The 427,122-nt window shown below is 43.0% G+C and overlaps 14 protein-coding genes and 1 long non-coding RNA gene across 20 annotated transcripts; 8 read left to right on the forward strand and 7 right to left on the reverse strand.

Moving 5' to 3' along the window:
- Positions 1 to 27,241: 27,241 nt before the first annotated feature.
- On the reverse strand, positions 27,242 to 35,387 carry LOC121561560. The gene is made up of 3 exons (XR_005999273.2): positions 34,881 to 35,387; positions 29,171 to 29,316; positions 27,242 to 27,480 (listed from the first exon to the last, which is right to left on the reverse strand). It is a non-coding gene; the product is annotated as an uncharacterized LOC121561560 (long non-coding RNA).
- Positions 35,388 to 122,870: 87,483 nt separating this feature from the next.
- On the forward strand, positions 122,871 to 156,677 carry LOC121561558 (ubiquitin-conjugating enzyme E2 E2). Its single transcript, XM_041874095.2, has 6 exons — positions 122,871 to 123,001; positions 124,944 to 125,129; positions 132,135 to 132,185; positions 154,000 to 154,132; positions 155,405 to 155,552; positions 155,928 to 156,677. Exons 2-6 carry the CDS (start codon positions 124,951 to 124,953, stop codon positions 156,023 to 156,025), a joined length of 609 nt encoding a protein of 202 aa, XP_041730029.1. The 5' UTR covers positions 122,871 to 123,001; positions 124,944 to 124,950; the 3' UTR covers positions 156,026 to 156,677.
- A 423-nt stretch (positions 156,678 to 157,100) lies between these two features.
- LOC121561559 (ubiquitin-conjugating enzyme E2 E1) lies at positions 157,101 to 163,551 on the forward strand. The gene is made up of 6 exons (XM_041874097.2): positions 157,101 to 157,188; positions 159,168 to 159,342; positions 159,622 to 159,672; positions 160,759 to 160,891; positions 162,818 to 162,965; positions 163,410 to 163,551. The coding sequence occupies exons 2-6, from the start codon at positions 159,197 to 159,199 to the stop codon at positions 163,505 to 163,507; spliced, it is 576 nt and encodes a 191-aa protein (XP_041730031.1). The 5' UTR covers positions 157,101 to 157,188; positions 159,168 to 159,196; the 3' UTR covers positions 163,508 to 163,551.
- Positions 163,552 to 167,410: 3,859 nt separating this feature from the next.
- On the forward strand, positions 167,411 to 176,735 carry LOC121561557 (nuclear receptor subfamily 1 group D member 2-like). Its single transcript, XM_045208699.1, has 8 exons — positions 167,411 to 167,974; positions 170,405 to 170,632; positions 172,386 to 172,474; positions 172,639 to 172,783; positions 172,971 to 173,650; positions 173,915 to 174,091; positions 174,373 to 174,583; positions 175,399 to 176,735. The coding sequence occupies exons 1-8, from the start codon at positions 167,956 to 167,958 to the stop codon at positions 175,593 to 175,595; spliced, it is 1,746 nt and encodes a 581-aa protein (XP_045064634.1). The 5' UTR covers positions 167,411 to 167,955; the 3' UTR covers positions 175,596 to 176,735.
- A 10,682-nt stretch (positions 176,736 to 187,417) lies between these two features.
- Positions 187,418 to 202,360, forward strand: LOC121563747 (retinoic acid receptor beta-like). Its single transcript, XM_041875470.2, has 8 exons — positions 187,418 to 187,993; positions 191,663 to 191,811; positions 196,417 to 196,558; positions 198,770 to 198,936; positions 199,418 to 199,594; positions 200,474 to 200,678; positions 200,970 to 201,128; positions 201,506 to 202,360. Exons 1-8 carry the CDS (start codon positions 187,843 to 187,845, stop codon positions 201,670 to 201,672), a joined length of 1,317 nt encoding a protein of 438 aa, XP_041731404.2. The 5' UTR covers positions 187,418 to 187,842; the 3' UTR covers positions 201,673 to 202,360.
- An 848-nt stretch (positions 202,361 to 203,208) lies between these two features.
- Positions 203,209 to 217,392, reverse strand: LOC121563746 (serine/threonine-protein kinase Nek10). Of its 2 annotated transcripts, XM_041875469.2 has the most exons (34): positions 217,278 to 217,392; positions 216,939 to 217,054; positions 216,711 to 216,771; positions 216,487 to 216,620; positions 216,305 to 216,400; positions 216,128 to 216,212; positions 215,895 to 215,936; positions 215,717 to 215,795; positions 215,371 to 215,438; positions 215,105 to 215,184; positions 214,917 to 215,003; positions 212,891 to 213,115; positions 212,390 to 212,529; positions 212,215 to 212,276; positions 211,990 to 212,067; positions 211,825 to 211,889; positions 211,637 to 211,739; positions 210,737 to 210,865; positions 210,256 to 210,393; positions 210,043 to 210,088; positions 208,235 to 208,356; positions 207,975 to 208,077; positions 207,685 to 207,760; positions 207,360 to 207,489; positions 207,193 to 207,263; positions 206,735 to 207,033; positions 206,580 to 206,645; positions 206,413 to 206,467; positions 206,232 to 206,269; positions 206,036 to 206,136; positions 205,773 to 205,883; positions 203,941 to 204,046; positions 203,701 to 203,753; positions 203,209 to 203,544 (listed from the first exon to the last, which is right to left on the reverse strand). In XM_041875469.2, the coding sequence occupies exons 2-34, from the start codon at positions 217,007 to 217,009 to the stop codon at positions 203,461 to 203,463; spliced, it is 3,204 nt and encodes a 1,067-aa protein (XP_041731403.2). In that variant the 5' UTR covers positions 217,010 to 217,054; positions 217,278 to 217,392; the 3' UTR covers positions 203,209 to 203,460. The 2 variants fall into 2 exon arrangements, with proteins under 2 accessions (XP_041731403.2, XP_041731402.2); XM_041875468.2 differs by lacking the exon at positions 217,278 to 217,392 and having other exon boundaries at positions 216,939 to 217,209.
- A 545-nt stretch (positions 217,393 to 217,937) lies between these two features.
- On the forward strand, positions 217,938 to 233,921 carry LOC121543074 (septin-7-like). 2 transcript variants are annotated; one of them, XM_045208700.1, is made up of 15 exons: positions 217,938 to 218,057; positions 219,690 to 219,691; positions 219,840 to 219,942; positions 223,662 to 223,768; positions 225,655 to 225,755; positions 225,926 to 226,060; positions 226,800 to 226,917; positions 227,183 to 227,275; positions 229,654 to 229,750; positions 229,860 to 229,911; positions 230,062 to 230,190; positions 231,388 to 231,408; positions 232,109 to 232,244; positions 232,571 to 232,713; positions 232,932 to 233,921. In XM_045208700.1, exons 1-15 carry the CDS (start codon positions 218,018 to 218,020, stop codon positions 232,969 to 232,971), a joined length of 1,317 nt encoding a protein of 438 aa, XP_045064635.1. In that variant the 5' UTR covers positions 217,938 to 218,017; the 3' UTR covers positions 232,972 to 233,921. The 2 variants fall into 2 exon arrangements, with proteins under 2 accessions (XP_045064635.1, XP_045064636.1); XM_045208701.1 differs by lacking the exon at positions 231,388 to 231,408 and having other exon boundaries at positions 217,939 to 218,057.
- On the reverse strand, positions 233,842 to 235,571 carry LOC121543075 (protachykinin-like). The gene is made up of 5 exons (XM_045208702.1): positions 235,271 to 235,571; positions 234,958 to 235,042; positions 234,828 to 234,851; positions 234,494 to 234,550; positions 233,842 to 234,400 (listed from the first exon to the last, which is right to left on the reverse strand). Exons 1-5 carry the CDS (start codon positions 235,412 to 235,414, stop codon positions 234,390 to 234,392), a joined length of 321 nt encoding a protein of 106 aa, XP_045064637.1. The 5' UTR covers positions 235,415 to 235,571; the 3' UTR covers positions 233,842 to 234,389.
- A 9,942-nt stretch (positions 235,572 to 245,513) lies between these two features.
- On the forward strand, positions 245,514 to 254,998 carry LOC121543078. The gene is made up of 12 exons (XM_045208704.1): positions 245,514 to 246,157; positions 246,259 to 246,402; positions 246,668 to 246,843; positions 247,067 to 247,227; positions 247,523 to 247,663; positions 247,797 to 247,918; positions 248,560 to 248,728; positions 251,399 to 251,544; positions 252,182 to 252,306; positions 252,509 to 252,635; positions 253,554 to 253,687; positions 254,773 to 254,998. The coding sequence occupies exons 1-12, from the start codon at positions 245,677 to 245,679 to the stop codon at positions 254,896 to 254,898; spliced, it is 2,052 nt and encodes a 683-aa protein (XP_045064639.1). The 5' UTR covers positions 245,514 to 245,676; the 3' UTR covers positions 254,899 to 254,998.
- A 93-nt stretch (positions 254,999 to 255,091) lies between these two features.
- On the reverse strand, positions 255,092 to 269,296 carry LOC121543859 (collagen alpha-1(XXVIII) chain-like). The gene is made up of 36 exons (XM_045208703.1): positions 269,163 to 269,296; positions 268,589 to 268,722; positions 265,624 to 266,186; positions 264,916 to 264,936; positions 264,765 to 264,824; positions 264,546 to 264,599; positions 264,401 to 264,445; positions 264,233 to 264,259; positions 264,097 to 264,141; positions 263,949 to 263,993; positions 262,883 to 262,936; positions 262,234 to 262,302; positions 262,076 to 262,144; positions 261,803 to 261,871; positions 261,597 to 261,665; positions 261,369 to 261,437; positions 261,173 to 261,241; positions 260,968 to 261,036; positions 260,775 to 260,846; positions 260,587 to 260,655; positions 260,426 to 260,497; positions 260,272 to 260,340; positions 260,077 to 260,145; positions 259,901 to 259,969; positions 259,729 to 259,797; positions 259,547 to 259,615; positions 259,318 to 259,386; positions 259,140 to 259,208; positions 258,883 to 258,963; positions 258,763 to 258,798; positions 258,640 to 258,676; positions 258,330 to 258,550; positions 257,487 to 257,820; positions 257,044 to 257,228; positions 256,398 to 256,671; positions 255,092 to 256,241 (listed from the first exon to the last, which is right to left on the reverse strand). Exons 2-36 carry the CDS (start codon positions 268,695 to 268,697, stop codon positions 256,069 to 256,071), a joined length of 3,543 nt encoding a protein of 1,180 aa, XP_045064638.1. The 5' UTR covers positions 268,698 to 268,722; positions 269,163 to 269,296; the 3' UTR covers positions 255,092 to 256,068.
- A 1,176-nt stretch (positions 269,297 to 270,472) lies between these two features.
- LOC121543079 (GATOR complex protein MIOS) lies at positions 270,473 to 280,007 on the forward strand. Of its 2 annotated transcripts, none has more exons than XM_045208705.1 (12): positions 270,473 to 270,584; positions 271,162 to 272,039; positions 272,208 to 272,697; positions 273,165 to 273,263; positions 273,443 to 273,697; positions 274,122 to 274,291; positions 276,181 to 276,246; positions 276,375 to 276,533; positions 276,966 to 277,118; positions 277,492 to 277,708; positions 278,320 to 278,449; positions 278,653 to 280,007. In XM_045208705.1, the coding sequence occupies exons 2-12, from the start codon at positions 271,221 to 271,223 to the stop codon at positions 278,741 to 278,743; spliced, it is 2,649 nt and encodes an 882-aa protein (XP_045064640.1). In that variant the 5' UTR covers positions 270,473 to 270,584; positions 271,162 to 271,220; the 3' UTR covers positions 278,744 to 280,007. The 2 variants fall into 2 exon arrangements, with proteins under 2 accessions (XP_045064640.1, XP_045064641.1); XM_045208706.1 differs by having other exon boundaries at positions 277,492 to 277,696.
- A 783-nt stretch (positions 280,008 to 280,790) lies between these two features.
- On the forward strand, positions 280,791 to 302,017 carry LOC121566507 (glucocorticoid-induced transcript 1 protein-like). 2 transcript variants are annotated; one of them, XM_045208419.1, is made up of 9 exons: positions 280,791 to 280,960; positions 281,080 to 281,460; positions 284,429 to 284,577; positions 288,886 to 288,978; positions 294,060 to 294,170; positions 297,989 to 298,126; positions 298,607 to 298,796; positions 299,986 to 300,106; positions 300,404 to 302,017. In XM_045208419.1, the coding sequence occupies exons 2-9, from the start codon at positions 281,130 to 281,132 to the stop codon at positions 300,819 to 300,821; spliced, it is 1,551 nt and encodes a 516-aa protein (XP_045064354.1). In that variant the 5' UTR covers positions 280,791 to 280,960; positions 281,080 to 281,129; the 3' UTR covers positions 300,822 to 302,017. The 2 variants fall into 2 exon arrangements, with proteins under 2 accessions (XP_045064354.1, XP_045064355.1); XM_045208420.1 differs by having other exon boundaries at positions 294,063 to 294,170.
- A 3,100-nt stretch (positions 302,018 to 305,117) lies between these two features.
- Positions 305,118 to 313,475, reverse strand: LOC123482143 (islet cell autoantigen 1-like). 2 transcript variants are annotated; one of them, XM_045208708.1, is made up of 15 exons: positions 313,332 to 313,475; positions 312,977 to 313,042; positions 312,423 to 312,452; positions 312,133 to 312,307; positions 311,817 to 311,889; positions 311,524 to 311,647; positions 309,750 to 309,948; positions 309,179 to 309,304; positions 308,963 to 309,061; positions 308,620 to 308,723; positions 308,470 to 308,510; positions 308,105 to 308,167; positions 307,627 to 307,905; positions 306,598 to 306,690; positions 305,118 to 306,367 (listed from the first exon to the last, which is right to left on the reverse strand). In XM_045208708.1, the coding sequence occupies exons 3-15, from the start codon at positions 312,437 to 312,439 to the stop codon at positions 306,246 to 306,248; spliced, it is 1,515 nt and encodes a 504-aa protein (XP_045064643.1). In that variant the 5' UTR covers positions 312,440 to 312,452; positions 312,977 to 313,042; positions 313,332 to 313,475; the 3' UTR covers positions 305,118 to 306,245. The 2 variants fall into 2 exon arrangements, with proteins under 2 accessions (XP_045064643.1, XP_045064642.1); XM_045208707.1 differs by having other exon boundaries at positions 312,977 to 313,075.
- Positions 313,476 to 325,878: 12,403 nt separating this feature from the next.
- On the reverse strand, positions 325,879 to 335,541 carry LOC121542399 (neurexophilin-1). The gene is made up of 2 exons (XM_041851799.2): positions 335,145 to 335,541; positions 325,879 to 327,395 (listed from the first exon to the last, which is right to left on the reverse strand). Exons 1-2 carry the CDS (start codon positions 335,220 to 335,222, stop codon positions 326,634 to 326,636), a joined length of 840 nt encoding a protein of 279 aa, XP_041707733.1. The 5' UTR covers positions 335,223 to 335,541; the 3' UTR covers positions 325,879 to 326,633.
- A 1,926-nt stretch (positions 335,542 to 337,467) lies between these two features.
- On the reverse strand, positions 337,468 to 400,411 carry LOC121560990 (thrombospondin type-1 domain-containing protein 7A-like). Its single transcript, XM_045208348.1, has 28 exons — positions 400,408 to 400,411; positions 398,823 to 399,654; positions 393,123 to 393,377; positions 392,164 to 392,345; positions 385,696 to 385,764; positions 379,298 to 379,453; positions 376,055 to 376,258; positions 372,441 to 372,635; positions 369,547 to 369,805; positions 365,502 to 365,617; positions 363,699 to 363,834; positions 362,464 to 362,567; positions 360,902 to 361,096; positions 360,261 to 360,527; positions 352,865 to 353,044; positions 351,816 to 351,954; positions 351,447 to 351,600; positions 349,827 to 349,968; positions 346,531 to 346,646; positions 345,906 to 346,023; positions 343,458 to 343,603; positions 343,122 to 343,296; positions 342,590 to 342,763; positions 341,291 to 341,386; positions 341,071 to 341,156; positions 340,516 to 340,729; positions 339,587 to 339,674; positions 337,468 to 337,889 (listed from the first exon to the last, which is right to left on the reverse strand). Exons 1-28 carry the CDS (start codon positions 400,409 to 400,411, stop codon positions 337,799 to 337,801), a joined length of 4,893 nt encoding a protein of 1,630 aa, XP_045064283.1. The 3' UTR covers positions 337,468 to 337,798.
- Positions 400,412 to 427,122: the final 26,711 nt, after the last annotated feature.

Here is a 427,122-nt window from a genome sequence, read left to right on the forward strand (position 1 = left end):
CAAAAAGTACATTTTTATTATTTATTTTTTGCTGGACACAAAAGACTGTAAATACACCAGCAAATCAGCTCCAAGTGAGTTTAATTTTGGAAATATGTTCCAAAGTATTCCCATGCATAGTAGAGAGATATATGTCATCGAATACAAAGCAAGGTTTGAAATGATTATGTTTTAGTCAAATATTATATCTGTTTGGGCTTCTTGCGGTCAAATTGTAGTCTACAAATTATTTGTAATTATGTTCTGGCCCCATGACCATCCGCTCAAGAAAAGATTGGCCTGCGGGTCAATCTAGTTGATGAGCCCTGCTTTAGAGCCTCTTCAGGTGTTAGACGTTTAATATTAGCTACAGCAGTTGTCTTCCAACTCAGACACAGACATATTGCACATTAATCTTAGTCAGTAGACAATAACATTTAATTGTTCACTCTCTCTTTGGTCATTCATTGTTCTAATCAAGTTCAATAACCACCAGCCAACAGTGCAAGCTCAATTCAAGACAAAAGTGTATAAGATCAAATTCTATAAGTTTAGGGCAGGAAGAAGGTGTAAAAGATACTTCTGTTGAAGCATTTACTTCCTTTATCATGTGTTGCTGCACCTTCTCTCTCTCTGTTTGATATTGTATGCACCTCCATCTGTCTAATGACAGCATTTAAAGAAGCAAACAAACAGCCATCTAATACAGGGAAAAGTTCCATTGTTAGAGCTGGATTAGGAGAGCTACCTGTTGTTGGCTTTCTATACTAAATACAGAAAACACTTCATACATGTTAACATTTTTATATGCATTAGATTAGTAAACTCCAATTAATTGGGATGAAACCTCCATTCACTCTCAAATGTTGACAGTAAACAGGCGGGGTAGCAATGGCTTTGAATATAACCGCGTAACAAAAAGAGGTCAGATATCTATAGACGGGTTAGCTGACAATGTCACAAAAACGATGAACGCACGTACAGTGGGGAAAAAAAGTATTTAGTCAGCCACCAATTGTGCAAGTTCTCCCACTTAAAAAGATGAGAGAGGCCTGTAATTTTCATCATAGGTACACGTCAACTATGACAGACAAATTGAGAAAATATAATCCAGAAAATCACATTGTAGGATTTTTAATGAATTTATTTGCAAATTATGGTGGAAAATAAGTATTTGGTCACAACACACACACACACAAAAGGGACTGTACCTCTCTAGACACTCAACAGATGGGAAGCAGTGGGGGGGAAAAAAAAAAAGACTCAACGTGGATAAAGCGTCCGCTAAATGACTAAAATGTAAATGTACAAACAAGCAAGATTTCTGGCTCTCACAGACCTGTAACTTATTCTTTAAGAGGCTCCTCTGTCCTCCACTCGTTACCTGTATTAATGGCACCTGTTTGAACTTGTTATCAGTATAAAAGACACCTGTCCACAACCTCAAACAGTCACACTCCAAACTCCACTATGGCCAAGACCAAAGAGCTGTCAAAGGACACCAGAAACAAAATTGTAGACCTGCACCAGGCTGGGAAGACTGAATCTGCAATAGGTATGCAGCTTGGTTTGAAGAAATCAACTGTGGGAGCAATTATTAGGAACTGGAAGACATACAAAACCACTGATAATCTCCCTCGATCTGGGGCTCCACGCAAGATCTCACCCCGTGGGGTCAAAATGATCACAAGAACGGTGAGCAAAAATCCCAGAACCACACGGGGGGACCTAGTGAATGACCTGCAGAGAGCTGGGACCAAAGTAACAAAGCCTACCATCAGTAACACACTACGCCGCCAGGGACTCAAATCCTGCAGTGCCAGATGTGTCCCCCTGCTTAAGCCAGTACATGTCCAGGCCCGTCTGAAGTTTGCTAGAGTGCATTTGGATGATCCAGAAGAGGATTGGGAGAATGTCATATGGTCAGATGAAACCAAAATAGAACCTTTTGGTAAAAACTCAACTCGTCGTGTTTGGAGGACAAAGAATGCTGAGTTGCATCCAAAGAACACCATACCTACTGTGAAGCATGGGGGTGGAAACCTCATGCTTTGGGGCTGTTTTTCTGCAAATGGACCAGGACGACTGATCCGTGTAAAGGAAAGAATGAATGGGGCCATGTATCGTGAGATTTTGAGTGAAAACCTCCTTCCATCAGCAAGGGCATTGAAGATGAAACGTGGCTGGGTCTTTCAGCATGACAATGATCCCAAACACACCGCCTGGGCAACAAAGGAGTGGCTTCGTAAGAAGCATTTCAAGGTCCTGGAGTGGCCTAGCCAGTCTCCAGATCTTAACCCCATAGAAAATCTTTGGAGGGAGTTGAAAGTCCGTGTTGCCCAGCGACAGCCCCAAAACATCACTGCTCTAGAGGAGATCTGCATGGAGGAATGGGCCAAAATACCAGCAACAGTGTGTGAAAACCTTGTGAAGACTTACAGAAAACGTTTGACCTGTGTCATTGCCAACAAAGGGTATATAACAAAGTATTGAGAAACGTTTGTTATTGACCAAATACTTATTTTCCACCATCATTTGCAAATAAATTCATAAAAAATCCTACAATGTGATTTTCTAGAAAAAAAATTCTCATTTTGTCTGTCATAGTTGATGTGTACCTATGATGAAAATTACAGGCCTCTCTCATCTTTTTAAGTGGGAGAACTTGCACAATTGGTGGCTGACTAAATACTTTTTTCCCCCACTGTAGATGGGGCAGAAGTCTTTGTGTTGTTATGATTCTGGACCGTCAGATAGCTAGCAACAATGACAAGAAGCTGCCATGTGGGGAATAGTAGGTGGATTGTTTCAGTTCGTTGCTGAACAACGCATTTGACACAATGGTGATTCAACCTGATTGAGTTTGTCTGCAAAAAAAATGTTATGGTGTCTCCACAGCGCTTGTGTAATTATTTTGATGCAGAAAAACTCTGTTGTATCACAACCATTTTACCAAATGCGTTGTAAATCAGTTGTACAACTTGAGTCTGTACAGGGCCTTAACCAGCACAGCTGCATTCCTAGCAACACATTATTCCTCCATCAGACTCTCCCATCAGCCACCCAGTGCGCCACATACTCCACAGAGAACCTCCTGCTGGGAGCCGGCTTCAATTGAGATATCTCCCCATCCACACACACATCTGTATGCTAAGTCACACGCCAATTATCAATAGTTTTCCCTATGTTATCCTCTCCGTCCGAGCGAGTGTCTCCTTTCATTCATGTGTCCTCTGTGATTCATGCTGATGTTTTGGGGAGACGTCGGGGGACCATCTCCCCTGACGACAGGGGAATAACCAGGCCGTTTAATGGATACTATCTGACAGCCGACAGCAGCCTGTCTGACGGACAGTTCAGCGTGTCGGCGGTGAGACTGGTTCACTCAGGGCAGAAGATAATGCAACAAGACAAGACAGTGATGAGACGCGGTGGCAGTGTGTGTGTGGGTGACTTTCACTTCCTAACTGTGATAAACTGGACAAACAAAACACGGAGCACTATTTTTGTTCATTTATCAACTTGATATTTTCTATATGCCCATACAAGGCCCATATATCACTGAATAAAACATGAGGTCAAATGAATCCTTTTTTTTTCAAAATAATAGTGTTTTGTGTGCTTATACATTTAGTAAGAGACTGTGACCAGCAGCTGAAATGCTGCGTAATAACACATGCTTTATGTGTCCTCGTAGTTTACTGTTTAGGATTCCACCACTGCAGTGATGTGATGACATCAGAGAGAGAGAGAATGAGAATGAGAGAGAGAGAGAGAGAGAGAGAGAATGACTGGTCAACATACTGAGCCAGCCTCCACCGTGAGGTCTGAATGTTCCATTCACGGCCGCCAGGCACGCTTACCATTAACTAAAGTGGGATGAATGACCTGTCAAAAGTAATCCTCCCTCCTATGCGTTTCCCAATTACCTCCGCTGCCTAGGCCAGTCAGTTAGTTATCATCAGCCATGCCGATATAGATTGTTGCCACACCAAAACATTTGCAAGTCAAATGCAGGGGACGCTCATAGCTTATAATGAGAAACAACAAGCTTCCCAGGTGTTAATAAAAACGCAGACCGATTCACATGAGAGGAAGTTGAGAGGGGAACAGAGGAAGCAATGAGGTCTGAGGGGTGAAGAGCAGAGAGTCTGCTGTAAACTGAGCGCACAGACTAGTGGATTTATCTACTAAAGATGCTGAAAGACTGAGAGATAGAGAAAGATAAATACATTTTCCCACACTGTCTTAGTACAACTGTTAAACTTTGAGTGCTTTTTCGTAATCACATACTGAGAGAAGTGAATATGTTTGGTGTAATATGGATTTGTTTGCAACAGGAGGAGAAAGAGGGGGAATGAGAGAGAAGAGAGAGAGATGAGAAGGAATTTCCCCATAGTGTACTTGAGTGGGTCACTGGATAGGAACATTCACAGTGACCGTGAGTAGAATGAAACTCATAGAATCTTGACTCAATTTAATTTTCTAATAGGATTATAACGCAGTTACTGCAGATCAATTTGATCTTCTTCAAACTGTTAACTTTGCTCAAAAAGCCCCAGGGAACGGTCTGTTTTCTTTCTATTGTTACACTTGTTTATCTCTCCTCCTTAGGGTTGAAGCATCCCAAATTGAAAATGATTGTGTGTTTCTTCATCATGTATAGAAGAAAATAGGTCTAGTGGATCTCAGTGGAATTTGTGTCTGTGTGTGTGTGTGTGTGTGTGTGAGTGTGTGTGTGAGTGTTTGTGTGTGTGTGTGTGTCTGACTAGCTATCATTACTATGTAAAGGGGCAGTAGCACTGTTGAGCTCTTCAATTGGGCTTCTTATACAATATGCCACACAGAAGAGTGGGGTGGGAGTTCATTATGCATATTGCTGCTGTGGATATTACTGCTTTTTAAGGGGTTTTAAGGGTTTTGGGATTCTATGAAAGGATTTAAGTTTTATGCTGTTATTCCCCTTGATACAGGCACTTACTGTCAGTAACGCTAAATAAGAGTGTTAAATTATTAAAATGTAAGTAGAGAGACAGAGGGCGAGAGAGAGAACCTGAATGGACTACTTTCCAGGAATACAGAGCAAAAACAAGGACAATTCTATCTCTCCCTCTCTATTTCTCCTCTCTCCCTTCTTTCGCCCCCTCTTTCTGCTCTCTTTCTCCATTGCACCTCTCGTTCCACTTATCTATCCTTCGGCTTTCTGTTTCTTGTCTCGGATTGTATTTTTTCCAGTATGAGTGGTACTTTAGCATTTTCCCATCGGTCTTCACCGCTGACCCCTCTCACACCATCACAATCCGTCAGGATGAAATATTGAACTAGGGTGTCTCCTCTGCTCCCCAGAGCCACCTGGCTGCCTCACACTCTCCCCGACCCGCTCAGATGAAAATGTAACACTTTAACCCCACCCTCCCATTGCCTCAGAACAAAGCATATCTGAGCTCCATCAAAATGTCCTTATCCTTAGAACTGTCACGTGATATGATATAAAAGCTCTAACACCTAAAAAAGTAGCCTTGAACATTATGAAACTATGCTTAAATAGGGTTTGAATACATTTAACAACATTTTTTCCCACAACAAATAAACGTTTACTATATTTGAACGAATCCATCTACATCAGCAATACAATGTCTTCACAGGTCTCGAGCCAAACTCACCACAATAAAAAGGTGATTTAATCTTTCACATTTACATCACAATTCATCGGTTTACCGTAGATCAAGTTTATGTGGTTCGATAGTGTTTTGCTAAATTCCTTCATAAACCCGATTTCTAATCTATCATTCTATCAAACCTCTCTGGCAACACCCCACTGGATCGAGGGGAGTTATTCTCTCATGACAGGGTTCAATGAACTCTAAGATTAAACAATTTATCTTCTCATAATATTCTGCCATGAATATCAAACAAGGCCAATATTCATGATAATGACAGTGTCAAGGCGTCAGTGTGATGCGGTAGGCAAAGTCAGGCGCAGGACACAGAGCTAATCAAAAGGCGTACTTTACTCGTAGGTAAAAGAATGAACAACAACCTCCACGCAGGGAGGGAACAAACCCGCACACTAACGACTTGAACCAAAACTTGAACAAACACGCACAACACACAGTATGAGACAGAGGGTTAAATAGGGAAGACATAACTACATGATGGGAAACAGGTGTGACCAAATTAAGACAAAACAAGTCGAACATAGATACATGGATCGGTAGCAGCTAGTACTCCGGTGACAGCGAACGCCGAAGCGGAGGGGCAGCCTCGGCTGAATCCGTGACAGTACCCCCCCCCCCTTGACGTGCGGCTCCAGCCGCGGATGAGGGCGGGTCGGATGACTCTGGTGGAAATCCCTCAACAAGGAAGCTGTAACCTATAACAAACCTCGTTCAATCTCCTCAGGACTTGAAATGGCCCAACAAACCGCCGACCCAGCTTCCGGCAGGGCAGGTGAAGGGGCAGGTTTCGGGTCGAGAGCCAGACCCGGTCCCCTTGAGGGGAACTAGGGACCCCGATCTGACACAATATCCTCAGGTACCCCTTAGTGCCGGAAGACGTGTGTAAACAGGGCCTCAGCAGTTTGTAGGGCTGTAGGGAGACCTGGCATAGGAATGAGATGGCAGGACTTAGAAAACCGATCCACAACGACCAGGACCGTGGTGTTCCCTTGTGAGGGGAGAAGGTCCGTCACAAAATCCACCGATAGGTGGGACCACGGCGTTGTGGAACGGGTAGGGGTTGTAATTTCCCTCTGGGCAGGTGTCTAGGTGCCTTACACTGGGCGCACACCGAGCAGGAGGAAACATAAACTCTCACGTCCTTGGCTAAAGTGGGCCACCAGTACTTCCCACTAAGACAGTGCACTGTCCGACCGATGCCAGGATGACCAGAGGAGGGTGACGTGTGAGCCCAATAGATCAATCGATCACGAACCTCGAGCGGCACGTACATCCGACCCTCTGGACACTGGGGGGGAGTGGGCTCGGTACGTAACGCCCGCTCGATGTCCGCGTCTACCTCCCACACTATCGGTGCCACCAGACACGACGCCGGAAGTATGGGAGTGGGCTCAATGGACCTCTCCTCTGTGTCATACAGTCGAGACAGGGCGTCTGCCTTAGCGTTCTGGGAACCTGGTCTGTAAGTGAGAGTAAACACAAAACGAGTGAAGAACATGGCCCACCTTGCCTGACGAGGGTTCAGCCTCCTCGCCGCCCGGATGCACTCCAGATTACGATGGTCAGTCAAAATGAGAAAAGGGTGTTTAGCCCCCTCAAACCAATGCCTCCACACTTTCAGAGCTTTAACCACAGCTAACAGATCCCGGTCCCCCACATCATAGTTGCGCTCCGCCGGACTGAGCTTCTTAGAAAAGAAAGCACAGGGGCGGAGTTTTGGTGGCGTACCCGAGTGCTGAGACAGTACAGCTCCAATCCCAGCCTCGGACGCGTCCACCTCAACCTGGAATGCCAAGGAAGGATCCGGATGAGCCAGCACCGGAGCCGAAGTAAACAGGTCCTTCAGATGCCCAAAAGCCCTGTCCGCCTCAGCTGACCACTGTAGACACACCGGTCCTCCCTTTAGCAAGGAGGTAATGGGAGCCGCTACCTGAACAAAGCCCCAGATAAACCTCTGGTAGTAATTGGCAAAATCCAAGAATCGCAACACCTCCTTCACCGTGGTTGAAGTCGGCCAATTATGCACGGCCGAAATGCAGTCAATCTCCATCTCCACACCTGACGTGGACAGGCGGTGTCCTAGGAAGGAGATGGATTCTTGGAAGAACAGACATTTTTCCGCCTTCACATACAGGTCATGCTCCAACAGTCGACCAAGCACCTGACGCACCAGGGACACATGCTCGGCCCGTATAGCGGAGTATATGAGAATGTCATCAATATACACCACTACACCCTGTCCATGCAGGTCCCTGAAAATCTCATCAACAAAAGATTGGAAGACTGAAGGAGCATTCATCAAACCGTATGGCATGACGAGGTACTCATAGTGCCCCGAGGTGGTACTAAATGCCGTCTTCCACTCATCTCCCTCCCGGATACGCACCAGGTTGTACGCGCTCCTGAGATCCAATTTCGTGAAGAAGCGCGCCCCGTGCAATGACTCCGTCATGCTCGCAATCAGAGGAAATGGATAGCTGTATTTTACAGTGATCTGATTTAGACCACGGTAGTCAATGCAGGGCGTAAGCCACCATCCTTCTTCTTCACAAAAAAGAAACTCGATGACACAGGGGAAGTGGACGGCCGAATGTATCCTTGTCTCAGAGATTCGGTGACATATGTTTCCATAGCCGCCGTCTCTTCCTGTGACAGAGGATACACGTGACTCCGGGGAAGCGCAGCGCCTACCTGGAAGTTTATCGCACAATCCCCCTGTCGATGGGGTGGTAATTGAGTCGCCTTCTTTTTACAGAAGGCGAGAGCCAAATCGGCATATTCAGGCGGAATGTGCATGGTGGGAACCTGGTTTGGACGTTCCACCGTAGTTGCCCCTACGGAAACACCTACACACCTCCCCAAGCACTGACTTGACCATCCCTTGAGAGCCCTCTGTTGCCATGAAATAGTGGGGTCATGAGAAGTTAACCAGGGAAGCCCCAACACCACTGGAAACGCAGGAGAATCAATCAGATATAGACTAATTATTTCCTCATGCCCCTCCTACGTCTTCATCCAGAGTGGCGCTGTGACCTCCCTAATCAGACCTGACCCTAAAGGGCGACTATCTAGGGCATGTATAGGGAAGGGCACATCAACTGGCACAATAGGAATACCTAACCTACGGGTAAACTGACGATCAATAAAGTTCCCAGCTGCGCCTGAATCTACTAGCGCCTTATGCTGGGAATGAGAAGAAAACTCGGGAAATACAACATTAATACACATATGCACAACAGGGAGCTCTGGGTGAGTTGGGTGCCTACTCACCTGAAACGGTTCACCAGTGCGCTGCCTACTGCCTCGACTCCTTGAAGGCCCTCCCCAGCACCGACCAGCAGTGTGTCCTCTGCGGCCACAGTTGGTGCAGGGGACGGTCCCTCTACCGGTCTCCCTCATAGCAGCACCCTCGAGCTCCATTGGGGTAGGGTCGGAGGTGCTGGGGGATGGAATGGACGGCCCCTGATCCGGACGTCCGCGGGTGGCCAACAGGTTATCCAGTCGGATTGACATATCCACCAGTTGGTCCAGGTTTAGGTTGGTGTCCCTGCAGGCCAATTCCCAACGAACGTCCTCCCTTAAGCTGCAACGGTAGTGGTCGATGAGGGCCCTCTCATTCCATCCTGCGCTGGCAGCCAGAGTCCGAAAGTCCAGTGCAAATTCCTGCGCGCTCCTCTTCCCCTGTCTGAGGTGGAATAGACGCTCACCCGCCGCTCTCCCCACCGGTGGATGATCGAATAAACTCTGCATAGCTTACAGTTGCGGCGTCTATTCCCCCCCACTCTGCGTTGGCCCACTCCAGCTCTTTACCGGACAGACAGGAGATGAGGGCGGACACGCTCTCGTATCCCGAGGGAGCCGGGTGGATGGTTGCCAGGTAGAGCTCTACCTGGAGCAGAAAACCCTGACACCCGGCAGCTGTACCGTCATAAGCCCTCGGGAGCGAGAGCTGAATCCCACTGGACCCAGATGGTGAAGAGATAGACATCGGTGTAGATGGTGGTGTAATTGGAGGAGGTATAGGGATACCTCCTCTCTCCCATCGCTCCATAGTATTAACTACTCGTTCCATAGCGGTGCCGAGAGCCTGGATCATGGCCGCTTGTTGTTGGACGCGTTCCTCCATCGATCCGGCTGGCATAGCTGTACCTGCTGACTCCATGTTATGGTGCGTGTTTCTGTCAAGGTGTCAGTGTAATGCGGTAGGCGAAGTCAGGCGCAGGACACAGAGCTAATCAAAAGGCGTACTTTACTCGTAGGTAAAAGAATGAACAACAACCTCCACGCAGGGAGGGAACAAACCCGCACACTAACGACAACCAAAACATGAACAAACACGCACAACACACAGTGTGAGACAGAGGGTTAAATAGGGAAGACATAACTACATGATGGGAAACAGGTGTGACCAAATTAAGACAAAACAAGTCGAACATAGATACATGGATCGGTAGCAGCTAGTACTCCGGTGATGGCGAACGCCGAAGCCTGCCCGAGCAAGGAGGAGGGGCAGCCTCGGCTGAATCCGTGACAGAGAGAAAAGCCTATATTGCTTTTGAATTCCTCTATTCCAAATCAATGCCCTAATATAGAGAAATGCATGGCTTACCTGCAAACACAGAATGTAATAATGGTAAACACTTTAATATCAATGAATTCAAGAGTTTTACACACATGCCTACAGTACACTGCTTGAAGCAAGGCCGGCCCTTGGCATACTGTAAGCGACATAGGCGGTCGCCTAGGCAAGGGTTTTCCAAACTCGGTCCTAGGGCCCCCTCTGGCTGCATGCTTTGGTTTTTGCCCTAGCACTACACAGCTAATTCAAATAATCCAAGCTTGATGACGAGCTGGTTATTTGAATCAGCTGTGTAGTACTAGGGCAAAAACCAAAATGTGCACCCAGGGGGGGCCCCAAGACCGATTTTGGGAAACCCTGGCCTAGGCCCCAAAACCAAATTTTTAACAATATTTTTTGGAACTTACTGTTGAGAGTTAGAAGAGTAGAATACACAATTTCTACATTTGGTGGTGCATCAGCAGTTTTCCTCTTCTCACTGACAGTCACTCAATTAGCCCATGTCAGCTATTTGTTTTTAGATTGGTAAGTTAGTCTACCCGCTATCTAAACTTGTAGTAATCATGGCCGAATTACCAACCGGGCACGAAGGCCCTAGGGTGTCCAGGGGCCCTGACCTCGAGGGGGCCTGTCATGCCAAATAGTGTCCCCCTGCTTGGCTCTATTTTACCTCGTAGCGGTCACAGAGGATGGAGGACGCGGGCAGTTCTATTTCCCCTCATAAGTGCTCTCTCAGACTGCGCAAAATTATTACCTCAGAATTGCTCTCCAAGGATGGTGTTTTTGACGGTGACTACCTGCTGACTACCTACTGCTTCAGAAGACCGAAAAGACTGGAGAGAGAACATTCTTTCTTTACCATATATTTGTCTTTATATAAGAAAATATTGTTAAATAGGAAGAAATCATTTAAGCTGTTATTAGATTGACGTTGCTAGCTAACGTTACTGTACTTATTTACCTCAGCCTGCCTAGTCAGCTAGCTAGCTAGACAGTTTTATTTTTCTAACGTTAGCTAGCTAGCTAACTGCTTTTGTAGCTTTCTGTTTGTATGTAGCTTGCACTTCAATGGCATCCCTCGAGGAGATTATATTTTATCTTTCCAACCAGGCGAAATATAGGAAGGCACCACTGTGGGGGCAAAGAAATTCACAATTCAGGGTAACTTTAAGCAGTTAACTTCTATTAGATAACTGGAAGGATTTAGCTATGTACAACCATTTTTCAACAACCATTTTCCATCTAGCTAGTTACATTTATGTCATTTAGCAGACACTCCTATCCAGAGCGATTTACAGTTAGTGAGTGCATACATTTTCATACTTTTTTCATACTGGCCCCCCATGGGAAACGAACCCACAACCCTGGCGTTGCAAGCGCCATGCTCTACCAACTGAGCTACACAGGGCCCTCATGGTCATCTACATGTTGCTAGCAATACATGTAATTATATGTCTGTCATATTGAGGTATCTAGCTATAAGTTAACCTTGATCAATCAAATAGATAAGTGTAAGCAATTATGGTCATTCCAACTGCTCTTACAGTGAGGGAAAAAAGTATTTGATCCCCTGCTGATTTTGTACGTTTGCCCACTAACATAGAAATGATCAGTCTATAATTTTAATGGTAGGTTTATTTGAACAGTGAGAGACAGAATAACAAAAAAATCCTGAAAAACGCATGTCAAAGATGTTATAAATTGATTTGCATTTTAATGAGGGAAATAAGTATTTGACCCCCTCTCAATCAGAAAGATTTCTGGCTCCCAGGTGTCTTTTATACAGGTAACGTGTTGAGATTAGGAGCACACTCTTAAAGGGAGTGCTCCTAATCTCAGTTTGTTACCTGTATAAAAAGACACCTGTCCACAGAAGCAATCAATCGATCAGATTCCAAACTCTCCACCATGGCCACGACCAAAGAGCTCTCCAAGGATGTCAGGGACAAGATTGTAGACCTACACAAGGATGGAATGGGCTACAAGACCATCGCCAAGCAGCTTGGTGAGAAGGTGACAACAGTTGGTGCGATTATTTCGCAAATGGAAGAAAAACAAAAGAACTGTCAATCTCCCTCGGCCTGGGGCTCCATGCAAGATCTCACCTCGTGGAGTTGCAGTGATCATGAGAACGGTGAGGAATCAGCCCAGAACTACACGGGAGGATCTTGTCAATGATCTCAAGGCAGCTGGGACCATAGTCACCAAGAAAACAATTGGTAACACACTACGCCGTGAAGGACTGAAATCCTGCAGCGCCCGCAAGGTCCCCCTGCTCAAGAAAGCACATATACAGGGCTGTCTGAAGTTTGCCAATGAACATCTGAATGATTCAGAGGAGAACTGGGTGAAAGTGTTGTGGTCAGATGAGACCAAAATCGAGCTCTTTGGCATCAACTCAACTCGCCGTGTTTGGAGGAGGAGGAATGCTGCCTATGACCCCAAGAACACCATCCCCACCGTCAAACATGGAGGTGGAAACATTATGCTTTGGGGGTGTTTTTCTGCTAAGGGGACAGGACAACTTCACCACAAAATCCCTCCTGAGATGTGTGCAAACCTGGTGGCCAACTACAAGAAACGTCTGACCTCTGTGATTGCCAAAAATTGTTTTGCCACCAAGTACTAAGTAATGTTTTGCAGAGGGGTCAAATACTTATTTCCCTCATTAAAATGCAAATCAATTCATAACATTTTTGACATGCGTTTTTCTGGATTTCTTTGTTGTTATTCTGTCTCTCACTGTTCAAATAAACCTACCATTAAAATTATAGACTGATCATGTCTTTGTCAGTGGGCAAACGTACAAAATCAGCAGGGGATCAAATACTTTTTCCCCCTCACTGTAACTAGGTGTCTTTGCGAGACAGACACAGACAGACAGAGGGGGGGGGAAGCGGAAGACAGAGAGAGAAATGCAGAGAGAGAAACGGAGAAAGACAGCATTGCAAATTTACTTAGACTTCAGTATTTCAACAACTGTTCTCTTCCAACTTGTTAGGCAATCACATGTATCTACAGGGGAAGGATGGCCAGCCACACAGGAGGGTGATTTTCATTAAGGAGGAGAAGGAGGCCGTGCTGACCAAGATGCATGCTGGCCATTTTGGAGTGAAGCGCATGATTGCCAAAATCAACCTGGCGTGGGATTGTCAAGGATGTGGACAGCTGGGCAAGTGAAATAACCTTTTGTTTATCAATCACATTCTATTATATCTGAAATTATTGTGATTTCAATGAGTGTCATATCAGAGAGCACACGTTTCAATTTGTCACTTTGTGCTTAAAAGGGGTGAAGACTGTGGCGCCGGAGTTGAAGCCCATCAAAGTTGTTTCACCATGATCGGTAAGTGTACAGTGAGGGAAAAAAGTATTTGATCCCCTGCTGATTTTGTATGTTTGCCCACTGACAAAGACATGATCAGTCTATAATTTAAATGGTAGGTTTACTTGAACAGTGAGAGACAGAATAACAACAAAAAAATCCCAAAAAATGCATGTCAAAAATGTTATAAATTGATTAGCATTTTAATAAGGGAAATAAGTATTTGACCCCTCTGCAAAACATGACTTAGTACTTGGTGGCAAAACCCTTGTTGGCAATCACAGAGGTCAGACGTTTCTTGTAGTTGGCCACCAGGTTTGCACACATCTCAGGAGGGATTTTGTTCCACTCCTCTTTGCAGATCTTCTCAAAGTCATTAAGGTTTCGAGGCTGACGTTTGGCAACTCGAACCTTCAGCTCCCTCCACATATTTTCTATTGGATTAAGGTCTGGAGACTGGCTAGGCCACTCCAGGACCTTAATGTGCTTCTTCTTGAGCCACTCCTTTGTTGCCTTGGCCGTGTGTTTTGGGTCATTGTCATGCTGGAATACCCATCCACGACCCATTTTCAATGCCCTGGCTGAGGGAAGGAGGTTCTCACCCAAGATTTGACGGTACATTGCCCCGTCCATCGTCCCTTTGATGCGGTGAAGTTGTCCTGTCCCCTTAGCAGAAAAACACCCCCAAAGCATAATGTTTCCACCTCCATGTTTGACGGTGGGGATGGTGTTCTTGGGTCATAGGCAGCATTCCTCCTCCTCCAAACACGGCGAGTTGAGTTGATGCCAAAGAGCTCGATTTTGGTCTCATCTGACCACAACACTTTCACCCAGTTCTCCTCTGAATCATTCAGATGTTCATTGGCAAACTTCAGACGGCCCTGTTTATGTGCTTTCTTGACCAGGGGGACCTTGCGGGCGCTGCAGGATTTCAGTGCTTCACGGCGTAGTGTGTTACCAATTGTTTTCTTGGTGACTATGGTCCCAGCTGCCTTGATATCATTGACAAGATCCTCCCGTGTAGTTCTGGGCTGATTCCTCACCGTTCTCATGATCATTGCAACTCCATGAGGTGAGATCTTGCATGGAGCCCCAGGCCGAGGGAGATTGACAGTTATTTTGTGTTTCTTCCTTTTGTAAATAATCGCACCAACTGTTGTCACCTTCTCACCAAGCTGCTTGGCGATGGTCTTGTAGCCCATTCCAGCCTTGTGTAGGTCTACAATCTTGTCCCTGACATCCTTGGAGAGCTCTTTGGTCTTGGCCATGGTGGAGAGTTTGGAATCTGATTGATTGATTGCTTCTGTGGACAGGTGTCTTTTATACAGGTAACAAACTGAGATTAGGAGCACTCCCTTTAAGAGTGTGGTCCTAATCTCAGCTCGTTACCTGTATAAAAGACACCTGGGAGCCAGAAATCTTTCTGATTGAGAGGGGGTCAAATACTTATTTCCCTCATTAAAATGCAAATCAATTTATAACATTTTTGACATGCGTTTTTCTGGATTTTTTGTTGTTATTCTGTCTCTCACTGTTCAAATAAACCTACCATTAAAATTATAGACAGTGGGCAAATGTACAAAATCAGCAGGGGATCAAATACTTGTTTCCCTCACTGTAACAATTAACATTTTGCTCATATAAGTTGTTTTGTAATGGTTGCTTTATTTGACCACAGCAGAGTTCAATATTATAGAGTGTGTGTGTGTGTGTATGTGTGCGTGCTTGTGTGTGTGAGTCTCCTTACAAATATGAAATTCTGCATACTGTATGACACAGATACTGTACGGGTCAGAATAAAGTAATATTCTCTCTAACACTTTAAATGTTAGGGGTGGACCTCATCAGACCCTTCACGAAATTCAGGAATGGCAGCAGCTGGTGTCTGACAGCGATCGATCACTTTACCAAGTGGGTGGAAGCAATACCCATTAAGGTCAGTAAAGGAAGAGAATGTGCTTAACTCTAAATACTTATGAAAATGTGATATTTCAGTTTTATATTTTAAATAAATTTGCAACAAATTCTCACTTTGTCATTATGGGGTATTGTGTGTAGATTGATGAGGGAAAATTTAATTTAATCAATTTTAGAATAAGGTTGTAACGTAACAAAATGTGGGAAAAGTCAAGGGGTCTGAATACTTTGTGATTGACTTAGTGTTGTTGTTTGTCTATTGCAATTTTTTTATTACGTACTTTCAGATCACTGAAAGTTCACCTGATGTGGTGGAAGTTGTCGAACCAGATTGTATTTGTGTGACAGAAATGTCAATACCATACAATATTGTCTTTCTAAGGTCCTGTGGAAAAACATTTGAAAAAATCTACATAAAGAAGACAAATGTTGCTGCTTGTAGGGAGCGTTTCAAGACTGGTAAGACCAGAGACAAATGAGCTGGGGGACTTGTTGACCGGGATCATTGATAGCCAGCCACCCCTAGAAGGTATCCCCGATGATGACCATTTGGACAGTTAAGATGTGGGACCGTTCCAATCCTCATTTGGTAGGACGCATTCATTCAACATGTGCCATCCCTGGACTGCAGGGAATATGTAATGTTGTCAGTCATCTCTTGCACTCCCATCTTGAAATGTTCTCTAATGCAGCAATGTAATCATTTTCTAGAGGCAGAGGATCACCATAGCTGGGAAGGGACTTGTCTTAACAGGATGAAGGTCAGCCGGCTACATCTGCAGCAGCCGGGAGGGAAGATTGTGTCACTAATCCGGGCCGGAGGACAAAGACACAGAGGCTGAGCATGCATGAGAAACTGCCCATGGAATTTCATAAGCGCAAACTAATGTATTTAAAAGAGCATGATCTGAAGATGCAAATCCTTCATGTTGAGTTGGTTATGGAGGAGGAGGAACGAAACATGAAGCAGCAGCAGTACCAATGTTATTCTCCACCAGTTTGGGGTCCCGACTTTTCCATTTGTGAATTAAAAACCTTTTTGTTACCAATCCATGGGTATTGTTTGCTTCAATCATGAGCTATCTTTGTTGTGAGAATTGTTGCATAGCAAAATCATCTCTGTAGTCTTGTCCATTTCTGTCATTGTCTGCCTCAACCATGGGAACATCTGGGTAATCTTCAATATGAGGATCTGGGCAGCCATGTTTGAGGTAATTGATCTGGGCAGCCATGTTTGAGGTAATTGATCTGGGCAGCCATGTTTGAGGTAATTGTGAAGCACTGCTGTTGCAATTATGACAATGCAGCATCTTCTTTGTTGAAAGCGCAATGCGTTTCTGAGACACTGGAAACCACTCTTCCATACACCAAACACGTGCTCCACTACATCTCTGGTGTGGATATGAGCGTGGTTGTATCGTTGTTGCTCAGGTCCTTTTGTGGGAAGATAGGGGATGAACAAGAAGTTGGTCTGTGCATACCCACTGTCACCAAGTATGATTCAACTCTGTTGTCCTCCTTCAAGCTGAGCATACAAAGATGATCCTTGAGTCATTAGCTGCACCTTTTAATGTGCAACAATGTTGGAGAACTGCACACACTTTGTACATTTATTGAGAACCAGTTTTTAAGATTCCTGTACTCCTCAGCATCTGCTGTAGAGGGACACTTGATGGGAATATGACATCCATCTATACAGCCAATGACTCCAGGGAAGTTCCCATAGTATGAAAAATGTATGCACTCACTAACTGTAAGTCGCTCTGGATAAGAGTGTCTGCTAAATGACTAAAATGTAAATGTAAATATTCATAGAACTATACCTTGTAGTTGGCTCGGGCAGCAGCATCAGGGAACTTGATGTAATTGTCTTTCAGTTCACATATAGCATTGCAGATTTTGTGGACTATTCTGCATTGAGTCGATTCACTTACACCACTAAAATCGGAAGGTTCCAGATGCCAAAAACCTCAAGGTGATCAGTACTTGTAGGGAAGGAGGGATGGGCCTTCCCCAAAGAGAGTAAGATGAAAGCCTTGGATCAAGCAAACAAATGTAATCTGCATGTTATCTGCACATATGGAAATGGTCACAGAAATGGATTTCATCAAAATCATTTAGTGGGTTGCTCCTGTCTATAACCACCCTTCTGTCTGGCCTTGGTGGTGCTCTTTGATCATCCTTGAAATAGTTCATGTAATCCATTTTCCTCTATTGCCAAGATCAACCTGGGGGCCAACATCCATTAATCTAAAGTTAAACCTGCCTCTGGCCAGGTTTAATTTAAGCTTTCACTTATACTGAACAAAAATATAAATGCAACATGCAACAATTTCTAAGATTTTACTGAGTTACAATTCATATAAGGAAATCAGTCAATTGAAATAAATTCATTAGGCCCTAATCTATGGATTTCACATGACTGGGAATACAGATATGCATCTGTCGGTCACAGATACCGTTTAAAAAAAAGTAGGGGAGTGGGTCAGAAAACCAGTCAATATATTCTTCCGAGGGCATTGAGGAGTACACCACATCAGTCACTGGCTTCATCAATAAGTGCATCGATGACGTCGTCCCCACAGTGACTGTACGTACATACCCCAACCAGAAGCCATGGATTACAGGCAACATCCGCACTGAGCTAAAGGGTAGAGCCTCCGCTTTCAAGGAGCGGGACTCTAACCCAGAAGCTTAAAAGAAATCCCGCTATGCCCTCAAATGAACCATCAAACAGGCAAAGCGTCAATACAGGACTAAGATCGAATCGTACTACACCGGCTCCGATGCTCGTCGGTTGTGGCAGGGCTTGCAAACTATTACAGATCTACAAAGGGAAGCACAGCTGCGAGCTGCCCAGTGACACGAGCCTACCAGACGAGCTAAATTACTTATATGCTCGATTCGAGGATAGTAACACTGAAACATGCATGAGAGCATCAGCTGTTCCGGACGACTGTGTGATCACGCTCTCCGTAGCCGATGTGAGTAAGACCTTTAAACAGGTCAATATTCACAAGGCCGCAGGGCCAGACGGATTACCAGGACGTGTACTCCGAGCATGCGCTGACCATCTGGCAAGTGTCTTCAATGACATTTTCAACTGTCTGTAATACCAACATGTTTCAAGCAGACCACCATAGTCCCTGTGCCCAAGAACACTAAGGTAACCTGCCTAAATGACTACCGACCCGTAGCACTCACGTCTGTAGCCATGAAGTGCTTTGAAAGGCTGGTCATGGCTCACATCAACACCATTATCCCAGAAACCCTTGACCAGGGGTGTCAAACTCATTTTAGCTCAGGGGCCACATGGAGGAAAATCTATTCCCAAGTGGGCCGGACCGGAAAAATCATGGTATATATAACTTAAAAACAACAACTTCAGATTGTTTTCTTTTGTTTTAATACGATCAACATACAACATAAAGCTGGAGCCTGAGGACAGTGTGTCCAAAATAGTACAAGCACAACATCACTATTAATCATAAAACACGTCAAGTTTATTTGAAAATTCTAAAGAAAAAGAACACAAACACACAATGCCTCAGTGATTAACAGAACTGTTTCACAGATCACAGAACTATATCAGGGGTCATTTCTCAGGCAGAAATGTAGATAAAAAGAATGAAATCCTGTTCCCCAAACAAGTGCAAGAACCACAGAGTCAAGAATAGGTTAAATATACAAATAAAATAAAATCAATTAAAAACAATAGCACATCAACATAAAAACATATAAACATAAAGCTGGAGCCTGAGGACAGTGTGTCCAAAAGCACAACATCACTATTAATCATAAAACACCTCAAGTTATTTGAAAGTTCTGAGGACAAAGAACACACAAACACACAATGCCTCAGTGATTCACAGAAGTATATCACAGATCACAGAACTATATCAGGGTGTCTCATGCAGCACTTTAAGTGGGGTTGCATAGTTTATTTGACTCCTGATACCTGGCATCTTTTAGCTTTCACCAGCGCATCAATATCAGGCGTCACATCCTGAGTGGCAGCCAACTTCAGGATGTGATTCAAGTGCTTGTGCGTGAGCCTTGAGCGCAGCTTTGTTTTATTTATGCTCATTACAGAGAAAACTTGCTCACAAAAATATGTGGTTCCAAACATGCACAACAGTTTTGCAGCGAGGGCTGTCAAGTTGGGGTAACCTGGCAAGAGATTCTGATTAAATGTGTCCAAGCCAGCTGCGGCAAATTTGCCCTTCAAATCCGAGTCACACTGCAAGTCTATTTCAAGTTGGATGCTGACGGGCAGATCAAAGGGATTCACGGTGAATGGCGAGCAAAAAACGTTGAAGTCTTTCTCCAGTTCACCAAAAATCTGAAAGCGTTGCTCAAACTCCCGTAACAGTCCCGTTATTTTATCTTTGAACCGCTTCATGTCTGCCACATGTTGGGTCGCGCACACATTTTTCAGACAGGGGAAGTGAGCTGCATCACCACCGGCAAGTTGCGTCTCCCACAATGACAGCTTCAACTTGAAAGAACGTATGCTGTCATAATACTGCGTGACAACTTTGTTGCGCCCTTGCAGCTGTTTGTTCAAGTTATTCAGGTGCTCTGTAACATCCACCATAAATGCAAGGTCCTGCATCCATTCTGCGGAATGGAATTCTAACACTGGTTTGCCCTTTTCTTCCATGAACTGTTCAATTTCTTCTCGTAAATCAAAGAAACGCCTCAGCACCTCGGCTTAACCATCTTACCTCAGTGTGGTATGGCAGGCCATAGATGTGGTCTTTCTCTCTGAGAAGGCTGTCAAACTGACGGTGATTCAGGCTTCTGGATCGGATGAAATTAACAGTTTGGATGACCACCTTCATGACGTTATCCATCTTTAATGACTTGCAACACAAAGCCTCCTGGTGCAAAATACAGTTAAAAGTAAAAAAATCACGTCCTCCATTTGCAGATTGCACTTTCTCTCTGAACTTTGTCACAACGCCTACTTTTTTCCCGATCATTGAGGGCGCACCATCTGTAGCCAGGCTGACAGCGCGGGACCAGTCCACTCCGACCCTGTCCAGCGCGCCGACGAGTGCGGTAAAAATATCAGCTGCTGTCGTTGTATCTGTCATCGGCACCAATTCCACGAACTCCTCGGTGACGGTCAATGTGTCATCAACTCCGCGGATGAAAATGGCCAGTTGTGCAACATCTGTAATGTCCGTGCTTTCATCAATTGCAACCGAAAACGCAATAAATGACTTTACTTTTTGCTTCAACTGGCTGTCCAAATCCACTGAAAGATCGGAAATCCTGTCTGCAACTGTGTTTCTTGTCAGGCTTTTCAGGGCACACAATCTCCGCTGCCTTCATCATGCATGTTTTTACAAATTCACCCTCACTAAATGGTTTTGAAGCCACTGCGATTTCATTAGCAATGAGGTAGCTAGCTTTCACTGCAGCGTCACTGATGTCTCGGCTGTGAGTAAACACAGACTTGACCTACTTGCTCTGCCCCGGTATAAACAGTTTGCTTGCTTAACACAATTGCTATTGTGCCATCCAGTGGATGCAATTGGAACAGCAGTTTATTTTATTGAAAAATTGCAGCGCATTTTTATATTTTACAAAATCATCTCGCGGGCCGGATTAAACCCGTTTGCGGGCCTGATCCGGCCCGCGGGCCGGACGTTTGACACCCCTGCCCTAGACCCACTCAAATTTACATATCGCCCCAACAGATCCACAGATGATGCAATCTCTATTGCACTCTACACTGCCCTTTCCCACCTGGACAAAAGGAACACCTATGTGAGAATGCTATTCATTGACTACAGCTCAGCGTTCAACACCACAGTGCCCTCAAAGCTCATCAGTAAGCTATGGACCCTGGGAATAAACACTTCCCTCTGCAACTGGATCCTGGACTTCCTAACTTCCCTCCAGGTGGTAAGGGTAGGTAACAACACATCCGCCATGCTGATCCTCAACACGGGGGCCCATCAGGGGTGTGTGCCTAGTCCCCTCCTGTAATCCCTGTTCACTCATGACTGCATGGCCAGGCACGACTCCAACACCATCATTAAGTTTGCCAATGACACAACAGTGGTAGGCCTGATCACCGACAATGGAAGTTTACATACACCTTAGCCAAATACATTTAAATATAGTCTTTCACATTTCCTGACATTTAATCCTAGTAAAAATTCCCTGTCTTAGGTCAGTTAGGATCACTTTATTTGAAGAATGTGAAATGTCAGAATAATAGTAGAGAGAATTATTTATTTCAGCTTTTATTTCTTTCATCACATTCCCAGTGGGTCAGAAGTTTACATACACTCAATTAGTATTTGGTAGCATTGCCTTTAAATTGTTTAACTTGGGTCAAATGTTTCGGGTAGCCTTCCACAAGCTTCCCACAATAAGTTGGGTGATTTTTGGCCCATTCCTCCTGACAGAGCTGGTGTAACTGAGTCAGGTTTGTAGGCCTCCTTGCTCGCAAACGCTTTTTCAGTTCTGCCCACAAATTTTCTATAGGATTGAGGTCAGGGCTTTGTGATGGCCACTCCAATACCTTGACTTTGTTGTCCTTAAGCCATTTTGCCACAACTTTGGAAGTATGCTTGGGGTCATTGTCCATTTGGAAGACCCATTTGCGATCAAGCTTTAACTTCCTGACTGATATCTTGAGATGTTGCTTCAATATATCCACATCATTTTCCTTCCTCATGATGCCATCTATTTTGTGAAGTGCACCAATCCCTCCTGCAGCAAAGCACCCCCATAGCATGATGCTGCCACCCCCATGCTTCACGGTTGGGATGGTGTTCTTCGGCTTGCAAAATCCCCCTTTTTCCTCCAAACATAACAATGGTCATTATGGCCAAACAGTTCTATATTTGTTTCGTCAGACCAGAGGACATTTCTCCAAAAACTACGATCTTTGTCCCCATGTGCAGTTGCAAACCGTAGTCTGGCTTTTTTATGGTGGTTTTGGAGCAGTGGCTTCTTCCTTGCTGAGCGGCCTTTCAGGTTATGTCGATATAGGACTCGTTTTACTGTGGATATAGATACTTTTGTACCTGTTCCCTCCAGCATCTTCACAAGATCCTTTGCTGTTGTTCTAGGATTGATTTGCACTTTTCGCACCAAAGTACGTTCATCTCTAGGAGACAGAACGCATCTCCTTCCTGAACGGTATGACGGCTGCATGGTCCCATGGTGTTTATACTTGTGTACTATTGTTTGTACAGATGAACGTGGTACCTTCAGGCGTTTGGAAATTGCTCCCAAGGATGAACCAGACTTGTAGTCTACAATTTATTTTTCTGAGGTCTTGGCTGATTTCTTTTGATTTTCCCATGATGTCAAGCAAAGAGGCACTGAGTTTGAAGGTAGGCCTTGAAATACATCCACGGGTACACCTCCTTTGACTCAAATGATGTCAATTAGCCTATCAGAAGCTTCTAAAGCCATGACATCATTTTCTGCAATTTTCCAAGCTGTTTAAAGGCACAGACAACTTAGTGTATGTAAACTTCTGACCCACTGGAATTGTGATACAGTGAACTATAAGTGAAATAATCTGTCTGTAAACAACTGTTGTAAAAGTTACTTGTGTCATGCACAAAGTAGATATCCTAACCGACTTGCCAAAACTATAGTTTGTTAACAAGAAATGTGTGGAGTGGTTGAAAAATGAGTTTTAATGACTCCAACCTAAGTGTATGTAAACTTCCGACTTCAAATGTACATATCTTCCATTTATAACACTGCACTAATCCATCAAATCTTCTCACAGTAAAGTGTAACCTGTGTGTTTGCTTGTTTACGTCTCTGTCTCCTACCCTGTTCCCTTAACTTTGCTCCTGTTCTCCAGGACCTAGGGGTTCTGCCCAACACCCAGACATGGATCCACCTGATGTGCTCCATTACCAACAACCCTCCAACTTTTCATTACATCTACAGCTGCTGTTATTGTCATGTTTTTCTTGCTTTATCATATTGGGCATATAATATGTGAGATACACAGATGAACTAAAAACACTAGCACTGCAAACACTCAGACGAAAGAGAGCAGCAGTGCCTGGACTTTGCAGTCTCCTTGTTCAAGTCCCCCTTCCGAGACTGGCTGCCTGTTGAGAACAAGTGACAGGCAGAACCTCCCATCCACACAGCACCCACCTCATCTCTATTCCACACACCAGAATTTAGTATTTCAGTCTATGATTGCCATGTGAGTGTACAAAAATAAATGAATGACACAACTGTACCAAAAAAAAAGATCAAAGTTTATATATTTAAATCTGAAATATTGCCAGGTTGGTTTTCACAGCTGTTTATCAAGGTGTTCATTGTTATAAATTGTAAGGTATCCCTTGATGGTATTTGTTAGTTCAACATTATTCATTGTTGTATCCAGGGACCTGCAATAGGTACATATATATTCAACCACAAGGATGTACTAATGAGCTATGCGAGATAGATATTTTTTTATCATAATAGAGGACTACTGAAATAATATTATTTCAGTGTAGATAAGGGACTTAAAATAAAAATATGCTAGCCAGACAAGCCAGTGTATGAATCAAACGGATTTGCATATGAATGGAGTAGAAATTAGCTGATTTTGTTATCTGTAAGGTAAGTAATTAATGTGTCAAGCAGATTACACTTTTTTTTTTTTTGCTATTTCCGAAACATGTTGAAATATTAACAAGGTACCCAAAAGTAGTTCAAAGTAATGTTTTCATCTTATTGGCTAAACAAAACAAGTTTAAACAGCGATTTTGTTGCGGAAATCAGTTTGTTTGCATAGCGGGGACGAAAAGAACGCCATTCAGGCTGTAATGATCTCCAAAATGTGACGCATTAGGTAATCACACTGTTGATATAGCAACGGACGCTAATAGTTTATCAAATCCCATTGTGATGCGGGGGGGAGGGACTTTTTGGCTGGGGACATTATTTGGCATGACAGACCCCCATTGATTTAGTTAGTCACTCTCACTCAGATATCATATTAACATGGCATAAGCCATGGCAGAATGTGTAGAATATCAGGAAATTAGCTTCAAAACTGCACAGATTTCTCTCCACCCCATGGCAAAATGTGTAGAATTGTAGGAAATTAACTGTATAACTGCAAATTCTTCTCTCCAACTCGGCATAGTCTCCCGAGTGGCGCAGTGGTCTAGAGATCCTGGTTCGAATCCAGGCTCTGTCGTAGCCGGCTGCGACCGGGAGACCCATGGGCGGCGCTCAATTGGCCCAGCGTCGTCCAGGGTAGGGGAGGGAATGGCCGGCAGGGATGTAGCTCAGTTGGTAGAGCATTGCGTTTGCAACGCCAAGGTTGTGGGTTTGATTCCCACAAGGGGCCAGTATGAAAAAGAAATACAAATAATAATGTATGCACTCACTAACTGTAAGTCGCTCTGGATAAGAGCGTCTGCTAAATGACGTAAATGCAAATGGAAAAATGAGTAGAATTGCATGAAATGTGCTATAAAATCAACAAAATCTCCGCTATGGCCCCCAAAAGGCAAGGGCCGGCCCTGGCTTGAAGTGACATGATACCTTCGCAGTGAGGTGAACTACTTTTTATATATATATATTTCATATATTTTGAAGTTTGTAATACTACTGAGCTCTAGATATTGTAGTTTGTGTACAAATCAGAGGATGTTTCAGAGTCTCAGGCGGACAACCGTGGAGGAAGACTTAAATACATATCATAAACCTTTCACAAGCACAGCGGAAGGGAAGTATAAATGCTCACAGAATCCCAGCTCGAAGTAGGGTGTGGCAAAAGACCACAAAATATCTTCTACGACGTTCAGCCCTCTAGCCGCTCTAGGCTAACAATCTAAACGATGATGTAGTCTTGAAAGTTTGTCAGTCTCGTAAATCCACTGGGTCAACCTTGTCTCTGTGCGAAAATCTTTCCTCCACTAAATCTTTCCCCGGGGTCCGTACATGGCAAGTGTGCTTTCCATTAGGGAACAATCGGTGTTGCAGGTGCAAACTGCTAGTGTGACTCCCCAGCTGTTTCTGGTTTATCAGACCTGAACCTCACGCACACATCCCCAAAATGGACAGATGCCTCTAACTGGGGTGTGAGAAAGAGCAGCTGGGTAATACAAAGAAAAACAGGTGAACATCTTAAAATGGCCAGATTAACAGTTTAAGGTTGATACATTGTCACCTTTTCATCTTGGCCCACTTTGAGAGCAACTAATAATGCAACAGAATAATGTTTCCTTCTTATGTAAATGGCTATACAAGATCTTCAACTCAAGGGTTCATTGGGTGATCCACTATAAATCAACCTGTCCATCATAGATTATGAGGCTACATACTGTAGACCCTTGAATGCATTGTAACACATACTTGTATGATTTCTTGTCAACTTTTTCACATAACATTTTACAACGTACATAATTGTCCCATCTAAATCAATTTTGTGAATATTCTACTTTGGAGAGGGCTTACTGCAAATCTTGAGACGAGAGAAAGCACTACAAAATAAGTGTATGGATATCAACAATACTTTGCCAGGCGAGCTCCTGGCACAAAGCATCCCCATAAAGAATTGACTTTAGCTCCACAGTTTATCTCTGCATTCCTACTGAGAAAGCTCTGCTGGCCGCTACCCAGGGGAGTGAAATGTTATCGTGGGAGAAACCATCAAGAGAGCGCTCGCCACATAAAGCTACTGTTAGGGGCAGAGGTTAAAAAGCACTGAGTGCTAACTGATAACCATTGCAATGACCATATAGTCTGTATTGCGCATTTACATCAGGTGGGATTTGGAAGGGCGTACCACAAGGGTGGTCCTTATCCACACTGCTTTCTCCTCTTTGGTGGTTCAGCTGCTATCCTTCTGGGAATACAATTTATAGAATCCATTAGCTGTTACGAGACTTGCGTAAATCAAATAAAAATCTGCCAATAGTCTCCGGCCCTTTGTTCTTTTTTCAAATCACGCAGTTCTCCTCCGCTATCATTTATCATCCAAAGCAAAAACAGATAAAGCCATATGCTTATACGCAAGTGCATTTGAAACCTACATTTCCATTACTGGTATTGATAGAAGAATTGACTTTTAGAGGGGGGGATTGAAATGGGTTGTGATGCTTGAGGGACTCCTGGCTGAAACCCATGTGTCATTCTCAGTCCGGGACTACAAAGCAATTTTCCAGCGTGCAGATTGGTGAGAAGGAATCAATAACTCACATTCCTGATTACTCTACAGAGGAAATAGAGTTTGTATTGTTTCTTCAAGACAAATGTAAGCCTCTGGCAAGATATATTGTATTTTCAGCGGTGAAGAAAGCCCCCTTAACTGAAAACTACTTTTCCCATTCACTCCTTTCATTACACCCCCAAACCAACACCTGCCTGTGCTGAGTGTTGAGCTCTTACTCTTTTTATTTGGTTTGTTTCTGTTCTTTCACTGTGGCCATCTCAATATCACTACTGCAGTTGTTGTCATCTAAAGTTCTACACCTATTTCACAGTTGATTTCACCTTAGCTGTGAACGGCCTTCCTGCTTTGTTGTTCCTTTGTCTACAAAAACTTTATTTCTCCTCCTGACAAATAAACCAAATGTTTTCTAGGAAATGTGAAGAGGAGCTTCTACAAACCAATTATTTCTAACATGAAATACTGCAGCACAATGGCCAGAATGTAATATGCAAAGGAAATAAGCAGGGGTGTGGGGTTGCACAGCTTTTATACAGCAAATGAGTAAATCAAACGTTTATTACGTTATATATTATAGATACACTGTCATATTACATAAGGACACATTTCTATTTTATGAGAGGTATTGCACCCCAGGAAGCAGGAATAGCAACCAAGGGGGAGTATAACAAAACATTGAGAAAATATCCCTGCTATCCCTTCTGGCTAAACATATCCTGATTATGTCAGTCACATACTGTATTACAAAACAACATTGGCTGAGAGCTGCCAGGAGACTTGGAATCTTTCTCATCAGATGCAGGTGTGGTCATGCACGTAACTCCCGGCTCTGGAAAGAAGGTGGAAAATGTATCTGCTGAATATCACACCAGAACTCTGACACTTTATTACACCGGAGTAGATTAAGGGAAAACTGTAGTCATCATCGTAGTCTATATGATTCTTTTGTATTTTGCGAATCAGAGTGCATAAATGTTTATTGTGCCCTAGAGGCGCATAAGTAAAACTGACCTCATTATATCTGATAGAACTGCAACCTTTCCAATAGCTGCTGATGGTAAGTAGCTTTAGCTAAACCTTGTATAGTACATTTAATAACACCCAATACCTCTCTATCTACACTGGAAAATAATGCATGATTACCACACAAGTTATTGATCCACTTCATCAATCATTTGATTGAATTGATCCCTTCTTTCTGATGAAGGGCATTGACGGCCGAAACGTCATGATTTTAACTCAAATTAGATCAATAAAGATAACGTTTTCAATTGTGAGTGAGAGTCACGCCTCTTCCTTCAAAACATTGAATTGATCCCACTCACAACAATGCTGTGAAACCTCTTGACACAAAACGAACCATCCACCATGGATCATTTCAAATTGACACACACAGAAAAAAGCGCTCCATCCCACATGCAAGAAACAGACATCACCACTATGTTATGTCCTTGAAACCAAACCAATACAAAGATATGCAAGTGTAAGCAGCATAACCAAACATGGAACAATAACTTGTGCATAAACAGTTTTATAGCACTGTTGATGGTGCCAACGCTAGCTTTTACAATCACCCTACATTCATTCTGCCAGTGATTAAATGTCAAGGGCTCAGAGAAAGAAGAGAGAGAGTGAGAGAGAGAGTGTGTGAGAGAGAGAGAGAGATGGAGAGAGAGAAAAAGAGAGTAAGGGAGAGGTGATTAGCCCATGTTAATCCAGTATCAGCTTTCCGTGATTTGGAGGCTTCCCAGTACATTACTCATTATATGCCGAAAGGTCTGTTAAATGCAGATTAGAGGGTGAGAAGAGGAATGGAGGCAGGACTTGAAATCCGTTCCTGATACTATCTGGCCTTCAACTGGACTATCCAAGCTTTGTGCCGTGATGATGTCCCCACTTGTCTCCTGTGTTTTCCTGCAGCTGTGCTCCATATTTCTGGTTCTGTTTCAAGCAGACTTTAAATTGAGCTATCCCCTGTAATTCAAACGCAAAAAGCTCAAGCCATAGACTTTTATCTGTCACATATTTTCCACTAGACATAATTTTGTGATGATTTTGCTCAATTCAAACCTGATGAGGCCACATATTTGGCTATAATTTCAATCTGCGTACAAAGACAACAGTACAAGAGAATACAGTCGACTTCTATAATAAGCGCACAGTGGATATATGTGAAGTCTGTTTACGTGCAACGTATTTCATGAGTCCCAATTCCAATATATTATTTTAAATTACCCTGGTTGACTGCCTGCTCTGGTTTAGTGCACACATTTATGACCATGCTAAATCATTGTTTACATCAGCAGCTGAAAGTATTAGAAATGTATGGTCAAATGTCTGAAAGAGGCTCACACTTCAAAAGACAAATCACATGCCCTCTGACATGAATCTCATCATACTAAATCTAAACCATCGCACCAACGATAACAGATACCATACTTTATGACCTTAGCCAGGCCTAACCAGGATTGTAATGCCCAATGACCTTAGCTGACCCCATCACATGACCCGGGACTTACCGTGCCGAAGCCAGGGAAGAGGCTGACTGCTGAGGCCGTATCCAGGGGAAACGGGAACTGGAACTGCTTCATGCCCAGAGACTGCTGGACAGTGGGCAGAGCAGGACGTATCAGCGTCGGCAGGAGGCCATTTTGACATGCATTACCTGTAGAGGAGAAGAAAGGGAATGGGCAATGTTAGATGGTCTGTGCTGTGGTGGTTCTCAGTTAACAGGAGCATGATATTATGAGCAAACTGTAAAATGTCTCATAGCCCAAACCACCAAAAGTCAGACTCAAATGGGATGAAATATGAGAGCACTTGTATCCCATATTGGTCTGCCTTGCAGAATTCTTTGCCAAATCCAGGTTTGTGGTTTTCCCTGACTAAGATGACCTCTCTTCTAATGAAAATAAGACCTCTAGACTGAGTCTGAAGAAGTTGTAGATAAACCGAGACAATTGAGACATAGCCTACAGAGACAAATACAATATGATGTTAATTGGATCATGGGAATGCCATGTCAGCCTTATCCAGTTGTATTTGACTCTTTAATAATCCTTCGCTTCTATCTCATAAGCACTGTTTAAAGCTGCAATCAATATATGTAACTTTTTGGGTGACCCGACCAAATTCACATAGAAATGTAAGTTATAAATCTGTCATTCTTATTGAAAGCAAGTCTAAGAAGTGGTAGATATGTTCTATGTGCGCTATTTCTATGCTTCCCGTTCTTACGTTTTGTTTTTGTGTCTTCTACTTTCGGTTTTGTACACCAGCTTCAAACAGCTGAAAATACAAAATGTTTGGTTATGGAAAATATATTTCACAGCGGTTTAGATGGTACAATGATTCTCTACACCAGGGTTCTTCAATTCCGGTCCTGGAGGGCCGAAACACTTCTGTTTTTTATTTCTACCTGGTAGTTAATTGCACTCACCTGGTGTCCCAGGTCTGAATTAGCCCCTGATTAGAAGGAGAGGATGAAAAACAGAGGTGTTTCGGCCCTCCAGGACCGGAATTGAAGAACCCTGCTCTACACTATAGTTGCTTGTTTTGTCAGATAAACTGAAACTAGGCGAACTATTCGAATTTTAGCAACCAGGAAATGGTGGAGTGATTTCTGCATAGGGCATCTTTAGGAGAGAAATGTCCTAATGCTGAAACCATCCTCTTAATTACAAATGTGAAATGAGTGCACCAGACTAGACAGATCTATAACTAAGTAGATTCAATAGCAAGGGCTGTAAAACTCCCTGGAAAAACCAAAGTAAATACTTATTGTCATGTACATAAGAGACTCCAGAGCAGGCTTTATAAGCCATGATTTACAACCAGCAGAGCCTTACTTCAACACCGGGGGATTAGAAAGCAGAGAAACGACCCCAGCTTTCCAAAACATTAGGAATTAAAGAAAGCCATTCTGTACCCATTAATTAGAACCAGGGATGACTTTTACTGACTTTTACCGCAGCACATTTAACAACATGAAGAACTCAGAGCCAGCATGACTAAAAGCGCAGATACCATATCAAAACACTGTCTTGAGACAAATAAAAACTATGTTTGCCACATTCAAGTCCCCAGGCGATAGTAAGGGTGAATAAAAAGAAACAGTTGTAAAAAAGAAAGAGGGAGAGAGGGAAAACCACAAGTCTTTTTTCCCTCCGCTCGGAGGAGCGCTGCCATCTGTTGGAAAGCAGCACATGCCGATGCTCATGTGGAGACACGTCCCAGTTCTCCTCTAACAAAGCATGTCCTTCTGCAGCCATCATCCCTGCAGGATCCTCCACTGACATGTTGCCTGACGTCACCTTGGAAACACGCTGCCGACAAGCTAGATTGCCTACCAGAAATGTAACGTGCAGTCAAAACAGCCTATTCAAACAACCAGAACTGTACTCTCCATGGCTGATGTTGAAGAGTGAGGAGTGAGCTACAGTATCCAATGGGTGGTGTTTCAAATATAAATGTGTCCATGGAAAAAAGGAGGGAATGTATCTGGTTGTGATGGAATTGTTATACCTACATGTTTGCACATACAAGAAGGCACATAGGAGTCCAGCATCTCAGCTCTATTGAATGACAAAAAGCAAACAAATCACATAGGTCAATATTTTAGCCAATCTTTTAGTCTCCCCTAACACAGTGCAGTAACTCAAAAACCAATTTCCCTATTTCAGGATGGCCTACTGAGACAAGACTCTTTAACCTCATGGGTTCATTTTCACTTCCTCCGTTCTGAAGGATAGCAAAGCAATACTGATCTCCCAACATGCCCGAACACACAAGGAGACATTCCATCTTTTAACATTGCCTCGTGTAAGGCTAGAGTTTCAACTCCCTGACCTGAACATTATATTGGCTCATGGCTCATTGTAGTATTAAGAGTGGCGCTTGTAGACTAGAGTAAGTTCTGTCTCTAGGTATGAGACCCTCCAGCTGTGTATAGGACACTCTTAGAAAAAAGGGTTCTTCAGCTGTCCCCATAGGAGAACCTTTTTTGGTTCCAGGTAGAACCCTTTTTGGTTCCAGGTAGAACCCTCTCTGAAAAGGGTCCTACATTGAACCCCAAAATGGGTTCTACCCGGAATCAAAGGGTTCTCCTATGGGGAGTGTGCATGTGTGTTTTCATGTGGTGTGTTTTGAAAGACGTGTAAAATAGATATGTGTGCTGCTCGTAAATGCATGTAAGTGTGTCCTTGTAAGTTTGTTTAATGTGTATCTGTCCACGTCTTGGGCGTCACGCGTCTTTTCATGCATGTCTGTGCCTGTGGGCGCCTTGCAGATCGCCCCATATCGCCCCTCTTAAAAATGTTTTATCTGGAACTAAAACCCTGCGGCTGTGTGTTGAGCGAGAGTAAAGATGTCTGGAGGACACAGACTACCGTGAATAATTAATCGTCTTCCTCACCCACCTCCGCCTCTCCTGGTCCTGATCCTGACTGCTCTCCGATAAGATCTGTCCAAAGGGCTGAGATTCCACACAGCCGGAAAACTGCTGTCATAGAATATAGAATCTACGAAGCAATGGTCTACTATTTCACGGAGCAAATATAAATCCAATTATTGGGAAATATGAGTTCAACTGCGTGTCAAAACCATTAATATCCTTATGATGTCTATTCAGATGCGTTTCACAGCATTGTGTTCTCAGGGGCTGTCTGATTGTATTCCATGACTCTTCCATTACACTCAGGATCAATCACTGTAATTAAGATGCAGGGGTTACAGTGCTATCACCCAATTAACAAAAACTACAAAGAATGTAGAAACATTAACATCTCTTATTAATCAATAATATTTGAAGATTGGTCAATTAGAAACAGATTTACAGCTTTCTAATTTCTCTCTAACAAAATTATGTAAATGTACCCCAAGGCTACATGTTTGTATCCATTTCAGTAAGTTCTCTGCTGCATTTATAACAGTTAGGATTTATCTCCGGGCTCTAGAATAGCCTGGCTAAAACTAGAACCCCACCCTCCCAATGTAACCCGCTCTGTTGTCATGACTTTCGCGGTGTAACCTCTAATAAACACAGCTGTCTTGGAGTTTGATCCAACAATCACTTCCCCTGTGCTCTGTAATCTGAGGTTAACCAAATAGACATTTACATGCTCTTAAACCAGATACACCAGATACTTGCTCTGGGCCTCCAACTCAACACTAATGCCTTGTATGATTACAGCTCACACTTAGACACATTACTCCTGCTGAGTTATTGCCCTTTTATTGGCCTTTTTCATTCATTTGGACTCAGTTCATGAAGGGGGTTATTTGCATAGGGGGCACAGGGGTATTGCCCCCCTTGATTTTCTGAAATTCTAAGAGATCAAATTCATATGAATTTGTAGAAGTATTATGTGACATGAGGATTTATATTATTCAAAATGTGTATTCAAAAAGTTTTAAACCAAAAACATCTTTGAGGAAAACCACAAACTTGGATTTGGCAGACACAAAACAACAAAAAGTATTTATATCACTGACACAACAGCTAATTTAGCATGGTTTATAGTGTAACATATTATGCAAACAATATTAATATCTTCATCCACAAATGCTTAAGCAATGCATGTTCTCCACAACCAAAACCTAACAACCTTCCTTCCTCCCTGTTCCTCCGTTATGCAATGACGACATTAGACATTAGCACAACAACAAAATTATTCTATTCACAATGCACTTCTCGTACATTTGACAAAAGTGACAAAATAGCATTTCACCACCCTATCGTCACTAGGGCTACCCGTCTCCAGGTGGGTCTGGAGGCTGAGCCAGAACCAGGGAGGTGACTACACAGACCAAGGACACCAGACCAGTCACGTCCCTACTACATCAACACTCCTTGCCCTTCAATGTACACAGAGCGCTAATGTCAACAGCATGCATGTCAGTACAGGATAGATTGACTGCATCAATTCTTGTTTTTGTGAGGAATATTATTGTGTAGAAAATTCCAAATGGTCTGTATAATCAACTTACATATAGCTCTGACAGACATACTTACCCCACCAGACATGCCACCAGAGGTCTCTTCACAGTCCCCAAATCCAGAATGAATTCAAGGCAACACATAGTATTATATAGAGCCATGATCACATGGAACTCCATTCCATCTCAAATTATTCAAGCAAACAAATAAAACAACACCGCACAGCACCTAGGCTTTTAGGCATATGTATATGTACTGATGTGTGTGTAACAGTCAGTAGGACCTTTTTTTGGTTCTATTGTTCTTATTTTCAATGTGTATAGTTCAGTCCTTGAGCTGTTCTTTTCTCTTGATATTCTGTATTATGTAATGTTTTATGTTTTGTGTGGACCCCAGGAAGAGTAGCTGCTGCTTCAGCAACAGCTAATGAGGATCCAAATAAAATAAAAAATACTCCTGTGGATGAACACCTGCCAGGCGACCAACAGTCACAGGTCTCTGAGAGCTTATACATCACTACACCTGACACACATCCTACATCATAACCTCTTTCCTAAAGGACGCATTAACAGTCTGCTCACAATCTCACCTGGCTCCAAAACAAAAACTCTCTGTAACACTTTACTTAAAGCCTGCAGGTATATTGCATTATAATGCAGTTATAATGCATTATAACTCTTGTCATGAGCATGATGTATAATGAACCCCTTATAATGTCAGAATCTCACTCTATTAGGTTGCAGTGTAATTTGAGATTATTTTAATCCCACAAAAAAAGACAGTGCCCTTTTACGAAGCCTTGCTGCAGAAGAATCAGTGTAATTATTCTTCTAACGTGAGAATGTAAGCCAGCGATGTGAAGAGCACTCCTGCTTTAAGTCTGCCTAAGCCCCTCATCAAACACGAATCTAATGGAAGAAGTCACATTCTTTCATTTCTCGGACTATTCTGCACAGCATATCAAGTGGCTCGCAAAGCCGACCGTGAGCTAGCTCCTTCTTTGAATTCCTTCGCTATAAACACATCGGCGAGACTCTATAAAACATGTGAGATGAAATCCAAACCTTGGACTTTCAACCCCACACATGGATCTAGTCTGGCAGGATGGATAATGTCTAGGGGGATAGACACGGGGCGTAGGGCTTATCCAACTGTGTTAAATCTAGTAAGTGTGGAACTTCACACTTTCCTTCCTTTTACGTTAATCAAACCATCCGTTCCATCTCTGAAGAGGATGTATGTACTGCTAATGCCACACATGCACACAATCACACACACACACACCAACTCACCGAAAAACATGCTGCTCTCCATGGCTCCTTAGACATGGGGGTCTGTATGTCCTCTCGGATGCCCTGCCAGCTTGTGTGTGTGTGTGTCCATGGGCAGCAGCCTGGGCATGTCTCACACACTCTTTATGTGTGTTTGTGTGAGTCTGTGCAGTGCTGGAGTCCGTCTATCTATCTGCGTGTCTGCAGCCGTTACTGTGTGCAGCCGTTACTCTCCTCTCACAGTGGTCTGTGTCCCCCTCCTTCGTCTCGCTCTCTCTCTATCTATCTCTCCATCTCTCTCTCTCTCTCTCTCTCTCTCTCTCTCGTCTTGCTGGTTCTGCTTGTCTCTCCTCCCGTCCTCCTTTACACTCTCCTCTCTACTCTACTTGAGTGCTGGCCCCTCTGCGTGCTTCTCTTCTCTCCAAGGTGTCTATCTACATTTTCCAGCTACAGCTTCTCTTCTGATCTATTCCTCTCTCTCTCTCTCTCTCTCTCTCTCTCTCTCTCTCTCTCTCTCTCTCTCTCTCTCTCTCCATGCTCTCTCTCTCTCTCTCTCTCTCTCTCTCTCTCTCTCTCTCTTCTTTGTTAAATGTGTAAAACTCTCGCCGTCTCCTCTCTCACACTTTCTATATATCTTTCCCTCTTTTTCTCTCCTTTTAATATCTTTCTTTCTTTACTTCTTTCTTTAACTACCTATCTTCCTCTGTTCTCTGTTCTCTCTTTCTCTGTCTGTTTCCTTACTCCCTTATCTCTCGTTACTCTCTTTTTCTCTGCCTCTCCATGCTCACTCTCTCTCTATCTCTCTCCATGCTCTCTCTCTATTTCTCTCTCTCTCTCTCTCTCTGTCTGTAATCTGACTCCTGAAGCTGGGCTGATATCAGTGCTGTGCTGTTGGTGTGAGATCCACTGCTCTTCTCCGTTGTTTTCTGGTGGCTCCTCATGCACAACTCAACATAACACAGAACAGAACACCACCAGGCACAAGCGACAGCCACCAGCCACACAGAGAGACAGCTGGTCGCTGTTACCCACAAATACCAACTAGGTTTTGTGATGCACAACAAGGGTTTGCCTGTATATATATATGTGTGTGTGTGTGTGTGTGTGTGTGTGTGTGTGTGTGTGTGTGTGTGTGTGTGTGTGTGTGTGTGTGTGTGTGTGTGTGTGTGTGTGTGTGCCAGCATCCACCCACTTAACCTCCACCGCCCTTGGCTCTGTTTTCACACAATCACTTTGATTGGTTCACTGTAATGCCTCTGAAGGTCAGACAGCAGCATTGACCGCTCCAAAGCCTGGCCACCGCTATCGACTACAAATGAGACAGTCCTGATCAGAGCGATGTCTGTCCACACACACCCCGAGATAGCCAGCCCAGCCTTTAGTGACATCATAACTGTCTCCTCAAGACCCAAAAAGAAATCAATGTTCTCAAGTGTTGCGATTTCTCTCCTCCTATCCCCTCAGGCTCCGCTATGGCAGCCATCTCGCATCGCACAGATGTTTTCAATTAATCCTGAAACCCATTCTGTCTCGCCCAACCCCCGAGCCCACTTCCAGTAAATACGTTTATTCCATATCTGAAACGGCAGCCTCTCCTTCTCTCCCTCCTCTCTTGGTCATTCACTCTCTCTCTCGCTCTGTCTCTCTCTCTCTCTCTTTCACTGGTGGTGGCTGTGGTGGCTGGGCGAATGTGGTTTTTAACCTTGACTCGCAAGTGTCAGTGGCGGGATGGTGCATTATTTGTCACCATGAATAGCGGTTAAAGCAGCAATGCAGCCCGGAGGAGCACCACTGCACCACATGCAAGTGCAGCCTGGGCTACTTCATTAATCTTGCTGTCACTTCCATGACGCTTTTCATTAGTTATGGGGCTATCTGATCAACAGGCAGACTCCCTGGCTTTTCAAAGCCTTTAAACTGCTATCTGGGAGAGGGAGACTGAGGAGGGGAAAGAGCCAGGAGAGAGAGACATACATGAAAAAATACTACAGTTTACTATAGAATACTACATTACTTACTATGGAATTCTATAGTAAACTGTAGTAAGTATACTGTAGAATACTATACTACACACTGTAGTATCCCTCAATCATGTGTAGTACTTACTATAGAATGTTGTAGTATACGGTAGAAAACTACAGTAAATACTACAGTATTATCCACAAAAAAACACTGAAGTAAATACTCCAGTAATGTCTGCAAAAACACTACAGTCCGCAAAAACACTACACTTTTTAACTATGGTAACTAGTAAAGTATTTAATTTGCATATACCCATTCCTCTCCCCCATATTGCAATTTGTGCCACCAATAAGTGAGAAACCTACATGCCAAGTGTACAATATTATTGTGTTCCCTACAGGTTATAGAAAAGAGCAGAAGCTCTGAACTATCCGTTCAGATCTCAGTCCTACAAACCTACAGGTTATGGAACATTTGCTGGAAAGCCTCCACTTCTATGTCAAAGATAATAAAACAAAAACACTATAGTAAATACTACAGTAATGTCCGCAAAAACACTACAGTAAATACTACTGTAAAGTACAGTCCACAAAAACACTACGGTACATATTATTATTTTTTTGGTAATTTAGCAGACACTCTTATCCAGAGTAGCTTAAGTGCCTTGCTCAAGGGCACATCGACAGATTTTTCACCTTTCGGTTAATGGCCTAAAACTCTTACCCACTAGGCTACCTCCAATCCGCAAAAACACAACATTAATTACTATAGTATATACTACAGTTTTATTTTTATACTATAGTTAACTGTAAATACTGTGAATGCTACAGTAAAGTCAGCAAAAACACTATAGTATTTATACCATATTATAAACTGGGTGGGTTGTGCCCTGAATGCTGATTGGCTGAAAGCCGTGGTATATCATACCATATACCACGGGTATGACAAAAACATACTTTTTACTGGTCTAATTACGTTGGTAACCAGTTTATAATAGTAATAAGGCATCTCGGGTGTTTGTGGTATATGGCGAATCTACCACAAGGGCTGCAAAACTCCCTGGAAAAACCAAAGGGGGGGGGGGAGGGGGGGGGTTAACAGAGTTGCATAAAGACTATGGTTTCACGGAACAGTGGCCAGTGTCACCTTCAGTACCACCATGCTTTCGATCACACACTCAGGCCCCTTTCACTGCAAAGTCAAACGCCTGGTGAACAGTGCACATAAACATTTTGACAGTGGTGAAAAAAGTTCTCAACTGTCATACTTGAGTAAAAGTAAAGATACCTTCATAGAAAATGATTCAAGTAAAAATGAAAGTCACCCAGTAAAATACTACTTGAGTAAAAGTCTACAAGTATTTTGTTTTAAATAGTTAAGTATCAAAAGCAAATGTAATCGCTAAATATACTTAAGTATGAAAAGTAAAAGTATACATTTCAATATACTGTATATATATATATTTTTTTTACAGATAGCCAGGGGAGTTATGGTACGTTACGGTAGTCCATTGCATCCGATGATGACTTCCACTTCTGAGTTAACAGTGAATTCTATGGTGACTGTAGAGTCCAATCCGAGATCCACAAACTTGATTGCAGGTGGGGCATATTTAGTCTGTGTTGGCGGGGGCACCAGCCTGTGTAGCATCACCTTGGCCAGGACCTTGCCGGCAACAGCCAGAAGGGATATCCCCTGGCTGTTGCCGCAGATGGACTTGTCACCCTTGTTCTTATAGATGTTGACAATGTTTGCATCCCGCCACTGTTGGGGGATGATCTCCCGGTCCCAAAACCTCAGTGATGTACTGGTAGAGCATTCTGGTGCAGAAGGAACCTCTTAAGTAGCTCTGCCGGGAAGCTGTCAGCGCCAGGAGTCTTGTTGTTCTTGAGGGAACGGATAGCTGATAACACCTCTTGGAAGGTTGGCAAATGGTTGAGGTCTTGAATGGGTGGACGGACAGGCAGTTCTTCCAGGATGGAGTGGTCTGTAGGAGAGTGCTGATTGAGTACTGCTTGAAAGTGGTCAGCCCACCTCATCAGGATCTGGTTTTGGTCCTTCAAGAGAGTCAGACCATCAGCTGTTTTCAGGGGGGTGATGGAGCAACTTCTAGGGCCTCCAACACTCAGACATAATTTACAAACGAAGCATTTGTGTTTAGTGAGTTCGACAGATCAGAGGCAGTAGGGATGAACAGGAATGTTCTTTTATTTTTATTTATTTTTTTCACCTTTATTTAACCAGGTAAGCCAGTTGAGAACAAGTTCTCATTTACAATTGCGACCTGGCCAAGATAAAGCAAAGCAGTGCGATTAAAAACAACAACAACACAGAGTTACATATGGAATAAACAAAAACGTACAGTAAATAACACAATAGAAAATAGAAAATCTATATACAGTGTGTGCAAATGTAGTAAGTTATGGAGGTAAGGCAATAAATAGGCCATAGTGCAAAAAAATTACAATTGAGTATTAACACTGGAGTGATAGATGTGCAGAAGATGATGTGCAAATAGAGATACTGGGGTGCAAATGAGCAAAATAAATAACAATATGGGGATGAGGTAGTTGGGTGGGCTAATTACAGATGGGCTGTGTACAGGTACAGTGATCAGTAAGCTGCTCTGACAACTGATGCTTAAAGTTAATGAGGGAGATAAGTGTCTCCAGCTTCAGAGATTTTTGTAGTTCGTTCCAGTCATTTGCAGCAGAGAACTGGAAGGAATGGCGGCCAAAGGAGGTGTTGGCTTTGGGGATGACCAGTGAGATATACCTGCTGGAGCGCATACTACGGGTGGGTGTTGCTATGGTGACCAATGAGCTAAGATAAGGCGGGGATTTGCCTAGAAGTGATTTATAGATGACCTGGAGCCAGTGGGTTTGGCGACGAATATGTAGTGAGGGCCAGCCAATGAGAGCGTACAGGTCACAATGGTGGGTAGTATATGGGGCTTTGGTGACAAAATGGATGGCACTGTGATAGACTACATCCAATTTGCTGAGTTGAGTGTTGGAAGCTATTTTGTAAATGACATCGCCGAAGGCTTTGTTGCGAAACAGGAAGCCGATTCTAGATTTAACTTTGGATTGGAGATGCTTAATGTGAGTCTGGAAGGAAAGTTTACGGTCTAACCAGACACCTAGGTATTTGTAGTTGTCCACATATTCTAAGTCAGACCCGCAGAGAGTAGTGATTCTAGTCGGGCGGGCGGGTGCAAGCAGCGTTCGATTGAAGAGCATGCATTTAGTTTTACTAGCGTTTAAGAGCAGTTGGAGGCCACAGAAGGAGTGTTGTATGGCATTGAAGCTCGTTTGGAGGTTTGTTAACACAGTGTCCAATGAAGGGCCAGATGTATACAAAATGGTGTTGTCTGCGTAGAGGTGGATCTGAGAGTCACCAGCAGCAAGAGCGACATCATTGATATACACAGAGAATAGAGTTGGCCCGAGAATTGAACCCTGTGGCACCCCCATAGAGACTGCCAGAGGTCCAGACAACAGGCCCTCCGATTTGACACATTGAACTCTATCTGAAAAGTAGTTGGTGAACCAGGCGAGGCAGTCAGTTGAGAAACCAAGGCTATTTAGTCTGCCAATAAGAATGCGATGATTGACAGAGTCAAAAGCCTTGGCCAGGTCGATGAAGACGGCTGCACAGTACTGTCTTTTATCAACTGTGGTTATTATATCGTTTAGGACCTTGAGTGTGGCTGAGGTACACCCATGACCAGCTCGGAAACCAGATTGCATAGCGGAGAAGGTACGGTGGGATTCGAAGTGGTCGGTGATCTGTTTGTTAACTTGGCCTTCAAATACTTTTGAAAGGCAGGGTATGATGGATATAGGTCTGTAACAGTTTGGATCTAGAGCAGGGGTGTCAAACGTCCGGCCCGCGGGCCGGATCAGGCCCGCAAACGGGTTTAATCCGGCCCGCGAGATGATTTTGTAAAGTATAAAAATGCGCTGCAATTTTTCAATAAAATAAACTGCTGTTCCAATTGCGTCCACTGGATGGCGCAATAGCAATTGTGTTAAGCAAGCAAACTGTTTATACCGGGGCAGAGCAAGTAGGGCAAGCACGTGCAGCCAATGAGCTACTTTGTTTTGCCCGCGATATTTATTACGGCTTCTACTTTTAACATTATGTGCTTTGGCACCCTCATTGCCCCAATATGTCTCTGATTGCAGTGTTCCAAGAAAAATGGTCATCCTCCTATTTATTCACGGAATTGAATGGGAAAGCTGTATGTTTGGTGTGTTCACAGCATGTTGCAGTGCTGAAAGAATATAACCTTTGTCGCCACTATGTGAGTCTTCATGCCGACAAATATGACAACTTTCAAGGACAGCGGAGAAGAGAGAAGGTGAATGAACTGTTGGCGGGTCTGAAGAAACAGCAGTCTGTGTTTACTCACAGCCGAGACATCAGTGACGCTGCAGTGAAATCTAGCTACCTCATTGCTAATGAAATCGCAGTGGCTTCAAAACCATTTAGTGAGGGTGAATTTGTAAAAACATGCATGATGAAGGCAGCAGAGATTGTGTGCCCTGAAAAGCGGCAGGCTTTTGCAAATATCAGCCTGACAAGAAACACAGTTGCAGACAGGATTTCCAATCATTCAGTGGATTTGGACAGCCAGTTGAAGCAAAAAGTAAAGTCATTTATTGCGTTTTCGGTTGCAATTGATGAAAGCACGGACATTACAGATGTTGCACAACTGGCCATTTTCATCCGCGGAGTTGATGACACATTGACCGTCACCGAGGAGTTCGTGGAGTTGGTGCAGATGACAGATACAACGACAGCAGCTGATATTTTTACCGCACTCATCGGCGCGCTGGACAGGGTCGGAGTGGACTGGTCCCGCGCTGTCAGCCTGGCTACAGATGGTGCGCCCTCAATGATCGGGAAAAAAGCAGGCGTTGTGACAAAGTTCAGAGAGAAAGTGCAATCTGCAAATGGAGGAAGTGATTTTTTGACTTTTCACTGTATTTTGAACCAGGAGGCTTTGTGTTGCAAGTCATTAAAGATGGATAACGTCATGAAGGTGGTCATCCAAACTATTAATTTCATCCGATCCAGAAGCCTGAATCAACGTCAGTTTGACAGCCTTCTCAGAGAGAAAGACCACATCTATGGCCTGCCATACCACACTGAGGTAAGATGGTTAAGCCGAGGTGCTGTGCTGAGGCGTTTCTTTGATTTACGAGAAGAAATTGAACAGTTCATGGAAGAAAAGGGCAAACCAGTGTTAGAATTTCATTCCGCAGAATGGATGCAGGACCTTGCATTTATGGTGGATGTTACAGAGCACCTGAATAACTTGAACAAACAGCTGCAAGGGCGCAACAAAGTTGTCACGCAGTATTATGACAGCATACGTTCTTTCAAGTTGAAGCTGTCGTTGTGGGAGACGCAACTTGCCGGTGGTGATGCAGCTCACTTCCCTGTCTGAAAAATGTGTGCGCGACCCAACATGTGGCAGACATGAAGCGGTTCAAAGATAAAATAACGGGACTGTTACGGGAGTTTGAGCAACGCTTTCAGATTTTTGGTGAACTGGAGAAAGACTTCAACGCTTTTTGCTCGCCATTCACCGTGAATCCCTCTGATCTGCCCGTCAGCATCCAACTTGAAATAATAGACTTGCAGTGTGACTCGGATTTGAAGGGCAAATTTGCCGCAGCTGGCTTGGACACATTTTATCAGAATCTCTTGCCAGGTTACCCCAACTTGACAGCCCTCGCTGCAAAACTGTTGTGCATGTTTGGAACCACATATCTTTGTGAGCAAGTTCTCTCTGTAATGAGCATAAATAAAACAAAGCTGCGCTCAAGGCTCATGCACAAGCACTTGAATCACATCCTGAAGTTGGCTGCCACTCAGGATGTGACGCCTGATATTGATGCGCTGGTGAAAGCTAAAAGATGCCAGGTATCAGGAGTCAAATAAACTATGCAACCCCACTTAAAGTGCTGCATGAGACACCCTGATATAGTTCTGTGATCTGTGATATACTTCTGTGAATCACTGAGGCATTGTGTGTTTGTGTGTTCTTTGTCCTCAGAACTTTCAAATAACTTGAGGTGTTTTATGATTAATACTGATGTTGTGCTTTTGGACACACTGTCCTCAGGCTCCAGCTTTATGTTTATATGTTTTTATGTTGATGTGCTATTGTTTTTAATTGTTTTTATTTTATTTGTATATTTAACCTATTCTTGACTCTGTGGTTATTGCACTTGTTTGGGGAACAGGATTTCATTATTTTTATCTACATTTCTGCCTGAGAAATGACACCCTGATATAGTTCTGTGATCTGTGAAACAGTTCTGTTAATCACTGAGGCATTGTGTGTTTGTGTGTTCTTTTTCTTTAGAATTTTCAAATAAACTTGACGTGTTTTATGATTAATAGTGATGCTGTGCTTGTACTATTTTGGACACATTGTCCTCAGGTTCCAGCTTTATGTTGTATGTTGATCGTATTAAAACAAAGAAAACAATCTGAAGTTGTTGTTTTAAGTTATATATACCATGATTTTTCCGGTCCGGCCCACTTGGGAATAGATTTTCCTCCATGTGGCCCCTGAGCTAAAATGAGTTTGACACCCCTGATCTAGAGTGTCACCCCCTTTGAAGAGGGGGATGACCGCGGCAGCTTTCCAATCTCTGGGGATCTCAGACGATACGAAAGAGAGGTTGAACAGGCTAGTAATAGGGGTTGCGACAATTTCGGCGGCAAATTTTAGAAATAAAGGGTCCAGATTGTCTAGCCCAGCTGATTTGTAGGGGTCCAGATTTTGCAGCTCTTTCAGGACATCAGCTATCTAAATTTGGGTGAAGGAGAAGCGGGGGGGGGGGGGCATGGGCAAGTTGCAGCGGAGGGTGCAGAGCTGGTGGCCGGGGTAGGGGTAGCCAGGTGGAAAGCATGGCCAGCCGTAGCAAAATGCTTATTGAAATTCTCGATTATCGTAGATTTATCGGTGGTGACAGTGTTTCCTAGCCTCAGTGCAGTGGGTAGCTGGGAGGAGGTGCTTTTATTCTCCATGGACTTTACAGTGTCCCAAAACTTTTTGGAGTTAGTGCTACAGGATGCACATTTCTGTTTGAAAAAGCTAGCCTTTGCTTTCCTAACTGATTGTGTATATTGGTTCCTGACTTCCCTGAAAAGTTGCATATCGCGGGGGGCTGTTCGATGCTAATGCAGTACGCCACAGGATGTTTTTGTGCTGGTCAAGGGCAGTCAAGTCTGGGGTGAACCAGGGGCTATATCTGTTCTTAGTTCTGAATTTTTTGAATGGGGCATGCTTATTTAAGATGTAGAGGAAAGCACTTTTGAAGAACATCCAGGCATCCTCTACTGACGGAATGAGGTCAATACCAGGTCAATTAGAAAGGCCTGCTCGCTGAAGTGTTTTAGGGAGCGTTTGACAGTGATGAGGGGTGGTCGTTTGACCGCGGACCCATTACGGACGCAGGCAATAAGGCAGTGATCGCTGAGATCCTGGTTGAAGACAGCGGAGGTGTATTTAGAGGGTAAATTAGTCAGGATGATATCTATGAGGGTGCCCATGTTTACGGATTTAGGGTTGTACCTGGTAGGTTCCTTGATAATTTGTGTGAGATTGAGGGCATCTAGTTTAGGTTGTAGGACGGCCGGGGTGTTAAGCATATCCCAGTTTAGGTCACCAAGCAGTACGAACTCTGAGGATAGATGGGGGGCAATCAATTCACATATGGTGTCCAGGGCACAACTGGGGGCTGAGGAGGGTCTGTAGCAAGCGGCAACAGTGAGAGACTTATTTCTGGAAAGGTGGATTTTTAGAAATCCGAAATGCTCTGGGTCGATAGCACGCTGTGCAGACTGGCCGATAATTGTCCAGGCTAGAGCTGGCTGGTAGGTAGTGCAGGCCACGGACAGTGGTGAAGACCACTAACGGTGGCTAATAGCAATAGCTAATAGCAAGTAGCTAGTTAGCTGGCTTACTGGCTAGTTTCAGCCGTGGGTTCTTGATAAAAGGTATGAAGAAATAATAGAATCCGTTCCACATTGGGTGAGGCGGATTGCAGGAAAGTATATTTAGTTAAGGATGGAAAGTGAGATAGAGAAATATTTATATATAAAAAAAAAAACAGGCTATTTACACGAGGACACAACATAATACACGACCGCACTGCTATGCCATCTTGGTTCTCTTGATAAGTGCGTGAATTGGACCCTTTTCCTGTCCTGCTACAGTATGCATTCAAAATGTAATGAGTACTTTTGGGTGTCAGGGAAAATGTATGTAGTAAAAAAGTACATTATTGTCTTTAAGAATGTAGTGAAGTAAAAGTAAAAGTTGTCAAAATATAAATAGTAAAGTAAAGTACAGATACCCCAAAAAACAACTTAAGTAGTACTTTAAAGTATTTTTACTTAAGGACTTTACACCACTGCATTTTGATAAACAAATTGAAGAACTAAATAAACCCATCAGAGAGAAATACCCTTCAGGCATCTCATTCTGGTTCTGTCCTTTATTAGGCCACCCTGTTTGGTATTCAAGCCCTAGTCTCAGCTTTAGTCAAACTCAAAAATCTCTCAGAAAAAAATATATGCAAGGCAGCGTGTGAATATTAATAGATGTTGTCTATACTGACAAACTTGGTGTAATGCAAGATTTTGTAATATACTGTTGGAACTGTGTTGTGGGTACAGAGTAGAACTGTCATGACAACCGTAGAGGAAGAAGAAACAGTACTAGGTCAAACTCTTTCTCTTTTACTTGTTTGGGATTCAGAACAAGAACATGAGTCATTTGAAGACAGAAAATATCATAACCACAGCACTGGAAACGTAACAACATTGGCCATGTTAACTTAACCACACGCTCGGTAAGTAAACGACTTATTACACTGATGATAGTTGACAGTTACAGAGGGTTAATGAAATGAAACGTTACATGCAAACGGTACCACGTCAAAAGTGAGTTGTGTGTAATCCTTCCATGTGTGAGGACGGCGATTTGGCCCGCTTCCCTCCTGCAGTGCCTTCTGGGAGTAAAACTTGAGTTCCCACCATTTACTCAGCATGTGTTTTACATCATCAGGCAATAGCGTACAGCAGGGAGGTACCATTCATACCTAGAGGGTAGAAACCTCGCAAAGTAGCATTTCTAACCACCTACAAATATGCAGAAACACCTTTTACACGACAGAGATGGTTTGGGCCCTATATGCTCCATATTTTCTATTTGAGTCTCAGCCAAGCCCAACAACAGTATGAGGCCATTTAAACAAAACTGGCGCACAACACGTTTCAACTATTATTCTAATAATGTTTTAGCAATCTGCTTCAGTTGTCAATCAATTAATTTATCATCCAGTGATTTAATCTACGTTTCTCAGCAGTGAGGAACAAAGCAACTACATCATGGTCCCATCCTATGCACCACGTGTGTGTACTATAGCTCTGTGATTTGAAGCACATCACTTTGTTAGGATACAGTACCCTGATGGACATAGTTAGATAGAGTTTGGGGAAAGTACCCTCATCCACCCACTCCACACTTTATCTCTGAACATCATAGAGCCAACAGAACACAGGCAAGACATGCTCCGGCATTCAAACCAATTCCAGATTTTGTAATGTACTTGTTCTCTCTCTCCCTACCTCCGGCCCCTCTTTCTCTCTCTATTTTCCCTTTACTCTCTCCTTTATCTGCTTTTACAGCTTGTAAGACGAGCAGTTGGAAGCAAAGGAGGAAAGTATTGATCTTCAGAGAACAGAGAATTACTGCAGTCTAACACACAAATTGGTGGCAAGAGCTAATCATGCCACTAAAAACAACATTCCCTCAGAAAAATGTTTACCACTACAAATAGATCTGATTGGTTGGAATCCAATGAAAACTTGACAAATAGAGAGAGAAATGGAAATTAATAGACAGTGGGGGTGATATTGTCAAGGGAATACACAAAGGGGAAAGGCATGATCGTGTGTGCAGAAAATAATAAGATACAGTGCATTTGGAAAGTATTCAGACCCCTTCCCTTTTTCCAAATTTTGATACGTTACAGCTTTATTCTAAAATGGATTAAATAAAAACAATTTCTCATCAATCTACACACAATACCCTATAATGACAAAGCAAAAACAGGTTTTTAGAAAGGTTTGCAAATTTATTCAAAATAAAAAACTGAAATACCTTATTTATGTAAGTATTCAGACCCTTTGCTATGAGACTCGAAATTGAGCGCAGGTGCATCCTGTTTCCATTGATCATCCTTGAGATGTTTCTACAACTTGATTGGAGTCCACCTGTGGTAAATTCTATTGATTGGACATGATTTGGAAAGGCAAACACCTATCTATATAAGGTCCCTCAGTTGACAGTGCACGTCAGAGCAAAAACCAAGCCATGAGGTCGAAGAAATTGTCCGTAGAGCTCAGAGACAGGACTGTGTTGAGGCACAGATCTGGGGAAAGGTACCAAAAAATGTCTGCAGCATTGAAGGTCCCCAAGAACACAGTGGCCTCCATCATTCTTAAATGGAAGGTTGGAACCACCAAGACTCTTCCTAAAGCTGGCCGCCCGGCCAAACTGAGCAATTGGGGGAGAAGGGCCTTGGTCAGGGAGGTGACCAAGAACCCGATGGTCACTCTGACAGAGCTCCAGAGTTCCTTTGTGGAGATAGGAGGACCTTCCAGAAGTACAAGCATCTCTGCAACACTCCATGAATCAGGCCTTTATGGTAGAGTGCCCAGACGGAAGCCACTCCTCAGTAAAAGGCACATGACAGTCGACTTGGAGTTTGCCAAAAGGCACCTAAAGGACTCTCAGACCATGAGAAACAAGATTCTCTGGTCTGATGAAACCAACATTGAACTCTTTGGCCTGAATGCCAAGCGTCATGTCTGGAGAAAACCTGGCACCATTCCTACGGTGAAGCATGGTGGAGGCAGCATCATGCTGTGGGGATATTTTTCAGCGGCAGGGACTGGGAAACTAGTCAGGATTGAGGGAAAGATGCACGGAGCAAAGTACAGAGAGATCCTTGATGAAAACCTGCTCCAGAGTGCTCAGGACCTCAGACTGGGGCGAAGGTTCACCTTCCAACAGGACAACGACCCTAAGCACACAGCCAAGACAACGCAGGAGTGGCTTCGGGACAAGTCTTTGAATGTCCTTGAGTGGCCCAGCCAGAGCCCGGACTTGAACCCGATCAAACATCTCTGGAGAGACCTGAAAATAGCTGTGCAGCGACGCTCCCCATCCAACCTGACAGAGCTTGAGAGAATCTGCAAAGAAGAATGGGAGAAACTCCCCAAATACAGGTGTGACAAGCTTGTAGCATCATACCAAAGAAGACTCGAGGCTGTAATCACTGCCAAAGGTGCTTCAACAAAGTACTGAGTAAAGGGTCTGAACACTTATGTAAATGTCATATTTTTTAAATATATTTTTTTATACATTTGCAGAAATGTCTAAAAGCCTGTATTTGCTTTGAAATTATGGGGTATTGTGTGTAGACTGATGAGGGGGGAAAAAACAATTTAATCTATTATAGAAAAAGTCTGTAACGTAACAAAACGTGGAAAAAGTCAAGGGGTCTGAATACTTTCCGAATGCACTGTATGTTCAAATGGCTGTGGCTATATCTATTATACATTCCCACCACCATGCTTGACCGTTGGTATGAAGTTCTTACTGTGGAATGCAGTGTTTGGTTTTTGCCAGGCATAATGGGACCCATTTTGTCCAAAAAGTTATACTTTTGAATCATCTGTCCATAGAACATTCTTCCAAGAGTCTTGATGATCATCCAGGTGCTTTTTGGCAAACTTAAGTCAACTTTTTGAATGACATGGGTCCCATTATGTCTGGCGAAAACCAAACACTCCATTCCACAGTAAGAACCTCATACCAGCGGTCAAGCATTGTGGTGGTAGTGTGATGGTTTGGGGATGCTTTGCTGCCTCAGGACCTGGATGACTTGCCTTAATAGAAGGAACCATGAATTCTGCTCTGTATCAGAGAATTCTAGTTTTGGAATGGCCTAGTCAAAGTCCAGACCTAATCCCAATTGTTTTGTTGTGGCAGGACTAGAAAAAAGCAGTTCATGCTTGAAAACCCACAAATGTCATTGAGTTACAGCAGTTCTGCATGCAAGAGTGGGCCAAAATTCCTCCACGGCGATGTGAGACTGATCAACAACTACAGAAAGCATTTGGTTGCAGTCATTGCTGCTAAAGGTGGAAAAAACAGTTATTGAGTGTAAGGGGGCAATTACTTTTTCACACAAGGGAATTGGGTGTTGCATAACTTTGTTCATTAAATAAATAAAAGTATCTTTTTTTTTGTTATTTGTAAACTCAGGTTCCCTTTATCTAATATTAGGTTTTGGTTGAAGATCTGATAACAGGTGGTTATTTTGGACCAAGCAGACTGACAACCGTATAAAGTGAAATAAAAACACACTTTAAAGTGGAACTGACAGCATTTTAGCAACATGAAATCTTATTAAAATCAGTGCATTCGGAAAGTATTCAGACCCCTTAACTTTTTCCACATTTTGTTACGTTATTCTAAAATGGATTCAATTGTTTTTTCCCCTCATCAATCTACACACAATACCCCATAATGACAAAGCAAAAACAGGTATTTACTGTAATATCACATTTAAATAAGTATTCAGACCCTTTACTCAAAAATATGCAAAAATAGAGAAAATCAGAAAGGGGGCAAATACTTTTTCACAGCACTGTACAACACTATACAGAGTTAAGAAGTAATTCCATGTCAGGAGAAATATGTCAAAACAATACATCTTACATATTGTTGTTCCATATTAACATGGGAATCAAACATCCAGAGGTTTGGGGATGATGTGATCTCTGAAAACAGGCGTTTCAAACAAATTTGATCTCGTCTTGGCTTCGTCTGCAAGCTCTTTCACTCCTGGACTACCAGGGGAACGTTCTTCTCCCCACTCCTCTGACATTGGACGAGAAAAAGCAACGGTTCTGAACTTTTAGCAGAGCCAAACTCGACATGAGAGGTTCCAAGCTTTAACAGCTGCTAATTGGATACTGATGTGGACTTGACATCATCTGATTCCAGCCATTTGTGAGCTCTTGTTAGAAACCCACGCAAATCTAGGGCTGAGAGAACGGCCTAAAAGCCAAAGTACATGCTGTGGAAGATGGCTTTGCTATGTAAACATCGACTTTATGAGGACCAGAAAAAGTAAACAGGGCTAAACTGGGTGGAAGTTAGTAACGTTCGAAACGTTGGGTAGAAACAGAAACCAAACAAAAAACACTGACACACATCATTACATTACTCAGGACAAGTACCGCAAACAGGAAAATTGGTTGGAAGGGTCCTGTGTGTGGTTGCCCATGATGAATTATGATTGGCTAGGGATGTAGCCAATCACCTGATCATGGTGATCAGTTGCGTACTGCTGCAATGGAGAACAGTGCCACGTCATTTGTCACACACATTGATTACAGTTTTATGGCTGCTTATAGCATAAGCTATGTCATTCTCATGACAGTGTCAAATGACACTGAAAGTCACTTAATGAAGGACATTTCAGCGAAAGTGTCTTACAAGAAAATGCTCCCTCCTTAACTGATTGGATCTCATCTCAACATCTATTTTTCTCTATTACAGCTGTCACAGCCAGACCTTAATTGCTGCTGACATGAGTGGGGAGTTTTAGCTGCTATGAATCACAGAGGTAGTGGGGTGACAGACAGACGGCGTCTTGGTGCTAAAGCCGATCTGAGCTGTGGGGGTTATCGATTGGCAGCCTCCTCAGCTCACCAAACCTACAGGACACCGGGTCAATATGGATTTGATTTGCGCCACACATAAATGAGATCTTAGCTGAAATGTACAGATGTATTCTGAGAAGGTTGCTGAGTGTGCAGGCAAGTAATTAAAGAGACATTGTGGATTTGATCAGCAGAACCTAACCAAGCCTGATTTATCTAGCTTCTCCTCCAGGGAACACTTCTTTACACTTTTCCTCCCATCAGAAACCAGAGCCAACTGTCATAGAATCAAGTCGTTGATTCCAGTTCTGCTTGCTCATGAAAAACTGTGATGTGAGTAGGACTTTGAACAATCGATCTCCATCTTGAATCCATCACTGTTAGTATTTCTCCATAACACCGCTTGGCTGAGGGAAGTACAAAACTAAAGGATTCAGTCTCTCCAGTCAAGCACGTTATCAATGACACCCAATATTGTTAGCCCAATACAACCTTTCTAGGCTGGTCCGTAAAGGTTGCTATTGTAAAATATGTGAGACAATGGTTGTTGTGCTTATTTAATCCATTTGAATCATTCCTGGATTTGAGTGCTACAAGAGGAAATTCTCCAATGTAGAAGTAATGCAACATCCCAATATTATACCATATTTGGCTAACCCAATGACATAAGTGCAACATTCAATCATGAGGTAATTTATATCCTTACAAAGGATGAGTTCTGCAGATATCTCATTATCGCTATAGTCACATCCCATAGCTGCACGGCTCATCACTAAATGTGTTATACCGTTAATATTTTATTCATAGATAGCGTGAACATACAGTAGCTATTTCAATCCAGTGTGAGTGCACATAATTTAACTCAGAATGAATTTGTTCTGACACGTCCAGGTATTGGCATGAATTTATTCATAACATTATTATACATGATACAGGCCAAACATGAACCCCACTGGAAAACAGCTATTCTTCTACCCCTCCTTATACACTCCATTGGATATTGTAGTTGTATCGTTTTCTCTGTGGGCCTCGTCCCAATCGTAAATTCAACACAATATATAACTCAATAAAATACATAACCTCGAGGTTATTAACCGTTTTCGAACCGCTATCATACAGCCCATAATGCACGGAAAGAATGTGCACCTTGTCATCGAGTGACACGTAAATCCTAATAAATGTGCCGGCCCGCCAAGGCACTGCAAGATAAATGGACGCATCCTCCATCCCCCCCCAGCCTCTGTCAAGGTTAGCGAGGAAAGATGCACTTTATTGGATATTCAAACCTATTTTCCATCGCCAACTCAATCACCAAGATATCTGTGTGGAAACATCCTGATGTGTCTTCCCTGGCAAGGTGAAGGAGGATAGCACAGGGCAGGAGAATCATGGAATCTGGGAGGGTGCGTGAACGGCGGTGAACCGGGACCGACAGTTGAGCAATGGTAGCCGACAGGGTGGGCAGCCCGGTCGCCCTTGAGCTGGCCAAACATGAGCGGTGGGCTGTTTGTTAGGCGGACACACAGATCACAATGCTGTAATTACCAGTCAGGGAGCTGAATGGAGGAGAGCCTGTAGTCGACACTGACTCGACCGTCGTTGAGTAATGCAAAGGGTTGGAAACAGTGCTGACACCTTGGCTTTGAGGATCCAAGACTGTCCAACCGTCATCAGGCAAACAAATAAATTCCACATCAGACAGAGAGCGGAGTAGGAAAAAATTAGTCTACAATGTGCCAAAAAAGAAGAAAAAAATGTAACTGCAAATATCCAAGACATGCACATCAACCACACTATAACAAATTACTCTTTGGGTCCAACCTAAAAAAAAATGTGTCAACTGTACAAGCAAATTAGTTAGGTTTTCTCAATAAATAAATAAAACTACATTTGTTGAAACCAATATGATGCAATGCCAACTGTTATATTTGATTATTAACAAACCTATATTTCAAGTTGCAACCTACTTCTTTCAACACTCAACTTACTTTTCCACTTTGATAAAACCTAATAATTAACATAAATACAAACTATTATATATACAACCCATTTTTTTATGTTGTACCAAGTAGATTTTTGCTATGCAATGTGAATATGCATGAGGTGTTGAAAGCAATTTAGAAGCTTTCATTCAATTCAAAAAATCACATTGATCTGTCAAATGTGTTATTTGATTTCAGACAAATTGAATAGAATATGTTGAATGAACCAAAGCGTAATTTTGGAGCATAGCAATCAGAAAAAGCACTTCAGATGAACAACAGTGCCATCCCACTTTGTTTTACAGTGCACCTGTACGAAGACTGTAAATCGGTATATACAGTATACTATATCCACTTTCTAGGAACTAAGTGCATCATTCAGGGTCTGACCAACTTCAGTTGAACAAAAATACAGGCCTTTCCCATCCTAAGACTAACATGGAGACTAATGTTTAAATGTCTGCACTGTTTGACTCAGCACAGTAGGGAAAGCAACCAGGGCTAACTGTATTTATAAAAAAAATGTATTTATCTATTCTATGAGACACCAGGACTGTGTCATAGTATGAAACGCTTGTGTGAACAGCAGACGGTTGCTACTTCCTACTGTCACACTAGCAGAAGACAAAGGGAGGAAGAATGGAGGGAGAAGAAAAAGAAGACAGGCAGACAGAGGAGAAAGCTAAAGGGGGAATGCGAAGAAAATGGAAATGGAAGGAGAGAGGGGAATGGAAGAGTGGAAGGCAAAGGGAGTGAGACTAACAGAGTGCTAAAGAGAGAGAGAGAGAGAGAGAGAGAGAGAGAGAGCGAGAGAGAGAGAGAGAGAGAGAGAGAGATTAACACAGTGATGAGAGAGAGGGGGAGGGTCTTTGCTGTAGATATTGAAAGCTCTCAGAACAGACCTTTCTGCTTTGATGAGATCTGCACTTAACAGCAGGCCAATGAGACATCATCTAATTTCATCCACTTCAATGTGATGAACCCATCATTTCCTTGAGCCCTTATCTAACACAGTGACATACACTATACAGTGTTGCTCAACTTCAGTATCTTCAAACATCCAACCAGCATCCAGAACTCAATATGATGTCTGTCTCCCAGTTGATTGCCTCTATGGTTCCCTCAACTTCCCTGACGACAGGAAGCAGTGCATAACAACACCATCGCTACTTCAATGTTGAATCTGTGACTTCCATCCAATGAATACGCAAACAGAAACCTGATATATACCTAAGTAATGCTTGCATATGAATCATGTAGAACCTAAAATGCATTCCACTTCTACATATGTATCGGTTGCCAAGCTCACACCACAACTAACAAATGTGAACTGACACCAGCAAATGTTGTTAATTTTTCAGCGGGTAATATGGAAAACTGCATCTGTAAGAATCAAAGTTAAAAGGTGGTTATATTTCTATTGGACAAAAGAGACTGACAACCATATAAAGTGAAATAAAACACACTTTAAAGTAGAACTGACAGCATTTTAGCAACATGAAATCTTATTAAAATATGTTCATATACAGTGCATTCGGAAAGTATTCAGACACCTTGACTTTTTCCACATTTAGTTCCGTTATAGCCTTATTCTAAAATTGATTAAATAGTTTTTTCCCCTCATCAATCTACACACAATACCCCATAATGACAAAGAAAAACTAGGTTGTAAATTTTTTTTGCAAATGTATTACAAATAAAAAACGGAAATATCACATTTACGTAAGTATTCAGACACTTTACTCAGTACTTTGTTGAAGCCACTTCGGCAGCGATTACAGCCTTGAGTCTTCTTGGGTATGACGCTACAAGCTTGGCACACCTGTATTTGGGGAGTTTCTCCCATTCTTGAGAGGATCTGCAGAGAAGAATGGGAGAATTGGAGAAACTCCCCAAATACAGGTATGCCAAGCTGCACAGCTATTTTCAGGTCTCTCCAGAGATGTTTGATCGGGTTCAAGTCTGGGCTCTGGCTGGGCCACTCAAGGACATTCAGAGACTTGTCCCAATGTCCCCTGCATTGTCTTGGCTGAGTGCTTAGGGTCGTTGTCCTGTTGGAAGGTGAACCTTCGCCCCAGTCTGCAGTCGTGAGCGCTCTTGATGAGGGAAAAAAATGATTTAATCAATTTTAGAATAAGGCTGTAATGTAACAAAATGTGGAAAAAGTAAAAGGGTCTGAATACTTTCCGAATGCACTGTACACCCCCAGGAAGAATATGACACTTTATTATTTTATTTTTTAAACATTTTCTGAAAAGTGGGCACCTACAGTTGAAGTCGGAAGTTTACATACCCCTCAGCCAAATACATTTAAACTCAGTTTTTCACAATTCCTGGCATTTAATCCTAGTAAAAATTCCCTGTCTTAGGTCAGTTAGGATCACCACTTTATTTTAAGAACGTGAAATGTCAGAATAATAGTAGAGAGAATGATTTATTTCAGCTTTTATTTATTTCATCACATTCCCAGTGGGTCAGAAGTTTACATACTCAATTAGTTTACATATTCAATTAGTATTTGGTAGCATTGCCTTTAAATTGTTTAACTTGGGTCAAACGTTTCGGGTAGCCTTCCACAAGCTTCCCACAATAAGTTGGGTGAATCTTGGCCCATTCCTCCTGACAGAACTGGTGTAACTGAGTCAGGTTTGTAGGCCTCCTTGCTCGCACATGCTTTTTCAGTTCTGCCCACACATTTTCTATAGGATTGAGGTCAGGGCTTTGTGATGGCCACTCCAATACCTTGACTTTGTTGTCCTTAAGCCATTTTGCCACAACTTTGGAAGTATGCTTGGGGTCATTGTCCATTTGGAAGACCCATTTGCGATCAAGCTTTAACTTCCTGACTGATGTCTTGAGATGTTGCTTCAATATATCCACATCATTTTCCTTCCTCATGATGCCATCTATTTTGTGAAGTGCACCAGTCCCTCCTGCAGCAAAGTACCACCACAGCATGATGCTGCCACCCCTGTGCTTCACGGTTGGGATGGTTTTCTTCGGCTTGCAAGCCCCCCTTTTTTCCTCCAAACATAACGATGGTCATTATGGCCAAACAGTTCTATTTTTGTTTCATCAGACCAGAGGACATTTCTCCAAAAAGTACGATCTTTGTCCCCATGTGCAGTTGCAAACCCTACTCTGGCTTTTTATGGCGGTTTTGGAGCAATGGCTTCTTCCTTGCTGAGCGGCCTTTCAGGTTATGTCGATATAGGACTCGTTTTACTGTGGATATAGATACTTTTGTACCTGTTTCCTCCAGCATCTTCACAAGGTCCTTTGCTGTTGTTCTGGGATTGATTTGCACTTTTCGAACCAAAGTACGTTAATCTCTAGGAGACAGAACGCGTCGCCTTCCTGAGCGGTATGATCGCTGCGTGGTCCCATGGTGTTTATACTTGCGTACTATTGTTGGTACAGATGAACGTGGTACCTTCAGGCGTTTGGAAATTGCTCCCAAGGATGAACCAGACTTGTGGAGGTCTACAACTTTTTTTTCTGAGGTCTTGGCTGATTTATTTTGATTTTCCCATGATGTCAAGCAAAGATGCACTGAGTTTGAAGGTAGGCCTTGAAATAAATCCACAGGTACACCTCCAATTGACTCAAATGATGTCAATTAGCCATGACATCATTTTCTGGAATATTCCAAGCTGTTTAAAGGCACATTAATGTATGTGAATTTCTGACCCACTGGAATGGTGATAGAGTGAATTATAAGTGAAATAATCTGTCTGTAAACAATTGTTGGAAAAATTACTTGTGTCATGCACAAATTAGATGTCCTAACCGACTTACCAAAACTATAGTTTGTTAACAAGAAATTTGTGTAGTGGTTGAAAAACGAGTTTTAATGACTCCAACCTAAGTGTATGTAAACTTCCGACTTCAACTGTAGATATGGACATTTTAACGTTTTCATACATTCTTAGAATGTTTGGGAATTACGTATACTAAGGCATTTGTGAAAATTCTATAGCAATATAGAGTGGAAAAGCGGCCGTGCATTTGGACAATTAATAGACACAGCAGTAAATAAGTCTAATAAAAACATATGTTTTGTCCAGGACCGCAGTCTACGCAGACCGGTGCACCATAGCCAATCAGAGGTACAGTAGGCCTATATGCAAACAAGCCATTTGCAACAAGGGCCTGCATTCACTTTGAACTGGACTGTGTGTTTACAGGCAGTAGCAACAGCGCGACTTTAGATAATAATAACACATTCTGCAAAAGCCACAAAATATACATTAATGGATTTCTGCAAATATGTAGCTAAATACCACGGGAGTCCTCTTACATTTGGGAAGTTTACAGTCCTATTTATCAAACGAGGGTAGGCTATCTTTCCCTATATGCACATCAACAACAACAAGATCATCAGCTAATGCTAGCCAGAGGAAGATGAGCTAAAATCTAATGAAGGAACATTAGATAAACCCTTTCAAACCTTTTCAGCTAGTTGGCTGTCAAAATTGCACTGATAAACGATGGGGAATCGCCTGCTCGTCCCAACCAAGCACCCAAGCTAACTGGCTAAAGTTGGCTAGCTTGCTAGCTAGCTACTTCCAGACACAAATGAGAGAACACCTCACTGACCATTTTACTCGCCCTAGCTGAGCTGGTTAGGCCGTTTACATGTTATATATGCTGTGTATGCTGATGACTCAACCATATACGTATCAGCAACCACAGCTAATGAAGTCACTGTAACCCTTAACAAGGAGTTGCAGTCAGTTTTGGAATGGGTGGCCAGTAATAAACTGGTCCTGAACATCTCTTAAACTAAGAGCATTGTATTTGGTACAAATCATTCCCTAAGCTCTAGACCTCAGCTGAATCTGATAATGAATGGTTTGGTTGTTGAACAAGTTGGGGAGACTAAAGTACTTGGTGTTACCTTAGATTGTAAACTGTCATGGTCAAAACATATAGATTCAATGGTTGTAAAGATTGGGAGAGGTCTTTCTGTAATAAAGAGATGTTCTTCTTTTTTTTTGACACCACACTCCACAAAGCAAGTCCTGCAGGCTCTAGTTTTGTCTTATCTTGATTATTGTCCAGCCATGTGGTCAAGTGCTGCTAAGAAATACCTAGTTAAGCTGCAGCTGGCCTAGAACAGAGCGGCATGTCTTGCTCTTCATTGTAATCAGAGGGCTAATATAAATACTATGCATGCCAGTCTCTCTTGGCTAAGAGTTGAGGAGAGACTGACTGCATCACTTCTTTTTATAAGAAACATTCATGTGTTGAAAATTCCAAATTGTTTGCATAGTCAACTTACACACAGCCCTGAAACACACACTTAACCCACCAGACATGCCACCAGGGGTCTATTCATAGTCCCAAATCCAGAACAAATTCAAGAAAGCGTACAGTATTATATAGAGCTATTATTGCATGGAACTCCCTTCATCTCATATTGCTTCCCGAGTGGCACAGTGGTCTAAGGCACTGCATCGCAGTGCTAGCTGTGCCACTAGAGATCCTGGTTCGAATCCAGGCTCTGTCGTAGCCGGCTGCAACCGGGAGACCCATGGGGCGGCGCACAATTGGCAGGGATGTAGCTCAGTTGGTAGTGTCACGGTTCAGACAGACGACAAGAGGACCACAATTGCGTCACACCAGAAAGTTTATTAAAACTTAAGGGAAAAGGGAAGTAGGGAGTGAGTGAAGGCTCCAGGGGTTATCCCGTCCAATGTGCTGGGTCTGTGCCCCCCCCCCAGTGGCAGCGATGCGTCCGATGACGCCGGTGGTTGGTGGTCCAGAAGTCCTGGGGGGGAAGGAAACACAGACACAACGGGGCGGATGAAACACGGCAGAAGTACAGTTCAAGGGAAATCCAAATACGTTGTAGCAAGGCAGAAGGCTGGTCAGAGTTACCGGGGTCGAAGAGTAGTCAGGAGTCGTAATGGCAGAAAGCAGGTCTGGTTTTCCTGGGGCAGAAGAGTATCCAAGAATCAGGCAGGTCCGGGGTCACAAAACAAGGGTGAGCCAGAAGCGCGAGCACACAGGTTCGGGTGTGAGCTTTGCAGACGATCTGACAAAGGAGAGCTGAGAGACGGGACTTTAAATACTGGGAGAGGTTAGTGGGTAATGCAGCGCAGCTGGCAGAGTAATTAGAGCCGAGCAGAGCAGGGACAGGTGGAGCTCGTTAGGCTGAGTAGAGAGAGAGAGATGAGCAGAGTGGAAGATAGTGGAAACACATTAAGGTGGTAACCCGGTGGAGTGAGAGGGCTCATGACAGAACCCCCCAAGGGACGGCCCCAGAAGTCCCAAGAGCAACACCACGCCGGGCGGGAGGAGGGGAGCCGGAGGAGGGCTAGAACTCCTCCGAACGGTCCGAGCGAACGCCCTCATCCTCGGAGGAAGCCGGAGGGCCGTGGTCGGGAGATGGGACAGGTCCCGAGACAGGATCAGGCACAGGACAGGAAGCCGAGCGGGCAGGACGGTTAGGGATCCCTCTGGGGCGGCCCCTACGGATTGCAGGTTGATCAGGATGCCGTTGGTGGAAGGCGGTGATGAGAGTCCTATCCACAATCCGACTAGCTGGCACCCAGGTCCTTTCCTCAGGTCCATAGCCCTCCCAGTCAATGAGGTACTGGAGACCCCTACCCCTCCGTCTGGACCGAAGCAGGCGGCGGGACGGTGTAAACCAGACCACCATCGACGAGCCGTGGAGGAGGAGGACAAGGCGCAGCAGGGACCAGCGGACTCTCATGAATGGGCTTAATCTTAGACACATGGAAAGTGGGGTGCACCCTCATGGAATTAGGCAGTTGGAGCCGGACAGCAGTTGGGCTAATCACTCTTATGATAGGGAATGGGCCAATGAACCGAGGTGCCAACTTCTGCGACTCCACCCTGAGTGGCAGGTTCCTTGACGACAACCACACCCTTTGACCAACATGGTAGGTGGGAGCAGGGATTCTCCGACGGTTGGCCCCGGTAGTGTAGCTGGCAACGGATCTGAGAAGTGTGGCTCGGGCCTGTGACCAGGTGCGGCGACATCGACGGGCAAACGCAAGTGCAGATGGGCAAGTAACCTCCCCTTCCTGACTGGCAAATAGAGGAGGCTGGTATCCATAAACACATTGGAAAGGGGACATACCGATGGCAGAGCAGGTCAGAGAATTGTGTGCGTACTCCACCCATGTCAATTGCTGCGACCAGGAGTGGGGGTTGCGTGAAGTCATGCATCGCAGTGCCTTCTCGAGCTCCTGATTTGCCCGCTCTGACTGCCCATTGGATTGGGGGATGGAATCCGGAAGTCAGACTGACTGTGGCTCCCAGCAGGTGACAGAACTCCTTCCAAAAAGCGGAGGAGAATTGTGGACCACGGTCAGAAACTACATCCCTTGGCAGTCCGTGGATCCGGAAGACGTGTTCCAGGACCACCTGGGCGGTCTCCTTGGCGGTTGGGAGCTTGGGGAGGGGAATGAAGTGTGCCATCTTGCTGAATCGGTCAACTATGGTGAGAATGACGGTCTTGCCCCTTGAAGGGGGCAGCCCCGTGACAAAGTCAAGGGCGATGTGAGACCAGGGACGTCTGGGCACAGGCAGGGGCTGCAGCAATCCGGCTGGGGGGCTGGCAGGACGACTTGTGTTGGTTGCAGATGGGGGCAGGCTTGGACGAATTCCCGTACATCCTTTCTCAGAGCGGGCCACCAGAACCTCTGGGCGAGCAGGTTGTAAGTGCGGGTGGAGCCAGGGTGACAAGCTAGGCGGGAGTCATGTCCCCACTGAACGACCTGGGACCTTAGGTTTTCGGGGACAAAAGGCGGTCAGCTGGGCAAGTGCTGGGACCGGGCTGGTTACGGAGAGCTTCCAGCACCTGTTCCTCAACAGCCCAGGTCAGAGCTGCTACGATGCAGGGACTTGGCAGAATCGACACAGGATCCTTGGAGGGGTTGTCATCCTTCTGGAATTGACGGGAGAGGGCGTCTGGCTTGGTGTTGCGTGATCCAGGCCGGTATGACAGAGTGAAACTAAACCTGGTGAAGAATAGGGCCCAGCGGGACTGCCTGGAGTTCAACCGTTTGGCCGTGCGGATGTACTCCAAGTTCTTATGATCGGTCCAAACGAGAAATGGAATGGTGGACCCCTCCAGCCAGTGACGCCACTCCTCCAAGGCAAGCTTCACAGCCAGCAGCTCTCGGTTCCCTATGTCGTAATTGCACTCAGAGGGGGACAACCGACGTGAGAAAAAGGCACAGGGATGGAGCTTCCTATCCTCCGCAGCCCACTGAGAAATCACAGCACCAACTCCCACATCCGAGGCGTCCACCTCCACAATGAATTGCCGGTCCACGTCAGGCATCTGGAGGATGGGAGCGGAGGTGAACCTTACCTTGAGGGTACTGAAGGCCTTGTCGGCTGCTGGGGTCCAGGTGAAGGGGTTGCTTGGTGCTGGTTAGAGCAGTGAGAGGGGCAGCAACGGTACTGTAGTTCCGGATAAACTTTCTATAGAAGTTAGCAAACCCCAGAAACTGTTGCAGCTTCTTTCTGTTCTCCGGAACTGGCCATGACGTGACTGCTGATACTTTGGCAGGATCCATTTGGATACTTCCCTCTGCCACTATGTACCCCAGGAAGGCCACTGTCTTGACGTGAAACTCACACTTCTCTGCCTTGGCGTAGAGGGAATTCTCCAGAAGACGATGAAGGACTTGCTGGACATGGCGGGTGTGTTCAGACAGGTTTCTGGAGTAGATTAAGATGTCATCCAGGTAAACGAAGACAAACTTGTTTAACATGTCCCGCAGTACATCATTCACTAGAGCCTGGAACACAGCAGGAGCATTGGTGAGGCCAAAAGGCATAACCAGATACTCGTAGTGGCCTGTTGGTGTATTGAATGCGGTCTTCCATTCATCTCCCTCCCGGATCCGCACTAGGTGGTAAGCGTTTCTGAGATCCAACTTGGTAAAAACAGTGGCTCCCTGGAGCAACTCAAAAGCAGAGGTGAGCAGAGGGAGAGGGTAACGGTTTTTCACTGTGATGTCGTTGAGTCCCCTGTAGTCGATGCAGGGGGCGAAGAGATCCGTCCCTCTTCCCCACAAAGAAGAAGCCAGCACCAGCCGGAGATGAAGATGAACGGATCAATCCTGTGGACAGAGAGTCATTGATGTAGTCCTCCATGGACCTTCTTTCAGGAGCAGACAACGAATAAAGACGGCCCCCTTGGAGGGGCTGTTCCAGGGAGGAGGTCGATGGCACAGTCGTACGGTCGGTGAGGGGGCAGAGATGTGGCTCTTGCTTTGTTAAACACTTCTCTGAGACCATGGTAGCATTCTGGGACATGGGAGAGGTCAGGGGCGGAGTTAGTAGGTACTGGCCGAGGGGGTAGTGCGGCAGCAAGCAGGCAGGTTCGGTGGCAGTCCTCTCCCCACTCCCTGATCACCCCGGTCACCCAGTCGAGCTGAGGGTTGTGCCGGCGGAGCCATGGGTAACCCAGGATGAGGGGTTGGCCTGGAGAGGGGAGCAGGTGAAACTGGATAGTTTCTTGATGGTTTCCGGACAGACCCATCAAGACCGGGGCCGTGACATGAGTGACCGATCCGAGTAAGTGTCCGTCCAGTGCCCGGGCAGGAATAGGAGGTGTCAAACGGAGGTTCTCCAGTCCCAGTTGGCGTGCCAGCTTGATGTCCATTATGTTGGCTTCGGCGCCAGAATCCACCAGAGCAGCCAGGGTGTGAGTAGAGTCAGAGAGGCGGAGGTGAACTTGCAGCAAGGGTTTGCGGTCGGAGGACTGGATGGTCATTGAGCTCAACCGGACTCCCCTATGCCCGGTGAGCTTCGGCTTTTAAAGGGCAGGTTACCACCACGATGTCCATCACCTCCACAATAGAGGCAGAGGTTTGAGGTGAAGCGGCGCTGGCGCTCTGCAGGAGTGAGAGAGGCTCGCCCAATCTCCATAGGCTCAGACTGATCAAGCTGACTTGGGTGAGTGGCAGTAGCTGACAGGAGCCCAGTCGGATCTCTCCGAATGCCGGTAGTTGGTGGACCTTGGCGCCCCCCTCTCACGACGACGGGTCTGTATCCTTCTGTCGATCCGGACAGTCAGTGCGATGGCTTCATCAAGAGTGGAAGGCAGTTCATGGGAGACCAACTCGTCCTTGATATAGTCAGCCAAGCTATGGAAGAACGCGTCCACCAACGATGGTGTGTTCCAAGAACTTCGTCTTGCCAGGGTTCGGAAGTCGATGGAATGGTCTGCGACTGTACGTCTGCCTTGTCGAATACTGAACAGTTCACGAGACGCCTCTGCGGTTGGTGAATCCAGGTCAAACACCTTCAGCATCTCCTCAGCAAACAGGTCGAAGGTTGCACATGCGGGGGTTTGACGTTCGAACTCTGCTGTTCCCCAGAGTCGAGCTCGGCCCGTCAGGTGAGTGATGGCATACCCGACCCTAGCCCCCTCCGTGGCGAAGGTCCTTGGCTGCAAGGAGAACTGAAGTCGGCAGCTAGTCAGGAATGGCCGGACCTGGGTAGAATCGCCGTTGAACCGCTCGGGGTTTCCAATCTTGGGTTCCGGGGCAGCGGCTGAAATGACCGGGGCAGGTAACTCGGAGGCAGGGCTGGTGGGCAGACTGGCTGGGGGTAAGGTTGGTGAGGAGTTGGATGATCCTGGCGAGTTGTTGTTGCTGCTGCTGGGACTGCTGCTGGTGCTGCTGGAACTGCTGATGCTGTTGGTGGCCGACCTGAAGCAGAGAGGTGATGTCGCCGCTCATGCGGCCTAGCTCTCTCTCAGTGTGTTCCAGGCGTAGCATGGCGGTGGGTTGCTCAGGTTCTTCGGTTTCCATGTCGGGGGAAGTGTGCGCTGAGTCCATGATGGTCAGATCGTACTGTCACGGTTCAGACAGACGACAAGAGGACCACAATTGCGTCACACCAGAAAGTTTATTAAAACTTAAGGGAAAAGGGAAGTAGGGAGTGAGTGAAGGCTCCAGGGGTTATCCCGTCCAATGTGCTGGGTCTGTGCCCCCCAGTGGCAGCGATGCGTCCGATGACGCCGGTGGTTGGTGGTCCAGAAGTCCTGGGGGGAAGGAAACACAGACACAACGGGCGGATGAAACACGGCAGAAGTACAGTTCAAGGGAAATCCAAATACGTTGTAGCAAGGCAGAAGGCTGGTCAGAGTTACCGGGGTCGAAGAGTAGTCAGGAGTCGTAATGGCAGAAAGCAGGTCTGGTTTTCCTGGGGCAGAAGAGTATCCAAGAATCAGGCAGGTCCGGGGTCACAAAACAAGGGTGAGCCAGAAGCGCGAGCACACAGGTTCCGGGTGTGAGCTTTGCAGACGATCTGACAAAGGAGAGCTGAGAGACGGGACTTTAAATACTGGGAGAGGTTAGTGGGTAATGCAGCGCAGCTGGCAGAGTAATTAGAGCCGAGCAGAGCAGGGACAGGTGGAGCTCGTTAGGCTGAGTAGAGAGAGAGAGATGAGCAGAGTGGAAGATAGTGGAAACACATTAAGGTGGTAACCCGGTGGAGTGAGAGGGCTCATGACAGGTAGAGCATGGCTTTAGCAACGCCAGGGTTGTGGTTTTGATTCCAACGGGGGGCCAGTATGAAATAAATATATATATATTATAAAATAATGTATGCACTCACTAACTGTAAGCCGCTCTGGATAAGAGCGTCTACTAAATGACTAAAAGGTAAATGTAATGCTCAAATGAACAGCAAATCTGGTTTCAAAAATCATATAAAGCAACATTTCACGGCACAACGCCTCTCCCATATTTAACCTAGATATTTTGAGTGTATGTATAGATATGTAGGCTATGTGTGTCGTTTTTAAATGTATGTAGTTCTGTCCTTGAGCTGTTCTTGTCTATAAATGTTCTGTATTATGTCATGTTTCATGTTCTGTGTGGACCCCAGGAAGAGTAGCTGCGGCTTTCGCAACAGCTAATGGGGATCCTAATAAAATACCAATACTATTTAGAGCGTTCGTGACTATTACTTTTTTTGCCTACGTTTACTAACACCGGTCATATTCAGCGGGTGTTGCGCGTTCGTAAATTCATTAGTTATTCTGCACTCTGGCACACTCAGACAAGAGTGCTCTGAAATTGGAGTAGATGGCTAGCCAGAGTGAATTTGCAAACACAAGAGATATGCTAACTGGATAACAATCATTCAGCATAGCTAGCTAGCAAAGCGATTCACATTTATTTGCTAGCTAACCAAATGACACATGCATCTCTACCTGTGTAGCCACCGAAAAATGATAGGAGGGGAAAATGTCAGTCACTCACCCACTCCTCCAATGACATGACATCCTCCTAGCAGCTAGCTAGCTAACGTTAGGCTCTGTATTTTTAGCTTGCTACATAAATAGATGCGCTAGCATATTAGCCACGTTATGACTGACTTGTGATCATTGCCCTTGCTAGTTTGATTGTATTGACATTCCCAGCCTTAGTTACATTCATCAATTTTTGTCCAAAATATTGAGTCATTGAAACTGAAACAGTGCATCCCAAATGGAGGCAGCAAACAATATATCCGGCCAGTTGTGATTTACAACCTGATAGCAATATTTGTTGGACTACCAAGAAATGTATTGGTGTATTATATTAATCATGCATTGAACTGCATCCATCTATTCTGCCAACAATGCCTTAGTGTACGTCATGGAATGTTGAGTCAAATATAACCTATTTTTAAAACCTCTTATAAAGTTGGTTTTATAGCATAAACTGGGAACTTGATATGCTTTACTGATATTATGATTGTCTGTTTGTTTCATATCTGCAAAGTAGTTCAAACGCATTCAGTTCCACTTTAAGATTTTAACTGATTTTGAAATGTCTTATATCTTAAAGGTCATCAGTTGAACAGTGCATTTGTTTTGGCTTCAAAGTATTTTGGTATCATGCCATTATCAGGGCCTGACTCAGTTCTGGGAAAGCAAGTGCAATACTCCACTTTCCTGATACTTGTAATATAATCTCAGAGTGGCATTGTCATTATACACAGCGGTTCACCTGCCATGCTTGTGCCATTCCTACTGCATTATACTGCCTCTGATGCTCTAATGAAATACTGGATAACACTTAAAAACTTAAAGTGGAGCTGACAGCGTTTGAATTTCTATGCAGATATGAAACAAAACAGACAACCATAATATCAGTCAAAAATATAAAATTACCAGTTTATGCTACAAAACCAACTTTATACAAGGTTTTAAAAATAGGTTATATATATTTTTTTATGCCATGACGTAGAGTAACATGCTGACTAGACCGGGCACATGTCTGCGTCTGCGTGTGCCATCGCGCGCATGTTGATTTGGTCCATCCACACCAGACGTGATCAGGACACGCTGGTTGAAATATCAAAACAAACTCTGAACCAACTATATTAATTTGGGGACAGGTCGAAACACATGAAACATTAATGGACATTTAGGTAGCTAGTTTGCTGTTGCTAGCTAATTTGTCCTGGGATATAAACATTGGGTTCTTATTTTACCTGAAATGCAAAAGGTCATTTTTTTCTGGATCTTTGTAGAATTCTGACTCATTTTGTGTTCTCTACTCCGACAATTAATCCACAGATAAAAGGGGAAACCTAGTTAGTTTCTAGTAATCTCTCCTCCTTCAGTCTTCTTCTTCTTTTGTGGACTTTATATGGCGGTTGGCAACCAACTTTAAGGTGCATTACCGCCACCAACTGGACTGGAGTGTGGACCTCAGTTCATCTTTCAATCAACCACATGGGTATATGCTCCTAAAAAACAATGAGGAGATGGGACTTGCATCGCGTCAAGCGTCCAAAAGTTATATTTTAGTACCTGCCTACACAGACGCTCATTGACGCATGCGAGCAGTTTGGATGAAATTATTGAACACATTTATTTTGCAACACTCGCGGACGCCACACGGTGTGGTCAGCATGTAAGGCATTGTTGGCAGAATAGATAGATGCAGTTCAATGCATGATTAATATAGCTAATTCACCAATACTTTTCTTGGTAGTCCAACAAATATTGCTATCAGAGGTTGTAAATCACAGCTGGGCTGGTACATTGTTTGCTGCCTCCAGCCATTCGGGATGCACTGTTACAGTTTCAATGACTCAATGTTTTGGACAAAAACGGATGACTGTAACTAAGGCTAGGAATGTCAATACAATCAAATTAGCAAGGGCAATGACCACAAGTCAGTCATAACGTGGCTAATAGGCTATCTATTTATGTAGCTATTTATTTCGCAAGCTAAAAACACGGACCCTGACGTTAACTAGCTAGCTAGCTGCTGGGAGGATGTCATGTCATTGCATGAGTGGGTGAGTGGCCCACTTTTCCCCCCATATCGTTCGTTTTTCGGTGGCTACAGCTAGAGATGCAGGTGTCATTTGGTTAGATAGCAAGACATGTGAATCACTTTCCTAGTTAGCTATGCTGAACTTGAACAACTGTTATCCACAGTTAGCAAATCTCTTAGTTGTCAATCAAATGTATTTGGCATCAATCAAATGGGAGGGCAGGTAGGCAAGTTCCCATTCAGTTGTCAAAACTTGGGTTGGGACAAGCATGTATTGGCAGGCAAGCTGCAGAGGGGCGAGCAGGCTACTATTCCCCCTCGTTTATCAGTGCAATTTTGACGGCCAACAACAAGCTAAACAATTTTGAGATAGTTTATCTACTGTTCCAACGTTAGATTTGAGCTCATCTTGCTCTGGCTAACATTAGTTGTTGATTTTGTTGTTGTTAATGTGCATAAGCAACTGAGGGAGAGAGAGCCTACCTGTTCATGGTTGTTTGATCAATAGGACTGTAAAGTTCCCAAATGTAAGAGGAATCCCGTGGTATTTACATACAGTGCTATGAAAAAGTATTTGCCCCCTTTCTAATTTTCTCTACTTTTGCATATTTGTGATACTGAATGTTATCAGATCTTCAACCAAAACCTAATATTAGATAAAGGGAACATAAGTGAACAAATAACACAACAATTACATATTTATTTGATTTATTTCATAAACAAAGTTATGCAACACCCAATTCCCCTGTGTGAAAAAGTAATTGCCCCCTTACACTCAATAACTGGTTGTGCCACCTTTAGCTGCAATGACTCCAACCAAATGCTTCCTGTAGTTGTGTCAAGGCGTGCTGAAGGTGGGTGTGGTGTAGGAATCATGCGCAGGACGCAGAGGCTCAGTCCAAAGGCTTTAGTGCAATATATATTATATATATATACAACAGAAGCACAATAAGCCCGAAGGCAAAATACACGACGCACACAGGCGACAAAACAAAAGACGCACAAACATGTGCAAACAACCCTCTCCAAAACACTGGAGGGAAAATGTAGCTCCAAACACGAAACAGAAGCGCAATCACACACAACGACAAGCACACACAACGAGAACTAAATAGGACACTAACGAGGACTAACAAGACACAGGTGTACAACATCCAGACAAAACCAAACGAACATGAAACATCGATCGGTGGCAGCTAGTACTCCGGGGACGACGACCGCCGAAGCCTGCCCGAACCAGGAGGAGGAGCAGTCTCGGCCGAAATCGTGACAGTACCCCCCCCTTGACACGCGGCTCCAGCCGTGCGCCGACCCCGGCCTCGGGGACGACCAGGAGGACGCGGAGCAGGGCGCGCGGGATGGTCCCGGTGGAACTCCGACAGGAGAGATGGGTCTAGGATGTCCCTCCGCGGCACCCAGCACCGCTCCTCCGGGCCGTACCCCTCCCACTCCACGAGATACTGGAGACCCCCCATCCGGCGTCTAGAGTCCAAGATGGACCGAACGGTGTGCGCCGGAGCCCCTCGATGTCCAGTGGGGGGCGGAGGAGTCTCCCTATCTCATTGTCCTGGAGTGGACCAGCTACCACCGGCCTGAGAAGAGACACATGGAACGAGGGGTTAATATTCTTATACTCAACAGGTAGATGTAATCTATAACACACCTCGTTCAATCTTCTCAGGACTTTAAAGGGCCCCACAAACCGCCGACCCAGCTTCCGGCAGGGCAGGCGGAGGGGTAGGTTTCTGGTAGAGAGCCAGACTCAATCTCCGGGTGCGTACACCGGCCCCTCACAGCGGTGGAGATCGGCGCTCGCCTTGTGACGAAGGACGGCCCGCTGCAGGTGGACGTGGGCAGCGTTCCACGTCTCTTCCGAGCGCCTCATCCAATCATCCACCGCAGGGGCCTCGATCTGACTCTGCTGCCAAGGTGCCAGAACCGGCTGGTAACCTAACACACATTGGAAGGGGGTTAGGTTAGTAGAGGAGTGGCGGAGAGAGTTCTGGGCCATCTCGGCCCAGGGAATGTACCGTGCCCACTCCTCCGGCCGGTCCTGGCAATACGACCTCAGAAACCTACCCACATCCTGGTTGACACGTTCTACCTGCCCGTTACTCTCCGGGTGGTACCCTGAGGTAAGGCTAACCGAGACCCCCAAACGCTCCATGAACGCTCTCCAAACACGAGAGGTAAACTGGGGACCTCGATCAGACACTATATCCTCGGGTACCCCGTAATGCCGGAAGACATACAGTGGGGCAAAAAAGTATTTAGTCAGCCACCAATTGTGCAAGTTCTCCCACTTAAAAGGATGAGAGAGGCCTGTAATTTTCATTATAGGTACATGTCAACTATGACAGACAAAATGAGGAAAAAAAATCCAGAAAATCACATTGTAGGATTTTTAATGAATTTATTTGCAAATGATGGTGGAAAATAAGTATTTGGTCAATAACAAAAGTTTCTCAATACTTTGTTATATACCCTTTGTTGGCAATGACACAGGTCAAACGTTTTCTGTAAGTCTTCACAAGGTTTTCACACACTGTTTCTGGTATTTTGGCCCATTCCTCCATGCAGATCTCCTCTAGAGCAGTGATGTTTTGAGGCTGTCGCTGGGCAACACAGACTTTCAACTCCCTCCAAAGATTTTCTATGGGGTTGAGATCTGGAGACTGGCTAGCCACTCCAGGACCTTGAAATGCTTCTTACGAAGCCACTCATCGTTGCCCGGGCGGTGTGTTTGGGATCATTGTCATGCTGAAAGACTCAGCCACATTTCATCTTCAATGCCCTTGCTGATGGAAGGAGGTTTTCACTCAAAATCTCACGATACATGGCCCCATTCATTCTTTCCTTTACACGGATCAGTCAGTCCTGGTCCCTTTGCAGAAAAAACAGCCCCAAAGCATGATGTTTCCACCCCCATGCTTCACAGTAGGTATGGTGTTCTTTGGATGCAACTCAGCATTCTTTGTCCTCCAAACATGACGAGTTGAGTTTTTACCAAAAAGTTATATTTTGGTTTCATCTGACCATATGACATTCTCCCAATCCTCTTCTGGATCATCCAAATGCACTTCAGACGGGCCTGGACATGTACTGGCTTAAGCAGGGGGACACGTCTTGCACTGCAGGATTTGAGTCCCTGGCGGCGTAGTGTGTTACTGATGGTAGGCTTTGTTACTTTGGTCCCAGCTCTCTGCAGGTCATTCACTAGGTCCCCCGTGTGGTTCTGGGATTTTTGCTCACCGTTCTTGTGATCATTTTGACCCCAAGGGGTGAGATCTTGCGTGGAGCCCCAGATCGAGGGAGATTATCAGTGGTCTTGTATGTCTTCCAATTCCTAATAATTGCTCCCACAGTTGATTTCTTCAAACCAAGCTGCTTACCTATTGCAGATTCAGTCTTCCCAGCCTGGTGCAGGTCTACAATTTTGTTTCTGGTGTCCTTTGACAGCTCTTTGGTCTTGGCCATAGTGGAGTTTGGAGTGTGACTGTTTGAGGTTGTGGACAGGTGTCTTTATACTGATAACAAGTTCAAACAGGTGCCATTAATACAGGTAACGAGTGGAGGACAGAGGAGCCTCTTAAAGAAGAAGTTACAGGTCTGTGAGAGCCAGAAATCTTGCTTGTTTGTAGGTGACCAAATACTTATTTTCCACCATAATTTGCAAATAAATTCATTAAAAATCCTACGATGTGATTTTCTGGATTTTTTTCCCTCAATTTGTCTGTCATAGTTGACGTGTACCTATGATGAAAATTACAGGCATCTCTCATCTTTTTAAGTGGGAGAACTTGCACAATTGGTGGCTGACTAAATACTTTTTTTCCCCACTGTAGGTAAATAGGGCCTCAGCGGTCTGTAGGGCAGTAGGAAGACCCGACATAGGGAGAAGACGACAGGCCTTAGAGAACCGGTCCACAACAACCAGGATGGTGGTATTCCCCTGAGAGAGGGGAAGGTCTGTCACAAAATCCACCGAGAGGTGGGACCATGGTCGTTGTGGAACGGGCAGGGGTTGTAACTTACCCCTGGGCAGATGTCGGGGCGCCTTACACTGGGCACACACCGAGCAGGAGGAGACATAAACCCTCACATCCCTAGCCAAAGTGGGCCACCAGTATTTAGTGCTAAGGCAATGCACCGTCCGGCCGATACCCGGATGTCCAGAGGAGGGTGACGTGTGAGCCCAGTAAATGAGTCGATCCCGAATCTCGCGCGGAACGTACTTCCGACCCTCAGGACACTGTGGAGGGCTGGGGTCAGTACGCAACGCTCGCTCGATTTCGGCATCGACCTCCCACACCACCGGTGCCACAAGGCAAGACTCCGGTAGTATGGGAGTGGGCTCAACGGACCTCTCCTCCGTGTCATACCGCGGGACAGCGCATCTGCCTTACCATTCTGGGACCCAGGGATGTACGTGATTTTAAATACGAACCTGGTGAGAAACATACTCCATCGAGCCTGGCGAGGGTTCAGTCTCCTCGCTGCCCGGATGTACTCCAGGTTCCGATGGTCAGTCAAAATGAGGAAAGGGTGTTGAGCCCCCTCAAGCCAATGCCTCCACACCTTAAGGGCTTGAACTACAGCTAACAGCTCCCTGTCCCCAACGTCATAGTTACGCTCCGCCGGGCTGAGCTTCTTAGAGTAAAAGGCACAGGGAGCGGAGTTTAGGTGGCGTGCCGGACCGTTGAGAGAGAACGGCCCTATACCAGCCTCAGACGCGTCTACCTCGACCTGAAAGGGTAATCGCGGGATCCGGATGCGCTAGCACCGGAGCCGACGTAAACAGGTCCTTCAGTCTCCTAAAGGCCCTGTCCGCATCGGGCTGACCACTGCAGGCACACCGGACCCCCCTTCAGAAGGGACGTGATGGGAGCTGCCACCTGTCCAAAAACCCCGGATAAACCTCCGGTAGTAATTCGCAAAGCCCAAAAACTGCTGCACCTCTTTTACAGTAGTTGGGGTTTGCCAATCTACGCACAGCGGACACACGATCCACCTCCATTCTCACCCCTGACGCGGACAACCGATAACCCAAAAAGGAGACCGACTCCTGGAAAAACAGACATTTCTCTGCCTTGACATATAGGTCGTGCTCCAACAGCCTCCCCTCAATACACGACGCACCAGGGTTATATGCTCGGCTCGGGTAGACGAGTACACCAGAATGTCATCAATGTACACGACCACCCCTTGTCCCTGCATATCCCGGAAAATGTTATCTACGAAGGATTGGAAGACTGATGGAGCATTCATCAACCCATATGGCATGACGAGATATTCGAAATGACCTGACGTGGTACTAACGCTGTCTTCCATTCGTCACCCTCCCTAATGCGCACCAAGTTATACGCGCTCCTGAGATCCAGTTTTGTGAAAAACCGCGCTCCATGCAATGACTCCGTCATGGTCGCAATCAGAGGGAGTGGATAACTGTATTTCACAGTAATCTGATTGAGACCACGGTAATCAATGCACGGGCGCAACCCTCCATCTTTCTTTTTCACAAAAAAGAAGCTAGAGGAGGCGGGAGAAGTGGAGGGCCGAATGTATCCTTGTCTCAAAGATTCGGCTATATAAGTCTCCATAGCTTTTCTCTCCTCTTGAGACAAAGGATACACATGGCTCCGTGGGGAGCGCTGCTCCTGCCTGGAGATCAATCGCACAATCCCCCTGTCTATGAGGAGGCAACTGCGTCGCCCTAGTTTTGCTAAACACGAGTGCTAAATCCCCATATTCAGGCGGAATGTGCAGTGCGGGCACTTGGTTTGGACTTTCCACCGAAGTCGCCCCCACGGAAACACCCAGACATCGCCCCTCGCACTGAGCAGACCACCCATCGAGAGCCCTCTGTTGCCACGAAATAGCAGGGTTATGGGTGCTTAACCAGGAATCCCCAGCACCACTGGGTACGCAGGAGAGTCGATCAGATACAACTGTATAGTCTCCTCATGACCCCCCTGCGCACACATCCGAAGTGGTGCTGTGATCTCCCTGATCAACCCCGACCCCAACGGGCGGCTGTCTAAGGCATGAACGGGAAAAGGTTTGTCAACAGGTAGGAGAGGGATCCCTAACTCAAAACAAAACTTACGATCAACAAAATTCCCAGCTGCGCCTGAATCTACTAGCGCCTTATGCTGGGAATGAGGTGCAACCTGTGGAAAACAAACAGGTATACAAAAGTGTGCAACAGAAAGCTCTGGGTAAGTGGGATGTCTACTCACCTGGGAGGCCCCCCCAGTGCGTGGCCTGTTGTCGTTACTCCCGGAGAACCCTCCCCAGCACCTGGCCGTAGTGTGCCCTCCACGACCGCACTTGGTGCAGGAGACAGGCCCCCTCGGGCTCTTCCTACTCCGTTCTCTAGCGCCGGCACCCCGAGCTCCATAGGGCTCGGCTCGGAGGTGCCGGAGGGCGGAATGGACGGACTCCCCTCGGGGACGTCCACAGGTGGCCAGCAGGGTGTCCAGACGGATGGACATATCGACCAACTGGTCGAAGGTAAGATGGGTATCCCTGCAGGCCAACTCACGTTGAACGTCCTCTCGTAGGCTACATCGAAAATGGTCGATGAGAGCCCGTTCATTCCACCCTGCATCCGCCGCTAGAGTCCGGTACTCTAGAGCGAACACCTGAGCGCTCCTCCTCCCCTGTCTCAAATGGACTAGACGCTCCCCCCGCCGCTTTGCCCTCAGGTGGATGGTCGAACACGGCCTTGAAGCGGCGGGAGAACTTCGGCGTAGGTGATGGTGTTGGCGTCCATCTTCCTCCACTCGGCGTTAGCCCACTCCAACGCCTTGCCCGTGAGACAGGAGATGAGGGCGGAAACACTCTCGTATCCCGAGGGCACCGGGTGTACAGTGGCCAGGTAGAGCTCCACCTGCAGGAGGAACCCCTGACACCCGGCAGCTGTTCCGTCATACGCCCTCGGGAGCGAGAGCCGAATCCCCCTGGGTTCCGAACCTGGGACTGGTGGACCGACCGATGGGATGGACAGGGTAGGTGGAGGTGTGGGTACCCTGCTGGCCTCCCATCGGTGCATGATGTTGATTACCTCCTGTAGAGCGGTCTCCAGTTGTCGGATCTGGTCCTCTTGCCCACGGAGATGCTCCTCGAGCGACACAGGCGTCACTGCCGATCCTGCTGATTCCATTATGGTGTGTGATTCTGTCAAGGCGTGCTGAAGGTGGGTGTGGTGTAGGAATCATGCGCAGGACGCAGAGGCTCAGTCCAAAGGCTTTAGTGCAATATATATTATATATATATACAACAGAAGCACAAGAAGCCCGAAGGCAAAATACACGACGCACACAGGCGACAAAACAAAAGACGCACAAACATGTGCAAACAACCCTCTCCAAAACACTGGAGGGAAAATGTAGCTCCAAACACGAAACAGAAGCGCAATCACACACAACGACAAGCACACACAACGAGAACTAAATAGGACACTAACGAGGACTAACAAGACACAGGTGTACAACATCCAGACCCATCTCATCCAAAAAGTTGACTCAAGTTTGCCAAAAAGCACCTGGATGATCATCAAGACTCTTGGAAGAACGTTCTATGGACAGATGATTCAAAAGTATAACTTTTTTGACGACATGGTTCCAGTAATGCCTGGATGTTTTGGAATGGCCTAGTCAAAATCCAGACCTTATCCCAATTGAGATGCTGTGGCAGGACTTGAAACGAGCAGTTCATGCTTGAAAACCCACACGTCACTGAGTTAAAGCAGTTCTGCATGAAAGAGTGGGCCAAAATTCCTCCACAGCGACGTGAGAGACTGATCAACAACTACAGGAAGCATTTGGTTGGAGTCATTGCAGCTAAAGGTGGCACAACCAGTTATTGAGTGTAAGGGGGCAATTACTTTTTCACACAGGGGAATTGGGTGTTGCATAACTTTGTTTATGAAATAAATGAAATAAATATGTAATTGTTGTGTTATTTGTTCACTTATGTTCCCTTTATCTAATATTAGGTTTTGGTTGAAGATCTGATAACATTCAGTATCACAAATATGCAAAAGTAGAGAAAATTAGAAAGGGGGCAAATCCTTTTTCATAGCACTGTATTTGCAGAAATCCATTCAGGTGTATTTTGTGGCTTTTGGCAAATGCTTTCTAATGATCTAAAGTTCCGCTGTTGCTACTGCCTGTAAACACACTGTCCAGTTCAAAGTGAATGATGGCAGGCCCATGTGGCAAATGGCTTATTTGCATATAGGCCTACTGTAGCTCTGATTGGCTATGGTGCACCTGTCGGTGTAGAGTCCAGTCCTGGACAAGGCTGACATGTTTTTATTAGGTTTTATTTACTGCAGTTGTCTATCAATTGTCCAAACGCACGACTGCTTTCCCAGTCTATAATGCCTTCATCTACTTCATTCCCAAACATTCTATGAAAGTATGAAAACATGAAAATGGCCATATCTAAGTGCTCGCTTCTCAGAATAAAAAAAAAGGCATCATATTCTTCCTGGGGGTGTATATGAAAAGATTTTAATAAGATTTCATGTAGCTAAAACGCTGTCAGTTCCACTTTAAAACCTGCTTATATTGCTATTACTTGTTATAAGCATGTATGAGCCTTTATAATGTCTTATTGTATGGCTTATAATATTTTATGATAACTCCCTGATCCCTTCCACAGATTTCATTTAAAGACATGCTCTGGAACTTTGGTGACTACTAAGTATTTTTTTAACATCTTGCTTTGGGCTGGATGGGTCAATGTGTATGTAGTTCATACATGCAAAATCTATGAGCAGAATTACTGTATTACCTCAATTAGCCACACAATCCCTAGTTTGAAAGTGTTTGTTTTCTGGAAGCTGTGCTACGCTGCGCTATTTTCCCTACATTTTCTCCCACGTGGGCCAGCCCCCTAGCAATTCGAGTTCTAGCCAATGAGCTGCATACCCTCACCATTTGAGCTAGCAAGATGCACACACAGCAGAGTAAGAGAGAGAACAATGACGGGGTGCACATATCTGCACATATGTGACGTAGTATGCAATTTTCAGGGGACCATTTTTGGCTCATGAGCGCTACTTTCAAGACTACTGGCTAAAAAGTATACAAAATTACCAGAGAATCTCTTTAATGTTACTAATGTTCTTTTTGGGCAAAGATGCAGCAAAGAACACAGGCAAGTAATTAACTTATCCTATAAATTCCATTGTAACTCTACATTACCTAAGCCACAAAGGATTGACTGGGGTTGAAAACCCGACCACACATCAATTTAGGATGTTTTATGTATAATCCTTTTTCGCTGGCTGGCTGATAAAACATTAAGTAGACAAGATTTAATCTATAATTAGATAATGATTTGTCCTAATATGTATGAGATTTTAAAAGTGTAGTTTGACATCATTTTGTACTTCCTAAATTAAAGGGTCTGCTTTGTGTCTGAGGAACATAGACTTTAAATAACCACTTGGCATAATATTAACTTAAGGCAACATCTGACGCTAGATAGATATTCATAACTGGTTAGTGGTTATTCATTTTACAAGCATCTGGATCGCAAAACCCCCGAAAATGAAACCTACAAAAAATCACACAAACAACAATGTGTTTTCCACAAACTTGCCTTCCCATTAATGTGCTGTTGTTTTGGTTCAGCATATTGAAGCAACTTGGCCAACTTTGGCTTTATCCAATTTTAAAGAAAGAACTGAGGGAGGAAGGAAACAACAGGCTACTTTCACTGGGCTAACGGCAACTTTGGCACTGAGTAGAAGGGCTGTATTGCCCCAGCTGAGGCGGATATTGAAAGCACAATACAATAGCAGACAGCACAATCCATTACAGGGCTTCTAGAATTTCATTTGCCTCAGATACAGTGGAGCACACAGAGATTCAATACACCATGTTCCTTCCTAGGGTTGGAAACTGTTTGGCCGGCGTTCATTAGTTCTCCACTGCAGCAGTGATGTTTTAGCACCTTAAAAGCTCTCTGTGTGCTTTCAACTTTATTCCCAATTACACCAAATTAAGACCAATGAATGTCTAATTTCAGAAGACATCTAAGGTTTATGGCTATCCTGTAACACAAGTGGTATATTTGAGTTCCAAAACCAATGTCAAGTATATTTACTCCATTAAATCAGTGTGGAAATAGTCCTGAATATCTCTCAGAAAAAGTAATTACTTTGCCCTTGTGATTGTACATTCCAGACATGTATGATTGCTGTATCATGAGTCATGACAACAGTTTATCTTTGATGACATCAGCAAGATAAGGGCACATTTTTCAAAGACCCGGTTGTCTTGTGACTGAGACCACTAACTTAATCCATCATCCAAAGTGCACTGCACTCCTGATAACAACATGCCTGCTCAGCCAGTCAGAACAAACCTATTAAAGATGTTTTGTTATCTAAAAAGCCAATTACTGTAACATAGAGTACTAGCCACCACTGTAAATCAATGGACTGGATGAAGGTATTACTTCTTAGGTACCTTAATGCAGGTTTCTCGCTCATTTCCCCTACCAGAGGGCTTTATTTTATATGGACTAACTTGAGATTCCTCAGGGACCGTTTTGTAATGCTACTCTTCTCTCTTCTCTTCCCAATGGTGTGTTTTAGAATGGGGTTGGTACTGGGGTATGTCTTCAATCACCATACTGACATCTGGGAAGATTGAAGAAGAAGATTACTTTGGTTCTTTTTGAAACCTGTAACAATAATGATATACCGTAGATTAATGTGATTTCCTCTCGAACACTTGAAACAATTTGACACCGGTTTTGTAATCCTTTGTATGGGTGATTTTTAAGCTCAGTTACTTACATGAACAGGACAGGAAGAAAAATATACTGTGTTAGCTCAGTACTTGAATCATCTTACAGTAATGTCAAAGGTATGTGCAGTAGATGATCAGGTGGAATCCTTTTAAATTGTGTTTGCGCTACAGACGGCTATATCGGTCCGCTAATACAGAACTATTAAAGGCCAAGTATACTACTTTCGTGGGAAACAACATTTCCCCTCCAAAAAATTATAGTTATTAATACAAAAAAATCATTCTGATTTTTTAGGGGTGCTGCTGCACCCTCAGCACCCCTGCTTCCCGCGACTATGCCTCCAGATACCACTCGCCAGTGAAAACAGATTAATTTAGTCTTGGTCCCTATTCTTGGTCTAAAATACACAATAAAGCCTCTCATAAAGTCGGCCTGGTGTTGGATAGAGGAAGTGTGTCAACAATCAGGACTCATACTGTGGCTGAGCTGGGAATTCTCCCAAAGCCGGAGGAGATTACATGTTCGGAATGAGAGGAAAGACGGGTGACTTTATTTCCTGTTTTTTAAACCACACTCAATTCACCAAAGCTTGCCTAAAGTGACAGTTCCGTTGACAGCGCTGGTGAAACATTGAACTGGACATTGAAAACACATCACAACAAGAGCTCTCCTACTCTGCTGTCCTTTTTTGATGACGTCATTGAAATGCTGCGATTGCGAAATAAAAAGTTGTAAAACAGTACCGTATTGGTACAGCTCGAGGGGATTGCAATTGTTTAAAATATAGTATTGGCAAGGTCCACCTGCTCCTTATTTTCTGGATACAAATGATGCCAAAACATTGTTGGAAAAAAGCCGGAAAAGGGCAAACTCAAATATATGGATGCAATCCCCATCCCCCCTTCCCCTCTCTCTCCTTCTCTCTCCGTATCCCTGGGGTTAGACTGTCTACCAGTTGAATTACAGCAGACTTGGGCCGGGGGTTATTTGTCATCCCTCATTTCTTCTTTGATCCCGCTGCAAATATCTGCTCTCCAAAGCTTCGTCCATTCAACCATTCCCATCAGCCTTTTGTAATTAAGACCAGGCTTCTTTCTGGGGATTTTCCTCTTCTTTTTTTTTTACTACCCAGCTGTCTCTGCAAGTCCCAGCATTATCTTTTTTGACCCTAGTGTGAGTGAACAAAATACACTTAATTTCAGTTCCCTCATCTGTGAAAAAAAAAAAAAACGGCCCTAGCATGTTTGTGCCAATGGGCAGTGCAGATGTTTTGTCCCTGAACGGGCCCACCTTGGGCTTCCAGTGATGTAATTTCCTATTAAAATAATAGCTCTCCATAAAGAGCAGAGGACTCTTAATAATATCTGTATCCAAAAATATGAAAGTCATTATTTGAGACTAAATCATTATTGGTGAAAAATACAGGAGGTTCTGATTTCCTTGGGGGGACGGGGAGTAAATCCCCTCTTGTGCGCAGTTCACTTATCCCTATAGGTTGTAAAGGTTTAATCATTCCAGGGGATCCAATTCAAAGAAGACTGCACATAAAGACTCATGCTGAGCCCGACTTGCCTGGGAACCTTTCCAGACAGAATTATGACTGCAGAGTACTGTACGCAGCATGTTGTTTACCATTAGTTGGCCCATGCCTCCAACCAGTCTTTTGATTTATTTAAAATATTACCCAATAAACGTGTTTTTCGACTGTACAGTATCTACATGCTGTATCTGCATTGACCCCCCGCACTAACTCTTTTGACTCATCACATACACTGCTGCTACTGTTTATTATCTATCCTGTTGCCTAGTCCCTTTACCCCTACCAATATGTACATATCTACCTCAATTACCTCATACTCCTGCACATCGACTCCATGTATATAGCCATGTTATCATTACTCATTGCGTATTTATTCCTTGTGTTATTATCTTTCTATAGTTGTTCTATTTTTCTCTCTGCATTGTTGGGAAAGGCCTGTAAGTAAGCACATCACCGTTAGTCTACACCTGTTGTTTACGAAGAATGTGACAAATAAAATGCTTTGATTTGCCCAGCTGCTGCTAAGTAATATATAGTGGTAATGAATATGTTTTATGTTGGCATAATACATGGCAGCGAGCCAGATTCCTCTCCATTATGTGTTATCTCTCTGCTGTGTCACCCTATTTCATTTCCCCCTTGCCACTGCCCTTCATTGAACAATGGGGCCTGGTGACTGAAAGGTTCCCTGTCCTTTCTGCATGGATGATGGACGCTCCCACAATTATCTACCTGGCCTCTGTCACTTGGTGTGTGAGTGCTGCAGTGAGACTGATATCTGTTGAGAGTGGGTACCTGGTTCATTAACAACTAATACAGGAAGTAGTAAAACAGAATGCACCTGTCCTTTTTGCCCTACGTTTGCCTTACATTTGAATGATGATTCATCCATTATTCAAACCTCTTAGTAACGTCTACATGGCTTTATCTGCACATTACCTGCTCCTGGCCAATTATGATCAACTATCAAGGAGCTACCCTGAAGGAGTCGATGGAGGGTGGCAGTATTCCTTGAGATTACAATCTTGCAAGAACAGATCATCTGCAGATGAGTTAGCAGAGGGGATGTGGAGGAATGCTGAGATTTGAAATGAAATGATAAGCAATTCTGAAACCAAGTCTTTTCATGTAACGAACTCTGCAGCAAACGCTAGATAATGAGACATAGAAAGACATGAGGATAACCATATAAGGTAAGGATACAGATATAGATCTTATCATACACTCAGTATATATACATCAATCAAAATAATAATAGATGTATGATTACGGAACTCATATATAAAGATATGGAAGCCTATGATCCTCAGCTCTTATCTGAGAATTATTCATAAACATTTGAAAGCATTAACAAATGAAAATGAAAGCCATTCTTCAATATGACAGACAAGAAAGGGCGTGTTTTCCGTTTTGCCCTGCTTGGAAAGAATGTTGACAAGAGAGAGCAATGCCTCTTGTCTCATAAGACAAAACATTCCAAACCTGTCAGTGTATCAGACATGCTCACATACACAAACAAATGCTTGGAGATATGCATACACACACACACACACACACACACACAGACAGACAGACAGACAAAGGCGGAGAAAGATGTACACTCTGATCCCTTTGTTTGTTTGTCTTGAAACATTTCCTCTTTCCTTTTCACACAATCCGAAACACATTTACTGGGTCATGTGTGGAGATGAGCAAATCTCATTACTCAAAATTGCTTCAAGAACATAATAAACTCTCTTTATAACCATAATAGCTTTCTTGATCTCTCTAATGCTAGTACTGTACCTATTACAGTCTATGTCAATTCTTCAAAAACAAAAACAAGGGTGGTATCAATCACCGAAAATGAGATACAGACCCTTTACAGTTGTGACATCATAACCTATAACATAACATATGGATTCTTTAAAGGAGCGGGAAAAAACTGTCTCCAACATTTCCCAGAAGCCAGAGCTGGTATCAATTAGCATATGTTGGAGAAGATAGCTCTCTTTGATAATAGCAGTGCCCAGCGAGAAAGCCACAGAAAACCTTCCCCACCACATCAGTAATCTCTGACAACCTTCTGGTCTTTATAATGCTTACATAACTCACCATCATTAGTCATGTTCCATGAGCCATGTGTTCAACTAATTGACAATAATGGCAACAATAAGGATAAAGTGCAAAAGCTGTAGAAAGTAACACACGTCCCAGATGTTTGAATTCTCTGCGTTCGTCGAACCTTTTACAAAAAACGTTATCTCCAATATTTTTGCTCGTTTTTCTTTTTGGTCACAGAAAATTATGAGCTTTAATATTTCCAGCTGATGGAATTCCTGCTCTGTGTGTGTGTGTGTGTGTGTGTGTGTGTGTGTAATGTGCCACTAACTAATCCTACTCAGCAAAGTCTCCTAACACATATCCACTCTCAGATCTATATACCCAGCAGGAATGTAAACAACAAGGAATTTATGTAGATTATTGTTGACCCCTCAAAAAAATCACCCCGGCATCCATCCATGCATATTTGGATGGTTCAAAGATTGAATCCAGTCAGCATTGTATCCGTTTTGATCACTCAGGTTTTTGACATACTACTGATCACAGATCACACGTTTGGATCAATCCTCCTACACACACTATTTTCCTTCCATGCACATTTCCTCCCATATGCAGCAGTATGCCGGATGATGGCATAAATTGCCTGATGAATGGGATGTACCTTTGACCCCGGCTGCATTTCAACTAAGTGGAGGGAAGAGAAAATAACACACGCTGCAGGCGACGACAAGCATTGAACAATTCATCACAAAATGAATCTCCTCAGAATAGGTAACGCCTCGACATCGAACTATGACCTGTCAGCCTTAAAGCCTACAGCCACATCTTTCTTTTACATATCAACGTATTTCCTGAGACGGTAAAAAGGTCCTGATTGGGTGAAATTTCAAAATCACCACTACATAGAGGTGTTTCATTACCACAGCTACAGAGGGAGAGTCAGGCTGCTTCCCAAATGGCACCATATTTCCTATTTAGTGCACTACATTTGACTAGAGCCCTATGGGCCCTGGTCAAAAGTAGGGCACTGTGTAGGGAATAGGGTGCCATTTGGGACACTACCTCAGTGAGTAACCCATATGAAATCCATATGCAGTTAGAGCTGCTTTGCCTGCCCTGAAGGGGTTAACACTAGCCAAAAGGTTGTCATGCACCAGGGCACCAAAGAGCTATGATCGAGTGTGTCACGACTGTCTGTGAGATGCGGTAAACGAAGTCAGGCGCAGGACACAGAACTATCGGAGACGTACTTTTAATACGAAAAGGATCCAAAAGGACACAGAAAATAACTCCACGCAGGGAGGAAATAACCCTCTCACAAAATAGACAACCGTGAAGGGGAAAATAATCACACACAAAGTACAGATGAGAGACAGGGGTAATTATAAGGGAAACAATTAACATAATGACGAACAGGTGTAAACAATACAGACAAAACTAAACAAACACCGATAACATCGAACGGCAGTAGCTAGTACTCCGGGGACGACCGAACGCCGAAGCCTGCCCGAGCAAGGGAGGAGGAGCAGCCTCGGCAGAATCCGTGACAGTCCCCCTTGACGCGCGGCTCAGCCGTGCGCCGACCCCGGCCTCGGGGACGGCCAGGAGGACGCGGAGCAGGGCGAGTTGGGTGACTCCGGTGGAACTTTGTCAACAGGGGGAGGGATCTAGGATGTCCCTCCTAGGGACCCAGCACCGTTCCTCCGGACCGTACCCTCCCACTCCACGAGATACTGCAGACCCCCATCCGACGCCTCGAATCCACGACGGAACGGACTGAGTACGCCGGAGCCCCTTCGATGTCTAGTGGGGCGGAGGGGCCTCTCGTACCTCATTCTCCTGGAGTGGACCAGCTACCACCGCCTGAGGAGAGACACATGGAACGAGGGGTTAATGCGATAATTAACAGGCAGCTGTAACCTATAACATACCTCGTTCAATTTCCTCAGGACTTTAAATGGCCCCACAAACCGCCGGCCCAGCTTCCGGCAGGGCAGGTGAAGGGGCAGGTTTCTGGTCGAGAGCCAGACCCGATCTCCCGGTGCATAAACCGGACCCTCACTGCGGTGGCGATCGGCGCTCGCCTTTTGCCGTCTGATGGCCCACTGCAGATGGACGTGCGCAGCGTTCCATGTCTCCTCCGAACGCCAAAACCATTCATCCACCGCAGGAGCCTCGATCTGGCTCTGATGCCAGGGTGCCAGAACCGGCTGATAGCCCAACACACACTGGAAAGGAGTGAGATTAGTGGAGGAGTGGCGGAGTGAGTTTTGGGCTATCTCTGCCCAGGGAATATACCCCGACCACTCCTCCTGCCGGTCCTGGCAGTAGGACCTCAGAAACCTACCCACATCTTGGTTTATTCTCTCCACCTGCCCATTACTCTCAGGGTGAAAACCCGAGGTAAGGCTGATCGAGACCCCCAAACGTTCCATAAACGCCCTCCACACTCTAGAGGTGAACTGGGGACCCCGATCAGACACTATATCCTCAGGCACCCCGTAGTGCCGGGAAAACGTGAGTAAACAGGGCTTCGGCCGTTTGTAGGGCTGTAGGAAGACCTGGCATAGGGATGAGACGGCAGGCCTTAGAAAACCGATCCACAACGACCAAGATCGTGGTATTCCCCTGGGAGGGGGGAAGGTCCGTGACAAAATCCACCGACAGGCGAGACCACGGCCGTTGTGGAACGGGGAGAGGTTGTAACTTCCCCCTGGGCAGGTGTCTAGGCGCCTTACACTGGGCGCACACCGAGCAGGAAGAAACGTAAACTCTCACGTCCTTAGCTAAGGTGGGCCACCAGTACTTCCCGCTAAGACAGTGCACCGTCCGACCAATACCAGGATGACCAGTCAAGGGTGACGTGTGAGTCCAATAAATCAGTCGGTCACGGACCTCGAGCGGCAAATACCTCCGTCCCTCTGGACACTCTGGGGGAGAAGGGGTCGAGTGCATGCGCCCGCTCGATTTCCGTGTCGACCTCCCACACCACCGGTGCCACGAGACAAGACTCCGGTATTATGGGAGTGGGCTCAATGGACCTCTCCTCTGTGTCATATCATCGGGTTCTGTGACCCGGGGATATACGTGATCTTAAAGACAAACCGGGCCAGAAACATGGCCCACCTAGCCTGACGAGGGTTCAGTCTCTTCGCTGCCCGGATGTACTCCAGGTTACGATGGTCAGTCAGAATGAGAAAAGGGTGGTTAGCCCCCTCAAGTCAATGCCTCCACACCTTCAGGGCCTGGACCACAGCTAGCAGCTCCCTGTCCCCCACGTCATAATTGCGCTCCGCCGGACTGAGCTTCTTAGAATAGAAAGCACAGGGGCGGAGTTTTGGAGGCGTGCCCGAGCGCTGAGACAGTATAGCACCGATCCCCGCCTTGGACGCATCCACCTCGACTTGGAACGCCAAAGAGGGATCCGGATGTGCCACCACCGGAGCTGAGGTGAACAGGTCCCTCAAATGACTAAACGCCCTGTCCGCCTCAGCCGACCACTGCAAACGCACCGGGCCCCCCTTTAGCAGGGAGGTAATGGGAGCCGCTACCTGTCCAAAACCCCGGATAAACCTACGGTAGTAATTGGCAAAACCCAAAAACCGCTGCACCTCCTTTACTGTAGTTGGAGTCTGCCAATTACGCACGGCTGAAACGCGGTCAAATCTCCATCTCCACCCCTGACGCAGACAACTGGTGTCCCAGGAAGGAGATGGACTCCTGGAAAAACAGACATTTCTCTGCCTTCACATACAGATCATACGTGTAGCTCAGCTGGTAGAGCACGGCGCTTGTAGCGCCAAGGTAGTGGGTTCGATCCCCGGGACCACCCATACACAAAAAATAAATGTATGCACGCATGACTGTAAGTCGCTTTGGATAAAAGCGTCTGCTAAATGGCATTTTATATTATTATATCAAAATGTCATCAATATACACCACTACCCCCTGTCCATGCAAATCCCGGAAAATCTCGTCTACAAATGATTGGAAGACTGAAGGAGCATTCATTAGACCGTATGGCATGACGAGGTACTCATAGTGACCCGAGGTGGTACTGAAGGCTGTTTTCCACTCATCTCCCTCCCGAATGCGCACCAGGTTGTAAGCGCTCCTGAGATCCAATTTTGTGAAGAAGCGCGCCCCGTGTAATGACTCCGTCATACTAGCAATCAGAGAGAGAGGATAGCTGTATTTAATAGTGATCTGATTGAGACCACGGTAATCAATACACGGGCGTAAACCCCCATCCTTCTTCACAAAAAATAAACTTGAGGACGCAGGAGAAGTGAAAGGCCGTATGTATCCCTGTCTCAAGGATTCGGCGACGTATGTCTCCATAGCAGCCGTCTCCTCCTGAGACAGAGGATACACATGGCTGCGAGAGCGCCGCGCCAACCTGGAGGTCTATCGCACAATCCCTGTCGATGAGGTGGTAATTGAGTCGCCTTCTTCTTACAGAAGGCGCTTGCCAAATCGGCATACTCAGGAGGAATGTGCATTGTGGGCATTTGGTTCGGACTCTCCACCGTCGTTGCCCCTACGGAAACAATCTCATTCCATCCCGAATTGGCAGCCAGAGTCCGGAAGTCCAGTGCGAATTCCTGTGCGCTCCTCCTCCCCTGTCTGAGGTGGAATAGACGCTCACCCACCGCCTTCCCCTCCGGGGGATGATCGAACACTGCCCTGAAGCGGCGGGTGAACTCTGCATAGTTCACAGTAGCGGCGTCTATCCCTGCCCACTCTGCGTTGGCCCACTCCAGTGCCTTGCCGGACAGACAGGAGATGAGGGCAGACACGCTCTCGTATCCCGAGGGTGCCGGGTGAATGGTTGCCAGGTAAAGTTCCACCTGGAGCAGGAAACCCTGACACCCGGCTCGGTGCCATCATAAGCCCTCGGGAGCGAGAGCCGAATCCCACTGGACTCCGGATGTGAGACGATAGGAGTAGCCGATGGTGGTGGTATCGTTGGAGGAGGTGTGGGCAAACCTCCTCTCTCCCATCGTCCCAAAGTGTTCATAACGTTATCCATAGCGGCACCAAGATTTTGGAGCATCGCTGCCTGTTGTAGGACGCGCTCCTCGAGTGATCCAGTCGGTGCCGTCGCTCCTGCTGACTCCATGGTAAGGTGTGTGATTCTGTCACGACGGTAAACGAAGTCAGGCGCAGGACACAGAACTCTCGGAGACTTACTTTTAATACGAAAAGGATCCAAAAGGACACAGAAAATAACTCCACGCAGGGAGGAAATAACCCGCTCACAAAATAGACAACCGTGAAGGGGAAAACAATCACACACAAAGTACAGATGAGAGACAGGGGTAATTATAAGGGAAACAATTAACATAATGACGAACAGGTGTAAACAATACAGACAAAACTAAAAAACACCGATAACATCGAACGGCAGTAGCTAGTACTCCGGGGACGACGAACGCCAAAGCCTGCCCATGCAAGGAGGAGGAGCAGCCTCGGCAGAATCCGTGACAGAGTGGGTCATGGTTTAACAGTGGAGCTGCGGGGAATTGGTCCACATAGCCTTTTGTGGAGCATTTGAAGTCAATCTGTTTGCATTTCAGAGTGCTGATTCATAAGCAGAATGTGTGTCACGAAGCAGAATGTATATGTGTAGCATTTAGGTGTGCCGGCGCTACTGAAGGTTTTCTAGGAATGGGGGTGCTTATTTGGGTATAGTCATTGTACTGTAGATCCTATTACTCTGTCATTGTCATAGAGATTGATCTGAGGATGTCATGCAGTCTCCATTACATATCATTATTTCCCTACATTTCACAGAATGAAATCAACTGTATTCAAATGAGGCTAATTAGATGTAAACAGGTTGACCTTTCACAAACATCATCTATCACAGGTCAAACATAACAAACAAAAAAATTGCGCACAGTATATCACACTGCATCCCATTGTCAAGGAGTGAATGAGCCTATGCATCTGTGTTCAAACATGGTCATCAGTGCAGACCGTGGGGACTAGTGTACTGTACTCCCTGGAGTATGTGCGGTCTGATAACCTATAGTGATTAGGAGGGATGTACTGTGATGTGTGTGATGGGAATGGCCCTGTACAGGATCTGCTGTAGCAGAATGAGGGAGGAAAGAGAATGAGGGGGGAGTGGGGGTGACGGTAACGTTCATTACACGCTCTGCTGCTCACACACGACGCCGTCTCAGACACAGAGCCATCACTCACACACACGTCCCCACAGGGGGAGCCGGGACACAGACGATCACTTCCGCACGTAGGCTACACACACACGCACTCACGTACACACACACGTCAGCACACACACAGACACACACACATATACAGACACAAACACACACGGCACACACACTAGGACCTTCAAGAGGCTCCAGTCCTCAATTTCTCTACTCCTAAGGGATACAGCAGATATATATAGCAAATAAAATGATATTTATTGCATTTCATAGCTCAATTATCTCAATGGCTAGAAGTTTGCACTGGACCTCTGAAGATTATTCAGAGTAGTTCTACATATTATAAAACACGTAGCTTTACTGTTTGGTTCTATCAAAAGTATGCCAAATTGATTACTGTAAATAGTTCATAAACATGAAACCATAAATATCTCTTACCCACTCCTAAACACTTAATGAATCCCAATTAGATTTTATCAGAATATGTCCATAAATATCGATAGCTTTAAAATAACACAATATGACCTGGTTCATAAGAACTTACAGAGACACAACGAGAAAAGCGACAGAGCACTGACCGATCGATCTATAATCCATAACCATTGCCTGAATTACACCATACCCTAAATGGCTTGGAGGTTATCACTATCACTGACCATTTCAGAACTATTGACTGGGGTGCAGTGAATTTCGTCCCCTTCCATCACTGTGTGACTCCATCCCATTACCCCAGATTCAGTTCAAGGGACTTGACAAACGAGTGTCCATGTCTCCGTGACTCTCTGAACCAATCACAGTGGCCACTCAGATGAAATCACGGGCAAATAATATTGCACCTAGACTCATCATCATTAATTACTGGCCCTCTATCAATATCTAATTATCCTAGCTGTCTCAGTGCATGATGGGAAACAGAAGATAAATCCCATGCAATAAGACTATATATCACAATCATGGAACTATAGTGGCATAACCTATAGTATGTTGGTGCTCTGTTGTTACATATGACCACTATTAATTTTCTACCTTATACAGGGGTTTATGGTGCAATTGAAGTAATTTAAGATTATTTCACCATAGTTCATCTGGTATAGCCAGTGTATAATAATCTAGTAGTCACATTGCTTAACACTAAGGCATGCTTACAGTCCAAATAGCACTCTACTGTATTAGCACTACGGCATGTGTTTGTCCACAGTTCATGCATTAACTCCGGTAGCCAGCCTCGTTCTCTGGCCTGTAGTTTGGCAGAGAGATCATCACTGCATTAATGTGTTTCCCATGAGAGGAAACAGCTGTCCTTGAGTAAGGCACTTAACCACTACAGCCTCAGTAAACACTCAGCAATGCAAAGGCTAATAAGTAAAATGGCCCTCATGGTTTGCCATAGCATAAAGGTGTAATTCAGGCAAGAAAACAATATCAGTTTTTCAATACATGTCATATAGCATACATCATTTGTTTTAGAAAGAAGATAGCTAAGAATGTGAAAAGAAGTAGGGTAGAGTTAAGAAGAACCAATATGGCGAAGTGAAGAGATAGGAGTAGTTGTATTCTAGAACAAAAACACTAGTCAGAGATAACATGCATTCTTAGGTTTTCTCTATAAATCATAGTCAAAAACATACAAGATAAAGCTATTTAGCTCCATCTTGTATATTTTTGACTATGATTTATAGAGAAAACCCAAGAATGCATGTTATCTCTGACTAGTGTTTTTGTTCTAGAATACAACTACTCATATTGACAATACATAGAGTCCTATATAGATTCCTCTGTGGTGAACGGTCATCCGAGATAAATGAGATCATATTCCAACAGGAGCCGTAATCGCCCTCCTTCACTCTGAGACATTGGCCACTGCCTTAAAAGAACATAACACCTTGGAAACGTTGAGGTCAATTATCCGCGGGAAACCCCAGCACCTCAGAGCACAGATTATTTCACAGATGACTTCTGGGAAAGATAATCAATGTTCCTAGCTGTCAACCTGAGCAATCTCGATCACAGGCTCGGAAGCTTTAAGGACCAGAATAACCTGAGCTTCAGAGACCGGCTGCACATCCCTGAAACAGTTATCATTTGATTATTTCACCTAAACCTGCCCAGTTTTATCATATCAATGAGACGGCCTCGCAGTTCATTCCCAGTATGTTAAGCAAGTATTATCCAGAGAAATGGAAATCGTCATATCTCTTACTGAGATCACACACAACACAAGGGAAAGCTCACATCTAGACATTAAAGTGAATCTAAGAAAGTGAATAGACTTGAAATCCATGTTAAATTCATACTTTGTCCCTATGGCCTAATCCCAGTCAGATAACACACAAAAAAGTATATATGTTGTGTTGTAAGCAAACAAATAAAACTGTGCACTAAGACCTTATTTCCGTTCAATGAAATCCAGATAAATTGAGGGCTGTGAAAGAAGACGATTAGCTGACCCCACAGCTGTGAACATCGGATAAACAAAATCAAGTCTCCAAGGATTTGGGGGAAACCTCGTTGGCGTGCAACAGCCTGTCTTAATTTCCTTTCAATCCTCTACATCCACACTCAACCCGTAATCAATGTCACAGAAAAGTTATTATCCAAATGACAGTGGGAGTGTAGAGACAGAGAGGTACTAGAACTATAGCCATAGGCAAGGGAAGAGAGGTTTACAGTTATTGTATTACACTTAGAAATATGAGAAATATGTGTAAAATGTGAAGCCACAGGATTCGGAAACCTAGTATGGTGGAGCTTAACCTCACCTCATGTGTTGTATAAGGCAAACTATGACAATGCTCCACTAGATACTTGGCCTTCCAAAAAACGGTTTAAAAAAAATACCTTTCTATTGACAATCCATACCGCAGTATAAAGCCAGCATCACACTGTTGTCACCTAAACCAAAATTATACTGCCTGCATATGGCTACATTGCTGAGCATTTGAGACAACTGTTAATGTTATTTATATGACAGTGTAACACCGCATATTGAAAGCTTCTTTCTTGCTGAAATATCCTTTCATGTAGACCTAAAGCTAATAAAAAGTGTAATAACACATAATGTCATATAATGTCTATATTTCATCAGGGAGTTAGCTAGCAACAAAGTCATCTCCACTCTCACATCATACCCCGCACAGCCATTACAATCCATCTAGCCTCTCCTCACTATCAGTAATGGCTTTTACTATCACAGTTCAGCCTTTTATTGCTCTTATTTATTTATTGGATAAAGAAATAAATAAAAATAAACTTAGCCTAGCTTCTAGTCTGGTAATTCATAGCACAATTTTCTTTGGCCAGTGAAGCAAACCCCTATGTAAATCTACTATTAGACATGGATGTATGGCCCAGAGCGGGTATCATAAGACTTCCATGCAAACAACCTCTGGACGCTCAACTCAACACTCAACATCCCCCGAGACAACAGCCTTCAAGGACAGAACTAGAAGACACATCAAGCCCACCGCATTAATTATTCACTGCATAAAGGCCTTGTCGGGAGCAGATAAATGTGTCTTTTAAAATTCCTCTGTTCTCTCTACTGCAATTTGGTTGGGGAAAAGAGCACTGTTGCCTGAGAGTTATCATCCAATTTATCTCCCAAATGCCTTATCTGCCTGTCCCTAAAAACAAGCGCAATCCACTAAATTGAATGTGGAAAATGCAGGGTTTGTACTGAGGGTGATCACATTAGTTTGAATAGAGTGCTTGAAAAGTGTGTGTGTGTGTGTGTGTGTGTGTGTGTGTGTGTGTGCTTGCATGTGCATGTGTGTGTGAGTGAACATCAAAGCATCTGTCACGCCCTGGCTCTGGGGACACTTGTATGTTGAGCCAGGGTGTGCATTTCATTTGTTTATTTAGTATGTGTATTTCTATGTTGGCCTGAGTGGCTCCCAATCAGAGGCAACGAGTGTCAGCTGTCGTTGGTTGTCTCTGATTGGGAGCCATATTTAAACTGTCTGTTTCCCATTTGTGTTTGTGGGATCTTGTTTCAAGTCTGTTTATGGTAGACCGTGAACTGTCACGTATCGTTTATTGTTTTGATCGTGTCTCTAATTAAAGAGTATGTTTGCCTGCAACGCTGCGCCTTGGTCCTCCTCTATGTATGACGATCGTGACAGCATCTCTTTAATAGAAAATGCTCTCATGTTGAATGCGATGTCTACACTACTTATGGTCCCCCATGGATTACAGAGCACTACAAATAAACACAGTTTACTAGAACTGACAACAATGACATTATTACAGCTAGTTAGTGATAAGCACAGTTGCGATGTCCTCTGTGACCCCCCCCATGGTTTCTTTCCCCTGGTAATCAGGAGTAGTGACAAGCCAAGCCAGCGGGCAACTCCAGGCTAAAACAAACATCTCTCTCCACCAGCTGATCCTCTCCTCCACATAATAGACTTCACTCACGTCTCTCCCACTTAATTTCACCTCCCCTCCAAAAACACAGAAGCCCCATGAGTATTTTATTTTTCTTTAAAATGTGTTGACCTTATTTAACTAGGCAAGTCAGTTAAGAGCAAATTATTATTTACAACGACGGCCTACCCCGGCCAAACACGGACGACACCCTATGGGACTCCCAATCACAGCCGGATTGTGATACTGCCTGGAATCGAACCAGGGTCTGTAGTGACAGTGCCTGAGATGCAGTGCCTTAGACCGCTGCGTCACTCGGGAGCCCCATAGACTTCTGAGTAGCATGTTCTTTATGGAGGTTGTAAATACAGCTCCACTGTATCAAGCAGGTAATACCATAACACATGCTAACAGCGATTGGCACTGGGGTGTATGAGGCTAAATCTCTTGTCAGCGACATCACTTTGTTGATTATGATTAGCATTTTGCAGCAGACATCCATTGTCAGATTATCTAGCTATTAGCCTTGAGGTAGTGCTCTGTGAATTCTTTCTCTGTCACGGTTCAGACAGACGACAAGAGGACCACAATTGCGTCACACCAGAAAGTTTATTTAAACTTAAGGGGAAAGGGATGTAGGGAGTGAGTGAAGGCTCCAGGGGTTATCCCGTCCGATGTGCTGGGTCTGTGCCTCCCCCAGTGGCAGCGATGCGTCCGATGACGCCGGTGGTTGGTGGTCCAGAAGTCCTGGGGGGAGGAAACACAGACACAGTGGGCGGAATGAAACCAGGCAGCAGTACAGTTCAAGGGAAATCCAAAATACGTAGTAGCAAGGCAGAAGGCTGGTCAGAGTTACCGGGATTGAAGAGTAGTCAGGAGTCGTAATGGCAGAAGCAGGTCTGGGTCTCCTGAGGCAGAAGAGTATCCAAAAACCAGGCAGGTCCGGGGTCACAAAACCAGGGTGAGCCAGAAGCGCGAGCAAACAGGTTCGGGTGTGAGCTTTGCAGACGATCTGACAAAGGAGAGCTGAAAGACAGGGCTATAAATACTGGGAGAGGTTAGTGGGTAATGCAGCGCAGCTGGCAGAGTAATTAGAGCCGAGCAGAGCAGGGACAGGTGGAGCTAGTTAGGCTGAGTAGAGAGAGTGGTGAGCAGAGTGGAAGAAAAATTAAGGTGGTAACCCGGTGGAGTGAGAGGCTCATGACAGAACCCCCCAAGGGACGGCCCCAGAAGTCCCAAGAGCAACACCACGCCGGGGGGAGGGGAGCCGGAGGAGGGCTAGAACTCCTCCGACCGATCCGAGTGAACGTCCTCATCCTCGGAGGAAGCCGGAGGGCCGTGGTCGGGGAGATGGGACAGGTCCCGAGACCGGATCAGGCACAGGACAGGAAGCCGAGCGGGCAGGACGGTTAGAGACCCCTCTGGGGCGGCCCCTACGGATTGCAGGTTGATCAGGATGCCGTTGGTGGAAAGCGGTGATGAGAGTCCTATCCACAATCCGACTAGCTGGCACCCAGGTCCTTTCCTCAGGTCCATAGCCCTCCCAGTCAATGAGGTACTGGAGACCCCTACCCCTCCGTCTGGACCGAAGCAGGCGGCGGACGGTGTAAACCAGACCACCATCGACGAGCCGTGGAGGAGGAGGACAAGGCGCAGCAGGGACCAGCGGACTCCTGGGCACAGGCAGGGGCTGCAGCAATCCGGCTGGGGCTGGCAGGACGACTTGTGTTGGTTGCAGATGGGGCAGGCTTGGACGAATTCCCGTACATCCTTCCTCAGAGAGGGCCACCAGAACCTCTGGGCGAGCAGGTTAGTAAGTGCGGGTGGAGCCAGGGTGACAAGCTAGGCGGGAGTCATGTCCCCACTGAACGACCTGGGACCTCAGGTCTTCGGGGACAAAAAGGCGGTCCAGCTGGGCAAGTGCTGGGACCTGGCTGGTTACGGAGAGCCTCCAGCACCTGTTCCTCAACAGCCCAGGTCAGAGCTGCAACGATGCAGGGACTTGGCAGAATCGACACAGGGTCCTTGGAGGGGGTCAGGAGCGGAGTTAGTAGGTACTGGCCGAGGGTGAGTGGCGGCAAGCAGGCAGGTTCGGTGGCAGTCCTCTCCCCACTCCCTGATCTCCCGGTCACCCAGTCGAGCTGAGGGTTGTGCCGAGGCGGAGCCATGGGTAACCCAGGATGAGGGGTTGGCCTGGAGAGGGGAGCAGGTGAAACTGGATAGTTTCTTGATGGTTTCCGGACAGACCCATCGAGACCGGGGCCGTGACATGCGTGACCGATCCGAGTAAGTGTCCGTCCAGTGCCCGGGCAGGAATAGGAGGTGTCAAACGGAGGTTCTCCAGTCCCAGTTGGCGTGCCAGCTTGATGTCCATTATGTTGGCTTCGCGCCAGAATCCACCAGAGCAGCCAGGGTGTGAGTTGAGTCAGAGAGGCGGAGGTGAACTTGCAGCAGGGGTTTGCGGTCGGAGGACTGGATGGTCATTGAACTCAACCGGACTCCCCTATGCCCGGTGAGCTTCGGCCCTTTAAAGGGCAGGTTACCACACGATGTCCGTCACCTCCACAATAGAGACAGAGGTTTGAGGTGAGCGTCGCTGGCGCTCTGCAGGAGTGAGAGAGGCTCGCCCAATCTCCATGGGCTCAGACTGATCAAGCTGACCTGGGTGAGTGGCAGTAGATGACAGGAGCCCAGTCGGATCTCTCCGAATGCCGGTAGTAGGTGGACCTTGGCGCCCCCTCTCACGGGACGGGTCTGTATCCCTCTGTCGATCCTGACAGTCAGTGCGATGGCTTCATCAAGAGTGGAAGGCAGTTCATGGGAGACCAACTCGTCCTTGATATAGTCAGCCAAACTATGGAAGAACGCGTCCACCAACGATGGTGTGTTCCAAGAACTTCGTCTAGCCAGGGTTCGGAAGTCGATGGAATGGTCTGCGACTGTCACGTCTGCCTTGTCGAATACTGAACAGTTCACGAGACGCCTCTGCGGTTGGTGAATCCAGGTCAAACACCTTCAGCATCTCCTCAGCAAACAGGTCGAAGGTTGCACATGCGGGGGTTTGACGTTCGAACTCTGCTGTTCCCCAGAGTCGGCTCGGCCCGTCAGGTGAGTGATGGCATACCCAACTCTAGCCCCTCCGTGGCGAAGGTCCTTGGCTGCAAGGAGAACTGAAGTCGGCAGCTAGTCAGGAATGGCCGGACCTGGGTTGAATCGCCGTTGAACCGCTCGGGGTTTCCAATCTTGGGTTCGAGCAGCGGCTGCAATGACGGGGCAGGTAACTCGGGGCAGGGCTGGTGGGCAGACTGGCTGGGGTCAGGTTGGTGAGGAGTTGAATGATCATGGCGAGTTGTTGTTGCTGCTGCTGGGACTGCTGCTGGTGCTGCTGGAACTGCTGATGCTGTTGGTGGCCGACCTGAAGCAGAGAGGAGATGACGCCGCTCATGCGGCCTAGCTCTCTCTCAGTGTGTTCCAGGCGTAGCATGGCGGTGGGTTGCTCAGGCTCTTCGGTTTCCATGTCGGGGGAAGTGTGCGCTGAGTCCATGATGGTCAGATCGACTGTCACGGTTCAGACAGACGACAAGAGGACCACAATTGCGTCACACCAGAAAGTTTATTTAAACTTAAGGGGAAAGGGATGTAGGGAGTGAGTGAAGGCTCCAGGGGTTATCCCGTCCGATGTGCTGGGTCTGTGCCTCCCCCAGTGGCAGCGCGATCGTCCGATGACGCGCGGTGGTTGGTGGTCCAGAAGTCCTGGGGGAGGAAACACAGACACAACGGGGCGGAATGAAACCAGGCAGCAGTACAGTTCAAGGGAAATCCAAAATACGTAGTAGCAAGGCAGAAGGCTGGTCAGAGTTACCGGGATTGAAGAGTAGTCAGGAGTCGTAATGGCAGAAGCAGGTCTGGGTCTCCTGAGGCAGAAGAGTATCCAAAAACCAGGCAGGTCCGGGGTCACAAAACCAGGGTGAGCCAGAAGCGCGAGCAAACAGGTTCCGGGTGTGAGCTTTGCAGACGATCTGACAAAGGAGAGCTGAAAGACAGGGCTATAAATACTGGGAGAGGTTAGTGGGTAATGCAGCGCAGCTGGCAGAGTAATTAGAGCCGAGCAGAGCAGGGACAGGTGGAGCTAGTTAGGCTGAGTAGAGAGAGTGGTGAGCAGAGTGGAAGAAAATTAAGGTGGTAACCCGGTGGAGTGAGAGGCTCATGACATTCTCAGACTCGTGCACTGCCATACGGAGTACTTTGAAGTCATATAAAGTGACTTTATGAGAAGTCCTCTACTTCCAAGACAGACCAATAAAATTCAGCCAAAATGAGTGATGTATATAGCCCTCTGCTTTTCCAGGACTGTGACTGGCATTTAAGTGGACTTCCTGCAAAGCTCTCTGCTATCATTTGAACAGCTGTATGTCAGTCCATTGTTTATTAAAGTGATCCAACCCACTTGGATATCTTAGAGTAAATCTCTAAGTATGGTATCTAATATAATAATATAATAATAATATGCCATTTAGCAGACGCTTTTATCCAAAGTGACTTACAGTCATGTGTGCATAATTATATATATTTTTTGTGTATGGGTGGTCCCGGGGATCGAACCCACTACCTTGGCGTTACAAGCGCCGTGCTCTACCAGCTGAGCCTTCTCTTGTACTACCCTGTCAGTCTATATGTATTGAGGTTTATACTCTTAGCGAGTTCCTGCCAAAAATGCAGGAACAATAAAACAAATCACATTTAATTTGTCACATGCTTTGTGAACAACAGGTGTGGACTAACAGTGAAATGCTTACGGGCCCTTCCCAACAATGCAGAGAGAAAGAAAATAGAGAAATCATAGAAAAGTAGAACACTAATAGATACACAATGAGTAACGATAACCTGTTGTACTAGTACCAAGTCGATGTGCAGGGGTACGAGGTAATTGAGGTAGATATGCACATATACAGTGGCTTGCGAAAGTATTCACCCCCCTTGGCATTTTTCCTATTTTGTTGCCTTACTACCTGGAATTAAAATGGATTTTTGGGGGGTTTGTATCATTTGATTTACACAACATGTCTACCACTTTGAAGAAGCAAAACATGTTTTATTGTGAAACAAACAAGAAATAAGACAAAAAAAACAGAAAACATGAGCGTGCATAACTATTCACCCACCCAAAGTCAATACTTTATAGAGCCACCTTTTGCAGCAATTACAGCTGAAAGTCTCTTGGGGTATGTCTCTATAAGCGTGAAACATCTAGCCACTGGGATGCTCCAGCTCCTTCAAGTTGGATGGGTTCCGCTGGTGTACAGCAATCTTTAAGTCATACCACAGATTCTCAATTGGATTGAGGTCTGGGCTTTGACTAGGCCATTCCAAGACATTTAAATGTTTCCCCTTAAACCACTCGAGTGTTGCTTTAGCAGTATGTTTGGGTCATTGTCCTGCTGGAAGGTGAACCTCCATCCCAGTCTCAAATCTCTGGAAGACCGAAACAGGTTTCCCTCAAGAATTTCCCTGTATTTAGCGCCATCCATCATTCCTTCAATCCTGACCAGTTTCCCAGTCCCTGCCGATGAAAAACATTGTGATGCTGTTCTCGGGGTGATGAGAGGTGTTGGGTTTGCGCCAGACATTTTCCTTGATGGCCACAAAGCTCAATTTTAGTTTCATCTGACCAGAGTACCTTCTTCCATATGTTTGGGGAGTCTCCCATATGCCTTTTGGCGAACACCAAACATGTTTGCTTATTTTTTTTTTTAAGCAATGACTTTTTTCTGGCCACCCTTCCGTAAAGCCCAGCTCTGTGGAGTGTACGGCTTAAAGTGGTCCTATGGACAGATACTCCAATCGCCGCTGTGGAGCTTTGCAGCTCCTTCAGGATTATCTTTGGTCTCTTTGTTGCCTCTCTGATTAATGCCCGCCTTGCCTGGTCCATGAGTTTTGGTGGGCGGCCTTCTCTTGGCAGGTTTGTTGTGGTGCCATATTCTTTCCATTTTTTTATAATGGATTTAATGGTGCTCCGTGGGATGTTCAAAGTTTCTGATATTTTTTTATAATAGATTATTTCACTTAAAATTCACTGTATCACAATTCCAGTGGGTCAGAAGTTCACATACAGTAAATTGACTCTACCTTTAAACAGCTTGGAAAATTCCAGAAAACGATGTCATGGCTTTAGAAGCTTCTGATAGGCTAATTGACATAATTTGTCACGTTCGTTGAATGACGGGTCAGACCAAGGCGCAGCGTGATATGCGTACACGTTTATTCAACTTAATAAACACACGACAAAACAATAAACTAAACGAAACGTGAAGTCCTAAGGTAGACACACAACAAACCTTAACCGGAACAAGATCCCACAACTAGACAGTGCCAATAGGCTGCCTAAGTATGGTCCCCAATCAGAGACAACGAGCGACAGCTGCCTCTGATTGGGAACCACACCGGCCAACATAGATCCACACATACTAGATAGACAACCTAGAATAAACACAACAAAGAATATACACACCCTGACTCAACATATAAGCGTCCCCTGAGTCAGGGCGTGACATCATTTGAGTCAATTACCTGTGGATGTATTTCAAGGCCTACCTTCAAACTCAGTGCCTCTTTGCTTGACATCATGGGAAAATCAAAAGAAATCAGCCAAGACCTCAGAAATTTTTTGGGACATCCACAAGTCCGGTTCATCCTTGGGAGCAATTTCCAAATGCCTGAAGGTACCACGTTCATCTGTACAAACAATAGTACGTAAGTATAAACACCATGGGACCAGGCAGCCGTCATACCGCTCAGGAAGGAGACGCGTTCTGTCTCCTAGAGGTGAACGTACTTTGGTGCGAAAAGTGCAAATCAATCCCAGAACAACAGCAAAGGACCTTGTGAAGATGCTGAAGGAAACAGGTACAAAAGTATCTATATCCACAGTAAAACGAGTCCTATATCGACATAACCTGAAAGGCCGCTCAGCCAGGAAGAAGCCACTGCTCCAAAACCGCCATACAAAAGCCAGACTACGGTTTGCAACTGCACATGGGGACAAAGATCATACTTTTTAGAGAAATGTCCTCTGGTCTGATGAAACAAAAATATAACTGTTTGGCCATAATGACCATCGTTATGTTTGGAGGAAAAAGGGTGATGCTTGCAAGCTGAAGAACACCATCCCAACCGTGAAGCATTGGGGTGGCAGCATCATGCTGTGGGGGTGCTTTTCTGCAGGAGGGACTGGTGCACTTCACAAAATAGATGGCATCATGAGGAAGGAAAATGATGTGGATATATTGAAGCAACATCTCAAGACATCAGTCAGGAAGTTAAAGCTTGGTCACAAATGGGTCTCCCAAATGGACAATGACCCCAAGCATACTTTCAAAGTTGTGGCAAAATGGCTTAAGGACAACAAAGAACTGAAAAAGCGTGTGCGAGCAAGGAGGCCTACAAACCTGACTCAGTTACACCAGCTCTGTCAGGAGGAATGGGCCAAAATTCACCCAACTTATTTTGGGAAGCTTGTGGAAGGCTACCCGAAATGGTTGACCCAAATTAAACAATTTAAAGGCAATGCTACCAAATACTAATTGAGTGTATGTAAACTTCTGACCCACTGGGAATGTGATGAAAGAAATAAAAGCTGAAATAAATCATTCTCTCTACTATTATTCTGACATTTCACATTCTTAAAATAAAGTAGTGATCCTAACTGACCTAAGACAGGGAATTTTTACTAGGACTAAATGTCAGGAATTGTGAAAGACTGAGTTTAAATGTATTTGGCTAAGGTGTATGTAAACTTCCGACTTCAACTGTATGCACCCACCACTTTTCCGTTATTAATTTTTTTTAATTGTTTGAAACAAGTTATTTTTTTCATTTCACTTCATCAATTTGGACTATTTGTGTATGTCCACTACATGAAATAAAAATAAAAATTAATTTAAATTACATGTTGTGATGCAACAAAATATGAAAAACGCCAAGGGGGATGAATACTTTTGCAAGGCACTGTAACTAGTAATAAAGTGACAGATAGTAAACAGTGATGAGACAAAAAGGGTCAATGCAAAAAGTGCATCTCCCAAAACACTGTCACCTAATCTGTCCCTAATTTGTTGTTTTGCTGTCATGCTACAGTACTTTCCTGCATCTAACTCTAATTAACACACTGACTCACACACACACAGCATGACGACATCCAGCAGTTAAATGTGAGATTCGTTTTTAAGTCTATATAAACTTGTAATGAAAATGTCTGGTTTGTGTATAAATAAAAGAAAACACTATGTCACAGTTTTAAACACTGAAGTGAAACGTCAGCAAAGCCATTTCCTTCTCTTAGTGGACATGTGTTAAAAAGTCTTGGGAGTGAGGTAAAAACGGTGAAAAACACTTCAGTAAATTCTGAATTGGCCCGCTCAGCAGTTCAAACCACACTGAGACATTATTGGACTGTGAAATAAATGTCCCCACTTTGAACCAAATGAAAAAAAAATCGAATCCATTCTTCACTTGAGTGCAGATCTGCTGATAGCTTACTTCTTAGAGACGGACTGCTCCTCAAGAACAAAACACCTCATACCACTGTTTAAAAGTAAGGGGACATATTGCACTGAGAATGAGTAGGTATGTGTGAAACCTTAATTTTGGCAGTGAGGGAACATGAATCAAATAAAAAATAGTTATCATAGACTGCAGTGCAGGTAAGGGAAGTCTTCTATGCTTCCTTTTACTTAACCACAAAAAGGTTAAACAAATTCAGGAGAATTTCAGGAGAGATTAAGAAAAGTTTACGATTAAATTAGAGCAAATGCATTTCTTGATACATTATCAGTGTTTTTGCTCTCTGAGGGTGTGGCATTTCAGAGTATGTTTCAGATTATGAACCAATGCCTAGCAGTATACTGGCCTATAGCCAAGTAAAACTCAACTCCACAATGTACTTCACATCAACGGAGTGTGGGCTGACTAGAGCTCCGACATTGTCCCTTTTAATTGCGGCCTATTCTGTGGTTGCTGAAATCCGTAGTTTTTTATAAAAACTTCATTTTAAGTGACGCTAGTCGCCTCTCAACTCCGTTGATGTGAAGTACATTGTGGAGTTGAGTTTCATTTGGCTAACTGGCATACCGTTATGTTACGAGCATGCTGCTGCTGTCATCTGCAGGTCACATATGGAACTGCATAACTACCGTCCTCTCCTCCCTCATGTAATGATGTTTCCAGCGAACTATCAATTATGTCCCTATAAAGCAGGGTTTCAGAAACTCAGTCCTCGGACCCCTTGGGGTGCATATTTAGGTTTTTGCCCTAGCACTACACGGGGGGGGGTTAATTCAAGGAGATTTTTTATGATTAAATAGTACGGTATATTATAAGGCACAGTATGAGGTAATATATAATAATGTTTTAATTCAAGCTTCTAGACATTTCTGGGCTACCAGTCTGCTAGACATTGCCACTGATTATAAATAAAAGATGTTGAGGGAATTATAGATGAAAAGGTATCAATTTTGAAGAGAGTTGTGCAATAACTGATGGGACTACAAAGAAAGAAGACTGCACAATCCATATCACTTCATTTGCAACACTTTAGTCACTTGAAACTTCTATGGATTCCTTGGGGCGGTTTTGCGGACACAGGTTAACTCTAATCCTAGACTAAATTGCACTTTTAAACTGGACTAACTGAAATTGCATTTCTCAGACATGGTTTAAAAAGGTCTCAGATTTGCCCTAGTCTAGATTTTAAAAGTCTAATTTCCAGAAGGACAATTATAGTTAATCTAGATCTACACTGAACAAAAATATAAAGCAACATGTAAAATGTTGGTCCCATGTTTCATGAGCTGAAATAAAATATCCCAGAAATGTTACATACACACAAAAAGCATATTTCTCTCAAATGTTGTGCACAAATTAGTTTACATCCCTTTAAGTGACCATTACTTATTTGCCAAGATAATCCATCCACCTGACAGGTGTGGCATATCAAGAAGCTGACAATAAAAGGCCACTCTAAAATGTGCAGTTTTGTCACATAAAACAATGCCACAGATGTCTGACTACAGGAATGTCCACCAGAGCTGTTGCCAGAGAATTTAATGTTAATTTCTCTGCCATAAGCCACCTCCAACGTCGTTTTAGAGAATTTGACAGTACATCCATCCGGCCTCACAACCGCAGACCACGTGTATGGCATCGTGTGGGCGAGCGGTTTGCTGATGTCAACGTTGTGAACAGAGTGCCACATGGTGGCGGTGGGGTTATGGTATGGGCAGGCATAAGCTGCAGACAACGAACACAATTGAATTTTATCGATGGCAATTTCAATGCACAGAGATACCGTGATGAGATCCTGAGGCCCATTGTTGTGCCATTCATCTGCACCTCATGTTTCAGCATGATAATGCACGGCCCCATGTCGCAAGGATCCGTACACAATTCCTGGAAGCTGAAAATGTCCCAGTTCTTCCATGGCCTGCATACTCACCAGATATGTCAGCCATTGAGCATGTTTGGGATGCTCTGGACCGACGTGTACGACAGCGTGCTCCAGTTCCCGCCAATATCCAGCAACTTCACACAGCCATTGAAGAGGAGTGGGACAACATTCCACAGGCCACATGCAACAGCCTGATCAACTCTATGCGAAGGAGATGAGTCGCGTTGCATGAGGTAAATGGTGGTCACAACAGATAAATCAAATCAAATCAAAATGTATTTGTCACATGTGCCGAATACAACAGGTAGTGAAATGCTTACTTACAAGCCCTTAACCAACAGTGCAGTTTTAAGAAAGAATACCTAAAAAAAATAAGATATAAAAGTAACAAATAATTAAAGAGCAGCAGTAAAATAACAATAGCGAGACTATATACAGGGGGTACCGGTACCGAGTCAATGTGCAGGAAAACCGGTTAGTCGACGTAATATGTACATGTACAGTTGAAGTCGGAAGTTTACATACACCTTAGCCAAATACATTTAAACTCAGTTTTTCACAATTCCTGACATTTAATCCTATTGGAAATTACCTGTCTTAGGTCAGTTAGGATCACCACTTTATTTGAAGAATGTGAAATGTCAGAATAATAGTAGAGATAATTATTTCCTTAAGCTTTTCTTCCATTCATCACATTCCCAGTGGGTCAGAAGTTTAAATACACTCAATTAGTATTTGGTAGCATTGCCTTTAAATTGTTTAATTTGGGTCAAACGTTTCAGGAAGCATTCCACAAGCTTCCTGCAATAAATTGGGTGAATTTTGGCCCATTCCTCCTGACAGAGCTGGTGTAACTGAGTCAGGTTTGCAGGCCTCCTTGCTCGCACACGCTTTTTCAGTTCTTCCCACAAATGTTCTATAGGATTGAGGTCAGGGCTTTTTGATGGCCACTCCAATACCTTGACTTTGTTGTCCTTAAGCCATTTTGCCACAACTTTGGAAGTATGCTTGGGGTCATTGTCCATTTGGAAGACCAATTTGCAACCAAGCTTTAACTTCCTGACTGATGTCTTGAGATGTTGCTTCAATCTTTCCACATAATTTTCCTTCCTCATGATGCCATCTATTTTGTGAAGTGCACCAGTCCCTCCTGCAGCAAAGCACCCCCACAGCATGATGCTGCCACCCCCGTGCTTCACGGTTGGGATGGTGTTCTTCGGCAAGCTGCCCCAGTTTTCCTCCAAACATAACAATGGTCATTATGGCCACACAGTTCTATTTTTGTTTTATCAGACCAGAGGACATTTCTCCAAAAAGTAAGATCTTTGTCCCCATGTGCAGTTGCAAACCGTAGTCTGGTTTTTTTATGGTGGTTTTGGAGCAGTGGCTTCATCCTTGCTGAGCGGCCTTTCAGGTTATGTCAATATAGGACTTGTTTTACTGTGGATATACAGTGGGGGAAAAAAGTATTTAGTCAGCCACCAATTGTGCAAGTTCTCCCACTTAAAAAGATGAGAGAGGCCTGTAATTTTCATCATAGGTACACATCAACTATGACAGACAAAATGAGAAAAATAAATCCAGAAAATCACATTGTAGGATTTTTAATGAATTTATTTGCAAATTATGGTGGAAAATAAGTATTTGGTCACCTACAAACAAGCAAGATTTCTGGCTCTCACAGACCTGTAACTTCTTCTTTAAGAGGCTCCTCTGTCCTCCACTCGTTACCTGTATTAATGGCACCTGTTTGAACTTGTTATCAGTATAAAAGACACCTGTCCACAACCTCAAACAGTCACACTCCAAACTCCACTATGGCCAAGACCAAAGAGCTGTCAAAGGACACCAGAAACAAAATTGTAGACCTGCACCAGGCTGGGAAGACTGAATCTGCAATAGGTAAGCAGCTTGATTTGAAGAAATCAACTGTGGGAGCAATTATTAGGAAATGGAAGACATACAAGACCACTGATAATCTTCCTCGATCTGGGGCTCCACGCAAGATCTCATCCCGTGGGGTCAAAATGATCACAAGAACGGTGAGCAAAAATCCCAGAACCACACGGGGGGACCTAGTGAATAACCTGCAGAGAGCTGGGACCAAAGTAACAAAGCCTACCATCAGTAACACACTACGCCGCCAGGGACTCAAATCCTGCAGTGCCAGACGTGTCCCCCTGCTTAAGCCAGTACATGTCCAGGCCCGTCTGAAGTTTGCTAGAGTGCATTTGGATGATCCAGAAGAGGATTGGGAGAATGTCATATGGTCAGATGAAACCAAAATATAACCTTTTGGTAAAAACTCAACTCGTCGTGTTTGGAGGACAAAGAATGCTGAGTTGCATCCAAAGAACACCATACCTACTGTGAAGCATGGGGGTGGAAACATCATGCTTTGGGGCTGTTTTTCTGCAAAGGGACCAGGACGACTGATCCGTGTAAAGGAAAGAATGAATGGGGCCAGGTATCGTGAGATTTTGAGTGAAAACCTCCTTCCATCAGCAAGGGCATTGAAGATGAAACGTGGCTGGGTCTTTCAGCATGACAATGATCCCAAACACACCGCCCGGGCAACGAAGGAGTGGCTTCGTAAGAAGCATTTCAAGGTCCTGGAGTGGCCTAGCCAGTCTCCAGATCTCAACCCCATAGAAAATCATTGGAGGGAGTTGAAAGTCTGTGTTGCCCAGCGACAGCCCCAAAACATCACTGCTCTAGAGGAGATCTGCATGGAGGAATGGGCCAAAATACCAGCAACAGTGTGTGAAAACCTTGTGAAGACTTACAGAAAACGTTTGACCTGTGTCATTGCCAACAAAGGGTATATAACAAAGTATTGAGAAACTTTTGTTATTGACCAAATACTTATTTTCCACCATAATTTGCAAATAAATTCATTAAAAATCCTACAATGTGATTTTCTGGATTTTTTTTTCTCATTTTGTCTGTCATAGTTGACGTGTACCTATGATGAAAATTACAGGCCTCTCATCTTTTTAAGTGGAAGAACATGCACAATTGGTGGCTGACTAAATACTTTTTTCCCCCACTGTATCTAGTATCCTTGCCATACTGAATGGATTTCCAGGACTGAAATACACTCACTGGTGATGCTGCTCTTGGTGGAGGTGGATCGCCCAGTCTTTTCTGTGCCGTGGCTACGTGGTTGCTTGGCTGTGGTAGGGCGGGCGATGTCCACCATGATTCCTACTGCCCTGCTTGGCAGTGAGGGATGAGGCGAAGAGGAGCACAGGTAGCCGCTGCTGCAACTGTCACTCAAACAGGACTCCGGGCTGGAGGCGGAGCCAGAAGAGATGTAGGCTATTACACCACCTGAGGGGAGAAGGAAAAAACCACAAGGTTAGTGGAATTAACTCAAATTTACGTCATATCAAAAACATAATATTGATGTCGTAATATTTTGTTACAACTAAGAGGAACACAAAGTTTTATTCTAAATGCAATGCAAATAGCCTGGGTAGCCATTTGATTAGATGTTCAGGAGTCTTATGGCATGGCGGTAGAAGCTGTTTAGAAGCATCTTGGACCTAGACTTGGCACTCTGGTACTGCTTGCCGTGCGGTAGCAGAAAGAACAGTCTATGACCAGGGTGGCTGGAGTCTTTGACAGTTTTTAGGGCCTTCCTCTGACACCGCCTGGTATAGAGGTCCTGGATGGCAGGAGGCTTGGCCCCAGTGATGTCCTGGGCAGTACGCACTACCAGCAGTTGCCATACCAGGCAGTGATGCAAGCAGTCAGGATGCTCTCGATGGTGCAGCTGTAGAACCTTTTGAGGACCTGAGGACCCATGCCAAATCTCTTCAGTCTCCTTAGGGGGAATAGGTTTTGTCGTGCCCTCTTCACGACTGTCTTGGTGTGCATGGACCATGTTAGTTTGTTGGTGATGAGACACCAAGGAACTTCAAGCTTTCAACCTGCTCCACTACAGCCCCGTCGATGAGAATGGGGGCGGGCTCAGTCCTCCTTTTCCTGTAGTCCACAATCATCTCCTTTGTCTTGAACACGTTGACAGAGAGGTTGTTGTCCTGTAGTTCACACGGCCAGGTCTCTGATCTCCTCCCTATAGGCTGTCTTGTCGTTGTCGGTGATCAGGCCTACCACTGTTGTGTCATCGGCAAACTTAATGATGGTGTTGGAGTCGTGCCTGGCCATGCAGTCATGAGTGAACAGGGAGTACAGGAGGGGACTAGGCACGCACCCCTGATGGGCCCCCATGTTGAAGATCAGCGTGGCGGATGTGTTGTTACCTACCCTTACCACCTGAAGGCGGCCTGTCAGGAAGGCCAGGATCCAGTTGCAGAGGGAAGTGTTTAGTCCCAGGGTCCTTAGCTTAGTGATGAGCTTTGGGGCACTATGGTGTTGAACGCTGAGCTGTAGTCAATGAATAGCATTCTCACATAGGTGTTCCTTTTATCCAGGGCAGTGTGGAGTGCAATAGAGATTGCATAATCTGTGGATCTGTTGGGGCGGTATGTAAATTGGAGTGGGTCTAGGGTTTCTGGGATAATGGTGTTGATGTGAGCCATGACCAGCCTTTCAAAGCACTTCATGGCTACAGACGTGAGTGCTACGGGTCGGTAGTCATTTAGGCAGGTTACCTTAGTGTTCTTGGGCACAGGGACTATGGTGGTCTGCTTGAAACATGTTGGTATTACAGACTCAGGTTGAAAATGTCATTGAAGACACTTGCCAGATGGTCAGCGCATGCTCGGAGTACACGTCCTGGTAATCCATCTGGCCCTGCGGCCTTGTGAATGTTGACCTGTTTAAAGGTCTTACTCACATCGGCTACGGAGAGCTTGATCACACAGTCGTCCGGAACAGCTGATGCTCTCATGCATGTTTCAGTTTTACTTGACTCGAAGCGAGCATAGAAGTAATATAGCTCGTCTGGTAGGCTCGTGTCACTGGGCAGCCTGCGGCTGTGCTTCCCTTTGTAGTCTGTAATAGTTTGCAAGCCCTGCCACATCCGACGAGCATCGGAGCCGGTGTTGTACGATTCGATCTTAGTCCTGTATTGACGCTTTGCCTGTTTGATGGTTCATTGGAGGGCATAGCAGGATTTATTTTAAGCTTCTGGGTTAGAGTCCCGCTCCTTGATAGCCGAGGCTCTACCCTTTAGCTCAGTGCGGATGTTGCCTGTAATCCATGGCTTCTGGTTTGGGTATGTACGTACAGTCACTGTGGGGACGACATCATCGATGCACTTATTGATGAAGCCAGTGACTGATGTGGTGTACTCCTCAATGCCCTCGGAAGAATACTGACTGGTTTTCTGACCCACGCCCCTACTTTTTTTTAAACGGTATCTGTGACCGACAGATGCATATCTGTATTCCCAGTCATGTGAAATCCATAGATTAGGGCCTAATGAATTTATTTCAATTGACTGATTTCCTTATATGAATTGTAACTCAGTAAAATCTTAGAAATTGTTGCATGTTGCATATATATTTTTGTTCAGTATAAGTGAAAGCTTAAATTAAACCTGGCCAGAGGCATGTTTAACTTTAGATTAATGGATGTTGGCCCCCAGGTTGATCTTGGCAATGGAGGAAAATGGATTACATGAACTATTTCAAGGATGATCAAAGAGCACCACCAAGGCCAGACAGAAGGGTGGTTATAGACAGGAGCAACCCACTAAATGATTTTGATGAAATCCATTTCTGTGACCATTTCCATATGCACAAAGAAAATGCAGCTGACATTTGTTTGCTTGTTCCAAGGCTTTCATCTGACTCTCTTCGGGGAAGGCCCATCCCTCCTTCCCTACAAGTACTGATCACCTTGAGGTTTTTGGCATCTGGAACCTTCCATTGTGAAACAGGAGATTTTTGTGATGTAATTGAATCGACTCAATGCAGAATAGTCCACAAAATCTGCAATGTGAACTGAAAGACAATTACATCAAGTTCCCTGATGCTGCTGCCCGAGCCAACTACAAGGTATAGTTCTATGAATATGGGAACTTCCCTGGAGTCATTGGCTGTATAGATGGATGTCATATTCCCATCAAGTGTCCCTCTACAGCAGATGCTGAAGAGTACAGGAATCTTAAAAACTGGTTCTCAATAAATGAACAAAGTGTGTGCAATTCTCCAACATTGTTGTACATTGAAAAGGTGCAGCTTATGACTCAAGGATCATCTTTGTATGCTCAGCTTGAAGGAGGACAACAGAGTTGAATCATACTTGGTGACAGTGGGAATGCACAGACCAACTTCTTGTTCATCCCCTATCTTCCCACAAAAGGACCTGAGCAACAACAATACAACCACGCTCATATCCACACCAGAGATGTAGTGGAGCACGTGTTTGGTGTATGGAAGAGTGGTTTCCAGTGTTTCAGAAACACATTGCGCTTTCAACAAAGAAGATGCTGCATTGTCATAATTGCAACAGCAGTGCTTCACAATTACCTCAAACATGGCTGCCCAGATCAATTACCTCAAACATGGCTGCCCAGATCAATTACCTCAAACATGGCTGCCCAGATCCTCGTATTGAAGATGACCCAGATGTTCCCATGGTTGAGGCAGACAATGACAGAAATGGACAAGACTACAGAGATGATTTTGCTATGCAACACTCCTCACAACAAAGATAGCTCATGATTGAAGCAAACAATACCCATGGATTGGTAACAAAAAGGGTTTTAATTCACAAATGGAAATGTCGGGACACCAAACTGGTGCTGAGTCGAGAATAACATTGGTACTGCTGCTGCTTCATGTTTCGTTCCTCCTCCATAGCCAACTCAACATGACGGATTTGCATCTTCAGATCATGCTCTTTTAAATACATTAGTTTGCGCTTATGAAATTCCATGGGCAGTTTCTCATGCATGCTGAGCCTCTGTGTCTTTGTCCTCCGGCCCGGATTAGTGACACAATCTTCCCTCCCGGCTGCTGCAGATGTAGCAGGCTGACCTTCATCCTGTTAAGACAAGTCCCCTCTAAGCTATGGTGATCATCTGCCTCTAGAAAATGATTACATTGCTGCATTAGAGAACATTTCAAGATGGGAGTGCAAGAGATGACTGACAACATTACATATTCCCTGCAGTCCAGGGATGGCACATGTTGAATGAATGCGTCCTACCAAATGAGGATTGGAACGGTCCCACATCTTAACTGTCCAAATGGTCATCATCGGGGATACCTTCTAGGGGTGGCTGGCTATCAATGATCCCGGTCAACAAGTCCCCCAGCTCATCTGTCTCTGGTCTTACCAGTCTTGAAACACTCCCTACAAGCAACAACATTTGTCTTCTTTGTGGTTCTCTGTAGCTCAATTGGTAGAGCATGGCGCTTGATCCCCGGGACCACCCATACATAAAAAAAATTATGCACACATGACTGTAAGTCGCTTTGGATAAAAGTGTCTGCGAAATGGCATATTTCTTTTTTTTAATCTTTTTTTTATGTAGATTTTTTCAAATGTTTTTCCACAGGACCTTAGAAAGACATTATAGAAATGATATTAGCAATTATGTATGGTATTGACATTTCTGTCACACAAATACATTTAGGCCCCACTGTGTTGTTTAACACAAAAAAATACTAACATTTCAAAGTTACTCTGATTTTAAAAAGTAAACAAAAAATAAATATAGTATCATACCTGAAGTTGTTGTAGTGTCCTTTTGTTTACTTTTTTCATTTTAGTTGAATTCATTACAAATGGTCGTCCAGGCATTCTTTATATTGTTTTCTGTTGATGAATCATGCTGTTTGTTCTCGATAATTGGGTGGTTTGACAATTCGCTTCAAGCGGGTTTTTTCAAAGTCACTGAAATTCTTTGAACGTTTTCTTTTACCTCCTTCCATTGTTTTGTTTAGGTGACTTGCTCCAATTTCATACAATGCTTATTATGTATTAGTGCCCCATCCCTGGTTTTTGAAGCGTCCTCAGGTCAGCACCAAGTGCACATTGTTAATCTAATCAAGCTTCACAAAGATTAACTGGTTAGTCCTTAATTACCATAGTCTGGGACTCCCTAGTCTAGAACTAATTAATCTGAAGTTAAGCAAAGTCTCACAAAGCCGTTTTTAAAATCTGGATTGATTTAAATAGAATTAGCCTAGTCCTGATTTAAATTAAACTCTGTCCGCGAAACCGTCCCATAGTGCACAGCGAATGCAAACAAACCATTACTCTGGAAAATAGCCTCAGAAAGAACATCATTATGCCCATAGACCAACACAAGTTGTCAACACTTTCAAAACCATTTCTAAACTGATTTTGTCATCAATGTAAACACTCTGCTGAGATGTCACAAATTGCAGGTGGTAAAGATTTTAAGAAACCACTGAAGACTGAAATTGGGCCTCCACTCTCCACTAGTACGCTCTCCAAACTCCTGCCATTTTAGAGAGCATTCTCCATTGAAAGTGTCTGATGTTGTTGTTCCAAATTAAACACATTTCCTGCTAATACTATATTCCATATTATCTTACAATAATCACTAGTGTTACACCATTTAATTGACTTACTGTTTATTAAAACATTGTAGACATTTCTGTTTCATTTTGATAGCCCTACCCCACTGGGCACAAACTGGTTGAATCAACGTTGTTTCCACGTCATTTCAACCAACAAAAATCAATGTGATGAAAAATGATTGAATTTGAAAAAGTCTTTTTTTTTTTACAAAACGTTTAACCATTGTGACATTTTTTGTTGATTTCACGTTGAATTCACGTTAGTTGACAACTCAACCAAATGTTAATCAAAACTAGACGTTGAACTGACATCATGCCCAGTGGGACGATGCCTACGATGTAGCCCACCTGTTGTTATATCGATGCATTTCATTTGCCATTTCTCCTCCTCTGAGTGGGCACAATCTTTATAATGCACATGACCATTTGCAAGACTCAGGATGTAGAAGAACATTTCATTTCCAGAAAATGTGTTTGTTTGCTGTTAAATCCTTGGAGTGTCTTGTCAAATGTTCCTAGCCTACATAGTGCCGGATTACCGAACGGGCACGCAGGTCATAATATACACAGGGCCTCCTGGAGGTAAGACAGCAAAATGGGTAAAATTGCAGGAAATTAGCTTTAAAAATTGCAGGAAATTAGCTTTAAACTATGCGGTAGTCCGGCCCTGAGCCTACCCGACAAAATTAAGGGTGCACATACCTGCGCATTCCAATAGTTGTACGTGGCCATCCAGCGAGGATGCTAATATTATGAATTAGTCTACTGTGAATTGTGAATGAAATTACGTTCCTTTTATGAATGAGTTATGATTATGATTATGTCTCCTTTAGACTATTATTATACAATGTAATTAAGGATTTTGGGACATGCCTTTTGCATTGAATACCATGTAATTCTGTTAATGTCAATTTTAACAGTGGTATGTCCCAGGGAAGGGCTAGTGGAATGTAAACGCCTGTTTGGGGTTATTTTTGGCAGATTCATCTTGGTAATTGTGGCTGACATGAGCCTGGTATAGCCCAACCTGAGTCTTATGGTATAGACAGGTTTGCCTGCTCTTGGCATTTTCTTTTCCATTATTATGTCAAATTGAGAAGTTTATAAATATCTGTTTTTAAAAAAAAAACATTTTCTCAATATTTCCAATTGCATCTATGGACCATCATTTTCAACAAATAAAAGCATATCTTCTGTACCTGATCCTGCCTGCCTCCTGCAACATTTCTGCCCTTATAGACTGCTACAAGTTCCCTATTTTATAGGCCGCTATGGGAAAACCAATACTCTGGTTTTCAAGGAATAGAGTTACTGTCCTATCGTGAGTTTGGATAACTTATTAAGTACTGATTCCATTATCAATACATACAGTAATATTTACATTCCATAGCAAATCCATAGTGATCCATGTTTTCATTTGATACCCTGTTATCATTTAAAAGATTGTGGAACAGGTGTTCTATTTAAGCATTTCTCTCTCCCTTCTTTGGAGGAAACTAGGCTGGGTCAGTGCCAATGAGAACTTGATCTCTTTGGATTCTGACCAACATACACTGCACCAATCAGATGTGATTGTATTAGTAATTTGAGTGGAGTTGTCATTCCAAAACAAAACACTGTTGATTGTGTTTGAATAGTCAGTGATTGATATGTGACCACTGCCAAGTTGTGCATTATATGCTGGCGTCTACTGATGTGGGCGTATAAAAAAATTTTTAAACCTGCGATACAGACGGCTATATTGGTCCGCTAATACAGGACTAGTAAAGGCCCAGTGCACTACTTTTGTGTGAAAACAATTATATTTTATATACAGTACCAGTCAAAAGTTTGGACACACCTACTAATTCAAGGGTTTTCCTTTATTTTTACTATTTTCTACATTGTAGAATAATAGTGAATACATCAAAACCATGAAATAACACATATGGAATCATGTAGTAACCAAAAAAGTGTTAAACAAATCAAAATATATTTGAGATTTGAGATTCTTCAAATAGCCACCCTTTGCCTTGATGACAGCTTTGCACACTCTTGGCATTCTCTCAACCAGCTTCACCTGGAATGCTTTCCAACAGTCTTGAAGGAGTTCCCACATATGCTGAGCACTTGTTGGCTGCTTTTCCTTCTCACTGCGGTCTGATTCATCCCAAACCATCTCAATTTGGTTGAGTTTGGGGGATTGTGGAGGCCAGGTCATCTGATGCAGCACTCCATCACTCTCCTTCTTGGTAAAATAGCCCTTACACCGCCTGGAGGTGTGTTGGGTCATTGTCCTGTTGAAAAACAAATTATAGTCCCACTAAGCCCAAACCAGATGGGATGGTGTATCGCTGCAGAATGCTGTGGTTGCCATGCTGGTTAAGTGTTCCTTGAATTCTAAATAAATCACAGACAGTGTCACTGCAAAGCACCCCCACACCATAACACCTCCTCCTCCATGCTTTAAGGTGGGAACTACACATGCGGAGATCATCCGTTCACCCACATCGCGTTTCACAAAGACAAAGCTGTTGGAAACAAAAATGTCAAATTTGGACTCCAGACCAAAGGACACATTTCCACCGGTCTAATGTCCACTGCTCGTGTTTCTTGGCCCAAGCAGGTCTCTTCTTATTATTGGTGTCCTTTAGTAGTGGTTTCTTTGTAGCAATTTGACCATGAAGGCCTGATTCACACAGTCCCCTCTGAACAGTTGATGTTGAGATGTGTCTGTGACTGTGACTTGAACTCTGTGAAGCATTTATTTGGGCTGCAATTTCTGAGGCTGGTAATTCTAATGAACTTATCCTATGCAGCAGAGGTAAATCTGGGTCTTCCATTCCTGTGGCGGTCCTCATAAGAGCCCGTTTCATCATTGCGCTTGATGGTTTTTGCGACTGCACTTGAAGAAACTTTCAAAGTTCTTGAAATGTTCCAGATTGACTGACCTTCATGTCTTAAAGTAATGATGGACCGTCGTTTCTCTTTGCTTATTTGAGCTGTTCTTGCCATAATATGGACTTGGTCTTTTACCAAATAGGGCTATCTTCTGTATACCCCCTACCTGTCACAACACAACTGATTGGCTCAAATGCATTAAGAAGGAAAGAAATTCCACAAATTAACTTTTAAGAAGGCACACCTGTTAATTGAAATGCATTCCAGGTGACTACCTCATGAAGCTGGTTGAGAGAATGCCAAGAGTGTGCAAAGCTGTCATCAAGGCAAAGGGTGGCTATTTTGATTTGTTTAACACTTTTTTGGTTACTACATGTTTCTATATGTGTTATTTTATAGTTTTGATGTGGTCACTATTATTCTACAATGTAGAAAATAGTAAAAAGATAAAGAAAAACCCTTGAATGAGTAGGTGTGTCCAACCTTTTGACTGGTACTGTATATAAAATATATATATTTTTTAACACAAAAGTAGTGCACTGGGCCTTTACTAGTCCTGTAAATTGTTTTAAAAAAACATTGAATGAGTAGGTGTAACCAAACTTTTGACTGGTAGTGTATACAGTGGCTTGCAAAATTATTCACCCCCCTTGGCATTTTTCCTATTTTGTTGCCTTACAACCTGGGGGGTTGTATCATTTGATTTACACAACATGCCTACCACTTTGAAGATGCAAAATAATTTTTTTGTGAATCAAACAAGAAATAAGACAAAAAAACAGAAAACTTGAGTGTGCATAACTATTCACCCACTCAAAGTCAATACTTTGTAGAGCCACCTTTTGCAGCAATTACAGCTGCAAGTCTCTTGGGGTATGTCTCTATAAGCTTGGCACATCTAGCCACTGGGATTTCTGCCCATTCTTCAAGGCAAAACTGCTCCAGCTCCTTCAAGTTGGATGGGTTCCGCTGGTGTACAGAAATCTTTAAGTCATACCACAGATTCTCAATTGGATTGAGGTCTGGGCTTTGACTAGGCCATTCCAAGACATTTAAATGTTTACCCTTAAACCACTCGAGTGTTGCTTTAGCAGTATGCTTAGGGTCATTGTCCTGCTGGAAGGTGAACCTCCGTCCCAGTCTCAAATGTCTGGAAGACTGAAACAGGTTTCCTTCAAGAATACCCCTGTATTTAGCGCCATCCATCATTCCTTCAATTCTGACCAGTTTCCCAGTGCCTGCCAATGAAAAACATCCCCACAGCATGACGATGGTGTTCTCGGGGTGATGAGAGGTGTTGGGTTTGCGCCAGACATAACATTTTCCTTGATGGCCAAAAAGCTCCATTTTTGTCTCATTTGACCAGAGTACCTTCTTCCATATGTTTGGGGAGTCTCCCACATGCCTTTTGGCGAACACCAAACGTGTTTGCTTATTGTTTTCTTAAAGCAATGTTTTTTTCTGGCCACTCTTCCGTAAAGCCAAGCTCTGTGGAGTGTACAACTTGAAGTGGTCCTATGGACAGATACTCCAATCTCTGCTGTGGAGCTTTTGCTGTGGGATGTTCAAAAAGCTCCATAAAATTTGATTTGATTTGATTTGATTTGCAGCTCCTTCAGGGTTATCTTTGTTGCCTCTCTGATTAATGCCCTCCTTGTCTGGTCTGTGAGTTTTGGTGGGCGGCCCTCTCTTGGCAGGTTTGTTGTGATGCCATATTCTCTCCATTTTTTAATAATGGATTTAATGGTGCTCCGTGGGATGTTAAAAGTTTTTGATATTTTTTTATAACCCAACCCTGATCTGTACTTCTCCACAACTTTGTACCTGACCTGTTTGGAGAGCTCCTTGGTCTTCACAGTGCCGCTTGCTTGGTGGTGCCCCTTGCTTAGTGATGTTGCAGACTTTGGACCTTTCAGAACAGGTCTATATATACTGAGATCATGTGACACTTAAATAAAGTCCACCTGTGTGCAATCTAACTAATTATGTGACTTCTGAAGGTAATTGTTTGCACCAGATCTTATTTAGGGGCTTCATAGCAAAGGGGGTGAATATATATGCACGCACAACTCTTTCGTTATTTATTTTTTTGAATTTTCTGAAACAAGTAATTTTTTTTCATTTCACTTCCCCAATTTGGACTATTTTGTGTATGTCCATTACATGAAATCCAAATAAAAATCAATTTAAATGACAGGTTGTAATGCAACAAAATATGAAAAATGCCAAGGGGGATGAATACTTTTGCAAGGCACTGTATATATATACCTTTTATTTTTTTCAGCACCCTTAGCACCCCTACTTCCCGCGGCTATGGCTCATGGGTAGGCGTCAGTAAGATCTGGGAGAGGTGAACATTAACTGGAGAGTGAGAGAGAGAGAGAGAGAGAGAGAGAGAGAGAGGCAGAGAGAGAGAGAGAGAGAGAGGCAGAGAGAGAGAGAGAGGCAGAGAGAGAGAGAGAGAGAGAGAGAGAGAGAGAGAGAGAGAGAGAGAGAGAGAGAGAGAGAGAGAGAGAGAGAGAGAGAGAGAGGGCGAGATAGGGAGGGGTTGTCCAGACTCTTGGTTTTAACACTCTTGGTTTGACCACCAGACAACAGCAAGACAAAGAGAACAGTTATGAGCTGAACATAACAGTATGCCAGCGGAAGAGAGGACAGTAGCAGGTGACCCAACTGCTGATTATTATGATTTCCCATTGTAGCCAATTCAGTTGCAGTAATTCCGTTACAAATCTTTTCATAATTCCGTTACCAATTTGATAATGGAATTACGAATTGTAATCACTTAATAATTCATAAACAAAATGTATATCAGTCAAATCACTATACATAATTGGTAGGTCTACCATTAATTGTTACTTCTGTGAACTTTCATTATCCTCCCTCCTCATGAGGGAGAGAAATTAGAAAATATCTTAAAGATATGTGGGTTTTTGGTAATGGAATTACAAGGCACAAGGCAATGTTTCTTAAACTTACAGAAGGAAAATAATGTATCCAAAACTAAATATAAGTGTTGATATTAGTTGGCAGGGGTCTTTAAGTCAACATTATTGTGTTTTGATGTATTTCTAATACCTTTTAGGACATTTATTTTGGTAGATGTTTTCTAAGACCCCTTTTCCATCTATTTATCCAGAAATCAAAGCCTTTATTATGCCTAGTTTTTAAGATGGATTTTTTTTAAAAATGTATCTATGTTTTCTTTACCCAAAAATATAGACTTAGCTTTCATTTGACACCCAATTTGATATGCTCCTATGTCCCTCCAGGACACCTACAGCACTCGATGTCACAGGAAGGCCAAAAAGATCTTCAAAGACATCAACCACCCGAGCCACGGCCTGTTCACCCCACTACCATCCAGAAAGCGAGGTCAGTACAGGTGCATCAAAGCTGGGACCGAGAGACTGAAAAACAGCTTCTATCTCAAGGCCATCAGACTGTTAAATAGCCATCACTTACTTGCCGGCTACCACCCGGTTACTCAACCCTGCACCTTAGAGGCTGCTGCCCTATATACATAGATATGGAATCACTGGGCACTTTAATAATGGAACACTAGTCACTTTAATAATGTTTACATACTGCTTTACTCATTTCATATGTATAAACTGTATTCTATTCTACTGTATTTTAATCAATGCCACTCCGACATTGCTCGTCCTTTCCATTCCATTCTTTTACTTTTAGATTTGTGTGTGTTGTTGTGAATTGTTAGATACTACTGCACTGTTAGAGCTATGAACACTGTTGGAGCGTTTCGCTACACCCACAATAACATCTGCTAAATATGTGTATGTGACCAATATTTGATTTGATTTGATTTGAACTTCACGTTGGTGCTCATGGGTCCTTTTCGATGGAAATGCCCTTATATAGATTTAGCTGCTCATTTAACATTCAATAATAATTGTGGATATCTAAAATCAAGATTATTTGACAGTTCAAAGTATGGATGCCTTGAATGATGCGCATTTTAGTTGCGCTAAACCTCAATAGGGATAAGAAATGTTATATGGCATTCTCATGGTTGGATGAATGCTTATATAATAGAAAAGCAAGCGACAATATGCATTGGGTTCAGATACACAAGTACAATTCAAAAATCTCTAACCCCTAAAAATGTTTGTTGATTTGTATTTTCTTCTGAACAGAGGTGATCATTCTTGAGAGCTGAGTGCAACAGCAACAAACTGGCAGGTGTCCAGATCCATTTTGTGGCTGAGAAGAGAATCGGTTTCACACAATTTGCCCTGAAATAGAACAAGACAACCACAAAAGAGCACTCTTGCACACTTGGATGATTTCTACACAGTCCAAGGCCTTATGTGATTATTGGAAAAGTTTAAAGTCTGTCTCGGAGAGGCTCTTCTTGGTTTCAGTGGGCTTGGTGTATGTATGTGTGCTGGGTGAAAGTTTTTTTTAAAGAAATTATTTGTGGCTCTCACAACAGGAGCAGCCAACTCTGAAATGAGAAGACTGTGATGTCTGCAGGATTACTGATCAGGTATAGGACTAAACCACCGGCTTCAGTCAATATCCTGAACAAGGATGAGAATCTATCTACACTGACTTAATCAGAATCAGGATGAGTTCAAACAGGGTTATAGTGGTTCCTGATGTGAACAAAAGTGCTGAATCTGTAAGACCCATGTTGGCATTGTAACGCTATAGGAGAATGTATCAATCTATATGTGGATAATAGTCATGTCATTCGCTTCTATAAGAGTTAAAGGAGACTCTCAAAACACTTATTTTCTGGGTCTGGGTTCCCATAATAAGATAATAAGACTACACTTCATTGCCTTTGGATGGGCAAAACAGATGCAGTTGAATAGATTTCTGGTGAAATCAATAAACATATAATCAATAAACACAACACCAGAACACCTTGGTCTCTCTACTTACAGGTCCTTTGATAATAGAAACCCATCGAAGCTCATATTGATAGTCACCCTCTGAGAGAAGAAGATGATGTGTGTTTGAGTGACCTTGGCTTGTCCCTGGCTTCCTGTCCCAGCGTTGCCCCTGTCCAATCAGTGTCTCTCCGCCTGAATTGCTGCCAGTCCCTGGGATGGAGGAGTAACAGATAGACAGATAGACAGACAGACAGCCCCCTGGCTTCCTCTCTCCTTGTCCTCACCACATCACCATGACATTAAGATGACAGAAATGTCACTGATGTCAGTGTGGCATCAGACAACAGAATAACATGGGGATATACAGGCATGAGGAGAACAGTACAGAAGACAGTGAGAAAGTGCAGGAGAGGAGAGTTGATTAGGCCCCAGTGGCAGGTGTCATAGCCCCACCTTGTGTTCAACACCAGGAAAGGATTAACACACACTGATGCTCAGGATGCTGAGCCATTTCAATGCCTTTTATGTCAGCCAAGATCTGATCACTGTGTCTGCCATTGGATAGGGCCTTCAAAAAGATTCAACATATAGATTCAACATATAAATGTTGGATAACAACTGATGTGAGCACCATCAACATAAAGTCTTTATAATACACCCATATGCATAGTGCTTAATTGAGCAGCTCTCTCAGGTCAAATCTTGGATATTTGATGACACAATACAGTGAGGGAAAAAAGTATTTGATCCCCTGCTGATTTTGTACGTTTGCCCACTGACAAAGAAATTATCAGTCTATAATTTTAATGGTAGGTTTATTTGAACAGTGAGAGACAGAATAACAACAACAAAATCCTGATAAACGCATGTCAAAAATGTTATAAATTGATTTGCATTTTAATGAGGGAAATAAGTATTTGACCCCCTCTCAATCAGAAAGATTTCTGGCTCTCAGGTGTCTTTTATACAGGTAACGAGCTGAGATTAGGAGCACACTCTTAAAGGGAGTGCTCCTAATATCAGTTTGTTACCTGTATAAAAGACACCTGTCCACAGAAGCAATCAATCAATCAGATTCCAAACTCTCCACCATGGCCAAGACCAAAGAGCTCTCCAAGGATGTCAGGGACAAGATTGTAGACCTACACAAGGCTGGAATGGGCTACAAGACCATCGCCAAGCCGCTTGGTGAGAAGGTGACAACAGTTGGTGCGATTATTCGCAAATGGAAGAAACACAAAATAACTGTCAATCTCCCTCGGCCTGGGGCTCCATGCAAGATCTCACCTCCTGGAGTTGCAATGATCATGAGAACAGTGAGGAATCAGCCCAGAACTACACGGGAGGATCTTGTCAATGATCTCAAGGCAGCTGGGACCATAGTCACCAAGAAAACAATTGGTAACACACTACGCCGTGAAGGACTGAAATCCTGCAGCGCCCGCAAGGTCCCCCTGCTCAAGAAAGCACATATACAGGCCCGTCTGAAGTTTGCCAATGAACATCTGAATGATTGAGAGGAGAACTGGGTGACAGTGTTGTGGTCAGATGAGACCAAAATCGAGCTCTTTGGCATCAACTCAACTCGCCATGTTTGGAGGAGGAGGAATGCTGCCTATGACCCCAAGAACACCATCCCCACCGTCAAACATGGAGGTGGAAACATTATGCTTTGGGGGTGTTTTTCTGCTAAGGGGACAGGACAACTTCACTGCATCAAAGGGATGATGGACAGGGCCATGTACCGTCAAATCTTGGGTGACATTAAGGTCCTGGAGTGGCCTAGCCAGTCTCCAGACCTTAATCCCATAGAAAATCTGTGGAGGGAGCTGAAGGTTCGAGTTGCCAAACGTCAGCCTCGAAACCATAATGACTTGGAGAAGATCTGCAAAGAGGAGTGGAACAAAATCCCTCCTGAGATGTGTGCAAACCTGGTGGCCAACTACAAGAAACGTCTGACCTCTGTGATTGCCAACAAGGGTTTTGCCACCAAGTACTAAGTCATGTTTTGCAGAGGGTTCAAATACGTATTTCCCTCATTAAAATGCAAATCAAATTCTAAAATTTTTGACATGCGTTTTTCTGGATTTTTGTTGTTGTTATTCTGTCTCTCACTGTTCAAATAAACCTACCATTAAAATTATAGACTGATCATGTCTTTGTCAGTGGGCAAACGTACAAAATCAGCAGGGGATCAAATACTTTTTTCCCTCACTGTACTTACTTATTCCTCATGCGTGGCTGCAGAATGCATTGAATTTGCTGTAGCTAATGCTATATTGAATATGTTGTAGCTTTAATAACTTTCTATAAAGATGTTATGTCGTTTTTATTTAATTTAGTGATTGTGTTATCAGTGGACCTATAGCCTATAACACATTACCATTCAATATCAAATATTGATACTACTTCCAAATAGACCTAGCCTACATTTGCTCAACAGCTTTAGTAGTGAAATAATATTTACACCCCATCCAATCCACTGACACATTTGCCCAGATGGACCTAATTGAACGTGTTTCTCTCAAGCAGCACAACATCTGTGTCGAATTTGGTGAATCTAATGTCACTCCACTCAACTGTTCAACGCACACAAAAACGCACCAGCCATGAACTGAAGTTCCAACCAATCTGAAGACAAGCCTAGTAGGCCCTAACAGTGAACTGCCCCAGGAGACTCAGAGCATTCAGCATTCTTTCTCCATTGGTTTTGGTGTGGAGAGGGGACCTGAGGAACATGGAGGACGAGCTTCCCGATTGTTCTGGGTTTAAACTTATACACTGCAATTTCCATCACAAAGGCCCTCAGCACAGTGCAGAGCTGACCTTGTGCCCTGTCACGGTGAGACTCAGGAAGTACTTGTGCTGCAGCCTCCTCTATTCACACGCTGGCCCATAGGTCGCTGTCAGGCCCCTCCATGGCCGAAGGCTATTGTTATGCTGATCTAATGACTGTGAAGGGTAATCCAAAAGGCCTTCATTAGAATGAGGATCAGAATTCATAAACATTCAATGAGGGAGGAACATGGAGGCATTGCATGGGAGCGCTGCAGTGAATTATTTGATTGAATAAGTTTGGTCAAATGGGGAATGAATGCACAGTCCCTCCATCAGTGTCATCATGAAGTATCTCACAGTCCATACAGGAGAAGCTCTGCCCTGCACAGCAAAAGCTCTGCCCTGTATGACAGTGTGTGTTGTTTTGGGCTATTTTTGCAAGGGAAGACTTTGCTTGAATTCAAACCTTAAACAATAAACATTTGAATAAACATGGCCTTTTACAGCATATTGGATGACTGTCATTCATATTCCATTCATCCAGCTCAATGTAACATCGATAGGTTTAGGCTACTACATGATACTCAAATTTTCCCTATACCCATCATGAGGTTGCTACAACCTAGCCTATGAATGAAAGTTTACAACCTAGGTGCACAGGTTGAGATAATTTTTTGTAATCAAGTTGAGAGACAGTGACACATTCAATAGCGCTTTGCACACTCTTGCCTCCATCTAGCTGATCTAGGATGTAATCATTAGTCCAACAGTTGCAAACGAGAGTTTCTATTGGACAAATTCAGGTATGTCCCCATTTCGTTCAGTTTGCTTCCGTTTAAGAAACGTTTTTCAACAGAATCTGCGCAATGAATACACCCCTGATCACACGCAAACACAATTCACGTACATAGCAGCCACATACAAACAGCTCGTTGTGTATCCAATTCCTTCTCGCATCTATCTACGCGCTCTCCTCCTCTCACCTTTCTCTTCGCTTGTGGACTTCAGTGCACAACACATCAGCTACTGTACAGAGTGCTGCTGAAGCTATTATAGACCTTCATTGCAAAACTGTGTTTTAATAAATGATTTGGTGACGTGAATATATTTAGTATAGTTCTATCTAAAAGGCATAATTTTTATGTTTCACTATTTATTTATTTATTTTGAAATTCACTGAGGAGGATGGTCCTCCCCTTCCTCCTCTGAGGAGCTTCCACTGATATACACATACACTATTCATCCCCATTACACTAAAGTTATGTTGCCCATGGACAGCTATGCGTGAACCAAGTCTGGGTTTCCCAAAAGCATCATAGTTTAGTTTCAATAGAATTAAGAAGCTTTTGGGAAACCCAGCCCAGTGTTATGCCATACTATGTTGAGTTTCCTGATCTACACGCGCGTTATCATAGCCTACCTTTCTCATTCGACCTGCAGTGTCCATCATTTTCAGATAGCCGACATCCAACATTGAGTAGTTTGACTAGTTCAACTCTATATTTGCTGTTTTGAATAATACAACTGCTTTGTGGTAATGTATCACATTTGTTGATGTTGGACTATTACAACTTCTCCAAAGCATACAGATTTGTTTTATCTCGGGCGAATGGGACCATCATACGTGCACGAGCTGCGCGCGCAATATGAGAGCGCGCGTGGAGGCGGTCCTGCTTCTTCAGTTTTCTGTAATCGCTTTTCGGTTGCTGCCTTCAGTTAAATAGCAAGGACACGAGTGCGAGCAGACGGCCGTGTGTGTGTGGATATACTTTTCACTTGGGATTTTAATACAAAATACAGCATCGACGGTCAGCTGCCAGGTAATATTTACGCACGCATGTTACTGTCCTTCGTATGTGTAAAGAAAGTAAGTAAATGTCCCGTGAAAGTGGCATTTTCCGATGAGGGGGATGTGTGGGACGTGCCTCCCTTTGTGCCTGAGCAGCTCAACGCTCATTGTGGACACTTGAGAAACGTTGGATTCACACATTTCCAAGCCGTTCATTTGGCCCTCGCGTCGACTGGCCTTGACGAGCCCTTGATGCCTTGTCGAAGAATTTCTCAAACGTGATGTTCTCTGCATATTTTCCCGAGTTTTAAACGCTCAGGCCTCTTGATTTAAATTCCCCATAGCAGGACATAGCACAGCGGGTGCTACTTTTTCCTGCAGTGTTAATGATGTTTGTTATGCATTTCTTTTTTGACAGCTCTATTTGTGTCGCGGGCACATGTTATTATTATTATTTTTTCAGTCGAAAGGGGGAGGCTTGCAAATTGTGTTGACCTATTGCTCAGCTGGCTCCGAAACAACGACAGAAGAAAGTGATACATTATTGTGTCCTATTTATTGAGGCCCCTAGAGTCAACACGCGCGTCGTCTTTGATAAATGTAACTTACAATTTTCAGAATTGATATCATTGCCCCAAGTTGCCATCGCACGCCTGTTTTGCAAGTCGATACATGTCTGGCGAGTGGATACACTAATAACGTTGATGTCCTTATCATAACACCCCCGGGAAAGGTAGTGGTTAAGCACTACTTTAGTTTACCGTTTGTATCTTTCACCGTTGACCTATTCCCCAGGCTTTTATTCGAAACAATATAAACTGATACGTTTGGCTTGACGTCCGTGATAGATAAAAAATTACCTCACCGCATTATTGTCATCAAAGCCTAAGGCGATATCTCAGTCATCTGATGCCCTTTGTAGAGGCACAGGCCTACTGTTCTAGTGTCTCTTTAGCCTACTAAACTTAACTCCCTGATTAGTTGAGTTTAATCGGCTAGTGTCTCTTTCGATCTATGTTCCATCAAATCGATGTGGTCAACTACTGAAAAGGTTCATGAGTGGTGATATTGATTAATTGTTTTAGATAAGACTATATTGTCAGTAGGCCTGTGACATGTTGACTCTTCAAGTCAAGACATCTTGACAGCATTGTTCTTTCATACTAGACTAAATTCCATTCCATCTCAACAAAGTCATGTTTCTAATGCATTCAAAAAATGTGTAGGTGGTTTGTTAACACAGTAATATTGAATCTTCTTGAAAGAGTTTGAGATCTTAGTAGTTTGTCAAAATATTGACAAGCCGCTCACTACCTCTTCTTTTTCAACACACAAAATAGCTTCACCACCTTGCCTTCAACACATTAACCAGCAAAGTGAAACAGACTTAAATTATTTCCCTGTTGTGAAAATAATTTCCTCCTGCTAGGACAATCAAGTATTCTGTTCTACTCAACCACACAATGGAGGCAGGTAGCCGCTGTTGTGTGGTTAGACAGAAGAGCCAGCAACTGGAGGGTTGCCATTCGTATCCGGGGTCCGGCAGGAAAAATTTGGCGGGAAGTGAGCTGGCAACCGGAGTGTTGCTGGGATCAAATCCTAGATGCCGTTGCCTGCCATTGTGCCCTTGAGCAAGGCACTTAACCCCCACAACAACAGCTCCGGTGTGGCAGCCCCCCGCACCTCTCCCCCAAAAAACCTGTATGAGTGTCTTTCAGAGGGGTTAGGTTAGAAGCGGAAGTCACATTTTGGTTGGACCCTGTGTGCAATTGACCAATACAGTGATCTTAATCTTAACCTGCAAAATGGCACAATGACTAGTAAAATGATAGACTGTGCAACCTTGGAACCCCTGCAATCCACACAAGGTACCTTTTTTGAAAAGGCCTGGGCAGGCTAACATACCACTAATTTATTTTGTATAGAAACCATAATGAAAGCTAAAGCTGTGCTGTTTGGTCTCTGTTTCCCAGGGCCAGGATGTCCAGTGAGGTGCAGAGACCGGACGATAGCCCCAGCACCAGTGGGGGGAGCTCGGATATCGAACAAAGAGAATCATCGGTACCCCCAGAACAGGAGCGGGAACAAGCACAGCCCAAAAAGAAGGAGACCAAGATCTCCAGTAAAACAGCTGCCAAACTCTCAACCAGTGCCAAGAGGTAAACCTTGAATCTGGCTCAGTTTAGTGGTATTTAAGTGGGGCAGGTTTGAGCACCTCCCTATCCTCAGGGCGGTGAGTTACACGGAGTGTACAAAACATTAGGAACACCTTCCTAATATTGAGTTGCACCCCCTTTTGCCCTCAGAACAGCCTCAATTCGGCAGGGCATGGACTGTACAAGATGTCGAAAGCATTCTACAGGGATGCTGGCCAATGTTGACTCCAGTGCTTCCCACAGTTGTCAAGTTGGCCTGATGTCCTTTGGGTGGTGGACCATTCTTGATACACCCGGGAAACTGTTGCGTGTGAAAAACCCAGCAGCGTTGCAGTTATTGATACACTCAAACTGGTGGTGCCTGGCACCTACTACCATACCCCGTTCGAAGGCACTTAAAATATCTTGTCTTGCCCATTCACCGTCTGAATGGCACACATTCTCGATTGTCTGAAGGCATAAAAATCTTTCTTTAACCTGTCTCCTCCCCTTCATCTACACTGATTTGAAGTGGATTGAACAAGTGACATCAATAATGGATCATAGCTTTCACCTGGATTTACCTGGTCAGTCGATGTCATGGAAAGTGCTTGTGTTCCTAATGTTTTGTACCCTCATTGTATATAACACTAACCGGTCCTATGGGCATCATTATTCTAAACACACTCATGCTATTAATATATCCATTAGATTTAGTCCATACAAGATGTGTAATGAAAGGTACCCTTGTTGCATCTATCGCATCATGACACTGTAATGCCCGTCATTCATCTGACAGGCAGATTACTATGATGATTATGCCCCTGTGTCTTTCCTGGCCGTGTGATGATAAGAGCTTACCAGGAAACACTAGGCCCGGCCTGGTTATCCTTGGTTATAGCATTTTCATAGAGCTTTCCTTAGCTAGGTCAGGTGGCCTGAGCCCTAACAATGATGACCATACTTTCATTCATAACACATATATGTGTGGTTAGTGTTGTGTCATGAACAGCACTCCCTCTGTCGCCCACCTAGCCTTGCCAGTGGAAACACAGATTGATAGGAGGTGATGATAGAATTATGCAACCAACCGAGCCAGGGATTGCCTGAGGCTACAGCGCTTTTTATAACTACCCCTGATATTTGGAACATCTTCCTGATGTGTAGCGCACTTATAAGACACTCCACTGTGCTCAAACCCAGGGTAAACCCAGGGTTTTAGTATTATGACCACAGTGCAGTTATGTCAGTAATGGTATAATGTGTTTCCATGCTGCTTTCCCAATGCCTGGTTCAACACAGATGGATGCGACAACATTATGACTGATGGGTTAAACTGCACTGTTGTGCATTTAGTTAATCGTCACGTCATTGTGATTTGTCATCCCTGTTATACAAAGATGTTTATATGATGTTATTAACCCTTCCCTCACAGGTGACTGCTGCGTGGTTGAATTTGAAAGAGTAATTAAAAGATGTTGACATTTGTACAGGCCTATTGTAAAAACAGACTCTGATAAATCATTTCAGATTTGAACCTTTCAGGATCTGCAATTCTTTTAAACAGAGGTTGTCTCATCATGTTTGTAATGTACCTAATGCTGCTTCATGCTTCCTCATAGAAAAGTAAGTGTAACAACACAGTATGGCACTGTGTGACACCATTAGGCTTGGGTGATATTTGGGGAGACCTCTTCTACGATATGCTACTCTAAATATTGCCATATCCGATATAATCGTGTTGCGCCATTAATGACTAAATCATTCCAGTCGGTGCAATTTTTGTGCTTATTTACCATATTATAGTCACATTGTCATTATTTAATCTTTGAGTGGCCTTTCTTTTGTTGGTTTAGTTAATTTATTTAGACTTCATTTTAAACACTGTGACGTCACGAGAGGCTACACAGCTTTCAGCGGGATTGCTCAAGTAGTGCAAGGAGACAAGGTTCAAACAAAACAAGGATTTTATTATAGGTCTTGGGAAATTAACGAAAATATAACAAAATTCTGTTCTCTTGTGGCTCTTTAAGGGTTAACAGTTCAGGGATGTCTCTTCCACATCCAAAATCATAATTCTCACTCGCTCAGATAACTTTTCCCCAGCCTTACTGTAGTCCACGTTGCAGCTAGTGGCCAACCCAGCAAAAAGTCCTTCCAAATGTCTCTCACGTATTTCCACCGGTGCATATATCCAAAGGTGAGTATTTCCCAAAGGTAAGTATCTCCAAATCCTTATATTCCTCATGGAAGTGGACGTGCAGCACTCTTGTCTTCCAGAGAGCCCAGGTTGGAGACTGTGTCTCTTCACCCCCCACACTCCCCTCAGTGTGTCTCTTCCCTTTCCAAACCTTCAGCTCATCAGCTCCTCATTTGTTTCAGCTGCGTGGGAAGATTGGCCATAGAGGGGTGGAGTTCCCGACCATACCAGCAGATGGAGCCATAGCTGTCTGGGTTTGCAGCCACCTCAGGGGGATGTAACGTCCCTCCAGGACACAGCCTCTCGTGACATCACACATCCCCCTCCTCGGGACCGACGTCCTCGTCGGGGTAAAGGCAGCGAAGAAGGCATCACGCCGGGAGAGGGCGTCCGCATTGCCGTGGTGCTTGCCAGCCTGCTCTCTCTTCAACTCCTCCACCTCTAGGACCAGGGACTCAGCCTCCTGTTGTCTCTCCTTGAGTTTCTTACTGAACGCATCAGCCTTGGTTTTAGCAGAGTTTAGCTTCTGTTGAGCAGCTTTCAGTTCCTTCTCTCTCTCTGCCTCCGCATTCTTCATCTTGTTCTCCAACACCTTGTACTTCTCCTCTGCCTTCTTCTGGACCTCCTTACTACTGCGCAGGGTCTCCTCACACTCCTCGATGGTCCTGCGCAGCCTCTCCAGCTCCTCCTGTTGCTTATGGAAGGAGCTCTGTTGGAGTTTAGCCTGGAGGATATCTAACTCTTCTGTCTTCATGTCTAACTGTTGCTTTAACAAACGATACCTCTCAGCGGTCCCCTTCAGACCAGACAGTTCTTTGTCCAGATTCTGTAGCTCCGTCTCTGTGTCGGTCTGGGTACCTGCCATCCCTATCAGAGCCCGGGCGGGAGTGAGTAATTCGGAGGATTGCACCGGAGCCTTCCCAGGATGAGTCTTGCCTCTCCGTTTCCGAGGTACTCGGGTTATCCTCTCCTGAGACTCTCTCCAGAGTGGGTAAAAGGCTGGGCAGTCTCGTCCAATTAGGACAGGGACGGGGAGGGAATCAACCACCCCCGCCGTCGTGTGTATGGTTCCCCGTGTGCTGGTCATTGTAAGTTCAGTAATGGGGTATTCTCTGGTGTCCCCATGGACACAGGAAACTGGGAGGACTTTCCCCGGGGTCAGACAAGTTGGGCCCACCAAATCCTTACGCACCAGGGTGGCCCGGCTACCAGAATCCAGTAAGGCCTCCACATCATGGTGATTCACAGTTACCGGGCAGGTGGGGGGTCGATCTGGGCCGCCATCTACGACTCCCAAGAGCGAGGCAAAACGGTGTGTGGGTGCTGAGCTGGAGGACTCCGCAGTGGGCATAGGTTCATCGGCTGGTTTCCCACACTGCCAGGAGATATGTCCCATCTCCCCACACCGGTAACACTGTCGAGTTTCCCCCTCCTGGTGTACTCTTCTTGGACCCGCCTGGTTTCTGGCTCCCCCTGGAGCCGGGATAAGTCCTGACGTGGCTGGGTTCGAGACCTTGGGGTCCTTTGGACGGGTTCTTCCCATTTGTGGTGGGGCCGCACTCCTGGGGTCTTTTTCGGGAAGCATTCAGCATCTCCGCTGTGGCCTGGTACTTTTCCACAGCTTCCACGGTCAGATCAGCCGTGGTCAAGGCCTGTTGACTGATGAACCGTTTTGCCTCATAAGGCAGGGCGCGTAGGTAACGATCCACCACAACGGCCTCCACCACCGCCGCTGCTGTATTCCTCTGCGGATCCAGCCATTTCCTTGCGATTCGGACAAGTTCATGCATCTGCGCCCGAGGAGGTTGGTCTGGTTGGAAGGTCCAGCCGTGAAAGCGCTGGGCCATACCAAACTTTGTGAGTCCATATCTGCTGAGGATCTCAGACTTCAGGGCATCATAGTCAGTAACCTGGTCAGGGCCCAGGTCCCGGACAGCATTCAGCGATTCCCCGGTTAGAAAGGGGGCTAACAGACCAACCCACTGTTGCTTGGGCCAGGCTTCCCTAGTGGCCGTGGCCTCAAATGCATGCAGGTATGCCTCAATGTCATCGGTAGCTCCCATCTTAGATATAAAGTCACTTGCCTTTATTGGGCGGGTATTTTGGACAACCCTCTGTCTCTGCAACTGCAATTCCTCTGCCTTCAGAAGGTTGGCTTTCTTTTGCTCCTCCAAGAGAGCCACGTTTGCTTGCATCTGGGCGTGCTGGCCAGCAACAAGGGCTTTCAATATGTCCTCCATTTCAGTCGGGCGGGGAGCCTACGGCCAACTTGGAAAACTGGGTGATCAAACCTTCGGTATCCTCCTCTGACATGCACTATTAACGCTTGAGCGTGCCCGTATTCTCCACCATCTGTGACGTCACGAGAGGCTACACAGCTTTCAGCGGGATTGCTCAAGTAGTGCAAGGAGACAAGGTTCAAACAAAACAAGGATTTTATTATAGGTCTTGGGAAATTAACGAAAATATAACAAAATTCTGTTCTCTTGTGGCTCTTTAAGGGTTAACAGTTCAGGGATGTCTCTTCCACATCCAAAATCATAATTCTCACTCGCTCAGATAACTTTTCCCCAGCCTTACTGTAGTCACGTTGCAGCTAGTGGCCAACCCAGCAAAAAGTCCTTCCAAATGTCTCTCACGTATTTCCACCGGTGCATATATCCAAAGGTGAGTATTTCCCAAAGGTAAGTATCTCCAAATCCTTATATTCCTCATGGAAGTGGACGTGCAGCACTCTTGTCTTCCAGAGAGCCCAGGTTGGAGACTGTGTCTCTTCACCCCCCCACACTCCCTCAGTGTGTCTCTTCCCTTTCCAAACCTTCAGCTCATCAGCTCCTCATTTGTTTCAGCTGCGTGGGAAGATTGGCCATAGAGGGGTGGAGTTCCCGACCATACCAGCAGATGGAGCCATAGCTGTCTGGGTTTGCAGCCACCTCAGGGGGATGTAACGTCCCTCCAGGACACAGCCTCTCGTGACATCACAACACATTGATACAGCCTAACTGATAAAACTGCAAAGTTTTTTAGTCTTGCACATCACAATATCGTCTTGCACATCACAATATATCGTCAATGTCAAATATCACAATATTTGATTTAATCATATACAGTGGCTTGCGAAAGTATTCACCCTCCTTGGCATTTTTCCTATTCCCATTTGATTTACACAACATGCCTACCACTTTGAAGATGCAAAATATTTTTTGTTGTGAAACGAACAAGAAATAACACCATAAAAACAGAACTTGAGCATGCATAACTATTCACCCCCCCCCAAATGTCAATACTTTGTAGAGCCACCTTTTGCAGCAATTACAGCTGCAAGTCTCTTGGGGTATGTCTCTATAAGCTTGCCACATCTAGTCACTGGAATTTTGCCCATTTTTCAAGGCAAAACTGCTCCAGTTCCTTCAAGTTGGATGGGTTCCGCTGGTTTACAGCAATCTTTAAGTCATACCACAGATTCTCAATTGGATTGAGGTCTGGGCTTTGACTATTATATTCCAAGACATTTAAACCACTTGAGTGTTGCTTTAGCAGTATGCTTAGGGTCATTGTCCTGCTGGAAGGTGAACCTCCGTCTCTGGAAGACTGAAACAGGTTTCCCTCAAGAATGTCCCTGTATTTAGCGCCATCCTTCAATTCTGACCAGTTTCCCAGTCCCTGCTGATGGAAAAACATGGTGTTCTCGGTGTGATGAGAGGTGTTGGGTTTGTGCCAGACATAGCGTTTTCCTTGATGGCCAAAAAGCTCAATTTTAGTCTCATCTGACCAGAGTACCTTCCATATGTTTGGGTAGTCTACCACATGCCTTTTGGCGAACACCAAACGTGTTTGCTTATTTTTTCTTCTTTAAGTAATGGCTTTTTTCTGGCCACTCTCCTGTAAAGCCCAGCTCTGTGGAGTGTACGGCTTAAAGTGGTCCTATGGACAGATACTCCAATCAACGCTGTGGAGCTTTGCAGCTCCTTCAGGGTTATCTTTGGTCTCTTTGTTGCCTCTCTGATTAATGCCCTCCTTGCCTGGTCTGTGAGTTTTGGTGGGCGGCCCTCTCTTGGCAGGTTTGTTGTGGTACATGATCTGTACTTCTCCACAACTTTGTCCCTGACCTGTTTGGAGAGCTCCTTGGTCTTCATGGTGCCCCTTGCTTAGTGGTGCCCCTTGCTTAGTGGTGTTGCAGACTCTGGGGCCTTTCAGAACAGGTGTGTGTGTATATATACTGAGATCATGTGACATATCATGTGACACTTAGATTGCACACAGGTGGACTTTATTCAACTAATTATGTGACTTCTGAAGGTAATTGGTTGCACCAGATCTTATTTAGGGGCTTCATAGCAAAGGAGGTGAATACATATGCAAGCACCACTTTTCCGTTATTTATTTTGTATTATTTTTTTGAATTGTTTGAAACAAGTTCTTTTTTTCATTTCCCTTCACCAATTTGGAATATTTTGTCCATTACATGAAATTCAAATAAAAATCATTTGAAATTACAGGTTGTAATGCAACAAAATAGGAAAAACGCAAAGGGGATGAATACTTTTGCAAGGCACTGTATCGGCCCAACCCTAGACATAATAGGCCTATAATGGATTGCCTTGTCATTTGTTAAATAGAGATTTTTATGATATGTTAACTGATATAACTGCAATTTTTGGTCTGGTCTACCTGTATCATCATGTTCTATGGATTTATTAACCACATGACATTTGTGCATTTCATCATCACATTGGGGTCAAATGTATTCTGGGAGCTTTTTCAGTTCCTATATGTGATAGAGATATTCATTGCCACAAAGATTAAAACAGAGTATCATTGTTTTTCAGGATTCAGAAAGAACTTGCAGAAATTACACTTGACCCACCTCCAAACTGCAGGTAAGGAAAGATTGCTCTCTACCAGCATTTATGTTTATTCACCTTGCTAATGTTATGGGCTTGGGATTTCAGGATATACTGTATTTCTGTTAGGAAGGATGGACTTCAGTCTTTCTAGTTTTACATAGGCAGTCAGGTATTAGATGTAGGCCTAGTTTTCTAACCGCATAAGAAACATACCATTTTAGATCATATGTTTTCAGTTGAAAGCCCATCTAAAAAGGAAAAAGAGTATGTGTGTTTTAAAAGTAAGTTTAGATTCTCATGTGGTTCCCCCGTTCTGCTGGGGATTTACCACAGACAGACAATGGTTATTGTGTTCTGCTGCTGCCTGTCCTTTGAGGAAGAGATATGGTGGCCAGCTAGCAAGTGGCAGACCGACCACATGTGCATCAGCCGCCAAATGACAAAAGGCATCCCTGGGGGACGTTGTGCAGAGGCCTTATTAACTTAAAGAACACAAAGTGACGTTGTCATTGATTATCCCCCTGTTTATAACAGCACAGTAATTACCTCAGGCTCAGCATTCAAAGGCAAATTACCAGAGAAAATGGATGCCAGGCAGAAGGCAAGTTTAGGCATTTATCTGCGGGAGATGGAGTGCATTAGGAGATGTTGCTGCATTTTGGCCATTTTAGATTGGTTGTGTTCATTTTATATGCACCTGTTAAAACAACTGAGAAATTGCCCTGAGTAACTCATCCAGCGATGTACAGACAGTCATGTGTGATGCTGTGCATGAACTAATCACTTTAACTGAGTTTCATGTAACACCCTTGCTGGAAGGGTGAATATATAGGTAACCTTTTCATTTTAATTCAAAATGTAGTTACTGAAGGGTAAATTAGATATTGAGTATTGGCTCTTTTTACTCAAGGACTTCAAATAATCTGTTTCAATGGACTCAGAAAAATGAGGTTGTCACATTGGAAATGATTTTGCCTGAGGCTACACAGGCAGGGTGATTAAAGGCAGCATAATTTGAAAGTAAAATAGTCACTAACAGAAATGTTCAGTCGTCAAAATAACTAGTTGCCTGGAAAACAATTAGGTGTCTTAAAGACAATCCTCTCTGTGTATTCCCCAGCTGCATATTCATGCTAATCCAATATAACAACTAGGGCCAGGATGATACCAGTATCGCAAAAACTCTTTGGTCCTTTAAAAACCTGCTTTATGTAAAATATTGTGTGCTATAAATGAATGTGTGGATGACAACATAATTATGTTTGTTTGCAACATTAGGGCTGTTTTCCTAAAGAAGTTCAACCCAATTCGTGTTTTGTTTCCTTGCCACAATACTAATGAGTATCGCGATACTGGTATCGTCCCGGCCCCAATAACAACTGAAATAATATGGCTTTTATAACACATCCCAATTAAAATGTTCTCCCACTGTTATAATGGTGTGATTTAAGGTTATAGAATATGTATAATAGACAAGTTCATTAATCCTTAAGAGTCTATTGATGCACCCGTGCGTCAATCTAAGTAACATAATACAAAAATCTGTCAGTTTAAGCTAGAGAAATGTTTTTTTGCATCTCAATCCACATCCGCCAATGTCAGTCTTCCACGTCTGCGGTAGAAGGTGGCCGAGCTACAGTGTTGTTTGTCAGACCATGAGACATCCCGAATATCGGTCTTCTAACCAAAACGTCTGTTTTGTTCTGACGGTTTTGTTCTGTCAAATTAATGGAAGTATGGAGGTAGTTTTGTACTAACAAAAATAAGGGTAGAAATATGTGTCCAAAAAAACAAAAATATTTCCTGAGCATTCTTACCTCCTAGATATAGGACAGACACTTAAACCTTATTCTGTATTATTAATTTTTGTACTGTCATTTCTATGTCCTATAGTAGTAAAGGCCAAATTCAATATTTTATCAAATACTTTTTTTAGAGATATTTTTGATACCTAAAGGAGTCCTAAAATTCTAAATCAAATAGCTAAATGATCCATGGTAAGACCATCTTAAAACAATTCCATATGTTAGCTTAATAGAACCCCCCCCACACACACACACACACACACACGTTTTTAAGTGAATGTCGATAAAGGGCAAAAAAAAGCATTTGCTTTGCATGAAAAATATGTTTGACAAAGTCAATGTCATCATTTATGCCTTACACACCGCTCACTACCGTCCATTTAGTCCCAAAGGTTATTCATATTATTTCACACTGCAAATGGTGTCACTGTCTGTTGGCCCCTTCAGGAGACAGTGTGTGTTGTGTTGAAAAGATCACCTCGCTCGGCACATTACACACACAGCCGGGGCAGCTGATTTATTTCCTCTCATCTCTCACCCCACTTTGTTCGAGCAGGGAAGAGCAGGGAAGACTCTCCCAGCCGTATCATCCTGTAATAAAACATCTCTGGAGATTCGGAGACTGGCCTGCAAATTGAATCTTGAGGTGATCGTGGAAGGTTGAAAGTAATGGTTGAGGTGTCGTTGGCTACTGTCTAATCACTTTCTAGTACTCTGCTTTATAACAATCCTAAACATCCATGATCTGACATTGTCTTTCATCAGCACTGTTAGTAAATATTTGTTAGAAATTCCATTTGTTCTAAGCGGTTTGGAGCATGTTGTTGGTGTTTCATCAGCATGTGAACACGAGGGCAGTAAGCTAATGTCATTTCCAGCTCCATTTTACTAACATTATTGTGACCGCTCTCTCACCTTGGCATTGTCACTCATCAAACGAGTGAAACCAGTTGACACCAAATAGGCTTTGGGCATTGTGATTATGCTAACTATCAGATATTTCAAGTATTGCTGTACAATGAAAAGGGTCTGGAACAGAATAGCATTTATTCTGACTGAATGTTGCCATTGACGTATAGCCTACTGTAGCGCTGGCCACGTATCTCATGAGACCAGATGCACTCTAATTTGGATGATATACACTGTCAGTCTTCAGCACAAATAGCATCTGCTGGCCTCTGAATCCAAATGATGTAATGCCCTTAAAAAAAACGTGTCACTTTCTGATGATGTCAGGGCAGCCAGGCCCAATGGGAAGTGTCCGCACTCAGCAGGATTTTTAACATGACATTGTGTGATGTTGACTGGTTGCTTGTTGCTATCCTGGTTGTCTACATGCATTCTCTGAGCCATGAGGCAAACAACCAATAATACCCACACAGATCTCCATCCCCCTTTACACGATGGGATCATCTCCACTACTGTGTCTGAGTGACTGCTGCTTATTAGTGTTGCGTTGTGGCCCTCTGGGGTTCTGTGGGAGTGACAAACTTGGAGCCATTTTTCACAGGCTTTACCAGGGGACTTAACATCTAAGAGGCCACAGCGGGGAGGGTATCAATATTAATGAGGGGGGAGGGGGATGAGCACCACAGTGGCCTCTGGGAAATATACTTGATCATTGTCATCTGCAGCTCAACTTCCAAGAATTTTGACACATATCTCCAAGATTCGTGAGGAAAAAGACTGGAACAGAAAATATATTTGAAAACTCATTTGGGTAGATTGTTGATGGCTTATGACATTTGTTCTCATGCATGCCAAGTTGTACAATCACAGAGATCATGAGTCTTCTATCGTCTAAATGTATCAACCTGTTCATGACCTTTTGATAATGGTTGTTTCCCAGTGGATCAAAATGCTGTATTTTTACAGATTAGGGTTTAATAGCAGGAAGCAGGTTACCAGGATTTCCCGCCCTAACCCACTCCCATTTCCCGGGATAAATAACTGCGAGAAACCGGTAAATTATAATAAATTATTTATAAGAACAGCATGATGTGAAATGGGACTGTTAAATTTAACGGAGTGGCTAAGGATATGGAGTTTCTGTATCCCAATTTGCCCAGGCTAAAAATACAGATATTTCTGCGCATGTGCAAGATAATTTTTTTTGCGTAGCCGAGTGCCCACTCCGCTTCCTACATAGCTGCTGTGCTGCGTGCTCCGCTCCCCCTTCTTGAGTCTGGTCACTGGTGTAGCGTACAAACTTTGTTGTACACAAAATTGTTCAAACTATTGCCTTCCATGCCTCAGTAAGTAAAATCATGATTTCATGTTATTTTTCAGGAGGGGAGTAGGCCACATGCAGCTATTTACGTGTTTTACACAAAATACATTATCGACATGTTTGTACAAACTTTGTCAGTCTAGCGAGTTAATGTTATCTACTGAGTTACATGCAGCTAGTTAGTCTCGCCATTATATCAGCATATATAATAACTATGGCACGGGGCGATGCAAAACGAACTCGCCCCATTGTCAGATTATTTTTAATGGTGCGGATACATGCTCGGTTGCCTAGAATGTTCGGCTGCCCAGAGGTGGAACGCAGCAAGACACCGACATGCAGTCTAATTAGCAATTGAATTGAATGTTATTTTTTCATCATCATTGCGAATATTGGCTAAGCTCAAATCAAATCAAATTTTATTGGTCACATGCGCCGAATACAACAGGTGCAGACAATACAGTGAAATGCTTACTTACAGCCCTTAACCAACAGTGCATTTATTTTAAACAAAAAAAGAAAGAATAAAACAACAACAAAAAAAGTGTTGAGGAAAAAAAGAGCAGAAGTAAAATAAAGTGACAGTAGGGAGGCTATATATACAGGGGGTACCGTTGCAGAGTCAATGTCGGGGGCACCGGCTAGTTGAGGTAGTTGAGGTAATATGTACATGTGGGTAGAGTTAAAGTGACTATGCATAAATACTTAACAGAGTAGCAGCAGTGTAAAAAGGATGGGGTGGGGGGGCAGTGCAAATAGTCCGGGTAGCCATGATTAGCTGTTCAGGAGTCTTATGGCTTGGGGGTAGAAGCTGTTGAGAAGTCTTTTGGACCTAGACTTGGCACTCCGGTACCGCTTGCCGTGCGGTAGCAGAGAGAACAGTCTATGACTAGGGTGGCTGGAGTCTTTGACAATTTTGAGGGCCTTCCTCTGACACCGCCTGGTATAGAGGTCCTGGATGGCAGGAAGCTTTGCCCCAGTGATGTACTGGGCCGTACGCACTACCCTCTGTAGTGCCTTGCGGTCAGAGGCCAAGCAGTTGCCATACCAGGCGGTGATGCAACCAGTCAGGATGCTCTCGATGGTGCAGCTGTAGAATTTTTTGAGGATCTGAGGACCCATGCCAAATCTTTTTAGTCTCCTGAGGGGGAATAGGCTTTGTCGTGCCCTCTTCACGACTGTCTTGGTGTGTTTGGACCATGATAGTTCGTTGGTGATGTGGACACCAAGGAACTTGAAGCTCTCAACCTGTTCCACTACAGCCCCGTCGATGAGAATGGGGGCGTGCTCAGTCCTCTTTTTTTTCCTGTAGTCCACAATCATCTCCTTTGTCTTGGTCACGTTGAGGGAGAGGTTGTTGTCCTGGCACCACACGGCCAGGACAACAACAACAGCTGCAGTGTTTTCTCTGCTAAAATGTGTAGCAGTGGGGGGAAAACGTTGCGAGGGGAGGTCCATATTATCAGGTATGCTATTAGCAAAAAGCATTATCACCATATCAAACTTTTTGTAAGTCACTCCCCCAAAATTATTTTGAGGTAGAGTGGCGTTTTACCCCAAGTTACCCTACAATTGACCTGAGTTACATTTAGCATTAATGTGTTAAAAAATCTAGTTTAAAATGGTGCAGTTCGTGCATATTTAGAAGTTGAGAAATAAAGTAGGAATGGAAAGCTGGGATCATCCTCTTTTTAACAAAGGCCATTAAAGATGCTGTTTTCCCTGCAATTGCAAGAATTGTTGTGCATTGACTGCTTGTCAGAATGCATGTTTCCCAATGGCACTCATAACTTGAATGCGCCTCGAGAGGAATATTTATCTCGCATAGAACACACAACAACAAGCTGACTAGGTAAATAGAAACCATTCTACTATGGGGTTGTCAGACTATATTTTTTAAAATTCATTACTCTTATTGTTTGCAGAGGGAAAGTAAATGTGGACTGTTCTAGCATCTTCAAAGTTCACCTCGGCAGAAATGTTTTTTCAAGTTCCATATTTTTTTGCTGTGGGTGCAGCGCCACAGCTTGATGACTGCAGTGGAAACACTGCTAAGCTGCGCAGGAGGCAGACAGGAACTACAATATGGAAGCAATTCAAGATTAGCCATCATCACACAAAACGCTGATTTTTGATTTTTTTTCCAAAGTGTAGGGACTGCTTCCTGCTTGTGCAACTGCAATATCCGTTCCGACAGACCGAGAAGGTTGTAGCCTTCATAATATGTTTTAGAATGTTTGTTCAAAACCCTGCTGGGTTTTTATTTCAACTGTTCAGAAATATGAGGTAGAGACAGGCTACATCATCATGGTTAAGAAGAGGGTGAGTAAAGAACTAAACGTGAAGGGAGGGGTAGTGTAAGCAGCAGCTACGTTAGAAAAATGAATGTTTGCGTAAAATAACACGCGCAGAACGTGATCGGGATCCTTAGCTTTAAGAAAGAGGGTTTGCCAGGGCGGGGCATGGTTGAAAACGCCGTATCTGTAGCCACGGCCTAAAAGCTCATTTATGCTTGATCTGAAAATGTGGTCGGAGGTGCCATATGGATGGTGTGACGCAATTGCCGCGCCTCCGGAGGCATGCAGAGGCCAAATTGAGCTCTGTACCGCATCGCCAGGCGCCGGCCAAATTTTCTAACATTGCAGAGGGCTCCGTATAGCTCTGCATTGACATAGTTGGTTGACGGTAGGTGGGGGCGGGAGGTCCTGTATTAATTATTCAAGCATGTCATTACAATGATGAAGATGAGGAGAACAAAATGTATTTCATTTCACTGTTGAGAGCGAGGAAGGAATGAAGAAACAATGGAGAGTGAAGGAGAAGGTAATACGCTCCTCTCACAACATTAGGGGAAATATTATGAAAGGTAGGCTAATGCGTCAGTCTACGAATTATCAGTGCTTGATTTGGGCTGGAGTTGTCCGGAGCGCCGAATTGGCGCCTCAACTTTTTTGGGGAATTGCATACCAGCCCCTCTATAAAACAAAGTAGCCTATCACTGGCCCAGATTCACACACCGAGGCAAAAAAGGTTGATCAAAGTGGAATGAAGGTGGGATCTGCATTGAATAGCAATGGGGAGTGGGCATTCATTTCGGATTCTGCTTTGTTCAAGTTTATTTGCTGCTAGTCTGTGAATCTGTGCGTGACAGTAGGCTGTTTGAGATTGCGCAGATTGAAAATGTGCCAGCCTGAATGTGCATGATGCGCTGCTCCATGTTGTTAAATGAGGGTTTGTAAGGTCAGGGAAATTAGTTTCATAATTGTTGTCTGTGTAATTCATCAAGGCACACTTTTAAATATGATCAATCACTTAGAAATCTACCTATCAACCATCATCGGAATGACCCTTCAGTGCGTGTCTGTGTGTGCTGTGTGTGTCAGTGCGAGTGGGCCGTTGCCCAAGGAGAGAGAGTTGGCGACATTTCAGCAGCAGGTATAAAATGGCAGGCAACAGACTGACTAGATAACTGCTACAAGTTCTGTTTTGAATTGGCTATCTCGCTAGTTATAACTAACTAAGCTTTAATGTCGTTGTCGCCTTTCCACTGGCACTGTGGAAGCCTAAATAAATCTGTTGAATTCCCCTCTATTAAATAAAGCTGTGAGTCCCCTCTTAAACATTAGCCATGTAATTGTGACAATGTGCATCGATCTCCCCTGAAACATGAATATTTTAGCCTAATATAAACATGTTTAGTTAGATACCTTGCTTTGAAGTAGCCTACCTTATCCATTTGATCCCTGATTCATTGAAGATAAAGACGAAGGTATTGGTTTGTAATGTTGCAATAGTGGCAACCATCCTCCAGGATAGCTACTGGGTGTGCAGGCTTTTGTTCAAGCCCTGGCCTAACCACATTGTAGCTTAAACATTTACTGCTCAACATGAACATGACTTGGGTGTTTCAGGGCTGAATCAAAAGCCTGCACACCCAGGAGCTCTCCAGATGAAAGGTTGACCACATGTTGACAACGTGACTGACAGTGCAGTTCTACTTTGTGGGGGGGTTAAGTGCCTTGATCAAGGGCACAACGGCAGGAGATGGTAGGTCTACATGGGATCAGACACCACAGCATTCCAGCCAATAATGCTTACTTTTTCATGTAGTCTATAATAATAGTCTTGGAAATTTGGTTAAAAGTCATGGAGAAGTAATGGAAAATGTGTATAAACCCTTAACAGATAATAAATAGAGGTCTCTATAGCATAATATAATTTGTGAATTTCGGTAGAAAAAGACAACTCCTGCACTTCTTTCATCCCAAGTCAAGCACTGCTAATTATACAAATTGTAAATGGACCCTATTATATTTCAAATTCGCTAGTGGTGGTGGTGGTGGTGACCAACCCTTCTCCTGAACAGAGAGCTACTGGGTCTGGGTGTGCAGGGTTTTGATTGACACATCTGATTCAACTAGGTTTTAGTGTAAACTGGGATGTCCTGATGGCCAAACATCCATGGCATTACAACATAAACACATCGCTGATCAATTTCACTATCATAATCTATGTCTGGGATGGGATTAGTTGTATTTTATTCTGGGGTTTCTGCGTGCATGTCTTGCACCAGCATTGCGTGTTCTCTCCCAGCTTCATGGTTTGAACGAGGTGTGTAATTCCAGTCCGTATAATACAGTCCACACTCAAAAAGATTACTGGAGCTTGTTTCATTTATTTACCCAATAGAGCACACTATGGGCTTTTATGTCTTTAATGTAGGGCTCATCATCTGGCTCAGGTAGCATCAGACTTGAATTTTCATGCTGATCAAAGCTCAAATCAAATCCAGACATATTTATATGCTTTAGAATGACACTTCTGGTTTTGGTGGGAAATACCGGGTTACCCGGGAGAAAAGTGATTTATTCTCAGTATGGAACATTAAGTAAAATACAGGGGAAATATTAAACGCTAGTACAGATACAGGATCTTAATTTGATCAGTCTTTTGTTGCTGAGAATTGATTTACATAAACTAACACATGGTTATATTAACGTTATTGCACTTTTCATGTAGCCTACTTTCGACCCGCGAATAGCCTTATTTTGCTGTGACAAAATAGGTCAAACTGAGATCCTACACCTGTACATGATTTCAAATGTTTCACCTCATCTGGTATTGATAATACTGAGATAGTGTAGCATCTGTTGAACTAGACATTTTCTAATTAAGTCTGTCAGTCGTTTTGCAGAGAAAGTTGAGTGGAAAATAAACAAGCTGTGAGTGACTGAAGGTAACATGCTCTGTTCCAGACCTCAGACATCATCACGTTATTTTATCCTTATTGCCCTCCACCAAGGCACTTGTTTGAAAGCGAACACAGCCTGTCTTGATTCATGCGTATCATTGGATTCTCAATGTCCTCATTTGTGCAGCACTTCTCACAAACGTATGTCCCAAATGTTATTAATGTGTTCTAGGGGAAACCAAGTGTGAATCATCACGTGGCCACTCTATGGTGAAGTCTAGCCATTACACAACTGGTTCACAGAAGCCATTTAGGTCATTGAGACTGATAGGATGGTAATCCATTACCATTTTGGCAGGGATACCATCTCAAAGCTTAATGGGTTTCTCCGATTCACAACCAATAGACCGTTCCAAGAGGAATTAGGCTCCATCTTACCATTTCAGTTATTTCTATTGTACAGACAATAATGTACAATGTGTTCATCATAATCAACTGAGATTTCTCGTGGTGACAACTTGTAAATGAAGTGTCATTGTTTAGATGAGTAATAACCTGAGAACGTATATGAATGAATGCAACGTCGGCACAGAAATGTGGCCTAGGCCTAAAAGATTTAATCAGCTGGACAAACGTTTTAATGAGGCAATACAGGATACCAATAGGGCTGTGACGGTCATGGAATTTTGGATGATGGTAATTGGCCAGCCATATATTTTTTTTGGGGGGGGGACACATTTCTCCTTTCCTCCGCTCTGGACTGCATGTGCTGTCATAGAAATAGAATGAATAGAACGGGCGTCCCTATTCAAGTCAATGATGGCATAATGGGTGTACTGGCGGCCATTGCGGGTGTACCCATAGGCGCAAAGCAGGAAGGATGTTAACCGTTTATCGGTTAGCTGCCAAAAATACATTTGACCCGTCATGCTTATTGATCTATAGGTTCATTTTCATACTTTTGTGGAATTAAATTGGCGTGTGTGTATTTTCGTTAGTCGTCATGCATTTTATTTATCATGCGCACAGCATACAAAGCCTAGTTTGAGAAGCGGAATAGCCTACCAGCCAGTCAATAACAATTCTAAATGAAATCGAGTGTTAACTTTGGTGGCCACGATTTAAAAAGGAGCCATTTTTATTTCTCAAACCTGAACACTTTACTTTAAATAATGAGGCATGTCTTACATTGCTTCAAAGTAGCCTTGCGAAAATCCATCCATAGAAACGTGGAGGCAATTATTCTATAGACTTCCTCATGCCATTAACCAGCATTTCTCTCCTGTTCTATTGGTTTTCATAACTTTCTTTCGTTGTCCAGAAGCTAAAGGCCCAATCCTAGTCATATTAGCAACCCATCATAGTAGTTGCTATGTTTTTTTGTTTGTTGGTATTTTACCCCCTTTTTCTCCCCAATTTTGTGGTATCCAATTGGTAGTTACAGTCTTGTCCCATCGCTGCAACTCCCGTACGGACACGGGAGAGGCGAAGGTCCGAAACACAACCCAACCAAGCCGCACTGCTTCTTGACACAGTGCCCGCTTAACCCGGAAGCCAGCCGCACCAATGTGTCGGAGGAAACACCGTACACCTGGCGACCGAGTCAGCGTGCACTGCGCCCGGCCTGCCACAGGAGTCGCTGGTGCGCGATGGGACAAGAACATCCCTGCCGGCCAAACCCTCCCATACCCTGGACGACGCTGGGCCAATTGTGCGCCGCCCAATGGGCCTCCCGGTCATGGCCGGCTGCGACAGAGCCTGGACTCGAACCAGGATCTCTAGTGGCACAGCTAGCACTGCAATGCAGTGCCTTAGACCTCTGCGCCACTTCGGGAGCCCCCCCCCGTCACATATGGAACTGCTCGCATTAGGTGCGCAGTTTAGAACTGTTTTCCGCAAATGTTTGTTTCTATGGGCTTATTTTGGGCCTAAGCTTGTCGCCTGCCTTCCCGCCTTGTGACGACTCCCATTGTTAGGGCTGAAACATAAACATCTCATCATTATATACAGATCTCTGAAAGTATTTTCTGTTGGTCACTTCATTTGACTGTTTGGGAAAAATGTAACTGTTTGTTGACCGGTTTAATGAGGGTCAGTTAGTCGGCAGCAAAATTGACCGAAATTTGAATCCCTACTAGCCATCAATATGTGCTGTGATTTATTGATTTAACTTAACTGAGAACCAAAAATATATTCCATTGCTTGAGCATCATATGTAAACACAATTTGAATGAACATTCTACAATACCATGGAGATTATTTCATCAAAATACCAGACAGCCATTGCGAGTGTACCCATGAGTTTACCAGTCAAATTCAAATAAAATAAAACAAAGTTGTATTTGTCACTTGCGCCGAATACAACAGGTGTAGACCTTACAGTGAACTGCTTACTTACAAGCCCTTAACCAACAGTGCAGTTTTAAGAAAAATCAGTGTTAAGTAAAAAATAGATAAGTAAAAAATAATTAAAGAGCAGCAGTAAAATAACAGTAGTGAGGCTATATACAGGGGGTACCGGTACAGAGTCAATGTGCGGGGGCACAGGTTAGTAGAGGTAATTGAGGTAATATGTACATGTGGCAACCCATCATAGTAGAGGTAAAGTGACTATGCATAGATAATAAACAAGTAGCAGTAGTGTAAAAAGAGGGGGTCGGTGGGGGGGAGACAATGCAAATAGTCCGGGTAGCCATTTGATTAGCTGTTCAGGAGTCTTATGGCTTGGGGGTAGAATCTGTTAAGAAACCTTTTGCCGTGCGGTAGCAGAGAGAACAGTCTATGACTAGGGTGGCTGGAGTCTTTGGCAATTCTTAGGGCCTTCCTCTGAAAACCGCCTGGTATAGAGGTCCTGGATGGCAGGAAGCTTGGCCCCAGTGATGTACTGGGCCGTACGCACTACCCTCTGTAGTGCCTTGCGGTCGGAGGCCGAGCAGTTGCCATACCAGGTAGTGATGCAACCAGTCAGGATGCTCTCGATGGTGCAGCTGTAGAACCTTTTGAGGATCTGAGGACCCATGCCAAATCTTTTCAGTCTCCTGAGGGGAAATAGGCTTTGTCGTGCCCTCTTCTTGGTGTGTTTGGACCATGATAGTTTGTTGGTGACGTGAACACCAAGGAACTTGAAGCTCTCAACCTGCTCCACTGCAGCCCCGTCGATGAGAATGGGGGCGTGCTCGGTCCTCCTTTTCCTGTAGTCCACAATCAACTCCTTTGTCTTGATCATATTGAGGGAGAGGTTGTTATCCTGGCACCACACGGCCAGGTCTCTGACCTCCTCCCTATAGGCTGTCTCATCGTTGTCGGTGATCAGGCCTACCACTGTTGTATCGTCAGGCAAACTTTTAATGATGGTGTTGGAGTCGTGCCTGGCCATGCAGTCATGGGTGAACAGGGAGTACAGAAGGGGACTGAGCACACACCCCTGAGGGGCCCCCATGTTGAGGATCAGCGTGGCAGTTGTGTTGTTACCTTACCACCTGGGGGTGGCCCGTCAGGAAGTCAAGGATCCAATTGCAGAGGGAGGTGTTTAGTGCCAGGGTCCTTAGCTTAGTGATGCGCTTTGAGGGCACTATGGTGTTGAACGCTGAGCTGTAGTCAATGAATAGCATTCTCACGTAGGTGTTCCTTTTGTCCAGGTGGGAAAGGGCAGTGTGGAGTGCAATAGAGATTGCATCATCTGTGGATCTGTTGGGGCGGTATGCAAATTAGAGTGGGTCTAGGGTTTCTGGGATAATGGTATTGATGTGAGCCATGACCAGCCTTTCAAAGCACTGCATGGCTACAGACGTGCATGCTACGAGTCGGTAGTCATTTAGGCAGGTTACCTTAGTGTTCTTGGGCACAGGGACTATGGTGGTCTGCTTGAAACATGTTGGTATTACAGACTCCGTCAGGGACATGTTGAAAATGTCAGTGAAGACACTTGCCAGTTGGTCAGCGCATGCTCAGTGTACACGTCCTGGTAATCCGCTTGGCCCTGCAGTCTTGTGAATGTTGACCTATTTAAAGGTCTTACTCACATTGGCTACGGTGAGCTTGATCACATAGTCATCCGGAACAGCTGATGCTCTCATGCATGCTTCAGTGTTGCTTGCCTCGAAGCGAGCATAGAAGTAATTTAGCTAGTCTGATATGCTCGTGTCACTGGGCAGCTTGCGGCTGTGCTTCCCTTCGTAGTCCGTAATAGTTTGCAAGCCCTGCCACATCCGACGAGCGTCGGAGCCGGTATAGTTCAATTCGATCTTAGTCCTGTATTGACGCTTTGCCTGTTTGATGGTTCGTCGGAGGGCATAGCGGGATTTCTTATAAGCGTCCGGGTTAGAGAAAGCGGTAGCTCTACCCTTTAGCTCAGTGCGGATGTTGCCTGTAATCCATGGCTTCTGGTTGGGGTATGTACGTACGGTCACTGTGGGGAGGACGTCGTCGGTGCACTTATTGATGAAGCCAGTGACTGATGTGGTGTACTCCTCAATGCCATCGGAAGAATCCCGAAACATATTCCAGTCTGTGCTAGCAAAACAGTGCTGTAGTTTAGCATCTGCGTCATTGACCACTTCTGTATTGAGAGAGTCACTGGTACTTCCTGCTTTTGTTTTTGCTTATAAGCAGGAATCAGGAGGATAGAATTATGGTCAGATTTGCTAAATGGAGGGCGAGGGAGAGCTTTGTACGCATCTCTGTGTGTGGACTAAAGGTGGTCTAGAGTTTTTTTCCCTCTGGTTGCACATTTAACATGCTGGTAGATATGAGGTAAAACGGATTTCAGTTTCCCTGCATTAAAGTCCCCGGCCACTAGGAGCGCTGCCTCTGGATGAGCATTTTCTTGTTTGCTTATGGCCTTATACAGCTCGTTGAGTGCGGTCTTAGTGCCAGCATCGGTTTGTGGTGGTAAATGGACAGCTACGAGAAATATAGATAACTCTCTTGGTAAATAGAGTGGTCTACAGCTTATTGCCAGCCCATTTTATTAATGTTCGAGCACAGGGCAAAAAAGTTTCATCACATCGCCTAAATTCACTATAATAGGCAAGGCCTAATATGTAGACTAGCATACAAATGGTGGATTAATGCCCCAGCCTATGAATTCACTTCTAACTTCTCTGTCTTCCCTGTTCCCTTCTTGCGCAATTCATGCATCTCCACTGGCCTCTCTTCCATCCTCTCTCTATTCCTCTTATAACTCTTGAACCAGTAGCCTAGCCCAATGCGTGTCCCAGAAGTAGCAATATATTTTGGTCACTTATACTTCACAAAAATATAAACGCAACATGTAAAGTGTTGGTTCCATGTTTCATGAGCTGAAATGAAAGATCCCAGAAATGTTTATTGCACACAAAAAATCTATTTCTCCCAAATGTTGTGCACAAATTTGTTTACTTCCCTGTTAATTAGCATTTCTCCTTTGCCAAGAAAATCCATCGACCTGACAGGTGTGGCTGATTAAACAGAATGATCATTATACAGGTGCACATTTTGCTGGGGACAATAAAAGGCCACTCTAAAATTAGCAGTTTTGTCACACAACACAATGCCACAGATGTCTCAAGTTTTGAGGGAGCATGCAATTGGCATGCTGACTGCAGGAATGTCAACCAGAGCTGTTGCCAGAGAATTGAATGTTCATTTCTCTACCATAAGTCGCCTCAATGTCATTTTAGAGAATTTGGCGTACGTCCAACTGGCCTCACAACAACCGCAGACCACGTGTAACCATGCCAGCCCAGGACCTCCACATCCAGCTTCTTTACCTGCGGGATGGTCTGAGATGAGCCACCCGGACATTTATGAAACTGTGGGTTTGCACAACCGAAGACTTTCTGCACAAACTGTCATAAACCTCATCAGGGAAGCTCATCTGTGTGTTCGTCGTCCTCACCAGAGTCTTGACCTGACTGCAGTTCGGCGTTGTAACCGACTTCAGTGGGCAAATTCTCACCTTCGATGGCCACTGGCACACTGTATAAGTGTGCTCTTCATGGATGAATCCCTGTTTCAACTGTACCGGGCAGATGGCAGACAGAATGGCGTTGAGCGGTTTGCTAATGTCAACATTGTGAACAGATTGCCCCATGGCGGCTGTGGGGTTATGGTATGGACGGGCATAAGCCAAGACAACGAACACAATTGCATTTTATCGATGGCAATTTGAATGCATAGAGATACTGTGACGAGATCCTGATGCCCATTGTCATGCCATTAATCCGCCGCCATCACCTCATGTTTCAGCATGATAATGCACGACCCCATGTCACAAGGATCTGTACACAATTCCTGGAAGCTGAAAATGTCCCAGTTCTTCCATGGCCTGAATACTCACCAGACATGTCACCCATTGAGCATGTTTGGGATGCTCTGGATCGACGTGTACGACAGTGTGTTCCAGTTACCGCCAACATCCAGCAACTTCGCACAGCCATTGAAGAGGAGTGGGACAACGTTCCAAAGGCCACAATCAACAGCCTGATCAAGTCTATGCGAAGGAGATGCGCCCCGCTGCATGTGGCAAATGGTGGTCACACTAAATACTGACTTGTTTTCTGATCCACGCCCCTACCTTTTTTAAAAAGGTATCTGTGACCAATAGATGCATATCTGTATTCCCAGTCATGTGAAATCCATAGATTAGGGCCTAATTAATTTATTTCAATTGACTGATTTCCTTGTATGAACTGTAACTCAGTAAAATCTTTGAAATTGTTGCATGTTGCGTTTTATTTTTGTTCAGCTTCTCTGATGTGATCACATTGGCTGGTAGTAAAAATGCAATAAATGGGAATCCTCTGTTCTCCCAACACCCAATGTTTATGTTTACAATGAAAAGTATTACGTCAGAATGCCCAATGTTAGAATGTTTCCAAACAAATTAATGAATTAAATTTGAACGTTTTCCTATCAGTCTAATTTGCATAAACATTGTGATTGGATAATAGCTGTGAGGGTTATCGAATCAGGATCAAATCCTCTGATCTCCCCGAGCTCATTAATGTTAATATTTGAAGATTGCCGAAAGGCCAGTCTCTTTGGCAAATGACAGGAGTGGCAAGGAGTGGAATGTAATAGCTGAATAGAGACGGCAACCAGGCTAGATATCATGTGCTTCACCAAAGAATTACACCGCACCACTCATCTCTGCCAGTAACCTTCTGGTAACGAGTCCATTTCCTCGGCCACAAGGCCATGCAACTGCCCTGGGCGCTTCAGTTTTGTGGGGGGATTATGTGTACTGAAAAAAACTCTGGTCGTGGCTGAATGGTTAAGGGTTTGGAGTGTGAGCAGCAGTGCTTTTCTGATGTAGCTACTTCAAGTATGGACTCATTTGTTTGTTGTGATATACTTCAGTTCAGGACACACCAAAACTCTGTGGGTTAAGTGTTTATTTTTTATTTGTATGAGTCATCATTTTGAGTCATTCATGTATGCGAAGCCTGTGTATTATGATAATGATATATGCTCTACATTATTTATTGAGAGTCCTGAGACAAACATTTGCAATGCATAAGAAGCTTGCTTCAGGCACCAGCAAGAGAAATGTTTACCCACCAAAGTCCCAGTTTTTCAGAAACGTCTTAGTAAATTAGAATGGAGGAATGGGAATAGAAAAGATTTGATTACCTATTGGTGACATAAAAGTATCTGAATTACCTTCCAAAGTACACATTGTCATCAATACCAAATGGAAGGTAGTTTAAATTGATTGAACCAGCATGTGAAATGGTCTGTTATGGGTAAATACTGGTATGTGGTTCACTTGGACTCGAGGAAACCGTGCACATGTTCAACCATTTCCACCATAAATGCTTGTTTCAGGATAAATCACAGGCAAATAATTAGTGTTCATAGTAGGGATGAACAATAAAAGGCTTGATTTAAAAACAAACCATGTCATTTGTGCAAATAAAGACGAAAGATCGGGGAAGGAAATGTCACCTCTGCTGCTGATCTACATGGTAATTGGTCCTTGGCGCTTTACTTTCACGGTCAGGGGAAACAAAGATTGCTTCATTAAGTTCCCCTTCTGATAACCGCCACAGCCGCCGCGCCAATGGAATGGAAGATCTTGAATGACTATGCCATTAGTAAAGAAAAGTGCCTAAGGGAAATTAACTGGAATGGTGAATAATTAAGATAATAGCTCTATTTGCACATGGCAGCGTTAAAAAGCACCAAAACAGACTGAATCACATTCAATTATGGGTTCCGTTACTCTTTTGTGTAACACCTTTTGCTGTGGCGGTCAATTTTGAGAGACCTTTTTATATAGCAACATACTGAACAGCTTGAGGTATAACAGGTTTTTGCTCAATTATTTTAAGAAACTGTAGTCCTGGAGGATAGGGCTGCTTGCACAAGCACATGTTCAATTGGTACTGCAAAATAAGGTACATTCTCTACATAAGGATTCCATAAAGTTCCCTGGCCTTGTATGTTAACAAGTCACTCCACACATGAGCATGTACCCAAATGTCTTTTAATTTGTTGATTTTAATATGGTTGTTGCTACTTTGCCTTCTGGCAACATATTTTGATAATTATTATTTTGTACGCATTAACAGTTTGTTTGACCTTGAACTGAACTACAAATGCTGGCATAGTTTCTGTCCCTGTGCTTGGTTCTGTTGGTTTTCTGCAGTCTGGCTAAAAAAAAAGATTGTGTCAACAAGCTAATAAGATGAGGGATAAATTACACTCATAACCTTTTGTGCTCCCTTGTCTCTGACTACACAGTGGATGTCAAAGGTGGAAAAGAGATAACATTTTAGACATTCTGCTGAACAGACACTCCTACACACAGTGTGCGCTTGCCAGAAAACACCCCACTAAATTCCATAAATACTGTAAGTGAACAGCATCGGCCCTCCCAGAATGGTCTGAGTTTTGAGGCTTTTTGTCTCTCTCACACACACACACACAAGCAATGCTCCCTGTAACTGAGGTCAGCAATGGTAGAACACTGTCATCGGCTTGTCTCTGTCATCATGAGTAGGATTAATGACACAGGCTGATCACCTGTCTGCATCTGTTCATCATCTCAACTGCTTCCCTAATGGCAGGGAGAATTACCAAAGCTGACGATACTATCAGAGCTGTAGATATCCCGGGGAGGCCACTGATTTGACAGAGATTACTGTATAATCACCATACCATATGATAAAGGTTATGGCATGTTTGCACAATCTCTAGATTGTCTGGAATCATGTAATATAGACCATGTTAAATGGGGCAGAGGGTGCTCTAGTCTAGAAAGGTCATTCAATATATATGGAAATTATTTCTGGTCTCAGTTACATATGGATCACAGCTTGTTACATGGATAGTTTCCAGTAACTACAACTTTTGGTGTGAACTGTAACGGTGTATGAATGGAGAAGGCCTGCAGTACACCGCCTCCATAAAAAATACATTTTCTAAGGGTTCCTTTGTGTCAGCCAGCCTAGTATATTTTATCTTGAAATGGTGTAATGAGACGTATTTCAGAATAGATTCTTTGTCCTCTGTATATGGGCATGTAAGAGCATACATGAAGTGAACATTGTTCATTATGATATGTATGTGGTTTGTCCATGTCATTGTTCAACATCATGTAGATGATCTAGTCAATGGTTTTGTGTCTGCGGTCATGTGAATGGCCATCTTCCATGAATTGAAAGTTTCCATATGTATGCCAGATTTACCATCTTATTATTCAATTTAGAATATGGCATGATCAAAGATAACAGATGAGATGCAAGATGTATCAAGTTAAAAAAGGAATCAGCCATGCTTAGCTAACTGAAGAGCATAACATGTTTTAGCTTTGCATTCAGTTTTTTTATTTGGATTCGAACAAGAGAAGCGAGTTCCACAGCGGTTTGAAAATAGTAAATCGGGCCTGAAGGGTTTTATTTGGGGATTCTGTTCGGTTGCATTCTGTTGCGGAGGAAGCACTCCAGCTGTCGGAGCCATTCCCACATGAGTGTAATCGCAGAGGATGGCTAGTGGTAGATTCTCACGGACACCCGCACACTAATGTATCCCAGATTCTTGGAACAAATGACCCAAATACTCACTGACTCAAAGAAATCTACTGACGTACTGCAGATTTATTATATCTCTCGAGTCGCACAGAGGATATTATTGCAAACCATAGCGATTTCATGTTTTAATGTCATGGGTATTGAACTAAACTAGATATGTCTGCATTAATGGATAAGAGTTTTCCCATAGTAGAGAGAGGAGAGTTCTATTACTGTTGCGAAATTGCAGTATTCAGCTATAGGCCTAGATACAGTGATATTACAGTCTGGGGCTAGATTATGCCACATGACAAAAACAGATATTTTGGTGCTTTGTCTGTCTTCTAACGCCTAGCGACTTGATGTAAGATTTTGCGCAGGCACGTCCTTTCCCTATAAATGTTAAGCATCCTATGTTGCAATCCTTTGACTAGCATTAAAATGGTTGTGCATTTTAAAGTTGTTCAGTAATGATCACTAATACCCCTAGCATGGTTTAGGGCTTGGTGAGTAGGATCTGTTATAAAACAACTCTATTCATCCCATGACCAAAGCAGGATGTAAGGGTGAGCAGTATCTCCCTTGACACCTAACCCTGGCCATTCAGGATGCTGATTCAGTAGATATCCTAAACCTAGACAGCCTCTCTCCGTCTCAGTCCGATGCTGTGGCCTCGGCCGTGCTCCCCTGCTCTCCCACTCCACTGGTCTAATGAGAGACTGTCAGTCAGGTCCTGAATGCCCAGCCAGCGCTCAGGCAGCCGGGGGGGGGGTTGCCGGGCAACCTCCAGTCGTGGCATGTACTTAGCCTTTACCCAGAGGTCCGTGTGTTGTCAGATCTACACAGAGGTGGTGTAGAGTGGATCTTCTTCCATGCTGTCTCATCTGTCTCTATCTCATCTGGACTCAAAAGTGAACGGCCTCATAGGACATGAAAGAGTCCCTGTATCTGTGCTGCTTTGAAAAGGATCACACTCATCTGGCACAGTGGGAGGTATTATTTTTAAATATTGTATCATGCTACAATGAGTTTTTCACCTTGAATCATGTTTGGTGACAACTTCTTCCCCACCCACATAAAAACAGTTCTCCCTGTGCCTGGTTGCTACTCATTTTCTCCATTAACAGTTCAGTGGTTACCTCACCCATCTAAGCAACATCACAACATTTTTTTGATTCATTACAGCTAGCTATTAATAGGCCACATCTGCCCTGTTGCAGTGCACTGACAATGAATATTGCCCAACATTTTCAGTCATTTAGCAGACGCTCTTATCCAGAGCAACTTACAGTAGTGAGTGCATACATGTTCATATTTGTTCGTACTGGTCCCCCATGGGAATCGAACCCACAACCCTGGCGTTGCAAGTGCCATGCTCTACCAACTGAGCCACACGGGACCAACATGGTTTCCAGATGCTATGCTAAAGTCATTTCTCACTCTACCAAATCATACCAGTATAAAACAGATTTCCTGTGTGCCTCGTCAAGATAAGTCCAAATTTGCATTGCTCTTATGGGCCCAAAACAGCTATTGAAAAATATTAAAGTCCCTGGGGAAGAACGGATTATAATTAACTAATTAAAGAAGGCTTCGAACAGTTGCTTTAGAAAAATAAATAGTATAAGAAGATTAGTGAAATCTGCATGTGTTGACACTACAGGAAAGAGGAAATGTCTAGTCCTTTAATTCTATTTGTGGAGACTGATCCATTCTCATGGGCATGCACTGAGCCAGACACTTGTTTGATACTCAAGTTGCGTTATTTGAGGTTATTATGTTGTGGAGAAAGCATAACTTGCTAGTCATTTCATTCTGACATGGCCATTTGGAAACGTCAGTCACAGATTATTGGGGCTTGTCAACATGAACAAAGCGAGTGGTGACTTTGATAGTTATGCATTTTCTGTGCTGCTGCAATCCTGCTCCCAATCTCTGTCCAAGTATGTGTAAGCGGTCGTCTGTGTGTGTGCTCTTGTGCGCCTGTGGGTAATGACATGAAATCTGAAGAATTGCTCATTGTCCTGGGCTTTATGATCTGGTCGTGTCCCAGACAGTCTTCAGTTGGCACTGCTCCAGCAAAAACCCTTACTACCAGTGGGGGAGGGTGGAGACTTAATATGGAAATTACATTAATTACCGGACTATCCAACAGATGTGACCCTCACCCACTCAACATAACTACTCATCAAATAAAGGACCTTCAAGATACAATTCAATGTTTGTGTATATATTGTATCAATTGACAAAGTTAAACTGTTCTCTATTTGTGAAACGAGATTCCTCAATCCAACTGACAAACTGTTTATTTCAATGGATGGATGATGACATTAGCCTTTGTGAATGTTGCACATTTGGGGGATTTAGGAATGTTTCAGATTTGCTTTGGCAGCACAACCTAGATGGCTTGAGTGATAAACATTGAACAGAACTAAACCTCAGGCTAAAAAGAGCAGACTGAGAAAAATCTCTAAACAGTGCAAATCTCCTTCATTAACTTGTCAGAAACTAGCATTTCTCTCCTCACTCACTTGGACTCAGACTTTGTCTACTTTAGGCTGTCAGTAGGCAGTTGTCAATTCCAATGCCCTGAGTTGCTAAACATATTGACATGTTTCTGTTTCAGCGCCGGCCCCAAAGGAGACAACATCTATGAGTGGAGGTCAACCATCCTGGGACCACCAGGATCTGTTTACGAGGGAGGGGTCTTTTTCCTGGACATCGCCTTCACACCCGACTACCCCTTCAAACCACCCAAGGTCAGCACCCACCACCACACTGACCACAAATGGTTTATAGCTTTATCTCCATTGTGCTGCTCTTTTCCTCTGTGGAGAACTCTTGCTTTAATGTAATTTCAACAGCTAATATGATTTTCTGGGAATATGGTGTGCTATCCAAGCCTTTACCAATTCACTGTTCATATTTTAAATTCATTCTTTATTAGCCTTTTCAGGAAGTGTACCCTGTGGAATATTTTCGGTTGTTGAGTGGATGTCATTATCAAGTGTATGAGATGTGCTTTCAGATATCTCTCTTTGTGCTTCTTAGAACCCAATTTCCCTCTCACTTGCTTTCATTTTGAGTTCTGACTGTCTCACTCTCATTGTGTCTGTTTCCCCCCCTCTTTCATTCTCTCTCTTTGTCTCTGTTTCTCTCTGAGCTGTGTAAGAACCGGCTCTGCTGTTTGACAGCAGACTCAAACAAATCCACAGGCTCAAGGTCTGCTCAGTGTAGCCAGAGGGCTCAAGTGTTTTGTCCCATTGTGATCTGTAGCCAGTCCTTCCGTCACGATAGCGCACGATACACTCCTCCATTGAAATGCTCCATTGGAGTTTTGCTGTATACTATAGACTCTTACCAGAACTTTTTTCAAGCCCCTAACTGAAACTCCAGTTTGACAAGATTGTTGGACAGATTGGAAGTATAAGATTCAGTTGTTAGGGTTAGTGGGGCAGAGAGCGCACCATTGTGGAGTTATTTATAATGTCCTGTCCTCGGTGTGTTCAGAATGCCTAGGCTCATTAGATGTTTCCTCTGCAAGGTCAGGGTCAGTCTGTCCAGATGTTGGTGATTGGAGGACTAGGTCGGTGTCAGGTGTCAGGCCTAAACAGATGTCAGTGTCACGTTCAATCAGAAACACGGTAGTAAACTTAACAGGGACGTTTGTGTGGATGTTTGTTGTACAAAGGTTTGACGTAAGCACATTTTGAAACCAAAAAGTCATTTTTACCCCTTATTTGAATCCCTGTGAAAGTATTATAGGAATGATTATTTTCCTCTCAAACTAATATGCAACGGTTATGGCGAGATTAGAGATCGGCATGAGTTGGTTTCTGGGGCTTTTCATGACAATTCTAAAGGTTTTCTGCATGTTGGTAAATGCACCATGCTGCCCCCTGTTGGCTATATCAAAGCCTAAGGAAATTAGAAGGCGTATAAAAATGTGGGTATTTTTTATGGTATTCAAAAACTCTGCAGCCGTGTTATGAGGGTTGTCACCAAATACTGTATTTCCCTGTACTCGCCAGGTAACGTTTCGGACGAGGATCTACCACTGTAACATCAACAGTCAGGGGGTGATCTGTCTGGACATCCTGAAGGACAACTGGAGCCCTGCCCTCACCATCTCCAAGGTGCTTCTGTCCATCTGCTCTCTGCTCACAGACTGTAACCCAGGTAAGAGACCTATCAATGTCCACATCATGATGATCTGCAGTGTTCTCATTTCAGTTGGTGATTCATGACTGATTAAATGACATTTGAGTTGGCACTATCTACACACAGAGATGGTGATAATGTTTCATGCTTTGATAACTGTCTGCTGCTCTGCTAGTGGAGTTCCAGTATTCCCTTCCCCTGGGACAGTAGCTCTGTTTCTGTTGAACCTGTTGATGGAATTTAAATGATCTTTTAAAAAATAAGTCCTTATTCATCTTTTAATACAATGTAATAATATGTTCTTAACTCTCTCTGGGTCCAAAAATCTTACACCTGTGAAATGCTATTCATAAATGCATGCTCAGATCTGCATCCTTTTCTTTGTCATTGCAGCGGACCCTCTTGTGGGGAGCATTGCCACACAATACCTGACCAACAGAACGGAACATGACAGAATAGCCAAGCAGTGGACGAAGAGATACGCCACATAGATCCCCTTGTCTGCCTTTCCCACTGTTACCCTCTCCCCCCCCACTGTACCTCTCTACCTCTCTCCCCAGCCTTTCAAAGCACACTCACTAAGTGCAACGGTGTACCTGTCATTCTCCCCCTAAACATTGTATCTACCTTTTCTTTGTAAAGAACTGTCCTTTGTTCCTTGTTGACTTGAAAGCTTCTTTTTTATACAAAGAGTAGATTGGGATTTTATTTTCCAATATCTGAATGTTGGAATTATTGTATTGAAAAAAGGCTATTATTCTGATAAGCATTGTCCCTCAACTATACAGTATGTATCCATGTTTTCATAGTGGCTCCAGGAACAACATGCAGATTATATACTCTTTTTACTTTACTCTAGGTTCGTGTGTGTTTTTCAATTTCCTATTCCAGTCATCAATGTTATCTGCATGGAACAGGAGGAAGATTTGCATCAAATGACATTTCATGCTCTTCTACGCTCTCTGGTTTTGTTTGTACTGTATGTATTTTTTCAAACGCTTTTGAGGCAGACCACAGAAATATAGGTCTGCTTGTGAAAGAGGCAGGACTTGTACATTTACTGGCTACTCTGGCATGGCAGGGTGGTTTGTTGTGCACTTGTATTAATGAAGCACCCAATAAAACACACTGGTTGGCTTGTGACTTGTGGTTATACTCTTCTGTTCTGTAACTGTGACCCCTCTGTGTTCTGTGACAGGGGTTAAGAAGAGGTTAATGACTGGACCTATCATCCTTCTGCCTCATGACACACACACACACACACACATTGCCACTGCCTGTGCATATAATGAACTCCAGGGAATCAGTGAAACCAGGGTAAAATAGACTACAGCAGAAGAAACTGCATCACAGGTCTAGGTTAGAGGTGAGCATGAACCATAGACCATAGAACCTCTCTCGCACCCTGACTTGGTGACACTCCAAACGTTATTTTGGCCCTCATCAGACATGTGCTTTTTTGTTCATATTTTTTTGATGTATGATATCAAAATGTCATAGTCTACTGTGACCTAATATTGAATGATCCCTGTGCACCGATTAAACTTCATTATTGTGAAGGCGCAATATGATTACACTGCACCCGCGGCACTTCCGTTCCACAGAAGGCGATACGCACGAGCTCAGGCAGTGAACTCAGGCAGACACAAAGGAGGTAATTTGCTACTTGGCTAACGTTACTTTTAATATTGAATATTTCTCATGACTTATAAAATACTTTGTAGTTCTCTGAGTGTATTCAACTTGTTTAGTATTGGAAAAGACGGCTAGTTAACGACTCAAGACACATTTGTGGTGACAGTGCCTGGCTCAGGAAATAAATCTAACGTTAGCTAGCTCAAGCTAGTAACGTTAGCTAAGCTAGCTTCACTGTATGGTGTGAGGTTGTTTGCCAAATAGCTAGCTGGCTAAGTTAAATATCTTTGAATTTTGAAAGGTTGAGGTGGGCGTCGTTAATGTTGATGTAACTACAGTATTTTGCTAACTTTCTAGCTTAACGTTGGCTAAGGTCTGGGCAGTCAAATGGTCGGCTAATATTTGGGGAGACAAAATCAGAAGGTCGGACGTTTATGACCAGCGTTAGTTAACCAAACCGGCTAGTCCAACCAGCTTGACTTGGCACAAGCAATTGCAAACGTAAACTACTGTAGGCGAACTCGCTAGCAAACTACTGTAGCCTCTTCGCTCCAGGAGACCTGTATTTTACACACAGGACAATGTGTGAGATCAGTGTCTAACGTTTCAGGTCTCCCGGAGCGAAGAGGCTGTATAGCAAATAACTCCAGACCAGAGATACTAGCTAGCAAGCTAACGTTAGTTACTGTGAAGGAGGCCCGAGAATGTTCCCATCAAATGGTGGTTGGCCACACAGACTAACTAGCTGTTGTTCACCACCATGGTTCCATTTGTTCGTTCTGGGGCGGTTTTCTGAAGGTAGCTAAATTGTCCAATATCACTCATGATCTATTACATTTGGGGAATAATGGAGGCTTGCCATATCAGAGCTGTCCAACTCTAAACTGTCCAACATTGTTTGCGCAACGATCCATAATCACAATATTATTGCCAGGGGGAGGGAGGGGGGTGGCAGCTAGCCAATTACCTATACTTCAACTGAGCACTAGCCAAGCAGCAAGCTATGTGGGACTCCCTAACCCAGTGGTTCCCAACCAGGGGTACTTGGCCTATCCACAGGGGGTACTTGAAGACTCATGAGACCATAGGCCTACTGGTAAAATGCACATGAGGGGGAAATCAGGGGTACTCTGGGCAGAGCAAAATTCGGTTGGTGGTACAGTAACCGGAAAAGGTTGGGTCCACTGTCCTAACCTAACGTAGCAGGTGTTAAAGAAAACGCCTGAGCGGAGTTCTCACATCCCGGTTTCAACTGAAAAGGAAGCTAGGTGTAATAAGCTGTATCCCTGAAAACCAGATGCATCAGGTTGTTGGCAATTCCGCTAAGCCTAGGGACTCCCTAAAAACACGCCTCCCTAAAAACACGCCACTTCGATACAGCTACGACCGGAAGTGACTTTCCCTAGCAGGTTAGGAGAGCATTTTCACTAAACCCTTTCCTAACCTTAACCTAACTCTCCTAACCTGCTACGTAAATTCAGCTAACCTGCTACAAAAAAGTCACTTCCGGTCGTAGCTGTGTCGAAGTGGCGTGTTTTTAGGTAATCTCAGCAAGCTATGTTGGGGGTAGCTATTTTTCCTAGAACGTCTAAGGTGCTCTGTCATAACTGTAACGTTACTCCCGAGTGGCGCAGTGGTCTAAGGCACTGCATCGCAGTGCTAGCTGTGCCACTAGAGATCCTGGTTCGAGTCCAGGCTCTGTCGCAGCCGGCCGCGACCGGGAGACCCATGGGCGGCGTACAATTGGTCCAGCGTCGTCCAAGGCAGGGGAGGGTTTGGCCGGCAGGGATGTGGGTTAGTTTCCCACGGGGGGCAAGTATGAAAAAAACTAAAAACATGTATGCATTCACTAATTGTAAGTCGCTCTGGATGAGAGCGTCTGCTAAATGACAAAAATGTAAAATGTTACTTCATTTTGCAAATAACTTGAAAGCAATATAATTTGTCAAAGCAACTGCTTTTTTGTTCTTCAACTGCTGCATCACAATCACATTGTAGGTTCCTGCTAATTTCTTGTCCAAACCGGTATGTCGGATGAGGATTCCCGTGTCAGCACCAGCTCGTCATCTTCTTCCTCCAATCAAAACAAACCAAAGGACACACCTTGCAAGAAACGGGAGAGCAAAGCCAGTATGAGCAAGACCTCCAAGCTGCTATCCACCAGCGCGAAGAGGTAACACCCAAACCTCATGAAATATTGGTGGTTGTCACACACAACACCCACAAAGTGACATTTAGCCAGAGGGGTGGGTTAATATCATAGATGATTGTAGCTAGCACTAGGATTTTCTCTGTACTTTATTTGTGTTTCAAACTATTCTAGCCTCACTGTATTGGACCAAAATATCTGTGCCATTTTTACTTTCGCAAGTCCATGGCTGAGAAAACAAAGATGTGTAAAGGTATGTCTGGGTAATCAATGATTGATCTGAATGCATGTTTGTTTCTGCAGGATTCAGAAAGAGCTGGCAGATATCACGCTGGACCCTCCGCCAAACTGCAGGTTGGTTTTATTTGAGCTCATCTTCTCTGTTCCAATCTGTCCCCAGTGTCTTGCATATTGCCATAGTCAATACGTACAGACGACTCTCAAAACAATAAAGGCTTGCATTACTTTCTGATGTTTCTCATGTTGTCCCATATGCTGATAAAATAAAGCTACACCCTCTATTTTGATCAAACTGTTTTTACTTGAAATGCCAGGCTGGATTAAGCACAATTTTACGTCTCCCACATTGTATTGGATCAGCCTTGTAGTCATGACTCCCTAGATAATTCCCACTACATGTTCAGCATGTACCAAGGATAAAGGCTGATTTGCTCTGAGGAAATCAATATGGGTCATGATACAGAGGCACGGCATCAGTGATTGGTTGTGAATGGAGGCTTCTTTGAAGCTTGAGAGAAAATGTACTGTTCTGTGTGGTCACCAAGTGAGTACAACCCCAAGGGATAATAGGCTCTAAACAGTTTGGCAGAACTGCTACAAACAAGTTTTTTGCAGGTGCAATACTTTAAATGGACAATCGATTCATCCATTTTGGGACTTCTGAATTAATGAAATGTACCCATTGATTCTTGAAGAATATAACTTATTCTATAACCTTATGAGCTTAGTTCAACTGTTGTACCCTATCAGAACCCAAAATATATAAGCTTGTTTCACTCCAATGTTTGTAACACTATATAGCCTCAACACATGGTTAAAACTATAATTTTGAAATCATGGATGGTCAGTCTCACCATCCATAGCTCTGTCTATGAATTTGAGTGGTTACATTTCTCTAGCCCTATCCCTCAGCTTTTTACCGAAACGAGTGGGGAGAATGCTTTGTCATTTTTTCAACTGCTGATTGACGCTTTAAGTTATCTGTCCCTTGTGGCAATGAGACGAAGTACACACACACACACAAACGACCTGAGCCATAACAATAACAAAGAACGTGGTCCGGTTTACGCCAATTAGGGAGACTGTTCTCCTTTGGTTTTCCTGGTGGGTAACGACAAAGAAGTTGGATAAAGCACTTACAGATCTGTGACCAGGCTAATAGTGTAACATAATCTGTAACTTTTTCTCATTTAATTTCAGCGCTGGCCCCAAAGGAGACAACATCTATGAGTGGAGGTCAACCATCCTGGGACCACCGGGCTCTGTTTACGAGGGAGGGGTCTTTTTCCTGGACATCGCCTTCACACCCGACTACCCCTTCAAACCACCCAAGGTACTGGGCAATCGTCAGCTTCCTGTCACTACTTACTCTACACCACAAAACAGTCATCTTGGTTTAGTCCCTCGCAATGAATGGGACAGATTTACTTAGCATTGATTTGCGTGTTATTCGGGGTATACACAGCCAAAAATGTGACCGGCGATGACGTTATATTGTTATATTGTGCCTCTGCAAAATTATTGCCACCACAGCAAAAAAAGAAAACAAAGACTCACTTTCCAGATGCTAGAGAGCTATTTACACGTGTGCCTCTGTGTGCGCGTTATGTGCATGTGCGAGTCGGGTCGTTGCCAGAGACAGCAAGGTATCCTATACAATTTGATAGATAACAACAACACTAACTAAATAGCCAATTCGGAACATAGCTTGTAGCTTGGCTAGTTAGCTCACTAGTTAGTTCGCTAGTTAACTTTTCCGTTCTAAGTTTCATTCCATGTGCTAAAAACAAATCCAAAAGCTTCATTGAAATTTGCTCGATGAATGAAATTAGATTTTATATGAACTATTTATGTCACATTTGATAATTTCAATAAAATATGGAATTTCTCTTTGTGAATGGTGAAATGAGGATGACTGAATTTCCTCCAGTTTCTAGAACACACCAGGCAGCATATCTACAGTACCAACCATCGCTGCGGTTTGATAGAATTTCCTTGTTAATATGTTGAAGTACTCTCATCAACCACCAAGTGACTCCTCCACTTGGGTGCCAGAACAGTCTATGGATGTGATTTTCTTTCACTTTTAGATATTTTCTGCTTCGTGTGTTTAAATGATTCAGTTGTTAATGCTTGAATTAAGTTTGGGACAATACCAGTATCGCAAAATTTTTTCCATGGCAAAAATTAAAACACGAAAGAAACCAAACTCTTTGGTCCTTTAAAAACCTGCTGTATCTAAAATATTGTGTGATTTATAGCTTGGAAAATAAATAAATGTGACTCTGGATGACAACATAATTATGTTTGTTTCCAACATTAGAGCAGTTTTGCTAAATAAATAAAATCTGCTTCATGTTTTGTTTCCTTTCCTTATTGCCACGATACTAACGAGTATAGTGAGACTGTTATCATTCCGGACCTACATGCATTGTCTTTTGCCCCAATAAAGGTTGATCCACTTTAATAAATAGCTATACTGAACAAAAATATAAACGCAACATGCAACAACTTCAACGATTTTACTGAGTTACAGTTCACCTAAGGTAATTAGTCAATTTAAATAAATTCATTAGGCCCTAATCTATGGATTTCACATGACTGGGCAGGGGTGGAGCCATTGGTGGGCCTGGGAGGGCAAAGTCCCACCCACTGGGGAGCCAAGACCAGCCAATCAGAATGCTTTTTTTCCCCACAAAAGGGCTTTATTATAGACAGAAATGGTTGGATGGACGTACTGCCAAATTCTCTAAAACAACGTTGGAGGCGGCTTATGGTAGAGAAATTAACATTAAATTATCTGGCAACAGCTCTGGTGGACATTCCTGCAGTCAGCATGGCAATTGCACGCTCCCTCAAAACTTGAGACATTTGTGGCATTGTGTTGTGTGACAAAACTGCACATTTTAGTGGCCTTTTATTGTCCCCAGCACAAGGTGCACCTGTGTAATGATCATGCTGTTTAATCAGCTTCTTGATATGCCACACCTGTCAGGTGGATGGATTATTTTAGCAAAGGAGAAATGCTCACTAAAATGGATGTAAACCAATTTGTGCACCACATTTGAGAGAGAAGCTTGTGCATATGGAAAATGTCTGGGATCTTTTATTTCACCTCATGAAACATGGGACCAACACTTTACATGTTGCGTTTATATTTTTGTTCAGTATAGATTTTGATCTAGAGTTTCTAGCCTTATGTTTAATATGCACGTGGCAGGTACGTTATCAGTTTTCTACTGTTTTGTTTTTCCTCAAGGTAACATTTCGGACGAGGATCTACCACTGTAACATCAACAGTCAGGGGGTGATCTGTCTGGACATCCTGAAGGACAACTGGAGCCCTGCCCTCACCATCTCCAAGGTGCTGCTGTCCATCTGCTCTCTGCTCACAGACTGTAACCCAGGTAAGAGATGCATCAAACCATGACGGGGAGCCTAACTGGCTTCCTTGTCCCCTTTTACTCGTTTCTCTTCAGATCTGCATCTGTCCCAGGCTGAAAATATTAGTATTCCTGACTCCCGAGAAGGGTCAAATTGAATCTGCAGGTAACATGGTAAATAGCAAATACCGGACCATTTCTTTTGTGTCATTTTGTCCTCAGATATGGAAGACTTTAAAAAATATATATTATGGGTAACACTTTGAAGCCCACACACAATGCCTTATAAGTGCATTTATAATTCCTTATGATACCACTGATAGTGCATTATAACACTTGCTATAAGCTGTCATAACTCATAAGTAGTTATAAAATGCATTTAATTCATCACTTGGAGCAAAGTAATTGTTTCAAGATTCACCACCCTCATCTAACTGTTATTTCCTTAATGTTGTCTTTCACTTACAGCTGATCCCCTGGTTGGAAGCATCGCCACCCAGTACACAACAAACAGAGCAGAGCATGACAGAACAGCCAAACAGTGGACGAAGCGGTACGCCACATAGGCCCATAGAGCACAGCAGTCTGTGGGGGGGGTATTTCTATTTCAGATTTTTAGTACTTTATTGTCTGGTATATTTTTTGGTTCCTGATTAAGTTATCTCTGCGTATGAAAATAAAGAAAAACAATAAAGAAAAACAATGAAATATGTAATGTCATATATTTTATTAGCGGACTCTCCGTAGGGTACTCCACTGCTTAGCCTATTGCTAATCTCCTGAAATATAGTAGGCTATCCCTAAAATAAAATGCATAAACGGTGCCATAAAAACATGGATTTCACCTTTCGCCAATTCACCTTTTTAATATGGAACTACAATACAGTTGTACCACAATAGCTACAAATCTAAGTATTTTTTTACGGTTTTGATGTCCATGTTTTACTTTTAATAGCATTTAGTTATTGCAAAATAACATTATGGTAATCTCTAACTTGAAAAGCAAATGGTATTTGGTGCTAAAGGAACAGTGCAAGCTCATATACCGTCGTGGTCAAAGGTTTTGAGAATTACACAAGTATTGGTCTTCACAAAGTTCGCTGCTTCAGTGTTATGAGATATTTTTGTCAGATGTTACTATGGTATACTGAAGTATAATTACAAGCATTCCATAAGTGTCAAAGGCTTTTATTGACAATTACATTACGTTTATGCAAAGAGTCAATATTTGCAGTGTTGACCCTTCTTTTTCAAGACCTCTGCAATCCGCCCTGGCATCCTGTCAATTAACTTCTGGGCCACATCCTGACTGATGGCAGCCCATTCTTGCATAATCAATGTTTGGAGTTTGTCAGAATTTGTGGGTTTTTGTTTTGTCCACCCGCCTCTTGAGGATCGACCACAAGTTCTCAATGGGATTAAGGTCTGGGGAGTTTCCTGGCCATGGACCCAAAATGTTGATGTTTTGTTCCCCGAGCCACTTAGTTATCACTTTTGCCTTATGGCAAGGTGCTCCATCATGCTGGAAAAGGCATTGGTTGTCACCAAACTGTTCTTGGATGGTTGGGAGAAGTTGCTCTCGGAGGATGTGTTGGTACCATTCTTTATTCATGGCTGTGTTCTTAGGCAAAATTGTAAGTGAGCCCACTCCCTTGGCTGAGAAGCAACCCCACACATGAATGGTCTCAGGATGCTTTACTGTTGGCATGACACAGGACTGATGGTAGCGCTCACCCTGTCTTCTCCGGACAAGGTGTTTTTCGGATGCCCCAAACAATCGGAAAGGGGATTCATCAGAGAAAATGACTTTACCCCAGTCCTCAGCAGTCCAATCCCTGTACCTTTTGCAAAATATCAGTCTGTCCCTGATGTTTTTCCTGGAGAGAAGTGGCTTCTTTGCTGCCCTTCTTGACACCAGGCCATCCTCCAAAAGTCTTCGCCTCACTGTGCGTGCAGATGCACTCACACCTGCCTGCTGCCATTCCTGAGCAAGCTCTGCACTGGTGGTGCCCCGAACCCACAGCTGAATCAACTTTAGGAGACGGTCCTGGCGCTTGCTGGACTTTCTTGGGCGCCCTGATGCCTTCTTCACAACAATTGAACCTCTCTCCTTGAAATTGTTGATTTAGGTGCAATCTTACTAGCAGCAATATCCTTGCCTGTGAAGCCCTTTTTGTGCAAAGCAATGATGACGGCATGTGTTTCCTTGCAGGTAACCATGGTTAACAGAGGAAGAACAATGATTTCAAGCACCACCCTCCTTTTAAAGCTTCCAGTCTGTTATTCTAACTCAATCAGCATGACAGAGTGATCTCCAGCCTTGTCCTCGTCAACACTCACCTGTGTTAACGAGAGAATCACTGACATAATGGCAGCTGGTCCTTTTGTGGCAGTGGAAATGTTTTTTGGGGATTAAGTTCACTTTCATGGCAAAGAGGGACTTTGCAATTAATTGCAATTCATCTGATCACTCTTCATGACATTCTGGAGTATATAATAATAATAATAATATGCCATTTAGCAGACGCTTTTATCCAAAGCGACTTACAGTCATGCGTGCATAAAACATTTTTTTGTGTGTATGGGTGGTCCCGGGGATCGAACCCACTACCTTGGCGTTACAAGCGCCGTGCTCTACCAGCTGAGCTACAGAGGACCAAATTGACATCATCAAAACTGAGGCAGCAGACTTTGTGAAAATTACTATTTGTGTCATTCTCAACTTTTGACCACGACTGTACATACCGAGTGTGCTTGTTTATGGTTAGATGAAGGATTAGTGATGAACTGCCTCTACTATGTACAACATGCCAATATGGCTCTGCAGCAGTCCATTAAGTGGCTGTTTTACCCTTTACCAAGAACAGCTGTTCTAAATGGACCAGAAATTATCTAAATGAAACTATGGGCCCTGAGGTTTAAACAATGAAATATATAACAGGTGTGGCAATGGCAATATCTGATTTAAGATGCATTAATATACATAAAAACAATACCTTTACCAAAATATTTACTATTTATGCAAGTCATTACAATAATAACAACAAACATATATTTCCATCTTATATGGACCCTAGCCTCATTTAAAGTCCAAGTATACTCTCACTTGTCAGTAGTATTAGCTGCATGCCTTTTAATCAAATTAACTCTTACCTGTCAAAATACATCTGGCATTTGAGGTTGACAGACTTTAACCTGCAATGTGTTACTTAACTACTAGAGCAGTAGGTCTATGATAGGCAAGATACAGGCTTTTTAATGTTGATGACATCAGTGCTCACATTTGTACACACACCGATTGTAATTTTCTAGTAGGGACACAAAGCTTTCTAGCATATTCTTTATTATTGACATAACTTTACTTGTAGAGCCCCTGTGTATTGTTATGAGTTTGTGTAGTGTTTGAGTTGTATTTAAGCGCTAATGCCCGAGAAGCCAGTGTTTGGAGGATTCGTCGAGGGCCGGCAATCCGTGCCAATATATCCTCCAAACACCGGCTTCGAGGGCATTATTACTTTTATACAACGGGTTACCAACATATTCAAATAATAATTTACATATTTTCATTAAAAACGTTATTTTGATTAATTTATTCATACTATTTCATCCTTCCACAAGATAAAGTCCCGATACAAATCTTGGGTTGCTACCCAAGCTGGCTGGTCGTTCGTTTTTATCGGTTCGGTTGCTAGAGACGCGACCCAGTCTTTCAGTCTTTTTGTTCTATATGTTCCATTGCCATACTGTCTGGCAACGTTCTTATCCATTGCTTGCTAGCTAGCCAACTAAGGCTAACTTACAGTCACGTCAAAAAGTGCAGCCAGAATAACAGCAAAGTAGCCTTATTTGCATTTGTTTAAGCTGTTTTCTAGTGACATTTATTTGGATACATCCATAACAATGAGCTAATGAGGTACGATTTCACCTGGCATAGAAGATGTGCTCACTTGTAAGGACACTGTTGTTCAAAGGAGCTAGCCAACAACACAGCTATTGAGCTAACACAATCACTTCAAACTGAAGCCGGAAAGACTGCAAACTAGCTGCACTTGGTTTCTTTTGAACTTTTTTCAATTTACATATCTTTGTATATATCCATTCAAATTATGCCAGCTGATTCATGATTTCGACTAGCTGAGAAACGCTGCCTGCCTGTCTGTCTCATCCCGACTCCCGACACGTTCATTACTATGGGACAGCTGAAAACGGAAAACGGAAAACTAGTTGTTATTGGCAGAAAGGTATGGAACTCTCTTATTTGTTTATTAAGGACTTTGTCACCAGGCAGGCCAAAACTCCATCCCACCAAAACAGGCTGGAATGTCAGATGGTCTTTTCAAACAGCTCTTACACTAAAATGCCATTATCATCATTTTCACAATTTCACAGTATTATTCCAAGCTCATAGTGTTGATATACAGTATGTGTGTGTGAAATAACAGGAAAATCAAGTTTTTGAGTGCACTGTGCCTTTAACTCTGCCTCTGGTCTGTGAAAGTGTGTCACTGGGTTAAAGTGTCTGTCAAGCGCCCAGGCAAGTGGGAGTGGCTGACAACTGGGTCACATGGTTAACACTATTGAGAACATTCAGTACAGAAGAGTCATCAAACAACGGAGTTCATCCTGCGTTTCTCATCTTGTTACACACAAAATCAATTCGGGTTGTATTAGATGCCACAGAATTGTCTCGGAACATTTTGACTGAAAGAAGAGCAGAACTTGTTTTGTTCAGGATACTGACAGTGGAGTGCAGATAATTATATTAATGCTACAAATATTTACTACAGTAATGTCATTGAGACTGAAATAAGAAAAAGTGTTGAGCTTTAGATGATCGACGCTTTGAATTTGAGTTTGTTACAGTGAACCACTGTGCTACTAACGAAAATAGCACTTTGCAATCCTTGAAGAAAACATCCAGTGCACTTTGTGAAACTGGCGAATTATTGACAAGACATTGAGTCAGCATAGGTTGCTTTCTCTAACGATTCCCGGAATCGAGGAGCCTGCAGACATGGGATCAACCAAGCCTGGTAAGACCGGTTTTATTATCCGTGCTATTACAATGTTACAATGTATCTTGTCACTGTCCAACTCTCGCTACATTGAACAGTTACTTTGTTACAAATGTGTTACTTTGTTACAAATCTAGTGTTACTGTCGCTTTCTATAAATATTGTGTCGTTCTAAGTATCTGTTCTAGAAAAAAGCTTGTGCAATCTGGCTATTATCTGTTCATATTTTATATAGTTGTGTGCTTTTTATAAATTGTATATGGAACACAATTAGAAACCTTCTAATAGATTATTTAGCTTTTCTGGTATACTTATTGTCAAGCCATGTATATGGGTAAGGAATGGCATTGTGCTACGGGGTTTTTGTTTTGACACTACGATGTTCTGCTTTGCTTCACCTCACATGGACCAAGCTGCCTAGTCATGTGCCGATCCCTCTCGACTCTCACTGCTCATTGGTCGAGAAGAGGCTGTGACGCAATCATTGCGTAATTCTGTCCCAGCTCAAGGGCTGCATGCAGGTCCACGTGAGACCACGTGACCTAGATTTTCTCTTAGACATGACAGCTCCACACGTGGGTGGGTTTTGGAAGCGAATAGTCATAGCTGGTTAGGTAATCATGGCCAGGTCTTCGAGAGCATGAACTACATTTATGGCTACATAGTAGAGCATATATGTTGATTTAGTGTCTGAGCCTCCTCTACCCAAAGCAACAGGTGTATTATTTTCCCTAGCTGAGCTTATTTAGCCCATATTCAAGCTTTTGGTTTAATAATGTCAACATTCTTATGTAATATCGTGACATAACACCAATGACTACAGGAATAACTTTGCTTTTGCCAGAAACAAAAATATGATATATTATTATGCCCTGTCAAGCAAAAGAGCAGTAACTGCTCATAAATTGAAACTTAGAAAAATGACTTCAGGGTTTTTAAATTGTCGAGCCAAATGAGTTGTAGTCAGATCATTGGAGATATTATCTGTTGTCTTTTCTCAGTTTATTTTGTATTCAGATTGACCCTGACCTCTGACATTATCTCTGTATTCATATTGACCCTGACCTCTGACATTATCTCTGTATTCATATTGACCCTGACCTCTGACATTATCTCTGTATTCATATTGACCCTGACCTCTGACATTATCTCTGTATACATATTGACCCTGACCTCTGACATTATCTCTGTATACATATTGACCCTGACCTCTGACATTATCTCTGTATTCATATTGACCCCTGACCTCTGACATTATCTCTGTATACATATTGACCCTGACCTCTGACATTATCTTTGACCCTGGACGGCAGTTACTGCCTTCTTGCTTGGTACACCCACTGGAATGACAATTTTTTAAAACACAAACTTGTGTTTATACATTTATTTGTATGTGGCTGTCAGTGTCATATAGTTTGATACTTGTTTCAACAGGCAACAATAAATAATGCCAAGGTAAACCATAGTAACTGCAGCCCAAAGCTTAGTGATTCAAGGTAAAAAGCAGTAACTGAGGTGAGCGATTGCAGTTGCTGCTTTTTTCCTTGGTTTCACTAACTTTTTCCAGCTACTGCAAACATGACGTCCCATTTGATCCGAAACAGATTTTGTCCACATGATAAAGCATGTATTTAGTGTATCAAAAATGTCAACTCATTTTTGACCTAATGTGCAATTACTGCTTTTTTGCTTTGTAGAGGGCGGTATTCATCAATTTAATATATTATAGAAGAACTGAGAAACCCAACGCCAACCTAGATGGAATAGAAATGTTAAAGCGCATACAAATGATTACAGAAACACATATGTTTTTTTTTTACACTTTAAAGTGTCATGTTTTGACGGTACACCATTAAATAATTTAGGTAAAATTGAAGATATTTGTGATTGTTATTAGGTTTCGGTGTATCATGTAACACACCTTATCACCCTGTGCCCAAAAGTCTTCAAATAAAGTCTTCAAATAAAAATAATTTTTGTTCAATAATGGTGACATGTATGACCCTGGCTGGGACTGCAGGCTTTGCTGTACTATTTAGGATAACTGTACACACCCATAGAGCCGGCTTGTAATGTAACAGTGGTGTTATTCAGTCCCCAGGCATGAGGTAGTAAAAGCAGGTCAAACACCAGGATGAATGAAGGAAGGGGGGAAACGGTCTGGCATACATATATTGGGTGTGGCAAGAGCAAACAGGCAGATGGTTTATCAGATTTTATGGTTTATATTATGTTTATATATGGTTTATTATTTACCTTTGACCTAGTTGGTCCAATTCCATCACTATTATAACCTTACTCTGACTTACAATTGGGTAAAAACTTAGAATAAAACTTTGTGTCCCTCTTAGTTGTAACAAAATATTACGACATCAATATTATGTTTTTGATATGACGTAAATTTGAGTTAATTCCACTAACCTTGTGGTTTTTTCCTTCTCCCCTCAGGTGGTGTAATAGCCTACATCTCTTCTGGCTCCGCCTCCAGCCCGGAGTCCTGTTTGAGTGACAGTTGCAGCAGCGGCTACCTGTGCTCCTCTCCGCCTCATCCCTCACTGCCAAGCAGGGCAGTAGGAATCATGGTGGACATCGCCCGCCCTACCACAGCCAAGCACCCACGTAGCCACGGCACAGAGAAGACTGGGCGATCCACCTCCACCAAGAGCAGCATCACCAGTGAGTGTATTTCAGTCCTGGAAATCCATTCAGTATGGCAAGGATACTAGATACAGTGGGGGAAAAAAGTATTTAGTCAGCCACCAATTGTGCAAGTTCTCCCACTTAAAAAGATGAGAGAGGCCTGTAATTTTCATCATAGGTACACGTCAACTATGACAGACAAAATGAGAATTTTTTTCCAGAAAATCACATTGTAGGATTTTTAATGAATTGATTTGCAAATTATGGTGGAAAATAAGTATTTGGTCAATAACAAAAGTTTCTCAATACTTTGTTATATACCCTTTGTTGGCAATGACACAGGTCAAACGTTTTCTGTAAGTCTTCACAAGGTTTTCACACACTGTTGCTGGTATTTTGGCCCATTCCTCCATGCAGATCTCCTCTAGAGCAGTGATGTTTTGGGGCAACACAGACTTTCAACTCCCTCCAAAGATTTTCTATGGGGTTGAGATCTGGCCACTCCAGGACCTTGAAATGCTTCTTACGAAGCCACTCCTTCGTTGCCCAGGCGGTGTGTTTGGGATCATTGTCATGCTGAAAGACCCAGCCACGTTTAATCTTCAATGCCCTTGCTGATGGAAGGAGGTTTTCACTCAAAATCTCACGATACATGGCCCCATTCATTCTTTCCTTTACACGGATCAGTCGTCCTGGTCCCTTTGCAGAAAAACAGCCCCAAAGCATGATGTTTCCACCCCCATGCTTCACAGTAGGTATGGTGTTTTTTGGATGCAACTCAGCATTCTTTGTCCTCCAAACACGACGAGTTGAGTTTTTACCAAAAAGTTCTATTTTGGTTTCATCTGACCATATGACATTCTCCCAATCCTCTTCTGGATCATCCAAATGCACTCTGGCAAACTTCAGACGGGCCTGGACATGTACTGGCTTAAGCAGGGGGACACGTCTTGCACTGCAGGATTTGAGTCCCTGGCGGCGTAGTGTGTTACTGATGGTAGGCTTTGTTACTTTGGTCCCAGCTCTCTGCAGGTCATTCACTAGGTCCCCCCGTGTGGTTCTGGGATTTTTTCTCACCGTTCTTGTGATCATTTTGACCCCACGGGGTGAGATCTTGCGTGGAGCCCCAGATCGAGGGAGATTATCAGAGGTCTTGTATGTCTTCCATTTCCTAATAATTGCTCCCACAGTTGATTTCTTCAAACCAAGCTGCTTACCTATTGCAGATTCAGTCTTCCCAGCCTGGTGCAGGTCTACAATTTTGTTTCTGGTGTCCTTTGACAGCTCTTTGGTCTTGGCCATAGTGGAGTTTGGAGTGTGACTGTTTGAGGTTGTGGACAGGTATCTTTTATACTGATAACAAGTTCAAACAGGTGCCATTAATACAGGTTACGAGTGGAGGACAGAGGAGCCTCTTAAAGAAGAAGTTACAGGTCTGTGAGAGCCAGAAATCTTGCTTGTTTGTAGGTGACCAAATACTTATTTTCCACCATAATTTGCAAATAAATTCTAATTTTTTCTCAATTTGTCTGTCATAGTTGATGTGTACCTATGATGAAAATTACAGGCCTCTCTCATCTTTTTAAGTGGGAGAACTTGCACAATTGGTGGCTGACTAAATACTTTTTACCCACTGTATATTCAAAATGGCAAAGGATAGGAAATGAATTGTATGAGTTGCCACACTATTCTCAAGTCTACATGAGTCATCCTCATGTACGGGTGGAATAGTACATTTGTTAGAGAGGTATGAATTAGTAGTAACATTGATGTGTGTTTTTCCTTACAGAGATCAACGGCATAGTGTTGTTGTGTAAAGTGTGCGGCGATGTAGCCTCAGGGTTCCACTATGGCGTCCACGCCTGCGAGGGCTGCAAGGTAAGACTAGTCCTGACTGCTTCTCATGGAATGCCACACTGCTAGTCCTAGGTTTCATTCATGTTATTCAATGGCTCTGTGTCATAAGTGTTTTAACAGTGCCATTAGTGTTTTAAAATGGGTAATAACCATGCATAAACAATGTTTTATGTTATTATTCTCAGGGTTTCTTCAGGAGGAGCATCCAGCATAACATCCAGTATAAGAAGTGTCTGAAGATGGAGAGCTGCACCGTCATGAGGATCAACAGGAACCGCTGTCAGCAGTGCCGCTTCAAGAAGTGTCTGGCTATGGGCATGTCTAGAGACTGTGAGTCTCCACTTTTACATGTACATAGAAAATAATAACTTAATTTTTCCCATATGGAAATACAATGGTTAATGCGGGTGAGGAGTTTCCTTTTAGAAGTTTGATGGATTGACTGACTGTAGGGATATTTGAGCCCTTATTAGTGATATATGTACTAATGTGTGTTATTTTTGATTGCCTTCTCCAGCTGTTAGGTTTGGCCGTATCCCAAAGAGGGAGAAGCAGCGCATGCTGCTGGAGATGCAGAACGCCATGAACAACATGATGAACAACAACAGCCAGCTCCACAGTATGCTCCACGGCACCCAGAGTCCACCCCGCCCCATGGAAGGGCTCCCCAATGACGGCAGCTCCTCTTCCTCTTCTTCCTCATCTATCTCGTCTTCATCAGGCTCCAACCCTTCCTCACCCCGTTCCGCTCAAGACTCCATGGAGACCAGCTCTGCCTCTTCCTGTTCGTCGGATGACGAGGTTCCTCCTTCCAGGGTGTGTCACCAGGGCACATTCACGTACCGCCGTGAGCAGCGACAGTCCATCAAAGAGGAACCGGACGAGTCGCCTTCGCCGGTCGCCAGGGAAACTGAAAAAGACAGGAGAGACAGCCGCATGGAGGAACCGCAGGAGAGCTGGAACCGCTGCAACGAAGACGCCATCGCCAGGGGTTACCAACCTAGTTGTAACAGCTATCAACACGTCACCAACGATCTCTACCGGGAAGAGAGAGTTGTTTACCAGCAGCGGCCTCCGCAACTAAACGGCGCCCCAAGCCTCCATCACAGGACCCTCAACAAAATGCACAACGCACAGAACGTCTCCAATGGTTACAGTGGACCATCATACAGCCTACAGGACCACAGGACAAACTTGGTGAGTGTCCTTTTATCATTTAACTTGCCTTTATTGAAAGATTGAGGAAATGATGAGATTGAAAGCCTTTACAAACTGTTACAGTAGAAATGCATTGTATACTGCACACCTGAAATTACACCATAACCATGCCTAAAGCACACATGGAAAATACCCAATAAGCCCTATCCTCTAAATCCCCTCCATCTTGTTTCTTCTGCATTATTGCTCCTGTATCCTGTTTTCCATTGCTGAGGCCCCTGTTCTCTACTCTTGTCACCCCAGGTCACTCCCAGTCTCTATGTGGACCCCCGCCAGCGCAGCCAGGAGATATGGGAGGAGTTCTCTCTGAGTTTCATCCCGGCTGTGCGCGAGGTGGTGGGGTTTGCCAAGAGGATCCCGGGCTTCCGAGACCTGTCCGAGTACGACCAAGTCAGCCTGCTCAAAAACGGAACGTTTGAGGTAAGAATCCCTGGACTATCTGATACCAAAAATAGATATTTCCTACCTCTGGCTGTCGTGTTCCAAATGAACATTGCACTCTCTTTAACTCTGAGTGTTGAGTTGAATATAGTACAGTCTGTAGAAATGTTATGGTAGAGTATCAGTGTATTTTAACTCAACATTGAACTCTCTCTAACCCAGTTAGGTGGGCATTATCACTGTTGCCGGGATGTTGTCCAGTGCTAGACACCATAAATCCCTGTTCTAACACACCGTCTCTCCTCCCTCTCTCTCTCCAGGTGCTTATGGTGCGCTTCTCTTCGCTGTTCGACGTGGCCGAGCGCACGGTGACCTTCCTGACGGGGAAGTGTTACAGCTTGGAGCTGCTGCGCTCGCTGCGGCCCGGGGAGCTGCTCACCTCCATGTGTGACTTCAGCGAGAAGTTGGCCGCTCTGCAGCTGGACAAGGATGAGATGAGCCTCTTCATTGCCGTCGTCCTCGTCTCCGCCGGTAAATAACACTGTCCCTGTAAACAGTGGCCTTGTAAAACACAGTGCCCTTTTAAACACGTTGTAATTGTAAACACACTGTCCTCATGTCGCTGGCTGGCTGTCCTCTGGCTGACTTGTTGGCTGGCTGGCTGTCCTCTGGCTGACTGGTTGGCTGGCTGTCCTCTGGCTGACTGGTTGGCTGGCTGTCCTCTGGCTGACTGGTTGGCTGGCTGTCCTCTGGCTGAGGCGGCGTTGGCGACTGGTGGCTGGTGTCCTCTGGCTGACTGGTTGGCTGGCTGTCCTCTGGCTGACTTGTTGGCTGGCTGGCTGTCCTCTGGCTGACTGGTTGGCTGGCTGTCCTCTGGCTGACTGGTTGGCTGGCTGTCCTCTGGCTGACTGGTTGGCTGGCTGTCCTCTGGCTGACTGGTTGGCTGGCTGTCCTCTGGCTGACTTGTTGGCTGGCTGTCCTCTGGCTGACTGGTTGGCTGGCTGTCCTCTGGCTGACTGGTTGGCTGGCTGTCCTCTGGCTGACTTGTTGGCTGGCTGGCTGTCCTCTGGCTGACTGGTTGGCTGGCTGTCCTCTGGCTGACTGGTTGGCTGGCTGTCCTCTGGCTGACTGGTTGGTTGGCTGGCTGACTGTATTATGGTTCTGCGTCTAAAATGGCACCCTATTCTCTATATAGTGCACTACTTTGGTCAAAAGTGACATTTAAAATGCAGTCCTGTACATACCATTCAGCCACTGGTGTTAACAAACACACAATACTTATGTGTACGATGAAACCCAAAGCCTTCTTTGATACTGACTGTTCTTATGCTCTGTTCTGTGATCAGATCGTTCGGGGATCCAGGACTTGAAGTCAGTGGAGGCGCTGCAGGACACGCTGATCCGAGCGCTGCGGAGTCTGATCATGAAGAACCACGCCAACGAGACTACCACCTTCACCAAGCTGCTGCTGAAGCTGCCCGAGCTGCGCTCCCTCAACAACATGCACTCTGAAGAACTGCTGGCCTTCAAAGTGCACTCATAATGGGGCTCATCTGACTCCTAAATACCCTCCTTCCACACTTTAAAACCAGGACTGACCTCCTCTGCCACTCCTATACCAGGACCTAGGGGAGACCTTGGGGACCTACTGTTTGCAGTCGACGAACTGAGTGTATTTCTCCAAAATGTAGTGAGAAGTTATTTTGGACTATGTTGAAAGGGACAAAGGTCAGAGAAGAGAAGATACTGTACTCTATTCATAGGAGATGGCTATGAACAAGTGTGTGTGTGAGAGGCTTGTAGTTTTGCCAAGTTAGAGGTACCTTTCTATTTTTAAAGAAAAAGATGAAGAAATACTATACAGGCTTTTTGAAATGAAGAAGTGCAGAACTACTTGGTTTTGTTAAAGCCGTTTAATTCAAAAGTGTATTGCTCACGAGCAGTGTGAATGTGATGATTATGCTATCTATTGGATGTTTCAAACGATGCGCAATATCAATTGGTCACTGTTTTCGACCCAATATATGTTTGATAAAAGCCCTCAAGACTCAATGTAAACATCTATCTATCAGAAAGAATGCTTGATGAATCAGATGATTGCTGCTATTGCATGGCTATCCTTAAGTGAACAACTTGATGTTGTCGTGCCCAACCCTCTGAGGAAGGAGTCATTTCTTTATTTTTGAATTGTTCAACTGCATTGTCATCTTTACTGTCCTTTGTGGACATAGGGTATTTCATTCGTCTGAATATTTTGAATATTTTATTTTTTGCAAGTCTTTGACAGCTGCTTCTACCACGCCTCCTTCTGGGGAGTTGTTGATAGGACACTTTTTCAGCAACACAACTTTGCACATTGTGTTGTGGACTGTCAACCTCCAAAACCACAGATGCCAGCACAGACCCACATCATGTGTGCATAATGTAAACATGATGATACTGAAGTGTTCCTTAACTGATTTCCCACCTTCCTCACAGTGAGGAGTCACTGGGTGGTTTTTACTTTACCTCCTGGCATTTTGGCACAGCACATGACTTTGCAACTGAAATCTTTTCCCATCTGTTGTTTTTGGGGAATGTCTATATGTGTCTCCTTTTACTGACAAGATTGCAATTTGTAAATAAATTATGTATATCTATCAGATAAATATATAAATAGTATAAATAAATACAAGTGAAGTTATTTACGGTCTTGAGGTTTTTTGTGTGCAATATGTTTGAACTCATTTGGTGATCTAATATGAGCATCCATGAGGGGTAAAGCACTAAGAACTGTAGTTTTATGGTTAGTTACATTGCGATATCATTTATAGGGGTACCGTTATTGTATAGTGATTTTCCATATTACAAACCAGGTCCAATTAATTGGCTTAAAGCACAGGTGACAAACTCATTCCAAGGAGGACCGAGTGTCTGCGGGTTTTCGCTCCTCCCTTGCACTTGATTGATGAATTAAGGTCACTAATTAGTAAGGAACTCCACACATCTGTTTGTCTAGGGCTTAATTGAAAGGAAGAACCAAAAACCTACAGTTTCGAATGAGTTTGACCCCCCTTGCTTAAAGTCACCACCCAACTCTGTAACCACATGGACCTGAAATGCAGTGACTAAGTTCCTCCACAAGGGTATGCTGTCCATACATTTTTATGTCGTACAACTATTTCCATGTTGAAAACTGATATCAATACGTTTATTTTTGTAATACAATGTCCGATAACATCAGCAGAGGAGCTGCACAGTGACCGACAGAAGTGGAGTCTTTGTAACGGATGCGTGAGTGTAAGGTAAGTACAAAGTACACTTATTTCAATAAAATTCTGACTTATGAATAAGTTATAGCTTGCATTTTAATGGACTTTGCATACAAATGCCCTGAAGAAGCAATAATGAGCATTAATTATATTTTTATAGTTTTTTGGACAGTGATAGTCAGCTCTCTCGTAGCCGGCCGCGACCGGGAGACCCATGGGGCGGCGCACAATTGGCCCAGCGTCCTCCAGGGTAGGGGAGGGAATGGCCGGCAGGGATGTAGCTCAGTTGGTAGAGGATGGCGTTTGCAACGCCAGGGTTGTGGGTTCGTTTCCCACGGGGGGCCAGTATGAAAAATAAAAATAATGTATGCACTCACTAACTGTAAGTCGCTCTGGATAAGAGCGTCTGCTAAATTACTAAAAATTTAAAAAATTAGACAGGAAGGGCTGAGATGGGATTCATACTGACGTCGCCAGGGGTATATGTGGTTCTGAGTCTGGAGGGCTGACCACTACGTCAGACTCCGGCACAATGGGCATCAAGTCTGTCCTAGAATAACACATTTCATTTCAGTGTGCTCAGAGAATTATGTTTTACACATAGTATCAACCGGGATTGTGCCCCACACTGTTTTTAGATTAAAGGTTTGAATAAATATTTCCTTACCAAATTCTAGAGAGCTATTGGTTGACTTTTGTTTTTCATTTGTATAGTGTCCTGAATGGTTGTCCAGCACCAGCTAGCTAGATCATGGACATACAGGCTTTCCTAGAGTTTCCCCTCACCACTGTTGAATTAAAAGGATACTTAGATTTTTAAAAAATACCAGCATTAGCATTATTGGGCTAAAACAATGTATCTTATAACCTCAAAGTATCTTGAAACATTGTAGTTGATGTTTGTGTATGGTGGGTCACATCCTACAGGCCTTAGTTTTATCACACCTGGACTACTGTCCAGTTATATGGTCAAGTGTCACAAAGAAGAAGATAGGCAAATTACAGTTGGCCCAGAACAGAGCAGCACGGCTGGTCCTTAGATATACACAGAGGGCTAAATATCAATTACATGCATGTCAATCTCTCCTGGCTCAAAGTAGAGGGGAGATTGACTGCATCAATACTTGTCTTTGTGAGCGGTATTGACATGTTGAAAGCATCTGTTCAAACAGCTAACACACAGCTCAGACACCCATACATACCCCACAAGACATGCCACCAAGGGTCTCTTCACAGTCCCTAAGTCTAGAACAGACTCTGGGAAAATAACAGTACTACATAGAGCCATGACTACATGGAACTCTCTTCCACATCAAGTAACTCAAGCGAACAGTAAAATCAGACACGCATTCTATTGTGGTATTATGGATTTCATATTGTAAATGTGTAATAATAGAGTAATAATGTCTTGTATTATGTATTGTTTTATTTATGGTTGTTGTTGTGTTTTGTTGTGATGTAACTGTTTTAATCCTGTTTCGACCCCAGGAAGAGTAGCTGCTGCCATGGAGGCAGCTAATGGAGATCCTACTAAATACTAAATGAACATAGTTCTTTATAGAACCTTTCAAAAAAAGGTTATACATAGCAAAAAAAAGGGATCTGCTATGGTTACAAGCCAAATAACCCTTATTTGGCATTACATAGAATGCTCGCTTTCGAATAACTCTTCTAAGAACGCTTTTCCATAATGCACCCCACCGATCCTCATTCCTCACCTCACCTGACCTCACCTCACCGGTACCCAAACCAAAAACAGATTTAATTTGTCGCTCAGTTATGTATTAAGCCATGTCATCATGGAATGCTCTGCCACCATAGGTTACTGCAAAAAGCAATACATACAACAACAACACTTCTCTTCTTTTTAAAGATCTAATTTAACTCTATTGTATATAAGAATATAAATATGTATATATGAATAGTGTGTAAATAGTATTTTTGTTTTCTCTTGGTGTCTTAAAAAAAGTAATATATTAGGTTGTTCTTGTCTATAACAGTTCTGTTCTTTTTCATGTATTTGTACATTTTATGTGGACCCCAGGAAGAGTAGCTACTGCATGTCCTAATAAACTAAACTAAACCTCGTCCCCAGGCTAATTGCTAGAGCTGGCTGGTGAACGAGACTACCCCTGACCTGATGTGACCTGCAATAACCTAATCTCACCTTCTACACACTAAAAACAAATGGTTCTATATAGTGCCAAATAAGGCTTATTTGGCTTGTAACCACAGCGGAACCCTTTTTGGTGCTATATGGAACCTTTTTTTGAAGTTTCTATAAAGTACCATGCTCATCGGTTTTTTATTCTGGTTTAATAGCCATATTATATTGTTAAAATTCTGTAGGTTTTAATATTGTGTTAATTAACAAGTTGAATCAGGTGTGCTAGCTCTGGAATGGCTGGGGGTCCCTGGGGAAAGAATTGAGAACTATTGACTTAGTCAACCGTTCTCAATTGACACAAGGCCATTCGTGAGTCTTTCACAAGACATCCTCACTGGACATAGTCATAAATAACATGTACTAGCATAAAACAACAGATTAGATCAACTGGAATGACACTCACTCATGGTTGCACAAAAAGAGCTGTGAACAAACCACGCCCCAAAATATTTGAATGAGCCGCCGCTCCTACATTTTAATTATCGCTAAAAGAGGAAAAGCAAAGAACCATTGAAGGGCTCAAAGGGTTATTTGGATCAGTATGGTTCCACATAGAACCATCACCCTTCCCAAAGAACCCTAGAAGAACCCTAATTTTTTGGTGTGTACCTGTTTGATTATGCCCAGGTATGTGTTTGCAACACATGAGGTTGGTGCCACCTTAATTGTGGACTTGCCCATGACCTGGGCCTAACCACAGAGCTACTGCAGAGAGAAGTATATTGGCCTGGCCACCGTAGACAACATGGAGGATATGACTACACTGAATAACATTACGGCTGATTATACTGACATGGTCTGGATAGGACTGTATGATAACTGGATATGGTCATTGGCTAATAGCACTGGTGAGAAAGATACAGGGTTTCAAAACTGGTGGACCGGTCAACCGAATAATAAGCATAGCGATCAGCACTGTGTAACGATAGAGGGGAAAATGGGGATAGAACAGACTGGAATGATGTGCCCTAACACATCCTTAGACCACTGCGCCTGAGTGGCGCAGTGGTCTAAGGCACTGCATCGCAGTGCTAACTGTGCCACTAGAGATCCTGGTTCGAATCCAGGCTCTGTCGTAGCCGGCTGCGACTGGGAGACTCATGGGCGGCGCTTTATTGGCCTAGCGTTGTCCAGGGTAGGGGAGGGAATGGCCGGCAGGGATGTAGCTCAGTTGATAGAGCATGGCGTTTGCAACGCCAGGGTTGTGGGTTCGTTTCCCACGGGGGACCAGTTTGAAAAAAAAAAAAGACTAAAAAAAAAAAAAGACTAAAAATATATATATGTATTCACTAACTGTAAGTCGCTCTGGATAAGAGCGTCTGCTAAATGACTAAAATGTAAATGTAAAAAATGTAGTGATTGGAAATCCTTTGTCTGCTATGATGGTAAGAGCCATACACAAACTGTTCCGTCAATTCAACAGCAACTGCGGAATGGTTTCCACTATGGAAATTATACAATGTAGTGGGACGAGATGGGATTGTGGTTGGGATTGAATGTCCTATTGTGTCATTTAAGGAATTTCATTTTATTGTTTGTTTTACAGTAAGAGTATAATGTTTATCTCATTGTATGCATAAAATAAGTAAAATGTGTGCAGAGGTTTGGTAACTAAATCGAAATATTAAATTGATGTGTGCAGTGGTTTCTCAAGTGTAATCTGCAAATTGTTGTTAACCTTTGTTTTGTTGGAAATAATACTTTGTGTAAGTAATTATGTAGTTTGTACATCTGCTTTGAAGATACTCAGTGTTTTTAGTAATTTAGTATATTTTTTAAAATGTTTTTGGTTCATTACAACATTGGACAATGATAACATAGTTTAGTAATTTTCAATGAAACAATTGTGTCAGACACACTTTGTAAACATCCTTTGAATACTCTGCTCTGTGTCGCATGACCCATGGTATAATCCATGCAACTCATCTATCTACTGGTGTAGGATCTTCATTTGATCAGGCTTTTTCTTTCCTGCACCACAGGAAATGCAGATGGGCTTCATGATTTACATAAATTAACTGACAACCATTCATAACACACGGTTATATTAACAGTATTGCACTTTTCAGGTAGCTAATAGCCTAACCACCCATCAACCAACATTATGGACTAAACGTTGAAATCCTGTTGCTGCAGGATTATTTTGCAGTGGCAATACTGGTCAAATTTAGATCCTACATCTGAATGAATTTGACTGTGTCTTTTACAAATATGGGTCAAGTGCAGATGAATGTCTTTATTCCACAAAGATTAGGGTTACAACATGGTCCCAAAACAGAGACAGCATGGGTGTCCTCAATCCCCATTGGCAACGGATGCCCCATTTTGAATAACCATGGCAACCATACATCAATCAAGAAGATGGTTTTTCTTTGTTTGCTTCTTAATAGGCCTGACACTATCCCTTTAGAAAATCAAACACCCCTTTAAAAATAGTTTGATTGAACATAGGCAGCTTTAAAGCCACTTTGTCCCTCTCATCCTGTTGCTGCTTGTGTAACAGCCCGTATAAAAGATATATAACTCCAATAAATAACTCTTTAAAGATGTGATGAGCTGAGTGAGGGCTAACAACAGGCTGTAAACAGCTAAAAATCAAAGATAACATTAAAGAAAATGTTGCCTTTACTCATAGTACCGCTTTTCCAATTCTTGCCTTTTTAAGGGTGAGAAGAAGAGTATCTGTCATTCCTTCCAGAACTAAACTATAAGGATATTCCCCAGGGTTTGGAATGGGATGGGTGTAATGTAGTTTGATGTTGAACAGCAATAACATGCCAATATTTAGTCAATTATACTAGTTCATTGATGTAGTTTATGTGGGTAATGAGTTTGTGTAATTGGAACAGATTTATTGGATTATGTGTGAAGAGAAAGAGGACTGTCATATGTCATATACAGGACCATATTTATTCAACAATAATAATGTATTCATCACAAATAAATGTACTGTGGTATCGATGTTTCACTGTGATCTGAGTAGCACTGGGGGAGGGTGCATTGTGACAATCTAACTATGGTGTTAAGGTATGGAAAGCTGCTTCCCATATTAGGGCATCCTTATCTAATCAGTGCATATTTGCTAGTAATCTGCACTACTGCACTCCTTTGAGATGACATTTCACAGCTATTTCACATGCGTGGGAAGAGAGTGCTTATCTTGGTAGAAAGTAATGCTATTATTTTTTTATGCTCACCCATTGGTAGATATCAACATGCCACAGAAACATATGGCATCATATAAAGTGATGAATTGATGAACAGACAGGCAGACAGACCAACAGACAGACATGCAGACCAACAGACAATGGTGGAAAAAGTACCCAATTGTCATACTTGAGTAAAAGTAAAGATACCTTAATACAAAGTTACTCAAGTAAAAGTGAAAGTCACCCAGTAAAGTACTACTTGAGTAAAAGTCTAAAAGTATTTGGTTTTAAATATACTTAAGTAGCAAAAGTAAATGTAATTGCTAAAATATACTTAAGTATTGAAAGTAAAAGTAAAAGTATAAATCATTTAAAATTCCCTATCTTCAGCAAACCAGACTGCACCATTTTCTTGTTTTTATTTATTTACGGATAGCCAGGGGCACACTCCAACACTCAGACATAATTTACAAACGAAGCATTTGTGTTAAGTGAGTCTGCCAGATCAGAGGCAGTAGGGATGGCCAGGGATGTTCTCTTGATAAGTGCATGAATTTGACAATTTTCCTATCCTGCTAGCCATTCAAAATGTAACAAGTACTTTTGGTATCAAGGAAAATAAATGGAGTAAAAAGTACATTATTTTCTTTAAGAATGTAGTGAAGTAAAAGTTGTCAAAAATATAAATAGTCAAGTAAAGTACAGATGCCCCAAAAAACTACTTAAGTAGTACTTTAAAGTATTTTTACTGAAGTACTTTACACCACTGCCAACAGACAGCAGGTCATGTACCATGTCCGTGGTGCGGTGGCGCTGAAACATTTTTCCAGAGAGAGAGAGCGTGAACGGGGATGTATGATGGAAATTGACAGATTGAAAGCGAGGGAGTACATACCAGCAGCATACCACCCTGCATCCCACTGCTGGTCTCTGAAGCTAAGCAGGGTCGGTCCTGAGTCGATCCCTGGATGGGAGACCAGACGCTGCTGGAAGTGGTGTTGGAGGTCCAGTAGGGGGCACTCTTCCTTCTGGTCTAAGGAGATAATAATAATAGATTTATTGTCACATACAATGCCACAGGGCAGTGAAGGGGACATTGCCCTGCAGAGGGTGCCGTCTTTCGGATGGGACGTTAAAACGGGTGTCCTGACTCTCTGTTGTCACTAAAGATCCCATGGGACTTATTGTAAGAGTAGGGGTGTTAACCCCGGTGTGCTGGCAAAATTCCCAATCTGGTCCTCATACCAACATCGCCACCTAACCATCCCCAGCTTGCAATTGGCTCATTCATCCCCTCTCCTCCCCCTGTAACTCTTCCCCAGGTTGTTGCTGTAAAATATAATATGTTCTCAGTCAATTTACCTGGTAAAATAAGGGGAAACTTGAAACTTTGAGAGAGAGAGAAAGGGAGATACTGTAAAGGGAGAGGGAGTGAGGCTGCCTGGGCTGGGTGGTGGGGGGGCAGCAGGCTGCAGGAATGCTCTGCATGCCTGTCCTCTGAATGACCCCTCCTCCCTGGAGTGTGGGAGATACTGGGTAATTAGCCTCCTTTAACATTGGAGCTATGGTCCCGTGAATGAGGTTAGCAGTGGCATTGAGGGAAACTATTAAGTGTATTTACCGTGTAAAAAACTCAAATTCTAAAATGTTATTCTCTCAGTCAAACCACCCCCATCCGGTTTATGTACATTCCCAGTTGATATTTTTGAGTTAATCCCCCACTCCTCCTATTTCTTTTGGTTTGTTTCCAGTTGATGTACCTGCAGTTGGTGCTGTTATGTTGAAATTGAGCAGATTTCTCTCCCCCCCCATCTTGATGGCCTAGTTTTACTCTCCTGCACTAGATTTAATTATGGTGCTCTCTCTCAGTGAATTTGTCTTCCTTATGTCAGGAAATAGAAATGGAAGAACACATGGATTAAGAAAAACGGAAGCTAAAGAGTATGGATTTTCCAGAGACATTGTAGTTTAGATCCCAAAATGCCAATACTGTGACATCCTCCTTATTTGTTTTATTTATTTATAGACTCTCTTCATTTTATTGAATTCCGAGTGTCCCTTTAAAAGTGACAGTTAAAGTGGCTTTTTCTGACAGTTACAGGTTCTGAATTTGCCTTAGCCACCTCTTTGCTTACAAACCACACATTCTCAGGGAAAATATATTCTTAAAAACAACTACGTAAATCGGCTTTAAAGCCACACTGTGAGCTGCATAATAATATAATGGGATTGCCAAATGTGTGCAGTCTTTTTGGTTAGGAAAGGCAGTTGTACTACTCTCATTAAAGTATTTAACCTATCATATCTGTTCTTTAAAATCAAGGGGTATAATTCTTCAGTTTAAATTAATGTACAGTGGGGAAAAAAAGTATTTAGTCAGCCACCAATTGTGCAAGTTCTCCCACTTAAAAAGATGAGAGAGGCCTGTAATTTTCATCATAGGTACACGTCAACTATGACAGACAAAATGAGAAAAAATAATCCAGAAAATCACATTGTAGGATTTTTAATGAATTTATTGGCAAATGATGGTGGAAAATAAGTATTTGGTCAATAACAAAAGTTTCTCAATACTTTGTTATATACCCTTTGTTGGCAATGACACAGGTCAAACGTTTTCTGTAAGTCTTCACAAGGTTTTCACACACTGTTTCTGGTATTTTGGCCCATTCCTCCATGCAGATCTCCTCTAGAGCAGTGATGTTTTGAGGCTGTCGCTGGGCAACACGGACTTTCAACTCCCTCCAAAGATTTTCTATGGGGTTGAGATCTGGAGACTGGCTAGGCCACTCCAGGACCTTGAAATGCTTCTTACGAAGCCACTCCTTCGTTGCCCGGGCGGTGTGTTTGGGATCATTGTCATGCTGAAAGACTCAGCCACGTTTCATCTTCAATGCCCTTGCTGATGGAAGGAGGTTTTCACTCAAAATCTCACGATACATGGCCCCATTCATTCTTTCCTTTACACAGATCAGTCGTCCTGGTCCCTTTGCAGAAAAACAGCCCCAAAGCATGATGTTTCCACCCCCATGCTTCACAGTAGGTATGGTGTTCTTTGGATGCAACTCAGCATTCTTTGTCCTCCAAACATGACGAGTTGAGTTTTTACCAAAAAGTTATATTTTGGTTTCATCTGACCATATGACATTCTCCCAATCCTCTTCTGGATCATCCAAATGCACTTCAGACAGGCCTGGACATGTACTGGCTTAAGCAGGGGGACACGTCTGGCACTGCAGGATTTGAGTCCCTGGCGGCGTAGTGTGTTACTGATGGTAGGCTTTGTTACTTTGGTCCCAGCTCTCTGCAGGTCATTCACTAGGTCCCCCCGTGTGGTTCTGGGATTTTTGCTCACCATTCTTGTGATCATTTTGACCCCACGGGGTGAGATTTTGCGTGGAGCCCCAGATCGAGGGAGATTATCAGTGGTCTTGTATGTCTTCCATTTCCTAATAATTGCTCCCACAGTTGATTTCTTCAAACCAACCTGCTTACCTATTGCAGATTCAGTCTTCCCAGCCTGGTGCAGGTCTACAATTTTGTTTCTGGTGTCCTTTGACAGCTCTTTGGTCTTGGCCATAGTGGAGTTTGGAGTGTGACTGTTTGAGGTTGTGGACAGGTGTCTTTTATACTGATAACAAGTTCAAACAGGTGCCATTAATACAGGTAACGAGTGGAGGACAGAGGAGCCTCTTAAAGAAGAAGTTACAGGTCTGTGAGAGCCAGAAATCTTGCTTGTTTGTAGGTGACCAAATACTTATTTTCCACCATAATTTGCAAATAAATTCATTAAAAATCCTACGATGTGATTTTCTGGAAATTTTTTCCTCAATTTGTCTGTCATAGTTGACGTGTACCTATGATGAAAATTACAGGCATCTCTCATCTTTTTAAGTGGGAGAACTTGCACAATTGGTGGCTGACTAAATACTTTTTTCCCCCACTGTATATCTTACAGACTGCGGCTTTAAGGTTCCTTATCGGGGACGTCCTTGTTATTTAAGGTTTTACTTAAAGCAAAGGAATTTGACATATTTCAAATTAGAATCTATGTCCACATACCTCTTCTGACCTCTCCTTTCTATTTCATTCCATCTCTATCTTTAGCGCGAAGCTCAATCATTTTCTTATCATCTATTTTCTGCTGATGGGAGAGCTTAGAGCATAGCCTTCGTTATAACACTGTTCAATACTTGAACTGCTTATCTATCTTACCCACCCAAGATTTTCACTTACAGAAACATTTAGGTCCATTTTTAGGTATAGAGTACACAATTGGCCTTATGTGGAAAAAAAAGAGTAGGGCCGATGTCATTAATATTAGACCTACTTTCCAGATATGAAACACAGCCTAACTTCCACTTATTCACAGGGTGAGATTTAGATGATTGCACGTGGTTGCTAGATAGCCTACATTTTGAATTAGGGGAATCATGCAATGAAAGTATCTATTTTATTCCATTCTGTTCTGTTCTATTTCATTATATTCTATCGTATCAGACTTCCCAAAGACATGTCATTTCTATAGTCAGTAAAAAGTGTGAAATCAATGAAGAATGAAATCAGAATCCTACAACCTGCTCGCACACTGTATTTCTACTACCATTTGACCTAACATTCTACCCAACATTCTAACTAAGTGTGCACCAAATATTGACGTTCATCACGTCTGGTGAGGGAATCCTGGTACTTAGACAGTGTTTGGGTCATTTGAAGGTTAGCAGCCGCCGAAAAAGTTCAGGGAAAGTTCACCCGCATATATTAGGTAATTCAATCGGTCCCTGTGACATAACTAGTATGAAGTGGTTGTGTTGAGACAGCATAACCCATTCGTCAATAAATGGGAGCTAATAACTCCAACACAAACTTTGTTATGTAAAATAGCCAACAATTCTGTTTTATATCGGATTTTCACAAGGACTGACTATTTTGCTGTGCTCCCTGCGCGCGATGGACCCAATGATTTTTTGATGAATGCGTCGATGGAAATCGTTTCTCGGATATTTTAGCATGGACTCAAATTAATAAAATATAATTTTGGTCAATTACAAACTTTTAACAAAAATGTCCATCATACCCTTGACTGACTGGGGGGAAATAATCCTACTTGGGCGTGCGAATTAAGGACAGTTGCGTTCCATTTGTTCCATTTTTACATTTATTTAGATCCTGGCGCATCTTGATAAGGAAGGACTCGGCCTTACACTAATGGTATAGAAAACCATGTTTGACTGTATGGATTTTCTCGCAGTCTGTCCAGGAGAAATGCTGGATTTCTATACGGCAAGTCCTTGTATGCTCCAGGAACCATCTCTAACTGCATGCTTCACTGGACTAACAGAAACCGATTGGCAAATTCATCGGATCGCGCAATGTAGGTGAAGCTTTATTTTTATTTGGTCTATTTGAGGATTTAAGTAATTTTCCCTCAGTTGCCCACTGTTTTACTCTACATTAAATCTAAATATTTGTTGTGATCATGTTACATGAGGAAAGACTGAACGTGGGACTTGACTTGATTCACCCAGTTGTATCTTCTCCTCACACCTTTGATGCAATATTTATAATATAGCCTATTCCTGTGTCAGTTGTTCGTACATTGTAGCCTAAACTGTTCCCTGTGCAGTCCTGTATCATTGCATATTTAATCCAAAGACAATGTAAACATATTTATTTAGGTCATGTTGTATGTAGGCTACCATATTTTTTTCAAGATGTAGTTCGATGGCATTTTTCATGTATCTTTCTGAATATGTAATTGGTGGTATATCTAGTTCAAATGAACTAAAATTTGAATATTATTTCAGATATAGGGCCTACATCAAATTAAATATAGAAGCCTGCACAGTAAAATCAAACTTAAACAAAAAATAACTCACAACAGCATTTATGTAGGCCTACACGTTCAAGTTTATGTTAAAGGTGCAATCTGCAATATTTACTGCTTTAAGGTCATTTCAATTAATGATACCCATTGAATCTTGAAGAATAACTTATAAATGCCTAATGCGTTTAGTACAAGTGTATTACACCACTATAAGCCAAAATATAAGGTTGCTTTTTGATTTTACTCCAAAAGCAACCTTTACTGTTTGTAAATAATGCCTTTGTAAACAATGTATAGCTTCAAAATATGTTTCAAACTATAATGTTGATATAATTGTCAGTCCTTGCATCTATAGCTTCATTGATAATTGGAGAGTGGTTACATTTCTCAAGCCCCATCCCTCAGCTTTATAGCAAACCAAGTGACAGGGCTGCCATTTGGCTGAAAAAGGATTGACTGATTGTGCCTTTATAGCATGGGAATAGGGTCAATATTGTTGTTATTTTACTTGTGCACATTGTTTGCTTTGTTGCAACTGATGATTGCATTAATTTAGTATTGGTAAGCCTACCTTCTAGTTTATGGAATGAATTCACCGTTGTGCAATCAATCAGTATACTTACTTGTTATCCTAATCAATAATACATGGATTATTACTGTGAACCCATTGATAATGAATTGGCCATACAATCTGCACTCTTATTTGATTTGTCACACCTTTTTTTTCTCCATACTGGCCCCCTGTGGGAATCGAACCCACAACCCTGGCATTGCAAATGCCATGCTCTACCAACTGAGCTCATCCCTGCCGGCCATTCCCTCCCCTACCTGGACGACACTGGGCCAATTGTGCGCCGCCCCATGGGTCTCCCGGTCGCGGCCGGCTACGACAGGGCCTGGATTCGAACCAGGATCTCTAGTGTCACAGCCTTAGACCACTGCACCACTCGGGAGACTACTACTACACTCACTGTCCCTCTTCAACTAGTTGTTGACATTTACAGATCAGATTAGGAAGTCAAATTCTATTCTGATACCTTTGGTTTCCTCTATCAGCTGATAGATCTAGCTGTCTCTTTGGAGGTTTTTATTTAGCCGAACACCAGGGCTTCACGGGACATTATGTTCCTTATATTTTCTGCGATATCAAAGCCAAAGCCTATTACAAAATTAGACCTTCTCTGGCAGCGCTCAGTTTGGAGATGGAGGAGCATCTCAACTGAAGCCAGTGCTCAGGACGGTCACTGGGTTTCACCGAGGGTTCACTGGACGGTCACCAACAAGAGGTCAGACGAGACCCAGACTGCTTGGCTTGTCTCCCCCACAGCAAAGTAGTTGTTGGGAACTCTGCAAGCAAAGCCTAATAATATATTTACCTCATTCATCACTTAGGCTATTTTATGAGCACATTAATGTTGTATGCGCCAGCGATGACATCCAAATAACTATAATTGCTGTTCCTGTTTATAAGTGTAATATTAAGAGTGTTTGGATCTCACTGAGCAATTGGCCTCATGGTGAGTAGCCTATTCACAACCACAGAAATTCCCTCACTACAGATTGTCTGTCACGGTCGTCTATGTCGTCCAAGTATGACCAAGGCGCAACGTGTCCAAGAAACATGACTTTATTAGCAAAGTAACCAAAATCCAAAACAAAAGACGACTCAATGAAGTCCACGGTACACAGACCGAAAACGGAACAAAAACCCACAAAACCAAGGAGAAACCACACAGTATAAATATGGCTCCCAATCAGAGATAACGAGCCGACAGCTGACACTCGTTACCTCCGATTGGGAGTCATATGACTAATCAAGCACAATCACCAAACATAGAAATCAACAACCTAGACACCCCAACATAGAAATACACCCAAACAAATGAAAATGAACAACCCTGGCTCAAATATCAAAGTCCATGGAGCCAGAGTGTCACATTGTCTTTACTTTCAGCATCTAGCCCCAAAAGTCCCCCAAAAGACCTCAGTGAGAGTGTGATAGCATTGTGATAGTGTGCAGAGGAAGTTACTTTTCTTTGACATAGTGTAAGCAGATCGTGGCAAAACATTACTCTTTACCAGTTTCTCTCCTAAATGTGGGTGAGCAGCTCCCTCCCCCTCCAAACCACTTAGGCTAGCATAAGATTCCACTGCTTCATCAGTCAGTTGATCTTCTGGCATGCTCCGCCATTGTTTTGCAGTGGAGAGAATACTTGCTAATGGGTGTGTTCTGTTGTTTGACCCAGAAGGGGTAGGTTCAATTGGAGGCCATGGGTTCAAGGGGATGGATATAAGGAATTTTTTATTTTTTTATTTTTATAGTTATCTGTCACTGGCCCTATGTGCTTTAATGGTGGAGGTGATAAGAAGCCAGCATGGATGCTTGTCCTGTCGCAGTGGGGGCTCTCTATAAAACTGAAGCGATGTCTTAAGAGTGTCTGTTGGCGTCTTTTTTTTTATCCCACAAAGTATGGCATTGGAATAGTATGACTCTATCTTGCCTCTTCTTCACCCTTGCACTCTCTGGGAAAAGGACGACTTAGAAATCTTAAAAGAAAATGTATAAAAATAGTTTTACCTGAGCATTATCTCAGTCAGATATGCCTATCAACACAAGGCCTCAACATGTCCCCGGGAACACAAGTGGACTTGGCACTGTGGGCTGATATGACCTGTGTTTTCAAGTCATCTACAGTACATCTGTGAATCCTTTTCCATATTAAAAAAACAGATTGAATACTATGTTGCGTAGTCACTTTGTAGAATGTTTACTGACCATAAAAATAACTGTTGGTCTTCGAATAAAAGAGGAGGCCCAAGGACATATTGCAATTTGTTTGATATTTCAACCGTTTTTCGGGATCAAATACTGTTTTACTTCAACACATTACTGTTTGAAGAACATTAAGCTACATACATTCGATGTATGACTGCATTTTCAGCAGCTGCATTGGAGTTTTCTCCCTCTCCCAGCATTGTCCTAAAATCACTTTCTCCTCCTCGTCTTCATAGTAGAGATTTTTGTGAATTAAAGTGACAGAAAAATGATGAAAACCCAGTCACATCTTATGATAGAAAGACGATAAGGAAAGGAAGCCATTTCAGAGTGTATGCAGTGGCAGCCCTCATCTCACTCCCAACACTCAGTGCCTGTCTTTCTTACCAGAGCCTCATCATCCCTCTCTCCGTCCCTCTCTCCCTCCTGTGTGTCAGCAGCTGTGGAAACCCAGAGCTCCAGCTCAGAGGACCTGTTCGCCAGTCCTCTCTCACCTCCGCCCCCTCCTCGCACCTACAAACCCTGCTTTGTGTGCCAAGACAAGTCCTCAGGCTACCACTATGGCGTCAGTGCTTGTGAGGGCTGTAAGGTAAGGGACCAGACTGATCATGTACATATCGCAAAACCCATCTGACTGCTCAAACAATGAATAATTCCACTTGTATTTCTTCAACGGTTTTAACGTATTCAGCATTTCTACTTTGGAGTTCAATCCAAGATCTAATTTACCTATGATATGGAAATGTAAAGCAAGAAACTGCAACAAGCATCACACACACACACACACACACATAATTCCCACTATTCTCTGGGGTTCTCAAATGTCCCCCATCTACCACCCTTTAATGGTCCATGGCAGTGAGCTATAGTGAGTAGGTGTTAACAGAATTGTTAATGAAAGCAACGCCGATTGGCCCTCCGCTGTAGCTGAATGCTCGGGCAACTAAGGCTCCACAAAGAGAAGGTAAATCATTGATGGGCAGCACAGCAAACAAGACCAAGAGCGTAGAGGAGACCATGACTACAGATTACATTTGTCACGATCGTCTAAAGGAGCGGACCAATGCGCAGCGTTGCGAGTGAACATGATGACTTTTATTAAATACAGCAACCACGAAAACAACAAATGACGATACGTGAAGTCCTCTGTGACACCGACAGAACATAGAACACTGGAACAATACCTTAACTTGGAACAATAACCCACAAAACAAAGGTGAAAACTGACAGTTTAAATATGGCTCCCAATCAGAGATAACGAGCCGACAGCTGACACTCGTTACCTCCGATTGGGAGTCATTGACTACAACATACAACCACCTAGAAAAACAACCCACAGACCTGCAAACATAGAAATACACCCGACAGAACTACCAACATAGAAAAAACACCCAAATCCCCAACAAAACAACATACACTCTAGCTCACATACAAAAGTCCTAGAGCCAGAGTGTCACAGTACTCCCCCTAAAGGTGCGAACTCCGGGCGCACCAACATCAGGACTAGGGGAGGGTCTGGGTGGGCGTCTGTCCACGGTGGCGGCTCTGGCCCCGGTCGTGATCCCCACCCCACCACAGTCACAACCTGCTTCGGTAGCCTCCTCCCAATGACCACCCTCCAACTAACCCCACCTGGACTAAGGGGGCAACACCGGACTAAGGGGCAGCATCGGCCTAAGGGGCAGCACCGGGATAAGGGGGCAGCACCGGTATAAGGGGCAGCACCGGGAACAAGGGGCAGCACCGGAACAAGGGGCAGCACCGGACTGAGGGGGCAGCACCGGACTACGGGGCAGTACCGACTAAGGGGCAGCACCGGGCTAAGGGGCAGCACCGGACTAAGGGGCAGCACCGGACTACGGGGCAGTACCGGACTAAGGGGCAGTACCGGACTAAGGGGCAGTACCAGGCTAAGGGACAGCACCAGGATAAGGGACAGCACCAGGATAAGGAGCAACACCGAGCTAAGGGGCAGCACCTGACTAAATGGCGGATCCTGGCTGGCTGGCTCTGGCGGATCCTGGCTGGCTGGCGGCTCCTGGCTGGACGGCTCTGGCGGATCCCGGCTGGACGGCTCTGGCGGATCCTGGCTGGACGGCTCATGGCTGGCTGACGGATCTGGCTGCTCATGGCTGACTGACGGATCTGGCTGCTCATGGCTGGCTGACGGATCTGGCTGCTCATGGCTGGCTGACGGATCTGGCTGCTCATGGCTGGCTGACGGATCTGGCTGCTCATGGCTGGCTGACGGATCTGGCTGCTCATGGCTGGCTGACGGATCTGGCTGCTCATGGCTGGCTGACGGATCTGGCTGCTCATGGCTGGCTGACGGATCTGGCTGCTCATGGCCGACTGACGGATCTGGCTGATCCTGTCTGGCGGAAGGCTCTGGCTGATCCTGTCTGGCAGAAGGCTCTGGCTGATCCTGTCTGGCAGAAGGCTCTGGCTGATCCTGTCTGGCAGAAGGCTCTGGCTGATCCTGTCTGGCGGAAGGCTCTGGCTGATCCTGTCTGACGGAAGGCTCTAGCGGCTCCCGGTCTGGCGGACGGCTCTGATGGCTCATGGCAGACGGGCGGCTTTGCAGGCTTAGGGCAGACGGGCAGTTCAGGCCCCGTTGGGCAGATGGCAGACTCTGGCCGTCTGAGGCGCATCGTAGGCCTGGTGCATGGTGCCGGAACAGGAGGTACCGGGCTGAGGACACGCATCTCAGGGCTAGTGCGGGGAGAAGCAACAGGGCATGCTGGACCCTGGGGACGCACCGTAGGCCTGATGCGTGGTGCCGGAACTGGAGGTACCGGGCTGAGGACACGCATCTCGGGGCTAGTGCGGGGAAGCAGCAACAGGGCATGCTTGGCCCTGGGGACGCACCGTAGGCCTGATGCGTGGTGCCGGAACTGGAGGTACCGGGCTGAGGACACGCATCTCAGGGCTAGTGCGGGAAGCAGCAACAGGGCATGCTTGGCCCTGGGGACGCACCGTATCCCTGGTGCGTGGAGTAGGAACAGGCCGGGCTGGGCTGGCGGGCGCACCGTATCCCTGGTGCGTGGAGTAGGAACAGGCCGGGCTGAGCTGGCGACGCGCACCGCATACTTGGTGCGTATGGCAGGAACAGGCCGAACCGGGCTGGCGACGCGCACCTTACACTTAGTGCGAGGGACCGGAACAGGCCGTACCGTACGGGGAACACACACTACTGGCTGCACCTCGGGACTAGGAACGGGCCGGACCAAACTGGTTACACACCCCAGTACCTCACGCCGTGCCTCAACACCTTCCTTCCCTGCTTTACCCAGTAGCCCCCCTTGACCTGGTAGCCCACTGAATCCGTCCCTTCTCTGCCTCCGTCAGCCCCCTTAACCTGGCAGCCCTCTGACTCTGCCTTGTGGCAGCCTCCTGCTGCTCCGTCGCCCAAGCCATGTGCCCCCCCCAAAAAATTTCTTGGGGTTGCCTCTCGTCCTTCCGACGTTGGCTCTGCCGACGCCGTTGCTCCTCTCTCCGTCGCCTCTCCTCTGTTTCGCTCCATGGACGGCGATCCATGCCGTCCAGGATTTCTTCCCACGTCCAGGACCCTTTACCGTCCAACAGTTCCTCCCATGTCCAGACCCTTTGCTCCTGGACGCGCTGCTTGGTCCTTTTTTGGTGGGTTATTCTGTCACGATCGTCTAAAGGAGCGGACCAATGCGCAGCGTTGCGAGTGAACATGATGACTTTTATTAAATACAGCAACCACGAAAACAACAAATGACGATACGTGAAGTCCTCTGTGACACCGACAGAACATAGAACACTGGAACAATACCTTAACTTGGAACAATAACCCACAAAACAAAGGTGAAAACTGACAGTTTAAATATGGCTCCCAATCAGAGATAACGAGCCGACAGCTGACACTCGTTACCTCCGATTGGGAGTCATTGACTACAACATACAACCACCTAGAAAAACAACCCACAGACCTGCAAACATAGAAATACACCCGACAGAACTACCAACATAGAAAAACACCCAAATCCCCAACAAAACAACATACACTCTAGCTCACATACAAAAGTCCTAGAGCCAGAGTGTCACAACATTCTCTCCTCCTCATCTTTTAGAACAAGATGAAAGGTAATGATCCTAATTATAGATTAAGTGTGAGATCACATCTGTGTTAGAGATGAGAAGTGGCATTAGTTACAGAGTTGGCTCTGTGACTGTTTAATGCAGGAAGTGAGCATGGAGCTTATCTCTCTTATCACCTTCACAAGCCTGCCCTGGAGGGGGACCTCATATAAGGAGCTGCATGAAAGAGATTTGTCAATTGTTCGTTTTCTCAATGCGTCGAAAGTGGAAATGGAAAACAGTAAAAATTGCATTCTTTAGAAATATCAGTTGGTGTCTGTTGATACATGTATTGATCTGACCTGGCATATCTATTTAGATGTTCAAATTAAAAAATATTTTCACTCTAGAAGGAAGGTAGCTTGTAGATTTTTTGATTTTTTTAAAACTCCTGTAGCCCAGAAGTAACCCAACTTACAGTACAACTATGTAACGTTACCCAACCTACAGTGTTTAACCCTAAATAGTAGATTCAAGGCCACTAGGGACTGTTTGGCTGCCGTGTTTACCCAGAGCAAACACTAGTATCACTAAAGGGCCTGAATCTTGGCCCTGATAAACAGCTGTGTCGGGATCAGACAGCATCAGTCAATACTATTGACAGACTATGGACAGGACACAGCTTCAGACACAACACGTGTGATGTTACCCTGCTACACCCTATACTATTGACGTGTTTCACAACATGATTCTGGTTGCATTCGGTCTGTTGTTTTTTCTTTCTATAATTTCATTGTGATTTTGTGATAACAGTAATTCATTATAAATGAAGTAATTAAAAGTAGTTTTTTTTCTTTGCATATGGAAAACACATGTTGATGTTAAAGGGATACTTCGGGATGTTGACAATGAGGCCCTTTATCTACTTCCCAAGAGTCAGATGAAATCGTGGGTACCATTTTTATGCCAAAATTCCGAAGTATCCGTTTAATATCATAATTTAAGAAGGATATATGTATTCAGATGGTGATGTAATAACTACGCCACCTCCAAAGTCATTAGAGCTCCTTTCAGATATCTATAGAATGTTAACTTCTGGTTGCTTCTCTATTGAAAACATATTATTATCCTTTCCATTGGTGCCTTCCAGGGTTTCTTCCGTAGAAGTGTCCAGAAGAACATGGTTTACACGTGCCACCGGGACAAGAACTGCATCATCAATAAGATCACCAGGAACCGCTGTCAGTGCTGCCGGCTACAGAGGTGCTTCGCCGCGGGCATGTCCAAGGAGTGTAAGTGTCAATAATATTTCAGAATGTCTCCATTCAACCACTGAAGAGCAACATTTCTAAACATCGCCCAACTCCTCTGTAATACACCCCAAAACGGCAAAACACTGCTATGCAACATTCCCAAACTGTCTCATAAAACTCTTACTCAAAATACTCAGTGCCTTCAGAAAGTATTCACAGCCCTTGAGTTTTATGAGACACATTTTGGTGTGTTACAAATTGGGATTAAAATGGATTGTGACAATATGTAACTTTTTGGGCGACCTGACCAAATTCACATAGAAATGTGTGTTATAGACCTATCATTCTACTTGAAAGCAAGCCTAAGAAGCGGTAGATCTGTTCTATGTGTGCTCTTTCTATGCTTCCCGTTCATACGTTTTGTTTGTGCGTCTTTTACTTTCGGTTTTGTACACCAGCTTCAAACAGCTGAACCAAACATATATTTTTGATGATGGAAAATATATTTCACATCGGTTTAGATGGTACAATGATTCTCTACACTTGCTGATTTTGTCACATAAACTGAAATTAGGCGAACTATTAGAGTTTTAGCAACCAGGAAATGGGGGAGCGATTTCTGCATTGTGCAACTTAATTGTCATTTTTTGTCAACGATCTACACAAAATACTGTGAAATGTCAAAGTGGAAGAAATGTTTTACTTTTTTTTACTTAATAGAAAATAAAACGCTCATATATTTTGATTAGATAAGTATTCAACACCCTGAGTCAATACATGTTAGAATCACCTTAGTTTTTCTGGGTCATTTGACTTAAATCGGCTTGAAAATCTATGGCAAGGCTTGAAAATGTCTGTCTAGCAATGATCAACATCCAACTTGACAGAGCTTGAAGTATTGTACAATCCAGGTTTGCAAAGCTCTTAGAGGCTGTTTTGGAATATTTTTTATTCGGTACAGGCTTCCTTCTTTTCACTCTGTCATTTAGGTTAGTATTTTGGAGTAACTACAATGTTGTTGATCCATCCTCAGTTTTCTCCTTTCAGAGCCATTTAACTCTGTAACTAGTTTAAAATCCCCATTAGCCTCATGGTGAAATCCCTGAGCGGTTTCCTTCATCTCCGTCAAGGACGCCTGTATCTTTGCAGGGACTGGGTGTATTGATACACCATCCAAAGTGTAATGAATAACTTCACCATGCTCACGGGGATATTCAATCTCTGCTTTTTATTTTTACCCATCTACCAATAGGTGCTCTTCTTTGCAAGGCATTGGAAAACCTCCCTGGTCTTTGTCGTTGAATATGTGCTTGAAATTCACTGCTCTACTAAGGGACCTTACAGATAATTGTATGTGTTGGGTAAAGAGATGGGGTAGTCATTCAAAAATCATGTTAAACACCATTATTGCACACAGAGTTAGTTTTAACTCAACAAAATGTGGAAAAGTCAAAGGGTGTGAATACTTTCTGGAGGCACTGTACCTAAAAACCTGTCTGATGATGTCAATGCTTCTGCTGTCCGAACGTTTTCCAAGAAAACTAATTCCACCTCTGCTGTCCAACACATGAAAGCACTTCAAACACCATTGCCCAGAAGGCCACTGACCCAGATACAATCTCTGTTGTGGGTAGGGGGATGGTGTCATGGTGATGGATGCCTACCAATGTCATTCATCCCTTCTACCCAGCATGTCAGCATTACATAAATCCATCAGCACATGTATCAGCCTTGTGGCCTTGTGGCTGGTATGTAACGGCTACTACTACTACTACCATTGTCACTGATTGGTGTGTAATGCAGTGTTTACACAATGATTACAGGAAGTAGGGCAGACTAGATTAGACTATCCATTGACTGCACAGATCAGTCTGATGCATGAGACCAGTTGCATAAGATGGATCTCTCCCTGAGATCTGGCTCAGTAGAATGAGTGGCCCGTTGAAAACCAATGGTTGAAGTACGTTAACATGATTTATAGATCAGTTGGAAGGTAACATGATTATTTTTACATTACTTACACACTCATTGGTAAATGTGCATGGCTTGTTTAGAAAAATATGGTAATTTAACAGACTCTTTACTGTTAACACCTACTATATATTCTGCAGGTGCCCACAAGGGAAATCACACTAGAAGTATTGTGTTACAAGCACCATGATCTAACCAACTTAGCTATTGCAACCAATTCAATTTTTTTCTTTTTTTTTCTTGAGTTAGCTCTGTTCATATTTCATCCTCTCTTCCCAGCTGTCAGGAATGACAGGAGCAAGAGGAAGGAGAAGAAGGAGACTCCCAAGATGACCATCATCGAGACATATGAGCTGACAGCAGAACTGGGCTGTGTAGTGGAGAACATCTGTAGGGCTCATAGAGAGACCTTCCCTTCCCTCTGCCAGCTGGGCAAATACACTACAGTGAGTAACAACCACTGCCATGTTAGCACCATAGATATGTATTACATGTATCATGGATAGTGTTCCATTTAATTATGTGGGTAGCCCTGTCTCTGTTAAGGCTCAGAAACACTATCCCTGTACCATAATCCATTAATCTAAATGGATCATACTGGTTGTATTGTTGAGATAATACTCAAAACGAATTGCTCTCTCTCTCTCTCTCTCTCGCGTGCGGCCTCTCTTTCTCTCTCTCTCTCTATTTCTCTTTTCCTTTCTTTCTTTTCTCTCTCTTCGTCCCCTCCCCATCCCTCTCTCTCTCCCTCTCTCTGCCCCCCTTCTCTCTGCCCCCCTTCTCTCTCTCTTTCTCTCTTTCTCTCTCTCTCTCTCTTTCTCTCTCTCTCTCTCTCTCTCTCTCTTTCTCTTTCTCTCTCTCTCTCTCTCTCTCTCTCTCTCTCTCTCTCGATCCCCCCCCTCTCTCTCTCTGTCCATCTCTCTGTAGAACTCAAGCTCAGACACTAGGATCCAGTTGGACCTGGGGCTGTGGGATAAGTTCAGTGAGCTGGCCACCAAATGTATCATCAAGGTTGTGGAGTTTGCCAAACGGGTGCCTGGCTTCACCGGCCTGACCATAACTGACCAGATCACCCTCCTCAAAGCAGCCTGTCTGGACATTCTGGTGAGCTGTGTGTGTGTGTGTACTGTACGTTTGTGTGTGTATACTGTATGCGTGAGGGGATGTGTGTGTGTGTGTGTGTGTGTGTGTGTATACGTCCACATCATCATCTCCAAAGCACATCTCGCACCTCATCAACTGGCCCGTGTGGAGTTAGAAGGGTTCACTCACAGTGTGCTGTTTGATGCAGACACTATGGATCTGCCGTTACATTGTCTCAGCATACGTTTGTGCTGAAGACAGACACGGTGGTGATGGGTTCAGACAGAGTGTTACTGCTGAAGTTATGTTTTATTCTCTTTTATCTCCCCAACTCTTCTGGTTTTCATTGTCAACTCTGTCCTTCTCCAGCACCATCAAAGGTTGGTGGATTCTCACTAGCTGCACAATGGTGATTCACTCACGGCTCTATTTTCTCTATGGGAGCTCCTTAATCTGAAATCAAAGTGCTATCATGTTTATTTTCCATTACTGAGGTAGTTTCTAATGAGGTGTGTAGGGACAATTACTGTGCAAAATTTATGGTGATTTATGTTGTTTGTGAAACTTGACTCAGTGCCTTGTTGTGATGTAGCATTATTTATGCTCTGACGGGTTTTTAAAAGAGTTTTGGAAGTTCTCGCTCTTGATCTGTCTATCTCTTTCTCTATCTCTCTCTCTCCCTCTATCTCTTTTTTCTTATGCAGACTCTTTCATTTAGGTTTATGTTTTACCTCTATACTTCTCTCTCTCTCTTTCTCTCTCTCTTTCTCTCTCGTTTTCTCTTTGCCTGAACTGTCTTTCATGTCTTTTAATTTCCATCCCCCTCTTCTTGAACCTGCATCTCTCCATTGCCTTTTTCTATACTGAGCCATCCCTTATGTCCCCTCTGTCTCCCTGTAGATTCTGCGGATCTGTACGAGGTACACACCTGACCAGGACACTATGACCTTCTCAGACGGGCTGACCCTGACCCGTACACAGATCCACAACGCTGGCTTTGGCCCGCTCACAGACCAGGTGTTCACCTTCGCCGGCCAGCTGCTGCCCTTGGAGATGGATGACACAGAAAGCGGCCTCCTCAGCGCCATCTGCTTGGTGTCTGGAGGTACTGCAACTAGCCATAGCTTCAGTACAGGCAGAATGTTTTATATGGAACGTGAACTATCTTTTTTTTGTTTTATGAATGGATGTACTTGTTGTACATTTATTTACAAATATTTACTCCAATAAATTAACCTCATTGTTGTTTTTGTGTGTAGAAGTTTCCGTGGGTGTAGTTAAATAATACATATAGCCCATGTAGAGGAGTCACACAAACAAAATAGATATATGAGCTGTATTAGCTGTAGATTAATGATGTGTAGGTCTCACACTGACAATGTCTCTCCTGTGTCAGATCGGCAGGATCTGGAGGAGCCGTCTAAGGTGGAGGTCCTGCAGGAGCCCTTACTGGAGGCCTTGAAGATCTACTCCCGTAAACGCCGGCCCAGCATGCCCCTCATGTTCCCTAAGGTCCTCATGAAGATCACCGACCTGCGCAGCATCAGCGCCAAAGGTTAGAGGTCAACTCCCTATCGGCCATGACACTTACTTTGACCTTAACTATAAACCTCCAAACAACAGGCTTCATGGCTTGGCTTCATGACCGTTATAACCAGGTGTTATGGCATATTGTGTTTTTACAACAACAGTGCACATCCAACCACATCCAAGGATGTAGTGTAAAGAGAAAAGTAGAAAATCGGGTGGCCTGTGGATGTCGGTGTGGGCAGCATGTCTAGTCAGTGTAAGAACCCTTTAAGACATGCTGGGTGGAGGTGGGTTAAATAGGATAAAATAAAGAAAATCTGCCTCTGATTAGAGTGATATAGTTAAGAGACACTTCTACTACTCTAGAAAGTCTAATTGACATTTTCTCTTCTAATTCCACAGGAGCTGAGCGTGTGGTGACGTTGAAGATGGAGATCCCAGGTTCCATGCCTCCTCTGATCCAGGAGATGCTGGAGGAGATGGAGAACCTGGAGAAGCAGAAGCAGTCTGAGGAGGAGCAGAGAGCAGACAAGAACATCACGCCCACACACACCATGTCTGCACAGTAAATAGACACTTGCCTGTTTGCCTGAAAACCTTACAAGAAAAATATACCTCCAATGGGATGTCCCGGAAAGGAAATTATGAGGATGGTCAAATGTGAACAATACCAGTGAACAGTGTATTCAGGGTTGAATATGTAAAGGGAATTGTAAATAGAATCATGTTACAGTACTTAGTTACTCATAACTGGATGTGATTGGAGATATAACAGGACTAGCCTGTGTGTTGGACAGTATCATAAGGTGCTCAGAAGGTGCATTGCAGTACTAGAGAGTAGCTTAACGTATTAATCTCACACAGAGCCTTTCTATATGGATGGGAGTGGAGATTCATGTGAATTATGAATAGACATTCCATTGTGGTGCAACACAGGGGCAAAGCATGACAATGTGCATTATATGTATTCAGTTTAACTCTCGAAAAGGATGCATTTCTCAGAGGTCATTACTGGGTGTGTGTAGGTCACAAATGTATGAGATTTTAAAACAGCAGAACTGGGCTGTTTCCATTATTTCAAGTCTTGCATGATTGGCTTTGTTATAAGTAAGTGCCATTACTCTCATCATGTCAACATATATTCTACATACCATTGTATGGCTATGTTTCTCTCTATGATGAATGTCATGGTGCATATTTGTGATATTGATTATGATCATATTTCAGATAGTTATTGGTCTATTAAAGTCTTGAAACTATTAATACCCTGGGTGTGTCTGACTCATAAAAAGAAAAATCTTTACACGATCCAGTGCTCCATACAAAGGTTGATACTGCCCCCTGTGGTCTTTGTAGAGAATTACACTCATTGCCTCGGTGGAAAAACTACCTTATAAACAAACACTCATGATATGAAAGAGTCAAGAGTTGCTCAATAATCTAAAGCCAAACATAAAAACAGGATTCTCCACAAAAATAGATTTATTTCCCATGTAATGGAAATGCATGCAAGAGTTACTATTACTTAACACACAGACCTGAGTATACCAATTCCTTTCTGTTGAAAGTTAAACATAGGTAGAAAGTGCATCACGCTTCACCTGAGATTTCCTCAAAGCATAGCTGTTTAGAAACAAATTAAAATGTACAATTCATAACATTTAACAGAATATAATCTGGAAGTAGACAATTTAGTTATGCAAAGTCCTCAACAACAAAAAATGAATTGTATAGAGACATTAGAAACATGCCTTCTGATGTGCAATTCTGCCATACAATACTAGAGAGATAAGGCAGCAAAATCCTTATCCTGAGTCTACTTCCAGTTAAAGAAAGTGTAACCTGAGAGAGATCACAACAGAATCACACAAACCTCACACAAGCACACAACAGCATCCCACTGAGAAAGACCCTACAAACTGTATAGATTTGTACATGATCCATGTATGAGTACATTAGCTCAGTGCAAGCTCAAAGTGGAAAAACTCCCAAGTAACCATACAGCAAAAATTTCATAGGCCATAAATAGGCCCCTCCCCCTCCCTCGCTCTGCCCCCTTCTCTCTGCCCCCCCCCCCTTCTCTCTCTCTCTCTCTCTCCCCCCTATTCTCTATTACTCTCCTCTCCTTGATAGAGAAGTATGACTGCTTACTTTGACCCGAAATCAGTACTCTGACCTTAATTGTCTCTGTTTCAGCCTGTAGTGAAACACCTCCCCTTTATGCAGACTGTGTATCATTGATCTACTTCTTTGTCAAGGTTATCAGCCTCGCAAAGAAATGTAATGCTATCCCATTTCCACAACGTGACTGGAAAATACCAGCACACTAATAAAGATATGATTTATAAGGATGGAGGTCACTTGTTTGCCCCTGTTGCACCCTGGTCATTCCTCATTGCATTGTAGTATCCATTCTCCTCCAGAACCTCCTCTATAATGGCCTGAAATGAAATATCTTATAGCATTCATATTTCTTAACCAGTTTCTCCATTTTAGCCAGGCATAGACATCCACAAATATGTCAACTACAACAGGCTATCTTACTGTATGCATCTGCCTTTTATTTCTATACATTAAAAAATATCCAAGCTACTAACCTGCATCTGCTCATAGTTGATTCCCTCCTTGAGATTCCCATTTTCCATATCCCCTGTAGCACAAAGTTGCACTTGTTAGCAGAGCAATTTTAGGCATCTAAACACCTAGGCAGAGTTCTAGCGACCCCCATGGGAGACAATGTGAGAACACAGCACTTATCATGTAGCTGTGCCTCTTGGCTCAGTATTCTGTTAGATTGCTATGTTAACCAGTATGCACTAGCACTGAGGTTAGTTTACCTTGCTTGGCAGCACCTAGATGGTCTCCTCCAAAAGACTGGACCAGAGACCACCATTCTGAGTTGGCAGAGCCTGACTCCATTAGCTCTGGAGACCCCTGGAGCAGCTAGAAACAAAATGGAGATCAACACATACTGATTTAACCCATTAAATCAAATCAAATTTTATTTGCCACATGCGCTGAATACAACAGTTGTAGACCTTACAGTGAAATGCTTACTTACAAGCCCTTAACCAACAGTGCAGTTTTAAGAAAAAAAGTGTTAAGTAAAAAATATATTTAAAAAAGGTAATTGAGGTAATATGTACATGTGGGTTGAGTTAAAGTGACTAGCAGTAGCGTAAAGGAGGGGGTGGGGGGGTACAATGCAAATAGTCCGGGTAGCCATGATTAGCTGTTCAGGAGTCTTATGGCTTGTGGGTAGAAGCTGTTAAGAAGCCTTTTGGACCTAAACTTGGCGCTCCAGTGCCACTTGCGGTGCGGTAGCAGAGAGAACAGTCTATGACTATGGTGGCTGGAGTCTTTGACAATTTTTAGGACCTTCCTTTGACACCGCCTGGTATAGAGGTCCTGGATGGCAGGAAGCTTGGCCCCAGTGATGTACTGGGCCATACGCACTACCCTCTGTAGTGCCTTGTGGTCGGAGGCCGAGCAGTTGCCATACCAGGCGGTGATGCAACCAGTCAGGATGCTCTCGATGGTGCAGCTGTAGAACCTTTTGAGGATCTGAGGACCCATGCTAAATCTTTTCAGTCTCCTGAGGGGGAATAGGCTTTGTCGTGCCCTCTTCACGACTGTCTTGGTGTGTTTGGACCATGATAGTTTGTTGGTGATGTGGACACCAAGGAACTTGAAGCTCTCAACCTGTTCCACTACAGCCCCGTCGATGAGAATGGGGGCGTGCTCAGTCCTCTTTTTTTTTCCTGTAGTCCACAATCATCTCCTTTGTCTTGATCACGTTGAGGGAGAGGTTGTTATCCTGGCACCACACGGCCAGGTCTCTGACCTCCTCCCTATAGGCTGTCTCACTGTTGTTGGTGATCAGGCCTACCACTGTTGTGTCGTCGGCAAACTTAATGATGCTGTTGGAGTCGTGCCTGGCCATGCAGTCATGGGTGAACAGGGAGTACAGGTGGGGACTGAGCACGCACCCCTGAGGGGCCCCTGTGATCGTATACAGATGTGTTGTTACCTACCCTTACCACCTGGGGGTAGCCCGTCAGGAAGTCCAGGATCCAGTTGCAGAGGGAGGTGTTTAGTCCCAGGGTCCTTAGCTTAGTGATGAGCTTTGAGGGCACTATGGTGTTGAACGCTGAGCTGTAGTAAATGAATAGTATTCTCACGTAGGTGTTCCTCTTGTCCAGGTGGGAAAGGGCAGTGTGGAGTGCAATAGAGATTGCATCATCTGTGGATCTGTTGGAGCGGTATGCAAATTGGAGTGGGTCTAGGGTTTCTGGGTAATGGTGTTGATGTGAGCCATGACCAGCCTTTCAAAGCACTTCATGGCTACAGACGTGAGTGCTACGGGTCGGTAGTCATTTAGGCAGGTTATCTTATTGTTCTTGGGCACAGGGACTATGATGGTCAGCTTGAAACATGTTGGTATTACAGACTCAGTCAGGGAAATGTTGAAAATGTCAGTGAAGACACTTGCCAGTTGGTCAGCGCATGCTCGGAGTACACGTCCTGGTAATCCGTCTGTCTCTGCAGCCATTAGATGAACTAGACTGGTATATAGGCTTTCAATGCCACGCTAACTACCGCAGTGCAACTCCATAGTTGAGACAGACTGCACTAACATTGTTGTAAGTTCCTGGTGTCTGGTGCTTACCTTGTTAAGCTCCACCTTGAGATTGTAGGGACTGCTTCCATAGTGGAACAGGGATTTTTTGAATCTCTCAATCACCCGCCGTTTGACACTGTGCTGAAGAGCTGGGGGAAGCTGAACATAAAATGGTTAAAAACAGTACAATTTAAAATATAATGGCTAAAATGTCTAGCCATACTGTATACACCAACCAATTGGTACATAGTTCTCATTATTATTACCTGAACTCTTAATCAAATGAAAATCTAAAGTACATAGAGACTTACCTGAGTGATGTAAATGATCTTATGCAGTTGTACCAGGAGTCTTTGGACAGGGTCATCAATCTGCCGAACCTTCCTCTGAGATACACAGATTCCTGCTGACGCTATGAAACCCACATGTTTATCAGTTGAGTTGAACCCACTTAACCAAAGAGTTGAAGGAGGAAAGAAGAACATCCTTCAAAATGGCCCAATTTACCTGGTCGAGGATTTGGCTTCGGAACAGCAAACTCACCACTGAGGAAACCAAGATGATTATTTTATCACCTGACTGACAAACTGTTGTCATCACACAAACAGTACCTCTTCAGATGAAATTATGATATGGGTAATATTCAACAGCATATAATATATCAGAGTATGATCGTATACAGACTCACCCAGCTAAGTTTTGTTCATCTGCCACAGAGGCACCGACGCTGCGCTTTATCAGCCCTTTAAACAATTACAAATATAAATTGATTCCAATCCAAACATTACACTTGGAAATACTCCTAGTAGTTGAAAGATCTAAATTCAAGTGAGCATTTTGAATTCAAGTACTCACCAGCGTCTTTATACCCCGAGGCAGTGGAGATGTTGGTATGAGAGGGATCTAGATCTGAGCCATTATCTATAGAAACACATAGATCATAATCAACATGGTAGCAAATGTTTTATGAGAAACATGAATTATGGCCATATAATCCAGGGAAGATTTACCTTGGCTGTGCATTTGTTTGCTTTGGTTTGAGCTGTGGCCTAAAGAGAAGTATGGTACCATGGACTCATCAGTCCTACTAGTGGTTTTCTCCTGGTCTTTAGTTGAGTGGCAGCAGCTGACCTTGCCCCGATGGCTCTCCAGGAAGTACTTCTGTGCTCGCTTTCTGTCTCGCGCCGCCCTCCTCTCCAAAGCATTCTGGGAGGTGTACAAGCTGTCCATGAACCTCATCATGATGTCAGAGATCTTGGAGCTGACTTCCACGATGTCTGGACGCAAGTCTGCATCAGTTGTCAGGCACCTGAGGGGTATTATGGGAGTTATTTAGGTAATAATCAGATAATGTAGCATCTTATCAAGCACTGTCCATCATTGATTTGTGTGATGCAATGGGAGCCCTTTGCTATCCACATCAAAGATCTTTAAGTGAAAAATAAATGAATTCACTTGATCATCTTACCATTTAATCATGTCTGTGACTCTCTCTGAGAAAAGGCCTTCCTCCACTGGTTCATAGACTGCCTCCACAATCTACCAACACAAACCACAGTTTAACAATAATAGCCTTAGATACACAGAGAACCTATGTGAGTAGTGTGTGTGTGTATGTGTATTTGTTTGTGTTACCTTGGTGGCGAGGGAGAGCATGTTGCTGCTGTAGAATGGAGGCCTCAGTGTGGCCATCTGGTAGAGGATACATCCTATAGCCCAGACATCAGCCTTCTCCCCATACGGCTCACTCTTCACTATCTCTGGACTACACAAATACACACACACACACACACAGACACAAAAAAAGGGGCAGTTTTAGAGATCATTCAAATGATATTGGAGTGTCAGTAATGAAGCTTGCTAAAGGAAGTCGTACCTTAGAGATAACCTACTTCATCATCAGAACAGATCTCCCTGAAATCTCCCCTGATTATGAGTAACTATTATACACAGAACTCACCAGGAGTACAGTATGGTCCCAACCACTGATGTTAGCTTGCTGTTCTCCTGTTTCTGTTTAGCCAGCCCAAAGTCAGCTGAAATAGATTCAGGTCACATGTTACCAAAGACAAATGTTTTATCGACACATATACCTTCAGGCAAAAGGGCATGATGTAAGTAAAATGAATGATAAGTGGTTTGCTGAAGAATTTGACTTATTCACATTTACAGTACCTGCGCTTCTAGTTTTAGTAGGAGATGACATGAGAGAGAAATAGAGCATGAAAGGGACAACTGTGATTGACTGACTGATAGAGACTTTGTCCATCTTTCCCAGCATGACGTTATTAGGAGTGAGGTCTCGGTGGACGATCCTCTTCTCCTTGTGCAGGTACCTTAAAGCCAGACATATCTGAGGAATTTCATCGGGAGAAAGAAAACAAGGATATGCACTCTTTAGTAAACAACATCATAGCATTGATTCACTCATTCATAGTAATTATCCAAGAGAGAATTCACAGTCACAGTAGGTTTCTTGTCAGTGCAATGCAATGGAGGCCGATACTTACCTGGATGAATATGTTCCAAAGTCGCTCCTCTGTGAATTGCTGCTCCTTCTCTTTCAGAGAGTTGAAATGGTCCCAGAGGGGAACTCCTTCTATCAACTCCATGACAATATACAGCCTGTCACCTAAAACAGTGTTCATAGCCATTTATAAAGCTGATACAGTGGGGAAAAAAAGTATTTAGTCAGCCACCAATTGTGCAAGTTCTCCCACTTAAAAAGATGAGAGAGGCCTGTAATTTTCATCATAGGTACACGTCAACTATGACAGACAAAATCAGAAAAAAAAATCCAGAAAATCACATTGTAGGATTTTTAATGAATTTATTTGCAAATTATGGTGGAAAATAAGTTTTTGGTCAATAACAAAAGTTTCTCAATACTTTGTTATATACCCTTTGTTGGCAATGACACAGGTCAAACGTTTTCTGTAAGTCTTCACAAGGTTTTCACATACTGTTGCTGGTATTTTGGCCCATTCCTCCATGCAGATCTCCTCTAGAGCAGTGATGTTTTGGGGCTGTCGCTGGGCAACACGGACTTTCAACTCCCTCCAAAGATTTTCTATGGGGTTGAGATCTGGAGACTGGCTAGGCCACTCCAGGACCTTGAAATGCTTCTTACGAAGCCACTCCTTCGTTGCCCGGGCGGTGTGTTTGGGATCATTGTCATGCTGAAAGACCCAGCCACGTTTCATCTTCAATGCCCTTGCTGATGGAAGGAGGTTTTCACTCAAAATCTCACGATACATGGCCCCATTCATTCTTTCCTTTACACGGATCAGTCGTCCTGGTCCCTTTGCAGAAAAACAGCCCCAAAGCATGATGTTTCCACCCCCATGCTTCACAGTAGGTATGGTGTTCTTTGGATGCAACTCAGCATTCTTTGTCCTCCAAACACGACGAGTTGAGTTTACCAAAAAGTTATATTTTGGTTTCATCTGACCATATGACATTCTCCCAATCCTCTTCTGGATCATCCAAATGCACTCTAGCAATCTTCAGACGGGCCTGGACATGTACTGGCTTAAGCAGGGGGACACGTCTGGCGCTGCAGGATTTGAGTCCCTGGCGGCGTAGTGTGTTACTGATGGTAGGCTTTGTTACTTTGGTCCCAGCTCTCTGCAGGTCATTCACTAGGTCCCCCCGTGTGGTTCTGGGATTTTTGCTCACCGTTTTTGTGATCATTTTGACCCCACGGGGTGAGATCTTGCGTGGAGCCCCAGATCGAGGGAGATTATCAGTGGTCTTGTATGTCTTCCATTTCCTAATAATTGCTCCCACAGTTGATTTCTTCAAACCAAGCTGCTTACCTATTGCAGATTCAGTCTTCCCAGCCTGGTGCAGGTCTACAATTTTGTTTCTGGTGTCCTTTGACAGCTCTTTGGTCTTGGCCATAGTGGAGTTTGGAGTGTGACTGTTTGAGGTTGTGGACAGGTGTCTTTTATACTGATAACAAGTTCAAACAGGTGCCATTAATACAGGTAACGAGTGGAGGACAGAGGAGCCTCTTAAAGAAGAAGTTACAGGTCTGTGAGAGCCAGAAATCTTGCTTGTTTGTAGGTGACCAAATACTTATTTTCCACCATAATTTGCAAATAAATTCATTAAAAATCCTACAATGTGATTTTCTGGAGAAAAAAAATCTCAATTTGTCTGTCATAGTTGACGTGTACCTATGATGAAAATTACAGGCCTGTCTCATCTTTTTAAGTGGGAGAACTTGCACAATTGGTGGTTGACTAAATACTTTTTTCCCCCACTGTATCTTAATAATGTTAACTCAAAATAGTGGTGTGTGTCTGATACTTACCTTCCAAGAATGTCTTGTAATATTTCACAACATTTGGATGGGTCATCTTCAGGGAACAGAGAAAAAAGCATGAGTGCTCATCATTCAAAATTAAGTACTGACTGGTGTGTTGTAGGTAATACTGTATATAACCACATGGTAGAATACCAACAAACAAAAGCTACGTGTGAGACATGAGCTACTGTATCTGGCCAATAGTAAACCAATGCTAACCTGTTCCTTAATGATGGTGAGCTCAGACACTATCTTCTCCACATTGCTGTCTCTGGACTTCTTATCTTTGCCAAAGGCAGGGTTGTGGAGATTCACTTCCTTCAGAGCCAGAAGGTTCTGACCACTCTGTTTCCTCACCTCTCAGCACAACCCCACACAACAACCAAAACCAAACAGGCAGAAAATATACCATAAAGAATGTTCATGTGTGGAATGATATTAGTGCCTAAATACATTTCAGATTCAATTTCTTTTGGCACTAAAATCACTCCATAGTCATGCCAAATTGTACAAATTCAAACTCAAGCATGTAGAGGTAGCTAAATTCTAGTGATTGCAATTCATGATTATGAGTCATTGAAATCAAAGCACAATCAGACATGCCACATAAATCACAACCACATTGTAATGGTTGTCATGTGTCCACTCTTACAGGCACGTTAAGGTTGGCACTGATGAACGGCTCAGTGGGAGGCTCTACCTTGAACACACTGCCGAAGGCCCCAGTGCCTAGATGGTCCAGTATGGAGTAGCCATTGATCACTCTCAGAGGAGGGCAGTTCTGGTCGACAGCCTCAATGCTCTCCCTCAGGCTGTCCAATTCCTCCTGCTAAAGGCAAGCCAATACACGCCAGTAAACAATCCTCACTGAGTTGAGTAGGGTAGTAATGACCGCAGAGCATAGGTAATGAAAATGGTAATTTAATCATTATTATGATTATATGGGGCTTTACTTTACAATCTAAATGTATTTAACAGATAAGAGGAGACAGGTGAGGGCCCTTGAATGTACAGATAACTGCCAAAATAAAGGAAACACTTGAGTAAATGAGGGATACAAAGTATATTGAAAACAGGTGCTTCCACACAGTTGTCGTTCCTGAGTTAATTAAGCAATTAACATCCCATCATATTTAAGGTCATGCATAAAAATGTTGGGCAGGCCATTATTTTGGCCATTATTTTGGCTACCATGGGTATGCCACCATAAGATGACAATGCCCCCATCCACAGGGTACGAGTGGTCACTGAATGGTTTGATGAGCATGAAAACGATGTACACCATATTCCATGGCCGTCTCAGTCACCAGATCTCAACCCAATTGAACCCTTCTGGGAGATTCTGGAGTGGCGCCTGAGACAGTGTTTTCCACCACCATCAACAAAACACCAAATTATATAATTTCTTGTGGAAGAATGATGTTGCATCCCTCCAATAGAGTTCCAGACACTTGTAGAATCTATGTCAAGATGCATTGAAGCTGTTTTGGCTCGTAGTGGCCCAACACCCTATTAAGACACTTTATGTTGGCGTTTCCTTTATTTTGGCAGTTACCTGTATGTTACAGTATAGTCGTTTTTACAGTATATTAGTTCTCACAGTGTAGAGAGAAACTTTTGCTTGAAGTGCTTCATAGACAGTGATGTCTCTCACATAATGTCCAACATCAATGAACAGCTCAAATAAATCTGTAGGAAAGAGCCTGAAACAGAAAATCACTTTCACACATTTTCTGAAAGGAAAGAATATGTACATTGACTTTAAGAAACAATGTCTTACGTCATCACCTTTTAAACAAATGTCGGTTACGTTCCATGCTGAAGAGGAAACGTAGGGTCCGAAATGCATAGCACTGTCAACATCAACAATAACATAATTACTATCATTGTAGTGTAAGGACAGACATGACATGATAATTGTAATTACACCATTATGTAATGCATGTGTAATACCTGTAGGGATATTGCTTTTGGTCCGTTGCGAGAGCTTTGTGGCAGAATCAATTTCGCTATTACATAGACTCCATTCTCCTGACGTAGCAAAGAGAACGTATTTCAAAATGTCCTTTCCACTAACACAATTCTGAATCAATATCATAGTCCTATATATTGTCCAGTTCATTGACCATTCTAATGGCAGCCAACACTCTGTTTCTGTTTGTGGGTAGGTGCCCTTACCTGAACCACCTGATATGCAGTGGTGTCATCCAAAACAAGCTCAGTCAGAGCTGCACAGCATGCTGCAATAGACAAGTCAGGAAAAGATCGACATTTACACAAGATCATGTTGGACATAGATCAATCTATATGATCTATAGCCAAAATATCCAACATATCCAGTGTGTGTTCCTACCTGACTGTAGAGACATGGTGTCGTCCACATCCTCCTGTGGACTGAGCTCCTCACTGATGCGCTGTCTCTGGATGTGTCCCACTGCATTGGCGCTGTAGAGGGCCTCGATAGAGGAGCGGTCCGAAATATACGCCTGCTCACTGGAACAGACAACATACATTACATTACGGAACCCTACTGATCTGGGTTGCATACCGCTTTCTCATAATCTGAATTTTGTCATGGTCATAATATGCACTAACCAATGCTTCAACCACTGTCTTTGACCCACTAATATCTTGAGTAACTCTTGATTAATCTATGCTCTAAAGTTTACGATACTATATTAGCCTAACCAGAGGTTGCATACCCTTCTCTCATAATCATAATTTACTCAAGGTCATATAATATGCACTAACCTCACCCAATATACTGCATTTGACCCAGTGAACTCCTGAATAGTCTATGCTCTCCATTAACTTTTATGATACCTCTTTAGTATATCCAGAGGTAGCCTCTCACCTGTTGAGGATGCGGAGCACCTGTTGCACACCTCCCCAGGTGCGTATCTCAGCACTGGTGTCTGGCTCCTCACACAGCTGGACCAGGACCCACACTATGCTCCACAGCAGCTTCAGGTGCTCCCCGTGCAGCAGGCTGAGCAGCACCGGCAGGCCCTCGCACTCCCTCAACTGCTCCCGCACCTGCCGCACCGGGGAAAGCAGCCGCAGCAACTCTGCACTCATCCTGAAAGGAATTCAAAGAAAAATGGATATGCAAAACATATATCAAAGCAAGACATTGGAAGGTACAGTGAGGGAAAAAAGTATTTGATCCCCTGCTGATTTTGTACGTTTGCCCACTGACAAAGAAATGATCAGTCTATAACTTTAATGGTAGGTTTATTTGAACAGTGAGAGACAGAATAACAACAAAAAAATCCAGAAAAACGCATGTCAAAAATGTTATAAATTGATTTGCATTTTAATGAGGGAAATAATTATTTGACCCCCTCTCAATCAGAAAGATTTCTGGCTCCCAGGTGTCTTTTATACAGGTAACGAGCTGAGATTAGGAGCACACTCTTAAAGGGAGTGCTCCTAATCTCAGCTTGTTACCTGTATAAAAGACACCTGTCCACAGAAGCAATCAATCAATCAGATTCCAAACTCTCCACCATGGCCAAGACCAAAGAGCTCTCCAAGGATGTCAGGGACAAGTATGTAGACCTACACAAGGCTGGAATGGGCAACAAGACCATCGCCAAGCAGCTTGGTGAGAAGGTGACAACAGTTGGTGCAATTATTCGCAAATGGAAGAAACACAAAATAACTGTCAATCTCCCTCGGCCTGGGGCTCCATGCAAGATCTCACCTCCTGGAGTTGCAATGATCATGAGAACGGTGAGGAATCAGCCCAGAACTACACGGGAGGATCTTGTTAATAATGATCTCAAGGCAGCTGGGACCATAGTCACCAAGAAAACAATTGGTAACACACTACGCCGTGAAGGACTGAAATCCTGCAGCGCCCGCAAGGTCCCCCTGGTCAAGAAAGCACATATACAGGCCTGTCTGAAGTTTGCCAATGAACATCTGAATGACTCAGAAGAGAACTGGGTGAAAGTGTTGTGGTCAGATGAGACCAAAATCGAGCTCTTTGGCATCAACTCAACTCGCCGTGTTTGGAGGAGGAGGAATGCTGCCTATGAACCCAAGAACACCATCCCCACCGTCAAACATGGAGGTGGAAACATTATGCTTTGGGGGTGTTTTTCTGCTAAGGGGACAGGACAACTTCACTGCATCAAAGGGACGATGGACGGCGCCATGTACCGTCAAATCTTGGGCGAGATCCTCCTTCCCTCAGCCAGGGCATTGAAAATGGGTCGTGGATGGGTATTCCAGCATGACAATGACCCAAAACACACGGCCAAGGCAACAAAGGAGTGGCTCAAGAAGAAGCACATTAAGGTCCTGGAGTGGCCTAGCCAGTCTCCAGACCTTAATCCCATAGAAAATCTGTGGAGGGAGCTGAAGGTTTGAGTTGCCAAACGTCAGCCTCGAAACCTTTATGACTTGGAGAAGATCTGCAAAGAGGAGTGGGACAAAATCCCTCCTGAGATGTGTGCAAACCTGGTGGCCAACTACAAGAAACGTCTGACCTCTGTGATTGCCAACAAGGGTTTTGCCACCAAGTACTAAGTCATGTTTTGCAGAGGGGTCAAATACTTATTTCCCTCATTAAAATGCAAATCAATTTATAAAATTTTTAACATGCGTCTTTCTGGATTTTTTTGTTGTTATTCTGTCTCTCACTGTTCAAATAAACCTACCATTAAAATTATAGACTGATCATGTCTTTGTCAGTGGGCAAACGTACAAAATCAGCAGGGGATCAAATACTTTTTCCCTCACTGTACATGTGATTGCTACTGATATAGTCATGCTGTTGATTTGGTGTAAGGCGAACTGTTTATTTTTAGGCAACTTTGTTGTGTAAAGATTAACGCAAAGAGTGTGACTGATTAGGAAGTTAGGTACTGTACCTTTTGGACAGTAAGTCATACTCTTGTAGTATAACAAGAAGGTTCTCCATGATTGCCAACTCTCCTATCTTCTCCTTGCATTCTGAACTAGGGGATAGATCAAGTGATGTATTTAAGTGTTAGCTACAGTCTATACTTTTACTAAAAGTATGCATGATGTCCCAAGGTCCCTCTATAAGAGCAGTTACCTCTCAGCCAATGAGGTGAGTGCTAGGAGGGCACCTAGTAACACACTGCTGTCACGCGTTGATAGGAGCTTTACCAGGGTCTGAGCATGAAATCTTATATCATTATATGCTCATTAGTTACTACTTTCCCAGACAGAAAAACTAAAACCCATCCACAAGTAATAAGGATCAGACATTGCACTAATAGTCAGTTAGGAGCACAGTTCTTAATTTAACACAATCCTACAGTATTTGTATGAGGCAGTGCAATTTGTGCAATTGTTTACCTTATGAGCTCCACTCTCAATAACCCACTGCCTTTGGTCCTCCACTGCAGACAGTTTCTGAAACATATCTATTCAGGAATGAAGAGACAAGGAATGATAAGGAAGGACATTGAGGGAAATACAGGCTACTTTTGGGGGGGACGATGGACGGCGCCATGTACCGTCAAATCTTGGGTGAGATCCTCCTTCCCTCAGCCAGGGCATTGAAAATGGGTCGTGGATGGGTATTCCAGCATGACAATGACCCAAAACACACGGCCAAGGCAACAAAGGAGTGGCTCAAGAAGAAGCACATTAAGGTCCTGGAGTGGCCTAGCCAGTCTTTGGGGGGGATTTGATAACTCACATGTCATAGTGACCAACTTCTCTATGGCAAATGTCTGCTCTCCACACTCCAGATAACTGCTGCACACCAACTCCATGTACTGAAGAGGAAGGGGAAGGGATAGAAAGCAACAGCGATAAAAAGCAACACAGGACTGTCAGACTAGAAGGTTTTTAAAATAGATTTAAAGTACATTTACCCTTGCGAGAAGATCAACACCTTGGAGTTGATGAAAAACTCTCTGAAAAGAGAGGGTATGAAGATAATTAAAAAGATACCTGAATTCAGAGTGTTGAATTGTCCTACTTGCTTGTCAGGTTTTTGTCAACAAGTCATAAGAGAAAGGCAGCACAAGTCACATCTATTTTACAAGGAGCCATGCTGATGCATCATATGGTGTTGAAGGAAGAAAAGGCCCACCATTAGTTTTACCTGATAAAGTGGTTCTCTTATAAGCAATCGTAAACAGATGAGCACTCTAAGGACAGACTCAGGTGGTGCATGGTTGACCCAGTCACTACAAAGGAAGTACACACATAACTGAGCAACTTTCAAGACCTTTGTCAACAACATCAGCTGCACAAAAATTGTTGAAACCATATGGACTACCTGCACAGTCTGTTCTTGACCAAAGAGGTAAGGATCTCCAAAAATAGCTTATGTTGAGGATGACTGCTGAAACAATGTTGATTTCTGTATGTTGCACTGTTAGAAAGGAAGATGTGTAAGAAAAGTTAATTATGTGATCAATCATATTTAAGGAATCCAAAATGCATTATTTAGGGGTATACCTGAATTTCTCCAGCTCAGGATCTTCAGAGGTTATGTGAATCTGATTATTTTTGCTGGCATTATTTAGCTGGAGAGTGGTCTGGGATCTTCCTCCACTGTTGCGGACCTTACATGACTGACTCAATGCTGCCACCTGGAATGTCAGGCAGACAAACCTGATCACATCATACTGTACAACACAAAATAGAGGGTTTGACATTCATATGAATTGACATTTCCTTACCTGGTGTCTGTGAGCATTAGTTGCAAGCAGGGACAGAAGTTTCCTGAGATCATGTGATTCCCTGAAAATGTTACACTTAGGTCAATCCTTTTATTCCAGTCAAAACAGGATATCAGTTGTGTGCTAATATTTTAGTTCAAAATGTCCCCAAAAAGTAGGCCTATTTTGACATTATGCATGTGCAGTATCTGAATTGACTGAAACTGAAATTACTTCAATACAACTTACTTGTTCTCTGGTCCCTTTGACTTCTGGAGTAGTTTGTCTGCTCTTATCAACTTTTTAACTGGGTTGGGCATTATACAAACTCCCCTCTGTTTCCATAGGTAATACCTGACGTTCAACTTCCGACAATTGACACAATATAACAATGTATTCAATATCATGGCATTTGGTACATTGTAACTGCTCTCAATATACAAATAAACATAGTCTGTTTTAGAAACATTAGACTAGCGGTAACAATGAACAACAACAAATGCGACATAGTTCAGGCATAATGCAGCCATCCACTACAAGGGAACTCAAAACAAAGGAGAAACATTTGACCAATGAGCAGTCTCTTACCCTCCTTCACCATGGCAAATATGTAGGATACACCTGTTATTTTATTATTATTTTTCAAGCTTGTTTTCTCCTTGAAGGTGGCAGTTTATTCATGGCCATATCATGGGAAAGTATGTGCCCGAATTGGAAAAGGTCATACTGAAATTGATGATAGTTTTAACCAATAGGAGGAAACAACATTATTATGTGGTAGTTTCTATGGATACAACTGACGCCTTTTCACATTCTGTCAACAGATAATTTTGTCTTTGGAATGTAGTTATTTGTTGTTCCCCTATTATTATAGCTCAGTAGTTCCAGTTTCACCAAGTGCATAAATAAACACATTAATACTAAATAACTGTAATTAACAAGTAGGTGTATAGCTCTTATTTTGATTAGTATTTATTTTTCATAAACTGCTAACCTGTGTGCATCTATCTATATGCAAAAGAAACTTCAGATTTTGGAAAGTTAGGTAGATGCAGAGTTTCTGTCAGGTATCTGTTGATGGAAAATAAATAAGATGAAAACAGAGATTCTCTAAGTTTTTAGCGAAATGTAATATTGTTGTCGCGATAGCATGTGGATAACTCAGGCAATGCACAAACTACCGCGAGATATTTGGTCCTTCATTTTTGCTATTCATAATCTCAGTACGCATTGTATCTGTCGTACTCGTCGTCGTTCAGGTGTGACATTACGTCGGCCATAGTACGTAGGTATGCGCTAGTGGTAAGAAGGGGAATGTCGGGTTGTGGATGATCGGTTTCTGTGCGGTAGCGAACGACAACATTATGGGTGAGCCTACTTACTGTATCAAACATTTCCGAAAACTGCTTTGGAGATGACATTTATAACTTGTTGTATCAGAGTTGCTATTTTAAAGTAATGGTTGTTCGTGACTTTCTAGTTGTCTGAGTAACCAACGCCCAGTCGTCCCCCAACCAGTTGTTGGATGAGATGCTAGCCTAGCTAGCAGGTTAGCATTAGCTAAGGCATTTCCTGTGTGGTTATTTTGTCCCTCATCACGAATTACTTGACCCAATTTTACCTACCTAGTGGTTCATTCCAAAAGCTAATGTTTTATTTTATGTATCTGGTGTTTGTTAAGTAAACTCCATCGAGGTAACACTAACTAGCTTTTTTAGTGTGGCGATAACGTCATCTTTACCGCCTAACGTTAGCCAGCTGGCTTGCTAGCCTACGATTCAGAAAATGCTAACGCCAAGTCCTTAGCCTTAAATTAAATGATTGTCCCAGTAGTCACCAAGCAAGCCATTGTTTCTTGTTAATGGTTAACTAGCAAAACAATGTCAAGCAATTTATTTTCTTCCAGCTATTTCATACATTTGATTACCAATGAGTGCTACACTGAAAAATAGATTGAAGCGTGTGTGTGTGTGTGTGAGAGAGAGAGTGACCATATAGTGTAGAGGGAAACCGCAAAACAGAGTATGTTCTGATAATCTCAAGGGAAGGGGACAGATGAGGATAAACACTCGCTCAAGCCAACACAGTTAGATTCTCAGACCTCGGATAGATCTAAGGACAAGTCAAGGGTGAAGATGGGTATCCTTGGGTGTCTGCCTTTTCAAATTGGTTTGGGGGTAGGACCAAGTGAAAGTGAGCCAGGTTTTTATTAAAGAAGCCCTATTAAATTGCGATGAAGATACTCTCATGACTGCATGAGAAAAATGTGTACACCTCTCACCACTTCCTTCAGTTGACCCGCTAACTGAAACGGAAATACACTTGCAGAATCATGAAGAAGGATTTGAACTAACTGTAAGTCGCTCTGGATAAGAGCGTCTGCTAAATGACTAAAATGTAAAATGTGAATCAGTTGCCAATTTTTTTTGCTTTGTAACAGTGTATGCAGTGGAGGCTGGTAGGAGGAGCTATAGGAGGACGGGCTCAATGGTATCAAACAAATGGAAACCAAGTTGGACTCAGTTCCTTTTATTCCATTCCAGCCATTACAATGAGCCTGTCCTCCTATAGCTCCTCCCACCAGCCTCCACTGGTGTACAGGTAGTGATCTCACTCATACCAACGTATACGCAACGTTTCTTACATGGAGATAAAGAAGACATACCATTTTAAACGATAATTTCGCACAGACATAGGCTTTCAATTGAAAACATTTGAACAACAGTCCAAGGCTAGGGGCATCAACAGAGATTGTACTCCTTTTATAGCCCAGGGCGAAGCCAATAACATTGTATCATACTATCCAACTCTGTGATGTTATGCTTGCTAGCCTAAACACACATTATTTATCTGCAGGCTTTACAGTTTGTGAAATTGATTATGAAAACAGAATGCTTTGTTAGGATGATTACTGATATTGATTGTTGTTGTCGCCTGTGTTCTCTCCTCTGGCTCTTCCCTCACTTTGGACCACATCGCATTATTATTTCCATAACACAGCTGTAAGTATGGATGGATTGGTCAGTTAGGCCAATGTTTATTTGCCTGCTTATCAGAATGACTTTCCCCTAATTTTGAAGTAACCTAGGCCTGTTACATAACATTGCAAAAGCTGTGGTGATGATGTTGTGCTCGTATGTTACTTTCCAGCAACAAAAGAATCTGGAGGGATATGTGGGCTTTGCTAGCCTTCCCAACCAAGTGTACAGAAAGTCTGTGAAGAGAGGCTTTGAATTCACCCTGATGGTTGTGGGTAAGAAAATGCTTTTCATATATTGAGGTCATGGTTCAACAGAGTCATGTTTTCAGTCATTTCAGTATACACAATACAGTTGACCAGTTAAAGCTGTAAATGGTAAGTTAGATTTGGAGACAGGAATATATGTGTGTGACCACAGTTGTGTACAAGCAAAGTGCGTGTGTGTGTGTCCTGTGATTTTTAACCTCCTCGAGTCAGGAGAGGGAAGATAACCTCTCTCGTTTACTTTTTTTTCCACATCCTGCTTATTAAAATAGCATTATTTTGATTGGATTTATTCAAAACTGTGCAGTATTATAAAAAATACAAGAGTGCTGTTGAAGTACTTGGATGTGGTTGTTGAACTCGGCAAGGACCTTCATTTGCTAATCAGTCACTGTTTGGAGGGAAAATGTTTCTTTGGGTCAAACCATTTCCTGTGGTCGGCATAGCAGAATTGGTCCCTCACTGTTCGTATCGCATTTCATCTGAACCACAGCCTCTTTCTGAGCCAGTCATGGGTTTATCATTGATCAATTTAAGAAGTTAGAATGAGGAGTGTAGCCTATCTAAACATGTCTGCCTTGCCAGGCACTCGCATGCAACAGGGTTCCTCTTAAACAAGTCATGATTTACCCTGCTGTATAAAATGTCCTTTAAAGGCAGTGTGTTGGATGGTGCCCAAGTTGGCTGTTGGGGCCCAAAAATGCCTTGAATAATTTGCCAGCCTGATTGCTGCAATAATAATAATAACATGATTTTAAAGTCCTATTTCTGGGAATGCAAACGCATCACAAACGATGCATACTGTGCATATGTGAAGTAGGCTAGTTTATATCAATACACCAGTGTTTTCCATATAACAGGACAGGTTGGCGTGCTGCGCTCAGCGAGGCATAGTGTGCTGTGTCAGTCACTGCTGATAACGCTAGCCCTTTCTCACACTACACCACCAGTGACCTAAACCAGCAGGGACATGTGGGCTCAAAGCTCCGCCTTCTGCTGAGGCAATGTGTATGTAACAGTGTACGAGAGTGATATTGCTGAATTAGCAAACAGTCAAACTATCAACCATTTTTTTTTTTTGCTGTGGATTTTGTATACATTAATGTACATTTTAAAACAACATCTACAGCAAAAAAGAAAATGGTTGATAGTTTTACTGTTTACTAAATCAGCAATATCACTCTCGTACACTGTTACATACACACTGCCTCAGCAGTAGGCGGAGCTAGCTCCTCTACTCAGTCCTGAGGAGCAGTGCCTGGCAGTGTGACTGGCACAGCAGTGACTGGCACAGCACACTATGCCTCGCTGAGCGCAGCACGCCAACCTGTCCCATTACCTGGAAAACACTGGTGTATTGATAGAAACTAGCCATCTATATTCATAGGAGAATGAAGATGGGCATTGAAATGCACATTGTCAAATGCAGTCACTCAACACAGAAACGGTAGCTCTCAACTCCCAATACTGTAGCCTGTAAATGGCAGCTCGTTGACGATCGAGCCGTAGCCCCCAGCCAGTGAGGTCGGTGCCAGTGGTCATTTCCACTGCCCTAATGATTCCATTCACCAGGAGCATGGAGACCAGGAACACAATGGTTAGCCATACTGGAGAAACGGGACCACACAGCCAACATAAGAGGCATTCTCTAGCCATGTTCAGACTAGGAGCTGTTGTCCTATCCCTTTACACAATCATTCAGATGGATGGTCGTCTTGGACAAATGTCAATGGCCCTCAATCAAAGACATGACCTTTTGATGGGATTTATTGGCTGGTCTTTATTAGATGCTTCTACAGTACTATTGTATGCCTCTAAAGTTGCATGACTGGCTATCACACAGTGGGATGTACCTGCTTTCAACATGTATTGTTAGCTATTTATAATGTCAGTGTTCCCCTATATCTTTAAATGTTGTGTTCTTGCTGATATAGCTACATTGTATACTGTGCACACTAGGCCTATACAGTGGGGGAAAAAAGTATTTAGTCAGCCACCAATTGTGCAAGTTCTCCCACTTAAAAAGATGAGAGAGGCCTGTCATTTTCATCATAGGTACACGTCAACTATGACAGACAAATTGAGATTTTTTTTCTCCAGAAAATCACATTGTAGGATTTTTAATGAATTTATTTGCAAATTATGGTGGAAAATAAGTATTTGGTCACCTACAAACAAGCAAGATTTCTGGCTCTCACAGACCTGTAACTTATTCTTTAAGAGGCTCCTCTGTCCTCCACTCGTTACCTGTATTAATGGCACCTGTTTGAACTTGTTATCAGTATAAAAGACACCTGTCCACAACCTCAAACAGTCACACTTCAAACTCCACTTTGGCCAAGACCAAAGAGCTGTCAAAGGACACCAGAAACAAAATTGTAGACCTGCACCAGGCTGGGAAGACTGAATCTGCAATAGGTAAGCAGCTTGGTTTGAAGAAATCAACTGTGGGAGCAATTATTAGGAAATGGAAGACATACAAGACCACTGATAATCTCCCTCGATCTGGGGCTCCACGCAAGATCTCACCCCGTGGGGTCAAAATGATCACAAGAACGGTGAGCAAAAATCCCAGAACCACACGGGGGGACCTAGTGAATGACCTGCAGAGAGCTGGGACCAAAGTAACAAAGCCTACCATCAGTAACACACTACGCCGCCAGGGACTCAAATCCTGCAGTGCCAGACGTGTCCCCCTGCTTAAGCCAGTACATGTCCAGGCCCGTCTGAAGTTTGCTAGAGTGCATTTGGATGATCCAGAAGAGGATTGGGAGAATGTCATATGGTCAGATGAAACCAAAATAGAACTTTTTGGTAAAAACTCAACTCGTCGTGTTTGGAGGACCAAGAATGCTGAGTTGCATCCAAAGAACACCATACCTACTGTGAAGCATTGGGGTGGAAACATCATGCTTTGGGGCTGTTTTTCTGCAAAGGGACCAGGACGACTGATCCGTGTAAAGGAAAGAATGAATGGGGCCATGTATCGTGAGATTTTGAGTGAAAACCTCCTTCCATCAGCAAGGGCATTGAAGATGAAACGTGGCTGGGTCTTTCAGCATGACAATGATCCCAAACACACCGCCGGGCAACGAAGGAGTGGCTTCGTAAGAAGCATTTCAAGGTCCTGGAGTGGCCTAGCCAGTCTCCAGATCTCAACCCCATAGAAAATCTTTGGAGGGAGTTGAAAGTCTGTGTTGCCCAGCGACAGCCCCAAAACATCACTGCTCTAGAGGAGATCTGCATGGAGGAATGGGCCAAAATACCAGCAACAGTGTGTGAAAACCTTGTGAAGACTTACAGAAAACGTTTGACCCGTGTCATTGCCAACAAAGGGTATATAACAAAGTATTGAGAAACTTTTGTTATTGACCAAATACTTATTTTCCAACATAATTTGCAAATAAAATCATTAAAAATCCTACAATGTGATTTTCTGGATTAGTTTTTCTCATTTTGTCTGTCATAGTTGACACACGTGTACCTATGATGAAAATTACAGGCCTCTCTCATCTTTTTAAGTGGGAGAACTTGCACAATTGGTGGCTGACTAAATACTTTTTTCCCCCACTGTATGTTGATTGAATTGCATTGATTCACTCATTTCAAATGACACTGATGGACAATGACCCTAATGTAGCAACACTGCCATTAGGCTATATGATCCATGATAAAAAAAATAAAAAATAGATTCAGTTTTATTGCAACAGTTTTTTTCTTTCTTCTAGGTGAATCAGGATTGGGCAAGTCTACGTTGATCAACTCTCTGTTCCTAACAGACTTGTACTCTTCAGAATACCCTGGGCCGTCACACAGAGTCAAAAAGACTGTACAGGTAGTTTAAAACACTTCTGCATAACAGTCCTGTATTCTCTTGTTGAATATCCTTCTTCCACTGATGACCATGTTAGTTTGCCTCAGTGTTGATACCTTGGCATTTGAAACACATTCTGCGATATAGAGCAGACTAAAGTATTCATACCCCTTGACCTATTCCACATTTTGTGTTACAGCCTGAATTCAAAATGGATGAAATAGATTTTTTTGTTTGTATTATCTTTTACCAGATCTAATGTGTTATATTCTCCTACATTAATTTCACATTTCCCCAAACTTCAAAGTGTTTCCTTTCAAATGGTATCAAGAATATGCATATTCTTGCTTCAGGTCCTGAGCTACAGGCAGTTAGATTTGGGTATGCCATTTAGGCGAAAATTGAAAAAAATAGTCCGATCCTTAAGCTGTTAAGTCAAAACTGTAACTCGGCCACTCAGGAATATTCACTGTCTTCTTGGTAAGCAACTCCAGTGTAGAGTTGGCCTTGTGTTTTTAGGTTATTGTCCTGCTGAAAGGTGAATTAATCGCTGTGTCTGGTGAAAAGCAGACTGAACCAGGTTTCCCTCTAGGATTTTGCCTGTGCTTAGCTCTATTCCGTTTCTTTTTTATCCTGAAAAACTCCCCAGTCCTTAACAACTACAAGCATAGCCATAACATGATGCAACCACCACTATGCTTAAAAATATGGAGAGTGGTACTAAGTAATGTGTTGTATTGGATTTGCCCCAAACATAACACTTTGTATTCAAGACAAAAAGTTAATTGCTTTACCACATTTTTTGCAGTATTACGTTAGTGCCTTGTTGCAAACAGGATGCATGTTTTTGAATATTTTTATTCTGTACAGGCTTCCTTCTTCTCACTCTGTCATTTAGGTTAGTATTGTGGAGTAACTACAATGTTGTTGATCCATCCTCAGTTTTCTCCTATCACAGCCATTTAAATGCTGTAACTGTTTTAAAGTCACCTTTCCGGCAACTGAGTTAGGAAGGACGCCTGTATCTTTTTAGTGACTGGGTGTGATGAAACACCATCCAAAGAGCAATTAATAACTTCACCATGCTCAAAGGGCTATTCAATGACTGCTTTTTTTTTTTACCCATCTACGAATAGGTGCCCTTTGCAAGGCATTGGAAAACCTCTTTGTGGTTGAATCGGTGTTTGAAATTCACTGCACGACTTGAGACGTTTCAGCTTTTCATTTATTTAATGAATTTGTAAAAAGTTTGAACAACATTGTTCCACTATGACATTATGGGGTATTGTGTGTAGGCTTCTGACAAAAATGTAATTCATTTAAAATTCAGGCTGTAACACAACAACATTTGGATAATGGCAAGGGGTGTGAATACTTTCTGAAGGCACTGTATGTCATTTAGTCCAGAAACTTGCTCTACGCGGTCTCCAAAACACAACGTTATCTCGACACAGATGCTCATCTGTTTTTCTGGTTCCTCTGCATAGTTAGGTAATAGTACAGTGTTGGGGTGCATGTTGATACATGCAGCTAGAATGAGAGTCACCCACTGGCCTCAATGTGTGATACACACATTTAGACTAGTAATTGGGGACAAGTTGTCTTCCTGAGAAGTTGTTTTGGTACTCTTCTTTCCCTTCATTGGGATTGGCAGTATGCTAATTCCTTCTGTGTTGTTGCAAACACTCTTGTGGAGACCGGTGTTTGCTCAACGCAGTGGGGCCTGCGTTGTTGTCCAAAAGTTAAACAACCAGAAATGTAGTGAGTGCTTAATATTCTTATGACAATTCTTAGGAAAGTTGTATTGTTCACTGTCTATCTCACTGTCATACACCAAATATGAACAGTAACAGTATGCATTTAGACAAGACAACTATTGAATGCTAATACAATTCTCTATTTCCCAGGTGGAGCAATCCAAAGTGTTAGTAAAGGAAGGTGGTGTCCAGCTCCTGCTCACTATAGTCGACACCCCAGGATTCGGCGACGCTGTGGACAACAGCAACTGGTACGCAAAGCTTGACAACTTCTCCATTTTGGCTCCAATAAATGCATTGATCTTGACCCATTTGACAGCCATTTTGGCTCATAGCTTGCAAACAGGTTTCCACGAAGTAGCATCCATTCTGGCTCAATGTGTGTGGGTTTGTTTCCTCCCTGGGGCTGTGTTCCGTGCAGCTGGCAGCCGGTCATCGACCACATAGACAGCAAGTTTGAGGATTACCTCAACTGTGAGTCGCGGGTGAACAGACGACTGATGCCCGACAGCAGAGTGCAGTGCTGCCTCTACTTCATCACCCCCTCGGGACACGGGTGAGTCTGGGAGGGGGGAGAAAGAGAGGTTGGACAGTGTGAATGAAGGTGGAGGGCTTCTTATGATTTAATAAGATTTCACAAGTGTAAAGTAGAATACTCCATATTAGAAATTTCAATCATTTTTGGCTACTGCCTCTAATAGCCTTTCTCTCTTTAGGGTTGTTTTGCAATATACATACATAGTTGTGTTTCATATGACTGATAGTGCTAAAGGACATTGGCTCTCTGTCAGAGAAGGCTGTGTGTATCGTGGCTGTGGGGTAAGGAGGGTGTGTGCGTGCGTTCACTGTTCATACTCTGTTCTATGAGACATTGTGTCCATACAATCCCCCAGTCAGTGTTGAGACAGGCTCTTAGGATGAGAAGCTTATGCTGGCCTCACACACACTGACCCCTCACACACACTCTCCTCACAGCACCAGCTGATATAGCTCACTCACGCTCGAGTGCCTTGCACAGTGACACTGCTAACGAGAAACAGCTGGGGAAAGTGTTCTGGACACACAGACCATACTGTTATTTGTGTTGTCATCGTTGATAAATTACTTGTTTGTTTACACTACTGGAGCTCCATTGCAAAAATGTTTTATTAGTTAATAGAATTAAGGAAAGAAATGTGGGCTTCGTGGTTTGCTATTCAAATACTGGACCTGTCAGGAATCTGTCCAAAAGTACCCCTAACCCACCATTTATGGTATTAATAATAACATGATTATTTTGTCATGTCTCCATCCAGACTGAAGCCTCTGGATATTGAGTTTATGAAACGGTTGCATGAGAAGGTGAACGTCATCCCACTGATTGCAAAAGCAGACACTCTCACCCCAGAGGAGTGCCAACAGTTCAAGAAGCAGGTCAGTGGGCTCTGTCTGGGGGCTGGGCATCAAGATTTACGCAGACAAAGAATTGAGTGTTGCAGATAGAAATGCACAGTTTGGCCAGAATGGTGTTTCCCTATTCCACATACTGCTCTGACGATGCCCTCGAAGTTTCCCCAGGGTAGTACATTGATACAGTCTGAATGGAGTTGATACCACATGATAAAGAACTGTCCCACATGTCTTGGATTGTCATTGGGGTCCTTCTTAATAAAACATACTGAACCTTCCCTCTCCTCAGATCATGCGGGAAATCCTGGAGCACAAAATCAAGATCTACGAGTTCCCAGAGACGGATGATGAGGAAGAGAACAAACTAGTGAAGAAGATCAAGGTATGAAACAAATGTACCGCATGTAGTTGTAAGCACCATCCATGCACCAACGAACTTAGTCATTTAAACTGTTTGGCACCAGTCCCGCCTGAATTTTTGCTAAATCAACAATTCCCGCTTATTATGCGAGGGCGTGCAAATGACCAATAACTGTACTATTACCCAATAAAACAGTAAAATCATTGCAATATTACCGCATAGAACTCTCCAGTCACCGCACACACAAAAAGAGTGCTGGACATTTTAACCAATCACACACTTTTACTGCATAAAATGGTTCAATCAAGCAAGATGTCAACAAACATTTTCCCTTGTCAGGACTTTTTTATTACAAATTGGACAAAATCATCGCAAATTGCCATGCAAAATGTCTGAATTGCTGCAGCAAAGTATTTTGGCCCACCACTAGCCGATCACAAAATCCTGGAGGGGCTGTTACATACATACATACATACATACAGTTGAAGTCTGAAGTTTACATACACTTAGGTTGGAGTCATTAAAACTCGTTTTCCAACCACTCCACAAATTTCTTGTTAACAAGCTATAGGTTTGGCAAGTCGGTTAGGATGAACCAAGTTGTGCATGACACAAGTAATTTTTCCAACAATTGTTTACAGACAGATTATTTCACTTATAATTCACTGTATCACAATTCCAGTGGTTCAGAAGTTAACATACACTAAGTTGACTGTGCCTTTAAACAGCTTGGAAAATTCCAGAAAATTATATCATGGCTTTAGAAGCTTCTGATAGGCTAATTGACATCATTTGAGTCAATTGGAGGTGTACCTGTGGATGTATTTCAAGGCCTACCTTCAAACTCAGTGCCTCTTTGCTTGACATCATGGGAAAATCAAAAGAAATCAGCCAAGAAAAGAAATAAATAAATTGTAGACCTCCACAAGTCTGGTTCATCCTTGGGAGCAATTTCCAAACTCCTGAAGGTACCACGTTCATCTGTACAAACAATAGTACGCAAGTATAAACACCATGGGACCACGCAGCCGTCATACTGCTCATGCGTTCTGTCTCCTAGAGATGAACATACTTTGATGTGAAAAGTGCAAATCAATCCCAGAACAACAGCAAAGGACCTTGTGAAGATGCTGGAGGAAACCAGTACAGAAGTATCTATATCCACAGTAAAACGAGTCCTATATCGACATAACCTGAAAGGCCGCTCAGCAATGAAGAAGCCATTGCTCCAAAACCACCATAAAAAAGCCAGACTACGGTTTGCAACTGCACATGGGGACAAAGATTGTACTTTTTGGAGAAATGTCCTCTGGTCTAATGAAACAAAAATAGAACTGTTTGGCCATAATGACCATCGTTATGTTTGGAGGAAAAAGGGGGTCGCTTGCATGCCGAAGAACACCATCCCAATCGTGAAGCACGGGGCAGGCAGCATCATGCTGTGGGGGTGCTTTGCTGCAGGAGGGACTGGTGGACTTCACAAAATAGATGGCATCATGAGGAAGGAAAATTATGTGGATATATTGAAGCAACATCTCAAGACATCAGTCAGGAAGTTAAAGCTTGGTTGCAAATGGGTCTTCCAAATGGACAATGACCCCAAGCATACTTCCAAAGTTGTGGCAAAATGGCTTAAGGACAACAAAGTCAAGGTATTGGAGTGGCCATCACAAAGTCCTGACCTCAATCCTATAGAAAATGTGTGGGCAGAACAGAAAAGGCGTGTGCGAGCAAGGAGGCCTACAAACCTGACTCAGTTACACAAGCTCTGTCAGGAGGAATGGGCCAAAATTCACCCAACTTATTGTGGGAAGCTTGTGGAAGGCTACCCGAAACATTTGACCCAAGTTAAACAATTTAAAGGCAATGCTACCAAATACTAGTAGAAAGAGGAGGAAGGGAAGCGCTACTAAGGTACACAATAGTAAATGTTGGTAGACAGAAGGTGCTCTTTGGTCAAAGGGGTGAATTGGTCATCAAAAAGAAAGGAGGACCAAGGCACTCTTCATATAATTAATTAAAATGCCTTTATTAGTATGGCATGTTCAATAGAAACAAGATTATTATTTTTTTTTATCCGACGCGTTTCGGCTAAATGTCCTTCGTCAGCTACCAAATACTAATTGAGTGTATGTACACTTCTGACCCAATGGGAATGCGATGAAATAAATAAAAGCTTAAATAAATCATTCTCTCTACTATTATTCTGACATTTCACATTCTTAAAATAAAGTGGTGAATCCTAACTGACCTAAGACAGGGAATTTTTACTAGGATTAAATGTCAGGAATTGTGAAAAACTGAGTTTAAATGTATTTGGCTAAGGTGTATGTACACTTCTGACTTCAACTGTACATACACACATTCTCTCACACATCATTGTGTTATTTTGCTTGCAGGACCGTCTTCCCCTGGCCGTGGTGGGCAGTAACACCATCATCGAGGTGAATGGGAAAAGGACCAGAGGACGACAGTACCCCTGGGGAGTGGCAGAAGGTACCAGGCATGATGGGAGATGTAGTTTGATCAGGGAAAAGGAAAATCTATAGAAAGAGGCTCCTTTAGGAGAGGGGTTTAAATATGTATTGATTTTCTTTCCTTGCAGTTGAGAACGGAGACCACTGTGATTTCACCATCCTACGAGACATGCTCATCAGGTACAGACCTTAAAACATGAAGTTACAAACATTTATAGAAAATGGGGAAATGACAATGCATTTTTTGTAGCATTGTCAACCACATTGACCTTAGCCTCAACTTTAAAGGTTTCTAAGACTTGTTTTGTCTGTCTTTCTGTGTGCGTACAGAACCCACATGCAGGACCTGAAGGATGTGACCAATAACGTCCACTATGAAAACTATCGCAGCAGGAAGCTGGCGGCCGTCACCTACAACGGACAGGACAACAACAGGGTCAAGGGTCAACAGTCGACCAAGTGAGTCCAACAGCTACCAATGGTTCTCTATTTAACAAGGCATAGCCTAACTCTTTTTGTCAATGATCAAAGGCATATTTTACCTGACAGATAATCTACTGGACATCTGAGACTTTTGAAATGTTTTATCATATTGATGTGATTTTTAGGCTGTATAAATGGATGTTATTGTCGTAGTGGTGTCTCTCGAGTGGCGCAGTGGTCTAAGGCACTGCATCGCAGTGCTAGCTGTGCCACTAGAGATCCTGGTTCGAATCCAGGCTCTGTCGTAGCCGGCCGCGACCGGGAGACCCATGGGGCGGCGCACAATTGGCCCAGCGTCGTCCAGGGTAAGGGAGGGAATGGCCGGCAGGGATGTAGCTTAGTTGGTAGAGCATGGCATTTGCAACGCCAGGGTTGTGGGTTCGATTCCAGTATGAAAAAAATTAAATAAAAATAAACATGTATGCACTCACTAACTGTAAGTCGCTCTGGATAAGAGCGTCTGCTAAATGACTAAAATGTAAATGTAAAATGTAGTGTTCTTGGAGGTATTTTTGTCCAATATAGGTCCATCATTCCAAATGCAGGTATTACAGCTTAAAGGGATACTTCGGGATTTTGGCAATGAGGCCCTTTCCCTACTTCTCCAGAGTCCGATGAACTCGTGGATACCATTTTTATGTCTCTGTGTGGAGTTTGAATTAAGTTGCTAACTAGCGCTAGCGCAATTGCTAACTAGTTTCGCGAGCCAATGCTATCTCGAACTTCCTTCATACTGGACACAGATATACAAATGGTATCCACAAGTTCATCTGACCCAGGGGAAGTAGAAAAAGGGCCTAATTGCCAAAATCCTGAAGTATCCCTTTAAATTCCACACTGCTGCTCTCTCACACCTAAGACCCTCTTATGTACACCAACCACGCTCAGCATCTTAGCTCTTTACTGAGAAACACCCTCACACACTGCGGTTCCTAACGCACAGCTACTCACCAAACACATGCTACTAATGTAAGGCTACTACACACACCGTTTCATGCCTCTTGAAAAGTAGTTTTGTTTATTTGTGAACTTTTCCTTGTTTACCGTGAGAAAGTAGATGTTTCGTTCTTAGTCCATGTTTTTGTTAGTGCGGTCAGTCCGTTTAGTTTTTCCGTTGTCGTAGTGCATGATTTCATCGCAGCATGCTAAGTGTGTGTGTTTCTGTTTTTTTAGACATGACACAGGTGAAGGCATGTAAGTGGTCAATTTATGTTTTCTTAGAACCTCCTGTAAGATCATTTTTTTAATATACCTTTTTCCTCCCCTGTTTGTGTTACTTTGTCTGGGTTCTCTCTTTCTCCCAGTTCAGGGTGTTTTCTTCTCCTTTCTTCCCCCCCCCCCCTTTATGTCAGACAAGGTCTCAAGGAACACTGTAGAGATGCCAACATTGTGAGAAAAGTTAACTGGGAATTGATAAATATGCATATTACATTGCAAATACTTCAAATGGAATTAGCGTAGTTGGACATGAGCGGAGTCTTATCCATTTTAAATCTTTTTTTGTTTGCTCAACTGGTGGCTTCTTCTCACTTTCAATTGAGTTTACTAACATTTAGCTAAGCTAACATCCCAAAGCACCACTATTTCACTACAGTTACTCACTAGCCTATGCTAACAGCTTAGCTAACTCAGCTCAGGGACTGCTTGATGCTGGTCTTTGAGTCCCTGCTCCAGAACCAATTGGGTTTCTTCTTCCCTCTGCTTATCCACACTTCAGTCACCACACTGTTGGGTCCTACCATTCCTTTCATGCATAGATCCTTGTATGTACCAATTCCCTGCAGAGAAATGGGGGTGACGTTACTGTGCGGATTGTTCCACTGTGTTGGTGAGGGAGGGGGTCGGTGACGGTGCGCTGTAGGACAGGTCTGACTGTGTGCGTGTGACCCTGCAGGAGCCCCCTGGCTCAGATGGAGGAGGAGCGGAGGGAGCACGTGGCCAAGATGAAGAAGATGGAGATGGAAATGGAGCAGGTGTTTGAGATGAAGGTCAAGGAGAAGATCCAGAAACTGAAAGATTCCGAGGCGGAGGTAACATCAGTCACATTGCCTTACTACACTACTGTCCTCTACCGTATGGTTTGACTTCTTACTTCCTGATGCATAAACGCTGTCACTTTTCGTTGGGTGTTGATGCACTGAAAGTGTTAGACCGTGAGTGGGGTGTGTGAGCGTGTGTTTTAATGACTAGTTCTCATGTGTGAAGTTCACTGCCCCTCTCTCTGAAGTGTTACATTTTCAAATGTACTCTTATTTAACCAGGATAGTCCTCTTAGTAACAATTGTCACTGTTTTTCAGTGAGTCATACAGTTGTGAACATGTCTTTCACATTTTCTGACTCTCTCTTCTTCTGCAGCTCTCGAGGCGTCATGAGCAGATGAAGAAGAATCTGGAGGCCCAGCACAAGGAGCTGGAGGAGAAGAGACGCCAGTTTGAGGATGACCGGGCCAACTGGGAGACCAATCAGCGCCTGGAGCAACAGAGAATGGATGCCTCCAGGTAACACTGTCTGTCACGCCCCTGATCTGTAGTGCTGACTTTGGTTGTTACTAATGTAGCTCTATTTATTGTCTGTTGGATAGAGAAAAAAGCTAAACCGGACACAAAATCAACCGTCTGTGCAGAACGTAATACCAGCGTGTCCCACAAGATGTCACTGTTGTATAATCCTATCTCATCATTATATTGCCTCATGTACTACATTATCTCCTCTACAGGACTCTGGAAAAGAACAAAAAGAAGGGGAAGATATTTTAGAGACAGTCTGCAGAAACACCAAGTTGTACTTGTTGCCTGCCCGGACATCCGTGTGTGGCACCAAACCAACACCAAAGCTCTTGTACAGCCCAGCTGGGTCTGCATGTACTGTCACAATGACCGGAAGAGAGCTGCCTGTGGACTTCTCCAAGGAATGTGTTTACCTTAACGAAACTTACCGTCTTAGACAGGCCAAACCCATATATAACTGAGTACTGTTACCCCTCCCCCCCCTTGCTATATCTATTTAACAACTGATGTCTACAGTTTTATGCAGAGCAACAACAAAAAAATTAACTGTTGTACAATCATGTTTCAGGGGTTTTATTCATTTACATGCACAAAAGCTCTTCCATGATGTGGAAAGGAAAAGGAAATGGCATTAAAATCCTTTTATTTAGCAAAGTGTAACAGATAAACCTCATACTGAACAGCTCCCCATGCAATGTAGCCTAACACGAAACAACTGTCTCAGTGTCTCAACAGGAGTAATGGGAAATCTAAAGAGGCTAAAATGCACCTTTTTTATGGCTAAAGCTTTTTTCAAAATGTAACGCTTTCTTCTGATTTTAGCAAATTTCACTAGCCTTGGACCACAATTAACTTCATAAATGTTATATTTCAGTTAGTTTATTTTTATATATACCGAGCCAGCTAAAGTAATACTTTTTTGTATGTTCGAGAATTCTTCTGAAGCTTTGACCAGTTTCTGAAGAGGATTGACTGTTTAAAATACATTCAGTAGTCGTGCAAGCAAAGAGCAAAAAAAAAATATGAAAGGAATATTTCTGTAACTCCACATACGTGTGATCAGATTAAGTGGGAAAGGAAAGTCAACACCACAGTTTGCTTTGGCTATGTACTCATCTGTATTTTTTATTTGTATTGTACAAAGTCACTTAATAAACATGTGATGATAGACTTGCAATGCAATAAATTCTGCTAAGAGATGCATGTTGATACTGCATTACTAAATTCAGAATACCTATTATGTAGGGCTACTGAAATTTAAACAGTTTAAATGTGTTACTTATTTTGCTCTGTAGTTGAGTATTAATCTGCTTTGTCTACAAATCTCCGCCAGAAGGCAACATGGGTTTCCTTTTTTCTGCGTTTCTCAGTTGTTTTACTTTTGATGTAAGTATTCTGCCACATTGCATGCATAATATGAATGTTTTCAGAGGACTAACAGGTTATTTGCCTGAAAAGATTTGACATATTTCACACCACAGTAATATGGATATTCCTCCATTTTCTAAAGCAATTTTTGCAAGTACTGTTAATTTGCTGACGCAAAATGTTATCAAAGTATTGGACATCACACTTGACTGAAACAATCATGCAAACACTTTCAGTGCATCCCGGTACACACTTGGTTCTTTCGATGCAAAGTTGTATGTAGCTGCTTTTGAGATCCATTAGAAGGAACCTGCAGGAATAACAGTTATCAACTATGTCATAAGAGAAGAAACACTGTCACTCAGAGAATGAGTCATAGATGCACTCAATGCTGGTAGTTTACCTTGTTCCTCTGAGCTCCTTTTACCCATCAGTCCAACAAAAGACTCAAATTTCTGCCCTGGAAAAGAGGTGAGAGTAGGGCTATTTCAGACTGAAAAAAGTGAATCTCCCACAGTGATCCCATTTTGACATTACACACCAGAGAGTCTCTTTTAGGAAGTGTATATGGCATGAGAACAGTTCCACCTTAGTGGATTTCATACCTTATATCATAGAATTACATAATTTAATAGGATATCTGCCTTATATCCCATTCATATCTTCATACGTGTAGCCTCAGTAAAATTGAATAGAAATGGTCATTGCCAACAGTGTCTAATGCATGCAACACTTACTTCTTCTTGTTACCTGGGATTTCGCTGCAAAGAGTGGAAGGGACAAAGCAAAAATGCAGATGAGCTTTTATAGAAATAGAATATATATCCTTTAAAATATTGAATTATTACTAGAAAGTAGTTAGCCTACCAGAACCTCTTTTCCCCATAAGACCAAAGAATTGGCGTGAATCAGGTTTTCGAGTCATTCTTTTCAGGATTTCTGGCCATTTGCTCTGAATAATAAAATACACAATTTAGCTTATTCATTTGATAGTAGCCTAGGTTAATCATGATATGTTTATTATGAAGCCTATCACTGCGTGTGGCATCTTCCTAAATAGTCCACATTTCCAAATGTACAGGACAGTGCTGAAACATTTATCTTAATATCGACAATGACACTATAGGCCATTGTCAAATATTTCAAACACATTTTTGCCAATTTGAGAGAAGTATCCTACCGTTTCATTGTCTTCTCTCCAACTGTCATCAAAATTGATTTTTTGGCAGAGGACAGTTGCCAAAACGAGGGAAAATACCATAACGAGTAGAATTATCTTCATTGTGGTAACAGATGTGCTGTGCGTAAAGTTGTTCCTCTTCATGCGTTTATTTTATTTGATGAGAGTAACTTCACTGATAAAATCTGACTATAATGGTCTGAATAAATATTGAATTCCTATAATATCAAGAGTTTCAAAGATGCAGCCTGCTGGAATAAGCCATGGAGCAAATTTTCACAGAGAGAAGTGCGTCTATCCATTGGCGCGACATTGCAATCGGCATACCTGTGCGCGCCGGCGTTTTTATGCAGAGACAGAGCTGAAGTGGATGTCAATGTCAAGCAGTTTCGTTGTAACATAATTAGGTCATATTATGAGTCAGCAGGTTTGCCTTTGTGTTTTAATTTCTGAAGAGGCAAACCACTGTTGCATCTGTTCAACAGAGGCCTAAAATCTAAATGTCTGGAACAAGGATAGCCTACTTTTGGCACTGTGCTGGGCTCTCAATCAATCAATTCCATCCAGAAGTACAACATATACAAGTGACGTCAAAACGTCATATTTAATTCATGGCAGCCTATTTATAGCGCATTTTAAGGACCCAAAGCTGCTTTACATAGTACACTGCTCAAATAAATAAAGGGAACACTAAAATAACACATCCTAGACCTGAATGAATGAAATAATCTTATTAAATACTTTTTTCTTTACATAGTTGAATGTGCTGACAACAAAATCACACAAAAATTATCAATGGAAATCAAATGTATCAACCCATGGTGGTCTGGATTTGGAGTCACCCTCAAAATTAAAGTGGAAAACCACACTACAGGCTGATCCAACTTTGATCTAATGTCCTTAAAACAGGTCAAAATGAGGCTCAGTAGTGTGTGTGGCCTCCACGTGCTTGTATGACCTCCCTACAACGCCTGGGCATGCTCCTGATGAGGTGGCGGATGGTCTCCTGAGGGATCTCCTCCCAGACCTGGACTAAAGCATCCGCCAACTCCTGGATAGTCTGTGGTGCAACGTGGCGTTGGTGGATGGAGCGAGACATGATGTCCCAGATGTGCTCAATTGGATTCAGGTCTGGGGAACGGGCGGGCCAGTCCATAGCATCAATGCCTTCCTCTTGCAGGAACTGCTGACACACTCCAGCCACATGAGGTCTAGCATTGTCTTGCATTAGGAGGAACCCAGGGCCAACCGCACCAGCATATAGTCTCACAAGGGGTCTGAGGATCTCAACTCGGTACCTAATGGCAGTCAGGCTACCTCTGGCGAGCACATGGAGGGGCTGTGCGGCCCCCAAAGAAATGCCACCCCACACCATGACTGACCCACCGCCAAACCGGTCATGCTGGAGGATGTTGCAGGCAGCAGAACGTTCTCCACGGCGTCTCCAGACTCTGTCACGTCTGTCACGTGCTCAGTGTGAACCTGCTTTCATCTGTGAAGAGCACAGGGCGCCAGTGGCGAATTTGCCAATCTTGGTGTTCTTTGGCAAATGCCAAATGTCCTGCATGGTGTTGCGCTGTAAGCACAACCCCCACCTGTGGACGTCGGGCCCTCATACCACCCTCATGGAGTCTGTTTCTGACCGTTTGAGTGTTACACCCCTGAAAAAGGGGGAGAAATAATCACGAACGTGACGCAGTTATGTTTCCTCACTGACAAATTTAGTGTAATGAGAAAAAGACCGCGATTCCCCCAGGAAGTTGGGTGGAGACCAGAGCAATCGATCTCAGGCTCATAGATTAAGAGCATTAAGTAGATCACAGATGAACACTTTTACCCTTAAATTAGGCACCACAAACTAAAGTAGTCAATATAACATTTACACATTCCTCTTACAATATTAACCCTTTGACTCTTGACGGATTTTAAACACATTTATGCATTTTATCAATCTCTATGAACTAGTACTGGATGCATTATCTTTTTAACCTTAGATATTTTAAGATCCTTACATACCATGAACTTACTAATACTTTTTAGTGTATAACAGGCTATGAATATGTCCTTTAACCTGTCACACTCTCCCGACAAAATAAATGTTGTCCCAACATTACCAACATTATCTTCTTAAACAGTCTATAAGCACTGGACGTAGAAAATCCTCTTCTGTAAGCTAGTCCTTGAGCAGAGGTCAAAGTTCACAGTTCAAATAGAACCAAGAAGTTATATTCACAGTCCATATCTGTTGACCAGCTGTATAAACAGTCCATAAGCAGTCTTTTCTCATACTATTGTCAACAGTCCATCAGTTTTAATGATCTCTATGCATAGTCTGCTAATTGTCTCGTGAAAGTCTGTGAAATCAGTCAGTAGTCCATGGTCAAACATGTCAACTCTGTCTGTGGCCTCAAGTTTGCTGAAGTCCATACATGTAGGGTGGCTGAAGGTAATATCCCTGTAGTGATGGCAGCCATGGAACCAGTCCTGGTGCAGGGTAGACAGGGAACAACTGTGGCTGTGGCTGGATACTGTAGCAGGAAGGGATACCAAGCTGATCATAGGTGATACGTCTTGGAGGGTGTCTCTCTCTTTGTGGCAGCTGGTAAGCTGGTTCCTCAGGTTCAGCAGCAGCAGTTAATGAAGGAAAGGCACTTAGTGGACGATCATCCAGCACATTTTCAGCAGGCAAGTTCATCTCCTCAGCAGGCAGTTCTTTAACTGTTGTTTTCTCCTCCAGCTGATTTTCAACAAGAGGCTGTGCTGGTAGCGTATCAGGAACTGGCACCGCAACTGTTTGTTTCACTGGTGGGGGGCCTGTTTTCCGACTCTCTCGCTGGTTCAGCATACCTCTCAGGTACTGTAGGAGATGTGGGGACCTGTAGCGGCTCATGATGAAGGTCATATTCATCCCCGCTGTCTTCATCAGAATCTAGAGGCTGTGATCCAGGCTGATGTCTCTTTTTCTTACTTTTGTCATCTTTAGTCATTTCTGGTTGTCTCTCAAAAGGTAAGTGGTCACAGGACATGAGCAGGTTTCTGTGCAGGACCCGGGAGCGTCCCCTACCCTTTTCTGGTCTCAACTCATAAATCGGCAGGTCTGAACCCATTTGTCTCACTACTGTGTGAATTTGATCTTCCCAATAGTTACGGAGTTTGCCTGGTCCTCCTCTTGGTGTCAGGTTTTTAATCAGAACTCGCTCGCCAGGCTGTAGCACTGAACTCCTAACTTTAGTGTCATAGTACTTCTTACTTCTTTCAGCAGCTTTCTGAGCATTTTCTTTTGCAATGGCGTATGCTTCTTCCATTCCTCGTTTCCAGTTCTCCACGTAGTCTCGCTGGTTACTGGAACCTGCCTCTGTGCACAATCCAAAGAACATATCAACTGGAAGCCTGGGTGATCTCCCAAACAGAAGATAAAATGGTGAATAGCCAGTCACTTCGCAACGGGTGCAGTTATAGGCATAAACCAGTTTGTTTAGAGACTCCTTCCAGTTTGACTTTTGTGTCTCAGTTAGTGTCTTTAGCATTTGCAACAATGTTCTGTTCATTCGCTCCACTTGACCGTTCCCCATCGGGTGGTAGGGTGTTGTTCTGGACCCGGCCATGCCACTGAGTTTCTTTAACTGATGGAACAACTGATTTTCGAATTCTCCCCCTTGGTCATGGTGGATGCGGGAGGGGAACCCAAACTTCAGGGCAAAGTCATTGAAGATGAGATTTGCAGCAGTTTTTCCTGACTTTGATGTGGTGGCGTAGGCTTGAGTGAAACGTGTAAAATGGTCAACAATCACGAGGATGTACTCATATCCCCCTTTGCATCTGTCGAGATGGAGGAAATCTATACATACCAGTTCAAATGGCTGTGTTGTCACAATGTTTGTCAGAGGAGCTCTTGTTTCATGGCCTGGCTTTTTTCTGCTTGACACAGCTACAAGTTTTAGTCACATAGTGCTCGATGTCAGATTGCATATAAGGCCAGAAGAAGCGGTCACGTACTAGTGATACAGTGCGGTCAGTACCTTGGTGTCCCATGTTATTGTGCAACTCTTCCATCACTTTACCTTTGTACTGCTCTGGTAGAACTAACTGCTTGCGGGCTGTAGTGATTCTGTAAAGAATACCATCACTGTCGATTGTCAATTTGTCCCATTCTCTGAATAGGCATTTTGTCTTTGGACTGAATTCCTTTTGCTCTTTAACTGGCGGTTTGGAACCAGACAGCTTGAAATCGAGCACAGGACGGATGACCGGATCAGACTCTTGTGCCTCTCTTATCCCCTCTTTTGGGATCGAGCTGATTGTTGCTGTAGTTGTCTCACCTTCAGCTGATACTGACATAGATGCAGCTGAAATTGACCAAGGCACAAAAGGCTCTTTCTGTACCTCTACTGCTTGTATAGTGGCGGCAATGGTGTCTGGTGGAAGCTCCTCAGAACATTCTCTCATCAGTGACTCTACATCCAGTGGCATCCTTGACAAAGCATCTGCATCACCGTTCTCTCTGCCTGGCCTGTACTTTATTGTAAAGTGGAAATCAGCCAATTCTGCAACCCACCTGGAAGTGGTTGCGTTCAGTTTTGCAGTAGACAGAATGTAGCTCAGCGGGTTGTTATCACTGTATACAGTGAAGGTCGGAGCATAGTACAAATAATCATGGAACTTATCAGTGATTGCCCATTTTAGAGCTAGAAATTCTAGCTTGCCAGAGTGGTAGTGATAGTTCTTCTCAGCTGCTGTTAAGGTTCGAGAGCCATAAGCAATGACCCTAAGCTTCCCATCTTGCTCTTGATAAAGAACTGCTCCCAAGCCTTGGTGTGACGCATCAGTGTGTACAACAAATGGCTGAGTGAAGTCAGGGAAACCTAAGACTGGTGGGTGAAGCAGACACTCAATCAGCTGTTCAAGTGCCTGTTGATGCTGGTCAGTCCACAGGATTGGCTTGTTTGAGGGCACCACATGACTTACTTTCTTTGTTTTTGCTTTCCGTGGGTGGTCAGGTAATTTCTCTGAATCTGCTTTCAGGAGGTCATACAGACAGCTGGCCCTCCTAGAAAAGTCTTTGATGTACTGTCTGTAGTAAGTGAGTAAACCAAGCATTTTTTCTGAGCTGGCCCACAGTCTGTGGTCTGATCTCTTTCAATGCTCTTACTGCTTCAAAATCGGCTGGGTCAACTTTGCTGCCGTCTGCAGACACTATTCTGCCCAAATAACGGACCTGGGGTTTAAAGAGATCACACTTACTTGGCTTGAGTTTGATGCCATACTCTCTGAGACGCTGCAAAACCTTTGCACATCATTCACATGGCTGTCGAAAGTTTTACTGAAAACTAGCGTGTCGTCCAGATAAGGAATGCAGATGTTGTCCCGGAGCCCTTCCAAACATTCCTCCATACAACGCTGAAAAGCTGCAGGAGCGTTCATGAGGCCGAATGGCATACGTATCCACTCATAGAGTCCCCATGGGGTCACAAATGCTGTCAGTGATCTGCTTTCTTCCGAGATGAACCCTTGGTGATATGCTTTTCCCTGATCTAAAAGGGAGAACCAGGAATTACCACCTAAACTGTCCATGATGTCCTGGACCCGAGGGATGGGCTGGCGGTCGGGATGTGTCTTTCTGTTCAGGTCTCTGTAATCTATACACAACCGGAGGGTCCCGTCCTTCTTCCTAACGCACACGACAGGTGAAGAATATGAAGAGTTTGACTTCCTAACCCAACCCTGGGCTATGAGGTCATGAAGGTAACCCTTCATCTCCTGATACAGTGGCCTGGGCACTGACATGTATGTGCGCTTGACTGGTTCAGAGTCCTTTAGAGAAATAGTCATTTTCAATCGTTCAATGCAGCCAATGTCATTGTCTGATCTGGAGAAGGAGTGACACTCTTCTCTAAGCATTTTCCTAACAACCTCTCTCTGTTCTTCGGTTAGGTGACTTAAACCTACTGGTGGATCCCACTGTTCAGTAGCAGTACATGGAGTTTGAACACTAGTGTGATTCACTGTGGCTGGGGTGACAGCTTTTTCAAAGACTTGGGCAGGTAACACAGTCATAATGGTTTGTACTGTACCGATTATGGTGCGCCCTAGCAGGGCAATGTCGTGGTCAGTGGGGTTAGAGACATCAAGCATGACAACTGGAAAAACACCTTTCTTAACTCTGACTAGTGTGTCAAAGAACTCAAGTTCATCTGGCCACTGCGGGTTCAGGTCTGGCTGGAAAAGCATTGTCATGTCATCTTTGGAAAGGCTGGGAAGCTACCCGGCACTCAATCTGAATGCTACTGTGTTTTGGTACAGCAACCTTCTCTTTCTTGGTCTTCACTGCGTATTCATCTGTCTGTTCTGCGCTAACAGCCTGTATAAAAGCCCTCACCTTATTTCTTTTGAGGCTTGGGAAAGCTTTTTTTACTGTACTGTACCGTTTAGTCTTTTCGGTCATTGTCAGGATGTGCTCAATAACATTGAAACCTATGATGGGATGAGATAGGTGACAGCCTTTCATTACCAGCACTGGGATGATCAGTTCCTTCGTTTGGTCAGTTTCAGAGGCTAACCGAAAGTTGTTTCAATCCATCCCAGGTACGGCATTTCAGTCCCATTTGCTGCCGTCAATCTTAGATCATCAGGTGAGTCCAGAATTTCTGAAACATCCCTCAGCCTTGCGTTTGGGAGAGATTCCGCTTTCCATCGTTCATCAATGACCGATACCTGAGAGCCTGTGTCCCATAGAGCTTGGAGGTGGTGGCGATTCAGGTGACACTCAACAAGGCACTGTCTACCGACTAGCGAGGTGACCTTATGGGGGGTGGCAACCTTGAGCTAGGGATGGTAAAGAGTGGGCATTTTCTTCTGTACAGGAAAGCTTTTCACAGGTAGAGTCAATTTTCAGGTGAGTGCATTTTTCCTTATGTTTAGTCCAATGTTGGTTTTGACATCCTTTGGAACAGTACAGTGTCTCTTTACATGATGAACATTGTTTCAGGTTCTCAAATGACTCTTCTCTGGCACAATTTGCACATTTCTGGGACTTTTTGGTAGCTATGGTTAACACTTGTCCCTCAGCGGTAACCCTTCCCGTTTAAAGGGGCCTCTTTGGATGGTCTGACTCCCGGATTTTACATCCAGCTTGAAAATGTTCTCCACTCCCACATCGGAAGCAGTGTGTGCAGCGTGCATCTGTTCTGGCCTGCTGGCAGACAAAACACCTCCTTGGAGCTTGAGCAGAGCGGTTGGTATACAGGTTAGGTGCATATTGATACTGCGCAGGGTCAGGTGCATGGGGCTGACTGTAGTTGCTGTAATACTGCTGCTGGGAAACAGGTGGCTGGGGTTCCCTATCTGGCCTCCTAACTGGAAGTGGGGCATGGGCATAAGGCGATGACTGAAACATAGGCTGCTGTAATGTCTCCTTAATCTGAGCAATCTCTGCACTGAGACCTTTTAGGGAAGCTACACCTGTCTTAAGTTCAGCTAACTCTGTTAACAGTTCTGCGGGTATCTTAGCTTTGGCTTCCTTCACAGGACACTTTGCAGATGGCGTATCTTCTAACTGGACTACACTTACAGTTGTAGCAGGCTGTGGGGCATTAAAACGCTTTTGTTTCGTCTTTCTAACTCATTAGCACAAGCAATGTTAAGCTTCTCTAGCAAAACCTCATCTGATGTTTCGCTATCAAGCAGGAGAGGCTGCATGTCTATCCTGATACTGTCACTCTGGAGACCTGTAAGGACTGTGTGTAAACACATGCGCTGGACTAGGGCAGGGTCATACTTAAGCCCTGATTCTGACTCCTGGGACGCAAATAGTACTTTCTGCCTCAAATCTAAGACGCGCATCAGGAAGCTTTGAGGGGTCTCCTTGCTATGCTGTGCTTCTGAAGCTAGCTGTTTGTAAAGCTCTGTTGCACTCTTCTCTTGGAAGTGGGAACGCAGGATGCATCTAAGTGTGGGAAGAGTTAGCTGGGGTTTACCTTCCAAGTAGCTGCGTAGCTGTGAGCCTGGAGAAATAGCCCTGATTACTGCGTCTACTATTTCTACCTCAGGATAGCCTCTGTTAAGTCCATTCTCAATCTGATGGGCAAGGCTGGAAAAAGTCAGTTTATCTTTCTGGCCCGGTTCACCTATCTGACCAGAAATTTTTAACTCTTTGCGCCAGTATGAGCCGGGCTGTGCACTGGGTGAGAGCTGCATGCTCCTCTGAAGATGGGCAGGGGGTTGGGGCTGGCGCAGAGAATCACTGGCTTGGTCTGCAGTACTCTGCTCAGTTCCCACCCCTTGTTGTGGGGTTACAGTTCTCAGTCCCTCTATTCTGTGATGTGTTCTGGCTGTTTCAATATCATGGTCAGTTTGCCCTGTCTTGCTATCTATGCCACTGAACATCTCTGTCATTTTGTCTTTAAGTAACAATAATTCCGACATGCCGCCATCTTCTAACTCTGCAACTTCCTCTCTTTCAAGGAACATCATAATGTGAGTCATCAGTGATATGCGGGATTTGTCTTGAACATCTCTTCTCTGTTCGCCTGATATGTCAAGGAAATCACATACGTCTAGTAACTTGTCTTTAGTCAGGGTGTGCAATTCTCCTACTACCTCTTCCTGTAGTTCTTCCAAGGCGGTTGTCATGTTGACAGGACAGGAGGAACCTTTACTGTGCAGGAGTTGACTCTGAATTAGATGGTCCTTACTGTCTCTGATGGTCTCTCAACGGCCTCAGTTGACACGTACTTAACCACCAACTTCCAGCTCCCCTCGAACAGCAACACTTTCCTCACTGCAGCCTGCCTGGGTTGTTATGTAGGGATTTAGCTGGCTCGGAATTCAGCGACCAGGATGTGGAAGCCGGACATCTGAGCAGCAATCTCAGCGGAGCCTCCAAAATGTTACACCCCTGAAAAAGGGGAGAAATAATCACGAACGTGACGCAGTTATGTTTCCTCACTGACAAATTTAGTGTAATGAGAAAAAGACCGCGATTCCCCCAGGAAGTTGGGTGGAGACCAGAGCAATCGATCTCAGGCTCATAGATTAAGAGCATTAAGTAGATCACAGATGAACACTTTTACCCTTAAATTAGGCACCACAAACTAAAGTAGTCAATATAACATTTACACATTCCTCTTACAATATTAACCCTTTGACTCTTGACGGATTTTAAACACATTTATGCATTTTATCAATCTCTATGAACTAGTACTGGATGCATTATCTTTTTAACCTTAGATATTTTAAGATCCTTACATACCATGAACTTACTAATACTTTTTAGTGTATAACAGGCTATGAATATGTCCTTTAACCTGTCACATGAGCAGACACATGCACATTTGTGGCCTGCTGGAGGTCATTTTGCAGGGCTCTGGCAGTGCTCCTCCTGCTCCTCCTTGCACAAAGGCGGAGGTAGCAGTCCTGCTGCTGGGTTTTTGCCCTCCTACGGCCTCCTCCACGTCTCCTGATGTACTGGCCTGTCTCCTGGTAGCACCTCCATGCTCTGGACACTACGCTGACAGACACAGCAAACCTTCTTGCCACAGCTCGCATTGATGTGCCATCCTGGATGTGCTGCACTACCTGAGCCACTTGTGTGGGTTGTAGACTCTGTCTCATGCTACCACTAGAGTGAAAGCACCGCCAGCATTCAAAAGTGACCAAAACATCAGCCAGGAAGCATAGGAACTGAGAAGTGGTCTGTGGTCACCACCTGCAAAACCAGTCCTTTATTGGGGGTGTCTTGCTAATTGCCTATAATTTCCACCTGTTGTCTATTCCATTTGCCCAACAGCATGTGAAATGTATTGTCAATCAGTGTTGCTTCCTAAGTGGACAGTTTGATTTCACAGAAGTGTGATTGACTTGGAGTTACATTGTGTTGTTTAATTGTTCCCTTTATTTTTTTGAGCAGTGTATAAAAGAAACATCTAGAAACAAATATCAAATTTTAAAAATGGCATACTAAACAGAAAGAGTAACATTAAACAAAAAGTAGGGAGTAGGTTTCAATAAAAGGAAAGCGTGTGATGTGTCAGAGTGAGCGAGAAAGCAGGTGTGTGTGAGTGACAGCGAGAGAGAGACAGAGAAAGAAAGAAAGAGACATAGTGTTGGTGTGTGTGTACAGTGAAATACTTGAAACAAGCATAAGCACACGTAAGGTAATAATCATTGCGTGTGTAAGACGTTTTAGCATTTATGAGCCACCGTACAAGTGCACGCGCCCACTTCATAAATCCCTTGAAATAAACAAGGAAGTATTCGTCCTTATACCATCTGTCAACCCCCGATGCTGTCAGTTTAAATTTGTATTTTTAAATGCATATTTTGCCTTCACACAGCAATGACCCAAGATACTGTTGTGCGCATATTGATTTAGAAAATTATCGACATACCGCCGCCGTTGTGAGAGGAACATGGCTTGGTTATCATCAACTCTGGCGCTGTGCTGCTTAACAGTAACGTTAGGCCTACATGTAATTCAAATTGATGCAACAGCGAAAATGAGAGTGATGAAGTCAACTCATAATGTAGACTACGACGAGCGTACATTTTCGCCATCTACATTTGCGCACAGCACCGTCAACTTCAGGTCCAAAATAACTCCTCAACAAGTCACGCGATTGGAGCCAGGTAACACCGCTCCAGCTTTCAAAGTGCCAACCCTGGATGGAGAATTCGTTTACCCGCCACTTGCAGGGTTGAAAGGGCCATTGATAATTCATTCTTTTACCAACAAGTCTGCCTTTTTGGAGTGCCTGTGGAACTCCGAGTCGTCACTAACCGACTTGGTCCATGACCTACCCGAGAGCACCCAAGTCCTCTTCGTGTCTCTTGATGACAGCTCTGTCAACGATGCCTTATGGATGAGAGATCAAGTCCTTCGTGTAACATTACAAAGGAGCAACACAAATGTTTACTGTTGCTTGTTAATATAGAGGAGACAGGTCATTGAACTGAACTGAAATATTACAACTTGCCCATTGTGTTTCTGTTCAACAGAAAGCAAGAGGTTTTGTCCAGATTGCACTTCTCCCCTGTTCCTGTATTTGGTTTGGGGAACTGGATTCCCAGTGTGCTGTACTCTTGGGGTTGTTCGGGACACAACTGTGGCCTTTCTCAGGCAGTTTTTACCTCTACAGGTAGGGAATACTTGCTATGCACTGCAGGACTGGTGCACTCATCAAAGCACCTGTGGAAGTTTAATTGTCCCTTGCATTTACTGTTTGTGGTCCATTTAACTTTAGTTTTTGACACTATTATTATTCTATCCTGGATGAACATATTATAGTTCATAGTTCTCAGGGTGTCATCAGAGTTATTTGATGACAGATAGGCCATGTATTTATTGAGTTCTATGTCCATCTTCTGGAAGTGAGGTATTTATTGCATTTTTATTACGTACAGGGTGGAATATGCCTGTGACTGTCAAGAGACTTGATGCGCGATACGATTGGCTGATGGGTTGCTGGAGCCAGAGGAAACACCAGTTGATTGATGCAGGCGATGGGTGTGAGCCCGCCCCCTCCGCTGCAGGTGCTGTTGCCTGGGTTTCCGAGGGCAACTGCTCCTTTTTCACCAAGGTCAGTTATGAGAGGGACAGCGACAGACAGAGAGGGAGAGGTGGAGAGATTCGGGGAAACATTTAACTGTCATTTTCCAGGTTTAACAGAAGAGTTGTTATACATTTGTCCATAATGTTGCCCATAGAGTTTGAGAGGTTGTGTAAAGACTCACAAACAGACTTTCAATGTGCTTGAACTCGACATGAAGGAACACATTGACATTGTTTGTTTCCTTCCCCAGGTGAAGAACATGGCCAAGTCCAATGCCACAGGTGTCCTTGTCCATGCACTTCCTGGAAACCCGATCCAGGATATGAACTGTGTGGGAGATGAATGTTCTACACCACTAGGCATACCTGCTGCCATGGTGCATTGTGAGCCCTCTGTGGCCCAGGCCCTTAGGTAATTAACACTCTGACTGATTCATACAGTGTTAGGTCAAGTAGCTTTCTTCACTTAACTCACTAGAAGCCATGCTTCCTCTAAGGATGAAGTGTTCTCTCAGTAGTCTTAGATGGATTACTCATGGATATTATCTATTGACTCCTGACCTGATGAGTTATGCGTGCAATGGTCAATAGAACATACTGTGTATGTTATTTTAAACTTGTTGATTGTCAAATTCTCAACCATGAATTAATATTGGACCAAATAAAGGGAATATATGGATGTTTATATTCTGTTCTATGTTTTGTAGATATGGGCACATGGTGAACGTGTCCTTTCAGAGTACCCCCTCTCCAAACTTCTTCATTGGCATTGACCAGCAGGGGGCACTGTCTGAGATGGGCTGGTTCCTTTACCCCTCCTTCAAATTCATCAACTGGCAGGCCCAGTGGTAAGCAGTAAGCACACTATGGATTGCCCAGTTATTGCAGTATACTGAAGACATCAGGAATTCATATGTCAGGAGTATGTGATGAAAGAGCAAGATTTTCAGCTATTGGGTAGCTGTAACCATTCCCTCCTAGGTTTGATTTCTATGAGGGGCTTCAGACTAGACTCCGTGACCCAGCCTGGGTGGTCCCTGTGTTTGAGAAGGTCCAGATGCAAGGACAGAGTGGAGCAGTAGCCACTGTGAACCTGCCTTCTGGTAAAGAAACCTCATTGTATCTCCACCAGTTAATTTACATATACACTGAGTGTACAAAACATTAGGAACACCTGCTCTTTCCATGACAGACTGACCAGGTGAAAGCTATGATCCCTTATTGATGTCACTTGATAAATCCACTTCAATCAGTGTAGATAAGGGGAGGAGATGGGTTAAATAATGATTTTTAAGCCTTGAGACATGGATTGTGTGTGTGCCATTCAGAGGGTGAATGTGCAAGACAAAAGATTTAGGTGCCTTTGAACCGGGTATGGTAGTAGGTGCCAGGCACACCGGTTTGAGTGTGTCAAGAACTGCAACGCTGCTGGGTTTTTCACGCTCAATTGTTTCTTGTGTGTATCAAAGAATGGTCCACCACCCAAAGGACATCCAGCCAACTTGACACAACTATGGGAGGCATTGGAGTCAACATGGGCCAGCATCCCTGTGGAATGCTTTCGACACTGTGTAGTCCATGCCCCAACGAATTGAGGTGTCCCTAATGTTTTGTACACTCAGCATTTATGGTCGTGCCATACACTAAGTCAACCATGAATGCATCAGCTTTGAATATAATTAGAATTTGATAGATATTTCAAAGGGATAGGAATATTGACTTTGCCATTTCACTGTTTCGGTAGACATGTTGGATTTTGACTTGCTGGAGTTGGACGCATCTCTGTCCTGTCCCAGCCAGAGGGATGACTCCTGCGCCCACTGGGACCACACTGTGCAGCTGTTTGTGTGCTGTGACCATTTCAGTCCCCACTGCAACATGGAGATGGGGTGCTGGATAACAGCCTTCCGCAGGTATAGTCTGTGCATTTGTTGTCACATGACATGGATACCATGTGACATGAGTCCCCAAAATGCGTTTTGATATTCATTAAGATCACTCAAGAATGGCAAAGCTGTTCCATTTCCATTGACTTAAAGGTCCAATGCAGCCTTTTTATCAAATCAAATTGTATTTGCCACATGTGCCGAATACAACAGGTGTAGACATTACAGTGAAATGCTTACTTACAAGCCCTTAACCAACAATGCAATTTTTTAAAATAAAAAATAAAAGCAAATAACTAAAGAGCAGCAGTAAAACAAAATAACAGTAGGGAGGCTATATACAGGGGGGTACCAGTACAGAGTCAATGTGCGGGGGCACCGGCTAGTCGAGGTAATTGAGGTAATATGTACATGTGGGTAGAGTTAAGTGACTGTGTATAAATAATAAACAGAGTAGCAGCAGCGTAAAATAAGGGGATGGAGTGGGGTGGGGGGCAGTGCAAATAGTCCGGGTAGCCATGATTAGCTGTTCAGGAGTCTTATGGCTTGGGGGTAGAAGCTGTTAAGAAGCCTTTTGGACATAGACTTGGCGCTCTGGTACCGCTTGTCGTGCGGTAGCAGAGAGAACAGTCTATGACTAGGGTGGCTGGAGTCTTTGACAATTTTTAGGGCCTTCCTCTGACACTGCCTGGTACAGAGGTCCTGGATGGCAGGAAGCTTGGCCACAGTGATGTACTGGGCCGTACGCGCTACCCTCTGTAGTGCCTTGCGGTCGGAGGCCGATCATTTGCCATACCAGGCGGTGATGCAACCAGTCAGGATGCTCTCGATGGTGCAGCTGTATAACTTTTTGAGGATCTGAGGACCCATGCCAAATCTTTTCAGTCTCCTGAGGGGGAATAGGCTTTGTCGTGCCCTCTTCACGACTGTCTTGGTGTGTTTGGACCATGATAGTTTGTTGGTGATGTGGACACCAAGGAACTTGAAGCTCTCAATCTGTTCCACTACAGCCCCGTCAATGAGAATGGGGGCGTGCTCAGTTCTCTTTTTTTCCTGTAGTCCACAATCATCTCCTTTGTTTTGATCACGTTGAGGGAGAGGTTGTTATCCTGGCACCACACGGCCAGGTCTCTGACCTCCTCCCTATAGGCTGTCTCATTGTTGTCGGTGATCAGGCCTACCACTGTTGTGTCGTCGGCAAACTTAATGATGGTGTTGGAGTCGTGCCTGGCCATGCAGTCATGGGTGAACAGGGAGTACAGGAGGGGACTGAGCACGCACCTCTGAGGGGCCCCCTTGTTGAGGATCAGCGTGGCAGATGTGTTGTTACCTACCCTTACCATCTCCATATCAAATCATTTCTGGGTAGCAATGAAGTACCTTACTGTGATTTATATTCAATTAAAATGGTCAAAAAGAAACCCAAATAGCTTCTTATCAAAGAGCAATTTCTCAAACAATAATTTTGCTAGGACTTTCTGGGAGTGGTCTCAGTGAGGGGCCTAATTGGAGGAGCCTAATGGGAGGGATATGTAACCTGAAAACTAGCGGTAATTGGCAGAGAGGTTTGAAACGCTCTTTGTTAGGTCAAAACAGGTCAAAACTCCACCCGTGCAAAACAAGCAGAAATTCCAGGCAGTCTTTTCAAACAGCTCTTACACTAAAAGGGTATTATCATCATTTTCACAATTTTACAGTATTATTCCAACTTCATCGTGTGGAAATATATACTGAACAAAAATATAAACGCAACATGCAACAATTTCAACGATTTTACTGAGTTACAGTTCATATAAGGAAATCAGTCAATTGAAATAAATTCAGTAGGCCCTAATCTATGGATTTCACATGACTGGGCAGGGGCACAGCCATGGGTGGGCCTGGGAGGGCATAGGCCCACCCACTGGGGAGCCAGTCCCACCCACTGGGGAGCCAGGCTCAGCCAATCAGAATGAGTTTTTCGCCACAAATTACAGACAGAAATACTCCTCGGTTTCATCAGCTGTCCGGGTGGCTGGTCTCAGACGATCCCACAGGTGAAGAAGCCGGATGTTGAGGTCCTGGGCTGGCGTGGTTACACGTGGTCTGCGGTTGGAAGGCCGGTTGGACGTACTGCCAAATTCTCTAAAACGACGTTGGAGGTGGCTTATGGTAAAGAAATTAACTTTCAATTCTCTGGCAACAGCTCTGGTGGACATTCCTGCAGTCAGCATGCCAATTGCCAGCTTTCTCAAAACTTGAGACATCTGTGGCATTGTGTTGTGTGACAAAACTGCACATTTTAGAGTGGCCTTTTATTGTCCCCAGCACAAGGTTAACCTGTGTAATGATAATGCTGTTTTATCAGCTTCTTGATATGCCACACATGTCAGGTGGATGGATTATCTTGGCAGAGGAGAAATGTTCACTAACAGGGATGTAAACAAAGTTGTGCACAAAATTTGAGAGAAATAAGCTTTTTGTGTGTATAGACAAAATTCTGGGATCTTTAATTTGAGCTCATGAAACATGGGACCAACACTGTTGCGTTTTATATTTTTGTTCAGTGTATATATAAAACACAGGAAAATCACATTTTTGACTGCACTGGGCCTTTTACCTCTGTGCTCATTACCTTTACCACTTCAAAGCCATCCCCTTTGGCTTAAAAAAATGTTCCTGCAATTTTTTAAAACAATGTTAATGTTCCTCCCCCAGAGGCATTGGGCGCTGGCTCACTGATGTTTCTCCCCTGGTGCCTCTGTTGAACAATGGGAGATGTACCTTCACCATGAAGACTGTGCCTTGGGCCATGCCCTGGGTGGTGTCTCTGAGTCTGAGATTCAGTCACACAAATCACTCAGGTAAGTTATAATGCCTACATAACACGGTCACAGGTGTTATAAAGCCTACATAACACTGTCATAAGACATTCAAACTCTACACTTTTTAATTAGTATTTTACTGTTCATTGTGTATCCGAATTCTTCTCTAAAATATGTATATTTCTTTACAGTATAAAAAAAAATGCTAAGTGATGGTTAGGGTTAGGCAATAGGACTGATTCTTTCACAAAAATTAAAAAACATTTAAATAGGTTTCCAGTAGGTGAGTATGCCGTCCTGTTGTGTATAGTTACTACTAGTGACAAAGCAATGGACAGAAATTACTCGTCTTGAGCAATTTAGACAATTTTATCCCTCGTTCATCATGTGTAGAAAAAGATGAGCACTTCCATCCTAGGGAAAGTGGAGTGTCATGCAAAATAACAGGATGTCTGCAAATTGTTGCTAGGAAGTTGTCCTGGCAAAGGACAACCCCCCTATGTGTCTCAGTCACGGCAGAGTAGTCATGGGAAAAAATACTCCAGTATCAGCCTTTTCTCACTACACCAATGCAATACCGTCTAAAGACAGTATCATACTGTATTCTTATATGGCAATGAGTAACAGAATGAACTCTTCAAACAGATGTTCTAACTAGATTTTGATCTTGTTACAGCCAATCACACAGACATGCTTTACCCCTTTAAGCTGATGTCATTGTACAGTGGAGGCACCTTTGACAAGGAATACAACAAGAGATACCAACCAATCAAATTCACTGTCCCAGCCTCAACAAAAAAGGTATGATGCAGAATTGATATTACTTCTGTTTATATTTACTCATAATAAATTAAGTGAAATAAAGGGCAGTTATCATATGTTCTTTTATTTTTTAATATGCCTTTGTTTTAGTTGGTGCTTTGGCCATAATGTGTGTAGAAAGCTGCTTACAAATAGAGGTATTATTGTAATCAGTCATTTTATGTACCATATTGTGTCTTAGGTGGAGTTGTATGCTGTGATCACAGGCCACGGGAGCGACGAGAACGGTTGCGGCGAGTTCTGCGTGACATCACACCACTTCCTAGTCAACGGAGCGTTCAATAACACCCGTATTTTTGACTCGGCAGGTGAGAAATGACTAACATTAGAGTTTGGTCATGCAGATTCATATAATCTTCCCATAGTCTGGGCCATAGTTACATTAGCATGATGAGGTTGTATTCCTCCTAGGGCAATTAGATTTAACCGCGGGCCAATTTTTTTCTAATTGGATGGACTGGGGGGTGGAACATTATTGTTATCATTTTTACACCGCAAGTAAGCCCAAATAGATATTGTATTTCACAATAACATAATCATTTCATACCGTGATTACATTGAGACACGGTCACCTATGTCTCTGTATGTATTTGTGGAAATACTTGGGAACAGATATCCTAAATTAAAGGAATTTGCTAAATTCCTGGAAATGTGTATTTTTTGCCCAAGAACAAAAATGATCATTTGTAAAAATGTATTTTGGGGGCCAAATAAAATCACTTTCAGCTGAATGTGGCCTGCAAGCTGCCTGTTGCTGACCCGTCCTAGGGCATTTGCCTGTTGCTGACCCATCCTAGGGCATTTGCCTGTTGCTGACCCGTTCTAGGGCATTTGCCTGTTGCTGACCCATCCTAGGGCATTTGCCTGTTGCTGACCCGTCCTAGGGCATTTGCCTGTTGCTGACCCGTCCTAGGGCATTTGCCTGTTGCTGACCCGTCCTAGGGCATTTGCCTGTTGCTGACCCGTCCTAGGGCATTTGCCTGTTGCTGACCCGTCCTAGGGCATTTGCCTGTTGCTGACCCATCCTAGGGCATTTGCCTGCTTGTGTCCCTATTCTATTATTGTTTGAGTGAGTCAGGTGTGGGTCTGTTGTCATACATTCTGTTCCAAATGAATGTAGATACTACCATATCAATGTATTTTACTGCATTTACCATGCTTTTAATACAGCGTTCTTTAACGATCCCATTGTCCTGACTGTTTCCTGGTGTTGTGTTATTCTCCAGGATCAGCCCTGGGGTGTGCCATGCGGGTGGGAGAGGGGGCGGTGCCCAACGAGCATGGCACCTGGCTGTACGGGCGTGGAGGCTGGTGTGATGGGCTACAGGTCAACCCCTGGAGGACTGACATCACCACACAGGTATAGAACCATTGCCAGGCCACGTCAGGAGAAGTTGCGCGTGCGGTTCGTCATCAGAAAACGATTTATTTACCTAGCAGTAGATACGATCACATGCAACTTCAAATGCAGCTCACGCAAGTTAACAAACATAGAATCAGATGGTTATCGTCTACAACGTCGCAGATGTCATCAGAGGGTTGATTAAATCACAAATAGAGCTAGTTAAAGTGTACTTGTTGAACATAGCTATAGCCATCAGTCTTGCATGTTTCCATGGCCATCACTCAGTCACTGTTAAGTTTGTCAGGGTCCTGACTTGGCGTTGGCTATCCTGCTACAGAGCTTTTTGGTATGGGGATGCGTGCGCATCGCTCGAACGTGACGTTTGCTTGTAAACAATTATTGGCTCTATACGTCCTTTCCATAGAAATATAATTTATCATTAGATCTATCATATTTTTATTTATATGGTTCTTTCATCCTCACCTCATACTGGATTGATATTGAACTATGAAATGATGTAACATATTTATATTTTCCAGTTTCAGAGTACAATGTTGCCACCTTCAAATGCATAGTAAAGTGGCAGTCTTTCACCATGTATTTGGCAGTCTTTAACCATGTAAACACTACCATAACAGAGTCTTTGTAAATTTGAAAGCCTTTTTGGTGTTTTAGATGTTATTTCTGACATTTGAAAGAGTTTCAAGACAACAATTTTGCTCATCTTCTATCACACACACTGCAGGTTTTTTGACGAAAAGGTTAAGCATTCAATTTCTCAAAATGTTTGCTACAGTAGGCATTTGTGTCCAGTAGTTTGCAGTGGAGTGCCCTTCATGAAATTAGCCTATTAGATGAGTACAGCACTTGATCACCCATGAGTCCTTGGGAAGGCACACATGACCCTCTCTTTCCAAAGCTTCAGTTACATTTTATTCATTTGATACACACGCATAATTTTCACGACCATTTCATTACCACAAGCTTAATTTGTAATCCATAGATATTACAGTATTGGGGCTGTTGTTTATGGTTGTTTGATTACTATAGTGTTTCTCCTGAGGCCTTGATGTGTTCTTTCTTGTTGTCTTCTTTCTCAGCTGGACATGAGTGGGATTGAAGCCAATACTCTGCTCTACTTTGGCCTTTACAGTGGACAGGACCCCAATCCGTCTCACGACCCTGGCTACATTGTCATGTTCTCTTATCTGGTGTTCTACAAGTAAAGTCTCCCTGACAACCTGATTGTCTTGAATGTGAATTCTAATGACTGTGATTGATGCGAATGAAAACCAATCATGATAAAATATGTATTTTCTAATCAGACTGGCACTTCTTTTTATCCAGTAATATTGTAGCCTATTCTATGTTTGGGTGTGTCACAATTTTCCCACTCAAGTTTTCACTCAAGTTCGATACAAAGAAGATGTAATCTCATCTTGAGTAGCTAATTTTGCTCTTCAGAAAAGTTGAAGAAGGTGCTATTGTTATCTTGGCTACTTAACCTGGTCAATTATGTGTAATTACACAATCTTAGCTTTTAGTGTCAAACTTCAACTTTCAGGCGATGACAAGATGCTTTTCCTGACGCAAAATCAACCACTTTCTGCTTCTTCAATTATTCAAGTGTGTATTTCTGAACGGTTTACTTGCAAAGGTTGGGGGAGTGGGGGTTGGTTACAATTGCTAACACAGACACGAATGCATTAAACAGTGTAATATTTCATAAAATGTTTAAAAAATATAATATCTGGATGTTCAAATTAACATTCTTTGTTCATTTAATTAACTTTAATGAAATTGTGCAGTATTATAAACATTAATATCCAGAAGTCAGTTTTCATACAAATGAGTTACTTATAGAAAAGTTAATCACGGATAAAGGTTAGTGTTAAGACATTCTACCATGTTTGCAACATTACTATTTACTGCTCAACAGTGTTTTTAGAAATCAATAAGGTTAGCACTGCCCTTATTACTCCATCTTGAACATGAATAAATGGAATGGTTCCCTCACTGTATACTTCTTTCAAAAGCCCTAAGTCTCATTCACTTACAGTTACCTCCAAGAAATGAGTGAGCTTATGTTATACATAAGACACAGATATACAGAGTTATGTAAATTGCTTATTGCCCCGGAGGGGATAAATGAAGTTGAATTGAATTAAATTGAATTGGTGCGATGTTACCACCAACAGTTCCAAGACAAGGGAATACGAATCCAAAATAATTGTGATTGAACATTTGGTCTCAACATCACCTAGTTTTCTATCCCCATGTCAAAGTACTGGTGAAGAGGTAAGGCACTGATATTGAAATTGACCCAAATACATCATCTGTCTTATCAATACAATCGATTTGTAAGCGTTCAAAACGAGTCAACAAACGTGTGTATGTTAGACCTTCACACAGGTTTTTTTGCAGCTCTTCTCCGACTCAAACTGGTTTTGGTTCCCCTGACAGCCTCCGAACCAGAACTGGGCACAGGCATTCGCCGTAGTGTCATAGTACCACTTCACAACGTAATCCCAGCAAGGCCCGGGGTCCAGAATCTGTCCACATCTCTCATCTGGGGAAAAAGGAAGAGAAATGGACGACATTGCTTTTACTTCTACTGTCTAGCGTTCTATGAAATTACAAGAATAGGAAATGGGGAAATATCAGCAAAGGTGATACACAGTAGTTTGAGCTCTGGAAAAGTGCAATATCCTATCAATCAAATTACCTGGTATTAAAGCATCCTGGGGCAGAGGTAGAGAGGTTGGGGGGAGCCTGGGTAGCTTTACTACGGGAAGGGGCCTCTGAGTGGGGGCCTGGGTGCCCGTCATGACCACACTGTGGGTGGGATTCTTCACCTCTGATGGAAGAAGGAACTCTGGTAGGCGCTTGAAGGGTTCCCTGTCAAAGGATGGGACCCTGTAGGTCTCTGAGATATCTTGGTCCCCTGTCTGGGGGCCCTGTGGGAGAAAGACTCTGTCTGACTCTCCTGGTGGACCTGGCTGTTTAAGGGTAAAGAAATGGTTAAATGGATATATGTATTCTGTACATCTGCTATAGTATGTGATTGCAATTGCATAGGTTTGAATCTGGGTTATTGTCTATAGTATGTGATTGCAATCAAAATCTTCACACACTCAATTCATGGCTGATTTAGCGGAAATACGATTTTGGGCCCAAGTTCAGACACTCTCCTTATGTGGGGCCTTTTTAGCAATCTAATCTCCTAATTTTCTTGACAATATAATATTTTACAATGACATGATATATTGTACTGCACTTTTCAAAGCTTAGTGAGCTCAGTAAACACGCAGCCTATTCTTATCATGACAGAACCACTATGGGAAGTGGAAGTGTTGTTCTGTTCTTCTCACCACCATCTGTGTTTTCTTGAAGTCTCCATTGAAAGTGGGCGTGTCAGTATCAGTCCTCTCTGGGGTTTCCCTTACAATCCCGGCTTGTCCAGGGGTTCTGGGGGAGTATCTGGAGCTGGGGATGGAGCTGAACTGGGCCCCGCCATTACTCTCACAGATCCGACTCAGCAGCTTGCTCTCAAGGGCTGGATGATCCAAGACAAGACAGTACCCAGATATTATTGGGACTAGGTAATAAGAACCAGCTATTTAAAACGGACAGACATTTAGGACTTTGTTTTTTCTTTGGCTAGTTTTAACAGCACAGGTGTTTCTATGGCTTTATAAGTATTTAGGCTTACATTGACTACTCAGATATAACTGTGGCTTTACAAGATGTTCCTTACAGGGAAAATTAACTTCAGTAAGGATGGACATCATAGTAAAAGGTACTTCCTGCTTACCAGGAAGTGTCCTGAAGTCATCAATCAGGTAGACATGTTCCCTGTCTGGGTCAGAGGCCATGAGGTGGAGCTCTTTCTTAAACTCCTCATACAGCGGATCACTCTGGTTCACCACCCCGATAACAAACGTCTCAATGTTACTGCCATTGGCCTCTTTCACCGCCTCCTCCAGCCTCACAGAGTCCCTCTCGTCCGCCTGTCCATCTGTGATCACTATGGCCACTTTCCTCACCCCGGGCCTGGCCGCCCGGAACACCTGGTTGGCCTGATGGATGGCGCTGCCTGTGAAGGTGCCCTCGCCCAGGTAGGTCATAGTGCGGACCGCCCTCTTCACCTGGTGGTGATAATTATTGATAAAATCTCTGATGTAGCCTGGTCCCAGATCTGTTTGTGAGGTCTTATGTGACAATGACCATAGGAGTTGGCAAGACAGCACCAACAGATCTGGGACCAGGCTACTGATGTTGCTTTGTTCAAACGACTTTTAACCATGATACTGTACTAGAGAGTAAGACTTTTTTATTTGATATGCTCACAGTGGACAGGACCCCAATCTGTTTCACGACCCTGGCTACATTGTCATGTTCTCTTATCTGGTGTTCTACAAGTAAAGTCTCCCTGACAACCTGAAAACCAATCATGATAAAATATGTATTTTCTAATCAGACCGGCACTTCTTTTTATCCAGTAATATTGTAGCCTATTCTATGTTTGGGTGTGTCACCATCTTGCACTGTTTTCCCACTCACCTTGCGTTGTACTGTTATGTCATATGAATTGAATGTAATCATTACAGAGGCCTCAATAAAGTTTTGAAAAATGTAAAACTGAGATAGTCTTGACCTGGTCCCGGCTGGCCTGCTGGTGCAGACTGACCACCACCATGTTGATGTGGCTGTAGAGAACCACCCCGACGCGAGTGGTCTCTTGGCTCACGGAGGCGCGGTCGACCAGAGCGTTCACAAAGTCCTTGACCACATTGAAGTTGTCGGGGCCCACGCTCTCTGAGCTGTCAATCACAAAGACCAACTCCAGTGGGCTCTCACGGCACTTCACCCCACAACCTGGGGAAAGAGAAAGATTCATTGAAAGTCTCTGCCAACAGCCATTATAGGTATGGTATTGTACCTGGTGTGTGAATTACCACACTTACCACATATAGATCTGACCAGTTTGATGACCTCCTCTCTCTGTAACAGATGGTAAAACACTTTAGTGTCTAGTAATTGTAATATTACAGTACGGAGGTACAGTGTACAAAACAAACACTACTTACTGTTAGGCCAGGTTCCCCTTTTTCTCCCAGTCTGCCCTGTAATTCAGGAGATCACTTAATAACAAATATATACATCTGATAATGTCCATGCTTTTTCCAGATTTCTAGTAAGACTAGTACCAAAGGTCCAGCCGCTCCTGTCTCTCCAGTCTCTCCCTTGTCCCCCGTTCTGCCTAGTTCACCCACAAACCCCCTGTCACCCTGTGGGAACGGTAAAACTGCATCATTTTTCTATAACCTGGAAAGCAATATAATTTTGTCAAGTTCAAGACCATTTGTGAGACTGGATTTGGGTCTAGGTGCCTAGATTAGAGATTGGATAACATCTATTTATTTATAAAGCTACATTTTTATGTTGTTTGTGTGGAGGTTCTTACCTTATTCCCTTGAATACCCTGTCCTGGGGGCCCCCTGGGGCCCGTGATCCCCTGGAATCCTGACTCCCCCTATCAGACAAACTCAATTCAGCTATTTGACCTGTGGAAACACAGCACTAGTATATGCCTGGCTGTACCATGACCTAACATGGCGTACTAAATGGTCCTTTAACTGTACCTTTGGTCCTTGAATGCCCTCTCCAGGCAGTCCCTGGGGACCCGGTGCTCCAATCTGACCAGCAGACCCCTGCAGAAAGAATGATGTGATCTTGATGCTCCGCCAGACATATGGTTCATATCAATCTTGCTCAATCATTGATATCCTGTGTACTCTAATCATGACGGCTAATTTTCTCCTCCGACACATTGATAAAATGATTATTATTGGTCTGAATAGGATTTATGACCTTGGGACCCATTAGCCCGACTCCTGGTGCTCCAGCTGGTCCTGTGGGGCCTGGAGTTCCCCGGTCTCCCTGAGCAGAAAGATCCTCAGGTTAAATACTCACATATAGATCACAAAACAAAAACATAACGTTTTTTTGTGACCTAAATCGAGTTTATGCAATCATTACACTGGAAAACTCACCTTAGGACCAGGTAAACCTTTTCCTTCTGGTCCAATCTCGCCTGCCAGTCCTGGTATCCCAGGGGGTCCCTAATAAGCATGACAGACCATGCATTCATACAGTATACATACTGAATAGTCAGCATAGATCAATGAATATGATCATAATATTAGAGAAAATGGGGATACTTACTGGAGTTCCAGGAAGGCCTTCCCCTTCAAGCCCAGGTGGACCAATGGGCCCTGGTAGCCCTCTCTCACCCTAAAAAGTGAGAGTGGTTTCACACCAATGGTCTTATGTGGTTCATTGGACATTGAAGAAATACTTGCACCTCTCAAATCAAACTGAAAGAAGCTGAATCAAATTACCTTAGGTCCAGTGATCCCTATTCCTGGTTCACCGACATGTCCGGGTGGGCCTACTGCACCAGGATCCCCCTGTAAACAAAACAACCGAACATAGAATAGAACATAGAACACTGATATCATCCTTAAGATACGGTAACCCTCCTAATAAAGTGGTAACCAACAGTGTTGTTAATGTTCCTTCTCACCAGAACTTACCTTGATACCGGGTAAACCCCGCCCAGGTGGTCCATTTGTACCTGCTCGTCCAGGACTTCCTGGTTCACCCTGAAACAGGAAACACTTTTTAACAGCACAACAAACCATGCTTTGGGTCAGTAGTGTTGAGCATGACTGTTGTGCATGTGCTTACCTTGGCCCCCATTGTCCCCACAGGCCCTACTGCTCCTAGCTGGCCTCTGGAGCCCCGCTCCCCTCGGTCCCCCTGAGAGAATAGTCACAGCTTGATTTCAGACACTCATTTCCATACATCCGTTGAAATAGTGAAAATGCTTTATTACAACTGATTTGTACCTTTTCTCCAGGGACACCTTTTCCGGGTGCCCCATCAGGTCCCCTGGGCCCCTGTGAACCAATGTCACCCTGATACCATGTGAAATAAATACACAATACTGTCAACAATGAATGCTGTCAGTTGACAGACTGGCATGAATGTACTGTCCTAGTGATAATGACATTGCATCACAGCACACTGTGCCCACCTTCTGTCCTATGGCCCCATCCTCTCCAGAGAGGCCCGGAATACCAGGTAACCCCTCCGATCCTGGGTCTCCCTAAAGGAGCAGGGGGTCAAATTGCTATCAATGAATGATTCATTACACATTTACAAATCTCTATTTACACAGTTTTACTTGATCTGGTGTAAATACTGTCTTACTGAACCATCAGACTTACTTTAGGTCCTGGCTCCCCAACACCTCTCTCCCCTGGGATTCCAGGTTCACCTGAGAAGCCTTGGCTTCCCTGCAGAACAAACAGTATATGGGACATCATATTTACTACATTAATATACTGTACGGTTGCGTCTTGCATTCAGATCTAAGATTTTAGTTTTTGCTTGACATTAAACTCCCTTTGATCGTGTGACCTTCGACCTTACCTTTTGGCCAATAAGTCCCACACCTGGATTCCCTCTGGGGCCTGGAGGGCCAACTGGCCCTTGGTTCCCCTGAACAGAAGGGGATATTAGAAGAAAAGGAATATGAGTATAAGTGTGTGTGAGTATATAGTATGTGTGAGAATCGACTAATTGACATTACACAAAAGGATCTGACTGCAGTTTAATCAGAATGTACCTTTTCTCCTTGAATCCCTGCCCCTGGCATTCCCACCGGTCCTTGTGAACCAAGCTGCCCAGGATTTCCCTAAGAGAAACATAAGACCTCCCATCAATTATCATTTCACTGAAGGAATATGGGATCATTCTCAATGGATCATTGATCATTTATCATCATACGGACCATCTTTATAATATTTTTGAGACCTCAACATAGCAATGTCCAATAGTCTTAAACTTGCTTTACCTTATCACCTTTGACCCCAACACCTGTGAGACCACGCTCACCTCTGGGGCCCTCGTAGCCTCGATCCCCCTGAAAAAGAAATACTTGAGTCCACATTGAGTTTTTTAAATATTAAATATCCATGGCCCATTGTACTTATGTGTACAATTATACATAACAGTATACATGAAACAGGATAATACTCAGACACTCAAATATTTGCCCACCTTTGGGCCAGGGAGCCCCTCCCCAACAGCTCCCTGGTTACCCTGTGCTCCAGCAAGTCCTGGGGGTCCCTGAAATAAACAAACAGTCTCATCACTTTTGACACTCAAACAGTTTCAACATTTACTGTCCAGTAAATGGCAACATTTAGTTTTGTCTTTAGATTACCATTGTCAGATCTGATCATATGAATCAGAGGTAGAAGGATAGGGTCATGTATAACTTTCCCATAGCGATCACTGTTTGGGTATCCAAAGCTGGTATCTAATACTTACTGGCTGTCCTGGCTCTCCTATTCCAATGGGACCAAGGGGTCCTGGTCTTCCCTGAATTCCTTTGGCCCCCTGGGAACAATGACACATTTCAACATTTAGGTTTTTACATAAACTGTAAATGTATAGCATAATCACTGTATTGGTTATTATTATGATACCTTTGGACCTGGGAACCCAATGCCAATTTCACCTGCTGGTCCAGATGCACCGGTGGGTCCTTGGTCCCCCTGTGTTAGAGGTGTATGGTCACTGTGTGAATACGTCAAAACACCTACTACTTGAAACCAACACCACCAACAAGTTAGTCATAAAACACTTCTATTCCAAGTTCATACTGTGAGAGAAAACTCATCCACAGTGCTTCTCCACAGAGGAACTCTATCCATTCCAACAGAAGTCTACGAGGATGGAAAATGGCAATAAAATGCAGACAAAGGATCTTCATGGGATTCAATAATGCATCTCAGAGTGAGTGGCATTTACGAAGAATACAGCAGTCACTTGTTCCTGCTATACTTTATGCAATTGCTAAATGGCTCTAAATCACTCTTGATTCCAAGGCCTTCCTTGTTTAAGAGTTCTGGTTGGTGTGACAGAAAGTGAAGGATCCGTATTTAAATAGACATGGACAGAAAGGTCAACTCAGCTCTCATGGCTCCTCTGGCCAAGCAACACACTTTGACAATAGAGATGCTGTGTGAAAATGTGTTTCCATGTAGGAAAGTGTCATACAGTAGCACCCATGAATGTAATTGGCTGATTTCCTAGCACCCATGAATGTCATTGGCTGAGAATCAGTGTGCCTACTTTAGGTCCTGTTTGGCCCTCCGGACCCTGGTCCCCAGGTGGTCCGTTAACACCCTGTGGAAGAAACAAAAGAAAATCCAGAAATTGCCTTAATGAATAAAAGCACAATGAAATTGAATTATATAATGCACTAGTTACATTGCAGTATCCTAACAGGTCCATGTGAAATGGTTTTGAAATGGCGCCTACGCAGCCATTTTTCTCACTGTACATTATGTAGTTACACTTTGTATAGAATTGATAGCCCAGAAAATCTAACTCAGCCCTGATATCTGCCAAAACTATGTTGTGAGGAGGGGTATTTTATATTTTACAATGTACCAGTTAGTAGTCAATTCTTACAACTGAACTAATGCAATAAAGATGAACAGAACAGTAGTTTCCTTCCATTCTCAGGGCCTGGTGTCAAAACAACACAACCACTGATACATTTACATTTTAGTTATTTAGCAGACGCTCTTATCCAGAGCGACTTACAGTTAGTGAGTGCGTACATTTTGATACCATGCCAGACGAGGGGCTGATAGTGAGGAGGAATAGTGGCACTGTACTGGCAACCCTGTCCTAGCAGCTAATCCTACGACACAAAGTCTGCTCCTGGAAAAGAATAATATCCTGCAAGCCTGGATTCACTGCTTTAGATACTCACATTAGCATCAGGATTAGGCGTAATCCAAAATTCACATTCCATAAGTGCATGGGTGGGAAAACGACAAACTCAACTTCCATTTTCCATGTTTGAGAATGAAATGGAAAAAGGGATCTCTCTGACTGGTGATGATTGTTACTATACTTATATGTAGTCTGTTCTCAATGTCTGTACTCAGGATTCTGGGTATTTTTTAACTTGTTTCACCCTGTCATCAAACAACATTTCAGTGAAAGAAGTACTCAGCCTTTGCTCTAAAGTGCATCATTCATTGAGAATCAATTAACCTATTCCATATGATCATACTGTATCATATGCGATCATGATTAAGACAAGGTCCTAAATAGGTAGCGAAAGATACCTATTAATGTATTGAAGTAGTAGTGTTCTTAGAAAAACAACAATTTTACATTGTACCTGGTCTCCTCTGGGTCCCCGTGGGCCAGGAGGTCCTCCAGGGCCCTGTAAAATGACAAGATGACATCATGCTTCAGTTGGCACACATACTGTAGAATAGATCACAATGTTGATTGATCCAAAATGGCACAGTAATCAGTGAACTTACTTCATCTCCTTTTTCCCCAGGAGTGCCACAGTCTCCTATCTCCCCCTGAAATACAGCACAGGTTCAACCAATCATTGGCAAGACACTTTAAGCAAGACAGTTGTATTCTGAAATGTCTTGAAAACAGATGTCCCACCTTGTCACCTTTATAACCAGGACTGCCCTGTAAAGTAAGAATAACAGTGTTCAACGCCCTGTACTGAAAGGTATCTCAGTCAACTATGGAAATATGGTGGCTAGATGGAAGTAATTAGAATAGAATGCCTCAGAAAATAATTACAGAACAAAGAAATACATAGTATACCTCAAGACCTTCACTTCCTGGTCGGCCACTGACTCCAGGTTCTCCCTTGTAGAATTGAGACAGTGTTATAAATGTGAGATCAGGATTGTACGTAAATCACTGAGGCCATTAAAATAGTGAAATTCACTATCTTCTTAATACTTACCCTTGATCCTTTTGGACCAGATGGTCCTTCATATCCTGGATCTCCTTTTTTACCCTTGACGAAACACACAATTAATAAGTTAGTTTATGGAGTCATTATTGAATGAGAGTATTCTGTATTTCTTACAATGTTTTGTGTGGTGTGTCAGTCATACTGGGATACTGCATAATCCTTACTGTTGACGTACATGTTCAGTTGAAAAACATCTAGTGTACTCACTGGGTTTCCAGGAGGGCCTCTCTCCCCTCTTTCACACAAACACACTTTAGCCTGTGGACACTGATACAATGAAAATAATACAAAATCAATCGTATCACTCCACCTGCTACTTCCAGTGCCATTGTAGTGTTTATTGTTTTGAAGTACTTACCGCCTCAAGCGCTACTGCACCCTGGATGGGAAAAAATACAAGAAGATTGTGTGAGATTTTTTACCTAGAAACAATTCCAACAGTACCACTATTGACTGAACATTGTATTGTACCTGAGCAAGCCTTACTGTACATGAACAATGGTACAGATGGTCAAGACATTGTTCTATGGAAGAATAAAACAACAGAGAGGATAGATAGCTAGATCACTTCCTGTCAGTTTTGCTTAATAAAGTTGTTCTCTTTTAAACCTCCGCTAATGATGAGTATTACAAAAACTATGATGGATTTTTGGAAAATGTATAATTCATGCTATTGTCTGCCCATAGACAGGTCTTGACCTCATTGAGACTATAGACAAATCTCTGTGTTTATGGAAAATGCATATTAGGGGAAGAATTCCCCACACAGGAACAATTCTGCCATTGAGGTTTGAGCCCCCGCTTAGGACACAGTCATGATAACAAGACAAGTTTATCTGAGGAGCTCAGTACTGTTGGACAGTGATGTTGTGTGGCAACTAACTCAAACGTAGTTTTCGCCACTTCTTACCCTCACAAACCTCAGGAAAAAGGTGTGAAGACAATGTGGGGGTACTATCATACCCTTTTCACAATAATGATCCCAAGCCATACCATGCTGGCCTGGTTCAGCATACCAATCATCTTCAACTTGAGTGTATGGTGACTTTAATGACAGAACACTCACCAACCATTTCAGTAACTTCTCCTCTAGCTGGGGGTCAGTGAGACTGTGGACGAACTGCTGGGCCGGCGTGCTGGCGATAGCCCGGAGCTTGGCACTGTTCTGGCGGGCTAGGTCCGACAACCCTACAGAAAAGAGCTTCACGCCACTACCCTTAGCCTCTGCCGCTGCTCCGATCACATCAGGGTTCCTCGGATGATCAGCACCGTCAGTCATGAGCACCGCCACCCTGACGCTGTCCTCCTTGGTCTCCTGGGTGAAGAGCTGTGTGGCGTTGGTGATGGCGTAGGTGGAGTAGGTGCCGTGGCCAATGTAGGCCATGGAGCTGACTCTGCTGTGGAACACATCCAGGTCCTGCCAGGCAGTAAAGCTGTGCTCTACAGACACGGAGCTGCTGTACTGCAGAGCAGCCATCCGCAGCCTCAGTGTCCATCCAGACACCTGGAGCATGGTGAGACGAGTGCTGAAATGCAGAACAAAGGACTTCTGCTTCTCGAACAGGAAGGTCTTGGCACCCTCCGAGCTGTCCAGAATGAAGGCCACCTCCATGGAGCATGTTGCCATGTCTGGGAGAGGGATACATACATGTGTTTCACATGGAGATCGATTGGATAAACTTCAGGCTAATGTCAAAAGCAAATGAACATCTACAATGAACAAAAATATAAATGCAACATGCAACAATTTCAAAGATCTTTGCTGAGTTACAGTTCATATAAGGAAATCAGTCAATATAAATAAATTAATTAGGCCCTAATCTATGAATTTCAAATGACTGGGAATAGAGATACTTTTTTTTTTAAATCTGAAAACCAGTCAGTATCTGGTGTGACCACCATTTGCCTCATGCAGCGCGACAGATTTATTTCGCATAGAGTTGATCAAATTTGACATTGTTCCATGTTGCGTTTATATTTTTGTTCTGTATACATCTACTTAGAATAAATCGCTGTTACAATGATTTAGACTATGCACCATCAGACATTGATAAATTAAATATTCCTGTTGGGTGAGACACCTTAAAGAGCAACTGAATGTAATAAGCAACTTCTCCTTTTGAAAACGGACTATGTGACTATATGAGTCAGGAAAAAATATTTGAGTGTCAAAGTTTACTAAAAAGTGTAAATTTGATAATTTTCTTCATAAAGTCAGTCCAAACTGAGATTTGCGAGATAATTAGGAAAAAACGGTAACTGTTATTCTCAGTTTCCTAATGAGGAGGATTGAAACAGAGGCTAAATCAGGTAAGTTCAGCCCCCCTTTAACATACAGTGGGGAAAAAAAGTATTTAGTCAGCCACCAATTGTGCAAGTTCTCCCACTTAAAAAGATGAGAGAGGCCTGTAATTTTCATCATAGATACACGTCAACTATGACAGACAAAATGAGAAATAAAATTCCAGAAAATCACATAGTAGGATTTTTAATGAATTTATTTGCAAATTATGGTGGAAAATAAGTATTTGGTCAATAACAAAAGTTTCTCAATACTTTGTTATATACCCTTTGTTGGCAATGACACAGGTCAAATGTTTTCTGTAAGTCTTCACAAGGTTTTCACACATTGTTGCTGGTATTTTGGCCCATTCCTCCATGCAGATCTCCTCTAGAGCAGTGATGTTTTGGGGCTGTCGCTGGGCAACACGGACTTTCAACTCCCTCCAAAGATTTTCTATGGGGTTGAGATCTGGAGACTGGCTAGGCCACTCCAGGACCTTTAAATGGTTCTTACGAAGCCTCTCCTTCGTTGCCGGGCGGTGTGTTTGGGATCATTGTCATGCTGAAAGACCCAGCCACGTTTCATCTTCAATGCCCTTGCTGATGGAAGGAGGTTTTCACTCAAAATCTCACGATACATGGCCCCATTCATTCTTTCCTTTACACGGATCAGTCGTCCTGGTCCCTTTGCAGAAAAAACAGCCCCAAAGCATGATGTTTCCACCCCCATGCTTCACAGTAGGTATGGTGCAACTCAGCATTCTTTGTCCTCCAAACACGACGAGTTGAGTTTTTACCTAAAAGTTCTATTTTGGTTTCATCTGACCATATGACATTCTCCCAATCCTCTTCTGGATCATCCAAATGCACTCTAGCAAACTTCAGACGGGCCTGGACATGTACTGGCTTAAGCAGGGGGACACGTCTGGCACTGCAGGATTTGAGTCCCTGGCGGCGTAGTGTGTTACTGATGGTAGGCTTTGTTACTTTGGTCCCAGCTCTCTGCAGGTCATTCACTAGGTCCCCCCGTGTGGTTCTGGGATTTTTGCTCACCATTCTTGTGATCATTTTGACCCCACGGTGAGAACTTGCGTGGAGCCCCAGATCGAGGGAGATTATCAGTGGTCTTGTATGTCTTCCATTTCCTAATAATTGCTCCCACAGTTGATTTCTTCAAACCAAGCTGCTTACCTATTGCAGATTCAGTCTTCCCAGCCTGGTGCAGGTCTACAATTTTGTTTCTGGTGTCCTTTGACAGCTCTTTGGTCTTGGCCATAGTGGAGTTTGGAGTGTGACTGTTTGAGGTTGTGGACAGGTGTCTTTTATACTGATAACAAGTTCAAACAGGTGCCATTAATACAGGTAACGAGTGGAGGACAGAGGAGCCTCTTAAAGAAGAAGTTACAGGTCTGTGAGAGCCAGAAATCTTGCTTGTTTGTAGGTGACCAAATACTTATTTTCCACCATCATTTGCAAATAAATTCATTAAAAATCCTACAATGTGATTTTCTGGAAATTTTTTTCTCAATTTGTCTGTCATAGTTGACGTGTACCTATGATGAAAATTACAGGCCTCTCTCATCTTTTTAAGTGGGAGAACTTGCACAATTGGTGGCTGACTAAATACTTTTTTTCCCCACTGTATATGGGTTATTTCAGATGTAATGTAGCCATATAGATCAAAATAATCATGCATAAGCACAGTGACTGACCATCATCACTAACGTGGACTTAATGACTTCATTTACCATTTCCTCCATCTCTGAGGACGCTGTACTTTCCTTTTCTTCTTCTCTGGCCTCTGGCCTCATGTAGAACTGCCAACAGTAAAAGGAACAGTGCCACGCCTTTCCCCATGTTGTCCTTTCTCAACATTCACACCCTATACATAAAAAAAAAAACATATGTCTTATTCAAGTGTGACATCATTCTATATGTCAGGTGTGGATGCGCTCTCCTCCTCAATCACGATCATTCTTGATTCTCACCCCAATTGTTGGTTCACAGAATAAATCAGTAGGCTACATGAGCCATCTGCAGTCACTGTATCAACTATGGGCTGAAGCTGGCAAAATAAATGTACTTTATGAATTCCTTTAATGTTGTCAAATATTTATACAGAGCACACCTCCTTGGCACGTAAAAAAACCCAACTAAAACAACATGCCACATCATTCATGTATTGTTTTTTTGCCTAGAAAACAAAGTCATCAGTGTAAAGTAATCTATTTTTCATCTTTTACATTGCACAAGAGAAAATAATTGGCCAACTACTCAAAAAGTTGTCATTTGATTTGAAAATGTGGATTTTTATAATCTTACCTTAGTTCTCATTTAAATACAGCCACCGGTTTTGGCATAATCATCTGGAGTGGTTTAGGAAGCAGCATCTCGTCCTGATCACTGGTTCGGACTAGTCCACGACGTGAAGTGTGATTCGCATAGGGATGGACAGCGCTCTGTTCCTCTGCAAGAATGTGTAGATTATTGTGCGCTACATGTCAATATGTATTATCTTCATGTATCTTAATGAAATTTCAGTTTTACAGACTCACAGACACTGAATAAATTGTAGTCACCCATAGTAGCGCGCGCAATACTGTAGCTTTGGTCAGTGTACACACGACTTTCATAAATTCCTTATAACGTATTATGCTTAATTAAGCATTATAGATGCGTAATAAGCTAAGGATAAAAAGTTAAAACACGTTGAGGTTTATTTAAACATTTCACTTTCCCCACAGGCTATGTTTGAATCCTGTTATTTGCAATTTAGAACTGTTTGTAACCTTTCTGCATGGTGATTGTTTGGATGTTGTACATAAAGGTCCCAACTGATACATGTTATGACGATTTTCCTCTTCTTCTCCACTTGCACGCCTACTAACTTGAAAAACAGGCATGATGTTTTTTCAATAGATAGAAGCAGTCAGAACCGGAACCCAGGCTCCACGTGGAATGAGACTTAATTTGATTTACAGTAGGATAAGGCCAACCTGCCAGTGCTATGGTAAACTAGGGTTAACTTGTTATGTCCCAACTCATGTTCTGCTGGTATAATAAAACAAATATATAATTTAGTGAAAAATATGAGGGCTGAATTTTCTTCTCTTTCTCCAACTTTTCCGGGGACCCCTGGCGCTTCCCTGCGGACCCCAGTTTGAAAACCCTTGATCATCTAACAGATGTAAAAGCCTACTAAACATGCATATCTACTATTACAGTATTGTAACGACCCTGGGTTTATAAACGCGGATATCGACTCTGCCACGGGAGCATGCTTTTGGGGCACAGTCGGAAGGTTGAGGGTTCGAGACCTGCTCCCTGCCGTTTCATTGCAGTATAATACAAACGTAGTAGTATCCCAATATCATACATCTTTGGTTGTAGCGCCACCTTTAGGAATTGACAGTGACGTGTTCCCCAAAATTGTAACTTGTTTGTGCGTAACCGGACCCCTCGAATAGCAATCTGCTTTTCCGGGGAAATATTCTGGTGTAACACAAAAACAAGCACGGCATAGGTTTGTGGTCGTCACTAGTTACCACAGCCACAAAGCCCGCCTATTTCTACAATTTATCTTCTTAAAATGTGATTTTAAACCTGACCCTAGCTTTAAATTAAGACCAAAAAGCAAATGTTTGTTTTCATGAAATTTTACGATATAGCCAATTTTGACTTTGTGGCTGTGGTAACTAGTGGAAACTCTGGTTTGTCAATCTGTTGACATGTCTGTAGCAATTTGTAAGTTTCTTTCAATAATTGTTGTATCTTTATTATTAGAAACACAATTTATGAATGTTTATTTGCGGTACATCTGTTTCCTTGATACTGGTACTTCAGGAAGCTAATCTTGCAATGTCAACAAAATTGTAGCTAGCTAGCACTGCAGCTAGCCAGATAACGTTAGTTAACTACTGTAGCTAGCTAAGTTAGCATACGTTCAGATTTTTTGCTAACAAATCTGCTGCAAAGTATCTTATATCCACATGTTTTTGTTTAATTAACTAGTTAGTTAACTACAATGTTGCAGTAACAACGTTATTTTACGCCTAGGGATTGCTAGCTAAGTCGTGAGTTTCTAACGTTAGGTAACTAGTTAGCTGTGCCACTTGTCACATGTCACTAGCTAGCAGTTAGCGACCTAATGTGTTGCTCCCGTGCTACACATAATGGTAGCTAACTACATTGTGACAACATTTGTACAATATCTTAAGCTAAGTTTATAGAAAGTAGGCTAAACATGTTAATTTGCTCACTACTAGTCTACATGGTAGATACCAGTTGGTAACTTTCAGCTGTAAATGCTGTTTTCCCCCAGTATACCAAGTTGTAACCAGCAAGACAATTCTCCTGGACAGAAGCTTTTCCATTTGAACAATGAGTGGTTCAAAGCCAGACATCCTGTGGTCTCCCCACCACGCTGACCGCTATGTCATCTGTGACTCAGAGCTTGGACTGTACCGCATTGGACCTGTGGGGTGCGGCGAGACCAAAGCCGGAGCCCTCCCCCTCTCTGAGGAGACCGCTGCTACCCTATTAGCTATCAACTCTGACACCCCATACATGAAATGTGTGGCCTGGTACCCAAAGCACGAGCCTGAGTGTCTGCTAGCGGTTGGACAGGCTAACGGCAGGGTAGTCCTCACTAGCCTAGGGCAGAGCCACAACTCCAAGTGCAAGGAGCTGATGGGGAAGGAGTTTGTGCCCAAGCATGCACGTCAATGCAACACCCTAGCCTGGAACCCTTTGGACAGCAACTGGCTAGCCGCAGGGCTGGACAAGCACAGAGCAGACTTCTCAGTGCTCATATGGGACATTAGCAGTAAGTTCTCCCCAGAGGCTAGTGTAGCCGCTGAAAAGATCCGTCTCTCGTCAGGAGACACAGACTCTGGCCTAGTGGTGACCAAGCCCCTGTATGAGCTAGGCCAGAACGATGCCTGCCTGTCCCTCTGCTGGCTGCCCCGTGACCAGAAGCTGCTCCTGGCTGGCATGCACCGCAACCTGGCCATCTTTGACCTGCGCAACACCAGCCAGAAGACCTTTGTCAACACCAAGGCCATCCAGGGTGTGACAGTGGACCCCCACTTCCCCGACCGCGTGGCCTCCTTCTTCGAGGGCCAGGTGGCCATCTGGGACCTGCGCAAGTTTGAGAAGCCAGTGCTCACGCTCACCGAGCAGCCCAAGCCGCTCACCAAGGTAACTTACTGGTATGCTTGTTTGTTTGTGAAATTCTGTTATCCCCTGCCATCCAATGTACAATCGACTTGCACATATCAGGAGTGTACTTTTTGTGTGATAGCATAATGCATAATTGTGCTATAGCCTACATGTTTTGGATGTAACTCACTGTCCTTCCATTCCCAGGTGGCCTGGTGCCCCACGCGTATGGGCTTGTTGGCCACGCTAACGCGCGACAGCAACATCATCCGCCTTTACGACATGCAGCACACGCCCACGCCCATCGGCGACGAGACAGAGCCCACGATCATCGAGCGCAGCGTGCAGCCCAGCAACAGCCTCATCGGCAGCTTCGCCTGGCACCCAACTTCCCAGAACCGCATGGTGGTGGTTTCGGCCGCCAACCGTGCCATGACCGACTTCACAGTGTTCGAACGTATCTCTTTAGCCTGGAGCTCCACCACTTCGCTCATGTGGGCCTGCGGCAGGCACCTGTATGAGTGTGCCGAGGAGGGGGGCGTGGGAGGGGAGGGTACAGTAGAGAAGGACATAGCCACTAAGATGAGGCAGAGGGCCCAGTCCAGGTACGGTCATGATACGGTCCAGGTGTGGAAGAACCATCTGCTGGCTGGAGGGGACGACCCCCAGCTCAAGTCCCTGTGGTACACTCTATTCTATATCCTTTATTACCCTCAAACTCAACTGGACCTCGAAGCCAGTTCCACTGCGTTTTTTAATTGTTCCCCTCTAATCAGGGACTGATTTAGATCTGGGACACTAGGTGGGTACAATTAATTATCAGGTAGAACAGAGACCCAGCAGGCTCCGGACCTTGTTGGGTAAGAGTTGTATACCCCTGCTTTATTATATTACTGGTGCATACTAATTTCTAAACATATCTGGCTTTGCGTGAGTAATTATGTGCTGTTTGTTCTGTTTATTTTAGATAAAGTAGACACAATGTCCTTGTGTGAGAGACATGCCTGGCGTTCTGCTTGCACTGTAGTGATTCATTGAATGATCATTTGTCTTTGTTCTTACACCTGACAAACTGGATACAAACTAAGTTGCTATATTGTATGTCACTGTTTGCACTGTGGTTGTTATGATGTCCCAGCGTTCCATTTCCTATGTAAGTATCACTCATGAAGCAGTACACTGAAGACATGGAGCAGAAACAGCAGGCGAACAAACAGGCCCTGGTCTATTCAGGCATCAAGAACATAGTCAAGTCCAGCTCAGGTAAGCAACCTAAAGATATCGATCATCTTTAGGCCTATGTCTAGGCTAAATATACAGGCTGAACCCTTGAAAGTACTATGTAACACTTTTTCAGTGTTTCGCCCTAGGATTTTCTTCACATTGGAGCAAAAAAGACCCTGAAGTAACATTTGTATATTTGTTGATCTCTACTCCACCAGGCACTACGGAGAACCGGCGGTGCTGGAGCGGCTCGGACCTCCAGACGGACGTACCCAGGTTCCACAGCGAGGAGCGCAGCCTTGCCCTGCGTCTATGTGGCTGGATCAGTCGGGGGCCTGACATCAACGTGGAGCCCTTCCTGCGCTCCCTGGAGGGGGAGGGCGCGTGGGAGCGTGCGGCCGCTGTGGCCCTCTTCAACCTGGACATTCGCAGGGCCATCCAGATCCTCAACAAGGGAGCCTCCGCTGAGAGAGGTACTGGAGTGGAGTCATCTGTGATAGGGCTATGTAATGCATTTTTTAAGATTCTTTGTAAGGGCTCAAAAACTTGTTTGCAATATACACAGCATAAAGTGTGCTACTAATTACTGCCTGGTCACATGACTGACAGGGAGACTAATTAGATATAGAGTGTTAACAGCACATGCATTGTCCTCCTGTGCCTGAGGTGTCACTTCCATCACAGCAAAAGTACCATAACATACTGCTAGGATTTCACCACTGTAAACAAAAGCAGTATACAGTCAGAAAGTATACCCACTAATATTAGGTTAGGATTTGGCTATAGTGTACAGTGGAAGCTCATAAACCAAGATAATAAACTACTTATGAACCAGGCTAATAAACCAAGCTATCCAAGCTAAATAAACCAAACATCCCCACCCTTCCTTCCTCGCAGGGGACCTGAACCTAAACGTGGTTGCCATGGCTTTGTCAGGCTACACGGACGAGAAGAGTTCCCTGTGGAGGGAGATGTGCAGCTCTCTGAGGCTGCAGCTCAAGAACCCCTACCTGTGTGTCATGTTTGCCTTCCTCACAAGTGAGCCTGGCAGCTACGATGGAGTACTGGTACGCAGGGAATGGGGTAAACCATTGATATAGACTGGGTTGACAGATTTTTATATGCATTATCCAACCCTTTATAACATTCATTATTATGTTAGGCAAAAGTACAAAAGGCTATAGTACAGTCGTGGTCAAACGTTTTGAGAATGACACAAGTATTGGTCTTCACAAAGTTCGCTGCTTCAGTGTTATGAGATATTTTTGTCAGATGTTACTATGGTATACTGAAGTATAATTACAAGCATTCCATAAGTGTCAAAGGCTTTTATTGACAATTACATTAACTTTATGCAAAGAGTCAATATTTGCAGTGTTGACCCTTCTTTTTCAAGACCTCTGCAATCCGCCCTGGCATGCTGTCAATTAACTTCTGGGCCACATCCTGACTGATGGCAGCCCATTCTTGCATAATCAATGCTTGGAGTTTGTCAGAATTTGTGGGTTTTTGTTTGTCCACCCGCCTCTTGAGGATCGACCACAAGTTCTCAATGGGATTAAGGTCTGGGGAGTTTCCTGGCCATGGACCCAAAATGTCGAAGTTTTGTTCCCCGAGACACTTAGTTATCACTTTTGCTTTATGGCAAGGTGCTCCATCATGCTGGAAAAGGCATTGGTTGTCACCAAACTGTTCTTGGATGGTTGGGAGAAGTTGCTCTCGGAGGACGTGTTGGTACCATTCTTTATTCATGGCTGTGTTCTTAGGCAAAATTGTGTGAGCCCACTCCCTTGGCTGAGAAGCAACCCCACACATGAATGGTCTCAGGGTGCTTTACTGTTGGCATGACACAGGACTGATGGTAGCGCTCACCTTGTCTTCTCCAGACAATGTGATTTCCGGATGCCCCAAACAATCGGAAAGGGGATTCATCAGAGAAAATGACTTTACCCCAGTCCTCAGCAGTCCAATCCCTGTACCTTTTGCAGAATATCAGTCTGTCCCTGATGTTTTTCCTGGAGAGAAGTGTCTTCTTTGCTGCCCTTCTTGACACCAGGCCATCCTCCAAAAGTATTTGCCTCACTGTGCGTGCAGATGCACTCACACCTGCCTGCTGCCATTCCTGAGCAAGCTCTGCACTGGTGGTGCCCCGATCCCGCAACTGAATCAACTTTAGGAGACGGTCCCTGTGCTTGCTGGACTTTCTTGGGCGCCCTGACGCCGCCTTCACAACAATTAAACCTCTCTCCTTGAAGTTCTTGATGATCCGATAAATGGTTAATTTAGGTGCAATCTTACTAGCAGCAATATCCTTGCCAGTGAAGCCCTTTTTGTGCAAAGCAATGATGACGGCACGTGTTTCCTTGCAGGTAACCATGGTTAACAGAGGAAGAACAATGATTTCAAGCACCACCCTCCTTTTAAAGCTTCCAGTCTGTTATTCTAACTCAATCAGCATGACAGAGTGATCTCCAGCCTTGTCCTCATCAACACTCTCACCTGTGTTAACAAGAGAATCACTGACATGATGGCAGCTTGTTCTTTTGTGGCAGGGCTGAAATGCAGTGGAAATGTTTTTGGGGGATTAAGTTCATTTTCATGGCAAAGAGAGACTTTGCAATTAATTGCAATTCATCTGATCACTCTACATGACATTCTGGAGTATATGCAAATTGCCATCATCAAAACTGAGGCAGCAGACTTTGTAAAAATGAATATTTGTGTCATTCTCAAAACTTTTGACCACGACTGTACAGGAATTGTCAAACGGGGCTAGTTTCACCAGGGGGCCTCAGTGAGTTTTCATGGGATCCACAAAAAGAAGGGAAACTACAAATGAATCCTAAATATCAGCAGCAGCATGAAGAGGGCAGTGTTTGACATAGTAGTTTGAAGATTCCAACATTAAAAAAAGTACAACTTAGTCATACAAACCTTGTTGTGTTTCCCTCCTTAGTATGAGAGTAGTGTGGCCGTAACTGACCGAGTGGCCTTCGCATGCATGTTCCTTAACGACGCACAGGTAAGACTTCCTCCAGCAAACACACAACAACATATACTAAATAGAAAATCATCGTTTTTTTCACTGATTACCCCGTTTCTATCTATTGAAAGGAATGTGTTTCCTTTTCTATGTGTGTTGTTATGTAGCTGCCTCGCTACATGGAGAAGCTGACCAGTGAGATGAAGGAGGTGGGGAACCTGGAGGGGATCCTGCTGACGGGGCTGACCAAAGACGGAGTGGACCTGATGGAGAGCTACGTGGACCGGACCGGAGACGTCCAGACCGCCAGCTTCTGCATGCTCAAGGTATGGTCAGAGCAGGGGCTGAATAGTCTTGCACTGCCCGACATCACACCGTAGAACGGTTGTAGTCGAGGCAACAGGCTGACTGACCTTGTGGTTCATACTAACTATGATCACCTGTCCCATGTTGGCTAGAATTAGACAGTTTCGCTCAAGATCGATTGTTGGATCTTTTACCCAAGGTTTTTCACACATTCAGGCTTATAGATTTGTTGAATTTTTAAGATTAGCTGGGGTTCAAATGCTTACTGATAGAATGAAAAACAACTGTAAAAGTGACATCACAATACAAATTTCATAGAAGCTATGCTGATAATGTGAGACTGACACAGTTATGGGAGCCCACTTCCATTCTGATTCAAACTCAAATGATTTTATTTAAATAACTTTGTCACCGTAAGGGGAGCTTCATGACCTAGTGTTCTTCCCTCCCAGGGTTCCCCAGGGGAGGTGGTGAAGGACCCGCGTGTCCAGTGCTGGATCGAGAACTACCGCAACCTGCTGGACGCATGGAGGTTCTGGCACAAACGGGCTGAGTTTGACATCCACAGGAGCAAGCTGGACCCCAGCTCCAAACCACTGGCACAGGCAAGGAAAGGGAACACTGCACTAAGAGATGGACAGTTGTTCATAGTTATTCATTTCTCTGTATTTTGGTCTATCTGTTCATAAATCTGCACATGGAGGATGTGACTGAGTGACCAACTTGCTTGCAGGTTTTACATAAACTTAAAAGACAATAATGAATATGAATATCCTGATTTAATAAGTGATGCTAGTTATTTATTTGTTATTGGTCAGTTAGATAATGAAACACTATATTGGACCCGTACATTAATTTCTAGCTTCATAATCTTAACAATGATCTCGATGCTATAACCTATTAATGTGGCTTCTGCTTGCTCTAATTTAACCTGCCAGTCCTTATCACACTTGACTGTTGTGTTGTTGCCTGCTGCAGGTGTTTGTGAGCTGTAACTTCTGTGGGAAATCCATATCGTACAGCTGCTCGGCCATGCCCCACCAGGGCCGCGGCTTCAGCCAGTACGGGGTCAGCGGCTCGCCCACCAAGTCAAAGGTCACCAGCTGCCCCGGCTGCAGGAAGCCCCTCCCCCGCTGTGCCCTCTGCCTCATGAACATGGGCACGCCTGTGTCCAACTGCCCAGGTACTGGACATGGTATGCTCCACAGATAGGCTCTGGGTGGAAGTTGCCTGTAGCCACAGATCTAGGATCTGTTTACCTTCCCCTAAACCTAACCATAACCATTATGGGGAGAGAATGAAAAACTGATCATGGATCAGTGTCAAAGGTCCACTTTACCCTACTCTCACAGTTCTGCAGCCAGCCTAACTTCCTCATTACACACCCTATTATGCAAATAGGAATGCAAGTGCGTACACACACTTCAGGGTAATTGAGCGAGAGAAATGCATACAGTGCATTCGGGAAGTATTCAGACCCCTTCCCTTTTCCCACATTTTGTTATGTTACAGCCTTGTTCTAAAATTGATTTAATTAAATTTGTTCCTCATCAATCTACACACAATACCCCATAATGACAAAGCGAAAACAGGTTTTTAGAAATTGTTTGCAAATGTATCAAAAAACTAACAAAAAAACACACCTTATTTACATAAGTATTCAGACCCTTTGCGATGAGACTAAAAATTGAGCTCATGTGCATTGTGTTTCCATTGAACATCCTTGAGATGTTTCTACAACTTGATTGGAGTCCACCTGTGGTAAATTCAATTGATTGGACTTGATTCCACTGTTGTTTTTTCCAGGCACGGGGAAGTCAGACGAGAAGGTGGATCTGACCAGGGAGAACAAACTGGCCCAGTTCAACAACTGGTTAACCTGGTGCCACAACTGCCGCCATGGTGGCCACGCAGGTCACATACTCAGCTGGTTTAGGTAAGAACATTACCGGAACGTTCTGATAATATTTTCTGTATCGGAGTAGTTTTGTGAACAGAATGAATCATAGGTCTTGTACGATGTCAGGCAATGTGGTAGCTTTGTGAGAAGTGTCACATTTTCAGTGGTTTGTGCATTTTAATGGTTATCTATTGGTTGTTTATTGATTAACCTTTGGTTGTCTTCTCTGTTCCCCATAGGGACCATACAGAGTGTCCAGTGTCGGCCTGCACCTGTAAGTGCATGCAGCTGGACACCACAGGAAACCTGGTGCCTTCAGACAGCCACTAGAGGGGCCTCTGGGAGGGGCCACAGCCTAACCACCAGCCTAAAACCTGCCTGTGCACTCTCACTACACTACAGCACCCACCAGTCGACACACCCCAGACTAAGTCAGGTTGCTGGGTACTGTTCTGGACAGGCCGCTTGAATAGTGTGAACAGTGGGTGATAGCTTGAGTTGAATAAAAACATAACATCTTTTCATAATCTTATGGTAAGAGAGGCTAGATGTGTTACTGATGAATCAATGAATGTCTTGAAGGATTGTGGCTTGATGCTTACTAATGACATTAAGGAGATCCTTAAAGGGATATATTATAAAGGTTGTGTTATAAACGGCCTCCTCTAACCAAACCTGAATCAGGATGATCCTTTAATTCCTAGCTTTCGCTTATAGCCTTAATTTCCCCTATGCCTCAAATCAGCCAGCAGGTAAAGGATGTGATTGTGTGCCAATATATTGTAGCTATGTTTTAAGACTTATATTCCTAGTTATTTTCAAACTTTTTTTTCTAGTTCACAATCAGACAGATATCTCGAAAAACATTGACAAAGTGATGAAGGAAGAAAGTTAGTTACCCCAGGCAACTGAAAGAGAACACATTGACAATGCTCTCTCTCTTCTGGTTACACTGGCCTGTGCCACTCTTCATCTCACATTGTATGTTAGGGCTTACAGTGCAGGGGCAGGGAGGGGGGAAGTTGTCTGTGTATTCACCTCCCCACTCCCGGCCTGTGGCTGGTGAAAAGAGGCAGAGAAAAAACAGCAGCTGCTCGGCACTCCGACAAGACCCTCCAGATTGTTCTCCTCATAAAGAACTTCAGCTGCCGGAACACCACTGAACACCATTGACTCAAAGAAGGCGAGAGCTGGAGAGCGAGAAGGCCCTCGGTTCTCTCTCCCCGGGCTAAAATCGCGCACAAAATATGCATACCACACATCAATCCGGGATGGGTGTCCAGACGTACTCCACAGGGACGGCTATGTGTAAGCTGCATTGTAAATGAGTTTTTCTTTCTCTGCCACCAACCCCCTTGGACTCTACTGATTCGACTCTGGGAACCATTGTAAGTGAGAGGAGCCTGCACCGAGCTGGCTAAATCACTTAGTCATGGCGTAGGGAGGGGGCATGCGAGCTACTGTATTCTGTTTTTCAACACTGTCCGTCTGCGTCGGATGTTTTATGGTGTACACTTTTGTGACCCATAATGGAGTGGGGTTGACAAATTCGGTAGGCGTGTACCATTCTGAATAAAAAGTTACTTGAACTTAAGTCTCCTAAAAGCGTTTTTGCATTTGCCTTTTGAAAACGGAATCAAAGTAACAAATTGCTTCAATCTTTGGTGGAAACGAATGCTCTTTTAATTACAACTTTAGGCCTACGTCTTTGGTATTCTCTATCATGTATGATGCAACCGTTACCATTTTGTCTCACATTTACATTTGCCTGTCTAGAGGAAATAAAATACACAATGACTCCAGTAAATACAGTGGGGGAAAAAAGTATTTAGTCAGCCACCAATTGTGCAAGTTCTCCCACTTAAAAAGATGAGAGAGGCCTGTAATTTTCATCATAGGTACACGTCAACTATGACAGACAAATTGAGGGAAAAAAATCCTGAAAATCACATTGTAGGATTTTTAATGAATTTATTTGCAAATTTTTTCCCCCACTGTATCAGGGGATATAGGTATACACATATAGCTTAGTCCTGGGACTATGCAAATTTGATTTAAAAACTGAGGATCATATTTAATCAAATCATGTATTTGTCCTAGAATCAGGTTTGTCCAACAACATTTCGTCCATATTGTCATTACATCACAAATTATGTATTTAATTGTACAGGTAATTACACAAATATTCTTAAGTTAATTTTTAAAACGAAGGTTTTGAGAAAGAAATTGGTCCAATTCTTATTATACATCGATGAAGTTATTGGCTGAATGTACAGTCGATAGACATCATTGGACCAATGACTAATGTTACTGTATAATTTAGCTGTCCAACCACATGATCAGAATCAAAGAGTGCAGCCCGCCCACGTTTATCAGCCAGTAGTCTTGTCGATACAACTGTCATTTACAGTGGACGTGGGGAAGGTAGGGAAGAACCAAAGAATAGTAAATATGTTTAGCTAACTGTACAAATTAAGTTTTTAAACAACATATATTTAAAGTTCTCGACAGACATGCACAAAGAAGACTTGTTTTAGTGTTCTTCAGGTAAGTTATTGCAGTAGAATTCGCCTTTTTGAGATGCAAGATAACTGCGAGATAGCTGCTAAATGAGCTCGAGCAGCATACGAGCTAAAATTAAAGGAAGTTTATCCTCTGTTTTCCAGAAGCGGATATCTTGGCGATATTTTTCCTGAATGTGATACGAAGCAGCAGAATGTCAGCTCCCACCAACTCGCTTCAACAGCAGTCCACAGTCAGACGTAGCAATGCAGGGTCCCCCAGTTTATCCAACAGCTGCCGTTTGCACCCCATCCGTGCTACTGTGCCCTACCAGCTCCTACGCGGGGGCCAGAGCAGCCCGACACGCTCTCCGTCTCACTCTGTTGGAGGCAACAATGGACCGACAAATAGCCGTGGGTCATCTCCCCCAAATGGGACACTGAATCTTGGAGTAAATTGCACTACTGCCACGAGACAGAGACTGTCTCCTGAAAATAGGGTCTCGCACTCACCTGACCGGGGTCCAAACTCACCCGTTTGTAGAGGTAAAATATTGTTATATTAACCATCTACCACATGCTACGATATCGATGTATTCAGGACAAATGCACCCTTTAGCTTGCTCTTGGTGATGGTCAAGAGATTGTAGGCCTTTTGTATTCCTGTAATACAGTGTTTGCTATGCATTTTATAGATGAATTAATTTGTACAATATTGATGGATTAATGAGACTCACTGGGCCCTATTCAGTCACCCTGACAGGGAATAGGTCCCTAGGTTTATAAGGTAAGTCAAAAACGTAATTTGTCTTGTGCTGATTAGGATTCATGTAATATATAATTTGTAAAAAACCTCACCAGCATATTAGTTTTGATTGAATATATGGCCCCAGAGTTACACAAAAGGGGAAGTAGGCCCATACGTAGGCCTACTACTACAGTATGTCACTAATAAGGAAGCTTATAGTGTCCTCTCCTCTTACACTCCTACTGCTTATGGACTATTGACAGAAAAGGGGAGGAGATCATTGGCAGCAAGACATGCTTATGGGTTGAAAAGGGACGTAGAACCTGAGAATCGTTGTTGAACAGTCAGGTTACAGGTATATGACCTACTCCCTTTCAACTGTATTGTACACATCGAGAACATATTGTGAGCCCTATGTTATGGAGAATGGAAGTGAGTGGTGTGACATTTCATGGCTCTATTGGTTCAACCTGAGCCATTGTCCTTTCAGGTGATAAGGAGATGGAGGGTGGACTGAAGGGCGAGATGGGAGACTAGACTACTCTAAATCCTGTTTCTGAGACAGGCTCTCCTGCCAAATATTGATGTTGCCTCTGGTATTGAGACTGATTATATTTATCTTCCCCAACACAATATTTTCTGGAACACTTTAGTTGTATTTCTCAGCAAACCCTCTATGCAGTAAAACGCAAGACACACAAAGCATCCAGTTAATGTCTGCTTGCCTTTGAGAAGCATAAATCTCTGAATACCATTAGATTTTTCTGTCACAGCTTGGAGACTGCGTCGAACCTGTTCTGTGACTCCAAATCTGCATCCAGGACTATGTTGTACTCACTATGCAACAAGGTATTTTTACTACAATGACCTCCGGCACTTTACGAGGGCAGGTCATTAATCACCATGGTTCAACCAGTGACAGCCATGACACTCCAGCTGTCTTGACGCTCTCCTACATCAGTGGAGTATAATGGCGTCCGCCTTACCTTTCCCCAAGATGGCAGCCTCCTTGTCTCTGAGCTGCATTGCGGTTATTGTGGGATTGGTAACTCTTATGTTCGGGAAAATGGCATGACATGCCTTGCATTCGCTGGTCCTCAGAATGAGATGACCTTCAACCCTGAGCAGTGTCCAGTCACATAGGTCGTGATGGAGACTTGATCCGCTGTTGGATGGCAGTGACCTCCCAGTCGAAACAAGGCTAGTTTGTTTCATGTGATGTCATCTGCTAGCTAGGGGTAGGAGGTGCATTGCATTGCGACAAGTGGAATTGGATTAGCACTGGGAAGTGCACAGGGATGGAAATGGACATTTGTACATGTATTGTTCATCTTTCATTGTCAAACGGAAATATGGAGCTATTTTTATTTGAGCGTTTCCTCAGAATTGTAGGCTATTTGCAGTGACACTGAAGGGAATTTGTGGTGAATTTGTGGTTTTGTCTTTTGAGGCATCTGACTCATTTAGGTTAAACATTAAAGTGGACAATACATTGTGTCCTTGTCAGCCATGCAGCTCTGTGATTGGAACATTGGAGAAGTTAACTAGTGGGCATCTTCCTTTCAGTCAGTCAGCATGTTAATTCGCTTCACTCATCTCATCTGAGCTAGGTGGTGGTGAAAGGGTCGCCAGGACAACGGGCCAGGGTGAAGGCCATGGAGAAGGGTGACATTCCACCGCATGACCTTTAGGTTCACACTATGACATCATCCCCACACTAGGCCATCCCAATGGCCTCAACAAAGAAACTCCCCTTCACTGTCAAAGTGCCAGCTGTGCTGAAATGGCCTTCCTCATTGTCACACATCCCCAAACTGCAGAGTAAGAGTAAATTGGAAAACAAGCATGTTGTTAAACCTAGAACCCAGCCTAGAATCTATCAACTTTGGTAGAAAGTTCACTATTTTTGAAAAGGTTGATTTGAAAATTGTGAAAGGGACCGTATGCATACTAAAAGCCATAAAATGATCTGACTTTATTTTGTTCTTGAGAGCCTAAATTTAGCAAAGTGGAGAGACGGTGGAAAATCACTCGGGCTAAATTTGCATGCTGTGTTTGGAGAACTTTGGCTGTAACAATATTGATTGAAATCCACTCCCTTTTCCTCAGATAGTTTACCCTAGGTCATTGGGTTTACTTACTTAGCCAATGTCTTTTGGTTGATATGCTCAGACTTGGCTGATCATCTAGACCCTAGAGCCTAGGTGGTGTGTAGTGGTATCGAAAAGGAACACTGTGCATATGCACCTAGACAAGGAACTGATTGAATGAATAATGTGTACCCTGGTCACCTGCTTCACCCTTCAGAAGCTCTTTGAATGGAAAGCAAGGAGCTCCCATTGACTTTCAACAATCACAAAGCATAATACTGCCTACTAGCCTATGCTTTCACCCATTTCCCCCTCCATGTCTCCCTGCTTTAGAAAAACAGCGCATTTCTGTGTTTGGGTTTTTACTGTGAGTTACTGCAGGAGGAATGTTGAGTGAATGCAGGCTGTATTGATGTTAATTGTGGTGTGGTTGTTTATGAGTTCTTATGTGGGTGATGTGTGTTTTAACTACTTTGGCTTCTAGAAGGCAGCTCCCATAACATCAGACCTAGCTTCAACACAACCAGATTAGTTAGGCCTAGTATATATCACTGTAGAGCACTGATACTCAATAAGGTTAGCAATAGAGCCGTTTATGGAAAACAACAAGACATTGTTCAGTATGACAGTGTGGGTGTGTCCTGTCCTGACCCTTGCTCTCCCCTCGCTCCTGTAGGAGAGAGGTCCAAACTGCAGGCGCGTAGCTCCAGTGCTATCCGGCGGACATCTTCCCTGGACGCCATTATGGGGCCGTACCTCACAGGCCAGTGGCCTCGTGACTCCCACGGACCCTACCCTTCCTGCATGAAAGACAAAGCCACACAGGTAACTTTAGGCCAAAGGACCCATAAAAGCTAATGGTGCACATCATAATAATTTATTTAAAAGCATATGTTTTCTAAATCAAGTTTCTCTTTAGGAAAACACGTACTGGGTTTATTTTGACCACAATTTTCCTGGGTAGCATTCCACACATCAGCACTCACTATTCTGGTCAACGTGATTGACCGTTCAATGCAGTTTGAGAATGGGCAGATTTCTGTGGTTATGAACCCACATTGAATATGTATGATGATGGCAGGGCCATTGACCATGGCCGCGCTGTCAGTCCTAATAGAATCCTTTCATGTGGCTGAATGAGCGCCGCCCAGCCTCATTTACATGGCTTCATCCCTTTAACCCTTCATTCACCTTGGGGCTCTTTGTTTAGTCTTCGGAAGTGGTGAGGGGGTCTCCAGGTTCAAGTTGCTACATATAGAATCAACGTTCCCCTAATGATGGTGTGGACTGCTTCACTTAAACCACTTGGATTAGGAAAAGCATAAGCTCCCCAAGTACAGTCACAGACTAGCTTCTTCCTGTTAACAAAATATCCCATTACCCCAAATCGCCTGTAACACTGCAACAGCAAAAAACCTGGGACAAAAAGTCCCAGCTCTTTGTTGTAGCACACAATCTAGAGACGGAGGTGAAGTTGTTTGCACCTGTCCCTCAGGCGATGGTTGGGGCGAGGAGAGGAATCCCACTGCTTACCACCTGGCCCTCGTGGCTGGCCCGTCTGCCTTTGTGTGGGAGTGAGGAGCGGAGGGCCATACATATGCTAATCACTGTTCCGGGATAGATCTATCTGCCCTAGGCCCTGTGGTTACAGAACACAGAGAATGTCTGTATGAAGATTAAACAGACACACAGGCACACAGACAGACAGAGTGCAATGATTGCATGTGTGCGCACACACACACCAGACTAAAGACTGTCTTAATCTTTGTTTTTAGAATTGTGTTACACAGGCAGGATGTGAACAGTCTATTATCGATGACAATCAACTCAGCATGTTTTACTTATGAGTTGTCTAAAGTAAGCAGTTATACATTACTGCTCATTCCATGTTCTTCAAGCAGCTTGAATCCATAATAAGCGTTTTGTCAAAGATATTTATCTATTCTCTAAAATGTTCCTCATGTTTTAGAGACATGCATACTGTAAGATACAGTGCATTCAGAAAGTATTCAGACTTCATGACTTTTTGTTACGTTACAGCCTTGTTCTAAAATGGATTCAATTGTTTTTTTCCTTCATCAATCTACACACAATACCCCATAATGACAAAGCAAAAACAGGTTTTTAGACATTTTTGCAAATAAAAAACTGAAACATCACATTTTACATAAGGATTCAAACCCTTTACTCAGTACTTTGTTGAAGCACCTTTGGCAGCGATTAAATCCTAGAGTCTTCTTGGGTATAACGCTACAAGCTTGGCACACCTGTATTTGGGGAGTTTCTCCCATTCTTCTCTGCAGATCCTCTCAAGCTCTGTCAGGTTGGATGGGGAGCATCGCTGCACAGTTATTTTCAGGTCTCTCCAGAGATGTTCGATCGGGTTCAAGTCCGGGCTCTGGCTGGGCCACTCAAGGACATTCAGAGACTTGTCCCGAAGCCACTCCTGCATTGTCTTGGCTGTTTGCTTAGGGTCGTTGTCCTGTTGGAATGTGAACCTTTGCCCCAGTCTGAGGTCCTGAGCGCTCTGGAGCAGGTTGTCATCAAGGATCTCTCTGTACTTTGCTCCGTTCATCTTTCCCTCGATCCTGACTAGTCTCCCAGTCCCTGCCACTGAAAAACATCCCCACAGCATGATGCTGCCACCACCATGCTTCACCGTAGGGATGGTGCCAGGTTTCCTCCAGATGTGACACTTGGCATTCAGGTCAAAGAGTTCAGTCTTGGTTTCATCAGACCAGACAATCTTGTTTCTCATGGTCTGAGAGTCCTTTAGGTGCCTTTTGGCAAACTTCAAGGGGGCTGTCATGTGCCTTTTACTGAGGAGTGGCTTCCGTCTGGCCACTCTACCATAAAGGCCTGATTGGTGGAGTGCTGCAGAGGTGGTTGTCCTTATGAAAGGTTCTCCCATCTCCACAGAGGAACTCTGGAGCTCTGTCAAAGTGACCATCGGGTTCTTGGTCACTTCCCTGACCAAGGCCCTTCTCCCCCGATTTCTCAGTTTGGCCAGGCGGCCAGCTCTTTGTGGTTCCAGACTTTGTGGTTCCATTTTAAGAATGATGGAAGCCACTGTGTTCTTGGGGACCTTTAATGCTGCAGACATTTTTTGGTACCCTTCCCCAGATCTGTGCCTCGACACAATCCTGTCACGGAGCTCTATGGACAATTCCTTCGACCTCATGACTTGGTTTTTGCTCTGACATGCACTGTTAACTGTGGGACCTTATATAGACAGGTGTGTGCCTTTCCAAATCATGTTCAATCAATTGAATTTGCCACAGGTGGACTCCAATGACATTGTAGAAACATCTCAAGGATGATCAATGGAAACAGGATGCACCTGAGCTCCATTTTGAGTCTCATAGCAAAGGGTCTGAATACTTATGTAAATAAGGTATTTCTGTTTTTATTTTTTAGAAATTTGCTAAAATGTCTAAATTGTCATTATGGGGTATTGTGTGTAGATTGATGAGGAAAACGTTTATTTAATCAATTTTAGAATAAGGCTGTAACGTAACAAAATGTGGAAAAAGGGAAGAGGTCTGAATACTTTCAGAATGCGCTGTAGATGAGAAGACCAAGAAGCTCACAGAACCAGAACGTAATGCCCTCATCAACTCAAATCAGACCAAATGATAGCAGTGGCATTCTATACTCTTGCCTCAGTATGTAAACTAAACAAACCAACTTGAATTCCATTGTAAATCCATTGATGTTCAGTATCCCTGCTGGGGAATCAAACAGGATTTTAAGTGGGTTGAGAATCATTTAACATGAGCTGTAGGCTGTGAAAGTAAAGTACGCTAACTTTATTTCACCAGAGCATTATCTGGCATAACACCTGGCACACAAACCCACAAGGCAGGCTGGAAGTGCAAAAACTACCTTGATACAAGTGTCTTGAAGTAAACAAAGCTGGGAGCTCTGTGAACAGACACTTCATTTGTTGTTAAAAATAAACATTTAAATTGTTATTCAAATGATGATAAGTAGCCTATGGCAATGCTATGTGCTTGTACCATTTTATCTATTTGCTGAAGGGTAGGCTTTAGTAGTACTGGAGAACTAGGCTAGTTAATAACTAATAAAGTTAATAATATCCATATTCTTAACATCTCAATATAACTTTTTGCAAAGTTAACACTTAGCAGTGGAAACTTTCCTTTCACTATTCATTCAGCCCTCAATGTTTGGCTCTAGCATCAAACACCACAGCAATACCATAGCCATGTACAAAATGTTACTCTAAACGGTAGCACATCTGTCATCCAGCATAGTGGCCTCTTTATTGGAGCACAAGCACCCGTTTAAACCGTTTGTCCTTTCTGAAGAGCAATGTGCCAGTAGCCAGCCCTAACGCTTCACTGGTGTTCTTCATATTGCATATCATAGAGTGGGTCTTTTGTGTAACGTTGTGCGTTATAGAGGATGTTTTGTTTTTCGACAAGGGTCAAACGTAAGGCAGTACGAGGACATTGACATTTAAGATGCTTCACTCTACTGTATTGACCACGACTCCTTGGAGGACCAATGTCACTGTTGATATGCATAATCAAAGGGAAGTGCATCATGGTTGCTAACATGCTTTTGAAACATCCAGTCTCTTTTTTGCATGTATTTTACATAAGTTAACCGTTTCCTTATTTATGTAAAGGTTGCATTCTTGTAGACACTAGAGCACTTTTCTCTATCTGCTGTAGTGGAGAAAGAGCAGACATTTCCCACAGAATTACCAGCTAGTAGTTAGTATGTAGTATGTCAGTCACCAACCACAAATTAGCCTTTGGCAATCTGTACCAATGTGGATTGTCGTTACAACTGTAAGGATACAACTTTAAGTAGTAGCTATCACACATGTTATTACTGTTTTGTGCTTCTGGTGAGCTGCATCCATCTTTATCCCGCAAATACCATTTTTGACTCATTTGATTGTTTCCAGATGTGTGCATCTCTAGCGAAGGCACAGGGGTCATGATTGCATTCACCCACCTCTCTCTCATCTGTTAATCTCAATGAATTCCAGAGTCTTGTCTCAGTCTTCCTGAATTCCATACAAATGAAGGGGATGATGTGGGTGTATTTGTTTATCCACTGCTTAGAGTGTGTGTGTGTGTGTGTGTGTGTGTGTTTCAGACTCCTGGTCTGTGGATAGAGGATGCTGGAGGGGAACAGGGAAGCCCACACCAGCGGTCAGCCTCCTGGGGTAGCGCAGACCATCTGAAAGAGGTAGGTGCCACACTCAAATTTCCTAGCATATATAGGCTAGCCTACACACTCTCTGCATGACCTGTGTCAAAACAACTGTAAGGAGCGCTATCCTATTATTTGTAATCCAATACTGTAACCAATGTCAACACCATAACTCTCTGAGGAGTTTAACGTTAGACCAGAATAGCTGGTCTGTCACAAAACATCCAGCAAGAGTTGTATTGTTGACATTATTGGAGCTGCACTGTATGTGCACAGTCAAATATACTTCCAACATGTTTTTGTCAGGGCTTTGAGGTTCAGCCATTACTTGAAATGTGTTTTATTTGTCAGGATATGAGGTTCAGTTAAATATTATGCTCCTGAAGGTCGGTTTCCATGCGCGTTGCCTGGCTGAATTAGTGGCTAGCTGGAGACCACATTGAGCTATTAGTTCTCTAGCTCTTCCAGACCACACTCTTTATTTAACCTTCCTTTCCCTCTGTAGCCTAGTCCGTTGCATCTCATTGTGGCTGGTTGTTTTGAGAGGGGGAGCAGGCACTGAACTTGTCTGCAGGGTGTAACAGCCATATCATTTCCCCCTCAGCTTGGACCTGTTGATACTCTAGTGCAGGGGTGTCAAACTCATTTTAGCTCAGGGGCCACATGGAGGAAAATATATTCCCAAGTGGGCCGGACCGGAAAAATCATGGTGTATATATAACTTAAAAACGACAACTTCAGATTGTTTTCTTTGTTTTAATACGATCAACATAAAACATAAAGCTGGAGCCTGAGGACAGTGTGTCCAAAATAGTACAAGCACAACATCACTATTAATCATAAAACACGTCAAGTTTATTTGAAAATTCTAAAGAAAAAGAACACACAAACACACAATGCCTCAGTGATTAACAGAACTGTTTCACAGATCACAGAACTATATCAGGGTGTCATTTCTCAGGCAGAAATGTAGATAAAAATAATGAAATCCTGTTCCCCAAACAAGTGCAAGAACCACAGAGTCAAGAATAGGTTAAATATACAAATAAAATAAAATCAATTAAAAACAATAGCACATCAACATAAAAACATATAAACATAAAGCTGGAGCCTGAGGACAGTGTGTCCAAAAGCACAACATCACTATTAATCATAAAACACCTCAAGTTATTTGAAAGTTCTAAGGACAAAGAACACACAAACACACAATGCCTCAGTGATTCACAGAAGTATATCACAGATCACAGAACTATATCAGGGTGTCTCATGCAGCACTTTAAGTGGGGTTGCATAGTTTATTTGACTCCTGATACCTGGCATCTTTTAGCTTTCACCAGCGCATCAATATCAGGCGTCACATCTTGAGTGGCAGCCAACTTCAGGATGTGATTCAAGTGCTTGTGCGTGAGCCTTGAGCGCAGCTTTGTTTTATTTATGCTCATTACAGAGAACTTGCTCACAAAGATATGTGGTTCCAAACATGCACAACAGTTTTGCAGCGAGGGCTGTCAAGTTGGGGTAACCTGGCAAGAGATTCTGATAAAAATGTGTCCAAGCCAGCTGCGGCAAATTTGCCCTTCAAATCCGAGTCACACTGCAAGTCTATTATTTCAAGTTGGATGCTGACGGGCAGATCAGAGGGATTCACGGTGAATGGCGAGCAAAAAAACTTTGAAGTCTTTCTCCAGTTCACCAAAAATCTGAAAGCGTTGCTCAAACTCCCGTAACAGTCCCGTTATTTTATCTTTGAACCGCTTCATGTCTGCCACATGTTGGGTCGCGCACACATTTTTCAGACAGGGGAAGTGAGCTGCATCACCACCGGCGAGTTGCGTCTCCCACAATGACAGCTTCAACTTGAAAGAACGTATGCTGTCATAATACTGCGTGACAACTTTGTTGCGCCCATGCAGCTGTTTGTTCAAGTTATTCAGGTGCTCTGTAACATCCACCATAAATGCAAGGTCCTGCATCCATTCTGCGGAATTAAATTCTAACACTGGTTTGCCCTTTTCTTCCATGAACTGTTCCATTTCTTCCCGTAAATCAAAGAAACGCCTCAGCCCAGCACCTCGGCTTAACCATCTTACCTCAGTGTGGTATGGCAGGCCATAGATATGGGGCGGCAGGTAGCTTAGTGGGTAAGAGCGTTGTGCCAGTAACCGAAAGGTCGCTGGTTCTAATCCCCGAGCCAACTAGGTGAAAAATCTGTCGATGTGCCCTTGAGCAAGGCACTTAACCCTAATTGCTTCTGTAAGTCGCTCTGGATAAGAGCGTCTGCTAAATGACTAAAATGTAAATGTAATAGATGTGGTCTTTCTCTCTGAGAAGGCTGTCAAACTGACGGTGATTCAGGCTTCTGGATCGGATGAAATTAACAGTTTGGATGACCACCTTCATGACGTTATCCATCTTTAATGACTTGCAACACAAAGCCTCCTGGTGCAAAATACATTGAAAAGTCAAAAAATCACGTCCTCCAGATTGACAAGATTGTCATATTTGTCGGCATGAAGACTCACATAGTGGCGACGAAGGTTATATTCTTTCAGCACTGCAACATGCTGTGAACACACCAAACATACAGCTTTCCCATTCAATTCTGTGAATAAATAGGAGGATGACCATTTTTCTTGGAACACTCTACACTCTGCGTCCACTTTTCTATTTTTTGACAGAGACTTATTGGGGCAATGAGGGTGCCAAAGTACAATGTTAAAAGTAGAAGCCAAAATAAATATCGCGGGCAAAACAAAGTAGCTCATCCGGACTGGCTGCACGTGCTTGACCTACTTGCTCTGCCCCGGTATAAACAGTTTGCTTGCTTAACACAATTGCTATTGCGCCATCCAGTGGACGCAATTGGAACAGCAGTTTATTTTATTGAAAAATTGCAGCGCATTTTTATACTTTCCAAAATCATCTCGCGGGCCGGATTAAACCCGTTTGCGGGCCTGATCCGTCCCGCGGGCCGGACGTTTGACACCCCTGCTCTAGTGACAAGGATGAACCTTATCTAACACCATAAAGGCCTACTCCTCCTGCAAACAACACATATATAAGCTTGTTACAGTCTGCTGGCTTTTGCTCAAGAGCAACACAGCAAAACAATGGTATTGAGGCTTTTGAAATGGGCTGACTTACATAAGATAGGCCTGTTAGATGACCGATAAACACTAAATGGATGCAATGTTCTCTCACTATGTTGAGATGTTTCTTTTTGTTCTTGACATGATTATGATGATATGATACTGTACTGTATGTACATGTAGTAACATACAGTATAGCAACATGTACATGTTTCTAAAGATACTAATTATTAAGTTTATCTAAGTCGCCCATTGTAGCGTATAAAAGTAGCAATAGGTACATTTGGATTTGGCATGTAGTCTTACATATTGTCAATGAAATGTATTATTTTAGCTGACACTTATATCCTGAGAGACCCAGTCATATATAGCCAAAGGCCAAATCCTCCCACCCAACAGTGAGTGGTACTATACAGTAGAGATGGGGGAGGGGGATCAATACAGTAAGCAGGGGTGTTCAAATCTTACCCTACGAGGTCCGGATTTTCTGTTCTACCTGATAATTAATTGCACCCACCTGGTGTGCCAGGTCTAAATCAGTCCCTGATTAGAGGGGAACAAAAAAAAACGCAGTGTAACTGGCTTCGAGGTCCAGAGTTGAGTTTCAAGGCAGTAGAGTATCGCAATATTGTTTTGGTCGATTATATATCGATACTGTTGACTCCAAGTATTGATTTGTAAAAAAATTTAATACAAGATAACGTTAGCTAGCGCTAGTCAGGTGTACCTGCGCCAGAACTCAGGTATTTATCATCCTGTAGTTAGTTCTCCAACTCATTTTGTCATGGCTTTCTCTTCTCCGTCTGCAGCAGACATATAGTGAGCAATATGTTTGGAACATCAAATCGCAATAAAATCGCAGTATCCAATCGCAATACATACAGAATCGTGATACGTATAGAATCGCAATACATATCGTATCGCTCACCTAAGTATTGTGATAATATCATATTGTGAGGTCCAGCCCTTTAATACAATGAGCTTTACACTGCTTTGTTCTTGCTCATCTTCAGAAACCTCATATAGATTGCCTTGTCATTATTGACTCCTATCATGTACTCTCTCAATGCAAGTCAATCCAGATGAACCACACTGTACTGTACTATAATAACCTCTATGGATGACAGGGTACTGTTTTATAATAACCTCTATAGATGACATGGTACTGTACTATAATAACCTCTATGGATGACATGGTACTGTTCTATAATAACCTCTATGGATGACATGGTACTGTTCTATAATAACCTCTATGGATGACATGGTACTGTTCTATAATAACCTGTATGGATGACATGGTGCTGTAGTATAATAACCTCTATGGATGACAGGGTACTGTTTTATAATAACCTCTATAGATGACATGGTACTGTACTATAATAACCTCTGTGGATGACATGCAGGGAAGGGCATCCTATAGAGTAGACATACTCTTTCTGTGTACTGTATAGCCAGGATTATAAGAATCAGCATTAAAAGACCTCGCCTTAGTCTGCATTATATTACTGATGATGTTATGATTATATAACCAGTACAGAAACAAAATAACCCTTTGACTTCACTTATGTTTGATCATAGCTACATCCATAAAAGCCCTCTCTTTACAGCATTTTTCAAGTTCATTCTGAATCTGTGGACAAATTACTCGAATGCTGGAGAAATGCTGTTCTGAGGAAAACCAAAAAAAACAATGCAACTCCGAGGAAGCTTAGTGGCACTCCGCTGCGCATCGTGGCACACCTTCCACATCGTGCATTATTTTCCATCGAACGCATTGCCCCTCATTGATTATCCCTTACCTACAGCTTTGTACCTTTGCTAAAGGCATATTCTATTGAATTATACATCAAGTATAGCCTGGTGGTCCAGTCTGTTTGTGCTTTAGCCAACTCCTCTCTGCCATGTATGACATGAAACAATAGAAGTGTTGGCTACACAGCACATACAGTATGGGGCCACCAGGCTACCTTGAATGTCCATTGAGAACCATTCATTTTTCTCTGAGATAAACCCCCTGTCTTTCTCCAGCAGATTGCTAAACTCAGGCTGCAGCTCCAGCGCAGTAAACAGGTCAGCCGCCAGAGCAAAGACAGGGATCAGCAGCTGGGTCTACACACCAGCACCACATGCCAACCCCAGGTGAGTTATACCCTACTGCTGCCTCCCTGTGTCTGCCACCCAGATCACAGGGCATGGTAGCATTGTACTAGTATGGCGTCTGCCCCAATGCTATATTCACAGTGGGAGTGTCACCGTACCATGTACAACCTAAAATAAATACATTTACATTTACATTTTAGTCATTTAGCTGACGCTCTTATCCAGAGCGACTTACAAATACAGTACTTATTATGGATAATACTTGATTGTAAATTTATAGACTAGGGTTTTGGTAGCCTGGGTGCCAGGCTGTTTCTGCTTCAGGCAACTTGTCCTTCCAAAACAACAATGTGGCTTTGCTGTAGTGCAGAATTGTTCAGGCAGTTGTTCAGGCATGTTTCCTGTCATATGAATGTATATGACAGGAAACATGCCTGAACTAAATCAAATATAACACTCCATAAAACATCTATTTATGTGTGTGTATATATATATATATATATATATATATATATACATATATATATATATATATATATATATATATATATATATATATATATATATATATATATATATGTATATATATATGTATATATATATATATATATATATATATATATATATATATATATATATAGTGTATATGTATATATATATATATATATATATATATATAATATATACACATACACAGTGGGGAAAAAAGTATTTAGTCAGCCACCAATTGTGCAAGTTCTCCCACTTAAAAAAGATTTCAGAGGCCTGTAATTTTCATCATAGGTACACGTCAACTATGACAGACAAATTGAGAAAAAAAAATCCAGAAGATCACATTGTAGGATTTTTAATGAATTTATTTGCAAATTATGGTGGAAAATAAGTATTTGGTCAACTACAAACAAGCAAGATTTCTGGCTCTCACAGACCTGTAACTTCTTCTTTAAGAGGCTCCTCTGTCCTCCACTCGTTACCTGTATTAATGGCACCTGTTTGAACTTGTTATCAGTATAAAAGACACCTGTTCACAACCTCAAACAGTCACACTCCAAACTCCACTATGGCCAAGACCAAAGAGCTGTCAAAGGACACCAGAAACAAAATTGTAGACCTGCACCAGGCTGGGAAGACTGAATCTGCAATAGGTAAGCAGCTTGGTTTGAAGAAATCAACTGTGGGAGCAATTATTAGGAAATGGAAGACATACAAGACCACTGATAATCTACCTCGATCTGGGGCTCCACGCAAGATCTCACCCCGTGGGGTCAAAATGATCACAAGAACGGTGAGCAAAAATCCCAGAACCACACGGGGGGACCTAGTGAATGACCTGCAGAGAGCTGGGACCAAAGTAACAAAGCCTACCATCAGTAACACACTACACCGCCAGGGACTCAAATCTTGCAGTGCGAGACGTGTCCCCCTGCTTAAGCCAGGCCCGTCTGAAGTTTGCTAGAGTGCATTTGGATGATCCAGAAGAGGATTGGGAGAATGTCATATGGTCAGATGAAACCAAAATAGAACTTTTTGGTAAAAACTCAACTCGTCGTGTTTGGAGGACAAAGAATGCTGAGTTGCATCCAAAGAACACCATACCTACTGTGAAGCATGGGGGTGGACACATCATGCTTTGTGGCTGTTTTTCTGCAAAGGGACCAGGACGACTGATCCGTGTAAAGGAAAGAATGAATGGGGCCATGTATCGTGAGATTTTGAGTGAAAACCTCCTTCCATCAGCAAGGGCATTGAAGATGAAACGTGGCTGGGTCTTTCAGCATGACAATGATCCCAAACACACCGCCCGGGCAACGAAGGAGTGGCTTCGTAAGAAGCATTTCAAGGTCCTGGAGTGGCCTAGCCAGTCTCCAGATCTCAACCCCATAGAACATCTTTGGAGAGAGTTGAAAGTCCGTGTTGCCCAGCGACAGCCCCAAAACATCACTGCTCTAGAGGAGATCTGCATGGAGGAATGGGCCAAAATACCAGCAACAGTGTGTGAAAACCTTGTGAAGACTTACAGAAAACGTTTTGACCTGTGTCATTGCCAACAAAGGGTATATAACAAAGTATTGAGGAACTTTTGTTATTGACCAAATACTTATTTTCCACCATAATTTGCAAATAAATTCATTAAAAATCCTACAATGTGATTTTCTGGAAAACATTTTCTCATTTTGTCTGTCATAGTTGACGTGTACCTATGATGAAAATTACAGGCCTCTCTCATCTTTTTAAGTGGGAGAACTTGCACAATTGGTGGCTGACTAAATACTTTTTTTCCCCACTGTATATATATACTACCGTTCAAAGTTTGGGGTCACTTACAAATGTCCTTGTTTTTGAAAGAAAAGCAATTTTTTTTGTCCATTAAAATAACATCAAATTGATCAGAAATACAGTGTAGACATTGTTAATGTTGTAAATGGCTGTTGTAGCTGGAAACGGCTAATAAAAAATAAAAAAGGAATATCTACATAGGCGTACAGAGGCCCATTATCAGCAACCATCAGTCGTGTTCCAATGGCATGTTGTGTTTGCTAATCCAAGTTGATCATTTAAAAGGCTAATTGATCATTAGAAAACCATTTTGCAATTATGTTAGCACAGCTGAAAACTGTTGTGCTGATTAAAGAAGCAATAAAACTGGCCTTCTTGAGACTAGTTGAGTATCTGGAGCATCAGCAATTGTGGGTTCGATTACAGGATCAAAATGGCCAGAAACAAATAATTTTCTTCTGAAACTCGTCAGTCTATTCTTGTTCTGAGAAATTAAGGCTATTCCATGCGAGAAATTGCCAAGAAACTGAAGATCTCGTACAACGCTGTGTACTACTCCCTTCACAGAACAGCGCAAACTGGCTCTAACCAGAATAGAAAGAGGAGTGGGAGGCCCCAGTGCACAACTGAGCAAGAGAACAAATACATTTGAGTGTCCAGTTTGAGAAACAGACGCCTCACAGGTCCTCAACTGGCAGCTTCATTAAATAATACCCGCAAAACCCCAGTCTCAATGTCAACAGTGAAGAGGTGACTCCGTGAAGAGGTGACTCCGTGATGCTGACCTTCTAGGGTTGCACAGAAAAAGCCATATCTCAGACTGGCCAATAAAAATAAAATGTTAAGATGGGCAGACTGAGATATGGCTTTTTCTTTGCAACTCTGCCTAGAAGGTCAACATCCCGGTTAATTGGCCTCTGTATGCCTATGTAGATATTCCATTAACAATCAGCCGTTTCCAGCTACAATAGCCATTTACAACATTAACAATGTCTACACTGTATTTCTGATCAATATGATGTTATTTTAATGGACAAAAAAAATGCTTTTCTTTTGAAAACAAGGACATTTCTAAGTGACCCCAAACTTTTGAACTGTGGTGTATATGTCAATAGATGTTTATACGTCAATATATTGTTTATGGAGTGTTATATTTTATTTAGTTCACAAGTCCCTATTCTGACATTCTGACAAGACAGAGAGGGAGAGGAGGAGGAGATGTCTGGGCATGCCAAGTTCCCTGTAGTCTCTGTGTTTGTGGTGAATTCATTAACGGATACTGAGCAACTGTAAACAAAGCACTGGGAAAAAGAACATTAACTAAATTAGCCATGGTATGACTTTCACTTGTGATAGATCAATCTGTATAATCCTATATTATCGTTGACCTCACTTTAATATCATTTAACCTTATATTTTACCTCACATAAATCACAATCTATAGCAATATCATACACTGAAATACTGGGGAGAGCAGACAATTGACTAGATGTCTGTTTAAAATTATCATCGAAAAGCTACAAAACATTTCCACCACCTAACAAAATGTCATTTAACCCTTGGTTTGCCATATTTTCCAGAATAAGGTGGTTTCCACAGCCCTGTTGAATATCCCAGTGCCAAAGTCCCTCATATCGAGAGTGCCTAGCAGCGTGGAGGGCATCAACCACGAGCTGGAGAATGTGTTCATCAGAGAGGACTGGAAGCAGGGAATACAGGTGGACACACACACACACTATATTCTCACTCACACTGATTTAAATTGCTGAGAGTTGAGTAGAGCTGTAAATTGTGTGTGAAGTAGGGAAGTAAACCTTGACAGGTTAACAACATTTCTCTCCCTGAAGCATGTGCATGCATGTGGGCACTCGTGCACACACACATATTTATGACCTGTAACGCAGCAAGCCTTCCTCAGCTCAGAATCAGCTGTACCTTACAGCACAAGCAGAAGGGCTCTGAACGTTTTCATATAGTATCAAGCATTATCATCTGCACTGGTATTCGCTTTTCTGCTTGTCATTCTAATACATCCACACAAACTGGAGTTTACATGCAGTGTGATAATACTGAAATTAACGGAATGCATTGAATTTACTGCTGTATGATGATCAATAATAACTGTAAATGATATAGTGTCCTGCTGTGGTTCTTGCACTCCTTCATCCTTCCCTCCATCTCCAACTCTGACCTCTCAGGCTTTGGACGTGTTGGACGGCCACCGCGCCCCCTTTCAGCCTCATCGCTACGGCAATGGCGGTGACACACGCGACACGGATACCCAGGCCCCCTCTAGTGGCGGTTCCAGCCCCTGGCCCTGCCACTTCACCCCTGACCCCCTCCACTCCCCAGAAGGCAGCCCCTGCTCTGCAGAAGAGCTTGACAAAGGTATTCCATTCAGATGCATTTTTTGGCTTGCATGATCTATTGCATATCTCAGGAGCAGAGTTTGTGAGCGTAGTTGAGCGGTTGGAAATCCTGCTCATCACTCCATGTCCTTTCCTACCACTCTGTTAAAAACCACTCTACGCTCACAGGAAAAAAAACTCCCACTCCAAATTCGCTCCATTAATTAAAATCACAATTTAACCATTTTTGTGAATACCTGGACCTACCAATTTGGTTTTTAAGTATTGATACCAAACCATATGGATTTCAATGAAAAGTATTTGAATAAACATGAGAAGGTGAATGTAAGAAGCGAACATCATTTCTAATAGGCTACATGTCATATTAAACAGCATATAAACACTCTAAATAGGTCAGGAGCCAGACAGGGAGCCTAAGAAGGAACGAAAATGGATTATTTCGGCTATATTATTTATATTATTTCAAGGCTGTAGCCTACAAAGAAATACATTGTAAAGCATTTGCGAATTGGACACAATAGGCTTGTAGGGACAAAAAGCGCTCAGCATTTAAACAATATTTTGTTGTATTAAATCGTTATAGTCTATAAAGTGTGCATATAGGCTGTGACTTTTTAATTAATTACAAATTAAACGAAAAATGACTTGTTAGTGACTTTGAATTCATTTTTAGAAACACGAGTTTGGCCAGTCTGTGGCTTCAGGCTCATGTGATGGTGCCTGGAGAGCCGGCCAGCAGCGGAGAATATCCTCTCCATAAACACCCTTTTGGCCAATCTTGCCAGGTTGGGCAGAAATGCAGAGTTTTTTTGTATTATTCTATAGGTAGGCCTAAAGGTTTTTTTGCAAAATAACCCAATCAAAACAAGTAGACTACAAATGCATGCTGGGGCGGCCATGCCCTGAGCTCGTGAAGTAAGCGCTACTGGGGGCGAAATTGGAGCGAGTGAGAAGGTAGACGCTCCAGCCTTTGGGAATCTCGCTCCACGCTCCAATCAAATTGGGCACGTTCCGCTCATATACTCTGCTCAGGAGTCTAGTGATTAGGATTTGGTTAATGATAAATGGCTCATGCTATATTAATACTGTGCCGTATTATATGAATCACCTCATTGTCTTCTATAGACAACAGATCGCTAACACATGTTCCTTTAAAGGGACATAAGATCACCACAATGACCTGCTTACATGTTTCATTCTGTTTTCAGACAGCGGATGCAGCTCTCCCCTTCCCAAGTTTGCCACCTCTCCCAAACCCAACAACAGCTACATGTTCAAACGGGAGCCTCCGGAGGGGTGTGAGAGGGTCAAAGTGTTCGAAGAGATGGTGTAAGTCTTCTCTCTCCTTTCATGTTGCCATCTTCACTACTTTGAGGGGTATTTCTAATTGTAATGCTTCTCAACTTCATAGTGCTACATGTTTTAGTTTCTTTTTTAAATTGGTCTGATAGTGTATGTCCTTATGCCACTGTACAGATGTAGGATCTTCATTTAGTTCTCCTGCAACAGTGTGATCAAATTAAGATCCTACATATGTAGGGCTCTCCTACTGTAGGTGTTTAATATACACACTTTGGTATGTGATGATAAAAAGATGAAGACATCTCCCTCTCTTTTCCTCCCCAGGTCTGGTGTCTCCAAAGGCTTCCCTCTTTTTTCATGCCCAGACAAAAACAAGGTGAACTTCATCCCCAGGGGCTCCGCCTTCTGTCCCGTCAAACTCCTCTGCTCCTCCCTCTTCACCACAACCTCTTCCAGCCCTGGTCTCCATGGAAAAGGCAGCACATGGCCCGAGGACGCCATGACACCCACTAGTTCCACCACTCTAGCCTCCACTAACTGGAGCTCGTCTATAGGCACAGACATGGTCAGTAGCTCAGACACAGGCGTAGGCACCGACACAAGCACAGAGAACAGCACAGACAGTCTGAGCCCAGACACAGGCCCTAACACAGACACAGATCAACTGACAAGCACAGCAATGGTCTCAGACGGCCTGTCTACAGATCCCTGCTCCACTACACACATCCTTCTTACCAGCTAGTTCTCAGGTACAGTCTAGCTGCTGAGCATTAGCCTGGTCCCAGATCAGTTTGTGCTGTCTTGCTAACTCCTATGGTCGCAATGACCATAGGAGGTGGCAAAACAGCACAAACAGATCTGGGACCAGGCAAGCTGAGTATGGCTCTTTAATGCAACATTAGCCAGCAAGGAGGGCCTATTCTTACTAACCTAGCCTTCTCTTCTGCAAGGTGTGGCAGGCAACATCCTCCAGAAAGACTTGTTTTCTTTTCAGAGGGTAGATTCGATTGTTTCATGTATTGTGTTCTGTAGCAATCAGCTTTATCAAAGTCAATTCAATAAATTGAGAAGGAATTAAGCAATGGGCAAGAGAAGAACATATATTTTATTGAATATTGAAAATGTTTATCTAACCAGCTTATTTAGCTGTTCTGTGTTGCTAGCTAATATTACAGCATGGATAAGCTTTTTAATGAAAGAAAAGTAACATGCCTGTTTATATTGAAAACCCTATTGGGACGTCCTACAGTTACAATACAATGCTCCACTTTTCCCCGAATGTTTCTACTTATTTCAGGTCTCAGTCCAGTTTGTAAACTCATGACAAAAAGCTAAAGAAAGACTATCTGAAAGTGACCAAACAGCCAGCTACAAAGCACAGTGTTCCCACATAGCCTTGTTTCAGGTCCCCTGAAGAACCAATGAACTCAGGTCATTTGGAATGTACTACTCATGCATGAACTTCGACGTTGCCTTTTATGGTTCATTCATGACATTACTCCTAAGACATTCCATAGTCTTCAAACAAGTGCTGATTCTAATCTTTCAACATGACATATTAAAGGATTGCCATCGATAGAAATGATAACTTGGTGTACGGGAAAATCCGTAAAGATAGTTTCAAGTGCTTAAGACATTCCAGAGGTTATTATATTGTAGCTCCAAGATATCAGCAGTATTAGCAGATTTAGTATTGTCAAAATAAGGCCTAGATTCAATTGGATTAAGCGTTAACCAGTGGTGTCTGAGTTTTGGCGGTGTCAGAGGTGTTATTGCGTTGGAGCTGTCAAATCGGTGAACAGCTGCTCCTGTGATCATTGTCACGAAGCCACACCCGTCCCACTCGCGATAGAAATTCAGAAAGAGAAAGTGTAGGCTATATAGAAATAATGACGCTCAAATTGAAAATCATTCAACAAAATAATGAGAACTTCTATCGAGGTATAGATTACATCTCACATTAGTGTTCGAACTTGTAAACAAGGCTGCATGGGATTTATCTTAATGTGTCTCCATGCAGCCAATGGCAATGTCCGCTTTAGGTATAATGCCGGGAGCCGCTTGTGGATTTGACAGCTCTAGTGCGGTTGTTGGCTAGTGCAGATCTGATAGAATCTACCCCTAAAAACAATATTTTAAGCAACAACAAAAAAAGAAATTAGGAAAAAAAGCAAAGCAGAAAGTTAAAAATTGTACGAAATAGATAAGCAATCAACAAACACTTATAATTCTGTCAATGTCTGACTTAACATTGAGGCTAATGATATATTTTCAAAGCACTTAATTCCAAGTGGGATAATAATCACTATTTAATAGTAATATTACACAGTACTATATAAAATGTAAAGCAAATCAGATCATGTTAAGTGTGCAATTACAGATCTGTTAAAAAAAATACAAACTAGTGTTGATTTGATGTTTAGTATGGAGTAAAATATTTCATGAAACTGTGTACAAGGGCTGGATTCAATCCGTGTTGCGGAAGTACCGCGAGAACATTGCCTTTAAATTTAAATTGTGCTATAACGTGGATCTCCCCCGATACTTCTGCAATACGAATTGAATCCAGTGCCTAAGTGTATTATGTATCTTCAATACATTACGTTAAAACCCCTTGGCAAGAATATTTACAAATAATAAAGAAAAATGCTTTTTCAAATAAAAATAGCCAAAACCATTTGCAAAACGAACAAACATATGCAACACAATCCACTCAAACCTAGATGTATATTTTGTCAGTAAAGATGACCGCTGCTCCGTGACTAGTTTGAATCATACTAACACATTATTTTCAAAGTTCAGCAAGGCTTGCCATGTTCGGCACTAATATTTCATGCCTGTGTATTCCATGTTTTACATGTAGACCTTGTGTGTTTTTACAATAAAGTAAGCAATAAAATCACACTTGCTGTTTGTCTCAATTATTTTTTAAAGCACTAGCTTCACATTATTTTAATGTTAGTATTAGAACCCCTTTAGCTTATGAAGCCCAGGCTTCCAACGAGACAGGATTTTGGAAGGCTGGCCACACTGGACTAGGGGCTCGATTCAATCCGTATCGCCAAGTTCAGCGCTATAGCACAAATTTTAATTGAAAGGCAACGTTCCTGCATTCCCGGAGACTGCATTCACGGTAAACGCTGCAAACGTCTTCTCAATCTGACATTTTATTTCAAGCGTGCTATGGAACTGAACTTGAGATAAGGTTTGAATCGAGCCCTAGAACCCCTTAAACCTGGCTTATTAGTTTAGTTTCAGTGGGGAAAAAAAGTATTTAGTCAGCCACCAATTGTGCAAGTTCGCCCACTTAAAAAGATGAGAGAGGCCTGTAATTTTCATCATAGGTACACGTCAACTATGACAGACAAATTGAGATTTTTTTTCTCCAGAAAATCACATTGTAGGATTTTTAATGAATTTATTTGCAAATTATGGTGGAAAATAAGTATTTGGTCACCTACAAATAAGCAAGATTTCTGGCTCTCATAGACCTGTAACTTCTTCTTTAAGAGGCTCCTCTGTCCTCCACTCGTTACCTGTATTAATGGCACCTGTTTGAACTTGTTATCAGTATAAAAGACACCTGTCCACAATCTCAAACAGTCACACTCCAAACTCCACTATGGCCAAAGACCAAAGAGCTGTCAAAGGACACCAGAAACAAAATTGTAGACCTGCACCAGGCTGGGAAGACTGAATCTGCAATAGGTAAGCAGCTTGGTTTGAAGAAATCAACTGTGGGAGCAATTATTAGGAAATGGAAGACATACAAGACCACTGATAATCTCCCTCGATCTGGGGCTCCACGCAAGATCTCACCCCGTGGGGTCAAAATGATCACAAGAACGGTGAGCAAAAATCCCAGAACCACACGGGGGGACCTAGTGAATGACCTGCAGAGAGCTGGGACCAAAGTAACAAAGCCTATCATCAGTAACACACTACGCCGCCAGGGACTCAAATCCTGCAGTGCCAGACGTGTCCTCCTGCTTAAGCCAGTACATGTCCAGGCCCGTCTGAAGTTTGCTAGAGTGCATTTGGATGATCCAGAAGTGGATTGGGAGAATGTCATCTGGTCAGATGAAACCAAAATAGAACTTTTTGGTAAAAACTCAACTCGTCGTGTTTGGAGGACAAAGAATGCTGAGTTGCATCCAAAGAACACCATACCTACTGTGAAGCATGGGGGTGGAAACATCATGCTTTGGGGCTGTTTTTCTGCAAAGGGACCAGGACGACTGATCCGTGTAAAGGAAAGAATGAATGGGGCCATGTATCGTGAGATTTTGAGTGAAAACCTCCTTCCATCAGCAAGGGCATTGAAGATGAAATGTGGCTGGGTCTTTCAGCATGACAATGATCCCAAACACACCGCCCGGGCAACGAAGGAGTGGCTTCGTAAGAAGAATTTCAAGGTCCTGGAGTGGCCTAGCCAGTCTCCAGATCTCAACCCCATAGAAAATCTTTGGAGGGAGTTGAAAGTCCATGTTGCCCAGCGACAGCCCCAAAACATCACTGCTCTAGAGGAGATCTGCATGGAGGAATGGGCCAAAATACCAGCAACAGTGTGTGAAAACCTTGTGAAGACTTACAGAAAACGTTTGACCTGTGTCATTGCCAACAAAGGGTATATAACAAAGTATTGAGAAACTTTTGTTATTGACCAAATACTTATTTTCCACCATAATTTGCAAATAAATTCATAAAAAAATCCTACAATGTGATTTTCTGGATTTTTTTCTCATTTTGTCTGTCATAGTTGACGTGTACCTATGATGAAAATTACAGGCCTCTCTCATCTTTTTAAGTGGGAGAACTTGCACAATTGGTGGCTGACTAAATACTTTTTTCCCCCACTGTATGATTCAGGGATTCATAGTGCGATAGTAGAAATGCTGTCAGTTGAGAGAATGCACACATCCCACCATCTATTCAAAGCTAATAAACCTAAGAGGAAGGATACAGTCTTGTGGTAGTTGTAACCTGACAAGAGGAACAACAGCATAGCTTTACAGCATTCAAATAAAGCAACAATACATAAGATAATACAGGAATAAACAATGCTTTAATGTAAATAATGGCAATAGTTTAATTCTAATAAGTTAGTCTCATTTAGCAACGATTAACTGAAAATCAAAATGCACACGTCAGCACTACACAATTAATAAAAGTAATGTAAATATTCTCTAATAATTTCTTGTTTACACGCTTAAAACCAGTCACCAATTACAGCATATCTATTTTATGCAGGTTAGAATGTGTTTTATGCAAATTTCTCACTCTTCCACAGGTTGCTCTCCAAGCAATATAATACAGATTGTGTACTTGAAAGTACAGCTAGTTAATATATGTACACCTAGGCTGGGATTCAATCTGAGGCGTGCTATAGAACAGCGCACTAGAACAGACTTTTAAAGGTAATGTACGCTTTAGTCGACATGTGCAGCGGTTACTGTGAATATGATTTCTGCAAACGTCTGAGAAAATGCCTTTAAAAAAGGTGCATTGTCTGCTGTGCTGCTCTAATGCACCTTGAATTTATTCCTGGCCCTAAAGACAGGGTATCTCAAATAAATCAAATGTTAGATATGTTATTGTCAACAATAACATATTGTGAGTGAAATCACACATCTAAATATGGAATACACAAAACATGCAATAAATGTATGATCTATCAGCCAAAACTGATACTGATTTTATTCTTTCATACTGTATACTGATTTTCCTATTGTTGAGATGGATGTAAAGGCCTCATCATTGTCACCACCAGAAAGCTTACAGGTATACCCGAATGACAAGGCAATAATTCTGAAAAAGCTAATCATGAATCCTTCGTACATCCTTTGGTTGTTGAAAGCATCTACCCTCTCTGATAACTTATAAACATTGATAAATCATGTCAAACAGACACAAATAACATTTTTCTTTTGGCATTCATGATTTCAAGCTCAAACGATTGATATCATTGAATACATGTACAGTAAATGCATCCTTAACAGCTGGTCAAGGGTCAAATTGTTGTTCAACTCAATGGTAAGGAGTAGGACAGGGGTCGAGAGAGATGACCCTAGAACAGCTGTTAACAGCAAAATAACCATAGGCTTGTTCTGCATTATGCTAACTTATACTGGAGGATTTTGCCCTAGACGTGAAGCAGGTCGCAGGTCTATGCGTTGTGAAGCTCTTGCTCCTGACCACTCCTGCCTACTGCATCTGGGTTCGACAGAGGGTCCAAGTCGGCAAACAGGTTAAACCAGGCTGAGAGGTCTTTGGAGGTCTCTGGCATCTCTGTAAAATCAGAACCAGGGGTAAACTATCTCACACAGTAAACTTGGATGTCTTGTTTAATACAGTGCTTCATCTGACTCAGACGTGCTATTCCTGGAAATATTTATACCCCACAAGTATTCTGAAAAGCACTCAAACACAGGTTATTGCTGGAAACACCAGCTTTTTTATGAGTTAAACCCTTTCTTTCAATTCTACTCATATGTTTTACTCGTTTGGCCCAATCCTACCTCTCGCTGCTGCTGGCCTAGAGGGGTTCTGATTGGCTCCAGATGATTGCTCTGTTGTCTGGGAGATGGGCTGTGGAATGCTCATGGCCCAATCTGGAAGGGAGATGCAGATTTAGACCTATCTTGAGGGGATACACATCGTTGCTTGATCCAGGAGACAATAAATTACTTTCACACAGAACTTTTGTATTGACTTTGTGCAATAGACAATAATATTGCAATTATTGAACACTGCATGTCTTTACCAAATCTATGTATGTTCTCCAAAATACTATTTTGTCAGTCCATAACCATTTCAAAGGTCAAATAAGGGTTGCTTATATTTGTACTGTTTCACACATGTACACGTATGTATGTACCCTGTACAAGTGTGGTGTGAAATGGAAATGTGTGTTTAATAATACATTTAGATCCACATGAGGTTAAAATATTATATTTCAGTATGACTTCACTTCACTAGCCCCCCTCGATAAATATAGACACAAACACAAAAACAGATGAGGGACTAGTAGTCGCTGCCCAGACCCAGAGAGAAATGGAATGGAAAGAGATTAGCAATTAGCTATGGGTAAGCAAATCAAATAGCCACTGTCTATTACTTACACAGCTGTAGCTTTCAAAACTCATTTTAGGGCCACTTTCCTCTCAGTGTGGAAATAGTTACGCAAGGTTTATTTGTTGAAGTACTTATTCAGAGAGAAGAAAAACTGTCAAGGCCGACTGCACAGCCCTAATTATGTCATTTCTGGGCTCATTCATAAAATCTAACCAACCACAGGGTTGAATTTAATTACGCTAATAATACAAATTGATTCAATTGTCGCATGCTTCATACTCTGGTTAGGGATTTCTCCTCAATATTATCAAGGATGACCTTGTACATGCTTTCTCTCCACATAATCCTGTGTTTTGGAAGAGCTACACAGTGATGCTTCACATGGTTTGTTTTTCAATGAAGAGCAATGCAATCTGACCAATGAATAAATATGCATAACAGTGTTGTATGATCTACAGTATTTGACCTCTGACCTGAGAGAGAAGTTTGGAGGTTGTTCCTGTTCTGGTCCAGGAGGTGAGATGGGAGGAAGATGGAGGAGTCTTCCTCCTGCTGGGGTTCCACTAGGCCCCCTCTACTAGCTGCTCCGCTCCCCTGGTCCCCCTTACCAAACACCTCCTGCCACTCCTGTGAAAACTCGCCCTCATCCAGAGACGTGCTGCCCAGAATCTCATTCAACAAGGCCATGCTGTCCCTCTCTCCACCCTCCTCCTGCTCTTGACGAGAAAAGGCTGAGAGAAGATCCTCAGGCCCTGGAAGAACCAATCAAATACTGTGTTATTGAGAGGTGGGCAGTGGGGCCTGATAATTGGTAGTTGATTATATGGCTGCTAAGTATGTTTATTGGGGTGAAATAATAAATAATTTCACATGATCTGTTCATTTATTTTTCTCGGGTATTCATTTAGGACATTGGGACACATACGTTGAGGAGGTGCTTCTGTACATTACCTGTCATTTGTCTATTAAGGTCGATGTCTTCAAAGAATTGTCCAGAAGATGTCTTGGTTTGAGCTGCACAGGATGAGAGTGAAAAGTGCATGGTAACTTGGTTTAAGGCCTAGATTCAATCAAATTATGCGTTAACCCGGACTCCATGCAGCCAATGGCAATGTCCGTGATAGGTATAATGCCGGTAGCCGCTTGTGGATTTGACAGCTCTATCACAGTTCTACCTCAGACACTGTCAACACAACAGCTATGCGGGTGTCGGAATCTGATTTAATCTAGCCTTAAATCCATCAGTATTGAACAATTGTGCATTACAACGGCTTGCTATTTAGTTGAAATATTCATAATACACCATTGTCCTTTACCTTCTTCATTGGACTCGTCATTGGGATCTATTGAGACAAGTCTATGGACAAAAAATAAACATGTTACATATAGTGTACAGTATATGATCCTGTGTAGCCTAATGTAAGACTTTAAATGAATTCTGTCATGTTGTATGGATTTCCACTTACTGGCCATCTGCAGTCTCCTCAAGATCTGTCTTTGCTTTGGCTTTCTTCTCCCCCTTTTTCTTTGATCCCTGAGATGACAGTTTATCCATGGGGTCTTGGAGGCTCTGGAAGTAGAAGAACGACATACTGATGACGTCACAAGACATGACACTGACAAAGACAACTTGTGCTGTCGTCTAAGTGAGGCCTTATGGTGAAACATACTGTTCCTTCTTCATGTAACGTACAACACTGTACGGACATCTTTCGAGTATATCACAGATATGAAACGGACTATTCACCGTTTCCAAAATCCTGACAGATGATACAGCTTACAGAGTGATATGATAGAGGCCTCCCTCACCTTGAGTGTAGAGAACTCATAATGCTGGAAGCCCTTAAAGCTCTCATGAATGGCAGCCATAGTGTGAGACGTCTTCTCCCAGAAGTGCAACAGGGTGGTCTGAAACACACAAATACATATTAGCACAAGGCTGTGCCTGTAGCCAACAATTACTATTAAGCAATAATTATTATTTTCCTTTCTGTACATACACCACTCCTTGATATTCTGGTGTACCTGGTATGTGGTTAAAACATGAGAGAGCAGATTGCAGCGGCTGGCTCCTAATAAATCGACTTTCTGGCATACATCATTCTTCAGTTTGTCAAAGCTTGTTTTAGTGGTTCGCACCTGCACTTGAACCTGAGATGGAGAGGAGAGATATTAAATATTGTTCAACCGAAGTCAAGATCATAACATAGGCACATAACGTTGCATGGAATAAAGATCACACATGAGAATACACAGATGTTGCAAGTGCAACTGAAGTCTTTCTCACTCAAGATAACCACTGAGTGCAACCAACACAAAACAGAAGAAAACATGCCTTTCCCCTAGTTCCCATAAATCAGCTCCACACTAAAGTACACGATCACACACAACAATTTTACAGTAGATTGCACCATCTAGTGGTAAATGTAACAATTTCCATTTTCAGTATGATTCTATGAAACTCAGATTGAATTCTCTCTGTAAAGAAACAGGTACAAATGCTTAATCAATCTGGCCCACAGACTTCATCCATACTGTTTAAACAGTCCTTCATCCTGATATGATTGAGACCTATATCTAAAGAGAGTACACTAACCTTGCGGAATTTCTCCATCTGTTTGTGTGTGTCTGGATCGAGCTCCTGGGATACGTCCTTCATCCAGAGCAGTGCTCCACGGTATTCCGTCCTGGACTGTTCCATGCGGTTCACCGTCAGCCAGGTGTCAGAGATGGCCCGGTAGCGGAAAGTCTCCACCTCCTGGTAGAGGCGACACAAAGGACTACGCAGAGACAGCCTGAGGGGGAAAAAAGACTCATCAACAGAGAACAATTCCACTCATCCAAATGAAGTGCAGCTGACACAATGTGGATGAGGGAGTGAGGTGAAGAGCAGGAGCTGGACGAAAATATACACTGAATCTTTTTGACTGCGTTATGGTCACTAAAGCTTAAAGATGGAGCAGCAAACACTAAGTAAAAATGAACCTTTGAACCATTACCTAAACGACATGGATTACCATAGCACTCTCTCAATAATGAGTCATCAGTTTCTATTCAAACACTCTGGGTACTGTGTTGATACAGTACAGTACAGGCCTATGTCTGTCGGAATACAAAGCTGTCACTGTATGCTGTTTTCTTTCTCTTTTTGTCTCGCTACACAGCAGACTCCTAGCCTGTCCCCTAGGAGCCAATTGATGCAATCTCCGGTCTCATGTCTCTCTACACTGGTCTGTCTGTCTGACTCGTCTCTTCTGGTAGATGGAGACTATCATAGGCAGTGCATAAGTTTCAAGTTCGGGGAAGCTAATTTTCTCCATAAAAATGTACCTTTATAATATAGCATTCCATGCATCATCGCATTTGCAGACTTATGTAAGATAGCCTACTATTCATAATGTGATGAGTAGATTGGATAGTCATAATTTAGGTTAATAATATAACTCAATCACTGTTCGCAAAAAAGACTGTTCAGTTCATGGCTGAGCGAGTAGTAAAGTAGAGTAGGCACTGGCTATATCAGATACGTTTCTTCTCCTTTCTTTGCATGGGAAAAATCTGGCCTTTTATAAACACATTTCATGCAATTCTACAACACTTTATATGACTGGAGACATTAGCAGAATCAAAAATTACAGGGTAACCTACTCTGCTGACACTGACAATAAAAATGATCAATAAAAATGATGTTGTCTGATCCATATTGTATTCGGGTCTCCCCTTCTCCTAGGCCTAATATATTATAATAGGACTACGAGAAGGGGAGACACAAATACATTCAATATGATGTCCATCTAACCCGGAAGAGGAAATTATTGTCCAAAACCTAACTTTCAAGTGGCACTGATCAGTGAATATGTGCACTCACCAGGGATATAGCCGACGACCTCGGCTGGTGCTGATAAGATTGTTCGCTCAATTAAGTTGAGAATTTTGATAACTAAAATATAGTCACCAACAGTAGTCGGCTCTGGGATTCAAACCAGCAACCTTTCAGTTACTGGCCCAATGCTCTTAACAGCTAGGCTACCTGCCGCCCATTTTAAAGAAGTTAATGATCCTCTGTGGCCAAATCATGCTTTCTGGTGTAGTAGCCTATTTTGAATGATTTTATTTATTTCTGTATAGACAGTAGGCTAATTAGACTATATCATTTTGGCAATTTGCCGCCCATGACTGCTATCCTGCATATCTATCTCTCTACACTGGTAGCCTGTCTCGTCTCCTCTGGTAGAGGGAGAGAGACTACTATCCTGCATGTCGGTCTCTCTACCTTGTAATGTGAGCCCCCTATCCTGTCTGTCTCTCTATCTGCATTGCAATATCCAGTGTGTCTGTCTGTCCTCTGGTAGTGTGGTCCAGGTACAAACCTCTGCTGTGAGGAGAAGCAGAGGGCCTTCCCGGTAGCCTGCATGATCTTCCCAGCCCTGGTCCTGTCCTGGGAGCCCTGTGAGCGCAGGAACCGCCCCAACTCATTCTCCTCCTGGGATAGAACTGAAGAGGAGGGATAGAACCACATAGTAGAACTCAGAGGATTGAACAAGGCTTCAGAATCCGGGTCCAGAAGAACCTTGAGTATCCTGTTGTAACTGGGTCCGACATGTAAATGCTAGCGTTTAGCATGGAAGTGGGTACCAAATGTGAGGGTGAAAAACAGACTCACAGCAGATTCTTCTCTGGTACTGCTCGATCACCTTCAATAGCTCCATGCACGTTCTCTGGACAGAGTGAAACACCTACAATGCCATGGAAAAATTACTTGTGCACAGTCATGCCAGTCAACAAATATATATATGCATTTTATGCAAATCTTTAACAGTCATCTGCCTATGTTATTTGAGATTAACGGAGGTTGATACTTGATATTGTCAGCTCAGGTCTTTGGTAATTGGCCCAACAGTTGTCTGTGTATCTATATGACAATTTATCCATGAAACAGTAACAAAACAGATTTGAAGCATTTGATCTGTGAAGCTAACCTCCAGTTTGCCATCCAGGTCTGCGTCTGACGCCACGACATGTTCGTCCTCTTTCTTTCCTGTGACCTTGATGATCTTCTGTTTGGTTTTCCAGTACTTTTGCTGGAACTTGTTCACCACAGACGAGTCTTGACTTTCAATAAAGCGGTCAAAATACTCCCGGGAGTAGCCACCACTGCAATGACATCCGAAACGGTCAAAGTCTTGTTAATTTATCAACCATATGGTAAAAAACATAAATACATTTGTGATGCTAATTCAATGAATATGGTGAATGTTTGTGTACTCACTAATTTCCCCTCTCCATTTTGTCAGGTTACCTGTAACATAGGAGACATGTTATGTCAAGGCTTTGAAGGCCAATTTCAACTCCCTTCACCAGGTAGGTCTGGACCAATGGTGTTGACAGTGGACTCAATCTGTATGAGTTTCTACCTGCCCATTGGTTGAGGTCAAATATTAACCAAAAGTAGCTACTGTGAAAACAAACTTGACATCCAACACCATTTTGAACAGTGCACCTGCTGCACAATCTGTTATCCTAGACAGTCATGGGAAAATGATTGGGAGAATGGTCAATTTATGAACCCAATCCTTCTGTTATTTTCATGCATGAATGATTATTTTTTTTATATACTTTTTTCTGTAAATATATTTATATAAAATGTATCATGTTACAGGACTCATTATCTTGCTCGCTAGACAGTTCAAACAACAACAAACATTGAATTATTCATTGAGAAATAGGTAGGTTATATATATATATATATATTTTTTTTTTAAATTTTATTTATTTATTAGATATTCAATAACCTTTTACAAAATGAAACAAGGCTCAACCTACCATGCTAGTCTGTAGGCTAACAGTCCAGACCCGAAAGGGCAATACGTTGTCACGATTCAGCAGCCTCTGAAAATAAGGTGCCTGGTTTTAGGCCGCTCGCTGAGAAGGCAAGCACGCACCTTGTTCAATACATTATCATCAGATAGCAAAAGATAATGCCATAACAGAAGATTCATAATAAGATGATTCCTGCAATGTCCGGCTTTATTCGGCCGCCGTACCAGAATAAACACAGAAGGCTTCCCATCATCAGCGTATGTGAACCAGACCGTCCCCTCTCCATATTCTTATAGCCGCCAATAAACACCTATTGACCAAAAGCAATTCATTTACATTGAAAATCAAAATCACATACCTTGCTGTGTTGATAGCCTACCATTCAGCTATAGCCAACGTCCATACATTTCTTCTATTATTATTGACTGTAGGTTATACAGTGTAACCAGCTGCTCATTCTGTTGAGTACAATCCTTGCGCAGAATGATCGATGACGTCATATAACAACGCACCAAACTCACTCCCAAGTCGCTCCCTTAAAAAAAGGTGCAGTCGCGTTTGTTGATCAAATATTTGGGATTGGCAAATAAAGCGGCAGGGGATAGGTTTGCATGAATAACCTCCCTGCATGTAATTATATAATGTTGTATGTGCAGTGTAGTGGCCTTAAGAACTCGGTTGATGGTAAATATGAAAAATGACAGTAAAGGGGGTCAGTAGGTAAAAATAGTTAGCGCATCTTGACGCCCACTACAGAGGACAGTTACTAACAAGCTGTTATTTAGCTCTTATTTAATGTGAAGGAAAAAAAATGATTACACTGCTCTGAAAACTCACCAAACTATTCCTGATACCTGTTAAGCCCCGTTTATACCTGGTTCTAACTTGCATCCTTTTTCTTGTCCACATTCTGATTGTGCCCACATTTTCAGACAGGTGTAGATTATGAAAAGATGCATTGTGATCTGATTCTGATCTTCCTGACCGCCTCCGGAGGTAGTCAGGCTCGCATTGGTCGCGATCCCCTGCTCAGACGTTGCATGGGCATCAACCAATGGTTGTGTGCAACGTCATCGACAGACGGATTGCTATAACATATGATGTGGTTTGCTGATACCTAAAATACATATTCTGGCGTTGTAAAATCTGGCAGCAGTCAGCAACGCCTGGGCAGGAGAACTCGTCCATTATGTCTGGATATCGACAGTGAAACCATTTAAATCATCATGATCCCGCCTCCTAAAATCATTGCCAGGTGGCACAATTGACTAATGACATCAATATCTGTCTTAAAATAAATAAATATATATTTTTTTGTGAAAGAATAGCTGCCAAATCATTTGCATACAGGGAGGGACCAGGAAATCTGATCGCAGTGAGACATTTTAATATCATGTGTAGGCATATTTCTGAAAATGTGGGCACAATCAGTTCAAAGGACACATTACACACCAGGTATAAACGAGGCTACAGAAACAATTTGAATATGAAAGTCATAAAAATTATAATTACACAATTACACACACTTACCATAACATTTGCTAATTGTGATGGTAATTGTGATGGTAGCCATTTTGATGAACCAGAAATAAAGAAGTGTCAAGGTGAAACCCCCACACATGTGATATCATTGAAAAGCCCAGAATGTCCTCTCAAGGGTACAACAGAAACTAACACAGTGGCATGTATGGCCTTAGAGCTATGCACCAACAACTAATGTCCATTAGAGAGGACAAAAATGAATTGCTGGGTCTCAGGAGGATATAACATCATGGCCTTATGATGAATTGATTAACAAATAAATACATATATAGTCAAGGGACAGCCCTTTGAAAGAGAGAGAGCAAGAGAGAGAGAGAGAGATGAAGAATGCAAAAACCTTAGAAAGAAATTGAGAAACCTAACCAACCAAAAACACAGAGACCCAGAAAGACTTAGCTTACGCCTTCACTATGGGGAAACACTGAAACAGTACAGAAATACACTAAGAAAAAAGCATGTCAGAAAACAGCTCAATGTGACTGAAGAATGCATAAAATAAAATCACTTCTGGGAAAATTGGAACACACTAAACAAACAACACGAAGAGCTATCTATCCAAAATGGTGATGTATGGATAAACCACTTCTACGACCTTTTCGGCATATAACAAAGAACCAAGAACAAAAACATGATAATTTACAAAACTTAGAATCAGCTATTAAAGACCACCAGAACCCATGGGATTCTCCAATCACATTGGATGAGCTACAGGACAAAATACAAACCCTCCATCCCAAAAAGGCATGTGGTGTTGATTGTATACTAAAGGAAATAATAAAAATATACAGACCATACATTCAAATGGGCTATTCTTAAACTCTTTAAAATTATCCTCAGCTCTAGCCAAATATTTGGAACCAACATCTGGTCACCTCAATCCACAAAAGTGGAGACAAATTTGAACCCAATAATTACTGTGGAATCTGCTTCATGAAAAATAATCTGCAGTATCATCAACAGCAAACTCCAACATTGAAAACAAAGTCCTGAGCAAATGTCAAATTGGCTTCTTACCAAAATACCGTATGACAGACCACACACACACTTATTGACAAGCAAACAAAACAAAAGCAAAGTCTTCTCATGCTTTGTTAATTTCAACAAAACCTTTGACTACATTTGGCATGATGGTCTGCTATACAAATTGATGGAAAGCGGTGTTGGGGGAAAAACATATCATATTATAAAATCAATGTACACAAACAACAAGTGTGCAGTTGAAATTGGCAATAAACACACAGATTTCTTTCCTCAGGGCCGTGGATGAAACAGGGTTGCAACTTGAGCTCCACCCTCTTCAACATACTGTATACAGTATATCAACAAATTAGCAAGGGCACTAGAACAGTCTGCAGCACCCGGCCTCACCCTACTGGAGTTTTTGCAGATGATCTGGTGCTTCTGTCCCCAACCAAGGAGGGCCTACAGCAGCACCTAGGTCTGCTGCACAGATTCTGTGAGACCAGGCCCCTGACAGTGAATCTCAGTAAGACGAAAATAATGGTGTTCCAAAAAATGTCCAGTTGCCAGGACAACAAATACAAATTCTATCTTTACACCCAAGAGCACACAAAGAATTATACCTACTGTACCTCGGCCTAAGCATCACCACCACAGGTAACTGTAGCTCAGTTGGTAGAGCATGGTGCTTGCAACGCCAGGGTTGTGGGTTCGTTTCCCACGGGGAGCCAGTATGAAAAATGTATGCACTCACTAACTGTAAGTCGCTCTGGATAAGCGCGTCTGCTAAATGACGTAAATGTAAAATTAACATAAAACTCAACATCCCAATTAGGATCTGGCTAAAAATACTTCAATCTCGACTTCGTCTCAGGCCTAACAAAACTTGTTCCTTCGGAAAGTATTCAGACCCCTTGACTTTTTCCACATTTTGTTACGTTACAGCTTTATTCTAAAATGGATTTAAAAGAAGAATCCTCAGCAATCAACACATAATACTCCATAATGACAAAGTGAAAACAGTTTTTTTTTAAACAACTTATTTACATAAGTATTCAGACCCTTTGCGTTGAGACTCGAAATTGAGCTCAGGTGCATGCTGTTTCCATTGATCATCCTTGAGATGTTTCTACAACTTGATTGGAGTCCACCTGTGGTAAATTCAATTGATTGGACATGATTTGGAAAGGCAAACACCTGTCTATATAAGGTCCCACAGTTGACAGTGCATGTCAGAGCAAAAACCAAGCCATGAGGTCGAAGGAATTGTCCGTAGAGCTCCAAGACAGGATTGTGTCGAGGAACAGATCTGGGGAAGGGTACCAAAAATGTTCTGCAGCATTGAAGGTCCCCAAGAACACAGTGGCCTCCATCATTCTTAAATGGAAGAAGTTTGGAACCACCAAGACTCTTCCTAGAGCTGGCCGCCCGGCTAAATTGAGTAATCCGGGGAGAAAGGCCTTAGTTAGGGAGGTGACCAAGAACCCGATGGTCACTCTGACAAACCTCCAGAGTTCCTCTGTGGAGATGGGAGAACCTTCCAGAAGGACAACCATCTCTGCAGCACTCCACCAATCAGGCCTTTATGATAGAGTGGCCAGACGGAAGCCACTCCTCAGTAAAAGGCATATGACAGACTGCTTGGAGTTTGCCAAAAGGCACCTAAAGACTCTCAGACCATGAAAAACAAGATTCTCAGGTCTGATGAAACCAAGATTGAACTCTTTGGCCTGAATGCCAAGCGTCACGTCTAGAGGAAACCTGGCACCATCCCTACGGTGAAGCATGGTGGTGCCAGCATCATGCTGTGGGGATGTTTTTCAGCGGCAGGGACTAGGAGACTAGTCAGGATCAAGGGAAAGATGAACGGAGCAAAGTATAGAGAGATCCTTGATGAACACCTGCTCCAGAACGCTCAGGACCTCAGACTGGGGCGAAGGTTCACCTTCCAACAGGACAACAACCCTAAGCACACAGCCAAGACAACGCAGGAGTGGCTTCGGGAAAAGTCTCTGAATGTCCTTGAGTGGCCCAGCCAGAGCCCGGACTTGAACCCGATCAAACATCTCTGGAGAGACCTGAAAATAGCTGTGCAGCAACGATCCCCATCCAACTTGACAGAGCTTGAAAGGATCTGCAGAGAAGAATGGTAGAAACTCCCCAAATAAAGGTGTGCCAAGCTTGTAGCGTCATACCAAAGAAGACTTGAGGCTGTAACCGCTGCCAAAGGTTCTTCAACAAAGTACTGAGTAAAGGGTCTGAATACTTATGTAAATATGATATTTCAGTTTAATTTATTTAAAAAAATTAGCAAAACCTAATAAAAACCTGTTTTTGCTTCATCATTATGGGGTATTGTGTGTAGATTGATGAGGGACAATCTTTTAAAATCAATTTTAGAATAAGGCTGTAAACTACCAAATGTGGAAAAAGTCAAGGGGTCTGAATACTTTCCGAATGCACTGTATCCTCCAAACACCGGTTCCTCGGGCATTATCACTTAAATAGAATGCCCTCTATGGTTGGGTCCACTCACCAACCAAGAATTCACAAAATGGGACAAACACCCAATTGAGACTTCATGCAGAATACTGCAAAAATATACTTTGTGTACAACTCAAAACCCCAAACAATGCATGCAGAGCAGAATTAGGAGTATACCCGCTAGTTGTCTAAATCCAGAAAAGAGCTGTTAAATTCTACAACCACCTAAAAGGAAGCGATGCCCACACATTCCGCCACAAAGCCCTCACCTATAGAGAGATGAACCTAGAGAAGAGTCCCCTCAGCCAAATGGTTTTGTGGCTCTGTTCACAAACACAAACAGACCACAGAGCCCCAGGACAGCAACAAAATTAGACCCAACCAAATTATGAGAACGCAACTGTTTGACACACTGGAAAGAATCAACCAAAACTAAGAGCAAATTGGAACTCTATCTGGCCCTAAACAGAGAGTACACAGTGGCAGAATACCTGACCACTGTGACTGACCCAAAATGAAGAAAATCCTTGACTATGTACAGACTCAGTGAGCATAGCTTTGCTATTGAGAGAGGACACCATAGGCAGACCTCGCTCTCAAGAGAAGACAGAATATGTGCCCACTGTCCACAAAATTAGGTGGAAACTGAGCTGCACCTCCTAACCTCCTGCCAAATGTATGACCATATTAGAGACACATATTTCCCACAGATCACACAGACCCACAAAGAATTTGAAAACAAATCAAACATTGATCAACTCCCATGGCGAAATACCGCAATGTGCAATCACAGCAGAAAGAATTGTGGCCCGTTGCCATGAGGAAAGGGCAACCAGCGGAGCAAAAACAACATTTAAATACTTATTTATCTCCCCCCACTATTCCTACTACAACTATTTGCACATTGTTAAAAACACTACATAGCTGATAATATAACACTTGAAATGTCTTTATATTTGTAAAATCTTTGTGAGTGCAATTTGTTATGTTTTACTGTTAATAATCATTTTTTTGTAGATGTTATTACATTTGTTTCTTCTCACTTTTGTTAATTGTTTATTTCACTTGCTCTGGCAATGTAAACATAACCAACAAAGAAGCCCCATTGAATTGAGAGAGTGAGAAAGAGAGAGCAGAGAGAGGAGAGAGACAGAGAAGAGAGAGAGGGGAGAGAGAGAGGAGAGAGGGAGAGGAGAGAGAGAGGAGAGAGAGAGAGCATACAATTATAACAGAATGTGTCTTTGAATTTCTAATGCACCATGTTTTCATAATAAAGACACATTTGTAATAGGCAACATCTGTACTGCAATAACATGGTTTACATCAGCATACAGTAACAGACTACGGACTATCAAGGAAATGAATAGCAGATATGCTGTGGTAACAGTTACGACCATAAGATGGCAGCAAAACATCAAGGAAAGGAGAAAGAATTGTCCCTCCCTTTCCATTGAAGCACTGACCTATAGATGTGTTTGTCTCATCATGACTGAAGTCCATTCAATCATAGCTCCTTAAATTGTATACTATTATGGAGATGATGCCTCATCAATTCAATGATTCTGATACAATCAATAAAATGTTGTTGAATCCTCATCGTGAGTTTCAACATCATAGGCCTACCAAAAGGCTGATGACTGAACCAAATGACCTTTTTTTATGTCTGTATCTATGTAATTTATCTTTGTGTGTATCTATATCTATGTAATCTATCTTAGTGTGCATCTGTATCTATGTAATGTATCTTTGTGTGCATCTATATCTATGTAATCTATCTTTGTGTGCATCTATATCTATGTAATCTATCTTTGTGTGCATCTATATCTATGTAATCTATCTTTGTGTGTATCTATATCTATGTAATGTATCTTTGTGTGTATCTATGTAATGTTTTGCACCATTAAGGGACCACAATGGAAATGAGTCATTGACTTTTTTTGTGTTATCCCTGTCAGGTGTTTAATATGTATGTTCTGTGTGTATATGTATTTTTTAAAACTGGCAAATAAAATCAATCAATCAATTATCCATGGATTTATAACAATTATATGTGTTTAATCACTTCTTTGCTTTTATGTAAAGAGGTCATTCTCATTAAAGATGTAAAAACGTTGTGTCATGTGAATCTATGCAAAGTATAATCTACGAACAGAGAACCAAATCTTGCCTGAACAGTCTGTCATGAAAGACTACACAAAGCACTACTCTGCCATATTCTTCACACAAATCCTAATATGTCTCCTTTCCACTTCATTTAAATGTCTATTTTCTCTGAGAAGCTCATAGCTTGACCTCTGACTTCCCTGGAAGGCTCCAGGCCAGGCTTGGGCTAATGTAGTAGTGTCTCATTTTAATCTTGATCTCCATCATTTCCATACTTACTGATGTCCTCCACCCTATCTGTTCCTCCAACTGCTCTTACCAACCCTATCTCAACGTCCTAGATCTTATCAAACCAATTTGGTTCTACTTAAAATACACAAGAAAATGGAGCATCTTAAAATAGTATTTTTTTTGCAATACAATTAAATCAGGATAGACTCTCAGGGAAAGGTTATCGATTTATGAAGATCTCAATCAGACCGGAGGCTACCTTACAGATTTATTCTTTCTGTCTGACAAGTGCCATTCTCCTACTGCAGCTTGTGTCCACTTGAGGATAATCTCCATTAAGCTCTTGTGTCTTCCTTGTCACAGTCTTGTTCTTTGTTAAAATACTTTTCTCTACCCTCCTACATTAGCAAATGTCACAATTAACGACTAATTGAGCAAATTGGTTTGTGTCTGCAACCAACAAACGCCTTATTATTTCCCAGAACACTGGGTCAAAAGGAAAATGAAAAAATTTGTTTGTCACCAGAGGTTTCCACTCCAGATCCCCTGACCCCCAAATGGACTATTCCTGCCTTGATAGGTCTCTAACAATTGCCCAACTGACTTTTCTCTCTGCAGTTAAGCTTGATGATAAGGAACCATGGCATTTACTGAGAACCATAATCTACTGCTCTTATCTCTGTATCCGCTGTACAGTAAAGCTAGGTCCGGATTTGATGGGAAACAATTTCAGATGGTCGTTTTTCTTAATCCATAGGTTGGGAGACACAAATTCCACTCTCAATCCTTCTCATGGTAGACCTAGGCTTTATGCCAGATGAAAACGATACAAATGAAATGTATAAAAACCTAGGTCCATATTTTACACAGCACACTTGACCACAAGACTCTCCTGACCATTGTTGTAAGCATTATGTGCCCTTTACCAGTCTTGTATCTCGACTGTTACAGATGGAGAGAGTTTTGGCATAAAGCCTGATAAAGGCTTTATGCCAAAACCCAGTGCTTTTCCAACATTTCTTTCTCTCTAGAGTAATGACCAGTTAAACCATTTTTTAAACCTAAACTTCTCTGCCCATCTTTGTTACAAAGTAGTGTCTGTTTCTCTCTACCTTTCCTCAGTTTGTCACTAGAACATGATCCAGATTCCAAGCCAAACTCCTCAGTGCCCAGTCATGATTCATCACTTCTTCTGCTTGTGTTTGAAGATTAGTCTGTAGCACAGATACATCCTCACTGGGCATCCAGGCAGCTTAGAGGCCAAAATCCATAATCCCTTCCCCTTCATGGGAATTGTCCATGCACTTTACTATACTGCAACACGGTCCCGTTTTCAGCAGGCTTTCAAGTCCCAGCCACTGACAACCAGTGATGTGGATGTCGCATGTTTCACCAAGTGTTGGTTTTGAGGGTTAGATTGGGATATTGTATTTTGGATCCCCTACGTATCAACAGTTAATGGTTGTCAGTTACTCTTGGAACAGATGTGACAAGCCCTCTAAACGTTCAAACACTCAAGAATATTTGCTTTTAATAGGTTGAATGACATTCTTGTCTTTATAGTTTCTCTGAATTTCACTGTACAACAAATTGCATAAGCCTTTGTCAGGGAAAGTAAGGTACTATTTGTTAATGCCAGTGCCTGGCTAGTTCCATCCCCACACTGTTTGGCATTCTATGTGGCACTGAGGGCAGAATTCACGTCACTGTGTTGGCACAGAGTTTGACTCATGCAAGGTTACTCCTTGATTTAATGGCGATGCATTTTTAAGTGCATCATCTCTCTCTCTGCGTAGCACCTAGTCCATCTCTGTCACAAACACTGCCTTTCCATCTCACCTTTAGCGGTAGAGGTAGGAGGAGAGGTTCTAGAGATATAAATCAATTGAAAACTAACCCCCAGCTCAAAAACATGCCGACCCTGATTGTTTAATCGCCAGAATATCCAAGGCGGGGTAGCAGCTGAGTATTTAAAAGTAAACATGGCACTGTATACATTAACTGGTCATGAATCATAATTACCTTTATTTACATGTTTAGATATGTTTTTTTTTCTGTACTTGAAATGGGGCCAAACATATTCAGACAAGGGAGCTGGCTCAGCCTCTTCTCCTCTCGTTGGCGATACATAACGGTAGCAGGGAAATACAGAGCTAGTGTCCCTGCTGATTGGAGGGCTTGATAACACAGAGGATGGGTAGAGGAATGTGTGAGAGGCATGTAATCCGCTTAAGCCTCATGTCATTTACAGGAGCCAAAAAACATCAATACTTACTTAGGTGTCTGCTTTGGATCATACAATTTCACACTTACCATTGATGCTACATATGAACGATTCAGCCCTACTTAGTGTAATGTATAAATATAATAGTGTCTAGCTAGCTGTGTACCTATTACCCCTATGATCAAAATGTGAATTTGATGAAAATGGTCAAAATGTCCAATTGAAAATGCTTCCTCAAGTCACCTTTAGATAGCCCTCTATGGAACATTTGATTCATGGCTTGATTCTCTTTATTCTATTGAAGCAATAGGTAGAGTAGTAGTCGACCTGCTTTGAGTTACAGTGAAAGCTGTTGAAAATAGCCATACAGTGTTTGAAAAGTGTACCAGCTGACAACGTGAACATGTAAAAATAGCTTCAGAAACTGTCTTAATGAACATAATGTGAGAATTTGTGGTTGTGGAAGCCTACTGTTCCAGAGAGAAGAATAGACAGATGTTCATGTGGTGGTCCAATTGCGCTCAAATTACATCAAATATGAATTCTCTCCATACAGTTGAATGTTGAATAGAATGACGTCCTTCTCCAAATGGCAACAATTTGCCTGGAACTGAGTGACAAAAAGTTTAGCATGTCAAATATTGCTGCACGAGCAGTTTGAAAGGATTAATAGAGCGTAAACTTAATTTCATGTTGCCACAATTGATTCTATTCATATGGGCTAAATAGTATTGTTCATTTTGCAGCATATTTAGGGGCGAAGTGTTCATACCTAGTTCTGCCCAGGGGCATTAATTCAGACTAATGAAACGATCCTATCCTCTGTGGCTTTTTAATCTATTCACTGGGAAAGTAATTGACAAGCCACAGTATGTGCATTAGGATAGCTCCATCACCTAAGGACAGCTGTCACTAAAGCAATTAAAATGACAAAGTTTAATTAATTCTCTCTAGTTTTACCTGATATGAGACATTCACAATGAGTGAGCTTTCATTTCCAGGATAGTAATAACGTTTGGACAGGAGCAATTCATTTGTAATTCAAAAACCACAAGCCATTGTCTGATAGAGCTTTAATATGTCAGTATTTCACACAGAAATTAACCCTACAGATTCAAACCAAAACATAACATGAATTCTGCAATAACATAACAAGATATGAAATGACATGAATGAATTACTCTGGAATTAGATGCCAATACTCAAATAAGTAATTTGACATCCCCATCTGATTATCTGTTTATGAGTGATATGCTATTTGGTCACTAATATAGATGTCATATCAGATAAAGAGCTAGGCTAACCAAGTGTCCCTAGCCCTACATACAGTAAGTGAAGGACTGCAACAAGCATGATACTTAGCAGGTTTTTTTAGCTTAGCTTCTTGAAAAAAGACCAAGGCACAATTAATTACGGAGCCAACTACCTCTGACACCAGGAGAGCCAGATCCCAATAACTTTTTAATCCACCTAAATATCAAGGCAACGTTTACAGCTCTCCTCCTCCTCCCAGTCTCCAATGGCTGCCAAAGGCCAGTGGTTAGTCATCTGTTTACTCCTGCAGCTACTGGGTGTCATTGGGAGTCTGAAGGAGAAATCCCCTGATTCTCTCTGCCATTTGTGACATTTCCCCCCCAGACCACATTAATCAGGAAGTTCTCTGAGAGCAGGAGGAGACCAGAGGCTTGGTGTATGGCTCTGGCCCAGGTAAACTGCCCCAACGGACTGGATCTAGGATGGGGGATAATTCACTCATCAAAAGCCTTGTGTTAATCATGCAGTAGTATATTACAGATAGAGAGTTTCATTCATAGAAATGGTGCCAGATAGAGCATAGACTCAGAACCAAGTGCAACTATCGGACATGGTCCATCTAAAACAGTGCAATTTGATTCATATATATTTCAAATAAATAATAATTAGCCATAACTCAAGTACAGTATAGTGTATTCCACAAAATGAAGACAAGAGTGTCCAGTTTGGCAACATATTTAACTGACTTTATACAGAAAATGACTCTATAAAAATGGAAGACCCACTCAAAAAAAGTCATCTGAAACATTTGTCATGCAGTAGCCATGATGGCAGATAACTGCTCTCAATTTATGAGTCAAATGTTAATGCTTATTTCTGTCAGCTCTGTTCATGCACATCACAAATCCCTGTTCACATAGGCCCCTCTCTTCACAGGAAACACACCCTATTTCTTATAAAGTACCTTGTCAAATCTTGCATTCCATGTAATAGTTGACTAGTTAGACGTACAATGCAAACCGCATAAAGAACTATACCTCAAGGTGCCTATCAAACCCAGACATTATGTTCTTACACAATGACGATCACAGGGATGGTTCTCATAGATGTTTCACAATCAGCTACAAGCATCACATTTACATAATGAAAGCTTAATGGCCAAATCGAATATCCAGTATCATTATCGTATAGTGTTATTACATCATCATCATCCAGAATTTGCGTTATTGGTGTCAGAAATGGGATTATATGGTTGTTATAATGTGTGGAGAGATGCCCCTGCAGTTTAATGCATGTCCTTTGGCAAGCAGCACATTTTATGCTGTACCTTCCTTTGATTTCATTGATTACATTTTCTAGAGTGAACAGAGTGGGGACTCTTTACTGTGTATTTTGTCATGGGGCAAACATAAATGGTTATTTTTTAAATATTGAAATACATTTAGATCAATAATGAATGAAAGTCCTCCATTGATCTGATTTACTCTACATTAACTTGTGTTGGATAGGATATAACTAATGGCAAGAGATTGCTATCAACATGGTATCCATGTTAGAGCTGAAAACCATTGCTAATCTTTTTTTTCTTTATCTACCAAAAACAATGTACACTGAGTATACAACACATTAAGAACACCTGCTCTTTCCATGATATAGACTGACCAGGTGAATCCAGGTGAACGCTATGATCCCTTATTGATGTAATTGGTTAAATCCACTTAAATCAGTGTAGATGAAGGGGAGGAGACAGGTTAAAGAAGGATTTTTAAGCCTTGAGACAATTGAGGCATGGATTGTGTATCTGTGCCATTCAGAGGGTGAATGGGAAAGACAAAATATTTAGGTGCCTTTGAACGGGGTATGGTAGTAGGTGCCAGGTGCACCGGTTTGTGTCAAGAACTGCAAGGCTGCTGGGTTTTTCATGCTCAACAGCTTCCTGTGTGGATCAAGAATGGTCCACCCCCCAAAGGACATCCAGCCAACTTGACACAACTGTGGGAAGCACTGGAGTCAACATGGGCCAGCATACCTGTGGAATGCGTTGAAACCTTGTAGAGTCCATGCCTTGATGAATTGAGGCTGTTCTGATGGCAAAAGGGGGTGCAAACTCAATGTTAGGAAGGTGTTCCTAATGTTTGTTATACTCAGTGTATATCTGTAGGAATATTTTTTTTTTTTGAGTTGCTCTTATTAAATGTAGCCTAGATCCTAGATGCCTCCAATTTAGTGTGTATTTTCCCCATGTTGATGTTTCAATAATTCACTGAGACTGAAAAAGAAACAATTTTGAAAGGATCTGTATTTCTGGCTGTCATACAGATCCAAACATGTAATGAAATAGATGGCAAGTCTTAATGCATTCTGACATCTACTTATTTCATTTCCGTTTTGTGATCACCAGTGACAAACAGAAATGGACAATGAGAGCGATGGAAAATGAAAAATGCTATTCCATCAACACACAGAGTTCAATTAGAAGAAGAAAACAGTTTCTAATAGAATAAAGTGGGCTTTCTGTTATTATGTACATAATGACAAATCTTCAGGGAGGGCTCCGGCTGAGTACTTTGATATAGCTACTATAGAGGGTCAAAATACATTAGTAAAAATATGCCAAGCCAGGAAATGTTGCGTCCTAAATGCTTGTATAACGGCCATAGGGAAGGTCTGCTCAGTGTAGCGATCTCACAAGCAGCAGGGATACATTAGCTTTAATAATACCTTTTAACAGTTCTGTTCCGACAATACAGCATTCCCCCCTGTTCTATTGAGGGCCGTGCCAGCCTAGCTCAAATCAACTGACACCTCTCAGGATCGAATGCCCTGTCTGTCTCTGTTCCTTTCCCATAGCCGCTCAGCCAATCACCCGGTGGGGAGGTAGGGAGTATCGCTGTGGTAGTTGTAATCCGGACACACTTTCTGCACCAGCTTGTAGTCGGTGCTGTAGAAGGAGATGTAGATACAGATGACTTTGAAGGGCTTGGAGCACAGCCAGGACACATGGCTCTGGGTCTGCTCCTGAGGGCAGCTCTGCGAGGGGTCGTGGGAACACAGCGACTTCCTGGTGCCCTTCTCCACCTTCTCATACTCCACCCTGCAGTTGAACAGCTTGGTGTCTTTGGGCTCGAGGACCGTCGACTGCTGCAGCTGGAACTCCACGGCCTTGGTTGGCGGCACCAGCCCCACCGACACGTTGCCCTGGCCCGTGGCGTTATGGCGGAAGTAGACGCTGAATGTGCCGTTGCCGTGGTCTACGATCTTCCCGGTGATCAGCAGGTTGAGCTTGACTGTCTTGATGTTGGAGTGGAAGTCGCCCCAGCCGAACATCTTCTTGAACTTGCCCGTCTTGACGATGGGTCTCCTCTTGGATCGGGAGCGAGCGTCATGGAGGCTAGAGGTGTTGTGGAGCCAGTCCCAGAGCTCCTGTTTAGAGTACGGTTCCAACTTGTCATAGTTCAGATCCAGGCCAGACAGGTTCTTGTCATAAAAGGTCTGGGAGAGCAGGTGACTGATGGATAAGTCCTTGCTGGAGTCTGTTGTCCAGAGGTCCTTAGCTCTTGACTTTGGGCTCTCTGACTTCAGAACGTCTGAGCTTCCAGAAGCAGATGAATGGGCACTTGTAACCTGTGGAAAACAAAGAGACATTACAATCCTATTTCAATTATGAAACACAACAGGCATGCCATGAATGGCATAAACCCTAAAAAAATAAGCCTGCTGTGTAGGATAAAAAGTGATCTGTCCTTGATATGTCATTGTTTTGTTATACAGTGAGGGAAAAAAGTATTTGATCCCCTGCTGATTTTGTACGTTTGCCCACTGACAAAGACATGATTAGTCTATCATTTTAATGGTAGGTTTATTTGAACAGTGAGAGACAGAATAACAACAAAAAAATCCAGAAAAACGCATGTCAAAAATTTTATGAATTGATTTGCATTTTAATGAGGGAAATAAGTATTTGACCCCTCTGCAAAACATGACTTAGTACTTGGTGGCAAATCCCTTGTTGGCAATCACAGAGGTCAGACGTTTCTTGTAGTTGGCCACCAGGTTTGCACACATCTCAGGAGGGATTTTGTCCCACTCCTCTGTGCAGATCTTCTCCAAGTCATTAAGGTTTCGAGCCTGACGTTTGGCAACTCAAACCTTCAGCTCGCTCCACAGATTTTCTATGGGATTAAGGTCTGGAGACTGGCTAGGCCACTCTAGGACCTTAATGTGCTTCTTCTTGAGCCACTCCTTTGTTGCCTTTCATTCAGATATTCATTGGCAAACTTCAGACAGGCCTGTATATGTGCTTTCTTAAGCAGGGGGACCTTGCGGGCGCTGCAGGATTTCAGTCCTTCACGGCATAGTGTGTTACCAATTGTTTTCTTGGTGACTATGGTCCCAGCTGCCTTGAGATCATTGACAAGATCCTCACGTGTAGTTCTGGGCTGATTCCTCACCGTTCTCATGATCATTGCAACTCCACGAGGTGAGATCTTGCATGGAGCCCCAGGCCGAGGGAGATTGACAGTTATTTTGCGTTTCTTCCATTTGCGAATAATCGCACCAACTGTTGTCACCTTCTCACCAAGCTGCTTGGCGATGGTCTTGTAGCCCATTCCAGCCTTGTGTAGGTCTACAATCTTGTCCCTGACATCCTTGGAGAGCTCTTTGGTCTTGGCCATGGTGGAGAGTTTGGAATCTGATTGATTGATTGCTTATGTGTACAGGTGTCTTTTATACAGGTAACAAACTGAGATTAGGAGCACTCCCTAATCTCAGCTCGTTAACTGTATAAAAGACACCTGGGAGCCAGAAATCTTTCTGATTGAGAGGGGGTCAAATACTTATTTCCCTCATTAAAATGCAAATCAATTTATAACATTTTTGACATGCGTTTTTCTGGATTTTGTTGTTGTTATTCTGTCTCTCACTGTTCAAATAAACCTACCATTAAAATTATAGACTGATCATTTCTTTGTCAGTGGGCAAACGTACAAAATCAGCAGGGGATCAAATACTTTTTTCCCTCACTGTATACCAATAGATCATACGTTAACTGTAGGTCTGAAATGGCAAAAAAGTCAATTCCCATTTGAAATTCAGTGATGCTGAAGGTTGTGACTAATGGATATAGAAAGAATATGAGACAAATGCAGTGCATGACACAATTGCCTCATATGAACACAGTGTCCTTTATGAAGAGTAAGGACATTTCAATCCTGCCATACATATAGATGAATGAAGCGTTTATTCAGTAGCCTACAGACGTGATGCAACAGCAGACTATTACCTGCTGAATGTGCCCTGAACGGTTGATTGATGATTCCTTTACTCCAGCCCTCATAATAATACAGATGAGAGGGCTAAGATTCCCCCTGCACTTCATGAAGAATGGTGACAGTGATGGCCTATCCTCAACTGTGGAACGTGACAGCAGATCTGTCTAGGCAAAGCCTTACATTTTGTACCTTTACCCCAGATCAATACTGGGAGAATAAGGTCTTCTCTCTTTCACAAAGTTCACTGGATGGCATTGCGGTAGTGTAGTCAGTATATTGCAACAGTTATAGTATGATTGCATGTTGGATTTGGACATAGAATACTTACTTTGAAAAAGATCAAATCTGCTTAGTGGTGCTAAAGCCTAATTTCAATCTCATCTTTGTTTTTGACTTCATACAATGAACAAAAAGAAATGTGTAGTGCAAAAGAATTGTGCAAAAACCTAATTATAATCTGGCAGCCTGATTTAATTTCAAACTTTTATTCAACAATGTGCGTTATAAAGGGGCAACTATTTATGTCTTGTTCAGTTTACTAAACTCTAGTTAAATAATCACCTCCTCATAACGCACATTGTTGAAGAAAGCTTTTAAATTAAATTACACTGCAAGAATATAATGACGTTTAAGGTATTCTTTACACTTTGGACAATTATTTTGCACTAAGAATGTTATTTTACTCTACATTTGCATTCTCCGTATGAAAATAAATAGGAAAGGTTGAGTGGTTCAGTTTCATTGAATAGGAAGTATGACCCATAATTCAAATAAGCCCCATTTATTTCCCAAGGCTTTCTCTTTCCTGACTCATTAGCAGTGGGGTCTCCAATGACCAAAACAAATATAGTTTTCACAGAGCTGTAATTACCTGTGCTGCTAAATGACTGAAGCTCAATCTCAATGGATTCCCCCTACTCGGAAGGACTGCCAACAATTTTTTTTATTCATTTAACCTTTATTTAACCAGGAGAAAGACTTGAGGTTAGAAGCTTCTTTTGCGCGGGCGACCTGGAAAGTAACAGCTTTAGTTTTCCCTTTAAGGATCTCACAACATATAGCCCATTTGGTTGATTCAGACATGGTTCTCCTAAGCAATCATATGCACAATTACACTGTATAGGGTACATCATTTCTCAGTTTCTCTTGAGAGCTAGCTTGGTCCTTGCTGTCTTGTCATGAGCGTATTTATACTGTGTTCAATACTGACATGCAATTAGCTTTCATCTGAAGCACCTGACAGCCTGTGCAAACTGTCATGGTCGGGATTAGAGGGCTCCGTGTCACATTCACAGAGACCCCAATTCACGGATTATAACCAACCTGTAATCCACACTACAGAGATTAGGCAAATCAAGGCACTCCTGACTAAACCAACATTTACATCAAGGCAGCCTTGTCTGAGGACACAGAGGAAAGGCCAAAATGACCTCGCTCTGTTTGAGACAAAGAAGACAGAAAATGATTTGGTGTTAAATTGAGGTGGAGAAACAGGTTGTCACCAACAGCTGTACTGGGGTGAATTTGAAAGGTTTAAGGCATTGCTCATCAGCCAGTTCTAAATCTCACTTTTTTTTCAATCTTACCTGTGGCCTCAAACAAACCAGAATTCCTGCACATGATTACACAAATACTGGGATGATTTTATCATCGAGAACATACATTATTGAAACCTTATAGGAAATACCCCAGTGAGTCCTATTGAAAATACCCATAGACATAATGTGTGGTATACACAGTAGGTGGATGAACCTGAATGTTATATATTCCTGTTAAGGCATCATTTCCCTAGAGAGAGGAAGATAAAGTCTGGTCCTGTACAGTAGCTTCCCTTGTGAAGAGGAGGATATGCTATAGGTTAAAACCCTAATATAGCAACAATGTCTTGTTTTGATAAGACAACCTTGGTAGCTAAAAAACACCTAGGAGATACTTTTAAAAATGTGTGAGCTTTCATTCACTGAAATGGTACTGCAGCTGGAACTCTTAGGGGTGTTTCTGAGGCAGACTAGTCTCTTCCGACAGACTTTTACCATTTTAGCAACTACATTGAGTGAATTCTGGGTGCTGTGATTAGAGTCGACACTTCCGGTTAAACGGTCATTAGAGCTGGAATGGTTGGAACCAGCTATCTCTATTCCTATTCAAAGCAACAATGTCGTCCATCTGACATCTTGTTTGGGTTGTTTCGAGTTGTTTGTTTACCATAACTTGTCTCAGTATTTTGTATTATAGTGAAACAAAATTGCACCATGTTGATGCATCAATGTAAATCCAAGAATCATGGCCATTCCACCCATTCTATTTAGCATATAAAGGATCTTCACTGACATGACATAATTGAGTTCCCTTTCAACTCTCAGCTACCATATGTGCCTAAATTAATCTCAGAGAGCACTTTACAGCACTGGTCAATCAGAACCATTCAGAATCTGTGAGTCCGCAGGGACATGATTCCATAGTTCAGTGAGCAGAATGGAATTGGATCAAAGCGCAGTAAGACTGTACACATCTCCAGGGATATGTTTTAGGGCAGAGATGGCCTACCCTTCTTCTGGAGCGCTACTCCCTGCAGGGTTTTGTTCCAGCCCTAATCTAACACACTTGATTCTACTAATCAGTAGCTCTCCTGGGAGAGCTGGCCATCACTTCTTTCGGGGATCGTATGGTTGTGCTGATATCCAAATTGATCTTGGAAAATGTAGGATTTTATTTCTCTGATCTTTTCATGGATCAACTATAGCATTCTCAGAGATTAACAGAGATCAACGTGAAATCACCAGAAAGCGTGGTCTCCATGTTAACCCCACTGTTACCTGAGGGGTAAAATATTATGAGCTTTAGAGTGAGGCATCTCAAGACATCTCAAATAGGTGTGAAATAGAATGGAAGACTATCAAAGATATAGCACCATTTGGAGCGACTAGGGCAGTACGGTATTATCGCCATGACTTCTGTAGAGAATCAAAATGGTCAGCGGTTGGACTAAGGTTATTATTGTGACAAAAAAAACGACTAGCCACTAGCTTCTCCAACTCACCCAAAGGATAAATACATAATCATATTATTTCACACACGAGTTGGTTCAAAGGCGTCCAAAATAAGTTTGCGAGGTTCCCATGGGTCTGTCAATCTGTCGAAGGAGCTGGAGGCTAGAGCTTAGGATGCGCCGAGCACGAAACAATTATGAGCACCCCATTAAAGCATGGCAAAGCAATTTGGAGGCAAAGCCTGGAAAAACATTCACATCAAGTGGTACAATTGAGAGTAAACACTTTCTGTACATCTAACGCTTTATGTTTACAATACTGTAATGACATTTTACAGTAATATAGCATTAGTTTAATTTAATTGCATCATATTCCACTGAATAAAAGTGTCCCTTAAAAAAGGAAAGCCTTCATTAGTTCAGGGGATAAAATGATTAGTGAGCCTAGTCAAGTGTGAAATTGAGTTTATAATTTTCAAGACTGCAAATTCAATTCGATAATGGGAATTAAGTCGTAGAAATAATTATTCATAATTAACTTATTTCAATCACTATGCAAATTAAGTGCTGATAACCCAAGGTAACTATTGAAGATTAGTCAACTTTGTGGGATTAAATCAAAATAATTAGTAAGAGACAACTGGGCCTGTTTCTCTTGTTTGTCTGTTGACAGATGTACCTCATGCAGGGTTACTGTGTACCAGAAGATTAACAGCACTGGGTTGTCAGAAACTGTGATGGTGTAACAATGAAGATATTATGTCAAGCTTATCAAAAGGTGAAATGTCAAGCACTATTACTTTTCAACTGAATTGAGTGACTCAAATGGGAGATTAACCTGAGTTGATTGATTAAAATTAGATCTACAACCATTGGAATGTGAATGACAAAATGTTTCCCTCTGCACACAACACAATAGTACATCTATTAAAACAATAGATGAGTTAAAGATTTAAAGGGAAATTTCACAATTGTTCAACTTCATATTCATCATCTTCAGCACCACCCCAACATCAACATATGTGAAAATGGTGTGTTTCTATGTTTTGTAGTAAAAAAGATAGAGGAAGATAAGTGTTTCCAATGACATCATCGGTGTGCATCGTGTGATTTTAATCAATTATTAGTAGGCATTGGTTGATGATGTCATTGGAAAGACTTATCTTCCTCTATCTTTTTTACTACAAAACATAGAAACGCGCCATTTTCACATATGTTGATATTGGGGTGGTGCTGGAGATGATGAATATGAAGTTGAAATATGGTGAAATTTCCCTTTAAGAGTAAAAGAAAAGACTGGTGCTCTCCAAGGTGCTGAAAAGTATACTCAAAATATGTACAGTGAGGGAAAAAAGTATTTGATCCCCTGCTGATTTTGTACGTTTGCCCACTGACAAAGAAATGATCAGTCTATAATTTTAATGGTAGGTTTATTTGAACAGTGAGAGACAGAATAACAACAACAAAATCCAGAAAAACGCATGTCAAAAATGTTATACATTGATTTGCATTTTAATGAGGGAAATAAGTATTTGACCCCCTCTCAATCAGAAAGATTTCTGGCTCCTAGGTGTCTTTTATACAGGTAACGAGCTGAGATTAGGAGCACACTCTTAAAGGGAGTGCTCCTAATCTCAGCTTTTTACCTGTATAAAAGACACCTGTCCACAGAAGCAGTCAATCAATCAGATTCCAAACTCTCCACCATGGCCAAGACCAAAGAGCTCTCCAAGGATGTCACGGACAAGATTGTAGACATACACAAGGCTGGAATGGGCTACAAGACCATCGCCAAGCAGCTTGGTGAGAAGGTGACAACAGTTGGTGTGATTATTCGCAAATGGTAGAAACACAAAATAACTGTCAATCTCCCTCGGCCTGGGGCTCCATGCAAGATCTCACCTCGTGGAGTTGCAATGATCATGAGAACAGTGAGGAATCAGCCCAGAACTACACGGGAGGATCTTGTCAATGATCTCAAGGCAGCTGGGACCATAGTCACCAAGAAAACAATTGGTAACACACTACGCCGTGAAGCACTGAAATCCTGCAGCGCCCGCAAGGTCCCCCTGCTCAAGAAAGCACATATACAGGCCCATCAGAAGTTTGCCCTTTGAACATCTGAATGATTCAGAGGAGAACTGGGTGAAAGTGTTGTGGTCAGATGAGACCAAAATCGAGCTCTTTGGCATCAACTCAACTCGCGTGTTTGGAGGAGGAGGAATGCTGCCTATGACCCCAAGAACACCATCCCCACCTTCAAACATGGAGGTGGAAACATTATGCTTTGGGGGTGTTTTTCTGCTAAGCGGACAGGACAACTTCACCGCATCAAAGGGACGATGGACGGGGCCATGTACCGTCAAATCTTGGGTGAGAACCTCCTTCCCTCAGCTAGGGCATTGAAAATGGGTCGTGGATGGGTATTCCAGCATGACAATGACCCAAAACACACGGCCAAGGCAACAAAGGAGTGGCTCAAGAAGAAGCACATTAAGGTCCTGGAGTGACCTAGCCAGTCTCCAGACCTTAATCCCATAGAAAATCTGTGGAGGGAGTTGAAGGTTCGAGTTGCCAAACGTCAGCCTCGAAACCTTAATGACTTGGAGAAGATCTGCAAAGAGGAGTGGGACAAAATCCCTCCTGAGATGTGTGCAAACCTGGTGGCCAACTACAAGAAACGTCTGACCTCTGTGATTGCCAACAAGGGTTTTGCCACCAAGTACTAAGTCATGTTTTGCAGAGGGGTCAAATACTTATTTCCCTCATTAAAATGCAAATAAATTCATAACATTTTTGACATGCGTTTTTCTGGATGTTTTTGTTGTTATTCTGTTTCTCACTGTTTAAATAAACCTACCATTAAAATTATAGACTGATCATGTCTTTGTCAGTGGGCAAACGTACAAAATCAGCAGGGGATCAAATACTTTTTTCCCTCACTGTATGCAGCATATACATTTACCAAACACTTGTGAGTAAAAAGGTATTTGGAAAAATGCTATGGCACAGGCAACATCTGTACATTTAGCTGGTAGCTTTGAACTCAAGATTTCAAAAGAGAGAAAATTTGATTTTGACTACATAATTGACAACAAAAACTAAACTTACCATAGAAATGAGTGACAGGAGAACAACGACGCACCAACATGTGGACTTCATTCCTCTTGGTAGTCCTTCACTTTTCATGCCAACCTGTACGCAAAACCCTTTCTTGAAAAAAATCTAATTGACTAGGTAGAAATTCCACAACTAGAGAGATAAATGAAAAAGAGAAACCCAAAACAGACCCTGGAGCAAATAGCAGGGATCAATCTTCAGATTGACTGAGGGTTGAAAATGAAATGCTCTGTCTATGTTTTGTCTATTGGAAGATATGAATGATACGTTCTTTGTCCCAGGATTAGTGGCGGTGTTGCGTGAATGGTAGTGCTTGTAGGTCTGATTGTCAGTGTGATGTGATGTTTTATAGAGCGAGAGAGAGAGAAGAGAGAAAGAGGGAGAGAGAAAGAGGGAGGGATAGAGAGAGGGAGAGAGAGAGGGAGATAGAGGCAGGAAGATTGAGAGAGAGAGAGGAGAGAGCGAGGGAGGGATAGAGAAAGGCAGGAAGAGGGAGAAAGAGAGAGAAGGGGTAAAAATCGAGATAGAGGGAAAGAAGAGACCGCAAGAGAGCCTTGCAACATAACTTTTCATTTGTGTCTATAGAGACATCTAGTGGTACATCTAACGTAATGATAGTACAGTAGAAAGGCATCCATCAACATTTTCACTGTAACTTAGTATAACTGTAACTTAACATTTTCTTCATTTATTTTTAGTAATTCTTCCGATACATATATAAACAAACTCTACAAAATGACGGAGTCTTATCTTTTTTTACAACACACAACTTGCATCAAGAGAACCACCATCAGCAATATCATACACCCACTTTGCAATATTCAAACTAAACATTTCTGTGCAATACAAAATAAATGTACACATAAGTTGATATTTTTTTCAAAAAATTAACAAATGTTATTATTTACAAGGAAAACTAACAAAAAAGTAAACATTCTATCAGGCAGACTAGTCGAATTCTGCCACTGTAGGGCAGCGGCGTCATATTTCCTCTGTATTCATATACTGTAATGAAGGTTGCTTAGATGGACCTCGATATATACAGAATATATGATGTAATATTGTACCTCAGGAGAATGACTGCATCATTATAATGTGTAAGGGCACCTATGATATGGGTCATTGTGAAAAAAGACATTTAAATACTCTTAAGTGAGAACTGAAAACAACTGCAGAGTTCCTACAGCTCCTAGAAAATAGTATTGTTTAACTTCCATCTAAATTCATCAATCATCAAATTCATCAATCATTCATCACATATCAACGACATACAGTTTAAACCTGTGCAGCACCCATTATTAAATATGTTGGTTTGATGAATGTATATGGTACTGTAGATGATCATTGACAATAAGGCAGAAGTTACGTTTGCGTGACAAGTTAGATAAAAGTACAATAGTAGCCACACACATCGTTTTAGCTTTAGAAGGGTTTTGTTTTTTGCGAAACATGTTATCTAAAAAAGAAGAAAATCCAGTTACCCATTTATCTTCCATCTACATATGGGCTATGTTTCCTATTTTGAACATTTAAACCATTGGAAATATCTCATTGTAAGCAAGAACAAAATCAATTGTCCTCAATTAAGTAGTCTGATGGATTTCATTTAGGCATAGAGAGGGACAATACCAAACAAACTATATAGACCACAAAAGATATGGGACCAAAAACAAAACCAATTGTGACAAAATAAAATCTATACATATTTACTATTGATTCACACCCCCTGTGTTATAAAATGTGGACATCATCTCCAGTTTTCATGTATCCATGGTGTAGTGTTCCATTGAAAATGCCTATTGTTTCCAACTGCATATGGTTGTTTCTTAAGAGAGGCAATGTTATATGGCAATACAAGGTATAAGTCATCATGTGCATTTCATGCTGCACTAATATAGTGCAATAATAGTACCTGAAACAAAGCAAAAGGGAGACAGGCAATAGATCCAGTAACCAGTGATCGTTTCTCATCTTGTGTTCTCTGTCTGTACGTTCATCCTTCAAGATAGGCCTCTGCCTAGGAATCAACCAGAAATCAAAAGTATCTCTTTGTTTGCGACTGAAGGAGATTTCAGTCAAAATCCAGTTGAGGTTTAAGAAAGAAATCCGAAGCCTTTTCATGGAGATTTTCTCCCCTTCCCTGCGGTGACTTTTGGCAACGTGCGAACCGTCAGCGCATCCTAAGCCTCCAGCTACTCAGCGTTTCAGTGACAAGCAGAAAACATGGCAAATAAATGAGCTTGTGCTGTTTGTGTTCAAAGACAAAAAAGTTTGTCTCTTCGCAGCAGCCCTTCCATCAGAAAGCAGTCTTTGCTGACAAATAAGGGGAAACAAAAAAAGGCTTTTTCCTCGTAGTGAGTGGAGGCTGTGAAGGCTTTTGCGTAAGGAAATATCAAAAAATAAAAGGGGAAAAAGGAGAACTGCTGCTTGAAATGGACTAACCCCAAATATGTCTAAGTGGAGAAATGTTTCCTCAATTCCAATCACCATTTAACTCACGAGGACCCACAATGGATTCAAGATGGCCGTTGGTCTTCTTCTGATCTGCAGATGAAAACATCCCTGTCCTTCCTATGATGGGATATGTCTCTTTGTTTTTATGGCAGGTGTGGCAGGTCTCTGGAGGACTAGGCTATCCCAGAGTCCTACATGTCAGCGTCCCCATCATAGGCTAGGGTGAGAGGTTTCAATCGGTTGTTCATCTGCCTCTGTCTCTGTGGTTTCTTTGGCTTTTTACTAAGAGGAAGAGTAGACAACATGTTACTCCCATGCCTTACAATCTATACACTACAGTGCAAGTAAAATACCACCAACACTAGAAAGTGGCATACTATTATGTCAGTTCTAACATATCGCTGTGATTGTTCCAAATGAACTATATCTCTATAAAACTGACATTTCGGAAGACATGGGCATATCAAAAATATAAAAAGCAAGTTAAAGGTATTAGTATGTTAATTTGCATTAATATCTGTGGCCATGCTTCACTTGACTTCTATGGCTCTGAGCTATAAAGTACCTTTTGTATCAGCTCTGACAATGCAAGAATATTACAGAGCTATTTAGCAAACATCACCATCCTAGGAAAAGAGAAGCACTACTGTTGTCCTGCAATCATTAATGCCTCAAAAAGATGCATGCATAAATGCTTACTTCTACTGCATGTGTCCATATTTCTTGATGGTAATGTGAACGTGATCATCCTCAACAATTGGTGTTCCGTGCATAACAAACGTAAGCAACATAATACATGTATGTGACAATGTATGGTAAATAGAGAATAAACAGGGATGAGATGGCAGAGGGGATTGGGTAAAAGCAGGGGAATGTTGCTCCAGCTCTAAAAGATAGTAGATATCTGTCATGGCCAACAGAGGGCAGTATGACATCATCATTGTGCGATTTTACATTCAAGAAAACAAATTAGTCTACAAGCACCGTTTCCCAAACTTGGTGTGCACGTTTTGGTTATTGCCCTAACACTACACAGCTGATTCAAATGATCAAAGCTTGATGATTGGTTGATTATTTGAATCAGCTGTGTAATGCTAGGGGGGGGGGGCAGGACCGGGTTTTGGAAATCCTGCTACAGGAAAAGGCCAGAATGACTCTTAATAGGGGTTGAATTAGTCAATGGTAGTCACATTAGTAGTCACTAACCCTGATCACAGATTTTGTTCCAGGCCAACACTAACACTCCTGAGTCAACTAATCTTAATCTTGAGTAGTTGATTAGTAATTGGGTGTGTGTCTGGAGACCACTGCTCTAATGGTTTAGGTTTATGATTTGGGGAAGGTAAGCTTATCCTAAAGTCGGAAGCCTACCTACGACCAGGTTCTATCCGGAGCCTACCACCTACAGTAAGAGGGACCCCTAGAAGGTGATTTCCTGGGACCTCACCTGCACCAGCAACTTCACACAGCTAGTCAAGCGGGACATGTCATGTGACACTGGTGGAGGGGTCACAGGTCAGGGGTCAATGATGGGCACTGCAGCTACTCGTATGGCCACCCACTTTTCCGCTTTAGCTGCTTCCCTGGCCACTGCTTTGGCCACTGCTTTGGCTACTGCTTTGGCCACTGCTTTGGCCCAATTCTTGGCAATCGGGGCACGTATAAGTCAACTCATGTGCATTTTGGCCCATCCAGACCACCGTCCCATTGACGTTGGACTCGGTGGCCTGAGGATGGCGGCGGATGACACTGTAACTGCTGCTGGCGACAGATGGCATGAAGACAACAAAACAAACAACAACAAAACAATAAATAAACCAAAAAGATGAGGGGGTTGAACTGACTAACGACTAAATGAAGGGGTTCAAAATCTAAAATGTAATCGGACCAAAACAAATCACTATGGGAATTTTTTATGAATGATAAAGGGATGGATGACTAAAAACGACTGAAAAAGGACAAGATCAGTGCGGACTCACCAAGCTAGGTATATCATAGACACTATGAATATGAGCAGCACCAGGGCTCCGGCTGCTACACCATACACCCACATCTTCAGCCTGCCATCTGTGGAGGAGGGAGGGCTGTCAGTTCAGCTGGCTACACGGCTGACTGTGTCAGTAACACAATCAGAATTGGGAAGAACAATTCATCACGCATCTAACGGAACTGGATTAAGGAAGGAACACAAGGTTGATGATGGCATCATTTTGAAAGTAGTCTTCAGCGCTTTCACTTAGTTCCGCAATTTACAAAATGGACATGTTTCGTTGATTAGCAATGCAAGGCAACATATGCCAGTTTCCATTCATTTCTGGCTTTGAAAATGTTGGTCTGAATTGTGCATTGAAGGACATGTTTAGACAGTCTCAATCTGTTGAAAATGGTAAGAGCCCAAGTTCCACTTACTGCCTCAGTGACATACAGCGCTCTAACCAGAAAGCACTATGTTGTTAACAAAGCATTTTGGTCTTTAGAAATGTTAAAGCAGTTCATATTAGGTAAGAGCATACAGGACATTAGCATAATACATTGTATCTCCTGCATTGGCTACAATCCTGTTGCAGCATCTAACAAAACATCAGCCAAGTGCTTCCTTTTCATTTCATGCACTTATTTAGCAATAATGCAAGAGTAGCAGAGAAACATTTTCCTCTGATCCAAACTGGTCCTCCATCACTTTACATTCTTGTTATATTTGCTATTGTCAGAAGAGTGTGCAGAAATGTAACTCTCTTAAACCAAAAGCTATAAAAGCTATTTACTGTGGTCGACGTAGCTGGATCTTGTAAGAAATAATGCCCCGCAGCATCTATCTAACTTTCATGGGTTTACTTTTTGTACTCTGCACCTGCAAGTTACTGAATGTGTGTTCCCTACTTCTACGCTAGTGACGTAGCTGGTTCACCTGGTCCAAAGGGCTGCAGGTACCAGGTGCGTCCGGTGCGTCCAGGCTGTATGGTGGCAGGCAGGGTGGGGTTGATGGCACGGCTGGTCTTCACGTCAGTCTTCTTGTCCCCGGCTGTGGGGATCTCCAGAACTGGGATGGGGGTGCACTGGTCCAGCTGGCCACTGGAGGACATCACCTCGGTGTAGCCCTCCTCGCACATGCACACGCCAGCCTGGAGAGGGCAGTGTTACACAAATACGGTTCACCGCTGTGTCTGAATAGGTTACTATCTGTCAAGTCCTTGGTTCCTTTGTCCTTGTTTCCTCAATTCCTTTCAAATCTAATTAGAGGAGGAGGTCAGAGGGAGGGACCATGGATCCTCTCCTCTGATGCACTTTGAGAGGAATTGAGGAGACAAGGATGACAGCTAGTAATGCTTTCAGACACAACCACGGTTGTCAGCGTGTCACTATCTGGCCATGCTAGAATGGACTGAAGTGCAACGTGGTCAGAGCACAAACCTAATTTGAACCACTCTCACTAAACATAGATGACTACCTGTGAACAGCTCACCTCAGTACAGAAGGACATTGGCATTTGACACGGCGGGTCACAGGAGTTGTTGTCATCCCCTGGAGGATTGATAGGGGGACATCCTCCTATAGGTCAAAGGTCACCAAAGAAGGATCAGATGGCATGTGATTGGGCAGATCTTTAGGATTTGATGTCAACTATAATAAGGCATATGGAAAGAAGTACATTTATGCACCATTAAAGGTTTAGTAGTGTCTACCTGTGACGTTGAGTCCATCAGAGCGCTGACACCAGGTGATGCGAGAGGAGCCTGACCACGTGCTGCTCATCCACTTGTACTCATAACACTCCCCATCTGTAAGAGCACAAGACATAATGATATCGATGAGTCATTAAGCCAGGTACAGAACAGAGACAAATTGAATTCAGATCAGTTCTACTGAATTAAACTGAACGGAATTGAACAGAGGGGTGTGGTTCGATTTTTTACATTCTGGATGAAAGGCTCATGCTTTTGCTAGATGGCTTACTATGAACGCTGTTAATGTTTTATCAATATTTCCATCAGTACTCCAAATGACCCTATGTAACTAATCACCTGCACAAGTAGTTCAACTCCATCGTAAATGAACAATCTAACCTTGAAAAAATAGAGATTTATCTCTCAGTGCTCGCTAGCTACGGTATCATCGCTACAATCAATACAATATATGTTTTATACTGTTATCTGTCAGGGTATAATGATCTGGGCTCTCTCGCTCTCTCTCTCTCTCTCTCTCTCTCTCTCTCTCTCTCTCTCTCTCTCTCTCTCTCTCTCTCTCTCTCTCTCTCTCTCTCTCTCTCTCTCTCTCTCTCTCTCTCTCTTCTCTCTCTCTCTTCCCCCCCTCTCTCTCTCTCTCTCTCTCTCTCCCCCCCTCTCTCTCTCTCTCTCTCTCTCTCTCTCTCTCTCTCTCTCTCTCTCTCTCTCACTCTCACTCTCTCTCTCTCACTCCTCTCTCTCCTGTTTTTCCTCTCTCTCCCCTGTCTCCTTCCCACTCTATCTCTCCCCTGTCTCCCCCTCCTCTCTGTCTCAGAGCGCTGGGCCACCCCATCCCCTCTCCCTCATGGGCCCATAGTGATGCTTATAAACCAGGTCATTCCAGCGATGGCTGCCGTGGGGCGGCCGCGGCAGTGGGTGAGAAGACGAGGGACTCCCCAGACAGAGCCCAGGGGGACGTAGTGGGGGGTTGGGGATTCACATAACACTGTATGCTCTAGTCTAGTCCAACCCATGAATAAGATGCCTGAGGGACAATGCTAGTACTGTATATAAACATGAGGAATTTGTTTTGCCATATTTTGACCTGGTAAAATAAATTCCTCATGGGCATTGTTATTTGACTTCGGTGAAAACATAAAACCTGGGTCGTATTCACTAGGCACCAAATGGAAGAAAAAGGACTGAAGCTGGAAGGGACTACCTTAATTGTCCAATAAAAAAACATTCATTTTCGTCTTCCATTGCAAAACATTTTGCTCGTGTGCCCTAATGAATACAACCCTGTTTCCCCAGTCTCACCAGTGCAGGGTCGGGACTCCCAGTCCTGGTCAGGACACAGCTGGATGTTCTCGGGCTCCTGGGCCATGACGGCTCGCGAGCGCACCTGGACAGAGCCAAAGTCCACGCCGGCCCCTTTGGCACACACACTCAGACACGGGCTCCAGTCAGACCACTCCATCAGGTAGCATTCACCTTCAGAGAGAGAAAGAGGAGATAGGGAACCACACAGCTTTGTTCCATTTGGAGTGATAGGTCTAGAGAAAAGACAACAGAGCAAGAAACACAACTAAAGCTAACCAAGTCAGGATTATAAAGCTCTTGGGGTTAAAGAACGTCTATTACAGTTCAAAGCAGATTGTTGTTGATGTAATGTATGTGTATATCTGCATATAAAAATATGTTATGAATTCACAGTGTTGTGCTGTTTTTTCTCTATGCTTTTTTTGTACAGGAATAGGCTTCATCTCTAGATCTATTTAACCACCCACACTGAACCATGATGCACAATATAAAAAACAGGAGCGCTGTATACAGTTAGCTAGTTGTTTACCTGGACAGGGCAGAACACAGGTCTCCTTCAGTATGATCAGTGTGTCCCTGTTGACAGCCAGCTCCAGACCCCCACACTGCTCCTCCTCCACCATGCTGCCCTCTCCCTCTCTGGAGCCGTCCGACACGAAGCACGACAGGTTCCGGTAGCGAAGTCCAGCTCCACATACCACCTCCTGGGGGAGACACACACACACACACACACACACACACACACACACACACACACACACACACACACACACACACACACACACACGTCAGATCATATCCTCTGTGTATGTTAACTGAGTGAAAGGGTCAAAGAGTGAATAAGACAGTGTGTGTTGTAGCCTACCTCCACTCTGCACTCAGACCAGGGGCTGTACTGCCACTTGTAACAGGGTCTGACAGGACAAGGTTTCCACTGCTCCAACTGAGAGGGACAGGGACGCCCGTCTCCCTGGGACGCCTGCACCACCACCCTGCTCCGCCACATCCTCCCTGGAACACAAAGATGCAGCATGAGACACTCACTGGACAATTAGTCTTGTACAGATGTAGGATCTTAATTCGATCACCCTGTTGCAGGATAACTTTCCTGCAATGCAGTGTAGTGTATTTGAGGTTTAAAAGGCTCCTGAAGTTTGTAATTTCCACTTTGAAATTTCAGACTTGATTTTCTATCAACCCCTTCAAAAATGTCCATGAATTATAATCCAGATAATAATTCACATTTCCTGTTGCTGCAGGATTATTTTCCTGCTGTAGCAAACTGGCTCAAATTAAGATCCTACATCTGTAGTAGTTATAGTATCACATCTACCTAAAGACATGTAGAAAGTCTGCAGACATTGGGACAATTTTATTCAGAAAGGATGTTTTGACCGTAATTTACATCAAAATATGACTGATGTTTGAATAGAGAGATACATGGGCTTGGGCTGCAAACCAAACATAGCACTGATCTCTGTCTAGACAAACGCAAGTCAATGATGTATTGTTTTCCGTCTTAGTTTTTTCCTTTCTTCTAAAGTTCATCCTTTGTTTTAATGTCAGTTAATTCACCATTCAGTGCATTCAATTAAATTGGCAAAGAAATGTAATTACAGTATAGGCCTACAAACAGTTAGTGTGCTATGCTATGCTGTTCTGTCCTCCAGCTATATCGATTACCTCTCTACTTCCACTCTTCCACTTGAGCAAAATGACTTTTCCTTTCTGTTCTGCCAACTACTGCCTTCCTTTTATATAACACCAGTACAGGAGCATATGAGGTGGTGAAGTCTCTTATGTGTAATGGATCCAGTGTGCTGCAGTTTGAGTGTTTTGTAAGCTTTCTTGATTCTAAGGGCTTTGCAATGTGATGTTTACAGTAGTTATACTAAGAGTGTATCATCTCAGATGAAGTATAGGTATTAAGTGAGCTCACACACACACACACACACACACACACACACACACACACACACACACACACACACACACACACACACACACACACACACACACACACACACACACACACACACACGCACACACGCACACACACACACACGCACACACGCACACACACACGCACACACGCACACACGACACACACACACACACACACACACACACACACACACACACACACACACAGGTTGTGATTTGCTGTAACACACTGGTACTTCAAGTACTTCAGCCTCAATTTACACCTCTTCCTCTCGCATTCATTCCTCAACTTCCACCCCTCTCGTATAAATCCATCTCACTGCTTCCACGCCACATACTCTTTCAAACCCTTTACCCTTTCTCCATCTCTGTTTTGCAATTGGTCACATATAACAGCACATTTTCCAACACAGTCAGCTATCCTCTCCCTCAACCAAAAAACAAAGAACACCTGCTACACTTATCAGACAGTAAAATACAACATTCTCCCTCTGAAATAATCAACTCACAACTTGTTCTAGCCAACAGAACATCCTCTATAGATCAGGTGAGGATCCCCACTGCACCTTTAGCCACTCTTAAAACACTTATCTCTTGCCTGTGATTTAGCTGTAGGTGCTAGAGGCTACAGGCTGGCTGTTACATCAAAGGGCTCCCCACAGGGCCCCGAGAAGACAGACATAATAGGACAGAATCAATTGTCTGATGCTGCACAACAACAAATAACAAGGACAGAGCAGTCACTTTGCAGGGCGATTTATGATGCAATCGCTCTCAGTTCAATGAGCAGTTTCGTGATTTTTTTCCTAACCCTTCTTGGGTTCTCCCAACCCCCAGTAAGAGTGGGATGTGATGTGTCTCAAATGGGCCGATGTTGTTTTTGTGCAGGCAGAGATCCCCATGATCGTTGGTAATCTGACAGTGTAGAAGAGCTGTTGATTTAACATGGGTTGATAGCACAGCGAATGTTGGAAGATGTGCATTCTATTATGTAAGGACATTGGATGAATTAAATAGGGTGAGATTGAAGATACTGTATGACTGTGTTTAATGCTGTTCGTTTTGTTTGTAATCTTTTTTTTCCCGAACAATGGCTGTCTGAGATATTTTGTGATAATAGCTTGACTAGGATATTTGTAGCAAACAAGACATTCAATTGTAGAACATTCAAACATTCCTTATGTAACTCATGCACTGTATCTCATACGGAACCAATATTCTAATAACCATCAAGATGAGTCTGGTTTGATTACCTCATGAGAAGTTAACCCATTAAGTGTCCTTCAAGCCATCTTTTTAATCTCAGACATTTACCTAGGAGCCATTGACAGTATGAGTATATAAGAGTATGATCAGGTCTTTGCCTTACCATCCAGTCCACACGTGTGCGAGCATTCCGACCAGGCCGACCAATCAGACAGCTGGCAGTTGACGGGACACTCCACCACACAGGAAATGTTCATCTGCCACTTCCTCTCCAGGCTTAGCTATGAAAGAGCGGGATCATTATCACTCAGTAACATTATCAGTCACAACGCCTATCATAGTGGTGTTTTGCAACAGACTGTTACAGCCAGCCCAGACCCATTACTTCTTACTTCTGTCTGACCCCTAGGTAAACAGCCTATAACTCCTAGGAGCCTCTGGTTCTGTTCTGGCACAGGATGGGCACCCGGCTTGTTTAAACCCTATTATCACTGATTGAGCCGGACCGAAACTGGACCATGGGTTCAATAGCAGTGAGGTTAGTCTTTCTACTACAGCCTGCAGCGGACAATTTGAGAGAGTCTGAATGGATTATGAATGAATTGAGTTGAATCTGATGGGACTACAGCAATCATCATGTGTAAACACTTCTAAATGTTTTATGGAGATACAGTACATGCCTGTCATTTTAATGGCCTAGAATCACTTGTGGCTGATACTGATCCAAAGAGATAATATATTAGGATTGTAATCAGGAGTTGGGGATAGAGCATTTAAGAGGGTCTCACCTCCTCACAGAACTTGAGGTCGACAGACTTGCCGTCGCTGCGTACACAATCCAGCATCCGCGTCTTGACGCCGTTCCCACACACAGCATTGGCACTTAGCTGACATGTGCTCCAGTCTGAGGGTAAAAGGCAGACCAGTATGAAAATCACACTCAAATTCAACAAAAACTCACAAACATACACTGAGTATACCAAACATTAGGAACACCTTCCTAATATTGAGTTGCACCCCCCTTTGCCTTCAGAACAGCCTCAATTCGTCGGGGCATGGACTCTACAAGGTGTCGAAAGCGTTCCACAAGGATGCTGGCCTTTGTTGACTCCAATGCTTCCTACAGTTGTGCCAAGTTGGCTGGAAGTCCTTTGGGTGGTGGACCATTCTTGATACACGGGAAACTGTTGAGCGTGAAAAACCCAGCAGCGTTGCAGTTCTTCACACAAACCGATGTGCCTGGCACCTACTACCATACCCCGTTCAAAGGCACACATTTTTTTTGTCTTGCCCATTCACCCCTCTGAATGGCACACATACACAATCCATGTCTCAATTGTCTCAAGGCTTGATAATCCTTCTTTAACATGTCTCCTCCCCTTCATCTACACTGATTTAAGTGGATTTAACAAGTGACATCAATAAAGGGTCATAGCTTTCACCTGGATTCACCTGGTCAGTCTATGTCATGGAAAGAGCAGGTGTTCTAAATGTTTTCTATACTCAGTGTACAGTAGGGCCCGAACCAATGATTTATATATACACTAGATAGCTAACAGGGGGCGCTGATTTGAAGCCACCGCATCTCCATTTTACTACTCCCCCACCGTTGTAAGAAATAAGCTATAGAAATTAATTGTATTCATGTCTACATTCGTTTTTACCAAGTTTATTCTATTACAGACACCTTAATGCATACTTTGAAATTATATTATGTGAGCTAAACATACAAATAAGAATAAAATAAATATATAAGAACATTTTCCTTAAAGTATAATTTTTAGAGAGTAATAATATTGCTGTCCCCACTACAATATTAAAATACTTAAATACATGTAATTTTGCCCTTGAAACATTTAATTGAAATATTGTAGAGTTCCATTCATTCCTATGGAGGACTCCTTCTTCTGGGGAGTACCAATATGCTCGACCGGTGGCTTCAAAGACTTTCATGCAAAATAGTGTTTATATACATCATTGGCCCAAACCGAACTTGAGATACACGTGTAAAGCTTCAATCATTAGGCAAAGGGTACATTTGATGTCAAAGCCTGTTTTAGGAAGTTCCAACCCCAAGCCCTTTTCTAAAGATAGGATATTTACTCAGTTGAGTGTGATGGCAGTTGATTAGTTTGGCAACAGATGCATAGAGAACACCTCTAACACTTGAACTCATTAACTGAACAGAGTCATGCCTGCTTTTGACAGCTAAACTAGGGCACATGACGGAGGAGCATGTAAAACGCTCAAAAGAAATGCCCACGCCTATTTCAAGAGAAGTGGTGGAAAAAGTACTCAATTGTCATACTTCAGTAAAAGTAAAGACACCTTAACAGAAAATGACTCAAGTAAAAGTTAAAAATCACCCAGTAAAATACTACTTGAGTGAAAGTCTAAAAGTATTTGGTTTTAAATATACTTAAGTATCAAAAGTAAAATGTAATTGCTAAAATATACTTAAGTATCAAAAGTAAAAGTAAAATAATGTTATATTAAGCAAACCAAATGGCACAATTTTCTTGTTTTTTAAATTTATGGAAAGCCAGGGGCACACTCCAACACTCAGACGCCATTTGCAAATAAAGCATTTGTATTTAGTGAGTCTGCCAGATCAGAGGCAGTAGAGATGACCAGGGATGTTCTCTTGATAAGTGTGTGAATTTGACCAGTTTCCTGTCCTGCTAAGCATTCAAAATGTAAGGAGTACTTTTGGGTGTCAGGGAAAAAGTACATAATTGTCTTAAGGAAAGTAGTGAAGTAAAAGGAAAAGTATTCAAAAATATAAATAGAAAAGTAAAGTACAGATACTCAAAAAAACTTTACACCAAAATGTAAGTATTTACACCACTGTTCAAGAAAGACATCAAGTTGTGTGTTGTGCCCCTTTCGCATCTCCCATCACTCATTTCTCAGACACCACCTTGACTTTGCAGTTCAACCTGTTTAATACAGACCCAAAATAAACGAGCCTCTGAAGTGAAGCATATCATTTGAATCCAGAGAAGTTGGAGTCCCAGAGCCCCCAGTCAGATAACCACATGGCTCTAGTTAAAGCCAGGAAGCCTGTCTACCACGGAGGGGCCCGGGGATCACTTAAATGCCTGCAACACTCTGACAAAGATGAGTGGCTGTTTTTAGCGGCTGTTTTAGGAGCTCAACTCCTGCTGCAAAGCTTTGTGGCACTCGGGAGAGTGGAAGAGGGAGATTGCGGAGAGAGAGAGAGAGCGATTCAAAGAAGCAGAGGCAAGATGGTCCCTGGCAACATGAAATAGAGCATTTCCAGTAATGATCTCTACTGGTATTTTATTTACATAGTTACTGTGTGGCCCTGAAAAGCCTGGGTGCCGCTGGGAGCGGAGCACTACAGATTAGCAGTTGGGGTTTATAGAGAAGTGAGCAACAGAAGGAGAGGGATAGAGAGCTACGGTATTGAAGATAACACTACAAATCTCTGGAATCACAGAGGAGCCACCAAAAAAGTAAAAGACTGTGCAGTTTAATTGGAGCAAGTGGTGTTGGAGTAGCACTAGATAGATTATGCTGCACCAAGAGTGCAATATTAATACACTACCTTATAGCGTGTATATAGATTTTTAAAAAACTGCATTAGTTGGGTAAAGTTATTTCAGTATGAGTAAAATTAGAACACTTAAAGGCCCAGTGCAGTCAAAAACGTGATTTTCCTGTGTTTTATATATATTCCACACTATGAGGTTGGAATAATACTATGAAAATACTGTGAAGATGATGATAATGCCCTTTTAGTGTAAGAGCTGTTTAAAAACACTGCCTGAAATGTCTGCCTGTTTTGGTGATGGAGTCACCAGGCGGTAAATAAGTTAATAGACCAATAAATTGCTCTTTCTAGGAAGCTATTTTTGTTTCTTTTTGACCATTTTGATTGAAAACAGTCACAGTAAGGTACTTAATTGTTACCCAGAAATGATTTCATATTAAGATAAAAACAGCTGCATTGGGCCTTTAAATAACAGTGTAAGTAGATCGCCACTGATGAGGGAAAGTACCTACTTATAGACAAACTAAATGGAAGAAGAATGTTCTGCGATTCATTCGTTTTTTTTACCTGTGATGTTGTAGAAATAGTGAAAGCAGTTCAGGTTCAAACGACATGGCTCCTTCTCTGTGGTGTCTGGACATGGTCTCCCTGCTCCAGGTGACCTGATGGCGTAGGCTGTCCGTTTCCTGCTGTTGTTGTAACTGCATGGCTGAAAGGTAGGTACAATTTCACATAAACATGGAGGGGTTGAGCAAAAAGGGGGAGGGCCGTGCATTTTTCTTATAGCGTAAATGATTTACAAATCCATATTGCAGCAAGTGATAAGAATTATACGTAGACAGATCACTGAGCTGGAACTAATCCCCTTTTCAATGGAGAGGCCTTGCTGCCATGATGTCCATATTTATTGAACATAAAAGTCGATTAAACTGTGTGAATTTGCAGGCTTCTGGATTATTTCCCAGTTTCTTGCTCCATATTTAATTTTCCTAAATAAATGGATTAACGTTCCATGTTCTGATGTCATGGCATTCCCCATTCCCAGGACTGACAACTGTTCCATATCCTCTCTACTGGCATTCCCGGAATATGGAATTCTTAGGAATTTGTTCCCGGAAAAAGTTGAGGATGCTTCTCGAATAGAAATTCCATCCTAACATTTACACAGTGTGAGAGCGGAAAAAACGCTGCCTCTGGAATAACTCCATTGCTGGAATGTTTTGTTCGTCATGAATAAAACATGGGACAAGCCCTGCTGGTACCAGCGCGACTCCATGTCGAGATTGGAATTGTGGGAAGTCAGCATGTCAAGCACTTAAAGAGAATGGGGTGTGATTAACAATGGCTGGTGCCCTTTCAGGAAAACAGCAGGTGACGTCGAAATAGTTCAATCGCTTTTTTACAACCAATGAAATGTGTCAGAGGGGGAGGAGTGGACCAAGGCAGTATCCCACTGTTACTGCGGTTAACTACTGGACTTTGATGGTATTCAGTATATGTACTATTTTATATTTTATATTTTATATATATTTTACAGCTGTGAGACAACCATGGTCTGTCTATCTTTACCATGTTACAAAGGATTATAGTAATGACATGTTGGATGTGTCAGGCTAGCGAGTGAGAGTGGTTCATGATCCGATCAGAGCAGGTGCATCTGTTTCACTAGGGGATTTTTACATCCAGAAATACAATCACCTCCAGTGAAGTCTCTTTCAGGAGTAGTTACCTCGGTTTCTTTCCCTGTCTATGTTAATGGGTGAGAATTGGATAATGTGATTCACAGGCATTTGTTACCGTTCTACAGCACATATTTATTTTTTATTATTTTTCTGCTTCTGTGGAGGAAGAAATATCATACTGTGAAAGACTCACAGTCCATTTATACTAAGACAAACAAACTCCTTATGTTAGGTTTGAGTCTCTTTCAAAAAGTGAGAAATGGGTATCAGAGTTTCAATCACAGGACTTCATATCTCAGAATCAGTGGGTGAATTAAAAATACTCTCCTACAGATCCAGTGTCAGTTCTTACCACAGACATGTACCAGTGGTTCTTAGCAGGCTGCATCGACTCCAAAGAGGCCAACACTTTTGTACAGATCCAGGATACTTCTTACTACAGCCATCACATACACATCATACATACATGAATAGAGATGACTGGTCTCAGACCAGTTATTCTTACCAGGCTGCAGCGGTTCCAGCTGCCCCAGTCAGAGAGGACACAGTCCTCGGGACAGGGCAGCCGGCTTCCCCGTGTCCCCAGGGGCATGTCCTCTGGGTCACACAGGTAGTCCTCCACAGACTCAGATGGACCGTCAATAGTGTTCAGCATACACCTACGGGATTGGCCCAGAGATGGGTTCATATGACCTTACATAGTCAAAACATTTTCCATTAAAATCAACTGTCAACATATTTTACATGCATATGTTGAGGACAATTGGATTTGTATTGTGTGTGACACAACAGTCTTCATATGATGAAGTAGAACATTGCTTGGGATGGTTTTATTTAGTCTACATTAGTGTGATGTAGTGAAATGGTATAGTACCTGACTTTGCGTGTCTGGACGCCCTCTCCACAGTTTTCCTTCAGGTCCACGTTGCTGACCTTCCACACACTCCAGGGTTCAGCCACCCACACATACTGACTACAGTCACTAATACAGGGCACAACCTCATACACCTGGGGGAAGGCACCAGGCAAGGGGTTTGACATTAATATGTAATTTATATGGTTATTACGTCCGTTATAATTGAGTTTGGGTGACAAGAATAGCGTCAATGATATTACTGTGTTGAGATGATTAAGACATTATCAGAGGTGTTTTGTTAGTGCTTACGTCCATCCTTTTTAATCTTACCACGCTACATCTGTGAATGTTCTGTACAGTACTATGCACAAATAGTGATATACTGTATATGTAACATTGTTGGCAATATGAATTCATAATACAGAAAAGGGTCTTACCTGGGCCTATTGTGGTAAGCCGTATCCAGTGTGCATTGTGGAATGAAAGTGACATAGATTTGGTATAATTGACAAATGCAAATATTGAACTGCTAAGATCAAACATTTGATGAATGTGACATTGTAAATAAAAGCTGCCTCTGTGAAGACCCCTTTAGAGAATTCAAACAGTGACAAACAGATCAACATGACATGACTTTAATCCACTTCTCTGAATCTGTTTCTATTCATATTGAAGGTAAAGTATTTCATTTCTCAAATCAGGAATCAGCCAGCTCACAGGGGCATTAGTGTGGACGGATCCATTTATAGCGTTCATTCCTCTGGCTCTTTGTTCTACCCAGCAAAAGCAATTTGGCAATCATGAGAGAAAGTCATGGAAGGTAATGCAAACTGAATATTTTCATGAATATTTAATTTGTTTCTCTCTCTCCTATGTGTTTGTAATAATGTGTTTCTAACACAAAAACTGTGTTTATTTATCACAAACAGTGCCTGAAAAAACAGTATCCATATTAGGAAAAAATGGCATCCATATTAGGAAGTCCCTCAGCTGTCAGACAAATTCTTACAAGTAAACATTAACTCATTTCTACATTAGACAGCCTTGTGAGTGTTTACCATGCTGTACCTGGTTGATGTGGTCCAGTTTGGGGCAGGGTCGCCCTCCGTTGTAGGGTTTCTCCCGGAGCCACTTGGAACGCACTTTGACCCCGCTACCACATGACTTACTGCAGCGGGACCAGTTGGACCACTCACTGAGCTTACAGTCTGACGGACAGGGGATGATGCATGCCTCCTCAATGTAGCCTGCATGGAGGAGAGCGAGAGTGGTGTGAGAAGGGCCAGGAAAAGACAGGGGCCCATAGAGGCCCTCAGGAGCCCTAAGAAGTATAGCCCTTCCTTTCCATGGCATAGCATCTATTTTGGTCTGATTGCAATAAGGTTATGACATGTTATAAAACTCAATGGCATGTTCAGGACATTTTCATGAAGGAGTTAAAAGCACTGACCAAAAATAAAGTGTTACCTATTATTTTTGTTTTCTGTCATAAACAATAATATTATAATAAACTTGTGTGTCTTGAAAATATTGTATGTGCAACTTGGAGAAAATCCAAGGTGTAACGATATCACATGACCAGAAAGCGAATACTAGTATCAACAACATGAGCAAATAATGACTCAACTGTTGATTTACAGAGACTGTTGATTTACAGAGACTGTTGATTTACAGAGACAGTTGATTTTGTGCTATAACAATAGAGCTACACTCCAGGGTCTCATATGAAGCTGTTATATCAAGTCTAAAAATACACTTGAGCAGTGGTTTGGGTCCACTGTAAGCTTTTTCATGTAATCTATGTTTCCTCAAGTGGCTGACAGGGTCATGACATGGTAACTGGGGCTGGCTGGTTAAGCATCTCACTCTGCTTATTACTCCTGTTTATCTGGATGCCTACATCCCCAATCCTGATATCCTGTCTGGACAAACACACAGAGGTCCCAGGCTAATTCACTGGAAGAGGTTAACCATGTGAACCACTGGCTACATTTCAGTGGGGAACAACACATTTCTTCTCTATGCTTTCACGAGACAGTTGTTAAGGAACTGGAATATACAGTGTATTGTATAAGTTCGAGGGCTGGGTCTGAACTAAAGCTTAAGGGTTGAACTATTGTGGAACAGCATTTCCCTGTAGTCCAATCCAGATTTTAATTGGAAAACATCTAAATCAATGAAGTGAACACGGAAGGAGACAAAATGAAGTGTTTGTGTATAAAATGCACTTTTTGACAACATTCTGTCTTCCTGAAGACTCTCTAGGTGCTAGATTTGTGATTGATTGGAAGCCCTGGCTATTAAATTGCTACCATTGTCAGCAGTATTTTACCCTGGAATCCTGTTCAAACATAGGAGCTCCCTGAGTGATGGGACAGACCACGTGACAGGAAGACGGGGTGGCAGATAGAGAAGCCTCTCCGATCCCAACAGGGGTGACCCTAGTGGCACAGTGACACGTCTTACTGTCATGTGACATCACATACACCAGTGGAGGCTGGTGGGAGGAGCTATAGGAGGACATACTCATTGTAATGGCTGGAATGGATTAATGGAACGGTATCAAACACATCAAACATATGGAAACCACATGTTTGAGTCCATTCCAAAGATTCCATTTCAGCATTACAATGAGCCCGTCCTCCTATAGCTCCTCCCACTAGCCTCCTCTGACACACACACCTCCCACATATCCCATTGACCTCTCCCCCCATTACACCCGCAGTGGCCCTCAGTCCAACTCCACATTGCCCTCTCAGTGTCCTGCTGAGATCAGCATGACTTCTACAATCAGGGTCATCACCCTTGACCTCCCTCTCTAGTCCCGACTCCCTTAAAGGGGGGATGAACTTCCTGATTTAGCCTCGGTTTCAATTCTCCTTGTTAGGAAATGCGACATAAGACGAGATTTAGGTCTTGGAGGCGTGCTTTGATGTGAGTGTCTCGTGTGTGTGTGTGTTCGAACGTGGGACGCGTTTGTACTTTCACTCTGCCAAAACAGTACACAGTTACAGTCACTCACCCTTCTAGATAACTTGAAACAGTCTAACCAGGTCTTGTGTCTGGAAGTAGCCTAAACTAGCTAGCAAGCTAGCCAACTTCTTTCGGCAATTAGCTTCAGCAGGCCATTGTGCGACCGCGGCAAATTTGGTTTGACTTCAGATAGCCTATCTGTGGGGCTAGTTAAGGACCGTCAATAAATTACACGATGTAAATGGAACAATATTTTAATGTCATTTAGTTGTCTCATTAAATGCTTTCAATATTTCTATATACATTTCTACAATTTATAGTTGGTTAGAGATTTTTAAGTTATTGAAATGTGGAGCTATTGACATTTTAAAATATTGTCCCATGTACATTGTGTAATCTACTGATGGTCCCTGACTAGCCCCATAAGGATAACGAATGTCAAACCAAATTGACCATGGGCAGCTGCGCATTCCCGAATTGATGATTACTTAGATGCTGCAAGCTGTGGGCAGGATTGAAATAAACCCAACCCAAGGAAAACTGATACTGTACCCTTCATTCTGTGACGTATCATTTTTTCCCTAATTATCTCTCAAATCTCTGTATGGACGAGACTGACTCATTGAGCAAAATTATCCTATTTACACTTCGTAGTACATTTTGACACTAGAACAAATGTTTCTGACTAATATCGATGCCACATAGGCCATTTTCTGCCAGAGAAGTTATTTATTGCCTTCAATTTCTCTTTAAGCCAGCCCAATTAATTAAAATCACCCCTTATTCCATGTAGTTCAAGAACCCTCACAAATGTGTTTATCCCCTATACATGTACATTAACCCCATGCTACAGTTCTGTTCCTACAGTGCCAATTCCACTCAGTGGAATTAGTACCAGAGTTAAATATATGGAGAATGTCTGTATATGTCTGATTAGTACTACAGCTACAGTGTAAAGACAGTTTCAAACCAAAACACATTTTGATGTATAGTTGTCCGCTGTGTGTGTGCAGGAGTGTGGTGGAATGGGAGGATACGAGGTGGGTGAAAAACTGCATTCTGTATTACATTTCTTGAGGGATTCATAGACAGGATGTGTAGCATCAAAAGTTCAATCGTACTATTTCAATCCAAACATTTTTGGTTGCACAGCTTAGATTTAGCACAACCCATTGCGTTCACTTGATTTTTTGCTGCATCATTTTCAGCAGTTTGGAAGTGCCCCAATCATCTCTTAATACCATGGCAGCCCCTCATCCTCCCACTATATTAGCGCTCTCCTGCCCATGTAGAGTAGTTCACTAGCCCTTACTAATAAGTCTGCCTCCAACAAAACCACCTCACCACCACAACCTCCCACACTGCTAGAGGTTACTGGTCCTTACCAACATGTCTGCCCTACTACTACTACAAGCCTCCACATATAGCGCAGATTCCCACAGTGACCTCATTCCCTCTTAACCACCCAATTCCTGTCAAGCCAAGGCCAAGGCCCTCAGAGCCATCCTACAATATATAATCATAGAAAATGGCACAGCAGAGTAACAAAGTACAGAATCCATATTAGGAACATTATCAAGGTAAGGGGTGAGGTCTAATGAGGAGGAATGGCAATGTTCCTAATATGGATTCTGTGCACATGGTCACTAGTCAATCTCCCAACCAACATATTTTTTACCCACCATGGAGACTTTAACAATTCACATGTGAAAATGTTAACCCCAAAAAATGAGGAAAACTCCATAGACTCCAACAAATCAGCAATAGATTAAATAGTTATCTCGAAGCATCCACACCCTTTAAAAAAAGGAAGGTGCCTTCTAAAATAAAGTGAGCAGTAAAAGGACTGTGAATGTTGTAGCTGAGCAACACAGCCTTTTAGCGTTAATCCCTGCCTCTATTGATATCTGGGGGGAATGGAGATAACTACATTCACTGATCTCGATCACAGCCTGGGGGAATATGTCACCATACACACAGTGGTGGAGAGGACAATGTTTCCTCTTCTATTAACATTAACCCTGATGATGGGAGGAGGATAGAGAGAGAGAGAGAGAGAGAGAGAGAGAGAGAGAGAGAGAGAGAGAGAGAGAGAGAGAGAGAGAGAGAGAGAGAGAGAGGCCCTCAAATTTTAAAAAGCATGCAGACCTGATGGCATCCTAAATGAGATGCTCAAATTCACTAGTGCAAAATGTCAATTGGCTATATTAAAACTGTTTAACTAGATCCTGAGTGTAGGTTATTTCCCTGACATCTGGAATCAAGGACTCATAACCCCAATCTTTAAGAACGGAGACATATTTGACCATAACAATTAGAGGCATTTGTGTGAACAGGAACCTGGGGAAGGTTTTCTGTAGTATTATAAATGTAAGAGTTCAAAACTTCCTTAATAAGCACAATGTCTTGAGTAAAAGCCAAATTGGATTTATTTCAAAACATTGCACGACCGATCATATTTACACCCTACACACCCTGATAGATAAACATGTCCACCAAAATAATACCAAAATGTACGCTTGCTTTATCGACTTCCAAAAAGCATTTGATTATATTTGGCATACAGGACTGTTCTATAAAGTTATTGAAAGTGGTGTAGGGGATAAAACATATGACATAATTAAATCAATCAGCAGAACCCTGGCAATACGTGCATCATCAAAATTGGCAAGAAAAAAACAGAATTCTTTAACCAGGGGCGGGGCCTTCGCCAGGGTTGCAATCTGAGCCCTGCTGTCACCCACAGCACATGGCCTACAGCAGAGCCTGGACCTGCTAGAGCAATACTGCCAGACCTGGGTCCTGGCAGTAAACCCCAAATACTAAAATAATGATTTTCCAGAGAAGATCCAGATCTCAGGGAATTAGACCAAAGTTCTCAATTGGTACAAAATATATAGAGTACTGCACACACTACAATTACTTAGGTTTAAAAATACCTTAATGATGCAGTGAATGAACTGAGAGAGAAAGCACGCAGGGCATTCTACGCCATTAAAAAACAAATTCAAAAACTAATTGAATGTGTCATTGAACCAATTGCACTTTATGGCAGCGAGGTGTGGTGTCCACTTGCAAAACAAGATTTCACTAAATGGGACAAACACCTAATTGAAACCCTGCATGCAGAGTTCTGTAAGATTATCCTACATGTCCAGAGGAAAACTACAAACAATGCATGCAGGGCAGAATTAGGTCAATATCCACTAATAATAAAAACTCAAAAAATAGCAATTAAGTTTTGGAAACATCTAAAATACAGTGACCCCCTCTCATATCATTACCAAGCCCTGCAATGCCAAGAGCTGAGCAAATAAATGAGTCCCCTCATCCAGCTGGTCCTGGGGCTGAGTTCACAAACCTGTTCTACTAACACACTAAAGCCTCAGCTCCAGAACATCCAATCAATCAGAATAAACCAAATTACAACACAGTCAAAACAAAACTACATTGCTTATTGGGAAACACAAGCACAAGCACAAATTAAAATGCAGCGCTATCTGGCCCTAAATCGACAGTACACTGTGGCTAACTATTTGACCATGGTTACTGATCAAAATCTTAGAAAAACCTTGACAAAGTACAGGCTCAGTGAGCACAGCCTTGCCATTGAGAAGGGTAGACACAGGAGAACCTGGCTCCCTGTAAAGGGAAGGCTGTGAAACCACTGCACCACAGCAGAACCCTAGACAGAGCTGCATTTCCTGACAAAATGTCAAAAGTATAAAACAATTAGAGAGTGTCATTTCCCAAAATGTGAAACCGTTTTTCAAGGTTTCAAAGACCTCTCTGATGAGAATAGGCTACCCATCCTGTTGGGGGAGGACGCAGAGAGCTGTGGGTTGGCAACACACTACATTGCTGCCTGCCATAAGATGAGGGACAGTGTCTGACAGACCAACCAACCTGCACATGTCCTCTATATTGTTATTGTTCAATGGTTATTTTGACCCTTGGTTATTGTTGTTACTGTTGTCCCATTGACAATATTGATTATTATTATTTTAATTATGTTAATATTGTAAATATCCAAAGTAAGCTTTGGCAATATGTACATTGTTACGTCATGCCAATAAAGCAAATTTAATTTAGTTTAATTTAATTGAGAGAGCGAGAGAGAGAGAGAGAGATAGAGATAGAGATAGGGCAAGAGAGATAGAGAGAGAGGGAGAGGGAGAGGGAGCGAGAGAGAGACTGAGAGAGAAAAAGCAAGAGAGAGAGCGATAAAGAGAGGGAGAAAGAGTGTGAGATAGATACGCAGAGAGAGAGAGAGAGAGGGGGCGAGCGAGAGAGAGAGAGAGAGAGAGAGAGAGAGAGAGAGAGAGAGAGAGAGAGAGAGAGAGAGAGAGAGGGGAAGAGAGTCAGAGAGAGAGAAAGAGAGGGAGAGAAGAGAGGGGGAGAGAGAGTCAGAGAGAGAAACAAAGAGAACGAGAGAGAGAGAGAGTGAGAGAGAGAGAGAGAGAGATAGGGAAGGGAGAGTGGTATTGGATGTATTACGATACATACTGTAACGAGACGATACGTAACAATGTAATCTCTGTTACAAAAACACACTCTCCTAGTACACTATAATGCCCTTCCATAATAATATACAGTATACCTTGTCCCACAAACATACATATTTTCTTCCCTAATACGTCCCAATGTCGGGCTCCAGTCATACCCACTCCCAGGCTTACTAATGTGCAACTGCATCTCTGAGTCATAGCTTAGGCTCTGTTTAGAAATGCATGACACTGATGTGTTCATTCCTATGTCTCGCTCTGTGCTACTGCTTATATCAGTACACGTCTTCAAAATTCAACTATTCTAAAAGCAACTTGTCTTCATGTGTCAAATTAGAGATGGTATCGAGTGTTCCTTTGCGCTTCATGTTTTAAGAACAAGGAGATAAGAGCGATTCAGATAAGAATAGTTCAGACAAGAATCTTTGAGAAAATAAATCATGTCAAATTCAGTTAAAAAAGTACAGTTTTAAAAATAAACAGCACTTTTAAAAATAGTGATATTCATGAGAGCCAGAGAACTTTGAAAGTGTCAAAACATCTTCAATTCAAATACAGATATTGCAACATTTGCACACAGTGCTTACTGTATCACTGAAATCATCATTGGAGAGAAACCTAACAACCCAGTCGACGCACATCCCTGCCCTTGGCATCAAACCAAGCACTGTAGCTGTGATTTGGGGCAGATTTGGTGCTGGCAGGTCAGCAGTCATCATCAGAGATCAGGGGTCATAGTTAACGGAGCAATGCATGATGCGATTAGGTCACACTCTCTCCGTGTGTGTATTAGTGTGTGTGTGTGTGTGTGAGGGGCTCAAGGGGGATTACGGCTAGTCGACATCCCCCTGGGGGGTACACACACACACACACACATGCACACGCACACAAACACACACACACACACAACCCACATTTCCCCACCTATCCTCCCACACACCCCCACACCCCCAACAACCCCACACCCCCAACAACTCCACCCCACCGTGGCTGTTGCATCGTGTGGTCTCCACCAGTCTGTTGTCCTGGTCGTAACACACCATGGCCTGGTAGCGGTAGCCTTGGCCACACTCCTTGATGTCCCCCTGCACCTTCATGCCCAGGAGGCCCTCCACGCGGTCCCCCCCGGCCAGGATGCAGTCGGACCAGTTGCCCACGGGCTGGGCGTTGTACTTGTCACATGGGCAGTACTGGGTCTCGCTCAGAGGGTACATTTGGGTGTTCTTACACTTGTCCTTCTTCTTGCTTCTCCCTGGGGTGGAGAGAGGATAGGGGTTAGTAGGTATGAAGTTTGTGTGTGTGTGTGTGTCTGCCTGTCTGTCGTGCAATTTAAAAGCTGCCCATCACCGGGCATTAATATGCATAATTATGTTAATTATGATTAATTGGACCAGACCTCTTTACAATTCTCAGGCTGCTCCCCAAACCAAGGGACTTGAGCTAATAGTTGCTAATAGCATCTATGCTGCACTCTAGCAGGCTACATGCTACTTCCCCTTCTCACAAGGTCATAGCGTAAACTGAATCAGTCATGTGTTGCTTATAACCTATACTTCCTTACTGGACTGCCACTGTGCAAAGGTGTGATACTGCCAAAAGTCCTCACGTTTTGTTACCATTCCTCACCTACAAGTAACCTCTTCCTTGTTCGGACCCCCACACAGTCAGCTGTGCAGGACGAGAACTTGGACCAGTTGGTGAGCTGGCAATCATCCTGGCATGGGAGCTGGCACCGCTGAGTGATGGGGGGCATGGTGTTGGCAAACTTCAGACACTCCCCAATGTCTGCCTGCGCTCCATCCAGCTGGCGACAGGACACGGCTGAGGGGGGAAATCAAAGGCACAGTGTCCCTTACAGGGTTGGTGGCCATTTTGTCTGGGTCACAGAGATTTAGCAGGACTGGAGACATTGATTGGTTCGGTAGGGTTGCAGAAAAGGTGTACTATGTAACACAGGGTGGCTGTCAATTGAACACAGTCTCAGGCAGACAGTTTTGTTTATACTGCCTGTAACAACTCAGAAATAAGAGTTATGGTAAAATATAAATAACGGTCAATACAGGTTCAATGTTAATATGTCAAATATGTTGTATTTTGATTAAAAGGACATTACTGGAGATATTGCAAAATGTGCTTTTCATTATGCTACCCCAAAGTAACCTACAAGCAGAGTTCTGCTCAAACTCCCCTGGGCCTCTGTTGACTCTATACGTTTGGATTGCTGTGGTCTGTTGATGTGTGTGGGGTTGTTTGTGGGGGCATGTGTGTTGACAGTGGGTGTGACTGGCAGTCAAGAGTGTTCCAGGTCCCTCCAGGTACACAGCAGTGAGACGCTGTGAGAAGCTGTGAGACGCCCCAGGGGTAAAGAGGCACTATGTCTCAGCATGTCTCAGAGAATGACAAACAGTGACCTGGATGCTTGAGAGCCCAGGGATGTTGACGTCTACTATCACAGGCTATGAGAGTCAGTCCAACACACAGGAGGATTGGCAAGATGTTTGGATGTCAGATCATTTGTATGAAGAAAAGGAAATTGTAATGTGCCTCCTACCATTTATGCATATTAGAACTTCACAAGTGGCAATTTACAACATTGCCACTGATAATAGTTCTCCATTGAAGCTATACAACAATGGAATTATTCTATGTGACCTGAAAAAACACATTTACAGTACTTTGTAGTACAGCTTCTTTTATCTACAGTAGTTGAGCCATTCCTGAATGCAAGTCAAACTTACGCTTCAATATGCTGTCATATGGTGTATGCTTACAACTGAAACATATTAACAGGTTGTAGTTAGCCAGAGGGGGAATGTAGCAGCTCTCCCAAACGGAGCTGTGATTAAAGCTGCATGAAAAGAGCCTAAGGTACCTGGTACCTAGAAACTCCAACTGTCTCAAGCAAGGTGGATGTCTAGTCATGAAGAAATTGACAAATGGTGTCCTCAGTGCTGTGGGGAGTGTCAACCCCAGTTCACGTCTTTGTCTAAGTAGGGGGATTTGACAAGTGGTTTAGGAAGCACAATTGGCCTCTCCTAACCTTGCCAAATCCATCTGTTTTCTCCTGGCTGAGATTCAGAGGCCACAAATAATGTCAATTTCATTGTGGATGTTTAAATTGGATAGAAGAGAAAGTAATAAAAGGGGATTCATGAAAGAAAAGAGATGGATAAAGGATGTAATTTCACCTCTTGTTTGAAGACCTGGTCCACATGTCTCTTGAGCCCCTGGGCTGTCCTCCCTGATGTACCATGGCACCAATTGACACCTTCTCCATTTGTGTGACTTCCACCTACAATAGAGGAAGTATTATGATGATGATGATGATTGTGATAATGATAGTGATGTTGAACGTGATGATGATCATCAAGTCAATGTCATCATAATCATTCAAATAATCATATTCATTTTACATTTGACATTTTAGTTATTTAGCGGACACTCTTATCCAGAGCGACTTACAGTAGTGAGTGCATACATTTTTGTACTTAATATTATCAGCAGACAGTAGAGGTAATTAGCGTATAATGAGAATACACTTCATGAGTAAGAGTTGCTAACGATAGTAGCAATAGTATCATCATTGGTGTAATCATCTCCATGTACAGTGCCTTCAGAAAGTATTCATGCCCCTTGACTTATTCCACATTTTGTTGTGTTATATCCTGAATTCAGAATAGATTAAACATATTTTTTTCTCATCCAGCTACACACAATACCCCATAATGACAAAGTGAAAACATAATTTTAGAAATGTTTGCAAATTTATTGAAAATGAAAATGAAATATCTAATTTACATAAGTATTCACATCCCAGAGTCAATACATGTTCGAATCACCTTTGGAAGCGATTACAGCTGTGAGTCTTTCTGGGTAAGTCTCTAAGAGCTTTGCACACCTGGATTGTACAATATTTGCACATTATTCAAGCTCTGTCAAATTGGTTGTTGATCATTGCTACACAGCAATTTTCAAGTCTTGCCATATATTTTCAAGCTGATTTAAGTCAAAACTGTAACTTAACCACTCAGGAACATTCAATGTTGTCTTGGTAAACAACTCCAGTGTATATTTGGCCTTCTGTTTTAGGTTATTGTCTTGCTGGGTCCATGCAACTTATTTTGTGACTTGTTAAGCACATTTTTACTCCTGAACTTATTTAAGCTTGCCTTAACAAACGGGTTGAATACGTATTGACTCAAGACATTTCAGCTTTTCATTTTTATTAATTAGAAAAAAATTCTACAAACATAATTCCACATTGACATTATGGGGTATTGTGTGTAGGCCAGTGACACAAAATCTACATTTAATCAATTTTAAGTTCAGGCTGTAACGCAACAAAATATGGAAAAAGTCAACGGGTGTGAATACGTTCTGAAGACACTGTATAACTGCCAGTACTCTTGGTACTGTGCTGTACCTGTAACCAGGGCAGACTTTGGGAGCCGCACAGTCCTTCTTCTCCTCCAGCACCTCAGGACAGTCTTGGCCCCCGTTGGCTGGCAGCTGGAGGATGACGCGGTTTCTCGACTGCTTCTTCTTCTGAATGTTACCAGCTGACAAAGCACACAGTACATGAAGCATTACTTTAATTATATATTATAATTTGATTTTCAAACACCGGAAATTTGTCACAGTATCTAAACCTGTCTGGCTCAACACTGAGTCAGAGAGGTTTAGGTACTTTGACACATTTCTGAAATTTGCCGTTGTTCCCCTTTATATCATGTTGAGACATTCCATGTCAAACTAACATATTCAGGGCAGAGTGGGCGAATGTTGACTGCTTTATTGTTGCAGTAAAATCGATATAGTCGTCAAGTCCAAATCTAATGATGAAGTAACATCAACAAGATGGATGCTTTCCCCGTGATCAGTGGTATTCCCAATAGACACACCGTTGAATAAATACAATAAAGAACTATCAAGTTGAGCCAGAGCGCTGGCTATCTAGACTGATTAAGATGTCGCTTTATGGTCCAGGACTGGCCCAGGAGTGTTTAATCAAATCATGAGTGTATTACAGGCTCTGTGCATCCGTGACCTTTAGTTTCAACCAGTGTGGGTGCGAGGCAGGTCATCCTATACAGTAGGAGAACATCAGCACTACTATCAAAATCTGAGACTGTGTGTGGCGAGGGCCAAAGATTTATGCTCTCATGCCAAATAATGAGGTCATCAAAATCTGAACGATGATGATTTCATGCCATAAATCAATGTAATGTATTCAACAATGTCCTCCAGCTGTGGACATGGCTGTCTGACAAAGGTGACCTGGTCTGGAGGCGTTTTTATCACAGCATGAAAACAACAAAAACAACAACAACAACATGGCGCCCTGTCACTTGTAGCCATAGGCTAGTATGTTTACTGGGTTACACTAAATTAGGTAATCTTAAGGTCATCCTACATGTCAATCTGTCAAATGAAATATCCGTAATGAAACGAGAGTAATACAGTTTAAGGAAACTGTAATGAGCCGTTTACATTGCATGCATCACCCAATTGGTGCCAGTTTCCTTATTCGTCCCAGTTTTCCATTGGTTTAAAATATCAATGATCTCCAAATGATGCTTCATGATAAAAGCTGCCATACAAAATGTTCCTACGAGGTTGGATAAGTAAGCAATTCCTTTTAGGAGAGCATTTTTGGTCCATAGTTCTTAGTTCCCAAGAGACTTACAATGAAAAGATACAATGTATGATATTAATTTGAGCCAGTTTGCTACAGCAGGTAAATAATCCTGCAGCAATGGGAAATGTGAATTATTATGTGGATTATAATTAATAATAATAATAATAATAATAATAATAATAATAATAATAATAATAATAATAATAATAATAATAATAATAATAATATGCCATTTAGCAGACGCTTTTATCCAAAGCGACTTACAGTCAAGTGTGCATACATTTTTACGTTTGGGTGGTCCCGGGGATCGAACCCACTACCCTGGCGTTACAAGCGCCATGCTCTACCAATTGAGCTACAGAGGACCACAGACATGTTTTGTAGGGGTTGATACATTTTTCATAGGGAAAATTAAGTCTGAAATTTCAAAGTGGAAAGTACAAACTTTAGAAGTCTTTTTAAGCCTCAAATACACTGCATAGCAGGTAAGTTCTCCTGTAACAGGGTCATCAAATTAAGACCCTACATCTGTAGGGTTTTTATTTGTGTGCATGTCTTTGCACAGTAGCTTGAATTCTTCTTTCATACCTGCATCACAGGTGGGAGAGCACTGGGACCAGTCGCTGAAGGGGGTGACGATGCAGTCCTTCTTACAGGGCATTCGACAGGGCCGCACTGTACCTGGACGAGGACTCTCAGGACATCTACATGGTAAACACACAAACATATAGTTGGTAACACACAGACACAGGCTTCTCACTTTGGCTGCAGGAATTCAAATGACTCATCCGATTGTCCAAGAGCCATGGAGCTATCGACGAACAATGATAGACTCTTGGCTTTGAAGATGCTCCTCTTAGAAAGTACTGTAACCTGCTTGGCTTCCTACTATGTCGTTTTTCTTTGTAAAACCACTTGGCTTTTACTGAGAGAAATCCAGTTTTTTCTGAAGCACAAACTAGAACAACAAGAAGCAACTGTCTGATAAGAAGTCCTATGTCTTATGTCCATGTCAATCTATGGTACCACTGACAGATAAGGAAAGAGAAGATCATCTTATGTCTTATGTAGGGAAATTTAAACATGACCTACAGTATACGGCTTTAGCAGCTCAGCAGTGCCTTTGTTAATATTCATTCCTCTTAAATGGAGAATCTGCAGTTAATTCCTCCAGGCTAGATTCAGTTCACTATAGATAAGACCCTCCATGGGAATCCTTCCCATCTTTCTGCTCTGTTTTAAATTGATTCTATTACTGGACGATAATCCGTTAGATCTCTGGGATTGTGGTTGGAGTTGGTCTTCATATTTAACGGACAAAGGGTTATATGTAATCTTCAGCCTATAGTTATAAGTATCTCTGATCCCCAGTGAATGGCCACTGGATGAAGATAAACAGGGGGAAATTGTCAGTCTAAAAGACATCAAGTAATCTGATGTTTCGGACATGGGCTCTCCTGGGGCTTTCTAAGTGCGGCTCTATTTCCTTAGCCTATTGCTGAGATAGCATAGATAACCTAGCTAGCGCTGATCATCTGGGTCAGGTTTACACATTGGGAGTAGGAGCACTATCTTCTACTGGGGTTGCTCCACTCATTAGCACCGTGTCGTCAGGGGAGAAACAGGGTGCCTCACATGCACAATGTAATAATGCAGCAGGCAGATATGCGAAGAGAGGAAAGATTTATGTTTAATACCAATAGAGAGAGCTAAATCCCTCTTTAGTGAGACAAATCTTCTGGCATGTTCGTACACCGGTTCTACACTCCAAAGCAGTGCTCAGGGATGGAGAATAGAGCGATGCTGATGATGATAAATATGGATCAGGCTTGGATCAAATCAGTTTCTTATTTCCTCTTTAGGTTTAAAGAGTTTACACAGATTAACTGCATTAACAACAAGTGCAAAGGTAATGTGAACCTGTTTAAGGACAAGCTACTTCAAAAGACTTCAAAAGAAAAGCCTACAGGGAACAATCTTCTAGACAAAACAGTAAAAGATGAGACACAACAACATAATCCAGATTGAGCTTTTGAGCTGAGCATTTAGCACCTCAATACACCTCACATAACTAAAGCTGAATGCCCTCTAGACAGAAACATCCCTACTGTTCCCTTTCAGTTTTAACAACGTTCCAGACAAAACATATGAGACACAACAACATGACACAGATTGAGTTGTTGACCCGAGCACTTAACTACCTCACATAACTAATGCTGAACTAACGCTGAACTAACGCTCCAGCAGACAGAAACATTCCTACTGTTCCCTTTTATTTTCCTTGTATTTTAGGCTAGGTGTAATGACAGGTATTATCCGAATATGGATTATTAAACTTCAATTACATTCTCATTAAAAAAACAGGCCACTTTCATTGCCAGAACACAATACCAACGCCACAGGAAACTCAGTCTTCACGGCTATTGAAGTATGCAGACTTTTCGACTAGTCATTAGATTATCCAATTAAAGCATCATCTGGTTTTAGCCAACTTGTTTTCCCTGCTAGTGTTATCATATCTTAATGATCTTTAAATGTAATGATTTGTAGTGAGGCAGGAAACACAACATTTACTCTGAGTCTGTCCCATAGCATATCATTAAGAAGAGTCTGCCAGGGTAATGTTTTTGTTCTGCTATTTGCTATTATCGCTTGAATAATCTGTTCGACAAGAGATTCTTCAAAAGGAGCATACTGTATGGTTGAACATCGTTTTAAGAGTCTGCAAAAGCACACAAGGCCTGGCACAAAACGATAAGGACTAATTAAATTCATTATTTAAAAAATACAACAGCAAATAAAACAGAATTTGTTTAATATTTGGGGAGAAAACAGCTCTGGCTGTGTGTAAGTTTCTTTGGCCTCTGTCTCGACAGCGTTCAACCATCTATCACTGTCATCCGCAGTGACTAAACACAGTTGTCATTAGGACACATCCACATGATTGACTATGACTATCAAACACTATCACAATTATTCATCCTTTTCCGGTAGTCCAAGTAAGCATCAGTGCGATTATACAAACACATCGGACGTCAATCCACATGCAAATTGTCACAATCTATAAACCAAGATGTTTTAGTTCCAAATCCCACTGCAGTCCTCTGTATATCGACTGATAGAAGCGTATGCCTGAGGGAGTGACATATTTGTCTCTGAGAGACTCCCCTCTCTATTGGGCTTTGACAGTGTGTGTGGTGACACTGTGTGAGGTTCACTGCCTCGGGGTGTGTGAAGACAGCTCTGAGCCCTCTGTGAGCAAGCTGGGGCACATCTGCATACACACCAGCGAGGCAGACGTGTGCTTGTTTGCTCTGCCAGGTTCCTAAGGGAGCGCTAATCGAACCTACCTGCCAAGTAGAACGGTGGGAAGAGAAGACACAGTGGGAAAAATAACAACTAGAGACCATGTCAAGTCACAATGCAGCACACTGAGTGCAGGCAGGCTGAAACCACCTCTACACTAAAGCTAGATAGCTAGTGGGCTTAGTGGTTTAGTGTCAAGATGAGTCCACACCATCTCTCCCAAGCAAATGGAAAAGATTGGCACCAATTGGACATGGACTCACCCTGACATTAGACCACTTTTGAAGTCTTACAATGAATGACAAATATTGATTTTAGAATGAACCATCACTACAAAGGACTTGAAGACAAAGCACTGAGAGAAGGCACTTTTGGAGTTTTGCCAGCTTCAGCGGTCTTAACCTAATCCACCATGACAGGGGAAAGCCTCTTTAAGAGCAACAGTGGCTTGAAAGAATGCAAAACATGCAGGAAAGTTATTTCATAACAAAGGCAAAATACAGTGGCCTTAAAAGGATATGGACTCCATAGCAAAGCCTATAATGGCCCAGAAGAGAGTTCCAGTGACAGAAAGATATTCAGCACCTTGGACAGATACCACTGGGAGGTTTTATCCTGCCAGGTGAAAATTACTTCAGGATCTTGGATAGCAACAAGATCCGTAAACTGTAGACTCATGGGTTAAGATTTATATACAGCAGGTTAATTAGTTAAATGAACATAAAATCCCACCTAGATATGCCTAGCAAAGCAAAACAGCCCCATGCAAGAACACAACTTTAGACTAATTGTAAAGTAAACTTATTGATGCATTTTGAGGTTGCAGTGTATGTTCTGCATTGCAAACTATAGACATCCTGCAGCTCTCATCTTGTGGTGATTGAATTACCTTAAAGTATCAAAGCCACTTAATTACGGTCATTATCATCAGTGGGAAATTACACAGGCCTAAATTAACAGGGTTAATTAGCATGTTTGGGACGGCATATATATATATTTATTTATCTGTGTTTGCCTGTGGAGTAGAGATAAGGCTTGAGAGCTACTCTTCATACTGTATCACTTCTTGTCATACCTCTCTCTCTCTCTCTCTCTCTCTCTCTCTCTCTCTCTCTCTCTCTCTCTCTCTCTCTCTCTCTCTCTCTCTCTCTCTCTCTCTCTCTCTCTCTCTCTCTCTCTCTCTCTCTCTCTCTCTCTCTCTCTCTCTCTCTCTCTCTCTCTCTCTCTCTCTCTCTCTCTCTCACACACACACACACACACACACACACACACACACACACACACACACACACACACACACACACACCTAGGGCCTAAATGTTCTTACTTCTTGGGCGGCACCTGTCCCACATTGACCCGGACACAGATGACCTTGCGTGTCTGCATGCCTTGGGAGCAGGGGCCCTGCCCGTTGGTGTTGGGGCCAGCAGCAGACCTGGGGCCAGTGGTGGTGTTGAGGGCTGAGGCTGAGGGGTCTTCAGTACAGGGGCCCCAGAGGCCAGTCTGCCAGTGGTACACCGTACATGCATGCTCGTTGCAGTTCCGCACCTCCTGCAGGGAACTGCTGTTGGGGCACATGCCACCACCTAGGAAGAAGCACACACATAGAAAGGGCGAGCTGATGAGTTACTTCATAGAGCTTCGGCATCATGCACATGTAATAACCAATAAGTTCAGATTCTCTACCACACCACACGCATATACAGGGTAGTCCCAATGTCAATAGTTAGGGAGGCTCTGCCTTATACATGAAGCCATTAAATAATGACAGAGATTCTGGCATGACAAAGTCTGCAAGATTCAGCCAATTATTGATAGTGACAGTCCATGATGGTGTTGAAAGGCTTGACCTCCCCCGGTGATTGACAATGCATTTTAATCCTCCCGCCCACTTAGAGGCTCAGATGATTCATCTCCTCCTACTGCTAGTTGCAAGTCTGATTCCCAACCCACTTCTCCACTTCTGTTGGATATACAACATCCAACATCTCTATCTCTCTCTCTCTCTCTCTCTCTCTCTCTCTCTCTCTCTCTCTCTCTCTCTCTCTCTCTCTCTCTCTCTCTCTCTCTCTCTCTCTCTCTCTCTCTCTCTCTCTCTCTCTCTCTCGCTGTCTCTCTCATCTCTGCTCAGCGGAGGCAGGTGGGTCGATAGAGTGAGATTCAGAGCCCTTAGTTCTTCAGAGTAATTGCAGACACTTACAGCTTTGGGCAGTGATGAAGGGGCATTGTGGGACTGTAAGTCCTTCACACCTGCACCATCCTGAGATGAAAGCCAATCGGCTCCATAATGAGCAGCAGTGGTGTTGTTCACAGGCCGGTCAACGTGGAATGCCAACTCAGACAAATCTAAACCTGATGGCAAATGAACAGACCTCCTTCCTTTCTGCTGACTGCTACCTGCTTACATCGCTGACTAACCATGTCGGTTTGCTGGTTCTGCCAATAGCGTAAACTAACCAGACAAATATGCCACAGATGGTGCCCAGACAGCCCAGACTGACCTAGAAAAGTGGTTTGGGTTGGGCAGAGGTAAAGTCTATGTCGATTCTACAGAGAGCTGTAGTGGATGATTTATGAATGGTGAAGCAACATCAGTTCTGTTTAATGTGACAAATCGCTTTAATGCCACTCAAAGGATGCGGCTCATGGAATATGGGTTTATTCATGTTTGCGGTATGAATTTCAGCACTTTTCTGACTTATTCACAAAATTTGCTCGGAAAGACATCCATAATGTATTGTGTCTCTGTGCTGGCGCGGTTACATTTAGTATGTGGCTTATGACATACTGGAGCTTGGGATCACCCAACAGACGGCACACTTGCCTGCTAAAAATACATATATTTTGGGAGGTATTCCTCGACAGTAAAAGGCAAAACAAATATTGAAATAGCATACATGATGATGTTGTGACTTTCCACATTGGTGGGGAAGTTATTTAAAGTGCCAATCTGCAGTTGCTGTATCCATTTTTTGACTTATAATTGAATGATATGTACCCACTAGAAGAATATAACTTAAAAAATGTGTTCAATTGTCGTACCCCATCAGAACCCAAAATATAAGCTTGTTTTACTCCAATGTTTGTAAACAAAGTAAATGTAAACAAACACTGTATAGCCTCAAAACATGTTTAAAACTATAATTTTGATATAATGGATGGTCAATCCTTGCATCCATAGCTCTGTCTATTAATTTTAGAGTGGTTACATTTCTCCAGCCCCATCCCTCAGCATTTTACCGAAACAGTTTTTTTATTGTTTCAACAATGGATTGCCCCTTTAAATAATCTACCCAAATCTCCACGCTAACAATATATATTACTCATCAACCAACTACTACTACTACTACTACTACTACTACTACTACTACTACTACTACTACTACTACTTCTACTACTACTACTACTACTTCTACTACTACTACTACTACTACTCATTTTACAGATACAAATGGAATGTACCAAAAAGCTCTGGAAACTTTGGCACCCTTGAAAGACCTTTGGAAAACATTGATATGGAATGTTAAAATTCTCACATCAAGATATGAGAATATCAAAATACATTTGTAGAATTAGTTATACTTACTTACGGTAACCACAACAACAAAACCAACAACAACTACTTATTTCACTACATCTAGTGCTACTAGGATTTTAAATCAAACCTACGGTGCCCAAAGGCTGTCGCGGTATAACTACAGTAAAGTCTATAGACATTGGCAGAAATCCTATTATTTTGTCATTTGTCAGCATGTCACTAAGGTTAAATGTAGCTAACAGCTAGTTTCAATCACAAGTGTTACCCTCCATCACTGTGATCCATGCCACTACCATTGCAGTTACTGTGGGGAGGTAAACAACATGCAGATAAACTTTTAGCCAAATGTTTAAATGAAAACAAAAAATCATAGTGACAGACAGAGGGACAGACAGACAGACAGACAGACAGACAGACAGACAGACAGACATACAGACAGATAGACACAGACAGATAGACAGACAGTAACAGACAGCAACAGACAGTAACAGACAGAGTGATAGACAGACAGTAACAGACAGTAACTGTCAAAGGGACAGACACCATGAAGGACAGCTTGGCTTGAAAGCTACAGTATACAAAGATAAAGACCCCTTCTAAATAGTTTATTAACAGTACAGTAGATAGACAATACAGACCATACAGAACAGTACACCATCTACAGTACATAGTCTCATAGTCACCTTCGCCAGCGTTGTAGGCCAGTATGGAGCGGGTCCTCAGCTGCTTGCCCTCAATGGTTTTGCTGGAACAGGTTTGGGAGCAGGAAGACCAGGAGGTCCAGTCGCTGAGGACACAGTCCTTAGGGCAAGGCACCTCACAGGCGATGGGCTCAGGGGCAGGGGCTCCCCCACACAGCTCCCTGTCCACCATGTCACCTGGGTGGCACAAAGAACGGTACGGTCAAGGAATGCACACCATTATAACAATAGAAAAACAGAATCTTCAATACAGAAACAAATCTCAAAGCAAAAACGGAATCTGTAATTGTACTACACTTTATATAACTTAGCAGACTCTTATCCAGAGCGTCTTACAGGAGCAATTAGGGTTAAGTGCCTTGCTCAAGGCACAGACAGATTTTTTCACCTATTCGGCTCGGGATTCAAACCACTAGGCTACCTGCCACCCTCCATTATAATGTTCTACAATATGATAAACCACACTACAATTTCCTGGTCCATCGGTGGGCTTGTTTATATATTGTTTCCTTAGTATCATTGAATGCTAATCAATTTCAACCCACACAATTAATTAACACAGCCATTCAATTTGATCTGTTGTCTTCCTTTTGACATCACAGTTGGATCAAATGTTTGGTGACTGTTTAATAGCATGCTGGGTTAAGGTTATCAAGGATAATCTGTACAATATATTAATATTGATGTCTCTATTCTCAATGCAACTCGATCTGAATACTGAATTAGCTTTGGACATAGTAAGTACAAACTCACTTGGGACTTAAACATTTTACACTTACACATTCATGATTTATGAGTGCTTAAGTGGGTTATACTATTAAGCCACATATTCTGTATGTGCTTTTAGAGGATTAACCTTTTACTGTAGTGGGCTAAATCAGGGTCACACAGAGTGTTTCTTGGTAGTCTTAAACAAATCTACTTTGAAACAAAAGTATATACCTCACACACATGGTTATGGACTTACAAGAAAGAAGACACCTATACCATGTCAGATATAGAGTTGAAATGTATTCAATTTTGAGTTTGCATCCCAATATTACACTTCATATACATCACAGAAGACTAAAATATAACAAAACCGTTTGACATAGAAACACCAGATTTTAGGCACACAAAAAAACAATGATGTTTAATATTAATAATATTCCACCCATGAGGCCACTAGAGAGCGATTTGGTCATTTGACTGCAGGAAAGGGCTACCATGTTGCAATGAACTGAATTCAAGACATTTGAATTCAAGACAGTTCAGCACTCCAAATGAGCAACACAATGGCTCTGCAGAGAAAATATGTATGTTCCGACGGTTGGTTTTTGCAATTTCAGGCTGAGGATGAGTTGAGCTTCAAACCCTCCGATCGGCCTGCCTTTGCATTAAGATGTCACTTTGATGAGTATTCAGCTAACCAATCGTGACTGAACCGAGACAGTGTGGAAATGCAAAGTGACAGGGAAACCCAGTGGCTCTCACGGTGGTGAAAACATGAATGAACAAAACACCCTCTATTAGAAAAACTCCAGGCGTAGTGAACGGAGAAAAACGGTTCCTTTTAAATGAGTCAGAACAGTGAATATCAGTATATATCAGAAGCTCTCAGTATCGACAGTGGCGTTTCAATGATATTTGTATAGACCCCTGTCTGCGGTGTGGCTGTTTGCTGTTGCTGTGGCAGTTTCATAAGATTCAGCCTCAGTGTGAGGAAAAGTTCGGAAGACAGACATTGAGCCCAAAGTCTCTAGGGCAAAAAGTTGCCCAAAATCATAACACAGCAAATCAATTTCCATCAGCGGAGACAGGGGGAATCAGTCAACGCCAGTCAAAATAGGCAGAAAAACACAAAGAGGTTATGCCTCTCACAGAGCTACTAGGAAGACATCACCTGACCTGGCAATAACCCTGAATGTCACTAGTGTATGTACATGTACAGTATGTCCTGTATGAGGTAAAATGACAATGTAACGTAGGATGAGGATGAGTTTTTCAGAATTTCGAGGACGATAAGAGAGGTTATTGTCAAAGGAGTATCGTAGGAGTATGATTTGGACTCAATCCATTACAGTGCCTGTATATATCTCTGTGTATCTCTTTGATATCTCTCTATATCTCTTTCATAACACTCAAACTAGGAATGGTGACTATACTTGGGATTGATAGCATAAGCATCTTGGTCAATTGCACCCATATTCTGAAACCTGCTCAAAACCCCAGACAGCATCTCTCTGCACCGACTGCCATTGTCTTCAGTCAAACATTCTTCAGTAATAAAGTGGAGCAGTAAAACCAGGAAGCTGAAAAGTTAAGGGAGTCCCCGAGACTCAGGGCCAGAGAGAATTGATTTGATTTAGTGCGAGCAGGGTTTAATTGCTCTGGCTGAGAGAGGGAAAGGGAGCGAGGGCAATATGTGGCTATGCTGAACTAGGGAAGCGTTAAAGGAGATGGGGATGTGAGGTGGAGGAGGGTGTCTGGAGAGAACTCCATGATAAATGGCAACCATGATAAATGGCATGGCGGCTAACCACCATTCTCTCTCTAGTCGTCATGAGGTACAGCCATGAGTTAGGGGGTTGGTAGAGAGGTCACCTTGAGCAACATATGATTTTTCATCCAGAGGGTGATACCCTGACTTAAGGCGTCAGCATGTTTTAGTTTGGCTGGTGCCTAGCCGAATTCGGCTAGCCGAAGCAAATGAGTGTGCTCGCATACTCCCTTAAAAGATCTTCACTTGAAAAACAAGAAAAAAGCGTCAATTGTCCATTTTGAGATGCCATAGCCAGTATACATTTCCTAAAAATAGTCAGAATTAATCTAAGATAACTCAAGAAATCTATAACAAATGTTGACTTTCTTAGCCGCACAATTTTACATCTAACTAAGATGTTTGGTGTAGTATTTCTCAATACAAAAATGTGCATGAAAATGAGTCGCCTTTATTGAAGAATCCCTATTGTTGACCAATCACCAACGAAGGGGCGTAGACTTCGGCTCCGAACTTCGGCTTGCCTCCAGAAAATGTTTTATGTGCCCGAACAGCCGGAAAAACCCTCACCGAAGTCCAAAACAAACAAAAACATCACAAAATGTCGTCATAATATATGCACAAACTTTTCCGAACTGTTTCGGCTGGGAAGCATGCGGACACCTTTATTCATCACAGATGGAAATAGTTAATCTGGAAGTGGTGGGCTACTCTTGGGGGGGATCAGGGAGCTGAGGTAACAATGTGGTGGATTCTGAGCATAATAGTAAGTCAGAATACTATAGTACAGTTTTATTGTACTATGCTAGCTTAGCAGGCATAACTGGTTGAAATAACGTCTTAATGACAACATTTCAACCAGTTCCTGGTTGTAACGACGTCATTTCAATCAGTTTTGCCTGTTGGCAGTGTTCTACATGAATTAGTCAAGCAAACATCCACTGAAAATAAAGGACTCTATAATGTGCATTAACCGAATCAATAAACCAATCACGGAGCATTATCTACAATCACACAGCAACGATTATAGAGACTGAGTTTAACGGAATTAACGAGGGAAAAATCCAATTGAAATTATCTTTAGCCGATAATTAGTTATTACTATGATTTTCCTCACCGGTGCTGTTGACACACTGGACCTGAGGTATCTGTGTCCCAGGGCCACACGGCAGCTCCCCGTCGGGGCTACACTCATCCAGTCTGACTAGGCGCCAGTCCCAGCAGCTGGGTTCATCACATGGGACAGCCTCCACCAGGTGAGGGCAGTTCCCTGGTCCACCCGTCGGCGCATTGCTGATCTCCCGTTTCCTCAGTTTAAAACCTGCGGAAGGAAAAATACACATAATTCCATTTAATATAAAAAATCAAATAGAAATACATAAAACCATATGAAAAAAATATATATAAAAACTCTGAAAAAATACATAATATGCCTAATTGTCCTCCTTTGGAATTGATCTCTTCAACAGCTCTCTCGAAATGGAATAATAGGATATGTTATTATGATAAGATTAGGATGAATGTAAAAGCGCAAGCAAATAATTGGCTAGTTAATTGTTGGCACTTTAACACATACTGTGATCAAACTGACCATAAATTGATACAAAGAGAGGATTTCATTGTGAAGAGCCAGCGTGTAATTATCATGTGGGTGTGGGGCGGCAGGTAGCTTAGTGGTTAAGAGCGTTGTGCCAGTAACCGAAAGGTCGCTGGTTTTAATCCCCGAGCTGACTAGGTGAAAAATCTGTCGATGTGCCCTTGCGCAAGTCACTTAACCCTAATTGCTCCTGTAAGTCGCTCTGGATAAGAGCGTCTGCTAAATTACTAAAATGTAAACGTAATGTTAGATACTGCATTTATGCCAGAATATGTTTGTTCAAGAGGACCTTACAATGACTACAATAGCACCTACTACTATACATCCACAGGTAACCTTCTGAAACTATGCCATGTTCTGTAAATTCCATAACACCATGCATAACTCATGGCAAATACAAATCATATAACAATCATATGGCATGTTAACGCTTAACTTTTTTTCAACTGTTTATGTTTTATAACAAGTGATATGCCAGTTGCCATTAGTTTGATAGGAGGGACATACACTGTGTATTAAAACACATAATACCACATACAGTTGAAGTCGGAAGTTTACATAAACCTTAGCCAAATACATTTAAACTCAGTTTTTCACAATTCCTGACATTTAATCCTAGTACAAATTCCCTGTCTTAGGTCAGTTAGGATCACCACTTTATTTTAAGAATGTGAAATGTCAGAATAATAGTAGAGAGACTTATTTATTTAAGCTTTTGTTTCTTTCATCACATTCCCAGTGGGTCAGAGTTTTCATACACTCAATTAGTATTTGGTAGCATTGCCTTTAAATTGTTTAACTTGGGTCAAACATTTCGGGTAGCCTTCCACAAGCTTCCCACAATAGGTTGGGTGAATTTTGGCCCATTCCTCCTGACAGAGCTGGTGTAAATGAGTCAGGTTTGTAGGCCTCCTTGCTCGCACACACTTTTTCAGTTCTGCCCACAAATGTTCTATAGGATTGAGGTCAGGGCTTTGTGATGGCCACTCCAATACCTTGACTTTGTTGTCCTTAAGCCATTTCGCCACAACTTTGGATGTATGCTTGGGGTCATTGTCCATTTGGAAGACCCATTTGTGACCAAGCTTTAACTTCCTATTTTGTGAAGTGCACCAGTCCCTCCTGCAGCAAAGCACCCCCACAGCATGATGCTGCCACCCCCGTGTGTCACGACTTCCGCCGAGGCTGCCTCCCCTCCTTGTTCGGGCAGGCTTTGGCGTTCGTCGTCACCGGCTTATTAGCCACTGCCGCTCCATATATCATCATTCTATTTGTCTTGTCTTGTTAATTACACACACCTTGTTCATATCCCCTCATTAGTCTGTGTATAAGTGTTCCCTCTGCCCCCTTGTCCTTGTGGGTGATTGTTTTATGTGAGTTGAGTGTAGCTCGGTTGAGCTACTCGTACCTTGTATTGCCGGGGTAGATTATTCCCCTGTGCCTGTATTTTGTTGGAGCTACCCGTACCTTGTATTGCCGGGGTAGATTGTTCCCCTATGCCTGTATTTTGTTGTCGCTATCCAGCGCAACTGTGTACGACGGAATAAACTATGTATTCTGTGATTTACCCTCCTGCGCCTGACTCCGTCTTGAGATGTTGCTTCAATATATCCACATAATTGTCCTTCCTCATGATGCCATCTATTTTGTGAAGTGTACCAGTCCCTCCTGCAGCAAGCACCCCCAAAGCATGATGCTGCCAACCCCGTGCTTCACGGTTGGGATGGTGTTCTTCGGCTTGCAAGCGCCCCCCCCTTTTTCCTCCAAACATAACGATGGTCATTATGGGCAAAGAGTTCTATTTTTGTTTCATCAGACCAGAGGACATTTCTCCAAAAAGTACGATCTTTGTCCCCATGTGCAGTTGCAAACCGTAGTCTGTCTTTTTTATGGTGGTTTTGGAGCAGTGGCTTCTTCCTTACAGAGCGGCCTTTCAGGTTATGTCGATATAGGACTCGTTTTACTGTGGATATAGATACTTTTGTACCTGTTTCCTCCAGCATCTTCACAAGGTCCTTTGCTGTTCTTCTGGGATTGATTTGCACTTTTCGCACCAAAGTACGTTCATCTCTAGGCATCTCCTTCCTGAGCGGTGTGACGGCTGCGTGGTCCCATGGTGTTTATACTTGCGTACTATTGTTTGTACAGATGAACGTGGTACCTTCAGGCGTTTGGAAATTGCTCCCAAGGATGATCCAGACTTGTGGAGGTCTACATTTTTTTTCTGAGGTCTTGGCTGATTTCTTTTGACTATAGTTTGTTAACAAGAAATTTGTGGAGTGGTTGAAAAACGAGTTTTAATGACTCCAACCTAAGTGTATGTAAACTTCCGACTTCAACTGTACGTGTTATGAAAGCATTATGCTAGCATTACCACACCAAATATAGACACAGTCACCAAAAAACATTCCAACCCATACCCATTAAGGCCCTGCAGTGGACATACAGGTAACACTTTATATGGATATTCCCAAGTAGATGGTTTGTAGATGTTCAGTAGATGTTCCATAACTGTCAACAAGATTTCAACTAACTATCCACTAACCCTAACCCTAGTCCTAACCTTAACCATTATCCTAACCCTAAACGTAACCCTTACTGTATGTAACCCTTATTTTAAACCTAACCCTAACCTTAGCAAGCATTTGCTTATCAACAGATAGTTTGTTAATAGTATGACCATCTGTAGATCATCTATATGGGACTATCCAAATAAAGTGTGATCGACATACAATAGTCCCAGTCAAACTCTTATCCACACACCTTTCTTCCCTTCTTGGACATCACAGTTCTCATAGGTGCAGGGTCCCCAGGCCCCCCATGGGGACACTTCACACTCGATGGGACAGGGGATGTGACACAGCTGGGACGTGTTGGGGACGGGACCTCCACACAGCTTGCTGTCCACAGGACGGGATGCTAGGGACATGGAAATAAGGGACAGGCATTCAAATATACTTACAGTATAGTCAGAAATATACTTATATATTCAGAAATATATGTATTTATTTGGACAGTGAAGCTAAACCATTTAATTTGGCTCTATACTCCAGCATTTTGGATTTGAGATCAAATGTTTCATATGAGGCGACAGTACAGAATGTCACCTTTAATTTGAGGGTATTTTCATACATATCTGTTTTACTGTTTAGAAATTAAAGCACTTTATGTATGTAGTCCCCCCATTTGAGTGAGAAAGTTACAGAGGCACAAATATCATACCCCCAAGACATGCTAACCTCTCACCATTACCAATAACAGGGGAGGTTAGCATTTTATGGGGGGTATTATATTTATGCCCCTGTAACTTTCTCACTCATCATTGTTCACGATTCATTCATGATTATCCGTAATCATGGTACACATAAAATAAAATAAAATAAAATTGTATTTGTCAGATGCTTCATAAACAACAGGTGTAGACTATCAGTAGAATAACGGGGCCTTTTCCAACAATGCAGAGTTAAAGATAAAAAATTAATATAAAGATACATTATTTACCATTTCTATTGGGCACAACATAATCTGAAACACAACCAAAACAAAACGCAAAACCTTGATGTAATCATTGCATGCTAGAATTATGCCTTTTTGCTACTTTAATACACATGTAAGTGAATTTGTCCAAATACTTAACACCTTCAAATGGGGGGACTAGATACATAAAGTACTTTAATTTCTTAATGGTAAAACAGATATGTTGGAGTATAGAGCCAAATTAAACGTTTTAGCTTCACTGTCCAAACAAATACTTAGGGGAGTGTATATACTAACATAGTCATACTAACATAGTAATAAATATACTGATGTATTCTGAAATATACCAATATACCCAGATAAATACTGAGAAATAGATGCACAAATATACTGAAACAGATTAACTGTTAGATTAGATACAGCAATGGTATTTAAGTATTGTATTGGAATACTGTGAAGGTGAGGTGCTGCCATATTCCTGCTATTTCCCTTTGTTTATGGCCCCACTGTTAGCATACTGTTAGCATGCCAGAGTGATAAATTAACTCTGATTAACCTTTCAGCGCTATCTAACACTTGAAACAACATAAAGACAGGCCCACCATTCTCACTGAAGACACATGAAGGGTGTACCGAAGGTGTGAGAGAGCTGCAGTGTCTCCTCTCATACATATTCTATGAAGAATAATCCAGTGCTATGATTCCCCTGTTGTAGCGCTTCAGATTTAGAAGCTGTATACACGATGCGTATGTTCCCGCCGAGGAACTTCACTTCACGCAAAGGAACAAAAGAGAGATTGTTTTTCTCTGCAAGAGAATAAGTGAAGCCGACTGTGAGACGCCATTTTCTGGATGTTTCTTTAATGCACTTGAATAAATGGGTTTGTTTGAAGTTGGAGTGGAAAGTTGGTGGGTGGTTTTGTGTGTCTGTCACATCAAAGCTGTTTTGGAACGCAGCACAGTGCGGGTTGTCCTGGTTGATGCAACAAAGGCTCTTGATCACCTAACAGATTGTCCAAAGCCAACCCCACTACCATGGGCTCCACTGTCTAATTGACACCCCTCTGCCACAGCATATGAACACACACGCACAGATGCAATGTGCAGAGGCAGATGTTATTGCGGGTGTATCGAAATGCTTGTGCTTCTAGCTCCGACAGTGCAGTAATATCTAACAAGTAATATCTAACAATTTCACAACATATACCCGATACACACAAATCTAGTAAGGAATGGAATTTAAGAATATATACATACAGTGGGGAGATTTGATACACTGCCGATTTTGCAGGTTTTCCTACTTACAAAGCATGTAGAGGTCTGTAATTTTTATAATAGGTACACTTCAACTGTGAGAGACGGAATCTAAAACAAAAATCCAGAAAATCACATTGTATTATTTTTAAGTAATTAATTTGCATTTTATTGCATGACATAAGTATTTGATCACCAACCAACCAGTAAGAATTCCGGCTCTCACAGACCTGTTAGTTTTTCTTTAAGAAGCCCTCCTGTTCTCCACTCATTACCTGTATTAACTGCACCTGTTTGAACTCGTTACCTGTATAAAAGACACCTGTCCACACACTCAATCAAACAGACTCCAACCTCTCCACAATGGCCAAGACCAGAGAGCTGTGTAAGGACATCAGGGATACAATTGTAGACCTGCACAAGGCTGGGATGGGCTACAGGACAATAGGCAAGCAGCTTGGTGAGAAGGCAACAACTGTTGGCGCAATTATTAGAAAATGGAAGAAGTTCAAGATGATGGTCAATTACCCTCGGTCTGGGGCTCCATGCAAGATCTCACCTCGTGGGGCATCAAGGATCATGAGGAAGGTGAGGGATCAGCCCAGAACTACACGGCAGGACCTGGTCAATGACCTGAAGAGAGCTGGGACCACAGTCTCAAAGAAAACCATTAGAAACACACTACGCCGTCATGGATTAAAATCCTGCAGCGCACGCAAGGTCCCCCTGCTGAAGCCAGCGCATGTCCAGGCCCGTCTGAAGTTTGCCAATGACCATCTGGATGATCCAGAGGAGGAATGGGAGAAGGTCATGTGGTCTGATGAGACAAAAATAGAGCTTTTTGGTCTAAACTCCACTCGCCGTGTTTGGAGGAAGAAGAAGGGTGAGTACAACCCCAAGAACACCATCCCAACCGTGAAGCATGGAGGTGGAAACATCATTCTTTGGGGATGCTTTTCTGCAAAGGGGACAGGACGACTGCACCGTATTGAGGGGAGGATGGATGGGGCCATGTATCGCGAGATCTTGGCCAATAACCTCCTTCCCTCAGTAAGAGCATTGAAGATGGGTCGTGGCTGGGTCTTCCAGCATGACAACAACCCGAAACACACAGCCAGGGCAACTAAGGAGTGGCTCCGTAAGAAGCATCTCAAGGTCCTGGAGTGGCCTAGCCAGTCTCCAGACCTAAACCCAATAGAAAATCTTTGGAGGGAGCTGAAAGTCCGTATTGCCCAGCGACAGCCCCGAAACCTGAAGGATCTGGAGAAGGTCTGTATGGAGGAGTGGGCCAAAATCCCTGCTGCAGTGTGTGCAAACCTGGTCAAGACCTACAGGAAACGTATGATCTCTGTAATTGCAAACAAAGGTTTCTGTACCAAATATTAAGTTCTGCTTATGTCATGCAATAAAATGTCTCGTCATTGTTGGTAATCAAGACTACTACTGTTGTGTCGTCTGCAAACTTGATGATTGAGTTGGAGGTGTGCTTGGCCATGCAGTCATGGGTGAACAGGGAGTACAGGAGGGGGCTGAGCATGCACCCTTGTGGGGCCCCAGTGTTGAGGATCAGCGAAGTGGAGATGTAGTTTCCTACCTTCACCACCTGGGGGCGGCCCGTCAGGAAGTCCAGGACCCAGTTGCACAGGGCGGGGTTCAGACTAAGGGCCTCGAGCTTAATGATTAGCTTGGAGGGTACTATGGTGTTGAATGCTGAGCTATAGTCAATGAACAGCATTCTTACATAGGTATTCCTCTTGTCCAGATGGGATAGGGCAGTGTGCAGTGTGATGGCGATTGCATCGTCTGTGGATCTATTGGGGCGGTAAGCAAATTGAAGTGGGTCTAGAGTGACAGGTAAGGCAGAGGTGATATGATCCTTGACTAGTCTCTCAAAGCACTTCATGATGACAGAGGTGAGTGCTACGGGGCGATAGTCATTTAGTTCAGTTACCTTTACTTTCTTCGCTACAGGAACAATGGTGGCCATCTTGAAGCATGTGGGAACAGCAGACTGGGAAAGGGAGAGATTGAATATGTCCGTAAACACACCAGCCAGCTGGTCTGCGCATGCTCTGAGGACGCGGATAGGGATGCCGTCTGGGCCGGCAGCCTTGCGGGGGTTAACATGCTTAAATGTCTTACTCACGTCGACCACGGAGAAGGAGAGGCCACAGTCCTTGGTAGTGGGCCTCGTCGGTGGCACTGTGTTATACTCAAAGCAGGCGAAGAAGGTTTTTAGCTTGTCTGGAAGCGAGACGTCAGTGTGGGTAACGTGGCTGTTTTTCCTTTTGTAGTCCGTGATTGTCTGTAGACCCTGCCACATACGTCTTGTGTCTGAGCCGTTGAATTGCGACTCCACTTTGTCTCTATGCTGATGTTTTGCCAGTTTAATTGCCTTGCGGAGTCAGTAGCTACACTGTTTGTATTCTGCCATATTCCGAGTCACCTTGCCATGGTTAAATGCGGTGGTTTGCGCTTTCAGTTTTGCGCGAATGCTGCCATTTTGGTTAGGGTAGGTTTTAATAGTCACAGTGGGCACAACATCTTCTATACACTTCCTGATAAACTCAGTCACCGTATCAGTGTATTCGTCTAAATTATTTTTGCGAGCTACCCAGAACATATCCCAGTCCGCGTGATCAAAACAATCTTGAAGTGTGGATTCCGATTGGTCAGACCAGCGTTGAATAGTCCTTAGCACGGGTACTTCCTGTTTGAGTTTCTGCCTATAGGAAGGGAGGAGCAAAATGGAGTCGTGGTCAGATTTGCCGAAAAGGAGGGCGGGGGAGGGCCTTATAACCATATCGGAATTTCGAATAGCAATGGTCGAGAATTTTTGCAGCGCGAGTACAACAGTCGATATGTTGATAGAACTTCGGCAGCCTAGTCCTCAAATTTGCTTTGTTAAAATCCCTGGCTACAATAAATGCAGCCTCAGGATATGTGGTTTCCAGTTTGCATAAATTCCAGGGAAGTTCTTTGAGGGCCGTCGTGGTGTCGGCTTGAAGGGGGATATACACAGCCGTGACTATAACCCAAGAAAATTATCTTGGGAGATAATACGGTCCTGTCTGCGCGATGAACTGAGAACCCATCTGGCTGGACCGATTTTGACAGAATATCCCCAGAGAGCCATGTTTCCGTGAAACAAAGTATGTTACAGGCCTTGATGTCTCTCTGGAAAGAAATCCTTGCCCGGAGCTCGTCGAGCTTGTTAACCAGAGACTGAATATTAGCGAGTAGTATACTTGGAAGTGGTGGGTGGTGTGCGCGCCTCCTAAGTCGAACCAGCAGGCCGCTCCGAGTGCCTCTCCTCCGCCGGCGATGTTTTGGGTCAGCCGCTGAAAGCTAACAAAGGATCTGCTAGTCGCGAGGCCGCCATCCTTGTCGGCGCCAGTATACTGCCTAGTGTTCCCCCTCTTCTATCCATCAGCTTTGTGGACACAAACAGACGTACACACACGTAGACACATACACCTGTAAATATGCACATACACGTACACACACTCAATCTATGATCCAAACATTGCATCAACGGTTGCAACACTTTCAATCAATTACACTTGTACACAAACACACTTTCTCACTAAGCAGGTTGTGAAGATCAAGATGTCCTTGCACGTCTCTTTCCCTAACTCCGACAGCCAACAATATATTCAGAGCTTCAAGTCTTATCAAGTCAAGAAAGCTGAAAAATAATTATACCGAATATACAGCGAAACGCAAGCACAGCTTTGAAATTGATTTGCAAAAGGAATTATTCCCTTACAAATATTTTTGAGAGTCAAATACTGCATTTGGTAAGCCTGATAATCCTTGTATTATTAGTGTGCAGAACAGACTTCAATCGAAGTACATCAATCCATTCCAAATAGAAATTGTTGACCAACAGAGTAGTGTTGTTTGTGATTAAGAAAAACCCAGCATCTTCATTACACAACTTATACAATGTGCTTGTATTTCCTGCATTGTATTGAAACTACAATGGCAAATGTCCCTAGTGCAACTAATGTGAGTGTCGCTTATTGTGTGCCAGAGTAGCAAAACGGGGAAAAACATCTCACAGATGCTTTGCATATTCCATTTGGAAAAACAACACTGAGTTATTTCACCATTCCCACAAAAGTTTATGAAATTGTCCTGACATGCCAGGCAAATACTTTGTTGTCCTTCTTCCATACCACTTCTTGAAACCGTATATGCACGAACTTAGTTGAAAACACATGTTGGTGTTTCAGAAAACTACAGCACTTGAGATGCAAAATCTGCAGAGAGGCCAACCTATCAAAACACTGTCATAGTATCATCCATCAAAACATAAATACATGCATACAGTACATACAAGTAGAAGAGAGAAGCAGCAAGGAGGAGAAGAATGCGGTCTACAAGGCAGAGAGAGGAGGAGGTTTGGGTTGGTCTAAAGCACCTACCTGTAATTTCAAAGCTGATGGATAGAAGAGGGGGAACACTAGGCTTCTGCTGGTTTGGGGTCTGACCCTCTGCAGGCACAGGGAGATACAACTATTAGCAACACAGTCACTGGAAAGGGAGAGGGTTTTGGAAGTTGAGGCATATGTTAAGCACTATTACAGGAGTCTAGTGGTTTTCCAATATGAGACTGAGGCTTGTAGAAAAAATAAGAATGGGAAGCGCTACAGGGAAACACTTGTCGGTCTTTAAAAATGTAGATTGAAGGTGCTCTAATAAGATCAGTCTAGTTACCCGAGAAACTGATCAACAGTCAGTTTTGCATTTTCCTCTCTTGAATGGTTAAGGTTTGGATTTGGGGAGGGTAAGCTGATCCTAGACCTGTGCTTAAGGATGTGTTCTTCTAAGAGCGTGGTGATTTAGTTTACGCATGCAGTGGTGGTTGCTGCAGACTTCACTGAGCCACTGTCTGCCTGTGTCTGCCTCTATCTATATGGCAGCTGGGAAGATTACCCCCTGATTGGGTAAGAGGAATCCTGCGCCAGGAAGATAAGAACACTCTCCTGTCTAACTCCCACACACACGCACTCACACACACTCAGACAGACACACATGGGAACGCATGCACATGCACACTCACAACGCACACACACACACACAGACACACGTGGGAACACAAACATACACATGCATTTCAACAAAAACATTGTCCTTTAATGTCAGTCAATCTTTAACTGCACACTAATTTTGTTGTGTGAAAGACTGAATTTAAAATAGATTAAATTGAGATATTGTGGCACACAATACCCCATAATGTCAAAGTGGAATTATGTTTTTAGAAATGTTAGTATATTAATTAAAAATGAAAAGCTGTAATGTCTTGTGGCAATAAGTATCCAACCCTTTTGTTTACGGCAAGCCTAAATAAGTTCAGGAGTAAAAGTTTGATTAACAAGTCACATAAAAAGTTGCATGGACTGTGATAATAGTGCTTAGCATGATTTTTGAATGACTATTTCATCTCTGTACCCCACACATACAATTATCTGTAAGGTCCCTCAGTCGAGCAGTGAATTTCAAGCACAGATTCAACCACAAAGACCAGGGAGGTTTTCCAATGGTTCGCAAAGAAGGGCACCTATTGGTAGATGGGTAAAAAAAAGTAGACATTGAATATCCCTTTGAGCATGGAGCAGTTATTAATTACACTTTGGATGATGTATCAATACACCCAGTCACTACAAAGATGCAGGCACCCTTACAAAACTCAGTTGCCGGCGAAGAAGGAAACCACTTAGGGATTTCACCATGAGGCCAATGGTGATTTTAAAACAGTTAAAGAGTTTAATGGCTGTGATAGGAGATAACTGAGGATGAATGAACAACATTGTAGTTACTCCACAATACTAACATAAATGACAGAGTGAAAAGAAGGAAGCCTGTACAGAACACAAATATTCCAAAACCTGCATCCTGTTTGCAATAAGGCATTAAAGTAATAACTTTTTGTCCTGAATACAAAGCGTTATGTTTGGGGCAAATCCAACACAACACATCACTGGGTACCACTCTTCATATTTTCAAACATGGTGGTGGCTGCATCATGTTATGGGCATGCTTGGCAATGGCAAAGACTAGGCAGTTTTGTTGGGATAAAAAGAAAACGGAATAGAGCTAAGCACAGGCAAAATCCTTTGTTCAGTCTGCTGTCCAACAGACACTGGGAGACAAAGTCACCTATCAGCTGGGCAATTCACTTAAACACAAGGCCAAATATACACTGGAGTTGCTTACCAAGACAACATTGAATGTTCCTGAGTGGCCTAGTTACAGTTTTGACTTAAATTGGCTTGAAAATCTATGGCAACACTTAAAAATGGCTGTATAGCAATGATCAACAACCAACTTGACAGAGCTCTAATATTTTTTTTAGAATAATGTGCAAATATTGTACAATCCGGGTGTGCAAAGCTCTTAGCTACTTACTCAGAAAGACTCACAGCTGCAATCACTGCCAAAGGTGATTCTACCATGTATTGACTCAGGGGATTGAATACTTATCTAATCAAGACATATTAGAGCTTTATTTTCCATTACATTAAAAAAATATATATACTTTTTCTTCCACTTTGACATTAGAGTATTTTGTGGAGATAGCTGACAAAAAAATGACAATTAAATCCATTTTAATCCCACTTTGTAACCCAACAAAATGTTGGGCACTGTAGATGTCACTGCTGTGTGTACTGTGCATGATAGGACACACATAGTTTGTGTGTGTGTTTGTGCCCTGTGGTGCATCGGTCACAACAGGAGAGATAAATCTATCTTAATCATACTTAAAGGGGCAATCAGCGATTGCTACATCATTTTTAAAAACGTTTAAATTAATTATATATACACATTGATCCAAAGAAAGAATATAACTTATACATTTCTCATGAGCTTAGTTCAACTGTTTAACCCCATCAGAATCCAAAATATAAACTTGTTTTACTCCAATGTGTGTAGACACCGTAATTGTAAACAAACACTGTGTAGACTCAAAACATGGTTGAAACTAAAGCTATGGTATCCTTGCATCAATAGCTATGTCTATGAATTTGAAAGTGGTTACATTTCTCCAGCCCCATCCCTCAGCTGTTTACCAAATCAGTGGCGGGGTGTACACTTTGTTGTTGTTTGAACTGCAGATTGCCCCCTTTATGCTCAAGTTAGCACTTTCTCCTGTGCACTAAACATATTGTCAGAATACAATTATCACTCCACCAACAATTACCGTTCCAACGACAGGAACATCTCCTGATATAATAGCTAATTGTGCTTCCTGCGTAATGGAAATGCTTTTTGTTTTTCTCACACCATCTCCACTGGTGGTGCTTAGTCTTAGAATCTTTGCTAATATAATTACCAGTGCAGCATTGACTTCAACTGGGCTTGACAGGTCTGAGTGTCAAAGCCGGAATGTTCTCACTTTTCTAAGCCTTAAGAGTCACACCAGGACAGTTGACGATGCACAAAGCAGGTTATGTTATGAAAGGAGCCCCACTTCCCTTGTTGACTCTTGCTGCAGTATGCAGTGTTCAAGAGGTGTTATGGTAATTATGTAATGGCTACAGTAATTCTGTAATGCACTATAAGGATATTTGTATAGCACAAAACGTGATATAAATGGTGTTATTCAGATTCTGCTGTTGTTAGGAAATGTGGGAATGGACACAAGATATGGAACTGTGAATACTGTACATGACAATGTGTGTTACTGAATTTGTTAGACACAAGACAACAAACAGGATGACATGTCTCTGATGCTGAAATAATTTGGTGTGCCAACATGTGACAATTTTGTCTTTGTTGTTGTGAAAGATTTGGGACTGTTTCGTACAACCTTTACAAACTTGAGACATGCAACAATATCAGACGTGGGACTAAATTTGTCATGTTATAGCATAGTCTTCTTTGATGTTGATTATTACACATGAGATGGTTGGATGGTTTATGAACATACCACAATCAGATATGCATTAGTTTTTTTGGTATTGAGACAGTTTTACACAGGAAAGTTATAAGAAAGTGTTAGGGACAGATCTAAATTTACTTTGGGGTCGGGTGGTCCAAAATAGGGGAGGATTGTCAAACTAGTTTTTTGCTTTGGGGAGGGTTGTGTGTAGCACATTTTTCCCCTGATTTACATTTGCTCTTCTGCTCATATTTTCCATTTAAACAATGACTTACTTTTGATATTACCCTAATAAAATGTAGAAACATTTGTGAAGGTTTGTTATGGTGTGGCTATTATTAAGCTTTAGCTACTGCAGACCTATGATATGAAGGCAATGCGCCCCATCACTCCAACTGACTCTGACAGTTGAACTTGAGGTGAGGAAGACTGTTTCAGGCCTACCAGAGTTACTCCTATATTCTAACAATATAATGTTTATCTTTATACAAAATATTCTGAAAATGTACGAATTAGCCTCCTTCTGTACGTCTATATCTGTATAGCAGACGCAGTAGCCATCTGACATAAAGAAATGCATGTCGGTGTCGTAGCATGCCACCGGCATACCTCGATCTCTCTCTATCTCTCTGGGGTTAGGCCTAAGCTTCTCTTCCTTTATATAGGCTATATATATATTTATTAAAATGTTAAAATCATACAGTGGACACCTAAGCCTATAGGCCTATTCATGCAATGCCCTAAAAGCCAATAAAAAAATAGTCTATCAAGTTTTGCATATGCTACATGTTGAAACACAAGGAAAAGTGTTTTAGTAATTTGTTATAGGCTGTTTTTAAGAACACGTAAATGTGGCTCATTTGGCCAATATCCCTCGTTTACTGATGGCGCTGCCTGCTCCAGGTCGGATCTGAATGCATATGGATGACTGGTAAATTTCTCAAATGTCTGGTAAATTAAAATCTTCACAGTCATGTTGTCTGGCACCAAATTTTCCTAAAGGAATCGCTGAAATGGCATATTGTTTTTATTAAGATTTTAGAATATTGTCATGAAAATCTGTCGCCGATTAGATGGAAACCTAGCTAGTGCGCTAGTCGCGTGTCACTTTCATTATGCCTGCACATGATGGTTCACCAGCAGCTCTAAACATCTAAAGAATATGCTACCAGCCAAACAAGCTTGTAAGAATTGTACTTAAACTCCCCCCTCATACTCATCTGGAGGTTGAGCTTTTTTTCATATCTATCTCTGTAATGTGTCTGTATCTATGTAATTGTATATGAATTTATGTAAAAATAGGGACCAGAATGGAAATAAGTCCCCAACTTATTTTTTAAATCTTTGTGTATATACACTACCAGTCAGAAGTTTGGCCACACCTACTCATTCAAGGGTTTTTCTATATTTTTACTATTTTTTACATTGTAGAATAATAGTGAAGACATCAAAACTATGAAATAACACATACGGAATCATGTAGTAACAGAAAAAGTGTTAAACCAATCAAAATATATTTTATATTTGAGATTCTTCAAATAGCCACCCTTTGCCTTGATGACAGCTTTGCACACTCTTGGCATTCTCTCAACCAGCTTCATGAGGTAGTCACCTGGAATGCATTTCAATTAACAGGTGTGCCTTCTTAAAAGTTAATTTATGGAATTTATTTCCTTCTTAATGCATTTGAGCCAATCAGTTGTGTTGTGACAAGGTAGGGGGGGGGGCTACATAAGATAGCCCTATTTGGTAAAAGACCAAGTCCATATTATGGCAAGAACAGCTCAAATAAGCAAAGAGAAACGACAGTTCATCATTACTTTGAGACATGAAGGTCAGTCAATCCGGAACATTTAAAGAACTTTGAAAGTTTCTTCAATTGCAGTCGCAAAAAACATCAAGCGCTATGATGAAACTGGCTCTCATGAGGCCCGCCACAGGAATGGAAGACCCAGAGTTACCTCTGCTGCAGAGGATAAGTTCATTAGAGTTACCAGCCTCAGAAATTGCAGCCCAGATAAATGCTTCACAGAGTTCAAGTCACAGACACATCTCAACATCAACTGTTCAGAGGGGACTGTGTGAATCAGGCCTTCATGGTCGAATTGCTGCAAAGAAACCACTACTAAAGGACTCCAATAAGAAGAAGAGACCTGCTTGGGCCAAGAAACACGAGCAATGGACATTAGATCGGTGGAAATGTGTCCTTTGGTCTGGAGTCCAAATTGGAGATTTTTACTGACAAATAAAATCAATCAATCAATCCAAACTGTGCAGCGGCCAATTGATGAATGGAAAGAGACATCTATTGCAAAACACCAAAAAGTTTTATGACATTCAGAGATTGTCAAGCCAAGCCTTTGATACTGGGTAAGCCTACACGGTAGGGAGGGATGCATTTTCTGTTTGTCGAGATTGACATAGTCTATTTATTGTGGTGTTGAAAACACAAACCATGATATCGAAGTGCCCAATGTTGGTATGCTTTGTTTATTGGTTGTATGGTTCATTGGCACAGAAAGCTGTTGGTGGAAAACTCGTTGCATATACAATATTTTATATAATTATAGATATGGCATCAAAATGTTGAAAATCTGATTTCCCCCTAGCTGATCATTGTCTGCAGCCGGTTCTGATTGTAGTGTTAATGAAACAGGCAGGGAGAGTGAGCTCGTCTGGGATGGTCGGTGAACCCCAACCTGGCCCATCGACTGTGAAACAAAAGTATGCTGAAGTCGATATACACGTTTATAAATACAGGGTCGCTAAAGTTATTGTTATTTGTGGTCGTAAACATTATTTTGAGTTCATTCTATGAGGGGGGAGGGTGTTCCATTTATTTTAATGCACAAGGTGAGGGTCATGTGAAAATATTTTTTACGTTGGGGATATTTTTTTTATGACACCTTGAGTTGGACCAGCCCCTCCCCCCAGTACATTTCGATTTGTCCCTTACATATAGGAAAGACTTTGTTATAGAAAAGTGTTATATATAGAAAAGCCTCATTACCATCTTTGTCTTTGAGGTTGTTGAGGTAGGTCAGCAGTTCGGCGTTGGCCTGGACACAGTACACCTCTCGATTCTGGAGCCCTCCACCACACAGGCCGGTCTGGTTGCTACGCCGACGGTCCTGTTGGCTTAGCAACGAGTCCACTCTACAGTCGCTCCACTCTGTAGTCCTCCATGTGTAACTGTGACGGTGACAGACAGAGATGGGTGTGTGGGTGTTATGCTGTCAAAACACATTTGTAATCTGACTGAGGTTTCTTTAGCTAATCAAATCCCTGACATGTCTGTGCTATAAAAACACATTTGTGACTTGTGTGTTGATCTGTTCAACCTGCATCTGAGGCTGCAGCTGCAGCTGCCAAACTTGAATTACACTAATCCTTATCGTTCCATTTCAACTTCAATAGCTATCAGCTCCATTTTTGGCTAATTGCTTCCAATCCATGTAACACATGAGTAATATGAAAAGGTACATTTTAGTTCTAAAAATAATCCATTTTCAAAGGCTATGTTACGGCACCAATCTTTCTCCATATGCTCTCTCCTCCACCACACACACAGGCCCACACAAACAAACTCCTAAGGGTCACCCAGGAGAGCAAATTAGCTAGGTGAAGTAGCTAATGGGAAATCAACAGGAGGAATGTATCACCTCTGTCAGTGAGAATCCAGTAGACTTTGGGATGTTAGTGCACTAAGTGGTTCCAATTGGTTGAACATTTCCTGGAGGGCTATCAGGTTCCTGAACTATGTACAGTAGTATCTTTAGACACACTGATCCTACTGTGTAATACATTACATTTGGACACGACATTACGTAATTTTAAATTCCACTAATACAACATTGATTTAACCCACTTTCAAGCTCTAGGCCTCTCATGATTGTTCAGTATCTTTCTCACCATATATTTAGTGTAAAACTATAACTTCCACACATACAGCCATACATCCTCACTCACGTGGCACAGGGCGGTACTCCATCCCACTGGGGGTCACATGGCTCTGTCTCCTCCAGCGGCGGGCAGTCCTCCCCCTCCCCCACGGAGAACTGGAGCATGCGTCTGGTCCTGGAGCGTTGGCCCCGGGGGGACTCAGGGTCTGGGTCTATACAGGCCTTGGAGCAGGGGCCCCAGTCTGCCCACTCGCTCAGCTCACAGTCCTTAGCGAGGATGCAGGACTGGACCGTCAGAGGGAGGTCCCTGGGTAGACACCGACTGGAACACAGAGGAGAGGTGAGAACAGAAGTGGCAAGGTCAGTAATCTGAGATCTGTCTGCGGTCTGCCTGCAATTTGAGACAGTGGATGTGAAAGCTGGTCCTGAGGGAGCCCTGTGTGTGCTGGTGGTCCTAGACCAAAGCATTAGTGGTCAGTGGGTTTCAAAGTCAGTCGAGGTACATTTTGAGGTAGAATTTGTGGAATGTTGGTTTTCGTACTGTCTATTGCAGTGTATCATTCATCAAAGAAGCACACATTGTCTTACGTCAGATAGAGCATTGTGTAGGATTGACGCTACCACCTGTCGGAAGACAATGGGAAGCCAGGGGTCATTCATCAATGAGCTGGACGTACAGTGCCTTCGGAAAGTATTCAGACCCCTTGACTTTTTCCACATTTTGTTACGTTACAGCCTTTTTCTAAAATGGATAAAATATAATACAATCCTCAGCATTCTACACACAATACCCCATAATGACAAAGCGAAAACAGGTTTTTAGATATTTTTGCAAATGTATTAAACATTTTAAACAGACATACCTTATTTACATAAGTATTCAGACCCTTCGCTATGAGACTCGAAATTGAGCTCAGGTGCATCCTGTTTCCATTGATTATCCTTGAGATGTTTCTACAACTTGATTGGAGTCCACCTGTGATAAATTCAATTGATTGGACATGATTTGGAAAGGCACACATCTGTCTATATAAGGTCCCACAGTTGACAGTGCATGTCAGATCAAAAACCAAGCCATGAGGTCGAAGGAATTGTCCTTAGAGCTCAGAGACAGGATTGTGTCGAGGCACAGATCTGGGGAAGGGTACCAAAATAATTCTGCAGCATTAAAGGTCCCAAAGAACACAGTGGTCTCCATCAATAAATGGAAGAAGTTTGGAACCACCAAGACTCTTCCCAGAGCTGGCCGCAAGGTCAAACTGAGCAATCGGGGGAGAAGGGCCTTGGTCAGGGAGGTGACCAAGAACCCAGTGGTCACTCTGACAGAGCGCCAAACTTCCTCTTTGGAGATGGGAGAACCTTCCAGAAGGACAACCATCTCTGCAACACTCCACTAATCAGGCCTTTATGGTAGAGTGGCCAGACGGAAGCCACTCCTCAGTAAAAGGCACATGACAGCCCGCTTGGAGATTGCCAAAAGGCACCTAAAGACTTTCAGACCATGAGAAACAAGATTCTCTGGTCTGATGAAACCAAGATGGAACTCTTTGGCCTGAATGAAGCATGGTGGTGGCAGAATCATGCTGTGGGGATGTTTTTCAGCGGCAGGGACCGGGAGACTAGTCAGGATTGAGAGAAAGATGAACGGAGCAAAGTACAGAGAGATCCTTGATAAAAACCTGCTCCAGAGCACTCAGGATCTCAGACTGGGGCGAAGGTTCACCTTTCAACAGCCAAGACAACACAGGAGTGGCTTCGGGACAAGTCTCTGAATGTCCTTGAGTGGCCCAGCCAGAGCCTGGACTTGAACCCGATAGAACATCTCTGGAGAGACCTGAAAATAGCTGTGCAGCAACGCTCCCCATCCAACCTGACAGAGCTTGAGAGGATCTGCAGAGAAGAATGGGAGAAACTCCCGAAATACAGGTGTGCCAAGCTTGTAGCATCATACCCAAGAAGACTAGAGGCTGTAATCGCTGCCAAAGGTGCTTCAACAAAACACTGAGTAAAGGGTCTGAATACTTATATAAATTAGCAAATATTTCAAAAAAGCAGTTTTTGCTATGTCATAATGGTGTATTGTGTATAGATTGATGAGGGAAAAAAACTATTGAATCCATTTTAGAATAAGGCTGTAACGTTATAAAATGTGGAAAAAGTCAAGGGGTCTGAATACTTTTCGAATGCACTGTAAGTACATTATACTAATACTATCATGTACTATATTGAACTAATACTTGTACTATAGTAGCATTTACGTTATACTAAGCATGTTGTAATAAGCTGTACTCAAGAATCCTTAGGGAACGGACTGGCATTGAACCCTAGTACTCAAACCATCAGTCATCACACCTTAATAAACATGCATAAAAAAAGTTGTAAAGGGTTTTGTACAACAGCCCCCACATTTAGGTAGTGAATTTGATTGCTGTTTCAAATCCGGCTCGAAGGGCCATGAAAAAGAGGGGTTTTGTACATGTAATTCAATACGAAACATAAAGTTACTTATACTAGGTTCATACCTACATCAATTCTGAAGGGTTGTGCCTCAAAAGCATTAGAGTGGTAACAACAACTGATCAATCACCAAAAGCAATCACTCTGTTAATCATTCAACTTGCAATTAGAGCTAATGAATAAACGCTGCCTCTTTAAGCTCCTTCAAATTATTAGGAATTAAAGCCAACCATTTTCTGTTCCTCGCTCTGCAGTGTGCATCGTCTTTCCCCTGAGGCGTTGCAGCTGATGAGCTTTTAGTGCTAATTACAGCTCTGCTTCATTTAGAAACCTCTCATTTAGACGACGCCAATGCCAACCTTCACCTCTAGCTTCTCACACTTCGGCTAGAAATGGTTTGAAAACGCTTGAAAAAGAGTCTGAGTTGTGTTTTTAACCCCTCTGTCTCCACAGATCAAGATACCCTTGAATTATTTGATGTGGTGGGCCTGCAGGTGTGACGTCACAACGAGATTAGTTGTGCTGCCAACAAGGCACGCTGATAGAGTTAATTCTCAGTGAAAAACATTCAGGAATTAAAACAAAGGTTTTGTGACACAGTGAGGATAATGGCTCGCTTCCTGACTCAGATGAAACTTCACACATACTTAAAAAGCCTTAAAGCGTCCATTGACCCTTTTCACGGCAACTCGATCCCTTTCAGTATTTAATGTTTTTGTTGTGTCGACTTTTTATTATATTCTGCATTGTTTTGGGGGTTTTGAAGTCTTGAAAGTAGTCATTATTTTTGTATCTCCATCAGACAGAATAGGGACAGACAAACAATTTCATTTGAAATAAGAGAGTATTAACATTTCAAAAACCCTCAAACTCTCATTTTTAAACCACTAAAGGTTATACAACAAACAACAAGAAATTCCATGAAATTCCACAAAACAGAGTTTGGTTTTTGAAGAATATCCACATTGAACACAAACATGGTCCTCTGTAGCTTAATTGGTAGAGCATGGTGCTTGTAACGCCAGGGTAGTGGGTTCGATCCCCGGGACCACCCATACGTACAAATGTATGCGCACATGACTGTAAGTCACTTTGGATAAAAGCGTCTGCTAAATGGCATATTATTATTATTAGACAAGACTTTGGCTAAGAAATATGTTGTACAATTGAAGCCTACAAAACAGGCTGTGCTATGTGGGTCAGGGAATGTGAAACCCTGTGAGAAATCCTTTAACAATCTTATTTAGCGCCTTGATGAAAACACAGTTTAGAAAACAGAGTGGAATGGTTGTAAGGCCAATGAGGCCAGTGAAGAGAAACATAAGCATGGTGCCATTTGGGACACTCAAATTTGAACTAAAATATATAAAGTTATACTTTCTAGAAGTGCTTCTGGTGGTAAATGGAAACCTCAGAGGCCACCATGCAAGCTGGAACCTACAGTAAATAGCCTACACATGCATGCTGATTTCATATGATTACATGTGAAGCCAGACACTATTCTACAACCAGGCTATAGCAAAGTCTAATGAGTCAAGAGAAAGCTGTGGCCCAATGATCACAGATGATGATCAAACAAAATGGGAAATGAAGTCAGCAATATGTTCGGAAGACGACTGCCTAGATTCACTGGGCTATCTGTTCAGAGAGAACCCAGCAAACCGGGAACATTTTCAGAACATTAGCGAAGATTCTCATTAAGTTCTAGTTAGGGTTTTATCTAACATTAGGATGATAACATCCCAAAAACATACAAAGAATGTTTTTGATAACAAAATGTTTTTTTTTTAATGTTTTAAATAAAATATCCTTGGAATGTTCTCTTAACATTCACTAAGATATTGTGCACAACATCTGTAACAACCACCACAGAACATTCCCCCAAATGTTCTCATTAGGTTTCCAGGTAATGTAATAACACAACAAAATATGAGAGCAACGTTCTGGGAACATTCTTGCAACATCAGGCAAATGTTTTATACAAACATTGTATAATCATCATCACAACTGGACAGTTTTTGCGTTATGAGAACATTGCCGCAACCTAACTAATGTTCTGGGAACTTCCACAGAAACTATTTTGGTTTGCTGGGAAGTTTGTTCCACTTTTCTGAAGTGGCAAAAACAATTATGAATATTTCAGAACTAGAAATAAACAAATAAAATATTAATATTTACGTTCCTAAGGGCATGAGATTTATTTTCACGGTTCTTTTGAAATATTTGATCCCAGCCACTGCTGAGAAGTTTGCACCAACAGCGCATTAATGAATGTATTTAGTACATAATTGATCAAATCTGTGGCATGTGACACATACATAATGTGGATATAATGCTATATAACGGAGACCATAGCTCTCCTTGCTAGAGATGAAAGACCTCATGGATTCTAAGATGAGAGGTACCATGCTGACATTTGAAGTTACTGTCACTCAGCATAAAACAAAGACATCATTCAACGCCAAATAAAGAGCTTCAAGGCAAGACAGGGTTAGGGACAGCCTCAAGCCAAGACAGGGCCCAAGGAAATGTCAGTTTACTTGGAGGGCACGCATGCAGTCTTGTCTACTATATATTGCATATAAGATACAGTATGTGAAGAACCTGAATCATCAAGTATTTGGCCAACAGCATTTAAAAATAAATGACTGTACTTTTTTAAGTTGAACTGAAATTACTCTTAGTAATCAAGCTTTTTGATTTGAAATGCTTTTCTCTTTCCTCACACGTAACAATACCAATACAATGATGTGCATTGTGCAACTCATCCTGCTGTTTTACAGTCGAAGATCACAGAATACTTTTCAAAGTGCTTTACAAAGTGCTGGCTACGATTCAATCCCTGACATGGAATGAGCACCAGTGAATATAGAGTTGAAAGTAGACACCAGAAAGTGGGAGTGCTCCATTGCTTTGACAGCAAAGCAGAGACAAATAACCATTCCCCTACCTGTCATCCACTGTACATCAGTACAGTACATCACATCACAACATAATACTGTGCTTACAGTTCTGAAGGAGATAAAAACAAGGGGGCCTGTTACAAGGGCCTGTTTAGATATGTGGCAGGTTTGTGCCTATTTTAAGATTGAGTGTTATTTAAGGACAAGCCAAGAGATAACTCACTATGATGACTCACAGAATTACAGTTCTGAAAGGACAAAAACACATGGTTTCCTATGACCAATGAAATATCATGGTTTGCCCATTTAGAGTAAAAGTACAATTTTAAAGGACAACCAGCACACAGACACAAACTAAGACAACAGCATTACCCCAGACCCTGAAATACTGATGCTGAGCCACTTACCTGAGTCCCACCGTGCTCCCGTTCCTGTGTGCACAGGACACCGTGCGACTCTGGTATCCCACCTGGATGTCCCAGAAGGGACTCTCCTGCCTGTTGAGCCGGTTCCTGGTCCGTTTCTTCTGGATCAGCTCCCTAGTATCAGGGTCTTTGACCCCAGGCCTCTCCCTGGCCCCCCCTTTACCCTTCCTACGCTTGGCCTGCCGCACCGGCCGGGAAATGGGGAGAGAACAGGACGTCCAGGGCCCCACCCTGAGGCTGTACACCCCCTCAGGCCCCTTACAAGGCCCTGGCTTACAGGTCTGGAACTCGGTCAGGTTGGGGCAGGCGGAACCCCCGAAGAGCGGAGGCACCAGGACACTGCGCACCCGGTTCTTTAGGCCGGTTCCACAGGTTTTTGAGCAGGACGTCCAGGGGGTGAACTCAGACACTACACAGTCCTGAGGGCAGGGGATGAGGCAGGCCTGCTCTAGTCGAGGCTTGGGCTCAAAGTACTCACAGATGGTGTCCTCTCCGGGAGACTCGTCAGACTTTAGTATGCAGCCCACCTCCCGAGTCTGAATGCCCTCCTCACCCCCATTGCATACGTATGGCCGCATGCCCCCAAAGGTCCTTGCTGACACGGACACACACTGGTTCCAGGCACCCAGTTGCCAGTCGTAAAGGTCCTTGTGCCAGTCACACACACGGAAGCAGTTCTGCTGGTTGGAAGGCCGCTGGGACTGGTCACAGTTAGTGTGGAGGGTGGTCCAGCCGTCCACATGGGCACACCACACAGCCCGACTCTGGCTGCCTCCTGGGCCACAGTCACTGCCCATGCATCTGCCCCATGGCCCTTGGGAACACAACACAGACAGGGTTAAAATAACATTGAAATAGGCAAGAATTAGGAATTTTAACATCAAATGGTAAAGTGGATATAGTGTACACTATACAGTATATCAATTGATGGCAAATTGATTATTTTAGGGCTTACTTGATCAAATTGCATTAATGTACTTGGTGATGAGGGAATTTAGTGGTACAGTGGTAGGGTTCTGGGGCGGTAGTTTATGGATCATTTGGAAAAAGCAAACCAGGACGTAGAATTAACCCACATCCGCAGGCGCAGTGGACGGATCGATGGAGACCAATAATGTCATAAAGAACCCCGACCACGCCTTCATACCCGCCGACAGAGACATACAGCACATTTACAATTCATGCACTAAAAGATTAGTACATCAGCTATTCGACTATAGCTCCCCTTTCAGCTCCACGTTATTACTCTGAATGAAGTCTCCATTGCAGCCGTAACACGAGAGCTTTCTCTGGCTTTTAGCCCCACACCAAACCTCATCACACTAAAAAAGCTGCGGCTTAATAGCAGTGTTGTTCATTGAGTCATTCAGCTCAACCTAATCCGTGACCATGTTGTGCTCTGACACTGTTATCCACAGGCTAGTGATAGCACAGAACAACCGAGAAAGAAGAGGAGACTAATGGACAGCTTCACCTCACACCAACCCCTTCCATCTACAGCCAATTGATTGTGTTAGAGCGTGGCCTCAGGCTGAGTGGTATCCGGGTGAGGGTGCCTTGTGTTTACCCATGATGCCCCATGAACCGATTGCCCCCCTGTGGATGACAAAGGACACTAGTCTGGATGAAACAGGCTGAAACATTTCCTGCAATTATCAGACGCAAATGCCTCAGATGACAGCCTATTAGTGGACTCATCTCCTCTCTCAGCTGCTGATCTTGCTGGTAGGAACTGGCTTCAATCAGCGTGTCAAGCATGTCCACAGAAGCCTCAAAGCACATCACACATGGCTGTTTTATTTCCCCCTATATCAACACTAGATCAATGCCCTGCTGTCAGACTACACATGTATCATATATAGTTGTGATTCAGGGGATGTCTGGACATCCGTTGGCTACCGATCAGATTGGGGTTTATTTAATAGCCTTTTGAAATGGGGTGTCTGGGGTTTTCGGCACAAAAGAGGCAGGGGGTAAACTATCTGGAGCATTCCCAAGGCTTATCCCTATATGCTGTTTGCCTGAGTAAATGTAACCGTAGCAAAATGATTTCACCAATAACAAAAGGAGCTTCCTTTGAAGTTTTGTTCAACACATGGTGTGAGCGGTGGGATTTTAGCAGTGATTAGGGTATTGGCACACCATGATGAAGACAGTATGACATGAAACACATTCATTTTGGAGCTGTAGCTACATGTCATGGAAGCCAAACTGACATCCTCTCATTGAATGCTGTTAAAAACGTGAAACAGCTCTTTAATCACAAATCATTGTAGGATAAGGTCATCCATGTTGGTCTGAGTCATGGCGTTGTGCTTGATGAAAGAATGAAGTACAGAACTAACATTTGGTATGTCAACAGTTATCAACATCAACGGTCTGTATAGTATACTATAAATTACAAACTGGGTGGTTCGAGCCCTGAATGCTGATTGGCTGAAAGCCGTGGTATACCACGGGTATGACAAAACACTGCTCTAATTACGTTGGTAACCAGTTTATAATAGCAATAAGGCACCTTGGGGGTTTGTGGTACATTGGCCATATACCACACCCCCTCAGGCCTTATTGCTTAAATATATAACTCAGGGGGAGATTTTTCTTTCTTTGTGATCCAATGTCCGAGGGACTTAACTGATCTCCCATAGGCTCAAGTGTACATACCCCCCTCTCTAAGCAGCAGATTAGGCTGGAGTAAGCAGTATAATATCCCCACTGTTGGAGAGCCAGTCGGATCTCTCTGTCCCCATGTGTTCATTAATGAACAGACATGTTTTGGCTCCCACAGGGTCATCCTCACTAAGGATGGGGTCACACAGAGCTGTTCACTTGGTTGTGTTTGCTTGTTATTGAGACAGGAACTGCTTACTGCCAATGTCAGGGATCATTTTGAGCTGTCCTTGCTGTCTGACAGGTGCTAAAGTGGTGGTCCTATTGCCAAGAAATCCCGGTCGTTCCTTCTGGTTTAGGCGTCTCATAGAGCACTCAAAATGTCTGTCATTCTACAGAATGTCAGGATCAGGTTGGACAGGTGTTATTATGAGCAGATTAGGTTTGCTTTATGAAAACCACTTAAAATAAAGTGCTATCACATCTCAGATGGCCAAAGCTATAAAAATAACTGTAAAATTAAAGCAAGCCAAGGACCTTGTATCCCCTAACTACCATCCCCAACTCCCAATAGAGTCTAGTTGCAGCACATAGTGAAATGGAATACAAAAGGCCCTCTTAAATACAATGGCACATAACCCTTGGCAGAGATGAACGTCAACACATTGAACATGCCATGTTGAGCCACTGTTAAACCCAGTAAAGCAATTAGTTAGCCAAAAGGTCTACAAACAATCTAGACAAAAAGCTTGCAAACAATCTTATGAGCATTACGCAAGGCCATACTATGTATCCCTTCAGAGAGACAATGGAAAGACAAAGGATGAAGAGACATTCTCCACATAGTCCTAAGGGTTAGTACAGAAGTCTGCATTTGAAGAGAATCCATAATACGTTCTTAAATTACTAAAGTATGGTCAGACACTTAATTTCACTTCCAAATGAACATTGCCCGTTTTTAAATAAACAACACCATCATGGGTTATAATAAAAAAGAGAAAAGGAGGAGACCAGAGGCTACCACTTAATGTCTGCTGAAAAACTATGAGCTGCTTAACATTCATGGATAATTACCAACCCTGTGTTCAGTGTGATCTGTGCCCTTGGCCATGTTTCGCTAAGCTACAATCCATTGACTAAAGCTCTTCCTCTCACAGTTGACCTGAATGTCATTAGCTGGAATTCCACAATGATGCTTCCATGGTTTAAAGGACTTTTTGATGATTCTGATTCATCAAGCACAACATACAGCACTGCACATAACTCTGAGGCAGACTTTCGATTTAACCCATACAATGTTAAACAGTTTCCTCCATTTAATTATATTTTTCACAAATTGGAAACATTGTGCAGGCTCTGTGTCATTATTGATGCCATGCCACCTTTATGAACTAGTGTCATGGTTACCACCTTCTAGTCATCTCATTGGATTCAGCTAATTAAAGCAGAACACTCATTTCAGTGACAAATAACAAATCGAAGGTGGAATACTGCAGCTTGTAGGAGACAGCCTCATTTGTCACTCCTGCAGTGACAAGAAATGTGTGCCATTCTGCACAAACCACCCATTCATGTGTGTGTCAAAATCCAACTGTCAATGTATTCAACAGCAGACAAATTTCAAAAGGGCAAACGCAATGGTCCATGCTCCACTTAGAAATCTGTCAGGAAATATGTCCAAGCTGTCAGTAACAGTAAGAACGCAATCAATAAACCTCATAATGTCTTTGACGCTCCACCATCAATTCAACAACCTGCCAGAGTCATAAAGGTTTCCCTCTGCATGCTAACCAACTTCCTATGATTTCACTAGCTGCCACTAAACCAGAAAGCACAATAAAAACAACATGCTTGAGTACGTATGAACACTCCAGTAAAATGCCTTTTGTTCAATGCAGCCCAAACAAACAAAGCAACCACGGCCCTATTGCTCTCCTCACGCTAATGAAACATTTACAGAAACACCACATACACTGCACTCCAACACATGGATCTGGTATGTGTGTTGTGGGAGTTTGTTGTTGCCCAAATGTTCTCTTGCCGCAGTTTGAGGCAGGATGTTATGGGAGGGGCAGTCAGTGGCCTTATAATGGGATAGGGATGGGAGTGTCCCTCCTGCTGTGCAGTGATTTTCAACATGCCCATCATGCAGCTCTGACAGGCGCGCTTTATGAGAACACAGGGAAGGTAAACCACATAAACAGTAAATCCTACCTCAATTACTCACAATCCACTGAATCTTATTTCAATGAAAGGGAGAGAGTTATTTTCAGATAACACACGTATGTTATCTATTGTAAAGTGGTCGGACACAGTAATTGGACCAAACAATCTACCATTCATAAAATTGGTATGTTGACATTTGAAGTTCAGAGGTTAGACATTTTTGATTGATTACTTCCACGAATTCTAACTGATTCTGTCTTTTCATTTGGGAACAGACAGCAGTGTTTTTCTCAAACAATAATTACAGAAAGGATAAATGGCTGGAGGACATGATGAACACATTTCATAGAGGAATAGATTTCCATTCTGAAAAGTAATAGAATGGAATGGAATTGTGCATTTTGATTCATATTTAGAACATGCAGCACTGTAGCCTATATACTGATCACTTTATCAGATTAAACAAGGTGTAAAAACGGTACTAGGGTCATCTTTATTTGTACCAAAACACAAAATGTAAACCACTGAAATATTAAATATAATCCAAAAAAGAATGAAATAGAGGGCATCGCCACAGGTTTTAGTTAGATATCCTATTCCATTTAAAACACTTGAAAGCCACCGCAATACAAAAACAAAGCCCCTGAAATTATGCCAGCAAAACTGCATTTCAAGCAAAAAAGATCACAGTATTGAAACAAAAAGGAAGAATAAGACAAATCACAGAGAGCGAATGTGCCCCTTGGTGCTTGGCACTGCAGTTAAATATTCATATGATGCAAGTGTGGAGCACATTGTTGACTCCAATTTAAAAAGGCACCTCCATGGAAGACTTCCTTGGTGTGGTAGAGGATGGGGGGTGAAAGAGGGTTTCATTGCCTATAATCTGCCCTTAAAAAAAGCCAGCTATTAGTCTGCGAGGAGGAGTTGCACTGGCAGATTTGACATGAAGTGAGCTGGGTTACGAAAACAGTTGCATGTGTTGCTAGGCAGCCTGCACGGATACCATGAAGAGGGGCAGGGCATCTTGTTTACATTTCTCCTTTTGTAGGGAAAATCATACTGTAGCTGTTATTGTTATAAAACCTGGGGACATATACAGTCCATACAGGCATATACAGAATATCATATGTCTAATGTTATGCTAGTGCTTTATGTGACCAACTCTTTGCTACTGTATCTGCTATTGTTGTGTTAGTCCATTTTTTAAATCAATGTTTGGGTTTAAAGTGCTCTTGGCATGAACGTGTGTACCAGTACACCTTTGTTAATGTGAGTATGTTTGTGTTGTATGTGTGCACGTGTGTGCATGTGTGTGGATGTGTGGGTGCATGCACAAGTGGGCGTGTCTGCATGTGCCATTTTCCCATTTGATTGCCTGCACGTGTGTGTGACTGTTGCTCCAGGGGCAGAGATTTGATAATGTACCTGCCACTTTATTGAGATAAATGCTCCAATCACATGGTGAGATTTCCCACCCTTTGGAGCGCCTCTGCCAAAGATTAGATTACTGCTTCCTATGATGCATCATTCTCTACATCTCAATTCAATAGTAAAGTAACACAACACTGGGAAACTTCTTAGAATAAGGATTTGCAACTGGCACTGAGGAGGTGTCTGCCAAACTAACACAAATGTTCTAAAATGCAGCCAAATACAGCACAATTAAGAGCAACAAGATGGTTTAAAATTGTCATTTTATAGCTGACAGTCCACAGCAGGTCATGGATGAAAGTAGAAATAAGTGAAATGTTAATTATTCTTGTGTGGGCCGGAAACTATTACTAATTATTACTGCTACAACAAAGCATAAGTTTAGAGAACAATACAATTAGGAAGTCACCGCTTAGAAATTACATTAATCCTATAATCTTATAATGCTCCCTTTACAGAGCTCTGAAGACAAAAGACTAGTAATTCTTAATAACACTTAGAGGTTATTCTCTATGATCCCAGCAAAGGTTGAAAGTTCATATCAACTAAGTTACATTTGTTGATCATATGACAGGTAACCTTAAAGGGGACAAACCATCTGTAAAGGCAGTGGGAATGTTTACAGTACTATACTTCAGACTAAACACTGCTCTTCAAAGGTCGTTTTGGCAGTCAAAGGTCAGCGTGCCCTTTCCACCCCAGGCACTAATCATAGATTAGACAAAGCTTAGAGTTGCTAACATCAATCCTGATCAGACAGAGACGTTGACATGTTAGTGTAATCAAGATCTTTGTTTCGATCAGGACACGAGAATAGGCTGAGCGGTCCTCAATTCACAACAATGTCGTGTGGATCCACAAAATCATACTGTAATAATAATAATAAATAATTTGCCATTTAGCAGACGCTTTTATCCAAAGCGACTTACAGTCATGCGTGCATAATTATTATTTTTTTGTGTATGGGTGGTCCCGGGGATCGAACCCACTACCTTGGCGTTACAAGCGCCGTGCTCTACCAGCTGAGCTACAGATACTGTGACCTGTTACGATTGAGAGGGATCTAAGATTGATGTTAGTAGATTAAACATGTTTCTTATCAATTAATGGCTATATAATACAACAGAAATGGCAATAAATTGTTGTGTTGGGCTGATAATTAAACCACAGCTGGGATGCTTGTTCTTCTAATTAGTGCAGGATGGGAAAATAACACTTCTAGGACACTAGTGACTCAACTTGGAACACAAGGTGTGGACTCTTTCCTGGGCCTATGGGGATCCCTCTTGGATTGTGATCCAGCAGCACTACTCTGTTGGACTGAGTAGGAGTGTGGGAGGTGTTGGTAGAGAGTGGATACCCCAGCCAAACCTAGCACAGTACTACCCACACACACACACACATACACACACATACACACCTACAGTCGGCCAAAACAGACAGACTGCACTCACACTTAGGCCGACCCACAGCCTTCTGTCAACTCTTTTCATGTTTGCTTTCATTTCATATCAGCTGTGAGATGTACGATATAAACAGCAATAACAACACACCTTCGGGGTGAAAGACATTAACTTCACAATCTTTCGTATCATGTCTCCTAATCCAAAACGAATTACAATTGATTGTACTTACATGAAATTCTACTCTTAAAAGCCCTCAAACCATTAGAATGTGTTTGTGTGAATACTACATCTGAATGTCAGATTATGTCATACTGTACATACTGTATAGACAGGGCATGTAAGCCCTGACATCAAGAATAGAAACGTGTCACACTATAATTCACCATTATTCAATTGAACCATCTAAAGCCAGAGGACCTAGAGCTTATCACTCAGAATACAGAGACAAAATGCCAGATGCCAGATGCAAAGGCCTTTGAGTGCAGGAAGTGTGTGCCAAAGAGAGTGGTTTACCCTCACACCTGTTCTTTCTCAGGGCAAACTAATTCTACCTATGAATGTATTCATTCTAAAACCGTTCAACAGCAAGGGTCGGGTAGAGGTAGCTAGTGGTCCCTCCAGCGCTAATGATTTTTGGGGGAACGGTTTCAGAGAGCATGACGGTGAGGTTGAGGGAGGTTTCGCTGCAGTCTCTCAGCAAAGTGTTGAGAAGTTTACTGAGATCTCAGCTTTCAAATTGACAGCGACACTGACTGCAAGTCCACTGGGAGGTCTTGTTAGGATGTTGAGAAATAATTGTATATTGTGTTTACAAGAAAAGCATATAGTGAAAGGGCAAAGCAGTGATGATAGGTTTATCGTCCTCTGACTTCTTTGTCAATATTTCTGGATGATTATATTCAGTGTTCTGCTCATTCTCTAGGTATCAATCTGGCTGGGCAATTGACTCAAAATGTTTCAATGTGTTGCTTGCTTGGATTGGTCAATCACTTGTTGAGTCCAATTCTTTCCAAATGAACACTTATCCTCAGATCCCAAAAACACTGTGATTGAAATGGTTAGTGAGTTTTCACCAAGCATCTGTACCACTGATTCATTACGGTAGATAGAGCTTGTTAGTTCTCACCCATCCAGACACTGCTCCAATGCTAAGAATAGCATTCATGATTGGCAGCTCCCGTTCCCGGAGGATTCGAGGTTCTCTCTCCCTCTAATTTGAGCCGTTTCATTGACACGTAGAGAAAGAGAGCATGTCAACATCAGAGAGGCTCATAAATTCTCACCAGCATTCACTCAGCTTCAAATATCACACCCTGGATCACGAGAAAGCACTTGTGTGCTTGTGAAAGAGCTTGCCTTACTCAATCACTTAAAAAGGCTTAAAACAAAGATTGATATAACTGTTCAACAGTATTATATTTATTTAAAAACAGCATCTCCAGAGCAAGTTATAACCATATAAACATCTAAAACCGTGGCTCACCTAGCTTAAAATACATCCCCTGACCAACATTTGGGCACACCTATTTAAAATGGCTGGTGAACTTATTACCAGGGTCAAACCAACTAGCCACATCATTAGCACTCAGCCAATAGAAACAAAAAAACAATTAAGCACATGAACACAAATTGCTGTAGAGGTTGAGATGGTGGATAAGTTAACTTTGAACTGTTGAAGGTTTGTAAGTGAATGAGTGACTAAATACATACACAAAACACAACATGCTCTTAAATAAATAACTTGAATTAATAAATACTTTGAAAAAATATGATAAAACCAGAATATCTTCTTCACAGTGCTGATGTGCCTATGTGTTGCATGAGCTTACTGTGTGTGTACGTGTTGCTTTAGATAATATTTTCTCCGTGAAGTGATATTTCCTGCATAGATGCGGAGGAAAGGACAAATACAGCGAGCGGAGGATGAGGTAATCATCTCAATGTCAACTCTGTAACTAAGAACAAATCCTTTGAATTATTAATCAGGGACTCTGCTGCATGCTATGCCAGTGAACATGAATGCTGTTCAGGCTATGGCATCTTTGATGATAAAATAGAGATAAAAGGAGTATAGGGTGTACTGCATTGACATTATAGCATACTCTCCAAACAACTGTTGGATAACTGTCAAATTGTTTAAAACAGATAAAGGTATTTTTTAAGACAGTGAACTTGATCCAGTAGCACGTTGCCTAATGATCCTGCCATGAGTGGAAGACGAAAGAGAACATCATTCTCTACAAGAAACATCAACTTCCTCAGAAAGAACTGTACTCTGTTCTCACAAAACCAATGTATTCATCATGTAAAGTTTCTGCTTCATCTCTGTGTTTATTACACACCAGAGTTAAGCTCACTAAATGCAATTTTATAGCCTTTTCCATCCTCATATCACTATTACAGGAACACGAGCCCAGTTGGTATCCACGCTACACCGGAGTGACAAGTGGCGTTGCGCCTAATGAAATCATGAGGCAGAAAAGTGTTAACCTGGAGCCACAGAAATAGCCCCCGTGTCGAGTGGAGGTGAGAGAATTGTGATCCCAATCTCGAGCATTTCCATCCACAGTGCTAATGCTCCAATCCCCCTCATTTCCCCCCTCCATGTTCCCCTGACAGCTCCTCCCTCTGTTAATTGGCCAGATGGGGAGATTATGGGACCTCTGGGACACGGTTGCTAGGATATTAATGGTGGTCACGGAACATATACGGATCTCGTCATTTCTCGCTTCTCTTTGGTGTAAAGGTCTCAAATTCGATTTTCTGGAAGCCGTTGGTTTTCAAACTGTGCACACCAATTGCTGATTTTGTCCATGTGGTTATTTACCAGTATAGCCGTACTGTACGTCCCATATCAAATCAAATCAAATTGTACTGGTCGCGTACAAATATTTTGCACATGTTATCGCAGGTGCAGGGAAATGCTTATGTTTCTAGCTCCAACAGTGCAGTAATACCTAAGAATACAAAAACAATACACGCATATCCCAAAAATTTAAAGAAAGGAATGATGAAGTATAGAAATATTAAAATGAGCAATGTCAGAATCCGGAATATAGATATACAGTGAGCTCCAAAAGTATTGGGACAGTGACACATGTTTTTAGTTTTGGCTCTGTACTCCAGCACTTTGAAATTATACAATGACTATGAGGTTAAAGTGCAGACTGTCAGCTTTAATTTGAGTTTTTTTTAATCCATATCGGCTGAACCGTTTAGAAATTACAGCACTTTTTGTACATAGTCCCCCCATTTCAGGGGACCAAAAGTATTGGGACAAATTCACTTATGCTGTATGTGTATTAAAGTAGTGAAAAGTTTCATATTTGGTCCCATATTCCTAGCACGCAATGATAACATCAAGCTTGTGACTCTACAAACTTGTTAGATGCGTTTGATGTTTGTTTTGGTTGTGTTTCAGATTATTTTGTGCCCAATAGAAATGAATGGTAAATAATGTATTGTGTTATTTTGGAGTCACTTATATTGTAAATAAGAATATAATTTGTTTCTAAATACATCAATGTGGATGCTACCATGATTACGGATAGTCCTGAATGAATCGTGAATAATGATGAGTGAGAAAGTTACAGATGCACAAATATCATACCCGCCAATACATACTAACCTCTCATTAGAATAGGAGGGGAGGTTAGCATTTTTGGGGGGTAAGATATTTATGCCTGTAACTTTTTCACTCATCATTATTCATGATTCATTCAGCATTATCTGTAATCATGGTAGCATCCACATTAATGTAGAAGTGTTTAGAAACATATTCTATTGTTATTTACAATAAAGTGTCTCCAAAATGACACAATACATTATTTAGCATTCATTTCTATTTGGAACAAAATAATCTGAAATCATACACAATCCATGTCTCAATTGTCTCAAGGCTTAAAAATCCTTCTTTAACCTGTCTCCTCCCCTTCATCTACTCTGTTTGAAGTGGATTTAACAAATTACATAAATAAGGGATCATAGCTTTCACCTGGATTCACCTGGTCAGCCTATGTCATGGAAAGAGCCGGTGTTCTTAATGTTTTGCACACTCAGTGTACATACGAAGTGGGTAAAACAGCATGTAAATATTATTAAAGTGACCAGTGTTCAATTACTATGTACAGTTGAAGTCGGAAGTTTACATACACTTAGGTTGGAGTCATTAAAACTCGTTTTTCAACCACTCCAAAAATGTCTTGTTAACAAACTATAGTTTTGGCAAGTCGGTTAGGACATCTACTTTGTGCATGACACAAGTCATTTTTCCAACAATTGTTTACAGACAGATTATTTAACTTATAATTCACTGTATCACAATTCCAGTGGGTCAGAAGTTTATATACACTAAGCTGACTGTGCCTTTAAACAGCTTGGAAAATTCCAGAAAATGATGTCATGGCTTTAGAAGCTTCTGATAGGCTAATTGACATCATTTGAGTCAATTGGAGGTGTCCCTGTGGATGTATTTCAAGGCCTACCTTCAAACTCAGTGCCTCTTTGCTTGACATCATGGGAAAATCAAAATAAATCAGCCAAGACCTCCACAAGTCTGGTTCATCCTTGGGAGCAATTTCCAAATGCCTGAAGGTACCACGTTCATCTGTACAAACAATAGTACGCAGGTATAAACACCATGGGACCATGCAGCCATCATACCGCTCAGGAAGGAGACACGTTCTGTCTCCTAGAGATGAACGTACTTTGGTGCGAATAGTGACAATCATCCCAGAACAACAGCAAAGGACCTTGTGAAGATGCTGGAAGAAACAGGTACAAAAGTATCTATATCCACAGTAAAACGAGTCCTATATCGACATTACCTGAAAGGCCGCTCAGCAAGAAAGAAGCCACTGCTCCAAACCGCCATAAAAAATCCAGACTACGGTTTGCAACTGCACATGGGGACAAAGATTGTACTTTTTTGAGAAATGTCCTCTGGTCTAATGAAACAAAAATAGAACTGTTTGGCCATAATGACCATCGTTATGTTTGGAGGAAAAAGGGGGATGCTTGCAAGCCGAAGAACACCATCCCAACCGTGAAGCACGGGGGTGGCAGCATCATGCTGTGGGGGTGCTTTGCTGCAGGAGGGACTGGTACACTTCACAAAATAGATGGCATCATGAGGAACGACAATTATGTGGATATATTGAAGCAACATCTCAAGACGTCAGTCAGGAAGTTACAGTTTGGTCGCAAATGGGTCTTCCAAATGGACAATGACCCCAACCATACTTCCAAAGTTGTGGAAAAATGGCTTAAGGACAACAAAGTAAAGGTATTGGAGTGGCCATCACAAAGCCCTGACCTCAATCCTATAGAAAATTTGTGGGCAGAACTGAAAAAGCGTGTGCAAGCAAGGAGGCCTACAAACCTGACTCCGTTACACCAGCTCTGTCAGGAGGAATGGGCCAAAATTCACCCAACTTATTGTGGGAAGCTTGTGGAAGGCTACCCAAAATGTTTGACCCAAGTTAAACAATTTAAAGGCAACGCTACCAAATACTAATTGAGTGTATGTAAACTTCTGACCCACTGGGAATGTGATGAAATAAATAACAGCTGAAATAAATAATTCTCTCTACTATTATTCTGACATTTCACATTCTTAAAATAAAGTGGTGATCCTAACTGACCTAAGACAGGGAACTGAGTTTAAATGTATTTGGCTAAGGTGTACGTAAACTTCCGACTTCAACTGTACATAGGGCAGCAGTGTCCAAGGTACAGGGTTGCGTATCGGGTGGTAGCCGGCTAGTAACAGTGACTAAAGTTTAGGGCAGGGTACTGGGCAGAGAACGCCTAGTGGTGACTATTTAACAGTCTGATGGCCTGGAGATAGAAGCTTCTTTTTCAGTCTCTCGGTCCCAGCTTTGATGCACCTGTACTGTCTTCGCCTTCTAGATGGTAGCGGGGTGAACAAATTGAATGATATTGATATCAATATCATTCAATGTGGCAGTTCGAAAGACACAAGGTTCACAAAACCATACATATTTTACATACACTGCATTGGTGTATGTATGCAATGCCATTTGGAGTTCATATAATCTGCTAGCCCCTGCCAGCTGTGCAGCTCTCTACCCTGTATTTTCAAAGAGCCAATGTAAGGAATCAATATCAATAATTGATACTAAACTGTACAAATCAAGGGCCCTCTGAAAGATTGGCCTGTGGCCAGTACATCTTGCACAATCATATAGCTTGAGAGAGAAGGAGATTATATAAGAGATCCCCAAAGAATTAATTTGTTCCAGGAAAACGTACCAAATGGGGGGGTCAATAATTGAGAGGTCTGTTTGTACACCAGAACAGAAGCATACATCAGCATACACCAACACATGAGCCAATCTACTGAAGGATGTTTAATGAACCATAGGAATTATTCAACTGTATGAGGGCTGTGCCTGCTTGCCAGTAAATCCACATGGATAACCCTGTACAGTATCCAGGACCTGGACCACAAACTTACGAAATGAGAAATAAATCTGAATTCATGTTTTGAGAACGTCTTTCCAACTAACCTTTTGCTTTTGAGTGAGATCCAGATTAGATCTAAAAGAAAAATGACATGTTGGGTTGTATTTATAGACCATGAGCATCTTACATATTCCATGCATTCCTGATATTTATCAGAGCACTCAATCCTCTATGAAGTAATGGAAAGCGACATGAGAGAGAAACTCATTAGCCACAAATAAACCACCCACAGTTCCTCACATCTGTTCCAGCTCCACACATTAGAACACACCACCTTCAATGAGTCACAGTATACCACGATCCTCCATTCTTGGCTCTCTGCGGTGAGATCTTTGCAGGATTGCAGGTAGAGACTAGAGATTTTGCTGGTGTTTCATTGTGGAGCGGGAGGCCTGAAGTGAGGTACACACACGCCTCGGAGGTGACATATACTCTTCGCTGTGATCACACCAGGGCTCGGGTGCAATAAAGGCTGCCACCCTCAATCTGCAGGCGAGGAGATGAATGAGCAAACCTCTCTGTGTTTCTGCCCTTTGATTTCACCGCTGTGATGAGCCAGGTAAACATGAGAGGAGAGGGGAGAGAGGGGGGGCTTCTGTCTTAGAACACACACACTCTGAACACACACACACACAACTCCCTTTCCCCTGACACACACACTCACACTCATTTACTGTAAACACACTAATCACTAATACCACAAAACATACTAACACTGTAGAACTCTCTCTCACACACACACACACACACCCACACACACACTCACACACACACACACACACACACACACACTGAAACACACCCATTCAGACATGTGCCCAGATGATGGGTTTATTGATGTGTGCCCTCCATAGTTGCTTATTTTATTAATTGATCAATGGAAACAATCAAGGGAGAAGCGAACATCTGCTTTACATCTGCAGCTTGATACGCCGCAAACTGCTTATTTAGACAGTGACAACCCGCAAACTGCTTATTTAGATTCCATGCGAGTTAAGACAACACAATCAGACTAAACACACATAAACTAATAGCTTTCCTGTATCTGGGATAGAAGACGAACCCCAAGGGCAATACATTTTCCAAACGCAGCCAGAAACGCCAGGACTCATCTCATCAAACATAGACACCTTTCCCTGTCACAACATCTGGAACTTTCCACAGTTGAAGGTTTAATCACGTTGCGGTGGCAGGGCATCAGGATGGGTGGAGAGAGAGCGGCGAATCCATTAAACATGGATTAGAGTGGTATGGGACAGGAGGGCAGAGGGGATGGAGCGCTGCCAGGTAGGCAGGCTGGTGGCACACACAGTGGGGAGCAGCAACAGCATGGGCATGGTGGTACTGTACCCAGACAGACTGACAGACAGACAGACACAGATCCCCTTCTACATGCTGTCTCATGGTTCCATCTGTTAGTGTTAGGGGGCATGGGGTGGAGAAGAGGGGGAGAGCAAATATGACGACGGAAGCATTTCTGTCTCCAGTAAGTGTGTGTGTGTGTGTGTGTGTGTGTGTGTGTGTGTGTTTGGGGGGATTGTGTGTGTGTGTGTGTTTGTGTGTGTGTTTCTGAGTGACACTGAGAACATTCAGTGTGACAACTGTAAGTGTGATTTGGGAATATTGTAGGGTGATGTTGTTGCAAGCCAGATGTTTAAGGCTGCATGTGATTTATTTCCTCCCAAAACATGTCATGTCAACTGGCGGCCCACGGGCCAAATTATTTTATTTGCCCCCCCAAGTTTTCTGAGCAATGTTATTATTTATTTTTATTGTTGGACATAAAAGACTGTAAAAACACCAGCAAATCAACTCCACGAGATTTTAATTTAGGAAATCTGTTCCAAAATATTCCACGCATAATAAAGAGATATACAGTATGTGATTGTATACAAATGTAAGCAAGGTTTGATATTATTATGTTTTAGTCAAACATTATATCTGTTTGGGCTTGCAGTCTACAAATTATTTGTAATTATGTTCCAGACCCTGACCATCCACTCAAGAAAAATGTTTAATCTACCGTAGTTGATGATCCCTGCCCTACTTCATGACTCATTTCTTCATTTGAATGTATTACTATACTGGTATATACGAATGAAGGATATATGATTGTTTTGGGGCTCAGAAATGTAACAACTACAGGACAATCCAATAGATCGGATTGAAATTTGAGCGATTGAGTGGATAAAACTAAAGTGAAGGCATTTCCTGATGGGCCGAAGTCGAGCTCTGTAAAAAAGGGATTAATCTGGTAAAGACTGTCTCTTACTTTGTAGCTGTGATCCTTAGCTTTGCCTTTCCAGGGTCAGATGACTTTAATCCAAAGAGAAGTGTTCAAAGAGACCCCAGTAGGTGGACGGATCAAAGAAACTCAATACCAGCCAAGGTTCGTGATCTTTAATACTGCATTTCCTGTGAATCAAACACTACTCTGCCATACCCCCCACGTCTCTAAGAGAGCTGGGAGAAATTTGGGGAAATGGAAGGATGAGAGGAATGATTCTCCCTTGGTAACCCTTTGATATAGAATTTGAGGAAAATAAAGTTTTGCAATTTTCTAGAAACAATAAGAGAGATAGGGTGCTGGATGTTGAAGTTGCTATTGCTGCAAGTGTATTTTGCTATAATGTGGAAAAGTAGTTTGACTTTAGAGACTTGTTTTATATACACTTTAAAAACAATCCTCTCCTAAGACATAGGAAAATAAGATGGAATGGTAAAGTAAGTCACCTGGTTTTCACAACAAGACCGAAACACATTGGGATATAAGTTACATTTGAGAATACATTTAGTTTGATGGATGGAAATAAATGCCATCTGAAATTGAACAGTGCACATCACTTTTGAAGCAAAAACGTGTAGAAATACACAGCCACTGAGGTAATAAAGAGGGAATCTCTGACTTAATCAATCTTAGGGTTTGGCAGCAGCCGGGACTTAGGAAGTCATATTATTCCTCTCGCCACATTATTACATCCTGAGGGTCTGCATCCGTTTTCACAAGGGTCTTCTGAAGCTACGCCCCTTCTTTCTCCCCCATTCTCCTACTATCTTCTCTCTCCCCTCTCTCTATCTGACTGTCTGTCTCTCTCATTTCACTTTCTCTCTGCAGTCTCTCCATCTTTCTCCCTGACTCTCTCTTTCTCTCTCCTTCTATCCTTCTCTCTCCCTCTGTCTGCTACTTTCACTCTCTTTCTCTTTTTCCCTCTAAAAACAAAGGTACCCCAGACGAGATAGATCATACGTGATGGGCATGTGAAATCCACTCAGACAACTGAGTATTATAATATTATGCACCCTTAAAGGTTAACACTAACTGTTCCCATGCAATAGACTTACGCCTTTGATGATAACCAATTCATTTCATAGAGATAGTGGCGCAGTTGAAGGGAATTGATGCCACTGGGGATAGCCTCTCTCTCTTCCCTCTCCACAATTTATTATCTTTCTCCTCCTCTCTCTTTCTCTCTCCATCCTGCTATATCCTACCTCTCTCCCACCCTTCCTCTTTAGCAAAAGCTTTGTCCATCTTTCTTCACTGTAAAAAGTGGGACGACGCTGCTGTTCATCTGAAGTGCTTTTACTGATTGGAATGATTGAAAATTACGCTGTAGTTTGTTCAATCTATTCTATTCAATTAGTCTAAAATCAAATAACTAACTTGACAGATTAATGTGATTTTTAAAATAGAATAAAGCTTCTAAATTGCTTTCGACACCTCATGCACATGTGTTTTGAATAGCGGTGGGGGCAATGTAGCGGCGGCAGCCTATCAGAAGAATTTGAGGCTTATTGGGGGTGTGGCTTTAAGTTTGTTATTTTTGCCCACCCGTGAGAGTGAATGTCATTCCAGTTAATGTAGTATATTGTATTATTTATTAAAACTTCAACTTGTACCCTGTCAGCATCTGTAATGATAATTGTATAAGTGCATGTGATACTAAAGAGCCTGATAAGGTTTTTATGTTAAGGTAGCAAATGCTTGGTTATGATATTGTCGCAACTAAATGTGACAGTTGTGTATAAAGAATATGGAAATATTATTTATATTTATTGAACCAACTTAATGTATTGTTTTAAAGGGAATGTATTTAATTGCTTGTAACCCAATTGAGGACATTTGGATAGCTAATTCCAAATTAAAATGTGAATTTGGAACAAGCTGAAAAATGGGTTGTATTTACATGAAATATTAGTTTGTATTCAATTTTGTTTTTTATTGGGTTTAACCAAAGGGGAAAAGTAAGTTGAGTGTTGAAAGAAATAGGTTGCAACTATACAGTATTTGGTTTCAACAAATGTAGTATTTTCAATTGAGAAAACCTTATTTACTTGTAACCAGGAAGTATTTTTTTTTAGGTTGATCAATTTTTTACAGTGTTTCTCTGCGTACTGTATCTCTCCTTTTTCCTCCACCTCTCTCTTGTTTTTTTCCCTCCATCTCTCTCCACTCCCACCCTGTCTCTCCACCCCCTGCCCTCTCCTCTTCTCCCTCTCTCTACCTCTCTTCACTCCCTCACTCTCTCCACTCCCACTCCCCCCTCCCTCTCTCTCCCCCACATGGTGTCTACTCTCCAGTCTGTGATCATGTAAATACCAGATGCAGTGGGGTCCTTGGGCCAAAGTGCTTCACACTAGGGTCCAGGCAGTCAACCAGAGAGGCCCTGAGCATGGAAGAGAGGGCTTCAATTATATTAATCCTCTGAAAATTGCCATTGGCCAGGGTAAGATTTAATCCGAACCAGCCTCTCTTTAATGGGGTGCCATAGCGGTATAGTGCTGATCCAGTACCTTCTTACAGTGATTTAGATGTGTTATCAGTGGGAAACGTCTATTTTTAATGGCGGCGGAGGTGGGGGATAGATGAAAGGATGTGTCCATATGCAACAACCGCATACTGTACACACACATACACACACACCACTCCGCCCCTTCAGATCTGCAATAGTCTCACCCGAGGGTTCACCAGTGGGGTACAACAGCAGCAGGACTGACCTAGATTTTACACACACATATAATGCCATGCGGTCACACGTACACACACACACCCACAAATGCATGCACGCACTCACGCACGCAGGCACACATGCACACGCACACACACACAAACCTGTCTGTGTTCTGTTAAATTAAAGAAGAGCAGAGAAGAAACAGCCCTTCCTTTTAAGGCCTTTTTTTTTGCTGTGGTGATTGTTTTGTACTGTTATTGTCACTACCGCTTATTTGAAAGAATCTTGCTCATGATACTTAATTTTCTACTGCGGTAAAGCTCTTACTATCTGCTAAATAACAGAAATGAAACAAGTTAGACTACAAGAGCTCGGGACTATAAGGTTCTTTCAGCATTTTTGTCAAAATTGAGTTATTGACATAGCCTTGTTCTGTTCAATGTTCTCTGCCTATATAGTATTCTAGGTCCTCCAATTCATGTTTTTAAGTAGAAAATAATACAAGATAGAAATTGCTGACGCCATTCAAGTCAATGAGGGTTCGGAACTTTAAAGCTAATTATCTCAAATCATCTTTTTACAGATAGAACCTTACAGTCTCAAGTTGTCGACTCTCGCTCTTGCCATGAAGCAGTCTAAACGTTGGGTCTGCACTACCACTCTACAACAGGGAGACAGAATTGAACAGGTACAGGTGCGAAGGGTTTCTATCATCACATAAAGCACTCATCATATCACTGTTGCCATGGCTACAGCTCTCTAGCAGCTCCAGAAGGGGTGGAGGAATGACTGACAGCTGTGACAGCTGTGTAATCCCGCCGGTCCCTCTCTGGAAAAACACAATCTTCATTAAAGCCCAGCCTAGCCGCCCGCCACAGACCCACCAACCAGAGAGATGAAGACAGGGAGAGATGGGAATGGAGTGAGAGGACTGAGTGTGGATTCGTAGAGCCAGCGTTTGATTAGGATTATTATGACATATAGAAACGGAGGGAGGCTTCAGGTACAGAGGGCTCGGGCTGTTTTATTTCCGAGCCTAGATGAAGGCACAGACGGAGGCATGGTGAATGACGGAAGATTTGTAGTTCAAATAAACAATAAACAGTCCAGAATTGTTTGATATCTATAATAGCCAGCCAACTGAGAGAGCAGAGGTGATGAATAGAAGGGAATTGCAATGGTGATGCTCACTGGAGAAATACGACGGGTACAGATGGCTTAATAGCCAGAACATTAGTGGATACTGCCATGGATAAAAACAGGCCTCACCCTTGTAATCAGTCGTGTTCGGTCCATGTCTCTGTGGCAAATGTCATCACAGAGGTCAGCACCAACTCATGTCATCCCTCATTATCTTGGTCTCCCTGACACGCACGAACATCATCATACTGTGTTCATCTTGGGTATTAGTCATAGTCGCTGTTGTTTAGAAATTAGTCATTGTCCAAGTTATTATTCACTTGTATCATTGTAGAAGGGACAAAACAATCAAATCAGACATCCAAAATAACAAGTTATCATTTACCATAGACAAGTGAGACAAACTGCTTATATGACAGAAGAGGGTATAGTGAGAGAACCCTGTGGCACATTCAAGAGGATTTCGTAAGAGATTCTAGAGAGGTCAAACCTGCCATGATTAATTACTGTGCCCTGTGATGCCTGGCTGCAGGTTTGTTTCATGACTTCTCATAGAGCCCTGTGTAGCGACAACACAAAGGATGAATCAACATGAAATACCTTCTAATAAAGGTTTTCCATTGTGCCAATAGCACATTGTTGTGGTTTCACTAGTTTGTGTGCGTAATGTGTGTAAATCTGTTATTTCTGAGTCTAGCAGGTTTCAATTCCCCAAACCACCAAAAGATGACAAAGTTTAATTTGCAGATGGTCTGATAGCACAGTGAGTGTTTTGATAGGAGGACTGAGAGAAGCAAACCATTACGTTGCTGCTTAAACTGTGTAATCACAATGTTATACTTTCTCTAATATGAAAAATAGGAGCAAAGAAATACACCAAGATAATTGAAAATGATTATCTGCTATATAATTTCAGTTCATATTAATCCCACAGATAGTTCCCCTTCAACACACTGGAATATTTTTTTAAAATGTTGGTCGAGCCCTAAGCCTCTTTTCATAACACTCTCTTTTCATTCATACAACTTTAAGTGTAAAACGTTTGAAGAAATCCATACAAATCAAGTTACACCAAGTTACTGTAACAATGTTCTGGAAATGTCTGAGAAAGACAGAGGGAGAGAATAGAGGGAGAGAACAGAAAATAGCAGATCACTCACCCTCAATCTGTCACGTGTTTGTAGTGAGCTATAAGTGAGCTATGACTACCGACCCGTAGCACTGACGTCTGTAGCCATGAAGTGCTTTGAAAGGCTGGTCATGGCTCACATCAACAGCATTATCCCAGAAACCCTAGACCCACTCCAATTTGCATACCGCCCCAACAGATCCACAGATGATGCAATCTCTATTGCACTCCACACTGCCCTTTCCCACCTGGACAAGAGGAACACCTACGTGAGAATGCTATTCATTGACTACAGCTCAGCATTCAACACCATAGTGCCCTCTAAGCTCATCACTAAGCTAAGGATCCTGGGACTAAACACCTCCCTCTGCAACTGGATCCTGGACTTCCTGACGGGCCGCCCCCAGGTGGTAAGGGTAGGTAACAACACATCTGCCACACTGATCCTCAACACGGGGGCCCCTCAGGGGTGCGTGCTCAGTCCCCTCCTGTACTCTCTGTTCACCCATGACTGCATGGCCAGGCACGACTCCAACACCATCATTAAGTTTGCTGACGACACAACAGTGGTAGGCCTGATCACCGATAACGATGAGACAGCCTATAGGGAGGAGGTCAGAGACCTGGCCGTGTGGTGCCAGGACAACAACCTCTCCCTCAACGTGACCAAGACAAAGGAGAGGATTGTGGACTACAGGAAAAAAAAGAGGACTGAGCACGCCCCCATTCTCATCGACGGGGCTGTAGTGGAACAGGTTGAGAGCTTCAAGTTCCTTGGTGTCCACATCACCAATGAACTATCATGGTCCAAACACACCAAGACAGTCATGAAGAGGGCACGACAAAGCCTATTCCCCCTCAGGAGACTGAAAATATTTGGCATGGGTCCTCAGATCCTCAAAAAATTCTACAGCTGCACCATCGAGAGCATCCTGACTGGTTGCATCACCGCCTGGTATGGCAACTGCTTGGCCTCCGACCGCAAGGCACTACAGAGGGTAGTGCGTACGGCCCAGTACATCACTGGTGCCAAGCTTCCTGCCATCCAGGACCTCTATACCAGGCGGTGTCAGAGGAAGGCCCTCAAAATTGTCAAAGACTCCAGCCACCCTAGTCATAGACTGTTCTCTCTGCTACCGCACGGCAAGCGGTACCGGAGTGCCAAGTCTAGGTCCAAAAGACTTCTCAACAGCTTCTACCCCAAGCCATAAGACTCCTGAACAGCTAATCATGGCTACCCCGGACAATTTGCACTGCCCCCCACCCCATCCTTTTACGCTGCTGCTACTCTGTTAATTATTTATGCATAGTCACTTTAACTCTCCCCACATGTACATATTACCTCAACTACCTCAACTAGCCGGTGCCCCCGCACATTGACTCTGCAATGGTACCCCCCTGTATATATAGCCTCCCTACTGTTATTTTATTTTACTTCTGCTCTTTTTTTTCTCAACACTTTTTTTGTTGTTGTTTTATTATAAAAATAAATGCACTGTTGGTTAAGGGCTGTAAGTAAGCATTTCACTGTAATGTCTGCACCTGTTGTATTCGGCGCATGTGACCAATAAAATTTGATTTGATTTGATTTGATAAGTGGAGGTGTGATCTATGTAGATATAAAACTCATGCATGATCTATTAGCAAGGGGTTAGAGGTGCAAAAGCCAGTGAATGCATCTCTCTATAGGTGTGAATGTGTAGTTGCTAGTGCACGTGTGTGCATGCGTGTGTACGTGCACATATGGTAGAGTATGTGTGTGAACGATTGCCAGAGACCTGGTGTGAAGTGCCATGCGTGAGTACTGGCCCCACGCCCAACACCCACGTGAGCCAGGAACGTGGGAGTGTGGAAACAGAGAGAATGGATGGATGGATGGATTACTAGAGGAAAATAAGAGGAGGAGGTGGAGGCAAGACTGCCAGCTCCCGAACACATGGACAGTTGAATGGATGGATAGACGGACGGACAGATGGATGGATAGATGGATGGATGGAGGGATGGAGGGATTACGGAGGAGAAAAACATCAAGAAAGAGCAACGAATCAGCCATGCAGAATAGACACTGTAGATGTATAGATGAATGGATACCTGGGAATCAGAGTGAATGAGTGGAGAAGCCAGAGGAGGTATCTTGCTAGCGAGGGAGCCAGAGCAGCCCTGTGTGTTGACCAGGCGCGGTGTGCCCTGCCCTGCCATGGCTCTGCTCTGCTCTGCTCTGCCTGGGGCCATCTGCTGCCCTCGCTCTAATCCAGGGGATTGTCACAAGCGATTAGCGCGTGCGTGTGTGAAATTTACATTAAAGATGGTAGTACTGTGGGGAAGGACCCTGCAAGCCTCAGATCTCAGACACCAACAGCTCTTCCTGTACAAACACCATCGTAGAAGGGCTAGATTGCCAGGGATGAACGTCCCAGTATCACCAAAACAAGGTGAAAGACTGGCTAAACAACTAACCGGGTTACACTGTATATTGCAGAGTGTTTTCAAACATCAGGGATCTGCTAGCTATGGTTTGGTTAGAGCTACAGTAGCACTTGAGAACTGACAATTCTTGTCAGCTAACCACTTGATGGACCGTTCAGCTTTATTCCAGACATCCCACCTCAACACTTATAACCAATATGCAAAGCAACACTTCAGTACTAGATACTGTACAATTATTGTATAATACATGTATAATACATGCCTGTGGTTCTCACTGCTAACCATATTATCATCATATTCCATTCTCGGATATGGACCCGGCAGGCGGCAGCTGAGATTGTCCTTCACTCTCATGCAATGTCTGACCCAGGAGGCTTTTAGTGTATGATTCCACTACCATAGATTAAATCAATCTGTATTTACACATGATTACACGGAGCAGTATATTAATTCACCCTGGGATCATTGAGATAAAGAAAGCAAATGTCTCCTGTGCAATATAGTAGGCCTTCGTTACTTTGTATATTCATTGCATGCTACAGCCTAGCAGAAAATAGATTTCAATTACATTTCCATCACGTCATTGGTAATATGATACAAAGAAGATAATTAAAACCGAAACCCATACAAATTCATAAAAACTTCATCAAATATGGTACATCGTTGGGCCTATGATGCGGTATGATGCAGTATGATGCAGTCAATGCGGTAAATGAACCCACAACAGAACTAAAACTACATTTCCCACAACATTCCAATACAATGAACACACAAGTCGTGCTCAACCTGAAGTAATACAACTGAGCAGAACTGAGGGATGGGTTGATGGATGGATATTTCTCCACTTCTTCACCGTATGCCTTTATTACCATCAGCCGAGCAGAGCTGTGTGGACTAGAGACTCGTCTCACTAAAGTAAATGTCACTACTCCCTTTCAACCCACTGAAGCTGCCTTATTGCTTCCCACGGGAGATGACAGTCAGTTTTGAATGCCACTCGCAGCTTCTAAATTGCGTGTTTCCCCAACGTGGCGCCTGACTGAATGAGAAGAGTTCACAATGTTTCTGCTTTGACCCAGTATGGCTGAAGTAGTTGTTAGTCAAGGCATTGGGAGGACACGACCCTATGTCCCGGCACAATGTGTCCCCCTCGTCGCCTGTCTCCCCTCCTTGTCTTTGAGGGGGCACTTGAGAAGAATAATAGGAAAGTGTAGGGTGGTCTATTCAATCATACACTCATCCATTTAAAGCGATACAGCTTAAACAGCAGTCAAGGGATAGATTTTCATCAGATTTCTATAATATCCCACAACATATCCCCTAACATTACCATTGATCTGCTTACTCTCACCATACAAACACTAATATATACAAAGTAATAAATACCAGTAAATACATATTAAATACATTTATGACCTAGCCACCATCTAAATATCATATGTTGTGAGCCGTTGGAATATTGCAGAATATGGTGTAAATGTGCAAATCCTCTTAAATCACTATAAATAACGTTTTTGGGATAAACTATCATCTGTAATCCAGCCCGCATCGCTATATCAGTAATGATCAGGTCTTAGTGTAAGCTCTGCCATTTAGATTAAAGGTAGATTCAGCGATATGACGTAGATGCAGAAAGTAAACAGCGTAGTGGGTCAATTTCTGCAACAACTAAGAGCGTTGAAGTGCGAGGCTCAACTTCTCTGTTGTTTTGGGTCCGTGGCCACTACACTGTGAACAGCGTGAAGCAAACCTGTGCACATGCGCAGATACTGTGTGTGACTGTGTGAGAGCGAAGTCTTGCATCTCGCTCATCTCAATATCTGTGGTGCTGCTTGTGGCAACGTCATTTCGCTGAGTCTCCCTTTAAACAAACGCTTCTGCTCCCTGGCCTGCACATTGCTGCGTCTACGTGGGACTGGACAACTTTAGGATGAATGGGCCATTTCACAAAGTGCAGTTGTTGGGAGACAAGGATACAGCTTAATCTGGATCTTGAAACCAACCCAAAACCATTCATCTTGATACGAAACGCAAATCTTCTTTGAAATGTTTCACCCTTCCTTCCAAGGCAGAAATCTGCTGACGCTGTGTGTAAGTTGTGTTGCTGTTGTTGCCTCTCTCCAGAAATATAAATACACCGTGGGCTGCAGTGCTGCTGAGTGCTCAGTTTCTAATATGGATATGAGACCAGTCACACACTACTGCTTCAGCTATCTCCCATTAGAGCCCAACTGAACACATAATATACAAGATAAACACTGATCTCCAACTCCCAAGGAAATCACCTTCATTTATTCATGGCATAAATATGCTACCTGTTGCTATGGGTCTTAAAGAGTGGCCAGCCAATTATATCTCAGAAGCTGGTATGCCCCCAGATACTATGGTAATGAGGGTCAACATGGGTCATATTAAAATGCACTCACTAAAATGAAGCTTGGCTCCATAGGGATACATTCAATTGGGATGTTGTCAGAGATATCCCCCATGGCCATATCTCCAGACAGCATCTCTCACTGAGGCAGCTAGATGTGGGCTTGTTTCCTGCCAAAGGAACTTGTCAATCTCTAACACTGTACATTCAGGTGATAGTACAAGGCTACTAAAAGCCAGGCCTCAATGTTTTTCAGTACTGCTGTTTTTTTCTTAATTGATTGGCCAGATAGTCCACTCCCCTGGAGTTCAAGGTCTGAGTCAGTTCCTGAATAGAGAGGAAGGAAGAACAACAGTCGCACTATGGATCTTGGCCCTGGTTTGAATTATCCTGGTCTAGTGGGATTCTGGGAGAGTGGGAGATGCTGTGTTTGTTTTACCATGATACTGACCTTAGATGATGGTATTGAGCTTCTGACCTTTTCCCTCATACGCTCTCCAGACAGGCTGTTCCCTCTAGTATGTACTACACTACATGACCAGAAGTATGTGGACACCTGCTTGTCGAACATCTCATTCCAAAATCATGGGCATTAATATGGAGTTGGTCCCCCCTTTACTGCTATAACAGCCTCCACTCTTCTGGGAAGGCTTTCCACTACATGCTGGAACATTGCTGCGAGGACTTGCTTCCGGTCAGACACAAGAGCATTAGTGAGGTTGGGCACTGATGTTGGGCAATTAGTCCTGGCTCGCAGTCGGTGTTACAATTCATCCCAAGGTGTTAGATGGGATTGTGGTCAGGGCTCTGTGCAGGCCAGTCAAGTTCTTCCACACTGATCTCGACAAACCATTTCTGTATGGACCTCGCTTTGGGCCTTCGTCAACCGGGCCTTCCCCAAACTGTTGCCATAAAGTTGGAAGCATAGAATCTTCTAGAATGTCATTGTATGCTGTAGCATTAAGATTTCCCTTCACTGGAACTATGGGGCCTAGCCTGAACCATGAAAAACAGCCCCAGACCATTATTCATCCTCCACCAAACTTTACAGTTGGCACTATGCATTCGGGCAGGTAGCGTTCTCCTGGCATCCGCCAAGCCCAGATTAGTCCATCGAACTGCCAGATGGTGAAGAGTGATTCATTACTCCAGAGAACGTGTCTCCACTGCTTTAGAGTCCAACGGCAGCGAGCTTTACACCACTCCAGCCAACGCTTGGTGATATTAGGCTTGTGTGCGGCTGCTCGGCCATGGAAACCCATTTCATGAAGCTCCCGACGAACAGTTCTTGTGCTGACGTTGCTTCCAGAGACAGTTTGGATCTTGGTAGTGAGTGTTGCAACCGAGGACCTATCACTTCGCGGCTGAGCCGTTGTTGCTCCTAGACGTTTTCACTTTACAATAATAGCACTTACAGTTGACCGGGGCAGCTCTAGCAAGGCAGACATTTGATGAACTGACTTGTTGGAAAGGTGGCATCCTATGACAGTGCCACGTTGAAAGTCATAGCAGGTGGTTGGGACTGGGAGAGCCACTAACAGCTAGGTTGGGTGACATCCCTCACTGCTGGAGCCATCGTTAGGTGGAAATGTATTCAGCAACAATGGCCTGTCAGTGCTCTTCACACTGGCCCCTCTCATTGAGGGATGACATCAGTCCAGCATCATGGTTACACATACAGTAGCTATACAGTATGTCCACAACACTAGGGGAGGAGTAGTGGGCTACTTGGTTCAATTGTCTTTTGAGTTGCAAGTGGTCTATAGATCAACAAACATTCACAGATATACATCTACATTTCCTTCCTAGAAACAACCATATGGGCGCAAGTGGTTGCGAGGCGGGCCAACAGTGTGTCGTCTGTAGGCCTACAGGCATGACTCCATTTTGCGACCTTTGAGTTGGCTGTGTGAGTTTAAAAATGTATTGGTCGCACTGGTGCGAGATGCACATTCTAGCTGGTCACCGCAATCAAAACATCCTGTTTTGTTAGGTGGATAAAACCAGGAATTAGTTAAAAAGTAAAGTGCTTCCTGTAATAAACGTGTCTGCCCTGCCACTGTGCCTGCCTGTTTCTCTCACACTCTCACACTCTCGCTCCCCTTCGTGTGCCCCTCGTGATTGTATGCCATTTCAAAATGCAATTGTGGAAAAAAAA

Source organism: Coregonus clupeaformis, chromosome 28 (genome assembly GCF_020615455.1).
Source record: "Coregonus clupeaformis isolate EN_2021a chromosome 28, ASM2061545v1, whole genome shotgun sequence".
NCBI classification, from domain to species: domain Eukaryota; kingdom Metazoa; phylum Chordata; class Actinopteri; order Salmoniformes; family Salmonidae; genus Coregonus; species Coregonus clupeaformis.

Excerpts from the sequence above, each read along its gene's own strand:
- LOC121543859 (XM_045208703.1), bottom strand. The coding sequence starts at position 268,697 with ATGGGGAAAGGCGTGGCACTGTTCCTTTTACTGTTGGCAGTTCTACAT. Across the intron at positions 260,847-260,967 it reads TTGGGGAGCCAGGACCTAAA|GGAGACCCAGGATCGGAGGG; the intron begins GTAAGTCTGATG and ends CTGCTCCTTTAG. Across the intron at positions 256,242-256,397 it reads CCAGGATGCTTTAATACCAG|ATGAGAGATGTGGACAGATT; the intron begins GTAATTTGATTG and ends CTTTTTCCCCAG.
- LOC123482143 (XM_045208708.1), bottom strand. Across the intron at positions 309,062-309,178 it reads ATGTTTTAACCACATACCAG|ACCACCCTGTTGCACTTCTG; the intron begins GTACACCAGAAT and ends TGTGTGTTTCAG. Across the intron at positions 307,906-308,104 it reads CCTTAATAGACAAATGACAG|GGCCTGAGGATCTTCTCTCA; the intron begins GTAATGTACAGA and ends TGGTTCTTCCAG.
- LOC121566507 (XM_045208419.1), top strand. The coding sequence starts at position 281,130 with ATGTCAGCTCCCACCAACTCGCTTCAACAGCAGTCCACAGTCAGACGT. Across the intron at positions 281,461-284,428 it reads AAACTCACCCGTTTGTAGAG|GAGAGAGGTCCAAACTGCAG; the intron begins GTAAAATATTGT and ends TCGCTCCTGTAG. Across the intron at positions 288,979-294,059 it reads GCGCAGACCATCTGAAAGAG|CAGATTGCTAAACTCAGGCT; the intron begins GTAGGTGCCACA and ends GTCTTTCTCCAG.
- LOC121561558 (XM_041874095.2), top strand. The coding sequence starts at position 124,951 with ATGTCCAGTGAGGTGCAGAGACCGGACGATAGCCCCAGCACCAGTGGG. Across the intron at positions 132,186-153,999 it reads GACCCACCTCCAAACTGCAG|CGCCGGCCCCAAAGGAGACA; the intron begins GTAAGGAAAGAT and ends TTTCTGTTTCAG. Across the intron at positions 154,133-155,404 it reads ACCCCTTCAAACCACCCAAG|GTAACGTTTCGGACGAGGAT; the intron begins GTCAGCACCCAC and ends TGTACTCGCCAG.
- LOC121543079 (XM_045208705.1), top strand. The coding sequence starts at position 271,221 with ATGAGTGGTTCAAAGCCAGACATCCTGTGGTCTCCCCACCACGCTGAC. Across the intron at positions 277,709-278,319 it reads CTGCCCAGGTACTGGACATG|GCACGGGGAAGTCAGACGAG; the intron begins GTATGCTCCACA and ends TGTTTTTTCCAG. Across the intron at positions 278,450-278,652 it reads CACATACTCAGCTGGTTTAG|GGACCATACAGAGTGTCCAG; the intron begins GTAAGAACATTA and ends TGTTCCCCATAG.
- LOC121543075 (XM_045208702.1), bottom strand. The coding sequence starts at position 235,414 with ATGAAGAGGAACAACTTTACGCACAGCACATCTGTTACCACAATGAAG. Across the intron at positions 235,043-235,270 it reads GGAGAGAAGACAATGAAACG|AGCAAATGGCCAGAAATCCT; the intron begins GTAGGATACTTC and ends TTTATTATTCAG. Across the intron at positions 234,852-234,957 it reads TATGGGGAAAAGAGGTTCTG|CGAAATCCCAGGTAACAAGA; the intron begins GTAGGCTAACTA and ends CACTCTTTGCAG.
- LOC121561559 (XM_041874097.2), top strand. The coding sequence starts at position 159,197 with ATGTCGGATGAGGATTCCCGTGTCAGCACCAGCTCGTCATCTTCTTCC. Across the intron at positions 159,343-159,621 it reads CTATCCACCAGCGCGAAGAG|GATTCAGAAAGAGCTGGCAG; the intron begins GTAACACCCAAA and ends TTGTTTCTGCAG. Across the intron at positions 162,966-163,409 it reads GCTCACAGACTGTAACCCAG|CTGATCCCCTGGTTGGAAGC; the intron begins GTAAGAGATGCA and ends TTTCACTTACAG.
- LOC121543078 (XM_045208704.1), top strand. The coding sequence starts at position 245,677 with ATGGCTTGGTTATCATCAACTCTGGCGCTGTGCTGCTTAACAGTAACG. Across the intron at positions 247,664-247,796 it reads ATCAACTGGCAGGCCCAGTG|GTTTGATTTCTATGAGGGGC; the intron begins GTAAGCAGTAAG and ends ATTCCCTCCTAG. Across the intron at positions 252,307-252,508 it reads TCCCAGCCTCAACAAAAAAG|GTGGAGTTGTATGCTGTGAT; the intron begins GTATGATGCAGA and ends ATTGTGTCTTAG.
- LOC121542399 (XM_041851799.2), bottom strand. The coding sequence starts at position 335,222 with ATGAAAAGTGAAGGACTACCAAGAGGAATGAAGTCCACATGTTGGTGC. Across the intron at positions 327,396-335,144 it reads TCCTGTCACTCATTTCTATG|GTTACAAGTGCCCATTCATC; the intron begins GTAAGTTTAGTT and ends TGTTTTCCACAG.
- LOC121563747 (XM_041875470.2), top strand. The coding sequence starts at position 187,843 with ATGTTTGACTGTATGGATTTTCTCGCAGTCTGTCCAGGAGAAATGCTG. Across the intron at positions 191,812-196,416 it reads GTGCTTGTGAGGGCTGTAAG|GGTTTCTTCCGTAGAAGTGT; the intron begins GTAAGGGACCAG and ends GGTGCCTTCCAG. Across the intron at positions 199,595-200,473 it reads CAGCCTGTCTGGACATTCTG|ATTCTGCGGATCTGTACGAG; the intron begins GTGAGCTGTGTG and ends GTCTCCCTGTAG.
- LOC121543074 (XM_045208700.1), top strand. The coding sequence starts at position 218,018 with ATGATCGGTTTCTGTGCGGTAGCGAACGACAACATTATGG. Across the intron at positions 227,276-229,653 it reads AACTAGTGAAGAAGATCAAG|GACCGTCTTCCCCTGGCCGT; the intron begins GTATGAAACAAA and ends TTTTGCTTGCAG. Across the intron at positions 231,409-232,108 it reads CATGACACAGGTGAAGGCAT|GAGCCCCCTGGCTCAGATGG; the intron begins GTAAGTGGTCAA and ends GTGACCCTGCAG.
- LOC121561557 (XM_045208699.1), top strand. Across the intron at positions 172,784-172,970 it reads TATGGGCATGTCTAGAGACT|CTGTTAGGTTTGGCCGTATC; the intron begins GTGAGTCTCCAC and ends TGCCTTCTCCAG. Across the intron at positions 174,092-174,372 it reads TCAAAAACGGAACGTTTGAG|GTGCTTATGGTGCGCTTCTC; the intron begins GTAAGAATCCCT and ends CTCTCTCTCCAG.
- LOC121563746 (XM_041875468.2), bottom strand. The coding sequence starts at position 217,096 with ATGATATTGAATACATTGTTATATTGTGTCAATTGTCGGAAGTTGAAC. Across the intron at positions 215,439-215,716 it reads GAAGTTGGTCACTATGACAT|ATATGTTTCAGAAACTGTCT; the intron begins GTGAGTTATCAA and ends ATTCCTGAATAG. Across the intron at positions 208,357-210,042 it reads TTACAAGACATTCTTGGAAG|GTGACAGGCTGTATATTGTC; the intron begins GTAAGTATCAGA and ends ACACTGTTTTAG.
- LOC121560990 (XM_045208348.1), bottom strand. Across the intron at positions 376,259-379,297 it reads TGTCCAAGAAGGGAAGAAAG|GTTTTAAACTGAGGAAACGG; the intron begins GTGTGTGGATAA and ends TTCCTTCCGCAG. Across the intron at positions 341,157-341,290 it reads TGATGGACTCAACGTCACAG|GAGGATGTCCCCCTATCAAT; the intron begins GTAGACACTACT and ends TTTGACCTATAG.